We start from the raw sequence: 563,974 nt of genomic DNA on the forward strand, positions 1-563,974 counted from the left end.
GTCAGAGATGTACTGTGCTTAACCTTCATTATCAACTTGAACTGGTTTTTTAATCACTCAGGAAGATTAGCAAGTCATACCTCTCAATGTATCTCTGAGGGTGTTTCTAGATCTCATTAAGGGAAGAACAAAGAATCACCCTGAGTATGGGTGGCATCACCCCATGGGCTGCAGTCTGGAAGAAATTGAAGGAGAAAAGTTAGGTAAGCACCAGCATCCCTTCCCTTCTCCGTTTGCTCTCCACCACAATATGAACTCTTCATCCATACATTCCTCACCATGATGGGCCAAGCCATTTGAAACCATAAGCAAAGTAAATCCTTCACCCTTAAGTTCTTCCTCTCATGGATTAGGATACAGTGATGATAAGCATTAACTAATGTGAAAGCTGGCAGCGACCAGTTAAGGTCTTTGCTGTGACGACCTGGCTGTGAGATTCTTTAACCGTTGGAACTGGCTTTAAGAAGGAATTTGGTAGAGTCTGTAGATATACATTGGAGAAGTTCCAGGCTACCCTAAGAGGAACGTGGTGGGTGATTCTGAAATCAGAAAACCAAAATGTCAATGCACAAGGACTCTACTGATCAACTGTCTGGCAGCTACTTCTTTTATACTCTGGCAAATTATGGGTCTACATCTTGAAACATTGGGGAGGGCTAAGTACAAAGGTGTTGGACCAACTAATCTGATGGAAAAGCTTTCGAGGCAGTTTTATGGTTAAGCTGCAGTGTGGTCATTGCTGGATGCTCCTAGTCAGCTTTATAGTGAAACTTAGGAACAAAAAAAGCATGAGCAGGATTTGAAGAATGTGTAGCTTTACCAGCAAAGAAGCAAGCTGAAAACTGTGGCAGATAAGTAGGGTTATTTAAAATAAGCCAGTCATTCTTGTACTGGGGCCATCGGAAACTACAAAAACACCACAGGCTCCAGAGTGTAAAGTTGCAAACTCAGTGACCCTATGTTAGTGGCAGCAACAAACATTAAAATGGTGAAAAGCCAGAAATGGGACATAGTTTCTTTTCCAGACAGAAATGCCAAGGTGGCAGAGAAAATGCTGACAAATGACCACACTGCCAACTCCCAGGAGAGTAGCCACCAGCTGGTACCTTGACTTCAGCAGTAGCCACACAGCCATGCTAAGGGGATCATTCTACCGATTTACCCCCATAAAGTCATCTGGGATTTACAAATGATTCCGTTAGTGTCAGATGGGATTTCTGCCCGCTGCTGCCCGGGTTCAGCATGCTTGTAATGTACCCTACAGTTCCATAAGCAGAAGATTTTTCCCAACAGGCATTTTCCTACTTGGTTACCATTTCTTTCAGATTTCTACCCATAAAACAGGTATCCATAGAACACCAACGTAGGCTCTGCTCTGCCCTATTCAAATAGACTAGCTCTCATCCCAATAGACATCCAAGACAGTCAATGAAGGAGTGAGAAGAGGAAAAGGTAGTGGCTAGGACATCTATAAGAGCACGCATGAAGGAATTGGGGGGTAAGGTGGGCATCTCAGGCTACTAGCTCCCATCATCCCTCTTTTCCACCAGAGACACAGATCTCAGCCCCCCCAGCCTTTTCTTCCCCCCCACACACACACCTCACTCACTTCTAGTGCCTCTCTCCTGGCCACATAACTGATTACAATCCAGAAAGATCTCAAAGGCATGCATTGCCTCTGAGGTTAAGACTGTGGCATTCTGTTTCTTCACAAAGGTTCTCTCAGAACCTTGGAAGCCACAGGATCCTTCCTGGGGCAAACAGTCCAGTTCATGAGGCTGCTAGAGATCTCTGGCAGCAATCAGTAGCCACAGTGACTCATGTGGCAGCTAGCCACCCACAAGGCCTCCATGGGTGAGGACATCATCTGGCCAACAGGGACAGTGTCCCAGTGCCAGGCCACCCTGGATGGCTGATGAGACAGGGGCTGAACTCCCCAGGGTACAGACACTCATCCTTCCCCACCTGGCCACCCATCAGGGTCATTCACCAGGCATTCCTTGACACATTCCAGCATGTTCTGAGCTCTACACTAGCCAAATGTGCACAGCAGATGGGTGAAACAGATGCTGGCCTCAAAAATCTTACCACACAAATCTAAAAGATGGAAGAGAAAGAGGAAGGCCTCCTGGAAGGGAGGGAGACAAAAGAATGTTTTGACCTCCCAGGAAAGAGGTAGGAAGGGCAGAGGGTGAGAAAGATAACTCCATCGGCAGACCTGGTATGACCTCCTAACAAAGCCTAGTCAACTGGCAAATGTGGACACAAGAGTCTCCCTAGTGAGGGTAGGGTGTTGGAAATCCCCATACTGTCCACCTGTTGACACACCATTAAAACCTGAGAGAGCAGCTACAGGAGAGTTAATTACCCATCATCCTTTCACTGTGTCTACTCCATGCCAGATCAAAGTCTGACCCTGGGGACCTGGGTGTGAGCATGGTGGCCCTGGAGACCTGGGTGTGAGCACAGTAGAACTTGCCAGCCTCACCACATGGTGGAATACATGTGTATGCCTGAAAACTTTCTCTAATCCAATCAGAGGAGAATTTAATAATTAATAGAGATCCATAGCCTTTCTTGGAAATAGATGGCCCACACACAGGGACAAATGTAGTGACAAAGCAAATCACAGGCTGTGTGCATGGCCATACTTCAGGGAGACTCATATGCTGTAAAGCGTGTGTGTGTGTGTATGTGTGTGTGTGTGTGTGTGTGTGTGTGTGTGTGTGTGTGTGTGTAAAATATAGTATATATTGTTACAATATGTAATATTTTTGAAAAATATAAATCTGAATAGAAGTGGTAAGTTCCTTGCAGAATATAGTGATTCACACAAGTTAAAGCCATGAACTAATGAGAGCAAAGTCCTTCAATGATCCGCTTTGTACTGAACAACTCTGAGCCACCCACCCCACCGCTACAGAAGCAATGAAGGTTATGAGCACATGTTCATCGATGCTGTCCTACCACGCATCAAGAGAGGAACTAAGAACAAACAGCTACTGCATTCCGAGCAACTGTGGTGAGGATGGGACCTGTGACTTCCCATGAGCCACAGCCACAGCCCAGCTCAGTTCCAAGGAAAGGTGCAGAAACAGCCAGTGAGAGACAAGTCTGGAAGCTCCTGGTCACAGGTGCCCCCCATGTCCTCCAAACTTCAGACTAGTGAACTAAATGGCAATCGCCAGGGAGGCTTTCCCAAAAGTCTAACAGAGAGTTACCAAAGCAACCTTAGTCCTCTTGGCTCCTAAGACCACTTTCCTGGCATAGAAAGAGCCCGAACCATATAGTCCTTTCACCCTGAGAACACTTTGAACAGCGATGTTTGCTTTGGTACTTTTTTATTTTTTTAAAGTATATGTGTACAGGTGTTTTGCCTGTGTGTATGTCTATATATTACACGTGTGTGGGGTGCTCACAGAGGCCAGACAATTGTGTCAGAACACCTAGAATTGCAGACATTTGTGAGCCGATTTGGGTTCCAGGGGTCCAATTTGAGTCCCCTGAAAGAGCAACTGGTGCTCTTAGCAGCTGAGCCATCTCTCCAACGATTAATGGACATACAATCAATAGATTCAAACTTGGGAACCACAAGTTAGAAGCTGATTTCAGTTCTAGGCAGATTTACATGTCTAACAGTGTTGCAAACATTTTTCTAGTTTACCGGACCTTGTTTTGGGCACTTGCAGGTTCCTCGTTGAGGTGGTGAGCTTTGAAAATACAGCAAGAGCTCTACCCACTCCCCAAGGACACGGAGCTCACCACAGGTTCTATTGCTAGTGATTTGATAACACCCATGTTCACTGGTGGGGATTTTTATTGACAGCAGTCAATACAACCACACAGTTAACTGACAACCACGTTTGAGTTGCTTTCTTCTTCTGACACAAAGGCCCTGCGCACGGTGTGTGCAGCAACCTTTAGCACATAGGAAGTAGTATCTGGATCTTCCACATCCTAGCCTCTGCCACCTCCCCCCTGCACAGGAAAGCTGCCCTGTGCTCAAAAGTATTTTGCCTATGATCCCTTGAGTTCTGCACCCATGCTTCCTGGAGACTGTGAGTTGCATCATACTGTGTTCATATGATAAACTACAGAGCTAAATTATCTCTCGAGGATCCTTAGTCACTTCCCTCTGTCCCACCTGTCTTCCATGTACCCCGTTGACCTCTGTGTGACCAATGGAGACCATGGAGGAAAAGTGAGTGGCTTATGGGATGTGAACGATGTGCTAGGAAATGTGATATTACTCCTGGCTCATGACTCTCTTGGTGGCTTTTAATAGCACCTGTCCCATGAGTCTTAGCAAAGCCACCATTCCCTCTTCCTGGGCCTCTCCTGGATGATCTGCAGAGGGAGGGTTGAGGGACATGATGCTAAACATCTCAACTGTCCAAAACAGTTTATCCAAGTCAGGATGTGAGGTTCTATTAGCTCATAGAAAGTGCCCTCTCCACAGACAACTGGCACAGGAAATTCAGAGTTAATTCTTACTCTCTGTCTTGTCACCTGAGAGTCAGCATGGCTTTTCTGTACCCAGAGCTATTCAGAGATGCAGTATCACACTCCTGAACAAAGTATGCCATCTATCCATGGTTGTGGGCATGTCCTACCCATCTGCTATCCTGGTATCTTCAACATCCTTCACATAGCAAAGCTTGAGAGACTTGCTTGACAGCACATAGTAGGTATACTGTGAATATTTACTTACTGCATGATACATTTAGGAAGGGTCAGGTATAGCATGATAAATAAAAGACCCAGAGATAGACATTGGAGTTTAAGCTTCAAGCTGAAGATCAGAGGAGCAAAATAACCAAGTCAGTAGATCTTACCTCTACACAGCTGAAATGGCAACCCTATCTTCACAAATCCTCAGAGGCAAAAGGCTCTGAATTCCTATCTCCTCCTCCTTATATCCTTTTCTCAGCCCAGTCATATCCTCTCGTCTCCACCTTCCTAGTGCTGGGATTAAAAACCTGTGATCCCGGGTGCTCAGATCACCTTTGTGTGAGCTGTTTCTTTTATGTGTGAGCTGTTTCTTTTAGGACTGGATCAATTTTGTGTAGTCAGTGTGACCTTGAACTAACAGAGAACCATCTACCTCTTAATCCTGAGTCCTGGGATTCAAGGTGTGTGCCTAGCTTCTATGGATAACAAGTATGGCTACTGTGCTATTTTGATCTCCAGTGGCTTTAATAAATCATGAACAATATATCACTGCAGTCAGGATTCCCAGCATAGCTACAAATGTGCCTATCCTGGCTTCATTTCTGTAACTGTGATTAAAATAGCCTGGCCAAAAGCAACTTGGAGGAGGAAAGGGTTCATTTGACTTGCAATGCTAAGTTACAATCCATCATTGCAGGGAAGTCACAGAGGCAGGTGCTGGAGACAACTGCTCACATCAAGTCCACAGTCAAGAGCAGAGGAAACCTAATGAGTCCACATCACCGGCTTACTGCTGCTTCTGCTCAGCTAGTTTTCTTCACTCTTTTCAGTTCAGGGCCCAGCCCATGAAAAGGTCCCACCCACAACCATGGCGACCCCTCTCATCTCAGTAATCAAGATGATTCCCCACAGGCCTGTCCACAGCCCAACCTGATCAACATAATTCCTCACGTGAGACTTTGTTCTCAGGTGAATCTAGTTTGGGTCAAGTTGACAGTTTAAGCTAACCAGAGCATGTCCCAACATATTTGAAAATGCAATGTCATGTTGCAAAGTCAAAAGGCTGAAGACCCCTGGGTAGATGGATAGGTAGGTGGTAACTGGGAAGAGGGTTCTAAAATGGCTCTGTGTCTTTAAAACTGAGGGGTCTCGGGAAGATATATAAACACTCTAGATCTTAGTTCCTCTCTCAAGATAGGCAGTAATAAAGATTCCTATCTCAAAGAGTCATGGTAAGGATTAAGGGATAGGTTTTGTACAAACCTCTTAGAACTCCATCCAGTATGAAGCTGGCTTTAATCGATGCTGAGAATCTTCAGTGGACTATTGAGTACATGGGATGTTCTCACAAAGAAAACCTTCAATCTCGCTGCATCATCAAGAAGCAAGGTATTTCAGAGTTAGTAGCACACTGCCAGCATCCATACCTGGACAGGTGCGACACACACAAGCAGGGGGAGGGGGTGGCATTTGAGAACCTATCCATCAGGCGCCCAGTGGGGTTCCAGGAAGGTTTGCAGTCTGAATGGGCAGAATGAATGGAATAAATAAGACAGAACAAGTGGACAGATGGACAACATGAAGAGGCTCCAAGCTCATTGGCACTCGCTCACATGATGTGATTTACTACTCAAAGGCTACTTGACTGATCTCTGGAGTCAGTTTTGGTCACCTTAGCTGAAAGGACTGCTGGAATCCAGTGCCAAGAGGCCGAGATGTTGTACAGCATTCTGCAAGGCAAAGAATGGACCAGCCTAAGTGCTGTGTGTGTGTGTGTGTGTGTGTGTGTGTGAGAGTGTGCGTGTGTGTGGGTGTGTGTGAGTGTGTGTGTGGGGGTGGGCGTGTGGGTGTAAGAGAGAATTCTGTCTTTGTAAGCAGTAGGACACACAAACACATGTGTTGGGGTTTAAGTCTGCCTCAGACTTATCTCCACCAAGACCCCTTTGTGTGCCTCACGTGCCCTTTCACTGGGCTCCACAGAAGCTCGGCTGTGAGAAGGACCGTTCCTCCATGAATTAACTCGAAATGCCCAGTGGGAGCCACATTTCAGAAGGGCTTTGCAAGCGTTGCTTGGCTTCAGTAGAAGGAAGCCGCAGTATTTGAATTTCAAATTGTTCAGGGCCCTTTTGGGTTGAGAAAGCAGGAAATTGCCTTATTAAAAGATAATTTGCCCGTGGAGTGTTTTCCACACAGGGTAGTTTAATAAGAAAAGGATTTCAATTTTGTGAGCATTCATTCTCTTTAGCCCTTTAGAGTTTTCAATGAAGCCAGCAAGAAAATGACAATTGATTGTCTGTTGGCCTCCCCTGCCCTCCCACAGCCAGGAAATGTGTTTGTGGGAGAAATTTTAATCTGTAGATTAGAAAATTTAAATAACCAATGTGGAAATTCATTTGGACAAAACTTACATTATAAAACCTCTCACTCCATTCTAAAATACTCTATTCAATCTCTCTCCCTCACTCCCTTCCTCCCCCTCTTCTCTCTCTCTCTCTCTCGTGTGTGTGTGTGTGTGTGTGTGTGTGTGTGTGTGTGTGCCTTGTGTGCCTTGTGTGCCTTGTGTGCCTTGTGTGCCTTGCCTGTGTATAGTATGGGGATGCACAGTCACGGTGCACATAGAAAGGTCAGGGGACAATACTAGATGCAGAGGCCAGGCTAGCTGTCCCATGAGCTTCGGGTGAATCTCCCATCCCTTCAGAGGAGAATGCATACATACATAGAGGACAGCATCTGTTTTACATGGTGAAGTCAGGCTGTCAGGTTTCCAGAGCAAGCTCATTCCTCACTGAGCAGTCTCTACAGCCACAGTTCAACCCAAAGCCCTGCCCTGTGACCTCCCTTCCTCCAGCATGGGGCATTTCCCCCTGCCTATTCAGATCACCCTCTAGAAGCCCTCTGCTCAATCCACCTCTCAGTCTTCAATCTTACCCACTCTATCACACTTTGTAGTGTTACTATCTTTTTTCGCTTTCTTGGTGTTTTAATATTTATTTAGATCTCACATCTATCCTTGCATGTGGCAAGTGTATTTTTTCCCTTCATACTGTCTCTAAAATTCCAGTATGGACTATTCCCACCCACCAGGCACTTCCTACAGGCCCTTTCCCAGCGCCCCCACTACCGCCTTCAGTCTCCAGAGGCAAATGCCTGCCATTCAGATTTTCATCACTATAATTTGATTTTTCCCCCAGTCTGGCATTTCCTAGGAATGGAAATCTTGCTTCATCCTCTGATGAGACCTGAACTTTGTGTTCACACCTGCAGAATGTAGATGCAAGGCTTTATGTCCCACAAGTTTTGTCGTTCACTTTTAAGTGCCTTTGTAGAATCCTGGGGACCACTGTGGTGATATCTTGCTTGTAAAATAAAGCCTGTCTGAGGGTCAGAGAATGGAGCTTGCCACTAGCTAACCATAGAAGTCTGGAGCTCTGTACAGACAGACAGGAAGTGGGGTGGCTGAGCAGAAACAGGAAAGTGCTCTCTTGTCTGCTGAGGCATTAAGGAGGTAAGGTGTTCTGTGGCTTACTCCTTCTCTCCCTCTCTGATCTCAGCATTGCCCTCAGAGAGCCTTTATCTGTACAAGCAAGATATCACCCCAGGCCACTGTTTATAAAGTAACTGTAAATACTCTTGTAGGGAACTTTCTCAAACATGCTTTTCTCACTCTTGGGCAGATACATACACAGAATAGTAGTAATTCGTTGTTTCTGATCTACGTTGATACTGCAACCTGGCTGTCCTTCAGCTCCTCCAAGAGAATGTGAGCCCACCTGAGACTTCATACATCTTCCCTACCCTCAACACGAGTAATCTCTTCCTCTTCTTTGGGTTCTGACTTAGTTACCACATAGCAGAGAAACTTCCCTCACCTTCATTGGATCTACTGGGGCCTTCTAGCTAGGAGTGTGTATGATATCCTGTGAAAAGGGCCTGATGTGCACTGTTTCTGGTATCTATAAATTCTAGCCTCCTACATCCCCATGTCTGCTTGGTTGCATTAGTAATTAGCTGACTTGGTTAGCTGTAGGCACCATCTTCATACATGCCGAACATTCTGCTGTTAGGACCTGTTGGATGAGTGGATGAGCTGAAGGACAGGGAGGTGAGAAGCCTTGTTGACTGGCCACTTGAAATGCTTATGCCTCATTAAAAAAAAGGAGTGGCCTCTTGAATTGGCCCCTTAGAAACCACTGAAATTAGGTATATAACATCAAGAGAAGGTCAGAGGGACTGAGCACCAGAGCCCTTCGATCAAGTTCAAGAAAAAAAAAAAAAAACAAAAAAAAAACATGCTTGCTTTCATTTTTTTAAACAGCATACTTCCGTGAAATGTGTCATGGGAGGGCAATCACTAATCTAGTCCTGAGATCTCAAACTTAAACATCTCCAGGTGCCTGGAAGGCAGCATGAGGCCACCACTTCATCAGGTGCATTTGTATTGAACAAATTCAAACAGACTTCACTCCCACAATGAAGTACTACTACCCCTTGCGAGCTGCACTCACTCCACACAGTGTTCTTCTACTTTCTTTGATGGCTTAGCTGTAGAACAGTGTGTATCCACAGAGGAACATAAAGCAAAAGCATTTGGGCAAATAGGTCATAAGTGGAAACTGACTTCCATTGTCAATGACAGCGTTACAATGAAGCCAGGAGTATGCCCCTTGATCTAGAAATGTGTGTGTGTGTGTGTGTGTGTGTGTGTGTGTGTGTGTGTGTGTGAGAGAGAGAGAGAGAGAGAGAGAGAGAAACAGAGACAGAGAGACAGACAGAGACAGAGAGAGAGGTGCCCTTAAACCATGAATAAAGTCTATAGAATCCAACATACACAACGAATAGTAATTTGTATAAGAAAGTAATTAATTGAAGCAACTTAAATAGTAATATTCTTTTATTAACTTCAATATGCACCCCAGGTCAACAGATGCAAGGAACAAAAAGCTTGCCAAGACTGCATATGCCCAATGGCACCATGTTAGTGTGTTGGTGTGAGGTTTGCCTTTATACAACGACTATAGTCTATTGATTGTTCTCTGATACACAATCTTTTCTCTCTCATCTTTTGCTGTGCTACTTAACAATTAGATGTGCTGGGTGTTTAAGACAATGCCACACACTGGGGAATTTACTAAAGTTTGATAAAGCAGAGTCCTTCTATGGAGGGACTTGCCATGTGGAGGAACACACTCACATGTGACCCACACGTGAAGTGAATATGCACAGCACTGGCTCTGAGGAGGATGCACCCACCTATCCTATGGACCACCCCTACTGTGGAAGTTGCTCAGACAGAGAGATGATAGTCAACTTTACAAAGATCAAATGAGTCAGTATTTTCAACTTTGCTGCCTAAGATGTAGCTGTTTGAATAGCAAGGAAGAAATAAGAGCTCCCAAGATGTTCATCAGTGAACAGCAAAATAATAATTGAGTATTTTCATATTTAAGTCTATTAATGAAAGGAATTCTCTAGGAGATCAGGAATATTTTTGCTTAATCAAATTGGGAAGGACTCCTCCGTAGGAGCTACTCATTGACATTAAAGAATCATAGATGATTCAAGGTTGGGGCTGAAATTGGAAAGACTGACCTTGAGTTGAGCATTTTCTAGTGTTAGGAAGCAAAACATGGTATGCCCATGCATGTATACACACACACACACACACACACACACACACACACACACAATGATGGGGACATGCCAAATCAATAATACAGTTGCCACTGGAAGTTCTCAATGTCAATAAGATAGTGTTTGGTTATGCTACAAAATACTAATAACCATAAATCCATCCTGGTATAAATAAATCATCGATAAGAGAATAAATAAATCTCCCAAGCAGAATTTCAAATAATTTATGGAGATGTTGCCCTTAATGAAGTAGACATAACTCCCCATTACTTAAATGGGGTCAGTGAAGACAAAGAGTGCAGTAGAGAAAAAGGGTGGAGTATTTTATGGTATAGAAGCTTGACAAGCACTGCTTCAGAAGGTAAGGTAAGTACGCCGTGTTGACAGTGGGTGCCCTTGATAGGATATGATGAAACCTACATTTGATCTCTGTGGTCCTCTTCCCCAAAGCTATAGACTCTGGCTGGTTATGAGTCAAACATTCACAAGTATACACAGAAGAGCAATATATACAATACTTGGCCAATACTACTGAGAACTGTTAAGGACACTGAAAACAAGGAAGAGATAAGAAATCACTTCAGCTGAGAGTTGCCTTGGAGGAGGTGAGGATAGGATCTAAGTTTACCAATACATGGTCTAAATTAACCATTTTTACTACCTTCTCTGCTTTGTGAAGGGTGAGGGTGAGTGACAGTGGAGTCAAATTAGGGATGATGGGATCCTACTGTGATGAACACAAAAGTCCAGATCCTTTCTGTTGGAGCAGGAAAGAGTTTGGGTCCCCCTTATTGGAAACATCCAAGGATTCTCTAGTAGTCCCATCATTCCTTGGGGGGTGAAATACTTTCAGGACTTCTCAGGAGATTTCCTTAAAGGTTCCACTGACTGTAAGGAGTACGGTTTTTCCTCCCACCGCCTGGTCTTGTCCCGCCGCCGCACCAGCCCCAATTAACACACTGAGACTCTGTATTTGATATAATTCTGTTGGCCCGTTACTAGTTTCTTATTGGCTAGCTCTGTCTTAATTATTAACCCATATCTGCTGATCTATGTATTTCTCTTACCGGGGAGCCGCCTGGCATTCTGCTTTCCCCAGTCTCTCCATCTTGACCCCTCCTCACTACTTCCTCTTTCCTCCTTGTCTCCTAGTCCCTCCTATCTTGCTTTCCTATTGGCCAAAAGTGCTTTATTCATTAACCAGTATGAGAAACATATACAGAATGACATCTCCCATCAGTTCCACACTGACCAACACCAAAGCCCACGTGTTCAGCTCTAAGAACAAAGGGAGCTGAGAAAGACGGCACTTGGCCTTGCTAGTTCATCTGGAAGAGGAGTCAAGGAATGACTGGGGCGGCGGCAGCCCATAGTACAGAGTGGTTGTGAATAGCTACTTAAAACTTGGTGATTGATGACATACAGTTTTCTTTGTTGTGGCCCTTCACGTCTGTCCCTATTAATAAACTATGAAATCTATCATGATTAAAAATTCTGATTTCAGTATACTTGTGCCTAGGATTTTTTTAAAACTTGCTGTAGAACATCATTTGAGAAAAGGATCTAACCAGGCCCTCAGTTCTGGTAGAGAAGATAACCAGAGCAAATAATTCAAGGTACAATTTCTACACATAGCCTCCTGGAATAAACAGAAGCACTAGGCTTGAATGACTACTTGACAAAGGTAAAGGGTCCGAGGACAGGAATTGTAATCCTCCTTGTGCTAAGTAGAGACTATAGGTATTTAGAGAAATGAGCACCCAATTTTGCTGAGGACCTTTGGAAGCAACTTACTGGTATGTACTACTTCCACTTCCCTGCAAGAAAGGAGAGCTTATAAAATCCCTCCCCAGCGGGCTACAGACATGACTGCACCATGTAGACTAGAGCTATGCAGGTCCACACCACATTATAGAGATACTGCTACACCATTTATAGACTATAGCTATGCTTGTCCCATTCAACCTTATGGGGACACTACTGTAACATTTGTAGACCATAGATATGCCTGTCCATCCAGCATTGTGGGAGCACACGAATAGAACAAGGTTGATTTGACCCCATGAAGTCAGAAGCCATCACAAGTTCCTGAAGTTCCAAGCAGTTAGCCTTGCTTATCAAATGCTGACTTCGTGAGTAGTACAGTGACAACTTCAGTGTGGTTCTGGAGGACTTGACACCTTGGAGATGTTTCCTGCTGACATCATGATACACTGTCGGCCATAAGCACTTACCATCAAAAAGGATGTATTAACCTAATTTGTGATAATAGCCACATCTAAAAATAAGAACACCAGCATCCATAGTAACAAAAGACATGCTGAATGCTTCACATTTACTGGAGGTGGCGAACACAATATACATGCAATCTGCTCTATCATTATCAAAATCTCTTTTCCAAATTGTGAAGCTTAAGCACACACGGTTAGTTGCTCAAACCATTTTCAAGTAGATGATTAAAGCAAAGTTTTAATCTGCTCTGCTATAAATACATTGCCACAGGCCAGGGTTCATCTTCCCTTTAGTATGTTCGTAGATGGGTAATTCCATATGCATTTGCTTACTAGGCGAAAGGCTGGTTTAAAGCAAACCCAACTTGCAAGTTCGGATTCTTCTCAGAGGCTCTTGTTGTTCCAACCCAGAACTGGTGCTCAATGAGGTGAGTATCCATTGTGGTGGCAGAGAAGGCTTAGTGGGCTAGAGCCCTTACTGTTCAAGCATGGGAACCTGGGTTTGGGTCCCCAGCAATTGATCCTCAGCAACCAAGTAGGAGCACAGTATGTCCTCACTTTCCCATAAAGCCCATGCTGCAAAAGGGGGTAAGATGAGAATCCCTGGAGCTTGCTGGCTGACCAACCTACCCAAAGGATTGGTGAGCTCCAGAGCTTGTCTCAAGAGGACAAGATGGAGGATAATAGAAGACACCTGGTACCTATCTGTGGCTTCCACATGTGCAGTCACACACCTGCATACAACATCTTTAAAGGGAGAGGACGAGACAGCACAGAGAAACACAGAGCAGTTTTAAAAATCAGAGAGTGAAAACGGCCTGAGAAGACATGCAGCCCTATGGACACTGCTCTGTAGCATGGAAGAGAGATCCATAGAGACAGAGTTGTAGTAAGCCAGCTCTGTCAGGCCCTCTCCTGTCATCCGTTCACGTGTCTTTATCTAAAACGACTCTGCAGCATATTTCTACAAGTTATGTAACTAAGACAGTTAATTCTTACTTTATTTCCAAACACTTGGAATGCTAGCATATTGCACTGCGTTGTTTAATAATTAGGATGTAGGTGTACTGTTATGTCATTTGTTAGATGAAGGACAGATGTTCTGAGGGTAGCCAGAGATGGAAAAGCATCTGAAATTACTTTTCCCTTAATGCCTGCCCTCACACCTGATTTCCCAATGTCTTTTGACCTTATCAAATGGTTCCAAGTAAAGTGAAAGATACACTCCCCCCCACCAAAAAAAAAAAAATGACAGTGGGACTTTGATACAGGGTTTGGAGAAGAGTTAAATTGGGTGCATAGAGACTCTAAACTGCCTTCAGGTTTCTAAGGGTGAGGAGCTATTCTCTGAGGCAATTTCATTCCACCTACAAAGAAGAGCACCACGGAAGATATTTCTTGAGGCACCTGACTATTATGAGTGGACATATCCTTGGATCTCATGTCTGTTCAACGTGGACAAAACCTGCATCTCATGAGCAAATGCGGACTCATGGCTTTAGACAAGAACTTCCTGATTCTCGTCCCACTCTTCATGCTGACAAACAACACCAAACATTAGGAAGTTTTTGTGGGATTGATCAGTTTAGCCAATGATTCTGGGCAGCAAGCCCTAAGATATGGTCTGCTCTGCCTATGAGGGGTAGGCCTAAAAGCTGAAGGGTAGGAGCACACGTGCTTGCTCTGGCTCTGGCTTGGCATGAGGGAGACCCAAACAGCAGAGACACAGCAAGGGATCAGCGGCAGCTTCAGCCTTTCTCTGAGTTTGTCTTTTTCATAGCAACCCTTAATAAGTTGGTTTTATTTACCTCTGTAAGTTCATGAATTAAGAAGTGATAAAGATTCTAAGAGTGGAGAGAATAGCTCTGGCAACCAGAGATGCTATGTTAGTCCTGAAACAGTTATCTGATATGAGCTAGTTTTATAAAGAAAGAGGGGCCAATTTAGCTCTAAATGGAGGCTTAAATTCAAGATCAGGTTGCCCTCCATAATGGGACTCATGGTGAATGCTATCTTGACAGTGGGAGTCGTGGTGTCATAAGGGAAACCAGAAAGACACTCAGGATCTGAACTGTCTTGTAATGGGTTTTCATGACAATTACCTTAGTCCTTTTTAAAGGCAACTCCCAATCTTAAAGACTTCTCCCCGGCCTCACCCTCTTAAAGGTCCCAATTCTTGAAGATCATGCCTTCAACACATGAATCTCTTAGAGATATATTCAAACCACTTACAAGCCGTCCCTTGGGCTTTTTAAATGTCATAAACAGTTGCATGGGCTGACAGCCAGTATCATATTTGAAACATTTCAGGTTAATTTAAAGAATGAGACGAGTAGATCCTTGACCTGCTAACGTTTATTCAATATTCTTTGAAATCAGCAAGAATCATAAGAAGCACAGATCAATCAAATACAGCCACAAAAATGTCTTGGGTATAAATAAAGGTGCACTATGAGAAACACTACAGAAGGGACCAGTACCTCTTACGTGTCACTACTTCTTAGCAAGAAACACCTGCAACGTAATTTAATCCACTCATAATTAAGAAGAAAAACACTTGACTTTTAAAAGGAGAAAATATATATAGGTTGAAACTGATCAGTGTTCGCCTCCCTAGACCCTTCCCTTGTTTGTGTTTACAAGGTCAAGTTCAAGGATTGTTACAAAAATGACTAACAAACTCGAAAGTTTTCCTCAGAGTCCAACAGAACAGTGCAGAAAATAAGTTACTTACCCATGCACAGAATAAGGCGGAGGCTAATTTCATTCGGGTTAGGAATAATAAATGTAACTAGTTTTCTTTTTCACAAAACAAACATCTCAGACTTCACATCGTATTAAGTAACGATTATACTGAATTATGCATCATACGCTACTTATTTTCCTAACTCTACTCAGAAAGCCGGCACTCACACGTCAAAAGAAACTCCTCCTATGTAAGATTTAACTCTGTCACAACCACAGAAGTCCATCTGGGTTTCATGGTAGGGTCTACTGTCAAAAGAGCCCATACATGTCGAAGTAGACAGTGTTGAGAGCTGAACGTACATTAAAACATGGTCTATGGATTTCACAAGTTCTGGTTTGTTTTAAAATACTTTTTAAACTAAAAGCTGCAGAAACGTATTTCCTTGGTAGTCTACTGAAAACTCATGAGCAGCTAACGTTTTTAAATTTCTTAAGCTTTTTAATTTTCTTAAAAATATTTAAATGATCTTAGTATCTCATCTTTTTTGAAAAATAACCCAAAAAAAAAAAAAGATTACAAATCTTTTGTTTTAATCAGTGTGACCAAGGGCTTGTCATCAGGGCTGTAATCCTCATAGGCAATGGGAGTCACGTCGTACATCGCAGGCCGAGATTTCTTCCCAAACCTAGAATCACAGACAGAGCAGACCCTGGTTACATGAGTATTGAACCCTGGGTTCTACTAAAGGTAAGTGGTAAGAATGATTCAGTGAGAAACCATGACTCAAAACTTAGTAGGCAGAACAACCAAGAAAGTAGTTGTTCATGGACTCCCGGCCTACACACATTCACATATACATACCTACATACAACACACACACACACACACACACACACACACATTACAGGCATAACATACATATAATACACACATATATACTCCTATACCTACATGCAGCATACATACACTCACACAAGCATAAATACATCACATCAAAAAATAACATTCAAGAATCTAACTCTAAAGTGTATTCTTTAGCATGTATAAAAACTTGAGGCATCCTGATATTAACACTGAAGAGGAATAAACATTAGTCTTTAGTTCAGGAGGCAACGTGGATAAATGTTATAGCACCCAGTTTAAATGTTAGCGAGTCAGGCAGGACAACCCCACACCAGACTTAAGAAAATGTATATGCATTTCTCCTTTTCTTCAAGACCTATAAATAACTGGAGAGACAGTTGTGTGTTACATCCATTCTCATGACTGGCATGCACAATGGCAGGCAGTGGTCCCCAAGTAGCACTCAGACAGCTTCTCCCCTGGAGGTTTGGAGGGAAAATGCTGGAAAGACTCTGAGGTCATCTGAAATCCCAACACAAAATCACAGCAGAAAGAAATGACCAACAACAAATGTCCACAAATGCTGCCAGGGCTCACCATCAAATCCTACCCTCCAGTTCCCTCCGCCCCCGGGAGTATTCTTTTTTTCTGAGTACCAAGCTAGTGTCCCAACAGACCTATGCGTATTGACATTGTGACCTTGGCAGCAGGAGTGATGCCCAAAAGCCAGAGGAGTCAAAACTCCAAGCAATACTTTCTGCCAAACTAGTCTTCAGAGAGTAATTATTAAAACATGGCCAGATCAACTTCTGGGTGGTCTCTTCCCAGCTGAGACTTCACTTTCCCCAAAGCCTCTGGAGTGAAATAGTTTAAAGTCTTCCATGGGATCCTACCATCATTTCTTCTTCTTACATATGGCTTTAAAAAAAAATAACTTGTTTTACTTCCAATAGGGCTCATTAAAAAGAGATTAAAAAAAAAAAAAGAAAAAGAAAAAGAAAAACAGAAAAAAAGGACAGCCACCTTAAATGTTGAAAAGGTTAAGAAGGGTCCCCAGGAAATCAACCCCTCCCCCATCCTCTTCTCACTCTCTTTACTAACTTCTGAATGTCTGTTTTCACACATACAAAGATAAAAAGAGGGAGCAAGTGATGAATGGGAAAGAACACTCTTCAAATAATATTTGTTTTTGGGGGGGCAGGGGATGCTGGAAGACGGGTTTGAGACAAGGTCTCACTCTGTAGCCTAGGCTGGGCTGGAATTTGCTATACAGCCCAGGCTGGCCTCAAACTCATAGTAATCCTTCTTACTAAAATGTGTTGGCATTGATGTGAGGTCGGACCTCAGCACATAGCCTGTTAATCTGCCTGAGTGAGGCCCATGCCATACCCTAATGATTGCTAAATTCTATGCTTTTCCCAAGTGAAAACACAGGGAACTTCTCAAGGATAGAAAATGTTGACAAATTATTTTTCATAAGATAGCTAGATGCATTTATAACAATGATGATTTCGAAGGAAAAAACCAACAACTTGAGGGCTTCCTTTGCCCTAGCCTGGTGGCTCTGGGATATTTTCAGTGGAAACTTTGATGTGAGAATGAATCATATGCATTTAGCTAACTAAATTAATCGATTGTGTGGCCATATGAGAAGCATGCAAACAACTGAACAAGCTCAATGCATCCTTTTAAAGCCACTTGTTATATGGTTTCTGTTGGAAAAAGATTCTGTCTTCTTAAAGCCTGGAAAATTAGATGTCTCTGTGCCATGTTTTAAGAAGCAGTGATGCAAATGACTAAGAACTTTACGTGTCACCGTGGTGCTGAAGACTGATAAGGAAAGTTCGAGGAAGAGTGTTGCAGCTCCTCTGTGCGTGACAGCCAAAGGCTAGGCCCACTCACTTGCACATGTGCAAAGAGGATGTGTAAACAGGGCACCTTGCCTTGTGTTCAGACTCACTTGCTTGGCTGGGTGGCACAATGACAAGGAAACCAGCCACATGGGTCAGAAAGGGTCATGCTGGTGACAAAAGCTGGATGAGGTCAGACTCTCACACACCTAAGACAAGAAGAATGGAGCCACAGACTGGGAGCTGCCATCCCGGTATTTCAAGTCCCTAACTAGTGGGCACTCGTTTTCCTCAAGGTGGTGCATGAATGCCAAGGAGCAGTCATGTTGGAAGTCTAACTGCCGTCCATATCTCCTTTGTCCACAGAACTGGCCTTGTGCTCCCAATGTGTCCCTGTATACTGGCCACTCCAGAGGCTCTCCAGGGAGTAACTTTTTCATTTGTCCCTACTACATTTTCATCTACAAGCTCACACTCAAGAACCATACAATTTACCAAAATAAGCCAACGAAAAGGATAATATGTATATATACATATATACATATACACACACACTATCTTTCCATGTATTTATATAATGTTTTAAGTAAATTTACAATTTTGTATTGAACTCCATTTATAGCCATCCTGAGCCATATATGGCCAAGGATCTACAGGTGGGTGGGCCACCCTAGTTTGTCTCAGTATAAATACTATCAACATCACACCAGAATCTTAAACATACTTGGAAACCAGTCCTGAATGTCTAACTCGTTCTCTGAAGGAGCAAAAGATGGTTCAGCAAGTCATAAATAAGGCAGAAAAAAAAAAAACACACCCCACATTCTCCTAGCTCAGAGTCCCTGAAAGTGCTAAAATACCACCACAAATAATGTCAGGTGATTCTGATCATAAGCAAGGCCTGAATCTGAAAGTTTGGTATTTCCTTTCTTGTTTTCTGTGGGTAAATACTTCTAGGTGATAGACCCAGGCACCAACATGTGACCTCGCTGTCTAGACATGGCGAGCCATGGATCTGCCCCTGCTGATAGTGACAATCGCTCTACTATCTGAGCAAAGCACCTGTGGGACAGGTGGCTTCTGGGACAGAGGAAAGGAAATGCCTTCTCAACCCAGCTGATAGCTGACACCAGAGGTGCCTGATGTTTCTTGATCCCTCCTGAAGTCTCAGGTGACCCACTCACTTGGAATGTGTCTTGTGGCCACTGGGCCATGGTCATTCTAACTCAGTATCACTTCAGGGCTAGCAGCCAGGAAACAGCCTGTGAAATGGGCATTTGCCTCAGGCCATGTTTGGAAACTAGAGAGAAGGGAACATCAAAAGGACTGAGTTTGGCCATGCTCTTCCAAGAGTTTCCAGGAATAGAGAGCAAAGAAGGCCAATTTGCCAGAGCTCTTTATAGCAGGCTGCAGATCAGGTTGTAGCTACAGAGTCCTTCGGGCAAGAAATAACCCTGAATTCCAGATCCTTGGGAAGGTGTGCCCTTCCTGTGGACTGTTTCCTCTGTAACTACTACAGGACTCTGGAGCTCACTGGCTAAGATTATGCACTGTGAATTTTGATAAAGATGAGCAACGAATAGGAATCAGGTTTGTGATTGCTATCGAGTCTCTTCTTTCCTGCCTGAGTATTCAGTTATCTTCCCAGAGAGCTGTAGAAGCATCATACCCCACAGCATTCCTCTCAAATGGTCTGGACCCAATGTGCCATATTCTGCCACGTAGGGAGTGAGGGGTCACAAAGGCTCTTAGCCACAGATCCTCTGAGATAGATAACTCTCATGTCTGGGTCCCCAAACATCCAAGTATAATGAGATTTATACTCTTCTTCCTCCTCTGAGCTAACTCCTTCTGGGAGTACAAGAGAGGAGACTTTAGCACCAAGGAAACTTGTCAGTTCTCCACTCTTCTTTGCATCCTTTGCCTCCAGCCCAGTGATTTAGGATACTGGAACTAGTGCTGTTGGCTAGGACCATAGTACTTGGGGACTCACACAAGACAAAACATCCTATGCCAACACAAACTGAGATCATCTATGCATGTCAGACCTCAGATTTTAGTGACATTTGCTATGTATCAGGACCCGTTGGAGAGGCAGGACTGAAAGGAGAGGTTTACATAAAAAGTGGGGCTTGTGTGGACTGACCCTGGGCTTCCTGGGAGCTGGGTTGCTGGAGCTGACCCTGAGAGGAAGCATCCAGGTACACAGCCATGTGGGTGGGTCATGAGTCTACTAGTTCCTCTCCTGCACAGCCAGAAGCCCAGGGTGTGGCTCCCAGTGAGGCATTGAGGCAGATGCTCCAAGTCATCCAAATTCACATCTCTGGCTCCTCTCCCTGGAAACAGGCTCTATTCCTGTTTCTACTGCAACAAAGTCACTATAAAGTGTGAAACCAGGATTGGGGAACTTCCCTTTGGGGGAGGAAGACTCTGAACCTCCTGTCTCCTGCTGCCACTCTACAGATTTGGGGCCTGTTTGTGTCTTTACTGACACACTATCCTAATAAAGAAAATACTGCCAACAGTTTCCACAGCTGCCCTCTCCATTCCAACCCCAGGGAGCTGGAGAGATGTCTCCATGGTTAAGAGCTCTTGCTGCTTTCATAAAGAACTAGAGTTTGGCTCCAGGCAGCTCAAAACCACCTATAATTCCAGCCCCCTGGGAATACAATACCCTGTCCTGGGCTCTATGTATATCTTCACACATGCACATGTACACAGACACACAAACTCACACATGCACATACACATGTGAACACACGTGCGCGGGCGCGCGGGCGCGCGCGCGCGCGCACACACACACACACACACGTAAAACCTAAAATGTATCTTTATTTTAAAACTTGGTACAGTGACTTTCTGAATTGCATGTTTCAGATCATTCCATCAACACAATTGCCATGTTCTTTAAGGAGGTGAGTGGAGGGAACTGCACTTGTGGAAGGTTGAGTGATTGGATGGAATGCAGTCAGGAAATGGGGTAAATACACTTCCAATCACACTATGCTTCTGCTCTCCCTCTCGTACACCAACTCCTGACTTTCCTCCAGGAAACAGCTCTGAATTCCAAAACACAAACTCTAAGCATCAGGTGACAGTGACTCATCATGACTTCTGTAGGCCCTGAAATCCAAGAGGATAATCTATATTCATTGTGACTGCTTTAAAAGCAAGATAGAAATTAGGCTAAGGGGATCTCTCAGTAAAACACTTACCTTGACAACAGATGACTTAAATTCAATCCTAGAACCCACATAAAAATGCTAGGCATGGCGGCATGGGCCTGTAGTCACCAGGGAGGCAGAGACAACAAGATTCCTAGAGCATCTGGCTGGCCAATCCAGACCAAATTGGTGAGCACCAGGCCTCTAACTTGAGACACCCTGTCTGTTCCAAAGGAACTAAACAGCATCTGAAGATGATGCAGGTTACTCTCAGGCCTACATGCACACACACACACACACACACACATACACACACACAGAAGTGACATGTATAGACATCCATACATACGCATGCACACACAGAGACATATTTTTAAAAAATGTTCAATGCACCGTAATGAAAAATCATATGTATACAGTTGCACATCAGCACAAATTAAATGAATGAATACATTCAGAGTAAACAAAGCTAGCCACAGGTTTAAAGGGCTGCTCATGAAATGGGCTAGAGCTCTGTCTTCAGTCTGTGTTTTTTTTTTTTAAGACCCTCCCTTGTGGCTGTACAGTCCTAATGATAGCATAACTGGGATCCCAGGTATGATGTCTCCCTTACTGCAGACCCCCAGAGCTTACCTGGCATGCCGGATGGACGCGATGGCATTGCTGAACTCACTGTCAATGCTGCGGCAGTTGTAGAATTCCTCATAGGCTGGCCGGGAGGAGCCCTGGTACTCAATGCGGCTGATGCGACAGATGCCCACAATCAGGATGATGAGCATGAGCACAAAGGCCACACAGAGGGCTCCGATGATGATGTAGAGTGAGTGCCGGGGCATGTTGGTGAGGCTCTCGGCCATGTGCCCAGACTTCCACTGCAGGTCTGAGGGCAGAGACAGCAATGGCACAGGATAAATTGTCACAGTCAGCGTGCTACAGCACTAACTCCACATATGGGTCATCGAAACTAGGAAAGATTATTTTCTGTGAATAATCCAAATCAAAATTTAATATCTTTAACATTAAGGGTCGCTGACAAATTACAAAGAAAAACCAAGAATACATTCATTTTGGTTTGGATGTGAAATGTCACCAAAGCACCATGTGTTAGAACACTTGGTTCCCAGTTGACGAATGCGTTCGGGAAGGATGTGGAACCTTTAAGAGACAGAGCCTTACTAGAAGTCTGGAGTCACTGTGGGGGGTGGGGCTTGAGGTTTTTTACCACAGCCCCACTTCCTGTTCACACTCTGTTTCCTGACTACCTGTGCTTCCCCTGCCCCCACTGTGATGGACTGTCTCTCCTCTGACTGAGAGCCAAAGTAAAGCCTTCCTTCCAGATGTTGCTTCTCTTCATAGCCAGAAAAGTAGTTAATTCCCTAGTCATTTTTGAAACACAATTCTTCTACGTTTTGAAAATATTATTTCAAAATGGTGGAAACCACAATTGACAAGAACACAGAAATGAAGGCTGCAAAATACTTGACCCTTCCAGTGAACTTAAAGGTAGAACTTCACCCCCGATACGGCCACTTTAGACTCCCTGCTGAGGAATTAGCCCTGTAAATGAGTAAAGCTCTGTGTGTAAGAATATTCATCCTTGGGTCATAATATTTAAGTGTTAAATTATCAACCATCACATATTTACAAACAGCTCAGAAAATAAGGTCAGGCCCCATGTAGTTACCTCTCAGAGCCAATAAATAGTAATAGTTTATCATTTAGCTTAATATTTCTTTCACGTGTTTTCAAAAATAAATAACATTTTGCAGAGAAAGATAAGGTCTCCCACTCTTGTGTCCTCTCATCATCCCCAGCCCCAAAACAATTTACAAGGGTCAGAAGAAAGAAAACTATCCAAATAGTCAACTCTTAGTGAGGCAGAAAGAAGGATATTCATTAAACAGTACAACCAAATAAAGGAAATCTGTCAAATGAGACATACTCATATGGTACAAATAATTCAGCAAACACAGTGAGTTTAAAATAGTCACTGGGACACTGAAAAGCTCAAAGTAGGGTCATAACACCAGCAAGTTTTCACTGCTTCCCTAGTGGACAAAGATCTTTAGAAACATCTCCTTTAATCATAACTGCCAGAACATATATCATTTCCCCCATCTCACCCCCACAAAAGAAGCAGCCTGGGAAGCGGACATCCCTTTAGGAGAAGCAAGGTAGAAGCTGAGGTTTGCACGTCCAGTGGGCATCAACAGTGACTGCCGATAGAATACAAGGCTATAAATGATTTTAGGGTCATTGGTATGCTTTTCAATCCTCTTTAGAAATAATGATCTATTCTTTTTATAAGTGAGAGACGAACAGTAAGTTGTTGATGTAAACACCCATTAGAGAAACTCCACACAGCTGTTGGAAGAGCACAGGCTTTCTGATCACAACAGCCTCACTTTAATCCCAGCTCCAATATGTGATCCACATCCCTGAGCCTCTGTCCCTTCCTGTGCAACAGGGAAGCATCAACTTCTGTCGTGAGGATAAACTAGAAAACTGTGAAAAAGCAAATGAGAAAAGGCACTTGGGAGTGGTTCTTCCATAGGGACAGCCGAAATGCTGGAAGGAAAGAAGGACAAAGGAGAGTACACTCTCCTGTGAGGCGGATGCTTTGGGCTGAGGATTTTAAAACATTAGCTGCCCCTGACCTTCCATCAGCCTCTGTCGACAGGGACAAATTGGAAGGACTGGATGTCACCTCTGGTTGGCATTGGTTGGTAATGTCGGATGATGTCCTCTTTGCAAACCTGCATACAAATGGAAATGTCTGGCCATTATGAACAGGATGCAAAAGGAAAGTGCAAATAGGTTTTCCTATTACCCCCATTACCCTGCAGGGTCATCGCTGCCATGGTAAGTCTTTCCCTGGTGTCTAGATAAAGGATCCAGAGAAGGGTGTGGATAGGAACACATGTCAAGGCACTTTTCACTAACCTAGTTATGGGAGAATACTATCACACACTCAGCTACATCTTCAATGATCAGTGATCATGCCCTCTGAGAATCAACTATTCTTGACCATGAAAAGGACATTTTGAAGGTGCACACACAAACCAACAGGCAGGGGCTAGGCCTATGGGCCCATTTTCCTAGAGGTCTAACAGAAAAGTGGGCCCTGCTCTTGGCCTTGAAGCTTCTAGAAATCCCAAAGAGATGGGATAAATGAAGAGTCTTCTTAACCTGCCATCAGATCTTCTATCCCTGAAAATCTTGTGGAGGCTGTGACATCTGGTTTGACATTTACATCCAAGACTGCCTGCCCAGTGGCTAAGGAGCAGAGGGAGCTCAGAAAGCTACTGTACCCTCAGGGTACACACTCCTCAGCGGAGTCAATACACAGAGACAAGGAGAGCAATGGAACACTGCAAAGATATAGTCTGCACAGACGGCAGAAGGTGTTTTATGAAACCAGAACTGAGGCTCGCTCACCAAGTCAGCAGCCCTTTCTCTTGGCAACAGCTACTGCCTGCTTGGAGAGACGCCTCTGTTTTCTGGCTGAAAAAGTAAGTGTGGTTCACTTGATTTCCAAGTATTATAGCATCCATTCCCTTAAAATTTCAGCAGCAGGCTGGAGTCCAAAGCTCAACAGAACATGTTTTATCATCCACTTAGCAACAACACGAGGGTGGCCAAAGTGGTTTCGACTCCACCCCGTGGAGTGCTCAGATCTGATGGCCACAGAGGATCAGAATTTTTTAAAATTGTGTGTGTGTGTGTGTGTGTGTGTGTGCGCGCGCGCATGCGCACGCTAGCATGCATGTCATAGCACAAGTAGCGGCAAAGGACAACTTCCACCACGGTATTGTTCTCTTTCTACCATGTAAATCCTGAGTATAACACTCAGCAGGTACCTTTATCCGAGGAGCCTTCTCTCTAGCCCTCACAGGAGTTCTCAGTGAGCTTTTGAGCTTTACGACTGTTCTGTGTGTAAAGAACACGCACATCATATTGACTATGACACACAAGTTCACACTCACATGAGAACCACTGTGAAAGAAAACATTGAGCCTCATCCCATGATCGGTACAGCATCATCCTGTGTGTGATGAGTTGCCCACAGTTGCATGTCCCTCCATTTCCACCACATCTCAGTATTTGCATTCGAGGTGTTTAGACAGTAAAGAAAAATCTATCACAATTTCTCAAAAAAAAAAAAAAAAAAAAAAAAAAAAAGCTGTTTTTCTTTATCCCCTGCCTTCATCTTTAAAGCTATATCCATCTTTACTGTCATCTGAAATGTTCTTGACAGGAGTAAAGGTGGCTGCTTTGCAAACTAATTGGTTTAGTAGCCAGCCTGGATCGGCATAATCTAACACCCAGCCTGAGAGGCATTGAATGTACCCTCGCCAGGTGGCTGCAAATGCCATCTCCCATGCAGGCTCCATCTTCATAAGGCATCGATTTTCCACATCCCCTGAGTCCCATTGCATGAATCATTTACTGTGCTGGCTACAGCCCAGCCTGGAGACGAAATCTTAAACCTGAACATGCAGAATGGGATTATCTCATGGGCCCCAGCAGGTGTTCAACCAGGAATGCTCACTCAAGAGCTGTTTGGGGAAAATTTCATAAATGCCCCACTTGTAAGTTTCAAGAATCATCTGCATCTTTCGTTTAAATTTGTCTGAAGTTCTGTGTTTTTCAAAGGGTGTTTACATTGAACATTTTAGAACTGCTGGGAGCTGGGTAGAGAAGCTGTTCAAGGTGAAACAGGCAAGCTGATGACAAAATCAAATCTATCAAATTAGACTTCACCTTATTTGCATAATTTATTCTAAAATAAATTGCCCATATCTATTTTGTAATTTATCTTAGTGAACATAGCTACGCTGGTTAATTTACTCATCCATGTGATTTAAAAAGAGACTAGAAAGGAGTGTATTTGTGATGATGTCATTAAACAATTCTTAAGGTCATCTGCTGCCTACAACCACAAGGAAAGATTTCAAGTAATGTCATGTTTTCCACAGCTGAAGGTGAACCGTCAAAAAAAGCATCAATGAGCCTGAGAAAAGTTAGCAGTCACTGTAGATGGGAAAGTGTGCTGATTCGAATGAAAATGGCCCCCACAGGCTCACAGGGAGTGGCACTATTTGAGAGAGAGGAAGAGAGAGAGAGAGAGAGAGCACCGAATTCTAACCACTAGACCACCAGAGAAGAGTGGCACTATTTGAAAAGATTAGGAGGCATGGCCTGTTAGAGGAAGTGTGTCACTGAGGGTGGGCTTGGAGGTCTCAGAAGCCCAAGCCAGGCCTAGAGTCACTCTCTCTTCCTGCTTCCCACGGATCTGGATGAAGAAATCTCTGCTTTCTCCAGCACCACGTCTGCCTGTGTGCCACCATGCTTCCCGCCATGATGATAATGGACTGAACTTCTGAAACTGTTTAAGTGAGCACCAACTAGATGCTTTCCTTTACAAGAGTTGCTGAGGTCATGGTGTCTCTTCACAGCAACAGAACAGTGACTGAGACATAGTGGAACATTCTCCTCCTTCCTAAAAACCCATTCACAGAACTAGGACTTGAGTGCTCATTGTGATGAAGCCTGAAGAAAGTCAGGGGAGATGTAAACTCTTGGAGGCTCGGGCCTTTTGACAGATACAAGCATCAGCAAACTGTTGCCAAATAGTGAAAGTATAGGCATGGCAAGGCAGAATGGGGGAGAGTGTACAGAAACAGGGGAAGGGACAGGGTGCTCATTTAAATGTCAAGAGAGCCTGTACAATGGAGACACTGGACACAAATGAGGAATGAAGAAGAGAAGAGGGAAGACTACCCCAGGCAAAGGAGCAGAATACGGCCAGGCCTGTCGCAGAAGAGCAGGAAAAAAGATCAAAGGAGGTCAGCATGAAGAGACTGAGGCCTGGACAAGCACAGTGAAGAGGGAGGTACCTCCCTAGGGCGCCCTCCCCAAGATCTTGAGGCAATTCATGAGGGTTTCCTTATTTTTACAGTCCTGGACATGGCTGGATGTAGTGCTGTGGAATAATCCTTCTGGACATTGTGTAAATTACACTGTGATTGGTTTAATAAATAAGCTGATTGGCCAATAGCTGCACAGGATAAGATCAGGTGAGAACCAGACTGGGGAGAACTCTGGAAAGAAAAAGGGAGGAATCAGAAGAGTCACCAAGAGATGAAGAGGGAGCAAGATATAGGACAGGTAAAGCCACAAGCCACTTGACAGCACATGGATTAATAGAAATGGCTTAAGTTGTAAGAGCTAGTTAGTAATAAGCCTGAGCTACAAGCCAAGCATTTATAACTAATATTGAGTCTCCATCTTGGTTATTTGGGAACTTGTGGGTGGTAAAGAAAAGTCTACCTACAGTAAAGGTGTTTTGCGTGCATGTGTACATGTGTGCAAGTGTGCATACAGGATTCCTGGAAGCCGGAATAGGGTTCAGGTTGCCAGGAACTGGAGTTATAGACTGTTGTGAGCTGGCATATAAGAGCTGAGAACCAAACCACCTCTGAAATAGCAGCTAGTTCTCTTTACAGCTCAGCCATGTCTCCAGCCCCCACCGTCTTACTGTGTGTGCATTTAGATGAGTCTCACTTTGTGGTATTTTAAAGAGGTTTTGTGCTTTTACTTGCTTTTCTCCTCCATATCTTTATCTAATTCTGTCTATAAAGAGCATTTGACTGCAAATTTTTCCATTCAAGGGAAACATCTTTCTTTTCTTCTATTTCTATCTTGTTCTCTGTGTTTCCTCTTTTTCATTTCTTCCTACATTTAACAGTATTCTATTACTTTTAATACTATCATCTTTTAATTATTTTATTTCCCTTATAGCTTCCTAATTTTCCTTCTGAACTTTGTCATTAATGAGAAGTCACTTTTTATATTCCTTTTCTTTAAATTAATTTCTCTTACTCCTCTCTACATCTTTCTCCACCCACCTCCCTTCTTTCTCCTGATTATCAAACCTTGCTTCTCTCCCCGGTTTCTTCTCCTTTCTCTGCTCCTTCCTTATCTCATTCATTTACTATTTCACACTTATTTATTGCAAAAAAATTTAGTTTCATAACATGCAATGCAGTGGTTTTGCCATTTTCAGCTTTATAATAATTGGTGATATATTGATATGCCATAATTGATTTTAAGTTTATTTCTGTATTTTGTATAGTGTTATGTAGTTTCTAAAAACAGTTTGTTCTCTTTCCACCTAGTTGTACTGAGGAATTGAGCCTTCTAGAGTAGGCTGTTCAATAAAAAGACAACACGCCTCCCAAACCCAGAAGAGATATCCAAACCAACAAATGTACAGATTACAACAACAACACAAAAAAGTGGGAGAAACACAAGAAAACAAGGCAACATGATTTTCCCAAATGTTCCTAACTCTAACGCCACTGAACTCACTTAAGTGGCTAAAGTACCAAGTAAAGATTTCAAAATAGTTCTGGTAAGAATGATGAGTGATCTGTGAAAGAACACAAACAGATGAATCCAGTCCACTGGAGAGGAAAGTCAGCAGCATGGAGGTAGAATGGGAGGAAAAGCCAGGAAAATGAACGAGAATATCAACAATATGGAAGAAAAAGTCGGCAACACAGAAGAAAGTCTCAGCAAGTAAATTAAGATCCTGAAAAAATAAAAATAAACAAAAGGAAATGTTGGAAACAAAAAATTCTTAAAAACACAATGGAATGCATGACCAATAGTCACAACCAATCAGGAAAAGAAACTCTTAAGGGGTGGAGGGCAAAGTTAATGAAATACTACAATCAAACATCTATAACAAAAAGTAAATAAATTAAAAGAACATGACCACAAGATCTAAAAACTCTAGGATATGGTCAAGAGACCAAACCTAAGAATCCATTTGCTGAAGGAGTTGAGATTAACATGAAAAGCATAGCAAATGTAGCCAACAAAATTATAGCAGAAAATTTGAAAAGAATAAGACATTCAAACACAAGAGGCATCTAGAACCCCAAGTGGACATGACCAAAGAAGAATATCTCCACATCAGATTACAGTCAAGATGTCAAAAATACAACCCAAAGAAACACTATTAAAAGCTATAAGAGAAAACAACCCTACAAATGCAAAAATGTCCGAATAACCTCAGATCTCTCATCAGCAACCCTCAAAACCAGGGAATCATGAAAAATATACTTCAAGCCCTAAAAGTGATAAATGTCTATCCAGATTGCTACACCCAGTAAAGAGTACATGAACATCAGCCTAGGAAGGGTTAACACCAATCCCAATTCTAGATGGGAACATACTAACTTTATCAATTCAGGAGACAGTGGTCTCTTGAATTTGCATCTTAGAAGATTTGTGTAATACAAAATGGGCATAACTATGCTTAACACACAAAGGAGGCAGTAACAGTTAGAATCAATCCACAGAAGAACTACACAAAGGTTCCTTACATATTAGTACCGCTTTTACTCTTGAAATAAAATTTAGAACCTTTGGCTTGGTAAAATCATGCATCTACATCATGGACAAAAATAAAAACTTCAGCCCTCTTACAAATTTAGGGAATGATCACAAACAGACTCATCTTCTCATGTTCAAGTGTACCTCCTAATCAGTAATATCTTCACAGAAGATTGGTCAGAGATAATGGAGGAAGTTATCAGAATGGAAATAAGGTCATGCTTAGTCAGTACCTCAAGAGAGGCTAAAGCAAGAAGACTGTAAGTCTAAGGTCAGTCTGGATTTCATAGTGAGACCATCTCTTCTAGCAAAAAAATAAAAAATAAAAATGGAGTCACATATGCCAACCCTTTCAAGAGTTACTAAAGCCAAGATGCTCTGGTGAGGTGGCTCTTATGCATGGCTACCAGACACTATCTTCTCCTATTGGCTCTTTGCTTTATTCTTTTTATAATAATTGCCTCAAGTATGGGCATATTTCAGGAATTTTCTCATCAAATCCCTCATGATGAAGGTCTAAAAACAAATTGTAACCATTCTGGTATGAAAGAAAGTACTCTAAAGTGAGATACTTGTATCTCTCCTTTTGGCTATCATACTATTACAACAGTGGACCCCAAGGAATTGTAATTTTCCTGGGAATCTCTCTCTGGATGAAGGGGATACCCAAGCCCTGCTGTGGTCAGAAGAGGAATTTGGCTATCAAGAAAAGATATAGGTTTGACACCTTGTCAGACCACCTTGAGGAATTTGGCTATCAAGAAAAGATACAGGTTTGACACCTTGTCAGACCACCTCGTAGAACAGACTAGAACTGAGACACTGATGTCAAAGACGAGAGGGACCATACCTTGACCAGGACAGCTCAGGTATTGTTCCTCCAGAGCCACCCACTTTGGTTTGGTTTTGTTGTTCGCTTGTTTGTTTTTGAGACAGGGTCTCTATTTGGGACTTGTGGGTCATGGATTTGGCTGTTAACTGGCCAGCAAACCCGAGGGATCTTCATGTGTCTGCCTTCAAAGCATTAGGGTTATAAATATATGCCACTACACATGGCTTCCTGTGTAGGTGATAAGGCTCTAAACTCAGGTCTGCATACTTTTCCAGAAATCACTGGCTGAGCCATCCCTCCAAGCCCAGTTACTCTTGTCCTTCAGAGGACAGCAGCGGTGAGAGGGTTCAGGAAGAAGCACTTTGCATACCACTCCAATGCAGAGAATCATGTGGGATTGGGGGGTAGCACTCCCAGAGCCAGCCTGGTTGGATAAGATGCAACCTTACCACCCTGAGTAAATATGAAAAATGCCTTTCAATGGTACATATTTGTCAGCTTTCAAAACAGATAAAAACAAAATCCCATGCCCGTCATTGTCACCTCCATCAGGGTGCTACACTGTTCTAGTACCTCAGACCCTGATCCTGACATTTCCAATGTCACGTTGTTCACTCACAGCCCAGTGCTTTTCACATCTATCCATGTTCATCCTTACTCGACTTTTCTTCTTCAAGCAATTGAAGGACCCTGCTATATTCAAAGATACTTGAAAAACACAAAGGCAGCGTGAATTCGAATCCTGTGTGGCTTTTTAGACTTTCCAAAGCAGAGGCTGCATTTTTATTTATTTTTTTTATGGCATTCTAACACTTGTCTGTGAAGCACACTTTTTGGCTGACTGAGTAACAGTGAACTTTGGATGACATCTGAAGATGCTCATCGCCAGTGGAAAGGCTGGATGCAATCTCAAGGAACAGGCATGGTGGAAAACAAGAGACAAAAGTACTAATTGGACTCTAGAGATGGGGATGACTGAAATGGTCCCTCTGAGCCACAGGACCTCACTGTCATTGGTATAAGGGTTTTCTGGTCATTGTTAGCATCCTCTTCTTGCTGAAGGAAAAACACAAACTAAGTAGCCCACAGATGAAATACTTACGGATTTCACAGTTTGCTCCCACCCAGCCATGAGGGCAGTGGCAGGTGTAACCATTGGGCTGGTCCAAGCAGGTTCCAGCATGATGACAAGGGTTACTGTCACATTCATTGATGTCAATGTCACATTCTTCACCTAGGAAGATAAAGAAAAGTAACAGTGATTAGCTGCACCCATATCACCTATGAGTTCCTTGATAAAGGAAAGGAAGGAGAGAGAGAAAGACAGAGGGAGGAAGGTAGGGAGGGAGGGAGGGTGGGAGAAAAGGAAGGAAGAAAAGAAGGAAGAAAGGAAGGAAGAAAGGAAGGAATGAAGGACTGGAGAGATGGGTCTGTGGTTAAGAGAACTGGCTATTCTTTCAGGGGACCTAGGTTAAATTCCCAGCACCCACATGGCAGCTCACAACTATCTCTAACTCCAGTTCCAAGGGATCTTGGACTTACACAGACATATATGTGGATGAAACACCAAAGCATGTCAAATAAAGAATGAATAAATTAAAAAAGGAAGGAAGGAAGGGAGAAAGAAGGAAGGAAGGAAGGAAGGAAGAAAAAAAGAAAGAAAGAAAGAAAAAGAAAGAAAGAAAGCGAAAACTCAGGCTAATGATCACATAGCCCAGCCTACTATTTGCACAAAGTAAGGAACCCTTGGAAAATTCCAGACAAGGAATTTTTCACTTTTAAGTAAAACTGAATAGAGAAAAGGCATTGCTAAGAAGACTCTCTATTTGAACCCATGAAGTAAAGTTATTCTCGCATCTGAATAACCCTTTGGAGGTTGACCTGAAAGGCAAACTTAGGTTCCCAATGTTGTTAAAGTCCACTCTACTTAGGAGTCAGTAGCTGGATCTTATGCCATTTTCTGAAGTTCCAGGAAGTAAACATTCACAGTTTGCGATTATTTTGTAGCCAAGTATTTGAGTTTGCTGGTTCGGACATTGGCTCTTTAGTAGACACAGCTGTATACCCAGCTCAAGCTGTTTGTGAAAACTGATTCTCCTTTCTTAATCCTGCTATATGCTTAGATTTGGCAGGGAAGGGACTGTAAATCTCAGGGGGAGCATCACAGGCCCAATCAGGGTGACAGTCACAAACACGAGATTAGCCCAAAGCTGACACACTCCTTCCTGGAAAATGGTGATCCAAAGGATGCTCACATCCACTCCAGTCTGTTCTTCCAGCACAAGGAAGATGTCCAAATCCTGCCTGCTAAGACCCAGCATCCCAGGCTTTCTGACCTGCCTACAGAACCTGCAGTAGCATGCCAAACAAGCCCACAAGCCAGCATCACTGTGATCAAAACAACCCCTGTAAGAAGTATCTTGCTGGCAAAAGTTTCATGAACAAAGGACACCCTTGGACAATTTTACAGCCACAACATTGAATGGATACAAGATGGATACACTCCTTAAAACCTAAGGGCCTCTCATCAAAGCTGAAGAGGACACTTCACAACAAGGCAATCTCTCTTAAATGGAAAAGAGAACTTTTTTTAAAGTAAGCCCTCATTTGCTTACATAAATGAAGAGGAAGTGGGGGGGGGCAACAAAACTACTCTCATCATCACAGTCAACAAAGAACAAAACCAAATATTTTGTTCCCATCTTCAGGAGACAATATTTCAGGGTAGTCAAGTAATTACTTTTGGGCTTATTTAGCATTAAATTGCCTTTCTATCTGCTGTTGGTTTACTTCACATTTATAGAACTGCCATATGCTACTCACAGATCACTTCAGAGGAAGAATCTCACAGGGAAAATTCTCATGTCTGTTCTGTTTCACACTCTGCATACCTGGCATCTGACTATTGCAACCCAAACCTGCCGAACAAAACACTCACTGTCTCTGGGTCATCCTGAAACGACTGTAATCCAGTCACGTCCGGTAAATTTGTTTCTTGCAATAAATGCAGTAATTTATAGCAATAGAAAGGACACCAAATTGATTGCCTCGTGCTAACCTGTTTTAACCTGTTTAAAATGTAGTCACTGTGTATCGGTGGGGTGATCGCTCTGAGAGAAGGGCACTGACTGACTACACCATTACTGATGGCATCACATGGTAGACTAGTTAAAAAACACAGCACCTGAGAAAGGCTGCGGACAAAATTCAAAACTCTGACAGAAAAATACATCAGTGCCACTTTCCACCCATTCAGGAAGCCAGCCTTAATGGAGATAATTTTCTAAACAATAGCTTGCTTCAGCTGGGAAGCTAAACATGGAAAATTCTGAAATGAGATGCCCATGATCTAAACAGCAACAGTGATAGCAACAGCCTGGCTCTTCCCAATCTCCACAGCCACAGTCTGGCAAGCCCTAAGCCCCACTCTACTCCAGCAAGCCCAAGGTCAATGCCACACCCTCTGTGTACCATGTGACCTTAAATTCATGGCAGGCCTCAAGTTTCATCTTCCCAAGGGTTGAGATTAAAAGCAAGGTCCCACCCAGGCATTCTTTCCATGCATTTCAACACGCTGGCATAGTTTCCAGTCAACATGCATTTTGTCTTATTTTACTAGAAGGGTTCTTAGTGCCAGTTATGTCTATTTATTAATTGTCAACTTAATGTGTCTGAGATTTCGTGGGCCTGAGACAGTTGTCTTTCTAGTTGATTTGTTTATTATTATCTTTCACCTAAATTAGAAAAAAATGCAATGCTCTTAAGTGACTACTATTCTTGAATAGCACTTATGAAGAAATGCAAAACAATACTTCTCCTTGACTTAGGCTACCAATTAGGCCCTGAACATGAAACCTTTACAATTTCCTTTCAATCTATTGTTTTCTCTCCCTCTCCTTCTTCCTCCCTGTTTCTCTCTCTGCACTCTCATGTCCATGCATGTGCACGTAGATGTACGTAGGTTTACATGTATGTGGAAGCCAGAGGTGAAGCTAGGTGTCTTTCTCTATCATGCTCTATTTTTTTTAATGTGTACAAGTGTTTTATGTCTGCATACCACATGCATGCCTGGTGCCAGAAGAGTCCAGGAAAAGGTGTCGGGTCCCCTGGAACTGAAGTCATAGATGGTTGTGAGTCACCATGTGGACACTGGACAACAAACTCAGGTCCTCTGGAAAAACAGCCAGGGCTCTTATTTGCTCAGCCATTTCTCTAGCCTCCATTTTATTTTTTGAGACAAGGTCTCTCACCAAACCCAGAGCTCACTAACTAGCTAGACTGGCTAGGTAGTTAGTAAGCCATGGGACTCCACTTTCTCTACCCTCCCCTTCCCTGTGCCCCACTTTTCACATGGGTGCTGAAGATCCAAACTCAGGCACTTGCATGGCAAGCATTTGACTAAGCTGCTCTGGCCCTCAATCTACTGTTTGCTAAGAGGCAACGTGGATAATATGTATACTGGGTAATGCTTATAGAAGGCTATAATCATATTGACTCATTTGTAAGGCTTCCCTTGTATAAGTTAGGAAATATAAAACAACCAAAAACTATCCAAAGTCATTACAGTTAATAAAGCCTTGAGTTAGTAGAGTCCATGATGAAAGGTATATATCCCTGCAACCACAATCTCTACATTAAGACTATGTCAGGCTCCAGACAGGCACTTTAGCTTGTTCCTTCATACTTTGATAGGATTTTATTATAGACAAAGCAAGGTTCAAAAATTTAGAACTTTTCCTATTGTGGTGAAAAAAAATCAGAACCTTTCTTAACCACTCCTATAAACTAGAAGAATGAATAAAATATATGAAAAATAAAACTCTTTAAAGAATGAGACACCAGGCAGTCCTGGTGTCTAGCTGCAAGATGCAAAATGTGGCAACTGAGCAGCACAGTTCCCCTGAAAGTCCACCTGCAGAAGATCTCAAACACAATGGTTTCACTGAACTAAGGAGACAAAAGCTGGTGTTGGTAGAGGCTCAGGTCATATGTACGGGATGCTACTTCAGAAGATAGCATGCGATAAATAAAGCACATGGAATGCTAAAGTACACTGTATCCCAGAATGATGTTCTCTCACTACAGTTTGCTATCAAATAGTGTGTATGCCTTGAATACCCAAGTAACTAGGGTGATAGGGGGCATTCAAGGTTCACTACCCACAGTGCATCAGTGAAGCCACTAAGGGTTCCATCTAAGGAGTAGGACACAATAACCACCACAGGAGAGGGTCAAACCAAAATTGATCAACATAAAAAGATAAGTATTTAAAAAAAATAGATGGTCATATCTCTCACCATATTAACATGCAATGGCCAGCATCCAAACGAGTTTGAACAAAAGGAGGAAGAGAGGATAAAGCGATAGGAGTCCACCTGCCCACTTTCAAAAGTCATATGGCTATGGTAGATTTTAGGTATCAAGGCTGGATGGTAATTGCACAGACACATCAATCAACAAAAAAGAAGGAACTCAAAATAGAGCAATGCAAATATTTGCCAATTGATTTTTGACCAAGGTTCAAAAGCAGCTCAATGAAAAGAGAAACAGATGGCTTTTTTAACTAATGAAGCAACATTTAAATGGAAAAAAAAATAAATAACATCTAGTTGGGAAAGTCCATGATGGAATGCAGTCTATGAAGAAAAGTAACTAGATAGAAGAAGCTTCGCTGAAGGACAAGGCTGTAGCAGGGGAGCTATTGACCTAATAACTTTGAAAATGAGTCCAATCAGGATGTTGCTGTTGTTTGAGACAGGGTCTTACGTAGCCTAAACTGGCCTTGAACACACTATGTAGCCACTTCTGCCTCTACCTCTGGAGTGCTGTGATTATAGGCTTGAACCACTATGCCTGGCTTAGGCCTGGTTAAACTAAATGAATATGAGCTATAAGCAGACCCTGTATTCTAGTGGGAAAAGTGACTTTCTAAAAGAACATAAGGTAGAAATTTGATGCTGCTATAGTGCATGTTGGAATTAAAACAGTAGAATGAATGGAGAGTGTGCATCATTTACATTGCTATTATTGTGTGTTGGGTTGGGCAGGGGTTATGGATAAATAAAAGACCAGAATGATCCTGGTGGTGCTGGATTAGAATTTGGCCAACACCATGAATTCCCATTAAACTTAATAAAGGTACAGAGAGATGCATCGTAAGATTTATGTGCACCAGATGCACAAATTAGTATGTGCACACAACCGCCCTTGCTTGTCAGCCAAGACACTCTGATAGCAGTGACATCCTAACAGCAACAAGTAGTTTTAGTGCCTAGATGTTTACTTCAATTATTCTCCAAGGAGAAATGGATGACTCCAGGATGAGAGCAGGAAATAGACAAGATGAGACTGCACACAAGTGCTGAAACACAACAAAGCAGCAGCCCCCACACCCATATGGGGATATGTGGAAGGGGTATGGGAGTCAAATGAAAGGCCTCCCAGTGCCCAAAGTGGGAACATCGTGAGCAATAAAATAAACTGTGTTGTCCTGTAACACAAGCCATCCACTAAGTACTCATAAGCCCTAACTAATATAAATAAATGGTTGAACAAACTAATAAATGGGGAGAATAAACAAATCTCTCACAGGAAGTACTCCAAGTAGTCCTTCAGCCACTCCACCCTCATACAGGGAAGCATAGCCTCCACTGTGCCAAGTGACTTCGTTCCACACAGTGCAGCATGGTAGAGGAGGGAATATGAAATGATGGTGGAAAACCTAATGAGCACCATCTCAGCTAGTGAAGAAGGCCATCAGCAACCACAAGCTACGCTGCTGATACAGGAGGCCTTGAAGTGCTGTGACAGGACTGGGAAATGCACAAAAGACATGAAGAGGCCTTTCACCATGGAGGAGGATATTCAGATATCAAAAATAAAAATAAGAACAAACAATTGTTATCATCATTTTGCCATAAAGAAACCCAAACCAAAGCCATGGGGAGCTCTCACTATACAGCTAACAGATGAACAAAGCCTTGAAGGAAAGGGTGGATGCCAAGCCAATAACTGAAAGATGGAGAGGATCGACACTGGGTTGTGATCCTATGGAGAGAGAAGAATGCCAGGCTTGGAGAGCAGGAAAGCTCCACTCGTTGGCCAATGAAGAGGCTCCCAAACACTCACTAGTTGGCCAACTGTGAATTTTACTAGGTCTCAGATACACTGACAAAGAAGCAGGTAAGCAAGAAAAAGAAAAGAAGGTAAGGGGCTGGAGAAATGCTTCAGAGGACCTGAGTTCAATTCCCAGCACCCAGGTGGTGGTTCATAACCACCTGTGACACCAGGCCCAGAGGATCATGCACTACCTTCTAGTCTCTATAGGTACTAGGCACACACATTGTACATACATACAGGCAAAGGATCAAAATTATTCCACAGTTTCCAGGCAGAGCAATTTATAGTGGCAATAATACCATCTGAATTACTATCCAACATTTGAACACTTAAAGGAGAAAACAAAGGATAATCTATGAATTTGGTGTGTGTTTGCTATCTCTAAGACAGTTTACTAAATTGGCAGTTGGAGATTCACTAAATCTGCAATGAATATTCTATTTTCTATCCCAAAAATTATCAAAGTAAATTTCAAATACATTAAAGATGTAAATGCTCAAAATTAACTCATACATGGTTATAATGATAGAGGGGGTATTAATAAAGCTTTGATAGTTAAAGCCATATGATAAACAAGAACAGAAGGGGAGAGTCAATATTTAATTATGTAAAGCTTAAACATATTACATATAAAACAAAATGTTCTATACATACTTGAAAGGCAAGTAAAAAAGAAAAATGTATCTATGATCTTGACAGATAAAAGGTAATGCACTTGAACTAGATGGCTAGAAAGATCAGTGTGAATGGTCTAGCAGAAAAGCAGACAAAGTTATGAGGAGAGTGTTCATAAAATTTGACAAGAAATGTTTTTTTTTTAAATGTTCAACTCTTTGAGCACCAGACCTACAAATTAAATAATAAAATAGCACTGTTGCCTATCAGAGTGACAATTGGGGGGGGGGGGTGCATCAAAACAAGGAAACAGACAGTCATGTCATAAATGTGAAAGTTGACATTTGGTTTTGTTTCTCATAGAGAATTGTACTAAAGCACGGTTGGGAGGGGGAGCACATATAGAAAATTGTATGTGTAGAAGCATTCCTTTCATTATTGTTGTAATTTGGAAACATTCTTAACTGCCAAAAATAAAATGGAAGACGAACTAAAAATGAATCATGACATTCCATAGAGTAGCAGTAACCAATGAAAATGCTTTAAAAAATAAAGGCTTAGGGTCCTCTTCCAAAGGACCCTTGTTCTCTTCTCAGCACCCATACTGGGCAGTTCACAACCACCTGTAACTCCAGCTCCAGTGATCAAATGCCCCCTTCTGGCCTCTGTGGGTACCTGCACACATGTACACACACATTTACACATACATACAAACAAAAAAATATAAAATAAATATTGTAAAGGTATAAGTCTTATCATGGAAACACATTGATTATTTATGTATTTTAGTCTACATTAAAAGTAGGCTACAAAAAATGGATATTATTATTCCATTTGTGTCCATATATGTACACACATACACTTCAGGAAAACTCTTGTATGTCAATATATTAATAATGCTATTTCTCAGTCATATGATGCTAACTGATGAGTTATTTCAATAGCTTTATATCTTCTAATTTCTTCTTTGCTTTTTTTTGTAGTAGTGGTAGTAGTAGTAGTAGTAGTAGTAGTAGTAGTAGTAGTAGTAAGATAGAAATTTCTGGAAAAGACCCAGGAATATATATATTTTTGCCTCCACTGACTAATATATAAATGTCTCTCTGTGTTTATAAGCCACCAGATAAACAAAACCATCTGCAAATCATTTTCTGGAGCAAGCCGACTTCTCAGTCTCAGAACAACCCAAGAGGAAAACACAGGGTGTAAAACGGATAAACAGAAAAATCAGAAGTTGCTCCTCCTCCAGCCACTTGGCAGTTGGCACCTTCCCAAAGGGTAAACAGATAAAGCCTAGTGAGTGGACTCTGCAGAGTGCTATAAAGTTTGGAGGTGACCACAGTGGCCCAGAAGGAGAGGTCAAGCCTACCAAGGTAGTCCCCAGCAGAGGATGGCATGTGTCTCTTACAGAGCCCTTGCCTTCTTCCATGTGCAGCCTTCTTCCAAACCCATAGTGGAGGAATCAAAATACCAGAACTGTAGACCCTGTGTTCTTTTTATGTGCATGTATGTGTGCATTGACTATTGCATGGACATATGGATATGCACGTGTTTGGTCATAAATGCTCATATGTGCTCATATATGTGGAGTGCAAGAGACAACCTTGAATGGTGTTCTTCTGGACCCAATGACCTTGTGTTTTGAGACAGGGTCTTCCACTGACCTGGAACTTGCCAAGTAACTAACTAGGTTAGATGGTCAGCGAGCTTAGAGGACTTGCCTGTCTCCCGTTCCCAGCTCTGGGAAGACAAGTGTGCCACCTCACTCAGCTCTTGTATGTGGGTCCCAGTGATGCAATTCAGGTCCTCATGCTTGCACACCAAGCACTTTACCACTAAGCTATGTCCCCAGCCTCTGACCTTGTCTTATTCTTTAGTTTTCAAGGCTCCTGAGTTCTGCAGGGAAAACCAAGGTTGAAATTTGGAATATTCTGGACTCTCACGGTTTCTGATTTCCTTTGAGAATCTGATGAAAACTGAGAACCTTCCCATAGACAAACACATCCAATACCACACTTCACTTCTGCTTTCACAGATTTGCAAGCTCCCTGAGCTCACATTGGGGAGCTTGGATAAGAAGTCATCTTAGCTTGGATCCCACAATCTAGAAGCAACTCCCTAACTGTGTTCAGAAACCACTGACACTAGGGTGAACCCAGCTCCTGTGTCTGCAACCATCACAGTCCACTCTTGCTACCCACTCCAGTCTGTCCTCACATTCCCATTTGACCCTGAACGCTCCCTCCCCAACACTACCCATCATCTCCAGTTCTCGAGATTGTGTTACTTTTACAACATTCAATAAAAATAAGTGTCTGAGTTGGAGTTCACACAGAAAGCACATTCAATCCTTCAGGTACCCTTCATATTACGTTAACACTAACATTTTCAAGTGTTCCCATAAAGGCTTGTGGCTTATGCTTCAATGTTCTTGCTCTGGAAATGTACAGTGATGGCAGTATCAGCAAATCTAAATGACAAATCCTAGTTTCAGAAAAGCCTAGTTTAATGACAATGTTGTCTATTGTTTTAAAATCGGTCTCACTGAAGCCATGTCTCCTAGCATTGCACAATGGCATCTCTGCTTTGCAGTCATTCATGGGAGAGGGTTTGGGGATTGTCTAACCTCGCAACCGTGGGACTATGTGGTGAGTTTGAAAACACACTCACCTGTGAACCCTGGCGCACAGATGCAGGTGCCATTCAGGCCCTCGCTGTCGCAGGTACCTCCATTCAGACAGCTGATGTTAGCACAGGGGTCCTTGTATAGTTCACAGTGTGTCCCTGCAGAGAAGCAAATAAAAAAAAAAAAAAAGTGAGCCATGGAGTAGTCTCCGGTCCCTGTAGCCTTCAAAAGGAAGGCATTTCACCAGAATGTGACAGCACTGGAAAAGGTTCATGGTGTGTATGCATGCATGTGTATGTGCCTCTGTGTGTGTGCTTGTACGTGTGTGCATGTGTGTTATGTGAATGTATGTGTGCACCTGTGTGTGTGTGTGTGTGAATGCATGTCTGTGTGTGTGCTTGTGTGTGCATGTGTGTTATGTGAATGTATGTGTGCGCCTGTGTGTGTATGTGAATGAATGTCTGTGTGTGTGTTTGTTTGTGAATGTGTGTCTATGTGTGCGTGTGTGTACATCTGTTCTTGTATGCACATAAGTGTATGTGTGCCCGCGCCTCACTTTAGAATGTCATAAAATATGCCTTATTAGAAAAGAACAAATTTAATCTCTGCCTGTGGGCTCTACTAAGATATCTTATCTACATTTTCTCTGCATATCCCAAAGCCGATGGTGTAGAAAGCCAAAAACCTGAAAGTTAAAATGTCCCAATAGCTGGCCCTCCTTGTCCTTGCACATACGAGCAGCAGTGATTTACTTTAATCAGTTACCAAAGAAGAGAAGAATAAAGGAAGATATGAAGATATATGGGGTATATGTGATAATAGTTCATTGTGTGTATGTATAGAATTCTCAATGAATTAAAAAAAATGCTCAATGCTGAGTCTCCAAAAGAAACAGAAAATAGACAGCCTGGGAAACATTTCAACATTGGTGAACGGCAACAAAGGTGAAAATTAGGAGTCAGATGTTCCAATGGTCCCAGCTCTCTTGGAGACAAGAGGAAGGGGGAAGGGTCTCTCCATGCGTGGACTTCACACTCAAAAGCAAACTAATGCATGCTGAGGTCTCCGGGCACCCTGACAGCGCATGCCCCAAGCCCTCCCTGTTTGCCTTTAATCTGATTTACTTCTCAGTGCAAAACCTAGGAGACAAAGGCATTCATTCCCCATCTCACAGACGGGACACTGAGGGAAGAAGCTGCCTGTGTCTGTGTCACAAGGCAGTGAAAGAAAGGAACACGGACTCAAATCCTCAAGTGAACCCTATTCACAGAGTTTACCTCAGACCCACACGTGCAGTTCAGCATCCTCTGAACAAAGACCGGCCATAAGAGCTAAGCGGTCAGTGAGATGGCTCGGCAGGTGAAGGTGCTTGCCACCAAGCCTGGGCATCTGAGTTCAATCCCCGGACCCACATGGTAGGAGAGAACTGACTCCCACAAGCTGTCTTCTGACTTCCATGCATGTACTCGTGACATACATGCCCCCCCACACACACACAGAGAGAGAGACATACACAAATAAATCCACGTAATTAACTGTTTTAAATCCTTGGATAAAAATAGGAAACCATTTATGTAAAAGGAAAAATAGATATATTTGCATATATACATACAAACGTCTAAAGTGAGGTTGGATTACTTCCAAAATATATTGCTTTGAGTTCACAGCTATGCATTTCTGCCTCATTTACCCCTCCCACCTTTTCCACAATAAATACATTGTTTTTTGATGAATAAAAGAAATGCCCAGCACTATTTGAGAGATGGGATATCTGCTGCAAAGTCGGGGTGAACAGATTTCCTCCCTCCCTTTTCCCGCCCCTCCCTCTCTCAGTCCCTCCCTCCCTCATCCCACATACTTCGGAGTAGAAGAAAACATTACAGTCTGCTCTAGATGAGAATGTAAACAATGAAACGCTCATTCTCCCTGACTGCCTCACAGAAAACAAGCATGGAGCGGATGACAGCGATGGATGTGACGCTGACTTCACTCCCGCTCCACTTCCTGGGCTCCAATTGCACAAGTGCCTGCCGCACCCAGTGATTCATCCTGTGGGCTCTGACCTCCTGCTGGCCTTTTCCTCTCCTTTGTGGCTGCCTTAAGAAAGGAGGCTCAAGAAAGGGGGCAGAAAGAAATAGAAGCAGAACTTCCCGACTACATCCACATGAGTGTCCTACTTGACAGCGCACTTTAGAACAGCAGCCCTTGATTTCCCTCGCCTCGGCAGCCTTGATTTCTGGCTCTCCCTCACCTACCATTGTCTAGTATTGCTCAGCATCATGCCTGGGATTTTCCTCAAGTGTGTTTCAGATCTCTCCTTCCTCATATCTCACTGCCTCATACCTGCAGGAAACCTGCATGTTATGTCACTCATAACATGAACTAACTCCCTCCCTGTGTCCAGGGCCTTGAAGAGAATCTCCCTGTCTTCGTAATGTGAGATTTTCTTCTACATTTGGGTATACAGGGTTTCTTCCTAAAGTTTCCACTTCTAGAGGCTGGGGATGTACTTCACCCAGTGTTTAATCCCCAACACCACAGATGACGCAAGAGAATCAAAAGTTCAAAGTCATCCTTATTCATCCTTATCTCCATAATAAGTTCAAGACCTTGTCTCAGAGAGAGAGAGAGAGAGAGAGAGAGAGAGAGAGAGAGAGAGAGAGAGAGACTTCCTCAGGAAACATCACACCCATTGAATATCCACTACAAAATGGTCGGCCCTGAAAACATAATCATGCAAGTAACATTATATAAAGTGAGCAGGTTGTGTTTATATATTTAGAAACTGGTGTGTGTGTGTGTGTGTGTGTGTGTGTGTGTGTGTGTATGTGTGTGTGTACAGTTAAAGAGAAGAGAAGCCATGGATCTTAAAGAGAACAAAGGGAACTATGGGAGGAGTTGGAGGGAGAAGAGAGAAGGGGGAAATGATGTGCCTATAATCTCAAAATAATTTTAAAACTCAATTAAAAGAGTTGGGGCAGGGGAGTCCTCTCTGCTTCAAAATATTTATCTCAAAGATTATATGAGCTGATCAACAGGAACTAGACAACAAAAAGATCTAGCTGTAATGTGAAATACAGCCACCACCAAAGTTCAGAGTGAAGCCCAGAAGATATGATGGCTACAACAAGGCCATACTCACTGGGCACCCAACAGCCCCTAGCCAAACCAGACAGGTCACTAAAACTAAATATATTTGCCAAATTCTAGGCCAAAATATGCATCATAAATGTATCTACCTCTACATTTCTATCTATCTATCTATCTATCTATCTATCTATCTATCTATCTATGGGTTTCCCTTAACTAGTCTCACATAACTCACGCCGGTTTCAAACTCACTATGTAGCCTATGAAGACCTTGAACTTCTGATCCCTTTACCCCCACCTCTCAAGTATTGGGATTGCAGGTGAGCACTACCACAGCCAGTATATGTGTTCCAGGGGATCAAACCACCATATCTACAGACCTAAAAGTCTCAAATAAGATAGATTTAATAAAGCACCCAAAATCACAAGTACACAATTGCAACCTCTCATATATCAGAATTTCTCTTCCTTTGGCAATAATTTTATTCACTGTTACTTTCCTCTTTTTTTTTTTTTTTTTTTTTTTTTTTTTTTTGATAGATAACAGCATCCAGTTACCTGAGCATTCATTGGGAGAATTTTGGCAGCAAGGCTGGACAAAAGCTCATCTTAGCAGAAACAAGATCCCTGTGAACTGGGAAGGGTTCACAGTCCCTGGTACATACTTGAATCACTTGCATTTCTAGTCTAAGCTTGGTGATCCTTCTGTTAAAAAATATAGTCACATTGCCCTGTAGGTCATTAGAACAGATCTGCTTTGCACTAGAAACTAAATATAGAGAGTTAATGGCCATGGTTCCTCATGACACACCTAGGCACTTCTCCTGATCAAGCCTTCTCCTTGGGTTCTAGGGCCCACCTTCATGCCTTGACATTCCTTAGCATGTTCACCCAGTACTGTGTGAGGCATCATGACCATGAGACCAAACATACCTACCTTCACCTGTTCCTGGGCTGGACTTTGCCTGACAGAACTGAGCCTCAGTCTATTCCCAAGACAAATGCCCTTTCATTATAAAGCAGAACCTTGACTCTCCCCAGGCAAGGCAGGTTTAGACACTGTGTACTGAGAACTTGCTATAATTTCCATTGTCACAGAATTCCCTGTATCAAATCCCAATGTGCCATTCCCCTTCCTGACTTGTTCTCTGAGCACCTTCAGAGAAAAAGCACGCATCTTAATTCATGGAAGAAACTGCAGCTACAATGCCATAACCCTGTCCTCACAGAAAGGATGACAGACAGTCAGTGTACTTTGGCTGACATGCAGGTGAGATTGCCAGAGGAATGAAACGTCGTTCCAAATTCCAAATGGGCCTCAAAGACATCCTATTTTGTCAGGGAAAACCAGGTCCACACTTCAAGCTAAGTCTGAGGACTGACCTATGCATCACCCATTGGCAAGGGACTGAGCATGCACAGTTACGAAACATGTTTAGTCTCAAGCAAAAATAAACTATAATTCAGTCAAAATTAATAACAATTCATACTTCTCAGATTAAGGGATGGAGAGTGATGTTTCTGGAAATGTTTCTACTCCAACAGGGCTCTTTGCTGAACCTAGTTTTAAAATGATCTGAACTACGAAGAGCAATGTGCCAATTATATATCTTTGTTGTCCCAAATTATTATTTAAAAACTGAAAATCATTTATATCCTTAATCTCCCAGAAAAGTAAGCTAGGTAAAGACAGTTAACTGAAAATATTTTTGGAGGACTATTGCTGTCTTGTTGCTGTTTTTTTCCAGTTTGAAATGACAAGATTCGAACCTAGAACCCTGAGTTCACTAGGTAAGCAAGCACTCTATCCCTGAGTTACAACCCCACCACTGATGTGGTCTTGCACTTCAGTTTAACTTTATGGTGTCATCCTATTTCATTCAAAGTTTACTTTCTCCTTCAAGACTTCCCCAGTTTTCAATTGTTACAGAGCTCACCATCTTCTTGAACATTTCAGAAAATTACAATTGGCATCTCAACCACAGCCTTATTGTCCCTTGCGCATGCCAGCCTCAGGCTGCTCTCCTAGTGAAGTGATGGACAGACTTGGGAAAACTTGGACTTAATTTATTCCATTAAATTTATTCTGCTACAAAGAAATAAAATGGACAAAAACATTCATGGTAGAATAATTTATCATAGTCCATTTAATTTTTTATATTTCCTGGATTTTTTTTTGAGCTGGGTGGTGTCCCAGAAATTATATCACCATGTTAAGAGCATGATCACATCACCCCTTTACTGTTGAAGGAATGATATTCATTTATTTGTTTATTTTGGGTAAAGTGGGATCTTATGTTACTTAAAGAGTGAACAGAGAATGCTGGGGATTTTGTGGGTTTCTCCTGCACTGTGATCCATGCAGAGGTGAATTAAGTCCAAGTGACAAAGGTTAGAAAAGAACACTTCAGTTTTTAATTATGGAAATAGAATACTAATGATTAAAAATGCTCCCAGTTTTGCAACACACAAAAGCAATAAATAACTTTTGTCACCAAGAATCCCAAACAAATATTGGTTAATCATTAAATTTATTCTATTATAAAGAAATAAAAGTGAATCCAACCTGAGGCTAACCCTTGATTGTTTTGACACTCTGTGGTTATGAACACCAAACAAAATTCATTTTAGATCCATCACTAACTAGCTTTAAATTGTGAAGAAGGAAGAATTAACACGTTCATGGCTGAAAGGAGGCTGCTTGAGTTCATTGACGTGTAACATTGTCTAACAATGCCGTGCACACAGGAGAAACTTACCTTTTCTTTTTCTACCTGCATACATTTTAATTTGTGATCATTTCATACATGAATACACTATATTTACATCAGTTTCAACCCTTTTTCTCCCCTCTCCACTCTTGACGTGGATGTCAGGCAACACAGGGGGAGCTTACATGTTCTAACTGGCTTTCTTTACTCACTTAATGTGATTAACAACAGATCCTTTTGATTATTTGTTTTGGGGTATTGATTGAACCCAGGAGCCTACACGTGTTAGGGGAGCCCTCCGCAGAGGAACAAAGACTGCCCGGGGACACTGGTTCTCTAAACAACTCAAGTTATAGTCTGGTAAACAATCTGGCTACATCCTCTCGTGCCCTGAGGACCTTGTGGAGACTAATTTCTAAGGGAGCGAATTAATTTGTTCGGCAGAGAAAATTTCAAGATAGGAGAGTATTCAGGCTGTCGTGTGGCTAAGGCTTACTCCTCTCATCCTACCCACCGAAAGCCGTCCCTTGTGAAGACACAGATTTGGTTGACAGACATGAGCTAAATTGTGACTAGCATTGAAAGAAAGGTTCTCTGATCGAAACCACTGCCCAGGTAAGATATGTTTGCAGCCTTCATTCTAAGCTGACAGCACCACCTCATAGCATCAGCTGCGTGGTGCTGGTTCTAAAGGTATGGACATTGCAAGATTGGAGAGTTCACAGAGTCTGGGGCCAAAGTCCCAGAGAGCATCTAACACAGAACAATATGGCACAGGGATGGAGTCCCTGCAAGGAGGCTCTGAGAGGTCAGTACATGAAGCTGTCAAGGTGAAGCCTAAAGTGAGTGTAAGATATTTTGCTCCGGCAACAAAAAAAGGTGGGTAATGCACTATCTGCTCTTAGGGAGGAGGTCTTTAACAGGCTTGTGTGACTCCTTCACCTCATAGACTTGATTAAAATTATATGGAACTTTATTTTGGCTACATAAATCCCCTCCCCCATGAGCCCCTATGATCTGCCCCATGTTAATTCCCTCCATCTGAATATGACCTTCTATTCCACAGCTGTTACATTTAACGTTCCTAAGCAGCTTCCTTGGAAAGCTCATTCTACGTGGCCCTGACTGGGGAGGCCATTAAAGGGATTCAGGCCTTTGCTGACATTGAAAATTTGGAGCAACAGGGATGAAGCAGGCTGTCATGAATTCTACAGCCAGAAGGAAGAATGTGAATTCTGTCCAGCCCTGAGGGTCTTCACGAGCTTATCCTTCTGGATTCCTGCCTTAGCTTAGAGCTCAGGCTATTCCATGCACAGGAACCCTGAGCATGGCACCACTTCAGCCATGCCCTGGGCTCACAGAACTAATAAATATTCAAAGCCATGTCCTAAGAAGCCACTGGTGAGTTGTAAGCCTCTGTGTGGCATCAGCTAGCTAATGTAGCAGTTGTGCCTATTCTAAGAGAATCTCCGCCGCGAAATTATCACAGTCACATTGCTCTCATCCATCTGGGTCACCCTCTGCATTTAAATCAGTCTTCCCACATCCCTCCTGTGCCTCCCCTTCCACTATCTAAGTGTCTCCTGAGGACACTCCTTATAAGCACAGTCCCAGAGACGGTATGTGATATCACGGTTTCTGAATTATTGAAATGTATGGCGTGTGTGTGTGTGTGTGTGTGTGTGTGTGTGTGTGTGTTGGGGTGTTTTCAGGTACAAGTCTGTGGGTATGCAAGTGGAAACCAAGGGACAACCTTAGGTAGCAGCCTCGGAAATGCCACCCATCTTATGTGAGATAAGGTCTCTCAGCCTGGAATTCATCAAATAGTTAGCCTGGCTGGCCTGGGAGCCCCAGCGATTCCCCCTCCCAGGACTAGGATTACAGAAGTGTACCACCACACCTGCCATTTGTATGTGGGCTCTGAAAATTGAACTCAGGCCCTTGCATTTCCAAAATAAGCACTTCACCAACTGAACTATCTTTCCTTTGTCCCTCAAATGTAGGTGATCCTCTAACCCTCCCCCCCCCAGTCCTTTACCATTCCAAATATAACTGCCATACTGCCCATCCTCCCAGTCCTCTGTTTCAATGCAACCTGCACTACCCATGAAAAATCTTATAAACTGTTCTGTTTAGCCTGGGTGTTAGAACTTCTACCAGGAAATCACAGCCTGCACATTGTGTTCATCGGGCATTCAGAATCTATTCCACTTGCAAGCTAGTTTCTTCCTCTCACTGAGGTCCTGCACAGTACTTGGTGGTGGCCTTGTTTTGACCTATCCCTTCTCCTTCTGGGGCATCTGCCCTCAAAGCCCTTGGATCCTTTCTCCATAGCACCTATCCTTACTCCAGTGATCTCCACCTCCTCATACTTTTATGTCTATCAGGAAATAGTTCCGCATTATGCTCTCCAGATTCAAACTCAATTCTGAGTAAGACACATCACTTTTTTATTCCCCCTCTTGAATCTTTAGAGGCCTAGATTTTCTTCTTCTCTGGGTGGTTGGTATGGAGGAAGACATCAAGTCAAAAATGGGGACACTGGATTGGCAGCCAGCTGAGCTCTGTCTTCTGTGGCCTAGAGTGGAGACGCCGGTCAGTCTGGATTTCTTGGGACCCACTGGTGTGAGCAGGATAAAACCATTCTCTTCCAGCCACACAAGAAAAGATCCAGGCCTCCAGACTATTCAACTCCCTTAAAGAGCAGCCAGTGAAAGGAAGGAATGGCTCTGCCTCCAGAGATCCTGTGTGGTATGTTCACAGCACACTCAAACTCCAGGGGTCTTTGCATGCCTCGGTTATCAGTCCTTAACTTCTTCACTATCTCCGGAATCGCACCTTCTCTTCTGACTAGAAGTTAAACTTCTCAGCTCCTAAAGCATCCCTCAAGAACCTCATCTTCACAGGACCTTTTCCCTCCAGGGATCAAGGATATTGAATATGGGCATCAGCTGCTCTCTTTCTAGAATCTTCATTTTCTTACACTAAGAGTTGCATTTATTTATATAGTAACAGCAATGCTCGACACTGCAAATGTACAAACAGCAAGGAAATTAGGGGGAGTTTTCCGGACAGATGGAAGCTCCTAACTCAGAGCACACAGGGAAATGCTGGACTCAAGCAGGATGAGCATGACCGGCTAATGTGGGACAGAATGATATTCTAGCAATTGTCACTTCAGATACACTTACAGGGAGGAGTCCTCAAAGGCACGCCTGAGAATTGCCAAAAATGCAAAGTCTTGGGCCCCACTTTAAGCCTAGAAAGTTGAGATGCAGGGATCTATAACAGATCTGCTGGCAGAAGCTAGTGTGAGCTCAAGTTTGAGAGCCATGGCTTGCAACAGAGGGAGGGAGATTGGGTACATTTGAAGATTTTACACATCATAACTTTCTTTTATCCTACAGAAGCAGAGCCAGGTGTGTGTTTAGAATGAGGAAGTGTAATACACTTCTGAAAAACTGTTGTGATTTCAGAGCAACAATATAGACAACAACATTGAGAATGTGTGGAAGGTGCATGGAAAAAGTTAACATCACAGCCTTTGAATTTTTCAGGGATGCTTGTAAGCTTTTCAAGGCAACTATATTCTTCTTGCTCAGTAAAGGCCAGTGTGAGCTAAAGGTCAAAGATAGAAGAACAGACAGAAGGACATAGCTGCTTCTGCTAATTATAAAGATGAGATCTGTTCCATAAACTTAAAGAATTGGTAGTTTTAGTTGTTTGAAACCTATTGCCCATACCAACTCTATTACTGAAGGACCTGGAAATCTCTGTAAGTATCATTGGCCAAAATCTATTTGAGAGCTTTGTCCAGGCTCAGCAGACTTGTGGCATGATTAAGATGAGCTAATTAAGCCACTAGAGTCATTGTCCTTATGTTCTTCTTTCCAGAATCAAATGGAGTCCCTCTTTCACCATGCTGAAAAGCCAAAAAGATAATCCAACATGTCTTCCCTTGTGGCTTTGAGGATGTGGATGCTTCTTGGACGTCACTGGGTATCCCATTCCAAATGAAAATGCTGATGTGCTGGGCATAAAGACCCAGCCCAGCTTTAGCTGCATCCAGAGCCCTCACTGAGTACTTCAGTGTGTGCTGGCCCTTGAAGATTTCCAGAAAGATCACAAAACAGAGAAGGGCCCATAAAAGAGAAGCAGGAAGAGGCAGATGGAGGCTATCAAGTAAGCAGTGAAAGGAGTTGAAAGGTTAAGGGAAATGGATATAAATAGGGCCACAAAAGTATTTCAAAAATCTAAAGCCAGCCCCCGTGTTCTGACTTAGGGAACTGTGTAAGAGCTAACAAGCAGCATTCAAAGGGTAGGCAGCTGCAATTGGCTGTGGCTCTCGGACTTGAGCATCTGGGCTTAGATGAAGCCACACCATCCGTACCCCATGGCTAGAAGCCAAAGCAAAGGCTTTTAGGAATCAAACTACACAGGCTAGTGATGGATAGCAACACCATCTGCCTTGTGGAGCTGCCAGCAGGGTTCAATGAGTTAATGCACATGCATGCTTAGAACGTGTTCCCCACACTCTAACTAGCCCATCAATGTCAGCTGTTTTTCCAGAGTGACATTAACAGGCAGCCAATCAGATGAACTAACATTTGCCTCCCAACTGACTTGTTTAATAAGATCTCACATTTTGCCAATACACGAGACTTCCTCACCTCCCCCCACCAAGGGCATACTGTTTTTACCCAATAAGCCATTGAGAACAGCACACTTTCTTCTTTCCTGTTCCCAGCCACAGCCTTTGACATGTCTCTGCCTGCATACCTTAACAACCCTCTCAGTATTTACCTTTATATGCATTCAACAGAGATGCATCTGGAAAAGAAAAAGGCAGGAGCAGGGTTTCTGGGCTTATCAGAAGGAAGTCTGGAGCTTACAAATGGGCAACCCTCCCAGAACCCATCCACCATCCCAACCTCAGGATTTGGTTTTGATTATAAACAAATCCATGCTCCAAAAGGTGAGAGCTCCATGTGATGTGGTCATTTAGAGCCAGGAAATCCTGAGAAATGGCTCACCTTTGTACTCTGCCAGGCACACACACTCATAGCCATTGACGAGGTCCCGGCAGGTGGCAGCATTCAGGCATGGAGCAGACAGGCACTCATTGTATTCTTCCTCACAGTAGAGGCCATGGTAACCTGGGGGACAGAGGAAAAGCTGCTGTCAGATGCACACTATAAAATCCTACATTCTCCTGACCTGCAAAGAAGGTAGCTGGGTATTCAGTAGAAGCTATGGGGCCTGGCAGGAGGGACTTAAGGGGCTGGGCCCTTGGGTGTTCATGGACAATTTCCACAGTATTTCTCCTTGTTAGTAAGAAAAATGCACTTATCTGAAGAAAATGCTACTAAAGAAGGAAGTTTTCTTTTTTTCCCCCTCTAATCCAAAGAGAAAGTGGCCTCGAAGGGACCTAACTGAAGTTCCTGTTGAGATGTGAGATTGTTTTGCCATTGTCTGTATGTTTAAAAACACAAATCTATATGTTATACAATTTCAAATTGCACTTAATATTTTAATTACTGGAGAATAATAGTAATGAAGAAATTTTTATAAAGACAGCTTTTATGCTCCTATTTTGCAAAACAGGTGTTTATTCTACAAGACAAGAAGAAACTATTCTCAGGGATGAGGCATTATGTTGTTTTCAACTTTCAAAAACACGTGTTACTGCCAATTTGCCGTGAAACCAGGCCATTTTTGTCTGGCCCTGTCCAAACAATGAGAACCATGTGAGTGCTTTCAAAATTTGCTCTGCTTGTGTTTGTTCTGAATTCAGATAAGCAGAAAAAATAAACCTTTGCCCAAGTGGGAATTGGAATTGCTGGTTGTCCCCATCCCATACTCTAGCCTTTCCGACAGACAGAAGGCATGCAGACTCAGAGTTCCATTGGAGTGTGCTAATGTGTTCAATGCTGTTACTTGTGCCTATCATAAAAGTAGGTTAAGCTCATATTTGCATTATTAACAGAGCACTTTGCAGCTGTGTTACCATCGCAGTTATTTTTGAACCACTTTCCAAATTTAGGTGGTGCTAATGGCCCCTTGGAGGCAACCTTGACCTACCTAAGACAAATACACCATGGGGTTTTTTGACTCTTTTTCTGCCTTATCCTATGCTTTGTAATCCTAGGAAAGCCTCTCCTAAGACTCTTTATCAGGTTATCTCAGCCAATTAGATAAGAGGCTCAAAACTAATAGTGATTTTGTCCCCTAAAGGACATTTGGCATTTTGTTATCAAGATGGGTGGGGGGGGGCTGTCCTGACATCAACTGAGGGGAGCTGGCTCTGCATCCAACAGTACACAGGCATGAAAGGCTTGAGTAAAAAATCTACAGCAAGCAATAGCCTGCAAGCAGAATCCATCCCAGGCTGTTTGGGCAAGTAAAGCTTTATTGAGATGCTGCCACATCCTTCCATATATATATATATATATATATATATATATATATATATATATATATATATCCTATACCTGTTTCCCCTGTAATAGCAGGAACCCAACAGCTTGCCAACAGCAAACAGTTACTATCTGACTCTTTATAGAATCAGTCAGAACCATGGCCTATGCTTTTTGATGTCATATTCCAGAAATCATTGCCAAGAACTATGAAGGATTTCCTAGCTGTTTTCTTCCAATCATTTTATAGTTTAACATGTTATATTAAATCACTTATTAAAAAAATGACATGATTTCTCTGTGTGGTGTAAGACACTAGTAATGATGGACAAGTATATGAAGGGATCAACATTACTAATGGTCAAGTAGGTAAAAATTAAAACTACATTGAGAAACCATATCACACCTGTTAGAATATCCATCCAGGAAAGAAAAACAACAGAGAACTACAAGAGTTGTTGAAAATGAGAAGAAATTGGAACCCATCTTAGTTCCCTTTCCTGTTGTTGTGATAAAATACCAGACAAAAACAACTTAAGAAAGAAAGGGTTTATTGGCTCATGATTCAAGGACAGAGTTTATCACTGCAGGGAAGTCATGGAGGTGGGGGCTCCAAGAACCTAGTAACACCCACAGTCAAGAGCAAAGAGCAATGAATGAATACATACATGCTAATGCTCAGCTTACTTCCTCCATTCTTTTTTTATTTATTTTTCTTATTTTACATATCGATCCCAGTTCCCTCTCTGTCCCTCCCTCCCTCGCTCCCACTTTCCCATGCCCCCTGACCACCCTCCCATCCCACCCCACCCCCTCCACAGGGAGGGTGATGCCTTCCAGGAGGGGTCAACAAAATCTGTCAAGTCATTTGGAGTAGGGACTAGGCCTTTCCTCCTGCCTCTAGGCTAAGGGAGTAACCCTCCATGGGGAATGTGCTACCAAAGTCCTTTTGTGCACCAAGGATCCATCCTGGTTCCACTGTCTGAGGTCCCTTAGACTGCCCAGGCCTTCTAGCTGAGACCCATGTTCAGGGGTTCTGATTTGGTCCAATGCTGGATTCCTAGCTATCAGTCTGGAGGCCCATTAGCTCCTCTTTGTTCAGGTCAGCTGTCTCTGTGGGTTTCTGTAGCCTGTACTTCCTCCATTCTTACACAACCCAGGATCCCCTTCCTAGGGAATGGTGAAGGCAGGTCTTCACAAGATGCCCATCGGCTAACCCGATTTAGACAATCTTTAAATGAGACTATAATCTAGGTGATTCTAGATTGTGTTAAGTTGACCACTAAACTTAACCATCACAGAACTCTTGTGCAGTGTTTGGTGGGAATACAACATGAAATGCACCCAGCTCGAGCCCAAAGACAAGTCCATTAAGAAGTCCATCATTGTAGAGGATGCTGCTGTCAGGAACACAACCAAAACAAGTGCCTTTGACATTTATGTGCCTCCCAAACTCTACATCAAGCTGCATTACAGTATGAGCTGTGCTATTCATAGCAAGGCAGTCAGGAATGGATCTTGTGAAGCCCAGAAGGACCAAACACCCCCACCACAATTTAGACCTGCTGGTACTGTACCATGACCTCCACCAAAGCCCATGCAAAGAGGTGGTTTCATAAGGACAGGAGAAGAAACACCTAGGAAAAATAAAATGGAAGCTATACTTAAAAAAAGAAAATCAGACTGTAGGCAAGCCTGTTGAGCATTTTCTTACTTAGTAATTGAGTGGGAGGGCCCAGCCCTTTGTGGGTGCTGTCATCCCTAACCTGGTAGTCCTGGGTTCTATAGGAAAAGTAGACAGAGCAAGCCACAGAGAGCAAGCCAGTAAGCAACACTCTTCCATGACCTCTGCATCAAATCCTGTCTCCAGGTTCCTGCCCTGTGTGAGTTCCTGTCCTGACTCCATTCAATGATGAACAGTGATGTGGAAATGTAAGCCAAATAAACCCTTTCCTCTTCAAGTTGCTTTTGGTCATGGTGTTTCATCACAGCAATACTAACCCTAACTAAGACACTTTGTCTTTAAAAAAAAATGTAGGTAGTGCCTGAGGAACAACACAACTGGCCTCCACACTCATGCACACCTATGTGCACATGTACCTGCACCACACAGAGAGAGAGAGAGGAAGAGAGAGAGGCAGAGAGAGAACTAAGTTTTGGGGGGGGGGTCCTTTTCCTAACTGTAAGAGCATTTTATGTGGCTGGGGATATAGCTTAGTTGGTAGATCACTTGCCTTGCATACACAAGGCCCTGGGTTTGATCCCACACCTACAAAAAGGACCTTTATATGCCCACATGAGACTGTCTGGGGTAGCACAGTTCCAACTGTGTGCTCTCCAGCAGCTCTTTTATCAATCAGGAGGGATAATCTACGACTTTACACAAACCCTTGTCCTCTAAAGTGAGGTGTCATTTACAGCGACAAAAATCCAAAGCAAGTTTTATGAAATTATCCATAATTATTTTGTAATTTGCAAATAGCACCATTATCTTCCAGTAGCATCATGAAAAGCAAACGTGGAAGTTGCTGTTTTACAGATATAATTAAGCTGGTGATGTTTTGCTTCCTTGCCCGGGTGGGGGTGGGGGTAAAGGTTTCATATTCTAAAATTGTTTCTTTCAGAGACAGTAACATTTAAATGCCTTTAAAGAAATGTCAAGGCACCCTTTACATTAGTTGCCAAAGAGCCCTAAGTTGTACTGTTTGAATTAAAAGGCATTACTTCCAAAAAAGAAAGACTCTGAGAAATGAGGTGGCCACCCCTGCTGATAATTAATTCAGGCAAACAAATTAGCCCAGGGCAGTAAGCCCGGGGTTTGAAAACTTTGGCTAGTCCAAGGAATAAAAAAAAAGAACAGGCTGGAGAGATGGTGCTATGGATAAGGGCACTAGCTATACAAGCATAGGGACCTGAGTTCAGATCCTAGCACCCACATTTTTAAAAAAGCCCAGTGTGGCAGCACACATTTGTGACCTCAGCACTGTGGGGCAGGGGCAAGAGATAGCAGCCTAGCTCCAGGCCCAGAGACAGACCCTGTCTCAGGGAAATAAAGCAGGGAGGGATGGAGCAGGACTCCAGGAGTGGGTATGTTCTTTGACATGCACGCATGCGTGAGTGACTGCATGCATGCGTGCATGCATATGGAGGCCACAGGCAAAGTCTCTCACTGAACCTGGAGCTTACTAGATCAGCTAGACTGATGTTCAGTGAGCTCCAGAGATTGGCCTGTCTTGCCCTTGCTGGCTCTCCCAATGCTTGGGCTCTAGATACTACTGCTTGCTGTTCCTGGCTCTTCCCATGGGTTCTGGGGATCTGAACTCAGGTCCTCATGTATGTGCAGCCAGCACTTTCCCACCTGAGCCATCACTGCAGCCTTACAATGTGAGGTCACTACTCTACTCTCAGCTAATCTCCGTCTTATGATGGGGAACGGTCTAAAATCATCAACAGAGTTCTTCACACTTCTTCCTCTACTAGAACAGGAGGCTGAGGCAGGAGCTGCAGGGTTCACAACCATGCCAAATATTTCTCAGGTGGGAAACCTACAGTTAGGAAAACTGTAGTATCCAAAAGGCTGCTGACAGCTTCCATGTGCATTCCAAGAGTCCCAGGTGCCCCAGGCACAAAGCTACATAGCAAGGTTCTCAAAGACTAGTAGCAAGTGAATGGCACCTGCTTTAGGGTCAGGCCCTTTGCCGATTTAAATGAGGATGGCCCCCATAGGCACATGCATTTGAATGCACCCAGTAGTGTGCCCTTCTTGGAGGAGTATAACGTAGTAAATAAGAATCTGGGAAACGATAGGCTGATGGATGTTTATTCGGGGAGAAATCACTTACACCAGAAACAGATGACCCCTGCAGGTTCCTGTCCATGGACGACTACAGATGCTCACTGTCCCAGGCCAGGAAGCAAGAGAGCTAGCTGAGGTCTGGGACCCCAGACCAAGTCCCCTCCCTGGTCACACCTGCACCTGCCGCCACGCCCCAATGGGCGTGGTCAGTGCACCAGGTGCTGGCAGGGAAGGTGGATGTCTCACTACAGAAGAGATATGTCACTGAAGGTGGGCTTTGAGGTTTCAAAAGCCCACACCATCTCCTGCCTGAGGTTCAGGATATAAGCTACTGCTCCAATGCAATGCCCTCCTGCCACCACACTCCCTGCCATGATAGTCACCAAGTAACTTTCCATAAAGATAAGCAAGCCCCATTTAAATACTTCATGTTGCAATCTGCCTTGGTCGTGGTGTCTCTTCCCAGCAGTAGAATAGTAACTAAGACAGGCAGGGCCAATGCATGTGCTGACAGTACCTGAAAGCTAGCATGTAGCTCAGTTCATAGAGTGTTTTGCCTAGCATGTACAAAGCCCTGGAATCCATTCCCCCAGGACCACATAAACCAGGTATAGTGGTGCACACCCATAATCCCAGCGCTGGAGAGGCAAAGGCAGGAGAAAGAAAAGTCCAAAGTCATCCTCAGCTGTACATTGAATTCAAGTCCAATATAGGCCTTATGAAATCCTGTCCCCGGCTGACGGAAGCAAAAGCAGATACCCACTGAGCCTCACTCCTGGAATCCAGTTGCAGAGATGGAGGAGTGATGAGCACAGGGGTCAAGACCAGGCTGAAGAAACCCACAGAAACTGCTGACCTGAACAAGGGGGAGCTCATGAACTCCAGTCTGATAGCCGGGAAACCAGCATAGAACCAACCCAGACCCTCTGAACGTGGGCATTAGGACTGGGAAGTCTATGGGGCTTCTGGTAGTGGATCAGTATTTATCCCTAGTATACGAATGGACTTTGGGAGCCCATTCCACATAGAGGGATACTCTCTCAGCCTAGACACATCCAGGGGGCCTAGGCCCTGCCCCAAATGATAGGACAGACTTTGAAGACTTCCCATGGAAGGCCTCAGCCTCCCTAGGGAGCAGAAAGGGGTTGGGATACGGGGTGGGGGCAGGGGAGGATGGGAGGGTTCAGGAACTGGGATTGACATGTAAAACAACCTTGTTTCAAATTTAAATTTAAAAAAAAATTCAAAAATTTTTTTAAAAAAGAAAGAAATCCAGTCCACAAAGCAACAACAACAAAATGGCATAACTAGTCCCAATTTATAGAGAAGACATTAAGGGTAGAGAAGTTGATCATGGCCATACACTAAATCCTACATGCCTGCTCTCCCTCCTTCACTGTGCTGTCCCAAAACACATAAGTCTAGTGTGTGTATCTGCTAGGGCAGCCATAACAAAGCAACACAGACTGGATCAATTAAATAACAGAAGCAATTTTAATTCTCACAGTTCAGCAGAATGGAAGCCCAAAAACAAGTGTATCCGGTTGATCTGTCCTAAGCTGGCAGATTGCCACCTCTTGCTGTGTCCTCACCCAGTGTTTCCTCTGTCAATGAACACTGCTAGGGTATTCCACTATAGCTACAGTATTCCAATCTAACCCTCTGGGCCCTGTTGAGCTTCTATGGCCTCTTTACAAGTGTGGTCATGCGTGTGCATTGTTTGTATAACATGCACATATTTGCAGATGAGTGCAGAGGTTAGAGGTCAATCTCAAATGTCATTCCTGGGTGCTGCTCACCTTGACTTTTGAAACAGTGTTGCCTGGTTGACCACTAAGCCCCAGGGATGACCCGTCTCACTCCCACCCCACCTCCAAGCGCTGTGTAAGCCATCTGGTAGACTCTGAGCACCAAGCTCTCGAATCCTCATATTTTCACAGCAAGCACTTCATACCTGAGCTGTCTCCCGAGCGCCTTTTGCCACCTCTTTAAGGGCTCTATCTCCATAGACAATCACAATGGAATCAGAGCTTCCAAAGAAATGAATTTGAGGAGGGATACAATTTAGTCCATAACATCCCAATTCAGGGTTTCTTAATTACGTCTCTGCAGTACTCACCTCTTGTCTCAAGTTTTAGTTTGTGCAGTTTCATTGACCCACAGTAAATTGTGACCTGAAAACTTTATATGGCAAGTCACAGAAACATACTACCCAGAAGTTATAAACTGCATGCCCTTCTCAAGACCACCTTTCTTCACCCTGTGTGGGACATGAATCGTGCCAGCGTACCCATGCTGAACCTCATAGTACAGCCTGCCCTCTGGTTCGACAGCCAGGGACTCAGCCTACCGCAGTTAAATACTATTTGGAAGGAAAGTGATATTCGACCGAACACATACAGAATTATTTTCTTGCTATATTCCCTAAATAGTACAAAGAATTTCACCCCCTGGTGACTAAGAATTCAAATACATAAGCCTATGAGGGCTGTTCTTATTCAAATTGACGGGTTTAAACTTTGCCACTTTTACAACTGAATTTGGGTTTCAGTTCTCTGAGAGGGACAAACAGGTGTCTCTCCAAACAGAAGGCATTTATAAACAAATTACATTCAGGGTCAAGGGAGAGAGCATGAACAAGGCCTGAGTCAGCCCCACAGTGTCTCAAGGACAGTTCCCGCAACCCCTTTGAAACTTACCCAAGTATTCCAAAGATAAAACGTCAACCAATTAAAAGTATCCTAGTGTAACTGCTGCTTGCTTAACCAATTATGTTTCAGAGGACCTAAATGTTCCTTACATTCCCCTAGCTGTGCTTAAAGGGAGCCTGCACACTCTTCTCTGGGTCGTCGACATTTTGTACTGGTGAACGACCCCTCATGCATGCTGGAATATTAATAAACACTCCTTGTTCTTGCATACAATTTAAGTCTGGGGTCTTCCTTTAGCCTTTCCTGAGACCCCTGCAAAATCACCACACACAGGAAGCCAGCCATTGGTGCAAGCTCTCCCTGAGAAGGTGAATTAGCTGCTGTTGCTGCTGCTGCCGCCGCCGCCCATGAACAGCAAGCTGCAGTTCCTTCCATGTTATAATGCAGCCTCACACACACCAGAGACTCTGAGGAGTCTCTAGGCTGTTGGTGCCAGTGTGGAGCTGCATGAGGCAGCTGTCTGAACTAAAGCTGCTGAGTTTTCTGCTTCTCCCACGTTGACAGCCATTTTGGACTATCTGAACTATCCCATCTTCCAGTTGTACAAGCCAATCTTACAGATCCCTCTGATACACACACACATACACACACACTCACACACACACTGCTGGTTCTGTACCTCTAGAGGACACTGAGGATGTGGGGGTGCTCTAGCCTCACCCACCCCAGCAAATGGGTACCCTTACTTTTCAGGAAGGGCTACCCTTACTTTTCAGACAAGGAGAGCACAGCCACCATGAGTGAGGGGCTCAGCAGCACAACACAGATGTGGGGGACCCTGAGTGGGAGAAGAGAATGCTCCCAAACACCTGCTGCTGTCCTCTGAAGTGGCGCTCACCCTACTCACTCCAGGGAAGCAAGACCTTCCATGCCCAGTTCCTTGACTTCTTCCCCAGGCTCCACATCATTTAAACACCAATGTAAGAAGGCTGTAGCCCACACTGTTTACTCCTTAGTCCTTTTCCTTGCCTGGCCCATCATGTTGTCACCCTCTGAAAAATCCAAAACTCTACTCTGCTTATAGCCAGATGGCTTTCACACATTGTGTGACAAGTTCCAGCAACTTATCCATTCCTGTCACCTTGGGGGAAGAGGGGGCCAATCCGTGCTTCATGCTGCCTCAAAGAAAGAAATCTGGCAAGATATTCCAAACCTAGCAGCCATATCAGGCCAAACAGGCCAAGACAAGCTGCTCAGATCTCAGCTCCACCTGAATTCAGGGCAAAGGCAGCTTGAAAGAACGCTTTACCTGAGTTTGCTTTGTAGTCAAGCTTCAATAAGTGAGCCTTGTGTGGGGAGGTTGCTTTACATTCTTCCCTCTTTTGAATGTGAGCAGATAAACAGGAACATCTATGACTTAGATTTAAGTCTAGGCCAACTAGTTCCCAGATGATCAAATTCTCCACCTCAACCAGGGTAGTGAAGAGCTAGGCAGGGGGGACATAATCCTATTATGTTAATAGGAGTGATGGTGAACTTTCAAATGAAACTAAAGGCAGGGAACCTGGAGCACTGATAAATTGTTGGGTGATGCCTTCACTTTACAGGGATTTGCTTCAAACAGTTGGGAGGAGGCTGCCACAAGGAACAGGGATCCCAACAAGGATGAAGGCAAGGTGGTGCCAGGGCATTGCTAAGAAAAACTTAAAAAGTAAACCAGAAACACCTGGTGTAGAGTAGCCTGAGAAGAAAAGAGAGTGTAAGGGTCAGGCCAGACTTCTGCCTTGTCTTATCTTGAACTTCTACAACAATGAGGGGTATAAGAGAGGCATCTACCGAGGCCAATTCCTGCTCTACAAACTTCCAAACACAATCGAATCCGTAGTGGGACGTGGCTGAGAGAGATGGAGCAGGAAGAAAGGCAAAGAAATTTCTAGAAGCTGACTTAAAATGAGCAAAGGGGACTGACAGTTTCAGAGAAAAACAAATGTTCTAAAAAAAACAACAACAAAAAAAAAGTACTGAGTTTGTTTTCATGAATATTTGCTGAATTCTGATTCTACTGCCAAACAGTAAAGTCAATGCTAAAGAGATGGATCCTGCTACAGCTTGTAAGATACATAGGGCTGGCATCATCATATGCTATGGCACGCACACCCATGTACATCATGCAAGATGCACAAGGTGTAGGACCAGAGAATGGGGGAGAGGGAGGAGGAGAAGGATGTATGGGGATGGGGGCGTGTGGCAAGGCCCCAGAGAGGTCAGCTTGAAGACAAGAAACAAGCAAACAAAAGATACAGATAGAAAAGCCCTGAAAGATAAGCTAGAACAGAAATTAGTCCAGAACATGATGAAATTAGAGCAGACAAAAAGCAGGGTCCCTCACAGAAAATGCAGGGATCCTAACGAGCTGTATCATCTCCTGGTATAATGTCCTTGGGCTCTGCTGTCCTTGGACAGTCACCTGAAGAGGCAGGTGAGACAGGGTGAGGTTTCTGAGAAGTGTTTCAATACTATAGAATTATTGGTTCCCAAGGTATCCTTTGTGAATAAAATGTACTTGATATCATTTTCTCTTTGTTAGATATTTTTCTATGAATCAACACTGAGTGTTGGACTTCTAGGCAACACAGATGTGTGACTGCAGCTTAGTCCTGATGAGTGACATCTTCCAGCAAGGTGACTCATGGGAATCTGCAATAACAAAGGACATGTGTAAAAGGAAGAGGCTCCTGCCCTGTCATCAAGAAGACATGCACTTGACCCTGCCCATGGGGTCCTGACACAAGCGAAGCACCTAGCACAATGTCTGCCACACAGTAAGCACCCAATTCGTCTTTGATGTGGTCATGTGACTTGAGGTACAAATATTATCTAAACAGACAACCTAGGTGTCATTCTCCAGAAATGAGCAGCATGCTCACACACACTATAAAAGCTCTGCGTATCTGAATGCTAAAAGATGCCATTGCTCTAAACACCATATCACATAGACAACAAACACACACACACACACACACACACACACACACACACACACACAAACACACACACAACCTCACTGGAAAACAAAAAAGACAATACCTGCTCAAGCTCACTGTTCCACAGTACCCAGCTAGTTGGCCCAGCTCTCAAAGGCCAGGAATTGTCTAATATGAGACATGCTATAAGGAGTAAGGTTTTTTTGCCCGCTGCTGGTCTTGTCCCACCGCCGTGCCAGCCCCAAATAATACACAGAGAGATGCTATATTTGATATAATGCTATTGGTCAGTTACTTGTTTATCAGCTAGCTCTGCCTTAAGTATTAACCCATTTTTGTTAATCTATGTATTTCCACATGGTCTCATCTTACTGGAGAGCCAGCTGGTGTCCTGCTCTCTCCAAACTCTCCATCTTGACTCTTCCTTACTACTTCCTCAAATCCTCCTTGTCTCCTAGTCCTGCCTATCTTTCTTTCCTATTGGCCAACAGTGCTTTATTCATTAACCAGTATGAGAAACGTATTTACAGAATGACATCTCCCATCAACATGCCGTTTATCTTTGACTTTTTAATAACCCACTTTTCCACAGTCTCATCCCCTGAGAGTAACCTCCAGGATGGATCTGGTTTCCCACTTGGAAATAGAATTTTAACTCACTGCTCAATATCCAAACCCAGGTTCTGCATTTTCTCTTTATAATGGTTCATTTTATGCTCCTTAGGACATAGATTAGTAAGTAGAGAAGATGCCTGGTCAAACAGGGTGAATTAAATTTGCTAAGAAAATGAAATCACAGGGCAAAGTAACCTATGCATTCATGAATACAATTTGTGTGCATGTGTCTGGTTTGAAGGAATATGCATTAAAATGCCTGGGAAAATATTTTCCAAAACTGATAATGGTTTGGTTTTATATATTTAAATGTACATGTTCACATTTTAGAAGTTTTCCACAGCAAAAGTATGCTATTGGTGTAATATGAAGGATATTATCACTCCCTACTTTCTTGAGAAAAGGCCTGACACAATTATAGACTTTTTAAGAGATGGGACGAGAGGAACTCTCAAAGCCTATAAAGGAAAAGAGAAGCCTTATTCAGGCACAAGATGCAGCCACCACACCAAGAGGGATCACTAATAAAGAAAATGCTTTTTAAAACAGGAATTATACTATTAATCAGAGGGGAAGTTTTTACTTAAAACCCAGAAGTTTCTCTGGATTAAGTGTATAAATCATATATGAAGGAAAAAGGAACTATATAGCAAACCTCCAGCATTCTGTCTATATCAGCAAGCAGAACTTTCCTTCCAAAACACATGCAAGGACAAAGAACTGTCGTCCATGACCCATCTGATGGCATGTGGGTGGCAGAGCCTCAGTCACAGAAAGCATCAAAGGTCATGCGCCCCAAAATGGACCTATCACACATAAGCACTTGCACATGTAAAGGCACCTGTCATCTTGAGAATTTTTCACCAATATGTTGACATAAACGTTGACCTGAAACAACTTCTCTTAAGGTTGCCTTCAGAACTAGGTTACAACCTAGTCACATGCAGAAAAGAAATTACATGCAACCCTTCCTTATTTTGCTTTTGGCCACTAGAGGGTGGATTCTACCTACGATCTAAGCTGGCTACAGAGAGGGAGGGGTTTCTTTAAAATTTAATCATAGAGGCACCATAAAAGAAGATGTCTTTTATGAAAAGAATTTATGGTGCCAGAAGTAAGGATCAACCCACCAAACTGCACTTATATAATATAATATAATATAAATATTATAATATATATTTCTATGTTGTAAACATAAATGCATATTACATACAAATGCATATAATATGTATATATGTAAACACAAATTGTGAAGTATTAAGGCATGGGATCATTTTTTAAAAAGAACTAATTGCTTTTCATTTATTTCACAATTGACTGTTCACTTTAATTTCCTGCTTTACCAATGGATTAAGAAACCTAATACTAAAATCTGAAATCTGAAATGCTCCAAATGTTTAAACTAATCTCAGAATCATCGTGATAGCACAAGTCGAAAATTTCTCACCTAACCTAGTGATGGGTTACAGGCAAAGTACACAAAATTATTACAAAAATATTGCATAAAGTCACCTCTGGTCTACTATGGAAGTTAAGTATGGAAATAAATTATCTTTTATATTTATACTGGGGTTTCATACTCAAGATTTATCATTATGTATCTTCAAATATTCCAAAACTGAAATCCAAATCATATTTAGTCCCAAGAATTTCGGGTAGGTGCTACTCAGCCCGTATATATACCCTGGTGTGTCTGCGCTCAATGAACTGAGGATTTGTTATAATGCATGTTCCTAGGTCCTTCTGAGACTCCGAAACTCTCAGGGTGGGGCCCAGACCTCTCGGTATACAGTGCATTCTCACCTCTCCACCACCTAGGCTCACCTGTGAAGAGAGTGTCTATGAATGGCGTGCATAGCAGGTTACCTGCATGCTTGACTGTGAGGGATTGCCTTCATTAAGGTAAGTGATGGATACAGGAAGACCCAGCCCACTGCGGGCCACATCAGATCCGAGTGAAGCCACATGAGTGCTCTGCATCCCTTCCTTTCTCTTTTGCCGGTGGCTGTGATGTGACCTGCTGTCTTAGCCTTCTCCTTGGTGGTGTCTGTAATCTGCAACTGGGAGCTAAAACAAACCATTTCTCCCTCAAGTTGCTTTTTATGAGTTTATTTTATCAGAGTAACAGGGATGCAACAACAGGTTTCATACATGCCTAATCAGAATGAGAAGAAACTAGCCCAGATTCAGATTCAGATGCATAGTATGAACAATTCAACTTTGTTGAGCCCAGAAAAACCTCCCTCTTTCTCTTCTCTCCTCTCTCTTCTCTCTTCTCTCTTCTCTCTTCTCTCCTCTCTCTCTCTCTCTCTCTCTCTCTCTCTCTCTCTCTCTCTCTCTCTCTCTCTCTCTCTCAGAATACTGTCAGGAAATTCCAAACTAAGGCAGTCAGTTTAACAAACCCCAAATTCAGAAACATTCTGTGACAAACTTGTGGCATTCCCTAAGCTCTGTCAGAAGTGGCCTTTTTGATATACAGTTTGATGCCACAGAACTATGAGACAGAAAATCCAGGTCATTCTAGTGCATGGAATCTATAATATTGACCATGATTTTTTTTCCTTCTGAATACACTGCTTGCCTGTCAATTAACTTGGTACATTCAGGGACACGATGAAATCTATGCCCCTCTACATATATAGTCATTGCCATTCTCAGATAGATATGTGGGGTCAAAATATGATCAAATACCGGAGAAACTTCTCTCACTTTTTATAGACGTTTTTCTTACTATGCCCCTCCCAGCTTGGCTACCATCCCAAATAGCTAGAAACTCAGATGGGCTGGACCTGGTTTTCTGAGGCACAGCTTTGGCTATCGTTGAGATATTTCAGCCAACAAAATGTCCTTTGAGGTAATTGGATGAGAAAGAAAATTTTAAAATGTAAATAAACTGGTACTGAAACTCAACAGCTTGATTCACCCTGACTTCTGTTCCATTTGCCAATATTGAATTAAAGATGCACAAGAAATCGCGTGTCAGAAGTCATAAAGCAAGACAGCTCAAAGTGATGTCATTATTTGCTGACTCTGGGGAGAATGTGCTTGGTACTCTATAATAGAGAGAATGAAACTTGTTGGGAAGAAAGCTAGGGACGAGGTGCAACCCGAGCAGTTAAAAGGGGAGAAAGGGAAATGGTTCCAGAACTCCCATTAGCCTCGTCTCAGTGTGGCCTCCTCTCCTGAGTAACCAAAAAGCAGGGGCTTTTTTCTTCCTTTCTCCTTACATTTCCTCTCATAGAGAAACTATTATTCAAGGTTGTGATAGCTGTGTGCATGTGTACACTGAGTGTGACCATGCAAGTAGCGCAGGCAAACAGAACATTTGCAAACAACTGATGCAGCAGCCTTTACAGAGTCATGGGGGACAGGGAGGCAGCCAGGTGACAGCCAAAGGCATGTGCCATCAAGCTTGATGACTGGAGTTTGACCTCCAGGACCCACATAGTAGAAGAAGAACACTGACCTCAAATACTTGCTTCTGCTGTGGCACACAGGCCTCCATACACAGAATAAGTAAATAAATGCAATCTTACATTTTATTTTAAAAATGAAAGGTGCATGTATATTATGCCTAGTCCTCTGTTGCTGCTCTGGGTACCCAGCTGTCAAAAGAAGATGCCAGCACTGAAGATGATGCAAATTGAGAAAAATGTGGTCCTGCCCCACCCCCATCACTCCAGCTAACAGCCAAACAATATAAGTGAGATCACTCAGGACCAGCTGACTTGCCAATGAACTGCAAAAGCAAATGTGGGTACAGCCCCTGCTGAGCAGACCAAAGAGTCCAGCTAAGCCCTCCCCAAGACGTCCCACAGGATCCCCAAGATGTCCCATAGGATTATAAATAGTAAACGGTTGTTTTCATCCAGCAAGTTTCTCCGTGGTTTGCTATGCAGTGATAACTAATACAAAGGTTTCATTTCTAGAAACAATGCCTAACTTAAAGAAGTCAGACCACCTGGATAAATAAGCTTTCAGGTGCCAGAGAACTGGTAGGAAAGGAAATTTTAGGGAGTGGTAAAAAGCTTTTCCAAAACCACAGCCCTGGGTACCACTTTCTCCTTAGTCCAGACCACGTTAGCTGCTGTTTCTCCAGACCCAAGTGATGTGACAGACTTTGAGGATCCCGCATAGAAGGCTTCACCCTTTCTATAGAGCAGAAGAGGGATGGGATGGGGGTCGGTGGGAGGCATGGGAGAATGGGAAGGAGAAAGAACTGGGATTGATACATAAAATAAGATTGTTTCTCATTTAAATTAAAAAGAAAAAGAAAAAAAGAAATCTTTAAAAATAAAACAAGCTGGAGCAAAGTCCAGGAAGCTGGCTGACCTTCCAGAGGACCTGAGTTCAAGTCCCACACCCATAGGGCAGCTCACAACCGTATGTAGCTTCAGTTCCAGGGGACCCAATGCCCTCTTTGGTCTCCATGAGCACCAGGCATGCATGATGAACACAGGCATACATTCAAGCTAAACACACACATAAATGTTCTTAAAGGGTCTGTTAGTCAACTCCCATAAAGCCAAGTTTATAAGAAATTTTAAAAAGAGGAGTGTGGTGTCACCCAGAAGGTACCGAGTGACAGGGGGAGCACATGGTACTCAAGCTGAGAGTGATCTATGATTAAAAGAAAGAAGACAGAGGCAGAGAGAAAGGGAGGGAGGGAAGAAGGGGAGAGGGAGAAGTGAAGGGGAGGAAGGAAGGGAGGAGAAAAGGAGGGAGGAAGAGAGGAAGTGGGGGAGGGAGGAGCCATGTAACAGTCTTCTCCAGGCAAATCGAGTGCTCTGAATCTTCAAAATACTGTTAAAGCATTAGTTTCCACAGTGAGCTTTCAAACTAAAAAGCAGGAGGCACAATGGCAAACAATAAGGGAAATTCAGGGAACTGTCCTCAGGTCTTAGTACAAATCCAACCTTCGAAGAATCTTCAAGCATATTGAAGGCTAGAAGGCTGGAAAAATAGGAAATGCAGAGGAACACTCCTGTTTGTTGTCTAATATGGATTCTGGAGTCAGCTAAAGTCAATCACAAGATGGATATCACCAATGACACCCACTGTTACAGGGTCTCAAATGCTGAAATGCCAAGGTCCAGAAGAGCCACTGTTATTGACAATGATGGGTGGTCATTTCTACAGAGGCCAGGTGTGGAAAGCTTGGGACATCGAAGTTGTCTCAAGGCAGAAAACTAAAAATAACAAAAGTGGGAAGAGAAAAGAATATTCCAGAGACCATGATATTCCCAGAACAGGTCCAGTCTTTAGTCAAGAACAGGGGTGTGTAATGTTGAGCAAGTATAAATTAACACGAGAGTTCCATCGCTTCCACTTCCTGCCGTCTGGACTCTAGATACCTCGGTTTCTTTAAGAGAAAACATGTCAGATGTTTAGCACAGTATATGGATGAAATAAGGTCTCAGAGATGGAACCAACCCAAGGCACAGTCAGCCTGGATTACGTCACTGACCCTCTCCACAGAGCAAGTCCATGTGGCTAACAACTCTCATGTTAGCACATCTGAGGGAGTTACAAAAACAACTAACAAGCACTTGGAAACTCCGGTTAAATTCTTCACTTTTCAGTCATGGTCATTCTTACCCCCAGAGAACGAAGGTGACAGTTTAACCCTGTTCCTTATTTATTCTGAGGCAACAGAGGCTTTGGGCCCTAATCAGCTACATTCAAGTCCTTATTTCATTCCGGTCTAGTGGAGTCAAGAGCAGAGAAATGGCAGCCTTGGCTCTCACATCATAAAGACTGGTGAATCAAGAAATACTTCCCTTACAAAGCTCTGTCCAGCCCCTGGCTCTTAACTATTCATCACCTCGGTCAGAAAATGTAATGTTCAAGACGGTGAGTAATCCTTTAACCCCTGGACAGTTTGGTATGTCCATGTAACAGGTGAGAATGTAACTGACAACTGAGTTGACAGTAGAAACTGAGCAGAGATAACATCCAGCATCTGATTGTTACATGGTTATCTTGGTGTTGTTTTGTGTTATTTCTGGAGATTGAACCTACATCTTCATACATGCTAGACAAGTGTGCTACCACTGAGCTATATCTTCAGTCCCCCTCACACTTTTTATCTTGAGACAGGATCTCAGTTGTTTGGCCAGGCAAGCCTTGAACTTACGATCTTCCTGTCTCAGCACCCCCAAATAGCACGGATGATAAGTATGTACCAGCACGCCCAGGCTATGTTTATCTTCTTATGTCTTAGACAAAATGTTGATGTGGTCTTGTTTCATCTCACTCTGCCATGGCCTCTGAGTGATGTCTAACATCATCACACTTGTCCTGATGCCCAATAGGAGTCAACAGGACGCCATGACACGTGCACTAGGCCAGCCCCTAACAACGCCAGGGTCTATCTGCAGATGACAGGCAAGCTTCAAACATCAGTGGCTGTTCTTCTCTTCCCAAGTTCTTAGTTCCACCAGCATTTCAAAGTAGAGATTTAAATTGTTTTTATTTGTGGGTATTGGGGGGGGGGGCAGAGGACGGGTTATGAAGAGTGAGGCAGGTTCCTATGGGCGAAGATGCATCTGAATAAACATGACTTCCTTTGTTTCTTCCTTTTGGGAACCAGATGATAGAAATTTGGCACCACATTTTGGAGAGTGAAACAGGAATGGATTGGGAACTTCCAGTCTATGCCTCCCATACACAATCCATACCTCTCATGAACAAGGAGCTGGACCAGATCACAGCACATCAATACAAGAACTGTCTTCATCCCAATAAACCAGAGGAAGTGCCGTTTAATAACTAGTCCTGGCTAATAAAGATAAAAATTGCACGCTGTACTTATCCTGGAATCTGAGTGTACCCAGACCCTCATTAGTGAGCCAAATGCCTTCCTGTCTTTATAGTTGTGTTAATTTCCTCGTTGCTGCTCAATTACTATGAATACTCTAACCACCAGGTCTTATCTTTATTCTGCTTCCAGGCAGTGTTCTCTGAATACTGATGTGGTCAAGCCTGAAAAATCACAGTAGGAAGCCACACCAGCTGTGTCTCACAAGCCACACAGAAGAAATGCCGTCTACCCTGAGGCAAAAAATATAGACAAGAGAAACAAAATAGTATGTGGCTCCTATAAACGTGACTTCTAAAGACAAAAGCAAAAGGGTTTTGTTTAGACGGAGCCTAATTTTACTCACTTTGCAGTCTATATCTAGATGATGTCACTGGATCACTAGCCCCTTGGTGGAGAAGAATTGGCTGGGAAATGCAGCCAATACCCTGCCCAGGTCTAGGAGCCCAATTACTGACATTGAGATGATGGTCATGAGAGACATTATTTTTAAAGTTTGTATTTGACACACATGTTTGTATGCAAGCTACTCTAATGCCTTGCACCTTCGGTTCTTTAAGATAGGTTCATCTGCAGTGGTGATTGGGAGCCCAAATCAGTGGACCATGGCTTCTTGATGGGGGAGGTCCTTTTGTGTATGTTTCTCTTATTGGATGATGAATAAAACACTGATGGACTAATGGCCAATGAGGCAGTAAGATAGGCGGGACTAGCGGGGGGTTGGGGGAGTCCTCTAGGAAAGGAAGGCAAAACAGTTGCCATGCCATGCAGCCACCTGGATAGGATAGGATGCACCAGGCACTCTCTGGTAAGGTAAGACTGCATGGAAATGCTTAGATTAGTAGAAATGAGTTAATATTTAAGACAGAGCTAGCCAAAAAGAAGCCCAAGCCACCGGCCAACAGTTTCATAATTATTATGGCATCTGCGTTTATTTGGGGCTGATGCAGCTGTGGGACCAGGCTGTCAGGAAGAACCATCTGCAACAGCTTCTGATACTGGTTATATCAGTCTCTAAAAATACCTTCTAAAAGATGCCACCATTGTACTGAGTCACAAGATGCCATGGTTCCACTTGTAATGGCCACTGTGTGCCCTTGACACATTCACGCCTAATATCCATTATCCAGCCTCTGGGAGATTTCAATTTGCATTCTCTTTTTTAAAAGAACAAGTGGCCTGTCACTTAAAACTGTCACTGGGAGGTGAACTTCAGCAATTACTCAGTAGTGACATTTTATTATTTAGTATTAAAAGGCCATCAGAAACCCTGGGAACGGTAAGCTAAAACTGAAGTGTGAACATGAAACACTTGACACACCTGATTTGCAGTAAACATTTTTTCAGATGAGAACTAATTGCCAATGTGCTATAATTTCAATCTTCTGCCATTTATGAGACAGGATCTGCTTGTCCTCTATAAAGATGATCCTGCCCACCGCTCTGCAGCCAGACACTCAATTTCACCCATTCTTACAAGATTTGACTATTATGCAAATAAGTGGTAATTACATGCTCCAAAAAAAAAATTAAGCAAGAAATTTCCCACTGACAGACCTATCATGTTCATTTCTTCACATATAAATTCCTACCAGATGTTTAAAGGCCTGTTTTCATTTCATATAAAGTCACCCAATCACCTGAGAGAATCTTCCCTCTGGATGTTGTGAATTTGATGATCAAGTCCTCATGGGATCAGTCCCAGGACCCCACTGAAGGCTATATAACAAATGAAGGTATTATGGGATAGAATATGTTTTCTATGAGTTTCAAGGATAGTACTGGACCACAGGTCACTACCAATCTAAATAGTCCAGGTGGACATAGATGGCGCCTTAACAGAGAACAGAAGGGAAAGTAAAATAGGAATGGAAGATGCAGTCCAATATGCCTCAAAAAATGCTATTGGAAACCCCATGAATGGTAAGAAAGGTTGAAAGGATAGCTCCTAACACCACACACAGAAGCTGCACTGGATCCCTCCATCCAGCTTCCTACCCAAGGAGGAAACTGAGGCCCAGGGATGCTCTCTAAATGTCTTATGTTCATAGAGAATAGATCAGGAGTATGGTCTTCCTACTGCTCCCAGATGCCTCTCCCAGAGTAGAAAGAGAAACACTGAGAGATGTATGTTGTATGTCTATGCTTAGGATAATCTCCTCCATACCTTTCTCTCTCTCTTTCTCTCTCTCTCTCTCATACACACACACCACAGAGAGACAGACAGACAGACAGAGACAGAATTGCCTTCAAATAAGTATAGTCCACTTAAAAAATTTTGAAGTACTAAATACATCAAAGATTTTAATATGTTTAAGAGAGGAATTTAAAAGAGAAAGTGGAGTTGATTTTTGATCTGTCCTGTTTGGGTCTTCTCTGTGAGGCTTGTAGAGAAAGAAGGCCCTCACAGGCAGGTAAGAGAATGTGGAGAAGCTCCTAACAGCAATAGTTCACTTCCAGTTGCCACTGAGGGTGGGAGACAACCCCACATGCTGTGTCATCTCTAGAGAACTTGGACATGGTGACTGTAGTCGTAGCAGGTGAGACCTGGTTCTGTCCAGTATAATGGCACCTTGTTCAGTCTGCATGCACCAAGCTGTTCTAAGGGTGTGCTCACAAGGTAGGGAATGGTACAGCACTGTTCTGCCTCCTTCCTAAGCATGCAACTCTGCCACACATGGGCTTGGGTTCCCACACATGAAAGCCAGGCCCAACATGCTACCATGTCAATCAAGACTCCCACAGAGAAAGATGATGAACTCAGAAAACACAGGGATATCATACAGGGAGTCAAGGATATTTCACTTCGAGTTTTACAGGGAACCCCAAATATTACTGTGATCATTAATTGCACCTGTCTGGTTAGGTAGGTGATGATATCCAGACACTTTCTCTGCATACATGTGGCCTAAAGTCATTTTCTCTTGGATGATATTAAAATACAACAGTAGTTTCTGAGTAGAGTAGATGACCATGTAATGTGGCCAGGAATCAGCCCAGCTCTTGGAGGCCTGAAGAGCAGAGACTCGGGTCCTTGCAGATGAAAGATTTTAGCTTCAAAGCACAACACGATCGTTCTGGTTTTGCAGCCTGCCAGCTTCCTCTATGGATTTTGGACTTGCCAGTCCCCACAATTGCAAGAGCCAGTTACTTAAAATAAACCTCATGTGTGTGTGTGTGTGTGTGTGTGTGTGTGTGTGTGTGTGTGTGTGTGTGTGTTCTGCTTCTCTGGAGAATCCTAACACTGTTACTGAGCAGATTAAGCAGCCCCTCCTCTGTATTGCAGAGCATGGAAGAAGCACTTGGCACGATATCAGAAAAATCAGAGAATTAAGAGTTTACATGCAAAATGCTTTGCATCACCTTTTGAAAGTCTAGCTGCATTCCCCACTACGTCTTTTGATTTGTGAGTATGAGACGTGATCTTTGGAAGTTCTGAGCCAAAGGAGTCTTAGAGGCAGAAGCATTGAGATTAGAATCTAGACTCAGGCTCTCTAATGAGTATGAGACCACAGATGGAAGTGAATCCCCAGTGGTATTCCATGTAAATGTAGCCCTGGAAGACCCAAAGATGTGACATATCCAGCTAAGAACCTAGAAAGAATGTCACCCACTTAGCAATGTCCCAAGTGTACAGTTGTTGATTCAAAATCTATTTAAACATACATACACCTTTCTTTCACTCCTTGGGGACAGGGTCACCTATCAAAATCATTAGCATATCACCAGTCACTGAAGGATGCAGAAACAACCCACTCCTTGGGGACAGGGTCACCTATCAAAATCATTAGCATATCACCAGTCACTGAAGGATGCAGAAACAACCCAAGACGTGCATTATTAGATGACTCCATCATTGTGTAAACATCACTGAGGGTGTTCTCATACCTGCTAAGGTGGCTAGGATATCCAGAGGCTATTTCAACCCTGTGGACCAGCAATGCAGATGTGTTATGTTGAGACAAAACATCCCTAAGGGGTATGTGACTGTCTCACTGTAAAGATGATGAAAGTGATATTGTGGACGGTTTTTGGAACTCAGAGGAGAGAAACTCGGTCCCTGAAGAGAGATGGAGTAACAGAGAACAGGCATCCCAGGACTAGTCATGAGTCAGTGAAAGCAAGTACTGCCTAGCCATGGTCACATGTGAGAAGTAATGGAGACATGGGCATAACAGAAATGAGAGAAAGAGCTACCCACATTTAAAAAAAAAAAAAAAAAAAGACACACGCACAAGCAGGTAGAAAGACACAAATGAGGACAAGTGTCACCTTCCAGGTTTCAAAACTGCTACAATTTAAATACCAGTATCATGAATGCAAAGTATTTGGGGGAAACAAATGATGAAGCAATTGAATATTTACAGAGGAAGCAAGGTGTAACATGGTACATGCAGAGCAGGAAAGCTAATATTAATATTGTGACTATTGTAAATAGTTGTAAATGAACTGCATTGTGCTTTCCCTGAACACTAAAATTCCATCGATTTTAAATTTCTCCCTTCTGCTTTCCTGCACTTTCTAGTTTTCTCACAGTGAATGTGAATGGCCCGCGGGTAAAAGAAACAGCATGTTTAAAGCTCCACCAAGGGTAAGGCTGACGAGTAATGAGTAGGTGGCCACAGACGAGTGGAATTCACTATGTATGTCCCACTCGGTGGGTGACCTTTGTTCAGAAGCAAAGACAAACTAAAAAGTCGTCTGGGCAAAGCTTTGCTGTCGACATGGAGAACCAACCTGGATCACAGAGGCACTTGTAGCTGGTGCCCACGCTGCGGCACGTGCCGTGAGCACACGGGCTGAGGGCACAGAAATCAACGAGCTGGGCACACGTCGGTCCTGTGAACCCTGGGCTGCAGCTGCAGGTGAAGTGCACCCCATCCACATAGCAGGTGCCATTGTTCTGGCATGGAGACGACATGCAAGGGTCTACCTTCTCTTCGCAAGCAGCACCAAAGTATCCTGAAAGAAAGCAAAGAAAGGCTTTACAATTTTAAAGCAGGGCTGGAGATGTAGCTTAGTGGGTAGAGTAAACTGCCTAACATGGACTAAGCCCCGAGTTCAATCCTCAGCACCGAGTAAACAAATATGATGGTCCAAGCCCTATAATCCTAGCACTAGGGAGGCAGAGGCAGGAGCTGTAGAAGTTCCAGGCCATCCTCCGATATAGCAAATTTTGGAGCACATGGGATAGATGAGACCCTGTCTCAAAGGACAAAAAATAGTAAAAGATTAAGACATGTTTGCATATAATAACTAGTTCAGATATGTCACAACCCACTATGACCTATAAGATTGTTTATCATAGATTTGGTAACCCTACATTAAAATATCAAATCCTGTGTTTAAGTGCTTATTGAAATAAAACATAAATTTAAAAAAATGATTGGATATACATCATACATGTAGAATATGTGCACATGGCAAGTGTAGGTTATATGCATTGTGCATGTATAATCTAAAATATGCCCAAAATAAGTAGATGATGATTACCTAAAAGTATGGTAAGATATAACACTAAATGTAAAAGAGTGACAACATGTAAAATAGTAAATAATGAAGACAGCTCACCCACCTTAATCATGTCTCCCACTCATTTTCTTGAAAACAAATAATACATTTAAGTATATAATTTCTAGATTATAATTCATTCTTCCAAAATGTACAAGTCAGTGTTTTTAATAAATGTATTCAGGTGTTTGAGCCAATGGATGAAATATGTTTATATGTATAAAAATATTTTGGGTAAAACAGCAGTCCACAGATTGGGAAAAGATCTTCACCAATCCCACATCTGACAGAGGGCTGATCTGCAAAATATACAAAGAACTCAAGAAACTAGTCAACAAAACACCAAATAACCCTATTAAAAATGGGGTACAGAACTGAAGAGAGAATTCTCAATAGAGGAAATCAAAAAGGCTGAAAGACACTTAAAGTGCTCAAAATCCTTAGCTATCAGGAAAATGCAAATCAAAACAACTCTGAGATACCATCTTACTCCTGCCAGAACAGCTAAAATTAGGAACACCAATGACAACTTATGCTGGAGAGGATATGGAGAAAGAGGAACATTCCTCCACTGCTGGTGGGAGTGCAAACTTGTACAGCCATTTTGGAGATCAGTATGGCGGTTCCTCAAGAAAATGGGAATCATCTACCACAGGACCCGGAAATCCAACTCTTAGGCATATACCCAAATGATCCACATCCATGCAACAAAGACATATGTTCAACTATGTTCATAGCAGCACTATTTGTAATAGCAAGAACCTGGAAGCAACTTAGATGCCCCTCAACCAAAGAATGGATAAAGAAGATGTGGCACATTTACACAATGGAATACTACTCTGTTGGGGGGGATGGAATCTTGAAATTTGCAGGCAAATGGATGGAACTTGAAGAAACCATCATGGATGAGGTAACCCAGTCACAAAAAGAGGAACATGGTATATACTCACTCATATATGAATTTTAGACATAGAGCAAAGGATCACCAGCCTATAATTCACGCCACCAGAGAAACTAGGATACAAGGAGGATTCTAAGAGATTCATACAAGATCCCTCACAGAAGAGGGAAGGGACAAGTTCTCCTGAGCATATTGGGAGTGGATGGAGCACTGAGTGGAGAGGAGGCTAGGAGAAAGAGAAGGGGAGGAGAGGAAAGCATGTGGGACTAGGAAGATTGAGTCAGGGGAGGAATAGACGAGAGCAAAAGAGAGAGGGATACCATAAAAGAGGGAGCCACTATAGGTATCAAGAGAAAACTGACTCTAGAGAAATGTTCAGAGACCTAGAAGACTGACCCCAACTAATAAGGCTACCAAAAATGCCCTTACCTGATAATGAGATTGGTGACTAACTTATCCACCATCATAGAGCTCTCATCTAATAGCTGATGGAAACAGAAGCAGACACCCACAGCTAAACACTGAGCTGAACTGGAATCCAAATGCAGAGAGGGAGGACAAGACCATGCTGCAGAAACACATACAGACAGCTGACCAGAACAAAGAGGAGCTAATGGGCCCCAAACTGATAGCTAGGAATCCAGCACTGGACTGACTCAGACCCCCTGAACATGGGTCTCAGTTAGAAGGCCTGGGCAGTCTAAGGGACCTCTGACAGTAGAACCAGGATGTATCCCTGGTGCATAAAAGGACTATGGGAGCACATTCCCCATGGAGGGATACTCCCTTAACCTGGAGGCAGGAGGGAGGGCCCAGTCCCTACTCCAAATGACTTGACAGATTTAGATGACACCTCCTGGAAGGCATCACCCTCCCTGTGGAGTGGGGAGAATGAGGTGGGAGGGTGGTTGGGGGGCATAGGAGGGTGGAAGAGAGGGAGGGAGGGATGGAGAGGGAACTGGGATCGATATGTAAAATAAGAAAAATAAATAAATAAAACAAAAAATATTTTGGGTAAACAAACATGATACCATCTAACTTTAGAGTGCAATGCCATTTGTAAATAGTCACTAAGCACCAGCATAAGCCACAAGATGAATGAGTCACCAAAGCATGACACTCTAAGAATGAAGACAGATTCAGAAGACCATATACCATGCCACTCGGTAGAAATGTCCAAGTAGAAAATATAGAAAGTCGATGTGTGGTTGCTGTGGCTGAGGTGTGAAGACAGACTGAGGACCATAGTCCGCTGGATTGAAGGATATGTTCAAAAGTGATCCATGCAAATAGTTGCATACCTACATGGATTTGTTAAATTGCTGAATTTTACAGTTTAGAAAAATGAATTATAACCTAGAAATTATACATGCAAGCATATTTTATGATATAATATTATGTAAAGCTGTTACATATTTTAATTTTAAATGAGATTATCAGATAAGTGTTTTGTATTGTTTCCTGTATACACAATTTGGCATTTCTCAGGCCAAAAAATAACATATACATACATACATACATACATATATATGTATACATATATATATATATATTCTTGTGTGTATACATATATATTCTTGTATATATATATATTTTATATATATGTGTGTGTATATATATACATACATATATATATATTCTGTACATGTTTTACAATGAAAAGAAGATAAGCTTCTTTTAATGCTTCAAGACTAGTTTGAAAATTCATTAAATATTTAAATTTTAGAAATAAAAGTTAAGCAACATTACTCATGCATACTTTTCTTTGATGCATACTTTTCCTTTGATATTCTACTTTCCTTATCTGTTTTAGTTTATACTTATTTATACTCACACATAATTTCTTATTGACAACTTTTATAGTTATTGTTAAGAATATACTGAATCTATAAAATCAACAAAAATAGTCCCAGATTTAACTATCTGAAGTATAACTCATAAGTGGGCATAATTGGCTTAGAATTGTTCTGAGTAGAAAATTAAATTATATACTATGGATTATCTTTACTTAATTTATTTGCAGAAAATCAAACTATCTCAAACATCTTAATTTTAGAACAAAATTATTTGTTGATATTTGGGTCTAGAAAATGCACTATGGCCATCTGAAATACTAAAGATCCAATTTGGCCTTGTGTGTGAGCTAATAAGGTAGTTCCTATTTTCTTAAACTGAAGAGATAGTTTTAAGAAGTTAAATGACCAAATCAACCCAAAAGTTGCATTCAGTCGGATGGAGGCTTAGGGATTTATCTTTTAACTTAAGGAAAAGAAAAGATGCAGCTCTTCCTCCACAGGGCTGAGACATTAGAGCTGCAGCATCCTCCAGGCACAATGGGGCTGGTGTATAGATGAACTCCCAGAGACCATGACAGCACACACAAGGCCTGCACAAGTCTAAGCCAGATAAAATCCCATCACTGAGCAGGGGGAGTGGACATGAAGTCCCACCCCTAACCAAGAAGCAATCCCCAACCCATAGTTTCTGTGGGATGGGAGATTTGTTTTCTTCAATGGAGTGGCATCAGCTAGACACCAAGGTGGACCTCACTGAAGCTCGGGAGAAATTGGGCCTTGGCCAACACAGAATGGGTTCCATATTTTTGTTTGTTTACTTGTGCTTTTTATGTTGTTTTGGTTTGGGTATTTTTAAGAGAGAAAAAGAACGCACAGTTGGATAGATAGGTAGAGTTCGATGATCTGAGAGGAGTTGGGATGGGGAAGAATATGGTCAAAATAAATTGTATGAAAATTTTTTAAAAACAAAATTAAATTATGAAACATTAATAAAATTAAAAGACACCAAAAATTGGAAAAGCCTCCCATTCTCCCATTTTACAGATTGGGAGAATTAATATTGTTAAAAATATCTACGCTGCCCAAAGTGACTTACAGGTTAATGCAATCCCCATCAAACTACATTCACAAAAAAAAAAAAAAAAAAAAAAAAAAAAAAAAAATTGAATCCCTAAAATTCATATGAAGCACAAAATACCCCACGTAGCCCAAGCATCCTGAAACTCGATGAACAAAGAACCTGACTTCTAGAAACACAACAGAACCATGGTACCCAAAACAGCATGGCACTTGGAAGCACAGTTCAATAAAACAAAGAGGAACTCTTAAAAATAAAGCCACAAACCTATAGCCAACTGACACTTGATAAAGGTACCAAAGCATTCCTGAGCAAGCTAAAGGAGAAAACTAGATATCCTCACACGGAGGACTGACACCGGCCTATTTGACCCTGTCCAAAATCAACTCAAAATGAAGACTAAGAGAACTGTGTTCAGTTGCCACCTCTGTCCAGGGCTAGCACTGAATCCCACTGGCTTGTCTTGGTGTTGAGTGGGATGCAGATACTGACGATGTCTGCTATTTGGATCTACTGTGGAGCTTGGACGCAAAAATAGTAACTCCCAAATATTAGTACTGGACAACAAGCAGCCACATTTGTATGTGACTGCCACAGGCCATGCAGATGGCACTGGAACCGATTGCAATGGAAAACACAGGAGGGGGTCCTGCAGTCAGGGTTATCAGTCCAGCTGGGAGGTTGGACACCTGAAGCATTTAGGTACAAAAGGAAGAACAAAAAAGCTACACCAGACTTTGAAACCCTTCTGGCTTTGATTAGCAAACTATTTCCTTCCATTGCTCAAGCCATCGTTATCTTCTTATTCCTATGGCATCCTTTTGTAAATGGTTCACTTCTCCCTCAGCTGCCCTGTTAATGACCTTCCTAGGAGAACACGAGCTGTCCGACCTTGGACAAAGTATCCTATTTTCAGTTCCGTTTCCTTACCTACAAAACATGGCAGTCTCTAACTAGGTGAGACTAAGTACAGTGGCCTGTGGTGCCTAATAAATACTGAATTCAACTTCCTTTAAGCTGTGGGTCTTTTACTTTGTATGTATACTCAGAGATTGTGTGAAGGGAAATGGAAGGAAGCTGGCCTGTTAGGCAATCTCTGGAACATAATCAAACTTTACATTTTCCCAGAGTTCCCAGGGCTGTATTCCTGAATGTGGCTAAGGCGCCTTCTGGATCAGGAGGTGGTCAACACAGTTCTCTAAACACATGCAGTTATATTGGGCCACCCTGAAAGGTAAAGTAGGTGATCTCTTGGGATAAAAGCTGTGGGAAGAGGTACAAGAATTGCTCAGAAAGAAATCTCTTCATAAGTTCAATAGGAATTTGTTGAAGCCATGCTTGGTCACACAAGCAGAGGTGTTCTCACCCTTCCAAGGATTTTTCTGTATTGATTCACTTAGAACTCATATAAACCCCATGAGTGCTGTTAATTCTTCATTTTCTAATAGGGAAGTAGATACAGGAAGATCAAGGACTTTTCCCTAAGGCACACAGTTAGAAAAGCCAGAGTCACATTTGAACCCAGGATTCTCAAGCCTAAGTTCTGTTGTAACATTCAGTCACACCAGGTACATAGCAAAGAATCCAGTAATGAAATAGTATCTGTCTGAATTCCCCCCACACACACACACTCTCATTGACTGTTGCTTAGCCTAATATCCATCTCCAAACTTCTGGCATTATAGAACTTCAGCTCACACAGATACATGAAATAATAATAATAATACATTTCATAGCCTCTACTACGGTGATATCTTGACCTGTCATTCTATTCTGGATAGTGAGATATAAGTGTAAATAACCTGAGGTCACATATGAAAAACTCCCTTAAGGAAGGGTTGGAATGTACCCTTTTATTTTAGTACTTTATCCCTCTCTCCTTCATACCACCTAGACTAGACACATATGGCTGAAATCTTCTTAAATTCAGTAGAAATTATCAATCCATGAACAAAACACAGGGAGCCATGCTAGCCATCCCAGTACCCAGGGGACAGTCTAAGGGATGGAGTATCCATTTTGGCTTGTGGTCTAAGAGGATACAGTTCATCAAGGCATGGTAGTAGGAGGCAGCCAATCCCAATGTGCAGACTCAGGAAGCAGAGAGGGATGTGTGCCAGTGCTCAATACGTTCTCTGGCTTCTTTCCCCCTCTTATTTAGATTGGGTTATCAAACCATGTTCAGTGTGGATCTTTCTACATCATACTCACTGTGGCGTATGAACCTACATACACAGGACAACAAATGGAATATATCTCTGTGGAGTACTGTATCATAAATAGTAAAAAATAAATGAATAAATAAGAATAACTAGTAAACAGTAGTACTGCAGAGAACTTCATAATCTCTTGCTCTCTACACCATTCTTAGCTATGGTCATCTGGGTTAATCACCACAGTAAAAAGAAGCTCCACTGATGGGATTTGAGAAATGAAATAATCTATGGCTATAACAATCAGTAAGTCTTTAGGAATTGGTTTTATACTGTGTTCTTTTAGGAGTAAAAGTAGCAGTTTCTCCCTAGGACCTAGAATCTATCTACCCACGGGCTCTTTCTTAGCCCAGATAATGATGCCAGGAATGGGTTGCACCTTGTGGAGCAGCCCTCCTTAATTCCAATCAAAAAGTGGTTGATTACTCCCATGACATGCATGCCACTATTGTACCAGTAATCCTTTCTTTCCATGCTGGTACTGCCTGATGGTGCAGCCTGGTGAATGGTTCGAGTAACACCTGGGGCTCTTTCTAATACTTCCCTTTGTGAACCCCCATGTCCAGGCCATCAATCGAAGTATCATGTAGCTGCCATTGCCAAAACATATTCTGAACTCAAGTACCTTGCCTCTGCTCCCCAGCTACCACCCCAAAGTCGTATTTCTTCCTTGACATGTTTCCTTGGGCAAGACTCCTTGGTCTAACTTAACCCTACAACCAAATCCCCACAATTTGTGAAACTAGCTTTCATAAAATACCCATGTTATCACCCTTCTAATCATCTTTAGAATATTCTAAATACCGGACATCCTTCCCGTGGGCATCATGTCCTGTGTGCATTAAGTCTGCCATCCAGTCTGAGCTTCATTCTCTAGCAGCCAGCCCCAGTGGCTTCCATTCAGTTCCCAGAGATAGTACAGTAGGCTAATCCTAGAACCTGGCTACCTTCCTGGAAGTTCTTGCTAGTTCCCCGGATGTGTGTTTTCTCTCTTTCTCTCCACCTCCTCCTATCTGTAGTATGTCCATGTTCATGTGGATGTGCCCGTGTGTGTGTGTGTGTGTGTGTGTGTGTGTGTTTTATATACATGTGTGTGAAAACCATGGGTCAAAACTAAGTATCTTCTTCTATGGCTTTCGACCATATTTTTTGAGACAGTCTCTCACTGAATCTGGATCTCATCTACTCAGCCCGGTTTGCTGCCCAACAAGCTCGAAGGACCCACCTGCCTCCACCATACCATACCCCGGATCAGCTAACAGATCCTCACTATGGCGCCCAGCTTTTACATGGGTGTTATGAACCCTTCCTAGGATCCTCATGCTTGTGTGATTGGCATTTGGCTGACTGAGTCATCTCCTCAGCCCCTTTGTGTTCTCATTCTTGCCACACATATGGCTCTCCTGATGACTCCAGCGTAGTAGAATTTCTATCACAACACCCCACTCGCTATTTTCATAGCATTTTTTCTATTCCAAATAACACAGCCATGTACCGGCTTACCTGCCTTCTGTCTTTCCCCCCTCAATGAGACCAGGGTCGTTCAGGAGAAGAAAAACACTGGCTCCCTTATTGCCAAGTCTCAGCAGCCACAGTGCTTACGTTATTAGATGCACTGAGGAAATATTTGTGGAGTGGATGAGAGTGAGAATGAACACATGTGGGACGAGAACATATTCTAATAGAATCATTACACAATAGAGTAGCCAGAGAAAGAAAACTGATAAATGTGGATTGGGTTTTAGAGATGACAATGAGGAACTAGGAAAGGGGCAAATATTAGTCATCAGATAGTGTGGTCACAGGTGTATAAATTAATAGTCACTGAATCAGAATAAAGGTAGAGAGTTTAGTTCTGAGTTTGCTCCAGATGGTACAGCAAAGCGAGGGAAAGGTTCACATAAGAGTCATTCCTCAGTGAGGGATCCAGAATATATGGAATATGATTCTGGGAGATGCTGGGGGATGCTGGGGGATTCTGGGAGTTCCTGGGAGATGATGCTGGGAAATGCTGCACTGTTTCTTCCCACAGATACTGAAATGATTCTGGTCATACATGGAGAGTTGGAGGGATCAGCCTGTGGTTCTGGGGTCAATAGGTGGCATCATCACTGGTTCAAAAGAAGAGAGAGCTGGGCTTTGTACTGGGGCCTAAAGAAAGCCTGAGGCTGGCTCAGGAAACAAGGAAGAGGAACAATGTTGGACTCAGAGAAGGGGTTTGACTAACACATATAGAAAAGTTCACTGTAAGCACACTTGCTCTCCTTCTAAGAAAGCAGACAATTGCATGGGATAAAGAGAAGCAGGGGGGGGGATAGGATAATCAGCTACAACACTATCAGATGTAAAATATCCAATTAAGGATGCTGAATTAGCTGGGTATGAAGGTATGCACTGGCATCCCAGCTACCTGGAAGCCTGAGGCAGTACAATCAGTCACTTAAGTTGAGACCAGTCTAACATGGCAAGACCACAGACAGACATAAAGAGTGACAGAGAAAGGGGGGACAGAGATTGGTAGATAAAGATAAATAGAAGATGGACTGACAGATGTGATTTTAAGAACCTATTTTAGTTTCTTTTCAAAGGACATTAAAAATGATTTTTCAAAGACATGCACTTAAAATCTAAAATGCTTGTCTTTTAGGGACAGAATCATAGGACATTTTTCTTCCAGCTTCCATGAATATAGACTTTTTGGCAATTCTGGGTAAATGCTTAAAATTATTTAAAACACTATATAACATCTTACCTATCATGGAAAAAGGCCTCTAATGGACTGAAATGAGAATGGCCCATGGGTTGGCAGTTCCGTGTGGATACCTGAGGTCACAGTGACCACAGGCTTCATTCAGTGTGGACTTGATTTCTAAAATAACACACTTCTCACACAAATTAAATTATGACCATTTATAAATGGGGAAATTCAAAAGGAGACCTGTGAGGATAAAAAACATCTTTAAAAAAAAAAAAAACTATCTTAGGATAAGTGGAAGCATCATCAATCAACCTGATACTAAATCACAAGAGATAAAAATTGAGTCAAAAAAGATTTAGCTAACCAAAAATTAATCGATCGAACACTGTTTCGCTTTCCCGGACTGCTTGCTTGGTCAGCCATGTCTCAGGTTGAGTCCCTGTGCCCGGCCTTAAGAAGCTTGTAGGATTCAGAGCTCACTCTAAAGCACACACTTTAGACTATGTCCTTGCTCCACAGAACAGGCTATTCTGCTCCGAGTCAAGGACTTAAGTCAGCCCTACCTTCTGCATTGTCTTGCTCTAAAGAAAAATGGGTACCAAGAGATAAATCTTGCTTCAGGAAAAATAAAATTCACTTACTTTCTGGGTTAGCTATGTTTCTACTGCAAAGGAGTTTTGCATCTCATTGGGGAAAACCTATGGTGTCCACATATAACTATAAACTTCTAAGGACCATCACAAATCACGGTTGTGACTTCCAGATCAAAACCAAAAGGCATTAAACACAAAGGCTTGGGAAAGCCAGGCAGAGCCAGAAGGACTTGGAGGGTACTCAGAACATAGATCACTAGCCAGCATGGGATGTGTTGAGATTGAAGACCTTGAGGTTGGCCACAGGTGTGACTGTTGACAGGGAATTAAGATACCCGCATTGAAGGCATCCCCTGTGTCTTGAGGAGCCTGGGGAAGGACCTCTGGACAGCACAGTATGGGGAGAGAGCAACAGTCTTGACAAAGAAGAGAGCTAGAGAGGGTACTTCTGAAGTCTATTTGAGTGTCTAGATGACCCCAAAGCATGAGCGAGGTACTGGAAGCAGCTGATGAGATCCAAGCTCTCCTCCCCACTGCTGTCCCTGAGTTTGTAATCCTAGCCAGGAAGAGCCACCTGTTTGCTTCAGTGACCACTAGTTAATCCATACTGTAACACTAGTTAATCCATACGGTAACATGGAGCTTCTGTAGGACAAACTGATTGTTGGGGCAGCTTGGAGATATTTGTTCATTTGTTCTGAAGGGTTTAAACTTTCCCACTTTTACAACTGAACCTGGGGTTCAGTTCTCTGATGGGGCAAAACAGGTTTCTCTAACAAAGGGCCATTAATCAACAACACCCCCTACATTCAGGGACAAGGGAGAGAGAACACACAAGGCCTGAGTCAGCCCCACAATGTCTCAAGGACCAATCCTGGAGCCCCCTTCTGAATCATGTCTGAATTTGCCCAAACTTGGTCAAGTATGTCCAAAAATGGTAAACCTGAGCCTCAGTCAATTAAAAAAGTATCCTAGTGTAGCGGTTGCTTGCTTGACCAATTACATTTGAAATGGCCTAACTGTTCCTGAAATTCCCCTAGCTGTGCTTAAATGAAGCCTGCATGCTCCACTCAGGGCCTTTGCCATTTCATACAGGTATTCGCCTGCTAGTGAATAAATGTTCTTTGTTCTTGCATACTATTTGACTCTGGGGTCTTCCTCCAGCATTTTCTCAGACCCTTACAGTTCATTCATTCATTCAACATGCTCTAAGGGAAACAAACCCAGTCAGATTCACTGCCCTCAGAGAGTGCGGAGTCCTCTGATGGAGCATGGATCTGCCCCAGCCACCATCACAAAGGAAAGAACATGTTTACAGAGGACTTTGTGTACATGATGCATAGATAACTGACAACTTGGCACGGGGTAGAATCCTGGGAAGAGAATCAGTGACTAAAGATTGTCGGGGACAGGTAGGCCTCTGGGTACATCTGTGGGGGATTGTCTTCATCGTGATAGCTGATGGGATAAACAGCCCACTATGGGTGGCACAAGCCCCTATGTTTGGATTCCACACTGTACAAGAGGGGAAAAAGCTTGCTGGGCACTAAGCATGCCTGCATTCATTGCTCTCTGCTCTTGACTGTGTATATAATATGATATGACTAGCAGCTTCAAGTTATCATGGCCTTGACTTGACCAAGACAGTGGACTAGAACTTGGAATCAGGAGCTAAAATAAACCCTTCTTCCTCTAAGTCGCTTTCTGTCAGGTATTTTATCAACACCATAGACACGAAACTAGGACAGAACACAAGACCAACATGACTGTCAGAGCCAAACACCTGAGTTCACCAGGACAGAAAAATCACATGATTCATCCCAAAGTGGTGCAATAACATCTACCTTGTACAGTGGGAATGAAAAAGATGCCTTTTAATCCCTGTTAGATATTGATCCAAGCAGTGTGGATTCATGACTTGTTTAACCCTTAGATCAGCCCTGCTATGTAGCTCCTAATAATGCTACCTTTACTGCATAGATGGGAAAATGAGGCCTGGAAATTTTAAGCAACTTGCCCAAGGTCACCTGGATGTAAGTAATGAACACAGACTCAAACTTGTATAGCAGCAGTGATTTAAGTCTCGGCTTTTAACTGCCAGGTTATGCTGGACAAATAATCTTAAAGGACCAGCACACTGCTTAAGACACAGCACAGTCAACAAATGACAAGTATCACATGACTGCTATGGTTGCTTCAGATGCTGTCATGTCACTATGAGCCACCAGAGAAAAACAAGTAGCAGGACACAACCCTGAATATATTTTTCTTTTGAGATTATAGTATTATTACATTTCTTCCTTCCTTTCCCTCTCTCCGAACTCTCCCATGTTCCCCTCCTTGCTCTCTTTCAAAAGCATGGCTTCTTGAGTATTACATGTATGTATGTATGTATATGTGCATATATGTTCATAATTATAATATGCTCAGTCTGTATAGTGTTGCTTGTATGGACGTTTTCAGGGCTGACCATAACAAATTGGTGTGCTCTTCCCTTCGGAAGACTATTTCTCCTGTTATCAGTAATCCTTAGTTACCTGTATTTCTGTATGTGAGGTTGAGAGAACAGATCTGAAGACACACCTTCAGAAACTGAATTAACATGTATACCTAGGCAAGTATATCCCCCACCCTTGTTCATGTATATGGTGTGTGTGTGTGTGTGTGTGTGTGTGTGTGTGTGTGTGTGTATATATATATATATATACTTGTGTTCAACTGTGTGGGAGCAAAATGTGTGTATGCAAGGGTGCATTCATGTATGTTGAAGACCAAGGCTGACTTTGGGAGTCTTTCTCAATTGCCCTACCTTATATATTGAGCACAGTCTCTGGATTGAACCCAGAGATTGCTACCAGATACCCAGCTTGCTCAGAAGACCTTCTGTTTCCACCGTTCAGGTGTTAGAATTACAAGTGGGTGCCCAACGTTGGTGGCACATGCCTTTAATCCCAGCACTCTGAAGGCAGAGGCAGGCAGATCTCTGTGAGTTAGAGGCCAGCCTGGTCTACAGAGCGAGTTCAGGACAGCCTCCAAAGCAACACAGAGAAACCCTGTTTCAAAAAAAATCACAAGTGGATGCCCAAGCCCACCTCCCATTTTCATGGGTTCTGGGCATTCCAACTCTGGTCCTCACCGCAAGCATTTTGACTGCTGAGTCATTCCTCCAAACCCCATCCACTTCTTTTGGAAAAGAAAAACATGAGGACATCATCATCATTCGCTCATGCATTCATTCACCAGGTTGGAACTCCAGACTGCCACCTGTCAGTATGAAGCTGCCCATCAGCATGGATTCCCAGAGGGAAGGAGAGGTAACCATGAGAGACAGGACCTAGTCACTCACTAAACGCCCCTACAGCTGTTGTCCTCACAGATAATGGGGGAGAGATCAAACAAAACTCTCTTCAGTGTTCTATTTAAACAATTTATGAGACACTGAACTATGCATAAAAGGGGAGGAAAGCAAAGAAATAAAATGAGAACTCTGTCATAAAAGGAAAATTAAACTGTATAGACAAAAAACAGAAAGCAAACATCACTCACACTTGGCAAGACTCAATGGATGCCCTGCTCTGTTTCCAAGGTGAAACCCTACACCACTTGGCAGCCAAGGGTGGTGGCTGCTATGGTTCCTAAGTGGAGTGGTGGCTCAGGGATCCTGCCAAATAGGAGAGGAAGAAGTACATTTATTCGAACCTGTAGGTTTATGGGAACACATTGTAAGTTCTTATATAAATACACACAATTTTATGTGGTCCTAAAAGAAGGATTTCACCAAGCCATTATCCACTTTAGAATACTGCAGAAAACAGCCCACCCCCACAGCACCGTGATACAAAAACATGAAGTATGTGATATGTCTAGTTTCTTAACAGGACTATTAATTCACATGCAACTCCCGTACAATGTGCTGTGAACTTCTGTAAACCCTTTAAGGTGCAAAGCATTCCCACTGAAATTGGAGTTGGACAAGAGGGTTCATATGGCTAGCGTACTCCAGGCTATAAAATTTGGGAAAACAAACAGTTTGGATAAACCCATGGAGCTTGTTGCAAGACCTCTGGGCTAACATAAGGTCTAGATCCCAGGCCTCCTCTAGTGATGCTTACACTTTCCACTATGACCATTATCTAAAACAAAATATATTTATACATTTATCAAGAGACTCTTAAAATGATACATTGGAATCAAAGAGGTCTCTTAAAGGTAATAATTACTTGTCAAGATCCTATAACCAGGAGGCCAGAAGAGATAAATTCTTATATGACTCCCCCAAGGTGTCATGCCTAATTAACAATCATTATTCTAGGTAATTTATTCAGCACTCCATACTTCCCATGCACAGAGTTAGAGTCTTGCATTCTTCCCAACTCCTGTGCTAATAGCATCCTCATTTTGGAAATAAGGAAAATGAGCCTCAGAGAAACAAAGACTTTGGGGTCTAGACAGATCTAAGCAGTGTAACCCTAAAATCCATCCTTAAAACCACCTGGCTCCACAGCCTCACCATTTAGCCCAGGTTTGGGTTTCCTCCCTCCGGGCCAGAGAACAACACCCCATTTTCATGCCAGGCTGGGGTGCTCCTGCTGTAAGTTTAAAACCAGAGCTGCATCTGCTAGTCAGTGGTTGGGAATGGGGTCCTCACCAAACTGCAGTGCTTGCCTTCATGGTGACACAGCAGTGCAGCCCCCACACACCCTACACCTATGATTCCATACAGAAGGCGTTCGGTGCTCATAAACACCTTACTATTTAACAACACCAATGTTTTAGGTTCACTGGGTAAGAGGATGCTTTCTGGAAACAGCACACACTTGCACTTTCGTCTCTGGCTGCTCTAAGCCTCCTGTGACAGAGAGCCGCTACAAAGGGATTCCATTCTACTGGGCATGCTCTGCAGCACAGCAATGGTCATACCAGCGAGCACAATGCTTACGGCTGAATGCGTTTTCACTCCTTATTGATCTGTCTGGCATCTTTTGGTTTTCCCAGGGAAAGCTGGGATGCTGAGGTTAAGATGTTGAACAGATGGACTGATGGACAGATGGATGGATAGACACCTGTATGGACTGTATTTACAAGTGTTCTTAAAAAATATCCACACATTGAAAAGTCAGTATGTAGTGATAGGGTACGTATATAATCGGAAACCTCAAGAATTAAAATCCACATAGCTTAAAAAATTAAAGATCTCAAAGTTATGAACCAAATATGAGACACTCTCATGGGAAGGAGTATAAATAAATAATCAGAAACCTTCAGAGTTAAACTTCATCCAGTTTCAAATTAAAGTATCTCAAAGTTCTGAACCAAACACGAAATAACACAGAAGAAAAGTAGCATAGGCACAAGCTAACACGCCAGGCTTTCTTCCTTTTCTTTGCCATTGCTACCACTCAATAAAGTAGACAAAAACAAATGCTTGTATTTTTACTTTTGTTTTTTATAGTCCCTATTACAATGAATGAGAAATACTTTTTAAATATGAACCTACATAAAGGTAAGTAGAAATCCAAACGAAAACCAGAATTCAGATGCCGGAGAGGTGGTTCAGCAGTTAAGAGATTGTACTTCTCCTGCAGAGGACACAAGTTTGGTTCTCAGCACCCACACCTGGCAGCTCACAAAGGCCTGTGATTCCAATTGTGTGGGTTCTGCTGCCCTCTTTTGGTCTCCTTGGGCATCTGCACTCAGACTTGCTCTTTCTCACATGTAGACACATAATTTTAAAATAACATTTTAAAAAAGATGATTCAGTGATGAAAAAAACATCTTAGTGTCCTGTCTCACACATACACACACACACACACACACACACACAACACACACACACACATCAAAAGACAGATTTATTGGTGGTGACACAGCCGTCTCCTGAATGCCTGAGTCTAACCTGTGGGAAAGGCATTTTAAGAAGGCTTAAGATGGTTCCAAGGAAAGGCTTCACGGCCTGCATGCTTATTCCAGATCAGATGAAAAATGAGGCTTGAAGGGAAAGGGATGAAGGAAGACAGAGTAAGAGACACTAGCAGGCATTGATGAAAGCCCCACCCACAGGAAAATCCTGGCCCCATAACATTCTGGACTGAAAAAAGACCATGAGCAGATTCCATGATTTTTTTTTTTTTTTAAAAATGGGTCTTCTTTTTCTAAGCTTAAAAATAGAAATAGAGAAGTAAAAAGCTTTAGAACCCAACAAATTGCATTTACTTTACTCATGTTTATAGTGATTTAAAATAGTCATGAAAATACGCATCAGGGCAATTGCACATAGAAACTCTTAGCAGTTGTGACATTGTAAACAGGACAGGTACAAATTCAAGCCAGACAAAATCCAGAATGGAAAGGGGAGTCGGTCCATAGAGCTATTGGTAATTATTAACTGCTGGGAGAGGGAGAGTTTTCTCTCTGAGAGTGAAGTTCCTGGGTTGACCATTCTCCAGTGGAAGGCCACACATCTAAGAACATCTGGGCAGCACTTATTTATTTATTTATTTATTTATTTATTTATTTTTGGTTTGGGAAGTTTGTAGGTCTTGGGGTTTTGGTTTTGGTTTGTTTTTAGCATAAAGTTGGGTAGATGGAGAAATGGCCTTGGATCTGGGAAGAGATGGGGAGTAAATACATTTAAAGTACATTGTACCAAATTCTTAAAGAAGATAGATAGATAGAAGATGGCATCAAAGGGGAACTAATTATTTTGGAATTAGTTAAGAAGGGAAGAGAGATAGGGAAGGGTAGTAGTTAGGCAAATATAAGCAAAGTACAATATGTATGGGACACTAAAAATTCTCAGTAGAAGATGAGCCATTTTTTAAAACGCTCATTACCAGTTATGCATTCCTGCTCCAATGCTTCCAGGCCTTCCCAAAGCAATTTCAATCTTCAGTGAGAGATCTCTGAATACAAAGATTGTTGAGAAAATTACCCTCATCCTTTCAGTGCCTGAGAACCACAGTGTCAACAGCATGGAGCCTGCAAAGAGCCATGAGATGAAGGAGGATCCCAGACCTGGTACCCAGGGCTTAGACTACTATAGGTCAATGGCTTTTGTTCAGACTTAGCCAGTACTTTTTCCTCAGTGGTATCTATCTGGTGTGAGCCAAGGCCCTCTCAACCACAACATATAAAACCCACACCCTCCATTAAGGAACACACCTGAAAGTGACGGAAGCCACGGATTTCTATCTCACGGTCGGTCCCTTGCCTCCATGTCAAAACTTCCCAAGAGGCCCTGTCTTTTTTCCATGAACTTCTCTCACACACGTCAGCTTCTTGCTTCTTCCCACAGTCTGCTCTTCAATTCAAGTCAACTACTTCCTGGATTGCTGCGACTGTCCCCACACCTTTCTCCACACTTCCACCCCATCTCTCTCCAAGTTATGTTCGATACTGTCCCAGACTGAAACGGTCAAATTACTTGGCTTAAATTTGTTAGTGGTATAATGGCAATTAATTATGGAACAATGACAAGAATATCAAGTGTTTATTGAGAGCATACCCAAGGTCTGTGCGGTGTACTGTTACCTGCATCAGATTTTATTAAAAAGCGGAAGGGCATGCTGTGAAGAGCACGTTATCATCTTGTAGATGTGATACAGAGGCCCGAGGAAGCAATGTGAATTGTCCATGGAATAGAGAGCTAAGTGGAAGAGCTGGACTCGAACCCTAGGCGCCTCTGCCTCCCTCTACTGCAGGATGAAGAGGAATGCCTCACTTGCAGCCCAGGAAGCCTTGTGCTACCCCCTTTTCACAAACCATCCCCCAAATCCTCACCTTGGCCCTCGGGCCTTCACCAAAGGACACTGCACCCAGGAGGGACCCTTTGGGGTGCTCCAACCATCAAGATCCACTATCTAGCACAGCACCTGATGTATAGCAAGCCAAGAAGGGAAAAGACATGAGTGAAAGCAAGTCCCTAGGTTCTAGCTCAAGCTGTGCAATCTCTCCTCTTTAAGCCTCTGGTGTTCTGTTGTACCTTTCTAGTAAATCTCAAAGAAATAATAACACCTTTAGTTGACTAAACTCTTTTTGCAAAAGTCCCATGTGGATCTGTGACGCCCCTGAACCCCAACCTTGACTGAAGGAAAGAGTCTAAAATGAGGGAGGTGGCAACTGACTCATCCTGAGTGTGACAAAGCTTTGAACAACTACAGAGTGTTTGTAGGCAAGAAACAATGATGCTGCTTGCCCAGCCATCAACCCTGGTATGTCTCCAAGTTTTCCTGTGTGTCTGAATTGCCAAAAAAAGACAAAAGAGGGGGGGTAGGATGTTGTAAAAAGCAATCTCATGAAGCACATGGTACCCCTTACTATGGCAACCATATGCATTACCAACACACAAAATTGGGGTTGAAGTAACTAAGCCATCCTGCCCATCCTCCTTCCTAGGTGAGTAGGGATTGACCTCAGATGAAGCTCACAGGAACCCTGGTATTAAACGAGGGCTGGGCTGGGACAGCTGAAGGTGATTTGAAATATGGAGATGTTGCCTTCTGTGTAGGGTCTGTGTTTAACCACTGCAGAGTATGAACAGCTATGTAACTTGCCTGTATTGTGTCTGTGAATCAGGAGCAGCTGACTGGACAGTTTTAAGCACGGGGTGGGGGGGGGGAGACACTCTACTACAGCATTGTTCTTACAACATTAAGGATCTAAAGTAATCCCCTCAAAGCAGAAATGGGAACAAAGCCATTCCAAATGTCAGGCTCTACCTTCCATCATCTGCCTGCTTCTTTCCTAACAGTAAACCTGTCTTTTAAAATAAAAACAACCCTAAAGATAGGCCTCTGCAGGTGGCTGAATTTTTCTAAGACATCAAAGAGTTGCTGCTGCAAAGCACAGAAGGCAAACTTTACATTCGATGTTTTAATGTGAATTTGTATGGGGACTAAACCAAGTCAAGCAAAATAGAAATACTGAGTGGAGTTTCACTATTAGGCTCTATTTTATTATGCTAATTCATTTTATACATGTGTAATATGCGTATGTCTGTGTGTGTGGGGTGTGTGTGTGTGTGTGTGTGTGTGTGTGTGTGTGTGTGTGTGTGCACGCATACACCAAATTTTGGTAATATATGTAAGTATATCACTAATCACCAAAATTTCTAGGTTATAACAATTATTCAAAAATAATGGTAAAGGGAACCGTGTTGGATATGCAATGCACACCTATAATACTCTCATCACTCAAGAGGTAGAGGAAGAAAGACCCAGAATTTAAAGTCATCTTCAGCTACATAGCAAGTTCTAGGCTATCCTGGGCTACATAAGATCATTTCTCAATAAGTAAAAGAATAAACTGAGGGGGTCATATTTGTTCTGTGTAAATGTCATCTTACCTTCTAGACACTGGCAAGTGAACCCACTGAGGCTGGACACACATGTGGCCCCATTCCTGCAAGGATCTAGGACGCAGTAATCAATCTTGGACTGGCAAAGTTCTCCAGTATAACCTGCAAATAAAGAAGATGCCTGTTGTCAAGACCTGGTATTCCAAAACCACCAGAGCCACCCCCAAATTGAGGAACTCAACCAGAATCCCCATGGGAGGCAGCAGCCTTCCATAAGTGTCTCAGACATCCCGTGTAGTTTTATAACCAGAAACTACCATAATGTTAGAACTGCAGTTCAAAACTCACTCACTTTGCAAATTTTCTCCCATATTAGCTCTGAGCCCTATATCATTGGAAGCTTCAGAAGCTCAGGCTAAATTCCACTATCCCTAGGACAGTGTCCCTCTAATATGAAGTACCCAGGGATTGAGATGAAGGCTACCTTCCCTGAATCACCGCTATGCCACACTATGTAAGAGGTATTAAATACTTTAATGGATAATATTTAGAACTAAAAAAAAAAAAGCCGCCTGTATTAATTTTGTGCCCTGTGCTCGCATTTTGCAGACTAAGAGATTGTGGCACACACAACACTAATCACATTAATATATTATTCTTAATACTTATTTGAGTCATAAATCCAGCTATCCCTTCTCCCTGAAGCCAGCCCCCAGGTGATCTTGTGGGTTAGTAACATAATCCCAGGCAAGCGGTGGGAAAATCAGGCTGTAAATCTCCTAGAACACCTTGGGCAGCCCAAAGGCTTTAAATAAATCCCAGATTTTTAATTCACTTTGAAAACAAAGCCCTCCAGAGAGGCAAGTTTAAAGAAAACAGCACACTATAAAATGTTCCTCATCTTAGAGTGGGTGATGCTTCAGGAAAAGTATGGAAAATGAAAGGTATAAAATAAAAGCAAAAAAGGATGCTCTTCATTGTGACATTTGAGTGATGGATGGTCTAGAGAAAATTCCCAATATAAATTTTAATCAGATGTATTTTCTGTACAGTTATAATTATACAGTAGTATTTTGTATGTTTCCATGGCATCTTGGACTACATGAATACTTGCCTTTCTGGATTATTAGTTCTGAAAGGCCATTGTCAGCACACACAGCTGAGACTTGAAAAACTCAGTCAATGGTGTGAGTAACAGGTGATCTCTCTGAGCTCCGATTACCTGCCCAGCTGGTGTGAATCCCAATGACTGGAGGCAACCATTTCAGCCTCTCCAAGCAGTACTCTTCCTCACTGGTGGGAGTGAGAGGCCAGCCTGTGAGCTAAAAGGCTAGCACCAAGACAAGAGGCTACTTCAGAATTCTAGAAGGAATCTTTCAGTATGACATCACAGCAAGAATGTAGCTTCCAGTGAAATCTCTAGATTCAGTGTGGGAGACAGCATTGCTGTCAAGGGGACTGCTGTGACCGCTGGGCTAAAAACAATACGTGTTTACACAGGGCAGTGCTTTGTTTTGTTTGATCTGAGCTAATCCCTCTTCATTGCAACCCTGAGGGCAACACTAGTCTATCATACATGCACTCCACTCTCCCGTTCCATCCCTTCCCTTTTACAAATAAGGAAATCGAGGACTAGAAAGATTAAACCATTTGCACAGTCATCTGGGCTTCACACTCCTGGGGCCCAAGCCCTTGAACAGCTCTTTCTAAGTCACCAAGCAGCCTAGACGGAAAACAGAACATGGTAGTGCCTGCCTGGAATCTCAGACTTGAGAAGCTGAGGCAGGAGGATCTCAAATTCTAGGCCAGCCTGGGCAACATAGTAGCAGCCTCATTTTAAAAAAAAAAAAAAAAAAAGAGGGAAGAGAGATGATAGACGAAAATTGTAATGACCATTGCTTTGAATAATCTGAAATTTCAAACATTCCTAAACATGGGGAGACTAAGATATAATGCTTTACACTTGTCACCTAGCTTCAAGCTATTAACATTTTTCATGATGTCATCTGGTCTCCTCAGAGTTCCCCATAAAGGTATCTTAAAACAAATTTCATTTCTCCTGTAAATTTTTCAATATGTGTCCTTTACAAAAGGGGATTCTTTAAAAGATTAACTTTGATGTCCTCTCTCATTAATGTCAAGTTTTATTTATAAACTTAATTAAACATTTAAAAAACTTTTTTAATAGCCAGGTGGTGGTGGTACATGTCTTTAATCCCAGCATTTTGGAGGCAGAGGCAGGCAGATCTCTGTGAGTTTGAGGCCAGCCTGGTCTACAGAGCAAGTGCCAGAACCGTTAGGGCTACACAGAGAAACCCTGTCTTAAAAAAAAAAAAAAAAAAAAAAAAAAAAAAAAAAAACTACCTTTTTATTAGTATACATCAATTATACATAACAGATTTCATTACATTTTCATGTCTGTTGATCATATTCACTCCATTATCCTCTTGTCTCTCTCCCACTCCCAATGATCCCATTTTAATCTATATGTATTAATATCATTATCTTTTAAGAACTGTAGTCGTATAAAGATACATAAATATCCCTATGCACATATTTTTATAGGCCTAGCAATCTGAAGTTATAAGTAGAGTTAATCTGAGGTACTTTTCAATGGGCCAATACTGTACACTGGTTTTATAAGAAATCAAAGAAATTAATTCATATTTTAGCATATTAGATATTTGGGCTGCCATGGTGACTTGGGGATCCCACAGGCATTGAGCGGCTGACAGAGCCGAAGTTCTACATCACTTCAGAAAGTCTGATAGAACAGTTTTCACATGCCCAGGCCACTAGTGGGTCCCTAGTGAGGGACCTCCTGTCTGGGGTAAACACTACCTCATTATTCTATTTCCCTTGTGCTTTAAAGTCGAAAATTCTGAAAGCATAAGAAACAGAAAAATATGATTTAGAAGACTATAGTTAAATGAACAGACGAGTAATCTATGAGGCTACTGGCATGTTTATGACTCAGCATTTCTACAAAGGAAACACAATTATGGTAGTGGTAGCGGGGAACAGAGAGGCAGGCTGGGATTATGAGGTTATGAGAGCATCCCTGGCAATACTACAAATACCTAGTAACTCCAAGAATCCTAGCAACCACTGCCATCCTAGCAACGACAGCAAATACCTATCTGTGTGAGGACAGGGTAGTTTTTGATGCCTGTCCACACCAAGCTGGTCATGGGAAGACAGGAATTATTGTTGACCTTTCTATTTGATCCTCTACACTGTCATAGAGTTTATTTCTAAATCCTTGCTATCTATTTTCTGGTCCTACAGATCTCAACTATCTACTTCCACAGCCTTCCCCAAGTGGGCAGTCATGGAAAACATATGTAAAGAATAGAACTATGCAGAACAGGTGTGAACGATGCTTACACTTCCCTTAAAATGCAGGGCAATGGCAAGCTTCACTCTGGTTTCCAGGGAAAGATCTACACAAACCAATGACAAGAACTGGTGAATGTGAACGCTCCTCTCCTTAGCCAGTGGCAGGGCTCCTTCCAACAACTGGGTCACAAGCACTATGGCCAACCCTCCAGATTCCTGTCACAGCCCCATGACACCTTTCATGTTATCTAGGCCCAGGCATCTGTCTCATCAGTTTCCCAGATCGTCACTTTCCACTGGCTTTCTTGCAATCCATTCTGCACATAGAATTAGCCAGAGAAATATCTGGAGGTGTGATTTAGTTACTACACATATATGTAAACCCCTCCAGTGGCTTCCCAGTGGGTTCAGATGAAAACTAGCCAGTGGCTAGAAGGTAAGATATAGTCTGGCCCCTGCCTTCCTCCTCTTTGTCCTCTCTCCCCACTGACTGCCATGTGGCAACCACTTGGCCTCATTCTGTTCTTAAACTCACAAAACAACTCAGTCTTTAGCATTTGCTTCACACTAGCCTGGGGCCAGATAAAGATATGAGAAGAATACAAGATTCAAAAAAGAAAGAAATAAAAAGAAAACACACAGCCCTGTCCTGCCCAGAGAAGGATAGCGTGGACTTAGAATTGCTATCTAATAAAGACATTACTGAAGAAAGTTAGAAACCAGCTTCAGAAGAAGCTCAGAGTGGCTAGCCAAGACAAAGCCTATCTGTAGGATGAGGAAATAAGATAGCAAAGATTTAGAAATAAACTATTTAACAGTAGAGGATCGAATAGAAAGGCAATGAAGTTGCCTCTAGAATCACGTAAGAGGCTGGGAAGATGCATCAGTCAGTGAGGTGTTTTTCCCACAAGCAGAAAACTTCAATTCAGATTCCTGTGTCTACACAAATCCAGGCCTGGGAGTGGGGACCCAGGAATCCCAGTGCTGGGGAGGCAAAGACAGTAGGATCCCTGAAGCTCTCTGACCAAGCACTCTAGATAAATTGGTGAGCTCCACAATCAGTGAGAGATGTCTCAGAAATTACAGTGGAAGCAGAGACTGAGGAAGACACTCAACATTGACTTCTGGCTTCCACACACATGCACATGAACACACCCATACAAACATGTACAACATATACACATAGGTACATCACTCTCACACACACACACACACACACACACACACACACACACTCAAGCATAGGAGGAAGACAGTTAGCTTCAACCTTGGTCAGGCTTGCAAATAACATCAGAGCATTGAAGTGATGGTGTTTCCTAAAACCAGGGGCTGTGATTTGTGAAATCAAGGCACTGGAAGCCTGTGAGCTTAGAATCACAAGCTGTTGCCAAGGGCCAAAGGGGGTGCCCAGGTTTTGTGAATCTGCAAGCTCCAGTTTATGTGGGTCAACAACTGAAAACTGCTTAGAACAATAAAGCTTTTCTTTCCCTTGTAGGAGTTTTAACCCCAGAGACAGGTAGGTAGAAGCATGTTGTGATTTGATCATGAGCCCCCATCATCAGCTCATGTGTTTGAACACCTGGTCTCCTGACAACAGCTCTGCTTGCTGTGAGACTTTGGGGACATTTTTTTTTATCCCAGTCCCACTTCCTGTCTGCTTCCTGTGTCCTCTTCCACAAAGATCTGAGGAGGTGAAAACACCCAGTAATAAGCCCACTACTATAGAGGTGGAAGAGCATCTATTGCCATGCCTTCCCCTCCATGAGGAACTCACCTCCATGACAAATTCATGTCTTCCTCTCCATGACAAACTCATGCCTTCCCCTCCATGACGAAATCATGCCTTCCCCTCCATGACGAAATCATGCCTTCCCCTCCATGATGAACTCATGTCTTCCCCTCTGAGATGAACTGAACCCCTCAAACCAAGAGCCAAATAAACCCTGCCTCCCTTAGGCTGCTTCTGGTCAGCCAAATATAGAAAGGAGAGCTTTGGTTCTGTTCAGTCTATGGTATTGCCACTTTAGGTTTGGATTAGGTTAATCTGGTGTGTGGGAATGTCAAGATTGCACACAACACAACTGAAGAGATGTAGATGGTGTCTGAGAGAACCAGAACCTATCAGTCATGATTCCAATCACAATGTTATATAGGGTGACTGATTTTTTTTTAACTAATGAAATTTAAATTGAAATATGAGATTGTTAGATCACACTGAAATGTTAAACAGATCTCAGAAATCACTATAAAATTTAATTCACCTAAGGGAACAAACACAAAGGATAACTCCTTTCTTTTTTAATTTTTTTAAGTCTCTGTGTGTCTGTCTGTCTGTCTGTCTATACACATATATGTGACAGTGAATGGGGGTGGGAAAAGGATAAATTGTGGGAGTCAGTTCTCTCTTTTCCAACATATCAGTCCTGAGGATGGAACTCAGAGCATTACGCTTTGCAGCAATGGCTTTGCCCACTGCCACTGGTGCGTTTTGTTGTTCCACAACAGACAATTTTTGATAGTCTTCTCTGTCACACAAACTGTTTTAGGACATCTGAGACCTCAGCCCAGGTTACTCTGCATGGCTATTCACTTGGCCTCTGCATTCTTTTGGGACTGCCCTACCCAGAAATCACTAACTTGGACCTGGGCTTTACTCTTGGATGTGACGCATATCCCTACTTGTTACCATATGCATGTGTTTATTTCTTCCTCACCTAGAAGAACCTAAGAGCAGGCTCTATCCCCAGAGTCCACGCTCCATCTCTTTATGCTTACCATTACCTGATATGACTGCCCTCTCTACTCACCTGTCATTATACCTAACCCTTCAAAGGAACCCTTTCAGAGGTCAAGGATGAATTACATGCATGTAGGAAAAGTCTGACTATTTCCAAAGCAATTTATCCGTTTTATCTTTAAAAGAAAACATTCACCTCCCTTCGCAGCACAATTGCTTATATGTAAGAAGTTTATTGCACGATTCTTCTACTGAAATGAAAAGCGTTCCCCTTGCTGCTTTAGCTCTGTGAGGGAGAATCTAATTGTTTTGTTGGAGCACTATTCTGAAAGCTTCCAAAGTGGGAATTAAAGTGAGAGCTATTTTTAGTGTAGCCGGTCTTTTTATAATCTAGCCTGTGCAGTGGAGCGAAGCTGTTGGACTTGAATGGAAAGCCTCATGCCACCAAGAGAGCCCACCAGCTTCAGCTCGTAGCCTCTGGGATCTGAACAGCTGGTACCAGAGCCTCAGACACAGCTGTGACATGAGATGTAGTGTCTAATATCCGCACACTGAACAATAAACAAATAGCAGGAATCTGTGTGCCATCAAGAGATCTCCATGTCAGTGTATGCAATCTCAATGTTATTCAGAAAGAGAGAGAAAGATAGGCTGGCAGGAGAAAACCAAACATGTGTGGACAAGTGTAAACCTAAGTCAAAAACCAAAGGTAAATATAGATAGATAGATAGATAGATAGATAGATAGATAGATAGATAGATGGATAGATGGATAGATCACAAAAGGCAAACCAGTAAGACATAAGAAATATGTGGATGTGTGATATGAATAAAAGCATGAAAGAAAGCTTGGCATTCAGCAGAATTAAAAAATAACTTAGTCTGAAGGTTTGAAAGAAAGTAAATACAATACCCAAATATGAAGGAAGTAGAGAGAGCAGGAAGAATATGCTTTATATGTAAGTATATGCATAGACCAAAGGTCCATGGTGATAAGCTCAGTGGGCTCATTCAAGTCTTGATGTTTATTCCCATCATGACCAAAATGAGGATAAAGAAGCCTAGCTCCAAGACATTGAATGAGATCAACTCTAAGAAGCAGGTACCATGTTGATCAAATGTACCTTTAAATCCACAGCAGCCTGCACAGTGCCTAGGCACCAGTGTATCACAAGAGGCTCTGTGTTTTGTGAATGAGGAAAGGATTTGTGAATACCAAGATTGTAGAGCAGTGTGCCTATCATCATTTGAGCTCCAGTTCTTCACAGGCAATTTAGAACAGTGGTCCTCTAAGTGTGATCAGCATCAGCATCACCTGGGAACATCTAGCAAGTGCCGATTGAGCAGTAGCATCCTTCATTTGCTGAGGCAGAAACCGCAGGAGGGCCCAGAGACTTAAGTCTAAGTAATTATTAAAGGATGGAGACCCATAAAGCCAGATGAGGTGGTACATATCATAATCTTGTGCTCCTGCTGTGAAATGGAATATAGAGATGGGGAATTTCCAGAAGCCCAAGAGCCAACAAGCCAGGTGTGCACAGGGGCTAACACCAAGACACTCTGCCTTAAACAAGGGGGAGATGAGCACTGACACCTGAGATGTCCTGACCTCCACATGTCCCATGACAAATGCATGTACACACACACAACATATACCCCAATACACACACACCCCAACACACACACATCAACCCACACACACACACCCCAACACACACACACACACAAACCTCTGCACACACACCCCAACACACACACACATACCCCAACACACACACACACACACACACACACACACACACACCACTCTCAAAACATAAATGTAAAGATTATAAAAAAACAGGCCTTATAGATTATTCTGACACAGTGTATCTACTAAGTAGGGAAGTGACCATCAAGCATTCTTTTAATATAAAATATTAATGTGGTGCAAGAGACATTCAGGCCTTGGAACCCAGGACATGGGCAGTAACATCTGCCAAATGAGAATGAACACCTAATCAATCAAAGTCCATAGTTCCAGGAAAGTCTCTAAATGCACTCACCTTGCTTTTTGGCTTCTGTAATTCTGCTTCTGACTAACTGCTCTTGCCAACTGAGGTGTGTCAACTCAGGATATGTTATTGTTTTATTTTGTTTTGTTTTTGTGCCTAAAAGCCCACCTTAAGTAAAGCTTGGAGCTGTACTTGGGCCCTGAACACCCAGTGTAATCACTGGCCAGCTAATAAAGAGTTTCTACTGGCTTGAACCTGTGTCTGAGTAACCTTCTCAGGTGGCTGCCTCTGGGCTGGATGCTATTCAAGATCCATAAAGGGGAGTCCTTAAACCAAGCTCAGGATGGAGGGATGGAGGAAGGAATTCATTCTTCACCTTTCTCTTCTATCAATGTCCAAGGCCAGAGAAAGAGGTGTCCCATTTAGGCCACCCATCCTGGGCCTGTGTGTGTGCTTCTCTCTGTCTCACTCTGTGTGTGTGTATGTGTGTGTGTGTGTGTGTGTGAAGGTATATAAACATGAATATGTGTGCACATGTGTTTGTGTATGCATGTTGTATTCTTATTCACTCTTTCAAGATCAATACTGTTGTTCTGTTTCACGGGTAAGTACACTTGGGATCAGAGGAGCTAAGTAGAGTTAACTGAAGACTGTGGAACGCAAAGAGGACAGCATACTATAAACCTCATGCTCTCAATCATCACATGTCCTTTCTATTGCTTTCATAAAACTTCCTTTAGAAGACCCTCTCTGAGCAAGGGGCAGTTGCAGCCTGGCTTTCCTGCCTTAGGAGAGTGTTGCCAATGGTCCAGTATGGGAGCCGCAGAGAGATAAAGTCCAAGTTCTGACTGAAGGAAGGAGTGACTGTGCTCTGTGCAGAGCTACAGGCTTTTGCCTTTGATTTGGCAACAGAGGAGGCAGCTGGCACTTTTGAGCTGACTATGTACCTGGCAAGTACCTGTCTGAGCATGCCACAGGCATCTGCTACATGGTCAAAGCACTCACTGACCTGTAGCCATTGACTACCTCCCTTCAATCCTACTTCGGACACTGTGAGAAGTAAGCAATTCCCCAAGGTCACAAAAAACACAACATCACCTGGGCACTGGCTTTGCCTTTCTCAGCCCAGAGCATCTCTTAATCATCCCAGGTCTGGGCTTCCCAGGTATCACCAGCAGCAGTGAGCAAAGCAAGATGGAATGTAGGGAGGCAGAGGCTTGTCACCATTACTCAGGCAGCAGATGACAGCATCTTGAATCAGGGCCGTAGTGGTGGAATAGCAAGAAAGAGTCAGATAGGGAATCATCATAAATAAGGTGAATTGGTGAGCGTCCAGGGATAAATGATAGAAAGGCAGAACCATCAAGGTCCAGCACTCAGCCTGAGCAATGAGGAAGACCAGCAGCAGCAGTGAGCAGATGCATCAATGCCAGGTCCAATAATGCTGCCAGAGCTGAGGTGGGAGGCCAGGCTGGAAGGAGAGTCTGGAAGCCATCCTTGTGGTGACAGCTCAGAACGAGAAATTGCTATCAAAGGCCCAGGGGAATGCCTAGAAAAGAGACAGGGGGTAAGATCTTGTGAAAACTCAGGAGAATAGACACAGAATGGCTCTGCAAACCACACAAGGAATGCGTCAAAAGCGATGAGCGCTGTGGGCAGAGTGAGGACAGGAAGGGCGATGCCACTGATGGCTGCTGACCTTGGAGACGCGGCTCCATGCTGCTACGTGAGCAAGCAGGTGATTTCTTTCAAGGAGTCAGTCAAACACATCGATGTGTACCAGTGACAAAGAAAGAGAGGAGGAAGACTGAGAATCAAAGATCAAGAGAGAGGGAAGGAAGAAACAGGTGGAGGAAGAAAGGGAGGAGAGAGTCTGAACACAGAGAAGCAGGGATGATCTGCTGCATTCTTAACGGTGTGAAGAGGCAGGTTCCAGACGGGGAACCGGGACCCTAGCAGATAAGAAGCGGGACAGATGGAGAGGGACATGGAATACAGTAGAAAAGAGGAAAAGAAACAAAAATGGAAGGTGAGATGGTGCCGCAAGACCTGGGAAGAACACAGCAGTATTTTTTTCCACAGTGGCCTGCAGCCGTGAGGACATGAGTGGATGACCAACGCATGGTATGTCTGTCTACTCAAGGGAGAGTGACTCGGGCATTCTGAAGAAAGCAGTACCCACCTACATCATTCCATGAAAGAGCCAAGGGAAAGCTGCTTATATACACATTACCTATCATATAACTGAATTTATATGAAATGTCTACAGTAGGCAAATCTATGGGGCAGAAAGTTGCCTAGGGCTGGAGGGTAGGAAAGGAGTAGGATCAGGTGATGAATGCATATTCCGAGGGGATGAAATGTCCTAAAATTTATTGTAATGGTAATTATCCAACCCTGAATATACAAAAAAAAACACTGAATTATATATTTCAATAGTATATGGATGATATCTCAATGAGCTGTTATTTTTTTAAAAAAATGAAGGCATCTACAATTTCTCACTGCAATCATACTTCCTATCCAACTTGCCAGCAGGTATCATCAGCTCTGCCCTCAAATACATGCCCAGTCACAACCTCTCCCACTTCGACAAAGTGGCCGGCTGTGTTCACATGCTTCCTGGATGGCTAGTAGTCTCCTGGCCATCTTCTCGGTGTGCTTTCTGGTGCTCATTCTTCCCCCAGTTCCACAGTGATGTTTCCAAGAGGGGCATCACATGGCCCAGTGCCTTTGGCCATCAAAGGCTCGCATCATCTTTGGGATAAGATCCTTGCTCATCCCTGTGAGCTAGTGCAGCTTCTGTGTGAGATCCATATTCATCTCTGACTCTCTTATGCTCTTCATTTATGCTCCATGCAAGTTCCCACCTCAGGAAGTTCCTACTTAGGAACCCTTTGTGTTATTTTCGTCCTCTCAGGCTGCTGGAGCAAAAGTGCCTACACTAGGGACCAGTAAACACCAACAATGTAGTGCTGGTAGAGCTAGAGGCTAAGTAGTCCAAAATCAAAGTTCTAGAAGATTCTTTGTCTAATCAGGTTCTGTTCCTCATAAATGATGCTTTCCACATGTTCTTACATGACAGAAAGAAGACAGGGGCCCCTTTTATAAGGCTAGCAACTCCATTTGTAAGTGTGTCTTACCTGTGACCAATCACTTCTGAGGTTCACCTTCTAATACCATCTTCTTGGCACAAGACATTCCCTGATGATCCTGCTCTCTGTCTCTTTGCTTTACTTCTTCACTGGCCGCACCACACCCTATTTCTTTCAGTTGACACATACATATGCACATATACACAAACATACATATATGCACATATACAGTCACCATTGTACACACACGCGCGTGTGTGTGTGTGTGTGTGTGTGTGTGTGTGTGTGTGTGTGTGTGTGGTTTAGCTATCTCTACCCCTAAACTGTGACCTCTGTGTGCACAAAGACTTGAGCAGTTGTATCCACAGAACCCAAAAACATGCAGCATTTGATAAAATGTTGGCTGAATGAATGATCTTTGCATCATTCTTTATTTTAAATATGAGGAAACCTGCCAGGGCTTTAGGGGGGGTCACATTAGAGAATTAAGTAATGCCAGCTTGAAACCCCCTGTGAGCACATAATTTTGGTTTTTGTCATCCTGCCCCCTTAGTTCTAGCTGGTGCCATCTCTGGTCCTGAGAAGAGACAATTCTACTTGGGTGATGCATTCATACTGACCAGAACCACCCATACCTCTTACTATACACAGGGTGAATGAAAAACAGAGGAGCCACTAGTGTGCAGAGAGATGCTCCTGGCTCCCCAATGGGCACAGAGTGATGGAGTTGTGTCTGTTTCTCCCATAGGCCTTGTGACCTTGAATGTGTCCTTCAGCTTCCAGACTTCACACAAATAGAGGAAGGATCTGAATGCCCTCTGGCCCAAAACCCTGAAGCAGCCCATCTTTAAGCACAGCACTAAGGTCCCTCACACACTTGGATTGTGAATAAGGACTCACAGTAGATGCTGGAATTTGTTCCCAGATAGAGGGACCAACTTAATAGGCACTGACCCTCTACCCATCAATATTTCCAAGGTAACAGTAGATGGACACTTGCCTCAGCAACAGTGAGTTCTTAAAGATAGTCTAAAATCACTGATTAGTCAGAACCATGTGATGCTTGGAGGCATTGTGGAAATCCTTTGCAAAATACTAATAATATTTTGGCAGTGGCAGTTGTGAATTTGTATCACAGCTATTCTTTCCAGAAAAAAAAAAAGAGATGGCTCCTTTGATTAAAAATTATATTCTTGATGTTAAAAGGCTTTAATAAAATAATCCTGGTTTAAACAGTTAAATTTCATTTTAGTCATATATTTCCTGTGTGTTACCAAAGCACAGAGTTTGACATGATGGAGAGAGTTGTATGTGTTCCTTCATCAAACCCAGGCAGGTTCAAGACCCAAAAAGAACTAATTTTATCAGTTCAAATCAGAAGGCCCGCATGAGGAGATTACCAAGAATTTACACAAAGCCTGATTTAATTTATTACAAATTCAGTACCGCCTGTTAAATTCTCCTGCAATATTTGATGTCTTTGATAATCTTCTTTCTAAAGTATTGCCAGTTTCAAGAGAAATACCTACCACACTTGATGATAACATTTTCCTTATAATACAAATTGTAACAACAATATAGAACTCACAGTATGATGTTCAGACATGTACATGGCTTTTCTGAAACCCATGATTTCAGTCTCAACAACTAGAAAGGTCCTGCCTACAAGCTATTGCTTTTAAAATCCAAAATGAAAATCAAAGGACACAAGAGTTTGTTATTGAATCAACCCAAATTCTAATCCACTATATCAATAATCTCTAGATTACCCATGAATCAAAAAAAAATTTCATAAACCATAACTGCCTGACTGCACAAGACCTGCATAAAACCAAGCGAGCCAGAATTCTAACACAGATGGGCGAGGTCTCACCCCTGACTGATGGAGCTGATGGCAGGAGATAGGGGCTGGGGAGACAGAACCATTCTTTTTATTGAGGGTTTGGCCACTGGTAGGTCCCTGCTCCTGTGATGGTCCCGTACATGGGGAGATGTGGAGATGTGGGCGGCACTAACTGGAGTAGTGAGAGATTCCGCAGAGCCATTGTATCTGCCATGAATTAGGAGTGATGGCACCTGGGCTTTGGAGTAACCTTTTGTGCAGTCAGTGATTGTCATCTGAGGTTTACAGATTCACAGCCTTTGTATAACTTAGTCCCCAGACACACCTGGCAAGCCAGGAAGTCTGAGAACTGCTTAGGTGATGGTTCCTTCAGACACCTCCTAGATCAGATAAGAGGTTTGGGTATGCAGAAATTGACGTGCTGACAGTGCCTTTTGTGCAACGGCAAAAAGGCTTCCGTGAAGCTGCCAGGGATTCAGTTCATCAGATGCTGATCCCCTGCTGCTACCAGGGTCACTCTTTCTTCTACCAACACGGACTCGAGGAACTAAGGACACCGATGAACTGGATTTAGTGAACTAGTTTTTAAGGATCATAGAAGGATATAAAGTTGAGAGGGGAGCATGTGAGGGAGATGCCCGGGCAGGTGGAGGGGGCAAATGGGAGATGGATACAATCCTATTTCATTATATGCATATATGAAATTCTCAAAGAATAAAAGGATTTGATTAAGTTTGGGCTAGAATAAGTAAGAACTCTCATTTCCAGTTTATAAATCTCTACACTGTTGGGCTGTGTTTCATACAATGAGTATCTAACCTCTATGATTCCCATTTCTCCATCCCCACTCTCCACTTCCAACACCTACCTCACTCCCAAGATCCCACACAGTAGCAGAAACTGGCAACAGGATGAGATGCACAGGAGCAAAGTGATTGGAGTTGTTCACATGGCAAGAGAAAAATTTAAAGTCCTCTCACTATTTCATAGACATATCAAGATGCTCAAAAGCTTAGAGAATTTCCAGTCCCATGTTCCATTCAAGAATACCCCATATTGATCAAGACTTGCCCTGAGATGGAGAACAGCTTACTGGGAACTCAGGCTGAGGGCCACACAAAAACAAACGGAAGCGATCGTAAAGAGGAGGCTGGGTGGCCTGTACATACAACTTCTGTGGCTCATCCCAGATTTTTCTTGAGCGACTTAACGTAATCACCTAGAGGAACACTACCCATTTCAAGACATACTCATACAATTGTTTTCTAAAACATGGTCTGATACTTGACTAAGAATATCTTTTTCCTGAACAATGATGGGCTGCATTCTAACACCTGAGAGCAAGCCAAGGTGTATCTGGCCCCTTGTGTACTTCCTTCTTCCAGTCCTTAAGTCTATGCAGACTGATGAGTTCAAATGAGATCCTTCTGCCCAGCAGCTGAACAAAGCATCGTTTGCCCAACCATAATTGATGTGCATACATTCTCCAGCTTGTTCTCCAGAGAGACATTCGTTGGCTACTGGCTGAGCAAACCTTACCAGGAAGGCAAAGGCAAGTGAAATTGCTCCCATCCTGCTTCTCATTTGCATCAATACAGCTCGCCTCGTTCTGGCAGGGTGTCCTCTGGCAGGCATCAAATTCTTCACAGAATGTGCCAATGTACTGATCCTCGCAGGTGCAGGAGAACATTGCCTGAGACACAAAAAGAGAGTGTGTGATACCTGAACACAATACTCCATAAAACACGTGTTTTGGGTGAAACTGAAGGCTCAAAAGTCCTGTGTCCTTTCATAAAGATATCAGTGCTGAGTGATTTAATGACCCAACTTTACGTCATAATCTGGTTAAATTGTGCTATGTGAAAAATAGTACGTGGCTTTTTTTTTTTTTTTTTTTTTTTTTTTTTTTTTTTTTGCGGTTTAATTTTAGGCATTTGTTTTTATAGCTTATTCGTATTTATCCCAACCACTTTCAACCTTCCCAAAACAGAAATAGAAAGAACAACTTGTTTTAAACTAAAAATGAAGTTTTGCTAACCCATGGGAATGACAGCTTTGCCACAGTACACCATGCTTTAGCCATCCAACTTAGATACTATGCCAAGCAGCTCAAATCCTCTGCATGGATGATGCTTACAACCCAAATGCTACCAAATGGCCTACTTGGCCCATCTTTCCAGTGCACCAAGCAGACTCATTGAATCACTTTATAAATTGATCTCAAAGAGTCCCTGGGAACAAGGGAAAATATGAAGAATCTGATTCAAGAAGCATTTCATTTCATTCATTACAGTCATGTGACCCCAATACAGTACTACAACTCAAACATAGGACTCAAAGAAATGACTCTGACTTGAATCTTTATTTTTGAAGTAGCTGAAAAGCCCATATAAACCTAGACTTTCCTAAGTCCCTATTGATAAAAACACCATGCACTTCAGACACCGTGGGTGGTGTCATCCTGGGCTGCTAGTGCTGGGTTCTATAAGAAATCAGGCTGAACAAACCATGGGAAGCAAGCAGGTAAGCAGCATCCCTCCATGGCATCTGCATCAGCTCCTGCCTCCAGGATCTTGCCCTGTGTGAGTTCCTGTCCTGACTTCCTTCAGTGATAAACAGCAATGATGAAGTGTAAGCCAATAAACCCTTTCCTCCCCAGCTTGCTTTATGGTCATGGTGTCATGTTGCAGGAATAGAAACCCTAACTAAGACAGCCACTAAAGAGATTTTTCAGGACCTCCATCTAGCGCCCTATCAGCACAACCCATACCTTCCTTCCTCCTGCAAGAAGACAGAGTTGCCCATGCTTCTCTTTATTATACTGTCTCTCAATCCAGTTTAACCATTGTACGTTTCTTGATAGTACTTCTATACATTTAAATTTCTTGGTAGGTGACAAAAGAGCTTCCTCATTCCATTCTCCTGGTGCCATTATTCTCTCTAGTGATCATTCCTGACATAAAATGCTAGGATTTTGTTACCAGTCATCATACTGACCTTTCACCATGGGGCAGTTTGAATCTCAAGACTTTCTGAACAATAAAAAAAAACAGAACAAAAATTGTATCGATTGCAAATAACAATGTCAACCCTTCTCTGTAATTCAGTCATATCAGCAGCTGTTTTATTTTTATCTCAAAGATGTTTTCAGAATTTACCCCAAAGTGGGATGCTGTAATGGCTGTTGAATTGTATCAATGCTATTTTAGGTTCTGTATAAATTATTATTGCTCTCATTTGTGTTTTGTTATTATATAAATTGAACATCTAGATTTCCTAGCATTGACTCATCATTATGTTCCTGGAACACTGACTAAAGTCATTCTGCAAAATGGCTTTCATTTGGCTTTTGTTCCATTCATAATTATACTTGTAGCATCTTCCATTCCTGCCCTCCTGCCCGCATCAGACTCACTTTCTAAGAAAGCCTATCCCTTGCACATGAGATCATGTTTTACATCATAAAAGGGTGTCCTTCACAAGTGGCTGAATCAAGGAACAGCAATACACTTCAACTTACCAACCAAACAAGGGCCAGACCAAAAATATAAAATAAAATACAACCTTGAAAATTATCAAACTGCCAGTGTGTATGCAGTTTCTTTCCTCTACAGGAACAGGATGAGTTCCCGTTTGATCTTCACAACCAACTCTCCTTTATTTAGTTCAAGGACCTGGTCTTCCTTAGACACAGAACAGCTAAAAATCAAAGCAGCAGGCTCTCTTCAGTGAAAGCTGTATTCCCTGCACGGGTATCTAGCACCTCCCAGAGCTCATCCTGCTGACCAGTCCTCCCCTATCCCTCTGCACTCTAGCAAGAGTTGCTGGGCTCATGTGGCTTCCCATGATGCTGGCTTTCCTCTTGGTTGTGTTTGCAGAGATACTGTGACTGGCTGAAGCTACATGAGGACTGTTAGCAATAGAGATTCTTAAATAAGAAACTCCTCTCTCTAGAACTACATTGTGAGAAAAATCTTTTCTTTGTTCAAATGCAAAAGAGAAGACACATTCAATATTTGCAAGAGTTGTGTCTGCAGGCCTTTGTGCAAAGGGAAATTCATAACCACCTTTGAAATATATAATAGATACTGTGCACACACCCAACACAGAAAGGCCTCCTGTGGCGGTAAATTGCAATATGCCATTGGTATAGGCAGCTGTTGTCTATTTTGCTTGGTTTGTATCCAGATGTTCTATATTACAAATAATTTGCCTCAGTTAGCTGAGAGATGCATTTTGCACTTAACTTACCTAGTGAGTACCATGAAAAACATGTTGATTGTAAACAAATTATTAAAATCTGATATAAATAATATCAAATATTATTGAGCTGGCTTCTATTTGTACTTAAAGCTACAATAGAGACACATGCTTTATTTTGCTTCGCTTTAAGCAGGAACACTGAAAGAAGTGATAAGAAACTGCTAAACCCATTGCTTTTTGACAAAGCAAAACACTGAATGGGTTTTAATTTTGTTTGATGAGTGAGGAAAGAAATTAACAGATGTTCAAATACCCATGAATATGAAACGTTTTTTGTTAAACGTTTGCATCTTCTGCAGCACATACCCATAAAGTTCAAGTTCATGCAAGAACAGCGAACTTCCCTGCAATGTCAAAAGGTTTAGTTTGGATGGAGAAGGAGCTCAGGGAGCCACACCCTTGGTGCTAAACACTTGTTCTTGACAGACTCATGGAGATGCTTTCAGTTGTACACTGACCCCATCAGGTTCCAATCCAATGGCCACACACATGGCCCTGGTTAAACCAAGTAGATTACAAAACCAAAGCAAAGTCACACATCTGAAAAAGCATTGTAAGAAAGAGCATTGATAGTGATGAGAAGGACTAAAGGGGGAAGGGTGATGAGACAGCATTATATACATGAGTACAATTACCAAAGAACAAACTCGACCAATAAAGGAGTTTGTTTGATAGTTTCGAGACTGTAGACTTGTAAGAAACTGTGCATTTTCATAATAGAAAAAACTATGTTAGTGTATTTATATGGAAAACTTTTATAATCATTTAAAGCCATAAAATATCCTTGAGAACGTTAATGTGTACCCCATAATTTCACTAATCTGGGTCCAATTAATGCTGCCAGCCTAAAAGACATAGGATGTCTTTGAAGTTAGTAGCTCACCTAATCCATTGAAAGAAGCTCCCCTGTCAAAATATTGTTCATGCACAAGTAGTTTTGAAGTAATATGAAAAGTGTCATTCAGAGATTAACTTTCAAACTCAGAATAGAATATCAATTTTCCTCAACAGCTTGAAGTCAAATATTCTATTTGTATATTAATGAATCTTTCTCAGGGGCTTACATTGAAGAGTTCCAGGTTAAAGCAATGTTCAGTAATACGTACATTTGGTTACCCACCCACTCAACAGCTCACTGAGCAGTGATTCTTTGGGAACTATTTACCCACAGAACACATCATCAATATCTGGAAAGATGCCCGGTGGTCACAGCTGGGGACCTGCTATTAGTATCTAATGAATGAAGTTTAGGGATGCTGCTAAACATTGCACAGTGCACCTTAAGGGATGTTTCAGTCCCAAATGTTTATGGTGTCGATACTGAGAATTGTTGATATAGACAGCCTTATAAGTTCTGGCTTCTGGCATGATATAAAACTTGAGGAAGGATGTACCAAAAGTGACCCAAAAGGATACTGGCATAGTAATGGTACTTGATACTATATTACCTTGTCTCTTTACTATAGTTTCCCTGCATAATAAACAATCCTAAAACAATGGTCCTACAGCCTCCTTAGAATAGAAGCTGGAGAGCCACTTAGGAACATTTCATTCACTTCTTCAATTTCCATATAACAATGTCAGTCCTGCCATCTTAGGCAATTTTCCAAACATGTGCAGCATCTTTATTCCACACTATAAAATGCTCATTCTTTCCAGATGATGTAAAAGAGATGTTGCCCAGCACTTATTCATTAATCACACTCATTCGGCAAGCGCGCTTTGCACCCATTGTGTGTCGTGATGTTTTGGGTTCCAGGGAAGTGGTGAAGGGCAGAAAGAAACTATGCCTGTTTGTAGAGCTTATATGGACACATTCTTTGGAAGTAAGATCTTAGAGTGACAACAGATACACCCTGCCACATAGGAATGTAGAGCAGTATGAGAAGGTAGGGAATATGGTGGAGCATAGATCAACTTTGATCCCATTCAATGCCTAATAGAGAGCACAAATGCTTAAAGAACTATACAGACATAGAATTTAGCTGACCTTGGTGGTTCATGCCTATGATTCTAGTAGACGAAGGCAAAAGGAGTACCATGAGTTTGAGGCCAGCCTAGGCTACAGTGTGAAACCCTGTCTCACAGAAACAAAAGGCCAGGTAGCACACACCTGTTAAGTAGAGGCAAGAGGACAAGGAGTTCAAAGTCATCCTTGACTATATAACAGAAATTCTGTCTCTAAAATAAATCAATCCTTCTCAGTACAATCAGAAATAAGAACTTTTCATTTCTCTTAAATCAAGTTGGCCATGACAGTCAGAACCCCAGCCATATATTCTTATTCCCTGGCAAAACTGTTCTCACTGAGGAGTTGCTACTTCATTTCACATCATCAATTGAGTATTGTAAGTACCCTACAATTGCACTTACCATAAGGATGTGGTCAAGAGCAGCAGATGCCATATACCATGTGAAGCAAGTCGTACCCAGGGACACTCACTCATGCTGTGAGTCCCAACAACGTTTTCCTTATCAGTGGTGCAGACAGCATGGGCACCCAACTGTCCCTTTTGAGCTCACTGTGGTAAGTCATTCAAAGCTCTACGTGGCTACTTCCTCCTAACTCACCTCTTGCCACCTGACCTATGGAGGCCTCTATCCTGGCCTAGACTGGGATTTTTTTTCAGTATTATATAACACTGAGAATATTATATAAAATAGAGCTTAATATATGAGTCTGCACTCCCCAGCACAATATTCAAGGCCCTACTTTGAATGTCTCATCCTTTGTCTTTTTTACATCTTCAAAAAAAAAAAAAAATCTCACTACTAGTGGACAGACAAGCCAGCCCCAAAATAACCATTCCATCTGAGAAACTGTATTTCTCTCTCTAAAAATCAGAACTTGGGACTAAAGAGATGGCTCAGTAGTAAAGAGCACTGGCTGCTCTTCCAAACAACCTGGGTTCAGTTTCTAGTACCACATGGTGGCTTACAATGGTCTCTAACTCTAGTTCTGGGGCATCTAATGCGCTCTTCTGGTATCCTTAGGCATCGGGCACACACATAATGCACAGACGTTACATGAAGGCAAAAGCACCCAAACACATGGAATAAAAACAAATATTTAAAAATAAAAATGTGAAAAGGCCAGCTTCTCCATAAGAATGGCACAAAGAAAACACACTTGATTTTGATGCCCTCATGACATCAGTGTGGACACAGAAACACCAGCTGCCCTAGATAATGGATTTTGTTGTTGGAGAATTTTGCTTACATAGAATTATCTTGTTAACCTGCCCTATATCTGCCAGGTGGGTATCGCCAGGTCCGTTTTATAAAATGCAAACAAACTCAACAGATAAATCAGATAAATGGCTTAAAATGTCCCAGCTAGCAAGTACAAGGTTAAAGTTTAAACTCATATTGTTGGACTCTGAGTCCTTTTCCATTCACTGCGCTGAGGATCCGCTGTAACCCTCAGCGCAGCCTTGGGTGTAGGACAGCTCTGGGAGCCACCCTGCATGCATACTCTGAAATAGACCCCAAGCATGTACAGCATGCCAGTGCCTGCGCTGATTTTCTGTGCTCGTACCCATTGCTTTCCTGTCAGGCTGCCTCCCTTATCTCTGCATTAGACTGTCCTTTCTGTTCATTCCCTCAAGTCTCTCATTTTCTTGAGAATATCACATTCATCCAAATGTCGATGCAAGGCATAAACCGTCTTCTTGCTGGTTGAAGATGTTGTTTGTCTATCAAGTGCCTGAGTACAAGGACTTGAGGGACTCTTATGACTGAATAGGAAGGGCTCCCTCAGAATGCTTATATGGGGAGGACCCGGTTCCCAGTGAAAGCAACTGGAACACGAGGGTTCGGCCGTCACCAGTGAACTAATGCATTTATGAATTCATAACTTTATATTGTTATTGAAAGGTGGTAGCAACAAGAGATGAGTCCCAGTTAGCTAGGAAACAGATCACTGGCAGCATATCCTTGAAGGCTATTTCTTGCCACTGGCCTGTCTTCTCTCTCCTCCCTGTCCTCTTCCTCTGGTTCCTGTGATATGAGAACATCTCTCCCCTTGTGCTCTTCCACTGGGATGTTTCTGCTATGCCACAGGCCTACGAGTGAGGAAACTGGGCAGCCGTGGACTCTGAAACCGAAAGTCAGAATAAATTGTTCCTCCTCTAAAAGTTTCTCATGGGTATTTGTTATGGAAATAAAATTCTGACGTATATAGAGAGCCTCGTCTATCCTTTGCTAAAGGGGAGGTACTTGAATCTAAGATCTCAGTTATACCGAATGTTGCAGCTTCATTAAATTAAGTAAGTAGATACTGCAGGAGAGTTCTATACAAGATCAGGGTCCTCTCCTCCATCCCCCCTTCTCTCTCTCTCTCTCTCTCTCTCTCTCTCTCTCTCTCTCTCACTCACACACACACACACACACACACACACACACACACACACATCTATCTTTATCTCTCTGTCATTTATCTTTTATCTCTCCCACAATAGGTGTGAAATATATACACATACATACATATATCATCACAGATACATCCACTGGTCTGTATTGACCACTGGTCCATACAGAGGGCCTAACTGCAACAAGGATTAGAAAGAGCATCCTGAACCAGAGTGCCTAACAGGTCCCTGTGCCTATGAAAATGCAGCAAAGATGTTTCAACCCATTCTGCTCTAAAGGACTCTCCCAGCCAACACTGATTTACAGGAGAGACCAGCTGGATTCCAAAGGACATCTGGGTTATTCACAGTTAAGCATCTGGATGCTGGCAAGGTCAAAACCTGCCTACTGAGTTGATGACTGGTGGAGCCAAGTAATGCAGATCTGTGCTTGCATATACGCTGAAATTTTCCATAACGGAACGTGTTGTTCTTATTTTGAGAGCCTGGCTTAGGACCAAGAAAGAAAACATCCACTTCAGCACTGTGTCCAGCTCACCCCTGAGGAGCCAGCTGCTGCTGTTGCTGGGGGGGGGTCAGTGGTGGGGAGGTATCCTGCGCAAATCTCACTCCAGAGATTTATTTCCTATCTTTGTGTGGAGGGAAAACTGGGCTCGTCCTACGGGACTGACATATTTTCCCCTTGTAGACATGGATCAAGAAACAGAGCACATTTCCATCAAAGCAGGCCAGTGTGCCTGAAGAGAGAGGTCAGCCAAAGGAAAGTGGAGGTAGGTGTGGTCACTACTCTACTTCCCCAGCAGCCAGAGGTCATGAACAGGGCACACCCAGCCTGAGCCTCAGCTGGAAGAGAAGAGTTCCAGTCTGCCACGGCTGAGAGCAAACTTTCTGAAGACTTCAGTATGCTAACTGCAGTACTGAGAAGTATTGGCTGGAATTTTCTTGCTTTTGGAGGAGTTCCAGGAATAACTGTCTATAAAGATGATTCCAGGAATGAGGGCTTTCAGCGTATGTATTTGCTGAGAGGTCAGCTCACTGTGAATGAGCATTGGGTTAGGAGGTGGAGAGACCCAACTAGCTTCTGTCACTCATAAAACCACACACCAGGAGCCAGATTCCAACATGAAGCACAGAGATGCCTCCCAAAGGCCCTGAATCTGTGGCAACCAAGACTTCAAAAACCTGGTCATATTATCTTCATCTGAGAATCCATTAGCCCACCCCCATTCAGCTGTGAAAAACAGACTATGGGGTCACGGGACCTGAAGTTCCAGAGCTGATGAGCACTAACACGAGGGTATAAAATTCTAACCATTGCCCTGTAGAGATGGCTCAGCAATTAAGAATGCTTGCTGTGTATGCAACATGAGAATTTGACTTCACACCCATGAAATAATAACCCCAGCTCTGAGCAAGGCAGAGATAAGAAGCCAGCAGATTTTGCTGGCTTCCAATTTGGCCAGGAAAATTCAAGACCCAGGTTCAGGGAGAGTCAGAGAGTCAAGGGGATAGGTGGGGAGTGTTAAGGACAGCACCTGAGGTGGGGAGTGTTAAGGACAGCACCTGATGCGCTCTTTTGGCTTCTACATGATATAGAGAGAAAGAGAGAGAGGCGGAGGGAGAGAGAAAGAGAGACCACTAAATAAAAATAAATAAAAATAAATCTTTTTTAAAATATCCTAACAAAACTTTCTTTGACTAACTGTAACAGAATTATTGGAAAGATAGTCTAGCACGCCAAGACTGCATTGAATTTAGCCTTTCTCAAAACTCTGACTCCATGTTTCAACAGGCAAAAAGGATTATTTGGATACAAACTTTAAGAGATTTCTTCTTACAATGTCAAAATGCCTATAAATGTCTTTTCCTTAGCTGAGGCCACACAAGAGCGTCTGGAACCTGGCCACAGAGACAAATTGATGCCTCTTTGGGGGGCACAGTGCTCAGAGGAGAGTTTACTAAGCACAGCATGTTTGCTGTCCCTGTCTCTTGGCCAGCTCCCCCCCCCCCCCGCTCTATGATTCATTACATTATAATTTCAAAAACACGCTCCTATGGCTCACAGTCCATGCATTTACTTTGACATCAGTCTTAGACACCATTGCACTTCTATTTGAGCCAATTAATTGCAAATGTAGCAGCTTTTTTTTTTTTTTTTTTTTTTGAAAACCAACATTAAACAGAATTATACATACCATCTAAACATTCAGTTCCAGACCTGGCGTTCATGAATTCATAGAATTTATTCCTTGGGCTTAAACATGAAATTTCAAATAGTCAACAACAAATTAGATAAACAGTTCATCTGTGTTTTCAAAAGACCCAGGTTCAATTCCTAGCACCTACATGTTGGCTCGCAAGGGTCTATAACTCCAGTTGCAGAGAAGATGTTGCCCTCTTCTGGCCTTTGAGGGTATCAGCCCTGATGCACACATACCATATACATGCAGGCCAAACATTCGTATACATAAAACAAATCTTTTTAGAGATTATAGAAAAGAGTACACTTCCTTTGAAAGGACAGTAGAGTTGACTTTATTCCTTGAGGGAGGAGAAAGCAAGTGACTCATTTCCCAACCACATCCTGGCACCTGGAGTGTTCTCTGAAGTACTGGGGTGTTTGGAGTGAGGCATGAGACTTCCATGTCATCAGCCTTAATCTGCAACTCACTAACAGCTGTATGCTTATCTACTACCATGTTCTAATCTAAGCAAATGTTTGACCTTACATCATTGAAAACTAGCCTTTTATTGAATTTCCTCTCCCCTCAAAAACAAAAACAAAAACAAAACACAAGTCAACAAGTACCATTCTATTTTTTTTTCCACTTTAAAATTCCATTCAGCCTCCTATTCTTTTCTTTATTATATCAAAAGAAAACTGTAAGGGGGAAAAAAGCTTTAGGAAAATGGAAAATTATAAATAAGTTATCAATAAGAAAGAGATATTAGAGAATGCAGACCCCCCAATGTCTTTCTGGGGTTACTGTCCATGGAAGCAAAGATGATAAGCCTGTGGTAACACCCTCAAAGGATGAAAATTTAAACAGGAGCAGGACAAGAACCAAATTCTCATGCTGTGGAGAAGACCCCACCATCGGTCACAGATCACATGAGTACCACTACCATCAATACTCCCAGTGGCCTCACAGAATTGATATTTATTGTTTTGCCAACTGGAAGCAGATCATGCCATGAGGCTAGTCACAGGCAGGTGGGGGCAGTTCAAATCCCTTTGTAAAGACATTCTTATTATTGACAATACACAGAGGTTCATGGGATGACTAAGTATAAGCAGGGCATCATCAGGCAGCACCCTGAAAATGCTGGTGTGGGGAACACTGGTGGGCACTTTCTGAAGGGGATGCCCCCCAAAAGCCTATTCCACTCTTGGATCCAGTGACCCTGCGGTTGAGTCTCATTGAGGGGCACAAATGCCTAGGATCACTGTGCATGGGACTTCATATCACCACAATGTGCCAACAGCTACCTCATATGTTTCTTCCATGCTCTCCCTAAACTTGTGTGTGAGTGTTCCATGATACAGCACTACAGTCTGCATGGAATGACCATCACAAACATGTCTTACAGATCTATGGTACAAGGTGTAATCAGAGCTGGTTTTTCCTGAGACCTGACTGCTTGGCTTGTAGATACCACACCTTCTCAGAGTGTCTTCCTCAACATGTCTGTGACTTCTCACAGGGATGCTGATCGTGTTGGATGAAGGCCTGTCCACCTTGACCCTTGGTGGAGAAAAAAAAACTCTGATTGCACTGGTCCTATGAGCAATTCTGGGTGTCAGTCCTTGTCACTTTGTGGATTGAATCATTGAATTCCCAGAACTTTTGCCACTAATCAAAACTCAAGATTCTAAACATCCTAAAATTCAAAGTGTAGCAAAAGCAATCTTATGAAAAAAAAAGGAGTCTGGAGGGATTACCATACCAGAATTCAAGCTATTACAGAGCTATAGTAGTAGTAGTAATAGTAGTAGTAGTAGTAGTAGTAACAACAACAACAGTATGACACTGGCACAAAAATAGACATGTAGACTAATGGAACCAAATAAAGGCCCAAACAATATCAGTCATCATCTGACATTGACAAAGATGCCAAAAACATACTTGAGAAAAGACAGCATCTTCAACAAATGGTACTGGAAACACTAAATGTTCCCATGGAGAGTAATGCAGTTAGACCCCTACCTATCATCCTAAACAAAAATCATCTTCAAGTGGATCAAACACCTGAATGTGAAACTTGAAATACTAAAATTTCCAGGAGAAAATGGGAGCAGTCTCCTAAAAAAAAAATATAGATACAAAAAGGAACTTTCTGAACAGGACTCTATTTGCCCAGAAATTAAGGTTACTAATTGACAAATGGAACTTCATAAAGCTATAAAGCTTTTGTATGGCTAAAGAAGCAACCAACTGAATAAAAGGGAAGTTTACAGAATGGGAGAGAGTCTCTGACAGCTATCCATCTGACAGCAGATTAATATCCAAGATACATAAAGAACTCACCAAAAAAAAAAAAAAAAAAAAAAAAGACAAATAGTCAAGAAGAAAAGTGACCCAGTTAAAAAATAGGCCATCAATCTAGACAGACAGTTCTCAAAAGAATAACTACAAATGACTAAGAAATTCCTCGAAAAGTGTTCATCTTTAGCTATTAGGGGAATGCACATCAAAGCAACTTTGAATGAGCAAGATTAAGAAAATAAATGACAACAAATTCTGGCAAGGATGTGAGGGGTTGGAAACTCTCATTCACTTTTGATTGGATTGAAAATTAATGTAGTTACCATGGAAATAAGGGTAGAGAGTTTACAAAAATATAAATCTATATGACCCAGATAAATCACTCCTTAGTATACGCCTAAAGGACTCGACTCTACTCCACGGATACTTACTTGATCAGCCATGTTCCCTACCGCTCTGTTTACAATAGCTAGGAAATGGAAACAACCTAAACAGTCCTTCAGCTGATACAGATATTGAAAATGGGGTACATATACACCATGGAATACTATTCTGCTATACAGAAAGTGAAATCAAGAAATTTGCAGGTAAGTGAATGGAACTAGAAAGATAAACGTTTCATGTTCTCTCTCATGTGAGGTTCCAGATGCCAAATCTTCAGATGTAAGTATATAACCTGGAGTAACCTCAGAAACCAAGTAAAAGTGGATCTTAGGGTTGAAAAGGGGGTTCTATCCAGGATAATGAGATTGATGACTAACTTATCCACCATCATAGAGCCTTCATCTAGTACCTGTTGGAAACAGAAGCAGACACCCAAGCTAAACACTGAGCCAAACTGGAATCCAGATGCAGAGAGGTAGGACAAGACCAGGCTACAGAAACCCACAGAGACAGCTGACCTGAACAAGGAGGAGCTAGTGGGCCCCCGGACTGATAGCTGGGAAACCTGCATTGAACTGACTCAGACCCCCTGAACATGGGTCTCAGTTAGAAGGCCTGGGCAGTCTAAAGGACCTCTGACAGTGGAACCAGGATGTATCCCTGGTGCACAAAAAGGACTTTGGGAGCATGTTCCCCATGGAGGGATACTCCCTTAACCTGGAGGCAGGAAGGAGGGCTTGGTCCCTACTCCAAATGACTTGACAGATTTTGTTGGCCCCTCCTGGAAGGCACCTCCCTCCCTGTGGAGTGGGGGGAAAAGGAATGGGAGGGTGGTCTGGGGGGAGTATAGAAGGAGGGAGAGAGGAAGAGAGGGAGGGAGGGAGGGGGAACTGGGATCAATATGTGAAGTATAAAAATAAATTATAAACAGAAAAAAGAAAAGAAAAGGGAGTTCTAGAGAGGAGATAGCAGGATACGGATGATATGAAGGAGGAAAAATGGGAAGTGGGGAGAAAGGACAATACAGAAAGGTAGGAGGGAGGAGTGATAAATAAGACTAGGAATGTTTCAAAAGGCCTTAGAGAATCATATTATTTTATATTTACCTAAAATTACATATGATATTTGGGATGATAATGCCTCCCCTGCAAAAGCATACACTGTTTAACAAAACCCCAGTACCAGGTATGAGAAACATTCTTCTGAGTTGTTGGTCAAGGGAGTCCAAGAGGCTTCCAAGACAATATAGGCTACTGCTAACACCCTTAGCTGCCTTTCAGAGATTAAAGGTAAGTCCCTATTGTTGCTGAAGACACCACACCTGTGGAGGATTTAAGCTGGCCTGAAAGCTTTCTCTTTGAAGACAAGCTTTTATAGTTTTGGAAGATGCTGTGCAACCAGGCAAGGGGGGAAACAATGAATACTTTTACCCAGCTACAATGTCTACAAGTCACATCTTTGACCAGCACAGTCAGATAGCCTGAAAGGTGCAACAGTGGCATTTATATATTGGCAGTGACCAATAGCTGTCTAATTAGATTTATGACCCATTCAACAGGAGGAAAGTCAAGCCTAGTATTGTTAACCTTTGTAGAAGAACTAGTGACACTTTCCTAAATCAGTATAAATCCTGACTAAATTTTAAATATTTACCCTTCATACCCATAGGTAAGTGTAGCTCTTACCTCTCAACAAAGAAGCTTCCCTTTGCAGCAGACAGAGACCATTATAGAAAAGCATAATACAGAGAGAAATTGATCATGGGTGGCCCCGCCCCAATTTATACATCTACAACACAACCTCTATATATAAGGCTTACTGGACATCTCACAAGAAGGGCTGGAAAGCTTGCAAGAGTCAGAGGACCAAGAAATCTCTTGCAAGATTGTGTCTTCTAACCTTGGCAGGGAAGCAACACCAATGAAATCTCAACAACACAGCTGCTTAAACATGACCTGAACAATGACAGCACCAGTTGACATACCAGCTTAGATTAGGAAAATCTCATGGGGCCCCACCCCTAGACAAAAAGCTGCAGGCCATTCAAGGACCTCTGAGAGAGGGTGAATCAGTCTTCCCCATGGATAAGTCACCTGACTGGTTATCTGTTACCAAGTAGTCAGCCCTAAAAACACATATACAAACAACACAAATGTAGTTAGCAGGTTGTCTTTACATGGTGTGTGTGTGTGTGTGTGTGTGTGTGTGTGTGTGTGTGAGAGAGAGAGAGAGAGAGAGAGAGAGAGAGAGAGAGAGAGAGAATAATAAGTTAAGGGAAAGAGGCCACAAATTTAAGGAGTGACAGGGGAACATGGGAGAGGTTATGAAGATGACATACTTATATTTTAATAATTCAAAAACTCAAGCTACTGAGACAGGACTATGAAGGAAAAACTCTGCCTGTATGGTAAAGCTTTGACAACAAGGCACTGTCTCAGCACACCTCTCTGGTACAAGGTTCTTTACCCTCTCTTCGTCTTTCAACCCCATATCCTTGTCTCTCCTCATCTGTCCACATTTGTTATCTATAAGACCATGGGCCACAGCTGGCCAGCATGTGTGAGTGTGTCCCATCCCCACCTCTAGCCACCACACAGGCCTCCTCTGACCAGTTACAGGTTTAACCGGCTTCACATTACATCTTTACTTAGTTTGTGTATCTATTGCTTTCTTAGTAGACAATTTTACCACTTATGTGCCTTCATGTATTGCCTCAAATCAAATATAGAGAGATTGTGAGCAAAGAGATATTGCAGTTAAATAAGGATCAGGATAAACAAATAGGCCGAATAGATGTTTATTCAGGGAGAAATAACTTACAACCTAGACAGATGAAAAAAATAAAGAACAACAATAACGCTAATAGTTTAGTCTCCCTGTGGAAGTAATGCTATTTGCATTCAATTGTTCTGGTAGAAATACATATATTTACCTAAACATAGACTATTAATATCAAAACCTAAGGCCTAAAAGATTTATGTGATTCTAGATACTAATGGATTGACTGAACACATCACTTGTATAAAAAAAATTTAATTTAAAATAAAAAAAAAAAAAACCCTTTTCTTGGAGGTTGAAATAATTGCTCAGTGGTTACGAGGATTGGATGCTCCTGTAGAGGGCCCATGTTTGGTTCCTAGCATCCACATAGAATCTGTAACTCCAGTTCTAGGGGCTCTGGTGCCCTCTGCTGGCCTCTTTGGGTACCAAGCACACATTGGTATGTGTACATACTTGCAGACATTTACATACATAAAATAAAACATACATAAAAACACCTTTTTAAAAAATACTTCTCAATTTAGTGTATTATCTACCTATAGAGTCCTTTATCTAGTCATGGCATCTCTTACTTTGTGAAATCCATACCTACACAAACTGAAATTACATCAGCAAAAGTGAGAAGGTCCTGTCATTCATTAGAATTAATCTTACCTCATTAAACTCATTGTTTTTGTTATTTGAACGGTGGATAAAAGTCAGGTTATCTCTAATAAATGTGTTTCTGCAGGATAATTAGAAATGAATCGTTTTAATAATCTCTAAGAGAAACTCATCAACATTAAATATTCATATATGAAATTAATCCTGCTTGCTTTCCAACTATTTGTAACCTCTGAAGTGTGCATAAAGGGATGCCTTCCTTGTGATCATAGCATGATCCCCCAGTTCTAACCCAGAAAGAAATCTGCATACACATCTGGAATGTGGGAATGCTAGAATTGCAATGTTTTCTTGGTTAATGAGACTTTTTTTCCTTGTAAATGAGTGTTTTGCCTGCATGTATATCTATATGTCAGTTGTGTGCCTGGTGTCTATGAAGGCCAGAAGAGGATGTTGGATACCTGGAACTGGAATTACAGATGGTTGTAAGCCACCAAGAGGGTGCTTGGAACTGAACCCTCAACTTAGGTCCTCTATAAAAGCAACAAGTGCTCCTACCTGCTAAGCCATCTCTCCAGCCCCTAATGCATCATCTTTTAACCACTACAAGCTAGTAGTTCTCTTTTCAGTCTTTGGGACACCTAGACAAAAACATCAGAATTACGACCTTGGTTCAGAAGAAGAAGCCAGTGTTTCATTTTTTTCAACAGCCTCTGTATCCTCTGGAGATGATGCAGAGTCCCAAGGAGCTGTTGGATGTGGAAGTTTTTGAGCCAACACAGATCCACTTGGTGACAAGAGACACATTAGGCTTCCTTTATTTTACACAGGCAAGCCTCTAAGGCCAGGGTGCCCTGGAGTGTACCACCACACACTTCAGTACCATCTTCAGGTTAATCTCAAATCCTTTATTCTAATTACAATTTTCAGAATCTTATGTTGGAAAGGTTTTAAGGCAAAGGGAATCCTCTGAACTGGCTCGAATCCTGCCTGCTCCAAATGTTGTATAGCTGGATTCCTGCTGAGGAATGAAACACAAAGCCATAGGTGTCACCAATGAAGAGTTTCCAGGAGCTACTCAGGCTCCTTTACAAGTTTTTGGTTTACCCTGCTTACCACTCTCCAAGAATGCTAGAACATCACTAGCCTTCCCAAGCGCAAGGCTAGAACCCACGGACAAACCTATCAAACACTATCTCTGTTCTCCTAGACAACCCTGCCAGGCTGTACCTGCCTTCTGGTTATGAAGCAAAGTCATTCTGGTTTTAAGTAGAGATGACACCCTACTGTGTTACCATTTCAGGAACATTTGCATTTAAATAGAAAACCCTGCCTTTATTACAAAGGAATCAAGCTGAAAAACCAGAAATCCAAGCATCCTATCAAGCTGATGGCTCAAATAAATTTGGATAAAAGATTCCCCCACCCCAGATAGTCATGCACCTAGCTAAGTAGCCTTCTCAGCCCACTGTCTTCTGCTCAACAGCATGGGACCAGAGCAGTCACTTTTTAAATGTTTCTCTCCCTCCCTTTGCCTCCCTCTCTTCTCTCCCTCCCTCTGTCTCTCTCTGTCTCTGTATCTGTGTGTGTGTGTGTGTGTGCACATGTACACATATACATATTTGTGTTTGTTTGGGCACGCATGTATCATAGAGCACATGTGGAGATCAGAAGACAACCTCGGGCATCGGTCCTCTCCATCATCTTTATTTGAGACATGGTATGTTGGTCGTTTTGCTAATACATACACTAGGCAAACTGGCCCACAAGCTTCTGAGCATCCTCCTACCTCAGCCTTCAGTCTCCCCATAAGGGCATTTGGATTAAGATGCTTGCTGTCATGCCCAGCTTCATAGGGGTTTGTGGGATTTGAACTCACTTCCTCGTGCTTCATCAACAAGCACTTTACCCACTGAGCTATCTCCCCAGCTCCTAGCCACTTTCATTTCAGGTCTCTGGGAATAATCACAAAGTTGAGGAAATATTTCTAGATAAAATTCTCAACACTTGCATTTCTTAACTGCACAACCAAAGCTGATCAGAACCTCAGAACATGGGCAAAAAGTAAAACAACTGACTGGAGACTTCTGTGGCCAGAAGTACAAGTCTTTAAAAACAAAGCCGGTGAGTGTAGCACAGGCTTCACAAATGCAAATGGCAACTTTCCTCCAACAATTAGGCTTTCAAATTAGAATTCCAAGAAGTAAATTAAATACAGGTAATGTCAATTAAAGGCAGTTGTGTTGGCCAGAGACACCTTGGGTAGTTTAAGACAAAAATGAGTGGAGGCTGGAGGATGCCGAGCATAACAGAGGTCACAGTGTGAGTAGACTGTGTGTCATGTGCACTGTTTCCAATCATGAAACACTTTTCTTTTTCATTATTATTGCAACTATTCATTCTCTGAGAATTTTATACATGTATACGATGAAATGTGATCATATGTACCATCCCATTTCCCTCCAACTCGCCCATATCCTCCAACATGTTCCCCTCCTAATTTCACGTCTTCTTTCTTTTAAAAAAACATAATCTACTAACTTTGGTTAGTACTGTCCATGGGAGGGGATGCATCCATGGAAGCATAGGAAATCTATTAGTAGCTGTACCCTCAAAGACGAATGAATCCCCCTCTGCCAGCAGACATCAACTACCAATAGCTCCTCCATTGAGGATGGGATCTGAATAACCAACCCATCCCCTGTAAGAGAAAATACAGGCACCACCTGCTAGCCGGCCTACTTGGCACACTGTGCTTCTAAGTAAGAAGCATGGTACACCATGCCCCAGAAGTCAGAAAACTGGATTCTGAAGTGGCCAGTAGCTGGCTGAGGATGAGTCTGCACTCTCCACGAATCCTTTAATGTGCTTCTTCCACACAGAGACTCTGGTGGTGTGAGTGCTCACTGTGCAATTCGAGGTGATGTGCTAACCGATCAGTCGATAGGTGTCCACCATACAAGTGGTTGCTCACATGCAATAAAGCAGACGCAGTTCTCTGAAACCATGTCTGGAGTGGTTTATCTCCACACCCTTTACTGACCCTCTATGCTAGAACTCTGGCAGGCTTGGTCCTGTGCCGGTATTGTGCTGGTAACAACAGCTGCTGTGAGTTCATATGCGCAATAGCCCTTCGTGTCCAGAAGACAGCATTACACAGCTCTGCATCCCAGCTCCAGCTCTTACATCCTTCCTGCCTCCAAGTGATGCTGTCTGTGTAAGGATTCGGGCATTATGCTAGTCTGACACTCTCACCTGGCAGAATGCACTCAGGCAGTACCCTGGTCAGCTGAGGGTTCAATGATTGCATAGTCTGCACGCAGGTGCAAAGGACCCCTTTCAAAGAAAGCCCTACCCCCACGCACATACTTATGTTCTCTTCTCTTCCCCATTGTTTCCCTGGGGCAGGCAGGACTTTGCCTGCCTCCCTCTTCTCCTCTGTCCTCTCTCTGTATCTCTTTACCTCTTTTCCCTTTCCTTCCCCTCCCTTCCCTTTCTAATAAAACTTCTCACTTAAACTCTGTCTGCCTGGCATGTTTGTCCCTCTACTTCGGTCACCCTTGCCTGCCATGGAATCCACCAAGGTCCCCTTTAAGCTTTATCATAGCAATCTGAGTCTTGGGGGGGTATTGGTAAGGATTACCCCATCACGGGGGGGGGAGGCAATTAGGCTGAGCACTACAGTCTCTTACTCTCTGCACTTTGACCAGTTATAAGTTTGGGCACTGGCCTTTTCAAAATATTCCCACATATGAGATCTCTTGTTCTGCAAGGATTTTCTATCTATCTATCTATCTATCTATCTATCTATCTATCTATCTATACTGAGTTTCACTAACCCAACACTATCTACATGCCCCAAAACTGTGACATGACCACTGTCAACTTTCTTATCACTGGAGGAGGGAAACTAAGGATACATGAAATGAAGCAATGCTATTCCAGTAAGCACTGGAGCCTGACCTCGAACCCTTATCTATACCCAGAGACTACTGGCCTCTATGGTGTGCAAAGATACAAACTTGTCTCTGAACCAATATGGAAGCCAGTATCACCTAAGCCAACTCCTTAACAGTTAGTTATTAGCTGGACATTATGATGCATGCCTATATGGAAGGTAGAGCACAAAGATATAGAGTTCAAAGCCAGCCTGCACCACCTAAAATCCATCTCAAAAGGAAGGAAGGAAGGAAGGAAGGATGGATGGAAGGAAGGAAGGAAGGAAGGAAGGAAGGAAGGAAGGAAGGAAGGAAAAACCTAGGTACTTGCTGTCTTCTTGGATTCTCACTATAACTAGACAACTAAAGTGAGGCCTCCAAATGTTTCTTTCTGCTCAAAACCAAGCTAAACAATGATAGGACCCTTGGAAACACAATGAACATCTTAAAGTTTAAATTCCAGCCTTATTAAAAACCCTACAGTATCAGCTCTTTCAGGATAAATGTCTGGACTCTTGTAGCCCTGAGATGATAGGCTTGGTCATTTATCCCTACCATCCCAATCAAAGAGAGGAGTAACAGTGGAAAGGAGAAAAAAAAGAATTATTAAATACGGCCACTTTGGGAAGAGTAACAAGTACGGAGGTCACTGGACAATCCTTTCGATCCCATCTTCCAGGTCCTGGCATGAAGTTTAGAATTAAGGGCAGAAGAAAGTAGGCATAACTAAGTAGTCCTAGATATGGCATGTTCCCACCCATCATTGATTCCTGCCACAAGGCAAACTGATCTGGTCCCTTAAGTTGTCAGTTACTTGGTGAACTCTCATCCTAGGACACAGTTCTTCCATGGGTCAGAACCTGAGCTTTGGTCTTTCCCTTCCCTAGCATGAGATTAATGGAGGGAGGGGGCTATACAGTAATCCGATAGCTAGAAATTAGAGTGTGGTTTCCCTCTCTAGAATACTTCTCTCCTGCCAGGATGATACAACCAGAACATCAACATTTCCACTCAAACATCTAGGTGAAGTCAGTGTGGGTGTCACAGACCCTTCCTGGGGCACAGCTGGTTCCCTTCCTGGGGGAAACCAGTGTCTGGAGAGCATCCTATGACTCTATAAATCAAGCTGGATGCAATGGAGTGTGTGTTTGATTAATTTGCAGATGGAATTATTCTGGCGATAGAAAATAGAGGGATAGTGTCATACTGATCTAAATATGGAAACCCCAACTTCTCACATTTTCACTTATTTTAGCAACTTGAAAAAGCCCTTCAGGCAAAAGTCAGATTGGCTCGCTGCTGCTGATGATTTTAGATAACACAATTTCTCTGCCCTTCCCTGCTTTGATCCCAAAACTCTAGCATGCAGGAGAAATCCTAACAGAGGGGCAAGTTCTGACTGGAAAGTGACAGGAAATAGTTCAGGCTCAGAGGAGAGTGACTAGACTCCATGACAAATTCCCAGTGTCCCTAGCTAAGCCCCAGCCACTGCCTCATCAGAAATCTGTTTACTGTCACTTGTGCCTTCATGACTGATACCTGGCTCGTCCCTTTAATGTTTTGTTTTCTACTGAATATTAATGCTTCTGCCCATTGATGCCAAATTTACCGATTTTTCATGATTATGTTCAACTCCCACTCTTACTCTCCACTTTATTTTCAATGAAACCCAAGGAGTACAAAAGGAAGGATAGAACCAAAGCACAGTGACGGAACCCTATAGGGAGAGACTGATGAGGATGCTCAGCAGGTGAAGTACTTGCTGTGCAAACATGAAGGCCTGAGCTTGATCCCATGCCCACCGAAACAGCTGGGTACATGCCTGTAATCCCAACTGGGGTAGTAGGAATAGGAGGGTTCCTGGAGTTTGCACGTCAGCTAGTCTTGCCAAATCAGCAAGGTCCAAGTTCATTGAGACTCTGTCTCAAACAATAAAGTAGAAATTGATCAAACAAGACATCAACACTGTCTTCTAGTCTACATATACGTACACATGCACATGCACATGCCACATACACACACATGCACATACACACATACACACATGCACACATGTACATAAGGAAATGAAAAAGATTAAGAGGAAAGAAAAAATTCTACAGAAGTCAGGAAATACTGCATGCTATGCTGTAGACATTGACTATGGAGAAAAAATAAATTTCTTTGTGTTTCTTTTTATATATACACAGCTGAATACACATATACAACTTATTTATGAAGTGTGTAAATGGTGTTGTATAAATAGCTATAGGGATTTATTCTGTTTGCTCCAGTTTTCCCTTTTCCTGCCAAAATATCATAACTGTTGCCACAAAGATGTATAAATGGTCATTCTGATGTTCTATATAATTGATGACCTTCGAATTCTGCACCACTCTGGAATATTGCACATTTGCCAAGCCCTCTTCTGGTCCCCTGGAAAGCTGTCAAGCTAGAATCCTCTGAGCTGTTCCCTGCATTCAAGCCTTAAATGACATCCCACTGCACATATCATATAACCACCTCAGACTGAGGTTTGAGACCCAGCTCAGATTCCCTACCCAGAGGCTGTGTGGAAACTAACAGCAGTCAGGAGCAGAGAGGATTGGACCCATGGCAACAGCTCAAGAGAGCCTGGGGTAACCTTGCTGACTTTGTCCATCACTGAGCAGCTGGTAAGTTCCAGGGGGAGCCAACTCCTTTCCAGCTGGAGTCAGCTTCTCCATCCCTTATTGACACAGAACCACTATTAAACTAGAAACTATCCCCTGTGGTGATTTGGAGGGGACTGATGCCTGAAACACTGATCTCAGTAGCCTCAAAGTGCCCATTATGTGAAAGGACATAAAGGACATTAGCATGGAATGCTCCTGCTGCCAATAAGAAATGGACAAGCAGGCTTAGGCCAGACTCTCGGCATTGTTCTTGGAGTACAAAGATGAGAGAAACCCATATGATGACGGTCTTAACTGTGAGACAAAGATTGGAGATGCTGTGTCCTGACCCTTCCCCAGGAAGGTAGTGGTGACCAGTTCAATACCAAGGCAATATCAATTTATCATCTGCTCTATCTCTGCCCTATTGCTTATTCCCTAGAAACAACCAAAATTTTGAGTTTCAGGTCAAACATAAGCTAGAGCAACACTGAGCAGAAATCCCAGATCTGACCTAGCCTAGGCCAGTACTCCACATGGCCAGAGAGGCTGAACCATTTGCCACAACGAACCAGAGGCAAAGCATCTGGAATCCCAAGAGTTGCCAAATCCACTCAGCTCAACAAAGGGCCATCTTCCACTTTCCATCATCCTGTCACCCACCCCAGCCTCACACAAAGGAGGGTAAGCTCGGATTTAGTTTGGATACAGAATTTCTAAATGTGTTTTGCAAAGGTACAAATTGTGTTATTGATCAGCATCATTCACTGTTAGGGAGATATGAGTGCTGAGCATAGTGATACATGCCTTTAATTCAGGAGGCAGAGTCAGGTGGATCTCTGTGAGTTAGAGGCCAGCCTGGTCTACAGAGTAAGTTCCAAACCATCCAAGATGACATAGTGAAACCCTGTCTCAAAAGGAAGGAAGGGATGGAAGGAGGAAGGAGGAAGGGAAGAAGGTGTGTGGGTTTGAATGAGAATGGGCCTCCATAGACTCATAATTTACATGCTTAGTCCCCAGTTGTCTGGTGCACTATTTGGATGGATTAGGAGGAGTAGACTTTGAGGTTTCAAAAGTTCGTGATAGGTCCAGTGTCTCTACCCAGGGCTCTATGCCTGGATGGGTGGGGAGTAAAGCTCTCAGCTACTGATCCAGCACCGTCATGCCATGATGATAATGGACTAACCCTCTAAAACTGTAAGCAAGCCCCCAGTTAAATGCTTTGTTTTACAAGAGTTATCTTGGTCATGGTGTCTTTTCTCAGCAATAGAACACGAAGGAAGGGACGTACGGAAGGGAGGGAGGGAAGGAGGGAGGAAGGAAGGGAGGGAGGGAGGAAGGAAGGGAGGGAGGGGGAAAGGAAGGAAGGAAAGAAGGGCGGGAGAGAGGGAGGAAGGGAGGAAGGGAGGGAGGGAGGAAGGAAGGAAGGAAGGAAGGAAGGAAGGAAGGAAGGAAGGGAAGAGCACAGTGAGATACCACCTCACACACCACACAGTCAATGTGGAGAGTCAGATCTGGTGAGGACGTGGAAAGAATCAACAGGTAGAATGAATCATCAAGAAGTTTTGTCACCGTAATAACAATGTGGCCACTCCTTAAAGACGGAAGCACAATTACCTAATAATGCCTCTGCCCAGACTCTATCTAATATCACTTGCCTCAGACAAGGAGGCTCCCAGCCCTTTTTCTTGCATCTCTCCCTGCCCCCCCTTGATTCCTTCTCTTATCCATTGCCTACACAGTACCCATCCACTCTGCCCATCTCCACTTCCCCCAGACGTGCACTTCTTCCCTGTGGCTGATTTCGGGGTGCTATACCCTGGGCCCTGTAATAAAAAGGCCTTCTTTCCACCCTCACTGTCCCTCTCCTCAGAGCCACACAGCTTCCCTTCCATTTCTCCATCCACCTCTATGATCTGCTTCCTTCCTGCACCCATTGCTGTCTTCCCAGCAGCTTGACCCAGAGGGAGCCCTCAGTGTGTCCTAGAGGGAAAGCCGCAGACCGCGGGTGGAAACCAAGAAGTAAGGATTGCTCTTCACGTCCTTCCTCCTATCTAGAAAGCCAGCAATGTTCAGCAGGAAGGTGGTTTTAGACATTGTTAGTGTTTAATTTTCATTGTCTAGCTTTCATTTTTCTCTCTTTAACAGAGCTTCAGGGAGAATTCAATTGGTTTCTTTACAGACAGCTCAGGAGTCCAAGCTGCTGTCCCAGGATGGGCATAGAGCAGGGAAGACCCAAGGGAAAAAAAAAAAAACTGAGATGGAGAAAGTATCAAGGCAGCTTTTAGAAACTTACCTGGAGCTAGTCTGAAGGAGACAATCAAAGAAAATCAAAGCATAGATACAACAGAGACACAATGGCCACAACATGATTCTCAAGGTCAAAAAACAAAAAACAAAACAAAACAAAAAAAAAAACAAAACACTGAAATTGCCAAAACTCAATATAAGATGTTTAGAAAAGAAAATATATATATTTCAGAAACCTCTGGAGCTGAGGCATTCCTAAGGCCTTTTCAAGGAATCCAGAAGGTCAAAGATATTGTATAGAAATATTAAGATGAGTAATTTTCCATATTGGCCTTGGTACTAAAGATACAAAACAATGGTAAGAAAGATCACCCATAGTTCATGTCAACTGAAGCCACGGTTTGTTGCAGTTGTCTTGGGATCATCACCGTCATCCGGGATAGGCAGGGGAACTGTCAGGCCAACTTAGAATGTTCTCCATGAGTCAGTAAAGGATAGAAGGCCAGACTCTCTCAACCTTCAAGAACACATCTTAACATTCTGCTAGAACCAGAAGTAAATTAGGACACACTTTATACCTTGACCGTCCAAAGATTACCTCAAGCAAACACTCCTGATTCCCCTTTTACTTAAAATAATGACAAAATAAAGTAATTGTATTTACCCAAACCTGCCTATGTGCAGACATTTTCTCTCAAATGAACAAAGCTAGTCTGTCCCTTTGAGGACAATAGACAAGAGTTTTTGCTGTCAGAGATAAAAATTCATGCTTTCAAGGGCAAATTAGAGAGCTGTGTGAAGTTGTTATCTTCCACTAATACCCTGGCATATTCCCAATACTTCAACGCTTTTCTGGTGAGGCTGGTGGTGATAGTAACCACAGTTGTGACTCTATTGATATGGTATCATGGAATGCATCAACATTTGGAAGCTCAGTTATAACTCGGCAATGAGATATTTCCCATATGATTGATGGGAGATACCACAGGCCCCATTCATGAGCAAAATAGTTGTACACAGACCAGCAGATTGTCATGTAACAAAAGTTTATTGATAGAGCCTCAGATCCCATCCACATTCAATTAACCTTTAAGAATTCGCCACTTGTCAAATTCTGTAGACTTTTCAAGAATATCCACAATTATTGAAAAGGCTATTAAAACTTCTGTCCCTTTTCCAACTAAACGCCTGTGTTAGGCTGATTTTCTTCCCAGACCGAAACCAAAACACCGCATGGTAACAGATTGCATGGAAAAGCAATCTGTAAATCTGTAAAACTCCAGCTGCTTTTTTTGAAGCCAGACCTTAAAGAGTTTTGTAAAAGAAAAAAAAGCCACTTTCTCACTGTTTTATGTTATTGTTTTAAGAAATATAGCTATTTTTCATTTAGAAGGTGTTGTTTATGTGAATGTGTGATGAGTTTATTAATTCAATGGATTGATAACTTTTTCTTCGGCCTCTTTCTACAGTAGGCATCAGTAGTTGCTTCATTAAGAATGTAATGGAGGCCTAAAACTAAGGTAGGTAAATAAATGCCTGAAAATCACTGAGTTAGGTGATGTCAGACAGCTTTGTAAAGAAAACTACTGGCTTGGCACCCAGAGGACACTTGAAGGAGAGTCTGTAACTCAGCAGGCAGAAATGGGTCAAGCGCGAAGAACCTCCATGGAGGCCTACAAGGGTGCCTGGTTTGTTCAGCAAGGCCAGCAGAACCCCCTCCACTACAGGCATACAGGGAATCATTTTGTTTTGCTTTGCAGTTGTCTGGTTTTACCTTTTTTTTTTTTTTTTTTTTTTTCATTCTGTTTTCTTTGAGACAGGATCTTGCTATTTAGCTCAAGCTAGCCTCCAACTGGTCATCAGCCTGTCTCTTTCCTCCCAAGTGTAAGAATTATGGGCACACCACATGCCCACTTCCACCATGGCTGGTCAGATAGGCTGCATATGCCACTGTGCTCCATTAGACTGTGCCACCTACTGATATTAAAGCCATCTTCCAGGTCAACAAGATGGCTCAGGGATAAAGGAACTTTCCACTAAACGTGAGGAGTTTAATACTCCCTGACCCACCCACATAGTGAACCAACTCCCACAAGTTGTCCTCTGACCTCTATAAGTATACCAATAGCATAGTCTCTCTCTCTCTCTCTCTCTCTCTCTCTCTCTCACACACACACACACACACACACACACACACACACACACAGAAGGCATAGGCAGGATGACTGTTGTAAAGGTCAAGGCCAAACTGATCTACACAATGAGTTCACAATGGCCAGGGCTATGGAGCAAGTCCCTACCTTAGCAAAATCAATCAATGAATAAACAGAGCTGGCTTTGTTTGCATAAGCCACTGTGTGACATTGCAATCATCTAACAATACATTCCTCAGATCATATCCCCACTGTTAAGTGGTATAAGCCCATCAGTGCCATGAAGATAGCCTGCAACAATGCTTGCCATATGGACACATTAGAAGACAACACCAGAACCTGCTGGTGGCCCTGTCCCATTTCAAATTAGTTCAGCTGTTCTATCTTCTAACAGCTGTGTCCACAGGCATAAGTAAATGGTCACTGGGGAGCCACCAATACTACACAGCTTGAGAAGAAGTTTAGACTGCAAAGTAATGTCACAGAAGGAATGGGGTGATCTCCTAACAGACTAAGCACTCAGTTCACACTGGCTGAGGGACTGGAAGTTGGGGAGGGTAAATAAATCCCCTAAGGGGTCAACCTAATTACCCTCAGCTCTAGGATCAAGCACTTAGGATAACTCTAAGCAATGTCACAATGCCCTTCTGTGAATGCCCTCCAGGTACACAGCTGCTTACCCACATCTTCCCAGAGCCTCACTGACTTCAGCACTGAAAATTCAGCACTTCAGAGAGGCAGAAACAAGGGAAGTGCTCCTGTCAGGCTTCCTGGGGAGACTTTTTTTTTTTAATCTCTCAGGCAAAAATTAAAAGTCTAGCTAGCCAGACCTTTGGTGTTGTACTTCTTGCTCTTGTGTTGAATTATGACTGGGGAGATGGTACAGCATTCACTATGCAACCGTGAGACCTAAGTTCTAATCTGAGTGTGGTGGTGCCACCCATTATCCCAGCACAGAGAAGCAGAAATGGGAAGTCCCTGGGGCTTCCAGCAAGCCAGTGGCTACCCTAGCCACTGGGGAGCTCTAGGTTCAGTGAGAAGTCCTGCTCTAAAACATAAGGCAGGGAATGACTGAGAAAGACTTCTGATGTCATCCTCTGGCCTCCACATCCTCACATGTGCATCCAAACCCACTCATGCATGTGTGCATGTGCACACACACACACACACACACACACACACACACACGAGAGAGAGAAACAAACAGAGAGAGAGAGAGAGAGAGAGGAATTAAATTAATAAACTCAAGTTATTTCCCCTGACACAACTCTGCAAAAGGCATTTCTTCTCTTTGTGAAGGCTTGAGTCACAATACGTCACAATACATGGAATATAACACATTATTTTCTCAAACTATACTCTAGCCAGAGTTGAGTACCTGGTATAATATATGCCAAAGAAAATTATAGAAGAGATCAGCTGAGTCCCCTCAGCCCCTCCAAGAAGCTGTGATAGCTTGCCTTCAATGTCCTACTCTCCCCCACCCCTACCCCCCGCCCCTACCTCACCTCAGGCTCAACTCCAGACCCCCAGGGTCAGATCATACAGTTTGACAATGTTCTCCTTATATGATCCATGTGCACATGAATGCTTGAGGAATGTCATGCCTAAATGTGTAAGGTGATGCCAAGTGACCAAACATGTTTCCATCTTAGGTCTGGATTTCCTTATAAACAGTAACCCTAACACCAGCACACTGAAAATGCAGTAGAGACTGAGTATCTTGAGAGAAGATGTGTGAGGCTGGGCATGGGGGAGTAAAGGAAGAGTTCAATGTCATCCTCAGTTACATAATGAGTTCAAGGCCAGCCTGGGCTATATAGCACCACATCTCAAAAACACAAAAAGTACATAAATAAATTTTAGAAGAGGGAGACATGCGGCAGTAGAAACAGGCAAGTTGTGTGGCCCAAAAGTCCAAGAATTTCTCTTCACACTCTCCCTCTGTGAATTAGCTCTTTGGCCTTGAGCAAACAACTTCAATCTGTCTTACACGTTGGCTCTCTTGGTGTTTAAAGTAAAATGAGTGGAGAGGCCTCTAAAAAACACCTCCACTATAAATTCTGTGACCCTCAAAATGCCAACCAATAATATAATCTTCAACCTAATATGTTTGGAATGCCACCAGCCCTCCATAATGTCTCTACAATTCTTAGCCCCGGGACACAGATACATTTCAACCTTGCAAAAGACACTGACGCCAGTTAGAAAGCACACTGAGACATTTATCCTTTGAGATGTAATTTAGAATCATCTCTTGAAATAATTTAAAATCAATGACTCAAGCATGTTGCCATATTTTTTGTGCAGGCAATGGCACTGTCATCCTTCTATTCTAGGACATGAAAGGCAGAGATGGCTTTTTAATTACACTAGCACCAAGAGTGATCATTCAGAATAGAGTTGATGAAATCTAGACGAGCTTAGCTGTGCCCATTAAAAAGAAAAAGTGACAGCTGGACCACACTACCTTTGATGATCTCTGTCGTTAATGTGTTTCCTAATACTTGTATTTTATGATTCACAAAAAAATATTTCTTCTCTGAGGTTCACGGGGCACTCTCTGCATTGAAATCTGAGTTCTCATCTCCTTTCATTAGTTAATAAAGAACCACCAGCACCTTGACCCATTTTTATCACTGCTGCGTCCCATGGGGATGTGACTATGCAAGGTGTCCTAAGCTATTTAAATGTACTTGATACCCTCTCCTTTGTTTTAAATTTTAGGGGATTTGACATGGTTTAGGGAGTTTTGCATGTGTAATTTTACCTTGGCCTCACATCCAAACCATATACCCTCTATCTTTAAAGCAGTGTGTGTGTGTGTGTGTGTGTGTGTGTGTGTGTGTGTGTGTGTGTGTGTGTGCAGCCAGAGGCAGGGTCTCTCACTGAACCTAGAACTCAGCAACTCAATGAGACTGACCGGTCAGCAGGCTGCAAAATCTTCTGTCCCTCCTTCACCAGCACTGACTTATAGGAACACACTTACACACACAGCTTCTTTTGTAGATACTGGGGATTTGAACTCAAGTCCTCAAGACTTTCACAGCAATCATTTAACTTTCTGAGCCATCTCCCTGGCACAGGCTCTAAGTTTTTAATGAGCCCTGTTATTATTAAGTTACTTACTCTATGTAGGAAAAAATAAAGACTTGGCCTCCCCTTTTACAAGAATACTCTCTAACAATAAGAACAAGTCTCTCTTTTTTTTTCTGTAACACAACACCTATTAAAATCAGGCATATGTCACCCATTATCCACTATTTTACTGAGTCAGAAGAAAATACGGTTGACCTGTTTCTTTCTGAATGGTCAGGGAAGGGTTGTGATGTTTAAAGTTGGCATGGGTATCTACAACTTTCCCGGTCTTGCTAATACCAGAGAGTATTTTCTTCTGACTCAGTAATTTCAAAACTTATCACTTAAAGACAAGCCACTTAGGAAGCAGAGACAGACAGAGCTCTGTGAGTTCAAGGCCAGCCTGGTCTATTGAGCAAGTTCCAGGATGGCCAGAGCTACAGAGAATCCCTGACTTGGAGGGAAAACAAAAACAAAAAACAAAAAACAAAACAAACAAACAAAAAAAAACCTCACCATTTTTTAGCCTCATCCCTATATCTGTCAAACTTAGAACTGAGTTTACACATCCACCTCAAAGCTTGAAGAACTGTTTACCTATCCCATTTCCACTTTCAAATTTCATTTCCTTGTTCAGCTTACAATCCTACAGCAGCTCCCACATGCAGAGGGCTATGCTACTTGCATTAGATACAGAATGATTCTGAGTCAAGCCCTAATGTGAAGGGAGCCCACCATTAAAGACTGTGGGGATGCCATCCCTCCCCCCATAATCTCAGTCACAGACATTTCTCTGGTTTCTCATAGAATATTTGCAAAATTCTCCAAACACATGCATCACTCTGCTCTACTCCATCAATAACTCTCCCAACATGCTGCTCCCAAGGCCTCTGCTCCTTCTAGACATCCAGACCATGTCCTCTAGACCCAATCTGTGTCCCCCAGGAACCAGGGAGGCCTAGACACTAAGCAGTCACTCAAGAACCCAAGCATGAGGTAGGTGCAAGTCATGACAGATATTTAAACGCATAAACACGAATCAAAAGCCTGAAAGGAAAATACTACCAGACTTGAAATTGCTTAGTGATACTTCTGGAAACAAAGATATTTGGGGCTGAACTTTAACTTTAGTTGGAAAGCTGGGAGATTAGGATTCAGAGGTTAATTTTCAGACAGAAATCACCATAAGCAAGAACAAAACCACAGAGATCTGAGGGAGCTGGACAGGTACTGGGGGTGGGGGCAAATACCCTGAAAGGGTATTTGTGAGTGAGGTTTACATCGAAAGCTATAGGTTTTGAGTAAGACAGATTGCGCTCATAATGAGTGAGCCTCATCAATCAGAACCTGCTTGTGAGTCCTCATTTCTATGCAGATGAACAAAACTCAGGCACTGAGATTTCCTGGAAGCCCCAACAGAAAACAGGGGTGTCAAGTATGGTAGATAAAGCCATTTGTTCAGGTCAATGATTCAGAAATGCATTTCTGATTAGTCAACACAACACAGAGGAACTCAGACTGGCCATTTGTCAGACAGGGTTCTAGAGAACACAAACCTGTGACTGCTTCAAGAGTAGGGGGAGAGGTACCACATGGCCAGGACTACCATAGCTAGAAACCAAACTAAGACATGGTCTCACAGGACACAAGAGCAATGACAGCTGAGGTCTCTCTCAAAGCTAAGTCTCAGTGTGTGACTTTGGTGTCCCAGCCTCAAAGCCAAAGGACAGTGGTTTTACTCCCAAGGCAAAAGCTAGGGAAAGTTCTAGGTAATTCCCTGAAAGCAGAACCCTGACCCTTTACCTATTGATGGACACAAAGCCAACAAGTGGGAAATGATAGGACAATCATTATTCCATCTAATTATCTCCCTATCTTAGGTTCATTATTAACTCTATGTGGAAATTACCAGAACAGTCATTGAATGAAAACATGGTGCACACTCACCATGGGAAATCAGCATGAAAGGAGCTCTGTTTATGGTACTATTTTCTGCAATAGTCCCTTCCCTTCCATCGCCCAACTGTAGCATCAGAATTTGAGTGACAGACAGAAGGCAACCTTCTGTCAATGGCTTCAGACTATTCTTAGGCGGTTGAATGTTTTAAAATTCCCTTAGGCTTGTGTATAACCACATAGAAAGAGGCAACAGAGACTCAATGGCACAGCAAGAATCTTATGGTCAATTTCACATATCAGTTTGGCTGGGGCACCATGCCGACATATATGGTCACCCATTATTCTGGATCTTGTTCTGAAAGGGTATTTGTGAGTGAGGTTTACATCAAAAGCTATAGGTTTTGAGTAAGACAGATTGCGCTCATAATGAGTGAGCCTCATCAATCAGAAGGCCTGCCTGAAATGAAAGGTTGCTGTCCTCAAGCCAGAGGGAAGCCCAACAGCAGATGACCTTCAGACTTTGTTCATCCCAGTTCTGCAATAGACAGTCTTAGGACTCAACCAAGATTATTTGTGTGGCCTCCAGTTTTTAGGCTCCTGCCACTAGATTTAGAACCTGCCAATATTTCACAGTGGCATAAACTTATTCCTGTGCCATCCTATTGCCTCCATATTGTTGGAAGTTTCTAACAAGCCTCTTTCCATTCAGAGACAAGGTCCATGCCATCGAGTTTGGGTCTAAGCCGACTCAAAAGCTCCATGCTGCCTTCTTGACAAAACACCTTTAAGATAATCAAGGGGAGCCAGGGAGACAGCTCAGTCATAAGAGTGCTTATCTTACAAGAATGAGGACCTGAGTTCAATCCTCAGAGCCCACATTAAAAACAAAGAAACAAACAAACAAAATCAGATGTGGTGGCAAACACGTCTAATGATAGCATTGGCCAGGAAGAAGTAGGCATCTCCTGAGGATCAGGCCACCCAGCCCAGCATACTTGGTGAGGTCTAGGCCAGAGAAAGATACTGTCTCAGGAAACAAAGTGGACAGCACTGGAGGAATGATACCCAGCTTGACCTCTGACATCTGTATGTGCATGTGTACGCATACATGTACACAAAGATAATCAAAGGGCCAACCATCAAAGGTGACCACTGTTAGCAGGACAACCTTGGCAATAAAGTTCAACAGGAGAAATTGGGGTAGCCAACAGTAAAGTTCCTTCCGTAAGACATAGGATCAGCGCACCACACTTCTATAAGAGCAAGCATATAAAAGGCCCTTCTGGGAATGGTGGGGTATCTAAGAAGAGCAAGCACAGCTACCAGTCAACCTGGAATTGAGAAATATAACCTCACCAAACTACATCTGACAGGGAAAAAAATGAGCTCAGTGAGAGTGGTGTGGAAGTAACGGGATTGTCCTATCTTGATGGATGATCTAATAAAATAATATAAAATGATTAGAAACAATAAAATAAAATTACCAAACACAGTTCTATTTTCCTCGTGCTATAAAGTAGATTCTTGCATGGAGTGGAAAGCTGGACTGTGTAACTTATGACTTTAGGGAACAATGAAACACAATGGCAATGGCCCCCTGTTGCTACAGCTACTTAAGTCGCTGTATCTGCCCAGACAATGGCCACAAAAGATACAGGACTCAAGCAAACACACAAAAAAAGATAAGCCATCTTTCTGTTCCTTCCCTTCTTGCCACAGTTAGTAGCTCTGTCTATGGAGACATTTCCTGCCTGGATAACAACATACCATTTGGTGTTAGGTTTTCAACAAACATGATTATTGGTTCAGAGGCTATGGACATAGTTCAGTCTGTAAAGTCCTTACAGGACAAGCATGTGAACCCAAGTTCAGTTCCAAGAACCTATTTAAAAAGTCAGGCACAATGATGTGTACTTGTGGTCCCAGCACTATGGAGACAAGATCCTCGGGGCTCATTGCCTGGCCAACCTAGTTTAATGTGTGAGCCCCAAGGCCAGCAAGAGACCCTAACTCACAAGTCAAAAAGAGGGTGACTGAGGAAGAAAGCTGAGGCTGACCTCTGGCCATCACACGCACACATGCACAGATACACACACAAAAAGACTCAGAGAAGCTGACTGATCACAACATTCTGAAGGTAATTGCAAAGCCAATAGCAGTGAGACTCCACAAACGACCTGGTGCAGGGGGATGACAGCAGCTGGAGTAAGGGATAGATGCAATCTCCTGGAAGCTGATGTCCCCAGTGAAGATGTGCTTGCTCTGAAATGATCTGCCAAGATGTGTGTGGACTCTTGATCTGCCAAGATGAGTGTGGATTCTTGATCCAGGTTTTTGAGTCTTTCTTATACCGTGTTTGGCAAGGTTTTCCAAGTTATCTGCCAGGTGCTAAGTACCTCTCCAGGCTTTTCAGTGAATCTGAATGCAAGCAGAGTCTCCTGGCTAGAGTTTCCTCATACAAGTCCTACATCCTCAGTACACCCCCACAACATGTCATTACAAGATGGTGACTGCCTTCTAGTGAAACATCTCCCTAAAGGGCCAGCCATTGGACAGCAGAGCTCAAAGGGAGGCCTCCCATTTCATCAATCACTGAACCACCTAGTCCATCCCTGGGCATACACACAAAGGACTGACTCTATATCCTGCCACAGAGATACTTGCTCATCCGTGTTCATCGCTGCTCTGTTCACAATAGCCAGGAAATGGAGTTAGCCTAGGTGCCCATCAACAGATGGATGGATAATAAAAATGTGGTAAATGCACACATGGCAGGAACCTTCAACGGTAAAGAAAAATGAAAATTTCAGAAAGTGACTGGACTGGAAGATATCACACTAAGCGAGGCACCCAAGACTCCGGAAAACAAAATCTGCATGTTCCCTCTATCATGTGGCTCCTTGCTTCTGACTTTTTACAGTTTATGTGGCAGTGAGTGTGGTCAGAGACCAGGAAACAGAGAAGGGGACAGTAAGAGAAAGACGTAAGGGAATGCTGGGGAGGAAGGGTGGAGCCAGGGAGGGGCAGATGGGAGAGAGGGCTGCAGGGAGGGCAGAGCAACCACAAAGGAAGGAGATGACAGGAGGACTTCTGGATATATGTTTCCCTTACTGGTTGATGAATAGAACACTGTTTGGCCAATAGAGGCAGGAAGATAGGCGGGACTAGGAGACGAGGAGAATTCTGGGAGAGGGCTCGTGAGGAGACAGCATGTAGCTGCAAAAGGAGTAACAGGTCTAGGCATTCTCTGATAAGCCAAGACCATGTGTAAATGCATAGATTTATAGAAAGTGGTTAATAATTAAGACAGACCTAGCCAATAATAGAAGGTCTTAAGGAAACCTGTTGCTTTGTCAGATAGATATATATATATATATATATATATATATATATATATATATATATATATATAACTTCCAGAGTAGTGCTCACTTGAAACAGTTCTCTTTTACTGACACTGCTTTTTTTATTTCCAGAACTAATCAGGCCTTAGAACAATTCAGTGGGGACAGTAAGGTGGGAGCTGTGTACATCTTCCCCTTCTTCCCCACAGGTTCACATGGAGGCCATGGCACTTTCCATCACATCTCACTCTTCTCAGACTACTTCACCGAGTAGATTCCACATTGCTTCCTCATCTTCTCTACAGTTGCCAGCCCTTCATGTTTCTCCATTTCTCCTGATTCTTCTATCAGAAGTAGCCTCAACTTCATACTAATTCAGGAAGGTCTATCTGTGCATAGAACTTAACTCCAGTGACTTTAAAGGTCATATGGAAACCCATATATCTGGATGTTGCCTAGACATACATATTATAATACAAATTTATTTAGTCACGGTAATATTTAGAAGCTACCAGGTATCCCTTACCTCTGAAGGCTTCGTGATACATTTTCCTTTTCCTGAACACTCTACATCATTTGAGCGGCTGTCCCCAGGCACGCAGTTGCTGGCCTTCACCACCAGCGTTAAACGCAAAGCCACGATGGACTTAGCAACAGAATCATTCACAAAACCTAAAAGAAAATGGGATAACAAGAAATATAAAAGCCAGTTCTTCCAACACACTTTCTACAAGACTAGAATTTTGCCTAGGCTGAATTTAGTCTGAAAGTCAGATAAACACAGTAACACTGAGGGATTAAAATAAGGCATACAACTTTTGTCCATTCAGACCTAGGCTCCTTAAAATGCACCAGTCCCTCCAAGCATCATGGGAAATTGCTAAGGACAAAGAAGGGGAGCATCAGGCACACCACTATCATCTTATTCCGCTCCTGCCCTTGTCCTGTGGGAGACACTTGTCTGCCAATGCTTCATCTTATAATTCAACTTCTAAGATTGCACCCTGATCTTCACTCAAAGAGAAAATGTATGTGTTACTCAATGCTTCCTTCTCTTGAGTACACTGGATAATAAAAAGTTCTGGAAATTTCTGAAGGCCCCACCTTGTGTCAGCCCACCCCAGTGAGTGCCATGTTGGGCAACTCACATCTACCTGTTACTCTAATTCCAGGAGATCTGACACTTTCTTCTAGCTTCTACAGTCACTATGCATATGCTTGCACATGCACACACACATGCACACACACAAAGAGCTCTTCTGGATATATATGTATATGATATTACATATATCATGTAATATATATATATATTATATATACATATATTACATGTAATATATATATTACATGATATATGTAATATCATATACATATATATATCATGCAAAAAGTTAACCCCTGTGTGTATTCATTTCATAGTTATGTATGATTTAATTTTCATGTAGTGGAGATTTTAAGTTTAGATTTTCTATTATGCTTCAGGTATCACAACTTCATACAGGTTTTGCCAGGCTAGATAACTATAACATATAATTTTAGAAGGGTTCCGTGATTAACAATCTTTTCCTCTCTCTGTCCTGAGGCACAGGACAAAGTAACTTTTGCAGAGTTACTTTTTTTTTTTTTTTTTTCATGACTACACTACAGTAAAATAAGAAACTGGGTAAAAACAATTTGAGCAACAGTGGAAAGGCTACCATAAATGCCCTTCCCTGATAGTGAGATCAACTACTAACTTATCTACCATCATGAAGCCCTCAACTAGTACCTGTTGGAAACAGAAGCAAACACCTACAACTAAACACTGAGCCGAACCAGAATCCAGATGCAGAGAGGGAGGACAAGACCAGGCTGCAGAAACACATAGAGACAGCTGACCTGAACAAGGAGGAGCTAACAGGCCCCCAGCATGGGACTGACTCAGACCCCCTGAATATGGGTCTCAGCCAGAAGGACTGAGCAGTCTAAGGGACCTCAGACAGTGGAACCAAGATGTATTCCTGGTGCACAAAAGGACCTTGCGGACACATCCCCCATGGAGGGATACTCCCTTAACCTAGAGACAGGAGAGAAGTCCTAGTCCCTACTTCAAATGACTTGATAGATTTAGATGACCCCTCCTGGAGGGCATCACCGGACATGTGGAGTTGGGGGAGAGGAGGGGAGGGTGGTCAGGGTGCATATGAGGGTGGGAGAGAGGGAAAGAGGGAGGGAGGGAGAAAGGAAGGAAAGGAGGAAGGGAGGAAGAGAGGGAGAGAGGGAGGGAGGAAGGAGGAACTGGGGTCGATATGTAAAATAAAAATAAAAAAAAAAGAAAGAATGCCTTGGGTCTGCCTTGCCTGCAGGACAGCCAGCACCCTCTCCTTAATGATGGTCACTTAAGAACATATTGCTTCTGTAGATGAGAAATCAGCAACCTTCTAAATAGAGTGTTCTCAATTTAGAATGCCCTTGCACCCCGGGGGTGCTGTGTATTATTTCCTACGGCTCATTACCGCAGATTTGTTCAAAGTGTTCCTTGACCGACTGGGTTCACTTTCCATTCTTTTAAATGCTAAATGGAGGGCAGTCAGGGAGCAAAAGCACAGAGCAGGTCTTGGATTAGGGGACTGAAAGGAGTTATGCGGTGCTGCGCTTCTCAGAGGCCCTGATGGAACAAGTGGGTTGTCAGGAATGTTGATGAGGCCCTCTGCTCTCAGAATATTCCTCACGGCTGTGGGAAGTTAGTTTCTGGCCTGCACTCCCGTTGTTTCCTGAACATTCAGACAAGTTTTGTTGACACTATACCAGCTCCCCACATGCCCAACAAAGACACTCTGTCAACTTGGTGTCTCGGTGAAGACCAGAAGTGGGATTCTGGTGGACCGTGGTGTTTTTCATTCATGGGGAACGGGATGCTATCTTCCTCACATTTGCTATTGCACCTCTGATGTAGACAGGTTTTAGGGAGGAAGGGAGCGGGTGGCTTATTCCATGGAGCCGCTACACCATGCAGAAACATGCTGCTCACCCCTACTCTGCAGACACATTTACTACTGTCCCCTGCTGGCAATACGCCTCCTTCTCCCACTGTGAAAAGCACTGAGGTCCTGCTCTGATGTCACCTCACTTGGGGGCTTTTCCTGGATATTCCAGTGCATTCTGAGCTTGGCCGGTCTAGCCATGCTCAAGTTTATATCATGTACCAGTCTCTGGCTATTTGTCTCAGATGGCTCCTTCTTATGCCACCCTTACTGACACTTCCTTGGTGATCAAGAACAAGTCTTAGAGAAGGGCTGGGTAACAGGTCAAGACATGGGTACACAGAGCCAAAGCAGCAAAGACAAGTGCCCAAAAAAAGTCATGAAATATGTACTACGTCTACTCGTGTGTGTAGGGGCATGTCGTGCACATTCATGTGAGAGCATGTCCATGAGGAGGCCTTATAACGACATCTCAGTGTTGTCCCTCACATGCTGTTCACCTTTAGTTCTAGCCAAGGTCTCTCACTTGACCTGGCACACACAAAGTAGGCCAGGCAGGGTGATCAGTAAGCCCTGGGAACCCAACTATCTCTGCTTCCCCGCCTCTGGGACTGCAAGCACACACCAGCACACCCAGCTTTTATTACATTCTCAGGGTCAAAGTCATGTGCTTTCAAAGTAAGCAGTTTCCTGAGTCATCACAGTCCCCCATGTTCTAGCCAAGTCCTGAAGAACAACAATCATTGGAATGCCCAAATCCTAGGTTATCATCAACTTAAGCTTATTATGGGCAGGCAAAAGGTGACTGGCAAACACTGAGATCTTATCCCAAGTGACATTTTTATACATAAAATGATAGAGACAAAATATGGCATCTGTCATTATAAAAAAAATGTTCTTCATATCTTTCCTTTGTTCTCAGATTTCACATTAAATGCTTTTAGTTCTTTTTAAATCTACCTCATCTGTTCACTAAACATTTAGAACACATAATGTTCTACAATTATGTAGAAGAGGCTTCCTTCCAAAGATTATGTTTTAAAAGTCTATTCAACTATTAAATTCATTTAGCCAGCAACAGTTCAGACACGTGCATAGTTAAAAGCACACAAGGTATAGTTTTCCTACATAATTTGCTTCTGTTTCTCCAATGAGCACTGATGAGTCCACTTCTAGTTCCTCAATGAACACTGAAGGAGGCCCCTCATCCCCTGTACATGTGGTGGCTGAGCAGACTAAGAGAACAATGACAAGTCCCCCTTGCTTGACCACAAGAATGGTGGTACTTCAAGCAGTGTTGAAACTAGTGGCTTCAGCCAGGCCTTGTAGTACAGGCCTATAAACCCAGCTACTCAAGAGGCTGTGGTAGAAAGATCACAAGTTCAAGGCCAGCCTAGGCAATTTAGTAAGACTTTGTCTTAAATAAAATACAGGAAGCTCAGTGGCAGAAGAATTGCCCAGCATGCCTAAGATGTGTCCAATTCGCAGAAACAAGGAAAGAAACTACAAAACCTTGCAGAACATTCTCCCAACTACATACTTCTAGACTCCAACATACATGACAATGAATCTGTGATTTGGAGTAGAATCCTGGCAGACTTGTTTTTGAAAAACATTTCTGGGAGATGAAGAGCTAGCTCAGTAGTTAAGAGTGCTTGTTGTCCTTGAGTTCAGTTCTCAGCATCCATATTACACAGCTCACAACTGCCTCCAGATCCAGTTCCAGTGCCAGAGAATCTGAGGCCCTCTCTGGACCCATGGGCACCTAAACTCACATACAATATGCACTCACACACACAGACACCCACATATAAAGTGCATAAAGTACATTAATTTAAAAAGAAAGATTCCATAACATAATTCTGGCCTGTACTTCAAGTTAAGAATCTGGTAAAAAAAAAAAAAAATTAATACATCACATCATAATGTCATTGACATGGCAATCATTTGGAATGAGAGGCATTCATGCAAGTCTTCTGGAGTATATTTTATTCACATGGACTCCAGGCAACCGATATTTACTCCTGTGCTCACCAGACATGTCTGAAATTCTTAGTGCGACTCAGAAATAAAGAACTCTGTTGGCTGTATATGCCTAATAAGACCATGAGTATTGGGCCTTAAAGGCCTTACTAAACTATTAATAAAGCAATTAAATGTAGGAATTAACTATAAATTGGCAAGTTACCTAGCCCAGGTCTCTGTCCACCTGAGGAGCACATTGCCTGTGGTATCATCTTTAACTCACTGAAAAATCATCTTTCTAAGCAAACAGCTTCCTCTCCTGCCCATATTTGTGATTTGTTTTTGGTGTGGCATGGAAAGAAAGCTCTTATCCTGTTTTGAATTTGCACTAAAGGCATTTCTTTTGTTGTTGTTTGTTTGTTTGTTTTTTGAAACAGGATTTCTCTGTAGCTTTGTAGGCTGTCCTAGAACTTGCTTAGTAGACCAGGCTGGCCTCAAACTCACAGAGATCCACCTGCCTCTGCCTCCCGAGTGCTGGGATTAAAAGCGTATGCCACCACCACCGCCTGGCAAAATTTTTACTTTTCTTTTTTAAGAAGCATTTCTTTAAATAAAATTTAATGTGGGTCTAGGTAAGGGGGTGGCTCTGTCAGGAAAGTCCTAGCTGTGCAAGCATGGGGACCTAAGCTCAGAACACATTTCAGGGAGAGAGGCAGGGGAGGAGGGGCCAGCCAGTATGGAGACTCTGCCTGTAACCCCCATATTGGAGAGGAATATGGGGTGGTCCATGGGGCTTGCTGACCAGACACTCTAGCCAAGGCAGTGAATTCTAGATTCTGTGAGAAACTGTCTCAAAAAATAAGGGCAATTGGGATTAATGGCACAGGGGTTGAGAGCAATGGCCACTCCTGCAGGATACCTGGGTTTGATTCCCAACATACACATGGAGGCTCACAATCTGGCCTTCGAGCACCTATGTCCTTGTTCGGTCTCTATAGGCACTGCATGCACATGTCACACAGACACATTTGCAGGTAAAACACCTATACACATAAAATAAAATGGAAAAAATGAGAGCGATTGAGGAGGATACCCTATGTCAATCTCTGGCCTCCCCACATGCATGCACACACACACACACAGACACAGTGTTCTCAAACTATTTTACATCATCATGACACCTGTTGCTGCCTAGCTATGTTCTCCAGTCCCTTATAGTGAGTCACTGAGATGAATAGCTCATGTGCAAGACCCTGTGTGCATGCTATGAGAACAGTAACTAGTTGCTCCTGCCATGTCCGAATGTAATTTCACTAAGGTTTTGCAGCTCCCTTTTGGGGTTGTCTAGGGGAAACGCCTGGAATGCCCCAGAGTGAACACAGTGCTGTTCAATTTTTCCAAGCAGCAGCAGCTAAGTTAAAGCAAAGGAGCACTCAGGAAATTCTAGGGCAAGAACTGTTCCCTTATAGGAAGAATCTGAAATAGGACAAAATGTGCTCCACAAAAAAAAATAAATAAATAAGAAGATGCTCTTTGGGACTGTGATCATTTGAGAGCTGCTAGAAGCCAGTATGATCCCTTTCACAGACTTAGAATACTTAGAGGAAATTCAGAGTGCATGGCACTACATTACCTTCCTTAAGATATGAAATCAACATATAATGAAATGAAGTTACCAGAAAAAAAAAGACACCCCCTACATCAACATATTAGACTGACTTACTAGGACCTCAATGATTGATGAGTGTTGGAATGTTGTATCTTGAGCTAGTGTTAGCTCCCAAAATAGCTATTTATTGCCCACCTCTGTGTTTTGACCTATTATCCTTGAGGCTTAAGTTAGGTAAATCCTTTGGGGATGTACAAATAGAGCCTTAGCTTCCACCAACGCAGAGGCTGAGAATGTCATGAAATAGCATTGGAGCCCCATAGTAAAGATCCCCCTTGTGTGCGGGACCCTGCCTACTTGCTGTTCCGGACAATGTACTTGAAAGCATCTTGATTTATGCTGTCCTTTATCCTGTTAATCTAAAAACTTCACAAAGCTCTTACTCATTGGAACACGATATTTGGGGAAACCTGAATCTGTGTTCCCATGCCATGCTCACTCATGTTCAACTCCAGAATAAACTGCCTCTCATCCCCTTTGAAGCAAGAGCTGTTCTTACACTGACGATATGTAATGTGATTCCTAATACAGACCCGCTGTTGTGGTTTGAAAGAAAGTGCCCCCCCCCCAAGGGAGTGGCACTTGTTGGAGGAAATGTGCCACTGTGGGGACAGACTCAGAGGCTTCCTTTTCTCGAGCTTCCCTCAATGACAGTCAGTCGACTTCCTGTTACCTGAAAAGTAGCGCTCTCAGCTCCAGCACCACATCTGCCTGCTCCAGCACCACATCCGCCTGCACGCAGCCATGCTCCCCTCCCTGATCATAAGAAACTGCACCTCTGAAACTGTGAGCCACCTCAATCAAATGTTTTCTTTGTAAGGGTGGCCGTGGTCATGATGTCTCTTCATAGCAACAGTAAACCCTATCTATGACACCTGCTCAGAAAGACTTGTCTCCACACCCAGCGCAGGGGCCAGATGCAAGCTGCCAGTGGGGAGGAGGCTCTGTCAGTACCACAGCTTTCTGGGTCTTTTCAAACACTCAGGAACTTGTGACACTTAGGAGGCTAAGAAGGTGCTCTAGCTGCAGCCTGACAGAGACTAAAAAGCAAGGGAGAAAGACGGAGAAGTGCACTACAAGGGAGAAGAGAAAGAATGGGTCTCAGCACCAAGACCAGAAATGTAATATCTGAAAGTAAACTGAGTTGTTTGTTTGCTTCTTTTTGTTTTTTGTAATCCTGGCTGTCCTGGATTTTACTGTATAGACCAGACTGGCTTCAAACTCATAGAAATCCTCCTGCCTCTGCCTCCCAAGCGCTGAGTCTAAAGGCAGGTGCCACTACACTCACCCTGTTAATTGAGTTGTATATCATTACCAGGCCATAATCATACTAAAAAAGAAATGCCTATAAAATGTTTTCAAGCACAGAATTGCTGAGAAAAGTTGTGATTTCTATTTCTTTTGGTAAAATGGTGGTTTGGCCTTTGGTCTGCTAGTTAATTTGTTTGGATGCTTTGTTTGGATGTTTGAGACAGGGTCTCTAGTGCTCCCAGGCTAACCTTGAATTCACAGCAGTCCTCCGGCCTCAGCTCATAAGGACCTGAACTGCAGGTGTGAGCCACCACACTCCACAGTGAGATTTTTAGAAAGCACAGAGAACTACAACAGATTAGAACTATGACTGTATTATAGAGGAAAACTTCGGTCCATGGTGGGGGTGGGCCTCAAGCTCTCTGCAGAGCTCAACTGCCATTTGGATGCTGGAAAAGAGAGAGGGGGGGGTTGGAAGAAAACAGATGTTGAGTGGCTCACTTCTATCTGGTATGTGGCTAGATGATTTCCCTACTGAGATCTAAAACCGTAATGAAAGCAACCCTGCAAAGGCTATCTAGGGACCTGTTAACACCCACAAGGAACTAGTTAGGATGACAAATAAAAGTTGGGCTTCCCCTTCCCCCATTTCTGCTCCTCTGCCTCCCCATCCTCCCAACACACAAATGCACACAGTGCTCTTGCTGCTGTCTAGGGGTGCTCATTAACACAGTAAGGAAGCGCTCTCCAATCATTACCAGGCCTCTTACAACAGTCCCCCTTGGTGTGAATGAGAAGTGAAGGAAGGCCCAGCCATTATCCTTGGAATGCAGTGGTCAAGCATCAATTAAAGTGCAGGGAATGGCTGGCTCCAGGCCATTAACTGTTTATTTTACTGCCTTCTCTAAGGCTAATGCTAAGGAGTCTTAAATGGACTTTGTAGTTAACACCTCATTGGGATTAATAGTAAAGGGGATTTGCACATCTCACTTCAGTAGTTTGGTTCAAGATCACTTTCCTCCCTCTTAAAGGGAAAGCATACATGGAAAAATAAAAATTCTAGCCATAAATTCTTAAGCTGTAGGCGCCCAAAATAGATTGCACCAAGTTTGCCTACTAATGCTTGGAGTCATTTGGCATAAACTTATAACCTATAAATACTGTTCTCAGCTCAGGAAATCCCAAAGCATGGAGGTTTTCAAATAGCAGCTTCCAGCTGCCAACCTCTGGCATTTACTCAGACACCTGAAAGCCAGCTCACAATTGATGGGAGATGCCATTATGTATATATGTTTCTCATACTGGTTAATAATAAAGCACTGTTGGCCAATAAGAAAGGAAGATAGGAGGGACTAGGAGACAAGGAGGAAAGAGGAAGTAGTAAGGAGGAGTCAGGATGGAGAGCCTGGAGAGAACAGAACCGCCATTCCTCCGCTCTCGGTAAGACCATGTGGAAATACATAGAAATGGGTTAATAATTAAGACAGAGCTAGCCGATAAGAAACTAGCACCTGGCCAAAAGAATTATATCATATACAGAGTCTCTGTGTGTTATTTGGGGCTGGCACAGCAGCGGGACAAGACCGGGCGGCCAGCAGGAAAAGCCGAACTCCCTACACACAATGGTCACGCATTGTTCCATTAGGCACGGGGAAGAATTCTACCTGCATCTGTTACTCAACACTTAGAGACCAGGTAACAAACTGGAAGAAATCTGGCCAGGAGCAAAAAGCTTCATTCCAGGCATGAGCTCCAAGCCAGACCAAGTTGTGAACTAAAAAAAAGGCTACCTAACACTCCTTGACCACAGGAACCCAGCGGCTCTTCAGACCTGTTTTCTGGATGAAATCCAGAGCAGGAGGTAAACTGGGAGGAAGTACTGGACAGCTCTTTCAAAAATGGCCCCCACCCCAGCTCATGGGAAACCAGCATAGGACAGACCTAGACCCCCTGAACGTGGGTGTCAGTTAAGAGGACTGGGCAGTCTATGGGGCCTCTGCTAGTGAATCAGTATTTATCCCTACTGTACAAATGGACTTTGGGAGCCCATTCCACATAGAGGAGTACTCCCTCAGCCTAGACACATGGGGGAGGGCCTAGGCCCTGCTCCAAATGATGTGACAGACTTGGAAGACTCCTCACAGAAGGCCTCACCCTCCCTATGTCCCCACCACCACCACTCTCCAACCCCACCGTATGCTAATGCAGTTGTGCTGCAGCCTGTGAAGAACCTGGTGACCACATAAGTACTCAGGGACTCGTTGCAATCCTGTTAGCTTCACAAAAAAGATGTTATTCAGTTTCTACCTAAAAGGTTGGCAATTGCCACACCTGCATGTAATATTTTGTTGTGGTTTATTTTGTGTTTGAGACAAAAGTTGGCCTCCACTAGGCAGTCAAGGATGACTTTGAACTTCCAATTCCTGGTGCCTTCACCTTCAGTGTGCTGGGATTACAGGCACACACACCACCACATCCATTTTATTGGGTGTTAGGGAACCACCCCAGGGCTCTGTGCATGCTGGGCAAGTGCTCTACAAACTGCTGCACCCCAGTCACACTGTGAGTGTTGACTCTTAGAGGAGGAAGTTGCTTTGGGGGGCAGTTTGCCCATACAGAATATGTCATTTTCTGTGGGTTCCTGAGTAAGATCTAGCCCAGTGATTCCCAACCTTCCTAATTCTGTGACCATTTAATACAGTTACACATGTTGTGGTGACCCCCCAACCATAAAATTATTTTTGTTGCTACTTCATAATGGCAATTTTGTTACCATTGTGAACTATAATATGAATATCTACTTTGCAATCCGTGTGAAAGGGTTGTTCGACCCCCAAAGGAGTCACAGTCCACAGATTGAGAACCCTTGATATATCAAAATATCCTTCCTGAATTAGAGGACACAATGGTATGTTAAGAGCAGTCATCATGTTGAACTTTCTTGTTCTAAATCACCAAATGGATTACACCTAGCCAAATGACAGTAGGAATTACATATTATTATTTTGCTTTAACAGGAAAAAATTGGATAATGTGAAGACATTCTAGGAAAAAAGTACAATCAACTTGCTATCACCTGAACATAATTTTATTCTCAACGTACACTGCTGTCATATAGAGAAACGTTACCACCACCTACCTACTCAGGCAACTCTCCAAACTACACAGAACTCTTGACAATGCAATGTCCAAGAATCAACTTTAAGGGTTAACAAAAAGGTATAGATTGAGTGTCTTCCCTAAATTAGAGTGCAACGGTGACTCAGGGGTTAACTGGAAAAGCTACATTTTTGCTCAATTTCTTTTCAGAAAAGTATCTGTGTCATAACTCTCCTTTTCCCGAGGCTAGTGTTGGGTAGCAATTTCTCTGAATTGAAATAATCTCTCTTTTCCTGTTCTACCACATTAGCCATCTGGTCTAGAGGAAATCATCACTTGGTTACCTCCTCATATGAACAAGATACTAACTCCATCACCCCCTCTCCACCTCTTCTTTGTTATATACAAAGCAGAGTGATTATCAGAGTGGCTCGCCTTCTTGGAATAGAAATAACAACCATTTCCTAGATGGTTTTGACAGGGTTCATAATATGAAAAGATTCTGGTGCCGAACAGACAAAAATTTTATAAATTATCATTGTCATCCATCACCATCCTTATTACCTCCATCATCACCAGCCCCATCACATCACCACCATCATCAACAGCAATATGAACAAACAATATCTGTGTAAAAGGAGGCCTTAGTATTTGGGCTTCTGGAAAAACTACAGCTCGCTGTTAACTTTGAAACAAGAGAAATGGATCTCTCTGGGAAGGTCAAGGCACCAGCTGACCTGGTGTGTTGCGAAAGCCACGTCTTGATTCATCAGTGGCCATCTTCTCACTGTGTCCTCACATGCAAGAAGAGGTACTTGCCTGGTGACAAGTACTCCTTTGCATGAGCACTAATTGCTTTTAGGATCACTATATCCTCACAATCTAATCACTTCCCAAATCCCATGCCTCCTGATGCCATAACAGGGAATCAGGTTTTGACTTATGAAGTTAAAGATCCTGAGAGTAGAGCCTGAATATAAGCTAGTTCAAGTCCTGAGGAGAAGACTCCAGAGAAGTATGTTCTCTTTAAAAACAGCAGTGCCAGGATACAAGTAAGAAAGCCACTGAGATATTCCCTTAACTTATTCCTTCAAGTCAAAGCTTAGAAATTAAATTTTAAAATTTATTTCTACTCTTTAAAATTCTTTCTAGAATTTTAAAATATGTGGGTTTTGTCTTGTTTTTGTTGTTGTTTTTCAAGATAGAGTTTCTGAGTGTAGGCTTGGCTGTCCTGGAACTAGCCCTGCAGACTAGCTGGCTTTGAAATCACAGAGATCTACTTGCCTCTACCTCTCAATTATTGGGATTAAAGGTGTGAGGCACTGTCACCCGGCTAAAACTAATGTTCAAATCAAAGTATAATTTATACTCCTAACTTTTTTTTTTTTCAAATTAAAATGGTCCATCCTAAAGAGAGGCTAATCTGGGCTGGAGAAATGGCTCAGCCATTAAAGGCTAGGCTCACAACCAAAAATATGAGAGAGACTAATCAAGACCCAGAAAGTAAACAATTCACAAGTCCCAGTAATTTCCTGAAACTTAGGAGTCTCAAAAGCCATTGTCCATGGTTATATAAGCAGAACAGAATAGCGGGGGGGGGGGATTCTCTGACTGGCCAACCTCTCTACAAGACTATAAAAATGAAGAGTCTTCCAGGGGGAAAGCCTTCAGAAGTCATCAGTCATTCTGGGAGTGAACTTTTAATGAAGCAGCTGCCTTTGAGTCATCAGCCGTGCCCCTGTAAGTAATAAACTCACTGGTTCACTAACATAGAGTTGGGTGAAACAATTCCTGTTAAGTGTTTATATGAATAAGCATTGATAGCTACAACTCATAAGATAACCAAAGATTAAAAAGACATTATTATAAAGGACAATAAGCAACTTATGTAAGAATGACAAACTAGTACAGTACAAAAGACATAATGTTATAAAAATACTCAAATCATAAAATCTGTATTTGAAGCAAAATTTACAATGAAGCTTGTCAAGCCTAACCATGCCCCTGTTTCTGGCATTAAATAATTCCCATTTAAGCATGTGAATGATCTCCTTTTCTGATTGTACATGAAAAACATGTCAGAATTGAGAATCTTTTTTAAAATACCAGTCCTAAGAACTCATTAGGAGAACATGGAAATTGATTTGTATTTTCCTTTGAAATTCTGTTGGCTTACACAGAATGTACAATTGAAATTCTCCGTGTATGTAATCTATTTTTCAATGTCGGTTTGATCACTCTCTTATAATCAGTCAGAATTATATATCGTTTAATCTTCCATTCATGCAATTTGGACTCATCAAATCCTAGTAAGTCACTTGTTAAATCACTGTAGCACTCATACACAACAGCCAGCATGTCCAGTTAATGAATGGTTCTCCATTAATGGCATTACAGTGGATGCCAAAATAATTAATCACATCTCTCTGCAGATGGGAGGGAGATGATAAATACACACTTAATTGGGCTGAAGGTGACTTTACAAGCGTGGTTAGGGAATTGGGTTCTGAGATGAGCTTCCTCAAAAGGCTGTTGATTGACATGTTTGATTTCCTGGCCCTTAGAAGCATCCTGAACATGATCTTTCAGTTGCCTTAGTTCTAGTCATGGCTCTCTGCTCTACTTCAACTCAAAATTCAAAGTTGAAGAGGTCGCCCATCAGGCTGTCCGGTAACTTTAAGTCATAGGAAAGAGTATTTGGTGAGATGTCTAGCTGCGATGCTGTGGATGACTGGGTTCTGCTTAACTTAGTTTTTTTTAATGCATGAATTTATTATGCTAAAAATAGAACTAGCTGATGTAACCCACCGAAGCACTCACTGTGCACCATAATTTGAGAGAAGAAAACAATGGGAAGATCAGGAGGGCAAGGCTGATTCAATAGGTTACTTTTGGTTCACATCAGTGTTATTTCTCAGCAGGAAGACTGCCCCACTATCCACCGCATGCTGGAAAAGGCTCCAGGCTGCCTTCCCTATCTGCTCCACTTGCTAGGGCTCTAGAAAGGGCTCTCTGCCTGTCCTATTTCCATCTCGTTGCTGTGATAATATACTCTCAAAGAGTGACTTGGGGGAGAAAGGTTTTTGTTTTTGTTTTCAGGCTATGCCTCTAAATTACAGTCCACAGCTGTAAGAAAGTCAAGGAAAGAACTTCAGATGGCTAGTCAAATCACACCCACAGTGAAAAGCAGAGACAAATGAATGCATATGTGCTGCTTGCTAGCTTTTAACCAACCCTGTTTCTCTACTATTACACATTTCAGGACCCCCTTGCCTAGGGAATGGTGCCATCCACAGTGGGCTGGGTTTTCCCACATCAAGTAAGACAATCCCCTGCAGACATAGCCACAGGCCAACCAACATCAACAATCTCCCATTGTTCTAGGTTGTGTCAAGTTGACAGTTAACCATCATACCACTACCCAGGCCCTCTTCTATCTGGCTTATAAAGGGCCAGTGCTGCTTACAGAATCCAGTCAGTAAACTGTAACTTAGGCTCCAACAGACAGGTTAGCATCACATGCCTGAAGATGACACTCCATTTGGCAGCGGTTTCTTCTCTGCAGAGTTAAATGCGTACACTTCTTCTGATGGGGGATGTCTTCTCTGCAGAGTTAAATGCGTACACTTCTGATGGGGGATATCTTCTCTGCAGAGTTAAATGCGTACACTTCTGATGGGGGATGTCTTCTCTGCAGAGTTAAATGCGTACACTTCTGATGGGGGATATCTTCTCTGCAGAGTTAAATGCGTACACTTCTGATGGGGGATGTCTTCTCTGCAGAGTTAAATGCGTACACTTCTGATGGGGGATGTCTTCTCTGCAGAGTTCAATGCGTACACTTCTGATGGGGGATATCTTCTCTGCAGAGTTAAATGCGTACACTTCTGATGGGGGATGTCTTCTCTGCAGAGTTAAATGCGTACACTTCTGATGGGGGATGTCTTCTCTGCAGAGTTAAATGCGTACACTTCTGGTGGGGGATGTCTTCTCTGCAGAGTTAAATGCGTACACTTCTGATGGGGGATATCTTCTCTGCAGAGTTAAATGCGTACACTTCTGATGGGGGATGTCTTCTCCTGCAGAGTTAAATGCGTACACTTCTGATGGGGGATGTCTTCTCTGCAGAGTTAAATGCGTACACTTCTGATGGGGGATGTCTTCTCTGCAGAGTTAAATGCGTACACTTCTGATGGGGGATGTCTTCTCTGCAGAGTTAAATGCGTACACTTCTGATGGGGGATGTCTTCTCTGCAGAGTTAAATGCGTACACTTCTGATGGGGGATATCTTCTCTGCAGAGTTAAATGCGTACACTTCTGATGGGGGATGTCTTCTCTGCAGAGTTAAAGCGACACCTATGGGGATGTCCTGCGTACACTTCTGATGGGGGATGTCTTCTCTGCAGAGTTAAATGCGTACACTTCTGATGGGGGATGTCTTCTCTGCAGAGTTAAATGCGTACACTTCTGATGGGGGATATCTTCTCTGCAGAGTTAAATGCGTACACTTCTGATGGGGGATGTCTTCTCCTGCAGAGTTAAATGCCTACACTTCTGATGGGGGATATCTTCTCCTGGCCTGGTAGTCCCACCTATACTCCCTGCCTGGTTACTGACCAATCGGCATTTTTTTCATCAGCCAATAAGAGAAACTAATATACAGAAGGACATCCCCCATCATAGTTCAGTGGGGATTCTAGATCCAGATGAATGTGTTTTCCAACTCCTTGCCTATAGTAGTTCTTACTGCCATAAGGAACTTAACATCCTCTACCACAAAACACATCTGATGTCTACCATATCTCTACTACTTTCCTGTCTCTTCTCTGAGCTCCAACCTTATACCTTGTTCTTTCTCTGCTATTTTATGTTCTTTCCAGCCTAGGGCATTTGCACATGTATCTCCCATGTTCTGCCTGGAAGAGTGTCCCCATTGCTTAGGTAACATATCAACTGTGTTATCTCCTATCTTGAAAGATAGGATCCTCACATCCAGATTATGCCTGTTTTGTTTTGTTCTGTTTTTATAGGCTATATATCCATGGAACAGCATGATGGTCACAGTTACAATTGTCGGTTTGATTGGATTATTATTTCTCTGATAGCTGTTGCCTCACTAAAACAACATCCATGAGTGTGAAGTTCACTGAATGTTCACAATGGTGTTGCCAGAAGCAAGCAGGAGTCTAACTCAAAGCAGACACTCAAAAAGTTTTGGGGGAAAGACTGATATACAATACGTAAACATAGAATCCTGAGTATTATGGTTTCAGTGTGGAATGTCTCTCCTCATTCTCCTTTAAATGCTTGGTCCCCAGTTTGAGAAGCTCTTTAGAGACGTTCACAGGAGTTTGAATGTGAAATGTCTCCCATAGTTTCAGGCTTTGAACACTTGGTCCCCAGTTAGTGGCACTATTTGGAGATGTTTAGGTAGCGAGAAAGTACATCACTAGGGGAGAGCTTGGAGGTTAAAAAAGCAACCTCTTCACTTCCAAGTAACGATACCTGATTCAGGCTTATGGTTTAAGATTGCAGCTCTCACATTCCTGCCCCTGCAGCCAGATCTGGCCCCTGTGGTCATGTTGTCCCCACCATTGGCAACTCTAACTCTCTGGAACCATAAACCAAAATAAATGCTTTCTTCCATAAGATGCCTTGGCCATGGTCATTTATCATTGTGACAGAAAACTAATACAAAGTTGTTCAACCCTGAGAAGGTGGAGCTGCAAGGGAGGAAATGGGTCATTGGGGCTAGGTCTCAGGGGTTATAGCCACACCTTGCTTACCAGTCTAGAAAGGTCTGAGCAAGCAGCCTATATTTCTACCACTACAGCCCAGGCTGCTCCTGCCATGCCTTTCCTGCCATGAACAACTGTACCCTCAAACTGTTAGTCTTCCTCTCTTAAGTGGCTGCCTATAAAGTGTTTTGCCCCCATATCCAGAAAAAAAAATAGCTAACACAGCAAACCTGAGGATATGACAGAACAGAGTGGTAGGAGGGCACAGTAATCTGGAGAAGAAAAGCAGGAATGGTGTGATAATCCAGCTCCCAGCTCCCAGCTCCAAGGGAGGTGGCAACCAGTAACTGTTCTGTCCACAGAGAAGCAAGCTCCATCCTCATCCAGGAGCCTCCTGAACCCAGAACCCCAGACCAGCCTGGGGAGAAAACTTCATTGTGTACTGGGCCTGCTGCAAATCACAAATGCCATGCCAGTCCTGGTGGAAGGTGACAGAGGAAACATGAGTTCTTCCCACTTAGTTCTCCAAGTTCAATCCTTTACTTCAATGTGACTGTCATTTACAAAGGGTTTCTCCCCTCTGTCCAGAGCAGATTTTGTGCATGCTTGGTATTTTCAAAGCCTTGAGGTGGCTATCTGATTATGGCTCCTTTCTGTTACCATCAACGTAGCACATTAGAAATTCTATGCTCTCTTTTACAACCTTCACAGCCCCAATTCCCTGCTCAGCATTGTTTGAACAGCCTGCCTTCTGTGTTGGGATATCTCACAGGAGTCATGCACGGTGTGTAAAGTGGAGGTCCAAAACAAAGCAAGGCAATGCGAACTGTGGTTTGTATTCTAAACAAAGAAAACACCACAGGAAACATTGGGTGACTCTCGTTTCTTTCTGGATTCTATTTCCAATCCTAATTTTGGCCCTACCTTAGTAAGCTGCCTGCTGGCCACCAAAGGCAGAAACCCAGCTCCTGATGTGGAATGCAAGCTTCAGAACCAGGCTTATTTGTACAAGAGAGTCCCGCATTAACAGTCCAAATGAAATGTTTTGCAAAGTACAACTATCTCATTAACAGAAAACAGATTTGCTGGTTGTTTTGCCATTATGAATATTAGCTATTTATACCACACACACCAAAGCATTAGTGTCATTTCCAATTCTAAAAGCTCTGCTTCTTTCAAAGTAATTGCCCTCTCTCAGGAGCCACTGTGGCTTAGGCATGCTATGAGCTATCCTATTTTATAATTATCTGCCAAAGAAGTCTTTTAAGCTAAATATGTGCATACCTGTTTCCCTTGGTACATGCAGGTCTTCATATGGGCAGACATCTAAGTACAGATGGGTACGTAGATACATGTGTGTATATGTATGTATGGATGGATGGATAGATGGATGGGTGAATAATGGGTGAGAAGATGGATAGATGGATAATGGGTGGGTGGATAGATGAATGGTTAGATGCATTGCACCTATGTATCAACAGAAGATCTAAAAGCAGGCCAAGGACAAATGCATCAGAGAGACTGTCATTTTTCTTTTGAGACAGGGTCTTGTAGTGTAGCCTTAGGTGGCCTAACACTCAGCAGGCCACAGACGTGCAATGTTTCTCCTGATTCTGCCTCCTGAAAGCTGGTATTATAGGCACGTGCCATTTTCTTGTAGGAAATTATTTGATTAAAGTTGAAGGTGACACTTACTAAAGCCAGATCTGCCCCTGAACATAAAGTTCTATGAGACTCACATATCACCTTTGGTCCTGGGTTTGGGAAACTTTTTGTGGGCTGTGTGCACAATGGGGTGGAGGGTTTTGTTTATTTGTTTGTTTGTTTTATTTTGTTTTTTAATCGTTTCTCAAAGGCAAGTTTGAGCTGAGATTCCATAATTATAAAATATGCCTCTGCTTGCTTACCAGGAATCCCATACTTACCAAATATGGCCTATGCCAAGTGTTTATGATATAACAGTAAACAAAGCATACACCACTCCCTTCCTTCAAGGCACTTACATTCTAACAGGAGTAACAAACATTGATGTAGAAAGACTGCTGTCCATAAGGAAATGATTGTCCCCAAGGAAAGGAGGGTGAGGTTCAGAGAGCACTAGGGTACAAAGGAAGAGAAGGGAAATGGTTCCTGTCAGGGAAGGCAGTCACACTAAGGTCCTGACAAGTAGGCATCAATGGAATCCAGCAGAGAGGAGCCTATAGATGGGAGGATTCCTGCACAGTTATCCCAGAGAGGAACAGGGCTGACACACTGGGCTTTCCCCATTGGCTGCTAGGCCTCACTTTCTACTCTGAGAGACACAGGAGCCAGCCAGCCGGTGAAGAACAGTGAGCAGAAAGGGACTGTGCAAACGGCCCTCCCTGATATGGCTCAGATGTTGGAGGGGGCAGAGGTGGACACAAGTAAGCCAGGAAGGGGGGTGTTGGGCAGTCTGGGTGCTGGGTAGCCGCACAGTGAGGACAGAGGGGATCTGTGGAGTTTGATGGAGCTTGAGACCAAACACTTCCTGATGACTACATTAGGAAGGGGACGAAAAGGGAAGGAGGAAGTCAAGGTCTGGGCTTGGATGGCCAGAAGAATAAAGCTGACAGCTACGAGAAGCCACACTCAGGAATCATGGCCACACAAGTCTGATCTCGACCTGAGATGACTCAAGCTTGTCCCTCCCAAGCCCTCACACCCTTCTCTTTGTCTCCCTGCTAGTCCTTACTCCTCTCTGCCTGGCTTCCTAGTCCCATTCTGGGCATAACCACACAACCACATGGCTTTGAGCCTCCTCCTTCCCCTCATACACCCTTCCCTGCATGTTCCTTCTTTCCCAGAGGCTCTATCTCCAACCGCCACAGGGGGCTGCCAAGACACAGCTCCTCTGCGGCTGGGGTCCTGACTTTTCAACAGGATGCAGGACATCAATACCACATCTAAACTGAACACAAACAGAGCCTTTATCTCTATTTGAGTTGATATATTCCAGCTGGTTAGAATACACACACACACACACACACACACACACACACACACACACACACAGAGTGTGTGTGCTCACTTGCATGCCTGCATGCGGCACACACACACAGCCTGATGTGAGAATATCCCTGACACTTGCTGACCCTCTCACCTGATTCTCACTTTTTTTTTTTTTTTTTTTTTTTTTTTTTGCCACCAAAAGCCACTCCAGGATACTCACCACACATACAGTGCCATTGTCACCACCTACTTCTGCCTGTGAGATAAAAATAAGCCCTTAACACAAGAATGACCCCTTTCCAGTTCCACCCACATTTCTCATCCCACGCCAACTTTCTTGTTGAAATCCACCAGCACGGACAGCTCACTCTGCTGTTAGCAAACACCATGTGCACCCTCCACCCACCCACACCCCCCACACACCCCCACCCCCCACAGTGTGTCACTCACTGCCTTTCTGTTTTTCTTCAAGGCCGAGCTCAAGGTATATATACCTCGGGTCTTTCCCCTTGGCAACTGACCACTGTGATAGTTCTTCTCCTCTGTCAACTTGATCGGATTTGGCATCACTATGGAAACACACATCTGGATGTGTGTGCGTGGGTGTCTCAAGAGGGGATTAACTGATGAGAGAGGACTCATCCTAAGTGAGTAGGACGCACTCTCCATGGGTAGAGGACTTGAATGAAAGAGAAAAGGGAAATTGAAGGGAAAAGCCTGAAGAGCCCCAGCTTTCTTCTCTGACTGTTTCACGATCCACAGAGATGAGCAAACACCCTTAGGGCCCCCGAAGTTGGTCTTGCTACCATGCCTTTCCTATCATGCTGGACCACTATAAGCACTTTGTCCCTGAAGTGGCGGTATCTTGTCACAATGACAAAGACAGTAACTAACGTATATTCCCCCATCCTAAATGCATGCAGCCCTTAAATTGATTGTATGATTCTCTAATATTTAATAAACATTTTTTGCCTTTTCATCTACCGCTCTATGGGCAACATCATGGCAAAAGCATTGTCATTTTACCAAGACAGCTTGCTCGCTGTGCAAACCTGTCTAGCTGCCCCGTTGTGTCAGTTGTAGGCAGGAAGAACTCTTGCCTGTGTTGTCAGTTCCTGGTCAAGCCCTTTGCAGTGGGGAATTTGGACAATGGTCAGGACGGAGAGAACCAAATGCTACCAGACACCGTTAGCATGCGCTGACACACAAACGAGGAAGATGAGAGAGGACCGGGAAAGCCACCAAGACTAGGTACTTGGCTAGGGCTGGGGGTGGGGGTGGGGCCCTGGAGTTTAGAAAGACGATTTCAGAAAGCAGGTGTGCCAAGCACGTGGAGACCCTCAAGAAAACAAGGTCAATGTGATGTCAAGGTCAATGCATAACTGGTATGTACTTCCTCCCTCCTCCACAATCTCTCGGGAAAGCAAAAGTCTAAGTGTTTTAATTCACTGTTTGGCTACTGTACTGCACTTCCTTGATTGAAACTTCATGAGCAAGGCTGGGCAATGGCTGTTATCATCCAGGCAAACTGGATCCCACCCCTTGGGGACCTGGCACACATCACTACCATTTCTCTGAAGAGGTAGGCAGATCTCTGTGTGTCTCTTTCTCTCTCTTTCTCTCTGTCTCTCTCTTTCTCTCTTTTCTCTCCCCTCTCTCTCTTTCCCTTCCCCCATTCTTCCTTCCCTTCCCCCAATAAAAACTTCCTTCCCATGTAAGTTCTGCCCAATGGCGTGTTTGTCCTCTCCTGCCACCGGATCTGTCAAGGTCCCACGCACAGCATATTACAATGGCACCACAAGATTTATGTGACTTATTTTAATAAGAATAACCATGGGCCTGAAGTTGAAACCTCTCAAGCCAGAGATGAACATCTTACATGTCTTTGCTTCCCCGGTATGCACCAGTGTCCTATGCATAGAAACATATTCCTGTGCATAGAAACATACTCTTGTAACGAGTATGGTTTTTTCCTCCCGCCACCGCTGGTCTTGTCCTGCCACCGCACCAGCCCCAATTAACACACAGAGACTCTGTATTTGATATTATGCTGTTGGCCAGGTGCTAGTTTCTTATCAGCTAGCTTTGTCTTGATTATTAACCCATTTCTATGTATTTCCGCGAGGTCTTACCGAGAGTGGCGGAATAGCAGTTCTGTACTCTCCAGGCTCTCCATCCTGACTCCTCCTTACTACTTCCTCTTTCCTCCTTGTCTCCTAGTCCCTCCTATCTTCCTTTCCTATTGGCCAACAGTGCTTTATTATTAACCAGTATGAGAAACATATATACATAATGGCATCTCCCATCTCTGATGCTTGTTGGTAAGCAGGGCTATGGGGAGATGCGTAGACATTGAGGGCCCTGTGTGTGCTTCATAGGGCAGTGTTCTAGAGTCTCCGTTATTAACCACATCAGCTAATAGAATTTGTCAGTGTATTCATTTAAGGAGATTTTTCCATTTGTCTACCCAGCAAATATAACTTTTGTAGGTCAGGCTCACAATTACAGCATTAAAACAAGACAGCTGTGAGAGCGTGGCTTGTTAAGTGTGCCTGTGAAACCAAAAATACCCTAGCACCCAGAAACTCAAATGTCAGGGGCAGCCTCAGCCATGAGAATGCGAGAGAGGCCTCTGGAAACTCAACCCCCTTACCCGGAGCCGGACAGTTTCCTCCTTCTGAGACGACCTACTTCAGTCCATGAACTTACTACACTGAGTTTTATCCCCACAACCTTTGAAAAAAAAAAATTACAAAAACCAGGATTTTGTGAAAAACTCAGTGTTCCTCTCTAAAGCCTCCCTAACAGGTTTTCCAAATGTCTGTCTTTTATGGAACACACTTTGCAGCATTCTCTTGAAACTTCCTGACCCTATAAGAGGTCTAAAACAGAAGGGACTAAAATATCTACCTTTGGGAGACAGCAGAGGGAACGTGAAATAAACGCAGAAGATGGGAACTTCAGTCCCATGAGCGCCCATCCCCGGAGCTGGACTGGGTGTGATGGTGCCATGGGGACATTTACTCCAATGCACAAATGCAATGCTGACCATGACAATGACCGTTCTCCTACGGGGATATTGCAACTTAAAGTTCTCCTTTTCTGGAAACTGTTAGGTTCACTTTCCCTCTGGAAGAGATCCCACAAGACAGGCTGCTGAGGAGATGCTGAGAGGTGTGTGAGAACGTGGACTATGCTGGATTTCTGCAATGCATTGACGGCCGTGATCGGGAACAGGACAATTTGATGATCTGTACCAAAAGCTGCCATTGCAACTGAGCCCCCTTTTGACCTAGAAAACACTGTATTGTAGAATTTAGTCCCACATATGTCATGAGATGACACAAAGCTACATTTATAATTATGCTTGAAATTTGAGCGAAAGAGCAGGGAGGGAGGAGAGGAGAGAGGGAGAGAAGGAGAGCATGCAAGCAGGAAGAAGGAGGGAGAAAATGAAAAGGGGGATGGGCAGGAAGGGGAAGGAGAGAAGGGAGAAGGAAAGCAGGGAGGGAAAGCAGGGAGGGAAAAGGATAAAAGAAAACGAGGGAGGGAAGAATAAGATGGAAGAAGGATATTGTTGAATAATTGTTCAACACTAGCATATTGGTTAAATAAATTATATTTTGATTCATACAACCATTAAAATAATGCTATAAATTTCTATCCACTCACATAAAGGAGCAGCAGTAAGGCATGAAGTGGGAAAAGCAGGAAAAAAAGTGCACACATGAATGTGGTCTCATTTCTAAACCTCAGTCTGCGCATGCACAGGAAGGAATCTACAAGCAGACCTCATAGAACACTAGAGCGGCTGTCAATGGAGGGAGCTACACAGAAGTAAATTCCCATTTCCTCTGCCTTCCTCCCACCTACCCTTTCATAATAATAAATAAACAATACAGCCTTTTATCCTGTTAAAGAGATGGGAAACCGCGCTGCTCCTCTGAAAGAAAACCACTGGCCAGTGCATTTATATACTTTGCACTCTGCGTTCAGCATCCCTCAGTTCTGGCCCTTGCCCCCTCTTCCTCCCTCTGGCCTCCTATGTCCTCCTCCATCCCTCTCTACAATAGCCCAGAAATTCAGCTAAAAAGAGGTAATTAGAAAATTATTATCCTAGTTGAAAATGTCACTGACAGAAGCAAGAAAAGTTTCCGGAGGCTAGCTGGCCAGAGCCCCAGGAAATGTTGTTTGTTTGTTTATTTGCTTGCTTGCTTCTTTGAAATCAAAATCTTCAGGTAAAATCTGGAATAAAATTTACTCACAGTAGCCAGTCATGGTGGAGCACATCTTTAAACCCAGCAGGGCAGGAGGATCTCTGTGAGTGGAAGGCCAGCATGGTCTTAAGCCAACCAGAACTATGTAGTAAGGCCCTGCCTAAAAATAAACAAATAAATCTTCGAAATATAAAAAGAATTCTTTGGTATTTAATTTTTCCAAATTAATCTATACATAAATCCTATTATCTTTACTTGTTAAATAGAAGGCTGAGGAAGAGGAAAAGAGAATGAGGCAGAGAAAGGAAAGAAAAAAAAACCTTATGCTTGCTGCATGGAGCCCAGAAATCCCCAACCTGATGCCCACCTGGGCCAGACTCAGAAGTGTTTGCAGCTCACTCCCTGAAACTTTCAAAAACAGCAGATGCCCCTTAGAGCCTCCCTTGGTTGACTTCATGCATAAGTGATGGCACATTTAGTAGGCTCACAAGGGCTTTACTCTACCCTAGCAGACTTCTGCACATTTTCAAGTGCCTTAAAGAATCCCCTAAGGCATTTGAAAAGATTGGAGCTCCAATCATGGATGATCATGAAAAGGCGCCATTTTTTGCATTTCCAGTTTTGAATCTTAAGGTTTTCAACAAAAGAAGATGTTAATGAATTTACCTTCCTAACCTTTCCTACCCTGACCTCCCAAGCAAGAAAGCTTAAATGACAAAATGTAGCATTCCCATAAGGAAGATCAAAACCTTCTTTTTTTCTCTCTCCCTCTTTTTCTTTTTGCATTTGATCCTCTAAAATTCTTTTAATGCAATAATAATAATAAAAAGAGGGCATTTAAATGTCATAGAGGTGGGTTCTGAAAGTCTACAAAGAATTCTGAAGGCTGACATTTTACAGCTGGAAGTTTCCTTCGAATGGCATTTGCCGAGGGAATCACTGGTGTACAACCAAATTTTACCAGGCAAGTGACTATCCTTGGCCATCCTGACAGCCACAGTCCATATAATACATAGAACCAACACACCAAAAAGAGTGGAGGGGATGGAGATGATTCATTCTTCAGTTGTGGGATACCAGCTGCCAGTGCAGCTGTCAGAAGGGAAGGGAGACATTATATAAAAAAGCTGGAAGAAGGGGCGGGGCCAGAATGGGGGGAAGATGTGCTTATTGGATGCGAAGAATACCCAGTGTGTTGGCAGAGTTGGGACCAGTGAGCTTCCCAGAAGACTGATCAGCAATCCAACTACAGATTCAGAAGCCCTGGGCTACGGATGTGGCTCAGCTGGTATATCGATTGCCTAGTGTATGTGAGGCCTTTGGCTCCATCCCCATTATTGCATTAACCAAGTGTGATAGTAGAAAACATGCCTGTAATCTCAGGACATAAGAGATGGAGAGTAGAGGATCAGGAGTTCAAGGTCATCCTAGGTGTGGTCATGTATACTTCCCAAAGTTGGCCAGTCATTCTAGCCTAAAAACTTTGAGATCATGTCTCCAAACCCAAGGTGGATAGTTCATGAGTAACTAAATCTGAAGCTGCCCTCTGCCTGCATATGCACATATGCATAGACATATATACACAGAAACACAAGCATGTGTGCATGCGTGTGCATGCACGCACACACACACATATATAAACATACAGGAAAACATAAACAATAATGGTAATAAAAGAGTTAAAAAGAGTTAAGGAAGTTTTTTTGTTTTTTTTTTGTTTGTTTTTTTTTTTTTTTTTTTTTGGTTGTTTGTTTGAGAATCCACGGAGATTTCTTTTGAGGACCCACAAGAGAAAAGTCTTTGGCTAGTCATTCTTCTTATGAAAGACTCCAAAGAGGATGATATTATTGTTTGGGTGTTGCATGGTGAGAGGAGGTATAAATGGAGTCCAGAACATGGCTATGGCATCTAAGGTAGAGAGCAGCTGGAGGATGGCTACCTAGATGGGGCTGAGCAGGGCATTGATGGAGCACAGTCAAGTTTTGCCATACCAAAGGATAGAACCCTGCCTGAGAGGAGAAGGCAAGAGAGGAAAAAGCCTGAGGAAGGGATCCTATGTGGTTTCACCCCAAGGAAGCTCTGAAACCATTCCCTTCCACATCCTCACAGAGGCCACACACACCTCGAGAAGGCTAGCTTGGTTCTTATTCCTAAATAATCCATCACTCCAAAGTCACCAAGCAACTTCAAAATTAAACATAAACACCACGTTCAAGAGCAGCAAGCTGCCGTGTTTCACGGGACTAGGACTGGAGCAATGAACTTGACTGTGCAAGTGCAAACCAGGACGCCAATGGATCACTGGAGAGCTAATGAGCATTGTAGGTGCTCCCTGCAGAGTAGACTGCGTTAAACAAAGGTTACTGAGTTATTTACCCCCAAATGTTACATAAAGTCAATTACATATTTGAAAAAGGCATGTTTGGGGGAAACAGAAGGGATAATTAAGCAGAGGGCAGAGGCATCAGAATTTGATGACAACTCAGGGAAGAGGTTGACGGAAGAGGCACAGCAGGAAGCATCTGTGTCTCCTTCATAGACATCCACATTATCTCTTTCCCTCTTCCCATGACACAGGGTTAATATTAATAAGACAATGGTAATGAAGGAAAACTGTAAAACAATATTAAATGTGGGAATCGTGAACTAGGACCAAAGAGCATATATTATCCTGCGTAATAGAACATCGGGCTTACTGCAATAAATTCAACAGAAGAGCAGGAGGGAGGGTTTTGACCACTGATAGTCAAAATAGATGCTTGGTGAGACAGAGACAGTCAGCCTGGTTAGACACTGTACAATACATTCATGTGTTGAAATACCACATGGGGAAAAAAATGCTATCAGGAGTGGTGAGATGTCCCCATGGGTAAAAGCACTTGCTATGTAAGCCTGATGATCTGAGTTGCACCTCAGAACCTATGCAAAAAGATGGAAGGAGGCTATCCAGCACTCAGGAGGCACTGGAGGGAAGATCTCTGTGAGTTCAAGGCCAACCTGGTCTACATAGCAAATTCCAGGCCAGCTCACGTGTTTTTTGTTTGTTTGGTTGGTTGGTTGGGTTTTTTTGTTTGTTTGTTTGTTTGTTTTGTTTTGTTTTTGTTTTTTTGTATGGAAGCCAGTGGTACACACTGGGTGTCTTACTTAGTCACCCTCCACCTTATTTTTTGAGTCACAGTCTCTCTTGGAACCTGGAGCTTGTCAATTCAGCTACACTGGCTGGTCACCTAGCCTTAGAGATGTTTGGGTGTCCACCTCTATAGTCCTGGGACTACAGGCATGCATAGATACAACCAGCCTTTTATGTGGTTTTTGGAGATCAAACTTGGTTCCACGTGTTTATGTGGCAAGCACTTTACCAAATGATCCATCTCCCCAGACCTATGAAAGGCTTTTAATAAGCAACTTCTCTTAACAAAACAGGAAGTGTATTAAATGCATGTCCATGTGATTAGCATGAAGCTTCTGCAACGATGACCAAAGACCTATCTTGTTCCTTTAAGATAAAAAGACTGTGTAGAGACGTTGGCAGTGTACAGACTGAACCCTGTTGTTATTCCAGATGGGAAGCTGGCCATGTGTTAACTCAGAACTGAGACAGAACTGCCTGCTACCTTTAAAGAGACAAACAGAGGGCTGTAATGTGTGTTAAGAGTACTTGGTTCAAGCCTTCTGAATGTGGGCATCAGTTAGGAGGCAATCTACGGGGCCTCTGACAGTGGAACCAATATTTATCCCTAGTGCACAAATGGACTATGGAAGCACATTCCCAATGGAGGAATACTCTCTCAGCCTAGATACATGGGGGTGAGGGCATGCCCTTCCCCACATGATATGACAGACTTTGATAATCCCCCATGGGAGGCCTCACTCTCCCTGGGGAGTGGATGGAGGATGGGATGGGGGGGTCAGTGGAGAGCATGGGAGGATGAGAGGAAGAGGAAACTGGGATTGATATGTAAAATAAGATTGTTTCTAAATTTTAAAATAAAGTACTTGGTTCAGCAGTTAAGAGTACTTGCCACTTTTCTAGAGGACCCAGGACACAAGTCAGATGTCTCACAACCACCTGTAACTCTGGCTCCAGGGGATCTGAAGCCCTCTGCTGACCACTTTGGGTACCAGCACACATGAGGCACACATACACAGACCCAGGTACACATATGCATAAACTTTTTTAAAAAGGCATTCTTTTAAAAAGAATATTTCTAATGAGACCAATAGTAGAAAAGTGTTCTATCTGTTGACCAGGCCCAAGTAAAACACTGATAAGGTTAAAAGATATAAGGCCCCATATGTCCAAAGGGACAAAATGGTGTATGGAAATAATGTTACTCAAAATTACAATCTCTTCATGAGAACCTAAAGCAGGGGTTCTCAACCTGTAGGTCATGACCCCTTTTGGAGTCACATATCAAGTATCCTGCATATCGTATATTTATATGACTCATAACATTAGCAAAATTACAGTTATGAAGTAGCAATGAAATAATTTTATGATTGGGGTCACCACAACATTAAGGAACTGTATCAAAGGGTCAAAGCATTAGGAAGGTTGAGTACTGATGACCTAAGTATAATCTGAAGGGAATGGGTCCCTTAGTTATTAACATGTGGAGTTAATTTTTGCATTTGAATGAGAAATGTTTTCTATGAATTTTTCATTGGCATCATGAGCTCAATTTGTACATGACTTCATAAGAATCTCTCCCATCTCCAAAGAATAAGTCCACAGTAACACTAGTGAGTCCCTCTGTACTAACCCACACTTCCACCTGTAGTAACACAAAAAGTGACAAGAAATGTCAGCTAATATTTCAAACACATATCGTCTCATAACATCAATGACATTTTAAAGTGTGGTGATGCTTCACGTGCTTTCTTGAAGTGCTACATAGTTCTGAAGTGCTACATAGTTCTCTGTCACTGAGGAGCAATCAATCCACTACAGGGGAAAACTTAAGATCGCAGTGAAAAAGAAAGAGCTTTGGGGTCCATGAGATGGCTCAGTGGGAAAAGTCACTTGGCTGCAGAGTCTTGTAAACCTGATTTGATCCTGGGACCCACAGAGTGGAAAGAGAGAATCTGCTTCCCCAGGCTCTCCTCCAACCTTTGCGTGTGTCATGCTTACACCCACACAAGCACACACATAAATAAATATTAGAAATACAAAATTATTTATCACAATACACCCACTACTCCCTTTTTAGACAAATTGTTACAACAGAGTCAGAATTAACTAACAGTTCCCTGGAGTTTGCTGGGGAATAAAATTCCGATTTGCATCTTGACAAGTACTTCAGCACCCACGTTCTGTTTATCTAGAACACTTCTTGATAGTCAAACCTTTATCTGAAATCCAATGCCTCTCCTCTTTCTCTAGCCATTTCCATTCCTCAAAGTGTCTCTGGACCTTGTCTCCATCCAGTGAAAGCCCTGCTCCTCATCTCTGGATTGCCAAAGCTTGAAAAGGGATGTTCCCATGAGACGAAGGTGACTCAAAAGTGAACTGCACTGCACACTACTAAATAAAGCTGCACATTTCCCTCTAAGCCTTTATCTCTGCTATAATACTTGCTTCAAGCTCACGGCTTGGAGAATAAACTTCAACACATACTTTATACTCCTTTTGTAAAATAGTGTTTCTCAGAAAAAATAAAGGATCATCCAGAAATAATCCCCAACATTTGTAACGATGCAATTTCATATACTTTATATCATGTAACCTTTCCAACTCCCCCTGAGACAACTGTAGCCTGATCCCATCTTCCAGAGAAGGTTTATTGGACTTGAGAAGGTACTAACAGCAGGAGCAAGAGGCTTGGCTGCACTGGACTCTGATGAGTGAGTTCTGAACTTGAAATTGTGTCTCCAAACTAAAACTGTAAAATGGAAAAAGTTGTTAAGAAGTCCTCAGTGCCTTCAGTCAATGACATTAACAGGCATGAGTCCCATATTCCAATTCCAGAGATAGTATGCTCTGAGTGACAGATGGAGCCAACTTGCAGTATATGGTCAGATCAGTGACCCAGGGGAAAAGCTGTCCTTGGGAGGAGTAGAAAGTGACTGGGAAAGGCTGGGGGAAGACAGATCATTTGGTCTGTAGGGCCAAGAAGTTTGAGAACAACTTACTGGAAATATGGTAGTTTGGAGATGGTAAAAACTGCAGAGATAGATAGGTTCAACAGATTAGCAGTGATGCATGGGAGAGCAGACATACACACACTGTTACTTCAGTACTCAGAGTACAGTTCCTGAATTCCAGCAGCACCCATGTTCTTCCCACATAAAGTCACGCCACAGATGCTGTGTTAGAAGGATGTTCTGACTATAACCAAACCATTCTTGAAATGGAGGACATACAGTAGTGGTCCAGAATTTACACTATCTCCTCGAGGCAGAATTCCTACAGACCATGGCTAAACACCAAACTAAGGTTGGGCTGAGTCACACTTGGGGCGGACAAGGTTTCTGTAACTCACCAATGAAGTGATTTGGTCCCAAGGCCAGCATCTCCTCTAGCAGGACAAGGCCCCCTGGAGCCTGGAGGGGTGTCACGCTTCGTCCATCTATGAGGGAGCACTGTTGAAAGCCTGTGGCTGTGACCTTCCACAGCAAGATCAGTGAAGCGGTGGGGTCCTGCCGAATTCTGAAAACGAGAATCAGATCAATGCAAAGTCGATCATGCTAAAACACATCTCACAACCGATTCAGCAATCTGAGATGGAAATACAGATAGCCTGTGCATCCACACAAAGCGTCAGGAAAACAAAGGAGTGGTTGTACAAGCAGGTACCCACCTTGTGCACACTAAGGTAACCACACTTACTGAAAACATCCACCCCGCCCCCACTTGTTCAAAGTCTACCACCAAGTGACTAGTCAGTACTCCATCATTTGCTAATGATGACAAATAATAAAAGCAAGTTGGATTCTTTCACAGATAAATGTAAAATAAGATAAATCCTGCTTAAAGTTATCGTAGATGCATACTGCAATACAGCCCATCCTTCCGAGCCAAGCTATCATAGTAAGCAGTGTGTCAAGCCTTTCTGTCTTCCTAAGGCTTGCAGGATAAGTTCCAGAAAATAGTAAGTCATCTAAACCCAGTGCACTCCTGCCATCTCCCCCTCAGCTCCAGTCCCAGCATCTGCATCCCTGCTACCCAGTACTCCAGCACCAACAAGCTACCGACATCTCTTCCCAGGTTTTTGCCTGGCCACCAAGCTTCATGTGCTCCTTCTCCCCATGGAAATTATGGCTCTAGCCTATGCATCACCTCTGCTAGGGGACTCCAGGCCCTTTCCTACGATGCCAGCAGCTGCTTGTTCTCCTTGTCCTTTAGAGGACCCAGGTCAGCAGTCCCCACATAGCTCCTCCCCCAGCACCAGCTCCCCGGTTGTGGCACAGAGCTCAATAACATCTTGGCAAGTGGCTGCATCCATGAATAAGTAACAGTACCCTATCAGGGGCTAGTAACACCCATACATGAATGTGGGGTGCCCACAGATCATGTGACAGTCCCCTCTTGCTCAGCCTGGGTCATGCTGTGGTTTCTGCCCACCCAAGAAAGGCCCAGGGAGCATCAGATTACTTGAGAAAGAAGAAAAGGAAAGCACTGAATGGGTGGGCAAGTAGGACTCCTGAGAAAGATTATGATGGGGATATGACAAGACCAACTCAAGAAAGAGCTTGAAGAAGATGCCACTGCAAGAGCAGACACGTGAGCTACTTAGTAAAATAGTGAACTCACTTATGTGTTTCCCACAAGCCAGCTCCCAATCTCCAGACTTGCAGCTATGGAAGGTATTTTGAAACCCTTAACATGGGGTTCCCCCTACTGGTAGAGCTGGGAGCAACCTCGTACTCCATCTCTGCCTATGGGGACATTCCTCTGAGACCTTCAGGGCCTCTCTAGGCTTTCCTCTGTCAGGATGACCACATTGCTTGGGTTGGTGGGGGAGGTGTGGAGGTGCAGGGTCAGTTTAATGAGGGCCCTCTGGTAGACCTCGTCTGTGAGCTCACTCTTCATAACACCAGGCAAGCAAAGTTGGTCAGTTTCCACAGGCATACAACGGAGATAGCCACTGCACAGAACTAGCTGGTCAAAGCTACATGTCTCTTGCCTCCTAAAATTCCCCGGGGAACTGAGGGCGGGGACTAGAGTAGGAAGGGTGAGAGTTAATGGTAGCAAAAAAGGGCAGACTCTTTCTTCAGTGTGTCTGGCACAATCTGGGGCTGGCTCCTTCCGACTTTCAGCTCTGTGCCCCTGGGCAGATGCCAGCCTCCCGGTGCCTATGCAAATCACCCATACACATCAGATGGCTGTGCAGACACAGTTGCTTTCCTTTGTCTCCCTTCCATCTCCCAGGAGGCAACGGGCAGTCTGTCACTCCACAGCTTAAGTTTAGGACCAAAAGCTTTCCCTACACTGCTTGCTTTGAAAGAGAAACTTGAAGTTTTTTTTTTTAAATTTGTAGTAAATTACACAATTGAATTTAATGGTCCATTAAAATTTTTAGAGCAAAAGTCATCTGGGAGATGAGGTGACTGCTCAAAATCTTTCCTAAGACTTCTGGGTTTCTTCTGTCAGGTCCAACTTCCCGGATCCCATGTCCTACTGCACCTGCACAGCTGACCACTAACCCTCCAAGCCTGATCCTCCTTACTCTTGTTAACTGAGTGCCATAGGTTCCTATATGGGGTTCATTCAAGATTCCCACTGGATTGGCCATCAACATACCAGATGCATGGTAGACACCCCGCCCCAGCACACATTGATCTTAACAGGTGTGATCTAAGACTATTCTTACTTTACAGAGGTGTTCTGTGGCACTTCAAAGGACACAAGGCGGCCACCTGCAGAATTATTGGAACTGGCATTCCCACAGGCAACATCAGGGACCACCTGGAAGAAAGAAGACCCATTACCCAGGGGCAAATATAAGGTAGAATCCACAGCTGTGTCCCTGCTGCTCAGCTCAGTGATGACATTGTCACCCGACCTTGAAGGGGACACCTAGAACCTTGGAGATTCACAAGGAAAGCACTGCCATTTTGTTTTAAGGCATGCAGCTTTGCACACAGAGGTCTGCAGCTGGGCAGGATTGATAACTGATAACGGATGCTTCAGTGAAAACAGCAGGGTATCACTGCAGCCTCTTCCACTGACAGTTAGCCACTGTTCCTGCTCTGTGCTGATCCTAAAGGCACTAAATGATAGAAGGACAGAGGCGCCAGGACTAGCTAATGGACTAGCTAAGGGCTGGCTAACCAGGACTAGCTAATGGACTAGCAAAAGCCTTATGCCTAGAAGAAGCAGCCTCCACACCTGCAAAGACACAGGGCCTGGGAACAGGGCTCTGTACTGAGGTACCCACAGTGGGCTATAGACGGGGAAGGAGCCCCTGTCTTTCCCTACACTCTTCCAGTGCTGGGAACTGACTCCAGGGTGGTACATAGGTAAGTGCTCTACCACCGAGCTATATTCCCCAACTAGAATTTTGGGTTTTGGTGGGGTTTTGTTTTGTTTTGGTTAGTTTTGCTTTAGTTTTTTTTTTTTTTTAAGGGTCTCACTACATAGCCCAGGCTGGTCACAAACTATGATCTTCCAGCCTCAACCTCCTAAGTGCAGGGATTACAAATGTATACTGCCACATCCAGCCTATGTCTATACTGTTATAAAGACGTTATTTTTTAAAGACTTATTTATTCTGGTATTTTATGTAGATGAACACACTATCTTCATGCTAACCAGAAGTAGGACTATGATCCAGCCTATGTCTATACTGTTATAAAGACGTTATTTTTTAAAGACTTATTTATTCTGGTATTTTATGTAGATGAACACATTATCTTCATGCTAACCAGAAGTAGGACTATGATCCCATTACAGATGGTTATGAGCCACTATGTGGTTGCTGGGAACTGAACTCAGGACCTCTGGAAGAGCAGCAAGTGCTCTTAACTGCTGAGCCATCTCTCCAGCCAGACTCTGTGTGTGTGTGTGTGTGTGTGTGTGTGTGTGTGTTTAAGTACAGTGCCTGAAGAGACCAGGGCTCCTGGAGCTGAAGTAACAGGCAGTTGTTAGCCTTCTGATTGGGGTGCCAGGAACTGAACTCAGGTCCTCTGGAAGAGTAGCAAGCTCTTAACTGCTGAGCCACCTTTCCAGCCCCCATACCTACATTTTTAAATTATACTGTTGTGTATTACCAGTTCGCACAAACAATCAGAAGTAACTGCAGAAACTCCGAATGGATCAGTGTGCGGAGAATAAGTACTGTTGGATGCTGGACCAAATATAAAGCATCCATTTCACCCCCCCCCACACACACACACACAAGGCCCAGGAACACTGAAGTAAAAGGGGTAGAAAGAATGTAAGGGCCAAAGGATGGGTGAAGGGAATGCTGACCTTCAGGTACAACATGGATGCTGCACACTTGAACTCATAGTGGCTGTGGTTACACATACAAGGTCTGACCAGGATCAGGCCATCAGTATCCTATCATGGGCTGGGGAAAGGGTTCATGGTGTCCCATCCACCTGATGATTTACACACAATTAATAACAGACGTGCTGGTACAGCACCCATGGTTCTATGAACAAACTCTCATCCATCCCCTTCTAGGCAACTATGATGAAACTGACTGGGTCGATCACAAGAAAGATGTGAAAGTAAATGGGGGGGGTAGTTGGGATGATGAGGGGATTACAGAAGGGGTCAAGAGAGAATAAGGAGGGTGAATATGAGCAAAATAATATATATATATATATGAAAAAGCCATAATAAACTCATTACCATATATGAAAATGCCATATCATTATTCTCTGCAATTAGTACACACGAATAAAAAATATTTTTAAATTAATTGCAGGATGTGATGGTCCCAGCACTTGGGAGGCTGACCAGACAAGTCAAGGCTTGTCTAGGCCCTATAGTGAGTTCCAGGTTAAGACCTCTTCAGAAGAGGGGGCAAAAAGATGGTAAGAGCCAGTGACTGGGGAGGACCAGAGTGAAATAATGTCTTCTGAGATACGACAGGACCACAACACTCATGAATTCCTGGCAATTGGGTCAACAGCATGTGGTCCTATGATATGGCAAACTTGTGTGAACCCCCCCACACACACACAAACACATTGAACTAGCTCCCCAATTCCAAAATTAATGCACAGAAATGCATATAGAGATCATTCCAGGAAATAATTCAATACATTTTAATTTTTGTTTTAATCCTTCTTTACTCACAAAATAATCATATAATCTGGACTTGGGGGCCACATGCCCACCTGGGCAGCATAACAAGTTAGAAGTCAGCCTGAGTAGTCTAGACCTTGTCTAAAATAAGGGAGGGCAGCAGGCATAAATTAGTGCTAGAGTACTTGCCTGGCATCTGTGAAGTTCTGAGTTCAATCCCCAGTGCTGAAAAAGTCATGTATACAAGTAAAGATGGATGTAAGGCTGCACACATGGTTTATTCAGTGACTAACCTGAAGACCTTCTATTTTTGTCGCTTATATTAAAACCACTGGAATTGTTTTGACATTTCTGGTTTCTTCTGTGAAAAATACATGACATAGAATATTCTTACCTCTACTTGATCCCATTTCATTTCTACAACTTTCTGCCCTGTTTTTGGCTGCCAGGTTGGCAGTGTCACGGTTGCCTGAGAGCGGGGCAGGATTATGTCAGGCTCCTGGGTGGCGGGGACAGGCTGAAGCTGTCTGGGTGCCATGGACTCTGTCCAGCCAGAGGCTGGAACACTGGGAAGTGGCTGTTCACAGTTAAGACCTTCATAGCCATCATTGCAAATGCAGAGGTAGCTGTTGTTGTTGCTGCTGCTGCTGCTGCTGCTGCTGCTGCTGCTGCTGCTGCTGCTGCTGCAGTTACCATGGTGACAAGGGTTGCTGGCACAAGGGTCTGTAACAAACTGAAAAGAGACCATAAATGGGTCAATTATTCCCTCACAAGGAATGTGGTGTTGCTGACGGGAAATTAGCTCCCTGGCTTACTGCTCTAGCTCTTAACACCATTGCTTGTGAGCCTACAATCCTTTGCTTCCCCGGATCATCCCACCAGGACACTGATCACAGATAACAGAAGCTCAGCAAGAGAAATATAATAAGGAACAGCCTACCTCAGCCCTAAACCAAATGGATTTCAGAAACACATCACTGAGCAGAATTTTTTTTTTTTTAGACAAAATGTTTAAAATAAGACCCCTTATAAAGGAGTTGCCATCAACTGTCAGTCGTGACAAACGTCTTCGTGGATCTAAATTGGAATCTTTTTCATATCCTAAACCTTTGTAAGATTTCTGAATGAGAAATGGTTGTCCAATTTCTGGCTTGCCTGTATCTCACTACTTCATCTTTAGAGCAGATCTTTAAGACATTGTTAGTCAATTAATGGTTTCCTGGGCTGTCTATTGCTACGATAGACTTTGGCTGGAACGTCAGCTGCGGTCTGTGAAATTTTTGGTCACATCACTCTGAAGAGTCATCACAGAGTAACTAGGTCTCAGTAGACGGGAAGAATAAAGAAACAGTCCTATGTCTCTTCCTTGTGTTCATGTTGATCTCTGAGTACCTCACTGCCGACATCTGAAGAGTCATTTGTTGGTACTTGGGAACGCACTACAGAACAGTAGTAGCACAAGGACCACCTACTCCTCTGGAGTTGGCACCAGTGTTGAGGCTCATGCTCTGTGCTATTCGGTTACAGTTTGTTTCCATGGTAAAGGAAAATTCAATCACAATTGCTACACCCAGCCTCTGGGAGCTGATTGCAGGATAGAGTTCACTACTGAACCAATGGCATAGAAAGGCAACTCTGGGTTCTCTTGTTCACATGTGTTCACACAATAAGCATGTGTGGCCAGAATTCTACGAGGTAAAAATGGCCCTCCTTATGCAAATTATGCTCATCAAACAATTTCCAGCAGACCCCTTCAGGGATGGAAGAGAATTAGGGACTGGATCAAATGAAGCTCCAAAAATACCACATTAGTTCTGCAATATCACTCAGGATTCCTGCTCAGAGTCCCTAAGAGTCAATGGATTTGCCTCTGAAGAGAACATCGAAACAGTCAATAATTTTAAATATTTACTTTATAGGCACAAAGTAAAACCCACGCACCATTCCAAGAAGATGCAGCCCTCCCTGATCAGATCCCTTCCTATCCTTGGAGTTTGCCCCCTCCCACACTTCCTTGTACCTTCTTTGTGGTCTACAGGTCTCTGGGTTATACAAAGCCTCCCCCACCATGGGGCCATGGCACACTGGGGTCTCTTCCCAAGACTCTGTGCTGGCTCCCTACTCCACACATTCAGTACCCTCCCTAGGGGAAGACTCCCCTCACTATGAAATCCAAGAGAATGCCTTTCCCTGTGTCCCACAAAAGAAAAAAAAAACGCTCCATGAACGAGACACTTTCAAGTGCTCTACTTACCGCTCTATTTCTAGCACATCGAGAGAGATGGCAAGGCTTTTTAAAAACGTTGAAGGAAATAAATGTGGATGGATTGATTGATATTTGGATGGCATATGACGGGGGTGGGGGGTGCTTCATGTTTAGTCACAATGTTGGCTCCTTTCTAGTTTATTTTTAGGATGGCCCAGTGGAATTAGTGTCACCTCAAGAATTAGTTGACAGGAGGAAGAATTTAATTAGCTAGAACAAAGGGGACAATTACTACCAAGTTTCTGAAATCAGCTTTTAAATCATCCAAGGGTGACCTCGTCTCAAAGAAGAAAATTGGATACATGCACCAAAAAAAGGCGGGGGCAGAACTACATTTAAATCAGAAGGGATCGATACAGAAATGAATTCCAGAAGCTGGAGCTGCCATCAAGCAGCTGAGAGAATTGGTGTCATGGAGATGGGGGCTGCCTTTCTGGGGACAGGGACTCTGGACCCTCTGCTCCATCATCACAGCCAACTGCTGAGACAGCTCACTCTCAGAGGAGCCCGGGCTCCTCACAGAGACACCAGGCACTGCTCAGTCAACAGCCTCCAGAGAGCCTTAAGGAGAATGTACCCAGCCTTCCTATGGCACGAGGCCACTGGGTGTGATGCCCACCACACCCCTCACATGACCACACAGAGAAGAACACTGACCATGTAGCATCTCATCCTTACAACCTACAACCCTGAATTTGTCTCACTGCTGGGTGTGAAATGGTTGAGAGGAGCAAGAGCCACCAAGCACGAGCACAAATGTCATGCCTGCTGCCCAGCCAAGAATGATTCCTGTAATTCATTTCCACAGGTGGGACATCAAATCATCATGCCCCAAAGTCCCTTTGGATCAAGGGAAGGGTAAGTGTTCAATTTCTTCTCAGACAGAAAAAACATTCATAGGAATTAAACTCAGATCATGAATACCACCCCAAATGCGTTGTTTCTGTGTATCTGTGTCTGTTCATGTGTGTGGTATGTTTGTACACGTTCATGTGCATGCATATGTGTATGAACATGTATGTAGAGGCCAGAGGTAAACGTTAGGTATCCTCCTTCATTACTCTTCATTTTCTGCTTTGAGACAAGCTCTTCCACTAATCCCATGAGCTCAACTAGCTGGCCAGAAATCTCCAGAGATCCATCCATCCCTGGCCTCACAGTGCTGGGGTCACAGGCACAAGCCACCTAGTATAGCCTAAAGGGTTGGGCTCTATAGTAAAGCTTAAAGTCAGGGATGTACCTTTATTGTACATCAATATTTTAGCTGTCCTTGATTTTTTGTTTTTCCATATGAAGTGTAATACTTTCCTTTCAAGGTCTGTGAGGAGCTAAGTCAAAGAGAGGGAAGAGGGTTTATATGAGCAAGAGGGGTCAAGATCATGACAGAAAACCCACAGAGACAGTTGACCTGAATTTGTGGGAGCTCACCTACTCCAAACCAACAGCTGGGGTGTCTGCATGGAACTGAACCAGGCCCTCTGCATGTGGGTGACAGTTTTTATAGCCTGGTCTGTTTGTGGGACCAGAATCTATCCCTAGTGTATGAGCTGGTGTTTTGAAGCCCATTCCATAAGGTGGGCTGCCTTGCTCTACCTTGGGGAGGGGGAGCCTCAGTCCTGCCTCAACTCAATGTGCCAGGCATTGTTGATTCCCCCGTGAGAGGCCTTACCTTTTCTGAGGAGCGAATGGGGGTGGTTTGGGGGAAGTTGGGGAGGAGGGAAGGGAGGGGGAACTGTGCTTGGTATATAAAATGAATTTTAAAAATAAAATATTAAAAAAAAAGGTAAGTGTCAGAGAAAGCTTGGATTCTACTCTCGTGTGTGGTAACCTTGGACAAGGAAAGGGAAGTACCCTCAAGCTCAGCATCCTCAGAAGGACAGGAAGAGGGAGAGCTTGCCCTTTTACTTCCTGGGGCATGTCTGGCTGCCCATTGCAATGGCTTTGAATGTAGCTGTCATCCCATGCTCAGAGGCAACTGAATAGGCCAGAGTTCAACTGTCACAGCAAATTTGTATTGAAAGGGAATTCTTTCTTCTTCCTTCAGTAAAGGTCTCAACTATACTCTAACACCAAGTCCCCAAGTGCTTCCCACTAGAAGTACCGGGGAACAACTTTGGTACCAGGCACATTCAGCCAATCACTTGCTGAACCAAGAAATACACATCTTGCTAAGAAACACATCCCTGTGCCTTGGCATTTCTTTATTTCTGTATTAGAAACTCTCAATCCACTCAGAAGTAATTCCATATCAACCTGGGCAGTTGGCATCTCCCCTCAATTCTTCATTGGCTTCATGATTCTTGCTTGTGAAGTGAACCACATTTATAAGTAGGCTAAAGGAACACTTAAAGTAGAATTTAAACATGTGACCATGACAGCAAGCCATTAAAAATGAGCCCTGATTAGGAGTCAAGGACATCATAGGAAGGATCACACAATCAACTAACCTTGGCTTATAGGAGCTCGAAGAGACTAAACCCACAACCAGGGAGCCTGCAGGGACTGACCTAGATACTCTGCATATATGGAACAGTTGTGTAGCTGAGTCCTCTTATGTACTCCTAACAGCAGAAACAAGGGCTGTCTCCAACTCTTTTACTAGCTTTTGGGACCCTACTTCTCATACTGGATTGCCTTATCCAGCCTTCATACATGGAAAGGTGCTTAGTCTTACTGCAACTTGACATGCCATATTTTATTGATACCCATAGGAGACCTGCCCTTTCCTAGATGGAGACAGAAGAGAAAGGGGCTGGGCGTGTGGGGGGGGGACTGTGAGGGGAGGATGCTATACCCAGCTCAAAATGCCCATCTTGCTCAGAGAGCTCTTCCCTGATCAAAGCAGTTTGAGATGTGGCCACATCATAACACTAAACAAACCTCTATTTGAAGAAAGAACAATCTAAAGCCTCATAGCAGAATTCTATGGTTAACATACAAAGTCGAGATTCTCTCTGGGTTGGGCACTGGTTTGGAGGGTGGAAAAAATAGCATTTCTGAGTCAATAAAAGGAGTGAGGAACAGAGAATTAGGGATAGGTGCTTGCCTTTAACTGCCCATAGGACAAAATAAGCTAACATTGTATTACATTAGCCATAAAAGCTGGAAACATTTTTATATTCACTTATTGGGGAGGTACATCCATGCTTATGGAACATGAGTGGAAGTCAGAGGATAATCTGCAGAAGTTGGTTCTCTCCTTATACCATGTGGGACCCAGGGATCAAACTCAGGTCATCAGGTTTGGTAACAAGTATTTTTATTCTCCAAGCCATCTCACTGGCTCCTATGTTATTTTAAGTTGCAGTGTATAATACATAAATAGATAAGTGCCCCAAACAAATGTGCACAGTTCAGTGTGTGTTGTCAAACAGGTGTCTGTGTAACCACTGCCAAAGCCAAAAGCAAGAATAATTTCCTCAAGTCCCTTCCTGATCCCCACTCTTCCCTATTCTTCTAAGGTAACCATTGTTATGATGCCCACTATGGCTCGGTTTTGCTATTTGTGTCTTTTACATAAGTAGAAAAATACTGTATGTAAAGAATTTATACAAATGGTTACACGATTTTTTTTTTGGTTTTGTTTTAGAAACCAGAACATTTATTTTATGACTGACTGAAACCCTCAAGATAAACTGGATGCTGCAACAGCTACCCTCTCGGGTTTAGGTGTTGTCCTTTCACAGAATCCATGTCTGGATCTTCAATAGACAATTTTTAGATGCCTCATCTGCCCTGTCCCGGTAGCGTTTTGTCTCTTAGCCTTGGCACTCCAGTTACACTTTCTCTTGTGCTTGACAGGGTAGCCACATTTACCTCAGGTGGACTTCTGAAGGTGGTAGGTCTTAGAGCCACAGTGGTAACACAACATGTGCATCTTATTGCAGTGCATTCCAAAGGATGATATTCCTTTTGTCATCTTGCTTCTGCCTCCGAGGCCAATTTTTTCTCATGGCTATATAGCATTTTGATATGGGTATAGTAAAATTTTTCTGTGTGTCATATTCTTGGCAGACACAGAGGTGGTTTCCTCCTTTGGTCTATGGCAAGCAGTACTACCATGAGTGTTTTTGTATGTCTGTTGGTGCTTGTGTTTGTATCAGGCAGTAGAGTTGGATGCCTATATATTCATTTGACCTTAGTAAAAATCCCTAAAGTCACCCAAAGTGTCCTTAACAGTATCCCTACCACCATGCTGTACCCTACTTAGTACTTGGCATTTCTGGCCACTACAATGTTAGGGCATCTCAAGGCTGGCTCCATCAGTGGGTGGTGGGATGAGGAGTCAGCAGAGAAAGAGGCTCACTGATCAAACATGGTTTGGCACGGGACACTATTTAGGAATCTGGGGGGGGCAGCACGAGGCAAGGTCCTGAAGTGATTTTAAACACAGACCTGATGATCAATAGAAAGACATGAGTCACTATTCTGCAAACACAAGACTACAAGGTACTTGGAGAAAGAGTCCACAGGCTGGGAGAGGTCAGTGAGGGAGGTCCGGAGAACATCAGCATGAAGGAGGAACTGGATTGAGGGTGGATATGAACATGCCCTGGGAGTCCACCTGCTCCCACAAGCATCATGAAACAGACACTGTCTTTCTTCACAGGGAGCTCAGGTCAGAAAGCACAGCCACTGTTATATGAACCCAAGACAGGGTGGTTTCCAAACCCATCCTTTCTCTGTATTCTGCACAGTCTCTTTCTCTCATCATGTTGATATGTGATTTTGGAAGGAGTGTGACTAACTGCTTTAGGGCATCAAAAAAGCAAATCACATAATTGCTGGGCAAGGAACCCTAGAGTTGGCACTGGTTACCTATAGTAGAGCCATCTGAGTAGTTTGAGGGGTCAAACACTACCTCATCACAGAGCCAGGAGAAGATGCTCAGGACACAATAAAAGAGGGAGAACTGGTCTACCCTAAGTCCCGGGCAACTCGCCATCCTTATAAGAACCCTGCTTGGAGCACATTCAGTTCAGCAAAAAGAACACCCCCACCCAGAGGGCCCTACCGCAGTTTGTTGCAAGTCCTGCATGACAAGTATCTTTACCTGTTGAGCCATCTCAATGGCACCTGGTATGTTGACCTCTTAAGCAGAGATAAGAAATAATATGTGGAATGTGAGGTGCCTGTGACCAGGCCTGGGAAGTGAAGCCCTTTGGAGTACCACAGCCAGGGAGGCAGTGTAACAGCTATCCTCAACCAAGTAATCTTCAGGCAGATGTGACTTCTGGGAGAAAGTAGCCACTCTGAGCCAAGTGATATCCAAGTTTCAGGAATGTGTTCAGAGAGACACACAAGGCCAAAGAATGCGTGCACACGGAATTAATTCTCATAAAAAGGAGGAAGTAGACTACCCCAAAGTAGGGCCCCATTGCAAAGAGGACCAAGGACAGAAGGGCCTCAGGAGCCTGACAGCACAGTGAAAGAGAGGGTGCCCTCATCCAGAGAAGACCGGAGCTGCAGAGTCTTCACAGCCTGGCCTTAAATTGCCCACACCTGTGAAACCTGAGCCCTGACCGTTACAAGGGCCTTAGTCCCTAGCAAAGGAACGCAGCATGTTTTCTGTCTGTCCTTTTCAACCATTTATAGAAATATCTCTTTTACCATCTATGCAGCCAGAAGGCAACCTGAGGCAAAGGGTGGCTGCTCTCACAGCTGACCTTGCACCAGCAGCACCTACCTGAACCTCTGTTTCCTGCTTCCAGATTCCCCTTCCTGAAGATGCTGTGATTTGACAAGTAACCCCTCCTGCCTTTCTCAAAAGTAATCCAAGGCTCTCCCCAGAATTCTGTGGAGAATCTCTGAGCACGGAAGCAACAAGAAGCCCCAGGGAGAGGTGGTCAACCAATCACAGCCAGCACCTCTGTCCTCTGTCCCTCTAACATGTTGGCCTTTGTCCTTGAAAGGAAATGGAATATCCTAACTGAGTAGAAGTTCAAGTCAGACTAACACTTTGAAGAAAGCCTTTCACTCTTGCATGGACCCCATTTAAATCATCGTTATTGTTTTTATTATTACTGTTTCTATTCTTATTATTATCACCATCAACATTGTAACAATATCATGTAAGTGCTTTTGTGTGTGTGTGTGTGTGTGTGTGTGTGTGTGTGTGTGTGTGAATGCAATTGTCACAGCCTGTGTGTGGAGGTCAAAGGACAACTTTGTGGACTCAGCTCTGACTCATCCCTACCTTATTCTAGGGATCCAACTTGCAAGTCCTGCATGGTAAGTATCTTTACCTGCTGAGACATCTCAATGGCACCTGGTGTGTTCACTTCTTAAGCAGAGATAACAAATAACACTAATGTGCAGTCAGGAGGAGCTAGAGAAGCAAGTACGTAGATGGCACTCCATGAATATTTATTTATAGAGATTGCAACCCTTTTATCTGAACTTTTGAGCTATTCTTTATTTGGAGCATTTCCCACCAGTGAGCCAGTGGTCATGAGAAACGTCATGAGAAGCCTATGGTGTCATGGGACTAAGGGCTAGTGCAGAGTCCAGGATCACCTTGGAAAGGCTTTTAAGCCATGAAGTGACAAGTGTTCTGTATGCCTGGCTGGTGCGAGGATTTCGGTGTGTTTTCCTCTCCTCGGGCATGCGAAATTTCCTCTGCTCTCTTTTCGGTGTCTCTAACCTGAAATGGAAACAGCTGTTCTAATTTGTAGACCCATCTGCTCCCAGGGGCTCGATCAGAGTGGTGACTCTATAGACAAACTACAAGTCTCCACATTGTCGTAACCTCATTTACCTGGAAACGGGCCTTCTATGTGCAGCAGGCCTCATACAAGCAGCTTCACAAAGCAAACAACTAAAAAGGGAAGAAAGAAAACGTCAAGCCACTAAAGGAGCAGCCCTGGATCTCCAGCACCAACTGATTTTAAATCAATCAGATGCCCAATTGCCTGCCGGTCAGCAATCTTGCAGGAAAGAAATCTGATATTGGATCATGGAGGGGGATACTCAGGGCGGGGAAGCACTCTAAATCTTTGAATCACGGAAGAAGCAAAGAAAACTTAGTAAAAGTGTATTAAAATAGGGGTCAAAATATAAGGGTTCATCCAGAAAAGGCCTACCAACTGGAAATAACCATGTACTATGGAGACAGAAAACATGATGGACACCAACAGAGAGGAGTCTGGAGATTAAGAGTTAAGTCAGGGAGTGAAAGGACAAGGCAGAAAGACATTGTCACCTTGACAGACTTTGTGGACCGATGAGCAGAGAATGATCCTCCACAGAGGCAGAAGAGAAAATGTCCCTCCTGCACTTCAGGAGCTATCTTCTGAGGCACAGAGAAATGGCCTCCACCATGACCGGATAATGCTCACATCAGAGGAGATGACACCTGTCAAATAATATCTGCAGAAGTATTCAACAGATTCTCAGAGTTTCGAAGACAATCTACAAGGTTGATCACCCAAATCATCTCTTTTAAAAGGCAAATAGTTAGCACTTGCAATTAAGGCATAAAATTAGAAGGCTAGAGGGTCCCACTGGGACAATCATCAGTAGAGTATGGCCACATGGAATCAAAGGGTTCCCAGGGAACTCATTCTCAAGCCCAAAGCCTCTTCTGAATTGCTTTGAGAATGTTGATGACACTGATCTGACTCCCTAATGCTTGCCAACTGAGCCTGCAAGACTCGTTAGTGGAGGGAGATTACAGTACTATGACTTGCTTTGGCTCTGAAAACAATATAGACCTCCATAAAATAAACCTTACTGATGGAAATTTTACCTATTTGGCACTTCTATGATACAAGTTGGAGGGTCACATCCATCTTGGTTGTAAAATGCATTTTTTAAATCAATTCAAAACAAAGATGTTTTAATCCTGGTGGGGGGCAGCTAGAAGGGTTGCGGGGAGAAAGAGATCCTCAAGTTTCAAAACGAGAGAGTTCCTAACCAGACCAGTCAGCAGAAGAGGATGCTGCACTGACCACAGAGGCAAAAGACTCAGAAATAAGGACTGGGACTTGAGAGCGGGAAGTCACACAGAGATGGGAACTAGAACCCTGAGCCCAGAGAAGACAGGAAGTGATGATGTTAAATCTCCCAGGGCCCCCATGATGGCTTAGAAAAGAGGACAGAATGGAACTACAGAAATCTACAAACCAGCCTGCAGAAAAGACAGGAAATCTAACATTCCAGCATCTTCAGATGAATGAGTTTCTTATGGGTGATCAGTCTCCCTTATCAGTGTCCCATGTGTCCATTGATGTTCGAAGTCAAGAAATACACATAAAAACCCACTAGGAGTGATGGAGGGACAGCTTTCACAGTTCAGGACACAGGAGATCACAATCATTTATGTGACATACCAGCGCTTACAATGAGCTCACGATATAAAACTGCAAACCACACAAGGAAAAACATTATGATGCAACACGATAGCACAATGTGGAATTGTGGACAAAGAGTCAACAAAATCTCTTCCTCTACCACGCAAAAACACACCCATGCATCTTAAGATAAATACTTGCATAAAGTCTATCTGCACAGTTCATGATTGCCTGCTTAGTTTCTTTGATTAACTGACTTGATTAACTGTCCTGGTTCCTTTAATGAGAAGATTTCAACCAAAGAATATTAACAGCTAAGGTTTCTGAATGCTTACATTATGCCTGGCATGGTTTTCAAATGCCTTCCCTATATGTGCCCACTGCATCTTTACTGTAGACCAATGAGGCAGATACCATTGTCTTAGTGTTATATCTGAAGCTTTCAGACTGAGTAGAGTAAGTTACCACGACACTCAGCTAGTAATGTGATGAGAATTCTAACCAAGGCAAAACAATGCAATTCCACCCCAAATCCAACTTGCTATCTAATATTCTAATTCATCAAGTTGTTCCAAAATTCACACAAGAGACAAAAGTATTGCCAAGGCAATTTGACAAATAGAGACATCTTATCCCTACAGTGTATGAAAAATGTTAAGTGATAGCTATAACATGTGGCAATAGCAATGGAGAAGTCAACTGAACAAATATAGCAGGAGAGAAAGCTTAGATATTTACCATCTACTAAAATCAATATAATAATACATTAAAATTAGCAAGGAACAGGGGCTGGAGAATTGACTCTGAGGTTAAGAATACCTGCTGCATTTCCAGAAGACCCAGGTTCACCTCCCAGCACCTACATGTAAGCTCACAATCATCTGTAACTCCAATCCCAGGGGATTTAACACCCTCTTCTGGCCTCCAAAAGAACCAGGTAAATATATGATGCACAGACACACATCCAGCAAAACACTCATGTATAAAATTAAAATAACATGGGACTGAGGAATGTTATGTGACTCACAAAACTTCCCATCTCTGTAGGTGACATAAATCTCTCATTCTTCCATATGTGTATAAACACACTGGTGTGTACACAGAGAGAAAGAGTTGAATTCTGTATCCAAATGTTAATATACAATCTCAAAACATTTAAATCGGGGGCTGGCAAATTGCAGCTCCTCAATGAGGCAAGAGTAAAGTCTTGGAAGTCTTTACCCCATCTCTTTCCTGAGATTTATATCATTCATTCAAATGATTAGCTAAAAATGTTCAGAACATGAATTTTATCTTGGAAAAAACTTCATGAAGGAAATCAACCCACCCTCTAAGAACAATAATAGGACTTCCATAACCATGTGATTTCACATGTGATTTTTAAAAATATCATGTTCGGTATAAAGTGCTGTGCTATCACATGTTTTGATGTTGAAAAGTTCTTAGACTTGGGAACAAGCACACCCAATAAGCTCACACCTAAGTTCTGAAAATAAACATGAAAGACAAGTGTCCTTTATTGGTGGGGACTGTGGACAACACAGAAAAGGCAGTGTTTGTGGTCAGTATGTCAGGCAGCAGAAATCAAAAGCAATAGTCCAATTTCTAGGTCAATAGGCACTGAAGAGAACAGCTTCCTGAATACAAATGGTCCTCTTAGAATTCAGGAAAACACACGTCTCATGTCCTAAGTAGGACTGACATTCAGACACACACACGTCTGCCATTTACATCACCCAGGAGGGGATCTGAAGAACTGACCCAGAATCATGAGGACACTCTGCACGGATCTGCTTCTGTGATGGACTGACCATGGACGTTAGCAGATCCTCTTCTTAACCATCAACTTCCTGGAAGATGTGCCCCAGAACTGGTGACTGCTTGAGTCTTTTCTCAGTACTATGTTCCCTTGGGCAAAAACAAATCCAGCTTCATACTCTTGTCAAGTGGCCAGGCTGACACATGCATGCTTCTATCCACAGTTCCCACACTGAGAGTTAAAGTATGATGTGCCACGGTGTCCCGCCGAATGCACTAGGGTCCCATGGATGATATGTATAACTGCATTTTCAGGAGAAACACGTGACATGTAGCCTCAATCAGATATCATGCAAACGGCTAGTTGGATCAGCCGCAGTGTCAATGTTAGATCTCATTTACAGTCTTTGGGTGGTAGTGTATCTCCCCAATGCTGTTTTGGTTTTTGTAATTAATTACTGTGATTGAAAAGCAAATATTCCATGAATGTGGGAATCAGATGATCAACTAGGAAGTCGTCCAGTATCCAACACACACAGACCTCCCGTGAATATGATCTGGGCAACTTCATGAAATGAAAGTAAATGTTTCCTTTCAAATGGCTACAAAGTAGCTTAGATGTGAGTGGGTGGGAAGAAACTGTTTAATAATTTAAATCATCAGTAATGATTTGGCCTGAGGTGTTAGTGGAAGAAATTTACTGTGTAATACTAAGACCACTGTGAACTGGGAAGCTGGGAACCTCTGGTGCATATTTTAAAAAATGATTGTTATGACACAATATACTTTTAAACCGTCACAAGATGTGTTACTTTCTAAATAATTCCCACCAAAACATCCATTCTGATGCTTACAATTATAGAAATTTTAACAATTTAGAAGCTCAACTGCCCAGCAGCCCTTCTAAAAGATATGAAGACTGAAGTTTCAAAGGACCAGAAGGCCAACCACACAGAGAATAAATAGTACTAAAAACCAAGCAGGTCGTGCAAAGCCATGGGCATGGCCATCTTCACAGCCTCTGGAAGCAATGGCTTGCAAGCTTCCTAATGCTGTGACCCTTTAATACAGTTCCACATGTTGTGGTGATCCCAACCATAAAAACTGTTTTCATTGTTACTTCTTAACCATAATTTTGCTACTGTTAGGAATCATAATATAAATATCTGATATGCAATCCTTGTGGGGGGGTCACAACACACAGGTTGAGAACTTTCACTTCAGCCCAAACCAGATTCCACCCTCATCTCATGAAGAAAGTGAAGTCCTGAGAGGCTGTGTGAGTGCCTAGACTCCTGATCAAGTAAAACCCTGCTTCCTAAACCAGTCTCAATCAACCTTTCCCTGGGACACACACAGGTTAAAGGGTCTGTGTGAATGTTCATCCGCCTAGGTCCCTTGAAACTCTCTTCTTCAGTATGCAGGCAAGGATTTGTGATGGCTAATTTTGATTTTCATCTCCGTGTGATTGGGAAGCACCCAGGGGATTGTTAAAAGCACCACTAGGAGACTGGAGAGATGGCTCGGCAGTGAGGAGCATCTGGATGCTCTTGCAGGGGACCAGATTTGGTTCCTAGCACCCATGTCAGGTGGCTCTCAAGTAACTGTGACTCTAGTTCCAGGAGATCTGATACATTCTTCCATCCTCTGGGGAAACCCGCAGCTGTGGAGTACATATACGTATGCTCAGGTGTGCCCACACACAAACATACATTTTTACATAAAAAGGAAAAGAACACCACTGGATGCGTCTGTGAAGGTATTTCCAAAGCAGGTTAATTAAGGAAATAGCACATGCCCTGAATGTGGACCACACCATCCCATAGACCAGGGGCCCAAATGAAGTGAGAAGGATAAAGAAGAAAGTCCAGAGAGCAAGCATTCTCTCTCCCCATTCGCCTGCTCTCCTTCTCCTCCTCCCTCTCCCTCCCCCTCCCCTAGTCCTCCTCACCCTCTTCCTAATATTGGCATCTTAATATTGGACCCCTTGGCCTCTAGAACCATGAGAAATAAATTTCTATTCTATGAATTACCCAGTCTGTGGTATTCTGCTATTGATGCTATGGTATTCTCATCCACAGCCTGTCACTTTCTGATATCCTACCACTCTGGGGTACTGAAGGCTCAGCAAACACCATGTGGATATTTCAGGTATTCATTGAAATCTGAAGGCAATGGCTCTGGAGTCCAGCACAGCTTGGATCAAGTTCCTATACCAAGGGTCATATCTCCTCACCCTTGAGTATAGGAACCTTAAAATGAGGATGGTAGTGTCTGAGGTTCTGCTAAGGGAGCTCTGTGACTCACATTCAGACTTGTCACCAGCACAGTTGGGGACCCTAGTTGCCCACTCACTGTGTCAAGTGATCAGGTTAACAGAATACAAGCTACATCTGTGGCTGGGGATCAGACTTTATCAGCATTCCTGACAAATCCGGAAAGCTTGATGGAATGTATCCCAGCACTAATAAATAGGAAGGTGACTGGCAGATCTGGCTGAAGCCAGCAAGGACTCTCTTCAGTCAAGGAGAACAGTTCTAGGTATAAACCATCAGCTGATATCAGACTTAGGCAGAGCCAGCTGACCATGGGGATGCTTGCTGAGAGAGTGTGACTTCTAAAGGTCATAGCACTGTGGCTCCTGCAACCTAGCTGTGGATCCAGAACTGAGATTCATTGTCTTTTGTACTTTGCCAGAATGGTCAGGATATGGGTGCCACCAAACCCTTCTCTTCTGCTTAACCTTGACCAGTATTTGGCATAGGCCAATGTTAAACCAGTTATCTTTGTTCCTCAGTTCCTACCTCTGGGCCGTGTGAATAATCTATGAAGGATTCTGTCATTGATTTTCATTGTCATTCCTATGGCCATATGCAGGGGGAAATAAATACATTAATAAGAAATCTTAAAGTGACCCGAGATGTCTTACTATTTCTTATAAAACAAAAAAATTACTCAAATATATCAAAGTTATTTTAGACTAAAACACATGTTTTTCATAATCAAAGCAAATACACAAGTGACTTGTTAAAAGGAAACAATGGCCTGGCTCTATTTAAAATCCAATCACATTCCTGATCTCGTTAAAACATTTGCATTGCAAAGTCTCCACCATGAGATACAGTTATCAGGATCTCTGATGTTGCCAATTCTTCAGGGAAGATTTCCATCCAACAAAGCCATTTTAAAAATCTAATTTTGCTGAATACAATGCAGATTAATTACTGGCTCATTCTATAAATATCACTTCTAAAAACAGAATTTTTGCTGGTAAAGAAGTAAAATCCAAACAGCATGACAAATTACTATCCTAGAGTTTTCATGAGTTACCAATCAGTGTCTGGTATGATTTAAAAAAAAAAAACCAAACATTCCAGGATATGACTACAGCGTTTACCTGAATTATAGTCACATAAAACCTAACTTATGAGCTATGACACAGTCTACATATTGTGTAAAAAATGAAACTGATGATAAAAGTTCTCATATCCTGAGTGAGTGTCCTATAGCAAAGCTACAATAATGACAAACATTATTCCTTAGCCTAAATATAACCCTGGCAGGTAGGCTGGACCAGTTGTATTTTAGAGGTGAGAAATCTAAGCAGTGGCGTTAACACACACCACAAAAGAATCAACCAAAATTGTTTATTAGAGTCTCCCCTCCCCAGAGAGCGCCTTAGTTTTCTGGATGATGAGGGGATACAAGGTGGTCTTAGTTGTCCCTCTTAACCCTTTACATTCCCAGAAGGGCATTTCCAGCCAGGCAGTCTGAGCTTACATCCAATGACAAGAGATGCCAAGTATTATTCATTCTGAGACTCCTCAGTCTGGTTCCAGCTTCAGATTCCTAACTGCACCTGCCAGTACTAATGAAAAGCACTGCCCCAAAAGTGAATCCAGATAGGAGCAAAGTAAAAATAACTTTGTGTTCAGTGCTGCAAGGAATTCAAGTTTTCTATCTGAAGATGAGGATCTGAAAACTCAAGACCCATGAAACCAACTTAAGGTATCCTAAGAATCTCTGCAGCTGCTGAGCTCCCAGAAGTCCATGCCCAGGGAACCTGAGGACCCCTCCCAGCCTTAACTACATAGTTCATCTTGATTGACAGTCATAATTTCCTGGGCCAAGGTGAGAATTTTGCAGACCCTAGAGACTGGGTTGCACCCTTTCTGAGCTACATCATGGTTGTCTCTAGGCTATAGGACAAGCCACAATCAAAGCTAAGTCCAGATTTGGAAGTCTCAGCCTCCTACATTGTCTTGTTTGATGACTAAACAGTAGTCTGGAATTGAAGCTTCCTTATATCACAACACAAAATGAGAATTCAGAGGTGCAACACTTGCCTGGAATGCAGGGAATCCTAGGCTCTAGCCGTAGCAACATAGAAAAGGGTTGTCTCAGCAGATAAAGTGCCAGGACAGCAAGGCAGCTAGTCTGAACAGGCTGAGACTGGATTCATGGGGGCAGACTGGCTAAGCTAGACTGGATAAATCAGTCAGTTCTGGGTTCAAAGTGAGAGACTCTGCCTCAATCTATATGGTGGAAAGCAATGAAGTGAAACTCCTCATACCAGACTTGTTGGATTTCTTTATGAATGCACACACGTGTCAATGTACACACATAAACACATACACAGGAAAAAAAGGGGGTGGGGATGTCCTTCTGTTTATGTGGTTGGTGAACAAAATGCTGATTGGCCAGGCAGAAAGATAGACAGGGCTAGGAGATGAGGGGAAGGCTGGGGAGAGATGAAAGGAGATGTGATGTAACCACCAAAGGAATAACAGGTCCTGGAATTCTCTCGTAAGCCAAAACCATGTGGAAATACATAGATTTATAGAAATGGGTTAATAATTAAGACAGAGCTAGCCAATAAGAAGCCCTGGCTACTGGCCAGCAGTTTTATAATTAACATAAGTCTTTGTGTGCTTATTTGGGGCTGAAAAGCAGTTGTAGGGCTTGGCAGGAAAGAAACTTCAGCTACAAAAAGGAAAAGGAAAGAGAAATAAAGAAGAAGGAAGAGAAAAGGGCTCTTGGCTTCCTCATAGGTGACTGGGAAAATCAAATGCATGGTGGGCACTATTATCCAAACAGTTATTCTGAAGTTGCAGTTATCCCACAGTTACCATGATATAGTCCTTGAAGTCTAACACCCTGGATGGTTGATTAAGACTTTATTAAGATTGGAAACTAATCTACTTTATCGACTCAGATCAGTGGTAACAAGGATAATTGATGGCTTCTGGAGTAAAGGAAACCATTTTTCCTTGGAGCTGTGCCTATGTCCCAGTGGGTGGCTTCACACCCATTCACATGGGAACAATAATAACTGAAATCAGTACATTATCACAAAATAAAGTGATGGGAGATGTCAGTCTGTAAATATGTTTCTCTTACTGGTTAATGAATAAAGCACTGTTGGCCAATAGGAAAGGAAGATAGGAGGAACTAGTAGACAAGGAGGAGAGAGGAAGTAGTAAGGAGGAGTCAGCATGTAGAGACTGGAGAGAGCAGAACGCCAGCCCCACTCTCCGGTAAGATGAGACCACGTGGAAATACTTAGATTAATAGAAATGGGTTAATACTTAAGACAGAGCTAGCCGATAAGAAATTAGTACCTGTTCAACAGCATTATATCAAATACAGAGTCTCTGTGTGTTAATTGGGGTTGGCGAGGTAGTGGGACAAGACCGTCAGAAACACCTACTAGTAACAATAAAGGGTATGACATGGGGAGGAGGATGTAATGGGATAGTCTTGGGAGAATGGGAAAGGGGTTTTGGGGGTGCATGTCAAAATACATTATATGCATATATAAAATTCTCAAGGTATAAAAAACATTATATTTTGTGGGGGCTGTAGAGAAGGCTCAAATGATAAAGAGCATTGACTGCTCTTCTAAAGGACCTGGGGTCAATTCCCAGCACCCATAATGCAGTTCACAACTGTCTGTAACTCCAGCTCCAAGGGATCTGACACCTTTATATAGACATGCATGCAGTCAAAACTTCAATGTACATTAAATAAATCTTTTTTAATCCTATTTTAAAGTCATGGACCTCTAAAAACTACACCTCATTAATGATGTGTGTGTCCCTCCTTCCTCATTCTGTCCTCAGAAACACTAGTGATAAAGGAAGACAAACTAGCAGCTTTCATAGTACCAGAAGGTACAATGCAATATGCTGGGGAATAGATGTCATCAACAGTCTTACTCTGCTGGGATAGCTGTGAGCTCCAATAATGGCCAATGTATCAAGATGTCCTCACGGGTACAATAATGGTACACATGTAATGGAGTAACCAACAACTTTCTGATTAGATTTAAGGCCTACTCCACAAAAGGAAACACATAACTGGTACTATAAATCTGGCCAATAACCAGATTGGAAGCTTATAGTCTCCAAGTGAACTTACTAGTATTTTGGTATATGGACATAGCATCCAACTGCCCTCTAAATTGGTATCTAGATGAAGCTCAAATACTTCATCAGAAAAGTTTCTTTGTGCAGTGGATGATAATTAAGTAAGTGTCTGTGGCATGCTCTGCCACAATGGGACATCTATGTCACATCAGCTCCCCAAGACTCAGAGTTCACTGAAAAGATTGTGAGATCCAGGGTCTAGAGAGGACCAGAGAAAAATGGTGTCTTCTGGACACAGCAAGACCAGTCACTCAGAAACTTACAGCAGCTGCCATTGTCTACACAATGCCTGTACCACAAGATCAAACCAATCAACATTCCAGAATGGAGAAGGAGAAATTCATGAGTCCCCACCCCTAGATAAGGAACTATGGCTGATCTTTAGCTTCTGTAAAAGAGAGAGTTAATTTCCATTAAGGGTATGGCATCTTATAGGTAGATTCCACTCCAGTGGATGGCCCCATACCCATGACTATATGAACAACATAAATTGGACTTGGTAGACTTTTTTTAAAAGAAACGAAAAGAACTTGAAGTTGGAAAGTGGTGTAGGGTATGGAAAGGGTCTAAGAGGAGTTAAGGGGAAGAGTTAGGGGCGTATATGGTCAAATACATAATATGCATGTAATAAGCTCTCAAAGAATAAAATATTATAGTAAAAAAGGAACTCCTAACAAGGAATCAAAAAAATACATCCACTTATGTGTGTCATCTCTTCACTCAGATTGTTATGAGCAAATGAAGGAACTTTCAAGAATCTAGGCAATGTTCAGGACCATTAGAAGGCCAACTTTTATAACATTAGTAACTTCTAATACTCTGGGGTGGCTCTGTACAAAAGCTTACCACAGAGTGAGAATTGCAAACAAACTCTATAGTATTTACTTAGACATATGGCCAACTATGGTCTCCAGCTGAGGCCAAAAGTATGGGAGAAGGCGGTTTACATGACACTAGCCATGATGCAGCAACATAGCTGACATCACACAAGGCAAGCCTTCTTAATTTTGTATTAACTTCAAAATGTGCAAAATAAATTCAACGGGTAGAAAAGCCTATCTATATCCCACTCCACCTCATTTATCAAACTCAACAAAAATCAAGGTGAAAAGAATAGGAAGACATGAAAGGAGAGAAGGAAAGGAAAGAGGAAAAGATGGAAAGAGAAAGGGTGGAGGGAGAGAAGGAAGGAAGGAGGAGGGAAGGACTAGACCCCCTCTTGATTCTGTAGGAATAAATTTGCATTCTAACACCCAGATTATGACAGGTTTCGTTTTCAGCATTTGGATCCAATTTATTCAAATAATCGCAACCTAATTACACTGAGCTATTTTAAATACTGATTTGCTTCCCATTTAATTTAAAGCCTTGTCACCTGTGACTATTATTCCAAATAAGTTCCTCATAGTTTAGACAATGGCAAATTAATTATAATGTTTTTAATTAGCTTTGCTGAGAAGCAACTGTTCTTCATAACCTGCAGGGAACAGAAAGGACTGTCACAGACAGAGCTTGTCACACACATCAGCTGAAACATTTTATCTGTCTTTTTTTTTTTTTTTAGCAAAATAGAGTTTACATTTTTGTAATATTTATGGAACTTGAGACTGTGTGTGTTAATGTGTGTGCATTTGCTACGACAAACATATGGAGGTCAGAGGACAACTAGCTACAGTCAAGTTTTACCTTCTACCATGTAGGTCCCAGGGATGGAACTCGGGCCACCAGACTTGACAGTAGCCATCTTTACCTGCCAAGCCTTCTCACCAGCCCCACTTTCCTAATATTTAAATATTATCTCTATACCCCATCATGAAGCCAGAAAAATCTAATCCCCTGTCCTTTGAGCTTGAAAAAATCAAGTAGCCAAATATGCTCATGAAAAGAAAAACAGTATTATTTATTGCCATTTTTAGTATGTGACAGCAGACCGAATGTTCTGTGACACAATTGCTGAAAAGATGTGAACAAAAGTCTACTTACTCCAGATAGGAAGCCAACATAACAGACCAAAGTACGATGCAATCAAAGACCAACTTGGTTGAATTTTGTTAGGCTACATGAGTAGATACTTACAGGAGCAGAAATAATTCAAAGACAACCACATCACCAACAGCCTATCTTAGCATGGGTGACAGTTCATGAAAGCTGGAGTGTACAGCACAGACTGTAGGCAGCTCAAAAGGTTGGAGAGTGTCCTCCACTCCTCAGTTGGTCTGAACCTCTTTCTGGCAATTTGGCTGGTCTCTACTTCTAGGCTCTTCTGCAAGGCAGTGTCTCTCAGCAGTCCTTACAACTTATACATGGTTGGGGAAGGAGGACCATAGTGAATCTGGTCAGTTTCAGGGACTTCCTGAAGCTGTTGAGTTGTTTACTTCCTGAGTTTAAGGAGCTTCCCAATAGGATTCAATGTTACACACACACACACACACACACACACACACACACACACACACACACACACACCACCTACCTCTTAGGACATCCTGTTGTTTTACCCTCTTTTAACATCCTTAACACACTTCCTTCCAAGATGAAGGATTTTCTTGGAGGAAACTGCTATACAACACTGTTATTTTCATCCCAAACTCTGTTACTCTCTTGAAGACCTATTTCCAAGAGCCCTTCACCTAGTTTGAATATATTATATGTGCATTCTTATTAACACATGTAGATGAGTCAGACAAGACACCAGTCATGGCTTCAAATGCCAGGCATTTTATCAAACTCTACCCTTCTGCATCTTTGAAGAAAATGTCATATGAAAATGGGAATTAGTAAAAATTTAACATTGGCTTTTGACAGTTGGAAAAGTTTTTATTGCATTCCAGTTATTAGTAGCCTCTCAGCTTGCCTACAAGTCACAATCTGCTCGGCACTACATTCACTGGTTCTGCATGTGACAAATTAGCCTATTCCAGAGGATCAGAACCACACTTTAGACTAGAAATATGACCCGCATTTGAAATGTATCAGTCTTGGGTTAGGTCCTGTCCCTCTTTCCCTTAGCTATGCAATATCAGTCATTTCCTATCTGTTTAATCCTTCAAAATATCCTATTTCTGACAGGTATGGTGGCATGTACCTATGACCCTAGCATTCAGAGGAAACAGGCAAGAATATTAGGTTTCTAAGGTCATCCATGGCTATAAATCAATGTTTGAGGGCAGCCTAGGTTAAAGGAGACCTGTCTCAAAGGGGGGTGGGTAGCTACTGGCACAACATAGGGATTAGCAATGTGCCTGTTGGGGAGCAGACACAATGCTGGACGATTCTAGTTTTACCCAGAATTGTAAGGATGCCTGGATTACATAGACTGTGTTTCCAGGCAGGTCGATGAACAGTCTTAATGCCTGAGAGTGCGTGATTGAGGATTCTTTTATATTCATGAAATATAGATGAAGAGAAAATAACCACTAGGATGACAGTCCTTCACATTTGAGAAAGCTGACTGCTAGAGCCAATAGGAAGCCAGGAGGAATGCTGTTGGGAATGGGAGCCACAAGGGCCATACCTCTCGGCCTGTGGCTGCTTAAGACTAGACATTGAACCTCCTGGGCTTCTGTGGGGCATGAGAAGAACTTTGCTCCCCACAGCAGTGTGTGGAAAGAATAAGGGGAAAATAAATAAATTCAGAAAGTAACTAGGCTGTGGCCAACAAGAAGGGCTGAGCAAGACTAGATGGTAGCTTTCATCTTTTTCAAAAAAAGGAGACTTTTTTCCAGAGTTCTCTCATATCATAATTATAAGTATAGCTATCACTACAATCCACATTGACTTCATGGTTGGCACTTCCTTTATGCCAACCAATTAAATGTCACTCCTTGGAATTCTGTCACCAGCCTGTCTCTCAGAAAAGGGCTCTTGTCAATCACTGGACTGAGGTGATAAAGTGAACAAGGGATGAAGGCAGAGCATCTCTGTATAAGGTTGGGTACTTAGTACCTTCCCAAGACAAATGTCTTGGTGCTTTGTTCAGACATACACAATTCTCTCTGCTTTCCTGATCGAGATCCTGCCAGACCATCCAAGAACTCTCAAAGGGAGCCCCTTTGAGAAAGGTTATGGATTGAACACACAAAACTTATACATTGAAGTCTTCTCCTGGTGCCTCAAAATGTCTCCATCTACGATGACAAGTTCTTCAGAGAGATGGTCAAATCCAAGTGAAACCATTAAGGTGAAGCCCTAATCAGGAGAGGATTGATGGTCTTATACAATGTGAGATAGGTATCACAAGCACAGAGAGAAGGCCATGTTGGGACACGGCAATAAGGCAAGTTGCCTGAAAGCCAAAGAAAGAGGCCTCAGAGGAAACCAACCCTACCTACCTTTTACTTTAGAATTGCAGCCTGAAAGTGGTGAGAAAACACATCTCTCCTTTATGAACCACCCGGACTGTGGTTCTTTCTTACAGTAGCTATAATAAATTAGTACAGGGAACCAAAGAGATGGCTCAGCAGATGAAATCACCTGCTGCCACACCTGAGAACCTGACTTCAGTCCCCAACTCCCGTGAAGTAGAAGGAGAGAAGCAAATTCCACAAACTAGCCTCTGACCGATGCACATGTACAAAATAAATAAATGTAGCAAACTAACACAAGGTTGAGTGTGTGTATGTGTGTGTGTGTGTGTGTGTGTGTGTGTGTGTGTGTGTTTCCAAAGATGAGAACAGTCCTTAGTGACAGGGTTAGTAAAGGTTTTTACAAAATATCTTAATGTTACAGATATTAAAACAAGAGTGATACATGATAACTGTATACATATGCCCAGCACCAAAAATTCTCACAACTTTTTAACCACCCTTAACCAATTATTACCTCTTTTCATTCATAAATTCCCACATACCACTACTGTAATAGTTTGAATGATTTTGATCACCATAGGCTCGTAGGGAGTGCCATTATTTGAAAGGACTAGGAGGTGTGCCCTGTTGGAGTAGGTGTGGCCTTGTTGGAGGAAGTGCGTCACTGGGGGTGGGCTTTGAGGTTTTAGAAGCTCAAATCAGGCCCAGTAGCTCTCTTTTTTGCAATATTGTGATTTAAGACTTCTGGCCTCCAAACCCACAAGAGAATACATTGCTATTGAGCTACTCTTTTGGTGGTACTTTGGACAATGGTCCCAGAAAACTATTATAGTACAGCATGAAAAGGTACCTGCTTGGCTGTGAGCTCATGCTGCCTCCTCATCCTGCTTCTTCATCTACCCATGTGTGGTCCTCCCTATCACATTCTGCATGCTTTCTGAGACATTTGCAGATCTTATGGAGTGTCCTCCTCACTATTCTGTTGCTCTGAATAGACACAATGATCAAGGCAACTCGTATAAAGGAAAACATTCATTGGGGTCTTGCTTACAGTTTCAGAGGTTTATTTTGTTTTGTTTTCTGTTTTTGTTTTGTTGTTATTGTTTTCTTTTTTTGGTGGGTGGAGGTCAAGACAGGATTTCTCTGTGTAGTTTTGGAGCCTGTCCTGGCACTCACTCTGTAGATACCCTCGGCCTCCCAAGTGCTTGGATTAAGGGTGTGTGCCCAGCTAGTTTTAGAGCTTTAGCTCATTATCATCATGGTAGGGAGCATGGTGACATGTAAGTAAGTGCTGCAGCATTCGCTGAGAACTACATCTGATCTGTAGACATAGAAAGAGATTCCCAGCTTCTTGGGATGAGCTTCTGGAACCCCAAAGCCCACACCCAGTGACACACTTCCTCCAATAAGACCACACCTCCTCACTCCCTTGTTAGGAGTAGTTTTCCCACCGGTCTTGTCCCACAGCCACGCCAGCCCCCACTAACACACCGAGACTCTGTATTTGATATAATGCTATTGGCCAGTTATTAGTTTCTTATCGGCTAGCTCTGTCTTAATTATTAACCCATTTCTACTCATCTAAGTGTTTCCACGTGGTCTCATCTTACCAGAGAGTAGGGCTGGTGTCTGCTCTCTCCAGTCTCTCCATACTCCTTCCTCTTTCCTCCTTGTCTCCTAGTCCCGCCTGTCTTCCTTTCCTATTAGCCAACAGTGCTTTATTCATTAACCAATAAGAGAAACATATTTACAGAATGACATCTCCCATCACTCCCTGGTGACTAAGCATTCAAATCTGTGAGCCTATGGGGGCCATTCTCATTCTGACCAACTCATAGAGGAAGCCATTTCTAAGTTAAGACAGTCCTCTCCTCTTACTGTGGTGAAGTTTCTCACAGGATGTAAACAGTTGGTGTTTTGTTTGCAGTACCACAAATGGGAACAGGCCCTTGTATGCTAGATAAGCACTGTGTCCCTGAGACATACACTAAGCATTTGAGTTTCTAAAGCCACCACACAGAGAACTGGGTAAATCCTCCATCACCCTCGCCAGGGAAGGTTGCAGTCTCTAGGGCTGGGGCAGGAATATGGGTCACTCAGAGTTACTTTTCCCCCAAGACCTAGATATATATTGCATCCAACCCCAGTGAGGGCTAACAGGTTAGAACTGCTCTTTCTCAAAATCGCACAAGCCAAGGCCTTTCTAGTAGTAGCAGGCAGCTGTTATCATCCCTACTTCAGAGTTTCAGTGTTCAAAGGAAAATCTTCAGTGGATGTCCAAAGTTGGGCATGATTATATATAAACAAGGATGGTGGAGTTTCATATAGATAATGGCTGTGGTAGAACTAGTGAAATCAGAGATTCTAAGTTACAGAGTGACACCCTGTCTCAAAAAAACAAAGTGGGCAGTAAAGCATCTCCAAGCACCTTTGTGATAATCCTTTAGTAGTTGCTATTTTTTTCCAAGACAGGATTTCTCTGTGTAGCCCTGGCTGTCCTGAAATTCACTACATAAACCAGGCTGGCTTTGAACTCATGGAGATCCACCTGCCTCTGTTTCCTGAGCTGGGGTTAAAACATGCACCACCACACCTAGTGGTTTTTAAAGCCTTCAAAATAACATCCCAACCCCATCAGCTACTTCCCAAATGTTCCTCATTGCTTATGAAGGTCTGGAGCGGGGACAGGGGCGGGGGCAGAGCAGTCTGCTATAGATAGGTAACCATATTCTGAGCTCTGCTGAAGAATGGATCAGGAAAAAGAGAGAGAAGGGGAGGACAACACAGACAGAGCACCCCATCCACCCGCTAGAAGCACTACAAAGAAAGGGCTGGGATGTAGCTCAATGATAGAGCATTGCCTAGCATGAGGAAGGGTCTAGGTTCAATCCCCAGCATTGTAAGAAACAAAGAAAGAAGAAATGAAGCAAAGAGAAGCCTTAGCTCCCAAGAAATTCAGATATGCCACTCATGGACAGGAGTAACATATACTATAGTACAATATAACATAATAAATATAATATACCAGAAAAAGAGTCACAGGAATCCAAGTCATTCCTTACCCATTTTTCCTTATTTGCACTAAAATAACGAAAAAGTAAGTATGAGGAGATGTTACAGTAAACTGAAAATGATCATTGAATACCATTAAGAGATTTTCCAAACTTCAGAACAACAACAACAAAAAAAAGTCTTCTTAGACATTTAGCAAATTAGCAGAACATGAGAAAATCCCCACCTTAAACAAGCCAGGCCTGATTTCACCAAGACCAGATATGTTTGCTTGCATGTTATCAATTGTCTCCACCTATTACTAAAATAACATAAAATCAGTTCTTCTTTCTGCTTTTTTTTTTTTTTTGGTTATGACATTCATTCAACTTGGCTTCCAGACAGTCTTCACAGAGCCAGGCTTGAGCTATGCAACACCTTCCCGTTTGTGTACAGTTCCAGAAACTATACAAAATGATCATGTCAAGTCATACACCTTAACTTTATTTTTGCTGAGGTTAGATCAACATACTCAGGTCCCAGATTTCTGTGTGACTTCTTCTTACTCCATTTCATTGGATTTCCAATGCAGAGGCAAATCTCCTCAAGTCCTTCCATGTGAGCGTGAGAGACAAACTGTTATTTCATTTTATAGTATTGTAGATAAACAAGACTCTGAGAAATTTTATAGGATGATGCCATTTCTATGAAACAGACCCAAAGCCCAAGGCTAAATAGAAATTGCAACCAAATCAGAGAAAATCACATAAAGCATGTTTAGAAAAACCTATTTCCTCGGTGTCATTCTCCTGTATTCTATATTCATGGAAAATCAGTTAAGGCTGCCAGTGGGAAGGAATGAGGGAGAATTTACAGAATATAAGGAACTGGATTCCTGGCTCAGCTCCCACTCTCCCCAGGTGGTCCTCTATCCATCTAATCCCAAGCATCCCTGCTTCTCTCCTCAGATTCATCTGCTATCAGCATCCTCTCTCCTCACTGACAGCTCCCTGCCTCCTTCACAGCTGTCATAGCCAGCCTGGAGCAGGAGGATTATAGCTGGCTTGTGTCAAAGGATAAAATGAAAAGGAGGGCCAAGAGAGGCTCTGTTCTCTGCTGATCAAAGATCAGGCTCCAGACACCACAAACAGTTTCTTGCCCAAAACTCGGAGGACAAGTTGCAAATGAACTGAGCTATCAGGTTCAAACAAAGTATCGAGGAAAGAATAGAAATGAAGAGGAAAGGAGGCGGTCATGCAGAACAGTGATCTAGGTATGGGGTCGGGGTCACAGGAGTTTTGGAAGCAGGACATTAAGAGGCAATACTGAAGGGCCGTGAGAGGGTCCAGTCTCACTAGTCTGAAAAAGGAATTGAAAGGCTGATGAAGATTAAGAGCTCACACTCCTGCAAGAGAGCAGCTTCTACCACATAATTCTGATGGCAAAGATGGGACCAGAAGTTTCCATTCAATCCAAAAGCTGGGAGGCAAATGTTGAATACAGAAGAATATAACCTCATAATCCAACAACCCCCACCCCCAAAAAAGATCAGAAGCCATGTTTTTAAGGGTTTTTAAAGGTTTTTAAATTTCTTTATATGTGTGAATGTTTGTCTGCATGTACATATGTGTACCATGTGAACACCTGGCACCTAACATTAGAAGAGGGTATCAGGTCCCCTAAAACTGGAGTTAGAGATAGTTATAACCATGTGGGTGCCCAAACCCAGGTCCTCTGAAAGAGTTACAAGTACTCTTTACCATTGAGCCATCTCTCCGGCCTCCGAATTTTTTTTTTTAATTATATATGAAGAAGAAAGCTAGAGAAAGCACGAATTCAATAACATCCCCTATTTATTTATACATCCATTACTTATGGTCTCTTCTTTAGACCTTTTAAAAAATTCAAACACATTACCAAAAGCAGTTACAGGGAATCAAGCAATTACGGAGAATCAATGTTCCTTCCCTGGCAGGGGCCCAGTGGGAGGACTCGTTGCCTTGAAACCATAAAAGAAGCCTGGCTTTTCTTTAAGCATGTCTTTTGCTTCCCATCTTTGGTTGGGAATAAAGCCTTCAGCATCCGAAGGTAAATCGATAAGTCAATACAGTCAACCAAAAGGCATTGGCACAAGATATTTTAATTGATTCATCCTCAAGTCCAGACTCCTTCCAAACTGTCTTGCACTTTAAGTAAATACCAAGCAATTCACCTCTGAACTCTGCTTTTGGATGTAGTGCATACATACATTTTCTCTGTGTTAATAAAGATCATGCAGATTATTTACTTAAAAGTTAAAGCATACCCAATGGGAGCGGCTTCTTTAAAAATGCTAACATGGTTTTAGAGCTCACAGGAGGAAGCTCATTACAGGTCACATTGGGAAGCTGAGCCCAGGGGAGGTTAAATAACTCATTCCAAATCCCAGAGCAGGTGACATATTTTCCTTTTCTCTAAAGCACACTGCCCCAGTGAATTTATCAGGCAGCTCTTCGCGGGCAGTCGGTCGCCCAGATACCTCAACTTGAACCTCCTTTCAGCCTCAGACAGTTGCCCTGCGATGTGGCACCATGGATGCTTTATTCTGTCAGTCGATGCCTAGAAAGTGCACGCTGCAAATGTCCATGATTTAACATGCACATATTATTCTGCAGTTTGTAGATGAGACTAGTTACAGAACAAGAAAAGAAAACATCATAATGCGATAGGCTTACAACTTCAGATGTGGCAGGATGCAGTCAACCAAGCCTCCTCATTTTACATCTCAACCACTTGGTACCCAACCATCCAGCCTATGGTATATAGTACCAGCTCAGGGGAGAGATTGGTTTTTAAATTTGAAGCAATTAAATAGGTGTGTACCACCTGTTAACAAAGGCCAAAGATCAAGATGACAACAGGGTCACCATGAGGAGGAAGCCCACCTAGCAGACGGCACTTTACCTATGGGGTCTGTTCACTGACAGGATATCTGTAATAACCAGTTGTGACCAGGCAGAACTAGTGATGAGTTGGAGAATCTTCTAGAATCCACTAATGTGACAATGTGAGGAGCAGGTTGAAAGCATAGTAACCAGGAAAATAGAGTCCCTCAGAAGCAGGAAAATAAAAGGAGAGCTAAGAACCCTGATAAGCATGTGGGGGGAACTAAAGAGATCCCATGCTGAAACTGATCCCAGAGGTATCACAGTGGCAGTGACATGTGACAGATAGGATTTTCCAAAGCAGGCACAACAGTGGCTCTCAGCCCATATCTCCTGTGATGGGACTTTGCCATTTTCCTTTCAGAGGGTAGGAGCCCTGTCCTATGCTCCCTTGGGTTCCTGACTGCCGTGGCCAACCAAACGGGCAGAAATGACATCTACCAGATCCTCAAAAGAACATATCAGAACTGGTTGCTACTGTTTCCTGCCTCTGGGAGGCAACCACAATGTTGGAAACGACATTATCCAGAGCCCGGTCATGCAATGGAAGCTGAATCTTGTGAAGAAACGTCCTGAAGCATGAGATATTTATTGTTATCAGCTGTTAGGGTCAGAACCTAACAAGTTAGACTTGGCCACAGGCCATCTAAAGAGGCAAATTATAGTGAAAATCAAAGAAGGTAGATTTTATTATTCCATGTGGCCACACTGGGAAGAGGAAGAAGGAGTCCCTTCCACCCCACTACCACCACCAAGTCCATCTCAGGGTCTTGACATGAAGTTCGGCTTAAATAGTGAGGGACATGAAAAACAGAGCGCTCCTACTCAGGCTATAGCCCTAGCCAGCACTGACCTGTCATTCCTCAGCACCTCTCTCTAAAGCTAAGTGGTCTGATGAGCTGTGAGAACTGCGGAGTCACTGGTTTCAAGGAAGCTGGAGGCAGAGGAGAGGGAAAACGCGGCAGAGAACAGGAATCACTGGCCTTGGGAGAGAAAGAGCCATCTTATAGGGACCACAGACCCACGGCACCAAACACCAGCTGACACCAAACAGACCTGAGCAGATTCATTTTTGCTGTTGCCACTGCTGTTGCTATTTTGCTGTATGCGGTGATGGGCACATGACTAGAACAACACGTGTGTGGGGAATGGAAGACAACCTTGAGTGCCGACCCTCACTCTCCACCTTGTCTACTTCCCTTGCTGTTTGCCATGGCACACACCAGGATAGCTGGCCTAGGCGCTCCCTGGGACCCCCTTACACTCACATCCCATTTCCCCTATTTTAGAAGCATGTGGCTTTGGGTGGGTTCTAGGGATCCAAACTCGGGTGGACAGGCTTACCCGGCAACCATTTTATCTACTAAGCCATGGCACCAGCCCCAGAGACAAAGACTGAGCAGTGTCCTTCCCAAACTCTCAGCTCAGGAAATAAAGATTAAAACTAAAAGGCTACTACAAGTAACAGAGTTTGGAGATTCACTTGTTACCCAAAACTAAATGCCCAAAATCCTGGAACACCATAGCACTGAGTCTTGCCTAGATCTTTTGTTCAAAAGATACCATGAAAAACAAAAGTGAACAAAAAGCAAAGGGCTGTGGTTTGTTAAAACAGAGGACAGGCTAGGACTGCCCTGGAATGCTGTGTGGTACAAGAGCTCAGGACCCTGAGACCTGCAGAGATGACCTGAAGATGTTACCATGGCAACCCAGTTACCCAGTAAAGCATTTCATCTCCTCTTTGGCTATGCTACTGGCCACTTGGGTCTGTAATCTCACTCACCTCAGTTGTTCTGTATCGAAAGAAATTAGGAAACAGAAGTTAGTCAAGGAGAATAGATTTGGTTCTGGCTTGATCAAACCATGGGGAGGAAATTGAAAAATTTCCTCCCTGTCCCTGCCTGTGGCCATTTTACATGAGACAAAGGCTAGAACACATATACATGTACCTGTGCCACAGGTCAGTGAGAGAAAAGGAGTCTACTCAGGTTGCCTCTGTTTTCTGTAACAGACACCACAGTGTACGTTCATGCGTGTGTGTGTGTGTGTGTGTGTGTGTGTGTGTGTGTGTGTGTGTGTGTTGTAGTGTATATTCTTGCACAGGTATTTGTGGGTGCTCACGTGTGCAAATGTAAATGGAATAGCATCCAGAGGTCAATATCAGGAGCTCTCCTAAATTGCTCTCCACCTCATCTTTTGAGACAGGGTTCTCTTCCTGAACCTAGTGCTTGCCTATTGGCTAGATTGGCTAGAGCAGCACCCTGACCATGTTCCTATCTCCAGGATCTGTCCTCAAAGAAACTGAGAGTTTATTGCAGAGCCAGGTATGAGTGACCATGGCCTGGGAATGTGGATGCAGGTTTCTCTCTGTTGGAATCGGAGAGCTGTGGGGGCTAGCGTATGTTTAGACAGCATGGCACTGATATGAATATCTGCTATGAGTCAGCTTAAACATGGAAGACACCAAACATCTTGGAGGTTGTGAGTCAATCCAAAATGGCTGACAACAGATGCTCAGGGAACCCCAAAGTAAGCCATGGTAAACAGTGATGTCATTCATTATATAGATATTTTGGCAGAGTGTCACTTTTGCGTGATTCTTCTTTTTTATTTTATTTTATGTGCATGGGTGTTTTGCCTGCATGTATGTCTGATGCCCCTGCAAGCCAGAAGAGGGGGTTAGATCGTGAGAGTTGTGAGCTGCCATGTGGGTGGGTGCTAGACCTCAAATCCAAGTTCTCTAGAGGGTCACCCAGTGCTCTTAAAGCACTGAAGCATCTTTCCAGCCCCCACTTCTGTGTGATTCTGCATAATATGGCCTTGAGGCAAGAGGCCCGAGCCCTCACTTCCGCCATTGCTTTCTGCCTGTATATATCTGTCTGGATGCTGTGTCCCTATCTCCAAGTAGCCCGTGTGCCAGTCTCTGTGTAGCTGTGTGGGCCAGCATTCACTGGGGTGCCTGCCAGCTGCATACTCAATGGTCTGCATGCCAGTGAAGAAAGTATGTCTTATCTCCCACAGCTCCTCCAAATCTCTTCAACCTCCCAGCCTCCCACGGTTCGTCTTCATTTCCTGGCATCAGAGGAGGAGCCTCTCATCATCAAATGCCATGTTCTAATCTGGAAATGGTTTCATGATCATTGCAGGCTGAGTGACAATCGTAACTCAATGCATCTTCCCCTAGATATACTGACAGATCATCAGGTTACAGCAAAGCTGGGGAAACCATATTACAGGTTTCAGATGCTACCCGATAACATTCCCAGCTTGGAGTTAGTGGTCTGTTAAGTCGTCACATTCCAAAAGGTTTCGTGTGTGTGTTTATGTGTGTGTGTGTGTGTGTGTGTGTACACATATGTGTGCATCTATATTGAGATAGATGGATGATAGATAGATAGAGAGATAGATAGAAAGATAGATAGACAGACAGATAGATAGATAGATCCACAATATATTAGGTCAAGACCATGAGTGAGCAGTAAATAGCTAAAGACAGCCAAAGTTAAGTTTTCTCTCCATTGGCAACATTCCAACTCTTCACACTCACAAAGTTCTACTAGTCGGTTGGTCATGTAGATTCTTTAACACAGACACAGCTTTCTTTTCTGGGGGCTTCCATTCACAAGAGGGTATGGTAAGGTATCTGGAAAATTTGCCCTTATCCTGTATTCTGCGCCTCCCTTGCCAATTCCCTCTGAAAACTATCATTGGTATTTAGTTATGGAAAAGGCTGTCTGTCTTGGGGAGTAAGGCAGATAGGAGAAAATGAGACTCTTTTCCCTGTGAACTTCTGAGTGGGCAGTACTGTTTTTATTAAAGAATGCATTTCAATAATTACTAAATGATTCTCAGCTCTGATTTTTTTTTGTTTGTTTGTTTTGGTTTTTTGTTGGGGGGATTGGGGGGAGTTCCTCATCTGGAAAAAAGGCAAGACCAAGCTACAAACTATAGGATAATAAAGATGTCACTTCCAGCTCTTCAATTCTGCATCAGAAATCCTTTGTGCATGCCAGTTACCAGAGTCCATGACTCAACTTGGTCAAGAGCAATGGGGGGGGGGGACAGAAGAAGACATCTTGTGGCTGAGCCTCCCCTTCCTCATCTGCATGTGACCACACCTGTAAGCCCAGCCCACAGGAAGCACAAGCATAAAGGTCGCCACAGGTTTGGGGCCAGTCTGGTCAATATACTGAGACTCTGGTAAAAGCCAAATGACAGGAAAAACAGTTTAATGAGCTTACAGAAAAAATTGGCAAGAAGTTAAAATGTCAGCAAGGATTTATTTCATTATATTCATTCTTATTTATTTTACATCAGACAATAAAGTATTTGTTGGTATTTTTCCTTGTCACACACTATGACAAAGTGGACATACATTATGGAACTTCCAGGGCATCTAACACAATTCTGTATGAAATATACAGCTTGATAAGAATACCTCTTTAGGCCCAAGATGGCTCGGTGAGTGTGTCATGCAAGCCCAGCAACCCGAGTTCTGTCTGGGACCCATGTAAAGATAGAAAGAGAAAAAAAACTCTACAAAGTTGTCCTCTGGCCTCCACGTATGCAGTGTGGAACATACATTCACATGTGTAAGCATACACACACACACGGGCGCACACACACACACACACACACACACACATATACACACACACCACCATGCATTCACACACATAATAATAAAGATGGTGTTTTGAAGACTCTATCTTAGCTCTAATCCAGACTTGCTCATGCTTTCTCTTCACATCCTACACAGCCTGTGGGAGACTCTGGCACATTCCATCTAAAGCTATGTAAACACTCCCTTCGATAGACCTTCTACACCCTAAAAAGCTCACAGGGAGCGCTATGACTGAAGAAATGGGGCCCCTTAAGGGCCCCAATTCCTGAAGCATTTGCTAGTGGGTCTCCTCGAACAAGCTCCAACAGACAGTTTGAAGTTAGCAAGCAGCTTTCAAGCGGGTATAATGTTCAAGCAGAAGCTTGCGGGGGCAGGATCTTGAGTGGGGACAACTCACCAAACGATTATAAGTCTCTCGTGAAAGGGTAGAAGATGAGCGCCTAAAATTCCGTAAGCATTCCAAGACAGCAGTGCTTAAGCAGTGTGCTAATATGGAAAGTCCGGATCACTGCAGTAGATATATCAACGCTTGTAATGTGCTATCTAGCAGACAAACTAGCTTTGGAAGCTACGTGTTAACAGCCTTTCTTATTTGAAATAGTAAAGAAGAAGTTGGGTCTGAATATTAAAAGAATCAGAAAAAAAAGATGCCTCTTCAGATAAAGAAGAAGAAAGTGGGAAAAGGGAGCTCACACTACCAATAATTAAATCATAGATTACACGAACTGGGGACTTTCCCTTCTACCATCAAAAATAGTTATTAGCCAGGTATGGTGGGCACACCTTTAATCCCAGCACTCGGGAGGCAAAGGCATGTGGATCTCTGTGAGTCAAGGCCAGCCTGGTCTATTAGTTGAGTTCTATGACAGCCAAAGCTACATAGTGAGACCTTGCCTAAAAAAAAAAAAAAAAAAAAAAAAAGCCCCCAAACTTTTTATTTATATTCATATGTGAATGTGTGGCACAAGTGTGTAGGTACCATCAGAGGCCGGTAGAGGGCACCAGGACTCCTGGAACGGGAGTTAGGGGCAGTTAGTTGTAAATTGCCTGACATGGTAATAAGAAACTAGATTTAGGACCTCTGGAAAAGCAGGAAGTGTTCTTAACCCCAAGTTTGGATTTCTTAAAAGAAAGAGGGGGGCAGGGAGGGAGGGAGGGATGAAAGAAGGAAGGAAAGGAAAGAAATGAAAAAAAGAAAAATAAATGAAGCATCTAAGTGATATGTGATATGGCTACAGTTTTATTGCTAAACTTCTCATAATGGCACTATGCCACTTTTATAATGCCAAAAAAAATGACATTTTAAGAAGCAAGTAAAGACATAATTCTTTGGAAGAGCAAAAATGAATCCAAAGTACTATAAACAATGATTTAAAGTGTGAGCACAATAAAAATATTCAAACTGAAAGGAAGATGGGGTGTGAGATCTGCATTGTCCTCTGGCTTCTTCACACACATACATACACCCACACATAAGGACAAACTGTATAAAGGCCGGGATCCCGCGTTTAAGGAATAAATTACAGGCCCAGCACCGCAGGCCATGACGTCATCCTTTACTACTGGACAAAGGCACACAAACACAGCTTGTGGGAAATGAGAAAAAAGACTGTGATTTACTTTTGGACCAGAGAAATATCATTTCATTTTACAAGGCTACCATTACATCCAGAACTTGGCTTGGGTGAATTATTTTTCTCCCTAGAATTTATGGCACAAAGTTCAAAGAGAAACCATGTTTTTCTAAGGCAAAAACAGAGTGGCATTTACTGCCATTTCACAGTCTAGGCAGAATGGGAACTAGGGAATTGCCATCTTTTCTGCTCTGATACCTTCTCAATGCTGCTGGCCCAAAGGAGTCTGTGGTCACCATGGAAACCTGGCACAGCATCCTCCATGAGGTGGAAGGAAGGGCCTGCCTGCCTTGTCTAGCTCACACTGCTCATCCTCTGCCCTCACCTGACCCTCTGCCAATGGAGACCCTTCAGGCCCACGTCACAGTCTTCCTCCACCGGGTCCTCTCTGTGACTGTCAACTGTGATGACTCCTCCTTAAATCAAGTCGTATGGGATCTGACCATCAGCTTAAATACTCCTGGTAGCAGTGTAGACAGCAACGGTCCAAGGCTAACATATCCAGCCAATGTGCATAAAGACAGCTGAAAATGTTAACAGAGTCAAGTCCTTTCCTCCATCCTTCTATCCCTCAGTCCCTTCATTCCTACACCCCCACCCCTCCATCCCTCCATCCATCCCTCATCCCTCTGCCCCTCTGTCCCCCTCATCCTAAATAGCCTCAGTTCTTCCTCCCACAGCCCTGTGCTGATCCAAAAGCTTAGGCTTTCTCCCTGGGAACTCTTTGATCTCCCCCAGAATCCTGGAAATAAGCAGCTAATGCCTGGCAAGGTGAAGGCAGGGGGACCTGCAGATCAGGATGAGCTCTGATCAGCTGATGTCACGTGTTTTGACCACAAACCTTTTCCATGAAGACGCTGAGGTTCCACAGAAGTAACCTTCTGTATTGATTATCTGTACCTGTCAAGGGCAGGAAGGGAAGCAGATATGCTGACATCATGCCAATCTGATCAAGTGCCTGCAACCTTAAATTCAGCCCTCACTGGGCATGTTGAATGGCTAGCTGTTGTAACTTGTTTTTAAATGCCATGAAGAGAAGTCACACCATACAACAGGTCTCAAAGGGAGGTTTATTGGAAGAGGAGAGGGAAGGAGCAGAGTAGGGGAAGTAGAGACTGGGTCCTGGGGAACCTGGGTCCAGAAGGGTGGGGGGGGGCAAGGCCTACCTTTTAAAAGGGAATGTAGCAAATGTGAACAAGGGATACTCTTAGTGGCTATATCTGAGAATGTATCCTGTCAGGACCCCAAGGGCAGGCCAGTACAGATGCCTGAACCCTAACACCAGTGTCTTTACTTTTCGGTAGGGAAAAAGAGATGGGAGCAGGGAAGAAGGAAGAGTATGAAGACAGTAAGGAAGAGACAATGAAGGCTGCTTAGAGTATGATTGCGACCATTTTGAGTATTCTCTGCACAATCTATTAAACCAACTGCAGCTCTAACATTCCAGATTGTGACTGTTATTTCCAATCCACAGTATCCATACAGGTGCCATTCCTTAAATACTCTGAAATAATATTAATCTCAATTACACTGAAACTGGCACTTTTTATAGCCTTTACCCCATACTGAACATCGTCTTGGTCATGCAATAGGTATTGTATATTAGCTCTCTCAATTAATATTTGCAGAGAAGAAAATTGAGACACAGACAGGTTAATTAATTTGGTTGAGGTGCAGACTCTGAGAGGGCCAAGTAGAGATTTAAACCCATGCTGACTGGCAGAGACCCTTCTTCGACACATACTAAAACTCCTCCAAGGCACTGTTTATTGGAGCAAACTGAAGGCCCAGCATTTTGAACTTGGCATTTTTCTGACTGAAGCAGCATGATACCTTCCCGAGAAATCCCTGACCTGTGCCACTCATGGCTCCCTCCAGATCCAACAGCTGCACTCAGTCCCATGGATCCCTGAATCAGATGTGTCCCCACATCCCAACCAGACAGTTGGTAGAACTGCCTAACGCCCAGGGAGACCAGGGCTTCCCTAACCTGGCACTGGTTAGTGCCAGAGGGACCACAAAGGACAGAAGAAAGTGGGGAATGCTGAGCAGGGGAAGGTGGGGTAAATGAGCATTGTCACAGAAGCCAGAAGGACCCAGCACACGCCACAGGTGACCCCATCCTGCAAACAACGCATGAATGTGGGCCAAGCTAAGCTGGTTCTTTTGATGGAAACAGCTAGAAAGGTCAGAAGAAATGGCCTACTCTCCCAAAGCTGTTGTCTCCAGTTCCCATCACAAGGGCAGACTCCCTCTCAGGAGGGCATAGTCCTGAAGTGAGGCTAATGAGATAAAGGAGGAAGCCTCCCACCCCCCCCCACCCCTGAGCATATCAATGCCCACTACTGCCCCACAGTGTTCCCTCTGGCCTGATTAGACCACCACGGAACCTTTAAAAAGCCCATACGGTTCCTAGTGAAGCAGCTTCTCTGTTTATCTCTGTCTCTGTCTCTCTGCCTCGAACTTGCAGTGCTTAGCTCCTCCACTACCATGTCTGCCTGCCTGCTGCTGCTATGCATGTCAGCATGACGGTCATGAAGACTAATTCTCTATAACTGTGAGCCTCAAGTTAAATGCTTTCATTTATAAGTCAGTTGCCTTGGTCATGGTGCTTTGCCATGGCAATAGACGTGATATTAATTAAGGTAGTTAATAGATATATAACTAATTAAGATAAGACAGATAATAAATCCTACACACTCATCTCTTCCTAAGCCTGGTATATTTTTGTCATCTATACTCTCAAAAGTACTTCCTGCCATCCAGCAGAAACTGTGGACAGAGTCACCACATTGGGAGACTGAAAGCAGCTCCAGGAATATTTACAACACAGAAAAGAGCAGACAACAAATGCGGGTGGGAGCAGGGGAATTGCTATTCCTGGAGCATACGAGGTTGAATATGCATGGCTGGCCCTCCAGGAGAAGCAGACTTGAACCCCACTCTCACAATTCCATGGAATAAGCATGGAGACATTGGGTCCTTCTGTAAGTATGGAAAACCATCACTTTTATTTGTATAGTTTTGCATGTTTTGACGTCTTTCAAAAACCACTATGTGGCTTTAGCGAAGTTAATGTTCTTACTGCCATGGAAATAACTGGAGTAGATGCCACAGAACTTATATTGGTAGAAAACTGATCCTAATGCTTATTTTCTTTTCAGAGTATACATTCACCGTGTAGGGTTTCTCTTCTGTAAATTGTGAACAATCCTCTAAAACCAAAGCAGGGTAGAATCAGAGAAGCTTATGTAATCTTATCTTTTTTCCCCCCTAAATGACATATAGACTCCATGTAATCCTAGCAAGCCTTTCCATAGATTTTAAGCCAGATTCTCAAGTGTGTATATGATGCAGGATAGGCTGGAAGTAATAAAAACTGATGTTGTAGACAACTTACTAATAAGTTTGTTTAGGAAACATTAAGTAACACAAAGTAGAATTTAAATGAAGGAGTGTTGCCTCCCATATGACTGGAAGACTGCACTAACCAGACATGCTGGACACATATGAGAGAGAATTTTGTACTATAAATGAAGTTTGGGGGTTACTGAGAAAGTTTCTGCTAACTTTTGCTCACCAATATTGGCCCCCAATTAGCCTCCATTTCCATAACAAAAGGAGACAATCCTGACTCTCAACCAACCATTAGGCCCTTCTGGTTGATGAATAAAACACTGTTTGGCCAATGAGGCAGGAAGATAGGCGGTACTAGGAGATGAGAATTCTGGGAAAGATAGGTGGAGGGAGCCCACCAAAACAGTCACCATGTAGGCCACCAAAGGAATGACAGGTCCAGATCCTTCTCTGATAAGATAAGACCACATGGAAATACTTAAGAGTAATAGAAATGGGTTGATAATTAGGATGGAGCTAGCCAATAAAAAGCCCTAGTCATCAGCCAACAGTTTTAGAATTAATATAAGGTCTGGGTGTTTACTTGGGGCTCAAGTGTGGCAGACTGGTGGGAAAGAAGCTCCAACAACACTTATCTAGGAAGACCAGTATTCAACCAGTAGGCAAAATGACCCTGGGTAACAACTATTCAAAAAGAACAACCCTGTACACTTAAGAAACAATTTTGATGATATCTTTGCTGTGTAAATCTCCCATCTACCCAAGTGACCAGACTTATGCAACCTCCCATCTCTGTTTAAATTGTTCAAAGTGTAACCTGGGGCTGGAACCTGAAGGAAAGAGATTTAAGGATGGCAGTGTATTTGGAATGTATAAGCCTAAGGCCTTATACAAGCTGTTAAAAAATTCTATTCCAGGATGGTTCCCATTTGTACATTAGCCAGAAGCAGTCATGTGCTATTATTACTCAAGAGCTTTTTTTTTCTTAATGTCTAAGAGTGCAGGGTGATTTCTCACTACAAAAGCATGTTAATTCTAAAACATGGATATATATATTTTATTATGTCCATTTAAAAGGGACTGAAAAGCCCATCTTAGAGGAAAACAAACAAACAAAATGAGATTTATCCTAGTCTTGACACTGTAGTCCAGTAGAGTATCCGGAGTTGTCAAGGCAATATAGTACTGGTCTAGCAGCTGACAAATGGAGTCAGTAAACAGAACCCAGAAATAGACACAATCGATTTTCGGCAAGTGTGCCAAGTCAGCTTAATGGGTAAAGAATACTCTTTTCAGCAAATGGCACAGAAAAAAAATGGGTATCCATATGGAAAATATCTCCATGGTGTTCAGTTCTGTTTCTAAATCTGCACATTTCAATATGCAATGCGCATAGTGGCAGGGCAAGATGAGATGCCCAAAATGTGTATTTTCCCTAGTGATGGGACTTAACTTTCAATCAGAAGGTGCATAGACACTGCCTGCTGAGTATTTAAGTAAATAGATGGCATGCAGGACTCATTTACCTACCTCCTGACCCTGTAGCCAAAAGACTAAAATCAAAATGCTAACGAGGACCACAACCTTCCCCAAGTACTGTCACACATCACCAGGCACACAGAACCTTGCTGCTGAGACCATCTAATTCAGTCATCTTCACAGATTGAGAAAATGAATGCCAAGGCAGAGAGGCTACTCGTTTGAAGAACATGAAACCTCAGAGTTGGGTCTCCAGGCTGCTGGAGAAGTCACTGAGCAGGCTCCTCTGGGTCCTCAGAGCATCTGTGGTCACTTTGTGTTAACCGAGGCAGAGTCGGCCAAGGAACCTAGAACTGTGGAGGTCTTATGGGAACTCCTTCATCGGCGGGGGAGGGAGGGGCGTTCTACCAAAGTACTGTCCCTGGGTGTCCGATGCCTTTACTAGGCTTGTATACAGAGAATGGATGAGAAGTTATAGGCAGGGGCTGGGTGGCCTGAAAAATCAGCTACATGGATGACAGTTCCCCAATGGCCATGTAGAGCCCCCTATGGCCATGTAGAGCCCCCTGGCTCAGCCTTTACACATCCCCCACCAAGACCACATGCAACTAGGATAGAATTACATGCAAATGGATGGGGGGGTGTCTGAATATTCAGGTGAAGGCCCAGTGACCCTCCTTCCCCTCTCCTTCCATGAGGGAATTCAACAGGGCACAGGCCTGATATGATCGACACTTGAAGCAGGCACAGCTTCAAGTGATGAACATAGAGGCTGTTTGGCTCAGAGGACTAAGTTCTACAACAGGAAGGTTGGGAGTGGGCCAGCTTTGCCCTCTGAGAACACTTCGAGAGGGCCTGGCTCACACCTCACTGATACGTGCTTAGTGCAGAGAAAAGCATGGAGGAATGAGGAGAGGCTGTAGAAGGCAGCTTCGGAATAAGAAGAAAGGGCTTATCAGTCTTTTATCTTGAAGCTAAAACACATTTCCCTCTGACAATTTTAAACATTCTGAAATGCCTCGTTTGAACACCACTCTAAGATATTAATCTAGGATAATGAGTAAGGACACTAATTCCAAATGCATGACAACTCTAAAAGCGAGCTTTTGAAGGTGTCTCTTTGTAATAGGAAAGTGCCTATAAGTCCAGTGTTCCAATAAGACCAGGGTCTCAGCCTCAGTTTTCATAGTGCCTGCACAGCTGTCCAGGAGTGGATGGAGCCAGGAAGAAAGTGGGTGGTGCAGGCTTCCAGAAGGCCCAAGCACAGCCTTCCAGGGCAACACTCAGACGAAGGCCCCATGCAGCACTTAGGAGGCCCGGGTCTTCCATATTCACACCAAGAAAACTGAACTCGATCTCCTGCTCCCTCCTTCAAGGGTCAGTGCCCTATCTGAACGTGGATCTCCATCACTAGCTTACGTTTATAAAAAGACCCCTTAAAGAAAATGACTTCATTGTGAAAGAAGCCACCTTCTTCCTGCCTATCTCTTAGTTGATAATCTGCAAGAGGGCTATTTAAAATTTTTGTTACATTTATTCATTTGCTTGCTGAGGACAAACATGTATGTCCTGAGGGGGCCAGAGAAGAAACAACTTGAGGGAGTCTGTCTTCTCCTTCCATCACGTGGGACCCAGGGATCAACCTCAGGTCACCAGCCTTGGCGGCGAGAGGCTTTATCCCTAAGCCATCTCACCAGCCCAAGGTGGCTATTTCTGAAAGAGGATAAGAGGTTCCCTGTGACCTCAGGTGTGTTTTTGTGAAGAAAGTCTCGTTCAGCTGCCTGTTGTGGCAGCTCTCTGCCTCCTCACTGAGTGCTTCGGGATGACACTCGGATGCAACTCTTCCCACTCATGATCCCAGAGCGTGTTGAGACGGAGAATGTGGAAAAATGCCAAATTATTTATAGATATATGAATAGTGAGCAAAACACTGTCATCAGCTGATCCAGGATGAGGATTCTGCACAAATGCTGTCATAGGAACACCTTGCCTTTGCAGGCGCCCACATAGACTTTGCCTATGTGGAGTAACTTCAAATACCTGCAGTCATTTCTGGAACCGAGATGCATTTAGGGACAGCCAGGTGTGGTAGCACACATTTGTAATGCCAGCATTTGGATGGCTGAGGCGGGAAGTCCGGGGTAAGCCTGGGTTACATAGTGAATGCCAAATTAACCAGCCTGTGCTACGTAGTATTTCATACCAGTTTAATTGTGCATATCACCCATAGGTAACACAGAGAAGACATAATTGAAACACAAGCCCTGCTTGTTTGAGTTGGTCGCTTGTTTGGAAGAACATGTATGTGTATAGTGGGACTAGTCAATGCAAGCGGCACTAAGGGCTCACTGAGGCCATAGGAAGAGCAGCTGGGCAGGGATCAGGACCCAGGTGATGTTGCAAGCCATGGGTATATTGTTGCGCAGGTGTCCAGGTGAGTGGTTTCCCTCTAGAAAAGCCCTGGGGCCCGGCTTTGGGGACACATATGGCCAACACCAAGACCTGTCTGGGCTGTGATCCCGCTGAGCTGGTTGGTGCAGGAGGATGTCTAAAGCAGAGAGAGAAGTGAGACAATGGGCTAGAACTTGGTTTGTATGACCACTCCTGGGCTTTTACCCAGCAGGATGGGGTAGACCAGAAAGTGCTGTTGTCTATCTAGTAAGGGGCCCCATACAAGATGATGAAGCCTTAAGGGTTCTGCACATCTGGAACTGGAAGGACAAATGTGATGGTCATAGAGTGTGGCAGTGAGGACTCAGGAGCAAGGTAAGGGATGCAGAGGGATGTAAGAAATCAAAGCTTTCAGAAGCCAGCTGCTCTGGAGTGACTCTGCCCAGGACATCCTCAGGGACAATGAAGGCCAAATGGACCAAGAAGGAAATCTGCTCAGCTTGGGAGAGCAGAGCCAGGATGGGCTTGAGGGTTGAGTTAGATGGGTGATTTTTAAAAGCATGCTGCATCGAAGCCAGTCTAATGACCAAGGCTTCGGAGAAGAGAAGACCCAGTCAGAAATAAGGATTTTAAGGAATGCAGAATGTAATGGGGTACAATCCCACCAGGAAAAAAAAAACTTTCAAGGTGGACGATTTGGGAAACAGATGTTGAAGAACACATTATTTTCAAGCATACTGGGAATTGAGGAAGATCTCTCCCTCCCACTCCCCTATCCTGCCTTTGCACAAACAGCCCCACTAGACAGAGATGTGGGGAACTATGCTGCCAGTCTCCTGACCCATCCACAAGATTGCGGGAAAAATGAAACAGATGAATGTATACTATGCATACAACCCTCTAGGACATGAAACAGCATCAAAAAGGAAAAACATGAAAACATCCTCCTGAGACATTTCAATTTTTCTTTTCAAGACTGGGAAGTGAGCTAGGGAGAGTAGGTTGGTCTCCCCTTTGCTCCCCAGCACCCTCTGCTGGAATATTGATTTTCATGGCACACACACAACCCCCCCCCTTCAAATCAATAAACTCCAGAAGACTGGGGGACCCATGCTGGCAGAGATGCAAAGTCAACACACCAAATGGGGGAAATCGTTACAAAAGAATTACGTTCATATGTTTTTTTTTATGTTGCTATGTTAGAGTTTCTATAGTACATTAAAATTCTAGCCATTATATTGAAAGACCTAAAAAGTAATGTTAATGATGGACTAACCTAGAAACCAATATCTGTTCCTTGGAATTTGCTAGCTTCCTCTCACAGGGCCCTGAGATAAGAAGAATTCACACTGCCCCTCCTTTCCTGTGAGTCAACAGGTGGTAAATAGGGTCAAGAGATAGCTGTAACTCTGGTTTGCCCAGACAAGATTAATTAGCACACCTGAGGCCCTAAGGTCTGCTGACCCTAATAGCAGACCATCCGGCCTCCAAGGGTCACGTACTCAATGGACAGAGGGTCCCACCCCCTCCCTAAGCTTGTGGGCTTACCTTTAAAAACACCTGGGCCCAAGGGAGGGGGCTTCTCCCTAGCCTGCGTGCTGGAGGAGCCCATTTGCGCAAACGTTTTCTGTTCATTAAAGCCTCTTGTGTTTTGCAGCAACTGGACTGGACATTGAGTTCTTGGGGTATCGACCGAACCTGGAAGACTCCTCATTCTGAGGGTCTTACAATATTAAAAAAAAAAATGTCTCCTCTAAGTTAATTTCCTTCCAGCAGAGATGACACTTGCTACAAAGACAAAGACACCCAAGACATCTTGCTGTCGCTTTTTGAGAAATTGCTAACATATCCTTAAATTTGGGGGCTGTTCGTTGGAGGGTCATTTGGGAGACTGGTTGGGGAGGACCTGGGAGCTTTTGTGACACAAGGTCTCATGTAGCCCAAAGTGGTCTTGAATTCACTTGTGTAGCTAGGGATAACCTGGAATTCCTGATTCCACCATCCCCTCCAAGTACCAAAATTACAGGCATATGCCACGCCCAGTTCAAATGGCTTTTTTTTTTCTCAATCCAAAAGCTAATTTGCATTTTTAAGTGAGAAACAGTTTCATCCGAGGAAGTATCAGTCTCCAACAATGAGAAAGCCACTATGATAGTGGCCATGGCTGTTTTTACGAAGCACACCAACCTTTCCACAGAGGCAGACATCCACTAAAATACAAAGAGAAAGCCAGGTGAACGTGTTGGGACACTATTGAGCATAATGGTCAAGGTTTGACATGATCGGCGACTTCAGAAAACACAGCACAGTACAGACTAGCAGAAAAGCCACACCTAGCTCAGTGCTGGGGACCTGATCCTCTTATGCAGAGGAGATGGTGTTTGGGAAGGGGCCTTGTAGTGTGTAGAACTTAGAATTCGCACACAGAAGTCTGAGGAGATGGATATAACTCAGTCGGTAAAGTGTTTGGGCAAGAATGAGGACCTGAGATGGACTCCCAGCATCCACATCAAAGTCATACACTGTGGCATTGTTCCCCATCGGCTCACCAGAGCTTGGCCCAAAGCAGTCACTCAGCAATTGCTTAACTCACGTAAACAGTTAGAGAACACACACACACACACACACACACACACACACACACTGCACTACTCACGTGAGTTATTAACAACTCAGGATCCATCTGATAGACCTTCAAGTTTCCCAAAAGTCAGTAGTTGCTCTATTTAACTAAAACACCTTCCATCCAGAAAGTGACAGGGCTTGTCTTTATTTCTGGGGAGAGGGCTTAACTTTCAGTCCTAGGCGATGTGGAGAGGCTCTCAAACTCAGTGGTCATCCTCAGGGTATCACGGCAGCATCTGGGTCCTGTTCACCTTGGCAGTTTAGAGATGAATGGATGCTAAAGAAACATGTGTGCTAACTTTGTGGCTGAAGTTCTTCAAGTATAATGAATTGCTAATCCTCTCAGAGGAGCCCTTACAGCTATAAACACTACTCAGTGAAATGAAGATGAGTATCAGTGACCATCAGGGTCTGAGGAATGTGTTTATGCCATTCCAGATCTGAATGTGGTGTGAGCTTGCTGAATCAGAGCCGAGGGCCCTTTGATGGTGGCAGGGGAGGGGGAACATGAAACCATCTGGTATCACAGTGTATAATGAATAAGCAAGAAGCCCTGGGTGCCTGCTGCCACTATAACCTATAGTGAATAGGGGACCAGATTCGAAGTTGTTCCAAATGGCACTGTAGTTCCGCTCAATCTGTCAATTCAAGCACTTATAGGCTCCAAAAATAGCCCACACAACTTGCGCAAATTGGATTGTGCTTTCTTGCAGCTACTTAAGACTCCTTCACCATTCTATCCACGGAGCCTGCAATGCAAGGTTGACAATATAATTTCTCACTCAAGTCAGATTGTTTTAGAGTAAAAGGGGTACCACCCACAATTACCAGGAGACAAGTCTGGGGTCATGGTCCCACTGTGTGAACATCACCTAGCCCAATAGAACACCCCACTGTAGCTTCTTCGATCTGCTGGGCAAAATGTTTCCTAGGATCAAGACAAGGGACTGGCGACAGTGGAGATGAATGAGCTGCTATGCACAGACCCATGTAGGTGTAGAGGGAGCATCCAGGAGCAATTGGGAGCTGATGTGCCAAGTATGGAGAGAGGTGGTACACTGTCCTGAGAAACAGGGAAAGAAAGGGCAGTTGTCCCGCCAGGTAACCAACCTGTATTAAGTTATCTGGGGTAGGGGAGGGAGATCATTCTAGTGTGAATTGTGCAGAGAGACCAAAGGTGTGTTGCTGGAGTTTTCTTGTCCCACCAGGTCCCACTACACTTGAGCCCCCAAATAAACATATGGATGCTATATTAATTATTGAACTGTTGGCCAATGGCTAGGGCTTCATATTGACTAGTTCTGTCCTAATTATTAACCCATTTCTATTAACCTATGTATTCCTGCATGGTCTTGGTTTACTGGAGAATGTCGGACCTGCTACTCCACCTGGTCCCTCTCTGCCTCCCTTTCGCAGAATTCTCATCTCCTAGTCCCACCTATTTTCCTGCCTCTATTAGCCAAACAATGTTTTATCCACCAACCAATAATATATACAAAACAAACATATATACAGAAAGGCATCTCCCATCACAAAGGATGGGCCAGTACTTGGCAAGGTAGATTCTAGTCTTCTGTTACTTCCTGGATCTGTAACTTCAGGCAGTGCTCTCTCTGTCTCTGTCTCTCTCTGTCCCTCTCCCTCTCCGTCTCCCTCTCCTTTCCCACATTCTAGGAAAACAGCAGTGGGCAAACATGACAGAGGCTATTCAATCCACCCATGTGTGTATTCCCTCCACTTTCTAACACAAGACATTACAAGAAGTCCCAACAGGCAAAGACTAGGATATCACTGGGGTTCTGTAATGGCTGTCTTGGTTATCAGCTTGACTACATCTGGAATTAACTAAAACTCAATCAGCTGGGTACTCTTGTGAGGGATTTTTCTTCATCATTTGAAGGGGGAAGACCCACCCTAAAGCTTTTGAGAATCTGGGCCACACCCAGCTTATATAATGGACATGAAAGAAGGAAGTTTTTGTTCTTTGCCTTCTTGCTTTCACTCTCAAGGCAAGTCATCTCTTCACTTAGGCCTATTCCTTTGGGATTTTGGTATATAATAAACACCAGCTGAGACATCCAGCCTCATGGACCGAACAACTACTGAATTCTTAGACTTTCCATTGGTAGATGGACACTGTTGGACTAGCTGGTTCACATCCTGTAAGCCACTCTAATAATTCATATATACATATACATATATATGAATTCTCATAATTCATGTTTAGAGAGAATATATAGTCATTCTATCCATTTTATTTCCCTAATGATTTTGGTTGTGAGCCTAGCCTTTAACGGCTGAGCCATCTCTCCAGCCCCAGTTTTATTTCTCTAAAGAACCCTGATGCAGGTTCCAAGAAAAACTTGTGATAAATATTAAGATAGCTGAAAAATGTGATCTGGAAAAGCATCACAAGCATAGATCGCTTACAACAAGAAATAAATAGTGCTACCATGTTAGTCCAATTCAGAATCTCAAGTACTAGAACTGTCACGTCAACTAGCCATAAGTGTTTATTTGTATCTTGCTGGTGCTGGCTGTGTGGATTATGCTTATGGGGGTGATTGTGCAGGTGAATTGATTCAGGGACAAAGATCGGGGCTAGCACTCTCAGAGCCCCTAACAGGGTGGACACACCATCTGATAGAGGCTTGTTACACAACATTACATTCGGGCTTTTTAGAGCAATGGAAATAAAGACAAAAACAAATTCTGCAAGAATCTTGGCCATCCTTTACTGGCTTCTCCACCCAACATCTGTTTGCTCCAGTCTACTCTGTGCCAGGAGCACACTAGATACTCAGGGTCCACAGCTATGAGACAAGCTTCCTGCCCCCAGTCTCATAAGTAGAGGAAAACGGAAATGCAGAGGGAGAAGAGGAAGTCAGAGAACTCTCACTTCTCAGGGGGACAAGACAGGATGGTCACTTAAGCCCAGAAGTCCAAGATCAGCCTGAATAACACAGCACGACCAGGGGGAGAGGTCTTGGGAAGGTGGAGGGGAGAGCCAAGCTTAACAAGGTAGAATGCCCTGGAAGAACAGCAACAATGAGCTCTAGGGAGGGTTGCCACAAGCACAAGGTCATCCTGGCCTATATATCAATACCCTCTTGTAAGGAAGGAAGTGAGGGAGGGAGGGAGGAAGAGAGAGAGGGAAAAGCAAGTACAAAATTTACTTTATATATGCAAAAATATATTTTTTAATTAGAATTCCACTTCCTCATTTATATCTATTGTACTAATATTAAAACCTATATTGTGAAAATACTCATATCATTACAGCAAGAGAGATGGCTCAGCATTTAAGAGTACTAGCTGCTCTTCCAGAGGACTAGGGTTCGGCTCACACTTGGAGGCTCACAACCCTCTGTAACTCCAGTTCCAGGGACTGGACTCTGTGCGCACTGCATGCACTGGGTGCATAGACATACATGCAGGCAAAACATTAGTACACATATAATAATAATGAAATGTATTTTAAAAAAGAAAGACTATAAACTGAAAAGTACTGTTAGAATGCAGCCTGAAAACATAGGCCAAAAGCTACTGTACACATCATAATCATTCAGCTCAGTAATTCTGTAAAGACACTATTCAGAGATATGCACCGAGATGTTTGTACACGGATATCTGCAGATACCCATAGAAAATGCATCTACAACTAATAATAATATCAGAAAATGGACAGAACTTTCTGACCTACTATGTCTGTATGAAGAAGTACCAGAAAACAAGAAGCACGTTTTTTTATTAATTTGTTTTTTATTTTTATTTTACATATCGATCCCAGTTCCCTCCCCCTTCCTCCCTCCCTCCCTCTTCCCCTCTCTCCCATCCTCACATGTACCCCGACCACCCTCCCCTCCCACCCACCCACCCCACTCCACATGTAGAATGATGCCCTCCAAGAGGGGTCATCTAAATCTGTCAAGTCATTTGGAGTAGGGACTAGGACTTCTCTCCTGTCTCTAGGTTAAGGGAGTATCCCGCAAAGTCCTTTTGTGCACCAGGAATACAGCATGATTTTAATAATATTTAATAACCTAGATTTAGCCTCATGAGAATTTTAAAGGAGAAAGTAGTTTATAAATTTGTATGTGGGATAACAGATGACAACTTGAAGACTATATATAGTATATGTGCATTAATATAAATGATATCCCCATGTTTGTATGCACATAGAAAACATGATCGTATGTCAGCATCGGTATATAAACCACACTTCTATGCTTGCATGCCCATACAATCTCAACAAAATACAGGGTCTCATTTCAGGATACCGGAGAGTTCCCCTCCTTCACTCTTGTGTTTATATATACTTTTCCGCTCAAATTTGTTGAAACTGCCTTCTCATCAATCCACATGAAAAACTGGACCAGGATGACCTCAGCATCCTGGGGTCTAACCCTGTACGAGCTATGCAGCAGACGCTTAGGAAAATTCAGGTGACTCGTGTAGGTCACAAGTTCAAAGCAGTTAGCTCCACTACTTAGAACCATCCACCCACTGTGTCAGGGTGATGACTGGCTTTTGTGGCAGTCAAAGCACGCTCTCCTCTCCTCCAGGGGTGACAACTGCTTGATGGAGTATTTAGCACTTTCTTTGTACAGAGCTTTTGTGTGCCGCTTGTGAGAGCAGAACTGAACCTTTCCAAAGTCACTGTAGTCATTCCATTCCCCTCAGACATGTCAGAGATGATGGGTTAAAACGCCTGTTTTTCTAGGGCATTCTTTTTAAAAGGCTTTAGTCCTGCGCTGGGAATCCTAATCATATGCATATAGGCATCATAAAAAAAGCCCCTTAGAACTGACATTAAATGGAAAACACTCTACACAGGGGTCTCAGGACCTCTAACCTGACACAGTCCCCTCCCTGACAAGCACAAAAGCCAACAGATGTTTCTCTGAATTACACACCTTGCCCCAGAATAACTATATCCTCTTGCAAAACTTTTATTTTAATTTGTAAGATCTTCTGTTGAAAAGGTGTTTGCAATCACAGTAGGCTTCCTCACCCTGTGACAAGGCTGCTGCAGACCCTAAAGCCAAAATTAGCAAACCGAGCACACAGTCCTGAATGCACTGGATTTCACAAGATACTGGCACCTGTAATCTTGTCAGTAACTGCACCCAGAGAGGGCTGAACAACTGCAGCGGTTAGCAGGGCCTCAGAAGACTCTACCCACCCACCTTTCTCTCAGCATGCATTCCCACCACAGCCAATTAACAGCATTCTCAGTCATGGCAGCACATGCCTATAATATCTGTACTCGGGAGATGGAAAGAAGGGTTGTGAGTTCAAGACCAGTCTCGGCTATATAGAAAGCCTCAGTTTAAAACAAACAACAAAAGGCATTGGTGGCACACACCTTTAATCCCAGCACTCAGGAGGCAGAGGCAGGAGGATCTCTGTAAGTTTGTCTACGGAGTGAGGTTCCAGGACAGCCAGGGCTACACTGAGGAACCCTATCTGAAAAAGAAAGAACAAAAGAAAGAATGGAAAAAGGAAGGGAGGGAACCATAAGAGGCTGATCAGGAAGATGCCTTGAGAAATTTGACTATACACTGTTTTTGAGACAGAGTCTCACTATGTAGCCCTGGCTGCTCTATTACTTCCTATGTAGATCAGGCTTGCCCAGAATTCAGAGATCTGCTTGACTCTTCCTCCTGAGTGCTGAAATTAAAGGTGTGTGCTACCACACCTGGCTTTAACTTTACTTTTATTTGTTCATCCCTGCTTCCTTAAAATAGTACATCATTATTGCATTAACTATGCTACCTTATGTCAGAGAGAAGGAATTAGACATAATCAGGCTCCTTTAGAAAGGCTAATGTACTGATATACAGATGACCAACTCTCTAGAAAAATATTCCATATTTGCAGGATTCCCTGTTTCCATGGTGTTATATGTATCCCCATCAGATTCAATACTTAGCTACCAGCATGATATCACTAAATACTATAGTTAAGGACATCATGGAGCTGTACCAGGATTAAAGCAGTTGAAATCATGTCAATATTTATGTTTATGACCTACAACATGCTTTTAGAAAATTTTTCCTTACACTTTGCTACATATTATGCAGCCTTGATAAGAAATACTTTTTTTAAAAAGAGGTATATTTATATGTGTGCATGTATGTGTGTATATCTATGTATGTATCTGTATGTATATATATCTGTGTATATATATCTGTGTGTGTGCATGTGTCTGTACTTGTGTGTATATGTATGTGTGTGTGTCTGTGTGTTTATGTGTGTCTGTGTTTGTGTGTGTCTTTGTGTGTGTCTGTGCCTGTGTCTGTCTGTGTGTCTGTGTGTCTATGTATGTGAGTCTGTGTGTGTGTGTGTGTGTCTGTGTGTCTGTGTGTCTGTAGACCAAAATTGGAAATCAAGTGGCTCTCTCTATCACTCCCTGCCTTTTCCTTTAAGGCAGAGTTTTTTCTCCCCAGAACCTGCAGCTCACATGTCCCAGCAACCCCCATTCAGAGCTGGGATTATGGATGTGCACAGGACCACAACTTGTTATGATGATTCTGGGATCCTCCTGGCTGCACAGAAAATGCTTTCAACCATTGAACTGCCTGCCTCTCCAGCCCAGAGAATTATTATTATTATTATTATATTATTATATTATTATTATTATTATTATTATTATTATTATAGGTCAGCTTTTTCTCTCCAAAGGGTGTTATTTAGGACAGTTTGATTCATTAATGCTTTGATTGACAAGTATATGTTTAGATTTATAAGTGGTATGGGATGAAAAGTTGTCATCCAAAGAGCCTACCTACATTATAGTTGGTGATTATAGACAGTGTCAACATAGTTACTTTTATGAGATATATTGATTAAATGGACAGGTTTTGGCATCCTGCTAAGATTTAAGCTCACTAAATTCCTTTCAACTTGTCTGAGCTACTCTTTTTTTAATTAACTTTTTATTTAATATTTTTTTCTTATTTTACATATCTATCCCAGTTGCCTGTACCTCCCATCCTCCCATGCCCCCTACAAACCCTCCCCCATCCCATCCCCAATCTACTCTTCAGGGAGGGTAAGGCCTTCCATGAGGGATCATCAAAATCTGTTAAGTTATTTGGGGTAGGCCCTCCTCCATATCTCTAGGCTAGGGGGTATCCCTCCATAGAGAATATGCTCCCAAAGTCTGTTTGTGCACTGAAGATACATTCCAGTTCCATTGTCAGAGGTCACAGAGACTGCTCAGGCCTCCTAACTGAGATCCCCACGTTCAGGGGGTCTGGGTTGGTCCTATGCTGGTTTCCCAGCTACTAGTCTGGGGTCCATGAACTCCCCCTTGTACAGGTCTGCTATTTCTGTGGGTTTGTCCAGCCTGGCCCCTTTGCTTATCACTTCTCCCTTTCTGCAACTGGGTTTCAGGAGTTAGGCTCAGTGTTTAGCTGTGGGTGTCTGCTTCTGCTTCCATTAGCTACTGAATGAAGGCTCTAAGATGGCAAATAGAGTAGTTATCAATCTCGTTATCGGGGAAGGGCATTTAAGGTTGCCTCTCCACTATTGCTTAAATTGTTAATTGCTCCTCGACTGAAGAATGGATAAAGAAAATGTGGTATATTTACTACTCAGCAGGGAAAAAAAAGTGAAATTTTGGAATTCGCGGGCAAATGGATGAAACTAGAAGAAGCCATCCTGAGTGAGTGTAGCCCAGTCACAAAAAGACAAACATGGATGTATTCATTCCCATGGATTTTAGACATAGAGCAAAGGATCACCAGCCTACAATTCACACCACCAGAGAAGCTAGGAAACAAGGAGGGTCCTGAGAGAGACATAATGGTCCCCCAAAGAAGGGGGTAAGGGACAAGATCTCCTGAGAAAATTGGGAGTGGGGGGGGGAGGGAGTTATAAGAAAAAGAAGGGGAGAAGAGGAGGGGAGAGGAGAACATGAAGGAGCAGGAAGATTGAGTTGGGGGAAGAATAGAGGAGAGCAAGAAAAGAGATACCATAATAGAGGGAGCCATTATAGGTTTAAAGAGAGATCTGGCACTAGGAAAATTCCCAGAGACCACAGAGGATTATTCTTAATTCTTCTCTTCTTCTCACATCTTATCTTAAAGAATGACATCAGAATCTATGCTCAATTCCCAAGTAAATTTCACATCCCACAAAGCACAGCCATCTATTACCTACTATTACACATTCTAACCAAAGACATTCCATAGGCTGGAGAATCTACACTTTGCTCAGATGTTTATGCTCAGTGAGCAATACAAACACTGCTGATCTCTCTCATAGCTTTGCCCAGGAAAAGCGCTTTCACCTTCATCAGCATTTGCCCAGGGCTCATCCTCAAAGGCAGTCTTTACCCCACATGCTCTGTCCAGACCCTCCCTCCCAGGGGAAAAGCAGAATCCTGCCCCCTAAAATCATGGGCATCTCAGCACTAAATCTAGTTCCTCGATCCTGCTACCAACTCTCCCGACAGACCTCTCCCCACTGGCTCCCTACCTGTGCTTTCCTTCCCCCTCACTCGTTAGCTTTTGTTTTTGTTTTTGTTTTCTGCCTGCCCAGGGTGATCCCATCACTGTCCATTATCACATCCACACAGCACTTAGCTCTTGATAGTGTCTCTAAACCCCTTCCACTCCAAGGGACACTCGGTGACTTGTTCTGAAAGGATCTGGGACCCACTGGTGTGAAGAGACAAGAAACTCTGTAGGTTAGACTCATGGGCCTGTAACCAGCACATTGTGTAGGGGACACATAGGTCTTGCTGGCCTCTCTCCTGCAAGCACCATGATCTCCCTCAGAGAAGCTTAGTGGAACTGTCCATCAAGCTATGCTTGAAGGCAGCTCATGATACAGTCCAGCCATTCAGCGTTCCCTAACACAAGCCATGAGTTAAGTGATGGGAGGACAAAGCCCGTTAGGTCCAAGGGCAACCCAGAAGAGAGCTAGCCACTGTTTCTGGCCTCCCAAGCGAGGGTGGTCCCTCCTTCTCAGGGTGGGTCTTTCCTCTGTGTGCTATCATGAGGCTGACAACTACCTCCTTCCTTGCTTAGATTGCTGAGTCCATTTCGGCTGTTTACGGCCCTAACTGGCATCAACACATCCATAGGTGTTCGGGCAGTGCAGTGTGTCCTTTATATTTCCCTACTGCTCTCACAGATGGGTGATACCACAGCATCTTCCTAAACTCTGGACATGGCAAGCTCTCGGTTCATTCTCTTGCTCCTTCTTTAGCATTTCAGACATTCTTCAAGGGCCTCAGAGAAAGCGGGATTCTCAAAGGAAAAGTGCTCTGGAAGCTGGAGGCAGAGACAGTCTGTTCTAAGAGTCTGTCAGCTGCTCACAGTTTGCCTTATTGACTCTGTATGGGGCAGATGAGGATAAGTGCATGGGAATAGGATACTCAAGGAGGAGTCTTTATTCTCAGACAATGAATTGGCACAATATTAACCAAGGAGACCTCAAGGGCTTCTAGAGGTGACATCTCAGCACGAGTCTCTCAGTTCCAAACAGGATCATGAGGAAGCAATCAGGTAAAGGGTAGACAAAGGGTGTTGTGTGAGTCAGCCCCATGCAGCTGACCAACCCTAGGGCCCAAGGTGCCAGCAAGCAGACTCTTTTTGGGATTCAGCATTGCACCATGCAGTGAGGAGGGAGGCAATTAAACCAGGAGCCCTGGTGAGAAGGAAAAAGCCTGTGGGGAGCACAGTGCATTTGTCTCAATGACAGGCATCTGACATCCTACCCTATTACTGGTCATTCCTGTAATGCTTCTAAAAAGGAAAACTAGGCTCCAAGGAGATTTGGTTAATGATAGCCTCAAAAGCCTGCAAGTCTCACAAGGAGAATGAAGTCCCACCCCGGCAGAGGAGAGCAGTTTGAGGCAAAATAAGCTAGAGGAAACCCAGCTTGAGGTCTGGGATCAGAATCAAGGTTCACAGTCAAGTTCTGCCCTAACTTCCCCAGGCCCTCGTGCTCATTCTCTGAGAGCAGGCCACTGTGGAGCAGGTTCATTCTGTAGAATACACAAGCACGTGAAACCAGACCCTTATTAAGCTCTCAGTGTGATCTTCTGAGGACACTAGACAGGCAGCTCAGAGGATTGCGGAGGCAAAGCCCACTGCATAGCAAATGGCCTGTCTCCAATTGAAGCTGCGGAAATGGCTTAATCGGTCAAGTGCTTGTTACTCAAGCATGAGGACCTGAGTTCAGGTCTCCACGCTGCCTCCCAGAAAAGCAAAGTGTGCCAGCACACCTTTGAACTCTCTGCTCAGGAGAGGCAGGGGAGAAAAGAGGAGGATTCCTGAGGGTTGCAAGCCAGATATCATTCCAGCCAAATAAGTGAGCTCCGGTGAAGAGGTCCTGAAATAATGTGGAAATTGATGGAGACTCCAGACATCAACCTCTGGCCTCACACACACATGCACACAGATGTGCAGGAAAAGAAGAGAAGGAAGTATTGTAGAAAGCCACTAAGAATCTAGAAGCGGTACCGTGAAGGGGACATGGTCCGACAAATGTCCCTCTGTGTCTGCCTTAGTGACAGAGGAAGCTTAGTGGCAGGAATCAACAGTGGGAAACAGTCCATCTTCATAAGCTCATGAATGGGTGAGGGGTTGATTCTTTTTCAGCTTGGTGTCTTTAATGTGTGGAGGGAGAATATTCAGAGCTGAGCTTTAAGAGGATCCCAAAATAGCACCTCACCTGCTGCCATTTTTTTTTTCTATTGGTCACAACGGCTAGTATTTATTTCAGTTGATGGTGAGAAGCTGGGAAAAGCAATCAAAGGGACGTAGGCATGGGCAGGTGATTGGCTCACAGTTAATGTAAGAGCGTTCTCTCCCCAGCATTTGTGAAGACTCTGACCTGCAGCCTCTGGCTCCAGGGTGCTGATTTGGACCCTAAAATCTCAGTGGCACAGTGGTAAGCGGGCTTCCAGCAAGTTGAGTTTCCATTGGAGGCAGTGGCCTTTCCTAGCACACTCAGAATTCAAACATTCTCTGGATGGGAAGAGAAATACCTGAGAAGCACTTAGCTCCCAGGCTGGAGGCACAGAAAGAAAATTAACTGCCTTGGGAGACAGTCTTCCCTTCTTCCAACAGCTGGCGCCCAGCCCTGCAGGCTAGTGGAGCAAGAGGTATCTTTCAGGAGGCTCCATGGGAAAGATTCATTCCTGGGACTCCTGGGGTCAGCCAGGAAAGCACATACACTTGAGACCATTGTTCCTAAGCCAGCCAGGCCATTTGCTTCTCCCACTGAGCCCCTTGCCACGAGACTAGCAGGCACATAAATTCTCCACTCTGTAGTTATTTCTCTGTGTAGATGAGCCGGTATCTTGTGAACTGCATTCCCAAGCCCAGGGCTAGATGTGTAGTTGTGGCTACAATACCATCTTCCCCAGCATCTGCCTGGCACCAGATCTTTCCTGACACACCTGGGAGTTTCAAATTGACAAATGGCACTAAGGTTGGGGCCAGGGGAGGAGGGATGGGCAGGGATATGGAATCTCACCCAAGCCTAAGACCCAGGAGGAACAAGGCGGTCCAGAGTCTCCATGAGGGAAACATACAGCAGCATTCACAGAAGTGGATCATTTGGTTGATGGTTTTGGTCCTTGATTTCAAAAGCAATTAGTGTATGGGGGAGTATATAAAAGGAAATAAGAGGAGCTATAGTGGATGAAAGCGAGCTGAAGGCCAGCATGCATTGCTGTCTACTTCCTGACTGTGGAGGCCATGTGACCACCATCCCCATGCTCCTGATGCAATGACTAACCCACCATGATGGACTGTGCCTTCAACCCACGAGCCAAACCCAACCCTTCATTCCTTAGGCTGCTTGTGTCCAGTGTTTGTCACAGCCACATCCAGGGAGGATCTTCTCATCCAAGTTAACCCAACCTAGCAGCTCCCCGACAGCCATCCCAGAGGCTTATCACCTAGGTGACTCTAGCATGTGTCACTTTAAGTAACTGGCAAGCCATCCTCTGTGCTTTCTGTAGCTGTTATCTGTGGGACAGTAGGTGTCTGTGCAGCAGAAGGCAGGGACTTCTGGATGAAAAGGGCCCAGGCTGAATCCAGATTTTGGCAGTCACTCACTGTGTGACCTTGGACATGTTTCTTTTTTTTATGGTTTTTTTTCTTAATTTGTGTATCGATCCTAGTTCTCTCTTCCTCGTTCCCTTACTCCTTCTCTCCCTCCCTCCCATCCCCCCCCCCCCGACCACCCTCCCATCCCATTTCCCCACACACACATACTCCACAGGGAGGGTGGTGCCTTCCAGGAGGGGGTCAACAAAATCTGTCAAGTCACTTGGAGTAGGGACTGGGTCCTCCCTCCTGCCTCTAGGTTAAGGGAGTATCTTTCCATGGGGAATGTGCTCCCAAAGTCCTTTTGTGCACCAGGGATCCATCCTGGTTCCACTGTCCAAGGTCCCTTAGACTGCCCAGGCCTTCTAGCTGAGACCCATGTTCAGGGGCTCTGAGTCAGTCCCATGCTGGACTCCCAGCCATCAGTCTGGGGGCCCATTAGCTCCTCCTTGTTCAGGTCAGCTGTCTCTGTGGGTTTCTGTAGCCTGGTCTTGTCCTCCCTCTCTGCATTTGGATTCCAGTTCAGCTCAGTGTTTAGCTGTGGGTGTCTGCATCTGTTTCCAACAGCTACTAGATGAGGGCTCTATGATGGTGGATAAGTTAGTCATCAATCTCATTATCAGGGAAGGACATTTATGGTAGCCTTTCCACTGTTGCTCAAATTGTTAGCTGAACATGTTTCTTAACTTCAGTGTCGTCTCTTGAAAGTCCTCATGTGATAGTATTTCTGGGAATCAAGCCTGACCATCCGTAAAGGAGCATGGCCCGGGACAGGCACATGGCAGACATTCCCACCACCCTGTATGGCTGAGCTTCAGTTCAGAGCCAGCCGTTGTATGTGTTCAGGAGTCAATAAAGAATTAAGAGTGGCTAGAGAGATGACTCAATTGAGAATCTGCCTGCTCAGCACACATCAAGCCTTGGGTTCAATATCCAGCCCTTAAAACTGGGTATGGTAAATCACACCTGTAATTGAAGCACTCAAGAGGTAGAGGCAGGAGGATTAAATTCAGTCTCAGCCACATAGTTAAGTTTGAGGCCTCTAGGATACATCTGACCCTGAATTGGGACAGGGAAAGGAAGAGTGGAAATAGGAGAAAGGCTCATTGTAAGACACCAAAAGAAGTCAATTTCTAGCCTTCTAGCTCTTTGGACCTGCTTTTCTCAGTACATTTCTTGTCAATAATTAAAATAGCTGCAGTGCCTTGATACCCACAATTCTATTTATGATGCTTATTATCTGCTTCATTCCAACTCTCATCATTTAAGGACTTACTCATTATTTCTTGCAGAAGGAGTTTAATTTCGGCAAATGTGTTTTTGAGATATTTTGACGTCCTGGAGCTAGCTATAAAACTAAAATGCGATTCATTTACTTTCTGAAAGGCACACAGGCTATTATTTTTTTCTCCTTTTTCCCAGGTTTAGTGACACCTACTTGAGAAATAAAAGCAGTATGTCCTCGAGACACATGGCAGAACTGCTTTACGTGTATACTGTAAAAGTGATGGCCAAGCCAAAATGCTTCCCACACCTTCCCTCCACCATCCCATTATGTGTGTAAGTGCATCTGTGGAAATTTCCAGTAAATCACACAGTAGTACTAGCCAGTGGCACCACCATGCTAGGCCTTACATCTTATAAATGAAAACATATTCCCTTTTACCAACATCTCCAGGACTCTCTTGAGCACTGTTGGAATCTGTCTATGGATTTGAAGGTTTTTTTTTTCTTTTTTATTCCATCATATGTGAGAATACCTCATTTGTCTTTCTGTGTTTGGACTATTTCATCCAGAATAATGTCCTCCAGGCTCTTCCTGTTGTCTCCCGTAGCTGCTTTCCTCTTCCTGGCGGAATAATATCCAGTTGCAAATAAATACCACCCCTTCTTTAACCACCCATCCATGAATGAGCACTTGGATTGATTCTTTATCTTGACTGTTGTGAATAGCAATCTGCAGTGAACATGATGGTTCAAATAGTAGGATGAACCTCAAAAATGTAGGTAATGATATTCAAATTTTCCAATTTTATTTAGGGTGGATGGGTAAGTGTTGTACTATATACACAGGTGTACACTCTCAGTAGCCAGAGGCCCTATCATTCTCCACCTTATGTATTTGAGACAGGCTCTTTTACTGCATTTGATAGCTAAGATGGCAGCTAGTAGCCCCAACAATCCTCCTACCTATGCCTCCATAGTTCTTGGGTTATATGTGTGTATGTGTGCGTGCGCGCGCCTCTGTGTGTGTGTGTGTGTGTGTGTGTGAGATGAGACATTCCAGCTTTTTATGTGAGTGCTAAGAATCTAAACTCAGGTCCTTGTGCTCACACATGCCAAGCCATCTCTGCAACCCTGCTATTCCAACATCAACATGACAACAAATAGGTAGCAGGAGTCATGATGACCCTGAAGGTATTTACTACCAAGATGACTTCTCAGCTAGCAACAGTCCTGGCCCGGCTTATTCCTCTGCTTGCTCTGTGCCTACTACATGTCAAAAAGACACTGTGTGAGCCCTGACTGCTTGCTCACTACCAAAACACGGCCTCCTCCAGCCTCTCTCTGCATGGTTCGAACTCATCAGAATAGCTCTTCCCTGAGAGCCACAGTCCCAGCTGGAAGCAGGGAAGTCAGCAACAGCCTTCTTGCAGGGATTGTGAGCAGAGTTCCCAGCACCATGGTGACCCTGAAACACTCTGACCTGAGTGAGTGCTTGACAGCATCTTAAAGGAATTTCACAGAAATTATTAGAAATCTGTTCCTCTTGACAAGCTTGGAAACACAGTTGCCCTAGGTCAGTGATTTGAAGACAAGTGAAGAAAAAAAAAGGAAAGGTGTCTTAAACTAGAATTAGCACAGATGTGGTGGCTCATACCTGTAACCCCAGCACTCTGGATGCTGAGGCAGGAACATAGCAATGAGTTAGAGGCAATGCAGGCAGCATAGTGCATTCCAGGCCAATGCTGCATACAGAGTGAGACTCTGTCTTGGATGAAAGAGAGGTAATGGGAAGACCATAGATAGAGAGATGATAGATAGGTAAATAGATGACAAATAAATGATAGAAAGACAGACAGACAGACAGATAGATAGAAGTTAGATGAATAGATAGGTAGGAAATTTGATTTAAGCAAACTGAAGTCAAAAAACAAGCATCTAGTTAGGCTAGCTATTCTAGAAGCATCACTAAGGCTGAGAGGAAGAGTCAAATTTCTTTGGTTATCTGGTAGGTCTAGTCCTCAGAAGCATGCCAACTGCAGCAGCTTGGCAGTATTCCTCTTCTCTGTTCTTGTACCCACCTGTGAGACCTTAGCATCCACAAACACTCCTCAAGTATCCCCCAAAGCCAGGCCTCTGAGCCAGCCATTTATCCTGCCAGTTTCCAGGGCTTTAACAAACTGTCCTCCTTTCAGAGAGGCCCTCGGGTACCCTAGAACAACACAGCATCCGTATGCCACTGTGGGGTACCGAAGCAGGGCCAATCCATGGCAATACCCAACTCAAACCCTGGAATGACTCGTGATCCACAGAAATTTAAAGTAAAGACACTGTGCCGGGCCTGTTCCTCAGTGAGAACCTACTAGAAGGCCCAGTCCCCCAGTACTACCAGAAAAGGGAATGGGGGAAAAAAGCAGGATAAAACAAAAGACAAGATCCACTAAAAATGAATCCATTCATTCAGTAATCCTTTGCTAAACTCCAGCAATGTCCATAGTACTTAGGGATGTTTGGGGAGAGACTGAGTTTTATTTTCCAACTGCCTTGGATAAGCAAGTGCACCCTACTCCTTTATCTAATTAACAAGCAAACACAACACACCCAAATCTACCTTGATCCCTTATTTTTACAGAGTTAAGAACAAATAAAACTATTCTAGTCCTTTACTAAGACTGTCAGAGGCCATGACATTTTCAACAGTATGTCATTTGAAAGGACTGAGTACATGAGCCATTCCTATAATGCCAGCACTTGAGTGCTGCGGCTGGGGGATGATCAGTTTGAAGCAAGCAAGACTGTGTTGGGGCAGGTATAGACCTCTAATAAAATGTGCTACAAAATCAGCTTTCTATTGAAGTTACTCTTTTTAACTCGTCCTTCTCTACATCTGAACTTTATCCTAAAATTATGTGATGACCTAGATGCCATTGGCTTTGGTGGTCAGAAATCCACAGCACCCGGAGCTGGTGGCCACCAATGAAGATGCCCTCCACTCAGTGCAGAGGCATCTCTGCTTCAAGATGAAACCTAAGTGTAGTTTTTTGCCCAGATATGTATGGGTGTGTTCCCCTAAGGTCTCTTAGGCTAGACTTTAATAAGCACTGGAAAGAGAAGCTAAAGATAGGGTTGAGGAGACACAACGGCTTGGCAGGTAAGAGTCCTGGGTGCACAAGCAATGGGATCTGAGTTCAAATCCCCAGCAACCATACAAAAAGTCAAGTGTGGCCACATGACCTTGTAACTGAAAAACAGTGAGCTTCAGGTTCTTAGAGAGGCATGGACCATCCAGCCTTCTCTTCTGCATACACACTCGGAGGAAGAGTGGGGAAACCATGCAGAACTAGATTCCTAAGCCATTAATCTTTCTGAAGTCAGGTAAGTTTCCCCCTCTCGGCACTTACTATAGACTCAGCTTCAAATTACTACAAATTCCAAAAACAAATGTCAGAAGCGCCCTACTCACTAACAAGGTCATATGTGCCATAAGGGCAGCTTGTTCCCATCCATTCAGAAGCTAACGCGCCCAACTCCACACGTTCACATTCAGTAGCTATTATATAGAACAGAACACATGACCTAGTTGAACCCCACTGTGATCTAAATGTTTCTAATTTGCAGTCAGGTCATGAGTTGTGAACTGGAGAACTGGATCTAGGCCGGCAATCCAGTCTGACCTTGAGTAAGCCGATGCCTCCCTATGTAGTCTGCAAGAGACGATTGAGAGCCCATCTCCATGAGCTACTCTTCAAGATATTACCTTGCACATCTACTGAAAGTTATGTGGGGCTCCTCAGAAGCACCAGCATTTGTGACTTATCCAATGGCGTGTAAAAACAGCCCTGCCTCCCAGGGAGGAAAATGACCCAAAGAACCTCCCTGTGCTGCCACCAGAGCAGAAGTGTTACAGCGCATACCATGCAAGGCTGTGATATGGTAGATACACATAGACAGAATATGGGATGCTGAATTCCATTATGCTATATGTTGTACAGTTATTTTATATCATTACCAGACTCTAAGAGCTTCTTTATGCCTGCATCTCACTCCCATCATACCTGAGGCTAGATTCTGACCTATTGCTAGAATGGCTGACAATTTCCACACTTATTTTAAGTGATTATAAAAGTACCCTTCAGTGACTGAGCACTTGATCTCGCCTACTTGTATCAGCCATGTCTTTTCTTTGGCCTGGCAGAGAGGAGGTGCCATCATAGAGCCTGTGGGTAGATGGGAAGCGAGTGAAATCAGTACCATCAAGTCACCCTAATACAGTGGCTCTCAACCTGTGGGTTGTGACCCCTTTAGGGGTCACACATCAGATATCAGATATTAACATTACAATTCACATCAGTAGCAAGATTACAGTTATGAAATGGCAATGGAATAATTGTATGGTTGGGGGTCACCACGACATAAGAAACTGTATTAAAGGGTCGCAGTGTTAGGAAGGCTGAGGGCCACTGCCCAAATGGAAAATAAATGCCTCTCACTTGGGACACTGAAGTATCCACCAGGCCTATCTGACAGCATGCCATGAGATCATTAGCACAGGATGGAAAACATGTGGCCAGCCCTGGCCTTTAATTAGTCGGGACTGGGGTATGAATCTGTTGACCTTGACCTAGGAAACTGCAGACTTAAATTCAGCAGTGAAAAGGAAATCTTAAAACTGCTTTTGCAGAGTTTGTTGAAGATTGTGGCCTGTCACAGATAAGCTTGCACAGAATTTAAATCATTGAGCCAGGGTAAAGGATGGTTTAGGTAAGGCAAAGTTGTCAGTGACAAGCCTAATTACCAAGTTTGTTGCTTTGTACAAACCCTTCTCGCTTTTTAAGATTTTTATTTATTTTTATGTGTATGAATGTGTTCATGTATGTATGTATGTATGTATGTATGTATGTATGTATGTATGTCCATTCCATGTATGCCTGTGGAAGCCAGAAAAGGACTTCAAATCACCAAAATTGGAGTTACAGGTAGTTGCTAGCTACCACGTGGGTGTTGGAAATCAAGCTGGGGTCTTCTGTAAGAGCAACAAGTGCTCTTAACTACTGAGTCATCTTTCCAGTCTCGAACCCACAACCTTTTCATCACCCATCTCATCTCCTCTCCCTGCCTTTTACTCATATGTAACTTCCATATGAAAAAGGTTCTATCTGCTATGTTTCCTTCTGTGCCCTAATTATGTCAAGCACTGCCTTGAGTCACAAATACTTGGGGGAAAAAAAATGAAGTTGTGTATACCATTGACATTGAAGTGCTTCTGAGTGATATTCATTCATTCATTCTCCCTCCCTCCCTCCCCCATGTATCTGTAGTTACTTAGATTTGATAGTGAGGCAGAAAATGAGAAATCAAATGGCATCCTAGCTTTGAGAACAGCCGCCCACTCTGCACATGGCTCATTGAGCTGAAAAGTCAGAGCCATCAGCTTGAGTCCTAAACTCCCAAGATCACCAGCTACCAAAAGCAGGAGATGAGGTCCAATTTTAACTGCCCATCAGAAGTCAGCCTCTTTACAGATTGCCCAAAGAAAGATGAGCCAGACTGTGGCTCTTCGTCAAACAGGAAACATCGATGAAATGGAAGAGAAAGCTTTCTGGGAAGGACAACCAAGGAAAAGAAATAAATGTTGAGAGAATAAGGAAGATTCATAACACAGCGTAGGTACAGCTATGCAAAGGAAAGCCTTAGTGCCAGGACAACTAACAGAAGGCAGCAGGCATGAAATCCATTTGATAATGAAATGTTTATGTGGAATATCCAGATGCTGTCATTTCATAGTGACTTCATTGATAAAAGTGGAAGAAATAATGCCCCACAGAATGACTTATTGGATTCAGGAGTCATGACTCATAACTGAAAAAATAAATAAATAAAAGCTCACAGCCGCATTCCCATAGTACCACCCCCACGATCCAGCAACCAGAAACCTCCAGGAGGCAGCCATGGGACATTTTGCCCATTATCTCAAGTAACATATTTCACTACTTTTTAGGCCAATTAATATATAATTTTACATCACATGGTTATGAGAAAGGGCTTATCAGAGTCTACAGCACTAAATTTAATCCTATCTGTATTCATTCTACAAATGTATGCTACTTCCCAGAGCGCTAGGCTGACAGCAATAATCCCATTGGTCAGAGAGGAGTGCAGTGTCATTAGAGGAATTGGGACAGGACTTTCAAAGTCAGCCCAGCAAAGGCATCCAAGGCCATTCACCCAATGAGACACAGCTATGCTTAAATCATTGGCCTTGCATCTGCAAATGGTGTTACCCAAGAGAACAAAGGTCTTGTTGTTTGTTGTTACTTCAGTTTTGTTTTAATTGTGAGCCAATGAGTTTAATTAGAGATGCCACAAGAGGAAGGATGAAGGGCACTTAATAGATATAGATACACTACAGAAGAAAATGTCTCCCCCTCCCCCCAGTAACCACTAACTGCCATAGCTTCTTGGGAAAGAACGGGGGCCTTGTGAGTCCCTCCCCATCGTGTACACATCCTGGAGGACACACATTTTGATAGATTGGAGGAGAGCAGTACCAACCCTGGGATGCTCACCCCCAGGCATTCTGCTCTGTGGGTCATACACAGCTCATGAATGTCACTCTCATTTTGCAGATGAGGAAAGTGAAGCACACGGTGACAAAATAACTTGATGAAGGTCACTCAGCAGGTAAATGTCAGAGCGAAGACACAGCACCAGGAGCCCTGGGTCCAAATGCCCTTCTCTCAGCCACTGAATATAAGCATGGGCTCCAGGGAAGGAAACACCTTCCCCTCCCCTACCTTCTGGGATTGGAACAGGTATACCAGGCTTGCCAGGTTAACTGAACCAAACCAAACCAGTGTATGAGCAATGAAGCTTCCAAATCCTGCTGAGAGGACGTGAAAGTAAACTAGCCCATAACAGGAAGTCCTGTCAGAAACTAAGGATCATGAGATGGTGATGAACTGAATTACAGTAACTGCCCACCCCTAAAACAAGACTGTGGTTTAAATAGAATGAGACGGGCACGGTGCTACATGCCTGCAGTCCAAAAGGCAAGAGGCAAAAGACATGCCACAAGTTCAAGACCACTGTAGTCTGCACAGCAAGTTCCAGACCACCCATGCCTACCTAGCATGAGTAGGTTAAGCCATTGCTAAGTCTTCCTGTTCTAAGATGTGGGCCTCTGCTTGTCCTCTGAGGAAAACCAGACCAAGCCTTTCCAGGGCTTCGTCCCAGTAGATGCTGGATCAACTGAACTGGAGTAAAAGCAAGTCTTAAAAGCCCTTTTCCTTCTCGGGATTTCAGTTTCTATCAAAGACAAGGCAAATTGGGAGATCTGAGAAATTTCACTCTTGGTTCTTCTTTGAGGTCCCAGAAGGAAGTGTGTGGGAGAGGAGCCTGTGATAGAAAGTGCAAGCTTCCTCCCAATCAGAAAGTGCAAGCTTCCTCCCAATCAGAAAGTGCAAGCTTCCTCCCAATCAGAAAGTGCAAGCTTCCTCCCAATCAGAAAGTGCAAGCTTCCTCCCAATCAGAAAGTGCAAGCTTCCTTCCAATCAGAAAATGCAAGCTTCCTCCCAATCAAAACACCATTTTTGATGTTGGAAGTAAATACATTCAAATCACTCTAAAGGCAACTCATTCTCCCCTACTTGATTCAATCCCAAGACCTAGGGCGGGGGTCACTTCCTGAGTGCAGGAACAAGCTACAGCCATCATTTATCCAAACCAAGGAATCTGCTATGCTCTTAAAGGAACTGAAGCTCAGTGTGCTTGTACCCTGACTGCAGAGACAACCTCAACATGTACAAAAATCAAGCATCCTCTTTTTAAGGTGCGATTTCAAGTTACACACTTCAGTTTCTCTTTGGATTTTAAACAGGATTGCCAATCTTTGGGTTTACACCTCACATCAATACCTCCAATCTTCTCTAGTGCATCCAGCAGATTAGTTGGGGATGTGCCATTCATGAGGGAGAAGAGTTAGAACTGTGTGGCATACAAACACACACAGTTTTCAGTATTGTTCCTGGTGTTACAGGAAATACATGGATGGTTATGCAACAGGCTTTAGCAACACCAGTCAGCCTTCCATTTGCTGCCAGCTGAACTCCCCGACGGACCCTTCTTGAATCCCATATGCACCCCAAGTGAGAAAAGCAGGGGTTACTGATTCGCAACAAAACTTGGTCTGCGTGGTTGCTTCAAAATAAAAATGGGCACAAGCAAGTGCCCGAAAGTCCCAGGGCTCAGTGACGACATCCCCACCTCGAAATGTTCTATCCAAAGTGATGCTGGCACGGAACTTAGCCGGCATGCCCGCAGGACCGTAATTGCTTCACTACCCCACCCCACCCCCCACCTCCACCCACCCCGCTCCCATTTCAGTTCCCCACTTACACTGGTTTTGAAAAGATTCATAAGCCCCTGTGTATTTATCATTTTTTGAGTACAAAATTCTGATTTCTTCCAAACAGAACAGGGATTTCCTCCTATGCTTTTAGTAACTGATTTGCTCAAATCAGTGTTCACAGGAAAACTGCTAAAATAAATATAGTTTTAACTTACAAGCATTTTGTATATACCAGCTGTGACTGTCAATTTGAAATCACTGGAGATATAAGGCTCTAGGTATGCCTGTGGGGGGTTATCTTTTTAAGATTTGTTTATTGATTATGTATATAGTGTCCTGCCTGCACACCAGAAGAGGGCACCAGATCTCATTACAGATGGCTGTAAGCCACCATGTGGTTGCTGGGAATTGAGCTCAGGACTTCTGGAAGAGCAAACAGTGCTCTCAAGCTCTGAACTGTCTCTCCAGCCCAAGGGGGTGATTTTGATTGTGTTCAGTGAAATCAGAAAAGCCACCCACTGTGTGTGGCACCGTGTCTTTGGCTGGGATCCTGGACTGCATAAGTGGAAAAGGAAGGCTGAGCACAGGCATTAACTGCTCTCTGTTTCTGATTGTGCATGCAATGTTACCAGCTGCTTCAAGTTCCCTCTGCCTTGACTCCCCTGTAAGCCAGAATAAAGCATGCATCCCGTAAGCTGCTTTGTCGTGGTGTTTCTTCACAGTAGCAGGAAAGAAACTAAACACCGGTGACAGTTTATACCACCCAATGCTTCTGGAAAAGCAAAGAACGGAAGTCAGTAGGCAAATCTTCAGGGGTATGGCTTCATATTTACTATTTTAAACCTACATAATATTGGGCAGAAATATTCAGAGAAATGATGCACAATTAGATTTGAAATAAAACTACAATAGAACCTAATAAACATGTTTGGGCATTGCTAGAAGCTGGGGTCCCCCATGGGGTTGAAGATTTTTCTCTCATCTGTATCACAGCTCAGTCACCTTTCCTGCTCCACCTCTACAAACCTTTGCCGGGTATGCCTGAATCCCTGCAACTTCCTACTAGCTGATCTTTCCACTCTCCACTCTAATCTAAGCACTGCGGGTGCCAAGTGAACGCCTCACACTTCCATCCTGTCTCGTCCATGGTGATCAGTCTTGATTGTTACGGTCACTGGGTCTGAAACCAAGTGAGAGACAAGCTGTGGGCAAACCTATAAGGGGTTACCTGGGGTAGGAGGGTTATTTGAATCCGGTTATTTGAAGTAGAAAGCCACACCCTACATGAAGCTACTTCCAATGGCGACTAGATAAAAGGAGGTGCAAGGGGAAAACTTTTCCGTTTTTGCCTGCTTATCTTCATGTCTGGCTGACGCGTTCGTCCACCTTGTTGGCAAATTCATCTACCCTGCTGCTTTCATCACTGTGGCTAGACTCTTTCTCTGGCGTCTGAGTCTGGCTTTGTCAGACTTCCAATGTGCCCTAGAGACCACTAGCTCCCCAGGATTCTACACTCCTTCAGTACTGAGATCGCTAAGGAGTTCAGTCTCCAAGACTGAGCAGCTCCTGGAGCCTCGGCCACTCCAGTGTGAAGACAGACACTGTGGAACTCCCCAGACCACATCATGTAAGCCAATCTAGTAAATCCCTTTTTATTTTGAAATTTATTTTTATGTATGTGTATGGGGGAGGGTACTGCACACGTGTGCAGTTGCCTGCAGAGGTCAGAAGGGGGCATCAGATCCCTTGGAACTAGAAGTAGACATAGTAAGGTACCAGTGTGGTTGCTGGGAAGCTAACTCCAGTCCTTTGGAAGAACAGCAAATTCTCTTAACTGTTGGACCATGCAGCCCCAAATTCCTTTGTAATATCTAATAGTTCTATGAGTTCTATTCCTCTAGAGAATCCTGACTAACACAGGTTCAAAAGCTCAATTTTTCAGCACTCGCTTAACCTAGTCCTAAACAAAGCTTGGGATCCAAATGGAGACTCCAGAACTCTGCCCTGTCCTTAGGGGAGATTCCCTTCCCATCACTACTCTCCATGAGAGCTCGACTTTGCTACGTTCGGCAGCTACCTCTCCTCCTCATAATGTTCTATTTAAGATTTACTTCCTTTTTAATTGTGTATCTGTGTGCAGATGCCTTCAAAGTCCAGAGGAAGATGTGGCATTCCCTAGAGCTGGCCTTTCAGATGGTTATGAACTGCCCGCCCGACATTGGTGGTAGGGTCCCCAGTAAGAGAGCAGACTCTCTTAACCACTGAGCCATCTCTCTAGCTTCCTTCAAGTATGTTGTAGCCCCTTCTCTGCCTTACCCCAAACCTCTTTTCCTCTGCCTCTATTCCCTCATCATGGATTTCTATATCATATGGAATCTAGGAAAAACTTAAGGGAAAAAAACTACTGATGTCTCTCCCAGTTGCATTTCCAAATGCAAACTGGTATGGCTCACTTGAAAATGCATAGCTATGGTGAAGATACTTTATCAGTTTCCCAAAGACAAGACACAAGGTGAAAAAGGAAGGTGAGAATCATGTTTTGAAAAGCTAAATTGAGGCTTAAAAGTGTCCTGTGAGGTTCAAGGTAACCATGACAAAAGACAAAAGATGACATATAAAGGAATTTTTAATCTGAGTTTTAACCTGAGAATGAATTCATGATTTTCCTAATTCTAAACTCAGAGGAAAGTCCCACATGCAATATTGTATTAAGAGCATTCAGAGTCCTGAAGAACAATATGCCTGACAGTTGTAGCTGTTTTACAGAACATATTAACCCATATAGCTATTTCTTACCTCATAAAAAAAAAAAAAAAAAACCTTAGGGCCTAATATTAGCCTGATTCAATTAATTCAATCCTGTCAGGAGCTAGGAAGCAACAGCCCAGGCACACAGCATCATGGTTCTGCAACTTGGTACAGGAATCTCCCCCACCACTACACATTCTTCTTCCAGGGCTTCTGAGTAGAGCAATATATAACATGATGAAAACTGAAGGTCACTAGCCAGGCCTGGAGGGACCCGAAGGGACCTTACCAAGTGCTGTTCCCCTCACACGAAAAAATATGAATCATTCTGAAAATGGAACACCTAATATCCCTTAAGGAGAAATCCCTAAGGAAATGCCTGAAGGGTCTGGAAAGACAGCAGGCATGAATATCTGAGCTCAGATCCCCAACGCCCATGAAAAACAGTGTTCAGTGTCACACACCTGTAATCCCAGTGCTAGGGACAGACACAGAGATAGATGGATCCAAGGAGCCTTGTCCAGCCAGTCTAATCAAAATGGCCAGTTCCAGGTTTTTGAGAGATCCTGTCTCAAAAAAATAAGGTAGTGGCTGGGCGGTAGTGTCACACATCTTTAATCCCAGCACTTGGAAGGCAGAGGCAGGAGGATCTTTATGAGTTGGAGCCAGCTTGGCCTACAGAGTGAGTTCCAGGACATCCAGGGCTACACAGGCAAATCTTGTCTCAAAAAACAAACAAGCAAAACCTAAGGCTGAGATCTATACTGGAAGATACCCAACATCAACCTCTGGCTTCTACACACACACACACACACACACACACACACACACACACACAAGCACACCCACGAGCATACACACATACCCAAAAGGTATAAGGTAAGACCATCTCGGAAACAGCACTGTATCCTGCACTCAACACAGTACTCAATCCGCATACTAGCCATGGGGTCATTCCTCTGTCACAAATGTAGAAAAGACCCCAGGGAGAGGATTACCAAGCATGCTCCTCTGTCAACAAGGAGCCTAGAAGATGGCCCCAGTGGTGTTCCTTATCAGAGGGACAGCAGCAGCTGGAATGGTCTCTCCAGGACTCTCTGACAACCACGGGCCCTGGAGGTAACTCGTGGCTTGAGAGCTCTGGTGGAACTCCCTGAATGCAGAAATGCATCTATCCAAAAGAGCCTCTTCATCCAACCACCCTGCAAAGTGACACCCAGAAAAGTGAAAGGAGAGAGCACCGCAAGAGGCCACGGAGAATTTCAGACAAAGCCATGCCACCGAGAACACCAAGCCTTGCATTTTAACCCAAGGTCATTGGGAAAGGACATCTTTCCATAATGAGCGCCTACACCAGGATGCTGAGGGACACCACCAGCATTGCCGATCTGTGTTACTTCAGGGGTTTTGTTTGCTTTTTGTATTTCTTCTAGAATTGATGTTGATGTTGTCTCCAGCACGTGCCTCAACCAATTACAACCACTCAAGAGTTGTGTGTTCCCTGCGTTTCTTCTCACTCCCAGTATGTCTAATAACAAGAGTGTTGTCTATGAAAAAGACACACCTTTGGTGACTGTGCACATCTGTAATCCCAGCACTTAGGAGACTAAGACAGGAGGATGGAGTTTTTGAGGCTAGTCTAAACCCCATAGCAAGTTCCAGGGAGCCTGGGCTATATAAGGAGAGACACTGTAGCAAAAGAAAAGAGAGAGGGAAGGGAAGGGGAGGGGAGAAGGGAGGGGGGAAGGGGGGAAGAGGGAAGAGAAGCTAAATGTTTTCAATCTATCTTAATGTCTTAATGTTTTCAACAAGACTATAGTGTTTATAATTTAAAAGATAAAAATAAAAATTCTGTTTACAGGGGAAATGGAGGAAGTAGCATAAATGGATGGATGGATGGATGGATGGATGGATGGATGGATGGATGGATGGAAGCAGTAGGTAATGCCATCTTCTCTTAAATGATCATAATAATAGGTGAATATGAACGAACACACTGGAGGTTCCACAGCAGTGCCCATGCCACCCTGGGCTAACAGAAGGCATGTATTGTGTGGCGCTGAGACTGTTTGAAGCCCAAACATACAAGTGCAGCCTCACATAGCACTGGAACTTTACAAGGTTAAGGATAAAGCCACACTCTTGGGTCAGGATCTCCCAAATGGCCTCTCTTCAGACATAAAGCTCCTATGCCCATGGGGACTCAGCTGTGGGGCTTCCCCCACTTGGAGACCCTAGTGAGGGCTCTATGGGGGATGACATGCTCCCATGGCCTTCGCTTTCATATATGACCAAGGGAAGATTATGATGAGGGACACTGTATTTATCATATCGTGTCTCAGACAGCACAGGACATCTTCTAATGCTTGGAAGGAATGCACATTCTTCATAGGAAGCAAGAGTATATCTTAGAAGTAGACACACACACACAAACACAAACACACACACACACACAGGGTGGCGGGGGAGGTTCATAAAGCTTTCCTGAATAAGTAATAAATTGGTAGAGGATTCTTACTGGGTATAAAAACACAGGGACTCACTCTCCAGAGTAGTCCCACATGGTTCAGGCACATCAATTCTTGTTGGAGTTTCAGACTGGCATCAGCATCTCCCTCCAGACCAAGGCTGCTGAGCAAGATTCCAATGATGGAAGGGCCCCTGTGGGCCCAACATCCTTTACAAACTATAACCAATCCCAAACCGCTGAGACAGCAGCAGTCCTCACCAGGCACCAGAAAATCACATTCATTTAGACAGAAATAAAACAAATAAATAAAGCCCAGCCCAGCCCAGCCCAGACTCACCACCTGACATATGAAGGTCACTACTAAGAGTCACATGTTGAGGATGGCTGCTGGCTGCAGGTTAGTTCTATTGGAGAAATATCCTAGCATGTATTCTGCATATCCAAGGTTGATGGGGCCCCTTGCCTCCTCGTGCTGATTCCTCTGTGTGTCACTGTGCTGTGAGCATAATTGTTCCAAAGCCCATCCTGAGTGAGGGGTGGGGGCAGGGACCTAGACTGCAGTCCTGGGGACATGAGCCAGTTTAGCATGACCAGAGGAACAAAACATTTTCCATGAGAGACTCCAAGGACATGGAAATTCAACAAGGGAAGATGATTTTAGTGCATTAGTCACTGGTAGGTTTTGACAATGCTATGACACAGTACAAATGCTTAAGGACAAAAGCATACACACACACACACACACACACACACACACACACACACACACACACACACAGAGCATTACCCTCAGGGTAAAATGTGTCCTCCTCCCTGTCCACAGGGTAGATACCAATGAGGGAATGTGTCTATGAAGAGTAAAGGGCTGAAGTTTTTTATTTGACTTATTAACAAATAACTTAACATTAATTTAAATAGCCATGTGTGCATGGTAGCTGGTAAGTCAACAGCTTGGGCCAACTGTGAAATAAGGGCAAATGTATAAAATGCCTTCTTATACTTTTTCTCTATTTCTGTTTTTTCTAATAATAAGAATTTTAATTTTATAACTAGGAAAGATAAGGAATTAAGTGCTGGCCGCATTAAAAGAGTAAGAAAGGGTAATTTCCACACTTAACGTGTCCTGTGACTCTGCCTCTCGAACTGCAGTAATGAGATGGAGGCTTGAGCTGGAGAATAGCCAATCAGAAGCCAGCTGTAGTGGTGTACCTCTGAAATCCCAGCACACAGGAGGCTGAGGCAGGAGGATCACAAATTCAAGGCCATTCTGGGCTGCCTAAGAAAACCCTATGTCAAATAACATTGAGGACAACCAACGGAGATGGCCTAGTGGTTTCAATGGAACTTCCAGCTCAAATCTGCCTGTAGTCCACGTTATCCAACAGCTGATTGTCCATAGAGCACTTGAACTAGTCAGGCTTATACTCACCTTGGGCTACCTAGGCCATTTCCCTTACCTAATCCATCATTTCAAATTCTTCCAAATCTCCTCCCTCTAGCCCCTAAAATTTCACCTCATGGGTTAAATGTAGTCAGTCACCCTCTCCCTTATGACATCACCTCATTCACTACACAGGACCCTCTGAAATGGAAGGCAAGCTTTGGGACAGCAGAAACAGTGGCTTGTTCCTCATGGCTTGCTCAGCCTGCTTTCTTATAGGACCCAGGACCACCAGCCCACAGATGGTACCACCCACAATGGGCTATGACCTGCCACATCAATTAAGAAAATTCCTTACAGCCAGATCATTTTTTAACTGTTTAATGATTCTTTGTGGATTTCACATCATGCATCTTAACCCCATTCATCTCCCTATCCCTTTGTGTCCACTCTCTGCCCTTGCAAACTCCCCACTGAAATAAAGTAAAATTTAGAAGAAAAAACAAAAAAATTCATCATGGAAGCTATAGTGTGGCCCAGTGAGTCACTCAGTGTACCCTTTAGTCCACACATCCTTATTTGTGTTTACTGCTGTGAGTCATCATTGATCTGGTTCGAGACCTCTGGCTTCTGCTTCAACCATCAATACTGGGCCTCACTGAGACTCCTCTTGGATACCGTGTTGTTGCCTTGTATTATGGAGATTCTGTAGCTTTGGATCTGCAGGCCCAGCCCCTTCACATGCTCCAGCAGATCATAAATAAGGTGGGAGTTAGGATGGGCTAACTCATCGCCAGCCAGCTTTCCGTCATCATCACCACCCAGGTAAGGCCTCCAGCATTGCCTCAGCTAGCTCACTCAACGCAGTAAGCAACCAGCAGCAAGGTCAGTTCTCCTGCTCTCATGCCCTTGGGTCTGGCTCACCAGCACCCACGCCACCAGGGCCAGCTCTACTGTTTTGCCCAGGTGAGGTGCAGGGCCTCCTCTCCTGAGTGCTGAAGTTGGTGAGGGGCAGGACCAGCTCTCCAGTTCTCCAGCTCTCATGCCCCCAAGCCAGCTTTCCCACTGCCACAGGTGGAAAGGGGGGAAATGGAAGAAAAAGGGGAGTCATTTAATTTTTAAAAAGTCTTATGTTCTAGAAGCCATCAGCCCCAGTACACTCTGCACAACATATCCATTACATCTGGTAATTATTGACACACAGGTTAACATGTGTGTTTATTTTTGTTGTCGACATTTGATGATGCTAACTTTAAAAACATAGCAAAAGAGACATGTCAAACCACACAACACAAGCTACCAGAGACACCTCCACACCACAAGGATATCCAAAAGCCTGTTGAAGGAGCTAAGCTGGTATCACGGGGCCCATCAGAGGCGACACTTCTGAATTACTGTAGGTAATGTAAGGATGGACTTCACCTTATTCCCCTTACTTTGGCTGATTCTATCCTTTGTCAGTCTGCAGTTTGGATAAATGTGAAGAATTAATGGACAGGACTCTTATCTGAGCTTTCACATCCGTGTTCATTACTGCCCAGCACACAGCTGGACTTAAAAGTGGCCCAAAGCACAAACCGATGGGAGTAATGGGCCACCAGCAACCCCAGGCCTCCAGGTGTATCCACTGATCAGTGCTCCGGGCCACCAACCATCCAGGCATCATCTTGTCCTTTTCCCAAAGACAGCCTCCAGAGGCTGCTCTCTGTGATCTCAGCTCACAGTGTCAACAAGGCCTGACAGATTGCTGGTATCTGGCCACTGCTCCACCTGTACCTACTCATTACTGCCCTAAGGCATCAGTAGCTCTTCCAGGGTGTCAGGAACTGGACCCATCTTCATCAGCCCTGGCTGATGATCTGAGGGCCATCCTGCAAACAGCTCAGTAAAGCCTGTGCCACAATGAAGCTTGAAGTTCTTCCAGGAGGGGCTGTGGCACCTGACATCCAGGGCTGCCAACTAGTACTTGAGAAGCACCTCAGGAGGATTAGGAAGTGAATGAAGCCACACCTGGCTTTATACAAGGCTACAACCGATGTGGGGTACCTGCTTCTCACCCTCGCTGGTACCAGCACAGACACAGCCTCAAAGCCTGCTGCCCTTGCTCTTGACCTTGGGGGAGGGACCCACTTCCAGAGCTGCAGATGGTGGAACAGAAAAGTCAGCCCTGTGATAGAATCCCCCTACTGTGAGAGTTCTGGTCAGCCCCTCACCAGCACCTGCTTCAGAAGGTGACTGTTTGATTAAATGCCTCTGGAAATACATCTGACATTTGCTAACTGATGGATTAATAAGGTTAAAAGCATGAGAAGAATCACATTGCTATATATGCTAAATGTGGCTGGTGGCACCTTTCTTAGACCCTGTTTGTGTGCTACAGTGATGACAGGTTTGATTTCTTAACTAAAGGTCTGCTTTAAAGGTCTCCACACCACGTCTCTATTTCTAGCCACTTCAACAAAATTCTGCTAAGCAACACAATGGGATAAATGGGTTTTTGTTTTTTTTGTTTTGTTTTGTTTTGTTTTGTTTTTTGTGTAAGACTTACAGACATTTATCTCCCAAGGAAAACTCTTGACAGTGGTCCCATGAGATATTCAAGTTGCCTGTATGCATAATTAATGAGCATCAACAAAATGTCTTAGGACAAGACTACCTGGGGTTGAGCTGGACTGGACTGTCTGTCTGTCTGTCTATCTATCGTTCTATCTCCAGTGGTTTAAATGAAAATCCCCTTCCCATAGGCTCATATATCCGAATGCTTAATCCCCAGTTAGTGGAAATGTTTAGGAAGGATTAGGAGGCGTGTCCTTGTTGGAGTGGGTGCGTCACCAGGGGTAGGCTCAGCCTTGCTTTCCATCTCTTGCTTGTAACCAGATATAAGCTCTCAGCTACTGCTGCAGTACCATACCTGCCTGCCTACTGCCATGCTCCCCACCATGGTAATCATGGGTTTATCCTCTGAAACGGTAGGCAAGCCCCCAATTAAATTTAAAACGCTTCTTTTATAAATTGGTTTGGTCATACTGTCTCTTCCCTCTCCCTCTCCCTCTCCCTCTCCCTCTCCCTCTCCCTCTCCCTCTCCCCCCTTCCCTCTCCCTCTCCCTCTCTCTCTCTCCCCCTTCCCTCTCCCTCTCCCCTCTTCCTCTCCCTCTCCCCTTCCCCTCCCCTCTCCCCTCTTCCTCTCCCTCTCCCTCTTCTCCTCTCCCTCCCTCTCTCTCCCTCTCTCCCTTCCCTCTCCCCTCTCCTTCTCCCCCTTCTCTCTCCCTCTTCCTCTCCCCTCTCCCTCTCTCCCTCTCTCCCCTCTCCCTCTTCCCTCTCTCTCCCCCCTCCTCCTCCCCCTTTCCCTTCTCCCTTCCCCCCCTCTCTTTGCAGAAGCCACTGCAAAGATGATTTAACATTCCCACACAGCACTCTTACCCCCTATATTTCATGAGGAGTTGAGTTGTATAAATGGAAAACCTCTACACATTCCCTTTATCCTGATACCAAGTTTTAGTACATGTTGTAAACGGCCTACAGTCTGAAGATGAAGATGTGCCTGGCATTTGCCCATCAATTTGTCCAGTAGATGGACATGGATGATTCTTACATCTCCTCTTCTTGCATGAGCCCTGTGAAGTCTCAGTGTGAGCCCACTTAAGCATGTGGAATTATACACAGAATCCACTCACTCCACTGCTCAGGGTTCTCCCTCCTTGACAGTCTCTCGAAGACGTTCATTAGTGTCTTCTCCCTAAACTGCCCATCTAGCCCATTCTTTCTTGAAAGCCCTGCCTCTGCTCCAGTCCACCTCCCATCTTCTGTGATGGCTTCTTTCCTTGCACTGATTCTGTTCCTGTGCCTCCTCCTCTTTTGAGACAGTTCCCTCTGACTGGCCAGGATACAATTCTGCTGATGGCAGACCTTGCATCTTTTTGAAACTAATTTTAATTTTTGCATGTATATGCTCTGTATGAGTGTGTATATGTATGTGCACACTTACATATATATATATATGTAAGTAAGTGTGCACATACATATACATATATATATATATAGAGAGAGAGAGAGAGACAGAGACAGAGACAGAGAGAGAGAGGCCTGAAGTCAATGTTGACTGTCTTCCTTCATCTCTACTTTTTTATTGAGGTACAGTAAGGATCTGTCATAGAACTCACAGCTTGCCAAATCCACCTAGTCTAGCTAGCTACCTTGTCCCAAGGAAGGTGTCCCTGCCTTCTAAGTACTGGGATTATGATAGCAGCCACACCTGTCTGGTTATACATGGGTTCTGGGTACCCAAACTCTAGTCCTCATCTTGTATGGCAAGTACCTTATGCACTGCACACCTCCTTTCTTGAAACAGGGTTTCAATAGGTAGCCCAGGCTGGCCTCACGGTTACTTCAGCCTCCCTGCCACTGGGATAGCAGAGCTGGTGTCTTGCATTTTCATCCAATATACCTCCCTTGTGTCTTCCCACATTACAAACTGTCACTCTGGCATAATCTGAGATAGTGGTGTCAATCCAAGCCCTCCCATCACCATAGCCAGCAAGCGAATTTTAACATTCATAATCTCTGTGATCACTTGTTTTATAGCAAATACTAAAACCTCATAACTGAAAGAGGGAGGCCCAGGGGTCATGGGGTAGTGGTGGTAGAAGGATTGTAAGAGCCAGAAGAGAAGGAGGGAAGGCTGAGAAATGCTGTCCTCTGAGCGTGGCACAGCCATTCAATCACAACTTCACAGTGCTCTGGCTACATGCAATAGGACTATATCCGTGCCACACTCCCTGGTGAACTACTGGCTCCCAATGGCTTACAGAGGACAGGCAGTGATTGTCTTCTGTTGTGTAGCCACTGAGAAACCCATCGGCCTCCAAAGCATAGCTCCAAATCCAGTCTCATAGGTGATCCTCCATAAACTCAATGGTTCTCAAAGGGGTAGGGGGATTATGAAAGTCACAGTCAGGTCTGGAGAGATGGCTCAACAGTTAAGAGCACTGACTGTTCTTGCAGAGGACCTGGGTTCAATTCCCAGCACCCACATGGTAGCTCAGAAATGTCTGTAACTCCAAAATCTGACACCCTCACAAAATTAGCAAAACGCCAATGTGCATAAAATAAAGTTAAATAAAAGAAAGTCACAGTCATTAGAATGCACTTTATGCAGGTGGGAACTGTCAAAGAACAAAGTCAATGAAAGCTTGAAGAGGGGTGTTTCGGGGTCTTTGAAGGAGGTGGGAGTCAAGCAACTTGTCCGTCCTCATTTCTCACAGCTCTAGACAGCCAAAACTACTTGGAAAAGCAGAATAACTTTGTTCTTTTCATAAAGACACCACCTCTCACTCCACCACAGAGCACATGTGTGATCACAGGGATTTTTTTTTTTCAGATCTATATTTAGTGTACTATTCTAAGACACAGTCCTCGGGGTGTGATATCAACGCACCTCTCTTCCACACACGGGTCAAAGACAGCTTACCTTCCAGGATCTGAAAGCAATGCATCATCACATTCATATGAGTGTTTTAAGCCTTTTGGAAGGAATAAAGGAATGTCCAGGTGCCCTTGATTTCACCTTGTTTCCTGACCAATGGAAATACACATAGCCATGGCTTTTACACCAGTGTAGACAGGCGGACTTAGCCTGGTTTTCTACTGCAGCTCATTTAACTGATTATTGCTGTCCTCCTTGAGAACTCCTAGTACCAGGAGAAGGAGTGTGTTGACCTTAGCATAGCAATTACAATCCTATTTACCCTGTGCTTAGGCAATGGTGGTGGGATTAGAATTCCTCTTAATGAGTTTTCTAGACAAAACAGCAAACGTCAAAACTCATGCATGCCAGAATGACTTACACATCAGGCACACCATCCAGGTTTATACAAGTGGCAGCCACTTGCTACTCTGTAATCATTTAGTGAAAGACTGAGGCAGTGGTCTCTGTGTACTGCACAGTAGGTATTCCAGTGACTCCTAGATTTTTTCCAACACATAGTGGAAAATACTGCAAATATCTCCATTAGCACTCATGTGACTACAGTTAGGAAGGTGCTATGGGTTGAATGGTATCCCATCACCCAAACAATACGTCGATGTGCTAAGTACCAATTCCTTGGGATATGTGTTTATTTAACAATGCAGTCTTTACAGAGATAATCAAGTCTAAGTAGGCTATAAGAATGAGACCTTATGCAGTATGAATACAGAAAACTGGATACAAGGTAGACCAGCACTGGGGAAGGACAATATGAAAACACACAGTGAGATTACGAAGGAAGCAGGATGAGGTGGTGTACCTAAGGTGACCAGCAACCCACCGGAAACCATCAGTCAGGTGCGATGTGGTCTCCCTGTAGCTCTCAGAAGGAACCAGCCATACTAGCATCTTGATTTCAGACAACTGTAAGACTGATTTCTGTTGTTTTCAAAGTGCCTGATCAGTGTCATTTAGTCACAGCTGCCCCAGGGAACTAACACAAATGTTTTCTTGTTTGGGTTCTGATCTTGTTCCCAACCATAGCAACAACAGCACTGTCCAAAGCCTCGGGGTTGATCCTGGAGAGGTAGAATAGAGCTCTGCCTAATCCCAGTGAGTCCAATTCAGTTGGTCTTGGAGAATGGACATACCATAGGATGGTTAAATGTGCCCAGCCCACAGGGGAAGCCTACACACATAGTGAATTCTCCAGGAAAGCCATATTGCAACACAAGCTCCACCCCTAATTATATTATTTTCTGCTTCTTTCTTATAAAAAAAATGTCAGTGTAGAGTTAGCTGCAAGCAATGTTGACAAATAAAAATGTATTCTGTAACTAGGGAGTCCTGGAAGAACTCAGGTAGGATAGTCAAAGAGCCTTGGCAGATGAGGATGAGGAAGCCAGGTCACCAGGATGTACTAACACACTATGTGCTATAAAAATGAGACCAGAAGACAGGCATGGTCACACCACACACACACACACACACACACACACACACACACACACACACACACACACAATCCCATGCTCAAGAGGCAGAGGTAAGTGGGACTCTGTGTCTTTCAGGCCAGCCTGGACTATATAAGTGAGTTCCAGACCAGCCTTGACTCAAAAAAAAAAAAAAAAAAAAAAAAAAAAAGGAACCTTGGGCCTGGGGAGATAGCTTAAGCAGAATTTACTCTGTAAGTATAAGGACTTGATGTCAAATCCCCAAAACCTACATTAAAAAAAAAAAAGTCAGGTGTGGTGGCAGGTGGCATGCCCTCATGACCCCAGTGCTGGGGAGATAGAGACAGGCAAATCCCTAGGCGCTCTGGTGAGCCAGCCCTGTCCATCAGTGAGTCACAGGCCAATGAGAAAAAAGACATGGGTGGTACAGCACCCAAAGTTGTACTTGGACCTCTCTATGCGCACAAATACATGTACACACACACACACACACACACACACACACACACACACACACACAAATATACCTACCTCATATACACAAAAAGTGAAACCACTGTCCTTCAACCATGAGTTATCAAATCCCCTCAACCTGTTCCACAGGATGTAGGGCACTGGGCCTCGGTCCCACCCATCCAGACCCAGTTCTCTCTGGGACTTAGAGCTTTGAAGGGCATCAACATGGTTTAGCACCTGTAGACTGCACAGATGTATTTGCACAGTGCAGATGGCCACAATAAAATAGAGAGTGACTGACAGGGAGAAGCCAAGAGAGAAAGCTAGAAGGACGCTAGACATAGCTGTGACATGAACATGAAAATGTCCTCCATTGGCTCATGTATTAGAATACTTGGTCCCCGGTTGCTGATGCAGTTACAGAACCGTTTAGATATGAGCCTGATTGGCAGATATAGGTCCATAGGAACAGGGTTTGTGGGTTAGCTCAATCTATCCAGGCTAGTTTCTGCTAACTGCTGACATGATGTAGCCAGCTCTTCATGCCCGCACTGCCCCAGCCGAAGTCACTCTCCTTGGCATGTTCACCGCAATAAGAAAAGTTACTAATGCAGATATGTTCCATAGGAAACAATATGGAAATGTGCACAGACAGCAATGGCGAACCACACCTTGCATCCTTGGGCCCTTATGTAGACCCCTCCTCTTGAATGTTGACTGATATCTGGCCCCACCCTGACCCACAGAGTACAATGGAAGTGACAGTGTCTTAGATCTAGGCCACCTCAAATTTAAAGAATTTCATTTCTAATGAGTCTTTTTCCCCCCCTGTAGACAGCTAGTAACCGTGTGGAAGGGGCACTTACTATGAGTCCATCCTGCTATGAGAAGCCCTAGCTGGACACAATGACAAAATCACATGAGAGAGACAGAGGTCGTGGCCCACAGCCCTGGCTGAACTTCCAGTCAGCGGCTAGCACCAGCCAGTCACCAGCCTGGAAGCTAATGCTTCAGCCCAATCATGCCTTCCTACCCAACACCAGATGCCCTTTTCAGCCCTGCCAAATTAGAGGCCCATTTGCAAATAAACAAAATGATTGTTGGTCTGAGCCCATTGTGGTCAATGAGCCCAGAACTCACATGTGTCCCTGGAATGCTCCAAAACTAACCAGTGTCTTCAGAATGAAATAAAATATGTGACCCTCATAGAGCTCCCATCATCTGGTCATGGCTAACCTTTCCAGTCACACCAAATGCAGCAGCTTCTACCAAAACCATCTGGAAAAAGTTCCATTCCACAGATGAGCAGAACAAGGCTGATGGGGTCTCCCATCCTACCCAAAGTTACCCAGAGTGGCAGGGTCTATCCAGATCTACTCTGCAGTTAAACTTCCTGGCAAATCTTATCTTTGTGAATATAACCTAGTTATGGACCATTGCTCACCACAAACCACACAGCAGCACAGACTGTCTTCCAATTGAAATTAATTTAAAATAATTCACATTTTTGGAGAACTATAATGAGAATCCATAGTTACAGATAATTGAGATGAAAGCTGTTCTCATGACCTAGTAAAAATAAAGAGGCAGCATATGCTTAGGAATATGTGTGGTTCTTGAGGATGCAATCTAGATAATCACTGAATTATTATAATCATTCTGGGACCTGTTTTTATCTTTGTTGATTTTTTTCCCTATCCACTGGGACTCTGGTTGTATAATCGTAACACAAGTTTAAAGGGCTCTCATCTCCAGTTGCCTAGCAACCTACAGCTTTGAAGAGAATGAAAGATGAAAGGTCAATGGCAAAATAATGATGCTTGCAATTTGCCAAGTATTCAAAAGTTTTAGAACAATTAGAACTGCCCTAAGTACAAATATGCAGAAGACCACAGCACAGGATCAGCTGCCCACTTGGGTTTCTTTTATACCTTGAATTTGATGCTGTGGCCAATGATTCCACAAAGGCATGTATTGACCAATCTAAACAAAGACACAGAATCCTATTGTTACTTCCAATGCAGAGCTCATAACATTGTTGGGGGAAAATAATGAAACAATTTGTGTAAATTATAAGGATGCTAACAAGTGGTTAGTACCTCCCCCAGAAAGTATTAATTGTCAACACCACCATTATTATTGCCATCACCAAAGAGAAACAGATAAATTGGTGTGTGGGAAGAATTCAGCAAATAACACATGCCCCACAGTTCATTCTGGTGGTGGCAAATGCAAAGTCAGTCTACATGTTCCCCATTCATTCATTACGATTTACTGACCAGGCATGGTGGTACACTCCTCTAATCCCATCACTCAGAAGGCAGAAGCAGACAGATCTCTAGGAGTCTGAAGATAGCCTAGATCTACATAGCAAGTTCCAGGCCAGCCAGAAAAAACAAAAATCTTCCCTCTAGTCATTTACTTGATCAGCAAATGGCCATACAGCAATTGCAACACAGAGAAAACATCTGGAAACATCATGGACTTGAAAACCATCTTTGTGGGCTCTCTAAGAGGAGGGGAGATGGCAAACAACTATAAAAGCCATAGCAAGAAGAAGGCAAGCAGGAGGCCAAGAGCAACTGATACTTACAAATAGGTACTGAAGGACAAGGGCAGCAAGTAAGAAATGGGGAGGGCTGTCTGATGGAAGAGCACACACAAAGGGCTGAGACACAAATGAAAACATATGGTGGTGTTGGGAGCCCCTCAAGTTATGATGAACATATGGGGGAAGAGGGAGACTGGCAATGGAGACAGATCTGGATCCATATGAATTAGGAGCTACACCCGAAGCACTAGAACCTCCAGTGACTGCTTATTTGCTTGCTTGTTTGTGCTGGGAATCAAGCCCAGGGCTTGATTCTAGACACACATTCTAGACATGCACTACACCACTGTCCACACCTTCAGCATCTCGCCTCTGTAAGTCAAGTATCCTTGGGGTGGGGATGGGGGATGGGGAGGCACGGCATGCATGTGCGCATGCAGATGTGCCCACATGTGTGTAGGGAGTCCAGAGATCAACCCTAAGTGTTGTCCTTCACGCTCTCTGCCTATTTGTTTTTGAGACACAGTTACTCGTTGGCTGAGGGATCAAGCATAGGCTAAGCTGGCTGGCTAACAAGCCCCAGGGATCCTCCTGTCTCTGCTAGAATTATAAGTATGAAGTACCACAGTTGGCTTTTTATGTGGGTTCTAGGAATCCAATTGAGGTCCTTAGCTAGTGTGACAAGCATTTTATCAACTGGGCTATCTTCCCAGCCCTCAAAGTTACATTCTTGTAGCAAACCATACCCATATTTTCACTCCATACAGAATGAAGCAAGGCCCTATCAGTGAAATCAACCTTCATCCATTCCAGTTACTGACTTGTTCATCACTCCATCAACCAGGGCCGTCTATATGTTCTAGACCAGACTCCACTCTCATTACCATGAGGGCATCTGGTGGAACCCCAAGAAACTGAAGCGCAATGCTCTCTAGAATGTTCCACCAAAGACAGGGCACTGGGTGGGTGGCCAAGGGATAGAGCGAGCAGAAATCTCAGACAGTAGAATATCCCAGCAAAGGCAACCCTGAAGGTTCACAGGCTGACACATCGTCAACCTCAGCATTCTCCCAGTGCTTCTGAGTTATCAAGAAATCTCCAGATGTCCCTCCAAACACAGTAAAGATCCCACTCAACCTGCCTGCAGCACCCACACAGCAAAACCAAACCACTGTGACAGAGTAGTGACACCATAGTCCATGTGGTGACCTCCTGGATGAGCTCAGGACCTTAGCCTAACATGTGACAACTAAGTGTGGCATTTCCATACAGACTAACAATCGAGGGAAGAAGAGTCTTGTGAATTTTATCACTAACTTCCTTTGAATCCCAATATAATATGGATAGACACAGGCAAATAAAGCCAAGAACTTTAAAGAACTTCAAGGCACAAACATGTCCTGGTTGTTATAACACTACTCAGTCTAGGAAGATGATATGTTCTTGACACATTTGATTCTCTGCACCCTATTACAACCATGATTATAGTACTGGCCCAATTTTATTTTCTCATTTAATCTCATCAGAACAAAGCTGTCTTGGTAAACACCTTTTGCAAAGGTTTTTTAAAATTCTGCCATTTAGGGACAGGGGGAGAGATGGTTCAGTGTTTACTGTTCTTGTAGAGAATCCAAGTTTGGTTTCCAGCCCCACAAGCTCACCTGTAACTGCAGTACCAGAGGAATTTGACCTCTTTGGCCATCATGCACCCAGACACATGTGCATATATACACACAAGTACATACACACACACATGATTATAAAATAAAATAATTAATTAATAAAATCTATCACTAAGCTGTGTTAATATATAGCCATTCTACTAGTATATTGGTACTTGGGGGGTTGTCCCATTTGAGGGCTATAATAAGTAAACTACCTTTGTTTATAAAATTTTGTTCAAATTTCAAACTATTTTTGTAGGAAAAGCTCCAAAAAGAGGTATTGTGAAGTCAAAAGATTTGAGGGTTCTTGATTCATAGTATCTGATTGCTGTCCAGAAAGACACAAAAAAAAGGAAAATTTTCATATCCAACTTTGCTCTAAGTGCCCATTCTGCTTCAAGGGGTATATTTTCAATGCAATTTAAAATTACTTTAATCTGTCATAATATTTTAATACAGCTAGCTGCCAAATGCGAGCATGGGGCTAATAGAGTGATTTTGTACAATATTTATGTCTCTGGCAATGCTATGTGCCATAATGATTTCCAGATGGATTCTCAGTTGACTTTACCTTATCTGTCATCATTTCACTCCTTTCTTTCTCTCCTCTATAATCTGGCTTATAATTAAATTTGGGCAAATGTTTGGCAAGCTGTAGGTGTGACACAAAATCAGTGCCCACTCTCCGTCAAGGCAAGCCCACATCAGCAGACACACCTGCTGGAAGGTGTCTAGACCATCTAACATCCTGTACCATAGCAGAACAATCTGAATGTTAAGGGGACCTCACAAGACAGAATACACCAAAGGGACCTTCATAGGAAGGCCATAGTCAGAGCCAGGTCACCTAGAAACCCATACATCTCTCAGAAAACTTGTGGACAACTATACTGCACTAGACTGTCTCGAGGGCTTCCCTGAAGCAACCATCAATGGACCCATGCATTAAATACATGTTTAGATGTCAACAACCTCAGCCACATGAACCAGGCCATTCTCATCTTCTTACTTATGGAAATGTGTAGAAAGAAAATAATTTCCCTAGAATCCTCCTGATCACTGTCATGTAGCAAAGTATGGGCTGTGGCACCAGCCAGACACCCTCTTAGAACATCTGTGGAATTCCCGGGATCCTGTCTGTAGTAAGTGAGATAGTCTGACTATAGGACATGAAATACACCACTGGACAATACATCAATTCTCTTCAGGGCCTTAACCTTCTAGAAGGCAGGATAGAACCCTCATGAAATGCCCTGACCCGCGGGGCAGTCAACGACGAACTGGGAGACACCTAGGGGAATCGAGGGGTAAAGGATGAAAAGAACATCAGCAAGTCCATATTCTGATCAAGCTGTCAAACTTATATAGGACCATGCGCAGGATGTGAGCGGGGGTTTGCAAGTGGGCAGGATGAAAGGGTCAGTAGAAGGAACACCCTGAACTAATCTTTAACTGGCTGTAAAACTGTAGCAGGAGGAATATCCTGAGCTATTTTTTAACTGGCTGTAAAGCTGCAACAAGAAGACTATCCTGAGCTATTCTTTAACTGGTTGTAAAGCTGCAAGCCTGTATCTAGGAATGCTGTGCTAAACATTCTGCTTACTTCTTAAGAGGCAATAATTTTCTATCTCAGAGGCCTGAGATAGTGAGGATGGTGATGGTCCCCGACAATGAAACACCATGCTTTGCACAGTGTGACCTTTGATAGCACATAAGAGGATTTAAACTACAAAACTGATTCCTGGGAAATATTTTATGAATTTACATCACCTGAGAACATAGAGAGAATGAACTCACAAATCTAAGTTTAATATATGGAATGTAGCCCAAGGTACAAGCAGTCTCAATCTTTCTACCCAGGTATTTTGTTGACTACCAATGCCATCAATTAGGTAACTTCTTTGGTAAAACCATATCTTTATTTCTTTTCTTTTCCTTTCTTTCTTTCTGTCTTTCTTTTCTTTTTTTTTTTTTTTTTTTTTTTTTTTTTTTTTTTTTTTTTTTGATATAGGATTTCTCTATGTAGCTCTGGATGTCCTAGAACTCACTCTATAGATCAGGCTGGCCTTGAACTCAGAGATTCATTTGCCTCTGCCTCCTGAATACTGAGATTAAAGGTGTGTGCCACCTCTGCCTAGCTAGGCACCATACTTTCTTAATGATGCATGGGTTTAGACATGTCTCCTATTAAAACACATTCAAATATATGCAAAAAGGTAAAGCCATTTAAAAATTGTTTTGATGCATATAATTTATCTTAGCTTCAAAAGAATACAGAAAGGGAAAAAACAAGCTGAGTATTACCAGGTCAGCATACTAGAAAGTACTAGTGATGTAATTTGAAAAAATATGTTGGACCCATTGGACTCAGACTGGATGGAGAGGAAATACCACCACCCACTAGTGTGAAAATCTCTTGGCACATCCCACATTCTAAAAGCATGCACGTACACATGAATATTCCTTTGACTTGAACAGCATGAGAACCAACCATAGTCCTCTGTGACTCCCTGGAAAGACTTCAAAGCTCCTCCCATTATAGTAATCACAGCCTTTCTAACAAGCACCAAGAATGTTCTAGACTTACAACATACACATAATATAACTAATCTCCAATGGTCAAATCATTTGGCCAAAGACTTCCTTCAGGCTCTGGTAGAGCCTGGCTTCTAGAGGTCCTATCTAGGACTCTCTCTAGCATGTACTTCAACACACAAGACTTATTAGACTTAAAGATTTATTTTTCCATTCAAGTGAGGGATTCCTAAACATGCCAATTGTTGGCAAGCATAATTTGATAATTATATCTAAGGCTGCAATTGTCTCATTCCAGTGGGCCACTGGATTGTTGATGAATAAATTTTCCAAATGACCAGCCCCAAGTGTAAAATTTCCTCTCCACTCACAGATATCAACTAAGTAGTTAACTATTTAGTCAACTAATTTCTCCAAAGAAAGAGATGCAAGACAAGACTATGTCAAGATCCATAGAAATATAATACAAAGAAAAACCTTGCCATGCAAAACCCAATATAATCCAGGCAATAAATAAATAAATACCCTGCCATGAGAGGTTCCTACGACCCCTAAAACAATACAAGCAATTACCACTGCTGTTAGTTGCCTGCCAGAACAAGATAATAAGACCCTATTGTCAAAGACTACACATGCTCTGGACCCAGGAAGCGAAGCCAAACAGAACTGAAATGGAAACTGTCTACCTACTGATTAGCCTTCCTTCATAGTGCTGGAAGGTGATATGTAGGCAACAGGAGACAGGCAATGTTGTCATCAAAGATGTTACTCAGCTGTGGTATCTATGTGCTACTCTAACTGGCCAGGATATGCCAACTGGTGTAATAGTGGCAAGGCCATTATAGTCGTAACCAGCAGCTGGAGAGGACATAGGCCCTCAGCAGGAAGCTATGGCTATTGTTTCATTGAAAAGACACACTATCTATACTTTTTCAAAGACCTGGATTATATTCAAGGTGTGGGGAGAACACAAACATTTCGTGAAGCTTAAATTTCAGCAGGAAAGTTTTCAAAGTGAATAGGTAACAAGTGTTACAGGAAAACAGAACAAGATAACAGAACTTCTTTTTTATTTATATGTGTGCATTCATAAGCCTGGGAACTACTATTTTATTTTCTACTTCAGTTTTTTTGGTTGTTTGGTTATTTGGTTGTTTGGTTGTTTGGTTAGGTGTGTGTGTGTGTGTGTGTGTGTGTGTGTGTGTGTGTGTGTGTGTGTGTGTGTGTCTGTGGTTTTTTTCAAGACAGGGTTTCTTTTGCTATTCTGGAACTCACTCTGTAGACCAGGCTGGCCTTGAACAAACAGAGATCCTGCCTCCCTGGGTGCTGGGATTAAAGGTGTGCATCATACTGCCTGGCTTACTTCAGTTTTCGCTTAGGACATTGTAATGTTAATGTTTATAATGTGTTCAAATCTATTCTTATCAATGCCCATTAATTAAGAATGAATGCCAGCTGAGTGTACTGCTACATGCCTGGATTCTCAGCACTTGTGAGGCTGAAGCTAGAATATTGCAAGCAAGGTTTAGTTACACAGTGAGATCCTTTCTCTTAAAAAAAAAAAAATTAAAAGGAGAACTAGAAGTATAACTATGTGGTAGAATGCTTGTCTAGCATGTTTGAGGACCTGAGTCATTCCAAAAAACCACATACTAGAAAAAAGAATCTATGTACCATACAAGATCTTACATCAGTAAAGCTGTAAGACCTTTTCAGCATCAGATTTAGTCTTTTAGTCTAACAGTTCCCTGTACAGTTGAACCTGGCTATACAGAGCACTCATCCTGTTGAGAACAACTAAAGTCATTTTTAAAAGGTGTCCAACATTGGAGAAGACTTCTCCTCCAAAAGTGTCTGAATTTTCCAGAATATAACAAGTAGATGAGAAATTATGATGAGACAGTGACAGCTTTGCTGAACCACACAATATTGAGGTTCTAGACCATCCTAAATGCAACACCTGGCCAATTCCTCTCATTTGGGGTTGGAATCCCAAATATGTAAAACTACACAATGAAGAGTGAGACAGAATTTCAATGTCACAGTTATAAATAAACCTAGTTATAAACAATCACATCTTCTCATTAAAGAACAAATTCTATCAAACTGCATAAGACATGAAACACAACTCTATATTTATATGAGGCATAATTCAAAAATAAAAAGAGGGCACTAGACATAGTCCAGTGCTTGTTTGGCATGTGGAAGGCTGGAGTCAGTCCTTAAGACCATAGAATAATAATGATGACAATTATAATAACAAGGATGATGGGAAGAAGAAGAGGAGGAGGAAGAGGAAGAAGAAGAAGAAGAAGAAGAAGAAGAAGAAGAAGAAGAAGAAGAAGAAGAAGAAGAAGAAGAAGAAGAAGAAGAAGAAGAAGAAGAAGAAAAGAAGAAGAAGAAGAAGAGAAGAAGAAGAGAGCAGAAAAACCAAGAGGATGAGGAACAGGAGGAAGAAGAGAAAGAAAGAAGAAGAGAAAATGAATGGAGGAGAGAAGAGGATGAAAGTGAGGGAGAGAAGGATACAAAAAGTAGAAAATACACCAAGTTAGAAAAGACATCAGAAAACACTAAACTGAAAGAAAACTGATCTCTACAGTAACAGTAGGAAAGACACACATTAAGATAACAAACATATCGCCTTAGTTTGCTTTCTGTTGCTGTGATAAACACCATGATCAAAAGCAGCTTGAGGAAGAAAGGATTTATTTCATCTTAGCATTCATCATCTAGGGAAGTCAGGGCAGGAACTGAAGCGGAGACCATGGAGGAGAGCTGCTTCCTGGCTTGCTCCTTGTGGTTTGCTCAGCCTGCGTTCTTACCTTTTCGGTTGTGAGCCTAGCCTTTAACATCTGAGCCATCTCTCCAGCCCCTGCTTTCTAATCAACCTACCCAGGGATGCTACCACCCACAATGGACTGGGCCCTCCCACATCAATTGTCTCCCCTTGTATGGGGGAGAAAATGCCCCTGTACAGGCCAATCTGTTGGAAGCAATTCTTCAGTTGAGGTTCCCTCTTCCCAGGTGACTCTAGTCTATGTCAAGCTGACAGTAAGAACTAACCAGCATCTATCTAATAAAAGGTAAAGAGGAATGTCTCATGACCATGAGGGTTCAATTGACTAAGAAAATGTAACACATAAACACATACACACTAAGACAAGAAGCTCATTTACTCTTTATGAACACTTCTCAGTAGTTGTTAATCTCAGAAATGTTGCAAGGGCAGCATGGAGCTCCTGCATGCCCAGATCTCGTTTCCCTTGTTATAGCCCTTACAGTAGTGTGCGGTATTATCCCATTAATGAAGCAGCAGTGGCACACTGTCGTCTAGAGGCCAGGCTCTGTTCAGATTTCCTTAGTTCTTCCCAGAGCTGCTTTTCTATTGCAGGTGACCGTGGTGCATTTCATCCTTGTACTTCCTTTCTCTCCTCTTTGAAGAGACAGTATCTCCCATGACCTTTCCCTTTTTGATGACCTTAATCATTGTTTGGTAGATTGTCACTCAATTAGAATGTATCTGGTGCCTTTTATATGATCACATTAGGATCACAGGTTTAGATGAGACCAAAAAAAAAAAAAAAAAAAAAGAAAAGAAAGAAAGAAAGAAAGGAAGAAAGAAAGAAAGAAAGAAAGAAAGAGAAAAAAAGAGTAGATTAATCTAGGGAAGGGAGAGGCCCCTTCATTGGTGATGTAGCCACTGCCCTGGTGAATAATAAACATATACACTTATGCTCAGATGGGCAACCTTATCAAATTCACTGGGTCACTAAAAAATAAGAAAAAATGGAAAGATTATTCTTCGACTCATGTTGTAAAAATGCCTACAGTGGGAGATGAGAAGTGTCTGCCTTGGACCCCCTGTATCCACTAGATGCTCCAGCTGGTTCATGAGCCTCCCTGGTCAGTTTCTGCTGGACAATTAAGTATCCCATGAACTAGTCTTCTGCTGCTTGATGTTTTATTCCTTTATTGCTGCTTACTGTATACTTAATGATTGCACTCCTAAACTAATGTATGACTCTTAAAGATCATTCTCAGTATACAATTGTCCTCTGACCACATGCACTACAATATTTTGAAACTACCTTGCCTCTGTTTTCTCAGTAGGACACTATTACTTAAAATAAGAGACACAGAGACCAATATGAACAATGACATTTGTTCATGGTCACCAGGTGAGAAGTCTCAGCAGATCTGCCTGCAGATGCAGACAGGAGGGATTAACATGAATTGTTGAAATGCCATCCAAACAGGAGAATGAGCTCACTGAGAAAAGTGGGAAGGCATACTGGCCATCTCCCATTCTGTTCTCCTAATTTCCTTAGGAAGGACTTCCTTCTGGTCTCGGTCCACAGATTGGTGACTTTTGCATGGCCCAAATCCTAACAGAATAATTAAGGAAAGATTTGCTTTGGTTCATGGTTTTAGAAGGTTCAGTCTATGCTCATTAACCCCACGTGCTTAGGCAAGCAAAACATTACAGCAATGGAAGCCATAACTATAGCAGACAGCAGCTATCAGAAGTCACTGCCAGAACTGAGGGTGAGGCTAACACCCTCAGTCATCCAGGACTTATGGCCCGGGTGACACAAACTGAGTCACTAAACACTGTTCTGCCCATACTCTTCAATCACGTGACACTGAAGATTTGCATGCTTGTGTACACTGAGTTGGATTTTTCTGTTGCTTACAACCCAAAGAATTCTAACATGTGCAGGAGGAACGTTGATCTAGCCTAGCCATCCAATCTCTATGGTTTTTCTTATTTTCATTTATAAGATGAAAAAAAAGTTAGATGTGATCATTTAATGTGCTTGTATTTAAGATGCTGTATGTCTACTAAATAAAATCCACAGCACTGTATTTCTGTATCTTTGTTCATATGAACACATAGACATTATGGTTTTCTTAAAACCCTGGCTATTCCTGTTTTTAAGACTCAGCTTACCACTACATGTTTTATATCAGTTAAAAAATAAAGTCACACTTTCAATCTGGTTACCTCTGAAAAGCATTAAGAGGGAAGGCTTTAAGACATACAGAAAAAAACACTTGTGATCTAAATTAAAATAGTTTTGTGTGTCCAACAGAAATGACACACACAAGCAATGGCTTGTTCATCTAAGAGGTCTATAGATACAGTTAATATTCCACAGTCTTAATTCATCCTGCAGAGTCTCCAACTGATTAGGTTGTATCTGAGGACTTTGCCCAATATCTTATACATACAGAATTTTTCTTCTGTTGCAGGAATGAGTAGAGCAGACAGCTGTGACCACACAAGTGAGAACCTGCGCACGGGGCTCTGATCTACCTACCTGCTCTATTAACTTTCAATAAGTCATCAACTCTCTCCTCACCCAGCTAAAGAGCTCCAGTGAAATATGTGGACCAGGACAGGTAATGAGTAAGTGTGAATCAGGAACATAGGTTTGGCATAGAGAATTGAGCATTCAGTTGAATCCCAGTGTCCATGAAGACAGCTGTGGTAAGTCCCCATAAGAGTGTCTTTAGTATTTGAAATGTCTAGACTTAAACACTTAGTGAAGGAGCCTTGGCTGGGGAATTGGCAAGTTCTTATCCTGATTCTAGCATCCATCTCTTTGACTTTCATTTTCTTCCATAAAATAAAGCCAAATTTACATCCCTCTCAGCTACGTTCAAGATGCTGCCAGTGGAGGCTGTCTTAGTTAGGGTTTCTATTGCTGTGAAGAGACACCATGACCATAGCAATTATTCTTATAAAGGAAAACATTTCATTGTGGTGGCTTGCTTACAGTTTCACAGGTTTAGTCCATTCACCATGGCAGGGAACATCGCAGGGTGCAGGCAGACGTGGTACTGGCTACATCTTGGCTTGCAGGCAACGGGAAATTGACTGAGACTGAGACACTGGGCAGTATCCTGAGCATAGGAAACCTTAAAGCCCGCCCCACAGTGACACACTTCTTCCAGCAAGGCCTTACCCACACCAACAAAGCCACATCTCCTAAAAGTGGCACTCCCTATGAGATTATTGGGGCCAATCACATTCAAACTGCCACTATCGTTACTCAAAAGTGGCCAGTGGAAGAGTCAGAGCCCTACAAGGCTTGGCTTTGCATTGAAAATCTGGAGAACTCTGTCTCCTCTCCTTCCCAGACATTCCATTAAAGCCTAACACTGGAGGGTCAAACTGTGTAAAACTGATGAGGGAGACTCCCAGTCATAGGAACAGAGGACTGGGTGGGTAGCAGACACTCCTGTTGACTTTGACTTGAAGGTGCAGGTGCTTTGTGAGAATCTCTGGGCCTCGGGGACTAAGAAGTCTCAATCTGTAAAGAGTTTGCCACACAGGGATGAGGACCTGAGTTCGATTCTAAGCATCCACATAAAAAGCTGCATGCAGTGGAAGCAGAGCCAGGTGGGTCCCTGAAACTTTCTTGTCAGGTAGTCTAACCTTGGAAAGACAGTGAGAATTTTTGCTTTAAGCAAGGAGGAGAAAAAGAAACAAAGTGCACAGCACATAAGGAATAACACCCAAGGTTTTCCTCTGCCACCCAAACACGTAGGTGCACACAGGTGCACGAACACACATACACACACACACACACACACACACACACACACACACACACACACAGACAGACTCTGGACCTGAGAGGACAAATTGAGCTTCTAAAGTCCAAATCCTAATTCCCCAGGAATTAACAGGGACCAGTGTAGCAGCCAAAGAGCCTGACAGTGGTTGCTAAGCAACAAGGGATCTCCAGTCCTTTAGACATGTTTTGGCTCATCAGCAACTACAGGGGTCCCACTCTGACTTCTCATTTCCAGGGAACCCATTAAACACAACATGGATACTCGCCATCGACTCACATGAAGCAATCCCTTAAACAAGGCAGCTGAGACGGTATCACAGCCCACAGTGACCACTGGGATGTCTCCACGCCTCTTGAAATAGAGCAGACAGGAACTGTACAGAATTTTGGAAGACCCCCCTGTCAACTATCAAAGCACTTTCAGGAGCCCTGTGCACATGTGGGGGTCAGAGGAAAATCTTGGTATCATTTTGAGGCACAATCTCTTGTTTGCTGTTGCTTAAGCCAAACAGGCTGGCCTGCATGCTTCTAGAGATTGCCCCGTCTCTGTTTCCAATCTTTCCATAGGTACACTGGAGATTACAAATGTGTGCTATCTTCTCCAGCATTTTGTAGGCTCTGCCAATTCAAACTCACGCCCACACATTTACAAAATAAGTGCTTTACCTATGAGCCATCTTCCCTGTCCAAAGGCCACTTCATGGTGTCCCAAGTGTCCCTGGAAAACACTGTTTTTCTAGGAGGATATGACCACAGGAAATAGAAGGCTCTATTCACTGGCAGGGAGGGGCTGTGCTCAGGATCTGGGCAGAGTCAGAAAACAGAGCTCTCCAGAATACAGGCTGTTCCAGGAGGGAGCCATGAAAGGTAGGCCCTTAGTGAAGACACCATGAAGTTGGGATATCAGAGCATCACTGAGAGCTGGACTATAGACTGGACTAAAAAAAAAAAAAATGGGTTCTGGAATACTCTATACCCAAGCCAGTATAGTAATAACAGCATATCAGTCTGGCCTGTGAGTGAGGGTTGCAAATAATCACCTGTTTTAGTTTGTCTGTTGCTTTGATCAAAAGGGGTGGGGGGGAGTAAAGAGTCTATCTGGCTCACAATTCCGAGGTACAGTCCATCATTTCAGAAAAGCCAAGCCAGAACACAAGCAGTTAGTCATACTGCATCCACAGTCAAGGGCAAGAGAGAATAAATGCATCCTCGTTTGCTTGCACAAAGTACTCAGATAGCTTTCTCTACTCATAGAAAAGCCTAGCCTAGGGGATGATGCCACCAACAATGGAATGGGTCTTCCCACGTCAATTAACAATTGAAACAATCCCTCACAGACATTCCCACAGGATAACTTGATCTTGATAAGTCCTCATTATCTCAGGTAATTCAAGGTTGTGCCAAGTTGACAATCAAAACTAACCATCACAACATCCCCAGGGGATGCTGGGACTTTGGGTCCCCAGCACCCATGTCAAAAATCAAGTAGGGTAGTATATCTGTGCGTATAGCACTCGGGAGGCAGGGATAAGTGGTTCCCTGGGGCTCTCTAGCCTAAGTAGTCAATGAGCACCATCAGGTTCAACAAGAGACCATGCCATAAAAGTTAATTAGTTAGTTAATTAATAAGATGGGGAGTGATGGAGCAAGATACTCAACATTGACTGTGGCCTCTATGGAAGCATGCACATTCACACACACATACATATAATTTTTTTTAATTTAGAAAAAAAAGACAAACTTACAAACTTTAATATAGCATTATATGATCCAGCCAGTTCACTCCTAGCATAGACTTAAAAGAATTGAAAACAGAAAGCCAAACATTGGTACAAGAATGTCTATAGCAGCACTCTTCACAGTAACCAAAGGACAGGAACAACTCGCATCCATCAACAGATGAATTGATAGACAAAATATGGTATATATGCACATATGCACAAACATGGATTTATTCAGTTAAATTCATTGAAAAATAAAGTCACAAGATAAGCTACAATATAGGAGAATCTCAAAATTTTAAAGAAGTCAGACCCAAAGATGGCATAATTATACTGTTCCATCCATGAGAAATACTAAGAGAATGCAAACCCAGGGGCTGGTGGGAGAGGGATTTGTTACTTCATGAGCGCAGGATTCCTTTTGGAGGTAATAATAAAGTGTTTTATGTCTTAGTTTCTTTTCCCATTGCTATGACAAAATGCAACATCAGGGAGAGAAAGGTTCCTGTGACTCATAGTTCAAGTACAGACTGACCATCATTGTGGGAAGGTTCTGGGGACAGCGGCTGGTCACATGGCATCTTCAATCAGGAAGCAGAGGGCAATGAATGCACACAGGGGTGTGGGGGGTGGAAGGTGCCTTGGTCCTGCCTCAACTAGATGATGGGACAGACTTAGTAGACTTCCTATGGGAGGCCTTACCCTCTCCATGGACCAGATGGAAGGAGGGGGGAGGGGAGGGAGGGGGAGTGAGGAGGGAGGGGGAACTGGGATTAGGATGTAAAAAATAAATAAAAGAAGAAAAAGAAAGGATCTTTGAGGATACTCAAGGAAAGAAGGTAAGGAATTCAACACATACAAAGTTCCCTGTGGGTCACCTTCTGGAAGGATGTTTCTCCACCATTGAATCCAGGGTTCTGTGTTTCCAAAAGTATGGGAGGAAGAGCAAGAGACTGCACACATGCTTCACTTGCTACTGGGAAGATGCAGGTTCAGAAAAGGAGCTCTCAGTTTCCCTTAAATCCCATTGGACTCAGGGGATGGGTGGTGGTGCATACCTTTAAACCCAGCATTCAAGAGGCAGAGGCAGGTGGATCTCTGTGAGATCAAGGCCAGCCTTTGGTCTACAAAAATGAGTTTTGAGACAGCCAGGATTGTTACGCAGAGAAACTTTGACTCAAAACCCAAAAACAAATAAAAAATTCCTATGGTCTCTGCTTGAAATGATAATAATAACTTTTTAAGCATACAAAAATATGCTGGGTCCATTGAAACCACAGGAAGCAAGCTGGACATGGTGACCCACCTCTGTAATCCCAGAACTTGGGAGGTTGAGACGAGAGGGTCATCACAGGTTCGAAGTCAGTCTGGGCTACACAGTGAGACCCTGTCTCAAAAATAAAAAGGTTAAGTATGCATGATAACATCACTACTGAACTTGGACACAGCAATTTTGCCCCTGTGAAACAAAAAGATTAACCTCCCTTTGTGTCAGAATAGCTCAGAAATCCCCAGCATGACTCCCCCCATCCCTTCCTCCTGCAAAAAGGAAAATAAAAAATATCAAATCTACTCTTCTCCAACTGAGAGTTTATTTGGGGCCTCATAAAAATGCTAATATTAGTTCTCATTTTTTTGTCTCTCTTATTATTTCTTTCATTATGAGGCTTTTCTACAAATATAAAAGAATTCTCTTTTGCACAAGCGGGAACCAAAAACAAACCCCCCAAAATGGCCAATTTTAAAGTGTGAAAATAAACACAGAGAAACAGAAGCCCAAAGGACAGGGCTAATGAGGCTGTTCTTGAAGAGAAAAGAGCTAAAAATACCATGTGAACATTAAAGCATGGGGAGTGTTGCATCCTACTGAACATAGGCCAATCCTTTCCCTGTCCAAGAAGGATGAAAAGAACCTTCTAGAAGCAGAACATTATATTACATTCATGACCAAGAACTTTGAAGAAAAGCTCTATTTACCAATATCAAAGCACCTAATAAAACATTTTATTCAATGTTAATATAAAGTCATCACAAACTAAAGTATTTAAATATGACATGCCAATTTGGGGGGAAAGGAGGTTCTGAGGCAGGGTTTCTCTCTGTTACAGCCCATAACTGTGCAACCTGCTCTGTAGACCACTTGGCCTTGAACTCAGAGATCCACCTGACTGCCTCCTGGGTGCTGGGATTAAAGGTATGTGCCACCCCCATCCCAGCTATGACAACCTTTTTTAAAACAAACACATGCTAGGGTTTTACCAACAGTGTACTTTTAAAAGCCAAGAGGATCAACTCTAGCAGTGTAAACCTTGACCAGGATGGAATTCTTCAACAATGTGTATACTACCACAGATAAAGGGCTACTTTCCTTCATTAATAAAGGTGATACAAATCAATGGGGTGAAGACAATATATCCCAAAAGGAAATAAATTAAAACTAAGAAGGGAAAACTCATATAAATGCCCTCCCTTGTTTTAAAACATATTTCAGAGGACCAAGGAGATGGTTTTATCCACAATCACCTGACAACCGGATAATATCAACTGGCAAAATCGTGGAGAAGCACACAGTGGGTCCTACTTGGCAAAAGGGACAAATTGATAATGCCAGGGACCACAGCAATCACCCTCAAAGGCCTTCGTTATACTAGCCATGTAGGGTTGCATGCCTATAATCCCAGCTCTCGGGAGGCTGAAGCAGGAGGACTGCCACAAGTTTGCAAACACCCCTAGCTTCGTAGTGAGTTTAAGGCAAGCCTGGGCTATCCAATGTGAGAAATGGTTTGTTTGTTTCCTATAAAAGGTGGCTATCCCACCAAGAGTCAATGTTGTGTAAGTCGCTACCGTTTTATAAAAGGTTTATGCAAATCTTTTCATCTCCCCAACCCCAGAAAACTTGTGTTTACACCACAGCCTCCCTGCATTCCCAGAAGTGGATAACCCAAAGTGCCAGTCCCTTCCTTCGTTCCCAAAATTCCTTCCTTCTCTTTTCTATATTGGCCAATCATAAGCAGACTGTCAGGTTGAACAGCAGCCGATGAGGAACAGCCAAGCCCTCGCCCCCTACTTTAGGGATGAAAGACAGAGGCCATCATGGCTATGTATGCTGCTCAGTAGCCCAGTAAGGGTCATGGCACACCCTTTTTACAAAACTTTGCTTTATTCTTTTCCCACAACCACCAGAGCCTGTCTCCAAGACTCAAACACATGCACATAAAATTATAATAAGTGGGGGGAAACATCATATGAAGAAGAAAAAACACTATGTGATTTTGTTTATATAACATTTATTTAAAGGGGGGGGCACTGCCTGCCTGGGCTGGGGATGGGAAAGCACAGACACAAAAGGGCAGAAGGGTATCTGGGAAGCAGGGTAATTGTGGTAGTGGTTTAAAACATTTCACTTTATTTAAGTTTTTCCTGAAAAAGAAGTATCTCAAGATCCATTGGGAGAGCACTGATTTCAAGGTAGAGATCTTGGGTTTCTCGATGTTGTTCTTGTGTTATTTCCTCCTTTCCTAAGGTAATATGGGACACATTTAGCATGTTTCTTGTTCTCATACATTCAACAAAGCATGGAATTTTGTATCTTTGCAGAAAGCTAAGCAGAATGAGGGGATGGGGAAGGCCTAGTAATCTGTATTTCAGCATCCACTGTGTGGTCTTTTTAGCCTCTCATCTCCCATGGAAAAGAGGGACTGTACAAGGTGAGTTGGCTCAGGGGGTAAAGGTACTTGGCCAACCTTAGTTTGATCCCTGGGATCAACATGATGGTAGAAGAGAATCAATGCCAAAAGTGGTCCTCTGACCTTGGAAACACTCAGCGCTAAATGAGATATCTACATCAATCCCCTCCTCTCAGGGTTCAGGGAACTAAGACGAAGTGCAAAGACTGTGAGAGCCAGAGGGATGAATGACCCCATGGAAGCAGTGCCTTCCAGACACAACAGACTGATGCACATAAGAATTCACAGAGACTGTGGCAGCATCCACAGGACCTACACAGATCACAGCCAGATGGGGTCACAGCACTGAGAAGGGGAGTGGACAGGAGCCCCCATCCCCATCCCAGAAGCTATCTCTAGCTGACAACTGCTTGCAAAGAAGACAACTAGTATTTTTTCCAGTGGGGTTCCACTGTGTATACAAATCACACTTAAGAGCAGCAGCCAGGCCCAGCAGTAGATGCCAACACAAATGGAACTAAGTGGTATTTTTGAAGATTTTTTTTTGTCTTACCTTGCTTTGCTTGAACATTTATTTTTTTTTCACCCTTCTGGTCTTTTGCTAATATGTTATGGTTACAATTGTGTGTGTTTGTGGGGCTTGTTTGTATGTATGCATTAGTCTTTGTGTGTTCATTGCTTCTAGTGGTTTTTCTTTGTTTTTTAAAATCTGGCTTGTTTGTTTTTATTTGCCTGTTTGTTTTCTAAAGAGAGAGAGGAGCTGGGGAGTTGGATGGGTGGGAAGAATTGGGAAGGAGATGAGGGAGGGGAGACCCTGATCAGAATATAACATATAAAAAAATACATTATTTTGGACTAAAAAAGAAAGCTGCCCTCTGAATTCCACACCTGTATCATGTCATGTGCACACACACAAATAAATACATAAACAAATAAAAAATAAATAATGTGTCACTTTAGCTTTTTTTTTTTTTTGAAATAAGTCAAAAGAAAATAAAAGACTACATTCCCTCCCTTGTAATTCCATCCAGCACGGAAAACTCACCTCATAGAGAAGTTTCAATCTGCCTCTGCAACCCAAAGGTAATTACAAGTTCTCCTTTAAATGAACTACAAGAAGCAGATAAGTGCCAGCATTGAAATTCTAAAGGATGTTCTCGGCTGCAGGAGCTGTGAGCAAAAGATAACATAAGAGTGTCTTTTTCAAAGCGCCCTTCTCTGCTTTGCTCAGTTCCTTGCCCTCCTTAATAAGCCATTCCTTTTCTTTTTTCTTGAAGAAGAGAAACTTGCACTTTTAAAAACCGGTCTGAAGTATGCATCCATTCAGAAACGAAAACCTTCCCATCCCTACCAGTATCCCCCTTTCCCTCCCCAAGCCTGGCTGTACTCTCTGTAAGTTACACTAGCAGTGTAGTGACCAAAACAGAACAAAGTCACAACACCTAAGCTTAGCCTGTCACCAAGCTACAAAGCTCAGGGTAAATCTCCTCAGCTATGAAATGGGAAGGAGGGGTCATATCCACTTTTCTAAAGACAGCAGCTCATTCAGGTCCAGTGCCTGCCAGGGCCTCCTCATGGGGGCTCTGTTAATTCTTCCGACTGACTAATGAATGAGGAACTAGCTTTTAGAAAATCAAATGAACTAGTAGTAGCTTAGCAGAGATCAAAGGCTAGCATTTGTCTCTCCTGGTGCACAAGCTTTCCTAGAAACGGCCATTACCAAGGTGTCCAAGCACAATGGCCAAGGGCAGAGATAAAACAAAGAGCTACAATCTATCCTGGAGGACCCTGATCTCAGGAGCTGGGCAGGTGGATCCGTTAGCAAGCTTGAGGACCTGATTGATCATGGGACCCCAGTACACATGTAAACATCTAGGCATGGCACCTGTGACCCCGGTGCCATAGAAACTGAAACAGGAGAATTCTGGGAGCTTAGTGGCCAGCCGGTCTGGACAGCCAGTGAGCTCCAGCTTCAGTGAGGGATCCTGTCTGAAAGAACTCAATGGAAAGTGAGGAGGACACCCCTCTGGCCACCTGCCCCAGGAATTACTTCCCTTGAGAGATGCAAACAATGGCTACCCCTTCCTTATAAGGTCCCAAAGCCAACCAAAATATGCTTCTACCAAAGTTCAACTTGGAGAATCAGTGAGTTTATTGTCCTTACTTGCAGAGCATGGGTGAGGGGTTACTTGCAGGAGCACTGCTGACCCCCAATCATCCACCCTGGAAAGTCTTTACCCAGCATGATGGTTTCCACAGCTACATAGACAGAACCCCTCTTCCAAGTGTGCTGCCCTGGCCTATAAACTCTAGACCTGAGCCCTGGAGGCTGAGACGTTGAATGGTTAGGGCAAAATTTCATATAAATGGCTAGGAGGAGTGGCTGGGATCTCAGACAAAGTTCCAATGACCTTCCCCACCTCTTCTTCCTCTGAGAGAATGTCAACAGTCCTAATTATCTTCTTACAAGCAGGCCCAGCTGATCTGACAAAGATAGTGGCCGTTTTCCTCCATGAACTAAATTCTACAACCCCCACACACACGTACATAAGCGCACACACATACACACTCATGCACACACATGCGCGTGTGCACAGCCAGCAAGCTCCAGCGATCTTCCTGTCTCCGTCCCCTAGAAATCTGGGGTCTTAGATGCATGCAGCTCCATCAAGCTTTTGACATGGGCGTTGGGATCTGAATTCAGGCCCTCACAGTTGAGCAGCAAGCACTCTTACTTACTCTGCCATCTCTCCAGCCTTGAAAGGTATTTTTTAAAGGGTTATTAGAATATACGGGCTACTGAGTGTGTGTGTGTGTGTGTGTGTGTGTGAGAGAGAGAGAGAGAGAGAGAGATAGAGAGAGAGAGAGAGAGAGAGAGAGAGAGAGAGAGAGAGAGAGAGAATAAAAAAAGATTTTCAAGAACAGACCCAGCACTAGGGGAAACAATTAAAGAATCCTCATGCACTGACCTCCCAAGCGTGGCTCCTGCCCACATGCTCAGTGTATGTGCAGTGGGCCCCACAGCCGTGCCCCACCAAGGGCAGCTGTCTACACAGCTGTCAATGCTGAGAAGCACCTCTGAAAACTGGGGGGAACCCTGAACCATCCTTGAGATTGAACCCACCCTACCTGCCCATAAGTACTTGCTTCCAGTTTACTGTCAAAAGCATCAGTTTCAGAGCTAGAGATGAAGCCTCATGGGTCACTGTGGCAACTGCTGATGAAATGCGGTGCACGTGTGAAGATCATCCATTAGTCCTAACCTCCAGTGACTTCACCCCATAAATATCCCAAAGCCTCAGCCTTGAGGAAGAGGACTCGAGAAGTGCTCTCTTGTCTCGGCATGTGACCACTTAACTCATCCTAAAGCAATGGGCACAGCACATGGGGCAACACAGGCTTGGTTTGGTAACATTGCTGGATATGACTCCTGTGTGGGTGCTAAAGCGCCCTCTCTCTGTCTGAGTTGGAACTGCTTTAGCTAGGAGAGCAGTCTCCTCTTCAATACAACAGATGTGCTCTAAGATTACCCCCATCCCTGACTTTCAATAACTTAGTGAGTTCAGTAAAAAACAACCAGTGGGCGCTGGAGAGATGGTTTGGTTGGCTAAGCGCTTGTCTTGAGAGCACAAGAACCTGAGTTCTAGCCCCAGAAGGTGGGAGACGTTACACATGATTATTATCCCAATGCAAAAACGGGGGAGGGGGGGGCCTCATGATCCAGCCTGACTAGCCTATTTGACTTGGCTAGTTCCAGACCAGCAAGAGACCCTGTCTCAAAAATAACGTAGATGACAGCCAAGATTGCCCTCTGACCTCCAAGTACACATGCACACACAGGGCAATCTGTTCATGCTCCATTTGTCCTGTTTCCTTGCTGTTCTTTGCACCTATTGGGTTGGGGGAGGTCAGAAGGGAAAGCACTGGAGGTGAGGGTCTTTCATCAGTGTCTTCTATGGGCACATCACTGGGCTTGACTTTTCTAAGCCCTAATCACCTTCAAGGCTGGCATCTGGATTCCAGCTTCCCAGAGGAAGACATGTATATTCAGAGGACGGAGTTACCAATTGGAGGGCACCCAGAGAGAGTCAGGTCCTGATCCAGGGATCCCACAGTTGCAGTCTTTCCATTAGAATTCCTGAACTCAGAAACCGACCAACTTTGAGTGTAAATGACAAGGAGTAGATATGATCGCCCTCTCTCTCTCTCTCTCTCTCTCTCTCTCTCTCTCTCTCTCTCTCTCTCTCTCTTTCTCCCTGTCACATACTATACATTCAGGAGTTTGGCCGGAGTGGGGATGGTTCCCTTAAGCCTGATGATATAGTAGAACATGTAAAGTTACCAGTGCCCAGTTCTATCCAGGACCAATGAGTAAGCCAGAGTCTAGGGGGCAGAGGACACTAACAACCCAGACATTCATATTTGTTAAAGCTCCTTGGTTCTTTAATAAGTAGAAAGGACTGAGCTCCAGTGAAGAGGCTTGGGCAGGGCAACTAGGAAGACATTTTACCTAGGAAACTCTCATGCTGGTGGATGTTCCACTGGGGGGCCTGGATTCTGCAGCAGCTGCTCTGGGGTGAGTAACTCTGCCCATAGCTGCCTCCTGAATTGGAGGGGATGTCTAAAATTACAGCCAGACATCCTCCTTTCTGACTCAAATGCCCTTCAACTGCAGGCTAGACTTTCTTCCCCCATGGGTGTTCATGAAATGAGGACACAAAAAAAAAAAAAAAAAAAAAAAAACCACGTTGGATGTTGAGTACCAGGTCTTGAGATGCTTAAGCAAAGATACTAAAGACAAGAATGTGTTTTGTCAAGTGGCCAAGATGTGGAAGGTGATGTTTCCTTTGAATACCATTCACAGATATAAGAAAAGCATAGAAAATCAGCGGTTTCCTTCTTTTCCTAAAACTGTTACAAGAATGTTGACACTTTAAAAACTCTTTCATTTACAAGGAAATGTCATCTCACTGAGAATTTTACTGAGCCAACATTTGTTTCAGAAGAAAAGAACAAAAATTTTAATAGTTAATTTGCCATTTTAAAAGCATATGACATGGTGGCTCTGGTACAGAGAAAACCTTGAACCTGTTTGTTGAAGGGAACCAACCACAGACACTGGTTTAACTGATAACACTAGATCTTATACAGGAAAAAATAAAGTCCTTTTCTTATACTTTCTATTTGAGTAGCACTTTATGTTCCAAAAATTTTCCACATTCATTCTTATGCCAAGCACAGTGGCACACACACCTGAAATCCAACACTAAGGAGCCTGAGGAAGAAGGAACCCAAGTTCCTACACAGTTTGAGCTGTGAAGTGAGACTGTCTCAGAAGGATGGCAGGGACACCAAGATGGCTCAGTGGGCAAAGGCACTTGCCGCCAAGCCTACCAACTTGAGTGTGACCTCTGAGACCCACATGGGTCTCACTTCCCACCACCAAATGAATAAATAACTAAAGATGTTATCTCTATTTTCACACATTTCTTTATGCTTATAGTACAAACTTTCTGAGATTCTCCTTTGTGACTTCATGACTTCTGGGAAGAAAGTATGGAAGGTCCTAGTAATCCATTTCAGAGATATGAACACTGGGGTTTAGGGAAGGTGAGTGACTCTCTCAAAGCTGTCAAAATAATTCATAGAGAAGCCAGACAGAGGGTGGTGGTGGAGCACACCTTTAATACCAGTACTTGTAGCCTGGAACTTAGCATAATCAATCATCCTCAGAGGGGATTCACCCAGCAACAGGGGAGAGCAGATGCAGAGACCCACAGCCAAATATTAGGTGGAACTTGGGAAATCCTACAGAAAGGGACAAGGAAGGATTGTAGGAGCCAGAGGGCTTGAGAACACGACCCACAGAATCAACTAGCCAGGTCTCATAAGGGCTCACAGAGAGTCAACCATCAATCAGGGAGCCTGTATGGGTCTGACCTAGGCCCTCTGCATATCTTGTGGTTATGTAACTTCGTGTCCCTGTGGGACTAACAGTGGCAGTGGGGACAGTTTCTGACTTTTTTTTTTTTTTTTTGACTGCTTTTGGGATCCTTTTCCTCCTACTGGATTGCCTCGTCCCTCCTTAATACGAGGGGATGTGTCAGGTTTTATTATAACTTGGTATGCCATGTTTGGTTGATACCCTGAAAGGCCTGCCCTTTTCTGAAGGGAAAGGAGGAGGATTAGATCTGGGGGAGAGGGTTTAGGGGAGAAGAGACTTGGAAGAAGGAGAGGGGAAACTGAAGTGGGGATCAATATATGAGAGAGGAATAAATTTAAAATAGATAAATAAGTAAATACTGTTTAAAAAAAGAAAGAAATGGATTTGTTCATCTGGAACAAATGCTTGATCAGAAGAGGAGATTCTCATGAGTTTAGTGAGTGCCATTAGCTTAAATAAAAAGCAGCAATTAAGTGTTCCCCTTTTTCTACAAGTGCAGAAGTTGATACATTTTTATTTTCATTTCGGAAGATAAGTTCCTTAGGAAATGTGCGATGAAAAACAAACAGGTGTCTAACTGCTTGCTTATTTGGCAAAGGATTCTTTCATTAAAATAAAATAAGCTTTGCAAACAAATACAGTCCCCGTTTAATCCCTGGCTTCCATGGCTAGCCCCATAGACAGCAGGTGAGGATTCTACCACAAAACCAACCACTTGTGTGCTTAAGCTGGAAAAAGAGGAAGGCTGGCCAGATGCTGACAACTGCCACCTTCCTGAGCCCCAGCCTCTTGGGGGGTGGTTGTTTTTGATGGATTGGTTGGCTTTCAAACAAAGTCACTCTATAGCCCAGGCCTGGAACTTGCGTGTCTCCTGCCTGCACTGTCAGAATACTGGGTTTACAGGTGTGCACCACCATGCCCAGTGCTTTCCTTTTATTTAATGTCCATTTGGTTGTCATTGTAGTAAAGTATCCTAACAGGACCTGTAGTCATGGCGACTTGGGGGTGGGGGGACTATGGAGTTAAGGAGTCCAGCTGCATCACCGTACAAGGACCACTGCGTAAACCTCCCCATCAGCATCAAAAGAGGAAGTGTCCAGGTCCTTTGTTCCTTGCCTGGGTGTAGAAGAGAGGAGGAAAATGTCAGCAAGCAAGTCTCAAAAGGTGCCAGCAGCCAACTCCATGGTCACGGGGCTTTTCATGACAAACATAGCGAGGCAGTTTGAGGATGAAAAAACTGTGCCCAGGCCACATCTGTCACCTCTCACCTCAGGTTTAACAGAAGCTTCAGCCCAGTACAACCCTGTCTCTAGATCCTGCAAGCGCTCATCACACCACTGATGCTTCAAGAAGAAACAGTTTCCAGAAACACTAACATGACCACTCTTTGGTGATTAATACAGTTTTGTTTTGGATTTTTTGTTTGTTTGTTTTTGTTTATGTTTTTCAAAACAAAAGGAGACTTTGGGGATAGAATATAAGGTTGCCATAGACATGAATTATCTTTGTAGGTAGAGGGAGAGGGTGACACTGTTTAAAAAACTCTTCATAGGCAGGCAAATTTCCACTCTTAGTCTAGCAGTGAGCATCAGGTTCCCACTAAGTCCTAACAGCCATCCCCTTATCTGTCTCTAACCGTGCATGTTTCTGGTTTGATTCGATTTGGGTTGGGCTGGGTTTTGGTTTTTGAAACAGTCTATTATAATCCAGTCTGGCTTGAACTTGCTATGTGGCCAAAGATGACCTTGAACTCCTGAGCCTTCGTCATTCAGCTCCCTTGTTTCTCCATTCCACCACCACACCCAGCATGTATTCATACGTAGGTTTCTGTTGTTGTGTTTTCTTTTCTTTTTCTGCCTTCTCTGTTAAGGATGCCTTCTGTTATTGTTTTCTGATACCACAGAAAATGAGAGTAGTGAGTCTCTGCGAGCTCATGAAAGATTAAATTAAAATCACCAGGAATCAATTTTTTATGGGCTATAAAGCTCTGAATCACCTAGTATGTTTTTCTGGGTAACGGAGTCTGATCAAATTCCCACTTCACTCAGCTTTCCTGCTGGAATTGCAGATATTTCCCTCTCCCCACTCCCATCCCAGGGCTTACAGCGCTGTTCCTCCATGGGCGGGCAGACTCACATAGCTAAACCTGCCTTGAGTGGGAGCTGTAGAGGAAACCCAACTCTGTTTTAAACTAACTGGTTCCGTAATATTGATAAGCCTTCTGGATAAATGACCTTAGATATTGAACCAAATATTTGTGCTTCTCCGTTATGATCTTTGGGGAGCAATAGAGAGTTCTTTCCCTTGCTTGAGTATTTTCTATATCTATTTTTAGAGACACAAAAATACCTCAGATTTGTATTAAGTGTCCAATGCCTAGTTAGCTTTCTCTTTTCATCTAAACTGATATAGATTGATAAGGCTCTCCTCCTATCTGCTTCTACTACACCCCGAGCCCAAATCACCTATTTGTCTCAACAAGGAACTCGGGCATGCAACAGCAGCAGCTTGGTAGAAGCAATCAGACATCTCCAGGAAAAAGCTATCATCTGCCAGGACAGAAAATGAGTGCAAATTCACCCCCTTACTTCAACCTGCAAGTCTGTCTTACTGTCGTGTTGAAAGTCTGCTGGATGTCCATGTCACACCATACCCCATCACCATCCCTCTTTTGCCTTGAGGGAGTTAACACTTACTGAAAACAGTTAAAAAGAAAGAATACAACACTGTAAAAAAGAGTCAGTCTCCAGGTTTTGCCACTATGGGGGTGGGGGGATGTTGTAATAGAAAAGAAAAAAAAGTCTGTGTGCCAAGGTCAAGCCTCTTTATCCCTCCTCTGTTTTAAACATGGAAATCCATCCTACAGAAAGGGTGGCCTTCTCATTTGACAGTGGAGCTGCTCAGAACATTCTTAAAGTCTTCAATCATTGTATCAATTTAAGGAAACAAACTCTTCCACCCTAAATGTAAAAAACAAAGGCGACCCCAGATTCGTTCCACCTTCACGTAGTTTAACTGTTTCAGATCCATACGGGCTTTTTTGTTTTGTTTTTTCACCTTTACCCTAGAGGATTAGCTGTACGCACACAAGGAGTAACCAGTTCTCGCACTGAGAAACGTTTGTAGGTTCTTTGCGCTTTAACACACTTACAAAAGCAGCATTTATTTTCTGCCAGATCCTTCTTGAACATTTCCAGTTCAAGGACAGTTGCTGGCCACCTCCCATCCCTCACAGGGATACAGCTTCCTGAGACTTCCCACTGCCACTGCTTGTGTGGTAGCTATGAAAGCGTCCAACCAGAAAGGTGACTCCGCAAGCCCCAGCTTGATGCCCTCAAATGTCTCCACCTGTTCCAATGTCGCCACCACCCAAGCTCAGAAAGGACTGGCTGCAAGCCAGAGGAGGCAGCTGTCCTCCCAGCCTCTGGCTGCCCTGTCAGAACCCAGGGGTGGAAGAAAGGAAGGAAAATGTCCCCACCACCTGGCACAGGGCCCATCATCCTGCCTCCTACTTATTGCATCCTTTACACATGCCGGATCCAGTAGGACCAGGAACAGAGCCCAGCTGAACATTGAGTACCCCACGAGGGACTCACAGGACCGACTTCTCTGTTCTAGCCTGGGCCTCCCCGGAGGGGCGCGCCACTTGGTGGCCGATGATAGATCCACGGGTACCAGGATGGGGTGGCTGCTGGGCCCTAGAGCGCAGGGCACGCCCCAAGAGCCCTGGCTGTCATTGCCAGGTAACTGAGGTGGACAGCCTAGCTGCACTTGAAGGGGAGCACCCCCGTCTGCATCTACGAATTCCCTCCCCAAAGTAACAGAAGCTAGTATCTGGAGTACAGGAGCCCCAACAGCCAGAGAGAGGCTGCAACTCCAGGCGACAGTAGTGTCCACTCACCTGGCAGTCAGTGCCGGAGACCCCAGCGGGACAGGTGCAGCTGTAGCCGGGCTCATCATCAGCCGCAGGATGCTCCTGGACGGCCACCGAACGCGGGGTGCACACACCCCCGTTCCGGCAAGGTTGAGCGGCGCATGGTCCCGGAGCAGACAGGGGCGCGGCGGGCACCGGGCTGGCTAAGCAGCCGCTCTGGGGCCCAGCACCGAGCAGCAGCAACGGCAGCAGGGCCAGCGCGGGCAGCAGCTGGGCACCGGGCGCCTGGGTGCGGCGGGGATGCATGGCGGGCGGAGAGGACTCGGGAGCCGGAGAGGAGCTGGGCGCGGTGGCAGCGGCGGAGCTAGCGGCGGAGATGGCGGTAGCAGCGGCGCCAGCGGCTGGTGCTGCTCAGCGGGACCGGACGCCTCCTGCAGCTGCAGGAGCCCGTGGTTCCCCGGGCAACCGCGGGCGGGGCCGGGGGCGGGGCCCGCGGAGGCCCGGCGCGGGGCGGGAGGACCCGGGATGGGAAAGCTTCTGCTCCGAGTCTCAGCAAGTTGCAGGAAGGCTGTCCTCGGTTTCCAGCCTCAAGGGGTCAGAGTCGTGGGTGTGTCCAAAGGAAGACCGGAAGGCACAGAGGTGGGGGCGCGGGCCTGGAGAGGGCCGCGAGGCGATGCTGGGGTGGAAAGTGGGTGGAGAGGCCCCCGCAGCCTGGAGAGACCGCTTCAGATGACTCGCAACTGCCACTCGCGACCTCTTGGCGCAGAATCTGTGAGGTCGCAGCGGGACCTGCCTGACCTCATTCTAGCGGGTTCTCCACCCGCTCCCAAAACACTGGTCCCGGTCCCCAGCACGTACAGCTCTCGTGTGCCACCGGTGAACTCAACCCACTTCGCGTGGACCTGACTTTGCACCTCCAGGAGCCGCTGCGGGGCCCTTGTCCTTGGTGCTGAACCTGTCTCCCCGACAGGCTTGCAGAGCGCGCAACTCAGAAGGATTGTAGTTCACAAGAACTCAAAGAAGCCTGGGGTGGCTGGAAATGGGGGAATCAAAGTGCCCGACCCTATTGTGGAATGAATACAGGAGGAAACTGAGACCCAAACAGGCTAGGTGGAACCCAGTTGATCACTTGATTTCCCTCCCAGAACACTGTGAGAACCTTCGTGTAGGTTCGCAAAGGCCCTTCCAGCAAAGACATTTGTTACTGAACTTGGCGGGGAAGGAGGTTTCACCGTGACCTACTTCAAGGGCTGCTGTATATCCTCTCTGTTATGCTACTCCTGGTGTGGCAGCAGCAGAACTCATCCGGCTTTGTCTCCACTCACAACCCGCCTTTCACGGCCCCTACTATGAATAGACTCCTAAACTACTTACCCTGTCTGTGCAAAACTGAAGGGGGCGGGAAGGGCAGTGGCTAAACGGAGGAGATGGCTCACATCTGTAATCCCAGTGGTAGGAAGGCTGAAGCAGGAGGATCAAGAGTTTCAAGGTCAGTCTTGACCACTTAGGGAATTCAAGGCCAGTTTGAGCTACATGAAACCCTGAAGAGGAAAAGAAGGAAGAAGGGGAGGGGGGGACGAAAAGAAGGAGGGAGAGGGGAGAGAAGAAAGGAGAGGGGAAGAAGAAGACAGGAAAATAGGGAAGGGAAGAGAATGGAGAAAGGGAGGAAAGTAACTCTTGAACTAACAGACTGGGAAATTTTTCTACAGAACATAAAAAGATTGTTTTGTAAAAGGCTGAGCTAATAACAAAGTGGAGACTTCATGAAACGCTTATAAGTGCCACAGATCTAGAGGCCAGGAGCTGTTGAAATCTCTCTAGTGGAAGAAGAAGGGCAACTGTTTGGCCATCCCAAGCCAGTTTAGATCTCATATCAAATCTGTTTAGAAGATGCCTAAAATTCACGCGTTACAAGATGACACCCAAACCCCAGCCAGATCTGTGCCCAGCAGGAGTTGTTCAAACTGAGTGGACCCCACCAATCACCGCATTCCCTCCCACCTGCTTGCATTTTATTTGAGACCTCTGCTTTTTAAGTCCTAATTTTGTGCCACTGCAGCGCCCTCTGCTGGCCCTAGTGTCATCATTCAGATGATTCTTGTGTTCTCTGGACCACACCAGGAACTACACTCAGTTCCTCTAACATCTCCTTCCTAGAGTAACAGCTACAGTTGTTCGTATCCTTCCATCAAGACACAAAAAAAGACAAAGGACATTTTTTCCAATCAAAAAGGTTGTGAACAATTAATAGAATATTTCCACTTATTAACTTTTTGTCCAAGCAAACCCTTGATGAATTTCTTAACATTTTCAAATAGAGGAAATAAAGAACAGCCTATTTTCTGGTGCTGATGTCTGAATTTTCTAGGCAATGGCCCTTGGGTTCTTGCTTTTGTTTTTGTTTTTTGGGGGGTTTTGTTCGTTTGTTTTTTGAAGTAGTATGTCTTTCATTTTTAAAGGACATATTATGGGGGTGAAACAATACTGAACCATTTTCTCTTTATTGCAAGCTAAATCTTCCAACTTGCACTCATTAACTAATTTTGCCTGGAAAATAAAACATTTATCCACCATGAATTAAAAAGAACTGACAGTCCAATGAAAAGGTTCCACCCAGGTTCAGCTTCATGAAGCAATGTTTTTATTGGGATTGTCACAGGGCTATCAGTGACACAGCTATGCTACTGGGAAGTCACCTGAATGACAGCTACACCACAGAGGATTCCCACTTACTTTGATCATATAGTGGCAAATGGACTCTCTGGGAGGGGAGGGGCCATGCATCCCCCTCCCTCCATGAGAAAATATTAATAGGCCACATCTTGTGTGGAAACTCACAGCTGTTCTACTTCAAAATGATGAAGGCCATGTCCAATTGAGAGGAGACAGCTCTATCACACCTGGAGTCATGTGGTTAGTTCTGGGGAACAGAACGTGGATTTGTAGCTCCTGGCCCCAAAGCACCCATGCTAGTATTGCATCCCTGTTACTGCTGTTCATTATAAACTTTCCAGATTGTAGTGACAGCAGGAACAAAATGGACTAAAACAAGAGGAGGCATTGGGCCCTGCTCCAAATGATGATGTGACAAACTTTGAAGACTCTCCATGGAAGGCCTCACCCTCCTTGGGGAGCAAAAAGGGGATGGGAGGGGGTTGGTGGGGGGACAGGGGAGGACATGAGGGTACGGGAACTGGGATTGACATGTAAAACAAGCTTGTTTCAAATTTAAATTTAAAAAATAACAACAAAAAAAAACAATAGAGGAGGCAGAAAACCACCATTTTGTAAATTTGGAATAGCACACATAAAGGCTATCTTTGTCTTTGTTCTATCATCATGAAGAGACACCACGACCAATGCAACTCTTTTTTTGCTTGTTTGTTTGTTTGTTTTTGTTTTCTGAGACAGGGTTTCTCTGCATAGCTTTGAAACCTGTCCTGGTACTCACTCTGTAGACCAGGCTGGCCTCAAACTCACAGAGTGAACCAAGACATCTCTTATAAAAGAAAGGATTTGATTGTGGACTTGCTCACAGTTTCAGATGTTAGTCCCTTATCATGGCAGGAGGCATGGTGTGAACAAAGTAGACATCTCTGAAATTCCATATCCTGATCTGTGAACAGAGAGAGACTGGGCCTGGTGTGGACATCTGGAACCTCAAAACCCAACTCCTAATACTTCTAATCCTTTCAAATAATACTCCCTGGTGACTAAGCATTCAGATATATGAGCTATGGAGGCCATTCCTATTCAAACCACCACACTTGGGTTGCCGAATTTCTAGAGTTAGCACAAACAAAGCCAATACTGTTTTAGTCTGTTCTGCTGTTACAGGGGTGGGGTGGCACATAAGAGATCTTTTTCAAGAGTGTACTGGCTAGTTTTATATCAACTTGATATAAAAGCTAGAGTCATCAGAGAGAAAGGGGCCTCGATTGAGAAAAATACTTCTATCTTAGGGTTTTATTGTGTGAAGAGATACCATGATGAAGGCAACTCTTATAAAGGAAAACATTTAATTGGGGCTGGCTTACAGCTCAGAGGTTTTAGTCCGTTATCATCATGGCAGTAGCACAGCTGCACACTGGCAGACAAGGTGCTGGAGAGGGAGCTGAGAGCTCTACAGGCAGTAGAAAGTGACAGTAACACACAGACCAGGCTCCAGCTTCTGAGACCTCAAAGCCTACCCCGAAGTGATGCACCTCCTCCAACAAAGCCACACCTTCTCTAATAAAGCCACACCCACTCCAACAAGGCCACACCTCCTGATAGTGCCATTCCCTGAGTCTACAGACGTTATTTTTATCCAAACCACTCCAACCTCTGTAAGACCGTGCAATAGACAAGCCTGTGGGGCATTTTCTTAATTAGCGATTGACGGAAGAAGACCCAGCTTGGTATGTCTAGTACTGGGTTGGTGGTCCTGGATTCTATATGAAAGCAGGCAGAAGCAGGCATGGTGGCACATCCCTTTAATCCGAGCACTTGGGAAGCATAGACAGGCAGATCTCTGAGTTTGAGATCGCCTAGTCTACAAGGCAAGTTCCAGGATAGTCAGGGCTACACAGAGAAACCCTGCCTCAAAAAAACAAACTAAAAACAATGTAGGAAGAAGAAAGAGACAAGGAAGGAAGAAAGAAAGGAAGGAAAGAAGGAAGGAAGGGAGGGAGGGAGGGAGGGAGGGAGGGAGGGAGGAAGGAAGAAGGAAGGAACGAAGGAAGGAAGAGAGGAAGGAAGGAAGGCTGGCTAAGCCATGAGAAGCAAGCCAGTAAGAATTTTTTTTTTAAGTTTTTTTTTAAGTTTTTTAAGTTTCTGGAGTCAGGGTCTCTCTGTATAAGCACTGTGGCTGTCCTTGAACTTGCTCTGTAGACCAGGCTAGCCTCGAACTCACTGAGGTCTGTTTGCCTCTGCCTATTGAGGACTGAAATTAAAGGCGTGCAACACCAATGCCCAGCTGGATTGAAACTTTTGTTACCATGACACTTACCCTTTGCTCCCTCATGGCTCCTCTTAGCACCTCCTAGAATTTCCTTACTCCCCCACCCCCACAACCTGCTTATTCACTCTTGGGTCTGCAACTCTTTCCTTGCCTAATTTCCCTAGGAGCTATCTCTCCTAGGAGGAGATAGAGTTCCTGGGTCTGAACGTTGTGAGTTTCCTAGTCGTCCCTAGGAGCTGCAGGCTAAGTCCCTCAGCTTCTATTTGCCCTCATGGCTTCTGCAATATTGAAACCCTCCCTCGAGTGGAGTTCCTGCTAACTCCTCCTTGTCCCTTATGGCTACACTGTTCTCTGTCTCTTAGCTGCCTAACCACCCCTGTGGCGGTGTTCGTTTTATAACCTGTCCTTGTTTCTCCTGAGACTCAGAGATTTTCTTAAAGCCTTGATGTCTTACAGAAAATGGATTGGCCTCAGTACAGCTGGATGACCAAAGATAGGACACTCAAGTTCTAAATTCTCCCAGCATCCGTCAGTCCCTGCTCCAATACCTGGCCTTCTACCCTGAACTCTCCAAGGGCTGGACTGCCCTTCCCCTAGAGGCTCTTCTATGTATAAGCCAGACATTTTGGTTTTGTGTCTCTTTTGTAGTTTTGGCCTCCTAGCTGTTGAGCCTAGTTCCTCTCTCCCTTCTCCTCCCCAACTCTCCCCATGGCCTAGCTCAGGCTGATGATGTCCGCTCTGGACTCTCCCATATATCCCCACCTCTACCCCTGCTCTCCCGTATATCTACACTAAAATTTCTCCTCCACCATACCAAGAGCAGTTATGCCCTTTCTGAAGGGACCAGACCCTCACCAAGTCCCCTGCTTTAGCAGCCATGACAGGCCACAGAAAAGACATGTAGGCCTCTGACTCAGCAGATGTCACAAAGAAACTCCAGGAGACACCAAATCCTTCTCAAGTCTCCAGGATACTTAGTTCCTGGGAACTATTGGTATCTCTGTACAACAGGCCACCTGCACAGAGACAGTCAAGACCACAAAAGCCACACAATGTTCCCATCTGTAGCCAACCAATCAAAAGTGTTAACAGACCAGTTGCCCTGCCAAATGACTTTGAAAAATTCCCCTAACTGCTCCCCAAATGTAAACCAACCAAGAACTGATCCATGCCTCTCCCCACCCGCTGATGGAACTCTGCTATTTTTGCCTTTAAAAGTCCCAGCAATAGACATGGGGGGGGGGGACACACGTCCTTTGGTGGCTGCTGTGTCATCTAACTAGACAAGGTCCCTGCCATGGTAGGATAGAGCAATAAACCTTGTGTGTTCATATCAGTGAGTCGGCTCCCTGGTGGTTGTTTTGGGGGTTTCACAAACACATAACACTTTCCTTTTTATTCTTTTTTCATTCATAATGCAATTAGTCATTTGCATATCTAGAACATATAGTCAGGTTAGTTCATTCTGAATAGTCCTTGAACGTTTCCTCAGTGCTGTCTGAGACAAGTTCTCACAGTGTTCTTCCTCTTAGACCTGTTCTGACTTGAATTAAACCACTGTTCTGGCAGCTGTTTAAATTTCTTGTATATTATCATTCTCATATTGATTGGATCTTGGGCAGGTTTAAATGAGAAGTCTTCAGTATAAAAGACTTGAAAGAAGTAGACCTTCTTTATATAAATATTTTATAAACTACTTGAAGTACAACCAAATGGAAGTCAAATCTTTCAGATGCCCGAGAACAGGGGAGTTAAACTCAGTAACTGCTTTTAGTCCCAACGTATTACGAGAGATGTGCCCTACTGGAACACAGACTCTTCGGGGAGGAATTGATCCCAGTATCCTACAGAGAAAGAGACATGGTTCAAGCCCACCTCTACATTGCTATGAATGGCTCTATTCTTTGAATTTTCCAAGGTCTTCACTGCCATGCTTTTATATGGAGAGTGTTTCCATTAATGGCATAAACAAACTAAAGGTTTGTATGTGCATAGAGGTCTAGAAGATGCTGGTTCAGGGTGGTTCTCCTGCATTCCAAGAGAATGTCTGAACTATCCAAGGAAGACTATCACCAACACTGCACATGGTGGGGCTTCTGCTGTGTATACTTTACTCCCTCTTGGGCAAGTCTTTGGAGGAACCAGCCCACTTGTTTGGAAGCCCATTCGCTGAGATGAAAGCATCTATTCTTCACAAGTGGCCATGTGATCTAGGCCACTGCACTCCTGCTCACTTTGAGCTGCTTTGATGTCATCAGTGCCTAAACTCAGTAAATCAATCAATGGCAAGATGGCTCAGCAGGTGAGATGGCTTAGCAGGTGAAGGCACCTAATGCCAAGCCTGACAACCTGAGTTCAGTCCCAAGGGTGTTCACAGTGGAAGGAAAGAACTGACTTCCACATGTCCGTCGCCTTCTAATCTCCACACATGACATAGCAAACATGCGCATGCACACTTGCACACACACACTTCAAAACTCGTTAAGTCTGACATAAAGCAGAGGGAGCAGGAGGGTGTGCTTAGAACAGAACTAGAGTAAGGTAACCTCAGTAGGAAATGGTGAAGCCACCTTTACAGGTAGGATAGGTGGTCTGTAGAGTGCCACAAATGGGGGAAAGGCTCGACTCTACGGGCTTGTGACTACACTAAAGATTATTCCTATTTCTATCATTATGGAGGTTCCTCAAAAATGTCAGATTTAGAGCTGCCACAGAACTCAGCTGTCCCACTCCTGAGTTTGTGGACAGGGATTCTTATACATCTCTGTATATCACTGTACTGTTCCAACAGCCAAGGAATAGACTCGTCTAGATGTCCATCAACAGAGGAATGAATAAAGAAAGCATGGTCCATAGCCAAAATGGAATTGCATGCAGCTGTTTATAAAAGAAAAGGAAATTATGACAACTGCAGGGAAAAGCACCTAGAAGGACAAACACTGTGTGTGCTGTCTCTCATCTGTGGGACCTGGATTTAAAACTACGTATGTGTGTACATGCATGTGTGTTTCTGTAGGTGTATGTAGAGGTCCCAAAACTATAAGAACATGATCGAGGAGTTGATCTTAATGGAGACGGGAGTCAGAGAAGGTAATAGAATGCATGTACTGAGAGGTCAGGCTTGAGTGGGGGTGGGGGTAGGGGTGGAAACGGATGGGATACCAGCCAGAGGGAAAGAGGGACAAAGAAGGGCAGTGGGGAGGGGGAGGAATGAGAACAAAGTATAATGATACATATGTATAAAGACGTCATAATAAAGCCAATTATTCTATACGCTAGCCTAAAAAATTAGGTGCTGGAGCAATGTCTCCATGTTTAAGAGCATTTTCCTATTCCTGAGGGCCTAGATTCGGTTCCCAGCATGCACAGAAGGCAGCTCCAGGAGATCTACCGGCCTCTTCTGGTCTCCATGAGCACCTGCATCCACTCAGACTCACAGACTCATGCAGGCTGACACCCTCCTCCCACCACGCCCTCCCTCCTTCCTGATCTACTGGTATCTGTCTCAAAAATGAAAATAATTCTTTTTTTAAAGGAGAAAAAAAAAGATTATTTCTAGCTAATGTAGTCAGTGACTTCTAATTATTTTATCAGTAAAGACAATCAAACTGTCAGTTTAAACCAACAGAATCATTTGGTTTCTGTTGGGTCCACACAGTGCATTGTCACTGTACATTCTGCTGTGGCCTAGCACTGTTGTCCTTGCAGGAGAAGCCTGGTGCTCCCATAGAAGGAACACCAGTCCCTCCACGCGCTGGTGTGCATCTTCGCAAATGCACTAGTAAGTGGGAGCAGAGATTTAAAGGGAAATCTGGACAGTGTCTGCTCTACGGGCTCTCCAAGCACAATCGGGCTCTCAGAAGACAGCCGGTGTGTTTCTATTTTCCCTAACAATGCAGCTGTGTTTTGTGGAATCTAGTTAAATTACAAGGAAGAGTTAAGAGGTTGGAAACAAGCAAAAGTCTCCCAACACCCCCCACACCTCCTTCTCCCAGTGCAGGCTCCAGCTTCCCTGGACTGCCAGGTCATCCAGTCTGGTGGTTTTCTAAAGCACTGGGCCCACGTCACTATTGAGATGTGATTGTGGCATCACGTGATCATTCATGCGTCAGGAGGCGAGGTGAGATTTGAGCATCCTCGAAAGAACAAGCTGTGAATATCAAAGGGCCTTGGTGCAGTGCCATCTGCAGTGCCTATGATCATTTATCTCGGATGAAGCCAATTTATTTAGAAGCAGATGTCACTAACTGATTAAAAACTCAGTAGTGCAAATTCCATTTGCTGCTGAGATGAGAATTAATAGACACAAGGCAAAAGACATTTTTACACGCGAGGAGACAGCTCATCAGAGGCACACAGGACGTGCCCAGGCATCCACATTGGCCAAGGTGAACCCTCTGCTCCCTGACGCAGCCTGCCTGAGTGAATGTACTCCACACCACCTTCTACTTCTCCTGGAAACTGTCAGAGTTCTTTGTCATTGTCCTACTTGATTTACCACTTATGCTGAATTTCAGTAAATAACTATTTAGGAACATTCACCCCAAGGTCCACTAGACCACATAATTTTTTTTTTTTTTTTAATTCCCAGGGGGGAAATGATAAAAAATGTTTTTCTATTGAATCATGCCTGGCTTCTAAGAATGAATCCCAAAGGCCAGGGAATGGGAACGTGTGGACAGGGCATGGGAGTCAAGAGGATGGAGCAAACCTGTGCACAAGCTACAGAAACTGAAAGTGAGCCAACAGGAGGCAGGAGGCAGAAGCAATGGCAGGAAGGGGGCAGACCAAAGGAGGCGGGGCAGAGGGCCTGTGCATGAATGTTCCCATGACTCCATCACACTGCTGAGCACTTCCACACAGAATGAATTCTTCCCTCTGTCAGACTGGTGGCAGCAAGGCAAAAGGCAGCCCAGACTGCAGACTTTGTTGGGCAAGACAGTGTTTTGCTTTTTATTATTTAGTTTTTAAATGATTGTGGGGAGGGGGAGGGGACCTCAAAGGATGACTTGCCCTGGCTTGTCCTCACCTACTGTGTGGGATCTGAGGATGTAACTGAGGTGGGTAGTCTTGGAGACAAGGGCCTTTACCTGTTGAACCACCTCAACAGCCCTTGTTACTTTAAAATTTTAAATTTATTCCTAAAATACACAATATAAACTTCTTGGTAGCTGCTCCAAAAGCATGGCTCTCCTTGCAACTGGATGATGCAGAGAGAACACAGAGAAACAATGGCTTTTCTGACTAAAGGGAAGCAATTTAAGACATTTCTCCTGGGTCTCCTGGACTTTAGTTACCAACACAGAACCCACCAAGCCTGATGACCTGAGTTTGGTTCTGGAACCCACATGGTATAAAGAGAGAACAAACCTATCAAGACTCTCTTGATCTGTAAATTGAACTCTCGACACACCCAGCCTTATTCTCATCCCAGTCACCTCTTTCTCCTATTGAATAATGGCCACAAAAGCAATTTTGATGTGCAGTAAGGACCTCTAAAGATCTAATCTCCTTAAAAATAATACTAGCAATGCTTATCAAAAACAACTGAGAATCAAGACTTTAGAGAGATAGAGCAATAGTTTATTTCTTAGTACCCATGTTGTGAGCAACTCACAATGGTCTGTAACTCCAGCTCCAAGGTATCCAATACCCTCTCTGGCCTCATGTGCACAAAAACCACAGAGACATACATACATAAAACTTTACCAGCCCTCAAGAGGCAAAGGCAGGTGGCTCTGAGTTCAAGGCCAGCCTGATCTACAGAGCAAGTTCTAGGACAGTCAGAATTACACAGAGAACCAAAAATAATTATTTTTATTATTTTCATGTGCATTGGTGTATGTCTGTGGGTGGGTGTTATATCTTGAAGTTAGACAGTTGTGAGCTGCCAGGTGGGTGCTGGGAATTGAACCCAGGTCTTCTGGAAGAGCAGTCAGTGATCTTAACTCCTGAGCCATCTCTTTGGCCCCATAAATAGTTCTTTAAAAAGTTCTGTGCCAGGTGGTGGTGGTGGTGCACTCCTTTAACCCTAGCACTTGGGAGGCAGAGAGGCAGGCACATCTATGTGAGTTCAAGGCCAGCCTAGTCTACAGAGAGTGCCAGGACAGGCTCCAAAGCTACACGAACAAAGCCTGTCTGAAAAAACCAAAATAAATAAAATTAAATAAAAATTGAAAATTCTTAAAATCACCCCCAAGTTATTCAGGCACCAGAGGGACACTTATTTAAGAAAACTAGCTTGATTTTGGTTTTTAAATTTTAAACTTTAATTTAAACATTTAAGTAAAATATAACTCAATGAACTCTGGAATGTCCAAGAGTTCTGACATACCTAGCAATCTAAACTTTGATGTACATTTTCTGGAGCTGCACACATGCCTAGGAAATATGGAAAAGGCAATGATCTCTTACGTCTGACTTAGTTCTTTCATAAGCCAGAAGTAAAAGCCAAGACAGAGTTCTACACTGCCTCCAAACACTGACAAGATGTCCCATCTGAAGGTTGCCTCCATACACACACACCCCACATACATATACACACTATATACATGCTAGTAATCCTGGCATTTAAAGAAGCCTTCCTCTATCTCTTAGCTTTGTCAAGCTAAAAGAAGAATGTATACTTTACAGAATTGGTTTAGGAAAACCCACTAAACCATAACAACCAACAGCAGCAGATTCCACAAAGGCAAAGAAATCTTATCAACATTATCCAATTAAAAAAAAAAAGACGTAAAAATAAACAGGAGATTTTGTGGATGGGGAATTAGTCAAAGTTTTATTATGCTTAAAGATTTTTTAAGCTATAAAGAGTACATTCAAATGCCAAAAGGTATGACAAAAATTACAGTAAGTTCTAAGAAAAGTATGTTATCAAATAGGGAATAGCAATAAAGGAATGGAAAGTATGGAGGAAAGAGAAACAGTTTCTAGGGTCAAAAAGTCCAATAACTGAAATAACCTCAGTGGAGGTGAAGTCAGCAGCATATTTGAACAAGCAGAATAAAGAATTACTGAACTTGAAGATAGATCAGTTAATAGAAAAAAGAAGATAATAGAGCCTCAGAGACCTTCAGACATCATAAGAGTCCAATATATGTATAATGTGAGTCACATAGGAACCAGGGGAGAAGGGAGAAGATGAAATTTGAAGGAATGTCTCTCAAATGTGTTTAAGGCTTTGTTTCCAAGGCAGGATTAGTTGAAGGTAATAGAACCTTCAAGACATGGCACCTAGTAAGAGCTCTTTGGGTCATTGGGGATCATGACCCCAAAGGAATTCTGGGGGTGGGGAGCTGTCTGGTTCAGCCAACCTTTCTCTTTTTAAAATTTTCTGACTCATGGTAAGCAGGTTTTCTCAGTCACATTGGTTGTCATTGGGTATGCATGCCCACCAGAAGCCTAGCACAACAGGTCCACCCAAAAACTGAATCAAAATTAACCTTTCATTTAAAACATTTCTTCAGATGTATTGTTATAGAAAGTTTACTCACATGACAGCTTTCATATCAGAATCAACACAGAGCAGTTGACAGCATATTCAAGATCATGAAAGAAAAGGAAGAGATGGCTTAGTGTTTAAGAGCAATGGCTACTCTTGCAGAGGACCCAAGTTTAGGTCCCAGCACCCATATCAGGCAGCTCACAACTGCCTCTAACTCCAGCTCTAGGCAACCCAATGCCTGACTTCCTTGGGCACCCACACTCATAGGGACAAACCCCCGCCCCCTCCCCACACCTTCAAAGCAATAAAAATAATACATCTGAAACTAAGTAAGAGCTTTAAGGCCATGGGACTGGGAGTGAAGAGGAGGATCCTGACAGAGGACTGAGAACTCACTTGACAATGAATGGGAAAGGAGGAGGAGGGTTGGTGCCTCAGTCTCCTAGATATCTAGGTAATGTGGAGAGAACCTAGGCCACGTTTACATTCTGGCCATGGTTCTGTCACTCACACCAGCCCACACAGGTCCTGGAACTTTCATTGACTTCTCTTTTCATCTGTAACACAAGGCTCCAGGTCAGATGACAGCTGAGACTTCAAGAGCTCCATGGGACAGCATTCAGAGAGTGCAATCCAATACCCATCTGCTCCAAACACATCCACATCCTTTCAACAATTAAATTAGACCAACTGGGGGGGTAGCTGCTATTCTACCAATTGTAGAAACCACTGAAGAGCATAGGAGCCAGGGTAGATCAAATTACACCTGAGAACACTTACACACACCTTTCAGAACTGATGTGATCAGAAAGAACAAGACCTATACAACCCAGTAGTGTCATTAACCTGAAACTCCAACTGTAACCAAACCCTTTAACAGAATAGCTTCTCTCTGGCTTAAGTGATTCACACAGAGAAGTTATCTCTGAATATTTAAACACGCTTCTCAAATATTAAACAGACCTTATAGGCCATGGAAGTGATGAAGTGGCATGTTTATTCTCTCTCCCCTCCGGCGTCTCTAGGCACCACCTATATCTGTCTGCAATTCACCTGCCAAGTTTGAGACTTTTAAGAAAGTGACAGAGAGATATCCATCCATTAAGAACACTTGCTACCCTGAGAACCTAGATTTAAGTTCCTGGGGTCCACATGGAGGCTCACAACCATCAATAACTCCAGTTCCAGGGGCCAGCAAGCCCCAGCAATCCTCCTGATTCAAACTTCCTCAAATATGGAGCTACGGGCAGGTGCATGAAGATTCTCGGTGTCTTACATGGGTGTTGGGATCCAACTCATGCATACTCAGCAAGTGCTCTTAACTGCTATCAATTAGTGTTCGGAAAGCATAATCTTTGCAAATCTTATGACAGAACACAAGCTTTAAAACCACAGCGTTGTCATGTATAGATCAATTATGTTGTCCTTGTTAACCTAAATAGGCCTCAAACTTGAAATCAACCTGCCATATCCTCCTTAGCACTAGGACTATAAGGATATACCACTACACCTGGCTATATGTATGACAAGAAAAATAACATGTGGGGAGAATGTTAAAGATTCAATCATTAATATTTTTATGCTAGCCATATGTTGGGAATTTAAAAGAATATTACCAACCACATAAACCAAGAACTATGGAAAAGGCAATTGAGCTCATTTTACTCAATCATTCCAACAATGCTGGGGGTGAGCATTAGTTCAATATTCTATACAAATCACAGCCTCTGAACACTTGAGTCAAGGTCCTCAGCCCGATGTGAAAGTTTTTCTCCTGAAGCTTCTTCCACTTGCCGCACCATGATGGACTACAGCTCTTCTTAAACCAAAACAAATCCTTCCTTCCTAAATTGCTTTGGCCAGGCATTTTGTCAAAGCAATGAGAAAAGCAACTAAATACTGAAGGAAAGGAGGTACCATGGCCAGGAAGACTGTAATGACAACATTTCAGGCAAAGAACTGCTAGAAAAGGCAATGGAGCGCTGCTAAAGCATTCAGCACAACCAACCCCCTTAATTTAACCACATCAAGGTAACTTCAGTTGCAGTGGCCAAGTTTTGAGGACCAAGTATACATCTGGGGAGTTCTTTTGCAGATTCCCCCTTGGGAAGGCAAGCATCGCTCAGTGGCACTGATGTCTCAACCTTTCTTACATAAATTGGGAGAACTTAACAGGGATTTGGATAAACCTCAAGTTTCTGTATCTGGCCAGGACTTACTCAAGAACAGCACAAGATTCCAGAGAGAGGGGCATGAGACCTGCACAGCTATCCACCCTGCACCTGGCTCACTTGAATAGTGGTATCAAAGGGAATACTATGCTGTCCATTGAATACTGGCCCAACAACTGCCATTAAGATTTAAATGGACATTGCTGGCCCCAGAGAACATAGGCAACAAAGAGGAACCTAAGAGAGACATACATATAACATCTCCTGAGTTAAATTGAGATCATGGGGGACATGGGGGAAGGTGGATGGGAAGAGGGGAGGAGAAAAAGGTAAAACGTGAAGGTCAATGTTGGATAGATTTAAGAGCACATACTGTTCTTGCAGAGAACCCAGTTTGATTCCTGGCATCCACAATCACCTAATGACTCCAGCCCCAGAGAAATCTGACACCTGTGGCCTCTTGTGTTCCTATAGCTCATGAGCGCAAATGCATACACATATACATAACCAAAAACTAAAATTAAATCTACAAAGTCCATTAACATTCAGATACCAATTCCCAGAACTACTTCAACCCCAAGGTGCTGCTCCCCAGTCCCCAAGCAGAGCTGGAAGTACAGCTTCACATTGCAAACTATTTAACAGAACCTAGCAACTATGACAGCCTTTTTTATAAAAAAAAAAAAGGAGCTTTCACCCCTAGGTAGTAATACCAAGACAATACACAAATATGTGTTTAAATCCACTCGTTTTTGCTAGCGCCCCCCCCCCCTTCAGGAATAGACTGATGTTAACATTTGTCATGGATAGAACAGCCAGCCATGACAGACAAGAACAGAGACTTCAGGACTTCTGCCATCAAGACACTATTATCTCTGCACATTTAAGTGTTTCTCAACTACAAAGGCAGAATTCACCAAGTACATGAACACCTTGTTCCACATCTGAGCTGGCAGTCTCCTGGTGTTCTAGGCAACCTACCTCCAATATTGTTACGATCACTGATACTTACCAGAAGCAGATTTTCAAAGAAACCTTCTGCACACCACCTGTCAGAAAACACCATCTGATTGTACATAATGTAACAAAACTAACCATGAAGGATAATGCCATTTATTAAAAATATAGTCAGAGGAGTCAGGGCATTGATGCAATTTTACATACACATTGTAGTCTGAAGTTTCATTATTCCAGCAGTTCATATAAATGTTTCAGATCAAAAAAGAACACACTTTACAGAGATCAGCAGTTGATTATCGATTTGGTTGTGAGTCCATTTGTAGTAAAAATAAATCTCCCTCTTCCATTATTGGAGAACAACTCTGTAAATGTTAAGGAATTTCTTCTTGCCAATATTTGTTCATCTGAACTCCTTGGCATATACCAATTTTTTGACGTAGTTAAGTGCTATGAGTTGCCTGGTATTAATGTTTGGGTAACTGGAACTTTCCAGTGACCTGTCACCAGGTTACTTACTGTGGATACCAGCTACAGCAATTCAAACCTAACACCTATATAACACCACTTTTCAAAGAATCATACAGAGCACGGCAGTTCAAGACAATATTCTCATTACAACAGGGAAAACAAAATGGGTCAGAAAAAGTATAAAAGAAACAAATGGAGGCCACTTGTACACATTTCCTCCCAACCAGTTGCACTTGTTTCTTGGGATAATGGTGTCCATCCTACTTCAACTTGTACTTAATGTTAAAAAAAGAGGGGGAAAAAAAAAAATCGCAAAACAAGGTGACCTCAATCCGCTGGTGATGGACTTGGAAATGGCTTGGTGGGTTGAGTATTTGAGCCCTAAGCATGAGGACCTAGTTTAGGTTACCAGCACCCACAATAAAAAAAAAAAAAAAAAAAAAAGGCATAGCTGCAGTGCTGTGGGGAGTGGGTATAGGAAGATCTGGGGGTGGGGACAACCTGTCTGTGAGATGCAGAAGCTGGTTCTCTAGTCCTTGGCCTTCATGCGTAAGATGCCCAAGGAAATCACTCTCAGAACAGGTAGTCAGCTCTCGGCTGTACCACTCCTCATGAGGTATGCCCAGCTTGACAACAAGCAGAAGCAGAACCACTCACTGCTCTCCCAGTGCTGGTGATGTATGATATGCTTTTGCTGGGCTGGGCCACACCACCTACTGCCACCTAGACCTCTATACAGTCAGTCTACTCACCTAGGACAAGTAAGAGGTTCTGTTAATACCCTGACAGTGCACTTGGCTGTGTTTAAAAGCATACCAATGGTGCTTGCTGGTCCCTGGAGCACAGCAAACCAAGTATACATTCCCCTAGTGTGCAAAATTAAGGCCTTTGCTTAGAGTGCTTCAAAATGTGGTCTTCCTGACCCTAAGAAACCACTGGTCTCATGTACTGGGGAAGAAAGCTGATGACTGGAAGCTTTGCAATGATTTGGGGCTCTGAAACATTGCAGTCAGAACCATCATTAGCATTCAGTTGATGCACGGAATCAATGAAGCCAAATCTGCCAGCACCACAGGTGTAAAATGCAAATACAGATTACTTTAATATGAAACATCACTTTGTTTTGTACAGATGTCTACATTTTAACAGCTCTTTAAAAAGTGAGGAATAAAATACTGTGTTCACACAAAATCTTTGTGCTCAGTTTGTAAAACACCAGAACTAGAAACAAAGGGGCCCAGATCTTCTGGACAACAGGCTGAAGCTGCAGAACCCAACTCCTTCCCCTCTCCAGGTAACATTGCTCATTTGCAAGCCTCTGTGAGCAGAGACTTCCTGGCCCCAACTCCTCCACACTGACTGGGCAAACTGTCAAGAGATTTCTGACAGCAGGGGATGTTTCCACATAAGGCAAGGTCAGTGTAAGAATGAGTTACAGTAGTAAACTAAGCTACTACCTTCCCTTGGGGCAATGGGATAAAGGAGGTGGCTCTATGTCAAGAGAGCACAGTAGTTTCTTCAAAGTTCAGTTAAAAAAAAAAAAAAAAGGTGCATCTCACTTTGAAGGAGATGAAGGCAGAGTTCAAATTTTTTAGTCTTCATTTGAGCCTTACAAAGATACAGATCAGTTCCCATTTTCTTTCCACATTGTATGTTCAAGAAGCTGTAAGACCCACCATGGCTGGACTTGTGGCCACACAACTTACTTGAACTGAAATGTAACCATACTGCTTATCTTAGACAGGTGGGCATGTGTACAGCACAGAACTATAAACAAAAACGGTGAAGCAAACTTATTTTATTTTTAGGTAAAAACATTAACCTGAAGGATTATTGCAGATCTGAGAAATGAGCACACAAACAAATGGACAGCATTGTTTACAGGTGCTTTGATCTGTGTGGAGACAAAGGCTGAACGGTTTGTCCGCAATTAACTGGGAGAAGACGAGAGAGTGAGACAAAGACAACAGAAACTTAAAACAGGAGTAAGGGAAGGGGGAAAAAAAAATCTTTTGAACTCCAATATGGAATGAAAAGTAATTAATCTAAAACTTTACATCAATTTAAAATGGTCTGGCCACAGGATAAATACTGGCCAGCTCAAGCTGTGGACCTTTTAACCTACACAGAAAAATGAATACGCTTTCCTTCCTCCTTTAGCTGAGGATGATGGGAATGCCATGTAAACAGACCTAGTGTATCACTTGGCAAAAAGCCAGGAGTGCTCTGTAACTATATTAAAACTAAGCTATAAGAAAAGCCTACCTACCTAGTAGTTACAAAGGCTGAATTATATTGAGAATATATTTCAATTCAATGAATTCTAAATTTTATCTTAATTTGAAAGAACCAGAATGGCAAGGCTCAGGGCTAATGAAAATGTCTTAACTGTTCATGTTGTATTATTTAAAAACAAAACAAAGACAAAACAAAACAAAACCTGTGAACTGCACAGGCAACAAAAGAAAATTAGAGGTGGAAAACACACAGAACCCATCTACTAGACTAGAGTTGTCAAATACACATGAGTTTAATGTCTGTACTTATGTACAAGAGTTGTCTTTGGAAGAAACATACTGCAAACTTAGCTAGATGGATACACACAGCCCAGAATTAAACTGCACAGCGACATTTATTGTTCCAGCCTGAAAAAAACATCCCTTTGAAATTTCACACAGCAAAGCAAGTTAAAAACTTCACTCATCAAATAAATGATAATTTAAACAAGAACTTGCTAAAGAAACCTCATCACAACAACGCTTTAGGGCCTGATCACTGAAGTCCACGGGGCCATTATGAATTATAATCTGCAAGCCACTTTCCTACAACAAGAAGGAGGAACATGTTTCCTTGACTCAGTTGACACATAGAAAAGAAATCATGATTTGTTTTCTTTTGCTGTAATAGGCAGACACTGATTTCTTGTTGTGATCAGGAAAGATGGAACGACTGTTGGCCTTCTCTTGCTGCTATCAACAGTTTGTCACGCATTATCTCAATGCTCGAATAGTCCGGCAACTTAAGATAGTTCACACAAGTCATTACAGAGGGTAAGAAGTCATCTGGGTTTTCTGTTGATTCAAATGTCTTCCGCACAATTGTCAGAGGTGGATTTAAACTCCGGAACCCTAATTAAGAGAAAAAGAGTTCAAGAAATTTGGTTCATTTTAAAAAATATCATTACTATCACAAGACACATCACTGATTTATTGTAGTGTTAAACTGCCAAACAAAGTACTCCTCTCTCTTAGCTAATGATGTCTCACTGACTAAGAGCATTGGCCACTCTTCCAGATGCCCCAGGCTCAATTGCCAGCACCTACAGGGTGGCTGACAGGCATCTGTAACTCCAGCCCAAGAAGGATCCAACGCCCTCTTCTGGCCTCAGACAAACATGACAAGCAAAGCATTCATATACAAAATAAAAATTAAAATATCCAAACAAGCAAAGCAGACTCATTCAACTTAATTTTTAGAATCTATTCTTGATTAAGTCAACTAAGAATTTAAAAATTCTACAGTGTTTGCAAATTTACCTAAGCAACATTCTTATATATTAGTGACTGTGTATGTTTAAAGCAGTCTCAATTTCCCTGCCAGTATTTCTTCACATATTCCTAAGCAGCTTAGGAACATAATGGTATTGTAGTAACTAAGAGACACTGTACCCCCAGTAATGGATGATTCGCTCACAGTTAGAATAAAAACTAAGCACAAATACTACCCACCTCCAACCGGCAATCGTGGGCTACCAGTCACAAACTGGAGAAATAACCTCTGCTGTTCATTATCAAAACTACTGAGAATCTCAAACAAGAACTTCACAGCCCGACTAAAACAAGAAGTAGAACAGAATTATTTTGTGTTAAAATACTACGTCAATATACCACGCCTCACTTATAATCATTAATAATGACATCTATTTTAAGATATGGTTACATATGAATTCTCATTGCAACACTTTAAAAGTTTATTTTGTTGTAATAGCTGAAATCCAAATGGAACAACTTTAACAATATGCTAGTCTAGGAAAAATGTCCCATAAACTTTGATGAGTTGACCCCTCCTCCTCTAAATCCCTAACTATGAACTGAAAAACTTCAGAGCCCATACTTACCTGTCATGAGTATACCCATGATCAGGCCTGCAGCATTCCATCAATGTCTTTGCATCCCAAGTGTCTGCTTTACTGCCGCACAGGAGCTGATCCAGCTTTGAGATGAAATAAGGATAAAGAATTAGCAAAGAAACACCCACATACCTGGTGACTGTCCAGGAACATAGACTGTAGAGTGCTACCCCAAGTCCCTTTCACACTGAGCAGCATGGTGGTTTGGGCTAGAATGCTGATGCTACAATTTACTTTCACACAAGGATCCTATACCACCCCCAACATCCATATTGAACAAACTTTCTTAATCAGAAAATCTCTTTGGCCTTCCCTGAACTCCACTCTCTTACTCCAAAATGTTGTAGAATAGTAAATAAAGATTTGAAGCAATAAGGTAAACTATCCTGCTATGATTTACACAGATAGAAATGATTTGTGTCTTTTAGATAGATGTGAGCTACTCACTTCTTCTGGGTAGAAGTACTGAAGATGACTGAGTGGGAAAACGGATTCAAATCCATCTCTGAACGAGTCAAACTGCCTAGAAACACCTTCGTTTAGTGCCCAGAATATCACCAACTGCAAAAAAGAAGCCATTTTTAAAATTCCACAAAGTTCCAAATCTACTTACTATTTAATATGTAATAGTAAATGACCTTCTGGAATCACTTTAAAAACTAAAACTAAAAAAATGTTGTTAAGCCAGGTGGAGGTTGAGCACTTCTTTAATCACAGCACTGGGGAGGCAGAGGCAGGCATATCCTCTGAGTTCAAGGGCAGCAGGCTGGTCCACAGAGTGAGTTCTAGGACAGCAAGGACACAGAGAAACCACACAAACACAGTTATTACATCTCCAGACTATCTCAAAGAAAACCACATCAGTAAAAGGTCAGGCAGGTAAACTTCTATTTTGGGGATTGACCTGTAAGACAGTGTCAAAACTGCCACATACATTTCTACACTGTTGTAAAACTTCATTCATAGAAAACCCTCACACCAGAAGAGAATCACATTGTCTTACCAAAAGCCAAAGACAATGAAGAGGTTAAAATGTTACTGGAATTAAAGAGTAACATTTCAAGACCCTTTAATTAGCAACCAGCCATATTTTTAATGTGGAGTGTTGACTTTTTTTAAATCCTGTGAAGTTCTGAGAACCATCCTCTGCAGTGTGTGTATCTTTAAGCAAATACAGCTTGGACATGCAAGACAACAAAATCTGAGAGTAAGAAAAAGCATCTCTAAATGTACTCAGTCCCTAGTAGCCCTGTTTAATTTACTGGTACACAAAATATTCAGATTAAGACAAAAGTATTACTATTGCTGTAATTTAAAAAACAACTTGAAGTCACACCATACAACAGGACTCACAAAGGAGGTTTATTGGAAAACGAGAGAGGGGGCAGAGAAGGGGACAGAGACTGGACCCTGGGGACAAGGGGAAGTGGGCAGAGGGGATAGGAGGTGGGCAGGGCCCTTTTAAAAGGGAGCATGGTGAATGTGCACAGGTGGTATTGTTAGTGGCTGCAGCTGAGGGCATATCATGTCAGAACCCAAAGAGCAGGCCAGTACAGACACTTGACTACTAACAACTATTTTAAAACAATTATAAAGTACTTTTAGAAAAGCAAAGGTATGGATGAATGTTTGCACATTACTTGTTAGTAAGATGGAAAAGCAGCTTCCCAAGAACAGTGCAAGAAACAGGTAATACAGCAAGATAGTCTGATTAGCTATTAAAAGGAACTACTTGAGTCAAAGAACTGCTCTTAAAGCTGAGGATCTTGGATACTACCTCCTTTTAAAGAAAACAAAGAAACCAGAGCTGAAGTTTTTCAGAGGCTCTAAAGTCCCACACAATATTTTAAGAAAGGTCAAGGTTTCAAAGTGAGTATTCTAGCCTGAATCCAATGTTCTTTTTAGCCCATATCAGGAATCCAAGCAAAGTTTTAAACAATGGTAATGAAAAGATATAGCTTTTAACTTTTTCATGCAATAAGAAATAGCTTCTCCTACATTTAGCAACCTTAAGTCTACAGCTGTAAATGCACTTTGTAGTGATCACAACAAACAAAGTGTGCATATGTGTGCCTATGTTGGTGTTTTAAAAAACAATTCTGCCAAGGCATCTGGCCTAAAACAAGAGCAGAAATGCTGTTCAAACAAGTGATGCCTGCTCTCTCTTATAGGAGAAAAATGTGTAATGCATGGTATTCAATCAAGCTTAAAAGATTGGGTCTACATAAGCTTACGTGAGGTACTGAGAGAGAACTGTTTTTACACAAACATGTTTTCTGCAGAGTAAAGGGATGCAAAGTGCACCTTCCAGCCTTAGAGTTCCTCCCAGTCTGAGAGAAGATAAAGGGCATTTATGCAATGCTGCACTATCATGATGAAGCCTTCATGTGTGATCAGCAGCTAAGGAAATACACTGTGTCCTTTGAAGCAACAAAAGATAAAATTTAAGGTTACTTTTCCAAGTCACCCTTGAGGTGAATAGCAGACAGAGCTCACAATGTTGAGGGTCATCCTAAAATAGACCTACTCAACATGCAGTTTTTGATAACAGGTTATGAGACTGGGTAGAAGATTGTCTTTCAGTGATCCACAAAGTCCATGTGTCTTCCCACAGGTCTCATCTCCTATGCTTAGAATTTTTGTGTATTTTCAAAGTGTGGAGAAAGTTAACTTCTTAGGGTTTCTTGTTGTTGTTTTGGCACAATATATTTGTGTGTTCTCTACAAAATGCACAGAAGCTTACAAAGGCTGAAAGGGCCTCCAAGAGTGGTCCCAGGGATGTGCAAAGTCTTTAGCAAAGGTCCACATAGGCAGAAGCTAAATGACCAAGTTCTACCAACCTAAATCCCCTCCTCATAAAAACACAGCAGATAAATTCCTATGGCTCCTGGCCCATAGAAAACAGACAATACATACTCTCAGGTATTCCTCTAAATTATGGATAGTGACTGGTATATCCTTCCCTCCTTTCTTCAGTTCAATGTTGGGAAACCCCGGCAGTGTAAAGTCCAATCCCAGATCTTCCACAGAGCAGCCATTCATTGTAAGAGTTTCCAACGCATACTGCAGACTTTCTTTGGTCTTTTAATGGAGGGAGAAGAGCACAAAATTCATACAAAATTATATTGTTTTTACAAAAATAAAACATAATCCTATAAACAACTGATGGTTACTTTAGTTTCTAGTTAAAGAGATTTTTTTGTCATATTTTACATATTAAAAGTTACTGGAGTCACAAAAGAAATCATTATAATACCTCAGAACACAATTATGTTTGTGGAGAGAAACAAGATTGCTGGAGTATATTCCATACTGAGTAGTTGCTCCTTGTAAACACATTCATATCACATATTAGAGAAAGTCCTTATGCATTTTTATTAACCTTTAATTCTAGGCCAGCATCGATGAACCTAACTGTATACCTAAGAGTGTATATAATTTGGAAAATTATAGACTGTGTACTACCTAGTAATGGCAATAAACTTTTCCCATCCCCTGTAAGGCTCATGCGTAAAGCACACCTTTGTACTGCCTTCTAAGAAAGCTGAGCCAAGCCCTATCAAACCCAGAGGATTGTTTATATGCTACATAAAATGCTTTTTTTTAATCATTAAAGATCAATAACACAAAAATTTAAGTCCTGAAAATGAAGGCATTTAGTTAATGTCAATTATTAGGAAGCTCTCAAATTGTCCTTCAGAAAAGCAGATGGGATTATGGAGGATATGAGCATATGGGGGAGAGGGACATAGGAAATACTAACGGTTTGTTTTATGGGCTCTCTAGACAGAACATTTGCACACCTGCCTATACAGATACATAAAACATGACAGCAGAAAGGGCACTACCTTGGGGGAAGAAAGTTAATGGAGTGGGGGGAAGTGATGAGGGAAAAAAAATGTGCAAAGTACAATGATGCATATGGAAAATTCTTAAGAAACCTATGATTTTGTACACAAGTTTTTAAAAAATAAAGCCAACTTGTCACTAAACAGCCTGTCACAGACTAAAGTTATCCCAACTCCCAGATTACATAGTCATCTGTAACAGTTATAGGAGACCTGATGCTCTCTTCTGGCCTCTTTAGACACCAGGCACTCAGGCAGTATACCAACTTACATATAGTCATATATACACATAAATATAAATAAATTATAAAGTGAGTTGCTATCTAATACCCATATGCATATAATCACAGATTGAGCCTAAAGAGATGGTAACACACATTTGAAAAGACAGTAATGATATGTAGCTCCACATTATCTGACAGATGAAAGAAAAACCTCAAAGAGTAGGCATCCATGAACTTTTCTAGATTAATAATGTTGGATAGTGAGTCTAGCAATTCATACATGCTAGTTTTAAATGCTATACATTTGAACTGTATAACTACAGCTTGGCAACAACCATTAAGAACTATTTCCAAGCTAGGTGTAGTAGTATAAATTCACAATGCAAACACAATCTGTGGTGAAGAGGAAGAAGGAGACAGAGAAATAGAGAAGTACTTTTCTGAAGAATTACTGAGAAGATATCTGATTATCTACAATTTAAGATAGAATATTTAATTTGGAAATCAAGATGTCCACTTGCTGTTATTAGAGATCAAAGAGGGGACACTGAGAAATCGTGCTTCTCTTAGTTTAAAAGATATATTAAACATGTCTATTAAAATGAAATATTGCTGGGATAGAGAGATGGCTCAGTGCTTAAGAGCACTTGTTGATCTTTCAGAGGGCCTAGGTTCAATTCCTAGGTCCATGTGGCAGCAGGCAAATGCAAGGGAAATCTGATGTCTTCTTCTGGCTTTGGAGGGCACCACATGAAAGTTGTACACAAACATACATGCAGACAAAACACCCATAAAGAGAAATAATTTTTTAACTAAAAAATTAAGTATTAACCAGGTCAAATACAAACCACTTAAGAAGCTCATGATTGTAGAAGAATAAGAACTTACTGTACCCTCTGACATCTCATCTAGACCTACCTGGGATTTGTCCTGCTCCAGTCTTTTCTTCTGTCTAACAATATCTTCTAGGTGATATACTGATCTGGCTACAACAGGATCAATATCAAATAAATCATGAGATGTCAGTGAAGTTTCCTGCCTCAGCATCCACTTATAAAAAGGCAGGCCAAGGGGAAGGTCCACCTGAAAGGGAACAAGCAACATACTTTGTCATAACTACCTGTAAAAAGCACTTTATAAGATGTCATTTGAAAACAAATACTCTAGAAGGAAAAGAAAAAAATAGAAATTCTTTCTCTCTCTACTAAAAATTGACAGCCAAACTGGACCCAAATCTCTGTCAACATTTTAGAATGCTAAAGAACCTATTTAAGTGGGATGGAGAAATGGTTCTGTGGTTAAGAACATTGGCTGCTCTTCCAGAGGAGAGGTTCAATTCCCAGCACCCGTATGATAGTATGCAACTGTCTGTTAACTCTAGCAACAGCGGAATCGGATATCCTTATACAGGCATACATACAAGTGAAACACCAATCAATATTCATAAAAATAAACTATTAAAAAAAAAGAATCTATTTAAGCATAACACACACACAAACCCACCAATGACGAACATACAATGTCCATAAAGTATTTTATATCAGTATCTCTGAAACACTAAAGTGTTCATCAGTAGAATTTTACTTTATTTTGAACCAAGTAAACTCAACATAATTATACTTACATATTTAATATTCTGAAATCAGAGAAGGGAAAATGAAGAACTTACTTAAAGTAAAAAAGTAAAATGAATGAAACTTCTGAACTAACTGGTAAGCTGTATAACCTGTTTAAAAAGAATGTAAACTTGTGGGGGTAGCAAATTTATCATACTGATAAATTACCTGAGAAAATATGATAAGAGGAAATGAAGAAAAAGTCCAGAAATATTCAGCCTCCATAAATATTGATCACTTAGTTTATTTTCATAGCAGCATTAAAACAGAAATTCAGTGAGTTTACCTATAATGCACATACATGGCTTTCTTTTTGAATTAAAAACGCCAAATTGAATACTGGCAAAAGTACAATTAATGCCATCTTTATGTTGCCTGACTCAGCCCTGGCTACTAACGGAATGCTACACAAAAAATTAGGGGCTAGGTGCTGTCATGTCGGACACAGGACAGCCTTACACATGTGATACAGAAACAGAACTGGCATTTCAAACAAAATGCTCCAGCACTTTGTGCTCACAATGAAATCAGAGCAGCACTGCTCTGAAACACAGCATTGAGCACAGGGGATTGAGGTACTTTCACAGAACATTGCACAAAATTATATAGATAAGAAAACAGCCCTAAACTTACCAATCTGAAATCCATGATAGCCTTAGCCATTAATTTTCCTAAGAAGCGAAACTTCATCTTAACCTTTGCGATATGAGCTGGCTTAGCTGTCCTACCAAAGGGAAGCGCAAACAGGCCCTGGAGGTTTTGAATATACTTGGTCCCTTCTTGGCTTCCTGTAAAACAAACAAGTCACTGAACTTCAGATGAAGTTTTCCAAACAAACAAAACAAAACCTGGTAACTAAGAACATTACAATATTCAGTATTTACAAAACTGAATCAAGAGCCTCTAAACTAGAAAGCTTTCCCACTGGATAAATGAGAAAATAGAGGCAAAAAGAAATGAAAGGCAAAGAACACAGCCCCAGCAGAGACTAACCAGAATGGAGAGGCCCCCTTACCTGATCTGAGTAATACAAATTGACCAACTCACAGCTGCACATTACCTTTTGGGTTGCTAAGAGTTACTTCTTCACCTCTCCAGAGACCCAAATCTGCCCTCTGTAGTTCCTGAGAAACAAGTGCATAAAACTCCAGTGTCGGCCCAAGACCTGTACCAACCTAGAAAAAAAAATAAAAGAATCATTTTAGAAATTGATTTTTTTTTTTTTTTTTTTCCTGACAACCTCTTGGTAACTTGTACACTCACACAAGTGTTTGCCAGGAAGCACAAGACTGTTTTCCAGAATAGACATTCCCTGAGTCTTGAGCATGGGAAACCCTTTATCATCTCCTCTAGACTCAATTTCAATTGTATGGCTCAAAATTCCTGCATCAAGCATAAATGCTTCCTTTAGTGAACAACATGGTACTATTTATATATGCTTATTTTTCTCTTTAAAGGAATGATCATCCCCAAAACAACTCAAGTTCCACATTCTCAGGAGACACCTCCCAATCTCCTTCAATTAGTTTGACTCTTTCATATGCCATTTTGGGGTTTTAACACTATTCCATTACATACTTCCAAGTTTTAAATGGAGAATTATTTTAATCTCTTTGAATCTCCATAGAGTTTAACACACATTTAATAGGAATGCAAGGGGTAATAAAATTCAAGGCCTGAATTCATGTCAGCAACCAGAAGGATTAGTCAGTGGTCATTGAAGTCCAAGGGCACACTGGAACCCCAAGATAATTATCAGTGTCACACACATGCACATGTGTGCAAGAGCACACCATCAAGGTAGTGGAGATGGGGGCTGGAACATCTGGTCCACTAGTTTAGTTTGGAGACTAGGCTTTGCTATTTAAGAATAAAATTCAGCTGGGCATTAGTGGTACATGCCTTTAGTCCCAGCAATTGGGAGGCAGAGGCAGGTGAATTTCTGAGTTGAAATTTCTGTCTTGAAAAAACCATGAATGAATGAATGAATGAATGAATGAATGAACGAACGAACAAATGAATGTATGTTCATTCAGAGGGGACTGTTCAGCTTACAAAGTGTCTACATGACAGCAGTTATCAACATGCTTGCAGCAGGGTTCACAGACTCAGCATTCCTTCATGTTCTATCAAGATCCCACCAGTTTAGACCATAATAAACAAAGACAAGCAATAAGAAACTAGTATCACAGTTCAAGATTATAATCTGACAACAACCTGCTCAAGTGAGCACAAACTCAGTGTGAACAAAGGGCATTATTTTATTATTGCTACACTTACTTTTTAAAATGTCCACATGATCTCAAGAGTTGATAAAGTCTACCATATTTAATTCCAATTTTCAAAGCAGTGACTGTTTACACCCAGAAAGTCCTTTCTGATTACCTCCCACCCTTTTCAAAGAAGTCCACACGAATAACTGGGTGTCACTCTTTAACCACAAGTGAGTGCTGCAACAGAAATCTGGTAGTCCACCTTTGGCTTTTCTTATTCCCCACAATCAAAACTAGCCATTATACAATATAAGTTCTGGCTTAAAAACATTTCTAAACTGATGATTCTCTACACCCTCTTTTATTGGATCTACTTGAGCTTGCTGAGTGACCACATACATTAGTGTCTCTAATATCCTACATACTGTATTAACAGTGACATTTCCTAAGAAAAGCTTTCTTATTCACTCAAAGCACAGCCAATACTTTTACAACAGCCTAACAGCCCATATGATCCCTACTTCCAGCATCACTGACCTTGTGACTCCTATTGCTCTATCCTAACTTACTAGTAACTCTAGCCACCTTGATCCCATGATAGTTGAAACACATTTGTCCTCTGCTAGAACCATTCTCCCCAACAGCAAGGGCTTGGTTCCAAGGCAAATGTCACCTTACAACAACCCCTTTACCCAACATGTTCTATCTTTTTTAATCTTTCTTGACCACATGGTTTAATGTGAGAGGGGGGGGGGATGAATTTTAAAAAGCCTTCCAAAACTAAAAAGAAAACCTACACAATGGTAGGGATCTTGTTTATTTTGCTCTCCATTTCCAGCCACTGAAGGAAAGGAAAAGATTAGACATTAAGTGACACATGTTGTCCACGAGGTGGCACTCCAGGGCCATTTAATTCCCTTTTCACAAAATTAACCCAAAAATTTCTCTTAAATGGTTATTTCTAAAAGTCAGGAAAAAAGCTGTTCTGAACTCATATAGGTCTACTTAATAATAACTATTTATTCATACCTGTGTGTCTGCATATGCAAATGCATGCATGCATGTGTAACCCAACTGTTCAAGTTTCAAAGGACATTTTGTGTTAGACATTTCTCTTTTCATCATGTGAATTTCAGGGATCAAACTCAGGTAGGCTTGGTGACAAGTGCCTTTACCCACTGAGCCAGCCCTAGGTTTTATAATTTGAAGATTAAAACCATCTCAAAGAAGTTTGTTTTCTATTTTAAAGGGAGGGAAGAGATAGGAGAGAAGGGGGAGGGTAAAGGAGGAGGGAAACAGGGAGCAGAGAAAGAAAGGGGGGGCGCAGAAAGGAAGAAGTAAAACATTTTTAGGACATAGGTGACCTGGACTGGGCCACAATTCAGCCAGTCCCCTGCCTGCTTTATTGATGTATGAAAGCTAAGGATATTTGTTAAATGACTGGTAAACATCTTGAATGGTATATTTCAAGGTATCTAAAAATATGAACTACAGATTTTGGTGACCAAAAAAAAAAAAAAAAAAAAAAAAAACTTTATTAAAAACTGTTTCTAAATGAGGGTTTAATCTGTAGCTCAAGATGGCCCTAGCCATCTTAATTCCTTAAAGGGTTTAGGAATGTTAAAAGAATGATGTGAGTGTATGTTCAATACAAATGTTTGTGTGTCAAGATGCATGTATGGAAGAAAATCAGAGGATTAAGCTCAGGCTGTCAGGCTTGCAAAGCAAGTATCTTCCTCCTTTACTTGTGGAACCATGTAGTCGTACCTCCAGAACCCCAACACAAATGTTTTATTTATTCCCTTAAGTGGGTTCCTTCATTTTCCCAGCACTGATCCTTATTATACCCTTTCCTTTCATGAACATTATATAGATATGTGCATAATTATCACAGGAAAAATCCTATTTCTTATTTTGCACTTAAACCCCTGAAAAATGGAGAACTTAAAATGTATCATTAAAGTGAAAGTAGACCAAATCTTTTTTTAAGATAAATTTCTCAACTGCCTTTCAGAATTTCACAGTACCAATATGCACAAATGACATTTTATCAAGAGTACAAGTTAAAACACCATCATGGAGTCCAAAACTCACTTACCTCATTTTCATACTGGATTTCTAACATGGCCCGAGAACTACCAAGGTCCTGCATCACAGACTCAGCTTGTTTTAGCAGCTCCTCTCTGTTCACAGTGCGCTAACAAAGGAAATGGATATGAAGAAATAATGAATGTTCCAGGTAGCACTTACTGCAATGCAAAACAATACATTTCACTGTTAAAAATTACTCTTTTAAGCACATCCCTCAGGAAGGCTCAGTAGCTGCACTACTAAAGACATATTAACAAGTCCCTGAAATGGACCAGATTCACTACTCTCCATGCGAGATTAAACAATAAAAAGATGAGAATCCCTTTCAGGGAAAGTAAAGCTGAGCTGCAAAGAACACTCTCCAAGGAGAAGAGCTGCAAAGATGACTCAGAGACCAGAAGTTACCCTGAAAGAAAGATAAACCAACTGTGTTGCCTAGAAAAGATTTAGACCAACTGTGGCACATAGAAAGGACATTCTCCAACATGTTGAGCTGCCTGTAGGCTGTGCAGTGTGCTCCAGGTTCCCAGCTTTCACCCACCCATGCTGGGGTAGGCTTTGATAATGCAATTATCTTTTGAGTTATTTTTGCCCATGTAAGTAACCCCTCACCCAAATTCCTATAAATAACCCTAATAAAATTCATCTTTACCATGTTGGACTTTGATGGTTGTCTGTACTTTATTTTGTTATAGATTCCTTAACTGGGGTTATAGACACGAATTATGTTTCCCTAGGAAAAGTTTTGTTGGACAACACAAGTATTCTCCATATACAAAAGAAAGCTAGATATAAGTATAATTACTAATATAACCTGAATCATGGCAAATTCAGAAAATTCAAGTTAGAGAAGAAAAAAAAATCTTTGCTGCTTTGCCAAACAGTGATGTAATTCAGGGAATGTTTATACTTAGATGATACAGAAGTAGGTGTGGAGATGAGAGGAGAGAGGTAAGTTAGAAAACTTCTGGGCTCTGAACTGCCCTGCTATATGAACAAGATGCCGCCTAACAGGATCATGAGGATGATAAAGGTCCTATCATTTCAAATCACGGCAGGCACAGCCAATGATGGACTCTTCATGAGATAAGTAAGTAACATGATTTGCTGTTAAGTACAGTTACCCGAGTGTTTGTTAGTTTCTAATTATAAGCCCTCCTTCCTCCTTTTGCTATCCCTAATGGCTCTTTGAGACTTTTGAGATTAAAAACTTGAGGACACAAAACACAACACAACAAGAGAACAGTGAAGGTCAGCCAAGTAGTAGTGCATGCCTTTAATCCACTTAGGGAGGTGGATCTCTGAGTTCAAGGTCAACCTGGTCTATAGATTGAGTTCTAGGATGACCAGGGATACACCACTATATGCAGGAACACCAGTGTAAGTCAAAAAGCTAGGACTGATCTCACATGAAATGGTTTAGGCACAACTGCAAGCCAAGATTAGAAGCAACAATTGAATTGACTAGGACAGATTCAAAATATGTAAGGGATTCTGTTCCACTCTCTTCCAAATGTACTGACATTCTATGTGAGTAAAATGCATCTAATACACAAAGTCAACTTTAAAAGAGAAGCTTTTCACATAAAAAAAAGAAGAAGAAATTAAGGTGTGTTAGTAAGCATTGTGGTAACTAAAAGAAGAATGCTATATCAAAATAACAGAAGACCCCCCCCCCCCAAAAAAAAAAAAAAAAAAAGACAATACAGTTTCAAGAAACTTGAGGGAAAATATACTAACAGGTGATTTTTAAAAAGATAAATGATAGAGTTTAGCAATTAGGAGGGCTTGCTACTTGGTTCCCAGGCCCGACACCAGGCAGCTCACAACATCCAGCTGAAGGGAATCAAATACCTTTACTTCTAGCCACATGCATAAACACACTCACACACAGACATAAGATCATTGAAGGCTGTTACTTCACAGGCAAAATCAGATAAAGCACTTTATGTCCTGCCTTTCATTTAGAAAACTCAGCATAAATACTCTTAAGAAATACTTACCTTTTTTCTATCCAATCTAGGTGCAACTCTGCTGTCTTGTGAATCAGACTGGTTGATTTCTGGGTTGGTATCAAGTAATCTTTGCATTGCCCGGTCCCGATCAAATGCAGTTACATAAAAAAGCATTTGTCGGGTATCAAAAGGAAAGAAAAATGGGCTACAAAAGATAAAACATTGATTTACCATCTGGATGAGAATCAGAAGACATTTAAAAAACATCAAAATCTATATTGGAAGCATCTTAATGACATAATACACTGGTGACATACACATTTAATCTCACTACTTGGAAGGCAGAGATGGGAGGATCTCCATGAGTTCAGCAAGCCTGGTCTACATAACAAAATTAAGATACAGGATAGCCAGGACTACATAAAGGGACCCTGTCTCAAAAAAAAAAAAAAAAAAAAAAAAACAACAAACAAAAAGGCCAGACAGTGGTAGTGCTGACCTTTAATCCCAACACATCCAAGGCAGAGGCAGGAGGATCTCTGTGAGTTCGAGACCAGCCTAGTCTACAAGAGCTAGTTCTAGGACAGCCTCCAAAGCCACAGAGAAACCTTGTCTCGAGAGAGAGAGAAAAAAAAAAAGAAACAACAACAAAACAAAAATCTTCATAAATCTTTAACAGCTTTGTTGGCATGGAGTTTTACTATGCTGCCCAGATTGGCTTTAAAATTCTTGGGGAGAACAGTCCTTCTAAAATCTCTCAAATGGATGGGCCTGAAACATCACACCAAACTCTTGATGACATCACTAAATGTTGAAGAATCATGTATTCTATATGTCTTTCTATGTGAAATCAACAATTGTGTATCTATCCACAATCACCTTAAACCTATTCCAAAGCTTTTAGGACATGCAAACCCATGCCATAAAAGCTCAGCAACATTCTAGACTCTACATGTAAGAGTTAACGGCTTAGCATTTTAAAAAAAAAAAAAAGATTGCCAAGAACAAGCTCCTTGTTTTCAAAGAATGGATCCTGTAGCCAAGACACTTCCTACAAGGAGTTTAAGGGTTTGATTTCATTTTGCTTTTTGAAAAAAGCTCTTGAAATGTCTGTTTTGTACAATATGGCAACATGTAGGGATATGGTGACACCAAGGAAAAACTATAGTATCTAGTTCAAGAAAGATTCAGAAACCCAAGCAGCCACACCTCTGGAGTATCACTTTTAGGAAGGCAAAGGACTTTACTATCCTTAGTCAAATATCCTTCAGTAAGTTTGCCAAGTTGTCAACAAATATTACACTACAGGTCAAGATCTGAGCACATCAACTATACAAATCAAACCAAGTAAAGACCAACACCCCATTAACATTTACAAGTTTATCAAAGGGACTGCCTTACCAGGTTTTTCCTAGCTCGGTGAGCCATGTTGGGATGTTTCCTGTCATGATTACTAGAGGATCTTGAAGCTGCCTATTCGCTTTTGCTGTTAACTTACTATTAATAAATTCACTAGTTGGAATAATCTCCTTGCACATCGCATTCTGTTAAAAAAAAAAAAAAAAGTTCAAAACTCTTCCTTTATCCATAAGTAGGTAGGCCTATAGATTTCACCAGGTTTTTACATACAATAGCAAGTCCCATTTCTGAAACTTCCTGTACCCAAACCCTATGAACCTGCTTCCCTCATTCTTCCCCACACTATGTAAGAAATGAGGTATGCAACTGTTTACTCAATATAAATCTTTACATGAAGAAATGAGTGCTAACTAGATTTATGTCAACTTGACACAAACAATAGTCATCTGAGAGCAGGGAATCTCAACTTGGTCATGGTATTTCATCCAAGCAGTAGAAACCCTAAATGAATAGGAGAAAAATTGGTAGCAAGATTGTGAAGTATTGCTGTGACAGACCTTGACCATGTTGTCTTGTGGAAGGTTGTGGAAGGACCTTTGATATTTGGGTTGAACAACCAGTGAGCATTCAAACCTTGGTGAGCTGAGCTGTGGGAGTGTGGAGGATAAGAAGCCTGAGAGATGTAGAGGATGGAAGCCTAGCTTGTGAAGTTACAGGGGAAGTTTTGAGAGACACTGGAAAATTATCATATCAGGACCACTGCATATTTTGAATTAAAAACCTCTGGCTCTTGTCAGATAGGGCTCAAGTCTCAAGTTAATTCAATTGTGACTAACAAGAGACCAGCACCAGAACCTTTGTGTTACTCTGACAATTAATGCTGGTTAGCTAGAGCAGAGAAATTAGCAGTGATTACGAAGAAACTAGAATCACTGAGATGAAATCTCCTGGAAAGTGTTTCCTCAGAGTCAACACACAGAAGCTGTGTTCCAGAGGTAACCAAGGTTTTTCCTTGAGCTTGCAACTGAACCTGACAGTTTAAGAGTCAACCAGGTGGTACTCATTTTGAATACATGAAGGGGTTATAAATAGCAGTTGAGGTTTGACACTGGCGTGGCTCAAGTCACTGAAGAGACTTGAGTCCAGCAGAGGCTCTTGGTGAAAGGGCAGCCCAGATGCAAAAGACCCCAACATTTTTGAGACGCCAGTACCATGGGATGATCACCAAGGACAGCAGCAGCATTGGAATGGAGCTTAGAAGACAAGCAGTCGGCACAGCAGAGGAAGCTAGAAGTGACCCAATTCCCTTGGAGGAACCGTAAGATAGTGAGTGGATCCCAGATATTGGAAATTGAGTTATTTAAACTGTTGGAGTTCAGTTTTGCATTGTTCAGATTGGTACTGTGCCCTGATTCTTTCCTCTTGAAGAAAGAGAAGCATTTAACTTAATTTTGACTTTTACATTAGCCCACAATTGAGAGACTTTGAACTTGTAAAAGATTTTGGATTTTAAATTTTTAAAGGAGATTTGGGTAATTTTTTTTTTTAAAAAGACTGTGGGACTTTATGTTTTATGTTGCAATAATATTAACATGTTGTGGTTTAACAGTGATATGCTTTTGTGTCAAGTTGACATGAGATTAGTTGTGCTAGCTAGTTTTATGTATGTCAAAGTGACATAAGCTATACTCATTTGAGAGGAAGGAGCCTCTATTGAAAAAAAATGCCTCCAAAAGACTGGGCTGCAGGCAAGCCTGTAAGATCGATCGATCTATCTATCTATCTATCTTTACTTCTTTCTTTCTTTTTCTTCCTTTCTTCCTATTTTTGTCTAAAAGAGAAAGATATTTCTTAATTGGTGATTGATTTGGGGGGGGGGGGAGCATAGTCCATTGTGGGTTTGTCCACCACCAGGCTGGTGGTTCTGGATTCAATAAAACAGCAGGTTGAGCAAGCCATGACAAGGAACAAGTCAGTAAAGTAAGCAGTATTCTTAAATGGCCTCTGCATCAGCTGCTGCCTCCTCCAGGTTCACGCCTTGCTGAGTTCCTGCCCGAACTTCCTTCAATGATAAACAGTGATATGGAAGCCTAAGCCAAATAAACCCTTCCTCCCTACTTGCTTTTGTTCACAGTATTTTGTCATAGTGATAGAAACCCTAACTAGGACAAAATGTTCAGTTATTTCTTTAAACAATAAAAGACTTAATCCGAGAATATTAAGTTCCACAAATGAGTTCATTGTATACATCAATCATTGTTTCTTTTTCTAGTGTAATAGGACATTCATTTACTAAATAAAAAACTGTAAGATGACACACAGGATTTTATGAAGAGACATTACTCACATCATACAAGTAATACCAGTATCGACTGATGGCGTGTAAAACTCTTAAGAGGAGGATCACATCTAAAGATGGGTCTTCAAAGGTAATATTTTCAGGTGGTGTGGGAATGAGGTAAACTTCTAAAGGATTTGCTACTGATGGACACACTCCATCTAAAGAATAAAGAAAACTTTGAGTTTTGATTAAAGTAACAATAAACCTACAGGCCCAGAGTCAGCTTCACCATCTGAAGCTGTGTGGTGTTTAACTTCTTGGTATCTCAATAGTTTCAGACATTTCTTCCCTTTTAACATAATGCACAGGCATATAAAATGTTCAACTTCCCCTGACAAACACACAAACCCAAACAACAGAAGGAAAATAAATCCTTTGCATTCCTACCCTGTAACTGTCCTCTGAAATTAAGAGCCAGTCTGTTTGCTGGTGACAAGACAAAGCCTCCAGAAGTCTCTTCTTTAGTTACTGAATGCATTTAACCCTTTACAAAGCCATGAATCCTTAAAATACTAGAAGGTACTAATTTTTCAGTTTTAATTTTATAGTTAATTCTTGTTTACTAGATATTAAAGTCAAAGATTTAACTTAAAGTAATCATACAAAAGTAATTTATATCTTAATTATACCCAAAGCTTTCTGGAGCCTTAAATGGTTTTGAGGAGGAATGCATGCAGGCCAGAGCCTCTTGACAGTCTGCTTTCCTCAGTGTGTCACCTTACCATGCCATAACTCATCGTGCTTCTTTGCATTTCTGGGGGAGGTTTTTGTTGGAGCTGTTTGGGCTCTCCCCCTTTTGCCACCAACACAATCTTTACTACTTTCTTCATCCTCTCTCACAGGTTTGTACCTATAAGGATAAGATAATATAAAAATCAAAAGGAGATGTTTAAATGTGAAAATTATTCAACAAAGCTAACATCTAAGTCAGAAAATTCCTCCTAAGAGTTCTCTGAAGTATACCCTCTTGCTCCCTATTTGGATTCAGAGTTACCAAACGTTTGTCTTCCCAAAAGAAAGCAGTAAATAAGCAAGTCTTCCCAGGAAGACTTTACTTTGGGAAACACTGCATCCAAATGCTATAGGACTCAGAGCTACCAAACTTATAATCTAATACCACATTATCATTTTGAATCCAGTAAAGACCCCAAGGTGAATCAAAAAGTAAATTAACTGCCTATAAACATGCTTTCTAGTAGACAGAATGAGGAAGTAATGATCACATACATATACGCATTATTAAATATTGAAAGGCTTATTAGGTTCTCCCTCTCCTCACAGAATTGGTCCATTTATTTAGTAAGAATTTCAAAACAAAGATCATATACTCCTAAGAGAAACCAGTTCAGACTTACCATATTGTATGAGTTTTTGTCCAAATACCAGCTCTTCCCAGAGGATTGCTCTCATCATCAGTAGATTCCCTTTCATCTTCAGCCTGTACACTGAACTGCCGCACTGCTTGGTATACCGTCATGTTATATGGTAGTAAATGTTCTCCAATATAAAACTGTAGCCTATGTCTTACATTTCCTGAATTTAAAAACTGAGCAGCCTGAATAAAGCAAAAAAAGGTTCATATAAGCACAACTACTGACATCTATACATTAACAAAGACATATCTGCTGAGAAAACAAGACCTGTGGTGGGTGTTTGAAACTACAGATCCTCTGGAAGCCCTAACATTCCAATTATCAGTCATTGAAGGGCTTAAAGACAGAAATGCTCAGAGATGGAATTTTGTTTTAAGTATGAGGATACTTGCATATACATAACGATGGGACCCCAGTCAAGACAATTCATATTTTGCATACACAGCTTTGAAGACAAATATTGGTACACTTAGTGCAATTCCCATTTACTCTACAATCTACCACATATAGGCAAATGTAACATCCTTTGGATTTCAGATTTTAAATTCATTTTAGGGATATACTCAATTTATATTAAAAATATGTCTATTTTTCCCCTATACATACACAATTAAAAATGTTTCAATTCATAAGTAGATATAAGAAACAACAATAATTACATAAGCACATTAAAATAAATTATTAATTACTAGAACAATTATTCATTTTTGTGATTTCCCCCCCAACAATGGTTGATATGGTGCCATTTGAATCCAGGAAGGCTAAATCATGGATATGCCATTAAGTACACACTACACTAGAAGACTGTGTAAAAAGTACCTTACCAGAGACTCATCTATTTCCTCATCTGATCCATCATCATCACTGTCTTCATCATCTTCTCTTACTCTTCCATATCCTATGTACCAAAGGGAGGTGGGGTAGAGGGGAGTAAAAGAGGAGATGGTTATCTAGGAATTTTAAGTGGCAGATGAAAGTTTATATACTTTGGTTAAACTTGTATTTTCTTTAAAAAATAGTAGACATTCTGTTCTGATCTATGAAAAAAAGAGCTACAAAATTCTGAAATACAGAACACTGCCTATTAAGGAAGTTTAACATATGCCCATTTCTAGTAGGAGCAGAGATTCCCACTACCTAAGGTTTATCAGGAACAACAATATACCCTTCAATGCTAATTTCATAACGACACAGGTGAAGTACATAGACGGAAAATACCTCTAACCACAAGGTATCTTTCAATAGCTTGCACCAAAGCCAGGGGGTCAATCTTGACAGGACCACCTTTCCACTGCTTCACATTTGCACAGTCTGGGTGTCTTTGTAACTGACATTTTAACTGATGTGTGTTGAAAAATTTTAAAGCTTGTGATCCTCTGTTGAGAGAAAAGCTCAAGATAATTTAAGAAAAAGGGTTATTCTATTATTTCCAGGCAACATATTAGCACTTTAACTAAAAAGATAACAAAATCTTCCTTTTCTTATGATACAAAGCACTTAAAGATTTAATAACAAATCAAATTATTCAATATAGTTGCTATAAACAACAACTAAAAGAGTTGGATTTAAAATATAAATAACATGTAAGATTTTTTTTTCAATGAAGATTACAGAATTCCCTAACACTTATAAAACTAGTAAGAAAGCACATTTTTATTCAACTCAAACTTCAATATGATCAGTTACATGTTAAAACCCATTAAAATGTAGTAGAGTAAAACACTTTTACAAAATAAATATTTTATAGACCACACGCAAAAAAAAAATTATTGGGCCAGGTAGTGGTGGCACATGCCTTTAATCCCAGCACAAGGGAGACAGGGACAAGTGGATCTCTGAGTTTGAGGCCAGTCTGCTCTACAAAGTATGTTTCAGAACAGCCAGAGCTATTAGAGAACCTTGTCTCGAAAATAAATACATAAATGAATGCAAAAATAAATACTAGAATAAAAAAGTTGGAGAAGTATTACATTATTAAAACTTATCAATATAGAAAAATAATGGGTTTCAAAAAAAATATTGTCAACCCAATCACTGATTTTTACTTACTTTAAAAATACTAGCTGTTAAAATACATGGTTTGAGCTAAGAGTAGTGTCACATGCTTAATTTTCAGCACTTGGGAGGCAGAGGCAGGCAGGACCAAGTCTACAAAGAGAAATCTTGTCTCAAACAAACAAACAAACAAAAAAATAGGTAAAATACACAGCATGATCTTACCATGACCTTATCAGAACTTTCATGTTTTCCTTTAACAATTCTGGTAGCAAGTGGACATACCCAGGTAATGGTCCTTACCTGCCTCCAGATCCATTTCCACTAGGGAAATCATGCACTTTGACTGGAAACTGTTCCATTTGGCTGAGGCAGTTATTCATTTTGTGAACTAGTGCCAACAAAGGCGCGTGGCCCACTGGTTCTACTCTTCCAATGGGCTCTTCTCCGGGAAGCTAGAGTTATAAATACACCAACGTTAAACATGGCCTTTTGAAAAGTCAACTCTCCACAACACAAACATTTTAATAAGAAGTTTGACAAATGGAGATTTATCTATTAATTTCCTTATCTTTTATAATAGACAATGTTTCCAAATGTTTTCTCTTTTTTGATTTTTTTTTTTTTTTAACACGAATTAGTTGTTTTGCCTGCTTGTATATCTGTGTATAGGCATTGGATCCTTGGAAGTGAAGTTACACACAGTTTTCAATTGCTATGTGAATGCTGGGAATTGGACCTGGGTTACTGGGAATGAGCAGCCAAAGCTCTTGCAACTGCTGAGCTATCTCTCCAGCCCCCAAACAACATTAGACAAGATATAAAACATTAGATATATTCCTACACTTGCACCACAAGCATGGAAAATGAGATTTAAAACAAAACAAAATCAGTATCAATACCATTTCTGCCTTTAGGCAGTGTTCAAAAATAACTATGTACACTTAAAAGGGGCATGGTTAAGTAGTTTTACTAATAAACAATAATCATTAAGCTCATTACACCAAATATGCAGAAAACTACTTTCTGAGTTAAGACTTTTCTAAAGCACTTGTAATAGGAGGTCCAGTCAACAGTACTTGAAAGTAGTTAGCTTTTACTCTTAGCTACTAGGGGCAAAGGGAAAAAGTGGGAGGGAGAGCTTACAGACCCTTTCCTTGTAATCGGTATTATAGAGATGGTTGTTAAGCATCGTTTATGAACAAAATGAAAACAAATAGAAATATTGTATCAATCTTCCTATCATAACCTCAGCAAGTATTAGTAAGTGAAAATGCTATTAACGGCTATGAGGAGGTGGGGAGGATGAAGAAGATACTTGACAAAGTTGATGTGGGTGGGACCTCAGGTCACTAATGGTTAAGAAAGGGGATTTTTTTGTTATTGTTTTTTAATGCTACCCAGGCTTGTCTAGGACTCACTTTGTACCAGAGAATGACCATGCTGCCTTGCCCTCCAAGTGCTGAGATCTTAATCATGGGCTTCATGTCTGGTTTCATTTTACTATCTATTTTATGACACATAAAAAGAATCTAGGCATGGTAACTCATACCTTTAACACCAGTACACCTAGGAGGCAGAGGCAACAGATCTCTGAATTCCATGCCAGCCTAATCTACATGGTAAAACTTTGTCAATAAATAAATGTCAAGAGAATCTAACTGAATAGGCAACACACAGTACATTGTTATTGGGACATAAATATATGTACTTGTTAGCACCAACTCTTAAGACGGGACCATTATTAACTTACTGGAGAAGAAAAAAATACATGTAGGAATCGCTTTAACCGGATCTCTCTGCTGACAGCATCTTTTTCACTTTTAGATGTCAAGTACATCAACAGCTGTTTCACAAACCCACTATGTTGGATTTCAAATGATGAAACATCTGACTCGGAGACTATGCTACGGATTTCTACAAGGCACTCAGCTCCACCATCCACCTGAAAGAGTGGAAAAGAGGATTCTATACTGATTTAAACAGTACAATTTATATTTCTCCAATAGGAATCAAAAATATATTCTCAATGGTTTTTAAAAACAAACATGAATCCTATGAGCTACAATATAACTTGCCAGGCAAGATGTGGCCACTGGTACAATACTGGCTCAACTTTTACTGGGCTAATCTGAAAACCACTCGACAAGAGGAAAAATCATTTCTAGTAAGTACTATAAACCTGGTTAAATTCCAATGAAGGTCAAAAGCTCCTATTACTGTTGTTTTGTTAAATGGCCAGGGTCAAAACACAAATAATCAGATCAGTGTTGGTCAGAGAAAGTTTTTTTGCAATAGGAAATAATATGCAGTCATAACTGTTGAAGTGCTAAGAAAAATATCTTTTCACCATTCAGTCCAAAGTAGAACATCTATTACCATTCCTTACAAGGCTCAGGGAACATCACAGAAAGGTATCTCATGATGAAAACCAGGTGTTCATAACACAAAGTTTTCCATTTAACCAATGCAGATTTCTATTTAGGGATTAAAAAATGTAATACCACAAACTCCAATCAAAGGGGCTAACAAAAAATTACATCATTATATTCACCAAAAATAGGACATGCTATCTCTACCATGTAGAATACATTTAAAAACAAAAATAAACACAGAAGAACAACAATGACTACTTGTAGAACAATGACTATTTGAGAACCAGAGAAACAGGGAACAAGAGAGGGTAATGGGAGGGGAAATTGTGTACAAAGTACATAATATACAATGTATGAACTAGTCATGGTGAAGAACATGACTTTGTACAATTAATATTTTACTAACTTTCTCAAATTAGAGTAAGGCTCAGAAAGCCAGATAATGAAACCTGCTATGACTTTAAGTTAATAAACTTAATATATTTATGAAACATCTTGAAAATAAGATCGGAAATTACAAAAAAACATAAAACAATAAAGAATTAGATGAAATGCTCATGATAAAGTTCAAGCTGCTCCAAGTAAATCCTATGAATCTACAGATAAAGTTAGTTATAATAGTTATAAGCATTCAGAAAAGACATTCTTGTGAATTGTCATTTGTCAAGAAATAGGGGACATAAAGAACGCAACCCAATGGCAAGTCAAGGGTAAACAAGCAAAGAAATCAGTTGTAGAAACAATTTGTTTCTACAACTATCTACCAGCAAACAAGATGCACTGCACAGAGTACCTGGAGGTTGAGTTGTTCAGTTGCAGCACAAAGTCTCTGAAGTACATTCAAGGCAGGGTTGCTTCCATCCATGTTCTCAGAACTAAAATAACGTTCAACAAATTTATGTGCCTGCTCCTTAATCCAACCTTTAATTTTTTCTCTACAAGAAAGAAAAGGAGATATTAATGTATCCATGTAGATTTAAAAAAAAAAAATGTACACTGAAAGTCAGATTAGGGACCTATAAATATTTCACAGGTTAAGGTGCTTGCCACAATGACCCAAGCTCAATCCCCAGAATTCAATCACATGGTAGAGGGAACCCACTTCTACAAGTTGTTTTCTGACTTCTGCAAGTACTGAGACACAGATATAAAGGAAATAAAATTATAGCTCACTTAAAACACTTTTTGGCCTATGATCATTACTGTAATTCAGATTAAGCAAATTTAGTTTCATTCTGAAAACAAACTAAAATGTATTTATAGAACTGTTTAGATACTTAGAATATATTTCAGGTCATCACTTAAAGAGTGTTAAGATGTTCTAATTTTCTAAGTGTTCATATCCAAATACAAATTTAAATAATACTTGAATAAAGGACAAATATATCTACATGGTCCAATGCTGTTCCCTAAAGAGATGAGGTGAAGGTATACCAGAAACATGTGACCAGGCTGTCTATAAACTTTAAAAATACATTTGCTTAATTATTTTTATAACTAATTCAGAGAATCAGCAGTCAACTCGAACAAATTAAAAGTTATCTTTAAAATAAAATGCCACTGGGAAAATATCTTATTTATAGAGGAAGTAGTCTACACAGGTACTCTACCTTAAGTGCCTCCCAAGAAAGGCATTCCCATATGACCCTGACACTGGTAAGAAATTAGAATCTGACATAGATCTAAGTACTTTTTCAAAATAACAGCTGCTCTCAGCTATAAATCTTCAAATTCCACTAAGGAGGCAGAAGAAATTCATTAAAATGTACAAAGAGAAAATGAAAGCATAATTCAGTAAAAAGGTTCCATGTAGAACAAAAGTAACTAGAGCTGTCAGATGGTTATAATATTGCTACAGTTTTTATATGCAGAGAATAGGTTTGAAACCACAGGCGGGTCTTGAGCTATATACATCCTAATAAGGATCTCACTCATCTTTAACTTGAGAACAAATTGAACCAAGTTCACATATAACTTCCATGTGATGATTGTATACTCAATACAGTCATATTGAAGGACTCCCACCCCCCAACCCCAGCACAAACTTCACCTATTATTGGATATGGTGTCTTTTGAGGCTGCCCGAGCAAGACCACTAACTCCTGCAGATCTTGCAGGCTCGATGTTGTTGCTGTTGGACTGTGCACTTAACCTTCCCCATGTTTTTGGATTCAAGCTTGCCAGGAAGGAAGATTTAGGTGACTGAGTAGTGGTGGGGCTTTTAGCTATAAAGAGAAAAGAATTACATTCAAATCATTTCAAAAAAACTGAAGAAAAATCAAAAAATTCAGTCTTAATATAGGAATTAAGAGCACAAATCATGAGGAAACTTGTTTTGTCATCTTCTCCTCCATCTCCCACCAATTCACCAAGGGACCCACCTTGATTGTCTACTTTGTCATCATCTCTTGGAGGTGAATACTTTGGCCTTCTTGGCCCTCGTTTTGGCAGTCGTTTTCTCTTAAGAACATCACTTAATCGACTGTTGCATGGAAAAACAGAGGATGAGGTTAGCAATTACCACTGAAGAACCCAGGTAAGTCAGTAGAGACAGTAAAATGAATAACAGTATCAAAACAATTTGCAGACTGATTTAATATGGAATCTATAAGTCATATTCTATAGGGACTACAGAGACAGAAAATGAATTACTAACTGATAAAAACTGAAGGCTTAATTTTATTCATATCCAATTTTACAAAATATAATGAATTAAAAATACAAAGCACAGTTTAAAAAAAAGTAAATCAAACTAGTATATTTCTTCCCCAACCTAACTTACAACAGAACATACATGGGCCTTACTATTCATACCATAAAAATATTCTAATTACTTACAATATCATATCCAAAAGGTACAATAATGGTAATAACATCATAAATACACTAAGAATTCCCACTAATGTTTTTATAAATCTACTAAGGGACACTATGAAAAACCTATTTGGAACTAGAACCAGTATTAAGTGAATTGTCTACAGCATCTTTTACCACAGTTGTTTAGTTGTTGAGACAGTGTTTCCATATTACCTCAGGTTGGATCTCAAGTGTATGAGTTTCTTGACTTACCTTCCTTGGCTTTGAGAGTAGGGAAGGCTTCACTTCATCTGCCCAAAGGTTTTATTCTAATAAACACAATATACTATACCATACCTTGCAAGCTACTATTCTTGACGTTAGAAATAATTTCTGAAATTATTTAATAAAAGATACAAAAGAGTGGGCAGATAAAAAGAACATTCTAAGGGGATAGCAAGACAGTTCAATAGGTAAAGTACTTGCCAACAAGCTAGACAACCTGAATTCATCGTAAGGAACCACATGATAGAACAAGTGAACCAACTGGTACAAATGGTCCTCTGACTTCCACATTGGCACCAGGGCACATGAACACACAAACAAATATGATAAGTAAAATGTTCTAGTTCTGTCCATTTGTGACTCAAATAACATTTAAATAATGCAAATGATTTCCACCCCCCAAGACAGGGTTTCTCTGTATTGCTATGCAGCTTGTCCTGGAATTAGCTCTATAGACCAGGCTGCCTTCGAACTCACAGAGATCTGCCCACCTCTGTTACCCGAATGCTGGGATTAAAGGCATTTGCCACCAACACCTGGCTTCAAATGACTTTTTTTTAATTGGGAAAAGAATCCCAGAGTCTGGTAATTCTATAAAATAAACATATTTAATATATTCAAATACACAACCAAAAAAATAGATCTTCTGAAAAAAATAGTTCTTACGAAAAGAAGTATGCTGTAACAACTAGTAAAAGAAAAAAAAAAATGAAGACTATTTCACTTGGAGGACTAAAAAAAGAGATGGTTCAACAGTTAAAAGCATTTGTTTCTCCTTCCAGGAATTGGGGTCTGTTCCCAACACCCACATGAAGGCTCACAACCTTATTCCAGGGCATCTGATGTTCTCTTCAAGCTTCTGAAGGTACCTGAACATTTATGATACACAAACATATACTAAGACACACACATAACAAAAGCAGGAGAAATGCTGTAAGGCCTAGTTTGTACAATGAGTTCTGGACGAGCCAGTGCTATATATCAACATTTAAAACCTGGAATATGGAACAACTTAAGACAAAGTATTTCAAAAACACAGGCTTTCTTTGAACTAATGAGCTATTATATTGTATAAACACACTACTCCTTTATTGAAACTGGCTTAGTAATACTACATTTTAGTTCCAGGACAAACAAGGTTACATAGAGAAACTCTATCTCCACCACCCCTAACACAAAAGAAATAAAGATTACATTGTGTGGGCTATCTCACAGCATCCTGAAACTCATGGAGCACATAAAGACATCTCAGGCAAAAGGGAATACTTTACAGCAAAACTCTGTAATAATTTAACATTATTGTAATGACCAGAGTGTGGAGGAACAATAAGGTAGAAGGCTAAGTGGGAGACAAGCAAACACAACAGCATCATAGGTAGGAAAGTACAAAGTTTAGCAGGCTCCAAGTCTATTTCAGAAACTAGACCAATTAACAATGAAAAGCATAAACTCACCCACTTCCCTGAATTAGTAACCAGTCAAAGCCCGACTTTTTACTTAAGCTCAAGTACACTACCACCACAAGGTGGCAGCAAAAGTCATTCTTCCTTCAATCTAGCCAGATGTACAAGTCAATGGTTCTTCAAGGTATACAAACTTTTAGGATCCCAGTGTGAATATTTTACCAATACGTATTTTACTGGATCCACAGTTAAGAGCACTAGCTTTGATTCCTAGCAGACACGAGTTCAATTCCCAGCACCCACACGGCAACTCACAACCATCTAGTCCAAAGAGGTTGGATGTCCTCTTTTGTCCTCCAAAGGCAATGCACAAACACGATATATACATGTAGGCAAAAAAAAACACCCATATAGACATATTGTACAGTTGGGCTGGAGAGATGGATCAGAGGCTAAGAGTACTAGCTGCTCTTCTAGAGGTCCAGAATTCAATTCCCAACATCATCATGGTGGTTCACCACCATGTACATGCCACAACAAAGTATACATAAATCTTTGTTTTAAAAAGATATATTGTACAACAAAAGGAAAAACATGTATAATTATGCTGGGTACAAATTAAACTGGCTTACTATGTACAACTCAGATGGCAATATTCTAGTTTCTAATATAAAAGAAATAAGACCACTTAAATGTACAATCTTCTAATGCACTGACAATTAAAAACAAAAAATTGAAGTCTCCCAACATCCTACAATACAGCAGAACAACCACAAATGACTTTAAAACTATCATCTATTTACTTTTAAGAAATAGTCATGTATTTGGGAATTGAACTTAATGAGAAGTCAGGTTTGGCCACCTTGCCTATGGTTTCTAATTTGTATTTTTTTTTTACTCCATCAATACCTGGATATCACAAAGGCACATATGCAGTAATACAAAATAGTTACAAAATTATGGAATTCGAAACAAAGGCTAAGATACTCTGTAACACACATAAACAAACCTAACATGTCTGCACCTTACTTTATTTGGGTTCCAATGTGAATATTGTGCATATATATTTAGTGTATATACAAAACAGGGCCCAAAGTACCTTTCCTAAAGTTATTTTCTTTCCATCCCAAGAATAGAAAAGCTGAGGAAATACTTCAGGGGTAGGGGTAATTGTTAAGTCTGCAAATTTAATCCACACACCACAAAAAAAAAAGTTTACTCTCAGGTATTTTACTCCCAGTAGGCATCTTGGTTATCAACACGGATAACAGCAAAGTACTTTAAGAATCACAACAAAACTCACCCTTGAGGGCTCAGGTCCAGAGAATCATCTCTGCTATGCTGCAAGCTGGGTGACCCCAGATCAGCAGAGGCATTGGTTGCAGCTGTGGCTGTCCCACTGCTGGCTGGTGTTGTGGACCCCAGGGATCCTGACCCATTTGTACACGCCTTTGGTGGACTTGTCAACAAAGACTCTGATTCTGCTAAATGTTTTACTTGATGCATGACACCTTCAACAGCAATAAGAACAAAAAGAGGTCAGTTTAATCAGGAGTCAAGAACAACATCCATCACTACAAAAATTTTAAATGTTAATCATGATAAACTAGAAATAAAGCCAGGAAGGTGGATGAGCAAAGGAGGAGGAAAAGTCCAAGTTTTCATCTTGACTCCATCAGAAAACATAAAATTAAGGGGACTGGAGAGACGGCTCAGAGGTTAAGAGTACTGGTTGCTCATCCATAGGTCCTGAGTTCAATTCTCCCTGCCCACATGGTAACTCACAATCATCTCATGAGATCTGATGCCCTCTTTGGCATGCAGGCATAAATGCAGGTAGAACACTACATAATGAATGAATAAATCTTTTAAAATTTATTGTCTTCTAATCTTCAAGCCAAAATCATATAAAACAGAGCTACGCAAAGCAGAAAATACTCATTTAAGGAACACAGCACACATCATAATATAACCAGGAAGGGAAAAGTAGTCAATTAGTTTCAAAGACTACAAGCAGTACACTGTAATAACACTGCTACCCATAAAGGTGGTAATCAGCACACTGTCAGAGCAAGGAGAAGAGTTTCTACTGTGATAGTATTGACTCTAGCCAGGGAAGCAGACCATACCCAGGAGACAGAGGCAGGTGGATGGATTTCTGAGTTTGATGCCAGCCTGGTCTACCGAGGTAGTTCCAGGACAGCCAGGGCTACATAGATAAAGCCTGTCTTCAGAAGAAAAATCAAAGAAATCCCTCAAAACAACAACAAAAAAGAAGCTTTCCTCCTACAACAGATGGTAATAAATACAGAAACTGAAAGCCAGACATTATACAAATATTGAGACACTTTGGATGCTCAGCCTGAATGGGGTCTCTCCATCAAATCTCTGCCATTCAGGGCTTCGGAAGCCATGTGGAAGAGGTGATGGAAATAACTTTAAAGTCAGAGAGGGTGGAAGACACCAAAGAACTAAGGCTCTGTAAATGACACTGAGGCAGCATGCACCACATAGAGTCCTAGAGCTGAAAGAAGTGGACAAATGCTGCCATCTTCTAAGCCTCTAACCCAGAAGCTTTTTCCAACTAAGAACCACTTGCAAATGAAAATTTTGTATTCTCCAAGGGAGTCTCACTCAGGAAAGAAACAACTCCTAAGGAAATGCTGTAGGCCCAGCAGTAAATGTTCAACAGAAAATGAATTCAACAGCATCTTTGGAGGTTCCTCATTTTAATGCCGTATCGGGGCTCTTCCTTTTTATTATGCTCCTTCCTTCCTTCCTTCCTTCCTTCCTTCCTTCCTTCCTTCCTTTATGCATGCATGCATACATACATACATACATATTCTTATTTATACTCATTTCTTTTCTATTTTTACCCTTCAGATCCTTTTTGTATATATTATGGCTTTCACTGTATTGTTTTTATAGGATTCCTAAGTGTATGAACAAGTGGGTCTCAACATCTATATGTTCTTTGTGCCTTTTGTTAGGCTCTTCTGTTTGTTTTGTCCTCTTCTGATGTGTTAGTTTTTATCTTATATTTTGATTATTATTCATTAGAAGCCTGTTTGTTTTCTAATGAGAGATAGAAAGGCGGTGGATATGGATGGGAGAGGAAGTGGGAAAGAACTGGGAGGGTAAACAGTAATCAGGATATTATGGGTGAAAAAAAAAATCAATTTCCAATAACAGGAAAAAAGAAAAAGTATTAAGGTTTAGAAAGATGGCTCAGTGGTTAAGAGTACTCACTGCTCTTCCAGGGGACATGAGTTCAATTCCCTGGATGCACATGAAAGCCCACAACTATCTGTTAAATCCAGTTCCAGAGAATCTGATGCCCTCTTATATCATGTACATTCTCAACCAAGTTAAGATAAAGTAACTCCTGAACTTTCTAATCTACTGCTACAATGCACTGCAACCTTATTCAGGGAATTATTATAGACTGACATACAGTACCTGTACTTCTAGAAGTTGACTACTGCCAAACTTGAGTACATATTTGGGGGGTGGGGGGAGGGTGAATATCACTGAAAAAGACAGTGAAACTCAATCATCGTGTACTTATCACAATACATACATACTACACGTGAAACACTTGCACGTGACACCTAATACTTTCCTTGTAAACACTGTACAGATCACATTAGTTCTAACTAGACTAACTTAGTCATCAACTTATGACCGAAAATAGCAAAGCCATTATAGGTGGTGGCAGCATACATCTTTAATCACAGTACTCAGGACACAGAGGCAGGCAGGTTTCTGAGTTCAAGATCAGCCTGGTTTACTACCAAGCAAGTTCTAAGACAGCCAGGACTACAAAGAGAAATCCTGTCGGGGGTGGGGGGTGGGGGTGGGGGTAGATATGGAGGCATTACCTTCTCTTCTGAAGTAAACACTAAATATATCAGGTAACTTTTGCATTAAGATCTCTGCCATCTGAAGTGCTCCAACTACTATCTTCAGGTCTTGGCTTGATAGCATGGAGGCAATGTGACTAAAAAACAAAACATTTATGTATCAACTGTTTGAAGTTGGTCATTACTTTTGGCCATACTACTTAAAAATTATGAACAAAATTCCATTCTATTGTTTCAAGTATAATTTTATTAAATTCAGTTAGATTTTTAAAATTAACAGTATGTTAAAATAGACATTCAACATTGTATTTTCTGTACTACAATTTGGAAATTTCTAAGATTACTTCAGATTTAAATTTCTAAAACATTTTTACCATTTTCATGAACAAACCTGGAAACAGCATGATTTTTCAGAACATCCTTCAGAAGTTCAGCATCAGCAAAATAAATTATCCTAAGAATTGCTCTAAGGCACTTATGTCTGACCGCAGGTCCTGCTGAGGAGCTGTACACTTCATAGAGAACACCGAATAAGGTCTTAATGAAAGACTTAGCCAGTTCCGGATCTTCTTTCATTAGCTGTGCTCGAGCATCATCCTTCTTTAACTCTGAGTATCCACCTGTTATTTAAAAACAAGTACAGCCCTGAAGTGACTGGCCAACTACTATAGAGCCCAGTGAAACAAAGTATTCAGCCAAGCAACTACTGTGAAATATTATGCAAATTTTTTTCATTATAGAACAAACATTAACTTATCTAATATGAGCATTAAGAGACTACTGCACTGACGATTCTCACCAGCTAAAAGCATCACTGTACTAAGTATACCTCTTGTTTGTACTAAAAGCATGGTCTAAGAAACACTGGGGAAATTTCAACATCAACTCACCAAAAAAAAAAAAAAAAAAAAGTTAAAAAATCAGAGTATAAAAAAATGGACTTAATACTCAGATAAAAACTGATTTTACTATTTTGTCCACAAAGAGTATGTGTAAGGAAAATGGAAATGTTGAAGAGTATGAACAAGGGATTGGCCAATTATTGTTATGCATCTTGCCCTTTACCCATAAAATACATACATTTGTTTATATTTTATAATATGACAGTTTTGAGACTACAATAGTATTAAATAGTGCAAAGGTGGTATAACCTATTAAATCTCCTAACATTTACCACCCAGTCCTTTTCTGGTGGGGTGGGGTGGGACAGGGTCAAATGAACACCTGCATTAGTTCTAACAGGCATCCCATCTTTAAAAAAGAAAATTGTGGGAAAGACATCACACATGTAGTAATACTGGCTCAATCATAATTGAGGCACAGATTTTAATGAAATATATCACCATTATTCCACTATCTTACCCTCCCTAAGGATACTCAATGAAACTATTAGTATGTACAGAGAAATTATCACAGGTTCCAGCAAGAAGGTAAAGATGCCTGACAACAAGGCTAAAGTCTGGAACCTACATGGCAAAAGAGAAATGGTTCATTCAAGTTACTTTCTGACTTCTACATGTATGTTATAGAACATGGATGGCCATACAACATACTGAAAAATCAATGTTAAATAAATAAACCCCAACAGTACATCTCTACTTAACTCAAAGGATACTTACTAGTGTTAGTATTGGCTAAGGGATTAGGTTTTCTCTGAATGGCACGTGCTGTTCCCGTGTCCTCATTGATTTGCTGCATAGAATTAAAATCAATAGTATAAACTCGTCCCAGAGTGGACAAGCTTATCTCATCCTCACCGACCTGATGGGCTGCCTGAGAGCAAAGAGAGAGAAACCTTGAATATAAACATGTAGAAATTTGTTACCTTAAGCACGGTAGGGACCTTCCACACATGCTACTTTATACATCTATTTTGTGTGGTTGGCAAACTGATACAATGTGGAAATTTAATACTGTTGATGGCAAAACTCATTGTTTTTACAAATCATTTAAATCATTCTAAGTTAAACCAAACCGTGAGCTCCGGGAAAATAAAATACCAAGTGACATAGCATAATTGACATAAAGACTCTTTATATTTTGTACTAAATTGTATTGTGAAAGAAACTTTACATACATGCTTACAACTCTAGTTGTTAGAAAACATTTTTTTATCAAATCAATTTCTAGTAACCTATTAAAATTCTCCTTTAAGCCTAATACCTTGTATAATTTTCCTAAGGTAAACAAGACCACCTCACAATTTACATGCTGTTCTAAGATTATAAGGAACACAACTAAAACCTAAGATTAATAATCACAATGCAAACATTACACAGAAGAGAAAATTTTTTAACTTCAGGCACCCTAAAGAAGTTGCAAAATATGCTATATATGGTGGAATCCCAGCATTCAGGAAATTAAGTCAGGTTTCCAGGTTCAAAGACAGCTAAGGCTGTATTATAGCGATAACCTATCAATTTAGTAACAAAAAATACTCTTAATACAAAGGCCAGTCTAAAATGAGACTCCTAGACAGAATGGAGTAACTATCTGGCAATAGTAAACTAATAGTAAATGCAATTATCAGGAGAATGCTAAGAAGAAAAACACTTAAAGTTAGAAATTAAGAACACTAGCAATTGTGGCACAAGGGAAGAGTCAACAAATGGCTCTCATAAAAGCTGGTTCTGAATTCTCCTGATTTTAGAAACTGATTGGAGAAAAATATCTTGAAAGAACAGCTTTACAAGAGGAATGAAGAAGATGGTTGCAATTCAAAAACTGCCTTAAATTTAGAAGAATTGTGCTACCAGAAAATGTACAGCCTTTCAAATACTGCAATGCTTTTATAGCACCAAGTCTTTTTGTCATCTGAGAAATTTAAGATTATTCCAGTGAATACAAACAACATCAGATGAACAGAAATCACAAAGAGACTGTCATGGAAAAAAATCGTCGTTAACATTTTGGTATATTCCTCCACTGTACTATTCATTCTTTTCTAACCAAGTAAACAAAAGTTTCATCGTTTTCAACACTGCTTTCATTTGTCATTAAAATCTATTTCACTAATGGTGAATTACATACTAATCTATTTAAAACAGTTTTAGTATTCACCCTGAGGCAGGTATTCAACTTGTTTTCACTTTTTTCCCCATTAAGTATAAAAAACACACGATGAAAGATTTCTTCTGGGTTGAAATAGACCTGCTTTGAAACATAGTCTAACCCTCTAGTGTTTCCTTTTGGAAACAAAACTATGGGATAAAGAACTTAGATTACTTGCTCCAAGCCAAGCAGGTAGTTAGCAGCAGAAGCAGGACTAGAACATCATGTTTTCTGACCTCAACAGAATGAGGACCTTCTTTCTCAGGAGACAAAATGAGAGAATCTTAAGTTAATTCAAAACTGAGCACACTAAGCACATACAACCACCTCCCCATTCCATCCCTACACCCACTCTCCACAAAAATAGGCATATTTAAATGGTACAATGAAACTACTACCTCAATGATCCGGCTGTCAATCCTGTTATAGGGATGCCAGAGGCCTCGGTCATCCCGCCACTGCCAGATTGCACCATCTGTGTTCTGTGCATTTCCCTTCTTCAACATGGTATCAACTGCAAAAATGCCTTCTTTAGGTAAACATGGCATAAGTTCACTGAAAAATAAAAGGTGCAATTATTTCAATAAAACTTTCTGCACCATCCGTAGGTGTTAAGCCTCTCAAGGAAAATAATCCCATTTTTTACCAAATAAGAGATGTCAGTTCATACAGTTCTTGAGGACTTCGTGGAACAAGATCAATCTGCTCTTGACAACTTCCATTGGAGGCACCACACAGGAGGAAGTGAAGTGTTTCTGCAATGTCTATAAAGCCAGTAACAACAAAACAAAACATAAGCCTATTAAACTAGAATAGTAATTTACTAAAAAGGCAATCATTCCATAGAGTGGCACAAAATTTGAATGATTTGCTCACAGAGGAACTTAATAGGGAAACTGCAAAAACTATAAACCAAATGTACGTGTAAAAAGAGTAACAGAAATTTGAGTAGATTTTAACCATGTGTTTCTCTGAACTACCATTTTGAGTACACATCCTCTAGATTATTGATAATACCACCATATTTAGAATCTTTTGCTACTTTGAGGTGCACAGTATTTTTGTATCAACAAGCTATCATTCATACATTTCACCTTCCTTTCAAATATATTGGAAGCATATAGCCAATAAAGTAAGCATTTTGAGCTCACATTTCCTGCCTTATATGATACTTACATGTTAACTGAACATAAACATCATTAAAATATTCTCCACATTAACTTTCCACTCTCAAATGTCTCTGAAGAATTTAACATGATAATCACTCAGGTACAGAGATTCACTCACTCTAACAGCTAAAACCTAAAGACAAAGCTATGTTCTCTTAGCTGCAGTGTATTTCTATAAAATTATCTATATGTAAAAATGCACAAATCCACAGTTAGTACTTGTTTTACTATATTGAAATGGTACAATTTTGCTAACTTTATCGAATAATATGAATCACTACATAGTGTTTTACAAGACTGCTGTAAAACAGCATTGGGCATTAGGATGGAATTTAGAGACATACAGAGGAATACAGGAGACTTTAAGCTTCATTCTGCAGCACCACCACCACAAAAAAAAAAAAAAAAAAAAAAAAGTGACCTTGAAATTGGGGTTGTATAGTTTTATAAAAATAATCACATAAAGTGATCACAATGTGTGTGCACGTACACACAGTCTCCCCAAAGGAGACTACTGTGTTTTATCACTGTAGAATGAAAATGTGTCTAGTGGATTCCATATGATATATAGAAATTTTCCTGGAGTATGCCAAAGAGATTAAAAATGTAACATTAAAGGCAAAGTGTATTCAAAGAAAAGCACTGACTTCCTAAGCTGGTATTTAAAGCTGGACTACCGTGCCTCAAATTACCCATCTAACTCCAGAAAACCTGAGCTAACAAAGCTTCAAAGAAGTCCTAGAGACTGCAGAATAAGAAAAGTGACAAAAACTACTTGAGAAAGCGTTTTTCTTAATTTCACTGAGGGTACTATGCTCGCCACAGGGGAAACAATAATCTGTCCAACTATTTACCTCAATCACACTGTCTTTTTGCCAAGGTCTATGTTGAAGCGTAAGTTCTCAAGAAATGTAATGAAAAGAGAAACTAGGTTTCTCCAAAACAAAATATTATACAGTCTCAAACAGTGGGGCCAAAAACTATGTTTCCAGTAAAAGGCAAAACTGACTATCAAGATACCTCAAAATTTCAAAATTCTAACAATGAATTACTAATCATGATTATAGAGGCTCCAATGATTATTGACCATCTAAGAAAGAATAGAAATATTTTCTGAAACCATATCACATTCTGACATTAACTTATGAGACAAGGCCTAAAAAGAGAGGTCAATGACATTTGTCACTGGTTGAGAGACACAAAATTGGTAAAATCAGTTAAAATTGAGATAATGGTCAGTAGAAATAAGGCCCAGTTTTCTGAGAAAAGAAAGCATTCTGCACTCATATAATTCACTAGAAATATCAAACATGGGCTGAGAGAATTCAGTTATTGTTAAGAGGTAGTTAAAAATAATATAAAGCTTAAACAGCCAACAAAAGATCAATAACTAGTGTAACATAGAAATTAACCTTGAATCATTAGTGCCAGAAACACCAAAGATGAGTTTTAAGAATATGTAACACTAAAAGTACATGATCAAGCCAGGTATGCCAGCATATATTTTTAATCTCAGCACCAACAAGGCAGGTGGATCTCCAGAAGTAAGGCCAGTTTGGTCTACCTAGGCAGAGCTATACATAAAAAGACCCTGTATATAAATAAATAAGATCTTTTTTAGCAGTGCTGGATATCAAACATGCAGAAATCATTTATGTCAAGAAAACCTCTACCACTGACCTTTATTCCTACCCCACCATTTCTCTTCAATATCAAATGGTATTTATGATTTCTTTTACTTTCATGACTTAGGTTGACTTGCTAGTGACAAAGAGCCATTTTTCTAGCTTAAAATACAATAATAAAATAGCACTTACTTTGTTTCATAAGTTGAACAGCTAACGTTGGGCAGTTGGAACACATCAAAGAAAACATGCGAACCACCATTATAAACATCCCAGAACTCAAAATGGGCGGCGTCACTACCAACAGTTGTTGAACATTTGTAAGCAGATCTTTGGAAGCAACCTGCTGCAGTAAATTCTTCATGAACACAAGAAGAAAAATTATTATGCTGTAATTTAGCAATTCTACAATTTAAAAAATATATATACTACCAAAGATGATACTCACTTCCTCATGTTGAAAGTTGTCCACTAGACGTGCAAAACAAAGGCAAGTGCTTTCTACTGACTTTTTGTCCTATTTTTCACAAAGGAAAATAAAATTTATCAATATGAAATGTTAGCAGCACCAGTCACTTAGTTCTTTCTTTGCCACAAAATATAGGTAACTTCATCATTAGATGTGAGCTTTGAAAAGAAAAACCTAGGCAAAGTACAGTAGTAATAATAAAGGAAAAAGTACGTGCAAACACTTGCATGGAAACTTGAAGATTCACAAACATGTAGCCATCAGCAGATCCCATCCCCTAAGCACTAAGGAATGAAATTACTGATAACCAATGGCAACATCACTATAGAAACAATTTTTTTTAAAAAATTCTGGCTATTAGAAAACTTGCTATTGCAATAAAAATAAAGACTGCTGGAGAAAACATCTGTAATGACCCTTATAACAACAAAACCAACATTTTTTTCTTCATTAATGAAACAACTAGGCTTCCTTCTGTAAAAACAGAAATCAAGGTATGAAAGCCCACATCTTTGCTGCTACTAGATTCCCTAGAAAGAAAGCTACATGGTAGTGGCGAACTAATTTAAATTTTCTTATTCTTAGTTCTCATTTATGAAGTAAGGATGTTAGGTTGAATTGATTATCACAATTCGGTTACAGAACATATTTTATCTCAGTTTATCTCAATTATGCTTTTAAGAACAAGCAAATTAAACAAGTCATGGTAATAGACACCTTAATGACAACATTTAGGGGACAAAAGCCAGATGATCTGTGTGAGTTCTAAAATAAGATCATAACACAAAAGTAAATTAGTAAATAAGGAACAAGCAGTCTAGGCATGTATGTTGTGGGCTTAAAAGGATTTAAATTCACAGCTAATCTGGACTGTAAGCCGTCCCTTGTTCCCAAAGAAGAAAAATATTTAATGCCTCTACTCTATCATTATAGAAGTGTAGGAGACAAATGTGAGCCCATCATCTTATATAATCTCTTAAGCATATTCCATACATGTAATTTTCAAAGTTTAACATAATGTATAAAGACAAATTTAAAGACGATTCCTTAAAAAGTGTTTCTAGTAATAATAGCATTGATAAAAAACCCTTATTTCTTTTTGACCTCCAGATATGGCAACTCAATCTCCTCCAGCAGATATAAATCCTGCTGTTCAAACTATCTCTGATGCTTTATCTTTTTGTTGTTGTCGTTTGGTTTTTTGTTTACTTGATTATTTTGTTTTTTGAGACAGGGTTTCTCTGTGGCTTTGGAAACTGTCCTGGAACTAGCTCTTGTAGACCAGGCTGGCCTTGACCTCAGAAATCTGCCAGCCTCTGCCTCCTGAGTCCTGGGATTAAAGGTGTGCGCCACCACTGCTCGGCCTTGTTTTACCTTTTTTACATACCTACTCTGCTCTCTAAACCCACCATATGGATATAACCTATACTTTTGACAACCCATCATTCTCTTCCCATTTTAACCCACCTTCCCAATGCCTTTTAGAGGAATCTTTCTAAAGTAAATTCTGATCTCACAAATGCAAATAAATCTCAAGTGTTACAATAACAAGTCAACACTAACTACCACTCTAAAGACAATGAACGTATATATATACAATTCATATCGTTGGGTTAAATCTGCCAAAATCTTATTTAAAAAATAACCTAATTAATATGTGACTGGATAATACACTTAAAAAGAAATATGGATCAGAATACTTTTGAGTTATACACATCCAGCAAAACATTAAGAAACAAATTTCATACCTGATGAGTTAGCCTTTGGGTAAGCAATGGTAGGGGAATCTGCCACAAAATGAAACTCATCTGGTGTGATACTCTGGCAGCAATTGGCTGCAATTGCTAGTGCATTTCTTTGGGCATTTATGCTGAAGAATTCTAGATACAGCAAGCAGTCTGCCAAACCACCCTAAAATACAGAAAAGTGTTAAGATGAAGGGAAAATATCCTTTACCAAAAATAACTATTAAAAGGTCTGACACATCACTTTATGGGAATATGTGCATCTTACATTAAAGGAACTTGTACAATGTAGTTCTGAAATACAACAGCAAAGGAACTAGTCCTTCAGCAACAACACTTACCGCCTGTAAAATGGCTTTACTATGCCGCCGTGATAACATCTCCAAGGCAGTTAAGGCCTGCTCTGCCACATCAATACACTGAATAACTTGCAGCTAGGAATATTAAAGCAGGTACCAAAGGTTATTATTATTTCTTTCAATAGTATTTTATCAACATCAACACTGTACTTTCTTAATTTGCAGCCACTTACTCTACCTTCAGTATGAAACCAAACTAGAAAACATCTCACCCTTGAATAAAAGCTATAAAACATAGCTGACAGTTTCCCAACAACTTACTCAGTTTAAGGACAATGAAAAATGTACTACCGTAAGATAAAACTTCCTATTTAAAGCAAATGAGCTGATACATGAAACAAGATTTTTTAAACCAGGCTTAAAAATTTATTTCATCAGAGCAATTATATTTTATCAGGTGACCTAAATTATATTGTACAGCTTTAAAAAAAAAAAAAAGGGGGGGGGGTAGATAATATACACCAAAAACACAACCTACTAACCACTGGCCATATGAAAAATTTCCTTTCTCTACTATTCAATTTTGTGAAAATGAGCAACATCCTTTGTTTCAAACTTCTCAGCTAGCAAATGAGATATAAATAGCTATCAATCCTACTATCCAGTTGTTCTCCTTAACTCTCATCTGTACCAATTGTGGTATGTGTTTATGTTCTCATGCACACATGCTATAGAACACATGTAAAAGTCAATGCACAACTTTAAAGAGTCAGTTTTCACCTTTCACTTTGTTCAAGCAGGTCTCAACTGTCCAATGTCTCACCAATTATCTGTCTTACAGGTGCTGAGACTACAGATACATGCCAATGCCCCTGGCTTTTCTGTGTGTTCCAGAGATGATAAAAACTTGGGTCATAACGTTTACCCTGCAAACACTATTATTCACTAAGTCATTTCACCAGCCCCCAACATGTTATTTTAATGAAATGGTTCATCCTGTTCTCTGATGGTAATGTGTTAATTGCTATCATTTAAAAAAAAAAAAAAAGTCACAAAACTGGGCTTATTTTGTAAACAATTAGTTTCAACTACTGGTCTGTTGTACATAAAAAATAATAAAATAGTTCTTTGACTATTGGTTGAAAACACATACATCAATTACATCACAGAAATAAATTCAAGAATTTAGTGCCAGGCATTGGAAGCACATGCCTTTAATCACAACACTCAGGAGTCAGAGGCAGGAGGATCTCTGTAAGTTCGAGGCCAGCCTGGTCTACAGTGCTAATTCCAGGACAGGCTCCAAAGCCATACAGAGAAATCCTGTCTCGAAAAACAGAAAGGGAGGGAAGGAGGGAGGAGGGGAGGAGGGGAGGATGAAAGGAGGGGAGGAGGGTAAGAAGGGTGGGGGAGGGGGAGGAAGGGGAGGAAGGAAGACTCAAAACTGACTCCTCCCTGTGCGCTTATAAAAAGTTGTGCAAAAACAGGACTACCTTTTCTAAGAAGACTGGGATAGCATCTACTACAACAGCAGATGATCGAGGGAGCGCTTCCATCATATAGGTTAAGGCTCGGCAAGCATGGTTCATCTAGAAAACAAAATCGATTTTTATTCAATAAATACTTAAATTAAAATTTAGACTGCCCTTAAAAACACATGATGTACTTACAATGTCAAAATTATGCTCCATTTGCAGTAATGTTATCTGTTAAAAACATAACAAAGTATTAGGAACATACTTGAAATACTTCTTGCATTTTACTGAGATAGAATTTTTGTACCTTGTACCATAAAAATATAAGAGCAAGACGTACTTCAGTATTATTATACTTAGGATGTCATGCATTACATACTATAGCTCTGGATTGGCAATGCTGCTATAATAAAGAACCAAGTTTAAAACTACTATTTCTGTTGCTTATAACCAACCATTGTAATAGTTCTAATATCCATTAAGAAAAGCCCATTAACATGTCAGAGGATTTACTAATTGACACATCAGAGGCAGCAATGACTGGTATTTGCTAAATATTAACACAGATTGAAGACAAAAGTTTACATTCCTTGCACATCTGAAAGAAATGAATACCATTATAACCATATGGTAATCGTTCAGAAAAGTCTGACTTGAAAATAGGATTGAACACATTAGAGACTACAATTAATAAATGACATATCAATGGAATTATTTTACAAACAAGTCTAAAAATCAGAATTTATAATATTTTATCACTTGAAAATGACTTCACAGAAATTGTAGCTCCTTTTGTCAAAGGAAGCAGTGCAAACTGGAAATTTTTAAATGAACTATATTTCAGGTATCAAGTACTCTTCAATTAAATGATGATAGTAAAAGATATTAATACCCAATTATTACATGACTTCTTGAGTAAATAAATACGTATAATAATGCTTTGAAAAAAATGTTCAAAACTAAAACATTTATACACATTTGCCATTTAAATCAGTCACTTAAAAAATATATTAAATTCTAGGGACTTTCATGCTTAACACAAATACACTAAGTTTCCTAATTGAAAAGATGGAAATCAACCAAGTAACACATTCCTTTAGACCAAAAGGGACTATTATATCAACTGTTTTAATCTCATTTCTGTTGCTATGATAAAATACCATGAAAAAAGTAACTCAGAGGAGAAGGGGTATTTCAATTAACAAGTACTGGATAGAGTCAATCATTTCACATAGTCAAGGAAAGCACTTGAAAGCAGCTAATCAAATCAACAGTGAAAAACAGAAGTTATTGTGTATATGCTTACTCCTGTATCATCTCTGTATTTATAGTCCAGAATGCCAGGACTAGGGGCTGGTAGAACTCACAATAGCTATCATGCAAGTTAATGTAATCAAGACAATTCCCCAAGACATGAGCACAGGCCAAGATGATCAAAGATTCCCTCATGGAGATTTTTCACAAGTGATTTTAGATTATGTTAAGATTGGGGGGGGGGCGTGTTTATCAAAAGTTTAATCTGGAGGTTCGCATAGCAAAAAGTCAAGAAATTGTAGTTGCCAAAACCACACCATTCAAATGGACAGAATGTGCTAAGAAATGCTGTATGAAGCACTTTATATTTGACAGAACTTTACTCAGAACTCCTAAAATATCAGCTTTCCATAATGTGAGAATGTGACCAAATGAGACAATCTCATGCAGCATTCATAATTTTTGTCAATTCCTTATATATGTAAGCCTAATAATTACATAAACATAACGTTTTACAGTCTGGCTTGACTATTCTTTATTTTATGCATATCAATAATAAATAATCTTTCACTTAGTACTGCCCAACTATTAGAAAATTGAACAGTAAAGCCTAACACATTTTACACTGAAGAAATAAAGCATTACTGATGGGCTAAATACTTGTAAACCATTTAAATGTTAAATCAAGGGAGTGACTTCGACCAAAAAAAAAAAAGGGGGGGGGGAGGGGGCACAAAAATATTTACAAAGGCAAGCTGGGTACACAGCTCATTAAGAGAGAATATTTATTTGTACAGCATACATGTAGGCAAAGTAGGCCAATAGAAAAACAGCATACTTACCAAAGCTGGAACAACACTCTTCACAGGAAACCCTCCAAGTGTCTCCTCGTTTCCCATGACCAATAGCTGACACATTTCAATGACTGCCTGAAGTTGTTGACTCTCATCACTTGCTTGTAGTCCTTGAAGAAGCTGTTGGGCCTTAGAACCTTCAAGGGAAAAGAAGGCATTATTTTTAAACACTAAGACCTGGAGGCATAGCTCAGCAGTTAAGAATACGATTACTCTTCCAGAAATTCTAATTCTATTTCTGGCAGCAATGTCAAGCAGTTCACGGCCATAGATAACTGCAACTCTAAGGAACTGAACACCTCTTCTGGCCTCTATTGTTTTTGAGCACACATTCACACATGTGTGCATAGAAACATGTTTAAAAAAAAAAAAACCCATGGGAAAAATGTTAATCTTTTTTAAAATTAGATTTCAAAAACAAAAAAGTTTGTCCAACCATACAGAAATAAGAAAAATACAGAAAACTTTAAAGAAATACCTCCTAGAGACATATTATAAAGGAAAAAAGGAAAGCAAACTCAAGTCTATGACACTTTATCACTAAAGGGAGAACAAACTGTTATCTGCTCAGCCTTAACATGACATGACCTCAATTACTTTGTTTATGCCTTCTTAACTGAAACAAATTAATTTTAGCAGCAAAACTCAAATTACCAAAAACCAACAGGAACAGATAGTATTGCCATATCTATACTTTCAAAGAAATGAATGCAGGAAGTACAGTTTTATCCTAATAAAATTTTCTTAATAATAGTATCCAAGGGTCAAAAGAAAAAAGAACACAAAGAATAGGAAAAAATAAAACAAAATTAAGACAGGTAGAATAATGTATCTGAAGACATGAGGTATTTTGTATAACAGACAAATTTTGTAATACTGATTACATTAGCAGGTGTTGACTATTGGAGTGATTCTTTTTTAAGCTTCAATTCCATTATGCAATTCCATTTTCTCCATCACAGTGAAGAAAGCACTCAAAATTAAACCAATGCTGGAGTGCTACAGTGCTTCCCTACTATTCATGAGACTCAGGGTTCCATCCCCAGCACGGTAAACAAATGAGCCAAAACTATAAATATGTTTTGTCTCTTCATGGATGCTTTCATATTCAAATAATTATGTATATATTGGGCTTTTAAACTCAGTTATCATTAACTTTTAAAATATACAAAACTGGATACAGAAACATCTGAAAATAACTTCTAACCTACATGAAATTTACATTAGAACCAGTTTATTGTAACTAATGTTCAGAGATCTTCCTGGTGACATAATCCTCAGAAAGACATGGGTGACCTTTGGAAAACTTGTTTTCTCTATTGCATAATTGCTGCCTACTACTTTACAATAATTAAAGTCCATCTGAAAATAAAATACAGACATGTTCAAAAGAATACAACCTCTAAAGTCTGAATAATTATTAGTTATCAGTACAGCAGGAATATCATTTGTGCTTAAATAATACATTTAAGTTTTAAAAAGTAATGAAAAGCATCATATAGTTCCTAACTTCACTTTAAAAGGGATGAAAAGCTGTACACCAAGTCTATCTCAACAACACAAGAGAGAACTGACAAACATGCCATGCAATGGATGTTTCATAAACAGTAAACCTGACAATCCTAAATATGATCTTATCAATCAGATTGCAATTATCTAAAGCCTGTGTGTTCCTAAAGAGAACTTCAGTAAAAACAATGGCCAAACTGTTAAGTACCTCTGATGTAGGATCATTTTATACTCATCAACAATTAAGTTAGTGGGTCAATTGTAGACCATGTGACCAGCATAGATGATGCCATGCATTCAAACAACACCAGAAAAGAAATAAAAGCAACAGCTGCCATTACCACCACCCATAGCACTGTTTCTTAAGTAGACTAAATGTACTTTATTATCAAACCTTGTTGTAGATTAAGAGAGAGAAATCCTTAATGCCTGGCAACTAATACACTATATAATGATACATACAAAATTAAAAATATACTTTTCCAAAAACAAGGAACTGCATTACTATGCATCTGGAAAGTCAAATGTCAAATTTAGTAACAAAAGAACACATTACACCCTATGGAGAAATTAAGTATATGGGGGGGTGGGGGGGGGAATGTTTTCAATCTTCATGACACTAACAGTAAAGGCCCAATAACTGAATAAAAGTATGCAGTCCTGTTTTGGTTCTTTCTTGTTAACCTTATCAGGAGTTTGATATATCAGTGAAAACATCAACTGAGGTGGAAAGGGAAAGCTGCAGTACTACAATTACAAGTAACACCCTATCTTTGTATGTAAGGCTTTCAGGAACCTCCCACATCGTCTCAGACCAACATTCCACTGAACACTGGAGACCACGAATTGGCAGGCCAACATTTTCTATTAAGAGCCAGATAATTATTTTAGGCTCTACAGGCCATATGATCTCCACTGTAGCTGTCCAATTATGACTGTAGTATTATAGCTCAAAAGTAGAAGACACAACAGTACAAAACTAATGAACATTGCTCTAATTCATTAAATCTTGATGGATAGTAAAATTTCAAATTCACTTAATGTTCAACTCAAAATATGACAGTTCGTTTTTCCCTACAGGTTACACAGAAAGCAGGAGGGGCCAATGAGATGGCACAGCCCATCTGAGCTCAGTCTATACGTCCTATGATGGAGAGAGAAACCCGTTGTCTGACCCCACATAAATTCCCATAAAAACATTTTTTAAAAAAATGAAAATAAGCAGGGGCTAGACTTGGTCCTGGTCAGTAGATTGCAGAACTCTAACATTTTATATTATATGAAGAAAAAAAGGGAAAGATGGCAACCAAAAGTTACCCTGTCAGGCCTCTTCAGTTCTTTTATACAAACTATTGGAAATAAATAAGACAAATACGAGGCTTGCCTCATAAAAATTAGGAATACAGGACTAAGAATTATGAAGTGGAAAAAAGAAAATCAACACTTGTAGAATACTAGCTGTGACAAGTACTCTGAAAAATACAAACAATGATCTAGGATTATGGCTCAACAGTATAATGGACAAGGTTCCATTGACCCAGCACTACCAACAAAAGCTTGTGTGTTTCTTAAATAGGCAATCAGCCCATCTCATACGTACTGCTAGTTTTCTAACTACATTTATATTTCTATGAAATGTTCATGTCTCTGAAGTTTCTCTAGCAAGACAACCTACCTTACTGTTTTCTTTCACTGTACTAATACTACTATGTGCATTTTTAACATATGATATTACTTCAAGCCAAGATAACTCCACAAAGAAAACAACTCTACTTCAATGTATTTATGATCAGAATTAATACCTGCATCTAGTACATTTTAGTAAATAATCAAAAGTGCTCAAGAAGACAGGTGTGGTATTATCTACTTACAATCCCAATACATGGGAGACCCAACAAATGAGATTTGTATAATGAAACCTGGGATATATTTTATAATTCACAAAAGTCTGATAGCAGGAACTTTGTGGCAGGATATATCACCTGAATATATAACAACTTATTTTATGTGCACTGGTATTTTGCCTGCACATATATCTGTGTGAAAGTATCAGATCTTGGAGTTACAAACAGTGGTAAGCTGCCATGTGTATGCTGGGAATTGAACCCATGTATTCTGAAAGAACAGTCATTAATCTCAACCTCTGAGCCAACTCTCCAGTCTGCTGGATGTTTGTTTGTTTGGGGGGCACACAGTAGAGAGAAGATTTAGGTTTAAAAACTACACATAACAATGTTTTTTTCATTTTTTGGTTGAAACAGGGTTTCTCTGTGTTGCCTTGGCTGTCCTGGAACTTGCTCAGAGATCTACTTGCTTCTGCCTCCCAAATGCTGGGATTATCACTATGTGTCATCAGGCCCAACTTATAATGCAGTGTATTAACAACAAAATAAATAAAGGCTTGGCAAATAAAAATACTTGCTACATAAACAAGTCTGGTAACCTGAGTTCAATCTTTGGAACTTATACAAAGCAAAGAGAGGACCAACTCCACATACTTGTCCTTACATGTACACCCATACATATCATACATATATGTCAACATGAGCACACGCTAATACTAATAACAACTGTAAGATTTTATTTAAAATCTTCAAATACTTGATGCTATACATTAGCTGATAAGCTATGAAGTTATTTTAAAAATGATTAAATCTTAAAAGACTTACCTACACAACAGTATTTTCTGTTATAAATCAAGACTATAAATATTCACTGTTATATCAACTATGTATGTAAACCTGGGTTATACTTAATCTGATAGGAGTCTGGTGAGAATTAGCACTACTGAGAAATCATTCCTATCGGGTTCATTTTAACACTACCTTACAGGATAAACTTTCTAATACCAAAAAAGATTCAGATTTAAAAAGCAAAATGAAAATATGTAATCAGATGATGTAACTGTCTATGATTCTTTTCTATAGTTAAAAGATTTTATTTTTTTCTATAAAAATCTGATTTTCATGATGGCAACTGAGGAGTCAAACATAGAAGTACAAAAAGAAATCCAAAAGATACCAAATTATACACCAACAAGTAACCAAAAGAATAACACTAATTATTCAGAGACTTAAAGAAAAGGAAATATTTTAAAGTATTCACTTACTAGCTCCACTTCCAATTGTTCTATGGAAAAGCTGTGACATCCGAGGACCAAGAGGACCAAACAGGTGAGGAGGAAGACCTCTGGCCTCCAACAGGGCTAAAGAAAAGAGAAGGGCAGGGGAGTCATTGAGTTGTAAAACAACTGATCTTACCTAAAAATGTCAAGGGACTGATTTGTCTCCACAACTGTGTTAATTCAATGTCACTTTCCACTCTGAATTTTAAAAGAAACTACATTAAATTCCCAAGACCTCAACCATACACACATTTAGTTACTACAAATTAAAGCACTCCCCAATCTTCAAATATGTTAAAGTTTTGGGGAAATTTTAAAACACATACTGATCAAAACTATGTAAGAAAACCATTAAATAATGTTTTTAGGTTAAGTCATATATTAAAAGCCCTTGCCTCATTTTCCCATTAACATTACTTCCCAGAGAGATTTTGGGAAACCAGTCCAAAAACATGAAAATCATGACACCATTTTTCCCAAAGTTAAGAAAAGCAGTGTTTGTGTTATCATGGGGGAAATTTTAAACGTTTATAAAGTAAACTGTAAAGCAATGTAAAACTGACACAATGTCTCATGTAAGCCCTATGTTGGAAATCTAACAAAAATCCATTACATGAGAAGAATAAACCCACCTATTCATACATGAAGCAAACATAATACAAGGATCTCCCAACATTTTTAAAAATTGACTAGAGTTTATAAAAGATCATGGGATTAGGGGAAACCCCACCCTATTAAGATTTATTTGTTTTTAAGATACAGGAGAATAACAACATATTGAGGTGCTTCGTAATTTATTACTAAAGCCAATTACACATGTAATCATGTGAAGAAAGCTTTTGAAAAAAAGTATGAGGCTTTGCTTGGTTAAACAATAAAAATGAAGACGCAGACAGGTCATCTCTGAACCCAAAGCATCATGTTGTCATAAAACACTTTTTTCCTAGAGGTGTAGGAATATCTAGATTTTTTAAACAATATTCAAGAATATATATGAACAGACTTCAAGTCAAGAATAAGAGGATATGCAGCCTTTGGTAATCATTTCTTCCAAACTCAATAGCTATCTTTACCTTGTAATCGTCCCATCTCAGAATCATCCGATTCACTCTCCCCAGAGGTGGTCATGCCAACAGCCCCTGCAACAGAACTAGAGGCTTGGGGAGAGGGGGAAGGTAAGGATTAGGAGAAGCATTTAATCTTGTATGCCTGGCTTACCTTAAAGAAAAACCAAAGTTTACAGACTATATATAATAAATGTGTCTTCCTATACACCCACCTTAAAGAAAAACCAAAGTTTACAGACTATAATAAATTAGATGTGTCTTCCTATACACTCAGCCATTCTATACTCCCATAAAATTTAGGAGAAAAATGAAAGCTCAGCTTCTTTATATTAACATAAGCATAAGATTTCAACCTTCAAGCCTGGACTCCTGGAGTCCACTGCCATCCATCAGTCAAATCAGGGTCTAAATGATTATTTCAGAAATGTAAATAATCATTTATCTGTTTTCTCTAACTGTAGGAGTATGAAAAGATTATATACACTCTTCCTTTAGGAGTGAAAGGAAGACAAACTGAAGCTAATACATGAGTGCAAAAAAATTGCTGTGAAGAGACAGTGAGATCAACAATTAATAAATGGGACCTCCTCAAACTTAGAAGCTTCTGTAAGGCAAAGGACATAGTTGACAAGACCAAATGGCAGCCCACAGACTAGGAAAAGATTTTCACCAATCCTACACCTGACAAAGGACTGATCTCCAAAATATACACAGAACTCAAGAAATTAGTCACCAAAACACCAAATAACCCTATTAAAAAATGGGGTACAGAACTGAAGAGATAATTCTCAGTAGAGGAAATCAAAAAGGCTAAAAGGCACTTAAGAAAGTGCTCAACATCCTTAGCTATCAGGGAAATGCAAAAATCAAAACAACTTTGAGATACCATCTTGCTCCTGCCAGAATGGCTAAAATTAGAACACCAATGACAACTTATGATGGAGAGGATATGGAGAAAGGGGAACACTCCTCCACTGCTGGTGGGAGTGCAAACTTGTACAGCCATTTTGGAGATCAGTATGGCAGTTCCTCAGGGAAATGCTAATTAGTTTACCACAAGATCCAGCAATGCCCCTCTTAGGCACATACCCAAATGATCCACATGCATGCAACAAAGACATCTGCTCAACTATGTTCATAGCAGCATTATTTGTAATAGCAAGAACCTGGAAGCAACCTAGATGCCCCTCAACTGAAGAATGGATAAAGAAGATGTGGCACATTTACACAATGGAATACTACTTTGAGGGGAAAAAAACAATGGAATCTTGAAATTCGCAGGCAAGTGGATGGAATTTGAAGAAACCATCATGGATGAGGTAACCCAGTCACAAAAAGAGGAACATGGTATGTACTCGCTCATATGGATTTTAGACCTAGAGCAAAGGATCACCAGCCTATAATTCACACCGCCAGAGGAACTTGGATACAAGGTAGAATCTAAGAGATATGGATCTTAGATTCAGAGAAGGGGGAGGGACAAGTTCTCCAGAGCACATGGGAAGTGGGGGGGGGGGCAATGAGGGGAAAGGGAACTAGGAGAAAGAGAAGGGGAGGAGAGGAAAGCATGTGGGATTAGGAAGATTGAGTCAGGGGAAGAATAGAAAACAGGAGAGCGAAAGTGAGAGGGAGAGAAAGGGGAGAGGGAAGGAGGAGAGGAGAGGACAGGAGAGGAGGGAGTGAGGGAGAGTGAGGGAGAGAGAGGGAGAGAGAGAGACATATACAAGAGGGAGCCATTATTGGTTTGAAGAGAAAACTGACCTAAAGAAATGTCTAGAGACCTACAAGACTGACTCCAACTAACAATTTGAGCAACAGTGGAAAGGCTACCATAAATGCCCTTCCCTGATAATGAGATCAACAACTACCTTATCCACCATTATGGAGCCTTCATCTAGTACCTGTTGGAAACAGAAAAAACAACCACAACTAAACACTTAGTTGAACTAGAATCCAGAGCAGAGAGAGAGAGAACAAGACCAGGTTGCAGAAACACATAGAGACAGCTGACCTGAACAAGAAGGAGCTAACGGGCCCCCAGACAGATAGCTGGGAAGCCAGCATGGGACTGACTCAGACCCCCTGAACATGGGTCTCAGTTAGAAGGCAGGAGCAGTCTAAGGGACCTCAGACAGTGGAACCAGGATGTGTATCCCTGGTGCACAAAAGGACCTTGCAGGCACATCCCCCATGGAGGGATACTCCCTTAATCTAGAGACAGGAGAGAAGTCCTACTTCAAATGACTTGACAGATTTAGATGACCCCCTCCTGGATGGCATCACCCTACATGTGGAGTGGGGGGGGGGGGTTAACAAGTTAGCGGGGAGAAGGGAAAGAGGGTGGGAGGGTGGGAGGAAGGAAAGGAGAGGGAACTGGGATTGATATGTAAAATAAAACTAATAAAATCTTTAAAAAAAAATTGCTGAAGTATGAGAAAGAGGGAAACTAAGATGCCAAAAATTAAAAGTAGAAGAAGCAGAAGGATTCCACTATAGAAAACATATATGTAACAAATAAAAAACAAAGCCAGTTTAAGTTAACAGCAGCAGATATTATAAATCTGCCCAAAGAAGAAAGCTATTCTTAGAGGAACTAGTTGTCTGCTAAATCACTAAATGTAAGCTGAGACCTACACAGCTTCAAAAATAGCATTAATCTACATATGACTACATCATTAACAATACCATCAGCCTGCTTACTGGATGACGGAATGCAAAGCAAGAAAACATAGGTTTATGACTGACATAAATTAAGTTCTTCTGAAGCAGGACATGGTGGCAAGCTCATCATCATCATAGGGGACAGACAGACAGATGGAAGGACAGATGGGTATGGGGAGACACAGACAAACACACCCCATAAGACACTGTCAAAAAGATGCCAATGTGCTAGTCACCAACCAATTCCACATTTTTAGAAAATGCCTCTTTACATATTATATCCTTTAACTTCATTGGATTCTTTAATTCTTAAATATTAGAACAAAAAAGCTAACAGTGGCTCAAAGGCAGAATTCAGTCCATTAGTTATTTGTTAATATAAATGATGAGAACAGAGCTATATGAATTTTTTGATTGTCTTGCCGTTGCTTTCCTATTACAAGCCCAATGTTAACAATTTCACAGTTGAGGATAAAGCCTTTAAGATTAACATAAATGATAAAAAGACTAGTAAACAAACTGCACTATACAAAGCTACTTATAAGGAAACATTAAAATGCTTATATGCTGAATTGTCAACATGTTTCCTTACAACTACCCCAGAGATCCTTCATGCAGAGGAAAAAATGAAGCTGTCTGACTTCAAGTGATTATGCCACATAGCAATCAGGTCAAAACTCAGAAAGGCAGGCTTTATTACTACACTCTGAACTATATTTCTTAAACACACGCCTCAGCCAGAATTTTTAATTCAGTTATAGTCATTGTACTAAGTCCTATAAACAAGCAGTAATGTTTTAGGTACAATTAAGACCAAGTCTGTTCCAGTAGCTTTTTTATATATGTGGGAAGCAAACAAAATTAAACGTAAAATGCCCAAGAATCTATAATCATTAAAAGGTATCTATATTTCTAATAGATTTCATAATAAACACATCACATTACATTTCTGCAAAGATATTAACCAAGAAATACAACTTTTGAAACATATTTAAGAGGCCTGGTCAGTGACAAGAGGACTTGCCTGCCTTGAATAAGCCAGGCACAGGTCCAATTCTCAGTAATAGTATTAAACCAAAATAAAAAGATGTTATGATTCTGTTACAGTGAACTCTAATAGAGAGATCGTCCCTCCTCTCAAAACACTATACAAAAAGGATAGGTACTTTTCTTTTTCAAAAGTGTAAATTGCTAATTGTGGCAATATGCTACCACTGAAGACAAGCAGAACTTTTTGTCAGATCTTTGTGTGTGGACACAAAGGGAAAACATCAGGTTTGTCCATCTATAAGTACCTGGCTGACTCCTGAAACAGTTTCTCTGTATTTTGGATTATGTCAATACAGGGCTTATAGCACTGTAAACACAAGAGACCAAGCCCAGCTTCTTATAGACCAGGGATCTAAACTCATACCTTCCAGCTTTTGCAGCAAGAGCTTTTAGGCACTGAGTTCCCCAAGCCCTTGGCAGCTCTTTCCAAGTCTGACACAGTTGTCCAACGGTATCTTCCATTACATGCTGTTTTACAAAATTAGTTATTTATACTAGTCTAGCCTTAATAACTTAAAAATAGAGCTGGAGAGATAGCTCAGCATTAAGAACACTGACTGCTCTTCCAGAGGCCTGGGGTTCAATTCCTAGCACCAACATGCCAGCTAACAAATGTCTGTAACTCCAAGATCTCACTCCCTCACACACACACGTAGGCAACACCAATGTACATAAATTAAAACAAAAAACAAAAACAAAAACAGATAGCTTTTTGTGAAATGTAATAGCTGTCAACTCAAAAATTCATTACTCAAGCCAAAAATCTTAATTCATAGCACATACCATTTCTGCCTCTACAGTAAAGTATAAAAACATGACTATCAGCAGAAAATTAAAGCCCAGATTTTCGATTTACTTTAAAATAATACAGAGCGGTGGTGGTGTAAACCTTTAACAGCAACACTCAGGAGGCAGAGTCAAAAAGATATGTAAGTTCACGGCCAGCCTAATCTACAGAGTGAGTTTCAAGACAGGCCCCAACAACTACACAGAGAAACCCTGTCTCAAAAGAAACAAAACATTTCTTAAAAAATTTTTAAGAAAACTTTAGAATGCCAAGTTTATACTTTATACACATTTCAACTGCTTATAAAGGAGGAATAACATTAGAAGCCTTAAAGAAGGATTTTTATCTGCCAGAAACTAAATGTCATGTGTAATTTTTGGGGTTTTTTTTTTTTGGTTTTTGTTTGTTTGTTTGTTTTTTGTTTTGTTTTGAACTATAGTCTCCATCACTGGATATAGCAGTCCTAACACAATGTGTAGCACTAAACAAAAGTAATCAGGAAGAAGAAGCATTAAAAACTGGGTGCTTCCAAGTGGTGGTGGTGCAGGCCTTTAATTCTAGCACTCAGGAAACAGAGATAGAAGGATCTCTGTGAGTTCAAGGCCTGCCTGGTCCAGTTCGAGGACAACTAGGGTAGTTAAAAAGAGAAACCCTGTCTCAAAAAAAAAAAAAAAAAAAAAAAAAGAAGTCCGGTGCTCTGGAGGCAGAGATAAGCAGATCTCTGTAAGTTCAAGGCCATCCTGGTCTCTGCAGCAAATTAAATTCCAGGACAACCTCCAAAGCTACAGAGAAAAACCTGGAAAAGGGAGAAAAGAGGGAGGGGGGAGGGAAAGGAGGGGGAGAAGAGAGAAGGGGAGAGGAGAAAATGAAGAAAAGGAAAGAAACTAGGTGCTGGGTATGGTAGCTTACACCTTCGGTCCCAACACACTTAGGAGATAAAACCAGGAGAGTTCTTAAGAGTTGAAAACCAAAGACTACCAAGGCCAGCCAGAGTTACATAGTGAGAACCTGTCTTTTGTTGTTACAAGACTGTTACCTTTATTTTTATATACTTATAACTTCAAAAAACAAATAACTAAAGCCAAAAGCACCACAGTATATAACAACCAACCCTATTTAGTGAAGGAGGGAGTTTTCCTGCCGTTTAGACATCAAGGACAGAACAGAGGAAAAATAACAACTAGACATGAGAATAAATGCTTCCTAGGATATGACCCTGACCATTTCTTGAGTTATGAGAAGTCTTGATATAAAAGTGAATACCAGAACACTATTTTTCCTTGCCATTTCCCTGTCGTGAAAAGTCTACCAACTCAGAACTACTGTACAAGGGGTAGACATCAAAATACAGTTGAAATCACAACTGTATTCTCTGTGCCAAATTTTGGTTTCTATTTTGCACATAAAGTGAAGCACATTTTCCCACAAGTATTTTACTGCAAAGCAGAGTGATCTCTACTATTCACTAAAGATCCACCACCAAAGCTTACTAACCTTAACGCTCCTCTAACAGTCAACACCCATGTGTGTTTTCTATCGGAAGGGGGAGGGGGAGGCTCTATCACACTGATATCAAATATGAATGACAATAAAACAACATTCCCTTGAAGCATTTATCCTCTTAGATAATGCATCAAGGACCAAATCCAACTGGCCTTCTCCTTTCTAACCTTGAAATGTATCCATATGAATCAAACTCTTCTAACCCCTAGGGAGAACACCACTATACTGTGCACTTAGTTCCTAAGACCTGGATTGAAGCGTCATACATCTTAGTTTAGAACTCTGGGAAAGCTTAACCAATGTGTGCCTCAGTTTTCCCTCATTTATAAAATGGCAGTAACAGAACTCACACCTCAGCAGGTTGTTTTGAATAGTCAATGGGAATATCTGGGAAATGTTTAAAGCCACATCTGCAGAGTCAACAGGTGTTGTAGTTATAATTATAGTAATAGTCAACTCTAACAATATAATCATAAATTTCATTTCTGCCACTCATTTGAGAAATGGCCACAATCATATTCTGACTATAAATAAATAATAAAAAGTTAGGAAGTGATATTCCACACAGGGAAGGAGAGGCTATGTATTATCAATAGCCTGAATGAGCCTGCAAATGAAATAGCATTTATTCTTCTAAATATTTACCAATTATTAAGAAAAACTATTCAAATAAAAATAAAAGATTTTTAAAACTTAATAATCAGTAGAAGAGATGCTACAAATCTACTGTGTCTTAATTTTTCATAAAAAATTGGGACAGTAATGGCTTCAAAATAAACATAAGCTAAGTCCAGTAACCATGTGTAACCAAACCTTTTCCAGCAAGCTGTTTTATAATCAGCCACGGGCATAAGAGAAAACTACTGTATATTCTAATACTAAATAAAGAGCTTTGTTCAAAAGCTGATATATGCTTTGTTGCTAAATTTGATGTAGCATAATCACAAACTATATATACATTAAAAATGGAAAATTACAGTGGGGTTTTTATACACGCACACACACACACACACACACACACACACACACACACACACACACACACACACCCCAGTCCCCCAGTTTGGAAAGAGTAATTTCACACTTAGTTTTTAAAGTTTACTTGCTACAATTCTGGTAATGGCAACAGATACTTAGAGCTAAAAGAAAGGAAAATTCTCTCTTTTGAAAAGGAGGGGCATCCAAAGATTATCATGAAAAAAGTTTTTAAAGTCCATAAAAATCTAAATACTATTATTAAAGTAGCTTCAGAACAAATACATTTTTAGGGTTTATACAATACTAAGTTAAGATTCATGCACTTACAAGGCAATTTAAAGTACATCCCTATATTTTTATTATGAATTTAAATTCACTATAACAATTGTTAGTCAACTCATATACATCAGTCAATATACAAAAACCTTAAATAGAAAACTTACACCTTTCTATGCAGCCCTCTAAATGTAATTAGTAAATGTATGAACTGGATGATAATTATAACAGTAAACCCACTAATCAAAAACACCCAATCTACAATATAAAACAAAATAGGGGAAAAAAGTATTTCATGATAACATATAATTCTGTTCCCTTTTTTTTTTTTTAAATCTTACTTAGGAAGAAGAAAATAAATTTGTAAGAAAAGAAGTGTCTTAAAGCTAAGAAATGCCAATCTACCTGCAGCTCCTTGGGGAGCTTCATCTGTCCGGGCAGCTGAGGAATTCACTGTCTCCTGATTGCTTTCAGGGTCTGCCATTTTCTCTTGCCGCCGGGCCTCAGCTGCTCCTCTCTTGCCCAGGCCAGAGCCTCGCCGACTGCAACAGAAAAATGTCATCAGAGTCAGCATTACCAAGACATGAGGAACAATGTAAAGACAACATAAAACTCAAATTCACACAGCACAAAGCCAGTTTCTTCTCCCTTTTAAATAAAAGTTGCTATAGAAAAATCACTAAGACTTTGTTTATCTGTAATTCTTCCAAGTTAGTTACAGCTCACACACACAGTACAAGCTTTTGTGTTACTGGGAGCTGTTATCTTTACAGACAGACATGATTTTTAAACACTTCCAGATAAATGGAAAAGTGGATCCTCCTAGAGGAGAGGAAAAACCACACATTTAAAATACAAACTCACTTCCAAACATAGACAATAGACAAAGGCTTAAGAATTGACAGTGACAACAGTAGGATCAAAAAGGACAGAGATATCACGCCATATTCTATGTCAAATTACCAAAATCATCTAAAATGAAATGTCCTAACAATGCAAACAACAAAGGTAACTACCAGGAGGCCTGTTTCAAGGACATAGGGACAGAACAGGACACTATAGGAAATAATCACGTCTTTTTCATAAAGCAAATTAATTTTATTGATAATGACCTACTTCTATCTAGTAAACAGTAGGCAAATTATGTAAAAGGGTGATCCAATGTTACAATATAAAAAGCAGCTCCTTGACTTAACTTAGAAATAATAAAACCTAAGGCTAAAATGTTTTGGACTGTCTAGGAACACAAAGTGAGTCTGACTTCACATACTATAACCCTTTGGTAAGACTGAAAGGGGAGGAGGTGCTCCACAGTAAAGAGAACATACAACTCTTCTAGAGATCAATTCTGAGTTTCCAGAAACTACAAGGGGACACTCACAAATTGCTAATTACTCCTATAACTCCAACTCCAGAGAATCTGTCAGCTTCGGCCCCATAAAAGCACCTCCACTTATCAATAAATGTACATGGTTTTAGAAAACTATTTTTTCAATATTTTTTAAAGGTTGAAAACTTGGCCCAAAGCACTGTAGAACTCAATTATTTTCTTTCAAATCCTCAAAGGTATCACTAAGAAACCTCAAATATATTCAGTTATACTAATTCTAAGTAATTTAAAAGCAATATGAAGAAAATGTGTGTGGAGGCCAAGGAACTTAAGTCTTTTGTCTCAGGCTATGAAGAATTCATATTTTATCTGGGCGTGGTGGCACACATCTTTTAACTCAGTACTCAGAAAGCAGAGGCACAAAGATCTTTAGGTTTGAGGCCAGCCTGATCTACATAGTGAATTCTAAGACAGCCAGGGTTAAAAAGAGAGACCCCATCTCATTTTATAAATAAATAAATAAATAAGTCAACTTCTTTCCTTATGTCATCATTAACAATTGCACATGATCAAATTGAAAACTGACTGTCTTATTGTCTTAGTGAAGAATCAAATGCCATTCAAATATCTGACAGTTTAAAGTCTGAACTGAAATAAGTCAGGCTAAAAATCAGTGATCCATTACTGCATTTCCTAGAAGAAACAACATTTTAAAGAGTTGATATTTGACTACTAAATAAATAGCAAGGATGGTGGCACTTACCTTTAACCCACTCAGAGCTACAGAGTGAGACCTTGTCTCAAACTCAAAAGAGGAGCATGGGGCAGACAGAGAGATGGCTCAGTAGTTAAGAACCCTAGTTTAGGTTTAGTTTCTAGCACCTACATGATTGTTCAAAATGGTTTGCACTGACTCATTTGTGTTCTCTCTCCTCACTCTCTTCCCCCCCCACCTCATTTTGATTTGGGGTTTTTCGGGGGGGGGGGGTCAATACAGGGTTTCTACGGTTAACAGCCCCAGCTATCTTGGAACTTTCTTTGTAGACAAGGCTGACCACAAACTCAGAGATCTGCCTGCCCCTGCCTCCAACTACTGGGACTATCATCACACCTGGTGATAATTAAAATAGGCATCCTTTTGATTCATCAATCACATCACTGGAAAAGTTCACCTTTCTTTAAACTAAGTCACATCTGCACAAAAGATGTTCACTAGAGATCTATTTGGCAGAGTATGAGTGTACCTTTTTTTTCTTTTCTGAGCTGGCATCTCACTATGTAGTCTTGGGTGGCCTGGAACTCACTATGTAAACCAGTCTTGCCTTTAACTAATAGAAATATGACTACTAGAGTCTAGCTTGGACTAATGTCTAGATACTGGTAATAACTACAAATGTTTTGAAAAAAAGGAGGAAAGGGTATGAATGCATCAAAAAGTAACATGGTTTGTGTTACTCCTTTGAAGTATTGACGATGAAAAGTCCAGCTTTCATGTTGTTATTTTTTATTCATTTGTTATGTGATAGGGTCACTCTATGTGGCCCTTGTTATCCTGGAACTAGCTCTATAGACCAATCAAGCTTCAATTCAAAATCAGGGATCTATTTGCCCCTTCCTCCAAGTGCTAGGATTACTCAACTCAACTCAACCACACTGACCTACTTAGGAAAAGAGGTTTTGTTGTTGCTATTGTTGGCTTGGGGGAGGGGGGGAGAGCCAGGCCACATATGTAGCTAATCCCAGACTCCAGAGGAAGGAGGATCTTTGAGTTTGTGACCAGCCTAGCCTGCAAAGCAAGTTCTAGGACAGCCAGGGAAAAGGGGGGGGGGGGGGGGGAGGAGAGAAAGAAGGGGAAATACACACACACTCCTTTCTAGAAAAAAAGTCACCAGATTTTTAATTTTGAATAAAGTTATGTCAACTTATTCCTTAAGTTTTATTTAATATGTAAATTACATTACTATTCATTACTGGGCTAGGTGTGGTAGCATACCCCTGTGATCCCATTACCTGAGAGACTGGGGCAAGAAAATACTAAGTTTCAGGATATCTTGGACACAATAAAAGACAAGGCAAGACAGAGAAGAAAAAGAGGCAAAGAGGTGTAAAGAAAAAAGAGGAGGGGAGAAGGGGAAAGAGGGGAAGGTATTAGTTTAATACATGCATAAAGATTTTTTTGATAAAAGTTGAAATACTTGAGCAAAAGAAGGGAAATGAAAACAAACTCAAAAGCATTTAAGTACCTGGTACTAGCACAGGAGCCCGTGGTCTTTTGGCGTGTGCTCCTCCTCAAACTGGGGAGCTCAGCAGGTGGGGACTCACTGCGCTTCTTGGTAGACTTTCTTAAACCTACAAAGGAAACAGAAAACAGAAAAGTTGAATTTTCTAAGTTATCATGAAATAACTGACAATCAAGCTTTTGAAAAATCTACCAGCTCTTTCGTGATCTTTTAGGATCAGTCCACTCACTCAACCCAAACTTCACACAGTCCTGCCTTTCCCAGGTCCTCTACCCTCCAATTTCTGAAATTTCCCTAGTATTCTATACTTCAAGAGTTCAATCTTGCTGGGCGGTGGTGGCACATGCCTTTAGTCTCAGCATTTGGGAGGCAGAGGCAGGAGAATCTGTGAGTTCAAAGGCAGCCTAGTCTACAGAGTAGCTCCAGGACAGCAAGGGGTGTTACACAAGAGGGTGAGGGGGAAGAACCCTCTCATTAAATTTATACTCACTACCCCTTGATCATTTTGGCTACTTTACATAAGGCTAATAAAAAAGAACAAACATAGACAATGCAAAACAGTACTTCATTTATGCCATGAGCATGGAGCTAAAGACTAATGGAATGACTGATATTTTTTATAACAGAATTAGGAAGAAATCAACCCAGTACACCTTACAATTATTCTGAAAGCCAACTACTAATGCCTTTATACCAATAGTTGCTACTACTAGAGTTTTAATAATCAAGAGGTATTTTTATTGATTTTTAAATGAAGAGGCTACTATGACAGCACCTACCTACCAACCCCTCTCTTCACAACAAACAATGGTACAATGTGTGATAGTATACTAGGTGGTAGGCTCTGTTTAACCAAAGAACTTCAATTGTGAAAGGACTCCAAATTCAGAGAACACACACAGAGAGATAAAGAAATTTTTCAAGACAGGGTTTCTCTGTTATTGCTTTAAAATCTGCCCTAGAACTTGCTCTGTGGACCGGCCAGGCCTTGAACTCAGAGAGATCTCACACTCTCTGCCTCCTGAGTGATGGGATTAAAGGTGCATGCCACCAATGCCCAGCTTGTACTTAACTTTTTAAGATCAAATTTTTCTACTATGTAGGGGGAGTGGGGGAAGGGGCAAAGACAGAATCTCATGATGTAGCTCCAGTTGGTCTGATATTTGCCTTGTCTTCCAGTGCTGAGATTAAAGTGCACCACACTACTACCATGCCTGGCTATTCTTAAAGCACCAATAAAGGGACTGGAAGAGAATAGATTAAAAAACTAATTCTAGATGTCTAGGGGACTAGAGAGATGACTCAGAAATCAAGAAAGCTTACTGTTCTTGCCAACAATCCAAATTTAGGTCCTAACACAACCACCTGTATCTCCAGTTCCAGGAAACCCTTCTTCTAATCCCCACAGGCTCATATTCCCACATTCCTTGTGCATTTACATATACAACATACACATAAATTTTAAAAAATAGTATATTAGATTATCTCCATCTTTTTTAAGCTAAAATTACTGCTCATTCAAATAGATTATCTCTACATAATTAGAAAAATTGATGAATATTGAGTCTTCAAATAAAATTGCTCTATAAAAATAAAACTCAATGGCAAGAGTGATACTGATAATAAGCCAAGCTTCATAGATTTTTTTTTTATTTCTATATAACCTTTGTGGAAGAATAACTAGATACAAAGTGAATGCACAAGAATCAGAACACTATAACTGGTAAGACTGGCTTGAGAATTCCTGAAATTTCCATTTGCTTTTTGGTTAATTTTCCCATAATCACACACATATGCTTTCTACTCTATTCAGTCTTTGTCTTGACATCTCAGTCACAGGAGACACAACAGAAGTGCACACCACAATAGAGCTGACGGCATATTTAGTCAGTATTTAAAAAAAAAAAAATCCAGTCATGTGCGAAACATTCGATAACCTTGCACTTGGGGGTAGAAATAGGAGGATTACGTTCAAGATTAGCCTGGGCTGCAAGAAAGCCTATCTCAGAGAAGAGAATTTTATTTCAAGATTACCTCCAGTCTCAGTTACAGGAGACACTGTCTCAAATCAAAAGCACTCAAAAATCAAGCAGAAAGGGATGATAAATATACAATATATAGAGAAAAATTAGCAAAACAATTTTCACTTATAATAAAAACAAAAAGTCCGTTAAGGGGTTGGAGAGATGGCTCAGCAGTTAAGAGTACTTGGGTTCAATTCCTAATACCCACATGGCAGCTAACAACTGTCTGTAACTCTAAGATCTGACACAGCATATACAGGCAAAACTCCAATGCAAATAAAAATAATAATTTTTAAAAATCTATTAAGAAACAGGAGGTGGTGGTGCACTCTTTGAATCTATGACTGGGAGGCAGAGGCAGACAGACCTCTGAGTTTGAGACCATCCTGCTTTACATATTGAGTTCCAGGACATCCAGGGCTACAGAGAAACCCTGTCTTTAAAAATAAAACAACAAAAATAACTGCTGAGATTATTAATAATGTCATGTTACATGTTTCTTTCTACATAACATGATAGTGATAGATAGATAGATAGATAGATAGATAGATAGATAGATAGATAGTAACTGAAAAAAAAGGAAAGCCATGCCTTCTTAAACTCCAGCACTCTGGAGGCAGAGGTAGGTAGATCTGAGTTCCAGGTCAGCCTAGTATACAAAGCCAGCCAGCCAGACACACACACACACCTCTACCTAAAACAAAAATACCCAGTCTTGCTTCCCCATATCCTAATATACAAAGCCACACACACACACACACACACACACACACACCCCAAAAGCAAAAATACCCAGTCTCACTTCCCCACATCCAAAAAACAAAAGGGAGAGAGGGAGGGAAGGAGGAAGGGGGCAGGGGAGAGGAGGGGAGAGAGGAGAGGACAGAGGAGGGGAGGAGAGAGGAGGACAGGATAGGACAGGACAGGGGAAGGGAAGAGGGGAGGACCGGGGAGGGGAGGATGCCTAGTATCATGAAAACCCAGGAAAGCATGTGTACCTACATAGCAAAAACACCTGCCTTCTGGATTTAAAAAAAGACAAAAAAAACATGCACTGAATTCTACACTTCAAAAAAATGCCACCAAAATATCCATTAAAAGAAAAATCTGACATCCAGGGAAAGACAGACATGCATGCACATACGTACACAGGCGTGTGCGCGCACACACAGTCTTGAACCCTCCACCCAATTAAAAAAACAAAAAGAAACATTGACAAAGATGGTAAGAATGAAAGCTAAGATCACAACTCAGTTTTCCAAGTGAAAAGCAAACATTAGGGACTGCAATCCAAAATGCTAAAGGCAGAAAATTGAGATAACAATCAATTAGAACTGAGTCTACAGACACTAAAAACTCAGGAACTGATGGTGCCAAGAACCTCTGGGGGCAATTTGGGGGTTAAAACCAAATATTAAATGATGGTAAGTTTATGAAGCTACCCAATTTCCAGACCCAGATTACAGATTTCCTATGTATTACCAATTTGTAAAGCTGAGCAACTTTCTAGACCCAGGAAACACAGGATTGATGTATCTTACACCATGTAAATTACAGAAATCTTTGATTAAAGCAGCCATTTAAAAATAAATGTCATAGTCCTACACCACACCCCAGAACTCTTCTCAGTTCAAGTTTCTCAAAAGTTTGACACACCTTTACTTTCAGACAGGAGTTTCAAATCTTCCCCGTGGAATTTTACCAGCACAAGAAAAAGAAAGCTAAAAATAGTAACAGATGAGGTTTTATTACAGAATAAACAGTCCAACCAATCATTAGGCAGTAAATCTCAGTCAAACCTAATTCATGTGCTCACAGATTAAAAATTAGATTTTTGCATGCATCTTACACTTGACTATGAAGTGACAATCACAACCACCAGACACTGAAAAGTTCCCAGTTTCAAACAAATCCAAACACTAGCAAACATACATACATTTAAGTTAGAAAAAGAAAATATTCTAGCATGGAAAACTACTACTATAGTCAAGAAACAAATGTCAATAAACCAAATATAGGATTCCATATAGGGAAAAAAAATGAATCCTAACACAATAGCCTCTTGAAAATAATACAGTAAATGCATGGGCTGGAGTGTAGGGGAAAAAAAAGTCAACAGATTGGAAGATGAAACTATGGAAAGCTACCAATAGAATGAAAGAGAAAACCAAAGACAAAAAGAACAGGATCATGTAAGAGGAAACCCCTTCACACATACACCAAAAAAATAAAATAAAATAGAAAAGCAGGAAATCTAAGCAGAAAATAAACAAGGACCAGGCAACTGTCAACTAATAACTAACTGTACTGGTATTTCTGGGACAACTCTAACTTTTAGGCTCTAAGTCTAAACCTAGTGGAAGTCCCAGATTCAGAGAAACAAGGACAGTTATCAACCTACAAGGAATCAAAGCAAATACAAAAGCAATGAAATAGCTTTACTTTCTAAATTAACAGACAGTGCTTGAACTTCCATAAAAACAAATTATTAAGAGATAGGTAGCTATGGTATTGAAAAATAAAAGCTAAGTGGCTAAAATACAAACATTTGACAACTGAGAAATAGCTATAGTTATATGCATCTATATTCCCAGCTAAGACAGGACAACTATGAACATGAGGCTATAGGGAAAGTCTCTAAAACAGGAAAAGCTGAATGAATAAAACATCCCCTACAGCTGAGACAGTAATACAACCAGGCACAAAGAGCAACTATCTGGAGGTTTCTTATCCTCAGCAAGATGAAGCAGAAGTATGGAGACCATTAGGAAGGAATATGGAATTGAGGAAGTAATGTGATCAAATAAAAGGAAACCAACAACAAAACAAAGCATTAAATTCAGGGAAATAATGTGTTAAAATGAAACATTTCCTTCCTGTAGTACAGACATTTATACATTCGTGTAATACAACAAGGATAAACAAAAAGAACAATTTATGTTCAGTGGACATAAAATTGAGTGAAGACACAAATCCTCCTAGGTCTGAGGATAAACAGCACAGTAGCATAATGCAGATCTGAGGTTCCATCTATGTTAATAAATCGATGTTACAGGGTTGTACTCATTTTCCATAAGGAGAATAAAAGATCAAGCCAGGCAGTGATAGTACACGCCTTTAATCCTAGCACTTAGGAGGCAGAGGCAGGAGGATCTCTGTGAGTTTGAGGTCAGCCTTATCTAGGGAATGAATTCTAGATAGCTAAGGCTACAAAGAGAAACCCTGTCTCAAAAAAACAAAATTAAAAAATAAAAGATCAAACCACAGGGGAGAAATAAGCAATCAACAGGCTTTTAAGGCACACTTAGTTTAGTAATACCAAAATAACTGATCAATAAAAACACATGTGACAATAAGAATACTGTTTGTTTTGTTGACAAGGGTGCTTTATTTTATTTATTTATTTTTTTGGGGAACCATTTTGCTTTAATATAACCAAGACTAGACTTAAAATTTGACACATTTTAATTTAATTTCACTGAGATGCCTCAGTGCTGGAGATACAGATACAGACAACTATAATCCACTACTGGTTTTTAACAGTAACACTTAGGAAACTTCGATATAATCTGTTTTAATGTGTTCAAAAAAAAAAATAGTAATTTGGCAATGTTTTTAATTTTTCGGCTGGAGTGTTGGCTCAGTGGTTAAGAGCACTGGCTGCTCTTCTAGAGTACAGAGGTTCGATTCCCCGCACTCTGTGTCATCCAGCATCTCATACAGATATTCATGCAGGCAAAACAACAGTGCACATTTTAAAAAAAAAAAAAAATTTCCTTATCTTTTCATAGGTTTCAAAAGCATTTGTTGGTATCTTTTTAAAATTTTTGTTGGAGGAACAGCATGTGGAGATCAAAGGACAGCTTCTAGGAGCAGGCCATCTCCTCTCACTTGTTTCTGAGGCAGGGGTCTGTTTTTCTGCTGTCTACTTATGGCTAGCTTGCCTATGATTCTCCTATCTCTTCGCATCTCACTATAAGAATGTGCTAATTAGGGCTGGAGGGATAGCTCAGCCATTATTAAAGGCTAGGCTCACAACCATAAATAAGAATGTGCTGATTATAGGTGAATACCACTACATCAGGCTTTGAAGATCAACTTCAGGTCATCAGGTTTGTGTGGCAAGTGTTTCAAACTTTGAGCCCTCTCTGTGGCCCTTCCTGGTATCTTTTCAAAATAGTTACATATTTGAATTATTAAGCAGCTGGGTTATTTTGAAAGCTATACTGTAATATAGGCAACTCCTTTGTGTCCCTGTGTAGCCTTTGCAGGTATAGAACTCACTATGTGAGCCAGACTGACCTCAAACTCCCAGAGCTCCTTCCTGCCTCTGCCTCCCAAATGTTGGAATTAAAGGCCTGCCCCACAGCTTGACATTTAACCCTATTTTAAGTTTTCTACCTCATAAGAGACAAAAATAAGCCCATCTTTCCAACTCAACAAGGGTGACACTATAAAAAGCTTTCTGTAACACTAATAATAAAAAACTCAAGATATATTGGGGTTCAAGCTGATGGTCAGATAAGCAAAGTAGCCAACCTCTAGCTCTTACTATGCTCAGACCAAAGAGGTGATCATCAGACTGCTCCCAACTTCACTGTTCCTCAGATTGAGTCTCTCAGACTACCATAATCTTCTCAATGTGGCTAGAGACTAATTCTGTAAAACTGACTTTATTTCTTCCTTTTATAACTTAAATCCTGGAATTAAGGGCAAATGATCCCAACTGCTGGGATCAAAGGCATGAGCTCTGTTACTCTTCACTCTTGTTTACACCAGGGTAGCCTTGAACTCAAGAAAGAGATACATTGGCCTATCTCCTGAATCCTGTGATTAAAGCTGTGTATCACCATTGTCTGACCTCTATGGTTTGTGGCTAGCTTTGTATTCTGAACCCTCAGGTAAGCTCTAGTAAATTATAAATAATAGATCATCACACTTAACAAATGTCTAATTTCTAAATTCCTCGCTGCTGCTCAATTCATTTTAGTTTTCTCTGTGTTAGATGCATCAGTTAGATACCATGTATCAAACTGGTAAGAGTTCTCAAAAAATAAAACTGCTTTCTCAGAACCCATCTGCTTGATTCTTGTAAAATTCCAAAAATGGCCATAAGCTGCATCATCTCACTAACAGAATATGAAATTCAAGATGGAAATAAGCTGGTAATACTATGTTAGCAACAGTATGCACATTGTGTTTACTTTAAATAAATGAGAATAAATGAGGGCTAAGTTCACATAAAATGAGAAATTTTTCTGTAACCAAATATTCCTTCTATTAACTTGGCATTATCAACTACTCATTTTGTAATTATTTCTTTAAAAATCACATTACATTAATAAGAAGGTGTTGGCAAAATACTTTGTGATAGCTAATACTGTCAATTTGACAAGATTGAGAATAACTAAAAATGGCAATAGCTAATAGGAAGGAGTGAGAAACAAGCAAGGCTGCTAGGCAAAGAGAATAAATAGGAGGAATCCAGGCTCCAGAAAAGAGGGAGGACCCCAGGAGCCAGTCACCCATCCACACAGCTAACTTAAAAAACTATCCCATTTCTCTTTAACTAGATTTTGCCTCTGGGCTTTTTAACTTTATCCTATACTTCTTACTACAAGTGAATCAAAATGTCCCTTACCACAAAGTTCTTGTCAATCAAATCTTAGAATACGCTCTTTACCCATTCTCACTGCACGTTAAAGTTGAAAGAAAACATCTGTAAAGAAATAAACTACGGTGGGCGTTGGTCAAATTTTACAGCTGTGGTGGTGCATATCTTTAATCCCCAACTAGGGATTTGGGGGGAGGGTAGAGACAGGCAGATCTTGAGTTCGAGGCCAGCCTGGTCTACAGAGCAAGTTCCAGGACAGCCAGGATTGTTGCACTGAGAAACCTTGTCCCTTGTCTCAAAAAGAAAGGAAGGAAGGAAGGAAGGAAGGAAGGAAGGAAGGAAGGAAGGAAGGAAGGAAGGAAGGAAGGAAGGAATACAAAGGGTACACTGGGAAAGCAATACACTGACCACATACACTGAGAAAGTGATACTGTATAATGAGTCTGGGTACACTCCATCAAGTTTCTGATCATGAAAGCAAGATTAGTAGAATAGCTAGTTTGTTCATGTTCCAACTAACTGACAGAACTCTTGGTGGATTTTTGTTTGTTTTCAATGCTAATTCAAGGAAAATCCTTTAAAAAGAGCCTGGGCTATCTTCCTATACAATCAAGAGTCCCATGAAACTCCCAAAACAATACAGACAACTGCAGAATTAGCTGATAAAACCTTACGCTCAAGTGGCCATACATCTAGGTTAGAGGATGCAGAAAAATCAAGCTGGCACTTAAGCTTGAAATTTTCTCTTTACCGACTAGCCCTCCTAGTGCTAGTGGCTGTTCAAGACTGTTGGGCAAGCTTTCATTCAGCAGTGGATCATATGTCAAGATGAGCCAAGTGACATATGGCACAATAATGGCAAGTCTGTGAAAAAAAGCAACCCAACTGCTTTCTGAGCAGATTTGTTATCACTCCACTGTTCCTGGATTTCCTTTCCAGCCAGATCCCTCTACCACTTTAGCCCTAAATAAACACACAAAGACTTATATTAATTATAAAACTGTTGGCCAATGGCTAGGGCTTTTATTGGCTAGCTCTGTCTTAATTATTAACCCATCTCTATTAAACTATATATTTCCACAAGGTCTTGGCTACCTCCTTTGGCATCTCCTCAAGGTGCCTTTCTGCCTCTCCCCCAGCATCCTCATCTCCTAGTCCCGCCTATCTTCCTGCCTCTACTGGCCAAACACTGTTTTATTCATCAATCAATAAGAGAAACACACACAGAAGGACATCCCCAATCACTCCACAGGAGAGAATTCACATGTTACTGTAAACTCATGGTGTTACTAGTTGTGGTGGGTGGTATAAGCTCTAGTGGGAGTTACTATTATTTTTTTAACTAAATAGACATATTCCCTTCTAAACAACTATGTTTATACTCGATAGATTAGCATCTTTGCACTGCTCAGTAGTAACTGCACAGACTTGACTTGATCAAAGTACTAAGAAAGTGCCGAATGCTTTAAAGAGCCTTACAAAGAGCAACAAACAATGCAAAGGGTGAGAGAAATTAATATTTTGGCACAGGAGAGATGATTCATGCCTCACAACATCAGAGTTAAATCCCTAGAATCCAAAGTGGAAGGCAGAAGCAAGAACTCTTGACTCCCTAAGTTTGGCCTCCACAATAAGGAATCAAGACATGACTAAAGGGTAAAGAAAGACGGTGCTACCCAGACTTCAACATACACAAATGGGTACCTGTATACCACCATACACACGCTTGGGGGGGGGGGGAGAGGGGGAGGGGAGGGAGTGAGGGAGGAAGGGAAGAGGATGGTAGAGAGAGAGAATATTAGGGAATAATTGCCAGGAGGAAGGAGAATGTTATTTGTATATATGAAGATGACATAATGAAACCAATTTTGTATAATCAATATATACAAATAAAATCTTTGCTTTTAACCGGGTGTTGGTGGTGCATGACTTTAATCCCAGCACTCAGGAGGCAGAGGCAGATGGATTTCTGTGAGTTCGAGGCCAGCCTGGTCTACAGAGCTAGTTCCAGAACAGGCTCCAAAGCAATACCGAGAAACCCTGTCTCAAAAGAGAGAAGGGGGGGGGGGAAAAAAACCATTCCTTTACCCCTTCATTCTGCCTGCCTCCCTACTTTTCCCTCCTTCCTCTCCCCCCTCTCTCACTATGCAGTCATGACTGGCCTCAAGCCTATAAAGGTCTACATGTTTCTGCCTCACTCTCCAGGCTGCTGGGTTTGAAAAGTATACCACCACACCACACCCTAGAAACTATTTCTTTAAGGGGGTTGGCTGGGAGAGCTGAGATGGCAGTATTCAGTAGTTGTTCTTCCACACAACCCTGGTTTAATTTCCAGTACCCAAATGGCAGTTCACAACTTTAACTCCAGTTCCAGGGAATCTGACACCCTGTGTCTATGAGGTAACCAGGCATGCAAATGGCAAACAGTCATAAATGCAGGCAAAACACCCATATACATAAAAAATTTAAATGTTGTTATAAGAAACCTCAAATAGGCCTAGTGGTACATGCCTGTAATTTCTGCACTTTAGAGGCTCAGGCAGGAGGATCAAGAGTTCAAGCCTGAGCTGTACAGTGAGCTATAGCTCAACCTTACTTGGATAAAGACACCCTGTCTTAAAAAGAAATGAACATTTGAGTAGAGCATGAAGGCATGGCCCGGTAGTACTTACTATGCGCCATCACCTGGACATGGAACTACCTTAAGAAATAAGAACCAAGCTGGGGCAGTGGTGGTGCTGCCTTAAATACTAGCACTCAGGAGGCAGAGGCAGAGTAATCTCTATGCCAGCTTCGTCTACAGAGTGAGTTCCAGGATAGTCCAGACTGTTCCACAGAAAACCCTATCTCAAAAACCCAAAAGGAAAAAAGAAAAAGAAATAGGAACCAAATAACTTGAGTGAAGAATTGGGAGATGAAAGGAAGAATGTAAACAGAATCCAATTCACTAGCTATGAAAACTACACAGCTACCCAACAAATACAACAATAAAAGAAAGCCACACACTATCACTTCACTTCAAGTAAGAAGGATAGGAGTTGACATCAATATTTCCAATTATAAAAAAAAAAAAAAAAAAGAAAAAAATAGGGACAGGCAGTGGTGGCACACGCCTTTAATCCTAGCACTTAGGAACAGGAGGATCTTTGTAAGTTCAAGTCTAGCCTGGTCTACCGAGTGAGTTCCAGGACTGGCTCTAAAGCTACAGAGAAATCCAATCTCAAGAAACAAACAAACAAACAATAAAACCTGGGCAGGATGGGATGCCAAGCTTTTTTAAGCAGGTCTTTCATTTCCTTTTGACTTCAAGCTACTATGCATTACTTAATACAATTTTAAATGACATTTTTCTAATAATCATATGATTATTTAGTCACACACAAAAAAATGTTATAGTTAAGCAGGTTAAGGAGCTTACTCAGTACCAAACTTAAAAGACATTAGACTCCAAAGTAGGAGAGAATCAAGTTGTCCTCTGGCTCCATAAGCTCCATAGCTCACGCCCATGTTTTGTGTGTGTGTGTGTGTGTGTGTGTGTGTGTGTGTGTGTGTGTGTGTGTGCGCGCGCGCGTGTGTGTGTATACACACAGCTACAGATTTAGAGCTAAACAGAGTTAACACCTCAGGCTCTATATTAAGTTAGGCTGATTCAGTGGTTAGCTGAAGTTATTGAACAAAAACATTCATGAGGGCTGGTCAGATGGCTCAGCCAATAAAGATGCCTGCTACTGGGTGTGAGGACCCAAATTCAATCTTCAGGATCCATAGGGTGGAAGTAGAGAAGCACTGTCTTCTGACTTAAACATATGTACCATGACATATGTGTACCCACAAACACACACAGGGAAGGAAAAAAAAAAAAAAAAAAAAAAAATGTAATTTAAAAAAAAAAAAATGCTAACAGCAACCACTCAAAGGCTTTCAATAATCCAGGAATGCCATAGTTCTATCTAGCCAGTCTTATAAGGACTCAAAAAAGAAAACTACCTGAGCTCCAAGTACTGGGTTATTTGCCTGCAATCCCAGGCTAAAGCATTAAGATCACAGGGCTTGAAACTAGTTTGAGCAACACGTGGAGACTCTGTCAAGAATTTTATAACAGACAGAAAATTAAGACCTTTAATATGCCTTTAATCTCACATTCCGGAAGCAGAGGTAGTCTGATCTCAGTGAATCTGAGGCCACCTTAATCTACAAAGTGATTTCCAGGACAGCCAAAGCTGCTACAGATAAAACTGTCTTGAAAAACAAGAAGACCTTTAATCCTGATAATAAATGCAAAAAGGGACAGGTGGTGGTGGCCCATGGGTGATAAAAGCAGGTAGATCTGAGTTTGAGGCCAGTCTGGTCTATAATACAAGCTCCAGGACAGCCAGGGCTACACAGAGAAATGCTACCCCCCCTTGCCCAATGAAAAGGATGTGGCTCAATGGTCTCTTTGTCATTTATTTCTTACAATAGAATTATCAGCAGTTAGAAAGCCAGTTATCTGTTTGCCCCAGTTATAAGGAGAAACTATCCTGAGAAGGGGTGTGGGGTGTATGTCCTGAAAGAAGTCATAAAATATTGCACTCTTTAAACATAGTAGAGAACACCAACATTTCCCCCATGCTGACATTAGGAAATGACTGATCAGCAGTGCTGTAAAGACAAACATACAGTCACTGAAATTAGATTACTTAGCAGTAATAAAACATTCCCTTGACTGTCTCTGCAAATTTAACTTATATTTCAATTGCTATGCACTGCCATAAGGAGATAAAATAGTCAATCTAAGAGAGAATAAATAAAACTACTTAAAAGCATAATCAATCTTGACCAACCAGGAGATATTCTTTGAGTAAAGAAAGATTGTCCCATAAACTTACTTGCTAATTTGGCCTGTAATCCAGAAGGTCCAGGTTTTGATGTCTCTGACTTAGAAGACCCTGGAAGAGACAGTTTTGTTTTAGGTAGGCTAACTTTAGGGCTGAAACGAGCGGCCCAATCAAATTTTGAAGAGCCACCAGTTTTACTCTGTTCTTTTTCCCTGCTGCTTCTTCTGGGACTAGGGCTGGATGCTGAACGGGAACGCCTGGCCTTGTTTTGGTCTTTTCCTTGTTTCACCCTGGCACCAGGTGGTACAGTAGAAGAGGCCGAGGCTACAGCCGAAGATGAGGAGGAAGTAGAAGCAGCAGAAGAAGAATCGGTGATGGTGCTACACCCAGCTTTGGCTGAGGTGGCTGATTTTGAAGCCAGCTTGGTGGGTTTTGCAGATCTCTCTTCGGCACCAGTTGATTCAGACCCAGATCCACTCTTTACACAAGAACTCTCTGTCCTCTTTCTTTTCTGACTCCGTGAACTACCAGCAGCCACACTCTTTCTGGTGTGAGCCTTGCTTGTTGATGGCAATTGTGCAGATTTCAGTTGTTGCTCCTGGTCTAAATGTCTCTTCTTTGACTTACTATGTGGCTTATTGGTTCCTGAGACAGACTCGATGTGTTGAAATGCTCTGGGCTTTTTCGCAGAGCTAGGAGAACCGGTCCTGTTGTAGTCTGGACTAGCACTGCGTTTCACTCCTCGAGAATTGTCTTTCTTAGGCACCTGCCCCGTTTTCTGCCTTTCAGAAGTATTGGCTCTGTCTGGATCCTCTGGTTGTGGAACTATGACAGCAGATGATGAACTGCAGCTTCTAAGAAGTTAGATAAGAAAAAAGTTAGTAGTAGCCTATCTTGAGTAAACCTGCTACCTAACACTTAACTCCCCAACTCCCCTAAATACTTGGACTAAGTACTTGGGACAGAAGGGGGGGATGGGACAATTTCTGTGAAGCCCAATATTAACATTTTCAAATAATTCAAAAATGAAAGGAAAAGTCTGTGGCTTTTAAATATATTTTGTTGGAAAATAAGAATGCTTCTTATAGGGGTGGGGGAAGGAAGAGGTATTATCTCTCTCACAGCTCAGAATGGTCTATACCTAACAGAGTCTCTGAAAACAGGTCTTGTCTCCATGCCCATGTGCTGGGAATATAGGCTTGTGATACTATGCTCAGCTCAAAAGTAAGAGTACTCTTTGGTCAAAGATCACTGACATTAAAACACTCCTAATCTAAAGAGTTTATTGTTTTAAGAATGCTCACTACTAAGAAAGAGTACTGAAATTTCTCAAAGACAAACATTTTCCCAATGTGTAGAGGAAATAAGCATAAATAATACATTTCCTGAAAGGTTACACACCATCTTATAAAACAAAGAATCTTCACATTAACACCCCTTTGCAAAGCCTACTACCAACTGGTGATCTAGAGTGATGGCTCACTTAAGAGCACTTGCTGCTTTTGCAGAGAACCACTGTTCAATTCCCAGCACACACATGGTGACTCACAACCACCAATAACTCCAGTTCTAGGGGATCCAAAACCTCTTCTGGCCTTCTCTAGCACCCGTATGTATGTAGCACATACATAAAATAAAATTTCTTTAGAAAAAGAATACTGGGGGTGTTGGTGGCGCATGCCTTTAATCCCAGCACTGGGGAGCCAGGGGAAGAAGGATCTCTTGTGAGTTCGAGGCCATCCTGGTCTACAGAGCTAGTCCCCAGGACAGGCTCAAAGCAACACGGAGAAACCTTGTCTTGAAAAACAAAAACACACACAAAAAAATAGAATACTGACTTGGCTTAAACTAACAAAAATAATTGACTTAAACAGACTCTAACAACCAGCATTAAAGAAAAAGTTAATTAAATGACACCTTCAAATGGCTACAATGGGGCACAAGCAATTAAGAGCAATTGCTATTCTTCCCATAGGACTTACTTGAGTTCCGTTCCCAACACCCAGACCAGGTACCTCCAACACCAGAGAAATCCAATGCCTTCTTCTGGCCCGAGGGCATTGGCACTCATGTGCACATACCCACACATATACAGGGTTTTTTAAATGCAATCATGGTTTAAGTAAATGAGGAACCTAAGCAAATAAAAATTTCACTGCCTAAGGTATGTATCAGTGATATCACCAGAAAGGGAATAAAATAACATACTCAGAGGAAAAAAGGAAAACGTGTAGTAATATCTGAGATAACCCTGTAAGTTTTAATTTATGCAATAATTTATATGCAATTTAAGCCTTCCTTGAAATTGTACAAGCAATGTGAAAATTTACCTTTTAGAAAGGTGTCCCCTTGACAGTTCAGAAGTAGTATTAGATTGCACTTTGGGTGCCTTAAAATTAGATTTTCTACTCTCAGGAGGGATATATCCCTTATGTTTTGCCTGCCCTAAATGTGACCTGTCAGCAGAAAATCAAAACAGAAATCTATCAGGACACTGAGATGCAAATACAATATCCAAGTGAAATTTTTACATTAAAAAAATCCTCCCAAAACATAGCTGACCTATACTTCTTCCATATATTTATTAAATCATGATCCTATCAAATAACCTGAGAAAAAGTAATTTTGTCTTAGAACCAACTTTATATCCAAAGGTTAAGATTCCTAAGTATCAGTTATCAAAATGCATAGTTCTTGCTTAGCAAGCTTTTCAGATTTCATTGCAGAAATTAAAGAATTTTCTCTCTCCCCTCTCTCTTTCAAACACACACAGCAAATACACTACTTTTAATATCACAGTGTATGCTAATGTACAGTAGGTTGACTAAATGACAATGTACTATATATTCCAAAAACTGAACTCTGAATATTTTAATGAGGAAGAAATGATAATACAGGAATATTTACTCTGATATGTTTAACATTATATGATACACACACACACATACATATTTCAAAACACATTGTTACATAGTATCCCATAAATGTGCAGTTTGTAAACTTGAAAAAAATTATTGTGACTATGACTTTTGAAAGTTTATTATAGCTGGGCATGCAGATCTATGGCAAATATGTGCCCAGCTATCATGCACAAGAGCTTGGTTTCAATCTCAAGCATAAAGGGTAGGGGAAGAACCTGTAAGAAAGAAAAAAAAAGAAAAAAAAAAAAACTTGTAGAATAAAGGCAACTGTGATTCACAAAATGATTGTTTCCAATTTGTACATTAAGATTGAGGTTAAGGACAGTAAATACAGAACTGAATGTATCCATTTTCAACCTGGTTTTGCATAGAAAAACAATGTGGACATCAAATAGCAAATAAAACATCATAAAATCAAGACAGTATTAATAGAAAATACACTTGTATGCAAATATACACACATCCTCCAGATAGTAACAATTACCACAAAACATTATTTTATGTTAAAAAGACACCAGTGATATACCTACATTTTATTTATAACAAATTTTTTTATCAATCCCACCTTTATTCTAAAAGCAAGTATAAAGAAATTCTGTCAACTGTTAGATCTTTTGTGTAACTCCAATCAGGGTCTACAAAGCATTTACATATACCATAAAAAGGCACATAAACACATATCATCTTATTAAAAATAATTGGCAATCATGGTCTTCATAAAAGTATATGCTAATAAGGAGTGGGAGCACAGTGTTATTAATACTAAAGACAGTTACTTTTCTAAAAGTAACTTGACTGAGGTAGAACTTGGTTTAAAACTTAGGATAACTATGCAGTAGGGTCCTGGGTTCGGTCTTAACTTTGCAAATTGTTCCATAGTTACTTACAAAGAGGAATAACATTTTTCAGGAAAAGGGATTTAATAGCAATAGAACATTTATAAATTATTTTCACAGTTTTCCTGTACTTGGTTATATTTGTACTAGAGGCTGAATTCAGGGCCTTTGCACATGCAAGACAAGTGATCCACTGCTGAGCTGTCAGCAAAAGTTTTGTAGTTCAAAGACCATGTGTTATTCATTAAAACCTAAACATCTTTTTAAGAAATAGTAACTGAGCCAGGTGTGATGATGCAAACCTTTATCGACAGCTCTAGGGAGGCAGAGGAAGGCTTATCTCTGGAAGTTTGAAGTCAGCTTGGTCTATAGAGCTAGTTCTGGAAGAGCCAGGGGTACACTAAGAAACCCTGTTTCAAAAAAACCAATGTCAACCTCTGGCTTCCAGAAGTGCATATACATTGGCTCATTTATACTATATACTAACACATAAACCACAAACTAAATACATGAATTATAAATAAGGTGTTCCATATCCCAATAAACCACAAAATATAAAAACACTAATTCTTTATCATCAAAAATTAATCCACTCTAAAAGTAGAACTACTCACAAAAACATTGTCCCTTTGTTTTTACTAAAATTTTGTTTGCAGTGCTAAACTTAGAATGCATTTATCATGACCTTACTAAGACCAATGAAGTAGAAAACAGCATATATAAATTCTCAGTAACAGGTCACAAAAAGTAAACTCTATCCATCAGATCAAAACACAAAATTCCAATTAACTTAGTGGAGCCCATTCTGTATGGAAGGATACCATGCCCAGCCTGGATACAGGGGTGTGGGGGTGGAGAGGTGCCTTGGTCCTGTCTCAACTAGATGATAAGACAGACTCAGTAGACGTCCTATGGGAGGCCTTACACTAACCGTGGAGCAGGTGGGAAGAGGGGGGGAGTGGAAAGAGTGGGAGGAAAAGAGAGGGAGGGGAAACTGAGATTGGAATGTAAAAAATGAACTAACTAAAAAAACAAAACTATAAACAAAATTCTGCTGGTGCACACCTTTGATCCCAGCACTGGGAGGCAGAAGCAGATGGATCTCTGAGTTCAAGGACAGCCAGCCAGTGCTGTTACAAGGAAACCCTGTCTCAAAAAAGCAAAAGCAAAACCAAAGCAAAGTTAAACAAAAATGGAACAAAAGCCTAGTGGTTATGGTGCATGCCTTTAATCCCAGCACCCAGGAGGCAAAGGAAGGCGGTTCTCTCAGTTTGAGGTCAACCTAATCAACAGAGAAAGTAAAAACACCAAAATTGGCTTAAAACAACAACAGTGTGATCCTTTCAAATTTGTTTAGCTAGTGTTATTATCTATTCTCATTGAGGAGTAATTCATATTTTTAAAAACTGCTGTGCAGGGCTACCAAGATGGCTCAGCAGGGGGAAGGCAATTGCCACTAAGTATGACAACCTAAATTCTATCTCCAGGACTCGCATGGTTAAAGGACAAAACCTCTGCAAAGTTGTCATCGAACCTGAACACATACACTGTGGCACATTCACACATTAAAGAAACTGTTTTTAAAAACTAGTCATCTTTCCTATTTGTTTTAGAAAGAGGGCAACCAATCTTCTTTATATTCAAATGACATTTTCAGCTTTGTAGGACTTGGGGCATAACTTAGTAGTGAAGCCTAAGTGGCTTTGATCCCTAGCACAACAGCATAGAAAGGATTATAACCATTAACAGGTAAAGTCTTCCCTTTTGATCTTGTAAACATAGGGGAATATATATTCCTTTGAGCCTCCTATGGTTCCAACTTTGGAACTAATTTTTTGTTATGTTTTCACATATTGCCAATTCTTTTCTCTCTTTAATCAAAACACCCTTTACCACTTAATTTTATGTTGTAATGTTGAGGAAACTGCCTATTAACCAACAGTACTTCCACATTATACTGAGACCAATATTAAGTACATAACTGGGGGGAGGGGGTACTATAAAGCCCAGCAAGCCTAGTCTCCATAGTGAGTTTGTAACAAAAAAGCAACAAAAATTAAAATTATAAAAGAGGAAGACTATAATCAACACTGGTTATATATTCCCAAGATTACAAGTCTGAAATACCTCTTGTCTTTTAGGATATTGAATATTTACTGTAACTGCTAGTCAGAACTTAGATAGGATTAACTATAATCTATCTGTAGGGTTTGGAAATTAAATCAGTGGTAAAGTATACAACTTTGTATTCCACGAAGCCCTAGGTTCAATCCAAAACAGAACTCCCACCACACACAAATTCTTAGTCAAAAGATTACAAAGAAATCCAAACTTCACAACAATGAATACACTACACTTAATGTTAGAAAAATGAAGTGTCTAGTTAATAACAATATATTTTGTTATATACATTTTTTAAATGTTTGAATTCATTCAAATATGGTGAGACAGTATAATTCCCAGCACTTAGAGCATAATTTGATGCTGCCCTTGCGCGTGCGCGCGCACACACACACACACACACACAAATTCCCAATATGGAATTTATTACATCTCTCAATTTTGTGTGTAAAAACAGAAACATGTATATTAATATAAAGCTAATTTTGTCTTCCGAAAAATTAAACATTTTTTATTTGAAACACGTCTTAAGGATTCTGAGGACAATTTCAACTACATAGTGATTTTGAAGACAACTTGAGCTACATAAGATCCTGTGTCTCAAAAAATATGGTTAGGAGAAAAGGAGGAAGAATAGATTGAAGAGATGGCTCCACAGAAATGCAAAAGGATTACATCCCGAACTCAGATTCCCAGCACCCACATACAAAGCTGGGCCCAGGAGCACTGCAAGTAGTCACAGTACTGGGTAGGTGGACACAGATCCCTGGAACTCATTGGTGAGCTAGATTAACAAAATTGGTGCCTGCTAGTTTTAGTAAGAAAACCTGCCTCAAAAACATGGTGGAGATCAAATGAAGACAACATCCAGTATGATACCTGGTACACCCCATGCAAGCAAGCATGCACACAGAGATGGATAGATGGACAGGCAGAAAACATACATGCAATGAATGTGTACACATATCAAACAATAAATACACAAACAAACAAACAAACCAAAGAAAACAAAGAAGAAATGCTTACTAGACAGCAGTAATATTGTCCCTAGAGTATACATTGAGTAGTAGTGATACTTTTGTCATCTCATAGGTGTAGGCTAGAAGTTAGCATACAATTCAGTGTTGTGGGGCTGAGTGTGGTCAGCAGTGGAGTGTTTGTCAAGTATATGAAGGCCACAATCTCCATCGACAGCACTGCAAAACTAAAAGGAAAACAAAGAGCTGTCCCCTGATCAGTATATTGTAAATAGTCTCACTAGTAAACATATGAAGACATAATAATTCAATAAAGGAAAAAGAAAAGCAGGCTGAAGATGTGGCAGTGAGATACATGAAAAATATACTTTTAACTTCTTAGTTCATATTTGTTTTACAGCTTTTATACAAGTTATAAATTTCCAGAAGTGCAAATGAAGCAACAGAAGCTTACTTCCAGTGTTCTACAACCCTGCTTAAGGCACTGAAATATACTTGAGACTTCACATGAATAAACTAAAATATCAACAGCCAAATATTTATCTATTTAAATATTACTTGGCAATGGTTTGCTTTCTGATTATTTTTATTTCTGTAAAATACTAATAGATGATATTGTTATTTTTAAGCTGTAAGAAATATTTTAGATAAATAATTCATGTTAACATACTAAAGAAGGGGGAGGGGAATACCAAAGCATATTGAAGACAGATCCTATTGTATACATTAATGATTACTGGCAGGGAAACCTCTATCTGGTAGGGTTTAGAATTACTGTACTAACCTATTTCAACAAGTATATTGTGTTTACTTACTAACAATTTATATGCATTTCATGACAGAACAAATAAATAATAACTAATCTAGTCTTTGTCCTCAAAGAAGTCTATCTCATAAAACAGTAATTCATTTACCACTGAAGTTCCCCTAAACACACAAGTTACTTATAGCAAGAAAATACAGGCTTTTCAGAACATCCAGCTTGAAACCTGCCTTTACAGAATGAACAGCAATAAAAAGAGCATTTCAGTCAATAGTCAAAGTAGCAGCAAGAAATTACACAACTTCACATGCTGATGAGCCAAAAGGGAAGGGGGGGAGAGGGGAGGGAGGGGGAAGGGAGGGAGGGAGGGAGGGAGGGAGGAAGGAAGGAAGGAAGGAAGGAAGGAAGGAAGGAAAAAAAAGAAGTTGGAACCTGCTGGGCTGGTTGGTAACCCAAACCTTTAATCCCAGCACTCAAGAGGCAAAAACCAGTGGATCTCTTGAGTTTGAGTTCCTGGAGAGCAAGAACTGTTACACACAGAAACTCAAGTCTCAGGAGAAAAAAAAAAAAAAAAAAAAAAAAAAAAGGGGTGGGGGGGTGGGGGGGTTGTAACCTTACAGTTCACCTTAGTTTCACTCCCATATTTTCTTAATTGTTTATTTTAATGTTAGTTAGTGTTTTGCCTTTATGTATATCTGTGAAAGGGTGTCATATTACTTGGAGCTAAATTACAGACAGTTGTGAACTGTGGGTACTGGGAATTGAACCCAAGACTTCTGGAAGAACAGCCACTGAGACATCTCTCCAGCCCCCTCACTCCCACATTTTATAAAGTACAGGGAAAAGGGAAAAATCAATACAATGAAAAAAATGACAGTTGGTGTATTTGGTGCATTAGAGCTCAGTACCTCATGAATTACAATGTCTTAATACATTCTCTAACCTAATCCTAATCTTCAAATGACATCAAGAAAGCCATGGTCCCATTTTTTAAGAAGAGGAGGCTTACTACCCACAGCTGCCAGGTGTGAAAGACAAAACCTTGCCCAATTATTCAACTCCCAAAATTTTCGAAATGAAGCACTGATCAAAAAAATGACCGGCATTTGTAACAATTAAATTGTTCCTAACCATTCTAGTACTTGGTCCCTAATTGTACATTAAAAAAGGAGATGCTATGTAAGGAAAAATAAAAGAAACACCAATTTAGTATATTGAACCTTCCCTAACCAAGAATTATGAGAATGGATAATCTTACTGAGCAAGGCAGGCATACAGGCACATGCCTTTAATTCCAGCAGTTGGGAGGCAGAAGTAGGCAATCTCTGATTTGAGGCCAACTCGGTCTACAGAGTGAGTTCCAGGACAACCAGGCTAGGGATACAAAGAAACCCTGTCTGGGGGAAGACCAAAATAAGGGAAAAAAAAAAAAGATAGAGGTTTCTCAATATGTAAATAATATGGCTTTTGAACTCAATTTTACCAAGATATGTATTTAGCCAAGAACAGTTACAAACATGTAGATACTATTTTTACACATCCAATAAAAACCTTATAAAAGTACTATTAAGAATTAAATGACTGGAGCTGGAAAAATGTCTCAGCACTTAGAGCACTAGCTGAATGCTGGATGCTGGTGGCACACACCTTTGATCCAAGCACTTGGGAGGCAAAGTCAGGTGGATCTCTGAGTTCAAAAGGCTAGCCTGGTCTACAGAGGGGTTCCAGGACAGCCAAGAATATACACAGCGAAACCCTGTCTCAAAAAAAAAAAAAAAAAAAAAAAAAAGGGGGGGGGGGCGGGGAGAAGGAGCACTAGCTGCTCATCCACAGTACCTAGGTTCAATTCCCAGAACCAGCATGGGAGCTCCCAGCTGTCTGTAAGTCCAATTCTAGGGAACTGACACTCTCACAAATATACATGCAGGCAAAACACCAATGCTTATAAAATAAAAATTTTTTAAAGAATCAAATGTTTTTGAGTTAAGAATGTTCAATGTTAGACATATTCAAAGCACTGGGTTCAATATCCAGCGCAACGGGTGGAATGGAAAAGGGGTTGTCAAATATTTGGAGTTTCCAACTGGCCTCATTCTGGTAGTAACTAAGCAACCACTTTAAATCTTGTTTTTCAACCCCAAGATGAAATATATTAGTCTTCTCACCATTGTCAATACAATAAGTTCCAGAGCAGGCTCAAGAAACCAAAAAAAAAAAAAAAAAACCTCTTTCAAAATAAAAGCTCTATAAAAATGTCCCCATAAAATTTCCTTCCTCACAAACAAGATGAACAACCATTCATGATAGAAAAAAAAAAAAAAAATCACTGGACAAAAAAAAAAAAAAAAAAAAGAGCTACTGTGATAGGTGTTTGATAAAACCAGTTATTCCAACAATCCATACAACTCATGATCCTCCTGTCTCAACTTTCTGACGTGTCTGAATTACAGGCATATTATACCAACATAGTTGATATAATATTAAAAACTCAAAGCATTGAGGACCTGACCTACTTAAGAATATAAGCTTATTATTAAGCCTACCAAAGAACACAGGAAAAGAAGTGAATGCATAATTTTTGTCAGTTACAGCTTAGAACAACATGATTGAGAGCAGCAGAAACATAATGACAACTGCACAAGCAGGAAAAGCTAGATAGATAATGAGTCCAACTGCAAATAAATCCTGGAGATTCCCAACATATTACTGTAATAGATGTGTTAGAAATTCAATGTGCTCTGAAGTTTCCACAGGATTTATCATTGGAAGAGAGAACATGCTACATTAAAATGGAAAACAGGCCTGAAAGATGACACAGTGAGTAAAATCACCTACCCCCAAATTTGACAATCTTTTGAGATCCAGGACCCACATGGTGGAAGGGAGAGCCAAACTTCAGAAAAGTGTCCTCTGATATATCTCCACACACACACACACGAGACACACACAGAAATGTATTTTTTAAAAGGAATGATTACATACTACAGTATAATATCCTATTGTTGGTGTTTCGCTCTTTCACTCTTTTGGCTTTTTGAGAAGCCTGCCACCCACCCAGCTCCTATATAAGTATCACTCGGAAGCTTGGTTAGCTTTGCTTTTCTTACCAGTTTTCCTTAAATTATTTCGACTATCTTTTGCCTCTGGGCTTTTCTTATTTCTGTATGTCTTTCTTTCCTTCTTACTCCATGGCTAGCTAGCTGAGTGGCTGGCCCCTGACATCCTCCTTCCCTTGTTCTCTTGTTCTCCTTCCTTTCTCAGTTCTCCTATTTATAATCTCTGCCTGCCAGCCCTGTGAATCCTTGCTCCTGTCTCGATATCAGCCACTCAGCTCTTTATTGGGACCACAGGAGTTTTAGACAGGCACAGTAACATAATTTCACAGAGTTAAACAAATCACACACCTTAAAATATTCTACCACAATATCCTTTTATTTCTTTTTAAAAAAAAGGGGGGGGGGATACAGACAGAAAGCTATGCTAATGTCCTCTTATTCAAATCTCTGTATTATAGAGATTAATTAAAAACCTATAAATTCTTAATATCTATAAAGTTTTAGGACTTACAGAGCTCAAGTCTAGATTTCCTACTGGGAGTATCTCACTTATTTACTGTCCAAATCCTAGCTTGCCAAATACTTGAGTAAGACTGCCATGAAAGAGGAATTATGTACTCAAGACAGAAGAAGAGTGGAAAAAGCGTCAGCTCTGGACTATCTCTCTTCCATTGTCCCTTTATTATGTGAGGACCCCAGCCTTCCTGAGGGTTTGGAGAGATATCTTCCCCTCAGTAAAAGGTGTGCATCACACATCTCCTTCCTAGATAACTTTAATCAGGCAAACTGACAATGAAGATTAATCATCACTTTGAGACAACATGAGCAGAACAATGAAAGTCACTTTTCTTAATTATAGTAACATGAATTAGAAAAACTTACAAAACAAGCTGAATTGTCAAAATTTTAATATAAGCACACTTATTTTTCTCTGCCTGACCAACTTGACTATATCCCTTCAGAGCCAGGGATGTCATTCAGTGGTACAGAGATTACCTACTACCCTAAATTCAATTCCTAATACCAAAAAAAAACCAAATTCTACAAAATTCTAAAGAAATTCAAAATACAAACATTATAGAACAAGCAAAATCACAGTCTACTGCAACAATCTGACCAATCAAAAAGAAAAGCTAAATTCAGCCTACTGTGTGATTATCAGTAAAACAAATACAAATTGCAAAGACAAGAGCAAGTGTTTAATTTAGCAAAGGGTTAAAGCAGCAAGAATGCCAGGCATGGTGGTGCACACCTTTAATCCCAGCACTCAGGAGCCCCAGCCAGTCAGATCTTTGTGAGTTTGAGGCCAGCCTTGTCTACAGAGCTAGTTTCAGTTCCAGGACAGGCTCCAAAGCAACAGAGAAACCCTGTCTTGAAAAAACCAGCAAGACAGCACACTGAATACATGGGTATAAGCAGCTATATACAAAACTGTATTTCAAAGACAAAAGTAAATGTAAACCAAAAAGTCTATTTTCTGATACATAAAATGATTTTTTTTTAATTCTTTGCTTAAAACTTTTTCACTTATTTGGGTATGTACATGCATGCATGTGTGATATAACATGGAGATCAGAGGACATTTGGAAGTCAGTTCCATCATCCTTCCACCATCAGAAGTCCAGTAATAGAGCAAGCTCATCCATCATACATGCCAGAAAGCACCTTTTCTTGCTAAGCAACTTGCCAGCCTTAAAAATCTTTAAAGTGTTAATTAAAAGCTACAGTTTGGTAACTATATCAAACATCAATTAACTATTAAAACTTTGCAGGACCAATTTCTTAATAAGGGTAAGAGATTTAAGCATTATAAGGAAAAGCTATTCTTGGTTTAAGGAAAAAGGACAAAGAATAGAAATGGACTTAATTTTGATGACTTCCATACAGTAAAACAAGAAAAATGTCTGTCAAGTGAACTAATAACCTTCCATGAAGAGCTACAATTATTTAACAAGTTATCTTTGAAATTAAGTCAAAGGCCATCTAATGAGCACTGACATAAAGCTGGCCAATATATACCAAGATGTTCAATTCACAGCAATCAAAAAGGCCAATTTTTGCCAGTGGCATCTTTTTTCTGCATACTTACACCACACACACGGGGGGGGGGGGGGGGGGGGGGGGGGGGAGAGAGAGAGAGAGAGAGAGAGAGGGAGAGAGAGAGAAAGAGAGAGCACGCACTTAGAGCTGGGATGTGGTGGCACATCCCTTTAATCCCAGCACTTGGGAGGCAGAGGCAAGCAGATCTCCGTAATTTGAAGTCAACCTGGAGTTCCAGGAAGGGCTCTTAAGCTACAAAGAGAAACCCTGTCTTGAAAAGCAAACAAAAAACTGCTTGGGGACAGAGCTGTAGGTAAGTTGACAGAATGCTTCCTCAGCATTCACAAGGGTCTGGTTCAATCCCCAGCACTGCATCTCCAGATACTCAGCTAATCAATACCAAGGACAATTCAATTACATGACACCCTCAAATTAAATGAATAAGACTATGCTCTATTAACTAGCATTTTGATAAATGGGAGCAATCTTTTTTGTTTAAAGAAAAATTCATCAATTTAATGATTTGTTATGGTCACCAAAATATTCATATACTTTATTAGAGTTTACAAATTCATTTTCAGAAATTAATACAAACAGAACCTCACTCAAATGTAACAGGCACATCCATTCTTTCATAGAGAAATAAAATAAAAAGCCTTCAAGAGGTGAGACGGGACACTATACTCTACAATCATGGGGTTTAAAATCAGAAAAATTATGTCAGCATTTCAAATTCTCATGTGGAAGAATACTACAGAATTCTGAAAACTACACACCTGAAAGTAACTGGTTACTATAGTCTACTATTCCTACTATCCAATTTTATGCTGAAAATTCAGATACAAAAAAAGTCAGTAATAAAGACAGAACAGAACTATATACTACGGTTATCTAAATGGTAAAACTAAATGATCTTATTTTCCTGTAGCTCACCATTTTGTAGTCTCCATACATACTTTTACAGTAAAAACAATACAGAGGAAATTAGCACTGATACAATCATAAACAAATTTAATTTAATCCCACCACTGCCCATTGAGAAAACAAGTGAAAGCACACAGTAAAATTAAAATACTGCATGGCTAAGAGGGAAGGGATAGCCTACAAATACCTGTGCTAGAAGTGGAAAATGCTAGAAGTATCCCTGAGAGCAAGCCAACAGAGAAGCAGTGGAAGGAAGTTTTTTTCCTAAGGAAGAAAAAGAGAACAGAAAAGAGAGGAACACAGATCAGCTATCATCCAAAAACTCAGAGAAAGAGAAAAAGAAAAATAATAGGAGTAAGATGTCTAGTTCATTACACACAGCAATGGAAGATGCGAGAAAAGGGAACAATCAGAAGACTTTTCTTTTATCAAAGGAATGAATGCAAATTATTATTCTTTTAAAAAAGTAAAGGGACTGAAGTGATGGCTCTCAGTTAAGAGCACTTGCTTGTTCGTGATAAGGACATAGGATTCATTTCCCAAGCACATAAACGGAAGATCACAACTATCTAAAACTCTACCCAGGGGTTCTGACACCCTCTTTTTTGGCCTCTTATGTGGCACACATACATACATAATAATAAAAAAAAAAAAAAAAAAAAAAAACACTCAAGACGCAAAATAAAAATAAATGTTAAAAAAGAAGAAGAAGAAAGGTTAAGTTACTAACCAGAACATTCCGGCACATGCCTGTAATCCCAATACCCAAAGGCTAATAAGCAAGGGGATTCAAAATGGAGCTGGCCTGAACTAGAGAGAAGCCTTATTGAGTAAGTGAAAAACAAATGAGAGAGTGAGTTTGAGAGGTATTTTTGATTCAGGAGGACAGGCTAACTGGAAAGGAGATTACACACCAGTGGCAGTTTAATCCTGTAGGAAAGAAAACAGCAAACAGATTTTTAAAAGTCTAAGAGATAGCCAGGCAGTGGAGGCAGGTGATGTCTGTGAGTTCAAGGCCAGCCTAGTCTACAGAGCCAGTTATAAGACAGCTAAAACTACACAGAGAAGCCTTGTACTGACAGGAGGAAAGAAAACAAACAAAATAAAAACCCAAGACCTAAATGGAGTACCACTTTCAGCAGTTCACAGTCACCTGTAAAACTGAAGCTCTATGGGTCCCAACATCCTTTTCTGTCCTCCATAAGCACATTTACACATGCATACACGTAACAGAAAATTTAATCTCCAAACTACAATTGCTCTTTCCAAATTAAACTTAATCCTCTACCTCACAAAACGCACAGGCACAGGCACACACGCACATGAGAATTTTAAGATTAGACAATTGTTAGGAGAACATAGTAGCAAAAGTTAGTCTGGGCTTCGATGAAACACACTCAAAAAAAAATTCTTTCCAGCAGAGGACCAGCACAAGAACCTAGATGAGAAGGGGGGGGGAGGGGGGGGAGCAAAAGTTTTTGGGGCCTAAAGCTGTTTCTTTGATTGTATTTATACACATAAAAACTAGAAAATAGGGGGCCAGGCTGTGGTAGTGCACACCTTAGTCCCAGCACTTGAGAGGCAGACACAGGCATTATCTGTGAGTTCAAGTCCAGCCTGGTCTACAGAAAGGCTCCAAAGCTACACAGAGAAGCCCTGTCTAAATGAAAAAGCAAACAAACAAAAACCACCTAGAAAGAAAATAAATCACTATCCCACTACACAGGTGAACACAGATATATCTTAAACAAGATGAATGATATAAGGAATGACAAATATGATGCTTAGCTTAGATGGACAAATAGGACCTCTTGTTTATTACTCTGAGATTTCGCTTTGGAAATAGGATGTCATGAACTTGTTATGTAATAGAAGATGATGATCCTGAACTTCCAATCCAGTTCACACAGAGCTGGGGATCCAACCCAAGGCTTTTTACATGCTAGACAAGCACTATATACATAGACAGTTCTTCAACAAACAAAATCTTCCAAGTATCTTTTTAAAATACACTTAAAGGTTGAAAAGTATAAGAGCATCAGCAGGAAAGAGGGCTTGGTCATTAAAAACAATGGCTATGTCTCCAGACAAGCCAGCACCCAATAGTGAGTCATAACTACCTCCAGTTCCAAGTACCTAACTCGTCCCTCAACCCTCTTCTGGCCTTCACAAACATCAGTCACGCATGTGAACAGCCACACATGCAGGTTATAGACCCATAGAAGTAATATTTTAAACTTTTATAAGAAAATTATGAAAGCTAAACTAGCAGAAGTGAAGGAAGGCAATGCTACAAACTCCACCATTATCAAAATTTAAAATGTTTATGCTTTTTCTTTCAAAAGGAAGCACAGTACAGATTGCCTTAGGGCTGGAGAGTTCAAAGCATTTGCTGCTCTTGATAAGAGTTCCCAGCATTAAGATAAAGTGAAAACTTCTACCACGTACAATACAAAATTTACAACCACTTATAAATTCAACATTCTCTTCTGAACTCCAAGAGCACCTGCATAAACTAACATGCAGACACATACATAAGCATTTAACTTTAAGAGTAAACTAAATAAATAAAAAGTATTACCTTAAAAACACATGGGGGCCCAGGGAGATGGTGTCAGGTAAAAGTACATGACACACACAAGTCTAGCAACCTGAGTTTGATTCCTGTAATATTTGTGAAGGTGGAAGAAGTGATTTATTTTACAAAGTTTTCTTCATCTATACACACACCATAACATGATGATGTGCACCCATACTCATAGATGATGCACATAATGCTGAACTATTTTCTTAATGTTTATATTAGAAATGTACCATTCATTCTACAATTTAGTAGAATTCCTATCATTGCATCCTTATAAAGTTATTTAAATTGCCGAGCATTGGTGGAGCACACCTTTAATCCCAGCACTTGGGAGGCAGAGGCAGGTGGATCTCTGTGAGTTCGAGGATAGCCTGGTCTACAGAGCTAGTTTGAGGACAGATTTCAAAGCAATACAGAGAAACCCTGTCTCAAAAACCCAAAATAAGTTATTTACACCAATACAACTCTCATCAAAAAGTTAATGACTTCCATTTGTTTCCAACTTTTGGGAGGATATGGGTCAGACAAGGTCTCTAGTTTTATACCCCAGACTGATCCTGAACTTGCTGTGCAACTCAAGATGGGATCAAATTTTGAAGTCTTTCTTCCAAGGGTACTGAGAATATAGGAATAAGTTCTATATTCTAACCAGCTCACTTGTAAACTTGTCACCCACTGTAAGAAACTGCTTAAATTCTATAGAACACTGATGTATCACACAAATGAACAAAATATGCTTTGGACAATAGAGGCAAGCAATGCTTTTGTATGGCTCAAAATGTTGACAGTTCATGTATGATAATGTACAGTTACTTATATGAAAATATAAACGCATGTACTTGCAGTTTTAAAAAGACTAACAACATGCCAAGGTCAAAAGAAACATTTTAAGTGAACTATGAAGTTAATATATTTTTATTTTATTTTTGTATATTCTCTGTTCTGATCATAATTATACTTAACCATATTTCAAAACTAAGCATGGGAACCTTTATGTTTTGTTACTACCTAAATTATGGCATTTGAATGCTGAAGACTTTGAAGTTTTCCATTTTTAACAATATGTGAAATGCATGGGGTACAGTATCACACTTTTAATCCCAATGCTGGGAGGCAGAAAGAAGCAGGCAGAGCTCTGAGTTCAAGGCCAGCCTGGTCTACAGTTAACCAGAACTATATAGAAAAACACTGTCTAGAGAGGACGGAAAAAAAAAAAAAATCAACGTGCATGACACAGATGTTAGGAATAAATTCTCGAACAGTAATGCTATATTTTTAGCCATCAACATAAAGGAAAGTATAACTTTCATATGCTAAATGTAAAAATTAAAAAATTTAAAAAAAAGCACAACTAAGTGTGACACTAACTTTTATATTTATTAAGATAACCAACAACTCCAAGAAACAGACAGACCCACTTGAGAGGACTGAAGAACTAAGATTGTCCTACAACCCTTACCCAAAGACTTCCAACTTCTACAGCAGAGGTAGAACTCACACACAAAGGTGTCCTGGTCCAAAGTCCATATCCATAACTATTTACAGTCAACACAACAAACCATACTTCATTAATTACATCTGACATTTCAGTTTCTTTTTAATGATTTACCAATATAAACATGGCTATCTCAAGAAATAACTAGAATTCAACTCTGACCCACTTCAAGCTAACCACTGACATCTGATTACAGAACGATGCTTGACAAGTAGAGTTTTGAGTACTTAAAACAGTGGCAGTCCATCCCTAAATCAGACCCATAATTTTACTTTCAAGAAATTTATCTTACTCTTCATGCTACTGTATTTAAAAAAAAAAAAAAAAAAAAAAAAAAAAAAAACAGAAAACTGATTAAAAAAAAAAAAAAGCTCAATAACAGACAATAAAATCAGAGAGCTGCTATGCTAACTTTTCAGCCTCATAGTTCAGTGTTCATATGGAGTCCACAGGTAAGACTGGTCCACACTCACCCACCCTCTAGCTGATGTCAAAACCTAAAAGAAACTGCCTTTCGGTAAAATTATTCAGTCTTAAGGAAAGTACCACAAATGGCTGAATGACACGTTGCAATATGTATCAGGCAAGTACAACAGACAAACAAAACATGATATGCCTTATGCTAACAACCTTAAACCAGTGCTTCATATCAGTAACTGGGAACTAACTTTAGAGGAGCCTAACTTATTTGGAAAAAGACTGAGAAATCACTTTAAATTACTTTGCTCAGAAATTAGGGAAATGACCCATATGCAATGTTTTGGTCCTTTTGAATTTATTCCTTTTGAATTCCCAACTCCTTTTCAGGTTACCATGAAATACATACCTTCCTCCTATTGAGTCGTCTTGTGGTTGGGCCCCAGCAGTGTTCCTCTGTGAACGTCGCAGTGACCCCCCTGGATTGTTATTAGGCCGGTTGGACATTGGCACCTCTCTCTTGAAGGGACATACCCTTTCTAGACACTACCATTCACTAAAAGATAAAAAGGAGGATAAAGTATAATTAGATACAATACAACAGAGAAGAAAAGTGGGGCGCACCAAGCTGTACTACCTTATTACATTGTGTAACTTGGAGCTGGAATTACTAGCTTATAAGTTAAGAGCATTTGCTGCTTGCTCATCTAAAGGACTTAAGTTTGATTTCTAGTACCCATAACTAGGCAACTCGTACTCCAGCTCAGTGGATTCAATGCACTCTTTTAGCCTCCTCAGGTGCAGGCATACATAATAATTAAAAACTTAAGAGCCAGCAAAATGGCTCACCAGGTCACGATACTTGATGCCAAGCCTGAGATTGATTCCTGGGACCCACCATGTTGGAAGAAGAGAACTAGTCAGTTGTCCTCTGATCTCAACTCATATGTATTCATGGATACACACTAATAAACCTTAAAAATAATAAAAAGTAGCCAGGCAGTGGTGACACATGGTAGGCAAAGGCAGGTGCATTTCTGAGTTTGAGGCAGGCCTGCCTGGTCTACAGAGTAAATTCCAGACAACTAAGGCTGTTAAACAGAAAAACCTGCCTTGAAAAAAAAAAATAAAACAAAAGTAATTAGTAATAACAATAGCAACGTGTCACGTGCCTACTTTATGGTTCTGCTGTAGCTAACGATGGAAACTAAAATTGCAGTATCTTGATAGAACCACGAAAGCAGTTCATTACAGTAAACTGAGCAATAGTCCCAGCGATCCTGAAACAGATACACTTGCTAAGCTTACAAGGCATGGTATAAAAAGGTAAAGTTCAAAAAAAAAAAAAAAAAGGGGGGGGGGAATTCTCAAGAAATTACAAGAAATATTTCATAAAACAAGCCAATACATGGGGCTAGAAGAATGGATCAGGGGTTAAGATCAGTTACTGTTCTTACTGTGGAGCAGAATTTGGCTCCCAGAACTAGTCAGTCAGGCTGTAACCATCCAGTGAACCCAACTCTCCTGATCTCCAAAAAAACTTAACACAAATGCACACCTTCACATGCAGATAGACACACACCTACCTACACAATTTTGTAAAAGCCTATACTTTAATCACAGAACAGTTTATTTAAATAAATCCAAGTTGGGTATGGGGGCACACATCTTTAATTTCCAGTCCAACTGAGGTGTAGGCAGGAAGATCTCTGACTTTGAAGACTATATTATATACAGAGTTCTAGGACAGCCAAAACTACAAAGTGAGACCCTGTCTCAAAAAATAAATCATAAACCCAGTGACAGTTGATGGTGGTAAACGCCTTTAATCCCAGCACTTGTGAGAGACAGGAGGATCTGTGAGTTCAAGGCCAGCCTGGTCTATAAAGCAAGTGCCAAGACAGGCTCCAAAGCTACACCGAGAAATCCTGTCTTGAAAAAATAAAATAAAAAAAATAAGAAAAAAATAAATCATAAACCAAATCTTTCATTTTTGTTGTTTTTGAGACAGACATGCTACATACAGGGTTACTGGAATCCTGTTTTCACTTGCATAGTACTATACGGGAATGAACTGCCACACAATGTCCAAACAAACTGGTAATCAATTCTTTCTGTAAATCTATTTACAAGGGGAATAAATGGGTCTCCAACTTTAAAAAAGCTGGCCCCAAAAAAGAACACAGATTAATCATAGCTACTTCTCCATCCCACCCTGACCACTGCCAGATAACTGAATTTGTTAAATGGATTTGAGACTTTACCTGTGACAAGAAAAAGTAGATGAGTTTATGATTTGCCATACAGAATTGTTTATCCTTCCTTATTCTAAGCAAACTATCAATAAATTCAAATTACTACCAGAGCGTGATAGCTCATCCCAGCACTCAAGAGGCTGAGGTATTAATGAGCATTATCTTCAATGCAAAAATTCACTGGGGTGGGGGAGTTATTCATAAAGAACTTCAGTCCTTTCTCTTGGTACCAGAGAAAAATCATAATTTTAGGATGTGATACTACTCCCTAGCCAAATAATCTAAAGCATAAAAAGGAACAAAAGATTATTAATACTTATTTATATACAGAATTTTAAATCACTGAAATGTTATTTGATAGACTAAGGGACAAGACTGTAATTTAGCAACTCACAAAAGTCTCAAGCAACCCCAAAGCCAGTTCACACTACATTGACTCATGAAATTGCTACAACCTATTTAAGAAGCAACTTTCAAAAGTGATGGAAAGCTTTAGTATTTTTACAGTGAGCATTAAAAAATAAAAAGAAAAAAAAAGATAGAAAATGAGAACAAGTTACTATATCCCGTGTAATGTCTACAAGGTTTTCAATATGGAATTGCTATTTAATGTGCATCTTACTTGTCACACATCTTCCCCTTTGGTTTTGCTCTTATGTGTTACACTTTTTGAGACTTGGCTCATTCAAATCATTATTATGTGAAGCAAAGCCTTGAAATTCTCACCCTTCTGCCTTAGGTGCTAAGCGACAGGAAAGTACTTGAATTATACTACCATGCACAGTACTGAAGGTTGAAGTAAAGGCTCTGTACATACCTAACAAGCACTCTATCAAATGAGCCATAGCCTCATTTCCACTTTGTTTTTTGTTTGTTTAATTTTTGAGACATGTAGTCCGCAGGCTGTCTTGAAACGTGCTAGGTAACTGAGGGAGTAATTTTGCTGCCTCCACTACCTAAGTGCCGAGACAACAGATATGGGCTCAGAACCCAGATGTTTTACGTTATGTATTAATGCATGCTTGTCTGTGTACCACATACACAGTGTCTGATACCTGCAGAAGTTATTTATCCTGGAACTAGAGTTATAGATGGTTGTGGACTGCCACATGACAGCTGGGTACTAAACCAAACCCCAAGTCCCCTGTAAGAGAAGGCAGTGCTTTCAACTTCTGAGTTATTTCTCCAGCATGTGAACTTCAAACTATGAAATTAAATATACTCATTTGGCATAAGAGCATACTCACTTGGTAAATTTCAATGTGCAATGAGTCCTATACTACTACTACTAGAAAAGTAAAGAGCTGCAGTAATAATGCATTTGGATTTATAACCCCAAACCCAAAAATGAAGCCCCAAGCCAGAAAATAACCAAAGCTGTATGAGTAACTACACACAGCAAGCAGAAAATTATTTAAGTCCTATAAGGATGAGAACTAAGGTAACACATAAAGGACAATATAAATGCAACAACTCAACAATAAAATAAAAGTCATCCTCATTTGTGTTAAGTCATTCTAGCTTAAGAAGGAATGTCAAGGACTTAAAATAAGCCCCTTTAAAATAGGAATACACAACCTTCAAGCTTCTTCTAAACGAATGAGAAAAGCCAGGCAGCAGTGGCACAAACCTTTAACCCCAGCACTAGTCATCAGATAGAATTTTTAAATGTTCTGAGATCACAAATCTAAAGAACAAGTACACTAGCTGGGCATTGGTGGCAGCCATTAATACCAGCACTCGGGAAGAAGAAGGTGAATCTCTGGGAGTTTGAGGCCAGCCTGGTCTACATAGCTAGTTCCAGGACAGGCTCAAAGCAATACAGAGAAACCCTGTCTAAAACCCAAAAAAAAAAAAAAAAAAAAAAAAAAGGAACAAGTACACTGAAAGGAGATGGAAAACATGAAAATACTAGACAAAACTAGTGCAGCAACATTACTTTCAAAAAGGATACTTCATTTTTTTTTTTTAAATAGCAAAAGCAGGAAAAAAGGTATATGAATAAGGGTGGATAAACTTTATCTCGTTATAATTTTAATGCTGCGAAATATACAACAGCTACCCCTTAATGTAACCTATGGACTTTGAAAAATAATGTATTAAAAAATCAGGGTAGCTTGTGGGGCTACGTATCTGTGAAAGACTAACTTAGAAAACTTCTGTACCTCTAATTTTTCTACAAACCAAATTTGCTGAAATTAAAATTTTTTAAGACTTCATTATTTATGTGTATGACTGCTTTACCTGTGTGGATAATCATGTACTATGTTTGTGCCTGGTATTCACAAAGTACTGATAAGGATGTTGGACCACTTGAAACTAAAATTACAAATGGTTAAGAGCTACCATGTGGGTGCTGGGAATTGAACCCTGGTCCTCTGCAAGAGCAACAAGTTTTCTTTAACTGTTGAGCACATTTCTCCAGCCCCTGAAATTAAGTACTATCAAGCCAGATATATATAGTGTGTGCCTGCTGGGTGCTAGTGGCACAGGCCTTTGATCCCAATGTTCCTTCAATCCCAGAATTCTGGAAGCAAAGGCAAGTAAGTGGATCAGGCCAGTCGAATCTATAGTGTGTTCCAGGACAGCCAGGATTGCATATAGTGAAACTCTTTCTCCAAAAGAAGAAAAGAAAGTTATTAACAACTGACATGCATAATCTCAAAGAAGAATTTGTTTCAAAATACTAAGGATTGAAGCCAAGGCCTCAAGAAAGTGCAAAGCAAGACTAACACTAAATGCATTCACCCACCTCTCCAGCTTTAAGTTAGGACTTACCTGAACTGTCAGAGCTGACCTTAGTTTGCAATATCTCTGCCTTGGGTTAACAAGTAGTGGTGATATCAAACATGCACCACAACAAAGGACAAAATATGCATATACACACAATTCAGTAAGCCTGGGTTAGAGCTCAAAGGAGCACCTGACAGTAGCTACAATAACTGGAGTGGATTTATAGCACCACAATTTTAAGAAATTAACAAAGAAACACTCTTTTAAAACACTCTTGCCCATAAGTAGCGAGACAATGAGGAAACAAAAATAACTGTCATTACAATTTCTATTTTAAAAAAATAAAACACCTAACATTAAATTCCTCAATGTTTCTACATATTACAACTCTGAAGTACATGATGACATTGTGAAAAATTAAGATCCCTCAAAACATAATCTTTCTTACAAGTAAGGGTTTGTATTAGTTTCATTGTCCTATATACACTGAGTTCTCACAGCCTGCCAAGTTTTCACAGATGACAATACTTCATGTCTACAACACTCAACAAATCAGGGTTCAAATTCAACAATTAAGATATAATGGATTAATCAAAATCTTTCCCAAAACAATAGGGGTACCATAAGCCATGAAACAACATGTTTTATAATAGCTGTACTTGGCACATTCATTTATGGGGGAAAAAAATCTTCAGGGAAAAAGTAAAATAGACACAGAAAAGATAATAGGTAAGAGTATCTGAAATACTAGTTTCAGTTAACTTCCTACCCTGTTGATACCATCCTTCAATTCTCACTAAACACACAATAACCACACTCAGAAATAACTCTAGTAACACATTCTCCCCACCCCCACATTTTTTGGGGGAGGGGGGAAGGTTGAGACAGGGTTTCTCTGTGGCTTTGGAGCCTGTCCTGGAACTAGCTCTTGGAGACCAGGCTAGTCTCAAACTCAAAGATCTGCCTGCCTCTGCCTCCCGAGTGCTGGGAATAAAGGCGTGCACCACCACCACTCACTCTCCCCACATCATTTTTAAGCCTTTATATTTTGTGGCTCTATAGCAAAATGATACTCTCATCAGCCTGACTCAGCACTTCTTCCAAGAACAGGGACAAATGAAACTATCAAGCCACAGTGTACAGGACAACAATGTGCAGACTTCCTATCCTACTTCTCATTATCTAACCCTAATAATCCCAGATTTTAAAGTATTTCTCACTTAACAGATGACAGCTCATCCACACTCAAGTATCTGCAATCAAAGTTAGGTTTGAAGGCTGGTGTCTTGACTACAGGACCACTGTGACCACTGTAAACATGACTTCCTCTTTTGTTTTGAATCATCTTACACCATAGCCTATGGTAGTGCTCTTAGCTACCCTGTTTCAGCCTACTTGGTGTTGGAATTACAGGTATGCATCACCACCATTTCCTGCTTACACTGATCTTTATATGATGAGTCCTTATTCAAATTCATCCTGAAGCTTTCCCTTGTTCAATGCCACATACAGCCACATGTGAGAAGTAATATGCACCCTACTACAAAGTTAAGACTTTCTAAAAAAAAAAAAAAAAAAAAAAAGACAGTAGAGTGCAGAGGTTCTAAGCCAGCCTTAGCTATGAGACCCTGCCCACACACCTTCCCCTCATCAGCCCTCTCAAAAAATATAATGTATTAGCATTCTCTTTTCTCACTATTTAGTAAATTAAGAATATTGTGAAAGCCGGGCATTGGTAGAACACACCTTTAATCACAGCGCTCAGGAGGCCGAGGCAGGCAGATCTATTAATTCAAGGCCAGCCTGGTCTACAGATCAAGTTCCAGGGCTACACAGTGTGATCTTGTTTCAACCCCCCATCCTCCCTTCCTCCCTCTTACACACACACACACACACACACACACACACACACACACACACACACACTAAATGCTATTAAGGATTTAGGGAAAAAGGATGTATTTTAGAGGAAATGTAAATTGTAGAGCCCCTATAGAAATCAGTATGGAGGCTCCTCAAAGAAATAAAAACAGAATCATCTTGGCCTTGGCAGTTAGTTCTTCTGCTGTTTTTCAGCTTTGTTGGTGTGTGGTATACTCGGATGACCCTAACCTCTGTTTTGGGGAAATCTCCTAAATCTCCCATTGTACACCCAATTTGAGTTATGGCCAAGTACATGGCTGTCATTTGAGCCAGCTGTCCTACACTTAAGTATACAATCATAAGGGTTTTAAGTCAGCACACCAGAAGTACTTGCACATCCATTTTTACTGCTGTGCTATTCCCAATAGCCAGGAAGCACAGACAGCCTAGGTGTGTCCGTTACAGTGAATGAATACAATATGGTACACAAGCCAATGAAATTTTATTCATAAATCTCATCCATAAAGAAAATGAAATCATAAATTTACAGGAATGTATACATTTTGAAATTAAGTGAAATAAGCTAGACTTGGTAAAAGACAAATACCAATTTTCCCTCATATACAAAAGCAAAATTTAAAAATACTCTTACATATGCTTGTAGGCCATAAAACTAGAAAAGTAGGAGGAAAAAAAGATCTAAAGGGAGGTGGGAAACAGAAATGTGCAATATATGCACTGGAAACCAGGAGGAACTACCTAGACAAAAATAAGGGAAGAGACATGGGGGTAGGGCAATGGTGACGGAAATAAATTAGAAAGTATTGACACAGTTGTATGAAAATGACATTATGAAACACTTGATGTTAATCTTAAACTTAAAAAAAAAATTTAAGTCAGTTTATATCAGAGGAAAACAGAACACCAGAGCATAAATACTACTACTATTACCAAATAGTAGTACAAGTTCTTAGCAAGGCAATACAACAGCCAAGAAAGAATACAAGCATTCATAGGAGTAAAGATTTTCTCCCGGGGTTGGGGGTGTATCTAGAATATGAGGCTAAGAACTTGTACTAGATAGGAACACTTTCAGGAAGTCCTAAAGAAATGAACAGCAAACAGATGGTGAATGCTTTTAGAAGAAAGTCTGAAGCTTCCTTAACACTAGAGGACAACACAACACAATTATATAAAGCACACTCTTCCAAAGAAGTTCCATTCCAAAGTACTACAGGCTTTTTAAGTCAAAATATATCATATAAACTAGAAAAGAGATTAAGTCCTTACTGAGCTGGTGCTCTTAGAATCTAGGTTCAATCACTAGCAAATCACACACATACATACCATCAGGAATTAACTGCTGATTATTACAGAGGCAGTGAGAGATGGCTTAGCTATTAAAGACTTAGATCAAAACAAAAAAAGCTAAAGGTAGTTCAATGGTATAATGAGTAATGTTCAACACCTAGCCACACACACACACACACACACACACACACACACACACCAAAATGAATAAATTTAGCCAGATGGTGGTTGTACACCCATTAAACCCCAGCACTAGGAGGCAGAGGCAGGCAGATCTCTGAGCTCAAGGCCAGCCTGGTCTACAGAGATAATAAATAATAGTAATAATAATAGTAATAATAAATAAGTTTAACTTTTACCTCTTAAATTAGGACTTTTACAACCTTGGAACAGTAAAACAGAGTTTTTTAATTGCCCCTGTCTCTAAATTTGGCTCTGCAGTAAAAATCGCCATCTGCCTTAAGTATCTACCCAGTCATGGCAAGAAAGTGGCACATTTTCTAAGGCACTTCAAAGGAAGTGCTTTTTCTTACCTTTACCTGTCTGGTGCAAGTACTACAGATATGTACCAGTTTATGTGGTAAAGATATCAAAAAAGGTGTTTGTGCTTGCCTAGCACACACTCAACCACCTGAGATTCATCCCCACAACCCCCATCCCATCTCCCTTAATAATACAGGCTACCTAAAAACTCACAATTACCTTGCTTCTACCTCCAGAAACTTTTAAGATGTGTATTGTCCCAACAGAACTGTCACTTTTCTAACAAATTTGAGTACAGGTTTGTTTAACCAGAATGTGAATTTTAACCTTAGTGCTAGGGAGGCAAAGGCAAAAAAACAATCTGTGAGGCCTAGTCTTACAAAGTGAGACACTGCCTCCAAATATAAAATAAAAATTAGAAAGCCATGATATGGTAGTATAGTTTAAACTCCATGAAAATACTCTTAAATGAATATACCTTATGGCATATTAATTAAAATCTCAGTAATAACATTTTTAAAATGATACTGTAGAACAAGCAAAGATGGTAAAGGACAAATGCTGCCAAGGCTGACCACCTGAGTTCATGGGTGAAAATCCATCCTCAAATTTATCTCCTTCATCTTCTGGAAAACCCATCCTTGCTTGCGTGGCACACACACACACACACACACACACACACACACACACACACACACACACACACACACAATCTTTTTGTATGTTTGTTTGGGTTTTTGTTTTGTTGACAGGGTTATAGCCCTAGTTGTCCTAGAATATGCTCTGTAGACCAGGCTGTCCTGAAACTCAGAGAAATCACCCAACCTCTGCCTCCCAAGTGCTGGAATTTTTCGTCACCACCATCCAGCCAAAATAAATCAATTTTTAAAAGTCCCAAAGTATGCCATTTTATTCTATTTATCTGAGGAAAGAAGAACTTTACACATTGGGTCATCTCAACTGGTATATCTATTTTAAATCTTCAACTATGTCAACAGATTATATGCCAAGCTTTAAATAAGTATTGAAAGGTACCCTAAACAAACTGACACTTCATGACTCAAGGAATCAAATTGAGGGCCTCAAGAATTCTAGACAAGCACAGGACCATACAACTATGTATCACCAGTCCTAGACTTTTGTTTGAAACAGGGCATTACTAGCCCAAGTTGGCCTCCATTTTGCTGTCCTTCCTCCGCCTCCCAATTACCAGACTCTCAATTTAATCACTTAACTTTGCTTCTCAAGTAACATACTGTAACAATCACCTTTAAGAATGAAAAATCTAGCCAAGCAGTGGTGGTTCATGCAGGCCTTTAATCCTAGTACTCAGGAGGCAGAGGAAGGGGGAATCTCTGAGTTCAAAGCCACCCTAGTGTATAGAATGAGTTCCAAGACAGCCAGGGGCAGGCCTTTAATTAATCCCAACACTACACAGAGCTCCAGACAAAAGAATGAAAAAAAGGCCTGTCATGGTAGCACATACCTTTTAAGCCCAACATTGAGGAGGCAGAAGCAGGCAGATCTCTCTAGTTAAATGTGTGTCCCATAACACCAAGAGAGCAATGATTTTCCCACCTGCTCTTTCATAACAATTGGATTTGTTTGTTTGGGAGGATAGGTCATAAACTTTACCCCATATACTCATATGGGATAATATATAGGCTCATATACTGGGGAATCTGGTTGGCAGCTTAAGATTGGAAGGTTACAATCTAATAAAAGAATTAATTATTCCATTGATGGAGTCATAATAAGATGTCATAATAAGATGGAAGATGGAGAATGAATATCAGAAGGGGAAGCCTAGCTTTAAAAAAAAATTACTGAAAAAGCCAGATGATAGTGGCACATACCTTTAGTCCAGCACTTAGAAGGCAGAGGCAGGCAGATTTCCCTGAGCTCCAGGCCAGCCTGGTATACAGAGCTAGTTCCCAGACAGTTGGAGATGTTATAGGGAAAGAAATCCTACCCCCCCCCCAAAAAAAAAAAATCAACAAAAATATGTACTGGAAACATAACTCCAAAATTATACATTTCCCCCCTCTCCCATCTGCCAAGTGTTTCAGGCCCAAAGCAGCCAGCCTTGGAATATAACCTCGGAAACTATGAAAGAAAATTTTTCCTATCCTATTTTCTTTCAGGGCTGGATACACACACTTCAGCTATAAGAGTGCTTGCCTACCACACAGAAAGCTCCATGTATTCTACCAAGCTCCAAGCAGGGAACCAAAGGGACTGACTGAAAAGAACTTTGTTGTTGTTGCTGATATTTAAGCCTCTCCTATGTGTTTTACTCTGTGTCTCTGCGTGAGTGCGTGCGTGAGTGCATGTAGAGAGGGAGAGGGAGGCAGAGTGGAAAGGAAAGAGGGAGGGAAAAGGGAGGGGGGCTTAAAAGGCTCTGAGTTGATCAAGACTGTGAGAGAGGTTAATAGTAAGAGATCCCCAGCACTGTCAAAACCAAACAAAACAAGGAAACAAAGATAAGCTAAGCTTCAAATTCTCAGCTGATTCAAAATATTCCAATGATGAACTAGTATCTTCTCATTAATTCTTTTCATTTCTAATCTCTGCAAAATGTTTAGGAATAAGGAAAGGAGTAGCATAGTCTAAAGTACAGGCAGCTGAAAGGTAATAATAGTAGCTGGTTAGAAGAGAGGAGAGCAGATTATCTTACACTGCACAGCCAAAACTGAAATTCCCCAAGTCTTACCTCACAGCAGCAACTGAAAGGCAAAATTAAAAAGGCAAGGCAAAGGACAGCAAAGAGATATAATCTCCATATTTAACACTAACTTTCTATAAAATATTTTGAAATCAACTGTGTTCCAACAACTGACAAATTAGTGAGCTGGTCTGTTCCAAGTTAAAGCTACTTAAACTTCAATATTCAACTGAATTATTGCCATCTACTAAGGAAAAGGCACAAATGCATATGGATATGGTATAGAGGAAGATGGATCATGGAGAAATTCTGCGAGACTAACCCTATATAGGGAAAAGAATGAAATAAATTATCTCACAAAGGAAACGCCTGAAATTGTATATTCTTTCTACAGAAACTCCTGATTCTTGCATCAGCAAAAAATACACTTTAGACATTTTTATCTTCAAGCTCACACAAACCTACATAAGTTGGACCAGGTAGCCTTCCTAACTCCTAATGGTGTTAAGGGCCAGGTCTACAGAGCAAGGTCCAGGACAGCCAGGGCTACACGGCGAAACCTTGTCTGGAAAAACCAAAAACAAAAGACTTCCAAGAAAGGCTTGAGAGTAGGTACAGAAGAATGGGAAATTTAATGGTCTCCCTGTGGGTAGGCTACAGTGGTAAGGTTAATGACAAGGAAATCTAAATGACATCATTACAGTATTTTTGAGACAGAAACTATGTTGTCCAGACTTGCTCAAACCCACAATCCTCCTCCCTTTAGTCTCCTGAGTGCTGAGACAAAGACATGGGCTATCATACCAGAGTCTTCACTGGAATTCTTCAGTGGAAGATTATATTTGATATACTGTAGGGAAATGGCTTAGAGTATGTACCACTCTGGCAGATGACCAGAGTTCATTCTAGCACTCACACTAAGCAGCCCTCAACAATCTGTAACTCTAGCTCCAAGGGATCTCACACTCTAGCCTCTGTAAGCACCCATACATATGTGCACATAAAGAGACACACATATACAAACCTTTAAAGATATCCTTAACACATAACTATGCTAAATTATCATTAACCTCTGAATAAAAAAACATGTAAATATTGTTTTATAAATGAATTGAAAAGAGGGGCTTTTGGCTCACTGATGGAAGAGCACTGTCTGCTCTAACAGACAGCCACAGTTCCTTTCCCAGAACACACATGGTAGCTCACAACTGTCTGTAACTCTAGTTTCAGGGCACCTGATACCCTCCTCTAACTTCCATGGGCACGAGGCATACATACATACAGGCAAAACACTCATAGACATAAATAAGTCTTCAACAATTTTAAATGAACTAGAAAGGAAAGTAAACTGTTGGATTATTATTTTTGTAAACTTGCTTTCCTTACTAAGACTCCAAATTTTGTGCTAAACTTTAGCAAAGATAAACACAATGAAGGTATATCTGGAACAGGTGGTACCTATCTTTAGCCCTTGCTATTCTGGAGCCTGAGGTAGGAGGATCCCTTCAAATTACAAATGAGATCAGACAGGGCAACATAGTAAGAACCATCCATCTCAAAGGGGGAGTGTTAAAAAAAAAAAAAAAAAAAAGCCCTGATAGCAGAACATTCCTTTTTTCTAGGTACCAAATAGCATTAAATGTTTCATAAAATAAGAAAGAAAGAAGAGGTTAATTATTTAACTCCTATCAATCAGTCCTTTGTTCAATCACAGATGTCCTTTAATAGAAGCTGTCTTAGGACATATGATTATCCTTTATTGTTGGATTTTTATTTTTGTTTGGTTTGGTTTGGATTTTCGAAACAGGGTTTCTCTGTATTGCTTTGGAGCCTGCCTGGAACTAGCTATGTAGACCAGGCTAGCCTCGAACTCAAGAGCTCCACCTGCCTCTGGCTCCCAAGGGCTAGGACTAAAGACATTCACCACCAACATCTCACATTTCATATTTTTTTTTTGGTTGTTGTTTTGATTATTACTTACGACCTAATGCCTGATTTTTGTTGTTCACTCAGTAAGTGCGCCACCATTGCCCAGCATCACTCAGTAATTTTAAAGTTATTATAGAAAGAAATTTTGTTAAACATTGTGCAGTTAAAAAAAAAAAAAAATACTACTGCCAGGCAGTACCAGGTAATAGTGGTACGTGCCTTTTGTCCCTGCACTTGTGAGACAGAGGTAGGCTCATCTACATGAGTTCAAGGCCAGCCTGGTCTACAGAGCAACGCCAGGACAAGCTCCAATGCTACAGAGAAACCCTGTCTTGAAAAACCCAAAAAAGAAAGAGAAGAAAATAATGCTGCTTACTCAAAAACTAGTGAAGGCAGATCACTTAGGCGATAATACATGCCTGGTATGTGAAAAGCTCTAGGTTCCATTCTCTCTGGTTAAGAGCACTTACTACCTCTATCAGGTGGCTCACAATTAACTGTCGTGTAACTCCAGTTCCAGGTGATCTAATACTCTCTTTTGGCCTCTACAGTAATCTACACACAATGCACACAGATATATCCAATATAAATTTTTTAAAAATTTACAGCTTAGAATACAAATTCTACCCAGTTTAATATTAAATTTTTAAAGTATCCACCTAGCATTCTAGTTGATGCACAGGTATTTCTAAATACTACTATGATTTATTATGAGCATGTGTAATATCTGTTTGGATATGTGCACTGAGTACACATGACCCACAGAATCTGTTAAGATGACCTTGGCCAGCCTGATCTACAGAGCAAGTTACAGGACAGCTAGGGCTACACAGAGAAACTCGAGGGGAGGGGGAGGTAGACAGGGAGATAGCCTCAGAGCTGGAGTTATAGACCTGAGCCATCTGATTTGGGTACTACTGTTGTGAAACACAACAATCTTTTTGTACACTGTGAAGATGTGTCATTCCGACTTGTTTAATAAAAAGCTGAGGGGCTGGAGAGATGGCTCAGTGGTTAAGAGCACTGGATGCTCTTCCAGAGAACCCAAAAGCACCCACAAGGCAGCTCACAACTATCTAACTCCAAATTCATGGCAAAACACTAATGCACATAAAAAATTTTTTTAATTAATAAAAAGCTGAACAGCCAGTAGCCAGCCAGTAGTTTCAGGTACTCAGAATGCTGGGAAGAAGAGGGGAGGAGTCGCCAGCCAGCCAAAGACGAAGCAGCATGGGCAATACAGAGTACAAAACAGCCAGGCAGTGTTGGTGCATGGTGTTGATCCCAGTGCTCAGGAGACAGAGGCAGGTGGATCTCAGTAAATTTGAGGCCTGCCTGCTCTACAAAGCTACACAGAGAAAGCCTGTCTCAAAGATATAAAAAAGATAAAAAAGCCCTAAGACAAAAAGTAGACTGAAAAAAAAAATATATATATATGTATATGTATATGTATACACACACACACATATATATGGGTTGATTTACGTGGTAAGAGCTAGTTAGTAACAAGCCTAAGCTATTGGCCAAGCTTCCATATTTAATAAGCAGTCTCTGTGTGATTATTTGGGAGGAAGCTGGCAGTACAGAAAAACCTGCCTACATGCTAGGAACTGAATGTGGTCCTGTGGAAGAACAAGAGCTCTTAACCAATGAACCATCTCTCTAGCCACTCAAATTACTATTACTTTACTTTTCATTTGTCTTTCAGGCTGGGCAAAGAAATAGAACCCAGGACCTTCTGAGCCACACCTCCAGCCCACCTATATGTCTTAATAAAAGTGAATATATGTACAAAAGGATTTTATCTTATTTACTTTGGTTTGTTTAAGGTGGAATCATGGACTAGAGATGGTAAAGAGGTTAAAAAAAAGCACTGCTCCCCTTCCAGAGCACAAGGTTTGATACTTAGCAGCTACATGGTAGCTCACAACTTTTGATCTACAGTTCCAGGGATACCAGACAAAGCATACATATATACCTATACATATTAAGTTTTTAAAAAAAGAAAAGGTCTCTCTCTAGCCTAATTGCCCTCAAATTAATTACACAGCCAAGACTAAACCCCAATTTACAATTCTCCTGAAAATGCAAATGCTGGAATTACTGGCATAAACCCCTTGTAAAATTCTTGCGTCAGGATTTCTAAATGCAGAAAATATGCCGTTAGAATAGCTATAGAATGCCAATCTATGGTAAATACTGTATTCTATACTGGCAATAAGCAAACAAGCAAAAACTATTCTATTGGCTTGATACTGAGCCACAACCTAGTACACCTTGATGGAATATCAGTTAGGAGAGAGAGAGAAAAGCTCTATCAAACCACAGGAAGCATTCTCAAGAATCTGTTAGGGTCAGATTCTACAGGTAAGGGTGATAGTTACACAAGCCAATGTACATGAGTTTGATACCCAGGACCCCACATAAAGGTGGACAGAGCAAGCCAATTCCACAAAGTTGACCACTACTACCACATGTAGAGCAGAGCAATAAATGAAAATCTACTGGATGGAACAAAGAAATCATCCGAGCAGAAGACTGGTGGCTTACTTGTCAAAACTAGGATACCATTACTCTTCAAATGCACCTTCATGCATACCATAATCTGAAATAATTCTTGCCCTCAGAAGTCTAGTATCCAGTTGGGGAAAACAAAAGGAACACAACCACAAATTGTTACTTCTGCAAGGCCAATGTGACAGAGCATGCCTATAATCCCAGCAGGAGGTAAAGTAGGAAGATCATTAGTCAGAGGTCTTGCTGGCTACATTTTCTCAAAATTTAATTAGCTGTGCAAATAAGAATAAAGTTAACATATATCCTCATCCTTGCACTACTCATCCACTTGGGGAATGAAGTAGAGGGCTGGAGAAATTGCTCAGTGGTTAAAAGCACTGCTTGCTCTTCCAGAGGTCCCAAGTTCAAGTCTCAACCAGCACATGGTCACTCACAGCCATCTATAACGGGATCTAATATCATGCAAGAATACATATAAATAGAACACCAATATACATAAAACACATGAAAAAAATAAAACTTTAAAAGAGTGGTTAAGTGACCACTTCTATTAACTGAACTCTAGGCACTAAAAAGTCAGCTGGTAATCCCAACACCTAAAATGGACACCGGAAATCAGCAGGTCAAGGTGACAGCCACCCTGGGCTAAATGATACACAAGAAAAAAGTAAATTATGTAGGAGTCACAAGCCAGAAAAGGTTCATAATCTGTCATGAATAAAAAATGTAAAAAAAAAAAAAAACAAAACAAAACAAAAAATAGGGTGTCCTTTAGAGATGGCTCAGTGGTTAAAAGCACTTACTCTTGCAGAAGAGCCAGATTCAACTCCTAGCATATACACGTGGTAGCTATAGTCCCAAGGGATCCAAAGCCCTTTTCTGACCTCTGTAGGCACCATGCACGCATGGCATGTTGTACATATACACATATGCAGGCAAAACACTCAAAAAATACCTTTAAAAAAAAAAAAAGGCTGAAGTTCCTTTAAAGAGCATTAACAAGTTATCTGTAGGACATACATAAAGAAGTAGTTGGATTGCTAATGCAAATCTAGATTTTTTTTTTTTTTTTTTTTTTTTTTTTTAGAATTTAACACTGAATTTGGGCTTTAAGTTCCACTACCAGTTATAAAGTATAAAGTATTCTTACAGACAAGGACCAGGAACATCTGCCATAATTTTCTAATATGAACATCCTTCTTGAGTGGCTGAGATATTTTTTTCCACTATCATTTTATCTGTTGGATTTCCAAAGCCACCCACTGAAAAATACTGACAATTCACATTTTAGGGATAAAATGGAGATCAATTAGATTAAAGGACTAGTTTAAAGTCACAAAATACTGAAGTAACATCAAGTTTCAAATCAGTGATGTGTCTTCTTTAGGAGATGTCTCTTTTAAATAGAATAAGGAGTTAGAAAGAGGGCTCAGCAATTCAGAGCACACTGGCTGCTTTTCCAAAGGATGAAGATTCCCAGCACCTACTCAGTGGCTCACAACTGTCTCTAATTCCAGTTCCAAGAAATCTGATGCCCTCTTGTGGCCTCAGTGGGACCAAGCACACATTGACATATACACACACACATAAAGCAAAATTTTTACCCATACATATAAAAGATGTTTCAAAAGCCAGGCGGTGGTGGGGCATGCCTTGAATCCCAGCACTCAGAGGTAGAGGCAGGAGGATCTCCAGTGAGTTCGAGGCCAGCCTGGTCTACACAGCAAGTTCCAGGACAGGCTCCAAAGCTACAGAGAAACGCTAGCTGGAAAAAACAAAAACAACAACAACAAAAGCAAAAACAAAAGTTAAATACCAAGGCATCAGGGGAAAAAAAAACTAGGTAAATAACCAAGCAGCAGCAGTGGTGGTGCACACCTTTAGTCCCATCACTCAAGGCAAAGGCAGGCAGATCTCTGGGAGTTCAAGGCCAGCCTGGTCTACAGAGTGAGTTCCAGGACAGCCAATGCTACACAAATAAACCATGTCTTGAAAAACAAAGATAAATAAATAAACAAGTAAATAAATAAGTGCCAGATAAATATTCCCAGGCAGTGGTGGTGTACAACTTTAACCCTAGCAATCAGAAGGCAGAAGCAGGGAGATTTCTGAGTTTGAGGCCAGCCTGGTCAACAAAGCAAGTTCCAGGACAGCCAGAGCTGTTACAAAGAGAAACCCTGTCTCAAAAAACCAAAATAAATAGCTTCAGTTGGTGTCCTTTGCATGGTGTGTCCAAAGGTAAAGCTTACAAAGTAAGTGGAAAAGGGACATTTGTGCTGAAAAGAGAAAAAAAAGATGACTGAAATGAACATAACACACTTAAAAGTATTCTCAAAAGTAGACCATGATGTTTTAAGAAAGATGTTTAAGAGATAGTAACTGTGGTGGTACCCGAGCATTGGGGGAGAAAACAAAGTTGTGGAGGACGACTTGAAAATGGAGACTGAGATTAAAAGAAACAGAGACTCTTCTTGAAGAACATGGACAGTCCAGTGTGGATGAACCAGAGGCAGAGAAAAAGACTGAAGGCAAAGCAACAGAAAACACTAAAGAAAAGGGAAACAAAGCAAAGGGCTTGACCTAGTAGTAGCTTCTAAACTGGAGAGAGTTGAATGCGACAGAAGTTTGGTTGGAAAGTCTGCACTAATTTGAGCTCTAAATCAAAGTCATTTGTTTTCACACTTTAATTCGGCTTTATTTCAGTAACTCAAAAAATCAAAATAACTCATTTGTTTTGGGAGCTTGAGTAAAATATCTTCCAAATAATTTAATTAAAAAAATGTACTTCCCTCAGTCACAAAGTACTAACTTTTACTCTCTAATTAGACTCCCATACATTTTTAATACTTGCTCTTCTGTTTGTTTCAAGACAGGGTTTCTCGGTGTAGCTCTAGCAGTCCTGGAACTCAACTCTGTAGACCAGAGAGACTGGCCTGAAACTCAAGAGATCCACCTGCCTCTGCCTCCGTCAGAAATGGTGATATTAAAGGTGCGTCCTCCACCCAGAAATACTTTCTAATTTTACAGTAGCACTTTCTGGAACTACCCAGAGTTCTCAAACTTGTAGAAAGTATATGAAAAACTAAAACGCCTGATCAGAGAAAAAGTGAATGTCAGCTGAGAACACTACTCACAATCCTGAAACACAAGGAGGCAGATGGAAGCAATAATAATTAGAATGCTGCAATTTTATTAGTACAGTGGTAGAAAAGCAGTCATAAACAAAGCCCAGCAGCAACCATGTTACAATACAGAAAACCATACCAGGTCTTGCACAGACATGGAACAGGGAGTAAATTAAATACTGTCTTAAGATTTAATTTAATACTGAAGCAGCTCCATAAGCATAAGAAAATGGGCCTCTGTAAATGCCCTTCACAATTTATTATCCATAAATTTGCAATAACTTCAAATGTGACACAAACAAGGCCTCATATACAGGCCTCTTGCCTTTTTTCCAACACAACTAAGACCTTTGTTTCCAGCATCAGTTTTTTAACCCCACTCAATAATAGCTCTTTCAACTTTCCACCACGTATTTTTGTTTTGGTTTTAGAGATGAGATTCAGCCTCAGTTTGCCGAATTTTGTTTTTTTAAAAAAAAATTCTAATGCCAAAAATATCTAAGTCAAGAGCAAGAAAAAGTTAAAAGACACCACTACAAGGCCTACAAACCGAAGAAAGCATGGAGATCGGGTGATTTGGCAGCCCAGGCCAGATCGCGAGCTCAGACTAGGGAGACAGGAGAGCGGTTAGACCACTCGGAACAGAGTCACTGCGCTATCAACCGCCCCCCCACCCCCACCCCACCCCCCACGTTTTCTTAGTAACATTCCTGCCCCCGATTAACGGAGCGAGGACACTAAAACCCAGAACCCCGGCAAGAGGCTACAGCTATAATCTCTCCCAGACAAAATAAAACGCATTAACAGAGACAAATCTGCTGGACGGGTGGGAAGCCGTTTTCCTCTCACCTCAGAGGTAATCAATTCCCTCCCGTCCACCTAGAGTAGTTAGCCACCCCCCACCCCCATTATTATTTTTTTTTTAATTCTGCTGTTTCTCTGTTCTAACTAATTAAGGCTTTCTCTTATTCCGAGGAAGTCAAAGACAGAAGGCTGGGTCTTAAAAACCTTCGTTTTCTGAACATCCCTGTAACTTGTTTCCCTACAAGAAACGCACTCGCTAATCACAAGGAAGAGTTGAACTGACGGACAAACGGTGTAATGGGTTTTATGTAATCCACACATAATAATCGCCTGGCTCGCGTTGAATGTTAATACGATCGGGATGACAATTGGCCCACCTCCCTCACCCAAGCCCCAGTTAACCTCTGCGTCCTACTCCCCTGCTGGTCTTCTCGGAGGATGCTGCTTCCCTCAGCCAAGTTTCCCGGCCTCGACCGCGGCCCCTGCCAGCCCGGCAGGCACGTCGTCGTCCTCCCTCAGCCTCGACTTCCCCAGCTGGAAAAGCCTCCCTTCCCGCGCCAGCTCGGCCAGGCTCGCCTGCCCCCAACCGTCCGCCCTCAGCAAGAAGACCCTTACCGCGGTCCAAAATCACTCCCGCCTCGGCCTCCTCGGACCCTTGCCTCACAACAGTTGTCACTCGAGCTGCTCCCTAGTTTCCATTTCCGGGCCCGTCCACAGCCCAGAGCCTCCCTTTCCCTGTTTCCGGGCCCCCCGTCCCATTTCCGGGGAACCCTTGCCGTCCTCACGCCCCCCACCTGCACTTCCGGCCCCCCACTTTCCCTCTTCCTAGACGCCCTCCAGGCTCCAAAGACCACTTCCGGTCCCCTCCCGGCCCCCGCTGGGCTCCCCCAGACCCGCACGCCCTACCCAGGTTCCGCCTGGGGCCTTCCTCATCGCGGGAGGCCAGAGCGGGGACCCAGCGCCCCCCCCCCAGGCCAAGCCGCTCGGCCCCGGCTCCTCGGGCCGCGGGGCTCGCTCGAGCGCCTCACCCGTCAGCCTCGGGCTGGTCCTTCCGCGGCCCCGCCGCCGCCGCCGCCGCCAGCAAGTCGAGCCGAGAGCCGCGTCGCCACGATGACACGAGCGGGCTGCTTGGGACTTTCGGCCCGGGCTTCCCATTCCTCCCTCGGCCCCCTCCCCCAAGGCCCGACCCCGCCGCTCGCGACGGCGTCCCAATTACCTAGTTAGGCCCCAAAGTCTCCGGTCCGGACTCGGTGGCGCGACGGCAACTTCCACTGGCTCCCCCCACCCCCCCCAGCGGCGGCGGCGGCGGCGGCGGCTTGTCCTCCCTTCAATTATCAGCTGAGCCGCAGCACCGCGCCGCCGTGCGCCTCCGCCCGCGCCGCCTCCCTCCCCGCCCGCTCCACTCCAGCCAGGGACTACTTTTCCTGAGGCCCCGGCCTGCGGGATCCTCCGCAGGACCTGCCCCGCTACCTATTTACGGCCCAACATACCGCCCCTCCTCCCCAGCGCTCAGCTCGGCTCGGCCCGCAGCCCCCGGTCTCCTTCCGATCCCTTCAAGGGACCAGGAAGGGGACTTGGAGCGCCGCTCGGTATCCCTCCGCCGGGGTCACCCCCGCCCCTCCGCCCCAGCAGGAACTAAATTCCACTTCGGGTCACCCAGGACCTGATTGTAAAAATTTCACAAAGCAGGGTTCCTTGTGACCCCTGGCAAAAGGAAAGCACCACCCCAAGTTAAGACCCCCACCCCCCAACTGCCAGCTCAAAAGCGGGCTTCGCTTTAAACTGGGGCTGCGGCCCCCTGACCCCGGTCAAGCCCCGCCCCTTCCTGGTTGTCTTAGCGACGGCGGTGGCGTCCCAAGATGGCGTCGTGGCTGCCGGACACTCTGTTTGAAATTGTAGGACAAGGCCCGGCGCCGAGCAAAGACTATTACCAGTTGTTGATCACTCAGACTCAGGCAAGTGCGAGCCGCGGGTCCCCGTCTCTCCTGACCCCCTTCCCCGCCCGGCCGGGCCCCCGCGATGCGGGCCGCTCCAGGCAAACAGCCACCGTGGCCTGCCGGAAGCGCCGCGTCTCGGCTCACGGCGAGAGATCTCCCCTCGTCACCTCTGCTCGGCGGCCCGAGAGTCGGCTCTCCCCCCCCGAGGCCGGCTCGTCCCTGGCGAGCCTTCCCTGCCTCCCCGCCACTGCCGTCCGCTCCCCTTCCTACCTCCCGGCTTCCTACCCGTTGCGTTCCCTCCGCGCGCCGGAGAAAAACAGGCGTCCCTGCTTGCGTGCCGCCTCACCTCAGCGTGGGAAGGAGGGAAAGAAAGACTCAGTCAAGTGTCCCGAGGAGGAGCCGGCAGGGGGAGAAAGGGACGGTCTCTTCAGGGTAGGACTTAATCCTAGGGGATTTTTTTTTTTTTTTAATAAAGAACCTCGAGGTAGCTTTTATAATCACCACATCAAAATTCCTCTAACAGGAATGGCTGACTGAACGGTCTTCCCTTACCTTGCTGGAGCCCCTTCTGTCCCTTTGAAAGTGGAGGGGCGGGGGTACAACAAAAATGTTTCAGCTACTCTGCTCACCAGCCCCACCCATAATGACATCTGCTCCACAACAATAAGAACTAGGATTATGTTATCGCTAGAGTCAAGTAACCCCGGGGGCCTTCTTTTTTCTTTTGTTTTGTTTTGATTTTGGTTTTTGGTTTTTTTCTTTCTTTCTTTTTTCTTTTTCTTTTTTTTCCAAGTGTTTTGGTTGTAAGGGGTGGGCCTTGGATAATGTAGCCATGCAATGCTCTAGTTGAGCTGGGCTTCCACTGAGAACACTGTAGATTCCTGGCCAAGCTTATCTTGGTCATTAAGCTGTTCATGCTGCACCCCAAGTTTTAATAGGCCATATTCCTATGAAATTAAGTTTAAAACCTTGTGTATGTTTGGGTCTGGGCTTTGATTTACCCCATTTGTTTTGTTTTGTTTTTCCAGGAGCCCTCAAACAAAAGAGTAATAACTTAATATTTCTTTTACCTGTAAAACAGTAATGATGTGTGCATTTACTTTTTATGTGACCTAATAATTCTGCAACTGTAATGCTGCCTGTCAGATTTTTATTTTAAATTCATTAAAAATTTGACAAATAAGGTTTTGAAGGTTTGGTTTAGTTTGGTTTCTTTGTTTTTGGTTTGAGACTGGGTCTCACTATATAGCCCTGGATGGCCTGAAATTAAGTATGTAGACCAAACTGGCTCTGAACTTAGAGAAATCCACCTGCCTCTGCCTCATGAATTAGGCATTACACCCACCTTGAGGGTTTTCTTGGGTGGTTTGGTTTGATTGTTTTTTTGTTTGTTTGTTTGTTTTGCTTTGTTTTGGGTTGATTTTTTTTTTCCTTTTCTGTTTGGTTCTGTGAGGGTGGAACCCAGGGCCATTTGCTTACTAGACAGTTTTACTGCTGAGCCAGATCCCCACACCCCTATTAGTTTTAAGTTCTTTGATCCTAATAATTCTCTCTTTGTATAACTGACCTAAGCCTTTTGGAATTATGTTTTTCCATTTTCATCTATTGTAAGTAAGTTCAAATGGTAATTAGATTATTTTACAGTCTTTACTGTATCTTTAAAATTGTCCTTTGAACATTGTCTGGTGTCTATCACAAGGAGACTTCTCTTCCTTTCACCCTACCCCACCCCACCCCTGATGTTTTAAGCCTCAGTGACTTGAGAATATCTATCTACATGCCATCCTCTAACAAATTTGCTACATGAAAACTTCCCAAAATATTTTTAACTTTTGTTTTCATTTTTTTAAGACAGGGCATCCTGTAACCCAACAATTCTTGAACTCCTTCCTGATCGTCCTGTCTCTGCCTCCTAAAAGCTGGGATTATTGTAGGTGTGAACCACAATACCTGGCACTCTTTTTAAAAATCCCTTTTTCATTAGCAAATCAACAGCTGTTCTTTAAACTAGGTGACACAGACCTTTAATTGCAGCACTGGAGAGGCAGAGGCAGGAGAATCTCCAAGTTCAAGACAAGGAAGTTATTGGCAAGTCAAGGATACTTCATGAGGCCTTGTCTCAAAAATTAATAAGGAAAATGTTTTAAAAGGACAATTATTTGGGGCCATATTCTTTTTAGCACACACTCTCATGTAAAATCCTTCTCAAGACCTAGTCCATTTTCTTTATCAAGTACACTACAGTTCATTTCAAGCTCAGGCAGATCTCTGAGTTTGAGGACAGCCTGGACTACAGAGCAAGTTCCAGAACAGCCAAGGCTACACAGAGAAACACTGTCTTGAAAACCAATTTAAAAAAAAAAAAAAAAAAAAAAAAAAAAACTTACTGTGCCAACAAGATGCCTCGGGAGTTAAAGCACTTGCCTCAAACCTGATGACCTGAGTTTGATCCCTGGAATCTAAATAATGGAGAGAATGGACTCCCACAAGTTGTTCTCTGACCTTTCACATGTATGTTATGGTCTTCATGTGATCATGCTCCCCCCCAACCCCCTCCACACACAAACACATTCATAAAAAAAAAAAAAAAAAAAAAAAAAACTAGAGAGACTATCATAAACCAAGTAGCATACATCGTTCACAACCTATGGCCAAGTTAACAGCATAGATACTTTAACATCTGTGACTCCAAGAAGACCTAGAAAATTACTTTATATGGTTGAGGCTTACTATTAGAAATATTTTTGTCTTCTGGGACTGAAGGTGTAGCTCATTGGTAGTGTTGGCCTATTATACATGAGTTTGAACCTCACCAGTACTCCCATGCTTACAAAAATTCTTTCTTTGTTGTTTTGTTTTTCTGAAAGTGTCAGTGGTGGTGCAAGCCTTTAATCCCAGCACCTGGGAGGCAGAGGAAGCAGATCTCTGAATTCAAGGCCAGCCTGATCTATAAAGTGAGTTCCAGGACAGCCAGGACAGAGAAAACAATTAAATAAATAAATGGGGGAGGGAGGCAGAATTGTGGTGGAGAGATGTGGAAACAGCATCTTTTTATTATGTATGTACCTCTGGCTGTCCTGGAACTCACTATGTGGACCAGGCTGGACTCAATCTAAATCTCCTACCTGTGCTTTCGAACTGCTGGGATTAAAGGCATGCACCACCTTGTCCAGCTATCTATTTTTAATTATGTATATTAAATATAGTTGTGTTTGGGTGTGGTGCCTGGAGTTACAGATGGTTATAAGCCACGTAATGTGGGTGCTGGGAACCATACTGGTCCTCTAGAAGAACAGCAACAGCAAGCATTCTTAACTACTGAGCCCTTTTTGTTTTTGTTTTTTTTTTTGAGCCTGTCCTGAAACTGGCCTCAAACTCATAGAGATCTACCTGCCTCTGCCTCCCAAGTACTGGGATTAGAGACAAGTCAAGTGCCACAACTGCCTAGAGAGCCTTGTTTTGTTTTGTTGTTTCTGAGGTCTGGAGAGATGGCTCAGCAGTTAAGACCACTGAATGTTCTTCCAGGACCTGAATTCAAGTTCTGGCACCTACCTGGCAGCTCACAACTGTCTGTAGGTGATCCAAAACTCTGACACAAACACACATGAAAGCAAAACACCAATGCACATAAAAAATTTAAATAAATAAGTTACTTTTAAAAATTCTATCTTCTACAACAAGGGCTAAACAGAGAAACCCTGTCTTGGAAAAAAAACAAAAACAAAACAAAAAAAAAAAAATTCTATCTTCTTTATCCTTAAATGGAAGTGTTGCTTAAGGTGGCCAGAGCCAGTGACTTAGGTTTAATGTAGAAAGTTTTAGAAACAATAACCATGGACTAAGGAAATCAGAATTGCCACTAATAATATAAATAAGTGATCCACTCAGGAGTATCAACAGGTAATGCCCCCTGCCACAGATAAAAGAAAGAATCGGGCAATAATATAGTCTTTTTTATTTTATGAAACCCTACCCAGAACTACAAAAACCTGAAGATGTAGGAATGCTGGTCTTTGGATCGTGTGCTTACCTAGCTCACCTAGCTTGCCCTAGGTATGATCCCTAACAACACAAAAAACTGGCCTAGTGGCACACACCTAAGGAGATGGAGGCTAGACGATCAGAAGCTCAGGGTCATCTTGGCAGCATAGTTTTAGGCCAGCCTAAGCTACATGAAACACTTTTCTATGCCTAAAAAGAGTAGAAAGAAACTTAAGGGTTGTTCTTTCTCCTTTGTTGACTATTAGACAAGTGGAATGTAACGTAGAGGCTGGGGGTGTGGCTTAGTGGTAGTGTTTTTCACTAACTGGGTGGACAGAGTATTACACTGACTAGCTTGATTTGGCCCCAAATAAAGGGATCCCTCTGGTAAATTGAAGTGGATAGACACAGTTGGTATTTTTCCAAAAGGACCCAGGAATTAGAATCATGCTTTTCTGGACACCACACACACACATGCATGCACGCATGCACACACGCCCCATATACAGGGGGAAGAGCACAGAGGAATATCTGTTCTTCTGCCTACTTTTCCCATGTCTTCCCTATGTCTTCATAGGTCCTAGCTCCAAACTCCATTTTACCCATTGGCTACTAGCCACGGCCCAAATGTTTCCACCTGCACACTACCGTCCAAAAGCCAGGCTCAGCTGTGCTCTCTTGACCTCTGCCCCTTGTCTGTGACTTGCCCAGCCTCTTATCTGACCCCCTTAGCCCTTTCCTCCTCCTTTCCTCCTGAAGCTTAGAACATTAAGCCCAGCTCCCTCCGTCCACCCCTCCTGGGGTGTTTTCATTTCACCCACTGAAGTCATTCACATCTTCCTGCACTTCCTGACAGCCACAGCTGCAATAAACTCGACCTTCCCTACCCCACAGGTTTGGTCAGGTGTTTATAATAATAAACTGCATTATTCTTCTATCCCTCATGTCTGACACACTTTAGAAAAATGGTTCCCAACCCTGTGACACTCCAGGATGTACCTAATTAGAGTTGTGAAATGGCTTCTAATCAGAAAATTTAAATTCCTTTCAAGTGGCATAGGGCACTTCGGAAGGAAGAGGGATGACCAAGTCTAACTAAAGTGATTAAACTCGTGCAAGTAAGGGTTCAGTGCTTAGCCATGTGATAGCACAGTCGCCCTCAGCCCTCACTTCAGACTTCCATAGTACCTGTGCAGACCTCCACCCCCCACCCCCATCCCCTGCAGGTGAGTTGTTCGTTCACTCAGCACCTGTGAACACCTACTCAATCTGGTCTCACCCCACATTGCCACAGATTGGCTGCATAATTATGTGGGGCAGTAGAGCACTTAGTTGGGAGTCATTGAGTCATGGATCCTCGAGTCCTCCTGCTACCGTGCCAGCTCTTGACCTGGGGCAAGCAAGGCTCTTAATTTATCTGGGTCCCAGTTGCATCGTGGGCATACTAAGGACACTGGGCTTAACAGATCACTAAGGCTGATACTCTTTACATGACTGCATCGCCAAAATGTTTTCGTGTGTCAGGGATGTTCGATCCTGAAGAAAGCACTAGATTTTTCTCTTCCTTAGAATATTAGCAACGACTTTGTGTTGGTAGCTGTGTGGCCTCCTTTACCTATCTAATGTTCCATTTTTTTTTTTTTTTTTTTTTCATCTGTGAGGTGAACGGTTCTACCACAGCCACTTTACAGGATAAGAACCAAGTGGCATGGGAAAGGCATTCAGGACCAGTGTTTCTAAATGGCAGGTTTTGTGACCAAGACTGGGGAATCCTGCACGAAACAAAATTGTATTTGCTGCTTCTTTCTGGGACTTCTCAGACTTTGAAACCCTACTGTGAAAGTAAGACTGATGGCATATAAAAGAGAATAATGTAGAGAGGTGACTATGATGCGAGTTGTTACACGCACGCATGAAGTGGTCACAATGAAATGTATTGCTTTGCATAATGAATACATGCTAATAAAAGCAGAACAAAACCCTGTTGTGTCATGAATCTCCGAGGCTGCAGCTGAAGCTTTTTTTTTTCCAGTCATGTGACCCTGGAATCTCCTTCCCTGAGGCTTTTCAGGAGTGGAGGCTGAAATGCTCTTTGGAATAAGGCAGGAAATACCAAAGCAGCCAACATCACCTTTTCCAGGAAAAGGACTGGAGCAGTTTATTCAGTCTACTGTCAATGATTCTCTTTTCCTCCTTTATTTTCACAAGCAGCTTGTGCCTCCACAAAAATAACAAGTGCTATTTTCACTGGTGTTGCAGTTAATGTATGGATAAATTTTCATAAACTGATGTGTTGTTAATATTGTATATAACCTTCCCTTGCAAAATATCACCTAGTTAAAAAAAAAATACCACCACCTAGTAAGATAATAGGGTAGAAATAATACATTTATTTTCTTAGACTTCTAGGTGTTTCTCTTCTTTTCTTCTCCAAATTCTGTGTCCTGTTTCCAGATGTTAGGCAGGCACTCTACCACTGAACCAAACCCCATATCCCTGAAGTTGACTTGTGTTTCTAGTAAATTTCCTTCTGCCTAGAGATCTTGCTAAGTCAGCTACTAACTCAAATTCTTTACATATAAATGAGTTTAGATTTTTTTATGGCTAGGCCATCTCATCTATGAGTGGTATCATTTCTTTTTTTAATAGTTAGTCTCTGATATTGGGAGTGGTGCTTTGTAGAACGTTGTTTGGGTTTGGGCTGTTTTTTAAGGTACTTACTTTGGGGCTAGAGAGATGGCTCAGTGGTTGAGAGCACTGGCTGCTCCTCCAGTGGTCCTGAGCTCAAGTCCCAGCACCCACATGGTGGCTCACAACCATGTTCTGTGAAATCTGATGCCTTTTTGTGGCATAAAGTCATACATGCAGGTAGAGGACTCATATACATAAAATAATTTTTTTTAAAAAAGATACTTTATGGATCTGAATGTTGGTCTGCATGTATGTCTGTGCACCGTGTGTGCCTGGTGCCCAGAGAGGCCAGCAGGCAGCTTCTGATTCTCGGTACTGGAGTTACAGGCCATTGTAAGCCAGCATGGGTGCTGGGAACCAAACCTGGTCCTTCACAAGCACAGCAAATGATCTTAACCCTGAGCCATCCCTCCAGCCCCTTTCTTTATGAAAAAGTCTTCCCATGACACTAGTCTTGGTCTTCTGATCCTCCTTGCCTCTGCCTCCTAAGTGCTGGGATCACCATGGCACTGTAGATTGCATGCACTCTAGGTCTTCATCCTTGCCATGTTCATTCCCTTAACAAAGATTTCACTAATATTTCAAAGAGAAATGATTGTAGACTTATGGGGAAACTTTCAGTATTTTACCACAAAATATTTGGTTTTGGCTTAAGTTTTTTTTTTTTTTTTTTTTTTTTTTTTGATTGTTTGTTTTTTGTTTTTTGGGTTTTTTTTTTTCCCTAAAACAAGATAAGACTATATAGCCCACTCTGGCCTTTATTTGTGTGTGGGTATTTGCACACAATATATATGTGCATGGATATGTGTGTATGATGTGTATTGGGGGAGGGGTGGAGTACATTTCCCATGATACATACTTGGTGGCCAAAGAACAAGTGTTTGTTTGTTTTGTTTCTGAGACAAGGTTTCTCCATGTAGCCCAGACTGTCCTGGAACTCACTCTGTAGACCAGGCTGTTTGTTCTCAAACACATTCACCTGCCTCTGGATTAAAAGATTTCCACCATAATACCTTTTTGTTTTTGTTTTTTGTTTTCTTAGAGACAGTGTTTCTATGAGTAACAGCCCTGGCTGTCCTGGAACTCGTTTGTAGACCAGGCTGGTAAATCAAGGCAACTTAGAGATGGAAGTATTTATTAGGTTTATGGTTTCAGAGATGTAAGAGTCCATCATGGCGGGATAGCACAGCAGCAGGCAGGTGTGGCAATAGGAACAGGAAGCTGAGATCTCACATCCTCCACAAACATGACCTGAAAGTAAGTAGAGGCTGTATAAGCTCAAAGCCTACTACCAGGAGAGGTGTGAGCAGGAGTCTGCTAGGGGCTTTGCTGTCACTATTAGGATCAGACAACCTGCGGGTGCAGACATATAGGGAAAGGGGCCAACAAGACAAAGGGAGAGTCTGAAGAGCTCTGAGCCTCTAGAACCAGCCAGGCTATAAACAAGCCAGTAAGGTGTGTTGTTGCTTGTTTATTTGTTGTTTGGAGGAAGGGTTGCTGTCTTCTCAAAATAGGTTGAGAGGGTTTTCCATCGCAACAAAACTTCCTAACTTTCAGGAACTTTAGGTCTAATGGCTGACCTGAAGCCAGGGATGGTGACACATGCCAGTAGATCTAGCATTGGGAGGCTGAGATGAGAGAACTGCTTTGCATCTGAGCCTATCAGGGTAAGACCTTGTCTCAAAAAATAAAAAAAATAAAGGCAAGGCAAATGGCCACCTCATCTGCCCAGCCATGGCTGTCTTACAGAACCAGAGGAACCCAACTCATCTGTGAAACCAGGATTACCTGAATGAGCTCAGTCTAAGAGAGCAAATCCACCCAACCTAAGTACAGTCCCAGGAGCCCATGTAAACAGCCAGATGCAGCGACACACACATCTATAATCTAAGCACTCCTACAGGGAGATGGAAGGCAGAGGCAGGCAAATCACCCCAAAGCTCACACTGGCAGCAATCAAAGAGAGATCCTACCTTAAAACAAGGAAGCAAGAGAGAACCAGGTTGTCTTCTGACCCCCACACAACTAAAGTGACACACACATGCTCGAAAACACCTACACACACAAAAATAAAACTTGAATAATTTTTTCAAATGCTTAGCAGCCTTGACTGTGTTTTAAAAAAAAAAAAAAAATTCAAGAATTGGTGCCTAGGAACAGGACATTTGAAGTTCAGCTTTTTTGGACATAAATAAGGACATGCAAGGATGGAAGAGTAAGTCACAGTGGCTGTGATCCTGAAGCCCACTAGATCCTATCCACCCTCCAAAAAAAACCTTTGAAAACCTTCTGCATTAGTAACTTTTCTGCGGCTGTGATAAACCATGGTCAAGGTGACTTGTAACTGGACTTACAGTTCTGGAGGGGAGGACAGCATGACAAACAAAGCAAGAGGAAAGGGAGCAGTCACCAATAGGAATGGCACAGGTCTTTTGAAACCTCAAAGCCCGCCTCCAGCCTCCAACAAGGCCACACCTCCCTATCTTCCCCTAGCTGCTCCACTAATGGTAGAGCAAGTATTCAAACATGTGAGCCTATGGGGTCCATTCTCTCCAAAGCACCTCACCTCCGAAGAGAGGTATTCTGGGGGCCTTTTCATGCCTTGCTGCAAGCCCCATGGCCTTGCCTGTCCTTGAACCCTCACATATGATCCTGCTGAAAGGCAGGGCCCAAGAGCCGTTCATAAGAAACCTTGAGAGCAACAACAGGCATTGCATCAGCAGCCCATTCAGGGCAGGATAACCTGAATAAGAGCACCACCACCACCCACCCTCACCCCCTGCACTTACAATATTCTTTGGAGATTGTATATTGGATTCTCCAACTTAAAGCCAGCAGTGTTTGAGAATGGATGTGAAGTCTAAAAACAAGCGAGCAGAAGGAAGAATATTTGTGCAGATGACTCACCAAGGTTATCTTCCACATTAAGTTACTTGCATCAGCCAGGCTTGGTGGTGCATATCTTTAATCTCAACAACAAGAGGCAGAGGCAGGCAGATCTCTATGAGTTAAAGGCCAGCCTGATCTACAGAGTGAGACCCTGTTTCAAATAATAATAATAATAACGATACATGCATTTATTGTGCTGTTCCATTTGCAGCTATTTCAAAGATTACTACTGTGGTCTTCTGACTCAGTAGAATAGTGTCACCCTTGTAAACATGAGATCAGATGGATAGCTTAAGGCAAAAAAGCCTATTCCAATGTGTGAGCCTATGGGTTCACTACTTTCAATATTTAAAAAAAAAAAAAAAAAAAAACTAGAGAGATGGCTCCATCGTTAAAAAGCACTGACTGTTCAATCAAAGGACCCAGATTTTAATCCAGTACCCACATGGCAGCCCACAGCAATCTTGAGCTCTAAGGTATCCAATATCCTCTTTGGTCTTCTTGGGTACCAGTCACATACATGCAAACAAAACACCCATACACACAAAACAAAATTATTTCTTAAAAGATTTATTATGTATACAATGTTCTGCATGTCAGAAGAGGGCATTAGATCCCATTATAGATGGTTGTAAGCCATCATGTCCTTGCTGGGAATTGAACTCAGAACCTCTGGAAGAACAGCCAGTACTCTTAACCACTGAGCCATCTAAAATTAATTTTTAAAATAAATAAATTTCTGGGACAAGCGCAGTTCAGTTTTGCTGTTGGGCTACACTGAGAGGAAAGGAGAACTGAGCTTCTGGAGCCCGATGCATGGACACTGGATGGACCAGAGGCAGGGATAGTCAGCTATAATGCCAAAGCAGATGTCAGTAGAAACTACTGGCAGGATCAGTGTCTGGATTTGTCCCTTGTGTCCTGACCAGTCTTTTGGATGTCATCAAGACCCATTTCTAGCTTCAGATTAAGCATGTGTCCAAGTAACCCCAACACCAAATACCACAGAATCTTTCAGGTGATCAAGCAGATTCTGCGGGAGGAGGGCCCAGCAGCTTTCTGGAAAGGGTACATTCCAGCCCAGATCCTTTCCATAGCCTACAGAGCCGTCCAATTTTTGTCAATTGAAGAACTGACTGACTGCTCTACAGAGCCAACTTCTATGAAACTCAAATTCTCAACACGCTTTGTATGTGGCACCTGTCTGCTGACACAGCCACCCTTGCTTTGCACCCAGTGGATGTCCTGGGCACCCACCCCAGCTCCGGGCAGTGTTCACCTTGTATAGGACCGAGGGCCCCTAGGTCTTCTACAAAGGCTTGGTTCCCACCATGATCGCCATCTTCCCCTATGCAAGCCTGAAGTTCTCCTGCTACTGGAGGCCATACTTCCAGAAGGAAAGCAAACAGGGAACCTGAAAAACCTGCTTTGTGGCTAGGGATTTGGAGTCATCAGCAAGACCCTCACACATCCCCTGGACCTCTTCAAAAAGTGCGTGCAAGTGGGAGGGTTTGAGCATGCCCAGTCTGCCTTTTGCCAGGTGTGGAGCTACAGGGGTCTCCAGGACCTCACCAAGCAGGTGCTACAAGATGAAGGCACTCAGGACCTCTTCAAGGACCTGTCCCCCAGCCTGCTGAAGGCTGCCTTCTCCATGGGCTTTATGTTCTCCTGGTACGAGCTCTTCTGTAACCTCTTCCACTGCATAAGGAGAGAAGACAGCTGTGAGGGCAGGAGGGGCCTAAGGTTTGCACTGGAGATTTGTTCTGAGCTCATACTGGATGACAGCTGCTGCCATGAGCAGGAAGAGTCATACACAGCCGGTGGCAGAAGGACAAGGGCCTTTTCCGAAAAGAACAGAGAAGGGAGCACTTGGGCTGTAGAAACAAAGCCACAGAGAGAGTGCCTAGCATTTTTCTCCTCTGTCCAGCCCAAAAGGAGTCAGCTATCCTCTGCTCTGTAGTCCTGGTAAGAGCATGGCTTGAATACAAAGGGATAGGACTGGGCTCTTTGCAGAATTCTAACCCACAACTTGGTCTGTTTCTCCTAGCAACTTATTCAATAGACATTAAAGCAAAAGACATATTCCAAATAAATAAATAAATAATAAATTTCTGGTGGTTGAGACTAGCACAAAAGTAGCCATTTTTTTATGCATGAAATAATGATGGATGAGGCTCTGCCAGATGTCTCCATCAGTAACTTTTTGATCCCAAGGTGATAACCTGAGTTTAATCTGACCAGGAAGATAGAGAGACCTGCCCTCTGACCTACAAACACATAGACACACACCACATACACCACACACACACAACATACACCTAAGTAAATCCTAAAAAAAAATAAACAAAACTGGTCTACAGAGGGAATTCCAGGCCAGACACTGCTACATAGTAAGACTCTGTTTTTAAAAAAAAAGTGGAGAGGAATTGAAAAAGACACCTAACATCACCTGCTGGCCTCCATGCATGCCTGCACACACACATTTGGAAAAACAAAGAAGACTTCGGGTGGAAAATAGCTTAGTGGTAGTAGAGCCCTTGCCTAGACTACTCAAAGCCCTGGGTCTAATCCAGCACCATGGGGAGAAAAAAATTGAAAGTTAAAAAAAAAAAATAGTCATTTCTTCATAGGCATTGAGAAAGAAATGGGCTCATAAATATACAGAGCCTAGAACTAGCACAGGAATAGCTCAGTTGGTAGAATGCTTACTCAACATGCAGGAAGCCCCAGGTTTAACCCCCAACACTATATGAAACCAGGCATGGTGGTGCATGCCTGTAGTCCCAACACTGGAGAGTGGGCAGGAGGACCATGTTCAAGGCTAGACTGGGTGCACAGGCCTGTCTCAGAAACACAAAAATTGAGATTCTACATTTCTGAAGTTGTCTATTAACTGAAATGTATTTGTGGGGATTGGAGAGATGGCTTAGAGGTTAAGAGCACTGGCTGCTCTTCCGAGGACCTGGGTTCAATCTCTAGCATCCACATAGCAGCTTACAACTGTATGTAACTCCAGTTTCAAGGGATCTGACACCCTCACACAGACACACATGCAAAGTGAGACACCAGTGCACATAAAAGTAAACAAAAATTTTTTAAAATGTATTTGTAGCCCAAACCAACACAGGGCTTCTCCAGGAGTTTCAGAAAGGCTCGCACAAGAGTGTTTTCCCAGCTGAGGTCCAACAAGAAGCCTTGCTGCTGCTTGCTTCAGCTCTCAGATGCTAAAACAACACTTCGTGCTCTGCTCAGAGCCACGTTTGTGGCTTTGAGATGTTGGTAATTTTGCTATTTAACAAGACCCCCGCCCCCATTAGTCCTGAGTTCTATCCAGTTTCCCAAGCAGACTGTGTTGTGACCTAGGGATAATACACGTGTTACATAAAAGCTTCTTTAGGGAATGAGTGGCAGTTGCAGGCTTTGTGTGTTAGATTTTGTTTGAATGTTTCTGTTTGTTTATGAGACATAGTTCTCCTGTGGCTCTCTTTAGGTTGGCCTAGAATCCCATCAGGAAGGATAACCTTGAACTCTCCTCCAGTTCCTACATGCTGGAATTACACTGTGCTACAGGACCTGCATTAACCTACATTGAGCCAACACTATAGTCAATGTGATTCCTAAATAAAAACAAACATAGAACAAGCTGGTAGGTTGGTGGAACTGTGACCAGAGGCTTGTTGGAATCTAGTCTGCTCTTCCCTGGGACAGCAGTTGGAGATTTGCTAATATGGTACCTACAGTGCCTTAGTAGAGAGTGACTACCTTGAGCTATGAAAACATGTCCACGCCCCACGCTTCTCAGGGGAGCTGGTGTTTAGCTTTATTACTGAGGTCATTGGTCCCATTCTGGTCCCAGTTCTCAGAACTTGTCTCCTAATATTCTTCAAAGTCTCTGTTCCAACCAAACTTCTTTTGTTTTGTCCAGAATTCATTTCACTCACTGCCCCTCCCTACTCCTGTCTACCTATATGCCGTTGCAATAAAAAACGGCAAGATGGACGGACACATGACCCAAGACCTCCACAAAACTGCATTGTTAATTCAGACTGAACCGTATAGTAACCCTTTCAATTTCAATTGCTGTTTATGTGTGGTGATGGGAGTTAAATGCCACCTTCAACCCCACTCACAACCTGAAAGACCTTTGCCTTTACTAGGCAAGTACTTTGCTGCCTACCCAGCCCCCTCAATTTCATCTTCTGTGGTGTACCTGGAGGCTTAGGCTCTCTGGTGCTTAAGGAATAAACATCTGAAATCAGAGATAAGGAGGCCTGCAACAGAGAAAAACAAACTAGAAGGGCTGACAATCAGATGCTATCATTGCTTACCTCTGGGTCCTGCAGTGCCTGAGGCCAGCCATAGCACTGACCTCCTATGTTAAAATGAGCTGAGAATTGTCTAACCTTGTGGGACTGACTTGTCTCTTTAGGCCAAAGATCCTAAGCTTGTGTGCTGGCTCAAATGCACTGTGACTAATAATGGAAGCCCTATTTGTCCAAATAGTTTTAGTGCATTTGGATTTCCTTCTGAATATCCTAAGACATTTTATATATCTCAGTTCAGGATCACTCTTCTGTGGCTTCCTGACTCTTCTGGTTAAGATCAAATGTGTGACAGACAGACAGACAAATGGGGAATGGGAAGATGAACAGGAAGTAACACCGAAGCAGAACTCTTGCAGCGTAGCCGGAGGAGGGGAAAGAGTGGAGGCAGCAGATAAGTAAAGCCCAGGGACATGCAGGATCCAGGTGACACGGCTGAGTCTTCACATACACCTGGGGATTGTCAGAGAAATAAGGTCTTGGGCCAGCAAAATGGCTCAGCTGTAAGTTGAGAATCAGCTGTAAGTTATCCTCTGACCTCCACGTCTGCATGACATAAATAAAAAAGGTCACGGAACAGTGGTGGCGCTCTAGGGAGGCAGAAGCAGGCTGCTTTCTGTGAGTTTGAGGCCAGCCTGGTCTACAGAGTGAGTTCCAGGACAGGCTCCAAAGCTACAGAGAAACCCTGTCTCAGAAAACCAAAAGCAATAAAATTATCAGCATTCAGGAGGCTGAGTGAGAAGGATGACAGGTCAGAAGGCAGATTAGCCAACACAATGAGCTGCAGGCCAGCAAGTCCTTACCTCAAAACAAAAGTTTTCAGGGCTGGAAAACAGGCTTGGAGACTGGCAGCTACCTGAGTTCAGTTCCCAGCACTCATGTCAGAGGGCTTACTTCTAGGTGATAAAATGACTCTGGCATAATTAAAAATAATAAAAAATACCTGGGATGGATAAGGGGCAGCGCACTCCTTTGATCCCAGCACTGGGGAAGAAGAGGGAGGCAGATCTCTATGAGTTCAAGGCCAGCCTGGTCTACAGACCTAGTTCCAGAACAGCCAAGACTACACGAAGAAATCCTGTCTCAAAAATAATAATAATAAATAAAATAATACAGATGGTACATGACTTTAATCACAGCACTCAGGGGACAGAGGCAAATGGATCTCTGTGAATCCCAGGCCAGCTTGGTATACATAGAGAGTTCCAGGGCAGATCTGCCTTCCTCTACCTCAGGAATATTGGGCTTAAAGGCATGCACCACCATGCCTGGTCAGTTTTTAAAATCCATCTTTTGAGTACCTCTTTTTTAAACTCGACATTAAAATATCTTTGGGGATTGATAGATGGTTTGGTGGTTAAGAGCCATATTACTCTTCCACAGGGCCCAAGTGAGTTCCTAGCACCCACGTTGCCTGTAAATCCAGTCCCAGGGGATCTGACCCCTCTGGCCTCCAAAGGCACCTGTACACATGTAGCAAACACAGATACATATGAGCACATAGTTAAAAAATAATGAAGTCAGGCTAGGTGGTGGTGGCGCATGCCTTGAATCCCAGCACTCAGGAGGCAGAGGCAGGCATACCTCTGTGATTTTGAGACCAGCCTGGTCTACGAGAGCTAGTTCCGGGACAGGCTCCAAAACCACAGAGAAACCCTGTCTGGAAAGAAAAAATGAAGTCTTTAATATATTTTCAAGGGTTGCTGCCACAGTTATGAGGACCAGTGTTCTTATCCCACCAACCACTCTACAAGCCTGTCATCCTGCAACCAACTCTAAATTCCAGCTCCAAGGAATCCAACATCCCCTTCTAACTTTCGTGTGTGCACCTGCACATACATCCATAGACAATAAATAAATTAATACAAAATCAATAAGGTTCTTCCCCCCCACCTCACTCCCATGTGAATTATGTCTCTTGAATTCACAGAACCCTTGTCTTCACTTAAGCCACTCACCCTTTTCCTAGTGTTTACTTAGCTGTCCACCCAGGTTGCAGATCCAGATCGGCCCATCTCTGCCAGGGAGCCCCTTAACATGGACCTTTCAGGATAGAGTAGGAGAAGAAAATTTAGGAAATACGAATTAGCTCCTATATTTCAATCCTAACCATCCAAGTGACTATGAATGACTGCAGCCCACATGGAGTCACAAAAGCTGGAGCAAATGAACATGTGGATACATGACAAGACACTGAAGAAAATACATCTTGACATGATCAGCAGCAGGCAACATCCATTTCTTGGCATCTCAGTGAGAGGAATGCAGGGAGAAGATTTCCTTCCTATCAAATGAGATGATGGATGGGTATCGTTCGGCCTTTTGCAAATCTTCATAGAATAAAAATTCAAGAGTCTGGTAGCCCATGTTCACGTGGCATCTAGTCCTCTGATAGCTCTTAGCACAGAGCTGAGGACAGTGTGAATTCACTAAATAGTTGTTGATTTAATAAATAAATGTAAGTCTTAAATGCCAAAATGTAGTTTTGCTTTGTTTTGTTTTTTGCTCTGTACCGTACTGGGCCCAGAGTCTCAGGACACTAGACAAATACTCTACCACTGAGCTGTTTCCCCAGCTCTTGCTATGTGGTTTTTATTACATTTATTTATTCATTTTGGGTGGGTGGAGGTATGTGCGGAGGTCAGGACACAATTTTTGTTTGTTTTTTTTTTTTTTTTTTTTTTTCTTAAGACAGGGTAACTGCTCTGGCTATCCTGGAGCTCAATTTGTAGAACAAACTGCCCTTGACCTCCCTCTGCCTTCTGAGAGCTGTGATTAAAGGTATGTGTTACCACTGCCCAGTCAGAAAGACAGTTCTTAAGAATCCATTCACTCAGCCAGGCATTGGTGACGCACACCTTTAGTCCCAGCACTCGGGAGGCAGAGGCAGGTGGATCTCTGTGAGTTTGAAGCCAGCCTTATCTACAGAGCTACTTCCAGGACAGGCTCCAAAGCAATAAAGAGAAGCCCTGTCTCAAAAAAACAAAAACAAAAAACAAAAAAAAAAAAAAAAAAAAGAAAGAAAGAAAGAAAGAAAAGAAAAAGAAAACAATCCGTTCTCTCCTTCCACTATGTGGGTCCTGGGAATCAAACCTGTGTCATCAGGCTTGGCAGCAAGCACCCTGTACCTATTGATCCATCTCATTGGCCCTGCTGCAACAACATTAAAGAAATAATACAAAACAAGTGGGCTGTTTGGTGCAGGATGTAACAGTAGGTTCTGGACACTCAGTGTGGAGCAGCTTCATATTTTCCAGAAACAGAAGTAGGGATTGGGAATAATTTTTGGAAGCTGGCATCCATCCTTTCAGCTGTTAGTGAATTGTGATACTAGGTGTGGCACTTCTAGTGATACTTCATGAGGTTCGGGGAAGGAACAGGAAGCAGTCTGGGGGATGCTGAGGAAGGGTACGCAGGGGTCAGTGCTAGCCTTTGCATACCACCCTAGGGTATGGGCCTTGGGAGGAACAAATAAAGATCTCATTCACACTGGCATCTTTGGAAGAGGCTTGGGACCACTGTGTAAAGATGGACTGGCTCAGCCCCATTGAGAGGTCAGTCTTCTGAGATTTGGACCCCTTTCACCAGGGTACCATGGAAATGAAAGGAATGGCAAGCAAAGTGGAAGAAGTGAAACTGATAGAATTTGGTCATGAACTTGGTATTGTGGGATGATAGAGAGTGAGAGCATCTAGAGTGACTCAGCCAGTGCCACCAAAATAAGGAATGCAGGAAGAGGAGAGTTTCACAGGGTTGGAAATAGATCCCTGTGGATTACACAGATGGGTGTACCCTTTAAGCAACTGGATGGTTTACAAGGATTCAAAAAAATAAGAATGAAAAAGTAAGCCAGGTGGTGGTGGTGCTCACCTTTATTTAATTCACTGTTCGGGAAGCAGAGGCAGGTGGATCTCTTGAGTTTGAGGCCAGCCTGGTCTACAGAGTGAGTTCCAGGACAGCCAGGGATACATAGAGAAACCCTGTCTTGAAAAAAACAAAACTGGGCTTGAGAGACGGCTTAGCAGTTAAGACCACTGGCTCTTTTTCCAGAGGACCTGGCTTCAAGTCCAAGCGCCTATTATGGCAGTTTACAACTGTCTGTAATTCCAGTTCCAGTCGATCCAACACCCTCACACAGACATACATGTAGGCAGAACACCAATGCACATATGAGAGACAGAGAAAGGGAGGGAGGGAGGGAGAGAGAGAGAGAAAGAGAGAGAGAGAGAGAAATCAAACAGAATGAAAAGCTAGATTTGGCTCCGTAGTATAAAAGAAAGCCTCATGGTTGACATCACCAGAGGATGGAAAGTAACTAAGGACAGAACTGTCCCACTGAAGATCAAGACTCAGAGGTAGCTCAGGAATAAGGTGCTTGCCTGACCTATGTGAGGCAAATACAAAAAGTCAAGGTAGAGAGAGAGGTGTGTATCCACATTAGGACATCCTTGTTGGGCTGGGGAAGATGCCTCATTAATACCGGTGTCATACCCTATACAGGTTTTTAAAGGATAGGTTAGAGTTAAATATTCCTCCTAATAAATGATAAAATGTATCTGTAGCAGTCTGATAGAATAGTCTTGGTTAAAACATGGAAAATAAAGGTTTCTTTTGTAAGAAGTCCTCAGGAATGTGACTGGATACATTCTTCCTGTGGCAGAAGTCATTAATTGTCCCCCGTAACCATTTTTTTTCTTTTTGATAGTGAAAGGCTACTTTATTTGTAGCTGAACAAACAGACTACACAAAGAAAAAGAAAAGGAAACATTTCTAAACCTCCCTACCACCACCACCCTCTAGCTAGCTACATATAGCCACATAGCCAAGTTTTGGCCAGGGGATAAAAAAGAAGCCCCAGGGTTGCCTGATTTTTCAACCTATAGTGATGGAATTACAGGAATGAGTGTCCATACTTTGACTGTGAGTACTGGGATCTGATCTTCATAATTGCATCTGTTTTGGGAAAAAAAAAAACATATTGTTAATTTATGTGCCTGGGGGAGGGGGTTGTGCCATAGCATGAATGCATGTGGAGGTCAGAGGACAACTTATGGAAATCAGTTCATTTCTACTTTATTAGTCCTGAGTATTGAATTTGGGGACAGTAGGTGTGGTAGCAGGCACCTTAACTTTCAGTGGACCATCTGAGTGGGCCTCAGCAAGCCCTCCTAACCACTGAGCCATCCCTCCAGTCCTAGGACCCTTTTTAGTGACTGCATATTTTTGGTTGTTTGGTTTGGTTTGGATTTTTTGAGACAGGGTTTCTCTATGAAGCCCTTGATGTCCTGGAATGCCTTTAATCCTCATACTCAGGAGATAGAGGCAGGCAGATCTCTGAGTTAGAATCAGCCTTACTACATAGTGAGCTCCAGGTCAGCTAAGACTATACAGTGACACTCTTTATTTAAAAAAAAGAAAAAGAAAAGTTTTATGAAGAGATTCACTTGTAAGATCAATTGCAATAAATGAAAATCAAGTTGTAAATTTTTAAATAAGTAAAGCTACTTTAGACCTGTTTATCTCCGTATTTATCAAATTTAAAATTGCATAAAGACACAGATTTGATCCCCGGGACAGTTAAACTTTTTAAGTGGTATTGTATAATCAGTGATCCCCACTTTTGTATTTGAGGGACTCCCTGCCAGTTTGATTAGAAGCCCAGCAAGAGCATTTTAAGCTCCCTTGTGGAATTTAACCCTTCTCTTTCATTACCACTTAAGTGACACACCAAGAGAATCTTTCCTTCATTCTCCTCACACTGATTTTCCCAGCACCTTCTTGCACTTAGCATTTCTCAAAAGCAGAAAAACAGCAGGCAAGCATGATCTGGCCCTTTAATGTAGCCTGCCGGAAAACAGGCAATGTAGCTGTTATGGTCTGGATTTCTAAATGTATTTAATATGATTAAGATACTACCTTCACTTAAAATACTTTCTGAGCCATTCACACACAAAGAAGTGCTTTTATGGCATTGTAAGTGATGTCTCTTGTTCTTTTGTTTCATTTAAGACAAGAGCCTTTAAACTCACAATCATCTGCTTCAGTTTCCCATCCAGGCCTACATCACCATACCTGGCTTTTCCAGACTCTTAATATTGCTCAGGCCAGGCGGTGGTGGCGCATGCCTTTAATCCCAGCACTCTGGAGGCAGAGGCTTGGAGATCTCTGTGAGTTGGGGGCCAGCCTGGTCTATAAAGGGAGTTCCAGAACAGCCAGGGCTCTTAAACAAAGAAACCCTTTCAGGAAAAACAAAACAAAACAAAATAGTAACAAAAAAAAAAAAAAAAAAAAAAACAACTCTCCAAACCACAAATTCATTAATAGTAAATAATTCTAAATGTATATGAACATAAACCTGTCTATAAATTTAAAATACCAATTTTATACATAAACTGTATATTGATGATGCCTAGTACTTAGAAATCTTACTGTCATTTTGAGCACTATAGTCTAATGGAAAAATCATTGACCTTTCCTGATTTGATTTCTTCCATTTATAGCTGGGTGCCATCAGATAAGTGAGTGACTTAATTTATTCTAGAACTCATGGCAGAGTCACTTGTTGACTCTGTGCCCTTCACCACACTAGACTCTACAAATAACGAAAAGCAGTGCTAAGAATGGAAGATGCTTTGGAGGCTTGCAATAGCCAAAAGATAAATAGTCCACTGGGTTATATGCCCACAGTAGAAAGAGCTTAATGCAGCTCAGGCTGTTAAAATGCTGCATTGCAATTTGGAAAAGGCATTCTAGGCCGTCTTACACACATGTGAAGAGACATTAGGAGGCAAACTAATGCCTTAGAAAACTACCCTTGAAAACCCAGGAAGACTCAGAGATGAGGAAGAACCCAGATAGGGTGTCAGATGATGCATAGAAGTGAGGTCAGGGGTAGGGTGCTTGCCTAGCATATGGAGCGCTAGGGGGTCATTCCCAGCACCAAAGAAAACCAGGTGTGGTGGCACAAGCCTGTATTCATAGCACTCAGGCAGTGAAGGCCGGAGTGGCAGAAGTTCAAAGCCATCCTACAATACTGAGTGGAAAGGAAGGTGGGAAAATCCTGGTTTTCAAACTAGGTGTAAATGGAAAATGGGGGGGGGGGTTTAAAGGAAACTAAGTAGTTCCAGGAAATTTGCTTGTTGGGCTAGAGGAATGGCTCAATGGTCCAGAGTTCATGTTGTTCTTGCAGATTCTCAGCGCTGGTACAGGGGCTCACAACCATTGGTAACTCCAGTTCTAAGGGATCCGATGCCTTTATCTGGCTTCCAAGGGCATCAGGCTCACATGTAGTGCACATACATGTATATGCATATATATGTATGAAGGAGAGGAAGCTCTGATTAAAGTACTGAGTAAATGTGTATCTTGTCATGGGCACAACCTGTGGAGGACTCTGAGACCAATTGGCCCATGGAAAATTCTTAAGACCATTACTCGCATGCACCAGGCTCCAAAGAAAAGGCAAACTTTTCTCAGGAGCTGGAGTATGGATCAGTGTGTGCAAAGATGAGCAATTGTAGCTTCCTCTTCCAGGATGTTTACAATTTGAGACTACTTGCCTACAGAGACCTCCTACTGAGACTAGCTAATTCCCCACACACCCCCCCAATCCCCATGTTGTACCTAATAAACAGGCTAAGGTTCCAGGTTGAAGCAGTAGCAGTAACAGAGCCCTACATTACCTCAGTTTATTGTGTCTGTCTTTTCATCATTTCCCTCACCTCCCCTAGCAGGGTTCCTGGATCGAAGTCGAGCAGGCTGTGACATATATACATGCAGATAAATATTCAGACACATAAAATAAATCTTTAAAGAAACAAATGTGGCCTGGCTGTGGTGGCTCCCACCTTTAATCCCAGCACTCAGGAGGCAGAGGCAGGGTGATCTCTGTGAGTTCAAGACCAGCGTGGTCTACAGAGTGAGTTCCAGGACAGCAAGAACTGTTTCACAGAGAAATCCTGTATCAAAAAAAAAAAAAAAAAAAAAAAAAAAAAAAGAAAGAAAGAAAAAAGAAAAGAAAAAGAAAGAAAGAAGTCTCAACTTCTCAACTTGTAGGGAAAAATATCAAAGCCCCAAAGCCTTCAAAGACTCATTAGTGGAGGCTCAAGCCTGTGATCAGCTCCAGCTACTCGGAGGGTAACATGGGAGTATTACCACAAACCTGAGGCAAGCCTGAGCCAGCCTTGCAAAAGCAAATGGTCATATAATATTATGTCAGAAACACAGGCAAACATGTTCATCTTTCCACAATGTCAGAATATTATTGAATAACAATAAATTTACAAGGTTTAATGGACCCAAAGATAGCAATTGGTCATAAAATCTGCCTACCTGAGTAGTCTGGCAGAGCCAAATGCAAGTCCTTATTATGATCTTAATTACTGGTATTACTTAATTACTGATTCATATCACACATCACACAGCACAAGTCAATATATATACATATATATATACACACATACATATATGCATATGCAAATATGACATACGTAAGGGTCAAGAGTGAATACAAGCTCAAAAGGCTGCAGCATCATTCAAGAAGGTAGAAGTGGGCTGAGACAAAGGAGGCAGAGTCAAGCACCAGGAGAGAGCTGCTGCAGTCAGGTTTGAGAGCAAAGCTGCAGAACTCGGCTTCCAGTTAAGCCTTTAGGAACAGGAAACTTGGGATCATGTCCAGGTCTAGATAGGCAAACAGGCTCATAGGAAGTCAAGTAGACGGCATCAACAGCTGGCACTGAGCTGAATGAGTCAGTGAGTCCTCGGTCTGAGCCCTCCCTGCAGCATCAAATACTAGAGCTTGACTTACAGATAGATGGCGGTGAGCCTGAGCTGCCATATGGTGCTGGGTCCTCTGGGACAGCAGCAAGTACTCTACACTTCTGAGCCAGCCCCTGGTACAGTTTTTGTTAAAAATGTGTGAGGATTTTTTTTTTTCATTTCTTATTTTAGGTGTGTGGCTGTTTTTGCCTGTGTGAACGTGCCCTGCATATGCGCCTGGTACTACCCACGGAGGTCAGAAGAGGGCACGGAATTTCCTGGAACTAGAGTTGTAGATAGATGGTTGTGAGCTACCAAGTGGGTGGTGGGAATCGAACCTGGGTCCTCTGCCAGAAGAACAGGCACTCCGCACTGCTGAACTAGCGTCTGAGGATGTTTAAAGGAGGAAAGGAAGGAAGGAAGGAAGGAAGGAAGGAAGGAAGGAAGGAAGGAAGGAAGGGGTTAATGGAAACAAGGCTGGGCAGGTCACTGGTGACAGGGACACAGCCCCTCACCCTATCTTCAGTTGCCTGAGTCCTTAGAAGCCTCCAGTCAAGCACACGTGAGATTTGTGGTGCCAGAAATGTAGCAGAGTTGGATCTTTGGGGAAGGAGGGGACTGAGACTGGGAGAGGACAGGCCTCTAAGGGAGGCCTTTAAGTGTGTTTACAATGGGGATATATATTTCGTGGCGTTCTGAATTATACCTCTAAAGCTTGCTAAGGGCTCCCCCTTCTCTCTAGCATTGTGTAAAGAATGTAATTTAATACAAAGTTAAAAGCTAAGGAAATTTTCTCAGTAAACAAGGTTGTAAAGAGGATTTATGAGGGGTGCTATTTAGAGTTAGGGAAAGAGGAGAGTGCTAGAAACCTAAGGTTATGTATCATTTTAGCCTGAAGTAAATGCAGCCTAATTATCATCTTTGACGTCCTTGATTGAGGTGTCTCTAGAAACAACACCATCTCATCCAGTGTGAAAGGAATGTATTTATTGCCTTTGAGATGTCTTTTGGGAAACAGATTTGTCTCTGTGGCCTTGGGTCCCTCTCAGTAGGGTCTGAAGACTCCAGGCTTTCTCTTCAGTAGACTTTCAGCCTCTTTCTGGCTCAGCATTTCCTCCCCCATACACACAGTTCCCCCATGATTTTATACTACTGCAGATATGATTAGACGCATTTGCTGGACATGGTGTTAATTCCAGCACACATGGATGTGAGACAAGAAAGTCTGAGGTTCAAAACTAACCTACACTTCATTCATATCTATGTCAAGGCCAGTGTGGGCTACACTACATAGTGAAAGTCTATAGAAAAATGTGTGCCACCACACCCGGCTTAGGATTCTCTTACGGGTTTGTGTGTTTGCCTGCTTGTCTGTTCACCACATGCATGCAATGCCTGTAGACACCAGAAAAGAGGGTCTTGGATCCCTCAGAACTAGAGTTACAGGGCATTGTGGGCAGCATAATTCGTTGTGAGGAGCCAAACTCTGGTCCTCTGTAAGAACAGCAAAAGTGTTTAAATTCTTAGCAGTTTCTCCAGTCTGATTAAAAATGTATTTTGATAGTTGGTTACTGTTTAGATTTGAGTTAACAGAGAAAGGTCGGTAGTCAGTAGAAACTGGGATGGCTTCCTGGCCTGATTAGTTCCCAGGACAGGAATTCCTTCCGTTCTGTGTAAGGGTAAAATTTTCTCTCTCAAAGGATAGTGAGAATACAGGTAACCACAATGGGCTCTGCCAAACTGCCTGTGCAGTAACCAGCCTTTACTTGAAACCTACACTGCCTGAGCCAGGAAAAGCAGAACAATAGAAAGGCCAAAGTTCCTGACAACAGCTTTCAACTACAGAGCTTGCTGAGTCTTTCCGGGTGAGGCTCCATGTCAGCCTAGAGGGGTTACAAAAGCATCCTCACAGTTCTAGGTTTATGTGAAAATAAATAGAAAAAAAAAAAGTTAGCTAGGCAGTGCTGGCCCATGCAGAGGCAGGTGGATCTCTCTCTGTAAGTTCGAGGTCTCTGTAAGTTCGAGGTCAACCTGGCCTATAAATCGAGAGTTCCAGGACAGCCAGGTTTATTACATAGAGAATTAGGAGTCGATTCTCCCCTTCCACCATGGGTTCTGGAATCAGTGCTGATCCCCTCTCTGGGTTTACCCACTGAGCCAGTATGCACAGGCCCTAAACAAAGTTCTGTGTTCCTTTAGTGCTTTGAAACTGGGTTTCATGTATCCCAGGCTGGCCTGTGTAACTAGGGGTGACCTCTAACTTCTGATCTTTCTGCCTACAGCTCCTTAGGGCTGGGATCACAAAGGCATGAGCTGTCTGTCACACCTCGGTTTGAGATAGGGTCTCACTAGGTAATCCTGGAAACCGCCAGACTTGTCACAAGAAGCCAGACAGGAAATATCATGAGTTTGTAGATCACATACAGTTTGTGTTACATATTCTTCTTTGTTTTGTTGTCACCTTTTTTGTTTGTTCTTGTCCCCTTTTTTCCCCCCTGAGAAGGGTTTCTCTGTGTAGCCCCAGCTGTCCTGGGGCTGGCTTCGATCTCAAAGAGATCCACCTGCCTCTGCCTTCCAAATGCTGGGATGAAAGGCATGCGCCAGAGCCACCACCACCCAGCTAACCCCTGCGCTTTTAAAGTGAGATTCGAGGTGGAGACGAGGGAATCCTTGGAAGTTTGCCGGCAAAATCTAAAACATCATCAACAACAACATAAACCTGTTGTTTGGTGATAAGGATGTGCATTAAGTATACATATATGTTCTGTAACCTGTAAGAGGAGACTAGGAGGAAAAAAAATTATTGATTCCTGGTTTAAATATTACAGTAACACATCCAGGTAGACATGTTCATAAGCCAGGAGATCTGGGATGGCGATAGGAACTGTGAGTCATAGGCATACAGGAGCCAAGGAAGGAGGTTCAGGGGCAGCTAACATCATGCAGGAAGATGGGGGAAGAGCCACAGCTAGAACTAAGAGAGCCTTATCCCTCTCCAGGACCAGAGTGAAGGTCTAAAGTGCAAGCAGGCTGGCTGAGGATATGAGAAAGAAGCCATTTTGGGTGCAGTGATTTAAGAGCTGTGAGAGACTTATGCGCAGAACCCTCCAGAATTGCAAACCAGCCTGAGCTTGAAAAGAGCTCCAACAAGCTGCCTTGCAGTCCAGGACAGGGAGGGGCCAAATGTTCCAGGCAGGAGCAGCGGCAGGCAAACACTAGCGCTGGTATGCAGGCAAAATAATACCCGAGGGTGGGACACAGGCAGGGTGAACCGGAAGGGATTGGGAAATCTGAGCCTCAGGCTGTGTTGATTTTTCTTCAGTGCTGGGGATGGGATGCAGGGCCACTCAGATGCTAGGCAAACACTCTGTCACTGGGCTACACTGTTCTTCAGCCCCCTTGTGGATTGTTTAGGAATTCTCTTAGTCGCAGCTAGGAGCATAAAAAGAGAATGGGCCAGCAAACCTTTGTAGCTGGATATGGTTGTATGCACCTGCAATCCCAGCACTTGGGGGAGGCTGAGGCAGCAGGATCACCAGCTTGGGTTATAGAGTGGGTTAGAGAAGAATTTAGGATGAAGGATAAAGATGAACGAGTCTTGCAGATTTCTTCTGCCTCTGGACACTGGGATTACAATATTATGGAAACAAAGAAATATAAGGACTGGTTTATAGCTCACTTGGTAGAGTACTTGTCTAGCATGCACATAGCCCTGGGTTTGATCCCTGGCATTATGAAACAGCATGGTGGCACACACTACACACCTGTAATCCCAGCAGTGGGGAGGTAGATGCAAGTGGTTCAGGAGTTCAAGGTCAGCCCTTCAACACATAATGAGATATTGAGTTCAAGACCAACCTAGGATACAAGAGACCATATCTAACCCTTTTGTTCCCACCCTCCAAAAAGACAGAAAGCTATATATTCTTTCTTCCTTCACTGATGGAATGCAAGCTTCATTGAGACAGGGAATTTTATTTTATCTATTTATTTTCTTATTTGAAACAAAAACTCATTATAAAGCCCGAGTTGGCTTGGTCACCAATACATAGAGATCTGCCTTTGTCTGCCTCCCAAGTGCTGGAAGGACAGGACAGGGGGTTTTAATCATTTGTGCTCTGCTTGTATCCCTGGAACCCAAACCTGTATGGTACTGGTTGAAACTCAATATTTTTTTTTCATCTTTGTTTCTTTGAGGTAGGGTCTTGTTTTGTGCAATATTATTTTAACTAGGCAAAGATGTGTTGTATTTGTTTATGTTTCAGAATATTGCTTTATGTGAAGGTGTGGTACATTTGTTTCTGTTGTCTTTGTTAATGATACACAGAATTGTTACATTTGGGGCTGGAGAGATGGCTCAGAGGTTAAGAGCACTGGTTACTCTTCCAAAAGTCTTGAGTTCAATTCCCAGCAACCACATGGTGGCTCACAGCCATCTGTAATTGGGTCTGGTGCCCTCTTCTGGTGTTGAAGCAGACATGTAAGCAGAACATTGTAAACACAATAAATAAATCTTTAAAAAAAAAAAAAGAATTGTTACATTTGTTTATGCTGCATCTGTTTAATTATGTAAAGATGTGTTGTCTCATCTTGCCTGTCTAAGGCAGCTGTTTGGGCTAATAAAAAGCTAAACAGCCAGTAGCTAGGCGGAGAGAGAGAGGTGAGGCTGGTGGGCAAAGAGAGTAAGTAAGAGGAGAAATCTAGGATCAAGAGAGGTGGTGGGCTGGGCTGTGGTGGGACTTGATCTCTGTGAGTTTGAGGCCAGCCTGGTCTACAGAGCTAGTTCAAGTTTAGTCTCCAAAAGTTACATAGAAACCCTGTCTCCAAACCCCCCCCCAAAGAGAGAGGAGGTGGAGAGGAGGAAGAGAGGGACACTCTCAGGGCCAGAAACCAGGCAGCTGCCAGGCAGACACTGGAGGAAGCAGGAAAGTAAGACATACAGAAAGAAAGGTAAAAAGACCTGAGGCAAAAGGTAGATAAAGACAAACAGGTTATGTTCAAAGAGCTAGCTAGGAATCAGCTAGGTTAAGTGAGTCATGATTTGGGGAGCTGGTTGCCCCCCCCCCCCCCCCACAAAAAAAAAAAAACCCTGATACAGTCTTGCCTTGAGCTAAGGCTGTCCTGAAACTTATGACATCCTCCTACCTTAGCCTCTGGAGTGCTGAGAATACACGCATGGTCCTTCCTAGCCAGAATTAGCGAATACTCTTCCTGTGGTCCTGGAAATTCAGCCCAGAGGTTTAAGCATGCCAGGCTAGTACTCTCCCACTGGGCTAATCTCTAGAGTCCTGTTTTGAATATTTTTTTATTTGTATAAACTACTCAGGCTTGCCTTGAATTTAAGAAATGATTGCCTCAACCTCCCTAGTAGCTATAATCATCTACCAGTGCTACCAGATCTGGTCAGTGAACTATGGATTTTCCATTAAATACGGAAGAGATCATTGTTCAAATAACCAGTAAGTGTCCATGAAGACGTGTGGAACCAGGCTAATATTGAGGTCTCACACTGAGGAATTCAAGACAATGTCTTTCAGGTTATACTAAAAAACCTAACTGAAAAACATACCAGGACGTAGCCAACTGGGGGAAATTTCACATCTACTGACCTCAGGAGAAATGAATTCTCCCATGTAGTTCCAGTGCTGCCAAGAACCACCTCGGAAAACTGACAAGAGCAGAGGGACCAAGAGCTTGCATTAAATATAGTCTGAAACCCCGAGGGAGGACTGATTGAGTCGAATGAGTCGGTGTTAGAGAACACAGTCCTCCAGGCAAAGCAATCACCAGATCATCAGATCCCCAGTGCCGGCTTGCAGGAGACCTCCTCAGAAGAAGAGAGGGGGGTTAGAGCACCGGAAGCTCACCTGGGATTCCAGCTGTCCCTCCCAGCTATTTGTATGCAATCCTGTACTAATTGCACAAGGCCTGGGGGAGGGGCTCCCTTGGGAGGCGCTGTTGTATATAGGCTGGGTAAAGTTAACCTAAGGAGACTCTCTTATAGGCAGGAGGGGGAGTCATCATTCTTTTGGGTGTAGGCTTTCCATCCTTGGGGTCACGCTCACTCCTGTGAGCAGCTCCTCACTCGTGTTCTGTAAGGAAGCCCGATAAGTTCATTAGTTCCCCAGGCTGAATATTGTTACAGTCGTACTGCTCACGAACACTTTGAAAGTCGAGCAAAGCCAAAGTCCACGGGAAGAAGGCAATTTTATCAGAGTTTAAAAGAAAATCCCCAAAGCTGGCAATCTGTGCATCTCAGCTGCTGCCCTGAGAAGGAGACTAGAAAGAGAAAGGGGTGGGAGGAAGCCATGTTGTTTGAGTCAAGCCTTCAGCTCATGACCGATAAGCACATGGAGGGGAGGGAAGCTTTAAATGGAGAGCACAGAAGCCCAGAGGGTACCAGGGGAAAGCACCTAGAGGCCAGCATCAACAAGAAGAAAGGGCCGGGCAGTGGTGCCGTTTGCCTATAATCCCAGAACTCGGGAAGCAGAGGCAGGCTGATCTCTCTCCTAAGTTTTGAGGGCTGGTCTACAGAGCGAGTTCCATGGCAGCCAAAGCCACACAGAGAAACCCTGAATTTTTTGTAAGTCTGGACTCAGAAGCTAAACAGCAGTCTGGTCTCACGGTGCCTTGAGGGCTGCACTAGGATTGTGGGAAAGAAGAGTACATTCATTGTCTTAGAGTCTGCCTATCTCTTTAGCATGGTTTACAGTGGGCCCCTTCCCTGGGGGTGGTCTCTTGGACTCGCAGACTCTATTAACTCCTAAGGCATGTCTCCACGTAGAGGTAGAGTCCCATCTTTATGGTCTCATTCCCCAGTCTCTGGGTCTTTTAGGAGATAGGGTGAAGTTGAGGAGTAGATGTAACCATTTTCAGCATGAAAATCAAGAGATCCAGTTCTGAAGCCATACACAGAGGGGATCTGCGTCCTCACCGGCATTCCTGACTAGAGGATCAAGAATGCTTCTGGAACTGTAACCTTTGAGGTCCCTGCCCTAAGCAGTCTTTCTACTTGCTGTCCCAATCAACAGGGACCTTAGGAGGGGATGGTCATTGTTCACACCCCCCAATCAAATTTCAAAGCAAGCAGTAGAAGGAGGGGGAGTATGAGCAAGTGAGGTGACAGGAAGCAAGAAATGGTCCCGAATACGTGATTTACCAATGTTTACCCAGTTCCAGTTTCCCCTGAACACAAAGCCCAGGGAATATTCGGCCAGCCAGCCGAACCTGGACTGGAGCCTTGTAGATAAAAAGTCATTGACAAATTTGACATTGTAGTCACCGATGTAACCTGGAGGTGAACCATTGTTGGTTTGAGTTTTTGTCTTTTAGACAGGGTCAGTTTGTAGTCTTGGCTGGTCTGGGACTCACAGAGACCCTCTTGCCTCCAGCTGGGATTAAAGTTGTGCACCACCTTTAATTAGAAATTATTTCAACTCCTTGCCTAATAATAATGTGTAGGCATCCTTTATTTTAAATTGTATATTTCAAATATTTTTGGAGTTTGTATCATAATGGGACTGGCCAGATAGAACACTTAGCAGTGGTGGGTGAGGGCATTACCCACAGCCTTGCACTTGCTAGGTAAGTGACCTTCTGCCAACTCCATCTCCTTTCTAAAATTTTTCTTTTCGAGATGGTCTCACTAAATTGCCTAGTCACCCCATGAAATTTCGATATAATTACAAAAAAAAATGCATGGCATAAGTGGAGAAACTTTATTGAAGATATGAAGGGGAGAGGGAGTAAGAGGAAGCAGGAGCCAAGAGGAACACAGACCCAGATGAAGCAGGGGTGGAGCCAGCAGGGCCTGGAGGACAGAGGCCAAGAGGCCTGAGAGCCAAATTGTGTGAGGTTGGTGGGGGGGAGCTCTGGGGCTGGAGAGGTTCAGGATAGGGGCAGGGGTAAGAAATGCTGAGGAACAGGTCTTGGTGATACTGAGAGAGACTGGCTGCCAGCCTCAGTTTTGACTTGTTAAATAGGCCCTTTTGCCAGAGATAAGGAGAACGACTCCTTTTAGCAAGTAGGGACTATCTTAAATCCTGGGGGGTGGGGGGAATGCTGGCTTTTGTCTAAATGCCAGACGTGGGGAAAAGGAATTTCTTGGGGTCTAACACAGTCCTCCCGCCTCAGTAGTCTCCATTGTAGCCAGGTCCAGGTAGCATGTCAGTTTGCTTCAAGGATTTACCCTTTCGGCTTCCTGTCTTCTTTTCCCACCAATATGTGCTTTGGTCTCTCAAGCATATATTTCTTTACCCACCGTTTGGACATACAGAGGCCCAGGAACTTTAAATATTTAAAACCCAAACTAGGAGTAAAGGATAGGGTCTTCAGAATATCTACCACAAACAATAGATTGGCCAAAAGATACTAGGAGCCTCCCTAGTCTCTGGACCATCAAACTTGGAGATTGCTGGGGAGCGCCAAGATGCTGATGAGAGAATGGGAGCTGTTTCTCCTGGGCCCTGGGGGAAGTCCTGTGATTTTCTTTTCAGCTACTTTGAGAATGAAGTTAAGTCAGTCAGTAGTCTCTTAGGTAGGCCCATGGTTGAAGAGCCCAGTGGACTTTGCCTTGTTCCTGCAATCGGGGTCAGAGCCAAAGCTGGACATTAACCAGTCCTAGTGAAAAGCAAATAAGTGGAAAAGAACAAACAGACACAGTGGCCTCTCCCCCAAGTTTGTCTTCAGGGTCCTAACATGAGATTTAGCTTTAAGTAGAAGGCAGAGGTGTGTACAACTATGTCAGCTCCAATATCTCCTTCAAGGTATCCTGACAAATCATTTTTTCCCCTTGACATGTTTTTTTTTTTCTCTTGCTGTTGCCAAGGCCTCAGCCAACTCTTCTACCAAGAGATTTCAGACAATTTCCAGTTTCTCAAGATAGTCATGGTGGGTCACACCTTTAATCCCAGCATTCAGGGCAAAGGTAAGGAGACCTCTGAGTTCAAGGCCAGCCTGGTCTATTGAGCAAGTTCCAGGATAGCCAGGGCTACACAGTGAAACCCTGTCTCAAAAAAAAAAAAAAAAAAAAAAAAAGTCTTTCTATGTGTAGGTGTTGGAATGGATGACTGGAGAGATGGCTCATCAGTTAAGAATACTTGTCATCAGAGTACTGGAGTTGAGTTTTCAATACCCATTTCAGTCCCCTGTCAACAATCTGTATATAATTCTAGCAAGGGAGATCCAACACCCTCTTCTGGCTTCCATGGGAACCAGCAAGTGAATGTGCATTCCCCTGAACAGATCTGATTACGTAAATATAAATTTAAAAACTTTTTTAAAATCCCCAAAACTTCTGCTAAGAGTTTTACCACTGCCTCCAGGAAGGGGAGGAACATGTCACATGGTGTGTATGTGTGGTCAAAGAACAGCTTTACTTAATGAACCATTTCCAGCCCAACCAGCAACTCCCTCCAAAGGACAGGGAATATTATTAACTCTCTATGCCACTTGAGTTATGGCCAAGAGCTTTTACTGACTTCCATATGAAAATGAAAGTACCTGAAGTGAAGTCTTCAATTTTTCTTTTTTCCCCCCCCTTGGTTTGGTTTTTGTTTTCCAAGACAAGGTTTCTTTGTAAAACAGCCTTAGCAGTCCCGGAACTCACTTTGTAGACCAGGCTGGCCTCAAACTCACTGAGAGTGCTAGGCTTAAAGGCATAGGCCACCACCTACCTCCCAGCTAATTTTTTGTTTGTTTGTTTATTTTGGAGACAGGTTTTGGAGCCTGTCCTGGAACTCACTCTGTAGATCAGACTGGCCTCACACTCAGAGATCTGCCTGCCTCTGTCTCCCTGGTGCTGGGACTAAAGGCATGTACCACCACCGCCCAGCTCCCAGCTAATTTTTGAAATTTAATATTTAAGCCAGGTATCGGGGCGGGGTGGCCCAGGCCTTTCTTTAATCCCAGCACTCGTAAGGCCGATCTCTTTGAGTGTGAGGCCAGTCTGGTCTATACAAGCTAGTTCCAAAGCTACAGAGAAATGCTATCTTGAAAAACCAAATGTTTGAGGCCAGCCTGGTCTACAAAGCAAGTTCCAGGATAGCAAAGGCTACACAGAGAAACTCTGTGTCAAAACAAAAGGCAAAAGACTTGTTTTTAGAGAGTGCATGTGTTTTGTGTGAATGTATGTCATATATGTTCAAAAGAGGGCATAGGGTCTCCTGGCAGACCCTGGATCTCCTAGAGTTGCTGGCAATGGTTAACCTCTGTTGTGGATTCTAGGAACCAAATTCAGGGCCTCTGGAAGAGTAAGTAACAAGCATTCCTAAACTGATCTTTCTCAGCCCCTCTGGGTAATGTTTAACTAAGCACGTTTAAACAACTTGAGTACTGGAGGTGTTTGTGGTTTGTGTGTGTGTGTGTGTGTGTGTGTGTGTGTGTTTTATTTTGTTAGGTGTAGGTTAAAGGCAGTATTTAACTCTGTAGCCCAAACAGGAATTCCTCCTACCCCAGCCTCTGAGTACAGGGATAACCCACCACTATTCCAACAGCATTTGAAAACTTGAACCATTTTCCTATTGGAGACCTTTCCTTGTCTGCCAATTCCCGAACTCTTTGGCTATCCCAGTACTTTCAAACATTTATTTTACCATATAAATTCACAAGGACAAGAATTTGGCCTATTTTTTAAAAAATAGACAAATATTTATTGACACTATATACTACATTTTTATTAATTTGGGGAGTGAATTTTTTTTTAAAGTAAATATGGATTTCAAATCTGGTGAAACATTTCTCAGTTTGTTCAGGACAGACTTTTAAGTTCATTAGTAAGATTGGATCAAGTTTAGTAGTGGTGCATTCTTGTCATCTTGACATTCAGGAAGCTGAGGCAGGAGAATTGCTCTCAGGTCAGCCTGTACTACATACTGTGTTCAGGGATGGCCTGGGTTACATATGGACCCCTTATCTCAAACACACAAATAAAATTAGCTAGGCACAGTGGCAGGCACATTTAATTCCAGCACTCTGGGAGCCAAGGCATTTGAGGCCAAATTAGTCTACATCATGAATTCCAGGCCAGTCAGGGCTTCAAAGCAAGACAAAAATCTCAAAAACAAACAGAAAAACCACCTGGCATTTATTGTGCACACCTGTCAGACCAGCACTAGGGAGGCAGGGTAAGAAAATCAGGAGTTAGACAATCAGGAATCCAGGTCATCTGCAGTGCAGGTACATATGAGATCTTGTGTCAAAAACAAATATACAAACAAACAAAAATAAAACCCTAAATAAAAAAAAAAAAAAAAAGCCGGGATGACAATACACACTTTCAATCCCAGCACTAGGAAAACAAAGGCAGGTGATTTCTGTGAATTTTAGGACAGTCTGGTCTACATAGCATCTTCCAGGCCAGCTACGGCCAGTGTGGCTTGATTTGGGGGAGAAACAAAAAAGCAAAACAAAACTGGGAATTAGTGGAGCAATACAGTACAGACCTGTAATACCAGCATCTGGGAAATGGAGATGAGGATCAGCAGTTCAAGATCATCTCACTCAAAGCAATACAAGACCCTGTTTCAAATAAGAGAATTTTTACAGACCCTACACCTACACCATTTTCTTTTTGGCATTTTATACTGTTTTTATTTTTTCCCTTTTTTTTTTTTTTTCAAGACAGGATCCTGGCTGGCATGGAATTCTCTATGTCTACCAGGCTAGCCTTGAACTACAGAAATCTGCTTGTCTCTGCCTCCCAGGTGCTGGGATCAAAGACATGCACCATCGCCAGTCAGTATTTTGTTGTCTTAAAGCACTGTACAGATGGGATTTATTTCTTCCCACAATGCCTGGCTGGCTTTGAACTCTACAAAGCTGAAGATGATTTTGTCCTCCTGTGTCTACTTTTTGAGGGCTGGGTTTACAGTTATAGTTCAGTTCTGAGCACCTGCCTGGTGACCTTCTGTAACTCCACTTCCAGGGACGTGAATTCCTTGTTCTGGCCCCCTCAGGCTGGAGCATGCAAGTGATGTGCTGGCATACACGAAGGCAAAGACTCCTACACATAAAATTAAAATAATAAAAATGAAATTAGAAGGAATCTTTGAAAGATAGTGTGGTACATAGTTTGTAGCATTTTAAATATCTTGGTACTATAGAGTGCATCCTCTACTTACAGAACTGTCAGTCATCATCCAGCAAGACTAAAGTGACACCATGTAGGCTTTTGTAAAGCACAAACCTAGAAATGAAGATATATATTTTTTTAATTTTATGTTTTTGGTTTTTCAAGACAGGGTTTCTCTGTGTGTAGCTCTGGCTGTGGAAGTCCCTCTATAGACCACGCTGGCCTTGAACTCACAGAGATTCACATGCCTGTGCCTCCTGAGTGCTGGTATTAAAGGCTTATACCACCACCATCTGGTCCTACCTGATAGAGCTTAAAACCTCTTCCAACACTATGATACTGTAACACTAATCTCTAACGGAAATGTTCACTGATGCCCAGATATTACTTCACAGTGTAGGCATGGTAGACTATGCCTGCCAGCACGTGGTAGACAGAGACAGAGAATTAAGCATTCAAGGCCAGTCTTAGCTACTTAGTGAGTTCTAGGTTGACCTGGGCTTCATGAGACCCTGCCTCAAATAAATAAACAAATGACCTAAACTTAAGATAGCTGTCAGGGTTAGAGTCATTTTTAACTGCTACCAACTCCTGTTTAATTGCAGGTCATCTTTAGATGGTGGAAAATTTCTCTGAGAAGCGAGTATCGGACAGCAAAACCTGGAGAGATAAAGGAAACCCATGAAGATTTTCTAGAGAACTCTCATCTTCAAGGTGAGGGAGGCAGTCACATCCCAGCACATGTGGCAGAGGATGATCACTGACTTCATACTTGTGTAATTATGTTCTTAGAAATAATGGGCCAGGACAGGCGTTGGTGGCACATGCCTTTAATCCCAGCACTAGGGAGGCAGAGACAGGCAGATTTATGTGAGTTTGAGGCTAGCCTGCTCTACAGCCAGGACAGCCAGAGCTACACAGAGAAACCCTGTCTTGAGAGAAGAAAAAAAAAAAAAAAAAAAAAAAAAAAAAAAAAAGATAAAAGAAAGAATAGTATGTGGGATTTGAGTTTTACTTTTGAGGATTGAATAGATGGTTTAGTAGTTAAGAGTGTGTACTGCTCTTGCAGAGGACTTGAGTTTAGTTGCCAGCACCCATGGGAGGAGGGGCTTGCAATTACCTTAATTCTAGCTCCATGGAAGCTAGTGACCTCTTCTGGTGGCTGTGAGCAACCGCACATACACACACAAATTAAAAATAAATAAATCTTTGTTTTTTTTTCTAGACAGGGTTTCTCTGTGTAGCCCTGGCTGGCCTTGAACTCACAGAGATCCTACTGCTTCTGCCTCCCAAGTGCTGGGATGAAAGGCATGAACCACCACTGCCCAGCTAAAATAAATCTTTTAAAATCTCTTTAGAGTCTTCAGTGGTGATGTCGAATGCTTTTAGTCCCAGCACTCAGGTGGCGGTGGCAGAGACTGGATCTCTGTTGAGTTAGAGGCCAGCCTGGTCTACAGAGCTAGTTTTAGGACAGGCTCCAAAGCCACAGAGAAACCCTGTCTTGAAAAACAAACAAACGAACAAACAAGCAAAATCTCTTTAGAAAAAAAAAAATTTGAGATAGGGTCTCATGCATCGTAGTGTTGTGTCACTTTCTGGGGAGGTGTGAACAAATGTCTGTTTGCCCCAGACAGGATGACAATAGCTGGCCAAAGATGTGATTTCCCCCAAGTACAGTGAATATACTGAGGCTAGTCACGGGCATATGGTGACTCAGAGACAGCCAGATCACTGAAAAGTCCAGCCCTGAGTGGCTGATGACTCACAAGGCTGTGTCCCTGTATACCTTGCAGGCAGCTCAGTTGTCACTGTTGCTCATCTTGACCCTCCCATCTTGGAGGTCCACGCAGAAGGACACTCTCCCTCAGCGGGAGAGAGAGAGAGGATGCTCATGGCTACATATAGCAGGTCTCAGAGGTCATTCAGCCAGCTGGAGCCTCAGTACTGCCACTAGCCAGCTGGTGTGACCCACAGGACAGCTCATCCCCTTTGTGAGTCAGTTTCTGTGTGCTGGGCTAGGGATAATCATGGCTACTTTATTCAGTCATCTTGAGACTCTCTTGATTATAGAATCAGCCCTTAATTATTGTTTGCTGTATTGTTAAGCAGGCGGCGTTGAACTGAACTTATTTTTCTGTCTCTTCTTGGTCTTCTCCTGAAGGTCCTCTACAAGATTTTCTTCTGCAGAGGTCCTGGCAGAGGATCCCAGCATGTCACTCTTGCTGCCTGGACCTCTCAGCAAGGAAGTGGCATTTTCTGTCATTTGACTTAATGCTACAGTCTTGGCTCTGTTCCCTCATTGGTTCCTTAGTCTTCAAATCATTATGATGGAACTGGTAATTCAAACCTGTGCCTTCCTCCCGTCTGTTTATAATTATGCCTTGGGGGATCTGATTCAATCTCTAGCTTGCTGTGCCATCCGAAAGGGCTGGAGAGACAACTCAGTGATGAGGATCATATCCTGCCCTTGCAGAGGACCCAAGTTCAGTTCCCAGCACTTATGTCAGATAGTTCACAACTTCCTGTAACTGTGATTACAAGTGATCCAGTCCCTGCTTTTGGCTCCCTTGGCAGGCACACATGTACACACACACACACACACACACTCCTACCTCTTTCTGGGTTGACTCATCTGGTCTTGGCGGGATGCTATATACTGGCTTTATTGTAGCATTTTATGCCTTGTTTGGTTTGGTTGATGTCCCTGGGACGCTTGCTCTTTTCTGAGGGGAGATTGAGAGGGCATGGATATGAGGGAGGAGACTGGGGGAAAGGAAGGGAGGGGAAACTGTGGTTAGGATATAAAATATGAGAGAATAATAACAGTAAACAGATAAAAATAAGAAACAAATATTGTAAATGCTCCTCACAGGAGGTAAGTGTAAGTCCTAAGTTAGTGTCTCTCCTCTGACCTTCTCTAAATAACATGATCAGTTTACGTGAATATCTGCTAGACCACTAGTGTGTCAAATATAGTTTCCATAGTGGGTTCACTGGGCAAAGGTGCCTGCTGCCAATCTTGTTTTTTTTTTCCAGACAGGGTTTTTCTGTGAAACAGCCCTGTCTGTCCTGGAACTCACTCTGTAGACTAGGCTGGCCTCGAACTCACAGAGCCCCATCTGACTCTGCCTCTTGAATGCTGGGCTTCAAGGTATGCTCTCCCCTGAACCCCCAAGCCAGGAGCTTTCTTAAAAGCAGATCTTCCAGATCTTTCAAGACCTTAGATGACACCGTGACACACAATGTCAACCTCAAGAGACCTGTTTCAAAAATAAACAAACACAAAAGAGATATTTTTCTGTGATATCTCCACTGGCTTGTCCATCATTTAGTCTGTGCAGACACTGCCTCATTAGCTAGGGCTTCCTTGAACCACTAGACAGAAAATGACAGCCTTTCTCCGGAACACCATGTCTTTCACAAACTCATTGTCAAGTGAGACACTGCATTTGTTCAGCTGTTTGTTTCTTGTCTCCTTTATTGTGGCGGGAACTCTGCTTGTTGATGGGTCTTTTGGTACACAGCTGGTACACAGCTCTGTGAATAAATTATCCTATGAATTATTTAACAAAATTCTTTTTTTCTTTTTTCTTTTTACATGGGAAGGAAGTTTATTGGAAAAGGAAGGGAGAGAAGGGAGAGAAAGAAAGAGACAGAGAAGCCAGGCATTGGTGGCGCACACCTTTAGTCCTACCACTCAAGAGGCAGAGGCAGGCACATCTGGGTGAGTTCCAGGACAGGCTCCAAAGCTACACAGAGAAACCCTGTCTCAAAAAAACAGAAAACAAAAAAGCAAAACAAACAAACAAACAAAAATCAAAAAGAAAAGAGACAGACGGATAAACTGCAGAAATAGTGAAAATTCTTTTCCTTTCTTTTTTCTTGTATTGGCAGGGTATCTCTTTCTAGCCTTGCTGTCCTGAAACTTGCTGTGTAGATCAGGTTGGTCTTGAACTCAGAGATCTAGCTGCCTCTGGCTCCTAAGTGCTTGAACTAAAGGTGTGCAAGGTCATTCCTGGCTTTATTTGTTTTTAGAACTCATTGTTTGATTTTTAATTTTGTGTGTGTGTGTATGGGTTTGTGTAAGTACGAGTTCAAGCTTCACCTATTCAAGTCCAGAATAGGCCTTCTGATCCCCTGACGGTAATAAAAGGTTGACTGCAGTCTTTTGGAATATATCAACTTAAGAGACCACTGGCTTCCACCAACCAACTAGAAATGTCCTCAGATAGCTTTTGAGGTGTGTAGCAGAATTGCTTCACCCCTCTACCACCCCACCTTGCTGCCACCCACTTGCTTGATGTTCCCACCAGTGTATTTTAAGAACATCTTGATTAATGGCCGGTGGTGGCACATGCCTTTAATCCTAGCACCCTGGGGGCAGAGGCCAGCCTGGCCCACAGAGTGAGTTCCAGGACGGGCTCCAAAGCTAAATAGAGAAACTCTGGAAAAAAACAAAAACAAAAACAAACAAACAAAAACAAAAAACACCTTGATCTATGACTCCCTATGTCCTGTTACTCTAAAAGCTTAATGAAAATGTTATGTTAGAACACAAAATTTGGAGTGACCCTAATCTGTCTTCTCTCAACCTGTTCACTCCTGTTTGCTCCAGAAGAAACTCTGACCTTTGAGGTTGGAGTTGTGGTTTTGCACTAAGAGGTGTTCCTGAAGGGGACCTCAGTGGCTCTGTCCCTGCATCCTGAGAAGAACTGTGCAAGACTTGTATAACTGGAGAATCTGGGTTCCCCTTGGTGGACTTAGTCTCGGTGATAAAAATTTTTTTTTAAACTGGACTCTGAAGGAAACTCAAGGACCATTTTATTAGGGTTTGAGAGAAAAATTACAGGGCAGAAAAGCTGTAAATCCTGGAAGTTCCTTCCCATAATGCCTCTGACTTGAAATATATTCATTTTATAATTTTAATTTTACATAGACATAAGATGGTAAATAGTAGATTGTCTGAACTAAGGACACAATTTTGCCTTATGGGTCAGGCACCCAGAACCAGCTCTTGCTGGATTGATCTCTCTATCCTGGGACCAGAGTGTATTGGACATACTGTGAAGCACAGACTGTCCAAGTATGCTGATTGACAAAGAAGACTATTCATTGTTTGGAGAGGAGGACATGCAGCCAGATGTAGGCAGGGCCTGAGGATGCCAGGTGCATTGTTTGGAGAGGGCTGAGTGCCTTTAGTATGTGCAAGTGAAGGAGTGTGTTATTGGAGTAGAAGAGGGTAGCATGGTGACACACACCTTTAATTCCAGCACTTGGAAGACCAAGGCAGGCAAATTTCTGTGAGTTTGAGGCTAGCCTGTCTGATCTACATAGTGAGTTCTAGGCCAGGGCTCTGTAGTGAGATCCCATCACAAAAGAAATAGAAAACAAAACAAAACACATTTCCATTCTTTGATTATTCAGAGAGCTGAGGAGTGAGAGGGATCTTGTTTTCTGTTTTAAAATTTTTATTACACTCTGTGTGTGTGCGTGTGTGCACGCGCGCGTGTGTGTGTGTGTGTGTGTGTGTGTGCGCGCGGCGCGCGCAGCATACATCACATTAACTGCACAAGTCTGGAGGTCAGAGGACAATTAGTGGGAATTGGCCTCCTCTTTTCATTATGTGGGTCCCGGGGACTGAACTCAGCAATTGCCTCATCTGCTTTGCTCTCTTGCCAGTGTCGGGTCTGAAGCCCTCTTTCCCCCAGCTACTCTTTATAATCCAAATGAATTGTCCACTGCTCTTGCTCTTTTCTGCCTCCGGCGCTTCCCCATCTCTCACACCATCTCCAGCCCTCTCCATTGCTTTCTCTGGCTTTCCTAGCCCCGGCTGTGTCCAGTCTGCTCTTCTCTCAGCTCTGGACTCTTCCAGAGACCTCTGGATCTTTTCTTTCTTAACCACCTTCCCCCTAATGGGGGCAGTTTCTTTACTGTGCCCCCTCAAACACAACTAGCCCAACTTTTTTTTTTTTTTTTTTTTTTTTTTTTGCTTCTGCATCAAATTTATGTTTATGTCAGGCATCCCATTAGTCTATTGTTTGGGAGCTACAGTCTCCTTTTTGAGTAACTAACATGTCTAAAAATACTTGGCAGAGCTGGGCATGGTGGCTCGTGCTTTTAATCCCAGCGCTAGAGAGGCAGTAACAAATAGATCTCAGTGAATTCAGGCTGGCCTGATCTGCCTAGGTAGTTCCACGTCAGCCAAGGCTGCATAAAGAAGTCCTGTCTCAACCCCAACCGCCATTTAAAAAAGAAAATAAATATACAAAGCAAAACTATCATGGTTTCCGTGAAATATGTTAATGCTGTTTATCTTCACCTTATATTTGCTAAATTATGTAAAGATGGTGATGAAAGAAGATGTAGAGGAAGGAATTTTAATAGAAAAAGTAAAACAGCCTGAGTCAAAAGAACTCAGCATACTGTGGTTCAGATCATTTGGGCGGGAGGGAAGGGTACAAGACCTTGCTGTCCATCACAGAGTCAAACCCGGGAACTGAATCTTTCAAGTGCCTCATTCAGAAAGCCCTCAGGCTAGAGAGCCCCAGAGGAATCAGCCTCCTCAGTCCTTTCCTCATTAGCATTTTTATAGAGAAGAACCAAGAAATCAATTCAAGGTCCAGGCTTATCCTTCTGACCAGGTGGCTTTTGTCTCTGAGGTCCCCTCCCCCCTTAACTCTCCACTCTCGGAATAACTAGGGAGGTTGTGGATTCCAAAGCCAGAGTCTTGCATTCCCCCTTTAAAATTATTCTTTATTTAAGACTTTATTTATTTATTTTTGAACACAGGGTCTTTCTATGTAGCCTTGGCTGATCTGGAACTTGCTATGTGGACCAGGCTGGCCTGAGACTCATACAGATCCACCCGCCTCTGCCTCCCACTGGGTTTAAAGGCTTGTGCCACTACAAGGAGGTAAATATCTTTATTATTTTATTTATGAGTATGCTCCATTGTCTGTCTGTGTGAGCTAAGGCTCCATGTGTGGGGGTGACAGAGGAGGCCAGAAGGGGGCTTTGGGTCCCTTGGGGTGTGAGTTGGATCCCTTTAACTAGCTGATAGCAGTACTGAGAACTGAACTCAGGTTCCCTGAAAGACCAGCAAATTGTCTATTTTTTGTTTTGGTTTTTCAAGACAGAGTTTCTCTGTGGCTTTGGAGTCTGTCCTGGAACTAGCTCTGTAGACCAGTCTGGCCTCAAATTCACAGAGATCTGCCTGCTTCTGCCTCCTGAGTGCTGAGATCAAAGGCATTTGCCACCACTACCCAGCTCCAGCAAATTGTCTTAACTGCTGAACTATTCCTCCAGCCTTCATTCCTTCTCTAAATATATTGTTACAAGTGTGTGGAAGACCAGCTAGCATTCTTAACCTCTGAACCATCTTTCTAGTCTATTCTCACATACTTGTATTCATGACAGACTTACCATTTTGCCACAACAGAGAGCCAACCCCATCAACAGGACAACAAATTCCTCCAAATATCCACTCCCTTAGTGCCACAAACTGCTTGGTAAGAGTAGGAAAGACTGGTTTTCTCTGTGTAGCTCTGGCTGTCCTGGAACTCTGTAGACCAGGCTGGCCTCTGCCTCCTGAGTGCTGAATTAGAGGTGTGTGCTACCACCACCTGGCTTCCAAAACTTCTTTTGTATTGTTGATGGTTTTCATGTGACTGAACAAGGTAACCATTGGTTTGTGGTTTGGCTTGCAGTACAAATCGCCTTAGTATTTGGTGCAAGAATATTAGACTATGTCTTCAACCTGTGCGAAGGTAAATTTGACTACCTGGAGCGGCTCTCAGACAAACTGCTGCTGAAGATCATCCACTACCTGGACCTCGAAGATATTGCCAGGCTCTCTCAGACATCAAGCAGGTTTGCAAAGGTAACAGTCCCTGCTGCTGAGCTGACTGCAGCAAGAACCACTCCCCCCCCCCCCCCAGATAACCTCGGGGGTCCATATTGCTCTTTTTCCTTACTTATTTTGGTTTTTGTTATTGTATTTATTTATTGACCTGTCTATTTAATGTATATGGGTGTTTTGCCTGCGTGTGTGTGTGTGTGTGTGTGTGTGTGTGTGTGTGTATTATGTACTATGTGCATGCAGTGCCCTTGGAGGCCAGAAGAGGGCATCTGATCTTCTGGCAGCTGTGAACTGCTATGACTGGGAACAGAACCCAGGTCCTCTGCAAGAGCAGCCAGTACTCTTAACTGCTGAGCCATCTCTCCAGATCCTGAGTGTGCTGTCTGTCTGTCTGTCTGTCTATCTACTGAGATAAGTATTTGTGTAGTGTATGCTAGCCTTGAACTAACCTAGCTACCTTCCTTCCTTCCTTTTTTTTTTTTTTTTTTTTGTTTGGTTTGGTTTTTCAAGATAGGATTTCTCCATGTAGCCCTGGAGCTTACTCTGTAGACCAGGGTGGCCTCAGGGATCTGCCTGCCTCTGCCTGGCAAGTCCTGGGCTTGTAAGGCTCATGGCACCACACCCAGTTTAACCTTGAACTTTGAATCTTCCAGTTTCTACCTCCCAAGCATTGTGATTATAGGCCATGCCACCATGGCCTGCTTATTTTTTCTTTGAGACAGTTGAAACAGTGTCTGTTTCTGTAGCCCAGGTTGGCTTTAAACTCATGGCAATCCTCCTGCCTCAGCTCCCCCCCCCCCCAATTCTGGGATTATAGATGTGACCTACCATGCCTACTCTACTTGTGTTTAATCTCCACAGCCATTTGTTGAGTCCTGCCTCTGTGACAGACACAAGTAACTAAGATGGCATTATTCCTACACACAAGGAATTTACTATCAGATATCAGATTGCTTAAATGGATACAGGTGATTACAGTATGATGTGATATGTTTGACAAGAAACATGTGGGCAAGGTATAAGGACTGTGTGTCAAGTGGTTTCTTATGCCTTGTGCTTCTTAGAAATGGATTACTCAGAGTTTTGAGTGCAAAGTAGGTTTTAAGTCAAAGGACTTTCCAAGCTGAGAAACAGGCAGAGGCAGTGTGGTGGCACTAACAGTACTTCAAGGATGAGCCAAGAATGCCTTGCTGGTTAAGAGTATGCACTGCCAGCTGGTGGCACACACCTTTAATCCCGGTTCTCAGGAGGCACAAGGGAATTTACGTGAGTTGGAGGCTGCCTAGTCTACAAAGTGAGTTCTGGGCCAGCTAGGGCTACATAGTGAGGCCCTGCAGTAGATCTGAGCTCTGTTCCCAGCACCCACGTCAGGAGGCTTACCTTTCCTGACCTCGTCAGGCACCTGAACTCACATGCACATACCTCCACGCAGAGACGTACACACGTACACATAAATCAAAATAAATCATCTGAAAAAAGTGTTTGCTGGGCAGTGGTGGTGCATGCCTTTAATCCCAGCGCTTGGGAGTCAGAGGCAGGCAGAGATCTCAGGAGTTTGAGGCCAGCCTGGCCTACAGAGCGAGTTCTAGGAGAGCCAAGTATGACACAGAGAAACCCTGTCTCGAAAACAAAACAAAACAAAAACCCAAAACAGACAAACAAGAGAGTACTTCAAGGAGCCCCTGAGTCAGATCCATTTCCATTTTTTTCTAAGGTAGGCAGTGTTGGTGGGCCCTGTGTCCCAGGCTGATGAGAGCAACTCCACCCCTTGGTACTCTGAATCCTTAGCACCAAGTGCTGAGACAATGACACCGTTTTGAGCCTGTTAGGACAGGGCCCTGGTTTCCTCCTCTCCACCATTCTGCAGTTGTAAAGTGGCTGTGCCCCACAGGCCAACACATTAGGATGTGCCGCTGCACCCCCATGTTGGCTCCAGTCAACCAGAGCTGGAGTGTGCTGCTGGCAGCTGAGGAGCCTTGGCTAGCTCAGTATTTAGCTGTGAAGTTGTGGAGGAGCATCCATATAAAAGAACCGGTTTCCCCAAATGAATCAAATCTCACTGCTTCCTAAAGAGTCAACATCCCCCCCACAATTATACAGTAAAATTATACAGTAAAATGATTACAACTCATTTTCAGTAATATAAGTTATTAGTATACACAATTCATCTTTCTTTTCTTTTCTTCCTTCCTTTCTTTTCTTTTTTTTTTTCCGAGATAGAGTTTCTCTGTGTAACATCTCTGGCTGTCCTGGAACTCACTCTGTAGATCAGGCTGGCCTCAAACTTACAGAGATCCGCCTCCTTCTGCCTACCTGCCACTGGGATAAAAGGCAAGCGTCACCACCGACCGGCATTTTTCTTACTTCTGAGACCTGATCCCATCACAAGTTGCTACAGAACTCACTATGTAACTCCTGCTTTAGGGCTCATAGGTGTGTGTCATCACATCTGGCTTACATTTTTGGACTTGACTTTTATCTTCTAAAAGTAGAGGACCAGAAATAAGTATTATGAGTAATTGTGCATCTTTTAAAATATTTCCTTTTTTTAAATATTAATTAATTTGTTTATTTATTTTGAGATAAGGTCTTATTGGTAGCCTTGGCTGGCTTGGAACTCATAGATATCCCCCTGCCTCTGTTTCCCAAGTGCTAGGATTAAATGTTTGTGCCATCACTCCCAACCCAAGTGTTTATTCTTTAAAGAAGATGCTAAGGGGGTAGGGACCTAGTGAAAGTGCCTCCCCGGGCCTGGATTCCTTTGCTGCAGTCAGTGCAGGGACTCAGCAGGAACTGAGTCCTCACACCCTCATACCCAGTGTGCATCTGCTTCCCTTCTAGTTCTCAGGCACACTCTGTTTCTCCCATTCCACCATCCTGCCATTAGCGCAGCACAGCCCTGGGCCTGCATTGAGTAACATCCGGTCCGCAGTGCTCTAAGTCTAAGTCCTTAGCTGGTGTGCTCGCGCAAGGGGCATGGTGCCTATGGAGACAGAGGACAGCACTGTGAAGTTAGCTCTCTCTCATCTTGCATCTTTATGTGGGTTCTGGGGATTGAACTTAGACTGCTAAATTTGCGTGGTGATGGACAATTGCCTTTACCTACTTTACCATCTTCTGAGCCCTTTTTAAAACTCACTATGACCTTGAATTTCTGATCCTCAAAAGTCCTGGGATTACAGGTAAATGCCACCATACCCAGTTTAGGAAGTGATATGGATTGAGTCCAGGGCCTAATGCATCTCAGGCAAGTGCTCTGACATCTGAGCCACAGCCTCGACTTTTTCTTTTCTTTTCTTTCTTTCTTTCCTTTTCTTTTCTTTTTTTCTTTTTTTTTTTTTTGAGACAGGGTCTCACTACTCACTATGGAGCTTTGTTTGGCTTGGTACATGCTATGTAAACCAGGCTAACCTCAAACTCACAGAAATCTGCCTGCATCTTTCTCCCAAGGATTAAAGATGTGTACCATCATGCTCACCCCAGATTTTTAAATTTTAATTAATTTATTTATTTGTATATGGGTGTTCACATACACTTGTGTGTCACAACATTAGTGTAAAGGTCAGTGGAAAACCTATGAGAATTGATTCTCTTTTGTTTTGTGGGTTCTGAGGCATCAAACTCAAGTTGTCAGGTCTGGCAGAAAATGCCTTCATCCTCTGAACTCAGATTTTTAAGTACCCCCCCTCCACATTCACACACACACACACACACACACACACACACACACACACACACACACACAAGACTTGTACATGTGTATGTATATTCACTAGGGCTTGAACCCAGGGTTTTATATGTACAAAACATACGCGTAGATGCCAGACATGATGGCTCACACCTGCCATTTCAGCCTTTGAGAGGCTGAGGCAAAAGGATAGTTTTGAGCTTGAGGCAAGCCTAGTCTACATAGTGAGCTCTAAGCTAGTTAGAGCTACACATTAAGACCCCCATGTGGCATTTGTCCTAGCATGTCCTGCCTTTCTTGACTTTTATTCCTATCAAACCGAAGACTTCTGTCACTTAAGTTTGTATGTCTATCCTGATGGAGTGCCTAGCCTAGGTTATCTCCAAGAATATGGTGTTTGGATGCCTCAGTAAAGAAGGGTCCTGGGGTTGGTGAGATAGCTCAGTGGCTAAGATGGCTTGCTGCTTTTCTAGAGGCCTCCAGCTTCCATGTCAGGTGGCTATCACAACTACCTGTAACTCCAGCTCCTGATTCTTTCAAGACAGGGTTTCTCTGTAGCTTTGGAGCCTGTCCTGGCATTGCACTGTAGACCAGGCTGCCCTGGAACACACAGAGACCTGCCTGTCTCTGCCTCCCAAGTGCTACCACGGCCTGGCAAGAGCTTCAGGAGATCCAATACCCCCTTCCGACCTTTGAGGAACCCATACACACAGAGACAAAATGAAAATAATTCTTTTTTAAAAATATTTTCAAACATTTATTTATTATGTATACAGTATTCTGCCTGTGTGTATGCACACACACTGGAAAAGGGCACCAGATCTCATTATAGATGCTTGTGAGCCACCCTGTGGTTCCTGGGAATTAAACTCTAGGCCTCTGGAGAAGCAGCCAGTGCACTTAACCTCTGAGCCATCTCTCCAGCCTGAAAATAATTCTGAAAGCAGGGGCTATATTGATTTGTTTATATTTTTGAAATAGTGATTTGTAATTGAGGCTCTAGTGGGCTCAATGACTGTATTTTTCAGTGTAAACCCTTGGAGCTTGGCTGACTTGAGAGCACCCTGCAGGTATCTCTGATGCCAGAAAGGCCAAATTGTACACTTGTTTGATGGAGGGCTAGCCCTGAACTGAAGGAAGTTCATCTGCCTGGGAGCCTGCTGGCTGGCCTTAAAGTCAGGGCAAGCTTCCCTGCTATTCTTTACCTTCCAGCTGCACCAGAATTGACAGAGAAACCTTCAGTTCAGTTAGAGAGGAGAGGTTCAGACACCCAGGAGGAGGCCTGTAATGGCTGGGATGTAACTGTGACCATGTTTTTCTGTGACTTAGAAATAACTAAGCATGTTTGTTTGCACGTAAGACCTTCCTCAGACACAAAACACAACAGCTGAGTGTGGCGTCTCTGAGTTTGAGTCCAGCCTGGTCTACAGAGTGAGTTCCAGGATAGACAGGGCAGTATCATGAGACCCTGTCACAAAAAAATACCCCAAAACAAAACAAAGAATTCTTAAAATGTTTTAAATTGCATGTGTGTGTATGTGTCCTACAGCATGGGTGTAAAGGTCAGAGCACATCATACCAGAGTCAGTTCTCACTTTCTATCATGGATTCCAGGGATCAAACTCAGGCCTTGGGCCTTTTTTGTTTTGTTTTTTGTTTTTTGAGACAGGGTTTCTCTGTGTAGTTCTGGCTTTCCTGGAATTCTAGACCAGGCCTCCCTCAAATTCATAGAGATCCCCCTGCCTCTGCCTCTTGAATGCTAGGATAAAAGCATGGGCCATTACCACCAATTTAATTTTTTTCTTCTCTAGCTGCTGTAGACCAGGCTGGTCTCGAACTCACAGAGATCCACCTGCCTCTGACTCCAGAGTGCTGGGACTAAAGGCATATGCCACCACGGCCTGGCTAATTTTTTTTTTTTTCCTAAAAGGTATTCCCTAAGACTTTTTTTTTTGCTATTCATAGTTAGACTGTGTAACCCAAGAAGAGGGATGTTAAACATGGGGCAAGGTAACAAATGGCCTCAAAGCATAAAATGGTTCGAGGCTGCGGGGGTGACTCTTACCTGTACTCTGGAGGGCCAAGGAGGATTGTTGAAAGGTGGAGACCAGGGGCACATAGCAAGGTTCTGTCTTTATTTAAAAAAAAAAAAAAAAAAAAAAAAAAAAAAAAAAAGATCCCTATGAGTTTGACTCCAGCCTGGTCTAAATTCTTGGCTAGCTAGGGTTACATAGTGAGATCCTGCTTAAAAACAAACAACATAGTCACAAACAGCTATCTAGAGACCCAGTCTCAGGTTGGCCTCAGATTCTCTGTGTAGCTGAGGATAACCCTGGACTTCTGAATGGGCTCATCCATACCATACCAGGACACAACGTTGCCAGTACAGCTAAGCTACCTCAGAGACTGAGCCTGACTCCGGGTTGGGAAGGAGAGTAGTCAACGCTCCACTCCATCCACCCAACCAGCTCCCAGAGGCTAACAAACTTCTGATTCTCCCGCAGTCATCTGCTGAGCACCTGCATGTCTAGTTAGTGCAGGGTTGGGGCCTGAGCCCACAGCCTCCTGCACACCAGACCAGCACTCTAACTAAGCCCTGGGTTTCACATCTTTTTTTTTTTTTTAATTTTATGTGCACCAGTATTTTGCCTGAATATATGTCCCTGTGAGGGTGTTACTGGGGTAACAGACAGTCGTGAGCTGCCACGTGGGGATTGAACCCAGGACCTCATAGAGCGGCCAGTGCTCTTAACTGCTGAGCCATCTCTCTGACCCCGGGGTTTTGAATCTTGACTGAGTGCAGGACTTGTTCTGCCACCCCCTCTGGCTGTCTGCAGATACCCATGATTTGCCTCTTCTCTGACAGGAGGGAACAGTTTCTAGAGGCCCAAGTTTCATGCCCCCCAAAGTCACATGGTACCTCTCATGCAGCAGGCATTGCGACAGTGTGAGCTAGTGGATGGTGTGAGCGCCTTAACCCACCTCTGCCTCTTTCCACCTGCAGCTGTGCAAGTGTGACTCACTGTGGGAGCAGATAGTTCAGTCGGCCTGTGACACCATCACCCCCGACATGCGGGCCCTGGCGAAGGACTTGGGCTGGAGACAGGTGTTCTTCACCAACAAGATCCAGCTGCAGAGGCAGATCCGCAGGAAGAAGCAGAGACAGGGAAAGCAGAAGGAGAAGCATATTTAGCAGCCAGCTTTTTCCACCGCTGGCTGAGCCCACAGACGTGCCTCTCTTCAGATCCAAATCTTGTTCTTGTTTAACAACAGTTGTTGCTGATTCCAGGAATCACTTGACAAATCCCATTTTGCACATACATGCAAATCCATCCAGTGCCTTACTTGAGCAACCACCCCTGTCCTGCTCAGGTCAACCCATGGCCTAAGTATTTAGGGATATAAGACAGGAAGCCTTTTAGGCCACCACCTTCCCAATCCCATTACCCCTGAGGAAAGAGGCACTTGTGTGTATGAACTAACAATAAAGACTTATTTGCAGCTTGTGTTTTTTTGGTTTTTGTTGGTTTTTTTTTTTTTTTTTTTTGTATCAGACAGGGATCCCAAGCTGGACCTTTAGGATGACTTTGAATTTCTGACCCTCTTGCTAGAATTATAGGCATTCACCACCATACCCAGTTCATAAGATGCTGACCTGTGTGCTAAGTAAGCAGTCTGTCCACCAAGTCATACCCCCACAATGTACTGCTGGGGTTTTGTTGTTATTGTTGTTTTGAGACAGGATTTCTCTCTGCAGCCCTGGGTGTCCTGGAACTCCCTCTGTAGACCAGGCTGGCCTTGAACCCAGAGATCTGCCCGCCTCTGCCTCCCTAGTGCTAGGATTAAAGGCATGTACAACCCTCACCCCGACATTCAAAAAAAAAAAAAAAAAAAAAAAAAGGCTTTTGACTTTTTTCCTGTTGTGCTATCTGCATCCCTCTGTCGAGTGGGTGGCTGGGTGCACTTGGAGGTACGGGTGCCACAGAGGCACCCACCCCGGGAGAGTACAGCTGCGCCCCCACCTCATCCTATCCAGTTCCTGTCCTTGTGAGCCCAAGGTGTCATCCGCCACACAACCGCTGATATGGCACCAGAGAGTGGCCGGGAGAGCCCAGACTGTGCAGGCAACCCTTACTCAGAGGGTGTTAGCACTGTTTAACAAACCTGCCAGTCAGTTCTCAGAGTCGGGCCACTGCTTTCTGGAGGGAAAGCAGCAGGACCCCACTTTGCAGCAGGGATTTCCTTTTTCTTCAATACAGGGTTTCTCCGTGTAACAACTCTGGCTGTCCTAGAACTAGCTCTGTAGACCAGACTGGCCTTGAACTCACAGAGATCTGCCTGCCTCTGCCTCCCTGGTGCTGGGATTAAAGGTGTGGGCCACCAATGCCTGGCTGCAGCAGGGATTTTAAGAGCAGAGGCTGTGGGTAACCAGTGTGAATAGCTAACATGCATTTAGTTAGCATGGCCACGGACGCAAGTCAGAGACCAATCAGAGCTACACGAGGCCTCGTCTCTAAAAAGAGGTGGGGAGAGAAGGTTGGAGAGATGACTCAGTGGTACTGTTGCCTGCCACTCAGGATACCTGGGAACCAAGGGAACTGAAAATCCCGCCCTTGTGGTTCATGTCTTTCATTTGACAAGCAGTTAATCCTATTGGCAGTTCAGAATTTTTGTTTTGGTAAAGACTTATTTTTACACATATATAGGTGTTTTGCCTGCACGAATGTCTGTGTATCACTCAAATGCCTAGTGCCCACAGAGGCCAGAAGAGGCTGCCCCATCCTCTAGAACTGGAGTTACAGACTGCTGTGAGCCACTGTCTATCTGGGTTCTGGGAACTACACCCAGGTCCTCGGGAAGAGCAGTTAGGGCTCTTAACAGCCAAAAAGTCTCTACAGCCCTCAATATCCTTTTAAAATTCTTCAAATGTTGTATATTATTGATTATAGTTTCCATCTGCACAGGCTTCGGGATATTGCTCTCAGCTTTTGTGTCTCTGCCAGACTTGGTGGCTGTATTAGGAATTTACCTGGGCTCGCAAGGGATTTTTCTATCAGCCTGCCCATGCCCACAGAAGCCCAGACCTCACTTGTTTATTGGAAACGAAGAGTTAGCTGAAAGACTAAAAATAGCGTCTCTAAGTGCTCTGTAGACAGCACCTGACCAGAGTGCAGTATGAAAGTTAATATAGTAGGCCAGATACAGTGGCACAGGCTCATGAGGCAGAGGCTTGGGGATTTTGAGTTCAAGGCTACATAATGAGACTGTCTCAGACAATCAATCAATCAAACAAACAAATGAATGAATGATGACAGATATCTAAAATTGAAATGCTTCATCTTTTTTTTTTTTTCCTGCTTTTCCAGACAGGTTTTCTCTGTGTCAGTCTTAGCTGTCCTGGATCTAGCTCTGTAGACCAGGCTGGCCTTGAACTCAGAGTTCCCAAGTGCTGGGAGGCATCCACCACTACTGTCCAGTGAAATGTTTCATTCTTAAATACACTGAGAGTAGTTCTCCAGTAGTTCTGTATATACCAAGAGTAGTTCTGTACCAAACAATTGATGCCTGCCTGTAATCCCAGCATTCTTCAAAGTTACACACACACACACACACACACACACAGAGAGAGAGAGAGAGAGAGAGAGAGAGAGATTTTATATAGAGAGGTTTTATATAGAAACTCACTGGTCACCTTTAAAGAGGACAACATTTATTTAGTTACAAATAAATAAACAACACTTGGGTATGCAAAGGGCAAACGATTAAGCATATGATGTAACCACACAATTAAGCAGCCAGAGAATGTCTTCAGAACATTGCATTGCAGGTGTGAACAGAGATAGGAGCTGGTTTTGTTTTGTTTTGTTTTTGCAAGCAGGTCTTGCTTCAGTCCTGCAGGGACCACTGATTCAGTAGAAGCCACTGCACCTTCAAATAAAGTAAGTCCATAAATAGAAACGTGAGCAATCTAACTAACCTGGATGCTATTCCAGCTGGGTCAGTTGGCAGAAAGTTTGTATCTCTGATGCATAGCAAACAATACAGGCATCCCCATCATGGGCCATAGCACCATTCAGCACACTTAACATTGCCTCCTGTTAATTGATGTGACAGACAATGAGAGTAGTTAAGTAATGTAGTTTTAAAAATACAGAACATGTTTAACGGTTCCTTATTGTAAATACTCATACACACATGCATGTGTGTGTTTGAATGTATTTAACATGAAATTAAATATCTCTGTTTCAGCTTTGAAGATCATTATTCATTTTTTTTTTTTTTTTGAGACAGATTCTCTCTGTGGACCTCAGGCTGCCCTGGAAGCTCACTCTGTAGACCAGGCTGGCCTTGAACTCAAGAGATCTACCTGCCACTACCTCTCAAGTGTTGGGATTAAAAGTATGCATCACCATGTCTGGCTAATATCACCTTTATTAAAATATCAAGTTGTGCTACATGTATGATGATAACAAACAGGTCTTTGGCCAGGGGTGGAGGCAGAGAGGCAGAGGCAGGCAACTTGCTATGATTTCAAGACTAGCCTGGTCTATGTAATGAGAACCTACTTCAAACAAAACAAAAACCAAACATGTCTTTGTGTTAAGCCAAATGGAGCATGGCATCGACATTATTGTTCCCATCCTTGGAGGGAGTATCAAGTGTGTGCTTTATCTGGGCTCCTTTCTGCTAGCCAGCCTGCTCACCAGTGCTGAAATCTGGGTGGTTTCATGGTACCGCCCTTTCACTAGTCCTTAGGGCAGGAGATAGTAGAAATGAGGCAGAAGGAAACTAACTGTTCATTTAATTACCTGTTAACGTCTGGGAAGCTCCCCTTGCATTCTGATTGAAAGTTAGACCTTGGGAGCATTCTACAATTCCAGTCCCTAGCATTCCTGCCTTTAATTACCAAAGGTAATTGAGACTGGGGTGGATTCCTTTTAGGTAAATTTGACCCAAGACACTGACAGTTTCGTTTGATGAATAAATTGCAAGTCCAAGTTTCTTGTGTTATGGTATATGGTGTGGAGATGAATCCTAGGATCTTAAACACGTTAGGCAAGTACTCTTATCACTGAGCCATACCCCCAAACCAGCACGTACACATGTAAGTCATTTAAAGGCATCATTTAAAGGTATAAATACATAAGGCAGTCAGAAATTTCAGAATGATCCTGGGAGGAACATTCTGAAGTCGGAAAATGTCTTAGCATTAGAAAAATAGAGATCTCAGCTAAGGAAGAGTATTGGATTCTATGATGTCCCAGATCAGACATTGTCATGTATGAAACCTACAAATCAAACTATTTTTACAATTGTGCCCAGTCCAGACAAATGAATAATCTATGTGGCAAGAGGCACCAGAGCTGGGCTGTTTGGCACCACTGCCCCAGTGACAGCTACATGCACAGCTATGAGGCAAGATAGCCATAACCCTCACAGCTTGACTCTTGTTTTGTTTTTGAGACAAGCTTTCTTTGTGTAGCCCTGGCTGTCCTGGAACTCACTTCAGAGATTCGCCTGCCTCTACCTCCTAAGTGCTGGGGTTAAAGGAGTGTGCCACCACTGCCCAGTGCTAAAAAAAAAAAAAAAAAAAAAAAAAAAAAGATGGTTCACTATAAGACAATAGCATGAATCAAAGTGTCTGAATCGTAGCCCTTGATGCAATAGTCATGTGCACTAAGAAACACACATACCGCTAAGGACATCATTAACAGACCACTTGGGAAGGATTTGTGTTGAGCCTAGCTTACTGATGAACTCACCTTCTAGGACATGATCAGTTGAGTTGGAAGGATGGCCAATTTCATTTTTAAAGGAAGAGTTAGAAACTGTACTTCTTACCTACATAATTCTTTCATAAAAATATAAACCATCTTTTTAAAAATTGTACTAAATTGTATTACTTTTTTAAAAAAAGGTTTGATGTTGTATTTTATGTGTATGGGTGTTTTTTCTGAGTGTTTGTATGTGTGACACATATGCAGTGGCCACAGCAATAAGATGAGGGCATCTGAGTCTCTGGAACAGGAGTTATAGCTAGTTGTCAGCCAACATGTGGGGGCTCGTAGCTGAACTCTGGTCTTCTACAAGAGCAGCCAGCGCTCTTAGCCTCCTAGCCTTCTTTCCAGCCCACAAATTACATTACTTTTGCAATGATAGCCTGCCTTTGTATATTAGGATACCAGTAACTTATTGTAAGAATTAATTTCTGACACTCAGTCATGTTCTCATGCTTACAGCCCATTTTCTGGACCCTTTGTGGAAATACAGACTCTTGGTTTTATTTTTACAAAGAAGTGGTTGAGTTGCAAAGCTTTTATTTCCAGTTTTTGTATGTAAAACTCTAGTCCCATCAGATGACAAGAGGAGTGAGAAGAGACGGGGACTTCTTTCTTTTCGTTTCTTTTTTCTTTTTTTGACAGGTTCTCAAGTAGCCCAGGCTGGCCTCGAACTCACTAGGTAGCAGAGGCTAACTCCTGCCTCCACCTACAGCTGGGATTACTGGCATTTGCCACTATGCCTGGCTTGAAAGTTTTTCTTCAGGGCATCTGTATCAACTACTTAATAAGCTACAAACACCATCACCTCTAACACATACGCAGTTCTAATCACTTCTACCACCTCGTCGGAGAGGCCATGCTGCTCATGGATGAAACAACAACAATGGCATTTACATGTTACCATACAGTTACAGTTACCATACAGAGCATTCCTCTAGCGACCAGGTGAGGTAGGCACGAGGAGAGGACCCACAACAAATGTTGCATGACACTAAACATGTGCACCATCTGTGTACTTTCTTCTGGATTGTTCTATCATCTGAGTACAGGGTTGAATAAGCAAAAAGAGTATTCCTACCATGTAGAGCAGACCACATATATAAAAGGAAAAATCGTATTTTTGTGTGATGTCGAAGATCCACCCTACAAAAACAAAAAATATAGATGTATTCAGTATAATACAGTTTAAGAAAAATTAAAAGTTATAAACCCGGCATTTATTGCTACTTCAATTTTTTTTTTTTAATTTTTCAAGACAGAGTTTCTTTGTCTAGCCCTGGCTATCCTGGAACTTGACCTGTAGATCAGGCTGGCTCTTTTTTTTTTTTTTTAAATGAATTTGGACTGGGGAATGTAGCTCAGTGGTAGAGCACTTGTTAGCACATATTAAAGCCACAGTTCAGTCTCCAACACTGCCCCTCCAATTTATTAACTTTTCTTTGTAATTCTGGGGGTAGAACCCAGAGCACCCTGGGCCACAGAGACAGGCCTCATTCAGAATATATATATGTGTGTATAATACACACACACACACACACACACACACTGGATATAAGATCTCACAAACTATACTCAGACTAGTCTCAAATTCACTATGGGTTGTTTCATTATTATTTACTGTTTTTCTGTTTGTTCTTGAGACAAGGTCTTACTGTGTAGCCCTGGAACTCACTACATAAATCAGGCTGGCTTAGAACTCACGGAAATCCACTCACCTCTGCCTTTTAAGTGTTGGAATTAAAGGGTACCATGCCTGGCGGTACCTATTTTATTTATTTGCGTGTGTGTGAACTTTGTGTGTGGCACTAGTGTACTATGTGGAGGTGGAAATACTTAGATTAGTAGAAATGGGTTAATATTTAAGACAGAGCTAGCCGATAAGAAATGCTAGTAACAGGCTAACAGAATTTTATTTAATACAGCATCTCTGTGTTATTTGGGGCTGGTGCAGCTGTGGGACCTACTGGCAGAAAAGCTTACTCATAACATGGAGGTCACAGAACGCTGTGGAGCAAGTGAGTTCTCTCCGTCCATGTTTATGTGGGTCCCAGGGACCTAACTCAGGTCATCGCTCATGTGGAACTTATGTGACAAGTACTTTACGCACTAAGTCAGCTCATCATCCCTATTAAATGTGGTGTTTGACTTAAATATAGGAGGCAGTAGGTGTGGCAGAGGCAGGTGATCCAGGCCAGCCAGAGCTACCCAATGAAAGCCTCTCAAAAAACAAAACAAAAGACAAAAAACAAATAACAAAAAAAAAAAAAAAAAAAAAAAAAAAGAGGCAAAAATAAAGGTCATCTTCGTTAGATGTGGCTTAGTAAAATGCCCTGTCCTTTTCCATCAGCAATCTAAAACAAGATTAAACACATAATACAAAAATGATTCTGCTTCAGAAGCTGAAAGCCACCCTGACACTGACATCTCAAGAACCCCCACCAACTCCTCGGCGACACCAGCTGCCTCCAATGGGACTTGTGTGATGACTACATGAGCAAGCGAAGGCACTGTAGCTAGAGGGCTCTGTATCCACCTCAGAATAGATCCGGTGAGGGGACTGACTATAATCTGAAAATCAGAAGATCAGGGCAGGATCTGGGGGGCACAGGGCTGTCATCCCAGCTACGGGAAGAATGCAAATTCAAGATCTGCCTGGGCTACAGAGTGTCCTTGCCTAGTCAGCCTGGGCAATTTAAGGAGACCTTCGTCTCAGAGTGAAAATTAGCTAAGTTTGCCTCACACCTCTAATCCCAGCACTTGGAAAGACTAGTATCTAGGTAGATCTCCGTTGGTTTGAGGCCAGGCTGATCTGCATAATGAATGCATTCATGCAAGCTGTAGGCATACAGTGAGATGCTGCCCCCAAGAGGAGGGGGGGGCAAAAAGGCTGGTGGTGAAGCCTTGGAAGAGGCCTTGGGTTCAATACCCACGGAGGCCAGAAGAGGTCACTCATGGGTTCTCTGGAGCTGGGGTACAGTGGTTGTGAGTCACCTGATGTGGGTGCTGGGAACTAAACCTCTGGAAGAGCAGCAAGTGCTCTGTTTTGTTTGTTTGTTTTTTGTTTTGTTTTTTGGTTTTTGTTTTGTTTTGTTTTGTTTTTTTTTTTTGGTTTTTCGAGACAGGGTTTCTCTGTATTGCTTTGGAGCCTGTCCTGGAACTAGCTCTGTAGATCAGGCTGAACTCAAATTCATAGAGATCTGACTCCTCTACCTCCCGAGTGCTGGGATTAAAGGCATGCGCCACCAACACCTGGCGCAAGTGGTCTTTTTAAAAATGTAATTTATTTGTTTTTATTTTATGTATATTGGTGTTACCAGCATTTATGTCTGTGTGAAGGTGTCAGATCTTCTGGAACTAGAGTTACAGACAGTACTGAGTTGCCATGTGGGTTCTGGGAATTGAACCTGGGTCCTCAGGAAGAACAGCCAGCTCTCTAGCCCTAATCACTGAACCATGCATCTTTTCAACCTCTCACTCCCATATTGGGGACTGAACCTAGCTAGGGCCTCACACTTGCCAGAGAAGGGCTCTTGTGAACTCCCTATGTAGCTGAGGATGGGTGACATTTCCTGACCAGGCACACCTGGTTGTGGTCTGTGTCCTTTGGAACTTGGGACCTTCAAAATTCTTTCATCCATTAACTCAAAGCAATAGCTTCTAAGAAAACCTGGTTCCCTAGTCAATTGCCTTCCCTCAGTGAGAAGGATAGGTATCTTATCAATTAAATTGCTCCCAGCTCTTGGGCAACATTGAAAATGTTTCAGCTAGCCTGATCTGATTGACTGGATTTTTGTTAGGAAGTATTCTAGAAACATCTAGAAAAATTACCTCTACTATGAGATCTTTTAAGAAGTGAATACCCGGTAATGTTATAAAATGAATTAGATTGAAGTTGGTCTTGTCTAATGCCATGGTCAAAATGTGTGTATAATGTCTTGAATTGCACGCTTTCCCTAAATGGAAGCACTCGAATGTCTAATGTGGCACTAAATTGTATCACGTTTTTAAATGGGACTAGAAATCACTCTGAAAAAATGGGAAACATGTTTGTTTCTGAAACCACTTACAGGGGGGAACAAAAGGTAATTGGAGAAGTAATTTTCTCCGATGCACATTAAGTAGGATTTCAAGTCCATTTGGGATGTCTAGCAAGAATTGAATGCCGTTATTTAGTCGATCCTATTGCCATGCACCCTGACCCCAGAGTGCACGAATGGTGGCCTGCATCACATTACAACCTTAGTTTCTTGGCCCCAAGAGTCGATTAAACATTATGCAGGCAGCCAATGAGTGTCCTTCACCAATAGTGTGTGAATCAGTAGGAGGAGAGGAAGCAACAAACACTAGGAGAAAAACTTGGATCTGATGGATGGGGACCCTAGCCTGGAGTCCCCACAGCAGTGAGGGTAGGCGCCCACAGAAACTTCTTTCTTTGATTATTTCTGTTGTGGAAGTGCTTTTGTTTGTTTTGTTTTGAGATGGGGTCATATGTAGCCCAGGCTAGCCTTAGACTCCTGCTATTTTAGCGTCCACCTCCCAAGTGCTATGATTACAGCCTTTCACAAACATGCCTGGCCTTAAAGTTCTCTCACAATTATATATTTACATTAATATATGGGAAACGTATATTTAGTGCTTTGGTGTTAGCATGTGTGCATGCGAATGCGTATGTTCGCGCGCCCATTGCTGTGTGTGTTCAAGTGCTTATGAGTGCTCGTAAGACAGTGCTGGATGGGTACTTCCATCTCTTTCCATCTGTTCCTTTGAGGCAGGGTTTCTCCCTCAACTTGAGGTGCATGTCTTCTCTCTCTCCCTTCCTTCCTTCCTCTCCTCCCCCTACCCCCATCTTTCTTAAAAGACAGGGCTTCTTTATGTCCTGGAACTCAGAGGTCCCTCTGCCTCCCAAGTGCTGGAATTAAAGGCATGTGCCACCATGGTGCTCGGCACACTTTCTTGGCTAGACCTTTGACCACCTGAACAGTAAGATAATGGTTATGGCAGCTTATTTGAGCAGCGAAAGGCAACAAACACATGGCTAGACCTGAGCATGGATGTCCTTTGGTGGTTTTTTGAGATAGGGTCTCATGTGGCCAAGGATTATCTTGAAATCTAGATCTTTGCCTCTGCCTCTCAAGTGCTAGGACTACAGGCACAGATCAGAGTATGACGTGCTGGGTATAAAACTCAGGGCACCCTATGTGCTAGGCAGACACTCTACCAACCCAGACATATCACAGCACCGTGTTTGGTTTCTTCTCTTTGAAGAATGTGTGTGTATGTTTGTATGTGTATGGGTCTGTGCCATAGTATAATCGTGGAGGTCAGAGGACAATCTACAAGATGTCATTCTTTCCTCCCACCACATGGGTTTTGGAGATTGGACTCAGCTCATCACACTTGGCACTTGGTGGCAAGTGCCTTTATCTGCTGAGTCTCAGGGCCCTGTGATTTCTTGAGATAGGGTCAGATCATGTAGCAAAGGTAGACTTGGAATTTGTTCCAATCCTCCTGCCTCCATACCCTTAAGAGATTACAGGTGTCTACTACCACATCTGGCCTTTTTTTTTTTTTTTTTTTTAAGATTTTATATATTTAGTATGTATACAGTTATCTGAATGCATGATTGCACACCAGAAGAGGGTACCAGATCTTATTATAGGTGATTGTGAGCCACCATGTGGTTGCTGGGAATTAAACTCAGGTCCTCTGGAAGAATAGACAGTGCTCTTAACCTCTGAGCCAGCCTTTTTGTTTTTCCTTCTCTCTTTCTTTCTTCCTTCCTTCCTTCCTCCCTCCCTCCCTCTCTCTCTCTCTCTCTTTCTTTTTGGAGACAGCTTAGGCTGATCTCTAACTAGCAGTGTTTTTTCTACCTAAATTTCCCAAGTACTGAGATCACATGCATGTGCCACCATGCCCAGCTCTGACATTGGACTTTATAAGGGGCAGGGCCACATCCTGCCCTCCAGCATGCACTCTAAACTCTGGGTACCTTGGGGGCACTCACCTGCAAATGGTGGTCCCAGTAAAGCTGAGATGCCATTGGCACAGATGATGATGCCATAGGCATTGGCCAAGTGCTCAGTGCCAACCAGATCCTCCGTCACCACGGGCATCAGGGAGAAATACCCGCTGGAAAACCCAATCAGGGCGCAAATGACAGCCAGGCTCGCATAGGTGTGCATCAACGGCAGAAGGAAGATGCTGCAGACGAGGGTGAAGTTAGCGATGAGGAAGACGTTCCAGACACTGATGCAGGGGAGGTCAGCCACCGCCCCCAGGATCACCTTCCCAAAGATGTGAAGTATTGCTATAATTGAGGTCAGAGGGAACACGTCATTTTGCTCCGACAGGTTGTACAAACTGACGATTTCTGGCAGGTGGATGAAAGGGATGACAAAGCTGCTGTATGCGAACAGAGCCCAGAAAATAAAGGCTACAAACATGCGGTTGGTGAAGAGTGAGGCTGTTCCAAAATAGCCTGAATACCAGTCCCCAAAGCCCTTCTGGACTCGCACAGTGAGCTGGCTCACTGTCTTCAGAACTTGGAAAGCACACATGTTTTTCCTGTCACACGTTTGACCTTGACACTCCTGTGCTTGAAGGTCACAGCCAGTCTCCTCGTTCCCCGGCAGCCTGTCCTGGTCTTCAGTTATGCCCAGTGGTCCTGATTTCACAGATTCAGTGGAGTAAGCTGGGAGGGCACAGGGCTCCTCCTCTCTTGGGCAGTTTTCTACCTTCCCAGGAGGGAGGGGGCCTCATGAGTGCCCCACAAACACACAGGTTCAAGGACACAGCACCTTGGATGAACATGGCGTTCCGCCAGCCATACTCCGCACACAGGTATTTCAGCAAAACGGTCATTAGGAATGTCCCAAATCCTGTCCCCGTGGTACTGAGACCCTGGGCCAGGGCTCGCCTCTTCTGGAAGTACCTTCCCACCATGACCACCGCAGGCAGGTAAGCCATCCCGCTGCCGAGGCCTGCAGGTGAGACAGAAAACGTCAGCAACCATACTACATAAAGATCAGCAGCCATGTCAGGCAGCTTTGATTAGTGGTTTTAGAGAACTTAATTCTTGATGCTTTGGGGCATGTCAGGGCAGAGAGTCACAGCAAAGCTCATGGGTTTCAGGAAGTCAAGAAAAAGAAGACTAGGGATCTAGCGGTTGGTAGAATGCTTGCCCTAGCATGCACGAATTCCCAGCACCACATAAAAGTGGTCACAGTGACACAGGTCTATAATCCTAACCCCTAGGAAGTGGAGGTAGGAGGGTCAGAACTGCAAGGTCATCCTCAGCTACACAGTGAGTTTGAGGCCAATATGGGATGCACACGGCCCTGTTTAAGGGCATTAACCTATTCCTTTCATTGGGCCCCACTCTCTAAAGATGCCACCACCTTTCAACGGCCCATCTTGACTACACAGCCTACAGGGACATTAAGATCCAAACTGTAACACCTCCATCTCCTTACACCATTACTTGTCCATTCTAATGAAGGAATAATGATGACTCTGTAAAGAAGCTTTGAGGAGGGGAGTCAGGAGGAGCCAACATTTTTTTCCCCAGGCTTTGCAGTAGTTCCTGCCAATACCATCAGAGCACATTCCTCCTGTAAGATCAGAAGATTCAAAAGACTGTGAGTTCCAGGCCAGCCTCACCTACAGAGGGAGGCCCTGTCTTAGACAGAATCACACAGAGGAAAGTGACTGGTCCCTTGTGGGGACTGTCCATGAAAGGAGCTGGGTGAGAAACTTGTGAGTTAACCAAATAAACAAGACAAGAGTGTTGTAACCTCTGTTCCTTCCATAACATGGGTGGTTCCTGGAAGGAGTGGGTTTACTCTCAGTCACTCATCTCCTCATCCCATCCATTATTACTCAGAATGATGCTCCCAAGCACAAGCTGCCGTGTGGCTGTGCCCTGCTTAAACTCTATCGAGTGTCGCTCACATGACTTTCCTAATGTTATGCGCAGATCCAGGAACCCCAAAAATCCACCACTGAGGAAGCAACACACTGAATGTAAAAACAAAGGTTGCAACTCGGACCCTGCCTGTTTGGGAACAAGCAGAATGCTGCTTTTGGGATGAGGGGGTTTTTAAACGGGAAAGTTCAAAAGACTGGATGTCCTAACATTACAAAGTTTTAGAGGAAATAAGTTTGTTAATTATCTCCTAGGCAGGGACTTTTACAACTACAAATTGACAACTATCCGATCTTCTTTAGGACAGAGAAATGTTGACACAGCTTGGGGGTGTCATCTATTCCCAGGCCTCTGTACCCAGTTCTTTGTTTAGCCTTATCTATCAGGCTGCCTTTTTGGGGAACCCAGAGAGGCTTGAACATTTTCTGTTTCCTATATAGGCTTTGGAGTCTAAGTTTTGGACTTTTATTAACTTTTTTCCCTTTCACTAGCTCTCAGAATACTCCCAGGATATAAACTGGCTGGTGGCCTGAATAAATATGGCCATTGCATGAGACCAGTGTGTTTCGTTTTTAGGCTCCCACTGTCCCAGGGTCACACCCCCAGCTGGAACAGTAACAGTCCCTAAGCTTCCTGCCATTGTCATCCAGGGCAAGACTCTGGACCAATTTCTTAGAATGTAAAATAGACAAAGGAAAAAAAGCCCACAGAGGCCAGCAAGACAACTACAGGATGGAGGGGCTTGCTGCCAAGCCTGACAACCGGAATTTGATGCCCAGGATGCGCATGGTGGAAGGAGAGAACTGAATCCTGCAAGTTGTTTTCTGACCTCCCCCCTTGTGAACTGTGGTATACACAAAACACACACACACACACACACACACACACACACACACACACACACACGGAAAGGGATTGGAGAGATGGTGTAGTGATTGGGAGTATTTATTGCTACTGCAGAGGATCTGGGTTGATTCTTGGAACCCACATGGCAGCTGTAACCATTTCTAGTGGGTCTGACCACCCCTTCTTCTGAATTCTGTGGTGGTCACATACACGTGTGGTTTATGTACACACGTGCAGGCAGGCACACTCACATGCATAAAATAAAACTTAAAAAAATCTAGGGACTGCAGAGATAGCTCACAGGTTAACAACACTTGCTGCTCTTGCAGAGGACCCAGGTTTGGTTCTCAGCACCCACAGGGTGGCTCACAACCACCTGCAATTCTAGTTCTAGGGATCTGCCACCCTCTTCTGGCTTCTGGGGGTACTGCACAAATATAGTGCAGATATACATGCTGACAAGATTCCCATAAACATAAAATGAAAATAAATAAATCTTTTTAAATCTAAAAATATTAAAAAGAAGCTGGGCATAGTGGTGTACTCCTTTAATCCCATCCAGCACCTGGGAGGCAGTTGCAGGCAGATCTCTGTGAGTTTGAGGCCAGCCTAGTCCTCAAAGCAAGTTCCAGGACAACTAGGGCTGTTACACAGAGAAATCCTGTCTTGAAAAACCAACAAAATAAAATACAAAGGCATCATCCTATGGTCCATCACCAGGCCCATATCTCCTCATGGGTTGACTGAGTTTGAACCATCTGTAACATCTACTTGCTATTTGAGAAAATTAACTAAGTAAAAATACAGAAATGATATAATATCTATCTAGATGATTGTTTATCTAAAACCCTAGCTTGGTCCTCCAAGAAATAAGAAACTCCAGTCGATTTCTGTGTCTAGTGTGGACTTTTGAGACCTTACCCCTTCAGACAGACTGTGCTCATGTCCTCTGCTCCCAGCCCACTTGACATCAGCAATGTCACCTGGACCATACATCTCCTCCTCCCCTACCCAATTGCCCCCTCCCTCACCTCTTTTCTGGTCTTATGGTAGTTGGTTAGTTCTCTCCTATCACATAACTCAGGCATCAGGCTTGGTGGTAGGCACCTCTGCCTGCTAAACCATCTCACTTGCCGAGGCAATTTTTTAAAAAAAGAGATTAATTTTGCATTTCTAAAGATAAAGTATTTTTTTGTTGAGGGGAGGTGGTGGCACATGCCTTTAATCCTAGAACTTGGGAGGCAGAGGCAGGAGGATCTCCGTGAGTTTGAGGCCAGCCTGATCTATGGAATCAGTTCCAGGACAAGCTCCAAAGCTATAGAGAAATCCTGTCTCGAAACAAACAAACAAACAAACAAACAAACAAACCCTGAAAAACAAAAACAAACAAAAAGAAAAAGAAAAAAAAAAAAAAAAAGGCCCTGAGTGGATGAACCACAGGGATGTGTCTGAGAGTAGCGTACATTGTAAGGCTTGTCCAGCATGCACGAGACCTTGGGGTTTGATCCCTTCACCTCATAAACCAGGTATTGTGACACATGCTACTAATCTCAGAGTTCAGAGGCAAATCAGGAGTATCAAGGTCATCTGCAGCTAGATACAGAATTTGAGGCTAGCCTGGGCTACATGAGATCCTGTCTCAGAAAACAAAACAACAAAACGAAACTCAAAATCCAGGATGTGTGTGTGAAAGTGTGCAGGTGCCATTGGAGGTCTTAAGAGGGCCTTGGGTCCCCAGAGGAGGTGTCATAGGAGGTTGTAAGCTGCCAGATGTGGGTGGTGGGAACTTCAGTCCTTTGGGAGAGCAGCCAGCACCCTTAACTGCCAAGCCATCTTTCCAGCTTCCAATGGAACAGTTTAAATCAAACTTGGGGAAGCTTTAAAAAACAGAATGATTTAATGACTCTTTGTGCCATCACTTAACATCAACAAATCTCAACTCACAGCCAATTTTGTAAATACCACATATTATTTTGAAGCAAATCAAGAATATATTATCTCATGTGTGCATATTTTAGTATAAATCTCCAAATGTAGGACTCACTTAAATGGCATAGTTCTCATATCATTATCTCATTGGGAAAAACAATCCTTTGATACCACTAAATATCCAGAAGGCGCTCAAATTTCCAGGTGTTTCATAAATGACTATGCTTTTAAAAAAACAAAACAACCCCCCAAACTTGTATGCTTAAACAACAACCCAACAAGGGTTGTACACATTGCTCTTTGTTGATGCCCATTTTAAACCTTTTCAAACCCCAATACCTCTTGCAGTTTATTTTGTTGAACTTGTTTAAGATACTAGGTGATTTGTCCTATGATACTGTCATACTTTGGATTTTGATGAGGACACAAAATAAGTTTACTGATTAAAACAGGGCCCCACATAGCCCAGGCTGGCCTGGAATTTGTAGTTAAGAATGGCCTTGAAATTCTGATCCTTGTCTGGCAGTGTTGGTATATACCTTTAATCCCAGCACTCAGGAAACAGATGCAGGTCAGCCTGGTCTACAGAGTGAGTTCTAGGACAGCCAGGTTTGTTACATAGAGAAATTCCTGTCTCAAAAAACAAAACAAAAAAAATTTCTAATCTCTTGTTAAAATAATAATGATGATAGCTATTGTTATATGATGTGTGTGAGTGCAGACACATACACACAATAACACGTATGTGGAGATCAAAAGACAACATTTAGGACAATGGTTCTCAACATGTGGGTCATGACCTCCTTGGGACCCGAATGACCCTTTCACATGGGGATCAAATATCAGATACCCTGAGTATAAAATATTTACATTCAAATCATAACAGTAGCAAAATTACAGTTATGAAGTAGCAACAAAATAATTTTATGGTTGGGGGTCACTACAACACAAGGAACTGTATTAAAAGGTCACAGCATTAGGAAGGCAGAGAACCAGTGTTTTAGGAGGTGGGTCTTTCCTTCTATCTGGGGACCTAAGAGCCATTCAGGCTGTCCAGGCTCACACTTGTCACAGGTAGGTACCTCTACCTGTGAGCCATCTCACCAGCACATTGACACCAAGCTTTAGTGTCCCATTCCCCTTGTCTTAAGGGATATACTTGAGTTTATGTCATATTTATGCTACACACATGCTGCCATGTTTGTGTGTCAGCCAACATTCACCAAGCACGTTAATGTGTACCATCGTGCTAAGCATTTTATGTGAATCACTTCAATCATTTCAACGTACTAGTCTGGTACTCTTAAGTTGCCCATTTGCACATAAGGAAACTGAGGTATGAGGAGCTTCAGTGCTGAGTCTAATGTGCCTAATGTCACACGAATAGTAAGTGGCTGCAAAGGGAGGGCACGGATGGGTGCAGCTCAGCGGTAAGTTTGCTTGCCCAGCAGGAATGAAACACTTAATAAATTAGGCCTGGTGCATATTGCTGCAATCCCAACACTCAGGAGGTGGAGACCGGGATGGGGGGTCGGATCAAAAGTTCAAAGTCCTTCCTTCTACACAGCAAATTCAAGGTCAGGCTGGAGATACATAAGGACCCATCTCATAACAGTTAGGAAATAAATAGACATAAATCTTTATTAACCTTTTGCTTTTACATTGCTTGTTTTCTGAGATTAACTCTTGATTCATAGTCCCGACTAATTTTAACCTATCGCCTTGCCTCAAGTTCCCAAGTGTTAGGATTACAGAAATGCTATGAACCACTAAATCCCAACCAAAATAACTTCATTGTTTTGTGTTTTCCAGACAAGGTTTTGTGTAGCCCAGGGTGGTCTTGAACTCATTGTGTAAGTAGCTCAGGCTGGCCTTGCATTCTATATCTTTTTGTTTCCACTTCGTTAGGGCTAGAACTATAGCTATACCTATACTTACATATTTTCTTTCGTTTGTAATTTTGTTTTTGTTTTTTGAGACGGGGTCTCACTGTGTATCCCTGGCTGGCCTGGAACCATTCTGTGGATCAGGGCTGTGAACTAATAGAGATCCTTCTGCCTCTGTCTCTTGAGCCCTGGAATTTTTCTTTCTTCCTTTCCTTTTTCTGAGAAAGAGGCTCACTATATGGCCTGGCTGACCTGAAATCTCTCTGTAACCCAAACTGACCTTGAACTTCTGGAAATGCTCCTGCTTCTGCCTCTCAAATGCTGTGAATGTATGTGCCACTATATTTGGCTTTCCTGATCAAAATAGCTTTCAACTCTGATTCAGTATTTGAGGAGGATCAGAGCTCTGTTCCCACAGAGTCAGGCGGGACCAGCTTCAGCAGAACACAGAGTCCGAGGAAATTGCTACTCACTGTGCGAATCCCACAACCTGTGGGTAAAGGAAATTATGGCTGGGAATACATTTTGCAGAATGCAAATCACTCTGCATGGTGTTCAGTTTTAATCCATCCCCTGCCTGTGTGCTAGATTGGCTTCTGAGAATCTTGACCTGCTAATTCATTCATCTGAGAAAAAGATAAATGACTACTGCGTTATTCACATTTATTCCTGTATTTATTAATGAGATGTCTTCATTCCCCTAACATTTTTGTTCACTCACTTAAATGTGTGTCATTATCCCCGCCTTGCCCATTCTTCAAAGGAGAAACCCTAGCACATAGGAGCTGGCATTAAAGTGTGAATTTTGTTCCATTTGGGAAGTCAGATAGAGTTGCTAGTGAGTTTCCCCAAAGTATGAGACAAAGCATCTATTAGTGGTTCTTGGGTCCATGAATAAGAAGGCTAGCTATGCTAACAAAAGGATCCGAGTTTGAATCTACAACATCTAAGTAAAAAGCTGGATGTGGCTTTGCGTGCCTGTAACATTAGTGTGGTGTGTGTATGTGTGTGAATGTGTGTGTCACTGGCAGGAGGATCTCTGGGGCTTGTTGGCTGCCAGCCAAGCTCCAGAATCTGTGAGAGACCCTGTGTCAAACAAGACAGAGGATGGTAGAAGGGTGCCTGAAGACAATGCGCGCGTACACACACACTTCTAAGATGAGAATGGAATACCTTAATTTTTTTTTAGATTTGTTTATTTTATTTGTGTATTTTCCCTGCATACATGTAAACTTGTGTGTGAGTGTGTGAAACTCATAGAGGTTAGAAGAGGGTATCAAAGTCTCTGGACCTGGAGTTACTGATGGCCCTGCGCTGCCATGTGGGTGTTAGAAATGGAACCTATGTTCTTGGCAAGAACAAGTGCTCTTAATTGTTGAGCTGTCTCACTGGACTGTCAACAGAATGCCTCAACGTGTCTCTTCTCCCCTCAGTTAAATCCATCATCTAAATGTACAAAATGTACAAAACTCTGAAATCAAAAATTGTAAACCATGCTTACCAGCTGCCACTCCAAAGGTAAGGAAGAGAGACTGCACGCTGGCTGCATAGGCGCTCAACACCCAGCCGAGGGAGTTCACCAGTCCTCCAATGATTGCTGTCCGGCGGCACCCACAGGTGTTAATGAACAAGCCGATGAAAGGTCCTGCCACAGAGCAGTGGAGAAGACACTGACTAGAGGCTCCTTGCTGTCTTAGTGTACCCCACAAAAAGTTAAAGAATAAAACACCACAAGGGCTGCTTAAAGAAGACCAAACCAGGGCTAGCTAGATGGCTCAGCAGGAAAGGGGCTTGTGGCCAAAGCTGTCAACCTGAGTTCAAGCCCCCAAATCCACTTGGTAGAAAGAGAACGGACTTCCACACACACACCCCCAATAAACAAATCTAAATTTTAATAACATAGGCAAACCCCAAAGCATCTTATTTATGATGGGGTCTCTGCAGAAGACAGAGGCAGGCAGAAGTCTGAAAAGAGGTTAAGAGTGAAAAGTCCGTTTGGATTGTCCTTGTCAACCTGGGTCAAACTTCGGGAAGTCTGATGCCAGGCAGCTAACTGAAAGCATATTTAAACACAATAGAATTTGGAAAACGGTTTTCCAGGCTACAATCATTCCAATTCTAGGTGCACAATAAAGCTTAAGGGGTGCCTACATAGAATCTCCTTTACAAAATACGTGTGACCATGAAGGTGGGTTCCTCAGCTAAAAGACCCAGGAGCTGGTGTGGTCTCTGAGAAAGACAGCACAGAGGTCAGCAGGCCATAAAGTACATAAAGTACAGGATGGGTTCCATTGACTGGGAGCTAAAGGTCTAAAGGGGGAGAGTCTGGGATAATCAGTCTGGGGGTGTGGATGAGGTTTGCCTCTATGGATAGCAAAGGCCACCAGGTCATTAACAACACCCACTTCAGCTTTCTGGATAGAATGCAGGTATTTTACTGAGGAGAGGTAACACAGTGTTTATTGTCCACTGAGGAGACACCCCTGAGTGATGAATATCTGGTTTCCTTCAAGATCTATGGGCACAAGGACCTTTGTGGCCCCAACAATCCGAAAGTATACGAACCTTGCAGATGGACATAATCTCATCAGAGAACAAATGGTTCTAGACCAGAAACAGGCAGTCTCTCATTCTGCCTACAACAGAAACCACCAGCTAGTGTTCTAACAGCATCTGGCATGGCATGCACTTCTTCAGCCTTAACACATAGCTTGAAAATGTGTGGACTAAGCAAACACTTGAAAATGAGAGAAATCACACACACACACACACACACACACACACACACACACACCAATGAGTAGTTTCCTACCTATCCCCAAATGACTGGGGCCATGTGTGATGGCTGGCCCTCTGGCTTGGGAGCAATTTCTACCCTTGCCTCTCATCTTCTTCCTGGTCTTCTTGATTCCTTATGCAGGTGAGGTTAAATTTCACTAAACATTTGTTTATGCACCGTGTGTGGTGTCTACGTGGGTGAACGTGCGATGGTTCTGGAGTGGGGGTTAGAGGAGAGCTTACGGGAGTCAATTCTCTCCTTCTACTACATGGGTCTGGGGATGGAACTCAGGTTGTTAGGCATGGTAGCAAGTACACACTGAACCATTTCATTGACTCACATCAGAGATTTTTACTCCAGTTTTTGTTTGTTTTGTTTTGGAGGGTTTCTCTGTGTAGCCCCAGCTGCCCTGGAACTCACTCTGTAGAGCAGCCCAGCCCCCCAACTCAGAGATCCGACTGCCTCTGCTTCCTGAGTGCTGGGATTACAGGCATGCACCACCACCCAGCTTGACTCCAGTTCTAAAGGAAACACTGGAAAAGGGTTCTCCCCAAAGATGACCTACAGCTGATCATAGAGCACTCAACACAAACAGAACTTAAAAGAATTTGCTGTCTTCAATGCACGCAGGCCCTGCTTTCTCCCTTAGTTCTCCTCTGAGAGCATTAGGCTATAATGTTTTTGTTTTATGCAGCCTAAACTGGCCTCGAATTGCCTATATAACCAAGAATGACCTTGAACTTCTGATCCTTCTGCCTTCACCTCCCAAATGCTGGGACAGGAGGCATTTGCTACTGTGCGTGGTTTACTAGGTGCTGGGGGATGGACCTCAGGACTCCATGCGCTCTAGGTAGGTGAGCTACAGTGAACTGCACCCCAGCCTCCCGGGATGTGCATTTTTGACACTGTAGAGACCCGGGATGGTTGTCATCACTTTATATAGTTACTGAGTGCTACACTTGAGTGGGGCTGTTTGACTTAAAAAAACTAATTTAGGGACAGAGAGGTGGTTCAGTGGGTAAAAACAGCTAGCCGTGCAAGCCTGATGCATTGAGTTCAATTCCTAGAAATTACAGTAGGGAGAGGGAAAGAGCAGATTTCTGAAAGGTGTCCTCTGACCTTTACTCATGGGCTGGGGTCACGTGTGTCCCCCCATACACACACACACACACACACACACACACACACACACACACACACACAGAGAGAGAGAGAGAGAGAGAGAGAGAGAGAGAGAGAGAGAGAGAGAGAGAGAATAATAAACAAGCTTTCAAGAATTTCCCTGCTTAGTTGGAACTAAAACAACATTTCCCTGTGAGATCTTTCTTGTATGGGAGGACTGGTTCCTCCCACATGCCGGGTGCATTAGTAACTTTTCTGCGCGGCTGGGACCGATCCTGATAAAAACAACTTACCGGGAGGTTTGTTTGGGCCTGGGTTAAAGGGGTTCCTTTATCAAGGGCAGAACAGTCCCTGGCCACATTGTGTCTTGTCATCAGGAAGCAGAGAAAGACTAACACTGCTGCTCAGCCAGCTTCCTCCAGACCCACAGTTAGGCAGGTCTCACCTCTGGAGTCAAATCAACGCAGACACTCGGCAGAGGTTTGTCGCCTAGCCAGTGTCTTGCCTGCATGTATGTATGTGCCCTATGTGCCAGCTGAGGTGTCAGATCCCCTGGAACTGGAGTTTTAGATTATGAGGTACTTGTGGGTGCTGGAAATTAAACCCAGGTCCTCTGCAAGAGCAGCCAGTGCTTTTAGCCACAGACATCACCCCAGCTTCATTATTTTGTTTTTAATTATGTGTGTGTCTGTATACTATGGATGGGTGCATGTGAGTGCAGGTGCCTGTGGAGGCCAGAGGTGTCAGTATTCCTGGAGCTGCAGCTGCCGCCTTAGATGGGAGATGGGAACTGAACCCAGCTCCTCTGCAAGATCAGCAAATGCCACATCTCCAGCTCCTTGTCTGGTGTCTTTGAAAAGCGCATGAAACATGAATGTAAAAACTTATTTAATAAGTTCCGACATCAATGACAACAATTGGGTTAACGTCTTAGACTTATTACATACTAAATATATTTTTACATAGCACATGCTATATATTAAATATGGATATTATATGGATAACATAAAATCAGCCCATTGTTTTGAACATCTGGATGAGTTGTTGGGAGTAACTGAATTGAGATAAGTTTGAAGATATTTCTTTACATACGTTAAAAAATAAATTCAATTACAGGTCCTCTCGAAGAGCAGCCAGTACTCTTAACTACTGAGCCATCTTTCCAGCCCCACGTTTTAATTGTTATACATTCATATTCACTCAACCGTGCCACAGTTGGGTGACCAAGTGACCCATAATGGAACATGTGTGACTCCTAATTTTGCTGCTGACAGCTATTTGATATAAGAAAGAGCAACAGGCCACACAATACAACGTTTCCCACATAACAGGAAGGAATCAGATGCGAGCCTTCCCGATATACTTATGAAATATCCTAAGACATCTGAGAAACATAAAAAGAAAGGAAAGCCAGGGTGACTTTTTACAAGATTTTATAAGGCAGAGGGAAGGCATTAGCTGCTGTAGAGACAAGAACATGAAGTAGACGACAGCTGATGGCCTTCAGTTGGTAACTATGGCTTTCTAGTTAAGTGACTGCTGCTTGCTGAGGACTCCTTCAGTCATTTACCGTTTGTAATTGAGCAAAGTCAGACTGGAAATGCTGTAAATCCTCTGAAGTGAGGAAATACAAACATTAAAGGTGTGGGGCGGGAACACCACTCCAAACTTTCTGGCTTTGTTTTGTTTCTTATGAATTGTTCATGAATGGCCAGCAGGCATTGCCATGAGCTAACTGCCATTCCAGCAAAATGAAAACAACTGATTTCCACAAGTCACGCACACACATATGCCCAACAATAGAGAACACTTGCTCCGAACTCTTGGGACAAAAGAACAATAAAACCCAGATCCAATGATTTCATTATGACTCTTGCTTGGAAATAGGTAGTTGTGAGCCACCACAAAGGTGCTGGGAACTGATAGAGCAGGCGTCCTAACCTCTGAGCCATCTCTCCACACCCCTGCTTTAGTCTGAAGACCAATGAAGAACTGAAGGTGTCAATAATGTCATAGACATTTGTCAAATTTTTTCTTTGTTCATGTTTTTCAAGATAGGGTTTCTCTGTTTAACAGTCATGACTATCCTTGAACTTGCTTTATAGACCAACCTGACCTTGAACTCATCTGCCTTGAACATCTGCATGCCTTTGCCTCCCTACTGCTGGGATTAAAGGCATGTGCCATCATTGCCAGGCTATCAACAATCATTTCACATATATATTTTTGTCCTTGGGTCTCATGCATGCAGGCTGTTCTGGAACCCACTATGCAGCTGAGGCTGGCTTTGAACTCATCCTCCTCTGTGGTGGTTTGAACGGGACATTTTCCCGTTAGGCTCATGAATTTGTACACTTCATCCCTTGTTGGTGGTGCTGTCTGGGAAGTTATGGAACCTTCAGGAGGCAGAGCCTGATGGGAAAGCACGTCACTGGGGGCGGGGCTTTGAGGGTTTATAGCCTCAGCCCTCTTCCAGTTTGCTTTCCCTGCTTCTGGCATGCACACAGAAACATGCTCTCTCAGCTTCCTATTCAGGGCCCCCTTACCCACTGTGTCCTGCCACCCCTCCCCACCTTGATGGGCTCGTAACCCTTTGGAGCCGTAAGCCAAAATCAACATTTTCTTCTATGAGTTTTATTACAATAATGGGAAAGTTGCCGACCTTGGTTAATCTTTTATCTTTTAAAACTATTCATGGAGGGGGCAGCAGATGCAGTCAGTGGTAGACTGCTTGTTTAGCAAGTGTGAGGCCCTGGACCTGAATCCCAACAGTGCCCCCGCAAAACATTCACAGACGTTAAATAAACTGGGTAAGGTGGCCCATGCCTGTAATCCCAGCATCTGGAAAGTGAACAAGGGTAGCTGAAGTTCAGGTCCTCCATGGCTATGTACTGAGTTTAAGGCCAGCCTTAAGGTTATGTGAAATTCTGTCTCAAAAAAACTGAAATGTTGCAAACTCTAAGGAACCACTGAGCTAAGGCCAATTCCAACAAAAGTATTAAATAAGCACAAGTGATGAACATGAGTCGTCAGTTGCAAAATCAGTGTTGAGGTCAGTGAGATGGCTCAGCTGGTGACGGCACTGGCTGGCTAGTCTGGAAACCTGAGCTTCATTCCCAGGATTGAGATGGTGGAAGGAGAGAATCAACTTCTGCAAGTTGTCCTCTGATCTACACAAGAGCCATGGATAGACAGACAGACAGACAGACAGACACACACACACACACACACACACACACACACACACACACACACACGAGAGAGAGAGAGACAGAGACAGAGAGAGAGAAGGATGATAAATTTTGTGTTTTGAATATTCTATTTTACTTCGACTTTAAAAGCTGGTGATGTCACTGGTATCTGATCCCTAATGCTTCAGGAATGTGATGACTTACTCTCAACAGGGTCTTGTCATTTCATCCCCCTCTTAGAACAGGTGGCAGTGAACATACCCACGATCAAGGTGATGCCCATGCTCAGAGAGCTGACCCAGGCGGTCAGGCCTCGGCTCTGGTGGAACTCTTCAAGCCATTCCACGTTGAGGACTCCCCAAGGCCATCTGTGAGCCCATGATGAGGATGTGAACAAAAAAGGAAGAAAGGACCATCATCCAGGCCCACCCGCCATCAATGTCTGGGTGGGGCTTCAGGGTCTTCTTAGCCTTGGGATCATCTTCAAGGTCATACCCGATATCTTCATGACTTGTATACATTTTCTAAGGTTTTCTGAAACACACACAGTAAATAATTTCATCACACATGGAAACAAAAAACACCTTCCTCATTTTCGGACAGCTCTGCCTCCCACTGCGATCAAAGTGGCTTCGAGGTCAAATGATGCTCAGGTTAGTCTTTGTCACTGGTGGGTCTGGGTTTACAGATCACTTTAAAGTCTGTCTTTATAGTCATCTCACAGATAAAGTTAAAGAAGGGGGAAGGGGAGGTAGGGGGAGAGATGGAGGGGAGAAAAAAAAAAAGAGAGAGAACAAGCCCCCTGGATGTGATGGGTAAGACAGACTAGCCCTGATAACATCTCTTCTCTGAACCCGTCAGTAAGTAGTGGGGATAGCAAGTTGAGTCCTACCTACAGTTTAATGTCTTTGGTGAACCAGGGAGTTAGCTCACTGCCTGAGAATGGGGAGTTTGGAGACTTGTAAAGGGGACTAAATGTTCAGGGTAACAGAAGCAACTGTTGCCTACAAGTGGAAATGACTGTTGGGTAGTTAAAGTTAAGTGGCTCCCACTGCTGCAGAGTAGAAGCCAGGAAGCATCAAACAGCAAGCAGGTGGCCAGCTGCCCCAGTGCCTGTACAGGTGGAGCATGGTATACGGACAGGTTGAACAAGGACACAGAGAACTTAAAGTAACACCACATGAATACAGGCTGGTCTGATTTATTTGACTGTCATTGAGTGCCAGCAATTCTAGACAAAGACTCAATAAAAAAAATCTTCTGGTCTCCATTCCAAACAACTCTGTGCATTTTGACATTATAGACATGAATGCTTCAAATCTGGCTGTTTTTATGTGTGCCTGCATGCATGTGTATCCAGTTGTATATGTGTGCAGGTGTTGGTGCATTGTGTGTGTATGGAGGTCAGAGGTTAACCTCAGGTATTGCTCCTTAGACCTCTCACTGGCCTGGAGCTCACAAATTCAGTTGTGCTATCTGACCAGTGAGCACCAGAGGCTACCTGTGTCTCCAACATCCTAAGAGCTGGGATCACAAATCTGTGCTGTCATGTTTGGCTGTTGTGGGTGAGTGGGCGTGTGGACTGTGTATGGTACACATATGTGGGTGTTTGTGCATTCGGAGGTCACAGCAGGCCACGGATAGCCCTCAATCTCAGCCATGGTTGGAGACAGTATCTCACTGCAGCGAGGACCAGTGAGCAACTGTGGGTCACAGGCACAGGTAGCCATGCCTGGCCTTGATTCCCTTGAGGAAGGGTTTCTCTGTGAGCCTTGGCTGTCCTGCAACTCACATGAAGACCAGGCTGGCTTGAATTCACAGAGATCCACCTGCCCTGCCTCTTGAGTGCTGGGATTAAAGGCGTGCGCCATCCCCCCACTCATACCGACTTTACAAGTAATTGAATTCAGACCAGCCCTGTAGGACAAGGACTTACTGAGGAAACCAGCCCAGCCCCTATACTTATCTTTACTGCAAACTACAGGCAGCCAATCAGAGAACTCCTAGTTTGACCTGCAAGTGGCCCCAACTCCCATGTTACTAGGAGATTAAGTAAGCTCTAAGAGGCTGAGTTGTGGGAGCCGCTTCAGAATGATCTGGGCTACAGCCCATGGTGTCGAGGTAAACAGAGCAGCACGGTTGTTGTTAACTGCACATCATTTGTCACCCTGCATGCTGCCTGGAGCGGGCGGATGCGGGGGGGTCGGTCACCCTTTTAATCCCAGGACTTGGGAGGCAGAGGCAGATGGATCTCTGAGAGTTTGAGCCAGCCTGCGTCTACACAGCTGAGTCCCAGGACAGCCAGGGCCACACAGCAAGACCCTGTCTCTAAAAAACAAAACAAGAGATAGTGAAAAGGAGAGCAAGGCTGTGAGGTGAAAGGCTGCTCTGGAGAGTGGCATTTTCAGTTGACAGATACAACTGTTCACTCACTTTGACTGTTTCCTTTGAAATTGAAATCAGCTTTGATTTATGTCAGAACAGAAGGGATGTGGCTAAGGAGTAGTGCACTGACCCAGAGTGAGTGAAATCCTGGGTTTGCCCTTCAGCATCATAACAACCAAATATAAGACGGAAAACCAGGGGCTGGACAGATGGCTCGTTGGGTAAGAAGAGGACTGGCTGTTCTCCCATGAGGCCCTAGGTTCAGTTCCCAGGACCCACATCATGAGGTTCATAACTGCCATAACTCCAGCTCCAGGGCATCCAAAGCCATCCCCTGACCTCTGCAGGTACTGCAGACATGGTACATAGACATTCAGACACAGGGGGTGTCTGCATAATACATGCATAATACATCTTTTTTTTATTTTAATAAAAGCATCTAAAAACATAACAAGTAAAAAAGTGGAGCTCAATCAAGGAAGACACTTAGCATTGGTTTTTGATTTCCATGACCAAATGTACACATACCTATACATATGTGTTAACACACAGACATGTACACACATAAAATGAAACAATAGTTTTCCAACCTACAGAAGAGTATTTTTTTCCTGTGGAAATGTTAAGAACTTTATATTCTTACTGAATTATTTATTTATTTTGTGAGTTAAAAAATGATTGTTATGGAACGGCTCTGGGCATTTCCAGTTTATTTAATCATAAGTGCACGTCAGTGATTAGCATGTAATGGACAATTTTATGCAAGGAGTCCAAGTGTAAATTCAGAAGGTGGCATTGCATGCAGACAACCCAGAACACAGTTGGATTAAATGGCTTACGGAGACCTCAGGGGCCCCATCTGACCTCCCTGAAGGAAGGTATTAAGAGGTATGGTAGAACATGACTGTAATTACAGAAAACAGTAGGCTGAAACAGGAGGCTGGCAGGGAATTCTAGACCAGCCTGGGATACACAGTATCCCAGTATTTGTCTTGTAAAAAAACAAAAACAGGGGAAACAAAACAGTATTATGGTGCATGCCTCTAACCCTAGCACCTATGAGGTAGAGGCACAAGGATCAGGAGTTCAAGGCCAGCCTCCGCTATATAACAACCTAGGCCTCAAGAGAAACAAACACAAGAGAAACAACAACAAAACCCAAAACCAAACAAAAAGGGAAACAAGTATTTGCATTTTATACTTAATATCTTTCTAAAAGCAACCATTCCTTGCCTTCACATTTCAGTGACCAGCTAGGTCCCTAAAATGAAAGTGTACAGAAGAACAAGTATTTATGCTGATCTGATCTGTTTCCTCCCAAGCTCACATTGAAACCTAACTGCCACTGCACCCATAGTAACGGGTGGGCCCCTTAGAAGGTCTGTGTTACAAGGGACCCATCTTCAGGAATGGATTAAGGCACTATCCTTAGAGAGGGCTAGCTGTCTTAGGAATGGGTTCCTGATAAAAATGGGATGGGTGTGGCTTGATATTTAGGCTGATGTCCTTCTCTGGTCTGGTTGTTCCCCAGACCCCAGGCTACATGCACACAGTGCACACACATACACGTGACATATAAAGTACATTCTTTAAAAAGGAGTTTGGAGAGATGGCTCAGTAGTTCCAAGCCTTTGTCCCTTTTGCAGAGGACTGGTGTTTACTTCCCAGCACCCACATAGGGTGGCTCACAACTGACCTGATGACGTTTTCTGGCCTCAGAGGAATGTGTTGTACACAGACAATTAGACACATACATACACACATTTTAAAAGATAATTTATTTGTATTTTATGTGCACTGGTGTTATGCCTGCATGTATGTGTGCTTCCAATGGGTCAGGGCTGTGCTCGGTGGCTTTTGCCACGATGATCTTGGCCGGTTGGTATTGAGGTCCCAAACGACCCTGTTTTACCAACAAGTCAACTGAAACATCTGTTTGTGTGTTTGACAGGGTCTCACTTAGCCCAGGCTAGCCTCAGGTTGGAGGATGACCTTGAACTTCTCATACCTCTGCAGGATGAGTGCCGTATTACAGTGTTGGATTTAGGCAGTGCTGGGGGAATTGAACCCAGGGCCTCAAGGATGCAAGCAGACACCCTACCAACAGAGGTACATCCCCAGCCCTAAAAGTGAGCCAGTCGTTTAATGGGTGCTCTGTGAAGTCCAAATATGAACAAACCTATAGTCAGTCTCAACCTCTTATCCGCACCATTCTCCCTTTCTCCCGTCCCCTCATCCCCTCTCTCCTTTGACCAGGCGGAGAATCTTTCTAATCCCTAATAAGCACCCCCAGCTACCCTTGCTAATGAGCCTGAGCTTGAACCAACTTTTCCACAGGAAAAAGGGGCTTAATTGATAAGAAGAGATGAGCTCATAAAACCTCGTCAGGTTTGCCTCTGCCCTTTAATGGCTGTGCTGGGTCTTCGTTGTCCCATTTCATCTCTGGAGATGCTGGATCTGAGTGGCTCCCGGGGGCTCAGCATCCGCCGCCCTGCCCTGGTCCATCTGCGCGTGATGCTGCACCCTCCGAACCTCCATACCCCACCAAGGAACCCCGACACAAAGACTCCCGCGCCCCCCGGAGGTAGCTAGCTGTAGCCCCATCACTATCTACCTGGAGTGGTAAACTGGGGCCTCGAGAGCCTGGGAGCGCGAGGCCGGGCGCAGAGGCGACGCGCGTTCTAGCGCCAGGGAGGCGCGCGGCGCCCTGGACCGTGCGCACCCCCGCCTGCAGCTCGGGGGACAAGAGAGTACCGCTGCCTTGCCCAGGCCCCTCTTTTCTCTCACCCTGTCCCGGGTTCTCGCCCCGTGAAGGTCCCTGAAGGAGCCGTGGTCACCAGTACCGACCGGTATCTACCAGTATATGCCGGCTCGGAGATGCTCCAACCCTGAAGTCCCTGGCCTCAGCACAGCCCCAGGGTACTCACCGCACGCAGCCGGCAGGGCTACGGTCTCACTCGGCTCCTGGTCTCAATCCGTGAACTAGAAGGTCCGCTCCAAGAATCCGGAGCCGTTGGGCGTGGGGATTGGTAGCAATATCGACCAGCATCCTGCAGATGCGGCGCCTGGGGCTCGGCGCTACGCCCGCTCCGTGCGCTCGCTCGGCGCGGGGTTCCCGGACTCGACCTCCGCTAGCTGTAGGGCCAGGTGAACCTTCTGGAGCCTAAGGCTCGATGCTTCCGTCCCGGAGCCTTTAAGAAGGGTTCGTTTGCAAGGATCCGAGCCTACCCAAGCTTCCTTCCAATCCGTGCAATTTCAGGTCTCCACGCTGGTTCATTCCTATACCGGCTAATTCTGGTTTGGCAGGAAAAAAAAAAAAAAAAAAAAAAAAAAAGGAATCAGCGGGCTCCTCACAGGCACACTCTTGTGGCCGGTTGAAGTTTATCGCTTGGCTAAGATTCGTCAATGCTGTGCACGTTTGCAACCTTAGGAAATGGTCAGAAATCTCAGGGGTGTTGGGAAAATCAGAAGTATACTCCCCCGCTTTTTTTTCCTCCTTGGATTAGGAGGAAAGTAACAAACCAGACCTTCATATGAGTCTCGGCCAAAAAAAGAGCAGTTTGTAGAGCGCAGAAAAGGAATTTCAATACTCATGGCCACAGTGGACTGAAAATCCCTCATCTTTGTTCCAGCCTGGGTACCTCCTCTTTCCATTTTTCCGAAGTACCTGTTATCTGCACTTATAGGCTGGCAACATAATGCTTTGCTCTCAGAGAGTTTTTAGTGTTTTGTTAAATAAATGAAGCAGGAGCTTTTTAACCTAATCTGACGGCATCTGTATTTCCCGATATAAATTACCACAAACATAGCGCCTGAAAGCAACACAAATATATTATGTTACATATCTATCAGTCAAAACCTGAAATGGGCCTTACTGGACTAAAATTCAGAGCCTTGGCACTCTGAAGGCTGTGTTCTTCCTGGCAGCTCTAGCTGAGCCACCAGCTTCTCCCGGCTGCCCACATGCCTTGGCTGGCAGCCACTTCCTCATCCTCAGAACCATCTACATTGCATCATTCTGTCTGTTTTGGGTCCCTTTCTCTCCATTGTTTGCTCCTCTCTCTCCCTTTTTCATTTGGATTCTTTTAAACATGCAAAATTTATTTACCGGGTATGTATGTGCTTGTATGCAGCAGTATGTGTGTGGAGGCCAAAGAACAGCCTTCGTTCTGGAGGCAACACTCCCCCACCCCCCTGTCGGTCGGTTCTGGGGATTAGGTAGGTTTGGTAGCAGAGATCCTTTACTGCTGAGCATTGTCTCCAGCCCCTTCTCTCCTACTTGGGGTTATCTCGATCCTGCCTGGATAATTCACACATCTATTTTAAGGCCAGCTGACTAGCAATACACTTCCATCTGCTACCTTGATCCCCCTTCTGCCATTTAAGGTCACACACATAGTCACAAATATAGGGATTTGGAGACAGATTTCTTTGGGGGAACCAATTCTGCTGCCCACCATGAATTTCCTTTCTTCCCTCCTTTCTTTTCCAAAAGATGTTCGTGTGTGTTTTATATTGTTGTTGTCTTTATTTATTTACTTTAAACTTTTGAGAGATAGCAGTTCATGTGCCCCAGGCTAGCCTGTATCTAGTAGTTATGTAGCTGAGGATGGCTTTGAACTTCAGATCTTCCTGCCTCCCAAGTTTTGGGATTAGAGGCACAGACCATCACAGTCAGTTTCCACAGTGCTGGGGCTGGAACCCAGGACTTGGTGCATGCTAGGCAAGCGCCCTCCTGCTTGAGCTCCATTCCCAGCCTTCGTAGATTCATCTTAATAACTGAGATGAATGTGAGGGATGACTAAATGAGGACATTTGCAGGAACACCTCTCTGACGATGATAGGACAAAAGGATGGTGAGTACTTCCCCCGGGCTGTTCTCAGATGTCATGCATTCCAAAAGGGCTTTTGACAGCAAGTCAAGAGCAGGAAACCAGTGGTGGAGGTGACCCTTACAATCCTAGCACTTGGGTGGGAAGTTCAAGCCTAGTCTGGGCTACAAAAGAGCTTTTTTTTTTTTTTTTTTTTAATGACGAAGAGTTCCAAACAAGTATCTCAAGTACAGATGATCCATCTGTTTTTTAAAAGAGGTGTTATGGATTGAATTGAGTGTGAGACATCCCCCACAGGCTCATGATTTAGAACACTGGTCCCCAGCCATTGGTGTTGTTTGGGGAGGTTACAGAAAGCTTGGGACATGCGGTCATGGCTGGAAGAAGTGAGTGGCTGTGGGCAGACTTTGAAGATCCTATCTGCTTCTGATGCTAGCTCGACCTTTCTACTTTCTGATCCTTAAGGAGCAAGGAGACAGTGACTCATGCTGCCATGGGTGTGCAGCCTCTCCACTCACACACCTTCTTTGCCACTGAGGATTTAGCTGTGAAGCCTTGAGCTAAAGAAACCCCCATCCCTGCCTTAAGTTGTTTCTGTCAGCATTTTGTCATAGTGAAGAGAAAACTAATACAAGAGGTCCATAAGATCAAGATTTCTCCTGACCTCCTGGGTCTGGAATCTTGCATTTGTAGGAGTCTGATTTATCACAAATCTGGGGGAACCATCACCTCAGTCAAATAACTCCCAAACCCTCTCTGTGCCTCATCCTAACAGACATCTCCAGACGGTCTCTCACCTACCCAATAAATCTATGTTTAATATAAATAATTGCAATACAAGCCTGACATGGTGTCCCATGCTTATAATCCTAGCACTCAGGAGGCAAAGGCAAGAGGTATTCATGAATTGGAGGCCACCTTATATACATAGTGAATTCCAGGATAACCAGAGCGACATAGTGATATCCTGTCTGAAAGAAAGTAAAAAAAGAAAAGAAAAAAAAAAAAAAAAATTATAAAATAAAACAAAGGCATCCAGACTGGGAAGGGAAATGTAAAATTATCTCTAATTTCAGGTGATATAATTATATTTAGAAAATGATGGAAATTTTGCCAGGCCTTGGTGGTGCACACCTTGAATCCCACACCCAGGAGGCAGAGGCAGGCAGATCTCTGTGCGTTCGAGGCCAGCCTGGTCTGCAGAGAAAGTTCCAGGACAGGCTCCAAAGCAATACAGAGAAATCCTGTCTTGAAAAACAAGACAAAAGAAAAAGAAAAAAGAAAGAAAATGATGGAAATCCATGAAAACATTAGGACTAGTCAATGGGCTCAATGAGGTGTCAGTGCAGTTTCATTGACAATAGTATCAAAAAGAACTTTCAAGGTTGGGAACCAAGTTCAGTGAAGTACTGTACTCTGAACCTCTGTACAAGAGGTTATTGAAAGAAACAGAAAAAAAAATGGAATGGATGTGGAGCTGGAGAGATGGCTCAGTGGTTAAGAGCACTTGCTGTTATTCCAGAGGATCTGGGTTTGATTCCCAGCACCCAAATGGCAGCTCACAACTGTCTATAATTCTAGTTTTAGGGGATCTTGCATATTCACATATGTTCAGGCAAAACACTAAATGCACATAAAAATAAATGTTTAAAAAATTGAATGAATGTATACATCTCTGGGCACCAGCAGCCTCCAGTCCCAGGATGTTTCTGTAAGTCTGACTTGTCCAGTTGGGTCTTCTGCAAGAGAAGATCACATACATATTGTGCAGGAAGAGTGCCAGTATTAGGAAACTCTTAACACTTTGTGATCAGCTGTGATGTAACCAAGGCCCTGTCCCGTCCCTGTTGAGGCAGTTGAGCATGCATGGCAGAAACCAGGAGTGCATGGAGCTTAGATGTCTAAGTCAACTGGACCTGAGCAGAAAGCAAACTCTTCCATTGTGCATCTATATGACTTGGCTATTGGCCCCAAAGTGTAGATACTCACAATGCTTACATTATAGAGTTTGTTGGAAACCAGCAGTCTGCTGATCCCGCCCCCTGACGATGGCAGGACACACATGACCATGTCATCACTATGTTACTCATTATGGGGCTGCCTGCATAGGGGATTCAGTTTCCCTTTTAAAGCAAGCTCGGCCCCCTCTTTCTCTCTCTTCCTCTCTTCCTCTTCTTTGCTTTCTCTCTTCCTCTTCCTTTCTTCCTCTCTCTCTTGCTTTCTCTTTTGCTCTCTCTCTCTCTTTCTCTCTCCTGCTTTCAGTTGGACACCAGCTACCCCCTTCTTCTCTCCCCCTCTCTCTCCTCTTCTGTTCCCTCCTCCCTCGCTCCCCTTTTCTATATAAACTCCTCATTCAAGCTCTACCTTCCCTCCGCTTCGCCACCTTGGTCACCCTCACCTGCTATGGAACCTGCTCTGCCCTCCCATATGGTCCCTTACCTTGGGATCCCACTCACTTGGAACCCTTACTTGGGACCACCCCCCTCCAGCTTTTATTCTTATAACTGAACTAAAGAACAACAGAGTTAGTGCAAAGGTTAAATGATACAGTGTGTCAAACATTCTGTCCCCATATTGCTAAGGAATATGTTTTTGTTTCTTTAATTTTTTTTTTTATTTTAAATCAGGCAGTGCATGCCTTTAATCCCAACACTCGGGAGGCAGAGGCAGAGGCAGGTGGATCTCTGTGAGTTCAAGGCCAGTTTGGTCTATAAAGCAAGTTCCAGGACAGGGTCCAAAGCTACACAGAGAAACCCTACCTCAAAAACAAACAAAAAACAAAGAATCCCAAAACATTTAAAAACTTTAAAGTGTGTGTGTGTCTTTGTGTGTGTGTGGTGGTATGTACACACACACACACACACACACACACACACACACACACACACACCAATTCATATGGGAGCAAGTGACCACAGAGAAAAGAGGAGCCAGATCCTCTGGAGCTGCAGTTAGAAGCCGTTGTAAGCAGCTTGTGGTGGATGTGAGGAACCCAACTAGGGTTCTCTGTAGTAGGTGTAGTACTTAAACACTGGGCTATCTCTCCAGCCCCTGGGTTTTTTTTGTTTTTCTGTTTTGTTTTGTTTTCTAAAGTAAGAATGGCCTACATACTCCATGGATAAAATTGTTCAATACTGGTGTACCCCCCTGGCCCCCTTGAATCAGATCTGGCTATGTAGTGCAATCTAATCTGAAACGCACGGTCATCCTGCCTCAGTCTTCTGAGTTCCAGAATTCCAGGCACTCACCACCATGCTTAATCACATTCCTTTGGTACCATAGTCCTTTGGAGAGGCAGCATAAATCATCAGGGCAGTCATAAGACTTGAAGGCAGCTGGCACATGACTTGAATCCCAGCACTCGGGAGGCAGAGGTCAGGTAGATCTCCGTGAATTCGAGACCAGCAATGTCTCAAAGGCAAAAATCAAACCAACCAAACAAAAATCTTCAGAGACTCTTTGGCCTCAGTGAAATCTCAGTTCTCATCATTTATTTCACATTTTTCTTTGGATATGGGTGGAGTGGGGTTGTGTTTAAAGTGACATTAGCGATGAAAGTAAACTTCAAGAGCTAGCTGAAGCAACTGTAGAAGCCACTGAGATGCTCAGCTAGGCTAAAGCCAGTTTACTTTGTAGGAAGTGAAGGAAGGCCAACAAGGTGACATTGCCAGCTGGGACTTACATAGAGTGGGAAGCTTACAAACCAATGTAAAGAATGTTGGTACAATGGCTACTCTTGACTCCTCAGACAGGCGGTACATGTGAGAAGCCATTACTAAATGCCTAAATCTCCCCAAATGTACAGGTTTACAAAAAAAAAAAAAAAAAAAAAAAAAAAGCCTAAAAACAAGACTCTTGGGGCCAGCTGATCATTTGCTCTTGGGCAAAAAAAGATCCCCATTTTATGTTTAAGCCTTTTTCCCCTCCTACAGCAGTTTCATGTGAGGAAAAAAGTAATTCATTTTCCTTTGTATTAGTTTTCTAATTTTTTTCTTTTTTGAGTAAATTAGAATGAAAACAGCATTTGTCTCATTGAATTGTTGGAAAGAGTAAATAAAATATGTCAAGAGAGGGCTGGAGAGATGGCTCAGAGGTTAAGAGTGCTAGCTGTTCTTTCAAATGACCAGGGCTCAATTCCCAGCACCCATAGGACAGCTTGAAACTGTCTGTGACTCTAGTTCCAGGGGATATGACACCCTCACATCAATGCACATAAATGCAAATTAAATATTTATAAAACATATGTAAAGAGAGTGGAACAGTGCCTGGCTTGGAGTAGCTACGCACAGCATCAGCTCTCAGCATCTTCATTGACTTTCTCATTATCATCACCACCCTCTTCATTATCACTATCCTTTACTCTCATTCATTCAACAATACTCTCAGAATGCAACTGTGAGCCAGACACTGCTCTAGATGGTGGGGTTACAGTAATGCTACAGGTCAGGTCCCTGCCCTTGTGGTGTCCACGCTGACGCAGAGGGAAATGGAAACAAGTCAGCAACATGATGACTGACAGTGATAAATTCAGAGTGACAGACAGATAGATCATGTGATAGAAAGGCACTCGGCCTCTTAGAGGACTTTTACTTCTTTTTTGTGTGAACCTTTTGTTGGTGAGTGTGTTGGGGGGGATTAAAGGCACTCGACACCACTGACCATCCGTGTGTAGCCCAAGCTGGCCGCAAACTCACGATACTCCTGTTTCTACCCCCTAGAGCAAATCCTACCAGTGTGTGCCACCTCAACTATCTGGTTTTTGTTTTTAAAGATATTTTTTTTCTTTTGAGACAGGGTTTCTCTGGGTAGCCCCAGTTGTCCTGGAACTCCTCTGTAGACCAGGCTGGCCTCAAACTCAGAGATCCACCTGCCTCTGCTTCCCAAGTGCTGGGATTAAAGGTGTGCACCATCACCACCAGTTGCTTTTAAACTTAAAAAAAAATACATTTAATCTGAGAGTGAGAATTAGATCCTGACTTCCAGTGCCCTTAAAGACTAAAATAAATGTAACGAGTAACACACACACACACACACACACACACACACACACACACACACACACACAGAGAGAGAGAGAGAGACAGAGAGAGAGAGAGAGGAGAGATTCATGCCATGGTGCATGTGTAGAGGCCAGAAAACAATTTACGGTAATTAGTTCTCTCCACAGTTTGGCACAGGAATTGAACTCAAGTCATCAGGCTTGGCTGCAAGTGTTTTTCCTGAGGCATTTTGTGAGACCTTTAGAGGGACAGGACTTACCACTTTCCTTGTGTCCATAGCACACATTGAAGCGTCTTCCCTAAAAATCCCCTCAGAGATCTTGGAGAGCCCTGATGGTTAGCACTGATGTCTTGACAGGAAATTCAAACCACTTCAGAGATAAACTTCTAGGCATGTCTGTGAGGGAGTTTCAAGTTAATTAGGAAAACCCATCCTCAGTGTGGGCTGCCCCGTTTCATGTCCTGGCATCCCAAACCAAATAGAAAGGAGAAAAGGAGTTGAGCATTACCATGCTTCCTTCCTTTTGTGTGCTGTGGAATAATCCTTCTCTACACTGTGTGAATATATGTCACTGTGATTGGTTTAATAAGCAGCCTGACTGGCCAATGGCTCAACAAGATAAAGTTAGGCAGGAGAGCCAAACTGAGAATGATGGGACAAGGGAGGGTGGGGTCAGAGGAGTCGTCAGGTCAGACAGAGAACAAAATGGGTAGAGGTAAAAGCTATGAACCTCAGGCAGCATATACATTAACAGAAATGGGTTAAGTTGTAAGAGCTAGTAAGTAACAAGCCTGAGCTATATTAGGCGAGCGTTTATAACTTATATTAAGTCTCCAAATCAGTTATTAGGAAAGCAGCTGTGGGTTATTTGGGAGCAGGGAGTCAGGGCAGGAAACTTTTGTCTACATCTATCTGCTTCCTGACTGCAGATGTCATGATGTGACCGATTACCTCATGTCCCCGCGCCAGCCTTCCCTGCCATGATGGACGTCATAGCCTACAACTTCAAGCCAGAATAATCCATCCTTTCCTTCCTGAAGTTACTTCTATCAGGTATTTTGACACAGCGACAGTAAGAGTGACTAATACAAAGCTTTCCTTTTGGGACATACCCAATAGTTCTTACTAATCAATGTCATTGAGAGGGACCTTTATTCAGCTGAAGAAGTTAAATTCTATCAGCTGCTCAATTCCTTGGGGAAGAGCCAGGAACTGATGTAGTGTGGGCCAGATAGAGTGTTTTTGTACAAAACGGATGTACCAGGAGCTAGAGAGCCTTCAGGGCACAACAGAGGCATCTCCGTTAGGAAGCTGCAAGTCGGAACAAAGCATTGGTGCTAAAGGGAGTCAAAGCCAGGAAAGAGTGAGCTAAAGATCAGCCCGGGCAGGCTTAGTCATGTTCTGTCTCACATGAGTCTGGTCATGCTGTGAGTCTAAGGAGATGTAGGGTTGATAGATTAATGAGTGACAGTAAACTTAAAACAAGACAACTCGTTACCCATTTGGGAGAAATAAAATACTGAGATTCACTTAAGTATTGTCAATGGTCATCTTTGTGTTAAATGACTGAACTGAATAATTGCAACAGAGATCAATCACATGCCCTGGGAAACTGATATATATATAGCAGTAAAGAGAAATATTTTGAGAATCAGTTTTTTTTTTTCACAAGACTCCTGCTTCAGAGAAAAAGCTAACTGATACAATAGTCCAGAAAGAGATAAAGACTTACTTCGGAGGTTTTAATTGTCAACTTGGTAAGATGTAGAGTCACCTGGGAAGGGATTCTTGGTGAGGGATTGTTAGATCAGGCTGGACTGTGGCCTTGTCTATGAGGGATTATCTTGATTGTATTAACTAAGGTGGGAAGATCTGCCTACAGTGGGTGGCACCATTCCCTAGGCGGGGGATCTTGCACTGTATAAGAGTAGAGAAATCCATCTAACTGAAGGCATGCATGCATTAACTCATTGCTCTCTGCTCTTGACAGTAGATGTGACTAGCTGCTTCAAGTTCCTGCTGCCTCTACTCCCTCCATGATGAACCATGACAGAATTGTGAGTGAACTAAATCCATTCTTCCTTAAATTTACTTGTGTCGAGGTGTTTTTTTGTGTGTGTTTGTGTGTTTGTTTGCATGTATGTATGTTTCTGTTTTTTTTTTTTTTTTTTTTGTGGGGGTGGGCAAGGTTTCTCTGTATAGCCCTGGCCATCCTGGTGCTCAGATATTCACCATTGCTGGGATTAAAGAAATGCACACCAGGCATCAGGGTGTTATTATAGCAACAGGAAACAAAACTAAGACATCTATTACTTTAAAAAATAAAGGATAGGAAATGCCTTATGAACTTAAGAGCTCTTAAGATCAATAATATGTTAATTTTTAAAAGATTAATTTATTTTACGTGAGTGTTCTATTTGCATGAACACCTTTATGCCAGAAGAGGGCATCAGATCTCACTATAGATGGTTTTGAGCCATCATGTGGTAGGTGGGACTTGGACTCAGGACCTCTGGAAGAACAGCCAGTGCTTTTAACTGCAGAGCCATCTCTCTCTAGCCCCCATATGTTGATTTTTAGACATGTACATATGCATATCTCTATTTCCAATTGCCTATTAGATATTTCTACCATTATGATCCCACTTCTGTATGTTATTCCTTCTCAAAGTTTGCCAGCATTTACTCTAACTTAACTCTACTTCTGCTACAAGTGACCATTAGGTCTTGACTACCCTCTAACATATTTTTCACTTCCTGTAACTACCAGTTTTTAGTTCTAGATTGTTTAATTTTTTAATTTTCTCAGGTTGTTTTTACTTTCTTTTGTTCTGCTACTTAGTTGTAAAGCTAAAAAAAAAAAAAAAAAAAAATCTAGTGATAGGACCATAAATATCTTCACAATTGGGGAAGAGCCTTAATGAGGAAGAAAGGAAGTAACCACCTTTCAAACAATATTCATGGATAATTATCTCCTTTTCCATTTCAAGGTCAACCTCAGTTCTGAAAAATTTAAGACTCAGGTGTTTTTGTTTTTTTTAAGATTTATTTTTAGCTAAGCAGTGGTGGCTCATGCCTTTAACCTAGCACTTGGGAGGCAGAGGCAGGTGGATCTCTGTGAGTTCAAGGCCAGCATGGTCTGCTCAGTGTAGCCAGAGCTACATAAAGAAACTCTGTCTTGAATCCCCTCAAAAGATTTATTTTTATTATCTTGTAAATATGTGTCTGTGTGTGAATATATGCATGTGAGTGTCACGCCCACAAAGGTCAGAAATGGGTGTCAGATTCCCTGGAACAGGAGTTATAGACAGTTGTGAGCCAAGATGTGGGTGCTGGGAGTAGAACCCAGGTCCTCTGCAAGAATAGCCAGTGCTCTTAACCACTGAGCCATGTCTCTAGCCCTTGGGATTCAGTTTTAACTTTTGTTGTGGGTCAGGAACTTGACTCAATTGGCTAGTTCTATCTTGAGCTATCTTACATGGACATAGTCACATGTCAAGGTTGAACCTGAAGGATGGCACTCTGTGGCTGTCTGCTACTTAGGGATCAGCTGGGTGTTGACTGCTGCTCCTACTCAAGGCCTTTCTAACATGGTACCCAAGGAGGGAGCATTGAACTACTTTCACGGGTACTCAGAGATCCTTACGCAAGGTTCTAAAACACAATAGAAGTGTTTTCTTTTGGTAGAGGCAGTCATCAGCCTACCCAGATTCAAGAGAGATGGGGTGTGGATCCCCCCTTTTGATGACAGGAATATTGAGTTCCCATTCTGGAAGAGCATGTGGGAATGAGAAATACTTCTGTGACCATCTCAGGAAGCTACAGTCTGCTACACATATTGTCTTGCCGGTTATTTTTTTCCTGCCTCCTCAGCTGTGTCACAAAATATCATGTGGGTGGGAGGAGCTTTGAAAGATGCATCCTCTATGTCTATTCTTCAGTTTCTCCCTTCTTCATCGCTTCCCATCCTCCTTGCATTATGAAGGTAGAAATGGATTGCCTGGCATGTGGCCGAAACAGAGCATTTGGCTTCTCTCTACTTTGATACTAAATTCCTGTCTGTGCACAATCATCTCCTCCATTGCACACTGCTCAATAGCTTTGACTGCCTGGTGCTTGTGTCAAGGGTGCCCATTCTCTGGAAGGTCTCTTGGAGACTCTCCAGAAGGGCTTGAAGATCTACTTCCCATTCTCAATGGAATTGGTTTACATACCCTGAGAAAGCCACCTGGCTCTGGACTTTAGGGTAGCATGGTCCATGTAACCCTGACTTGCACAGACCTTGATAAATTTTATTTTGTCCTGTTTTTGACAAGATCTCGCTATGTAGCCCTGGCTGTTTTAGAATTCATTATGTAGACCACGCTGGCCTCAAACCTACAGAGAGAGATCTACATACTTCTGCTTCTTCAATGCTGGGACTAAAGGTGTACACTACCACACCTAGCCAAGCCATTCTATTCCATTGGTTCTGAGAGTTTTGGAGGAATTATTGCGGGGGAGGTGGGTCTTTCATGAAAAATATGTAAATCCACAAATCATATTTTTAACCTGTACCAGCAGTTTCAGTGTTTAGCAAGATGTTTAGAAGATGGAGATACCAGCTTGGAGCAGGGAGTGAGAAGATGGCTTACTGATAAGTATCTTAGTCATTACTTAAATATGATTAAGCTATTTTGTAATTTGACATAATTCAGATGCAAGTCAGAAAAGAGAAAGTTTGCAAGGCTGTATATTACAAGGCCATCAGACAAAGGTACATATGGGTGTGAATGTACCCAGCCCTAGGACTGTCCCATGAGTTATGAATTCTTCCCATGCCCTCACTGCTGGGAGCTTGATGTGTGTTGGAATGCAGCTTGCTATGTCAGCAAGTTCAGCTTCTAGTTGATTTTGAGCCAAGCATTCTGCACATCTCTCTTCTCAGCCCTGGGCTAGTCCCTGCTGGTGTCAGATATCAAGAGAGCAGAAAATGTAGTTTGCCAGTGTCTAATACCCAACATCAGTTTTTCCACCCTGGAGTTGAAGAACCATTTTCTTTTTCTCTTTCTTTCTTTCTTTCTCTCTTTTTTTTTGTTAATTTTTATTTAAGTTAAAAACAATCTTATATTACATACCAATCCAATTTCCCTCTCTCTCCCATCTTCCCCATTCCCTCCACCAACCCCCCCAATCTTATCCCCCCATCCATTCCTCAGGGAGGGTGAGGCCTCTCATCAAAACCTGTTATATCATTTAGAGCAGGACCTAGGTCTTCCTCCATGTATCTAGGTAAGAGAGTATCCCTCCATAGAGAATGGACTCCCAATGTCCATGCAATATGGATAAATACTGGTTCCACTGCTAGAGGCCCCATAGACTGCCCAGGCTTCCCAACTGATACCCACATTCAGAGGGCCTGTGAAGAACCATTTTCTTTCGCTCTAAATTCACCTAAACATTATTTGCAGGACTACAGCTATTCTTAAAGACTTCCTGATGGGGCTGGATAGATGGCTCATGTTCTTCCAGAGGATCAGAGATTGATTTCCTGCACCCACATGGCAGCTCACAACAATCTGTAGCTCCAGTTCTAGAGGACCTAATGCCTTCTTTTGGCATCCCTAGGCACCAGGCATGCTTGTGTGCACAAACACACACATAGGTAAAACACCCATATGCATAAAAAAAGTAGTTAAGTAAATAAAGGTATGTGCCACCACACCTATATGGAAAGAAGAAGAAGAAGAAGAAGAAGAAGAAGAAGAAGAAGAAGAAGAAGAAGAAGAAGAAGAAGAAGGAGAAGAAGAAGAAGAAGACTTCCTAAGTCCCACCCCTGAAGACTCTTTATTTAGGGGTTTGGCTTGAGGCCCAGGAACTGCTTCCTTCAGCTGTGAAGCACATTTGGCTCAGAGTTCTGTTGAATCTAGCTCCACACCCCTTTTCCCTTAAGCCCTTCTTCCTTTGTTCCTACTGATTACTTCAAACTGAGGGGTGGGGTGCGGTGGGGGTGGGATGGGAGTGGGGTGGGGGTGTCAGCAGTCCTGAGGGACAAAGACAGACATAGCCCTCCCTCTCCAGAACACCTTCATTCTATTTAGCATGGACCTGATGTTTTAGCTTGAATGTTATCTGGCCAAGAGTGGAATTAGACCCAAATGAACAATTTTGCCAGGTACCTGTTCTTCATTTCACCAGTGTCTTGCTAGGCAGGTTTTGTGGGAAGCAATCTGGCAATGTAAATAATTCTTTCAGGGACATCCCCAAGGAAGTAAGAGGAGAGAGCTCCCTCTAGCTAGGGAGCTGAGGGTTGTCTGCTGACTTTTCTGTTTTTCTTTTTTGAGGCAGGGTCTCTCTGTGCAGCTCTGGCTGTCCTGGAACTCCAACTCCCAGAGATCCACCTATCTCTACCTCCTGAATTCTGGGGTTAAAAGCGTGCACCACCATGCCTGGCTTATGGAGGCAAAACTCAAGACACTTCTCATTATGTGAGTTTTTCATCTTCATTTTTAAGTTATTATTACTATTAATTTTTATTATTGTTAGAGACAAACTCTTACTCTGTAGCCCATCCTAACCTGGTATGTGTATCCTAGGCCTGGCGCTCCTGTCTCAGCTTCCTGGGATTGCCTGGATGACTAACAGACTTTCTGAAGGTTCATTTACTGCCACCAAGACAAAGCGAGCAAAGTGCCCCTGATGTTTGGACCTGCGGCTGTTCTAGAGTCTGGCTTTTTCTTACTTCCAAAATCAATGTTTTGCTGTCTTGGTCTTCCTTGTTTATGGTATGAAAATGGATCAAGTCTCTTAGTCATGTGTACAGTGAAGGTAAGTTATTAGGGATATGTGTGTATATACACGCATATGTAATATTATCTATCTATCTATCTATCTATCTATCTATCTATCTATCTACCTACATACTTATCTGCTATTCAGGGCTTTTCATAGCCTTGCAGTTATTGGTTTTAAAGCAATAGTAAATCAATAACTATAAACCTGATAACAATACTGAAGGTTGTGTAGAAGACTAAACCCTACAATTGTTTGGCTCTGTTCCTAGTTGTTTCTTTTATAGTTGACGCTTTAGTTTAAGTCACATGTGGCAGCTCCTGTCCTCTGGCCATGGCTGGCTCACAGAAAGGCTGTGCTCATTCTAGCCAAGGAGGCCGAAGGGTGTTTAGTTCCAAGAGCTCTGGAGCTCAGTCCCTGGCCCTGGCCCCTTCCTTCCTTCTTTCCTCCCTCCCTCCTTCTCTTTCCTCCTTTATGAAAGGGTACTGAAACAGCACTTGTCATATCCTTGCAAAATAAAGTTTTTAAAAAAAAGAAATAAAAGTGTGTGTGTGTGTGTGTGTGAATTGCACACTAATGCATGACTGCATGCATGCTAGTGTTCGATGCAATATGTGTGTGGAGGTCAGAGGATAACTTGTAGGAGTTGGTTCTCTCCTATCAAGCGTAATTCAGGGTAGGCTTGCCAGCAAGCACCTTTTCCTTCTGACCATCCTCCCTGCCTACCTGTTTTGTCTTTCCTTCCTCCTTCCCTCCCCCTTACTTTTTTCTTCCTTAAAAAAACGTCTTCTTTGAAAATTACATACAATATATTTTGATCATATTCTTTCCCATCCTCCAACTCCTCCCTACCCGTTCATCTTATTGTTTTTAACATTCTCACCCCACAACAAACATGGAGTCTGTGTGAATCCTGAGCTTTGACATTTTGAACCAAATTTGAAACAAGTTTGATTAAATTATTAAATACTGACCAAGATGGATTTTGGTTAGGACCATTCTCTGGAACTTCCAGCTGAGTGTACGTACCCAAGACATGCTGTCAGGACTTATAAAGACAAAACCAATAGGCCACAGTACTTTCCCATGGAGCTTTGTTGTTACTTTCAAGAACTTCAATTCCCAGAATCCTAGGAAGTTACCTGATACTTGGGCAGGTGGAGATTACAGGTTAATTTAGGGTATTACTTGTTGTATCCTGGGTCAAATCCACAACTCTATGATGGGTACTGGGTGTAATAACCATCATCTTAATGGTACCTGTTATGGTGGAAGTTCCACCTAAGGTCCTATCTCCCTCAAAACCTGCTGCATCTCAGAAAGCCAGCCAAATGATAACCCCTTCCCCAGAGATGCTCAAGACCACTCCCACAGGGTATTTACACTGCCTCCCAGAAAATAGATGGTCTCTCAGTCTCCTCTCCAAAGAGCTGGAAGGCCATCCAGGAGCATTGTACCCATTAAATGTGGGCTTTTAAAATTTGGGTTGATTTGGATTGTTGTATCAGCGAAGAGGCTTATCAGGTTGTAGAAATTTTTCAGTATCCATATAGGAATTATCATTTAGTTTTTGTATCAATGACATAAGAGCCAATAGTAATTAGCAGAAGCAGAAGGTCCCAAGGCCCTGGGATGGATATTTCTTTGTTCTGCATAAAGCAGGCCAAGCGTTCTATCATATTATAAACTATTTTAGTTAATGAATCTACCTGCTGATAAACCTGAGCCCACTTTTCTTGGCATTATAGGTAGCCATTTTGTCCCCTATGTCAGGGCATTTCCTTCTGACTTAGATTTATTCAGCCTGTTACAGGGGGCAGGGACAATGTACTCTCTTTTATAGTTGCTTCCAGCTGAAACTGGGATGTTGGTTGTCAGGGCCCAGGAAAGTGGAAGGGATAGTCAAAGGCTGGGCAGTGGGGCATGTACAAGCATCTGATTAGCTGATCCAGCTGATGACATGGAGAATTCTATCAGCTTTCTGCAAGGCCAGGGCTCAGCAGTTTGCAGTCTGAAGGTGTTCTGTGGATGGTGTCTGTCCGAAGGTGCTCCCTGGATGGTGTCTGTCGAAAGGTGCTCCCTGGATGGTATCTGTCAGCCAAGTGGAAATCTGCTGAGACAGATACAGACTAGGGACAGAAGTTAAAGTTTAGGAACTTAAAGGAAAACCTTACAACTTTTAGTTATCTGGAGTCCATTTGGTCTGTGATAGGTAGATCCAAGGCTTATGGCCTTTCTGACTACCTGAAGCTTGTATGAATTTTAGGTTGCCAAAGGAGATAAAGGTGTCAGGTATATTAACATTTCCGTTGTACTGAAATCTGCATTGTAAGAAAAACAAGTTAACCAGTGTCTGTAAAACATCTGGAACAGATTTACACCATGGAGTCATAGCAAAACTACGGCAAAATGCATGAACTATTTTTTTTTCTGCCCAGAGAGTGGGGTTTACAAATTTGGACAGAGATGTTTTAGCCTGCACTTAGAAGATAACTGCAGGAAATTTAAAATCTTGAGCTTGTTACTGAGCAGTAAGTAATCAGTGTTCTACCAGTTTATCAATTTATCAGAACTCCATTTATCAGTGTTAAAACTTTGAATCTGGGCTGGGTGGTGGAAGCATATGCCTTTAACTCTAGCACTTGGGAAGCAGAGGCAATCTCCGTGAGTTCCAGGCTAGCCTGGTCTACAGAGTGAGTTCCAGGACAGCCAGGGCTGTTACAGAGAGAAACCCTGTCTTGAGAAACCAAAAACCAAACCAAATCAAAACAAACATTTTCCCCCCAAAACCCTTTGAACTATTGAAATAAAAGTATAACAATACACCTTTACAGTCTGAATTTGTATATCTTAAATCATTTTTTGAGACCTTTATAACTTATTTAATTTTTACATTCTCAGACTTGTATGGACTTTGAACCATTTTTTTTTCTTTCTATCTAATCATTTACCAGAGATACAAGTAGCTATTACTGAGAATAGCCATTATAAAGCATGTTCCTCTAGTGGAAAGTTATACCTGAAACCTGTTTATTCTTTACTGTGGAAACTGTGGACAAGGCAAACCTATGTGCCTTTTCTTACAAAGAGACTTAGTAGCTTTAACTAATGCATTGGCTAATGAACTAACCAGATGGCTGCAGTCTTGGGGGCAAGGAACTGTCTGTTGTTGCCCAGCTGACAAAGCCACAGTTAGCCTAGCAGTAAATGGGATCCAAGACTTGAGAAGGATCAAACACAATGACAGAGACTAGTCCATAGTCCATTGCCTAGACAGTTTTCCCAGGCTCATGGTGTTGGGTGCAGAGGTATCATGATAGCACGAGTCTCTAGATGCTGGGCCCAGAAGATGAGAGACATTTCTGTGGAGGAGGAGCATGGGAGGAACTGACCTTACTTTGTCTGGGTGAAGTGGGGCATTCAACTCTCCAGTGTCCTGCCCCTTCACAGTATGGACTGGGCCTTGGCTGCAGATGAGGCACTGGGCATAGGCCAGTCTTGCTTAGTGGTTATCATTACCACAATCCAGGTGGAGTCATCTGTCGCTGTGTCCATTATCTTCTTGCAGACCTTAGGGGTCGCTGCTAGGATCTAGGAGTCTCTGTCATCTAAGTTTAAATATCTTAAATGCAATATTAGCATGTTTGAGGACCATTATCTATTAAGTACACCTGAGCTAACCAAGTTTTTTTTTTTCTTTCTGTACTTGATTATGTTAGTGCCTAGCATGACCGTAAATGCACATTTTAAGGCTTAATTATCTTTAACAGTTTATAATAAAAATTACAATTTCTGAATTGAGGCTCTTTTAGTATCAAGATAAGACTTTTGACTTAGGGACATAGTCCACAAAGACACTGAGAGCTTTCCTGAACCTTACATAGTATTATAGGATATAACAGTTTTTTTGTGTGATTTGGTTTACCGGGATAGTTATAGCTTAACAACGCTAGCAAAAACAAGGAGGTCAGACATTTTAAAATCAGTCTATTAGCTTGAATAGACCTTTGGTAAGGAGAGACATTCTCTAAGCCAATGGCTCCAAGTTCTTTGTTAGACTGCTTAGGTCACTGTCTTATTACATCATAAGATAAAAATGCCTCAATCTCTGGTGTTTAGCTGTTGTCCTAATTTATTTACCTATCTGAAATTGTTAGAGTCATTATCCAAGAGAACCGATATGAAGGCCAATGGCTGGCTTGCAGAAAATGACACAGAAGAAGGCAGAAAGACCCTGACCTGGATCACTAAAGAGCATTCATGAGTGTAGGTCATTTTGAATTGGGGCTTTCAGTTTCATTTGGTGGGACTCACCCTATCTGACTCATATAGTCCTATCAGGCAGAACTCATCCCTGTAAAATCACAAGGCTGGTTTTCCATGTGAGAGATTATTTTCATCTCTCCCACTACATAAAATTTTAAATTATTTTCAAGTTTATAAATTTGACATGACTAGTTGATTAACATGAGAGTTCAGCTTTTCTCACATATCCCCAAGCTGGCCTAACACTCGTGCTGGTGTTATTTATACAGATTGACATGCATCTTCAGGTCTTTTTCTATGCACAGCATATTTAAGATCTATGTAGCCACCTTTAAGAATATAACTTATCAGATGATACGATAGTTTACATAAGTGACCCAAAAAGCTTTACCAGGGAACTCCTATAGCTGATAAACACCTTCAGCAAAGTGGCAGGATACTAGATTAACAAAAAAAAAAAAAAAAAAAAAAAAAAAAAAAAATCAGTAGCCCTACTATATACAGATGATAAAGGGGCTGAGAAAGAAATCAGAGAAACATCACCCTTTACAATAGCCACAAACAACATAAAATATTTTGGGGTAATGCTAACCAAACAAGTGAAAGACCTATATAGCAAGAACTTTTTGTCTTTAAAGAAAGAAATTAAAGAAGATACCAGAAAATGGAAAGATCTCCTATGCTCTTGGATAGGTAGGATCAACATAGTAAAAAGGCACTCTTGCCAAAAGCAATCTACAGATTCAATGCAATACCCATTAAAACCCCAGCACAATCCTTCACAGACCTTGAAAGAACAATACTCAACTTTATATGAAAAAACAAAAGACCCAGGATAACCAAAACAACCCTGTACAATAAAGGAACTTCCGGACGCATCACTATCCCTGAATTCAAGGTCTATTATAGATCTATAATCCTGAAAACAGCTTGGTATTGGCACAAAAATAGACAGGTAGACCAATGGAATCAAATTGAAAATCCTGATATTAACCCACACACCTACAAACACCTGATTTTTTTATTTATTTTTATTTAATTTATATAACAAAGTCCAATTAAATGAAAACAAACATTTAACACAATATTGGGAATGGCGCATCTTTCCAAACACTCCTGCTGGTAAGGGGGGCGGTCTTGGGGGATTCCAAGAAGATTCAGATATCCTAGCTGTAGTCTGTAGGGCTGTTTTGTCCAGCTGTTTGGAATGTAGGATCAGCTTGTACTCTGTTTCAGGCGGTCTGGCGTGATCAAACCACATTAGTCTCAAACACCTGATTTTTGACAAAGAAGCTAAAATTATACAAATGGTGCTGGCATAACTGGGTGCTGGTGTGTAGAAGACTGCAGATAGATCTATATCTATCGCCATGCACAAAACTTTATCCAAATGAATCAAGGACCTCAACACAAATCCAGTCACACTGAATCTCTTAGAAGAGAAAGTGGGAGGTACCCTTGAACTAATTGGTACAGGAGACCACTCCTGAACAAAACACCAGTAGCACAGACACTGAGATCAACAACTAATAAATGGGACCTCCTGAAATTGAAAAGCTTCTGTAAGGCAAAGGACACAGTCAACAAGACAAAATGGCAGCCAACAGGATGGGAAAAGATATTCACCAACTCCACATTTGACAGAGGGCTGATTTCCAAAATATACAAAGAACTCAAGAAGCTAGTTACCAAAACACCAAATAATCCAATTAAAAAGTGGGGTACAGAACTAAATAGAAAATTATCAATAGAGGAATCCAAAATGGCTGAAAGACACTTAAGAAAGTCCTCAACATCCTTAGCCATCAGGGAAATGCAAACTCAAAAGCTCTGAGATAACATCTTACTCCTCTCAGAAGGGCTAAAACCAAAAACACCAAAGACAGTTTGTGCTGGAAAGGATGTGGAGAAAGGGGTACACCCCTCCACTGCTGGTGGGAGTGCAAACTCGTACAGCTACTTTGGAAATCAGTATGCCAGTTCCATAAGATCCATTAATTCCACTCTTAAGCATATACACAAACCATGCACATTTATACAACAAGGACATCTGTTCAACTATGTTCATAGCAGCAGTATTTGTAATAGCCAGAATCTGGAAACAACCTAGATGCCCCTCAACTGAAGAATGGATGGATAACTACACAATGGAGAAGGACACAATGGAGTACTACTCAGGAGAAAAAAAAAAAAAAACAATGGAATCCTGAAAGTCTCAGGCAAATGGATGGAACTAGAAGAAACCATCCTGAGTGAGTTAATCCAGTCACAAAAAGACAAACATGGTATGTGCTCACTCATATATGGATTTTAGACATAGAGCAAAGGATTTCCAGCCTACAATCCACAGTGCCAGAGAAGCTAGGAAACAAGGAGGACCCTAAGAGAGACATAACTGGTCCCCCAGAGAAGGGGAGAGGGAGAAGAGCTCCTGAGCAAATTGGGAGCATGGGGGGAGGGGAGAGGGAGTTAGGAGAAAGAGAAGGGGAAATGTGGGCATGAGGGAGCAGGGAGAATAGAGGAGAGCAAGAAAAGAGATAACATAATAGAGGGAACCATTATAGGTTTGAAGAGAGTTATGGCACTGGGGTAATGTCCAGAGATATACAAGGATGATCCCAACTAAGAATCTGAGTAAGGCTACCTTAAATGCCCTTCCCCAATAATGAGATTTATGACTACCTTATATGCCACCCTAAAGCCTTCATCAGGTAGCTGATGAAAGCAGAAGCAGAAAAGCAGAAGCAGACACCCACAGCTAAGCACTGAGCCGAACTCCTGGAATCCAGATGTAGAGAGGGAGGAGTGATGAGCAAAGAGGCCAAGACCAGGCTGGAGAAACCTACAGAAACTGCTGACCTGAACAAGCGGGAGCTCATGAACCCCAGTCTAATAGCTGAGGAACCAGCATAGGACCGACCCAGATGCCTAGAATGTGGGTGTTAGTTAGGAAGACTGGGCAGTCATGGGGCCTCTGGTAGTGGGTCAGTATTTATCCTGAGTATATGAACTTTGGGAGCCCATTCCATACAGCAGGATACTATCTCAGCCTAGACACATGGGGGAGGGCCTAGTACCTGCTCCAAATGATATGACAGACTTTGAAGACTCCCCATGGAAGGCCTCACCCTCCCTGAGGAGCAAAAAAGGGATGGGATGGGGGCAGGTGTGGCGGGGACAGGGGAGGATGGGAGGGTGAGGGAACTGGGATTGACATGTTAGGCAAGCTTGTTTCAAATTTAAATTATAAAAGTTATCAAATCAAAACAAAAGAACATAACTTATTTGTACATTTATAGAAACACATGAATACATATTAAAGGAATTTTTTAAATAAAAGAACTTTTTGAAATATGTACATTTGAAAGTTTTAAAAAGATTTTTTATTTCATAAGAAAAACATTATATTGAGATACATATTACATACTATGCTCCAAAATCCAGTAGTCCTGAAATAACTTCCTATTAACTGTAGTGTGTGTGTGTGTGTGTATGAAGGTTCATGTGCATGCATGTGTATGTATGTATATGTGTCCAGGTAATATGTGTGCAAGTTCACGTGTATGTAAATTCCTATTTTTGCATGCATGTGTGCAGGTATATATGTATGCATTGTGAGTACAAGCTCACCAGTGTACATGTATGTGTGTGGAGGTCAGAGACAAACTCAGTTGTGGTTCCTCAAATGCCATCCACCGTTTTAAAAGTTAAAACAAGATATAGTTGTAGTGTGTGTGTGTGTGTGTGTGTGTGTGTGTGTGTGTGTGTAATGGAATCATGTAAATTGTTTTTCAGAGATTAAGGAAAAAAAAACTCACAGTGTAGCCCAGGCTGGTCCCAAATTTTCAATCCTCGTATTCCAACTTTCAATTTCTGAGATTATAAGCATCAGCTGCTGTGCCTGGCTACCATGCATTTTTATAAAAATAGCAACATGAGCTAATTTAAGCTGGTTTCAACAACCAAGCAAATTAATCGAGTCTTATCACTAGAAATTCCAAGAAGTGAGAGGCTTTGGCGATAGTTTAGCTTAGCAACTCAGAAAAGTTTTTTAATTTTTTTAAAATATAACTTATTTTTTATTATGGCTTGCCTGCATGTACGTCTGTATGAGGGTGTAAAGTCTCTCAGGTGGATGCTGGGAATTGAACCTGGGACCTCTGGAAGAGCAGTCAGTGCTCTTAACAGCTAAGTCATCTCTCTGGTCCCCTTGAGAAGTTCCTTAAGGTCTTAATTTCATCTTTTTTTTTTTCTCTCTCCCTTTCTGCCTAACACTGGTTCCTCTATGGTGGCAAGATGCTGGCCAACAGTGTTGAGGACAGCCTCTTATAGACCTAGAGGAATAGCTCTCCTTATCCATCAGGTGACTTCAGGCTTCCCTCTGATTGGACTGCCTTGATCACGTGCTTGCTTTGCTGAACCAGGAGTTAAACCCAGTCTTTATGAAAGCGAATCAAACACTCTACCATGGAGTCATACCCCAGCCACCCAGCCCTCTTCCTCCCCTTCCTTCCTCTTTCTAATTTGAGACAGAACCACAGTATACAGTCTAAGTAGATTAGGCTGAACTTGGATTTGAGAAACTCTTGTGTAAGGGTCAATGCTTATTTATCTGGCCAGGGTTTCCTGATACAGCAGGTGAGAAATGAATATTGTCCAGGCACATGCTGGAGCATGTTACAGCAAGATTGAGGCTGTGACAAGTTTATTGCAAGCAATCAGACTTTTTATATACTCTTATCAGAGATAAAATATAATGGCAGTTGACAGGGTACAAATGTTGTTTTTTAATCTAAGTTGTTACATTTATCAGTGAAGACTCGGGAGTCAGATGCTGGGGTGAAAACCAGCTAGATCAGAGAAACTGAGAAGTAACCAGCTGACCTTCCATTTAGGCCAGAGACCCAATAGGAGAGCATCTGTCCATCTTTCCCAAACCAAAAGGACCCTCAAATCTCTAAATCCCTCCCTACTCCTTCTTGTGCCCCTCTTTATCCATCATCCCAGGTCCTCCATACTCTCTATGGTTAATTCTTGTCAACTAGTCACAGGCTCCACCCCTGACCCAAGGCTAATTTTATTAATACAACTTCAGAATTTCAGTGTGATCAAATATCCCACAACATACAGTGACTTTTGCAAGCTGTACAGAGTGCACAAGGTTAATGTCTAAGACCAATCGTCCTGTCAAATTTCTATAAGCTTGACTTCTGTCTTAGTTAAGGTTTTTATTGCTGTGAAGAGATACCACAACCAAGCAACTCTTATAAAATAAAACATTTAATCAGGGTGGCTTGTTTACTGTTGCAGGGATTCAGTCCATCGTCATCATGACGGGGAGCATGGAGGCAGGCAGGCAGGCAGCCATGGTACTGGAGCTGAGCAGGAAGTCAACTAACAATCACACCGAAGGAAGCTTGAATAAAAGAGACTGGAAAGCTTGCCCTCACAGTGACACACTCCCTCCAACAAGACCACACTTCCTAATAGTGCCAGTCCCTTAGGTGGGGGCATTTTCTTTCAGCCCCCACAATTTCTAAGGGACACAGAAAAACACAGAGGCAGCCTGAATGCTTCACTGCCTGAGTGAGTGCCTCAGTTTCTCAGGAACTGAATGGTACACAGTGCCCCAGGAGCCATGGATGCTAACCTGAAAAACTTGTGACTCAAGGAAGCAAGGCCAGGCCAATCCATAATTCCTTGCACTCTTGCTCAGCCTCCTGAGATTACTAGTCATGTATGTTTTAACACAATGCATAGATTGGCTTAGGTCTAGTGCATGCTGGTCCTCCAAACCAAATCTGTTACTGGAGATGGGGAACAGAAAAATAACAGCAAGATCCCTTGGGTGTTCACTGATGGAGTAGAATGCAAAGGATGCTGAGACTCCTAACTCCCTTGGAGAGAGAGAGAGAGAGAACACAGGATAAATGTCTTCAGTGCTCATCTTCAAATAGGAGACACCAAGAGGAAATACTTGTTTTTTAGAAAAATGCTCATTTTTGGACAATAAGCATATTACTTGAACAACTTCAAAGAGAAAGGCTATGCCTGTGAGGGAGAGCCGGTAACTAATGCTTGTGGGTTTAATGCTGAGGTGTCAGGAAGTACTGGCCCGGTCTTGCAGAAGCTCAGAAGGGCCTTTCTCTTGCCTGTTACCACATTGTGGTTGTTGTAACAACTGGGTTTTAAAATCACCAGGTCCAGTGGCTTGAATTTCCCTTGCAACAGTGTGGGGAAGTCTCTTCAGCTTTGTCCAGAGACATGTTTCTTAGTCATCTCTATATACCACAGAGCGGGTCCAGAGCCTGGAAAGGACAGAAATCATGTGCATCATCTGAGGGTTGCCTGGAATCAGAACTTCCTCAGACAGAAGGAGCTGAGCTTTATTTGAGGAGGTGGCACCAGCAGAGCTGTTGCCAGCTTTCCCAGATGTCTTGACTCACGGTGTGACTCCGGCTAAAGACACTGTGGAAGTGACCCTCAGGTCTGATGGCTCAGGGAACTTGTCTCCAACTGTTGGGCGCTAGCCGTTGGAAGATCTTCCTGGGACTTGCTGCTGTTTCCAATGTCTCTTCCTGGAGGGTGCAACACACTACTGTTTGGACCTGCAGAAAGACTCTCTGATGGTGAGGTAAGGTGACGGTGTCTCATGTCTGGCCAGGCACTGGAAGTCTCATTTTGATTTCTACTTGAAGCTGAGTTGCAGCCCTACAGAGCTGACCAGACCCTTCTGGAGTTGTCTCACTGAAATGAGCTTGCATTTTCGTGTCATTTCAAGAGCTACACATACCAAAAAATTTGAAATACTCTGAGCTAAATAGTTAAGGCACTCTGGTGTCACTAGGAGAATCTGTGTAGAGGAGATGAGGCAGAAGGTTGAAGGCCCACATTCATGCTTCCTGTTAATGTAACCACCACACCAGAGTGGAAATGCCACCAGAGTGAAGACCTTGTCTGGCTTGTTAAAACATCCAAAAGTGCCAGGCAATAGTGGCTCACGCCTCTTAATACCAACACTTGGGAGGTAGAAGCGGGTGGATCTCTGAGTTTGAGTTGGAGGCCAGCCTGGTCTACAGAATGAGTTCCAGGACAGCCAGGGCTACAGAAAGAAACCCTGTTTTGAAAATCCAAACCCAACCAAACCAAACCAAATAGTCCTCTTGGCTGTTTGGGTTCTGGGAAGGCTAGCAGACCACAGGAAGCCATCCTGTGGAAACAGATGGAAGCTGCATTAGTGCACATAAACTTCTGTACAAAGTGGTGCTAATAACAATAGCTCCCACATCGTCTCTTGTGCCAGATAAAGGGGTCTCAGGGCTGCTGTCCTTTGAGGCTGCTCTCCTTGCTTTGCAGATGGCTACCTTCTTTCTATCTCTTCATATGGCCATTTCTCTATTCATATGGTTCTTTCTCTCCTTGAGTCTCTCTCATGTCCTAGTTACCTCTTCTAGAAAGAATCACAGACTCTAGCCAGATTGGACCAACCAGGCACTGGAGGTGCCCATCAGACAACAAATCTCTTTACACCAGTGTCCCCTCTTGCTCCCGACAGAGGGATGGGAATTCCGCTGGTCTCCATCTCTGTAGTCTGTTGGGAAGACCAAGTGATAGCGTGTGAGGATCGGATGTCTGTTCAACATCAGTCACCACTGGCTCGGGGCACCAGGTCCTGGAGAACAGAGATTGGGTCCTAGAGTTGGACTGCCACCAGCAAATTCTAAAATCACTGTCAGGACCCAATAGTCCCCAGCCTGCATTCCTTCTTTCCTTCTCTCCCTTCCCTTTCTTTTCTGGAAAAAAAAATGTGAGGAACAGTATTGACTTCATAGGTTGTGTGCATTGCAGATCTCAGCTGCCTCACAGGAAGCATGAGAGGTGAGTTGGCTGCTACAGTGTGTTGTACATGTCACTAGCTGTCTGCTCAGAGGTCAGAGGAGTGGAAAATGCTCTCAGCTCCATTCCCAGAAGCCATGAGGAGCCCAAGGCAGTGGTTGCCCTCTGTGGAATGGCTGGTGTCATCTCTCCAGTTTCCCTGGCATACCCCCTCTCCTGCATCCTGCTTGTTGCAGGGATTTCCTACTCCATCCCTTAGTTGATGGGCAAGTAGGTTGAGGATGCTGGTGGCTCTGTACCAGGATAGGTGCTCTGAGTTACATCTCTAGGATGCTAATTATAGTGATCTATGCCCCCTCTTCTAATAGGGCCTTAACTTGGCACAGGTGCAGGCATCTCTGCAGTATGCTGACTTAGGTAGGGGCCATTTGGAGCTTTATTTACTTATTTATATTCTTTTTTGAGAGAGAGAGAGAGAGAGAGAGAGAGAGAGAGAGAGAGAGAGAGAGAGAGAGAGAGAGAATTTCCAACCTGCTGTACGGCTAAGGACAATCTGGAACTTAAGATCTTCCTGCCTCCATCTTCCAGGTGCTAGGATTGCAAGTATGTGTCACCACATTTGGTTTTATATAGCACGGGGTGGAGCCCAGGACTCTGTGCCTACTCTACAAGCGCTCCACCATCTGAGCTAGACAGTCTTTGAGTTCTTTATATAGTCAGGACAGACATCTCTTTCCGGATGTCTGTCTGATGGGATGTTTGCAGAAGAGTGGCTGGACCTGATTTTGTCAGGGAATTTGTGGGTAAGGAATTCACTGAATTCTCTTGGCTCCAAAGTCTTATTTCAAAACTGCGCTTTGTGCTGGAAGGAAGCAGGTGTTCCTTATTTTAAATCTTAAGAATAAGGACAATGTCCTAAGAACTCCCCCTGAATAGGTTAGTAGATGAAGCAGATTATGTGGGCCTGATTGCCAGAGTTCTTGATATGCAAATGTACCTCTAGAAAGAATGCAAATTGAGACCCAGAGAGTCTCAGGATGTATGATCCTAAAGAAATCGCTGGTCTTTCTGGGATCTCTTAATAAGAGCGGTAAAACCTTCCTTCCTTTATTCTGCAGGTTTCCAAGTCTAGTTACACAGTGTCCTAAGTCACTTGCTCTGGTGGTGGTGTCCACACAACGGGCCCCACCTGGCTGCATTGCTAGTCTGCAAGCCGGTGTGCGTGTTAACCCACTGTGGCAGGAGGGTGCAGGCATCTCATCCCGGCTCCGCCTCATGCCTGTCTCCTTCTTGCTTACAAAATGGCTTTAACCCTGGGATTCTGGCTCATTTTCTTCTGAAATGGGGGCTCTCCCTCAGCAGGGGCTGTTTCAGTTTGCTTGGGAGCTGCTTTGCTCTTCTTGCCCTGCCTGCACTCCGTGCCTGCTTCACTCTGGAAGACTCTGACTACCGCCAGCCAGAGCAGTTGCTTTGATTTCTGCACGACCTTCCCACACTGCCCCTGCTTTTCTTACTGACGTAGTAATAAGCAAGGCTATACATGAAGTCTTTGGTGCCTCATTATTTGATTAAACTGGAGTCCGAATCATCCACTGAACAATAAGGTTCTGTTGGCCAGTGACTCTCTTACCATCTGTTCCTACACTGTTTAGGATTAGGCATTGTCTCTGTCCGTGCTCGGTAAAGGCCAATGGCGAACAATGACAAAGCAGTGTGTCATGTTGATTCATGTGCTGAGCAAATCAGACAAGTGAAGAAACCACTTGGTCCCCACTTGGTCTCACCAACAGTAGTTCCCAGAAGCTATTTTGGATTAGGGGTGGGGGATGGGCAGCTCATCCTGGATAGCAGCTTCGACTGCATCCATTTGCGGGTCAGGAGAGAACAGCTTTTAGAATCTCATTCTACAGAGTGCACAGTGACAGAACTTGGCATCCGGGAACGCAGTTGGCTAAAGCCCTGGGTATGGCTGACTGCTCCACTCACTTGGAATGGAGCAGGTTTGTACCCTACATGGGATACCGCAGGCAGCTATGGGAAGGCCTGATGGGTAGGACAGAGGAGACCAGCAGGAATGGCTGGGATTCTGGGTGAAATGAAAGGGTGGCAAGCAGAACCAAACACCAGAGAATGTAGCTCATCAATGGTGAGCCCGTGTGTGTGTGTGTGTGTGTGTGTGTGTGTGTGTGTGTACATGTATTGTTGGGAAGCTCTAGCTAACAGGAAGGCCTTGACCACTGTCTATTCAGCCAGCAGTAGCCTAGCTTCCTTGTCTCTGGTGCTCAGAGGCTGGCTGCAGGGTATGAGAGAGAGAGAAAGAGAGAGCTGGCTCTGTGCTAGACAGATGGGGTTCTGATTGGATCAGCAAAGGACATTGAAATGATACAAGAGGTTCTGGGGTAGAGGTGGCACTGATGCTGTGGGCCCAGGCTCAGAACTGCTTTGTAAAGATGTGACGGAGGATGACTTCCTAGAGCAGTGGTTCTCAACCTTCCTATTGCGTCAACCCTTTAATGCAGTTCCTCATGTTGTGGAGACCCCCAACCGTACAATTACTTTGTTTCTATTTCATAATTGTAATTTTGCTACTGTTACGAATCATAATAGAAATACCTGATGTGCAGGGTATCTGATATGCAACCCCCCAAGCGGTCATGACCCACAAGTTGGGAACCACTGTTATAGAGGAAGAATGGATGTGGAGCTTAGCTTGGTCTGCTGCATAGTTCTGAGGTCAGGAACCAAGAACCAGAGAAGCAAAGAGACTTCCATATCCTAAGTCATGATGCTGCTAGCGGCATGTGGAGTGTGGGTTACGGTTCCTGTGACTCCTCCAGCCCACGGTGCAGTGCTGTTCTAACTTACAGGGTCCTATGGAGACTTCCTTCAGCCCTCTACTTCTATGGTGGTTTCCAAAGGACAATTGTGGTATGTATGTGTAGATGATTAAGAAGAAAGCTCTATGTTTGTTTATTTACTTACGGCAAGGTCTTACTGTGTAGCCTAGGTGGGCCTTGGCCTTGGGTTTCTCCTGCTCCAGCCTTCTAAATGCTATAATTACAGGTATGCATCACCACACCCAGGTTGTGGCCCAGAGGTTGAGAGCCATTGCTGTAGATCCTAAGTCCCTTTGTCTCTCCTTTCAGTCTTCCCTCTAGGGCCTCATACTTTCCAGTTTGCCTCAGATTTACTGTGCAGCCAAGGATGACCTTAAACTTTGGACTGTCCTGTCCCAGGTGGGATTATAGGCATGTATTACCACATCTGCTTTAGTCAGGGATGGGATCAAACCCAGGACTTTGTGCGTGGAAGGTAAGCACTCCATTAACCAGGCATGATGCATTCCCAGCCCCAGGCCTCTATCTCACAGGCTCTTCCATCTCCCAGTAGGGCCATCCTGGGGACTAAAGTTTTGGCTCATGGGCCTCCGGGGGACTCTTAAGCGTTTAGCCTCTTAAGCTTCATTTTCTCATTTGTAGAAAGTGCACAATAAAACCACTTTGTGAGACATGAAACACACAGTGGAGCTGAGGAGGATACCGTGAGCATAGTTGGCTTCGTAGAAAGTACTCAGGAGCACCTGTGACTGTAGTCCATCACTGTTAGTCTTTTCCTCATGTCTTAGGGACCCAAAGGAGTGAAGGTCCTGGGCTAATGACTTGCCCAACCTCCTCACAGCAACCACTATCTTAACACATGCTTAGCAGAAAAACATTTGACTTTATGTTCCTGATGGAAAAGGACACACAGGCATTAGCTTTGCTCATGACCCAAATTGAGCCATTTGAATACCCAGGATACATCCTCCAGCCTTCTTTCCTATGACTTACCTAAGTAAAGCCTCTTCCCTAAGTAAAGGAAGGCCTATGCTGTTGCTAGAGTTTCCTTTCCAGCCTGGTCCACCACCACCTCAGCCCCAAATAAACACAGAGACACTATATTAATTATTAAACTGTTGGCTGATGGCTAGGGCTTCTTACTGGCTATCTGTCTTAATTATTAACCCATTTCTATTAATCTAAGTATTTCCACTTGGTCTTATCTTACTGGAGAAGGCCTGGCACATCCTATACTCCCGATCTCTACATGACCCCTCTCTGCCTATCTTTTCCAGAATTCTCCTTGTCTCCTAATCCCACCTATCTTCTTGCCTCTATTGGCCAAACAGTGTTTTATTCATCAACCAATAAGAGGAACATATACAGAAGGACATCTCCCCATCACCACACACATGATTTCTCCAGCTTCCTTGAGTTTCATCAATACTATCTAAAATCATCATCTCCTCGAAGAAAGTGCTGCCTAGTCCTTGTGCCCAAACACAGACTGGAGCTAGAAAGCACACAGGAGGAGCTTCGGGCAGAGTCACTCATTTCTGTCTTTCTCTCTTTCAGGAGCCAAGCCAGCCCCAAAGACCATGAACTTGTCCTCTGAGAACTGCAACATATCTGACTGGCTGAGACTAGAGGCAACTGTGAAGGCCTCTGTGTACATGGTGGCTTTCACCATTGCCACATCCATCACCGTTGTCATTATTGCAATAGTGTCCCAGACTCTGCAGCTGAGGAAAGAGGTCCAATTGGTCCTCCTTTGCCACCATCTGCTATGTATCTCTTTCTACTGTGGTCTGGGGGTTGTCTTCCAAGGAATGCGGGCTTTGATGACCAACAGTCCCCTGATGCTGTGCTGGCTGGTATTTGGGGCACAGCTAAGTGTGGGAGAAGGGATCCTCCTTACTCTGGCCTTGATGGCACTCAACACTTACCTTGCCATTTGCTATCCCCTGAACTCTCCATCCATGGTAGACTGTGCCAAGTACAGGATTCTGGCTGGGACCTGGACCACTGTTATACTCAAGAATGTTGGCTTATTCCTCATAGAGGGCACTAACCCTACCCCAGCTTCTGTTTTCCAGTCTGCCCCACTCTGTCCTGTGATCTTGAATGGTACGCCTGCCAGAGTCATTGGCATGTTTTTCCTTGCCCTTCTTTTATCTGTCATTCTTGTGAGTTACTGTCTGATATACCGAGAAGGGAAGCGGGCTGGCCATTTTAACAGATCAAACATCAAGGCCAGGAGAACTGTCCTTGTTCATCTACTGCAGATAAGTTTACATGTGATACCCCCCCTGATATTCATTGGTTTGGGAAAACGATGTGGGGTGTTTTTCTTTGCTCTAAATCTGGTGTTTTTTGGTGTCTTTGCATTTGCACAGTGTTTCAACCCTCTGGTTTACGGGCTACGCAACAGGGAACTGCAGAGAAAGCTGTACTCTTGGCTGCACTGTCAGAAGAAGCAGCAGGGGGCTGGCTTAAACAAAAATGTAGTTCTTCGGAGGAACTCCAGACTTAATAGGCGTGCCAGTTTAGGCTGAGAACTTGCCTTGTGTTCAACCTAAAACTGTCACCTTGCTTTGATTTTGAAAGTACTGAGATTTCTCTGCTGCACCTCGGTGAGGTCAGCCAGTGCCTTTAACTCTAAATCCAGATGAACACTTTTGAAGGCCTGCTCTACTGTATCTGAGTGTGATTAATAAAAGAATCGCATAATAATGAAGTCACTGGAAAAGCTGGAGGAAACAGAAGTCAGGGACTCCACTGATTGGTGTCACATCAAGGTAGGCCAAGTAGCCCTGTGGTCTGGGCCCTCATGTCTTGACAACTTTGTCAGCCAGGAGGAAGAGCAACAAGATGGTGTCTACCTCCTCCCAGCTTCTATATGTAACATACTCTCCTATAATTGGTGGAACCTAACTGGTCATTGAGATGCTAAAAGAAAAGGAGTTTGGGAAATGTAGTTCTTAGTTTTACTGATTTGGCAGTATAGGAAGTGAAGACTGAATGAGCCAGTCTATGGGTACCTCTCTTACTACACTTAGTTTTATTTACAGATTATAATGATAACAGAAACAAAAGACACTATTGGGCGTTATGTTCCTCACACTATACAAGCCATTTTACACCATGTCAACCCTCACAACAAGTTTGTAATGTAGACATAATTACTATTGATTTACAAGTGAGAAAATAGAAGTTGAGAAAAGAGTTACATAAGCCTAAGGATTCTAAATCTTGGAGTTCTCATAACATTTTCTGCATGTGCTTTATGGCATAGGGTAATCACTTTTCTTAAAACATTAAAAAGAACTATTATTATTATGAGAGAGAAAGTGTGTGTGTGTGTGTGTGTGTGTGTGTGTGTGTGTGTGTAGGTCAGAGGACCATTGTTAGGACTTGGTTTTCTCCTCTTCTACTTTTATGTAGGTTACTTTATGTAGTCATCAGGCCTTTGAGGCAAATGCTTTACCTGCTGAGCCATCTTGCCAGCCTGACATTTTTTATTTTTGAGAGCTGAACCCAGTTGCTTGGGAAGATCAGGTCTTGACTCTCCACTTTGCTTTGGGTCTGGACACCAGCTATGGAAGAGACCCTCTTCCTTATCTGTCACTTTATCCATCACATTTCTCTCTTATCCATCAATGACTACGTTCTATGGTCCTGAGGCCATCCTTACTTTCAGATTCTAGGGCTTCTGTGTCATGTCTACACTCTTCCTTGGTTTCAAGTTCTCTTCCCTCCTCTATCTTCTCATCCTAGTTAGAGGGATGGAGTACTTGGACTTGCTAAGCAGGTGCTTTACCACTGAAATACACCTCAGTCCTCAGCTGCTTGTCTCTCTAGACTAAGCTTGCCCTTTTCCCCAGTCCTGATGCTAAGAAACAGAAGCATCACCATTTTTGCCAGGCCAGCCTCTGTATCTTATTTTCTTTGCCCCTCAGTGCCTAGCACAGTGCCTGGTAGACTGTAGGTGCTCAGGTAATGAAACAGAAACACTAACTGGGAAGAGATGCCTTTCTACAAACCAGTTTTTTCCTTCTTGGTTTTTCATGATAGGGTTTCTCTGTTTATCCCCTGCTGTCCTGGAACTCACGCTATAGACCAGGCTGGCCTCAAACTGGGAGATCTACCTGCCTCTGCATCCCGAGTGCTAGGATTAAAGTAAAGCACCACCATCACCCCACCCTTTCCACAAACTCTTACACCATGAAAGTCAGGCCCTTTACATTGACATATTAAACGTTTTGATAATAAAGAATCTTTTCAGGCTGGAGAAATGGCTCAGCAGTTAAGAGTACATATTGCTCTCACAGAGGAGTCATGGATTCCGTTTCCAGCACTCACACTAAGCAACTCATAAACTCTTATAACTCCAGATCTAGAGGACCGGGCACCCTCTTCTGGACTTCATGAGCACCTCACCCACAGGTGTACATATCCTCTCACAGACACACACGTGTCAACATAATTAAAAAAATAAAAATAGGTCAGCCTTGAAACCACACACACACAAACAACAAAACCAGATTCAGCGGGCTGTATCTATATGTATTTGTGTATACATTTAGATGTATGTATGTACGTGTATTAGTATTCTATTGTGAAGAAACACCATGACCATGGTGAGTCTTATAAAGGAAAGCATTTAATTGGGGCAGAGCATGGCAGAAAGCATAGTGGCATTCAGGCAGACATGGTGCTGGAGAAGGAGCTAAGAGTTCTACATCCAGATCCTCAAGCAACAGGAAGAGAAAAAGATGCTGTGCCTGGCTTGAGCACTTGAAACCCCAAAGCCCACCTTCTGTGATACATTTCCTCTAAGCCAAATAAACTCTCCCCCAAGTTGTTTTTTTTTTTTTTTTTTTTTTTTTTTTACTTTGTGTGTGTGTGTTGGTTTTTTGAGACAGGGTTTCTCTGTATTGTTTTGGAGCCTGTCCTTGAACTCATTCTGTAGACCAGGCTGACCTTGAATTCACAGAGATCTGCCTGCCTCTGCCTCCCGAGTGCTAGGATTAAAGGCATGGGCCACCAACACCTGCCTTGGTTTTTGGTCATGCTGTTTTATTTTTTATTGTAGCAATAGAAACTCTAAGACATCCCCATTTGCCCAGCTTCCAAGTCAATAGCTTATGATTTCTGTGTGTGGCTTCCTCAAGAGATGATATACAGAGAGCAAACTACTGGTTATTTCTCCTTCTTAAGATAATTGTATTCCTATTCATTTTACTTTTGTTTGCTTTTCCCTTCCTCCCTTTCTTCTTCCTCCTCCTCCTTCTTTTTGGAGCCTTAGCTGTCTTGGAACTCGCTCTGTAAACTAGGCTGGCCTCAACCTCAAACTCACAGATATTCTGCCTCTGCCTCCTCAGTGTTGGTATTAAAGGCATGGGCCACCACCACCCGGCTATTTTTTTTTTTTTTTTTGAGGTAAGATATCAGTATGTAGCCTTGGTTGGCCTGGAACTTGCTATGTAGATCAGGATGGGCTTAAGTTTATAGACACCCAATTGCCTTTGCTTACTGAATGCTGGAATTGAAGGTAGGTGCCACCATGCCCAGCCTCATTTGTAGGGTAATTTAAGTCTTAATAACATGGATCTGGATCAGAAAGATGTTTACCTAGGTGATTATAATCCAAGTTTAAGTCATGAGTGACAGGTTGTGACAAGAGCCAGGATCACTTTTAAGATGTGAAATTCTGAGCCAGGCATGGAGCCTCGCACCTTTAATCCCAGCGCCAGGAGGCAAAGGCAGGCCATTTCTGAGTTCAAGGACAGTCTGATCTACAGAGCTAGTTTTGAGGCAGCCAGAGCTACACAGAGAAACCCTCGAGAGAGAGAGAGAGAGAGAGAGAGAGAGAGAGAGAGAGAGAGAGAGAGAGAGAGAGAGAGAGAGAGAAAAGAGAGAGAGAGAGAGGAAAAACCTTTGCACCCCAAATTTAAGCTTGGGTAAAATACAGAAGGAGAGAAGGGAGGGAGTGGTGGTTAAAGTCACTTGCGATCAGATGAGATGAGAGCTCTTGTAATATTAATGATTAACTCTCGGATCACACATTGCACATATATGTAACGTTCATCTCTATCTGCCACTATCCCCCATCTATATATGTATGTTACGGACTAGCTACCAAGAGTTAAGGTGGCAAAGGCCTGAGAAGCCAGAGTTGGGATGCAGTTAGAAATGAGTGTGTGTAAGGTCAGATAATGAGCTGGAGACAGGTGGGTGTTGAAGTTACTGTTGCAGTGTTTGGCTGTAGGGACAGACAGGGTGAGCTATAGAGTTGAGTTCAGCTGTGGAACCCAAATTCAGGAGTAGGTCCAGATGAATGGGTGAGCTGATGCATTGAAGGGCAGGTCCAGATGGATCAATAGAAGGATGGTAGATGGCCAATTTGAGTAATCTCTGGAAGTAGCAGGGACCAAGCTGAACTGAAGCCCTTAGAACCTTTAGGAATTCTCCCCCTGTTGGTCAGTCGATGCACATACAAAGTGGTAGGATGATAGTTTGGTGGGAACCATCACCACCACAGGGCTTGGCATCCTCCTTATAGGACATAGATAAGGGGTCGCACGCTTTGCCCAGACTGGTGTGTGTGATCAATTCTTGGGTTTGGTTTTCTTGGTACGATTTGAGTTTGCCCATATGCTTCTATAGTCCCAGACCACTAATAAATCTATAGAGAGGTCCTCTTCTGTTCCGAGGCATTTGTCAATTGTCAGTTTGTGTTATATAGGTGGTGCCAAACAGATGGTGCTGTTCTCATATACATCCAGGTGCAGACTCATCCTACAGCAGCAAACAGAGTCAAAAGCTGCTTGTGAAAAGAAGTCTCTCAAGGAAAGACACATTCTGAAGGCAAAATCAATGAAAAAAAAAAAACAACCAAAAAAACAAAACCAACCAACCAAAACAACCAGCACACCCTTTTACACAATACAGAGTAACTTAGGCCTAGCCCTACCTCAACACTGGATCATATTGTCTTCATGGAGTATCCGAGGCTGTTGTGTATGGAGTTGTAAAGGTAAAGCCTTTATTACAGTGAAGATCAGAAACATAGGAAGTTTGCCATGGGAAGCTGTGGGCGTTGGGTAGAAATGGCCCAAGACAGACTACAGCCGATGTATACAATACAGCGGGGGAGACAGGGCTATCCAAGTCCATTGCAGCACAGACGATGTCATTGTCAGTCCCAGATGCCAAACATGGAACTGCAGGATTTTTGGTTTGTTTTTTGTGTGTCCTATTGGATTTCAGTCTTAATTTGGTGTGATATTGCTGTGTCCCTGGTCCTTCCTTTTGTAACGGGGAATGTCTGTTCTGTGCCACTGTCTGCTGGAAAGAAGTAAATTCCCTTTTGATTTAACAGGGGCTGACAGATCAGGGATCGCCCCACAGAGTCTCAGAAGAGACTTTGGATGCTTGGATAATGTTTAAACTGTTAGGAGGACGGGAGGTCCTAAAGTTGGGCTGAGAACATTTTGTATTATCAGATGACCATGTACCTATGGAGGCCTGGACAGGATGCTATTATTTGGTTATAAAATATCTGCCAAGGCTCATGCCGAAGACATTGAACACTGGACGTCTGGTTGGTAGTGATATTTTGAGAGGCTATGAAACATTTGGATGCTGGGACCTCACTGGAGGATGAGCCTTGAGGTTTATAGGCTGACCCTACTTCCACTGTCCTTCTGCTTCATGGACCAACAAGATGTGAACAAAAGTCCTCATATTCCTGCTACCATAGCTATGATTGGTTTCTACCACTACTCCTTCCCTGCCATGATGGGATGTCCGCTCCAACTGTGAGCCAGAATAACTCCTTCCTCCCTTAAGCTGCCTCTTATCAGGTATTCTGCCGTAGGGAGAGAAAGTAATACAAATATCAAATATTCAAATATCTACCACAGGGCTGGTAAAATAGCACAGTTCGAAAAGATGCTTGCTGTAAAAACCTAATGACCTCAGTTCAGTCCTCAGAATCCACTTAAAGGTAGATGGCAAGAAATGGCTCCATGATGCCTACAGGAACACTGTGGCATATGTGCCCCTCTCCAATCAAAAAAAGTTATCCACCACAGAAGAATGGCTAAACAAAACGAGGTCTAAGTATACAAGTAAACAATGGAATATTATGCAGCCTTTAAAGGGAAGGAAATTCTCAGGCTGGGTATGGCAGCACACCTCTTTATTTCCACTGAGGCACAGAGGAGGCAGAGGCAGGTGGATCTCTGTGAGCTGTAGGCTGGCCTGGGCTGCATAGTGAGGACCTGCCTGTCTTCAACATGTCAGATTCAGTCTTAAACCCTGTATGGTTAAATTTGCTTTATTGGTTCCAAAATGCCCCTGTAATTGGTCGTTTCTCATGCAATCCTTCAGCTTCCCCAAGTCACCTGAAGCATTACTGGAAACAAAGTCTAGAATGCATGTCTGAGCCAGCTACGGGATAGTTAACCTGGACCAGCTACCAGACCCAACATGTTAAATAAGAAATGAGATCACACAGGTCTCCTCCAGCCCAGCCCAGCCCAGCCCACAGGGTGCATCTCAGCCATTTCATTACACTGGCTGTGAGACTTTATACTTGCGGCTAACAGCAGAAGAGACCCTTTGCCACCTTAAGGAGCACAGCCATTTGGTTTGCTGTTCCTTGCTACTCTGAACTTTACAATGACCTTGCTTGCATTCTTGGTTGGCTCTCATGTTATGCATGTTTGATGACAGAGCCATTGAGAGCATCCCTGCTCCCTTAAAGGGCTTCAGGGATTCCTTCTTGCTTACTGCAGGATTCCTCCACCCCAGGGGAGAGCGCGAATGTAGTCCCCTGCTACCACAGATTATGCAGTTTCCCAAATTTGGGGAAATCAGCAGGGGTCAGCACAGCTGGAGTACAATGAATGGGTAAGCCTCATCCTGGGAAAACCACCTTCATGATCATGGTGTCTCCCTTGCCAGAATTTTGATACCTAGTTGCTCACATCTGGAGGAACCCACAGTGCTCTCTAGTGGTGGGGAGGTGCTATACAGTCTTGGGAGGCACTCCAGGGATTTCGACTTCTTATATAGACTAGCCAAGCTCAGAGAGTTGCACTATGCCACCTGTTCAAACTAGAAGGAATTTCTACTTTCTTGTGACCATCTGAGGACCAAACATGAGGCTGGCCTAGGGACTTGTCTATGAGAAGGGAAGTAGGCAGGTGATATGGTCAACCATTTTATGTCCTCTGCCATCTCTGCCTTCAGGAGAAGCCTGGCCTGTGGCATCAGTATTGGTGGTTTTGCTCTATCACCTAAACTGCTGGACCACTTTCCTTCCTGGATCCTTCTCCTCCTCCTCCAGACACACAGATTAGAGTTCCTCGGGTTTCCATCCTTGGCCACAGTCTGTCCACATGATCAGAGTCACTCTCCAGTTGCAGGTTTCCCATCGTGTCCTCAGCTTCAGGGTGCCTCATCTCTCCTCATCACTCAGGCATGTTCCAGCACTCAGCAGTGTCTCCTCTAGGGCTCTGTAGCTGCACTTCAAACCCATCCTGTTGAACTACAACCCACCTTCCTACTGTACCCTGTTCTTTCTTTGTGACTTCCATTTTATATAACATGCTCCATATATCACAAACCTGGGGCTCCATCCTGTTTCTATACTTTCTCTCATCCCTCAAATCCATCCCATCTCCAGTCCTATTGGCACTTATTTTAAGTTTATTTAAAAGGTTTTTTATTTTTTCCTGCTCCAGCAAGGTCCATCAAATACACCAAATATGTGTATTAGTATGTTGGTCACTTTTTTTTTCCTTTAAAAAAAGACCATAGATGAGGATGTCCTGAAGGTTGCCTTTTGGTGCCAGAAAGGGTCCTTAAAGCTGCCCTGGCATGGAAACATGGACCCATTTTTCTTCTCCTCAATGCAGGGGCTCATGAGTATTCCTCATTACTGTCAGGAAAGTGCTGAGCCCCCTCCCTGGAAGAACCAGGGAGCAAAGGAATCAAATGGCTAAAAACTCTTACATCCCTGTGATGGTTGATGCTGCCAACCTAACAGGCTCTGCAGTCACCTAGGAGACAAACCGCGTGGTACCTGTGAGGATTTATGTTGCTGTGTGAGGGTTTATGTTGATTAGTTTAATTAGGAGGACCCAGGCTAAAGGCAGGAGCCCCATTCTCTGGACTGGGATCTTGTACTATCCAAGAGAAAAAAGCTGGACTGGAACTGATCTTCTTGCTACTACCTTCCATGTGTCAGCATTTGTCTAATGATAGAGAGGCTACTGGGTAGGAGCTCCTTAGGTGCTCGGTGTTCCCAACTGAAAAAATCAGAGCCCAATGCCAAGAGCAAACTAAACGGGATATTTTAGCTATCTAAGGCCACCAGCTAGTCTCTCACTTAGGACTTTCTACCCTGACCTGTCCCGTGTGTTTCTCAATCTCACCCTCACCGCCTACCCTCACCTTCGCCTGTTGTCACCATGTCCTCACACACCTTCAGGCACTCTTGAATTCTTTGGTCACAAATATTGGTTGAAATCATCCTGTCTAAAATGTTTCTCTTAAAATATCTACCTCTTTTCTCCATACCTTTTTTTTTATGGACCTATGCATCATCTCCTAGGAGAGTAAGATGTGGCTATGGTATTGATTGTGGGGGTCAAGGGTGTGATGCCATGATGTGTTTGGTGTCAGTTTGACGAGGGATGGACTTATAATGGTTAATCTTCACTATCACTGGGGCTGGATTTGAAGTCACCTAGTAGACATCTCTGGGTGTATCTGTGTGGACTGTTTCTGGAAAGATTTAACTGAGAAGACCCCTGGACATGGTGGCACCATCCCATGGGTGAGGCACTGAACTGCATAAAGGGAAGATAATGAGAGAGTGTCAGCTACAGCAACAGGAAACATTACTGTTTAAGAAGTACAGTTGCCTATCACATAAAATGATTAGTTTCTTTCATACATGCCCTACGTTCAACATTTATTTATCTTGGCGTATGATTTGAGGGTGAAGTTTCTAGAAGCACGGGCAGCATGGTGGCAATGGCGTCTGGCTACGGCACTCATCTCATCCACCGTCAGGAAGCAGGCAGAGATGAATGCGTTTGGCATCAGAAGACAGAAGATGGCTGTGAGTCTACAGTCACCTGAATGATTATGTACAAATTTTTGCTTCATCAGATTCCATTAAAGTTAGAAAACAGTAAAGTCAAGGGAAAAATAAATCCAAGTTTGAGTTTAAGATTATAATGGGATGCTTTTCTGTATTCTATAATCATACTTGTGTTTTCAATTTTGATGCCTTAAAATAATTTCATCTTCCAGGTGCTGGTGGTGCAGCTAGCCTGGTCTACACAGTGAATTTCAGGACAGCCAAGGCTATATATAACACAGAAGCTCTGTCTTGAAAAAACCAAACTGAACCAAACCAAACCAACCAACCAAAAACAAAACAAAAAACAACCAAAAACTCTGCCCATCACTCAATCACAACTCTGAGGTCTATACTTAGTTATTCTCAGCTCAAAGGAGTCAACATTCAATGAGAAACCTAGCATTATGTTCAGCAGAGTAACAGGAAAGGGACAAAAGACAAGAAAAAGGAAAACTAGCAGTGGTAGTGGGAGATGGAAGATTGATTTTAATTATGATAAGCCAATCGAGGTACCTAAAGTAAGATGCTGTACACATAAAATCAGTTATATGATGAGAACGTTTGAGTAGCTCTACCACACTCACCTTTTTCATCTTGTAAGCTCTTGAAAGCCTGGGTAGAAACTTTTTCTGAAAGATAAAAGATCTAAGTGTGTGGTTAATCTGATTTGATCTTTCCAGCCTCCTCCTAAAGGTTTCTGCTGGATGTTCCACCATGTCTTGCAGACTCTGACCAATAAAATCGAGAAAGTCCTCCTTAGGACCCTCTCCCTTTCTCTGGAGCATCTTTCCTAAGTCTTGATGTAACAGGGCCCCCAGACCTTAGCACAACTGACTCCATGATGGAAGTTCCAGTTAGGCCATAAATTGTATGAGACAGTACCACCAGCCAAAATGAAAACATCCGTCAAAGCCCATTGTTCTGGGAAATCTCTAAATGTACTAATCTTGCTTTTGACTTCTGTGGTTCTGCTTCTGGCCAACTGGTCTTATTAAGTGAAGCATGTCAACCCAGGGCATGTTTTTGTGCTTAAAAGCTCACCCTGGGAAAGGCTTCGTGCTACACTGGGATCCCAAAATATCCAATGTAGTTGCCAGCTGGCTAATAAAGACTTCCTATTGGCTTAAACCCATGTCCCAAGAAGTCTTCTCTGGTGGCTATGAGTTTTCCCTTATAATCTCTCTGTTCCCATCTGAGGCATTCTAGCTTGACTTTCCACACCAGAACTAGCCTGTCAATACATACTTGTTGCATGCTTACTGGATGTCAGATACTCTGATTAATAGACTATACAAAGATAGCCAAGATATAAAACCCTAGGGGGATGGATAGAGAAGAAAGCTATTTGCCTGCATGCTCTCACTGTTGCTGGCAAGTTCATCTATTCTGTTTCTGAGATATTCCTTCACTGGTATTAGAACTGCTTCTTCAAGATTCCAACATAGATTGAAGACCTGAAAATTTCTTGAACTCCCCCAGGATTCCAGCACCAGACTTGGACTGCTGAGATATCATGGACTAAGCAACTACCAGATACTTGACTTTTCAGTTGGGAGACAGTGTTAGAATTCCTGGATCACAGCTTCTAAGCCATGCTAATAAATCACATATATAATAATAAGCATATTTAATATGCTATATTATGTTATTATATATTATATGTTATATTATATAATATATGCTATATAATATATTATAATATATTATATCATATAGTGTGTAATTCTATGTAATTATACATAATATATAATAACTATGTCCACACTCATATATATATATGTATATATACACACATACATATGTATTATATGTGCACACCTATAAAATGAGACAGAAGATGAAGTTACTGATTTTGACACTGAGTTGCTAGATAAATATGTACATTTATCTATCAGTTGGATATATATGCTCATCTATCAGTTCTATTCCTTCAGAGAACCCTGACTAATACAGATTGCTTGTCTAAATTTTGGATTTGAGTTGACTAGGATAAAATTAAAGCTCTGGACGGATGTTTATGCAGTACACACACCTCATGCCCTATGCCCACACAGCTACTTTAGTCGTGGCTCGTTTTGGATGCCCTTTTTCTGTGGACTGTGCCCACTTGTTTGAGAGCCAACTTCCTTCGGCTTCAGTGCTGAAGGCTCTCTGCAGGCACCATGGTCAGAATGGCTACTGCCACCTTGGGGTCCGGCTTCTACTCTTTGTTAGCACGGGTGTGATGCCTGGGACTGAGACTGTGAATGTGGGGTGCCTCTGTCCTGGGTGAGAAATTCACACTAGCATCAGGACTTTCCCCGTAACTCGACAATGGTGTGTCCAGTAAAGAGTGGAACAAGAAAGGGAGCACTACCACCCTGCACTGCAATACCTGGATCAGGAACTTCAGGGTTCTATTGCAGCTGCGCAGACTCAATCTCCAGTTCTTTGATTTTTCGTAGCCTCCCAGGATTTCAAATTCAGAGGGGGTGAACCAGTACCCATCCTTACTCTGTATGGACTTCACGGAGATCCCTGTAAGAACACAGTAGGCTGATTGTGAGTCTGCTGTGTCCCTAGAGCTCAGATTTGTGTCTTCCCACCACACGGGAGCTGGAGCCACCCAAGCTGTGCTCAGAGTCCATAGTGGAAGAGTAGGGTCTCCTCTCTGCCTTCAGGAGTCCCAGCTCAGCCCTGGAGTTCCCTAAAGTGCTTTGCTGAAGCCAGGCATGTTTATTTGATTTTCATACATGAAGAAAACGGCAGTCAGCACCAACAGACACCTTTTAAAACTACTTCAGGGTCTCCTAGAAAAGGACAACCTGATGTTGACTCTCAGGCTGGAAACAACCTCAGGAGACCCCAGGCAAGGTGGAGGTGGGGTCCTGAGTGCAGAGCTGAGCCTGCAGCTGGCTTCTGCAGCTGGGAGTTCTGTGATATCATTGTCTAACCAAGTGAATGAGACTGTTGAAAAGTTTGCCCATCCCTGCAGTTGTAGGTTGAAACCATTAAACATGAATGAAATATTATCCAGTGTAAACTTAGATTATATTAAAGAACTAATCATATGTTCAATATCATTATTATGAAAATGCAAAGCAAAATCACAACATTACGGTTTCATCCCACCAGGATGGCCATAATAATAAAACAACAAGAAATAACAGCTGTTGATGTAGGGAAGTTGGAGGCCTCCTGCATTGCTAATGGGAACATAAAACAGTTTAGTCACCACCAAAAACATTTTGGTGATTCCTTACTGAGTTAAACGTAAGTTTCCATGTGACCCAGCAGTTCTTCTCCTGTGTGTGTGCATATTAAACTAAGTGTGCATATTCATACATATATTGTACATGCATTCTCAAAAAGCCTTATTTATTACACCCAAAGGTAGAAACGATCCAAATCGATGGATGAATAAAGGAAATGTGATATAGCCAGTAATGGCTGGTTTTAAGTCAACTTTACACAAGCTAGAGTCATCAAGGGGAAGGGGTCTCAACTGAGGGAATGTCTTCATGAGATCCAGCTGTAAAGTATTTTCTTAATTAGTGATCAATGTGGGAGGACCATTGTGGGTGGTGTCTTCCATGGGCTGGTGGTTCTGTGTTGTATAAGAAAGCAGGCTGAGCAAGTCATGGAAAGCAAGCCAGTGTACAGCATCCCTCCATGGCCTGCATCAGCTTCTGTCTCCAGGTTCCTGCCCTGCTTGAGTTCCAGTTCTGACTTCCATTGTAACGAACATCGGTGTGAAATAAACCCCTTTGTCCACAACTTGTGTTTTGGTCATGGTGTTTCATCACAGCAATAGAAACTCTATCTAAGACATAGCCATACAATGGAATGTTATTTGCCAATTAAAAACACATATTACATAAACAATTGATGCTTGAAATCATGAGGCTAAGTGAAAGAAGGCAGTCACAAGTGGCACACATTATAGGAAAATGTATAGAGCAGTGATAGGTGGGTGATTGCATGGTAAGGTGAAGTGGGAATGAACATCAACTTAGTAATAGAAAGGGAGAAAAAAAAATGCTCTCATGGTAAGTGTTTCTGATGCACCAAAGAAGAAACCATACTCATCTGTAGACTCTAAGTGGTGAATTGTATGGCTGTTTTGTTTTGTTTTGTTTTGTATTTTCAAGACAGGGTTACTCTGCATACTGCATTGCATGATATGTGAATTATAATTAGTAAGCTGTTAAAAAATAAACACAGTGCAATCATTTCTATTAACTATTATCCATAGGCTCGTATTAAGAGAGATCTGAATACCAGGCAGTGGTGACGCACTCAGGAGGCAGAGACAAGTGGATCTCTGTGAGTTCAAGGCTAGACTGATCTACAAAGTGAGTTCTAGGACAGCTAGGGCTGTTATACATTGAAACCCTGTCTTGAAAAACCAAAACAAGTAGAGCGGTGGTGGTACAAGCTTTTAATTCCAGCACTTGGGAGGTAGAGGCAGGAGGGTCTCTGTGAGTTTGAGATCAGCCTAGCCTGTTTTACAGAGTGAGTTCCAGGACAGGCTCCAAAGCTATACAGAGAAATCCTGTCTCAAAAAGCAAAGCAAAACAAACAAACAAAACAAACAAACTAAAAACCCCACCCCCCAAAAAACAAAACCTAAAAAAAAACCCAAACAAACTAACAAATAAATAGAAGAGATCTGAGATGAAGTCCATCATAGAAGATAGTTCTGTGATTACCAAATATGTTATATTAATGATAAAAATTAATTCTCAAAATATATACCATTATTGCCCTATTTATTTAATTTTAAAAAACAGTTCTTAGTTTGTATTCATAATCATAAACTTAACTCTGCAATTCAGCTACACTTGGAGGGGAATGAGGAAAAGATGGAACCCAAAGAATTTCAGTGATAGCAGAGATTACAGGGCATTGCGAGCAGATGGGGTGGGGGATGCGCTCCTGAGCTACAATAAGAATGGTCTGGTGTGTAAGAAGCCCGCAAGTCAAAAGAATTAGAGTTGTCCAGAGCCAGAAATGGTGATCTTCTTGCTGGTCTTGCCACTCGTGGACCCCAAACGCTCCATGGCTTCCACAATGTTCATCCCTTCTTTCACCTTCCCAAAGACCACATGCTTGCCATCCAACAACTCAATCTTGGCGGATAAAAAACCGAGAATCATTTGTGTTTGGTCCAGCATTTGCCATGGACAAGATGCCAGGACCTCTATGCTTCATGATGAAGTTCTTCTCATCCTCAAATTTCTCTCCGTGGATGGACCTGCCACCAGTGCCGTTATGGCATGTGAAGTCACCACCCTGGCACATGAATCTGGGGATAATTCTGTGAAAGGAGCAACCCTTGTATCCAAAGCTTCTCTCCAGTGCTTAGAGCACGAAAGTTTTCTGTTGTCTTTGGAACTCTGTCTGCAAATAGCTCAAAGGAGACGCGGCCCAAGGGCTTGCCATTGGCCGTGACACGGTGGGGTTGACCATGGCTGCAGGAAGAAGCAATAGGGGACAGTGGTGTCTGCAAAGCAATAGGGGAGAGTGGGATGTCGCTCTAGGAGTTCTGAAACTCACTGTGTAGACCAGGCTAGCCTCAAACTCACCTTCCAAGTACTGGAATTAAGGGCTACACACTTTGTTTATTATTGTCTTTTTTAAAAGAGAAAATTCAGGCTCAGAAAGCCCCACCCTCCACCCCCTGTAAAACTGAGATCATCACATCTGGCAAAGCTGAATCTGGGACTTGGGTTCTCTGATTCTCTATCCTGTGATGGTCTCACCACGACAAGTGCCCTCCCCTAGTGCTAATGACCCAGGGATGTAAAGGCAGAGGCTGACAGGAAGGAAAATATACAATAGTTTCTATCTCTGGATGGAAGTCTCTCTGGCTCTCTGGGCATCTCATGGCTACACCCATGTTGATGTGAACATCTATTAGGTATGGTTTCTTCAAGTCCCAAAATAGCATGTTGGGATCCCTTCCTGTTTTCAAGCCCCACATCTCCAATTTCTTAATTGTTATTCACTACTCCTTGTTATTCCTTTCTGTAGTAGTTGCAAATTAAAAACCATGGAACCCACCTTGCTTGAATCTCCTTTTGTGCAACACTCCCTGCATGTGCCCACACGTCACAGGAAGCAAGTCAGCCTTGAGTTGTTTAATTTCATTCTTGCCCAGTCTTGGAGCTGAAAGAGAAGGTTTCTTTGTCTGTATAACTTTGAAGGTGTGCAGGCCTCTCTGGGCCATTCTTCTAAAGGCATTCTTCTAATGGCACTTGGGCAATTCTGATCTACAAACTTCTAGCTTTGTAGCCTTTACTTAAAGGTGATCATTGGACATGTAATGACAGACAGTCCACCTTGGTCAAATTTAGAAAAAAATCTAGGATGCTCTAGTAGAGAAATTTGAGATCAATAAAACTCATGAAATATACAGGTGCTGAAGTGGTTCTGATAGCTGCTTAGTAGCCATGTCATTTCATTGCAATCGGTAACCAGTCACAAGTCCATTGAGCACTGACTGAACAAGGGAGACGAGATGGTGGGTGTGCTGGATGGATAGTTTTATTTCAGCTTGACCAAAAGTCATCTGAGAGGAGGGATTGGGTTGTAGGCAAGCCTGAAAGGCATTTTCTTAATTAGTGATTGATGGGGGAGCCACAGCCATTGTGGGTGGTGCCATTGCTGGGCTGGTGGTCCTGGGTTCTATAAGAAAGTAGGCTGAGCAAGCCATGGGGAACAAGATGATAATCAGCATCCCTCTATGCACTCTTCATTAACTCCTACCTCCTGCCCTGTTTGAGTTCTTGTCCTGACTTCCTTTAATAATAAACAGTGATGTGGAAGCATAAGCCAAATAAATCATTTCCTGCCCAAGTTGCTCTTTGGTCACAGTGTTTTTTCACAGCAATAGAAATTAAGACAACAGGTAACTAGCAGACTTGGATAGAGATCATTTCTACTTTCTCTTTGTCTGCTTTGCTCCATCTCTCCCTTACAAAAGCATCTTCTGTCTGTAACTGAGAGAGAACCCCAGAAAGTTCTAGAGATATCTGAAAACTCTCATGTAGGGCAGAGTTACAGATCCATAGAAGTAGATATGAAAATTCTTCAAACATATTTCTGGGAGATGAGAAGCTAAGCTTGCCTGGCTTGTTATTAATACACAGAGTCCTTGTTGGAAGTGGGAGGAGGTGTTGTCCATGGTTCTGAGACTAAGTTTTCAAGATAGCTGATCAAGGTACAATGGACTGAGGATGGTTGACATAAATCACCCTCCTCTTTAGGAATGAAAATATTGAGGTAAGAGCCAAGGAATAGGCCAAGTCTGTGTAGTAATAGGAAGAGAAGGTTTGGACCCAGGTCTTTGCCCACGACTCTGATTTATTCCTACAGCCATTCCTCTTCCATTGCAGCTCTGGTGACAGGCTCAGCCAGTCCAGCAAATACAGAAACACAGAGTTCTTTTCTCCATAACTCTATGTAGTAATTCTTTCTGGGTGGGACTGCTGGATTACCTTTCATTGAACATGCTTAGGCCTCACATTTTGAAGAGAAAAAGGAAACATACTGATGTCTACTCTAGTCCTACTGCAGCATAGGTACAGGGAGATTTAGAGTTTAGATCAAGCTAATTCACAATACAGCCCCAATGTATTTTGTTTTCAAATTAAATAGCTGAGCAGGCAAGATTTGATTCTTGTTGCATCCAAAAACTATTTTGCCCATATAGTAACATGAAATTCATCACAAAACCCATAAATACAATCATGGTCAAAATATGATGTAAAGTTTAAAATAATTGTTATGGTCAGTCTTAAACTTTAAAAGCATAACTGATTTGTCAATACCCTGCTGTTTTAAGAGAAGTCTCAATTGCTGGGATACATTTAGTAAATGCCAAATACGGCCAGTTTCTTCAGAACAAAGGACATAGTTGCTGTGGGGAAAAAACTGGAAAGGCTCAGACAACCGTATTGACTTTGGTCCCTTGAGAACCAAAGATACACATCCTAAGGCAAAGTGCCAAACCACCCTTGTGACCACAGAACACATTAGTGGGATTGGATCAGGACAGCACAGGACCCTTACACCAGGTCCCAGAAGAAAAGATGCATTTATTTTAATGAGGCCAACCTGGTATCTGGCCCCTCCTCTTCCCTACTTTGGATGTGATGGAAGCATCCTATGGGAGAGAGTGCATCCTCTACTTCGAGCATCATTCCACAGCTAAGCCCATCAAACAAGACACTACACAAGCACCCAGTCATAGCGATTCTCCTCAACCTCCCCTACCTGGATGGGCCCATACCAGTTGCTGTTGAATAGAGGCAGAGCTGCAGGAGAACACTGAAGACTAGGTGGCTACAGGCCTGCTTTTCATGTCCTATTCTAGGACTTGCCCAGGCTGAAGGAGAGGAGGTGCTTTAGATTGGAGACAGGGTCTCGATGTCTCAAATACTGAACATCAGGTCAGAAAGGACACTCAGCTTCTGGTGTGGAATACTGTCACTGCTAAAATGGAACTGGAAAGCTACAGGCCTGCTCAAGACAAGAAAGAGCTCATTGGAAGGGAGGAGGGAAAGGACTATGAGAGAGTAGATTTGCTTTCTGTTTACAATTCAGTCTATATAGACATTTAATAAACAATGTGTAAGAGAAAAGCATTTCCATAAAAACCAGGTTCAACTCAAAGGGAAGGAAGAAATTAGGACAGATAAGATTGATGATATAAATACAGTTCACGACTGCTGCAAACAGCTTTGCTTTTAGGTTTTACTGCTCTCAAATTGACAAGTAAGCTTGAGTAGATTTTTTAAGGTTTTAGACTCCCCCAAACATTAGCAAAACTCTGTGTGCACCCAGGGGATGAAAGGAAAGATCTATGGAAGCCATCTTACTTACCCCTGCGCTTGACAGTCTTGGCAGAGCCTCCTGGTTTCTTTTTTGTTTTCCTTCTTTTGACAGCTGCCTGGCCACGAGCTCTGCTGTTATCTAGGAGAGACACAGGCAAATACAGAGTTGAGGCAAACTACAGCTGAGAATGGGTAGGAGCAAGGGAGGCACCCTGGTTACATCAGGGTACTTTCTCCATACACGGTGGTGAGAGCTCGTGGACAAGGAGCCGTGTCCAACCGACCAGTCAGGAGGCAGAGTTAAAGCCTGTGCAGGAGTCTGTTGTGTTGACACTTTAGAAAGAAATCTGTCTACACACAGAGACTTGAATGAAAATGTTTTCAAAATATGCACGTAAAAAAATGGATACAACCACCATTTCTCCTTTCTAAACAAAAATGTACGTATCAATCAACAGCACATCTGAGTCATTGTCAATAGTGTAAGATTCTTAGTTTGGTGAAATTAATATTGAGTGCAATTCCAAAGCCTACTCCATGGATCTGATGTAAAAGTGATAATCATTTGGAAAATGATGTCTAGCTTTTGTCTAGGAGGAAGGAATCCCTTAGACTATTACTAAAACCAGATGGCAACAGGGCTGTTTGTAAACATTTACACATTATATGAATAAGATTGTGTAAAACATCACCATGTGATTGAATTGTTCAAAAATGTTCTAGGATCGATTGATCTCTCTATCTCCTAACTAACCCAACTGGCCACTTTTTAATGCTCTCAGAAGAAATTATCAAAAGTCCCATGGTTACCTTAGTTAGGGTTACTATTGCTGTGATGACAAATCATAAGCAGGAAAACTTGGGGGAGGAAAGCATTTATTTGACTTATACTTCTATATCACTGTTTATCACTGAACAAAGTCAGGACAGGAACCTAAACAGGGCAATAATCTAGAGGCAGAAATTGATGCAGAGGCCATGGAAGGCTTGCTGGCTTGATCCCCACAGCTTGCTTAGCCTGCTTTCATATAGAACCCAGGACCAGCAGTCCTGGGATGTCACCACACAATGGGCTGGACCCTCTCCCATCAATCACTAATTATCACAATACCTTACAGCTGGCTCTTTTTGAGGCATTTTCTTAATTGAGATTCCTTCCTTTCAGATAACTCTAACTTGTGTCAAGTTAACACAAGTCTAGTAAGCCCAGTAACTTCAAACTACACAAGTTAACAATTATGTCAGTTAGACATCTGATGTGGGTTTTACCAGGCTGAAGTCCAGGAACTTACAGCCCTTCATCTGTTCTTAGAAGAGAACCCATTTACTTGCCTTTTCCAGGTTCTCAGGGTCACCCACGTTCCTTGGTCCCTTCTTACATCTTCAGACCCACCAGTATTGCATCCTTCTGACTATTCCTCCACAGTCACTTCCTCTCTCTGAATCTAAGAAAGGTTCCACTCTTCTTCAGACCCATAAAATCAGAGTGGCCACCCCTACACCAACAGTCAAAGACAATTCCCCCCATCAAGGTCCTATCTTAATCATATGTGTGGCATGCCTTTGTCATTAAGATAACAGGTTCCAAGGGCAAGGAGGAACTCAGGGGAGGTCACCACAGTCTACCCCATTGTCACACACAATAACAATAATAATTCGAGCAGTAGATAACTTATCAGTGACACGGAAAGCATATAAACTCTCATTTGTTTCCTTACTTCTCTTCCCCTGGGATTTTCCTACAGTAGTGTTGTTCCCAGTCTCCACGGTATCTAGAAAACAATAAATGGCAATGAGGGAAGAAATAATGAGTAGAAGTTACAATCTTAGAATCAATCATGCTACAAAGGCTTTGCTTACATCAGTGTTTGGATTGTCATTCCTTTCCTCCTTGTAGAAGTACCCAAGGTTACCAAACTGAGAAATAGGAATCCAAAAAGGGCCCTGGGCATTTTTGGCCCCACACTCAATGAGATGTTTTAAATCTTAGCACATTTTTCGCATAGACAAAATACAAGTCTTGGCTGGGTGGTGGTGATGGCGCCTGCCTTTAATCTCAGCACCCAGAAGGCAGAGACACATGGAATCTGTGAGTTCAAGACCAGTTGTGGTCTACAAAGAAACTCTGTCCCCCCAAAAAACAAACAAAACAAAACAAGCAAAAAAAAAAAAAAAAAAAAAAAAAAAAAAAAGCCCAACAAATGAATTTTATATGAAAATTTCTGGGTAAGCCCTAACAAATTATTTGACACACTTGAGGACTCCGGTTGGAAATATACTCGGGGTTGAGGATAGTTGGCCTGGAGTCTTTCCATGCTTCTGAAATATAGCCAGTCAGAATTTGAAATCCACCCAATTGCTGGCAGCCGCCCTCCAAATGCTTGGTTGATGGTCCCACAGCAGCCTAATGCTAAGCACTTCTGCTTGCAAAGCCTACAGCCCCTGGTGCTGCTCTCCAAGGCACCAGGTGAAATGAGCTGTGGCCTTTCCCCCTAGGAGCCATGTGCTCCTCCCACTCCCACCAGGGCCTCCTCTTAGCAAGCTTTCAGCTTCAGACAGGGAAATGATGATCATCTGAAGACTTGATGGGAGTGTCCTGCGGATATGACTTTCAGACCACTTGGGTTCCTCATCCACTGCCAAGAGACTCCGTCTCAATAGCAGCTCCTCCTCGGACTTGTTCTGCTGGGCTTTTATTTCTGAGTTTATTTTATTTAAAGATACATGTGTAATTAGATGGAAAGAAATTGCTATTCTGATTTGCAAGTACAGCATTAGAGCCAGCATTCTCTCTGAGTGCTTACTCTTCACTGATTCTCCCATTCTTCCTGAACATTAGAAGATAATGACTCCCCCACAAATAGATGGAAGCAAAGGTCTAACAAGTCCCCCAAGCTAAGCCAGCCTCAAAAGATAATGAAATGTGCATCCACCAGTTGGTGGCCAAACATGCATAGATTCTTGGTCCTACTCTATCTTTCTATCTTGGGACATTTACAAAGATACATGGTGGCTTTCCAGTCTGTGAAATAAGTCATTTTTCTCACTGTGTATATAATCTTGAGTCAACTACTGCCATGTAATCAATCTCATGATTCTTTCTAGACTCTGCTTCTCTCAAGAACCTTAGTAGTACTACTGGCACACACAGCACACCACTCACACTTACAAGCAAACTTAACGAAGCATCCTCTATTTGTCATGGGGTTGTTTTCTTAAAGCCAAACCCTTAACAGAACTTGCACTTCCTCCTTGTGCTCTCAGAATGATTCTGACTCTTACACATAATAAAGGACAGGACTTCAAGCCTGACACGGTGGTGCAAGCCTTTAATCACAGCAATTAGGAGATGAAGGCATGCGGACTTCTATGAGTTCCAGACCAGCCTGGTCTACATGGTAAGTTACAGGACAGCCAGAGCTACATAATAAGACCCTGTTTAAACTCTCTTGCCCTTGAAATAAAATAAATGGCAGGATTTCACTAATGATGATCCCAGTTTGCAGTGGGGGATGTCATACATTTGTCAGGTAGCTCTATAAAACAAGTCTCTAATGTTCTCATGTCCTTACCCATGGTGATTGTCACTGTAGACCATTCTCTGGGGAACACCCCCAGCAACCATGAGGCTGAGATCATTCCGAAAAAGGAACTGCCAGGTTAAGCGAACACAGACATCATTCAGTGGTCCTGAAATGTTTACCTGCACCTCTTTCTGTATAATCAGTCTGAGCCACCAGCCCTGACTAGGTGTGACACAAAGGCCCTCATCCCTGATGGGAGATGTCATTCTGTAAATACGTTTCTTTATTGGTTAGTGAATAAAACACTGTTGGCAAATAGGAAGGCAAGAGAGCTGAGAGTAGGAGACAAGGAGAATTCTGGGAGATGAGGTGGAGAGGAGTCAAGATGTAGGACTTGAGAGAAGTAAGGTGTCTGGACCCTCTCTCCGGTAAGATAAAACCACATGGAAACACTTAGATTGATAGAAAAGGGTTAATATTTAAGACAGAGCTAGCCAATAAGAAATGCTAGTAACTGGCCAACAGCTTTATATTTGATACAGCATCTCTGTGTGTTATTTGGGGTTGACGCGGCTGTGGGACCAGGCTGGCGGGAAAATACTTGTAACACATCCCTTCTCCAAAATGCCTCACTTGGCATTCTCTCTGTCTCTCCTGAAGGCTCGTGTCTTAGCACATTCATGGTCTGCTTTTGTTTGATGACCCAGTAATGTCACTTGTTTGTGAAGATCAGTGACTCATTCAGACATTTCTTTTCTATGGGGTGTCTTGAGCTCTCTGGTGGTAAGTAGTTTCCACTCAAGACCTCAGTCATGGTGAAGGAAGCAACACTGAAGGCAGGAGAAGCTCAGAATATCCTGTGGGAGACTGTCCCCTTCCCAGGCCCTGCTGATGTGCTCTTCAAGTACTCCTTGGGAAGCAATTGAGTTGGGCTTCCTTCATGATTTCTCCACTTTTTGGAGAAGAAAGTTAATCTAGAACTCTACTGAATGGATACATTTTTTTAAATGCAAGGAACATATTTTTTTTTAAATCATTGAACATGTCTACAAGTATCTGAGAACTTCCTCCTACCTAGAAAAGCTCAACATCAGTGTTGTCTTTCCTTCCCCCCCCCAAATAAAGTAAAGCCTTATGTTTTATGCAAAAAAATCAGTTCCTGGTTGGGCAATTATCCCTGGGTTACTTGGCTTATGTGTAAGTTCCTGACCACATGGGCCATGTATGGTTTCTTCACCTAGTAATCCTCTGTGCTTAGTATGTTATAGTCCCTCAGTAAAGTCATTGATATATGTCATATATCAATGAGAAATGAATGATTGATTGGATATGGGAATGAAATTTATCTTGAATTCCCAGAAATAGGTCAGAGCTATAGTTACCATCTCGGAAGATTTTTACAGTCTCATTTAAGTCTGGGTAGGCCTTCAGATGTGTTGGGCTGAAGATCACTTCCAGAAGGGACAGGCTAAAGTCCTTCTGCAGGTCGCAGAGGATGTCATACATCTCATTTCTCACTGCATCCGGGTTCTCACATTTTTTTCTAGAAATCTTAAAAATATTGAGTGGAAATTATGTTATAATGGATTCATGAATTAGAAGAGAGGCTTAGAGTGATTCCAACACCGTTTGATTGCTTCTGAAGTATCTGCATTTTGTGGATATCAGGTGATATCTTACATGTCCTCTCTAATGACGACCCGTGCTTGTCCAAGAGCATCTCTGATACTCACACACCATTGACAGGAAATAGTATTCTGAAAAGTAATCCAATGATGTGTCTGTAAGAGCCAAGCCAAGATGCTCCACGGTGGCCATAACAGGCCATGAGAGGCTGTCTGGGGACCAAACAGTAACTCCCCAGAGACTGACCTAGTCGGCAGGGCTCAAGGCAACCAAGTTAGCATCCTGGTCACAGGGCAAAGACTTTGCACAAAGAAGAGAAGGCTTGTCTTCATTGTGCCCAGGGGACCCCATCACTGACCTTTACTACATTCTAGGGCCTCAGCGGTGTCTGAGGAACAAGGAAACAGTTAGAGAAGCAAGCACAACTTCCGGTTCTAGCTTCACTTGATCCAACTGCCTGTGGCTTTCTTAACGTTCAGGCTCCAGAATTTGGAATAAGCAGGTTGTAAGGAAGCCCAGCTTGGACATGTCCACCCACACCCTAGTTTCAGATGTTACACTGCACATGTTAACCTGGGGTGCTCTGCCTTTTAGAGCTTTCCCACTTCTATCCATCCTCTGTCACCAGGTACCTCAGCCTTGGTTACACCAGAGATGGATATGAGCGTTCCCTGTGACGCCTGCTTCTCATGTCACCTCTGACTTCCAAGAAGGGAAGGTCCCTCCTCCCTGGAGGCCCTTCAGCCTGTTGGCATCATCCACAGGTTCAGCATAATACAATGTGGGGCAGGCCTACTGTCAGGGCTGAGTTCATTCTCCTCACTCACCTGGAACTTCTCCTCAGAGATGAAGTCACGGTCTCGCAGACTCATGAGGAAAGGAAATGGCTTTGTGATGGCGCTTGCGATTTCCACCTTATTTTCTTTGAAGCGCTTGAAGATGAGCTTATAGTCATATGACTCCTCTTCACATACACTGTCCTCAGTTTTTAACCTAAGGGATAGATTCCATGTAGAAGCATAAACTAGCTTACAAGAGGCTACCAATGGCTGGATAATTTCTGGCACAAGTGATGGTCTATGCAGAGCCAGTGTGTATAAAGTGTGTTGTGGGAAGACAGAAATAAAATTTTTATTTAGGGTAATTTTGGGGGTGTAATAGAAGAAACCAGGAACTTGGTTCTAACCAATGACCCAGCCTCTAAAACAAAACCACTCAATTAACTGGGCAGTCTTTACAGGTGTTGATATGATGCTGTAACGGCTAACTTTACATGTCATCAGGAAGGATAAGGTAAACATGTAAGTTGATGAATTCTGTGTAAGAAAGTTTGTATTCTATGATGTCAGTGATCTCTAATCAGTTAAGAACAAAAAAGCCACCTTCCTCAAGTGACAATATCTGTACCATATCTAGTCAACTGGTCCACCCTGCTGATTTCCTCCCAGCTTCCATGATTGTGTGTTACAGTGATATCTTGTTTTTACTTTAACAAATAAAGCTTGACTGAAGATTAGAGGGTTAGGGTTAGTCACTAGTTAACAATAGAGGTCTGGAGGTCTGTACAAACAGACAGGAAGTGATATGGCTGGTTGGAGATGAATATAAGGAGGGAGAGACAGTAACTTGGCCTTTTTTGGTCTGAGGGTTTTTTAGAGGCAAAAACTAGTGGCTGGATGCTCTGCTTCTCTGATCTTTCAACCTTCACCCCTTAATATCTGACTTTGGGTTTTTATTATTAAGACCTATTAGAATTTGTCTTACATCTAGCATCCAACTTTTGGGGCACAAATTTCATGAAAAAGCTGGTTGCCTGTGGCTTTGCAGCCACTGGCACAGGCTGGAGCTGCTAGGTTCTCCTCTTTTTCTCCTTAAGCCTGTAAGTAAGTTTGGGATTTTTTATGTTGCAGCCTTTCTGCATTTGGGCTCCAAATGCCATAGGAGTTAGCTCTCAACTTCTTTTGTCCCATTGGGTTGTGGTATTTCCCTGGACCCTCTCCTCTGGCTGCTGCCAAACTAGGTAGCTGCTTTGATAGCTGTTCAGGCTTCTACTGTTCTATGCAGCAGCAGTAAGTTTCACATTTCACCATCTGAATTTTAATTATGGGTAGATTTGGTGAGACAATTGGGAATTCTTAAAGGGAAGAATTAGTTAAAAAGACAGTTTTTCCCCCATATTAGAAAATGGGAATCACTATTACAATGGAGGGAGTTTGGTCTCTGTATGACAATACACTGGTCAGTTTGAAAATGGAACAATTAAGTGAGAGGGTAACTAATTTGGATGGGATTTATATAATGTCAATTATAAACATTATCAGTTTTACCATTTTTGTTTTATCACTAAAAATGATGGTTAATATGAGTGCTAAAATTCAAGTTTTAGAAAAATTTCTTAAAACAGATCATAGAGATATTCAGACCGGGACAGAGGAATTTAAAGGAGAACCAGCAGGGCACTGGTGGCACACACCTTTAATCCCAGTGCTAGGAAGGCAGAGGCAGGTGGATCTCTGTGAGTTTGAGGCCAGCCTGGTCTACAGAGTGAGTTCCAGGACAGGCTCCAAAGCCATACAGAGAAACCCTGTCTTGAAATAACAACAAATGTGTGTGTGTGTGTGTGTGTGTGTGTGTGTGTGTGTATTAAGGAAGAACCAATTTCTGGGTTGCATTATAAGGTTAGAGAGGAATAGCTTAAGGTTTTCAAAAAATCAACTTTAATTTATCCAGTCACCTTACAGGAACAACTGCCAAATGATAGATATCCCCAAGGCTGTGCAAGAGCTGAATAGACTCCTGTGGAAATGTTCAATTTAAGGAGATTCAAGGAAATGATAGTCTCATATGGCATGCATTCACCTTTTGTGAAACAGAAGAATGTTTCTGAGATATAATCAATATTGAATCTTATGACCATGATGATACTTGGAGAGGTGATTTCCAGAGGTGAAAAAAATTATAAAGTCAAGACCTATGCTAAGCAAGGTCACGTGAAAAGGGATTGTAAATAGGTGTTCCTAGAAACAATGTTTTTTTTTCTAAGCATAATCCAAACAGAACACCCCTCCCTTCTGGATTATGCAGAAGGTGTGGTAAGGGTAAGCATTGGGTGAATGAATGTAGATCAGCAAGGGACAGTTAAGATAATCCTTTGCTGTAGAGAAACACTTTGAGGGGCCTCTTACATGCAGGCCTCCATGCCAAATTCAGTTCAGTTGTTTCCTGTCATTGTGGAGGAAACTCCTTCCTAGAGCAATGCCTATTATTAAAAACAAACAGACAAACAAACAAACATACTGCTAGCCAGGCAGTGGTGGTACACACCTTTAATCCCAACACTCAAGAGGCAAAGACAGGCAGATCTCTGTGAGTTTGAGGTCAGCCTGGTCTTCTGAATGAGTTCTAGGACAGCCTCCAAAGCTACCATGTCTCAACCCATTCCCCCAAATAAAACAAAACAAAAACAAAAATCCCCAAAAAACATGCTGCTCCGAATGATAGAAAAGCTATGGAAGAGAGAACAACAACAACAACAAAAATTCAGGAGAAACCATAAAGCAATTATTTTGGAAAATTTCCATAATTGAACAAAGACAAAAATTAAAAATACAAATAAATGATATTGTCATTGAAGGTCTTATAGACACAGGCATGGTTGTTACAATAGTTGCATTCAATCTTGGCATTCAAATTGAGCTCTTCAGGAGGTAAAGCTTTTAGGGATTGGTGAAACAGAGCACAAGATGGCTAACATAGCAATGAACTTATGGAGATGTGGTTTGTTACAGCAATGAAATACTCAGATCAACATTCCTCCAATCTCAGAAACAAACCATAATTAATGAATGTTTCTGGGAAAAATATTAGAAGATGGCGCAAGAACAGGGCAACAGCTGCTGATCTTTCAAAGGCACCAAGAGCCCTTCTTTTAAAATTGTTGATGGACAACTTGTATGAGTTGAACAATAGCCTTTAACAACAGAGAAACTGCAGGCCTTAGAACAATTGGTACAGGAGCAGTTAAATGATCAGCATATTGAAGAATCAATCAGCCCCTGGAATTCTCCTGAATTTGTTATTAAATAGAACCTGGAAAATGGAGAATTGTACCAGATATAAGAGCTGTTAATAAGGTGTTCAGCCAATGGACCCTCTGCGGTCTGGAATTCCTTTGCCTTCTCTATTACCTAAAGGATGGCCTTTTATAGTTATTGATGTAAAAGATTGTTTCTTCACTATACCTTTACAAGAAAAAGACAGAGAAAAATCTGCCTTCACAATGCCTACTTATAATAATTCTCAGCCTGTTAAGAGATGTCAATGGAAGATTCTCCCACAGGGAAGCCCCACCCTGTGCCAATATTTTGTACAACAGCCATTGGAAATAGTATGTAAGCAGTTTCCTCAATCTATAGTTTACCATTACATGGATGACATCTTACTAGCTGATTCAAATGTAAATACATTAGAAAGAATGTTTGAAGAAATAAAGAAAATATTGCCTTGTTGGGGATTACCCATTACTCCTCCCAAAAAATACAAAAGAAGATTCTATTAATGATTTAGAATATAAAATAGGTCTCAAAAACATTAGACCCCCCCCCAAAGGTAAAAATTAGGAGAGATGGATTGTGGGCTCCTAATGACTTTCAAATATTGTTAGGAGACATTGCCAATCTATGGCCCACTACTGGGGTTAAAAAAAAAAAAAAAAAAAAAAAAAAAAAAAGATGTACTGGGTAATTTATTCAAAACTTTAAATGGTGACAAGGACTTAAATAGTCCAAGAGAAGCTGAAATTGAGAGAGAATTTGCTTTGGTGGAAAAGAAATTACAAGATGCTCATGTGGATTGTTTGGATCCAGATCTTGATTTCTTTCTAATTATTTTCCTCTCTACGCATTCCCATACAGGAATATTAATGCAGAAGGATGATATTATCTTAGAATGGATCTTTTTATTTTAAACCAGAAAAACTGAGTAACAAAATTAAAACCTTATGTGGAAAAAGTCTCTGACTTGATTCTAAAAGGAAAATTTAGACTTTTCAATTAATAGGAACAGACCCAAGAGAAATTGTAGTACCTTTTAATAATGATGAAATTGACAAATTAGGGGTAGAAAGTGAACCTTGGCAAAAAACTTGCAGTAATTTTTTTTTGGGGGGTAGAGATTAACAATTAGCAAGAGAATTCAATTTATAAAGAGAATTAACTGGATCTTTCCTTACATTGAACAGGGAACACCAATATCTGCAGTCCCTATATTCTATACTGATACAAGAATATCAGGAGAGGCAGATTACAAATCATAAAATTTAAGTAAAGTGGCTCAAAGCCCTTATGGTTTTCTCCAAAAGTCAGAACTATATGTTATTCACATGGTATTAATGAATTTTATGGAATCTCTTAGCATAGTTACTGATTTGAAATATGCAGAAAGTTGTTTTGCATATAGAAACTCCTGAATTTATACCATATGATACAGAATTGATGTTATTATTTATTCAGTTATAAGAACTAATTAGGAATAGCAATCATCCTATACAGGTCTGCCAGGCCCTATAGAAGAGGGTATTGAAGAAATTGACCAAATGTTGACAGAAATGTTCTGGAGGTCTCAGAATTTCATAAAAAGCACCATGTCAATAGCAAAGGCTTGAAAAAAAGACTTTTCCTTCACTTGGCAACAAGCCAAAAAATTATAAGGAAATGTCCTTCTTGTTCTTTATACAACCAAACTCCACTACCAGCAGGAAGTAACTTAAAGGAATGAAATCTGGCAGATAGATGTGTTTCATTACATAGAATTTGGAAATTAAAATATGTATACCACAGCATTGATTCCAGGATTTCAACAGACAACTGCTTTGAGTTCTGAAAAGGCTGATTTGGTAATTACATATTTGGTAGAAATTATGGCCATCATGGGTTTACCTGCACAAATTAAGAGTGACAGTGCTCCAGCATATGTCTCTAGTAAGATGAAACAGTTTTTTTTTTTTTTTTTTTTTTTTTGCTTATTACAAAAGGAAGTATATTACAGGTATACCACACAATCCTACAGGACAGGCAGTTATAGAAAGAGCAAATTGAACTCTAAAGGATATGCTAAATAAACAGGAAGGGCTAATAAAGATCCCAGAAATAGATTGAACAATGCTATTAACTTTGAATTTTCTAAATGCTAGTGGAAAGGAATGACAACTGCAGAGAGACTTTGGACAATAGGGGAAAAAATATGGAATTAAATCAGCTTGTATACTTTAAAGATGTGCTGACCTCAAAATGGAAACCAGGATATGTGTTACATTGGGGAAGGAGTTTTGTTTTTGTTTCCACCGGAGAAGAAAAGCTATGGATACCCTCAAAATTGATAAAGATTAGATTTGAATAAGAGAGACCTCTTAACTAGAAGAGCTGATAGCTCATCACACAGCATAGCTGTTCAGTCTAAACTAACCTACAAAACTAACAAATCCTTTTCATTTGATCATATCTAACTCGCCAAGAGGGAACCTCCCAAAAATTAGGGTTGGGGAAGAGCTTTGTTTTTGTATTTTCAGGAGAATGAAGGCATCCAGCTAAGGAATCTGAAGACCAGTAGACAAATGAGACTTGAAGGAAAAGGACAAATCATCAAAAAAAAAAAAAAAAAAAAAAAAAGTTCCCAGAAAAAAGAGCACATTGGCCTGTTGATACATCACCACATCCCCAATAGGACCACATTTCATAAATCTTCCCAAATGTTTGTTTCTGCTTTTCTCTGCAGACATAGAATGCAAGTGGTCTTTTTGTGGTCCAAGTTCAATTAAAAATTAAAGACGCTTTTGGAGTTGGAGTGTGGCTCTCTCCTTCTCTAAACCCAAGTATGCTTGTTTAAATAAAATCCAAAATCTCTGTCTCATGTCAGAAAAGCCACCTGATATGGGACAGAAGAAAAACAAAAATTAAGGGACTATTGTATTAACACTTGTGTGTATCTTTTTGCCATGATATTAATGGTCATATAGAGTACTAACTAATTCTAAAAAAAAATGCTTCATCTGGCTTCCTGTGCATGATTTCATTTTTGAGTCTCTATGAGGTAACTAGGAATTAAGTTTTTGTACTCTCAATGTAAAAAACAAATACTGATCCTTTAACCTTTTTGAGATCTGCTGCATGTGATATTTAAAATGTTTAAGTTTTTTGCAGTGAACCATGACTATACCTAACAGTGACTTTTAAAGCCTCAATAAGGAGGATGGACCTCACAATGACGATTCTACCAGGACTACGATAACACCACTAAGCTGAAAAACACCTCCTAAAGATTATCTTTGAACTACAAACTGCTCAGGATGATTTCAAGGTAAGGTGGCTAGCAGCTGATATGGTTCAGCCTCGCAGGCTACTCTAGCCAGGACTTTAGATAAGCCCTTCATTTTCCCATTAGGCAGCAACTGGACAATAAATGATACAGCTACCTCTCCCAGGACTTGACAATTAACCCATATTTTTTTCTTTTCTGGATCCCCTAGAGATGCCATCAACTCCAGATAGCAGGAAGTCAATTTAAGAACAGGACACCCACATTCCCAAGTGGTAGGCTGGGTGGATTTTGGTTGTTCAATGGGTCATTGTTTGTAAGGTGGTTGCTTACAAGTTGTTACTGGTAAATGGTCAGAATAAAAGCTGAACAAAGGAGATTAGATTCAGGGTTCTTGTCCTAAAAAGAAAAAAAGGTGGTGATACAGTTACGATAGGATAAAAGGGTAGATAATTGAATCTACCCTTTGAAATAAAAAAAGCAATACTTTACATTGATATGGATTTTTGTATATTGATACAAAGTTAAGGTTATTTTTGTTAGAACATACTGTACATACATATCTAATCTTATTCAAGGTATTGTACTTATACAGCTCATTTAATAATGTAATGCAAGTTATTATTACCAACTATTTAGGATAATAAGGAAATGCAGGTTAGCAATTAGTCATCTATTACAATAGAACTTTTAGTCATATTAGGTATGTTTTCAATGTCAAACAGAGATCTACAGAATATGGCGTTTAAGATGTTTTAATTTCTTTCTTTTTTTTTTTTTTTTTAAAATGACAATGAGACATGTCTGCTTCTGGTAGCACCATTCTACTTTGGAGAAGATGATGGGCATTGAAGAAATTCCACATGGAGTTTACTTTCTTTGTTTCAAAAGTAAGCCACTGGGCAAGAAAAGTACTTTTGCTTGGAGTGCTGACAGAATGCTGTCCAAACTGGACAAATAGGACACAAAAGGAAGCAAGGGCCAAACTTTGCCAAGACAAAGCAGGACAGCCCTTCAAAATTCCTGCTTCACTATAAGTCTGTCAGATATTCTAGGCCTATAGGCCAAAGATGGACGCCTCAACATTGCAGAGGATCTTTGGGTGACTGTCCAGGCAGCCAGATGTTTCTGTCATTTCTCACATTTTTTGGAAGTCACTTTCTTGAACTTCCTGCTTACTCAATAATATTATTTCCTTCCAGAGTTGTGGGGAACCCCAGAGCAAAGTTAGCATCTTAACAGCCATCCATCCTACTACTCCCTTAGATACTAACACACTGGTAATTTTCCATTCTCCTATGGCTGTTCCCTTGTTAAACATGATGCAGTCTGACCCTGAGAGAGTCCCAGCTTCAGTCTTATCGTATAGCAAGTTATCTTATAGCAGGACTCCAGCATTCTGCTTGGAAGGATATTCTGCCTCCCTCATATCCTCCCTTTGGCCCATTCCCTCATTTCTCCACAACTTAAACCCTGTTATTATATTCATTAAAAGAGACTTGATCAGAATACTGTCTTGTCTCCATCTCTTGAGTCTCTTGTTTCTTAATTCTCCCTCCCTCCCTCAGGGTCCTGGTCAAATGACCCCGCTGGCTGGGGGCACAGGGTCTCTGATGGAGTGGAAGACTTAATAGTTACAGTTTTCCTTGTTACCAGACTCAGAAAAGAAATTCACTAAATTAGCTGGGTGGTGGTGGTGCACAACTTTAATCCCAGTACTCGGGAGGTCTGGAGGTCTGTACAGACAGGAAGTAATATGGCTGGGAGAAGACATTAGCTCAGCTTCTTTTGGCCTGAGGATTTTGTAGAGGTAAAAACTTAGTGGCTGTCTCTTTCAGCGTTTACCCTCTAATATCTGACTCTGGGTTTTTATTATTAAGACCAATTAGAACTCATGCTACATTGCATAATTATACACACTACTGGTTCTGTTTCTCTGTAGAACTCTAGTATATGCTTCACAAAAGAAAAAGGTATACACAAAAGAGTTTTTGAAAAATGAGATATTATGTATTCTAACAATGAAAGGCAAGTGCCATTGGCTAACGGCAAAGGCTTAAGGAAATACATTTCATCTGTAACTTCTGGTGAAGGAGTTGGCATTCGGTGGCACAAAACGGCTTCTATGCTGGTAAAGAGACGCATTAGAGATAGTCATAAAATATCTAACACAGTGACTTGGGCAAAAGAATGGCAGTTTCTTCTCAGGCAAAAGATAAGTGAAACTTGGCTGTGGTGGTGCATGCCTTTAATACCAGTAATTGGGATGCAGAGGCAGGTGGTTCTCTGTGAGTTCAAGGACAGCCTGGTCCACAGAGCAAGTTCCAGGACAGCTAGAGCTACTCAGAGAAACCCTGTCTCTAAACACCAAAGGGGTGTGGGGAAGGAGGAAAATATTAAATGACTCATTCAGAGTTTACACCTTCAGGCTTTTGAGATTTCCCTCTGGAGAATCTTCAAGTCCATCTCATTATATATGCTCCTCCCCCACGGTAGCAATGAAAATAATTTTGGATTTTAATTTTCTAAAATTATACTTTTTGCAGTTTTTTTGTTCATTTTTTAAAATTAATGTTTTACATTCCAATCCCAGTTCCCCCTCGCTGTCTCCCTCCACTCCCCTCCTCCTCCCATCTGCTCCATGGAGAGGGTAGGGCCTCCCCTAGGAAGTCTACTAAGTCTGTCCCATCATCTAGTTGAGGCAGGAGCAAGGCGCCTCTCCACCCCCACACAGGTGTCTAGGCTGAGCAAGGTCTCTCTCCATATAGAACGGGCTCCACTAAGTCAGTTTGTGCATTAGATGTTGGACCCACTGCCAGTGGCCTCATATAGTGTCCCAGCCACACCGCTGTCACCTATATTAAGGGAGTCTAGTTGGGTCTTATGCAGGTTTCCCATTTGTCAGGCCTGAGTCAGTGATCTCTCATTAGCTCAGACCAGCTGATTGTGTGGGTTTCCCCATCATGGTCAGCTCCTCAGAGTCCACTCCTCCCTTACTAATATTGTACTCCAGGAGCTTGGCCCATTGGCTAGTTGTGGATTTCCTTTGTAGAGTTTTTTATAGTGGCGATTAGGGAAACCTGAGAGAGGCTGAAAGATCAGAGGCCACTCCAGCTGGGGCTCCCAAGGACAAAGGAAATCCACACAGTATGAGCCCAGCTATTGTGACAGGGGCAAGGAAATGAAATGAGGTGCACTGGGTAACCACAGGACTCCAACAGCTAGCCTGTGGCAGTGAAAACTGCTTATCCAGGTTCTTAATTCCCTGTGATCTCATTGTCTCAAGTATCCATGGCCCTGTGGCCCCAGCCTGGGAGGCTCTAGCAACACAAAAACATCGATCCATCTTAGCAGCTTAGCGCACACGCGCGCGCGCACACACACACACACACACACACACACACACACACACACACACACACACACACACGAGAGGAGAAAGGACTTACCTGCTGCTGGATCCCTTGTCCTTTCCTGCCATCACCTCCACAGCCCCAAGCATGCCCTGAACTTGGTTTAAGAGTGCACCACCTCTGGGGCTCTGGGAAGCTCAGAGGAAACTCCCTGAGGGCCCTCCAAACACACGGAAAGAGAAAGTGAAATTGCTCAGCTGTGATGTGGCTGCACTCACTCACTATCTGGTCCGTCCCACCCCTCCGTCTCCATCTAGTCTCTGCCCCAGAGGGGAGGAGCAAAGACAGCCCAAGTCCCTAGAAACCTGGGACCCCTGGTTCACTCCAAGGAAAGGTGGATGAGTCTGTTTCAGCTCAGGGCTCAGAGTCCTCTGGGGAGAGCTGGCTGTGAAGTACTGGAAGGAAGTGGCTGGGGTGGTGCCTGGTAGGACAAGGGGGAGTAGGTTGTCCACAATCTCTCTGACTGTGGCTGTCCCAGAATCCCAGTGAGCCAGAGCTCAAGGAGGTGGACCTGATACTTGAGCCCCAGACTAGGAAAAGTCAGTAAGTGTGGCTTCCTAAAGTGTTGGAGTTTCTGAATATAACAGAAGTCTGCCTTCTTCAACCAAGGGCAGTGAGAATCCAGGCAGAACAGGTTGAGCAAGTGTCCTTGACAGAGGCAACAAAGGGTTCCAGTGGTTTCACCGAGGTCTTGAGAACAGACTTTTTATTTTATTTATTTATTTTAAAAAATTTCATACGTATCATTTCCACCCCACCCTCTCTCACCTTTACCTCTTGTGTTCCCTGGTTTCCTTCTCAAATCCATTACCTTTCCTAATTGCTGTTACACACACACACACACACACACACACACACACACACACACAGAGGCGAGCCTACTGAGTCCACTTAGTGCTGCTTCTATGGATATGTGTTTAGGACTGACCTCTGACTTTCAGAGGACAAAGGAGGGGGCTGGTCCCTGGAGAAGACTGATTCTCCCTCCTTCCCTCTTTTGAGCAGCCCTCAACTGCCACAGTCCTCCATCTAGGGTGGAGCCTTGTGAGGTATCCCCAATCCACATTAGTCTGACAACTGGGATTGTCATTATGTTGGTCTTGTAGGTGACCATGTTGTTGAGATCTCACAGGCAGCTTCCCTGTCACAATTAGAAGACATGGCAGGAGCCCTGGAGTCCTGGCCCTCTGGCTCTCACAATCCCTCCATCTCTTCTTTGGCATTGGTGTAGGGGTCATGCTGTGAATGTGTAGCTGGGGCTGGGCAACCCCAAGTCAGTTAGAACAGCAGTCTTCTGTAGGATGGGGAGAAGTTTGGAGCTGTGATTATTTGCCAAAGACAATACAATCCCAGAGGACAGGTACATGTATTATACACCCCTTCTTCACTCACACCCCCCATTCTGAAAACGAAACAATTAGCATGAAGTTAAAAGGTAAAGAGGCTCGGACCAAGCACAGGTGAGGGCCTTGAAGCAGGAGCAGGCAGTGTTTTTGTGGAACATGAAGGGTTAATCCCAGTGCCTGCACTCATGGAAGGTGCACCATAGGCTGAGTGCAAATGCAGAGAGCAGAGACTTCTGTCCCTTTTGTCCCTTCTGACCTCTTTCTTTCCAAGGAGGAACCCTCATGTGATTTAGACAGATCCCAGGACTCCGCTGAGGACACAAGGAAGCCAGTGACCTATGTACCAACATGGTGCTGCGAACATACGGGCCCTCCCTCCTCCTCTTACTCTCTCCCTCTCTCTCCTTCCTTCCTTGAAGAGTTTGCTAGAAGGAGGGCTGCCTCTCTTGGTACCAGGGTTCTCTGCTCATGGCCTTTGTGGGTCATGGTGGCACACACAAACCTGACATAGACATTACCCAGCATGCCCTAGTGTCCTTTCTCTTTGTCTCTGGGCAGCAGGCAGGCCAGACCCTCCCGGAGCTGGCTTCCCTGAGCTGCTGGCTGCTTCAGCTCATGAGCATGTTTGATGTTCTGAGGCTGACCCACAGTGAGAGTGGGACTTCAGAGATGTTCCTGCCCTTTTCAAGCAAACCCTGCTTTATCACACTGTGTTCTGACCCAGAGATCCACAGCTGGGAATTTCGGTTCCTGTCTCCCACTGTTCTGTGCTCAGTACAGCAGTGGTCTGTGATAAACAAGAGGGTTTTCTGTAAAGAATAGGGCAGTTTTGAGGGGGCGTAGGAAATGGCCTATAGCTTCCCTGTGGCAGTGATTATATTTAGTAAAGTTCATCAGCTGATCCCTTTAGATGAAAGCATTTTACGTCTCTATAAAGCTGTGCTAAAAATACATAACTTTAAAAGGCTCTTATATAGATCACTTGCATGTGAATTACCAGGTAAGCTTTTACTGTTATTACTGTATGTTTGAGTATGTGAGGCTTAGCATAAACATTTTCAACTTTACTCACATATGTCTGGTGTAATAATTTTTACTGCTTTAAGGTTTATTTATTTTTTTTTTTTTTAGGGATCGTGGTATTTCCTGGTATAGTTCTTTAAAGAGCTAAGGGAAATCCTTGCTGGATGATCAGGAAGTGTGTGCCAGATTTATTGGAAGGGTTTCAGAAAATAAAGTGTGACATTTTCCTAA

General features: G+C 42.4%; 6 protein-coding genes and 1 non-coding gene across 8 annotated transcripts; 2 read left to right on the plus strand and 5 right to left on the minus strand.

The window, feature by feature from the left end:
- Positions 1-15,631: 15,631 nt before the first annotated feature.
- Dner (delta/notch like EGF repeat containing) lies at positions 15,632-287,848 on the minus strand. The gene is made up of 13 exons (XM_051190607.1): positions 287,391-287,848; positions 178,503-178,841; positions 175,722-175,816; positions 173,391-173,557; positions 143,562-143,707; positions 108,392-108,545; positions 93,894-94,007; positions 74,498-74,722; positions 51,512-51,634; positions 40,722-40,835; positions 31,420-31,551; positions 21,713-21,959; positions 15,632-15,907 (listed from the first exon to the last, which is right to left on the minus strand). The coding sequence occupies exons 1-13, from the start codon at positions 287,667-287,669 to the stop codon at positions 15,796-15,798; spliced, it is 2,247 nt and encodes a 748-aa protein (XP_051046564.1). The 5' UTR covers positions 287,670-287,848; the 3' UTR covers positions 15,632-15,795.
- Positions 287,849-305,133: 17,285 nt separating this feature from the next.
- Trip12 (thyroid hormone receptor interactor 12) lies at positions 305,134-417,325 on the minus strand. The gene is given in 44 exon segments (XM_051190608.1): positions 305,134-306,479; positions 307,080-307,183; positions 307,469-307,563; positions 307,928-308,041; positions 310,397-310,561; positions 312,471-312,635; positions 313,802-313,956; positions 314,229-314,343; positions 317,480-317,578; positions 319,476-319,632; positions 320,829-320,971; positions 323,134-323,285; positions 323,850-323,977; positions 324,483-324,682; positions 325,325-325,398; positions 325,719-325,876; positions 326,799-326,950; positions 328,249-328,440; positions 329,664-329,805; positions 330,921-331,095; positions 331,252-331,352; positions 334,658-334,865; positions 337,236-337,354; positions 337,609-337,837; positions 338,837-338,990; positions 340,667-340,823; positions 340,915-341,032; positions 343,255-343,420; positions 343,511-343,579; positions 345,280-345,312; positions 345,314-345,442; positions 345,618-345,710; positions 347,069-347,164; positions 347,246-347,281; positions 349,147-349,295; positions 353,777-353,872; positions 354,865-354,948; positions 362,519-362,655; positions 365,687-365,792; positions 378,190-378,249; positions 378,337-378,992; positions 380,469-380,594; positions 396,682-396,828; positions 417,174-417,325. Coding segments are annotated over 43 exon segments (6,102 nt in total). The 5' UTR covers positions 396,780-396,828; positions 417,174-417,325; the 3' UTR covers positions 305,134-306,282.
- Positions 417,326-417,678: 353 nt separating this feature from the next.
- Fbxo36 (F-box protein 36) lies at positions 417,679-467,651 on the plus strand. The gene is made up of 4 exons (XM_051190609.1): positions 417,679-417,912; positions 453,210-453,318; positions 460,311-460,483; positions 467,155-467,651. The coding sequence occupies exons 1-4, from the start codon at positions 417,817-417,819 to the stop codon at positions 467,341-467,343; spliced, it is 567 nt and encodes a 188-aa protein (XP_051046566.1). The 5' UTR covers positions 417,679-417,816; the 3' UTR covers positions 467,344-467,651.
- A 5,197-nt stretch (positions 467,652-472,848) lies between these two features.
- Positions 472,849-497,113, minus strand: Slc16a14 (solute carrier family 16 member 14). The gene is given in 7 exon segments (XM_051190610.1): positions 472,849-473,074; positions 477,936-478,683; positions 478,685-478,911; positions 486,018-486,161; positions 491,870-491,966; positions 491,968-492,142; positions 496,921-497,113. Coding segments are annotated over 6 exon segments (1,530 nt in total). The 5' UTR covers positions 492,130-492,142; positions 496,921-497,113; the 3' UTR covers positions 472,849-472,922.
- A 29,989-nt stretch (positions 497,114-527,102) lies between these two features.
- LOC127226291 (odorant receptor 131-2) lies at positions 527,103-528,288 on the plus strand. Its single transcript, XM_051190191.1, has one exon. The coding sequence runs from the start codon at positions 527,116-527,118 to the stop codon at positions 528,070-528,072; it is 957 nt and encodes a 318-aa protein (XP_051046148.1). The 5' UTR covers positions 527,103-527,115; the 3' UTR covers positions 528,073-528,288.
- A 3,132-nt stretch (positions 528,289-531,420) lies between these two features.
- LOC127226518 (nuclear body protein SP140) lies at positions 531,421-561,552 on the minus strand. Of its 2 annotated transcripts, none has more exons than XM_051190612.1 (9): positions 561,411-561,551; positions 551,478-551,643; positions 550,407-550,575; positions 547,219-547,272; positions 545,550-545,639; positions 542,727-542,831; positions 539,056-539,198; positions 537,266-537,310; positions 531,421-532,318 (listed from the first exon to the last, which is right to left on the minus strand). In XM_051190612.1, the coding sequence occupies exons 1-9, from the start codon at positions 561,461-561,463 to the stop codon at positions 532,292-532,294; spliced, it is 852 nt and encodes a 283-aa protein (XP_051046569.1). In that variant the 5' UTR covers positions 561,464-561,551; the 3' UTR covers positions 531,421-532,291. The 2 variants fall into 2 exon arrangements, with proteins under 2 accessions (XP_051046569.1, XP_051046568.1); XM_051190611.1 differs by lacking the exon at positions 531,421-532,318 and adding an exon at positions 536,379-536,673 and having other exon boundaries at positions 561,411-561,552.
- On the minus strand, positions 534,335-534,496 carry LOC127226568 (U1 spliceosomal RNA). Its single transcript, XR_007834898.1, has one exon. It is a non-coding gene; the product is annotated as a U1 spliceosomal RNA (small nuclear RNA).
- Positions 561,553-563,974: the final 2,422 nt, after the last annotated feature.

This window comes from Phodopus roborovskii, unplaced genomic scaffold, assembly GCF_943737965.1.
Source record: "Phodopus roborovskii unplaced genomic scaffold, PHOROB, whole genome shotgun sequence".
Lineage (NCBI taxonomy): Eukaryota > Metazoa > Chordata > Mammalia > Rodentia > Cricetidae > Phodopus > Phodopus roborovskii.

Bases quoted from the DNA above. Each gene is read 5' to 3' on its own strand.
- LOC127226291 (XM_051190191.1), top strand. From the start codon at position 527,116: ATGAACTTGTCCTCTGAGAACTGCAACATATCTGACTGGCTGAGACTA.
- Fbxo36 (XM_051190609.1), top strand. From the start codon at position 417,817: ATGGCGTCGTGGCTGCCGGACACTCTGTTTGAAATTGTAGGACAAGGC. The intron at 453,319-460,310 runs GTGAGGGAGGCA...TTTGGCTTGCAG, and splicing joins AGAGAACTCTCATCTTCAAG to TACAAATCGCCTTAGTATTT. The intron at 460,484-467,154 runs GTAACAGTCCCT...TTCCACCTGCAG, and splicing joins CATCAAGCAGGTTTGCAAAG to CTGTGCAAGTGTGACTCACT.
- LOC127226518 (XM_051190611.1), bottom strand. From the start codon at position 561,463: ATGCTTGGGGCTGTGGAGGTGATGGCAGGAAAGGACAAGGGATCCAGC. The intron at 550,576-551,477 runs GTGAGTGAGGAG...AATATTTTTAAG, and splicing joins TCTCTGAGGAGAAGTTCCAG to ATTTCTAGAAAAAAATGTGA. The intron at 545,640-547,218 runs GTAAGGAAACAA...TGTCTCTCCTAG, and splicing joins AAAATCCCAGGGGAAGAGAA to ATAACAGCAGAGCTCGTGGC.
- Dner (XM_051190607.1), bottom strand. From the start codon at position 287,669: ATGCATCCCCGCCGCACCCAGGCGCCCGGTGCCCAGCTGCTGCCCGCG. The intron at 74,723-93,893 runs GTAAGATGACAT...GCTTTCTTTCAG, and splicing joins CACTTGCCAGTGTCTAGAAG to GATACTTTGGTGCTGCTTGC. The intron at 21,960-31,419 runs GTAAGTATTTCA...CTCTGCCCTCAG, and splicing joins GGGAGCAAACTGTGAAATCC to ACCTGCAGTGGAAGTCTGGG.